This window comes from Gorilla gorilla, chromosome 15 (assembly GCF_029281585.2).
Source record: "Gorilla gorilla gorilla isolate KB3781 chromosome 15, NHGRI_mGorGor1-v2.1_pri, whole genome shotgun sequence".
NCBI lineage: Eukaryota > Metazoa > Chordata > Mammalia > Primates > Hominidae > Gorilla > Gorilla gorilla.
The window spans coordinates 126,077,118-126,653,833 of NC_073239.2; positions in this window are offsets into that span (position 1 = coordinate 126,077,118).

Consider the following 576,716-nt stretch of genomic DNA (forward strand, 5'->3'; position numbering starts at 1 on the left):
CAGCGTTGTAGATATTTCCATGTTTATACAGATAGCGGTGTAGATATTTCCATGTTTACACAGATAGCGGTGTAGTCATTTCCATGTTTACAAAGATAGCGGTGTGGATATTTCCATGTTTATGCAGATAGCAGTGTAGATATTTCCATGTTTATACAGATAGCGGTGTGTATTTTTCCATGTTTATACAGATAGTTGGGCAGATATTTCCATATTTATACAGATAGCGGTGTAGATATTTCCATCTTAATACAGATGGCGGTGTAGATATGTCCATGTTTGTATAGATGGCGGTGTAGATATTTCCACGTTCATACACATGGCGGTGTAGATATTTCAAAGTTTATAGAGATAGCGCTGTAGTTATTTCCATATTTATAGAGGAATCTGTGTAGATCTTTCCAAGTATATTCAGATAGCTGTGTAGATATTTCCATGTTCATGCATATAGCGGTGTATATATTTCCATGTTCATCCAGATGCCAGTGTACATATATCCATGTTCTCCCAGAAGGCAGTGAAGATATTTCCATGTTCATACAGATGGTGGTGTAGATATTTCCATGTTCATACAAATGGCGGTGTAGATATTTCCATGTTCATAGAGATGGCGGTGTAGATATTTCCTTGTTCATACAAATGGCGGTGTAGATATTTCCTTGTTCATAAAGATGGAGGTGTAGATATTTCCATATTTATACAGATAGCAGTGTAGTTATTTCCATGTTTATAGAGATACCAGTGTGGATATTTCCATTGATATACAGATAGCTGTGTAGATATTTGCATGTTCATACAGATAGCGGTGTAGATATTTCCATGTTCATACAGATAGCGGTGTAGATATTTCCATGTTCATACAGATAGCGGTGTAGATATTTCCATGTTCATACAGTTAACAGTGTAGATATTTCCATGTTCATACTGATGGCGGTGTAGATATTTCCATGTTCATACAGATGGCGGTGTAGATATTTCCATGTTCATACAGATAGCGGTGTAGAGATTTCCATGTTCATATAGATAGCGGTGTAGATATTTCCATGTTCATACAGATAGCGGTCTAGATATTTCCAGGCTCATACCAATAGCGGTGTAGACATTTCCATATTCATACATTTAGCGGTGTATATATTTCCATGTTCATACAGATGGCGGTGTAGATATTTACAAGTTCATACAGATGGCGGTGTAGATATTTCCATGTTCGTACGGATGGCAGTGTAGATATTTCCATGTTCCTACAGGTGGCGGTGTATATATTTCCATGTTTATACAGATAGCAGTGTAGTTATTTCCATGTTTATAGAGATAGCAATGTAGATATTTCCTTGTTCGTACAGGTGGCGGTGTAGATATTTCCATGTTTATACAGATAGCAGTTTAGTTATTTCCATGTTTATAGAGATAGCAGTGTAGGTATTTAAATTGATATACAGATAGCTGTGTGGATATTTGCATGGTCATACAGATAGCGGTGTAGATATTTCCATGTTCGTACAGATAGCGGTGTAGATATTTCCATGTTCATACAGATAGCGGTGTAGATATTTCCATGTTCATACAGATAGCGGTGTAGATATTTCCATGTTCATACAGATGGCGGTGTAGATATTTCCATGTTCGTACAGATGGCGGTGTAGATATTTCCATATTCATAGAGATGGCGGTGTAGATATTTCCATGTTTATGCAGATAGCGGTATAGATATTTCCATGTTTATACAGATGGTGGTGTAGATACTTCCATGTTTATAGAGATGGCGGTCTAGATATTTCCATGTTTACAGAGATAGTAGTGTAGTTATTTCCAAGTTTATAGAGACAGCGTTGTAGATATTTCCATGTGTATACAGATAGCGGTGTAGATATTTCCATGTTTACACAGATAGCGGTGCAGTCATTTCCATGTTTACAAAGATAGCGGTGTGGATATTTCCATGTTTATGCAGATAGCAGTGTAGATATTTCCATGTTTATACAGATAGCGGTGTGGATATTTCCATGTTTACACAGATAGTTGGGCAGATATTTCCATGTTCATACAGATAGCGGTGTAGATATTTCCATGTTCATACAGATAGCGGTGTAGATATTTCCATGTTCATACAGATAGCGGTGTAGATATTTCCATGTTCATACAGTTAGCGGTGTAGATATTTCCATGTTCATACAGATGGCGGTGTAGATATTTACATGTTCATACAGATGGCCGTATAGATATTTCCATGTTCGTACAGATAGCGGTGTAGATATTTCCATGTTCATAGAGATGGCGGTGTAGATATTTCCATGTTTATGCAGATAGCGGAATAGATATTTCCATGTTTATACAGATGGTGGTGTAAATATTTAAATGTTTATAGAGATGGCGGTCTAGATATTTCCATGTTTACAGAGATAGTGGTGTAGTTACTTCCAACTTTATAGAGACAGCGTTGTAGATATTTCCATGTTTATACAGATAGCGGTGAAGATATTTCCATGTTTATACAGATAGCGGTGTAGATATTTCCATGTTTATAGAGATAGTGGTGTAGATAATTTCAATTTTATACAGAGAGCAGTGTAGGTATTTCCAAGTTCATACAGATAGAGGTGTAAATATTTCCACGTTTATAGAGATGGCGGTGCAGATATTTCCATGTTCATACAGAGGACGGTGTAGATATTTCCCTGTTTATAGGGATGGCGGTGTAGATATTTTCATGTTTACACAGATGGCGGTGTAGATATTTCCATGTTTACACAGATAGCGGTGTAGACATTTCCATGTTTACACAGATAGCGGTGTGGATATTTCCATGTTTATGCAGATAGCAGTGTAGATATTTCCATGTTTATACAGATAGCGGTGCGGATATTTCCATGTGTATTCACATAGCGGTGCGGATATTTCCATGTTTATAGAGATAGTTTGGCAGATATTTCCATGTTTATACAGATAGCGGTGTAGATATTTCCATCTTAATACAGATGGCGGTGTAGATATGTCCATGTTTGTACAGATGGCGGTGTAGATATTTCCATGTTCATACAGATGGCAGTGTAGATATTTCGAAGTTTATAGAGATAGCGCTGTGGTTATTTCCATATTTATAGAGAAATCTGTGTAGATATTTCCATGTATATTCAGATAGCTGTGTAGATAGATCCATTTTCATGCAGATAGCGGTGTAGATATTTCCATGTTCATCCAGATGCCGGTGTACATATATCCATGTTCATATAGATGGCGGTGAAGATATTTCCATGTTCATACAGACGGTGGTGTAGATATTTCCGTGTTCATACAAATGGCGGTGTAGATATTTCCATGTTCATAGAGATGGCAGTGTAGATATTCCCATCTTCATACAAATGGCGGTGTAGATATTTCCATGTTCTTAGAGATGGCAGTGTTGATATTTCCATATTTATAGAGATAGCAGTGTAGTTATTTCCATGTTTATAGAGATAGTAGTGTAGATACTTCCATTGATATACAGATAGCTGTGTAGATATTTCCATGTTCATACAGATGGCGGTGTTGATATTTCCATGTTCATACAGATAACGGTGTAGATATTTCCATATTCATAAAGATAGCGGTGTTGATATTTCCATGTTCATACAGATAGCGGTGTAGATATTTCCATGCTCATACAGATAGCGGTGTAGATATTTCCATGTTCATACAGTTAGCGGTGTAGATATTTCCATGTTCATACAGTTAGCGGTGTAGATATTTCCATGTTCATACAGATGGCGGTGTAGATATTTACATGTTCATACAGATGGCGGTGTAGATATTTCCATGTTCATAGAGATGGCCGTGTAGATATTTCCATGATTATACAGATAGCAGTGTAGTTATTTCCATGTTTATAGAGATACCAGTGTGGATATTTCCATTGATATACAGATAGCTGTGTAGATATTTACATGTTCATACAGATAGCGGTGTAGATATTTCCATGTTCATACAGATAGCGGTGTAGATATTTCCATGTTCATACAGATAGCGGTGTAGATATTTCCATGTTCATAAAGATAGCGGTGTAGATATATCCATGTTCATACAGCTAGCGGTGTAGATATTTCCATGTTCATACAGTTAACGGTGTAGATATTTCCATGTTCATACTGATGGCGGTGTAGATATTTCCATGTTCATACAGATGGCGGTGTAGATATTTCCATGTTCATACAGATAGCGGTGTAGAGACTTCCATGTTCATATAGATAGCGGTGTAGATATTTCCATGTTCATACAGATAGCGGTCTAGATATTTCCAGGCTCATACCAATAGCGGTGTAGACATTTCCATATTCATACATTTAGCGGTGTATATATTTCCATGTTCATACAGATGGCGGTGTAGATATTTACAAGTTCATACAGATGGCCGTGTAGATATTTCCATGTTCGTACGGATGGCAGTGTAGATATTTCCATGTTCCTACAGGTGGCGGTGTATATATTTCCATGTTTATACAGATAGCAGTGTAGTTATTTCCATGTTTATAGAGATAGCAGTGTAGACATTTCCTTGTTCGTACAGGTGGCGGTGTAGATATTTCCATGTTTATACAGATAGCAGTTTAGTTATTTCCATGTTTATAGAGATAGCAGTGTAGGTATTTAAATTGATATACAGATAGCTGTGTGGATATTTGCATGGTCATACAGATAGCGGTGTAGATATTTCCATGTTCGTACAGATAGCGGTGTAGATATTTCCATGTTCATACAGATAGCGGTGTAGATATTTCCATGTTCATACAGATAGCGGTGTAGATATTTCCATGTTCATACAGATGGCGGTGTAGATATTTCCATGTTCGTACAGATGGCGGTGTAGATATTTCCATGTTTATGCAGATAGCGGTATAGATATTTCCATGTTTATACAGATGGTGGTGTAGATACTTCCATGTTTATAGAGATGGCGGTCTAGATATTTCCATGTTTACAGAGATAGTAGTGTAGTTATTTCCAAGTTTATAGAGACAGCGTTGTAGATATTTCCATGTGTATACAGATAGCGGTGTAGATATTTCCATGTTTACACAGATAGCGGTGCAGTCATTTCCATGTTTACAAAGATAGCGGTGTGGATATTTCCATGTTTATGCAGATAGCAGTGTAGATATTTCCATGTTTATACAGATAGCGGTGTGGATATTTCCATGTTTACACAGATAGTTGGGCAGATATTTCCATGTTCATACAGATAGCGGTGTAGATATTTCCATGTTCATACAGATAGCGGTGTAGATATTTCCATGTTCATACAGATAGCGGTGTAGATATTTCCATGTTCATACAGTTAGCGGTGTAGATATTTCCATGTTCATACAGATGGCGGTGTAGATATTTACATGTTCATACAGATGGCCGTATAGATATTTCCATGTTCGTACAGATAGCGGTGTAGATATTTCCATGTTCATAGAGATGGCGGTGTAGATATTTCCATGTTTATGCAGATAGCGGAATAGATATTTCCATGTTTATACAGATGGTGGTGTAAATATTTAAATGTTTATAGAGATGGCGGTCTAGATATTTCCATGTTTACAGAGATAGTGGTGTAGTTATTTCCAACTTTATAGAGACAGCGTTGTAGATATTTCCATGTTTATACAGATAGCGGTGAAGATATTTCCATGTTTATACAGATAGCGGTGTAGATATTTCCATGTTTATAGAGATAGTGGTGTAGATAATTTCAATTTTATACAGAGAGCAGTGTAGGTATTTCCAAGTTCATACAGATAGAGGTGTAAATATTTCCACGTTTATAGAGATGGCGGTGCAGATATTTCCATGTTCATACAGAGGACGGTGTAGATATTTCCCTGTTTATAGGGATGGCGGTGTAGATATTTTCATGTTTACACAGATGGCGGTGTAGATATTTCCATGTTTACACAGATAGCGGTGTAGACATTTCCATGTTTACACAGATAGCGGTGTGGATATTTCCATGTTTATGCAGATAGCAGTGTAGATATTTCCATGTTTATACAGATAGCGGTGCGGATATTTCCATGTGTATTCACATAGCGGTGCGGATATTTCCATGTTTATAGAGATAGTTTGGCAGATATTTCCATGTTTATACAGATAGCGGTGTAGATATTTCCATCTTAATACAGATGGCGGTGTAGATATGTCCATGTTTGTACAGATGGCGGTGTAGATATTTCCATGTTCATACAGATGGCAGTGTAGATATTTCGAAGTTTATAGAGATAGCGCTGTGGTTATTTCCATATTTATAGAGAAATCTGTGTAGATATTTCCATGTATATTCAGATAGCTGTGTAGATAGATCCATGTTCATGCAGATAGCGGTGTAGATATTTCCATGTTCATCCAGATGCCGGTGTACATATATCCATGTTCATATAGATGGCGGTGAAGATATTTCCATGTTCATACAGACGGTGGTGTAGATATTTCCGTGTTCATACAAATGGCGGTGTAGATATTTCCATGTTCATAGAGATGGCAGTGTAGATATTCCCATCTTCATACAAATGGCGGTGTAGATATTTCCATGTTCTTAGAGATGGCAGTGTTGATATTTCCATATTTATAGAGATAGCAGTGTAGTTATTTCCATGTTTATAGAGATAGTAGTGTAGATACTTCCATTGATATACAGATAGCTGTGTAGATATTTCCATGTTCATACAGATGGCGGTGTTGATATTTCCATGTTCATACAGATAACGGTGTAGATATTTCCATATTCATAAAGATAGCGGTGTTGATATTTCCATGTTCATACAGATAGCGGTGTAGATATTTCCATGTTCATACAGATAGCGGTGTAGATATTTCCATGTTCATACAGTTAGCGGTGTAGATATTTCCATGTTCATACAGTTAGCGGTGTAGATATTTCCATGTTCATACAGATGGCGGTGTAGATATTTACATGTTCATACAGATGGCGGTGTAGATATTTCCATGTTCATAGAGATGGCCGTGTAGATATTTCCATGATTATACAGATAGCAGTGTAGTTATTTCCATGTTTATAGAGATACCAGTGTGGATATTTCCATTGATATACAGATAGCTGTGTAGATATTTACATGTTCATACAGATAGCGGTGTAGATATTTCCATGTTCATACCGATAGCGGTGTAGATATTTCCATGTTCATACAGATAGCGGTGTAGATATTTCCATGTTCATAAAGATAGCGGTGTAGATATATCCATGTTCATACAGCTAGCGGTGTAGATATTTCCATGTTCATACAGTTAACGGTGTAGATATTTCCATGTTCATACAGATGGCGGTGTAGATATTTACATGTTCATACAGATGGCGGTGTAGATATTTCCATGTTCATACAGATAGTGGTGTAGAGATTTCCATGTTAATACAGATAGCGGTGTAGATATTTCCATGTTCATACAGATAGCGGTCTAGATATTTCCAGGCTCATACCAATAGCGGTGTAGACATTTCCATGTTCATACATTTAGCGGTGTAGATATTTCCATGTTCATACAGATGGCAGTGTAGATACTTACAAGTTCATACAGATGGCGGTGTAGATATTTCCATGTTCGTACGGATGGCAGAGTAGATATTTCCATGTTCCTACAGGTGGCGGTGTATATATTTCCATGTTTATACAGATAGCAGTGTAGTTATTTCCATGTTTATAGAGATAGCAGTGTTGATATTTCCTTGTTCATACAGGTGGCGGTGTACATATTTCCATGTTTATACAGATAGCAGTGTAGTTATTTCCCTGTTTATAGAGATAGCAGTGTAGATATTTAAATTGATATACAGATAGCTGTGTAGATATTTGCATGGTCATACAGATAGCGGTGTAGATATTTCCATGTTCGTACAGATAGCGGTGTAGATATTTCCATGTTCATACAGATAGCGGTGTAGATATTTCCATGTTCGTACAGATAGCGGTGTAGATATTTCCATGTTCATACAGATAACGGTGTAGATATTTCCATGTTCATACAGATAGCGGTGTAGATATTTCCATGTTCATACAGATGGCGGTGTAGATATTTCCATGTTCGTACAGATGGCGGTGTAGATATTTCCATGTTCATAGAGATGGCGGTGTAGATATTTCCATGTTTATGCAGATAGCGGTATAGATATTTCCATGTTTATACAGATGGTGGTGTAGATATTTCCATGTTTATAGAGATGGCGGTCTAGATATTTCCATGTTTACAGAGATAGTGGTGTAGTTATTTCCAAGTTTATAGAGACAGCGTTGTAGATATTTCCATGTTTATACAGATAGCGGTGTAGATATTTCCATGTTTACACAGATAGCGGTGTAGTCATTTCCATGTTTACAAAGATAGCGGTGTGGATATTTCCATGTTTATGCAGATAGCAGTGTAGATATTTCTATGTTTATACAGATAGCGGTGTGGATATTTCCATGTTTATACAGATAGTTGGGCAGATATTTCCATGTTTATACAGATAGCGGTGTAGATATTTCCATGCTCATACAGATAGCGGTGTAGATATTTCCATGTTCATACAGTTAGCGGTGTAGATATTTCCATGTTCATACAGTTAGCGGTGTAGATATTTCCATGTTCATACAGATGGCGGTGTAGATATTTACATGTTCATACAGATGGCGGTGTAGATATTTCCATGTTCATAGAGATGGCCGTGTAGATATTTCCATGATTATACAGATAGCAGTGTAGTTATTTCCATGTTTATAGAGATACCAGTGTGGATATTTCCATTGATATACAGATAGCTGTGTAGATATTTACATGTTCATACAGATAGCGGTGTAGATATTTCCATGTTCATACAGATAGCGGTGTAGATATTTCCATGTTCATACAGATAGCGGTGTAGATATTTCCATGTTCATACAGATAGCGGTGTAGATATTTCCATGTTCATACAGATGGCGGTGTAGATATTTCCATGTTCGTACAGATGGCGGTGTAGATATTTCCATGTTTATGCAGATAGCGGTATAGATATTTCCATGTTTATACAGATGGTGGTGTAGATACTTCCATGTTTATAGAGATGGCGGTCTAGATATTTCCATGTTTACAGAGATAGTAGTGTAGTTATTTCCAAGTTTATAGAGACAGCGTTGTAGATATTTCCATGTGTATACAGATAGCGGTGTAGATATTTCCATGTTTACACAGATAGCGGTGCAGTCATTTCCATGTTTACAAAGATAGCGGTGTGGATATTTCCATGTTTATGCAGATAGCAGTGTAGATATTTCCATGTTTATACAGATAGCGGTGTGGATATTTCCATGTTTACACAGATAGTTGGGCAGATATTTCCATGTTCATACAGATAGCGGTGTAGATATTTCCATGTTCATACAGATAGCGGTGTAGATATTTCCATGTTCATACAGATAGCGGTGTAGATATTTCCATGTTCATACAGTTAGCGGTGTAGATATTTCCATGTTCATACAGATGGCGGTGTAGATATTTACATGTTCATACAGATGGCCGTATAGATATTTCCATGTTCGTACAGATAGCGGTGTAGATATTTCCATGTTCATAGAGATGGCGGTGTAGATATTTCCATGTTTATGCAGATAGCGGAATAGATATTTCCATGTTTATACAGATGGTGGTGTAAATATTTAAATGTTTATAGAGATGGCGGTCTAGATATTTCCATGTTTACAGAGATAGTGGTGTAGTTATTTCCAACTTTATAGAGACAGCGTTGTAGATATTTCCATGTTTATACAGATAGCGGTGAAGATATTTCCATGTTTATACAGATAGCGGTGTAGATATTTCCATGTTTATAGAGATAGTGGTGTAGATAATTTCAATTTTATACAGAGAGCAGTGTAGGTATTTCCAAGTTCATACAGATAGAGGTGTAAATATTTCCACGTTTATAGAGATGGCGGTGCAGATATTTCCATGTTCATACAGAGGACGGTGTAGATATTTCCCTGTTTATAGGGATGGCGGTGTAGATATTTTCATGTTTACACAGATGGCGGTGTAGATATTTCCATGTTTACACAGATAGCGGTGTAGACATTTCCATGTTTACACAGATAGCGGTGTGGATATTTCCATGTTTATGCAGATAGCAGTGTAGATATTTCCATGTTTATACAGATAGCGGTGCGGATATTTCCATGTGTATTCACATAGCGGTGCGGATATTTCCATGTTTATAGAGATAGTTTGGCAGATATTTCCATGTTTATACAGATAGCGGTGTAGATATTTCCATCTTAATACAGATGGCGGTGTAGATATGTCCATGTTTGTACAGATGGCGGTGTAGATATTTCCATGTTCATACAGATGGCAGTGTAGATATTTCGAAGTTTATAGAGATAGCGCTGTGGTTATTTCCATATTTATAGAGAAATCTGTGTAGATATTTCCATGTATATTCAGATAGCTGTGTAGATAGATCCATGTTCATGCAGATAGCGGTGTAGATATTTCCATGTTCATCCAGATGCCGGTGTACATATATCCATGTTCATATAGATGGCGGTGAAGATATTTCCATGTTCATACAGACGGTGGTGTAGATATTTCCGTGTTCATACAAATGGCGGTGTAGATATTTCCATGTTCATAGAGATGGCAGTGTAGATATTCCCATCTTCATACAAATGGCGGTGTAGATATTTCCATGTTCTTAGAGATGGCAGTGTTGATATTTCCATATTTATAGAGATAGCAGTGTAGTTATTTCCATGTTTATAGAGATAGTAGTGTAGATACTTCCATTGATATACAGATAGCTGTGTAGATATTTCCATGTTCATACAGATGGCGGTGTTGATATTTCCATGTTCATACAGATAACGGTGTAGATATTTCCATATTCATAAAGATAGCGGTGTTGATATTTCCATGTTCATACAGATAGCGGTGTAGATATTTCCATGTTCATACAGATAGCGGTGTAGATATTTCCATGTTCATACAGTTAGCGGTGTAGATATTTCCATGTTCATACAGTTAGCGGTGTAGATATTTCCATGTTCATACAGATGGCGGTGTAGATATTTACATGTTCATACAGATGGCGGTGTAGATATTTCCATGTTCATAGAGATGGCCGTGTAGATATTTCCATGATTATACAGATAGCAGTGTAGTTATTTCCATGTTTATAGAGATACCAGTGTGGATATTTCCATTGATATACAGATAGCTGTGTAGATATTTACATGTTCATACAGATAGCGGTGTAGATATTTCCATGTTCATACCGATAGCGGTGTAGATATTTCCATGTTCATACAGATAGCGGTGTAGATATTTCCATGTTCATAAAGATAGCGGTGTAGATATATCCATGTTCATACAGCTAGCGGTGTAGATATTTCCATGTTCATACAGTTAACGGTGTAGATATTTCCATGTTCATACAGATGGCGGTGTAGATATTTACATGTTCATACAGATGGCGGTGTAGATATTTCCATGTTCATACAGATAGTGGTGTAGAGATTTCCATGTTAATACAGATAGCGGTGTAGATATTTCCATGTTCATACAGATAGCGGTCTAGATATTTCCAGGCTCATACCAATAGCGGTGTAGACATTTCCATGTTCATACATTTAGCGGTGTAGATATTTCCATGTTCATACAGATGGCAGTGTAGATACTTACAAGTTCATACAGATGGCGGTGTAGATATTTCCATGTTCGTACGGATGGCAGAGTAGATATTTCCATGTTCCTACAGGTGGCGGTGTATATATTTCCATGTTTATACAGATAGCAGTGTAGTTATTTCCATGTTTATAGAGATAGCAGTGTTGATATTTCCTTGTTCATACAGGTGGCGGTGTACATATTTCCATGTTTATACAGATAGCAGTGTAGTTATTTCCCTGTTTATAGAGATAGCAGTGTAGATATTTAAATTGATATACAGATAGCTGTGTAGATATTTGCATGGTCATACAGATAGCGGTGTAGATATTTCCATGTTCGTACAGATAGCGGTGTAGATATTTCCATGTTCATACAGATAGCGGTGTAGATATTTCCATGTTCGTACAGATAGCGGTGTAGATATTTCCATGTTCATACAGATAACGGTGTAGATATTTCCATGTTCATACAGATAGCGGTGTAGATATTTCCATGTTCATACAGATGGCGGTGTAGATATTTCCATGTTCGTACAGATGGCGGTGTAGATATTTCCATGTTCATAGAGATGGCGGTGTAGATATTTCCATGTTTATGCAGATAGCGGTATAGATATTTCCATGTTTATACAGATGGTGGTGTAGATATTTCCATGTTTATAGAGATGGCGGTCTAGATATTTCCATGTTTACAGAGATAGTGGTGTAGTTATTTCCAAGTTTATAGAGACAGCGTTGTAGATATTTCCATGTTTATACAGATAGCGGTGTAGATATTTCCATGTTTACACAGATAGCGGTGTAGTCATTTCCATGTTTACAAAGATAGCGGTGTGGATATTTCCATGTTTATGCAGATAGCAGTGTAGATATTTCTATGTTTATACAGATAGCGGTGTGGATATTTCCATGTTTATACAGATAGTTGGGCAGATATTTCCATGTTTATACAGATAGCGGTGTAGATATTTCCATGCTCATACAGATAGCGGTGTAGATATTTCCATGTTCATACAGTTAGCGGTGTAGATATTTCCATGTTCATACAGTTAGCGGTGTAGATATTTCCATGTTCATACAGATGGCGGTGTAGATATTTACATGTTCATACAGATGGCGGTGTAGATATTTCCATGTTCATAGAGATGGCCGTGTAGATATTTCCATGATTATACAGATAGCAGTGTAGTTATTTCCATGTTTATAGAGATACCAGTGTGGATATTTCCATTGATATACAGATAGCTGTGTAGATATTTACATGTTCATACAGATAGCGGTGTAGATATTTCCATGTTCATACCGATAGCGGTGTAGATATTTCCATGTTCATACAGATAGCGGTGTAGATATTTCCATGTTCATAAAGATAGCGGTGTAGATATATCCATGTTCATACAGCTAGCGGTGTAGATATTTCCATGTTCATACAGTTAACGGTGTAGATATTTCCATGTTCATACAGATGGCGGTGTAGATATTTACATGTTCATACAGATGGCGGTGTAGATATTTCCATGTTCATACAGATAGTGGTGTAGAGATTTCCATGTTAATACAGATAGCGGTGTAGATATTTCCATGTTCATACAGATAGCGGTCTAGATATTTCCAGGCTCATACCAATAGCGGTGTAGACATTTCCATGTTCATACATTTAGCGGTGTAGATATTTCCATGTTCATACAGATGGCAGTGTAGATACTTACAAGTTCATACAGATGGCGGTGTAGATATTTCCATGTTCGTACGGATGGCAGAGTAGATATTTCCATGTTCCTACAGGTGGCGGTGTATATATTTCCATGTTTATACAGATAGCAGTGTAGTTATTTCCATGTTTATAGAGATAGCAGTGTTGATATTTCCTTGTTCATACAGGTGGCGGTGTACATATTTCCATGTTTATACAGATAGCAGTGTAGTTATTTCCCTGTTTATAGAGATAGCAGTGTAGATATTTAAATTGATATACAGATAGCTGTGTAGATATTTGCATGGTCATACAGATAGCGGTGTAGATATTTCCATGTTCGTACAGATAGCGGTGTAGATATTTCCATGTTCATACAGATAGCGGTGTAGATATTTCCATGTTCGTACAGATAGCGGTGTAGATATTTCCATGTTCATACAGATAACGGTGTAGATATTTCCATGTTCATACAGATAGCGGTGTAGATATTTCCATGTTCATACAGATGGCGGTGTAGATATTTCCATGTTCGTACAGATGGCGGTGTAGATATTTCCATGTTCATAGAGATGGCGGTGTAGATATTTCCATGTTTATGCAGATAGCGGTATAGATATTTCCATGTTTATACAGATGGTGGTGTAGATATTTCCATGTTTATAGAGATGGCGGTCTAGATATTTCCATGTTTACAGAGATAGTGGTGTAGTTATTTCCAAGTTTATAGAGACAGCGTTGTAGATATTTCCATGTTTATACAGATAGCGGTGTAGATATTTCCATGTTTACACAGATAGCGGTGTAGTCATTTCCATGTTTACAAAGATAGCGGTGTGGATATTTCCATGTTTATGCAGATAGCAGTGTAGATATTTCTATGTTTATACAGATAGCGGTGTGGATATTTCCATGTTTATACAGATAGTTGGGCAGATATTTCCATGTTTATACAGATAGCGGTGTAGATATTTCCATCTTAATACAGATGGCGGTGTAGATATGTCCATGTTTGTATAGATGGCGGTGTAGATATTTCCACGTTCATACAGATGGCGGTGTAGATATTTCGAAGTTTTTAGAGATAGCGCTGTAGTTATTTCCATATTTATAGAGAAATCTGTGTAGATGTTTCCAAGTATATTCAGATAGCTGTGTAGATATTTCCATGTTCATGCAGATAGCGGTGTATATATTTCCATGTTCATCCAGATGCCGGTGTACATATATCCATGTTCTCCCAGATGGCGGTGAAGATATTTCCATGTTCATACAGATGGTGGTGTAGATATTTCCATGTTCATACAAATGGCGGTGTAGATATTTCCATGTTCATAGAGATGGCGGTGTAGATATTTCCTTGTTCATACAAATGGCGGTGTAGATATTTCCTTGTTCATAGAGATGGAGGTGTAGATATTTCCATATTTATACAGATATCAGTGTAGTTATTTCCATGTTTATAGGGATAGCAGTGTAGATATGAAACAGATAGCTGTGTAGATATTTGCATGTTCATACAGATAGCGGTGTAGATATTTCCATGTTCATACAGATAGCGGTGTAGATATTTCCATGTTCATACAGATAGCGGTGTAGATATTTCCATGTTCATACAGATAGCGGTGTAGATATTTCCATGTTCATACAGATAGCGGTGTAGATATTTCCATGTTCATACATATAGCGGTGTAGGCATTTCCATGTTCATACTGATGGCGGTGTAGATATTTACATGTTCATACAGATGGCCGTATAGATATTTCCATGTTCGTATAGATAGCGGTGTAGATATTTCCATGTTCATAGATATGGCGGTGTAGATATTTCCATGTTTATGCAGATAGCGGAATAGATATTTCCATGTTTATACAGATGGTGGTGTAAATATTTAAATGTTTATAGAGATGGCGGTCTAGATATTTCCATGTTTACAGAGATAGTGGTGTAGTTATTTCCAACTTTATAGATACAGCGTTGTAGATATTTCCATGTTTATACAGATAGCGGTGAAGATATTTCCATGTTTATACAGATAGCGGTGTAGATATTTCCATGTTTATACAGATAGCAGTGTAGATATTTCCATGTTTATAGAGATAGTGGTGTAGATAATTTCAATTTTATACAGAGAGCAGTGTAGATATTTCCACGTTCATGCAGCTAGAGGTGTAGATATTTCCACGATGATAGAGATGGCGGTGCAGATATTTCCATGTTCATACAGAGGACGGTGTAGATATTTCCCTGTTTATAGGGATGGCGGTGTAGATATTTTCATGTTTACACAGATGGCGGTGTAGATATTTCCATGTTTACAAAGATAGCGGTGTAGACATTTCCATGTTTACACAGATAGCGGTGTGGATATTTTCATGTTTATGCAGATAGCAGTGTAGATATTTCCATGTTTATACAGATAGCGGTTCGGATATTTCCATGTGTATTCACATAGCGGTGCGGATATTTCCATGTTTATACAGATAGTTTGGCAGATATTTCCATGTTTATACAGATAGCGGTTTAGATATTTCCATCTTAATACAGATGGCGGTGTAGATATGTCCATGTTTGTACAGATGGCGGTGTAGATATTTCCATGTTCATACAGATGGCGGTGTAGATATTTCGAAGTTTATAGAGATAGCGCTGTGGTTATTTCCATATTTATAGAGAAATCTGTGTAGATATTTCCATGTATATTCAGATAGCTGTGTAGATAGATCCATGTTCATGCAGATAGCGGTGTAGATATTTCCATGTTCATCCAGATGCCGGTGTACATATATCCATGTTCATATAGATGGCGGTGAAGATATTTCTATGTTCTTACAGACGGTGGTGTAGATATTTCCATGTTCATACAAATGGCGGTGTAGATATTTCCATGTTCATAGAGATGGCAGTGTAGATATTTCCATCTTCATACAAATGGCGGTGTAGATATTTCCATGTTCATAGAGATGGCGGTGTTGATATTTCCATATTTATAGAGATAGCAGTGTAGTTATTTCCATGTTTATAGAGATAGTAGTGTAGATACTTCCATTGATATACAGATAGCTGTGTAGATATTTCCATGTTCATACAGATGGCGGTGTTGATATTTCCATGTTCATACAGATAACGGTGTAGATATTTCCATATTCATAAAGATAGCGGTGTTGATATTTCCATGTTCATACAGATAACGGTGTAGATATTTCCATGTTCATACAGATAGCGGTGTAGATATTTCCATGTTCATACAGTTAGCGGTGTAGATATTTCCATGTTCATACAGTTAGCGGTGTAGATATTTCCATGTTCATACAGATGGCGGTGTAGATATTTACATGTTCATACATATGGCGGTGTAGATATTTCCATGTTCATAGAGATGGCCGTGTAGGTATTTCCATGATTATACAGATATCAGTGTAGTTATTTCCATGTTTATAGAGATACCAGTGTGGATATTTCCATTGATATACAGATAGCTGTGTAGATATTTACATGTTCATACAGATAGCGGTGTAGATATTTCCATGTTCATACAGATAGCGGTTTAGATATTTCCATGTTCATACAGATAGCGGTGTAGATATTTCCATGTTCATAAAGATAGCGGTGTAGATATTTCCATGTTCATACAGCTAGCGGTGTAGATATTTCCATGTTCATACTGTTAACGGTGTATATATTTCCATGTTCATACAGATGGCGGTGTAGATATTTACATGTTCATACAGATGGCGGTGTAGATATTTCCATGTTCATACAGATAGCGGTGTAGAGATTTCCATGTTCATACAGATAGCGGTGTAGATATTTCCATGTTCATACAGATAGCGGTCTAGATATTTCCAGGCTCATACCAATAGCGGTGTAGACATTTCCATGTTCATACATTTAGCGGTGTAGATATTTCCATGTTCATACAGATGGCGGTGTAGATATTTACAAGTTCATACAGATGGCGGTGTAGATATTTCCATCTTTATACAGATAGCGGTGTAGATATTTCCATGTTTACACAGATAGCGGTGTAGACATTTCCATGTTTACACAGATAGCGGTGTGGATATTTCCATGTTTATGCAGATAGCAGTGTAGATATTTCCATGTTTATACAGATAGCGGTGCGGGTATTTCCATGTTTATTCAGATAGCGGTGCGTATATTTCCATGTTTATACAGATAGTTGGGCAGATATTTCCATGTTCATACAGATAGCAGTGTAGATATTTCCATGTTCATCCAGATGCTGGTGTACATATATCCATGTTCATACAGATGGCGGTGAAGATATTTCCATGTTTATACAGATGGCGGTTTAGATATTTCCAAGTTCATACAAATGGCGGTGTAGATATTTCCATGTTCATAGAGATGGCGGTGTAGATATTTCCATGTTCATACAAATGGCGGTGTAGATATTTCCGTGTTCATAGAGATGGCCATGTAGATATTTCCATATTTATACAGATAGCAGTGTAGTTATATCCATGTTTATAGAGATAGCAGTGTAGATTTTTCCATTGATATACAGATAGCTGTGTAGATATTTGCATGTTCATACAGATAGCGGTGTAGATATTTCCATGTTCATTCAGATTGCGGTGTAGATATTTCCATGTTCATACAGATAGCGGTGTAGATATTTCCATGATCATACAGATAGCGGTGTAGATATTTCCATGTTCATACAGATCGCGGTGTAGATATTTCCATGTTCATACAGATAGCGGTGTAGATATTTCCATGTTCATACAGTTAGCGGTGTAGATATTTCCATTTTCATACAGATGGCGGTGTAGATATTTACATGTTCATACAGATGGCTGTGTAGATATTTCCATGTTCATACAGATGGCGGTGTAGATATTTGCATGTTCATACAGATAGCGGTGTAGATATTTCCATGTTCATACAGATGGCGGTTTAGATATTTACATGTTCATACAGATGGCGGTGTAAATATTTCCAAGTTCTTACAGATGGCGGTGTAGATATTTCCATGTTCATAGAGATGGCGGTGTAGATATTTCCATGTTTATGCAGATAGCGGTATAGATATTTCCATGTTTATACAGATGGTGGTGTAGATATTTCCATGTTTATACAGATGGCGGTCTGGATATTTCCATGTTTATAGAGATAGTGGTGTAGTTATTTCAAAGCTTATAGAGACAGCATTGTAGATATTTCCATGTTTATACAGATAGCGGTGAAGTTATTTCCATGTTTATACAGATAGCGGTGTAGATATTTCCATGTTTATACAGATAGCGGGGTAGATATTTCCATGTTTATAGACATAGTGGGGTAGATAATTCCAATTTTATACAGATAGCAGTGTAGATATTTCCAAGTTCATACTGATAGCAGTGTAGATATTTCCACGTTTATAGAGATGGCAGTGTAGATATTTCCATGTTCATACAGATGGCGGTGTAGATATTTCCATGTTTATAGAGATGGCGGTGTAGATATTTTCATGCTTACACAGATGGCAGTGTAGATATTTCCATGTTTACACAGATAGCGGTGTAGACATTTCTATGTTTACACAGATAGCGGTGTGGATATTTACATGTTCATACAGATGGCGGTGTTGATATTTCCATGTTCATGCAGATAACGGTGTAGATATTTCCATATTCATAAAGATAGCGGTGTTGATATTTCAATGTTCATACAGATAACGGTGTAGATATTTCCATGTTCATACAGATAGCGGTGTAGATATTTCCATGTTCATACAGTTAGCGGTGTAGATATTTCCATGTTCATACAGTTAGCGGTGTAGATATTTCCATGTTCATACAGATGGCGGTGTAGATATTTACATGTTCATACAGATGGCGGTGTAGATATTTCCATGTTCATAGAGATGGCCGTGTAGATATTTCCATGATTATACAGATAGCAGTGTAGTTATTTCCATGTTTATAGAGATACCAGTGTGGATATTTCCATTGATATACAGATAGCTGTGTAGATATTTACATGTTCATACAGATAGCGGTGTAGATATTTCCATGTACATACAGATAGCGGTGTAGATATTTCCATGTTCATACAGATAGCGGTGTAGATATTTCCATGTTCATAAAGATAGCGGTGTAGATATTTCCATGTTCATACAGATAACGGTGTAGATATTTCCATGTTCATACAGTTAACGGTGTAGATATTTCCATGTTCATACAGATGGCGGTGTAGATATTTACATGTTCATTCAAATGGTGGTGTAGATATTTCCATGTTCATACAGATAGCGGTGTAGAGATTTCCATGTTCATATAGATAGCGGTGTAGATATTTCCATGTTCATACAGATAGCGGTCTAGATAATTCCAGGCTCATACCAATAGCGGTGTAGACATTTCCATGTTCATACATTTAGCAGTGTAGATATTTCCATGTTCATACAGATGTCGGTGAAGATATTTCCATGTTCACACAGATGGTGGTGTAGATATTTCCATGTTCATACAAATGGCGGTGTAGATATTTCCATGTTCATAGAGATGGCGGTGTAGATATTTCCTTGTTCATACAAATGGCGGTGTAGATATTTCCATGTTCATAGAGATGGAGGTGTAGATATTTCCATATTTATACAGATAGCAGTGTAGTTATTTCCATGTTTATAGAGATACCAGTGTGGATATTTCCATTGATATACAGATAGCTGTGTAGATATTTGCATGTTCATACAGATAGCGGTGTAGATATTTCCATGTTCATACAGATAGCGGTGTAGATATTTCCATGTTCATAAAGATAGTGGTGTAGATATTTCCATGTTCATACAGTTAACAGTGTAGATATTTCCATGTTCATACAGATGGCGGTGTAGATATTTCCATGTTCATACAGATGGCGGTGTAGATATTTCCATGTTCATACATATAGCGGTGTAGAGATTTCCATGTTCATATAGATAGCGGTGTAGATATTTCCATGTTCATACAGATAGCGGTCTAGATATTTCCAGGCTCATACCAATAGCGGTGTAGACATTTCCATATTCATACATTTAGCGGTGTAGATATTTCCATGTTCATACAGATGGCGGTGTAGATATTTACAAGTTCATACAGATGGCGGTGTAGATATTTCATGTTCGTACGGATGGCAGTGTAGATATTTCCATGTTCCTACAGGTGGCGGTGTATATATTTCCATGTTTATACAGATAGCAGTGTAGTTATTTCCATGTTTATAGAGATAGCAGTGTAGATATTTCCATGTTCATACAGATAGCGGTGTAGATATTTCCATATTCATACAGATAGCGGTCTAGATATTTCCAGGCTCATACCAATAGCGGTGTAGACATTTCCATGTTCATACATTTAGCGGTGTAGATATTTCCATGTTCATACAGATGGCGGTGTAGATATTTACAAGTTCATACAGATGGCGGTGTAGATATTTCCATGTTCGTACGGATGGCAGAGTAGATATTTCCATGTTCCTACAGGTGGCGGTGTATATATTTCCATGTTTATACAGATAGCAGTGTAGTTATTTCCATGTTTATAGAGATAGCAGTGTTGATATTTCCTTGTTCATACAGGTGGCGGTGTAGATATTTCCATGTTTATACAGATAGCAGTGTAGTTATTTCCATGTTTATAGAGATAGCAGTGTAGATATTTAAATTGATATACAGATAGCTGTGTAGATATTTGCATGGTCATACAGATAGCGGTGTAGATATTTCCATGTTCGTACAGATAGCGGTGTAGATATTTCCATGTTCGTACAGATAGCGGTGTAGATATTTCCATGTTCATACAGATAACGGTGTAGATATATCCATGTTCGTACAGCTGGCGGTGTAGATATTTCCATGTTCATACAGATGGCGGTGTAGATATTTCCATGTTTATGCAGATAGCGGTATAGATATTTCCATGTTTATACAGATGGTGGTGTAGATATTTCCATGTTTATAGAGATGGCGGTCTAGATATTTCCATGTTTACAGAGATAGTGGTGTAGTTATTTCCAAGTTTATAGAGACAGCTTTGTAGATATTTCCATGTTTATACAGATAGCGGTGTAGATATTTCCATGTTTACACAGATAGCGGTGTAGTCATTTCCATGTTTACAAAGATAGCGGTGTGGATATTTCCATGTTTATGCAGATAGCAGTGTAGATATTTCCATGTTTATACAGATAGCGGTGTGGATATTTCCATGTTTATACAGATAGTTGGGCAGATATTTCCATGTTTATACAGATAGCGGTGTAGATATTTCCATCTTAATACAGATGGCGGTGTAGATATGTCCATGTTTGTATAGATGGCGTTGTAGATATTTCCACGTTCATACAGATGGCGGTGTAGATATTTCGAAGTTTTTAGAGGTAGCGCTGTAGTTATTTCCATATTTATAGAGAAATCTGTGTAGATCTTTCCAAGTATATTCAGATAGCTGTGTAGATATTTCCATGTTCATGCAGATAGCGGTGTATATATTTCCATGTTCATCCAGATGCCGGTGTACATATATCCATGTTCTCCCAGATGGCGGTGAAGATATTTCCATGTTCATACAGATGGTGGTGTAGATATTTCCATGTTCATACAAATGGCGGTGTAGATATTTCCATGTTCATAGAGATGGCGGTGTAGATATTTCCTTGTTCATACAAATGGCGGTGTAGATATTTCCATGTTCATAGAGATGGAGGTGTAGATATTTCCATATTTATACAGATATCAGTTTAGTTATTTCCATGTTTATAGGGATAGCAGTGTAGATATGAAACAGATAGCTGTGTAGATATTTCCATGTTCATACAGATAGCCGTGTAGATATTTCCATGTTCATACAGATAGCGGTGTAGATATTTCCATGTTCATACAGATAGCGGTGTAGATATTTCCATGTTCATACAGTTAGCGGTGTAGATATTTCCATGTTCATACTGATGGCGGTGTAGATATTTACATGTTCATACAGATGGCCGTATAGATATTTCCATGTTCGTACAGATAGCGGTGTAGATATTTCCATGTTCATAGAGATGGCGGTGTAGATATTTCCATGTTTATGCAGATAGCGGAATAGATATTTCCATGTTTATACAGATGGTGGTGTAAATATTTAAATGTTTATAGAGATGGCGGTCTAGGTATTTCCATGTTTACAGAGATAGTGGTGTAGTTATTTCCAACTTTATAGAGACAGCGTTGTAGATATTTCCATGTTTATACAGATAGCGGTGAAGATATTTCCATGTTTATACAGATAGCGGTGTAGATATTTCCATGTTTATACAGATAGCAGTGTAGATATTTCCATGTTTATAGAGATAGTGGTGTAGATAATTTCAATTTTATACAGAGAGCAGTGTAGATATTTCCAAGTTCATGCAGATAGAGGTGTAGATATTTCCACGTTTATAGAGATGGCGGTGCAGATATTTCCATGTTCATACAGAGGACGGTGTAGATATTTCCCTGTTTATAGGGATGGCGGTGTAGATATTTTCATGTTTACACAGATGGCGGTGTAGATATTTCCATGTTTACACAGATAGCGGTGTAGACATTTCCATGTTTACACAGATAGCGGTGTGGATATTTCCATGTTTATGCAGATAGCAGTGTAGATATTTCCATGTTTATACAGATAGCGGTTCGGATATTTCCATGTGTATTCACATAGCGGTGCGGATATTTCCATGTTTATACAGATAGTTTGGCAGATATTTCCATGTTTATACACATAGCGGTGTAGATATTTCCATCTTAATACAGATGGCGGTGTAGATATGTCCATGTTTGTACAGATGGCGGTGTAGATATTTCCATGTTCATACAGATGGCGGTGTAGATATTTCGAAGTTTATAGAGATAGCGCTGTGGTTATTTCCATATTTATAGAGAAATCTGTGTAGATATTTCCATGTATATTCAGATAGCTGTGTAGATAGATCCATGTTCATGCAGATAGCGGTGTAGATATTTCCATGTTCATCCAGATGCCGGTGTACATATATCCATGTTCATATAGATGGCGGTGAAGATATTTCCATGTTCATACAGACGGTGGTGTAGATATTTCCATATTCATACAAATGGCGGTGTAGATATTTCCATGTTCATAGAGATGGCAGTGTAGATATTTCCATCTTCATACAAATGGCGGTGTAGATATTTCCATGTTCATAGAGATGGCGGTGTTGATATTTCCATATTTATAGAGATAGCAGTGTAGTTATTTCCATGTTTATAGAGATAGTAGTGTAGATACTTCCATTGATATACAGATAGCTGTGTAGATATTTCCATGTTCATACAGATGGCGGTGTTGATATTTCCATGTTCATACAGATAACGGTGTAGATATTTCCATATGCATAAATATAGCGGTGTTGATATTTCCATGTTCATACAGATAACGGTGTAGATATTTCCATGTTCATACAGATAGCGGTGTAGATATTTCCATGTTCATACAGTTAGCGGTGTAGATATTTCCATGTTCATACAGTTAGCGGTGTAGATATTTCCATGTTCATACAGATGGCGGTGTAGATATTTACATGTTCATACATATGGCGGTGTAGATATTTCCATGTTCATAGAGATGGCCGTGTAGATATTTCCATGATTATACAGATAGCAGTGTAGTTATTTCCATGTTTATAGAGATACCAGTGTGGATATTTCCATTGATATACAGATAGCTGTGTAGATATTTACATGTTCATACAGATAGCGGTGTAGATATTTCCATGTTCATACAGATAGCGGTTTAGATATTTCCATGTTCATACAGATAGCGGTGTAGATATTTCCATGTTCATAAAGATAGCGGTGTAGATATTTCCATGTTCATACAGCTAGCGGTGTAGATATTTCCATGTTCATACAGTTAACGGTGTAGATATTTCCATGTTCATACAGATGGCGGTGTAGATATTTACATGTTCATACAGATGGCGGTGTAGATATTTCCATGTTCATACAGATAGCGGTGTAGAGATTTCCATGTTCATACAGATAGCGGTGTAGATATTTCCATGTTCATACAGATAGCGGTCTAGATATTTCCAGGCTCATACCAATAGCGGTGTAGACATTTCCATGTTCATACATTTAGCGGTGTAGATATTTCCATGTTCATACAGATGGCGGTGTAGATATTTACAAGTTCATACAGATGGCGGTGTAGATATTTCCATGTTCGTACGGATGGCAGTGTAGATATTTCCATGTTCCTACAGGTGGCGGTGTATATATTTCCATGTTTATACAGATAGCAGTGTAGCTATTTCCATGTTTATAGAGATAGCAGTGTTGATATTTCCTTGTTCATACAGGTGGCGGTGTAGAGATTTCCATGTTTATACAGATAGCAGTGTAGTTATTTCCATGTTTATAGAGATAGCAGTGTAGATATTTAAATTGATATACAGATAGCTGTGTAGATATTTGCATGGTCATACAGATAGCGGTGTAGATATTTCCATGTTCGTACAGATAGCGGTGTAGATATTTCCATGTTCATACAGATAGCGGTGTAGATATTTCCATGTTCATACAGATAGCGGTGTAGATATTTCCATGTTCATACAGATAACGGTGTAGATATTTCCATGTTCGTACAGATGGCGGTGTAGATATTTCCATGTTCATAGAGATGGCGGTGTAGATATTTCCATGTTTATGCAGATAGCGGTATAGATATTTCCATGTTTATACAGATGGTGGTGTAGATATTTCCATGTTTATAGAGATGGCGGTCTAGATATTTCCATGTTTACAGAGATAGTGGTGTAGTTATTTCCAAGTTTATAGAGACAGCGTTGTAGATATTTCCATGTTTATACAGATAGCGGTGTGGATATTTCCATGTTTATACAGATAGTTGGGCAGATATTTCCATGTTTATACAGATAGCGGTGTAGATATTTCCATCTTAATACAGATGGCGGTGTAGATATGTCCATGTTTGTATTGATGGCGGTGTAGATATTTCCACGTTCATACAGATGGCGGTGTAGATATTTCGAAGTTTATAGAGATAGCGCTGTAGTTATTTCCATATTTATAGAGAAATCTGTGTAGATCTTTCCAAGTATATTCAGATAGCTGTGTAGATATTTCCATGTTCATGCAGATAGCGGTGTATATATTTCCATGTTCATCCAGATGCTGGTGTACATATATCCATGTTCTCCCAGATGGCGGTGAAAATATTTCCATGTTCATACAGATGGTGGTGTAGATATTTCCATGTTCATACAAATGGCGGTGTAGATATTTCCATGTTCATAGAGATGGCGGTGTAGATATTTCCTTGATCATACAAATGGCGGTGTAGATATTTCCATGTTCATAGAGATGGAGGTGTAGATATTTCCATATTTATACAGATAGCAGTGTAGTTATTTCCATGTTTATAGGGATAGCAGTGTAGACATTTTCATTGATATACAGATAGCTGTGTAGATATTTGCATGTTCATACAGATAGCGGTCTAGATATTTCCATGTTCATACAGATAGCGGTGTAGATATTTCCATGTTCATACAGATAGCGGTGTAGATATTTCCAAGTTCATACAGATAGCGGTGTAGATATTTCCATGTTCATACAGATAGCGGTGTAGATATTTCCATGTTCTTACAGTTAGCGGTGTAGATATTTCCATGTTCATACAGATGGCGGTGTAGATATTTACATGTTCATACAGATGGCGGTGTAGATATTTCCATGTTCATACAGATGGCAGTGTAGATATTTCCATGTTCATACAGATAGCGGTGTAGATATTTCCATGTTCATACAGATAGCGGTGTAGTTATTTCCATGTTCATACCAATAGCGGTGTAGATATTTCCATGTTCATACAGTTAGCGGTGTAGCTATTTCCATGTTCTTACAGATGGCGGTGTAGATATTTACATGTTCATACAGATGGCGGTGTAGATATTTCCATGATCGTACGGACGGCAGTGTAGATATTTCCTTGTTCATACAGGTGGCGGTGTAGATATTTCCAGGTTTATACAGATAGCAGTGTAGTTATTTCCATGTTTATAGAGACAGCTGTGTAGATATTTCCATTGATATACAGATAGCTGTGTAGATATTTGCATGTTCATACAGATAGCGGTGTAGATATTTCCATGTTCGTACAGATAGCTGTGTAGATATTTCCATGTTCATACAGATAGCGGTGTAGATATTTCCATGTTCGTACAGATAACGGTGTACATATTTCCATGTTCATACAGATAGCAGTGTAGATATTTCCAGGTTCATACAGTTAGCGGTGTAGATATTTCCATGTTCATACAGATGGCGGTGTAGATATTTACATGTTCATACAGATGGCGGTATAGATATTTCCATGTTCGTACAGATGGCGGTGTAGATATTTCCATGTTCATAGAGATGGCGGTGTAGATATTTCCATGTTTATGCAGATAGCGGTATAGATATTTCCATGTTTATACAGATGGTGGTGTAGATATTCCCATGTTTATAGAGATGGCGGTCTAGATATTTCCATGTTTACAGAGATAGTGGTGTAGTTATTTCCAAGTTTATAGAGACAGCGTTGTAGATATTTCCATGTTTATACAGATATCGTTGAATATATATCCATGTTTATACAGATAGCGGTGTAGATATTTCCATGTTTATACAGATAGCAGTCTAGATATTTCCATGTTTATAGAGATAGTGTTGTAGATAATTTCAATTTCATACGGAGAGCAGTGTAGATATTTCCAAGTTCATACAGATAGCGGTGTAGATATTTCCACGTTTATAGAGATGGCAGTGTAGATATTTCCATGTTCATACAGAGGATGCTGTAGATATTTCCATGTTTATAGGGATGGCGGTGTAGATATTTTCATGTTTACACTGATGGCGGTGTAGATATTTCCATGTTTACACAGATAGCGGTGTAGACATTTCCATGTTTACCCAGATAGCGGTGTGGATATTTCCATGTTTATGCAGATAGCAGTGTAGATATTTCCATGTTTATAAAGATAGTGGTGCGGATATTTCCATGTTTATACAGATAGGTAGATATTTCCATGTTTATACAGACTGCGGTGTAGATATTTCCATCTTAATACAGATGGCGTTGTAGATATGTCCATGTTTGTACAGATGGCGGTGTAGATATTTCCATGTTCATACAGATGGCGGTGTAGATATTTCGAAGTTTATAGAGATAGCGCTGTAGTTATTTCCATATTTATAGAGAAATCTGTGTAGATATTTCCATGTATATTCAGATAGCTGTGTAGATATTTCCATGTTCATGCAGATAGCGGTGTAGATATTTCCATGTTCTTCCAGATGCCTGTGTACATATATCCATGTTCATACAGATGGCGGTGAAGATATTTCCATGTTCATACAGATGGTGGTGTAGATATTTCCATGTTCATGCAAATGGCGGTGTAGATATTTCCATGTTCATAGAAATGGCGGTGTAGATATTTCCATGTTCATACAAATGGCGGTGTAGATATTTCCATGTTCATAGAGATGGCGGTGTAGATATTTCCATATTTATAGAGATAGCAGTGTAGTTAATTCCATGTTTATAGAGATAGCAGTGTAGATATTTCCATTGATATACAGATAGCTGCGTAGATATTTGCATGTTCATAGAGACAGCGGTGTAGATATTTGCATGTTCATAGAGATAGCGGTGTAGATATTTCCATGTTCATACAGATAGCGGTGTAGATATTTCCATGTTCATACAGATAGCGGTGTAGATATTTCCTTGTTCATACAGATAGCGTTGTAGATATTTCCATGTTCATACAGTTAGCGGTGTAGATATTCCCATGTTCATACAGATGGCGGGGTAGATATTTACAAGTTCATACAGATGGTGGTGTAGATATTTCCATGTTCATACAGATAGCGGTGTAGATATTTCCATGTTCATACAGATAGCGGTGTAGATATTTCCATGTTCATACAGATAGCCGTGTAGATATTTCCATGTTCATACCAATAGCGCTGTAAACATTTCCATGATCATACATTTAGCGGTGTAGATATTTCCATGCTCATACAGATGGTGGTGAAGATATTTATATGTTCATACAGATGGTGGTGTAGACATTTCCATGTTTGTACGGATGGCAGTGTAGATATTTCCATATTCATACAGGTGGCGGTGTAGATATTTCCATGTTTATACAGATAGCAGTGTAGTTATTTCCATGTTAATAGAGATATCTGTGTAGATATTTCCATTGATATACAGATAGCTGTGTAGATAATTGCATGTTCATACAGATAGCGGTGTAGATATTTCCATGTTCGTACAGATAGCGGTGTAGATATTTCCATGTTCCTACAGATAGCGGTGTAGATATTTCCATGTTCATACAGATAGCGGTGTAGATATTTCCAAGTTCATACAGATAGCGGTGTAGATATTTCCATGTTCATACAGATAGCGGTGTAGATATTTCCATGTTCTTACAGTTAGCGGTGTAGATATTTCCATGTTCATACAGATGGCGGTGTAGATATTTACATGTTCATACAGATGGCAATGTAGATATTTCCATGTTCATACAGATGGCAGTGTAGATATTTCCATGTTCATAGAGATAGCGGTGTAGATATTTCCATGTTCATACAGATAGCAGTGTAGTTATTTCCATGTTCATACCAATAGCGGTGTAGATATTTCCATGTTCATACAGTTAGCGGTGTAGCTATTTCCATGTTCTTACAGATGGCGGTGTAGATATTTACATGTTCATACAGATGGCGGTGTAGATATTTCCATGATCGTACGGACGGCAGTGTAGATATTTCCTTGTTCATGCAGGTGGCGGTGTAGATATTTCCAGGTTTATACAGATAGCAGTGTAGTTATTTCCATGTTTATAGAGACAGCTGTGTAGATATTTCCATTGATATACAGATAGCTGTGTAGATATTTGCATGTTCATACAGATAGCGGTGTAGATATTTCCATGTTCGTACAGATAGCTGTGTAGATATTTCCATGTTCATACAGATAGCGGTGTAGATATTTCCATGTTCGTACAGATAACGGTGTACATATTTCCATGTTCATACAGATAGCAGTGTAGATATTTCCAGGTTCATACAGTTAGCGGTGTAGATATTTCCATGTTCATACAGATGGCGGTGTAGATATTTACATGTTCATACAGATGGCGGTATAGATATTTCCATGTTCGTACAGATGGCGGTGTAGATATTTCCATGTTCATAGAGATGGCGGTGTAGATATTTCCATGTTTATGCAGATAGCGGTATAGATATTTCCATGTTTATACAGATGGTGGTGTAGATATTCCCATGTTTATAGAGATGGCGGTCTAGATATTTCCATGTTTACAGAGATAGTGGTGTAGTTATTTCCAAGTTTATAGAGACAGCGTTGTAGATATTTCCATGTTTATACAGATAGCGTTGAATATATATCCATGTTTATACAGATAGCGGTGTAGATATTTCCATGTTTATACAGATAGCAGTCTAGATATTTCCATGTTTATAGAGATAGTGTTGTAGATAATTTCAATTTCATACGGAGAGCAGTGTAGATATTTCCAAGTTCATACAGATAGCGGTGTAGATATTTCCACGTTTATAGAGATGGCAGTGTAGATATTTCCATGTTCATACAGAGGATGGTGTAGATATTTCCATGTTTATAGGGATGGCGGTGTAGATATTTTCATGTTTACACTGATGGCGGTGTAGATATTTCCATGTTTACACAGATAGCGGTGTAGACATTTCCATGTTTACCCAGATAGCGGTGTGGATATTTCCATGTTTATGCAGATAGCAGTGTAGATATTTCCATGTTTATAAAGATAGTGGTGCGGATATTTCCATGTTTATACAGATAGGTAGATATTTCCATGTTTATACAGACTGCGGTGTAGATATTTCCATCTTAATACTGATGGTGTTGTAGATATGTCCATGTTTGTACAGATGGCGGTGTAGATATTTCCATGTTCATACAGATGGCGGTGTAGATATTTCGAAGTTTATAGAGATAGCGCTGTAGTTATTTCCATATTTATAGAGAAATCTGTGTAGATATTTCCATGTATATTCAGATAGCTGTGTAGATATTTCCATGTTCATGCAGATAGCGGTGTAGATATTTCCATGTTCTTCCAGATGCCTGTGTACATATATCCATGTTCATACAGATGGCGGTGAAGATATTTCCATGTTCATACAGATGGTGGTGTAGATATTTCCATGTTCATGCAAATGGCGGTGTAGATATTTCCATGTTCATAGAAATGGCGGTGTAGATATTTCCATGTTCATAGAGATGGCGGTGTAGATATTTCCATATTTATAGAGATAGCAGTGTAGTTAATTCCATGTTTATAGAGATAGCAGTGTAGATATTTCCATTGATATACAGATAGCTGCGTAGATATTTGCATGTTCATAGAGACAGCGGTGTAGATATTTGCATGTTCATAGAGATAGCGGTGTAGATATTTCCATGTTCATACAGATAGCGGTGTAGATATTTCCATGTTCATACAGATAGCGGTGTAGATATTTCCTTGTTCATACAGATAGCGTTGTAGATATTTCCATGTTCATACAGTTAGCGGTGTAGATATTCCCATGTTCATACAGATGGCGGGGTAGATATTTACAAGTTCATACAGATGGTGGTGTAGATATTTTCATGTTCATACAGATAGCGGTGTAGATATTTCCATGTTCATACAGATAGCGGTGTAGATATTTCCATGTTCATACAGATAGCCGTGTAGATATTTCCATGTTCATACCAATAGCGCTGTAAACATTTCCATGATCATACATTTAGCGGTGTAGATATTTCCATGTTCATACAGATGGTGGTGAAGATATTTATATGTTCATACAGATGGTGGTGTAGACATTTCCATGTTTGTACGGATGGCAGTGTAGATATTTCCATATTCATACAGGTGGCGGTGTAGATATTTCCATGTTTATACAGATAGCAGTGTAGTTATTTCCATGTTAATAGAGATATCTGTGTAGATATTTCCATTGATATACAGATAGCTGTGTAGATAATTGCATGTTCATACAGATAGCGGTGTAGATATTTCCATGTTCGTACAGATAGCGGTGTAGATATTTCCATGTTCGTACAGATAGCGGTGTAGATATTTCCATGTTCATACAGATGACGGTGTAGATATTTCCATGTTCATACAGACAGCGGGGTAGATATTTCCATGTTCATACAGTTAGCGGTGTAGATATTTCCATGTTCGTACAGATAGCGGTGTAGATATTTCCATGTTCATAGAGATGGCGGTGTAGATATTTCCATGTTTATGCACATAGCGCTATAGATACTTCCATGTTTATACAGATGGTGGTGTAGATATTTCCACTTTTATAGAGATGGCGGTCTAGATATTTCCATGTTTACAGAGATATTGGTGTAGTTATTTCCAAGTTTATAGAGACAGCGTTGTAGATATTTCCATGTTTATACAGATAGCGGTGTAGATATTTCCATCTTTACACAGATAGCGGTGTAGTCATTTCCATGTTTACACAGATAGCGGTGTGGATATTTCCATGTTTATGCAGATAGCAGTGTAGATATTTCCATGTTTATACAGATAGCGGTGTGGATATTTCCATGTTTATACAGATAGTTGGGCAGATATTTCCATGTTTATACAGATAGCGGTGTAGATATTTCCATCTTAATACAGATGGCGGTGTAGATATGTCCATGTTTGTATAGATGGCGGTGTAGATATTTCCATGTTCATACAGATGGCGGTGTAGATATTTCGAAGTTTATAGAGATAGCGCTGTAGTTACTTCCATATTTATAGAGAAATCTGTGTAGATCTTTCCAAGTATATTCAGATAGCTGTGTAGATATTTCCATGTTCATGCAGATAGCGGTGTATATATTTCCATGTTCATCCAGATGCCGGTGTACATATATCCATGTTCACCCAGATGGCGGTGAAGATATTTCCATGTTCATACAGATGGTGGTGTAGATATTTCCATGTTCATACAAATGGCGGTGTAGATGTTTCCATGTTCATAGAGATGGCGGTGTACATATTTCCTTGTTCATACGAATGGCGGTGTAGATATTTCCATGTTCATAGAGATGGAGGTGTAGATATTTCCATATTTATACAGATAGCAGTGTAGTTATTTCCATGTTCATAGGGATAGCAGTGTAGATATTTTCATTGATATACAGACAGCTGTGTAGATATTTGCATGTTCATACAGATAGCGGTCTAGATATTTCCATGTTCATACAGATAGCGGTGTAGATATTTCCATGTTCATACAGATAGCGGTGTAGATATTTCCATGTTCATACAGATAGCGGTGTAGATATTTCCATGTTCATACAGATAGCGGTGTAGATATTTCCATGTTCATACAGTTAGCGGTGTAGATATTTCCATGTTCATACAGATCGCGGTATAGATATTTACATGTTCATACAGATGGCGGTGTAGATATTTCCATGTTCATACAGATGGCGGTGTAGATATTTCCATGTTCATACCAATAGCGGTGTAGATATTTCCATGTTCATACAGATAGCGGTGTAGATATTTCCATGTTCATACAGTTAGCGGTGTAGATATTTACATGTTCATACAGATGGCGGTATAGATATTTCCATGTTCGTACAGATGGCGGTGTAGATATTTCCATGTTCATAGAGATGGCGGTGTAGATATTTCCATGTTTATGCAGATAGCGGTATAGATATTTCCATGTTTATACAGATGGTGGTGTAGATATTCCCATGTTTATAGAGATGGCGGTCTAGATATTTCCATGTTTACAGAGATAGTGGTGTAGTTATTTCCAAGTTTATAGAGACAGCGTTGTAGATATTTCCATGTTTATACAGATATCGTTGAATATATATCCATGTTTATACAGATAGCGGTGTAGATATTTCCATGTTTATACAGATAGCAGTCTAGATATTTCCATGTTTATAGAGATAGTGTTGTAGATAATTTCAATTTCATACGGAGAGCAGTGTAGATATTTCCAAGTTCATACAGATAGCGGTGTAGATATTTCCACGTTTATAGAGATGGCAGTGTAGATATTTCCATGTTCATACAGAGGATGCTGTAGATATTTCCATGTTTATAGGGATGGCGGTGTAGATATTTTCATGTTTACACTGATGGCGGTGTAGATATTTCCATGTTTACACAGATAGCGGTGTAGACATTTCCATGTTTACCCAGATAGCGGTGTGGATATTTCCATGTTTATGCAGATAGCAGTGTAGATATTTCCATGTTTATAAAGATAGTGGTGCGGATATTTCCATGTTTATACAGATAGGTAGATATTTCCATGTTTATACAGACTGCGGTGTAGATATTTCCATCTTAATACAGATGGCGTTGTAGATATGTCCATGTTTGTACAGATGGCGGTGTAGATATTTCCATGTTCATACAGATGGCGGTGTAGATATTTCGAAGTTTATAGAGATAGCGCTGTAGTTATTTCCATATTTATAGAGAAATCTGTGTAGATATTTCCATGTATATTCATATAGCTGTGTAGATATTTCCATGTTCATGCAGATAGCGGTGTAGATATTTCCATGTTCTTCCAGATGCCTGTGTACATATATCCATGTTCATACAGATGGCGGTGAAGATATTTCCATGTTCATACAGATGGTGGTGTAGATATTTCCATGTTCATGCAAATGGCGGTGTAGATATTTCCATGTTCATAGAAATGGCGGTGTAGATATTTCCATGTTCATACAAATGGCGGTGTAGATATTTCCATGTTCATAGAGATGGCGGTGTAGATATTTCCATATTTATAGAGATAGCAGTGTAGTTAATTCCATGTTTATAGAGATAGCAGTGTAGATATTTCCATTGATATACAGATAGCTGCGTAGATATTTGCATGTTCATAGAGACAGCGGTGTAGATATTTGCATGTTCATAGAGATAGCGGTGTAGATATTTCCATGTTCATACAGATAGCGGTGTAGATATTTCCATGTTCATACAGATAGCGGTGTAGATATTTCCTTGTTCATACAGATAGCGTTGTAGATATTTCCATGTTCATACAGTTAGCGGTGTAGATATTCCCATGTTCATACAGATGGCGGGGTAGATATTTACAAGTTCATACAGATGGTGGTGTAGATATTTCCATGTTCATACAGATAGCGGTGTAGATATTTCCATGTTCATACAGATAGCGGTGTAGATATTTCCATGTTCATACAGATAGCCGTGTAGATATTTCCATGTTCATACCAATAGCGCTGTAAACATTTCCATGATCATACATTTAGCGGTGTAGATATTTCCATGCTCATACAGATGGTGGTGAAGATATTTATATGTTCATACAGATGGTGGTGTAGACATTTCCATGTTTGTACGGATGGCAGTGTAGATATTTCCATATTCATACAGGTGGCGGTGTAGATATTTCCATGTTTATACAGATAGCAGTGTAGTTATTTCCATGTTAATAGAGATATCTGTGTAGATATTTCCATTGATATACAGATAGCTGTGTAGATAATTGCATGTTCATACAGATAGCGGTGTAGATATTTCCATGTTCGTACAGATAGCGGTGTAGATATTTCCATGTTCCTACAGATAGCGGTGTAGATATTTCCATGTTCATACAGATAGCGGTGTAGATATTTCCAAGTTCATACAGATAGCGGTGTAGATATTTCCATGTTCATACAGATAGCGGTGTAGATATTTCCATGTTCTTACAGTTAGCGGTGTAGATATTTCCATGTTCATACAGATGGCGGTGTAGATATTTACATGTTCATACAGATGGCAATGTAGATATTTCCATGTTCATACAGATGGCAGTGTAGATATTTCCATGTTCATAGAGATAGCGGTGTAGATATTTCCATGTTCATACAGATAGCAGTGTAGTTATTTCCATGTTCATACCAATAGCGGTGTAGATATTTCCATGTTCATACAGTTAGCGGTGTAGCTATTTCCATGTTCTTACAGATGGCGGTGTAGATATTTACATGTTCATACAGATGGCGGTGTAGATATTTCCATGATCGTACGGACGGCAGTGTAGATATTTCCTTGTTCATGCAGGTGGCGGTGTAGATATTTCCAGGTTTATACAGATAGCAGTGTAGTTATTTCCATGTTTATAGAGACAGCTGTGTAGATATTTCCATTGATATACAGATAGCTGTGTAGATATTTGCATGTTCATACAGATAGCGGTGTAGATATTTCCATGTTCGTACAGATAGCTGTGTAGATATTTCCATGTTCATACAGATAGCGGTGTAGATATTTCCATGTTCGTACAGATAACGGTGTACATATTTCCATGTTCATACAGATAGCAGTGTAGATATTTCCAGGTTCATACAGTTAGCGGTGTAGATATTTCCATGTTCATACAGATGGCGGTGTAGATATTTACATGTTCATACAGATGGCGGTATAGATATTTCCATGTTCGTACAGATGGCGGTGTAGATATTTCCATGTTCATAGAGATGGCGGTGTAGATATTTCCATGTTTATGCAGATAGCGGTATAGATATTTCCATGTTTATACAGATGGTGGTGTAGATATTCCCATGTTTATAGAGATGGCGGTCTAGATATTTCCATGTTTACAGAGATAGTGGTGTAGTTATTTCCAAGTTTATAGAGACAGCGTTGTAGATATTTCCATGTTTATACAGATAGCGTTGAATATATATCCATGTTTATACAGATAGCGGTGTAGATATTTCCATGTTTATACAGATAGCAGTCTAGATATTTCCATGTTTATAGAGATAGTGTTGTAGATAATTTCAATTTCATACGGAGAGCAGTGTAGATATTTCCAAGTTCATACAGATAGCGGTGTAGATATTTCCACGTTTATAGAGATGGCAGTGTAGATATTTCCATGTTCATACAGAGGATGGTGTAGATATTTCCATGTTTATAGGGATGGCGGTGTAGATATTTTCATGTTTACACTGATGGCGGTGTAGATATTTCCATGTTTACACAGATAGCGGTGTAGACATTTCCATGTTTACCCAGATAGCGGTGTGGATATTTCCATGTTTATGCAGATAGCAGTGTAGATATTTCCATGTTTATAAAGATAGTGGTGCGGATATTTCCATGTTTATACAGATAGGTAGATATTTCCATGTTTATACAGACTGCGGTGTAGATATTTCCATCTTAATACTGATGGTGTTGTAGATATGTCCATGTTTGTACAGATGGCGGTGTAGATATTTCCATGTTCATACAGATGGCGGTGTAGATATTTCGAAGTTTATAGAGATAGCGCTGTAGTTATTTCCATATTTATAGAGAAATCTGTGTAGATATTTCCATGTATATTCAGATAGCTGTGTAGATATTTCCATGTTCATGCAGATAGCGGTGTAGATATTTCCATGTTCTTCCAGATGCCTGTGTACATATATCCATGTTCATACAGATGGCGGTGAAGATATTTCCATGTTCATACAGATGGTGGTGTAGATATTTCCATGTTCATGCAAATGGCGGTGTAGATATTTCCATGTTCATAGAAATGGCGGTGTAGATATTTCCATGTTCATACAAATGGCGGTGTAGATATTTCCATGTTCATAGAGATGGCGGTGTAGATATTTCCATATTTATAGAGATAGCAGTGTAGTTAATTCCATGTTTATAGAGATAGCAGTGTAGATATTTCCATTGATATACAGATAGCTGCGTAGATATTTGCATGTTCATAGAGACAGCGGTGTAGATATTTGCATGTTCATAGAGATAGCGGTGTAGATATTTCCATGTTCATACAGATAGCGGTGTAGATATTTCCATGTTCATACAGATAGCGGTGTAGATATTTCCTTGTTCATACAGATAGCGTTGTAGATATTTCCATGTTCATACAGTTAGCGGTGTAGATATTCCCATGTTCATACAGATGGCGGGGTAGATATTTACAAGTTCATACAGATGGTGGTGTAGATATTTTCATGTTCATACAGATAGCGGTGTAGATATTTCCATGTTCATACAGATAGCGGTGTAGATATTTCCATGTTCATACAGATAGCCGTGTAGATATTTCCATGTTCATACCAATAGCGCTGTAAACATTTCCATGATCATACATTTAGCGGTGTAGATATTTCCATGCTCATACAGATGGTGGTGAAGATATTTATATGTTCATACAGATGGTGGTGTAGACATTTCCATGTTTGTACGGATGGCAGTGTAGATATTTCCATATTCATACAGGTGGCGGTGTAGATATTTCCATGTTTATACAGATAGCAGTGTAGTTTTTTCCATGTTAATAGAGATATCTGTGTAGATATTTCCATTGATATACAGATAGCTGTGTAGATAATTGCATGTTCATACAGATAGCGGTGTAGATATTTCCATGTTCGTACAGATAGCGGTGTAGATATTTCCATGTTCGTACAGATAGCGGTGTAGATATTTCCATGTTCATACAGATGACGGTGTAGATATTTCCATGTTCATACAGACAGCGGGGTAGATATTTCCATGTTCATACAGTTAGCGGTGTAGATATTTCCATGTTCGTACAGATAGCGGTGTAGATATTTCCATGTTCATAGAGATGGCGGTGTAGATATTTCCATGTTTATGCACATAGCGCTATAGATACTTCCATGTTTATACAGATGGTGGTGTAGATATTTCCACTTTTATAGAGATGGCGGTCTAGATATTTCCATGTTTACAGAGATATTGGTGTAGTTATTTCCAAGTTTATAGAGACAGCGTTGTAGATATTTCCATGTTTATACAGATAGCGGTGTAGATATTTCCATCTTTACACAGATAGCGGTGTAGTCATTTCCATGTTTACACAGATAGCGGTGTGGATATTTCCATGTTTATGCAGATAGCAGTGTAGATATTTCCATGTTTATACAGATAGCGGTGTGGATATTTCCATGTTTATACAGATAGTTGGGCAGATATTTCCATGTTTATACAGATAGCGGTGTAGATATTTCCATCTTAATACAGATGGCGGTGTAGATATGTCCATGTTTGTATAGATGGCGGTGTAGATATTTCCATGTTCATACAGATGGCGGTGTAGATATTTCGAAGTTTATAGAGATAGCGCTGTAGTTACTTCCATATTTATAGAGAAATCTGTGTAGATCTTTCCAAGTATATTCAGATAGCTGTGTAGATATTTCCATGTTCATGCAGATAGCGGTGTATATATTTCCATGTTCATCCAGATGCCGGTGTACATATATCCATGTTCACCCAGATGGCGGTGAAGATATTTCCATGTTCATACAGATGGTGGTGTAGATATTTCCATGTTCATACAAATGGCGGTGTAGATGTTTCCATGTTCATAGAGATGGCGGTGTACATATTTCCTTGTTCATACGAATGGCGGTGTAGATATTTCCATGTTCATAGAGATGGAGGTGTAGATATTTCCATATTTATACAGATAGCAGTGTAGTTATTTCCATGTTCATAGGGATAGCAGTGTAGATATTTTCATTGATATACAGACAGCTGTGTAGATATTTGCATGTTCATACAGATAGCGGTCTAGATATTTCCATGTTCATACAGATAGCGGTGTAGATATTTCCATGTTCATACAGATAGCGGTGTAGATATTTCCATGTTCATACAGATAGCGGTGTAGATATTTCCATGTTCATACAGATAGCGGTGTAGATATTTCCATGTTCATACAGTTAGCGGTGTAGATATTTCCATGTTCATACAGATCGCGGTATAGATATTTACATGTTCATACAGATGGCGGTGTAGATATTTCCATGTTCATACAGATGGCGGTGTAGATATTTCCATGTTCATACCAATAGCGGTGTAGATATTTCCATGTTCATACAGTTAGCGGTGTAGATATTTCCATGTTCTTACAGATTGCGGTGTAGATATTTACATGTTCATACAGATGGCGGTGTAGATATTTGCATGTTCGTACTAATGGCATTGTAGATATTTCCTTGTTCCTACAGGTGGCGGTGTAGATATTTCCATGTTTATGCAGATAGCAGTGTAGTTATTTCCATGTTTATAGAGACAGCTGTGTAGATATTTCCATTGATATACAGATAGCTGTGTAGATATTTGCATGTTCATACAGATAGCCATGTAGATATTTCCATGTTCGTACAGATAGGTGTGTAAATATTTCCATGTTCATACAGATAGCGGTGTAGATATTTCCATGTTCATACAGATAACGGTGTACATATTTCCATGTTCATACAGATAGCAGTGTAGATATTTCCATGTTCATACAGTTAGCGGTGTAGATATTTCCATGTTCATACAGATGGCGGTGTAGATATTTACATGTGCATACAGATGGCGGTATAGATATTTCCATGTTCGTACAGATGGCGGTGTAGATATTTCCATGTTCATAGAGATGGCGGTGTAGATATTTCCATGTTTATGCAGATAGCGGTATAGATATTTGCATGTTTATACAGATGGTGGTGTAGATATTTCCATGTTTATAGAGATGGCGGTCTAGATATTTCCATGTTTACAGAGATAGTGGTGTAGTTATTTCCAAGTTTATAGAGACAGCATTGTAGATATTTCCATGTTTATACAGATAGCGGTGAAGATATTTCCATGTTTATACAGATAGCGGTGTAGATATTTCCATGTTTATACAGATAGCAGTCTAGATATTTCCATGTTTATAGAGATAGTGTTGTAGATAATTTCAATTTCATATGCAGAGCAGTGTAGATATTTCCAAGTTCATACAGATAGCGGTGTAGACATTTCCACGTTTATAGAGATGGCAGTGTAGATATTTCCATGTTCATACAGAGGACGGTGTAGATATTTCCATGTTTATAGGGATGGCGGTGTAGATATTTTCATGTTTACACAGATGGCGGTGTAGATATTTCCATGTTTACACAGATAGCGGTGTAGACATTTCCATGTTTACCCAGATAGCGGTGTGGATATTTCCATGTTTATGCAGATAGCAGTGTAGATATTTCCATGTTTATACAGATAGTGGTGCGGATATTTCCATGTTTATACAGATAGGTAGATATTTCCATGTTTATACAGACAGCGGTGTAGATATTTCCAACTTAATACAGATGGCGTTGTAGATATGTCCATGTTTGTACAGATGGCGCTGTAGATATTTCCATGTTCATACAGATGGCGGTGTAGATATTTCGAAGTTTATAGAGATAGCGCTGTAGTTATTTCCATATTTGTAGAGAAATCTGTGTAGATATTTCCATGTATATTCAGATAGCTGTGTAGATATTTCCATGTTCATGCAGATAGCCGTGTAGATATTTACATGTTCATCCAGATGCCTGTGTACATATATCCATGTTCATACAGAGGGCGGTGAAGATATTTCCATGTTCATACAGATGGTGGTGTAGATATTTCCATGTTCATACAAATGGCGGTGTAGATATTTCCGTGTTCATAGAAATGGCGGTGTAGATATTTCCATGTTCATACAAATGGCAGTGTAGATATTTCCATGTTCATAGAGATGGCGGTGTAGATATTTCCATATTTATAGAGATAGCAGTGTTGTTATTTCCATGTTTATAGAGATAGCAGTGTAGATATTTCCATTGATATACTGATAGCTGCGTAGATATTTGCGTGTTCATAGAGACAGCGGTGTAGATATTTGCATGTTCATAGAGATAGCGGTGTAGATATTTCCATGTTCATACAAATAGCGGTGTAGATATTTCCATGTTCATACAGATAGCGGTGTAGATATTTCCATGTTCATACAGATAGAGTTGTAGATATTTCCATGTTCATACAGTTAGCGTTGTAGATATTCCCATGTTCATACAGATGGCGGTGTAGATATTTACAAGTTCATACAGATGGTGGTGTAGATATTTCCATGTTCATACAGATAGCGGTGTAGATATTTCCATGTTCATACAGATAGCGGTGTAGATATTTCCATGCTCATACAGATAGCGGTGTAGATATTTCCATGTTCATACCAATAGCGCTGTAAACATTTGCATGTTCACACATTTAGCGGTGTAGATATTTCCATGTTCATACAGATGGCGGTGAAGATATTTATATGTTCATACAGATGGCGGTGTAGACATTTCCATGTTTGTACGGATGGCAGTGTAGATATTTCCATATTCATACAGGTGGCGGTGTAGATATTTCCATGTTTATACAGATAGCAGTGTAGTTATTTCCATGTTAATAGAGATGTCTGTGTAGATATTTCCATTGATATACAGATAGCTTTGTAGATATTTGCATGTTCATACAGATAGCGGTGTAGATATTTCCATGTTCGTACAGATAGCGGTGTAGATGTTTCCATGTTCATACAGATAGCGGTGTAGATATTTCCATGTTCATACAGTTGACGGTGTAGATATTTCCATGTTCATAGAGACAGCGGTGTAGATATTTCCATGTTCATACAGTTAGCGGTGTAGATATTTCCATGTTCATACAGATGTCGGTGTAGATATTTCCATGTTCATACAAATGGCGGTATAGATATTTCCATGTTCATACAGATGGCGGTGTAGATATTTCCATGTTCATAGAGATGGCGGTGTAGATATTTCCATGTTTATGCAGATGGCGGTATAGATATTTCCATGTTTATACAGATGGTTTTGTAGATATTTCCATGTTTATAGAGATGGCGGTCTGGATATTTCCATGTTTTCAGAGATTGTGGTGTAGTTATTTCCAAGTTTATAGAGACAGCGTTGTAGATATTTCCATGTTTATACAGATAGCGGTGAAGATATTTCCATGTTTATACAGATAGCGGTGAGGATATTTCCATGTTTATACAGATAGTTGGGCAGATATTTCCATGTTCATACAGATGGCGGTGAAGATATTTCCAAGTTCATACAGATGGCGGTGTAGATATTTCCATGTTCGTATGGATGGCAGTGTAGATATTTCCTTGTTCATACAGGTGGCGGTGTAGATATTTCCATGTTTATACAGATAGCAGTGTAGTTATTTCCATGTTTATAGAGAGAGCTGTGTAGATATTTCCATTGATATAGAGATAGCTGTGTAGATATTTGCATGTTCATACAGATAGCGGTGTAGATATTTCCATGTTCGTACAGATAGCGGTGTACATATTTCCATGTTCATACAGATAGCTGTGTAGATATTTCCATGTTCATACAGATAACGGTGTAGATATTTCCATGTTCATACAGATAGCTGTGTAGATATTTCCATGTTCATACAGTTAGCGCTGTAGTTATTTCCATGTTCATACAGATGGCCGTGTAGATATTTACATGTTCATACAGATGGCGGTATAGATATTTCCATGTTCGTACAGATGGCGGTGTAGATATTTCCATGTTCATAGAGATGGCCGTGTAGATATTTCCATGTTTACGCAGATAGCGGTACAGATATTTCCATGTTTATACAGATGGTGGTGTAGATATTTCCATTTTTATAGAGATGGCTCTCTAGATATTTCCATGTTTACAGAGATAGTGGTGTAGTTATTTCCAAGTTTATAGAGACAGCGTTGTAGATATTTCCATGTTTATACAGATAGCGGTGAAGGTATTTCCATGTTTATACAGATAGCGGTGTAGATATTTCCATGTTTATACAGACAGCAGTGTAGATATTTCCATGTTTATAGAGATAGTGGTGTAGATAATTTCAATTTTATACAGGTTGCAGTGTAGTTATTTCCAAGTTCATACAGATAGCGGTGTAGATATTTCCACGTTTATAGGGATGGCGGTGTAGATATTTCCATGTTCATACAGATGGCGGTGTAGATATTTCCATGTTTTTAGAGATGGTGGTGTAGATATTTTCATGTTTACACAGAAGGCGTTGGAGATATGTCCATGTTTACTCAGATAGTGGTGTAGAAATTTCCATGTTTACACAGATAGTGGTGTCGATATTTCCATGTGTTATGCAGATAGCGGTGTGGATATTTCCATGTTTATACAGATAGCGGTGCGGATACTTCCATGTTTATACAGATAGTAGGGCAGATATTTCCATGTTTATACAGAAAGAGGTGTAGATATTTCCATCTTAATACAGATGGCGGTGTAGATATGTCCATGTTCGTAAAGATGGCGGTGTAGATATTTCCATGTTCATACAGATGGCGGTGTAGATATTTCGAAGTTTATAGAGATAGCGCTGTAGTTATTTCCATATTTATAGAGAAATCTCTGTAGTTATTTCCATGTATATCCAGATAGCTGTGTAGATATTTCCATGTTCATGCAGATAGCGGTGTAGATATTTCCATGTTCATCCAGATGCCGGTGTAGATATATCCATGTTCATACAGATGGCGGTGAAGATATTTCCATGTTCATACAGATGGCGGTGTAGATATTTCCATGTTCATACAGATGGCGGTGTAGATATTTCCATGTTCATACAGATGGCGGTGTAGATATTTCCATGTTCATACAAATGGTGGTGTAGATATTTCCATGTTCATAGAGATGGCGGTGTAGATATTTCCATGTTTATACAGATAGCAATGTAGATATTTCCATGTTTATAGAGATAGCGGTGTAGATATTTCCATTGATATACAGATAGCGGTGTAGACATTTCCATGTTCACACAGATAGCGGTGTAGATATTTCCAAGTTCATACAGATAGCGGTGTAGATATTTCCATGTTTTACAGATAGCGGTGTAGATATTTCCATTGATATACAGATAGCTGTGTAGATATTTGCATGTTCATACAGTTAGCGGTCTAGATATTTCCATGTTCATACAGATGGCGGTGTAGATATTTCCATGTTCATACAGATGGCGGTGTAGATATTTCCATGTTCGTACAGATGGTGGTGTAGATGTTTCCATGTTCATAGAGATGGTGGTGTAGTTATTTCCATGTTTATGCAGATAGCGGTATAGATATTTCCGTGTTTATACAGATGGTGGTGTAGATATTTCCATGTTTATAGAGATGGCGGTCTAGATATCTCCATGTTTATAGAGATAGTGGTGTAGTTATTTCCAAGTTTATAGAGACAGCATTGTAGATATTTCCATGTTTATACAGATAGCGGTGAAGATATTTCCATGTTTATACAGATAGCGGTGTAGATATTTCCATGTTTATACAGATAGCAGTGTAGATATTTCCATGTTTATAGAGATAGTGGTGTAGATAATTTCAATTTTATACAGATAGCAGTGTAGATATTTCCAAGTTCATACAGATAGCGGTGTAGATATTTCCACGTTTATAGAGATGGCGGTGTAGATATTTCCATGTTCATACAGATGGCGGTGTAGATATTTCCAAGTATTTAGAGATGGCGGTGTAGATATTTTCATGTTTACACAGATGGCGGTGGAAGTATTTCCATGTTTACACAGATAGCGGTGTAGACATTTCCATGTTTACACAGATAGCGGTGTGGATATTTCCATGTTTATGCAGATAGCGGTGTAGATATTTCCATGTTTATACAGATAGCGGTGCGGATATTTCCATGTTTATACAGATAGTTGGGCAGATATTTCCATGTTTATAGAGATAGTGGTGTAGATATTTCCATCTTAATACAGATGGCGGTGTAGATAGGTCCATGTTCGTACAGTTGGCGGTGTAGATATTTCCATGTTCATACAGATGGCGGTGTAGATATTTCGAGGTTTATAGAGGTAGCGCTGTAGTTATTTCCATATTTATAGAGAAATCTCTGTAGATATTTCCATGTATATGCAGATAGCTGTGTAGATATTTCTATGTTCATGCAGATAGCAGTGTAGATATTTCCATGTTCATCCAGATGCCGGTGTAGATATATCCATGTTCATACAGATGGCGGTGAAGATATTTCCATGTTCATACAGATGGCGGTGTAGATATTTCCATGTTCATACAGATAGCGGTGTAGATATTTCCATGTTCATACAGTTAGCTGTGTAGATATTTCCATGTTCATACAGATGGCGGTGTAGATATTTCCATGTTCATTGAGATGGCTGTGTAGATGTTTCCATGTTAAAGCAGATAGCGGTATAGATATTTCCATGTTTATACAGATGGTGGTGTAGATATTTCCATGTTTATAGAGATGGCGGTCTAGATATTTCCATGTTTATAGAGATAGTGGTGTAGTTATTTCCATGTTTATAGAGACAGCGTTGTAGATATTTCCATGTTTATACAGATAGCGGTGAAGGTATTTCGATGTTTATACAGATAGCGGTGTAGATATTTCCATGTTTATACAGATAGCAGTGTAGATATTTCCATGTTTATAGCGATAGTTGTGTAGATAATTTCAATTTTATACAGATAGCAGTGTAGATATTTCCAAGTTCATACAGATAGCGGTGTATTTATTTCCATGTTCATCCAGATGCCGGTGTACATCTATCCATGTTCATACAGATGGCGGTGAAGATATTTCCATGTTCATACAGATGGTGGTGTAGATATTTCCATGTTCATACAAATGGCGGTGTAGATATTTCCATGTTCATAGAGATTGCGGTGTAGATATTTCGATGTTCATTCAAATGGCTGTGTAGATATTTCCATGTTCATAGAAATGGAGGTGTAGATATTTCCATATTTATACAGATAGCAGTGTAGTTATTTCCATGTTGATAGGGATAGCAGTGTAGATATTTTCATTGATATACAGATAGCTGTGTAGATATTTGCATATTCATACAGATAGCGGCCTACATATTTCCATGTTCATACAGATAGCAGTGTAGATATTTCCATGTTCATATAGATGGCAGTGTAGATATTTCCATGTTCATACAGGTGGCGGTGTAGATATTTCCATGTTTATACAGATTGCAGTGTAGTTATTTCCATGTTTATAGAGATAGCAGTGTAGATATTTCCATTGATATACTGATAGCTGTGTAGATATTTGCATGGTCATACAGATAGCGGTGTAGATATTTCCATGTTCATACCGATGGCGGTGTATATATTTCCATGCTCATAGAGATGGCGGTGAAGATATTTCCATGTTCATACAGATGGCGGTGTAGATATTTCCATGTTCATACTCATGGCGTTGTAGATATTTCCATGTTCATAGAGATGGCGGTGTAGATATTTCCGTGTTCTTATGCATGGCAGTGTAGATATTTCCATGTTCATACAGGTGGTGGTGTAGATATTTCCATGTTTATACAGATAGCAGTGTAGTTATTTCCATGTTTATAGAGATAGCAATGTAGATATTTCCATTGATATACAGATAGCTGTGTAGATATTTCCATGTTCATACAGATAGCGGTGTAGATATTTCCATGTTCATACAGATAGCGGTGTAGATATTTCAATGTTCATACAGTTAACGGTGTAGATATTTCCATGTTCATACATATGGCGGTGTAGATATTTCCATGTTCATTGAGATGGCGGTGTAGATATTTCCATGTTTATGCAGATAGCGGTATAGATATTTCCATGTTTATACAGATGGTGGTGTAGATATTTCCATGTTTATAGAGATGGCGGTCTAGATATTTCCATTTTTATAGAGATAGTGGTGTAGTTATTTCCAAGTTTATAGAGACAGCGTTGTAGATATTTCCATGTTTATACAGATAGCGGTGAAGGTATTTCCATGTTTATACAGAGAGCGGTGTAGATATTTCCATGTTCATACACATGGCAGTGTAGATATTTCCATGTTCATAGAGATGGCGGTATAGATATTTCCATGTTCGTACGGATGGCAGTGTAGATATTTCCATGTTCGTACAGGTGGTGGTGTAGGTATTTCCATGTTTATACAGATAGCAGTGTATTTATTTCCATGTTTATAGAGATAGCAATGTAGATATTTCCATTGATATACAGATAGCTGTGTAGATATTTGCATGTTCATACAGATAGCGGTGTAGATATTTCCATGTTCGTACAGATAGCGGTGTAGATATTTCCATGTTCCTACAGATAACGGTGTAGATATTTCCATGTTCATACAGATAGCGGTGTAGATATTTCCATGTTCATACAGTTAGCGGTGTAGATATTTCCATGTTCGTAGAGATGGCTGTGTAGATATTTCCATGTTCATACAAATGGCGGTGTAGATATTTCCATGTTTGTACAGATAGCAGTGTAGTTATTTCCATGTTTATAGAGATAGCAGTGTGGATATTTCCATTGATATACAGATAGCTGTGTAGATATTTGCATGTTCATACACATAGCGGTGTAGATATTTCCATGCTCATGCAGATAGCGGTGTAGATATTTCCATGTTCATACAGATAGCGGTGTAGATATTTCCATGTTCATACAGATAGCGGTGTAGATATTTCCATGTTCATACAGATAACGGTGTATATACTTCCATGTTCATACAGTTAGCGGTGTAGATATTTCCATGTTCATACAGATGGCGGTGTAGATATTTACATGTTCATACAGATGGCGGTGTAGATATTTCCAAGTTCGCACGGATGTCAGTGTAGATATTTCCATGTTCATACAGGTGGCGGTGTAGATATTTCCATGTTTATACAGATAGAAGTGTATTTATTTACATGTTTATAGAGATAGCAGTGTAGATATTTCCATTTATATACAGATAGCTGTGTAGATATTTGCATGTTCATACAGATGGCTGTGTAGATATTTCCATGTTCGTACAGGTGGTGGTGTAGGTATTTCCATGTTTATACAGATAGCAGTGAAGTTATTTCCATGTTTATAGAGATAGCAATGTAGATATTTCCATTGGTATACACATAGCTGTGTAGATATTTGCATGTTCATACTGATAGCGGTGTAGACATTTCCAGGTTCATTCAGATAGCGGTGTAGAGATTTTCATGTTTATAGAGATGGCGGTGTAGATATTTCCATGTTAATACAGTTAGCGGTGTAGATATTTAGATGTTTTCAGAGATGGCGGTGTAGATATATTCATGTTTACACAGATGGCGGTGGAGATATTTCCATGTTTACTCAGATAGCGGTGTAGACATTTCCATGTTTACACAGATAGCGGTGTGGATATTTCCATGTTTATGCAGATAGCGGTGTAGATATTTCCATGTTTATACAGACAGCGGTGCGGATATTTCCATGTTTATACAGATAGTAGGGCAGATATTTCAATGTTTATACAGATAGCGGTGTAGATATTTCCATCTTAATACAGATGGCGTTGTAGATATGTCCATGTTCTTAAAGATGGCGGTGTGGATATTTCCATGTTTATACAGATAGCAGTGTAGTTATTTCCATGTTTATAGAGATAGCAATGTAGATGTTTCCATTGGTATACATATAGCTGTGTAGATATTTGCATGTTCATACTGATAGCGGTGTAGATATTTCCATGTTCGTACAGATTGCGGTGTAGATATTTCCATGTTCATACAGATAACGGTGTAGATATTTCCATGATCATACAGATAGCGGTGTAGATATTTCCATGTTCATACAGTTAGCGGTGTAGATATTTCCATGTTCATACAGATGGCGGTGTAAATATTTACATGTGCATACAGATGGCGGTGTAGATATTTCCATGTTTCTACAGATGGCGGTGTAGATATTTCCATGTTCATAGAGATGGCGGTGTAGTTATTTCCATGTTTATGCACATAGCGGTATAGATGTTTCCATGTTTATACAGATGGTGGTGTAGATATTTCCATGTTTATAGAGATGGCGGTCTAGATATTTCCATGTTTATAGAGATAGTGATGTAGTTATTTCCAAGTTTATAGAGACAGCTTTGTAGATATTTCCATGTTTATACAGATAGCGGTGAAGATATTTCCATTTTTATACAGATAGCGGTGTAGATATTTCCATGTTTATACAGATAGCAGTGTAGATATTTCCATGTTTATAAAGATAGTGGTGTAGATAATTTCAATTTCATACAGATAGCAGTGTAGATATTTCCAAGTTCATACAGATAGCGGTGTAGATATTTCCACGTTTATAGAGATGGCGGTTTAGATATTTCCATGTTCATACAGATGGCGGTTTAGATATTTCCATGTTTTTTGAGATGGCGGTGTAGATATTTTCATGTTTACACAGATGGCGGTGGAGATATTTCCATGTTTACTCAGATAGCGGTGTAGACATTTCCATGATTACGCAGATAGCGGTGAGGATATTTCCATGTTTATGCAGAAAGCGGTGTAGATATTTCCATGTTTATACAGATAGCGGTGCGGATATTTCCATGTTTATACAGATAGCAATGTAGATATTTCCATGTTTATAGAGATAGCGGTGTAGATATTTCCATGTTCATACTGATGGCGGTGTAGATATTTCGAAGTTTATAGAGATAGCGCTGTACTTATTTCCATATTTATAGAGAAATCTGTGTAGATATTTCCATGTATATGCAGATAGCTGTGTAGATATTTCCATGTTCATGCAGATAGCGGTGTAGATATTTCCACGTTCATCCAGATGGCGGTGTAGATATATCCATGTTCATACAGATGGCGGTGAAGATATTTCCATATTCCTAAATATGGCGGTGTAGATATTTCCATGTTCATACACATGTTAGTGTAGATATTTCCATGTTCATAGAGATGGCGGTGTAGATATTTCCATGTTTATACAGATAGCAGTTTAGTTATTTCCATGTTTATAGAGATAGCAGTGTAGATATTTCCATTGATATACAGATAGCTGTGTAGATATTTGCATGTTCATACAGATAGCGATGTAGATATTTCCATGTTAATACTGATAGCGGTGTAGATATTTCCATGTTCATACAGTTAGCGGTGTAGATATTTCCATGTTCATACAGATGGTGGTGTAGATATTTCCATGTTCATACAGACGGCGGTGTAGGTATTTACATGTTCATACAGATGGCGGTGTAGATATTTCCATGTTCGAACGGAGGGCAGTGTAGATATTTCCATGTTCATACAGGTGGCGGTGTAGATATTCCCATGTTTTTACAGATAGCTGTGTAGTTATTTCCATGTTTATAGAGATAGCAGTGTGGATATTTCAATTGATATACAGATAGCTCTGTAGATATTTGCATGTTCATACAGATAGCGGTGTAGATATTTCCATGTTCATACAGATAGCGGTGTAGATATTTCCATGTTCAAACACATAGCGGTGTAGATATTTCCATGTTCATACAGTTAGCGGTGTAGATATTTCCATGTTCATCCAGATGCCGGTGTAGATATATCCATGTTCATACAGAAGGCGGTGAAGTTATTTCCATGCTCATACAGATAGCGGTGTAGTTATTTCCATGTTCATACAGTTAGCGGTGTAGATATTTCCATGTTCATACAGATGGCGTTGTAGATATTTACATGTTCATGCAGATGGCGGTGTAGATATTTCCATGTTCGCACGGATGGCAGTGTAGATATTTCCATGTTCATACAGGTGGCTGTGTAGATATTTCCATGTTTATACAGATAGCAGTGTAGTTATTTCCATCTTAATACAGATGGCGGTGTAGGTAAGTCCACGTTTGTACAGATGGCGGTGTAGGTATTTCCATGTTCATACAGATTGCGGTGTAGATATTTCGAAGTTTATAGAGATATCGCTGTAGTTATTTCCATATTTATTGAGAAATCTGTGTATCTATTTCCATGTATATGCAGATAGCTGTGTAGATATTTCCATGTTCATGCAGAAAGCGGTGTAGATATGTCCATGTTTATACTGTTAGCGGTGTAGATATTTCCATGTTCATACAGATGGCGGTGTAGATATTTACATGTTCATACAGATGGCAGTGTAGATATTTCCATGTTCGTATGGATGGCAGTGTAGATATTTCCATGTTCATACAGGTGGGGGTGTAGATATTTCCATATTTATACAGATAGCAGTGTAGTTATTTCCATGTTTATAGAGATACCGGTGTAGATACTTCCATTGATATACAGATAGCTGTGTAGATATGTGCATGTTCATACAGATAGCGGTGTAGATATTTCCATGTTCATACAGATAACGGTGTAGATATTTCCATGTTCAAACAGATAGCGGTGTAGATATTTCCATGTTCATACAGTTAGCGGTGTAGATATTTCCATGTTCATACAGATGGCGGTGTAGATATTTACATGTTCATACAGATGGCGGTGTAGATATTTCCATGTTCGTACAGATGGCGGTGTAGATATTTCCATGTTCATAGAGATGGTGGTGTAGATATTTCCATGTTTATACAGATAGCAGTGTAGTTATTTCCATGTTTATAGAGATAGCAGTGTAGATACTTCCATTGATATACAGATAGCTGTGTAGATATGTGCATGTTCATACAGATAGCGGTGTAGATATTTCCATGTTTGTACAGATAGCGTTGTAGATATTTCCATGTTCATACACATAGCGGTGTAGATATTTCCATGTTCATACAGATAACGGTGTAGATATTTCCATGTTCAAACAGATAGCGGTGTAGATATTTCCATGTTCATACAGTTAGCGGTGTAGATATTTCCATGTTCATAGAGATGGCGGTGTAGATATTTACATGTTCATACAGACAGCGGTGTAGATATTTCCATGTTCACACAGATAGCAGTGTAGATATTTCCATGTTCATACAGTTAGCGGTGTAGATATTTCCATGTTCATGCAGATAGCGGTGTAGATATTTCCATGTTCATCCAGATAGCGGTGTAGATATTTCCATGTTCGTACACATAGCGGTGTAGATGTTTCCATGTTCATACAGATAACGGTGTAGATATTTCCATGATCATACAGACAGCGGTGTAGATATTTCCATGTTCACACAGATAGTGGTGTAGATATTTCCATGTTCATACAGTTAGCAGTGTAGATATTTCCATGTTCATGCAGATAGCGGTGTAGATATTTCCATGTTCATACATTTAGCGATGTAGATATTTCCAGGTTCATACAAATGGCGGTGTGGATATTTCCATGTTCATAGAGATGACGGTGTAGTTATTTCCATGTTTATGCAGATAGCGGTGTAGTTATTTCCATGTTCATACATTTAGCGGTGTAGGTATTTCCAGGTTCATACAAATGGCGGTGTGGATATTTCCATGTTCATAGTGATGGCGGTGTAGTTATTTCCATGTTTATGCAGATAGCGGTATAGATATTTAAATGTTTATACACTTGGCGGTGTAGATATTTCCATGTTTATAGAGATGGCGGTCTAGATATTTCCATGTTTATAGAGATAGTGGTGTAGTTATTTCCAAGTTTATAGAGACAGCGTTGTAGATATTTCCATGTTTATATAGATAGCAGTGAAGATATTTCCATGTTTATACAGATAGCGGTGTAGATATTTCCATGTTTATACAGATAGCAGTGCAGATATTTCCATGTTTATAGAGATAGTGGTGTAGATAATTTCAATTTTATACAGATAGCAGTGTAGATATTTCCAAGTTCATACAGATAGCAGTGTAGATATTTACATGTTCATACAGATGGCCGTCTAGATATTTCCATGTTCTTACTAATAGCAGTGTAGATATTTCCATGTTTATAGAGATAGCAATGTAGATATTTCCAATGATATACATTTAGCTGTGTAGATATTTGCATGTTCATACAGATAGCGGTGTAGATATTTCCATGTTCGTACAGATAGCGGTGTAGATATTTCCATGTTCATACAGATAGCTGTGTAGATATTTCCATGTTCATACAGATAACGGTGTAGATATATCCATGTTCATACAGATAGCGGTGTAGATATTTCCATGTTCATACAGTTAGCGGTGTAGATATTTCCATGATCATACAGATGGCGGTGTAGATATTTACATGTTCATACAGATGGCGCTGTAGATATTTCCATTTTCGTACAGATGGCGGTGTAGATATTTCCATGTTCATAGAGATGGCGGTGTAGATATTTCCATGCTTATGCAGATAGCATTATAGATATTTCCATGTTTATACAGATGGTGGTGTAGATATTTCCATGTTTATAGAGACGGCGGTCTAGATATTTCCATGTTTATAGAGATAGTCGTGTAGTTATCTCCAAGTTTATAGAGGCAGCGTTGTTGATATTTCCATGTTTATACAGATAGCGGTGAAGTTATTTCCATGTTTATACAGATAGCGGTGTAGATATTTTCATGTTTATACAGATAACAGTGTAGATATTTCCATGTTTATAGAGATAGTGGTGTAGATAATTTCAATTTTATACAGATAGCAGTGTAGATGTTTCCAAGTTCATACAGATAGCGGTGTAGATATTTCCACGTTTATAGAGATGGCGGTGTAGATATTTCCATGTTCGTAAAGATGGCGGTGTAGATATTTCCATGTTCATAAACCTGGCGGTGTAGATATTTCAAAGTTTATAGAGATAGCGCTGTAGTTCTTTCCATATTTATAGAGAAGTCTCTGTAGTTATTTCCATGTATATGCAGATAGCTGTGTAGATATTTCCATGTTCATGCAGATAGCGGTGTAGATATTTACATGTTCATCCAGATGGCGGTGTAGATATATCCATTTTCATACAGATGGCGGTGAAGATATTTCCATGTTCATACAGATGGCGGTGTAGATATTTCCATGTTCATACAGATGGCGGTGTAGATATTTCCATGTTCATACAGATGGCGGTGTAGATATTTCCGTGTTCATACAAGTGGCAGCGTAGATATTTCCATGTTCATAGAGATGGCGGTGTAGATATTTCCATGTTTATACAGATAGCAATGTAGATATTTCCATATTTATAGAGATAGCGGTGTAGATATTTCCATTGATATACAGATAGCTGTGTAGATATTTGCATGTTCATACAGATAGCGGTGTAGATATTTCCATGTTCATACTGATAGCGGTGTAGATATTTCCATGTTCATACAGATAGCGGTGTAGATATTTCCATGTTCATACAGATAGCGGTGTAGATATTTCCATGTTCATACAGATGGCGGCATAGATATTTACTTGTTCTTGCAAATGGCGGTGTAGGTATTTCCATGTTCGTACCGATGGCGGTGTAGATATTTCCATGTTCATAGAGATGGCGGTGTAGATATTTCCATGTTTATGCAGATAGCGGTACAGATATTTCCATGTTTATACAGGTGGTGTTGTACACGTTTCCATGTTTATAGAGATGGCGGTCTAGATATTTCCATGTTTAGAGATACTGGTGTAGTTATTTCCAAGTTTATAGAGACAGCGTTGTAGATATTTCCATGTTTATATAGATAGCGGTGAAGATATTTCCATGTTTATACAGATAGCGGTGTAGATATTTCCATGTTTATACAGATAGCAGTGTAGATATTTCCATGTTTATAGAGATAGTGGTGTTGATAATTTCAATTTTATACAGATAGCAGTGTAGATATTTCCAAGTTCATACAGATAGCAGTGTAGATGTTTACATGTTCATACAGATGGCCGTGTAGATATTTCCATGTTCGTACAGATAGCAGTGTAGTTATTTCCATGTTTATAGAGATAGCAATGTAGATATTTCCATTGATATACATTTAGCTGTGTAGATATTTGCATGTTCATACAGATAGCGGTGTAGATATTTCCATGTTCGTACAGATTGCGGTGTAGATATTTCCATGTTCATACAGATAGCGGTGTAGATATTTCCATGTTCATACAGATAACGGTGTAGATATATCCATGTTCGTACAGATAGCGGTGTAGATATTTCCATGTTCATAAAGTTAGCGGTGTAGATATTTCCATGATCATACAGATGGCGGTGTAGATATTTACATGTACATACAGATGGCGCTGTAGATATTTCCATGTTCGTACAGATGGCGGTGTAGATATTTCCATGTTTATAGAGATGGCGGTCTAGATATTTCCATGTTTACAGAGATAGTGGTGTAGTTATCTCCAAGTTTATAGAGGCAGCGTTGTTGATATTTCCATGTTTATACAGATAGCGGTGAAGTTATTTCCATGTTTATACAGATAGCGGTGTAGATATTATCATGTTTATACAGATAACAGTGTAGATATTTCCATGTTTATTGAGATAGTGGTGTAGATAATTTCAATTTTATACTGATAGCAGTGTAGATATTTCCAACTTCATACAGATAGTGGTGTAGATATTTGCACGTTTATAGAGATGGCGGTGTAGATATTTCCATGTTCATACAGACGGATGTGTAGATATTTCCATGTTTATAGAGATGGCGGTGTAGATATTTTCATGTTTACACAGATGGTGGTGTAGATATTTCCATGTTTACACAGATAGCGGTGTAGAGATTTCCATGTTTACACAGATAGCGGTGTGGATATTTCCATGTTTATGCAGATAGCGGTGTAGATATTTCCATGTTTATACAGAGAGCGGTGCGGATATTTCCATGTTTATACAGATAGTGGGGCAGATATTTCCATGTTTATACAGATCGCGGTGTAGATATTTCCATCTTACTTCAGATGGCGGTGTAGATATTTACATGTTCATACAAATGGCGGTGTAGATAATTCCATGTTCATAGAGATGGCGGTGTAGATATTTCCATGTTCATACAAATGGCGGTGTAGATATTTCGAAGTTTATAGAGATAGCGCTGTAGTTATTTCCATATTTATAGAGAAATCTGTGTAGATATTTCCATGTATATGCAGATAGCTGTGTAGATGTTTCCATGTTCCTGCAGATAGCAGTGTAGATATTTCCATGTTCATCCAGATGCCGGTGTAGATATATCCATGTTCATACAGATGGCGGTTAAGATATTTCCATGTTCAAACAGATGGCGGTGTAGATATTTCCATGTTCATACAAATGGCGGTGTAGATATTTCCATTTTCATACAGACGGTGGTGTAGATATTTCCGTTTTCATACAAATGGCGGTGTAGATATTTCCATGTTCATAGACATGGCGGTGTAGATATTTCCATATTTATACAGATAGCAATGTAGATATTTCCATGTTTATAGAGATAGCGGTATAGATATTTCCATTTATGTACAGATAGCTGTGTAGATATTTGCTTGTTCATACATAGCGGTGAAGATATTTCCATGTGCATACAGATAGCTGTGTAGATATTTCCATGTTCATACAGATAGCGGTGTAGATATTTCCATGTTTTACAGATAGCGGTGTAGATATTTCCATGTTCATACAGATAGCGGTGTAGATATTTCCATGTTCATACAGTTAGCGGTGTAGATATTTCCATGTTCATACAGATGGCGGTGTAGATATTTACATGTTCATACAGATGGCGGTGTAGATATTTCCATGTTCGTACGGATTGCAGTGTAGATATTTCCATGTTCATATAGGTGGCGGTGTAGATATTTCCATGTTCATACAGATAGCAGTGTAGTTATTTCCATGTTTATAGAGATAGCAGTGTAGATATTTCCATTGATATACAGATAGCTGTGTAGATATTTACATGTTCATACAGATGGCGGTGTAGATATTTCCATGTTCGTATGGATGGCAGTGTAGCTATTTCCATGTTCGTACTGGAGGCGGTGTAGATATTTCCATGTTTATACAGATAGCAGTGTAGTAATTTCCATGTTTATAGAGATAGCAATGTAGATATTTCCATTGATCTACATATACCTGGGTAGATATTTGCATGTTCATACTGATAGCGGTGTAGATATTTCCATGTTCATACAGATAGCGGTGTAGATATTTCCATGTTCATACAGATAGCGGTGTAGATATTTCCATGTTCATACAGATAACGGTGTAGATAATTCAATATTCATACAGATAGCGGTGTAGATATTTCCATGTTCATACAGTTAGCGGAGTAGATATTTCCATGTTCATACAGATGGCAGTATAGATATTTACATGTTCATACAGATAGCGGTGAAGATATTTCCATGTTCGTAGAGATGGCGGTGTAGATATTTCCATGTTCAAAGAGATGGCGGTGTAGATATTTCCATGTTTATGCAGAGAGCGGTATAGATATTTCCATGTTTATACAGATGGTGGTGTAGATATTTCCATGTTTATAGAGATGGCGGTCTAGATATTTCCATGTTTATAGAGATAGCGGTGTAGTTATTTCCAAGTTTATAGAGACAGCATTGTAGATATTTCCATGTTTATACAGATAGCGGTGAAGGTATTTCCATGTTTATACAGATAGCGGTGTAGATATTCCCATGTTGATACAGATAGCAGTGTAGATATTTCCATGTTTATAGAAATAGTGGTGTAGATAATTTAAATTTTACACAGATAGCAGTGTAGATATTTCCAAGTTCATACAGATAGCGGTGTAGATATTTCCACGTTTATAGAGATGGCGGTGTAGATATTTCCATGTTCATACAGATGGTGGTGTAGATATTTCCATGTTTTTAGAGATGGCGGTGGAGATATTTCCATGTTTACACAGATAGCGGTGTAAACATTTCCATGTTTACACAGATAGCGGTGTGGATATTTCCTTGTTTATGCAGATAGCGGTGTAGATATTTCCATGTTTATACAGTTAGCGGTGCGGATATTTCCATGTTTATACAGATATTTGGGCAGATATTTCCATGTTTATACACATAGCGTTGTAGATATTTTCATCTTAATACAGATGGCGGTGTGGATATGTCCATGTTCGTACAGATGGCGGTGTAGATATTTTTATGTTCATAAAGATGGCGGTGTAGATATTTCAAAGTTTATAGATATAGCGCTGTAGTTATTTCCATATTTATAGGGAAATCTCTGTAGATATTTCAATGTATATGCAGATGGCTGTGTAGATATTTCCATGTTCATGGAGATAGTGGTGTAGATATTTCCATGTTCATCCAGATGCCGGTGTAGATATATCCATGTTCATACAGATGTCAGTGAAGATATTTCCATGTTCATGCAGATGGCGGTGTAGATATTTCCATGTTCATACAGATGGCGGTGTAGATATTTCCATGTTCATACAAATGTGGTGTAGATATTTCCATGTTCATATAGATGGCGGAGTAGATATTTCCATGTTTGTACAGATAGCAGTGTAGTTATTTCCATGTTCATAGAGATAGCAGTGTAGATATTTCCATTCATATACAGATAGCTGTGTAGATATTTACATGTTCATACAGATGGCGGTGTAGATATTTCCATGTTCGTTCGGATGGCAGTGTAGCTATTTCCATGTTCGTACTGGAGGCGGTGTAGATATTTCCATGTTTATACAGATAGCAGTGTACTTATTTCCATGTTTATAGAGATAGCAATGTAGATATTTCCATTGATCTACATATAGCTGGGTAGATATTTGCATGTTCATACTGATAGCGGTGTAGATATTTCCATGTTTACACAGATAGCGGTGTGGATATTTCCATGTTTATGCAGATAGCAGTGTAGATATTTCCATGTTTATACAGATAGCGGTGCGGATTCTTCCATGTTTATACAGATAGCGGTGTAGATATTTCCATTGATATTCAGATAGCTGTGTAGATATTTGCATGTTCATACAGATAGCGGTGTAGATATTTCCATGTTCATATAGATAGCGGTGTAGATATTTCCATGTTCATACAGATAGCGGTGTAGATATTTCCATGTTTTACAGATAGTGGTGTAGATATTTCCATGTTCATACAGATAGCATGGTAGATATTTCCATCTTCATACAGTTAGCGGTGTAGATATTTCCATGTTCATACAGATGGCGGTGTAGATATTTACATGTTCATACGGATGGCGGCGTAGATATTTCCATCTTCGTACGGATGGCATTGTAGATATTTCCATGTTCATACAGCTGGCGGTGTAGATAATTCCATGTTCATACAGATAGCAGTGTAGTTATTTCCATGTTTATACAGATAGCGGTGTAGATATTTCCATTGATATACAGATAGCTGTGTAGATATTTGCATGTTCATACAGATAGCGGTATAGATATTTCCATATTCATACACATAGCGGTGTAGATGTTTCCATGTTCATACAGATAACGGTGTAGATATTTCCATGATCATACAGACAGCGGTGTAGATATTTCCATGTTCACACAGATAGCGGTGTAGATATTTCCATATTCATACAGTTAGCGGTGTAGATATTTCCATGTTCATGCAGATAGCGGTGTAGACATTTCCATGTTCATACAGATAGCGGTGTAGATATTTCCATGTTCATACAGTTAGCGGTGTAGATATTTCCATGTTAATCCAGATGGCGGTGTAGATATTTACATGTTCTTACAGATGGCGCTGTAGATATTTCCATGTTCGTACAGATGGCGGTGTAGATATTTCCACGTTAGTACAGATGGCGGTGTAGATATTTCCATTTTCATAGAGATGGTGGAGTAGATATTTCCATGTTTATGCAGGTAGCTGTATAGATATTTCCATGTTTATAAAGATGGTGGTGTAGATATTTCCATGTTTATAGAGATGGCGGTGTAGATATTTCCATGTTTATACAGATAGCGGTGAAGATATTTCTATGTTTATACAGATAGCGGTGTAAATATTTCCATGTTTATGCAGATAGCAGTGTAGATATTTCCATGTTTATAGAGATAGTGGTGTAGATAATTTCAATTTTATACCGAGAACAGTGTAGATATTTCCAAGTTCATACAGATACCGATGTAGATATTTCCACGTTTATAGAGATGGCGGAGTAGATATTTCCATGTTCATACAGATGGCGGTGTAGATATTTCCATGTTCATTCAAATGGCGGGGTAGATATTTCCATGTTCATACAAATGGCGGTGTAGATATTTCCATGTTTATACAGATAGCAGTGTAGTTATTTCCATGTTTATAGAGATAGCAGTGTAGATATTTCCATTGATATACACATAGCTGTGTAGATATTTGCATGTTCATACAGATAGCGGTGTAGATATTTCCATCTTCGTACAGATAGTGGTGTAGATATTTCCATGTTCATACAGATAGCGGTGTAGATATTTCCATGTTCATACAGATAACGGTGTAGATATTTCTATGTTCATACAGATAGCGGTGTAGATATTTCCATGTTCATACAGTTAGCGGTGTAGATATTTCCATGTTCATACAGATGGCGGTGTAGATATTTACATGTTCATACAGATGGCGGTGTAGATATTTCCATGTTCGTACAGATGGCGGTGTAGATATTTCCATGTTCATAGAGATGGCGGTGTAGTTATTTCCATGTTTATGCAGATAGCGGTGTAGTTATTTCCGTGTTTATACACTTGGTGGTGTAGATATTTCCATGTTTATAGAGATGGCGGTCTAGATATTTCCATGTTTATAGAGATAGTGGTGTAGTTATTTCCAAGTTTATAGAGACAGCATTGTAGATATTTCCATTTTTATTCAGAGAGCGGTGTAGATATTTCCGTGTTTATACAGATAGCAGTGTAGATATTTCCATGTTTTTAGAGATGTTGGTGTAGATAGTTTCATGTTTACACAGAAGGCGGTGGAGATATTTCCATGTTTACTCAGATAGTGGTGTAGACATTTCCATGTTTATACAGATAGCAGTGCGCATTCTTCCATTTTTATACAGATATTAGGGCAGATATTTCCATGTTTATACAGATATCGGTGTAGATATTTCCATTGTTATTCAGATAGCTGTGTAGATATTTGCATGTTCATACAGTTAGCGGTGTAGATATTTCCATGTTCATATAGATAGCGGTGTAGATATTTCCATGTTCATACAGATAGCGGTGTAGGTATTTCCATGTTTTACAGATAGCGTTGTAGATATTTCCATGTTCATACAGATAGCGGAGTAGATATTTCAATCTTCATACAGTTAGCGGTGTAGATATTTCCATGTTCATACAGATGGCGGTGTAGATATTTCCATGTTCATACAGATGGCGGTGTAGATATTTCCATGTTCGTACGGATGGCAGTGTAGATATTTCCATGTTCATACAGGTGGCGGTGTAGATATTTCCATGTTCATACAGATAGCAGTGTAGTTATTTCCATGTTTATAGAGATAGCGGTGTAGATATTTCCATTGATATACAGATAGCTGTGTAGATATTTGAATGTTCATACAGATAGCAGTGTAGATATTTCCATGTTCATACACATAGCGGTTTAGATGTTTCCATGTTCATACAGATAACGGTGTAGATATATCCATGATCATACAGACAGCGGTGTAGATATTTCCACGTTCACACAGATAGCGGTGTAGTTATTTCCATGTTCATACAGTTTGCGGTGTAGATATTTCCATGCTCATGCAGATAGCGGTGTAGATATTTCCATGTTCATAAAGATAGCGGTGTAGATATTTCCATGTTCATACAGATAACGGTGTAGATATTTCCATGTTCATACAGATAGCGGTGTAGATATTTCCATATTCATACAGTTAGCGGTGTAGATATTTCCATGTTCATACAGATGGCGGTGTAGATATTTCCATGTTCGTACAGATGGCGGTGTAGATATTTCCATGTTCATAGAGATGGCGGTGTAGTTATTTCCATGTTTATGCAGATATCGGTATAGATATTTCCATGTTTATACACTTGGTGGTGTAGGTATTTCCATGTTTATAGAGATGGCGGTCTAGATATTTCCATGTTTATAGAGATAGTGGTGTAGTTATTTCCAAGTTTATAGAGACAGCATTGTAGATATTTCCATGTTTATACAGATAGCGGTGTAGATATTTCCATGTTTATACTGATAGCAGTTTAGATATTTCCATGTTTATAGAGATAGTGGTGTAGATAATTTCAATTTTATACAGGTAGCAGTGTAGATATTTCCAAGTTCATACAGATAGCGGTGTAGATATTTCCACGTTTATAGAGATGGCGGTGTAGATATTTCCATGTTCATACAGATGGCGGTGTAGATATTTCCATGTTTTTAGAGATGCTGGTATTGATATTTTCATGTTTACATAGAAGGCGGTGGAGATATTTCCATGTTTACTCAGATAGTGGTGTAGACATTTCCACGTTTACACAGATAGCGGTGTGGATATTTCCATGTTTATGCAGATAGCGGTGTAGATATTTCCATGTTTATACAGATAGCGTTGCGGATTCTTCCATGTTTATACATATAGTAGGGCAGATATTTCCATGTTTATACAGATAGCGGTGTAGATATTTCCATCTTAATACAGATGGCGGTGTAGATATATCCATGTTCGTAAAGATGGCGGTGTAGATATTTCCATGTTCATAAAGATGGCGGTGTAGATATTTCGAAGTTAATAGAGATAGGGCTGTAGTTATTTCCATATTTATAGAGAAATCTCTGTAGTTATTTCCATGTATATGCAGATAGCTGTGTAGATATTTCCATGTTCATGCAGATAGCGGTGTAGATATTTCCATGTTCATCCAGATGCCGGTGTAGATATATCCATGTTCATACAGATGGCGGTGAAGATATTTCCATGTTCAAACAGATGGCGGTGTAGATATTTCCATGTTCATACACATGGCGGTGTAGATATATAAATCTTCATAGAGATGGCGGTGTAGATATTTCCATGTTCATACAAATGGCGGTGTAGATATTTTCAGGTTTATAGAGATGGCGGTGTAGATATTTCCATGTTTGTACAGAAAGCAGTGTAGTTATTTTCATGTTTATAGAGATAGCAGTGTAGATATTTCCATTGATATATAGATAGCTGTGTAGATATTTCCATGTTCATACAGATAGCGGTGCAGATATTTCCATGTTCATACAGATAGCTGTGTAGATATTTCCATGTTCATACAGATAGCCGTGTAGTTATTTCCATGTTCATACAGTTAGTGGTGTAGTTATTTCCATGTTCATACAGATGGCGGTGTAGATATTTACATGTTCATACAGATGGCCGTGTAGGTATTTCCATGTTCGCACGGATGGCAGTGTAGATATTTCCATGTTGATACAGTTAGCGGTTTAGATATTTCCATGTTCATAAAGATGGCGGTGTAGATATTTCCATGTTCGTACGGATGGCAGTGTAGCTATTTCCATGTTCGTACAGGAGGCGGTGTAGATATTTCCATGTTTACACAGATAGCAGTGTAGATATTTCCATGTTTATATTGATAGCAATGTAGATATTTCCATTGATCTACATATAGCTGTGTAGATATTTGCATGTTCATACTGATAGCGGGGTAGATATTTCCATGTTCGTACAGATAGCGGTGTAGATATTTCCATGTTCTTACAGATAGCGGTGTAGATATTTCCATCTTCATACAGATAACGGTGTAGATAATTGCATGTTCATACAGATAGCGGTGTAGATATTTCCATGTTCATACAGTTAGCGGTGTAGATATTTCCATGTTCATACAGATGGCGGTGTAGATATTTCGAAGTTTATAGATATAGCACTGTAGTTATTTCCATATTTATAGGGAAATCTCTGTAGATATTTCCATGTATATGCAGATAGCTGTGAAGATATTTCCATTTTCATGCAGATAGCGGTGTAGATATTTCCATGTTCATCCAGATGCCGGTGTAGATATATCCATGTTCATACAGATGGCAGTGATGATATTTCCATGTTCATGCAGATGGCGGTGTAGATATTTCCATGTTCATACAGATGGCGGTGTAGATATTTTCATGTTCGTAGACATGGCTGTGTAGATATTTCCGTGTTCATACACATGGCGGTGTAGATATTTCCATGTTCATATAGATGGCGGTGTAGATATTTCCATGTTTCTAAAGATAGCAGTGTAGTTATTTCCATGTTTATAGAGATAGCAGTGTACATATTTCCATTGATATGCAGATAGCTGTGTAGATATTTGCATGTTCATACACATAGCGGTGTAGATATTTCCATGCTCATACAGATAGCGGTGTAGATATTTCCATGTTCATACAGATAGCGGTGCAGATATTTCCATGTTCATACAGATATCGGTGTAGATATTTCCATGTTCATACAGATAGCGGTGTAGATATTTCCATGTTCATACAGTTAGCGGTGTAGATATTTCCACGTTCATACAGATGGTGGTGTAGATATTTACATGTTCATACAGATGGCGGTGTAGATATTTCCATGTTCGCACGGATGGCAGTGTAGATATTTCCATGTTCATACAGGTGGTGGTGTAGGTATTTCCATGTTTATTCAGATAGCAGTGTAGTTATTTCCATGTTTATAGAGATAGCAGTGGAGATATTTCCATTTATATAGTGATAGCTGTGTAGATATTTGCTTGTTCATACAGATAGCGGTGCAGATATTTCCATGTTCATACCATAGCGGTGTAGATATTTCCATGTTCATACAGATAGCAGTGTGGATATTTCCATGTTCATAGAGATAACGGTGTAGATATTTCCATGTTCATACTGATAGCGGTGTAGATATTTCCATGTTCATTCAGTTAGCGGTGTAGATATTTACATGTTCATACAGATGGCGGTGTAGATATTTACATGTTCATACAGATGGCTGTGTAGATATTTCCATGTTCGTACAGATGGCGGTGTAGATATTTCCATATTCATAGAGATGGCGGTGTAGATATTTCCATGTTTATGCAGATAGCGGTATAGGTATTTCCATGTTTATACAGATGGTGGTGTAGATATTTCCATGTTTATAGAGATGGCGGTCTAGATATTTCCATGTTGATAGAGTTAGTGGTGTAGTTATTTCCAAGTTTATACGGACAGCATTGTAGATATTTCCATGTTTATACAGATAGCGGTGAAGATATTTCCATATTTATACAGATAGCGGTGTAGATATTTCCATGTTTATACAGACAGCAGCGTAGATATTTCCATGTTTATAGAGATAGTGGTGTAGATAATTTCAATTTTATACAGATAGCATTGTAGATATTTCCAAGTTCATACAGATAGCGGTGTAGATATTTCCACCTTTATAGAGATGGCGGTGTAGATATTTCCATGTTCGTACGGATGGCAGTGTAGATATTTCCATGTTCATACAGGTGGCGGTGTAGATATTTCCTTGTTTATACAGATAGCAGTGTAGTTATTTCCATGTTTATAGAGATAGCAGTGTAGATATTTCCATTGATATACAGATTGCTGTGTAGTTATGTGTATGTTCGTACAGATAGCGGTGTAGATATTTCCATGTTCGTACAGATAGCGGTGTAGATATTTCCATGTTCATACAGATAGCGGTGTAGATATTTCCATGTTCATTCAGATAACGGTGTAGATATTTCCAAGTTCATACAGATAGCGGTGTAGATATTTCCATGTTCACACAGTTAGCGGTGTATATATTTCCATGTTCATACAGATGGTGGTGTAGATATTTACATGTTCATACAGATGGCGGTGTAGATATTTCCAAGTTCGTACAGATGGCGGTGTAGGTATTTCCATGTTCATAGAGATGGTGGTGTAGATATTTCCATGTTTATGCAGGTAGCGGTATAGGTATTTCCATGTTTATACAGATGGTGGTGTAGATATTTCCGTGTTTATAGAGATGGCGGTCTAGATATTTCCATGTTTACAGAGATAGTAGTGTAGTTATTTCCAAGTTTATAGAGAAGCGTTGCAGATATTTCCATGTTTATACAGATAGCGGTGAAGATATTTCCATGTTTATACAGATAGCGGTGTAGATATTTCATTTTTATACAGAAAGCAGTGTAGATATTTCCATGTGTATAGTGATAGTGGTGTAGATAATTTCAATTTTATACCGAGAGCAGAGTAGATATTTCAAAGTTCATACAGATAGTGGTGTAGATATTTCCACGTTGATAGAGATGGCGGTGTAGATATTTCCATGTTCATACAGATGGCGGTGTAGATATTTCCATGTTCATACAAATGGCGGTGTAGATATTTCCATGTTCATACAGATGGCGGTGTAGATATTTCCGTGTTCATACAAATAGCGGTGTAGATATTTCCATGTTCACAGAGATGGCGGTGTAGATATTTCCGTGTTTATACAGATAGCAATGTAGATATTTCAATGTTTATAGAGATAGCGGTGTAGATATTTCAATTGATTTACAGATAGCTGTGTAGATATTTGCATGTTCATACAGATAGCGGTGTAGATATTTCCATGTTCATACAGATAGCGGTGTAGATATTTTCATGTTCATACAGATAGCGGTGTAGATATTTCCATGTTTTACAGATAGCGGTGTAGATATTTCCATGTTCATACAGATAGCGGTGTGGATATTTCCATGTTCATACAGTTAGCGGTGTAGATATTTCCATGTTCATACAGACGGCGGTGTAGACATTTACATGTTCATACAGAGGGCGGTGTAGATAATTCCATGTTCGTACGGATGGCAGTGTAGATATTTCCATGTTCATACAGGTGGCGGTGTAGATATTTCCATGTTCATACTGATAGCTGTGTAGTTATTTCCATGTTTATAGAGATAGCAATGTAGATATTTCCATTCATATACATATAGCTGTATAGATATTTGCATGCTCATACAGACAGCGGTGTAGATATTTCCATGTTCGTAGAGATAGCGGTGTAGATATTTCCATGTTCTTACAGATAGCGGTGTAGATATTTCCATGTTCATACAGATAATGGTGTAGATATTTCCATGTTCATACAGATGGTGGTGTAGATATTTCTATGTTCATATAGTTAGCTGTGTAGATATTTCCATGTTCATACAAATGGCGGTGTAGATATTTCCATGTTTATGCAGATAGCGGTATAGATATTTCCATGTTTATACAGATGGTGGTGTAGATATTTACATGTTTATAGAGATTGCTGTCTAGATATTTCCATGTTTATAGAGATAGTGCTGTAGTTATTTCCAAGTTTATAGAGACAGCATTGTAGATATTTCCATGTTTATACACATAGCGGTGAAGATATTTCAATGTTTATAGAGATATCTGTGTAGATATTTCCATGTTTATACAGAGAGCAGTGTAGATATTTCCATGTTTATAGAGATAGTGGTGTAGATAATTTCAATTTTATACAGATAGCAGTGTAGATATTTCCAAGTTCATACACATAGCGGTGTAGATATTTCCACGTTTATACAGATGGCGGTGTAGATATTTCCATTTTCATGCAGATGGCGGTGTAGATATTTCCATGTTTTTAGAGATGGCGGTGTAGATATTTTCACGTTTACACAGATGGCGGTGGAGATATTTCCATGTTTACACAGTTAGCGGTGTAGACATTTCCATGTTTACACAGATAGCGGAGTGGATATTTCGATGTTTATGCAGATAGCGGTGTAGATATTTCCATGTTTATACAGATAGCGGTGCGGATATTTCCATGTTTATACAAATAGTTGGGCAGATATTTCCATGTTTATACAGATAGCGGTGTAGATATTTCCATCTTAATACAGATGGCGGTGTAGATATTTCCATGTTCATACAGATGTCGGTGTAGATATTTCCATGTTCATACAAATGGCGGTGTAGATATTGCCATGTTCGTACAGACGACGGTGTAGATATTTCCGTGTTCATACAAATGGCGGTGTAGATATTTCCAAGTTCATAGAGAAGGCGGTGTAGATATTTCCATGTTTATACAGATAGCAATGTAGATATTTCCATCTTTATAGAGATAGCGGTGTAGATATTTCCATGTTCATCCAGATGCCGGTGTAGATATATCCATGTTCATACAGATGGCGGTGAAGATATTTCCATGATCATACAGATGGCGGTGTAGATATTTCCGTGTTCATACAAATGGCGGTTTAGATATTTCCATGTTCATAGAGAAGGCGGTGTAGATATTTCCATGTTTATACAGATAGCAATGTAGATATTTCCATCTTTATAGAGATAGCGGTGTAGATATTTCCATTGATATACAGATAGCTGTGTAGATATTTGCATGTTCCTACAGATAGCGGTGTAGATATTTCCATTTTCATACAGATAGCGGTGTAGATATTTCCATGTTCATACAGATAACGGTGTAGATATTTCCATGTTCATACAGATAGCGGTGTAGATATTTCCATGTTCATACAGTTAGCGGTGTAGATATTTCCATGTTCATACAGATGGCGGTGTAGATATTTACATGTTCATTCAGATAGCGGTGTAGATATTTCCATGTTCATAGAGATGGCGGTGTAGATATTTCCATGTTCATCCAGATAACTGTGTAGATATTTCCATATTCATACAGATGGCGGTGTAGATATTTATATGTTCATAGAGATGGCGGTATAGATATTTCCATGTTTATACAGATGGTGTTGTAGATATTTCCATGTTTATAGAGATGGCGGTCTTGATATTTCCATGTTTATAGAGATACTGGTGTAGTTATTTCCAAGTTTATAGAGACAGCATTGTAGATATTTCAATGTTTATACAGTTAGCGGTGAAGATATTTCCATGTTTATACAGATAGCGGTGTAGATATTTCCATGTTTATACAGATAGCGGTGTAGATATTTCCATGTTTATAGAGATAGTGGTGTAGATAATTTCAATTTTATACAGATAGCAGTGTAGATATTTCCAACTTCATGCAGATAGCGGTGTAGATATTTCCACATTTATAGAGATGGCGGTGTAGATATTTCCATGTTCATACAGATGGCGGTGTAGATATTTCCATGTTTTTAGAGATGGCGGGGTGGATATTTTCATGTTTACACAGATAGCGGTGGAGATATTTCCATGTTTACACAGAAAGCAGTGTAGACATTTCCATGTTTACACAGATAGCGGTGTGGATATTTCCATGTTTATGCAGATAGCGGTGTAGATATTTCCACGTTTATACAGATAGCGGTGCGGATTTTTCCATGTTTATACAGATAGTTGGGCAGATATTTCCATGTTTATAGAGATGGCGGTCTAGATATTTCCATGTTTGTAGAGATAGTGGTGTAGTTATTTCCAAGTTTATAGAGACAGCGTTGTAGATATTTCCATGTTTATAAAGATAGCGGTGAAGATATTTCCATGTTTATACAGATAGCGGTGTAGATATTTCCATGTTTATACAGACAGCTGTGTAGATATTTCTATGTTTATAGAGATAGTGGTGTAGATAATTTCAATTTTATACAGATAGCAGTGTAGATATTTCCAAGTTCATACAGACAGCGGTGTAAGTATTTCCAAGTTTATAGAGATGGCGGTGTAGATATTTCCATGTTCATACAGATGGCGGTGTAGATATTTCCATGTTTTTAGAGATGGCGGTGTAGATATTTTCACGTTTACACAGATGGCGGTGGAGATATTTCCATGTTTACACAGATAGCGGTGCAGACATTTCCATGTTTACACAGAGAGCGGTGTGGATATTTCCATGTTTATGCAGATAGCGGTGTAGATATTTCCATGTTTATACAGATAGCGGTGCGGATTTTTCATTGTTTATACAGATAGTTGGGCAGATATTTCCATGTTTATACAGATAGCGGTGTAGATATTTCCATCTTAATACAGATGGCGGTGTAGATATGTCCATGTTCGTACAGATGGCGGTGTAGATATTTCCATGTTCATACAGATGGCGGTGTAGATATTTCGAAGTTTATAGAGATAGCGCTGTAGATATTTCCATATTTATAGAGAAATCTCTGTAGATATTTCCATGTATATGCAGATAGCTGTGTAGATATTTGCATGTTCATACAGATAGCGGTGTAGATATTTCCATGCTCATACAGATAACGGTGTAGATATTTCCATGTTCATACAGATAGCGGTGCAGATATTTCCATGTTCATACAGATGGCGGTGAAGATATTTCCATGTTCATACAGATGTCGGTGTAGATATTTCCATGTTCATACAAATGGCGGTGTAGATATTGCCATGTTCGTACAGACGACGGTGTAGATATTTCCGTGTTCATACAAATGGCGGTGTAGATATTTCCAAGTTCATAGAGAAGGCGGTGTAGATATTTCCATGTTTATACAGATAGCAATGTAGATATTTCCATCTTTATAGAGATAGCGGTGTAGATATTTCCATTGATATACAGATAGCTGTGTAGTTATTTGCATGTTCATACAGATAGCGGTGTAGATATTTCCATGTTCATACAGATAGTGGTGTAGATATTTCCATGTTCATACAGATAGCGGTGTAGACATTTCCATGTTTTCCAGATAGCGGTGTAGATATTTCCATGTTCGTACGGATGGCAGTGTAGATATTTCCATGTTCATACAAATGGCGTTGTAGATATTTCCATGTTCATACAGATAGCAGTGTAGTTATTTCCATGTTTATAGAGATAGCAGTGTAGATATTTCCACTGATATACAGATAGCTGTGTAGATATTTACATGTTCATACAGATGGCGGTGTAGATATTTCCATGTTCATACGGATGGCAGTGTAGATATTTCCATGTTCGTACAGGTGGCGGTGTAGATATTTCCATGTTTATACAGATAGCAGTGTAGTTATTTGAATGTTTATAGAGATAGCAATGTAGATATTTCCATTGACATACGTACAGCTGTGTAGATATTTGCATGTTCATACTGATAGCGGTGTAGATATTTCCATGTTTATACAGACAGCTGTGTAGATATTTCCATGTTTATAGAGATAGTGGTGTAGATACTTTCAATTTTATACAGATAGCAGTGTAGATATTTCCAAGTTCATACAGACAGCGGTGTAAGTATTTCCACGTTTATAGAGATGGCGGTGTAGATATTTCCATGTTCATACAGATGGCGGTGTAGATATTTCCATGTTTTTAGAGATGGCGGTGTAGATATTTTCACGTTTACACAGATGGCGGTGGAGATATTTCCATGTTTACACAGATAGCGGTGCAGACATTTCCATGTTTACACAGAGAGCGGTGTGGATATTTCCATGTTTATGCAGATAGCGGTGTAGATATTTCCATGTTTATACAGATAGCGGTGCGGATTTTTCCATGTTTATACAGATAGTTGGGCAGATATTTCCATGTTTATACAGATAGCGGTGTAGATATTTCCATCTTAATACAGATGGCGGTGTAGATATGTCCATGTTCGTACAGATGGCGGTGTAGATATTTCCATGTTCATACAGATGGCGGTGTAGATATTTCGAAGTTTATAGAGATAGCGCTGTAGATATTTCCATATTTATAGAGAAATCTCTGTAGATATTTCCATGTATATGCAGATAGCTGTGTAGATATTTGCATGTTCATACAGATAGCGGTGTAGATATTTCCATGCTCATACAGATAACGGTGTAGATATTTCCATGTTCATACAGATAGCGGTGCAGATATTTCCATGTTCATACAGATGGCGGTGAAGATATTTCCATGTTCATACAGATGTCGGTGTAGATATTTCCATGTTCATACAAATGGCGGTGTAGATATTGCCATGTTCGTACAGACGACGGTGTAGATATTTCCGTGTTCATACAAATGGCGGTGTAGATATTTCCAAGTTCATAGAGAAGGTGGTGTAGATATTTCCATGTTTATACAGATAGCAATGTAGATATTTCCATCTTTATAGAGATAGCGGTGTAGATATTTCCATTGATATACAGATAGCTGTGTAGATATTTGCATGTTCATACAGATAGCGGTGTAGATATTTCCATGTTCATACAGATAGTGGTGTAGATATTTCCATGTTCATACAGATAGCGGTGTAGACATTTCCATGTTTTCCAGATAGCGGTGTAGATATTTCCATGTTCGTACGGATGGCAGTGTAGATATTTCCATGTTCATACAAATGGCGTTGTAGATATTTCCATGTTCATACAGATAGCAGTGTAGTTATTTCCATGTTTATAGAGATAGCAGTGTAGATATTTCCACTGATATACAGATAGCTGTGTAGATATTTACATGTTCATACAGATGGCGGTGTAGATATTTCCATGTTCATACGGATGGCAGTGTAGATATTTCCATGTTCGTACAGGTGGCGGTGTAGATATTTCCATGTTTATACAGATAGCAGTGTAGTTATTTCCATGTTTATAGAGATAGCAATGTAGATATTTCCATTGACATACGTACAGCTGTGTAGATATTTGCATGTTCATACTGATAGCGGTGTAGATATTTCCATGTTTATACAGACAGCTGTGTAGATATTTCCATGTTTATAGAGATAGTGGTGTAGATACTTTCAATTTTATACAGATAGCTGTGTAGATATTTCCAAGTTCATACAGACAGCGGTGTAAGTATTTCCACGTTTATAGAGATGGCGGTGTAGATATTTCCATGTTCATACAGATGGTGGTGTAGATATTTCCATGTTTTTAGAGATGGCGGTGTAGATATTTTCACGTTTACACAGATGGCGGTGGAGATATTTCCATGTTTACACAGATAGCGGTGCAGACATTTCCATGTTTACACAGAGAGCGGTGTGGATATTTCCATGTTTATGCAGATAGCGGTGTAGATATTTCCATGTTTATACAGATAGCGGTGCGGATTTTTCCATGTTTATACAGATAGTTGGGCAGATATTTCCATGTTTATACAGATAGCGGTGTAGATATTTCCATCTTAATACAGATGGCGGTGTAGATATGTCCATGTTCGTACAGATGGCGATGTAGATATTTCCATGTTCATACAGATGGCGGTGTAGATATTTCGAAGTTTATAGAGATAGCGCTGTAGTTATTTCCATATTTATAGAGAAATCTCTGTAGAAATTTCCATGTATATGCAGATAGCTGTGTAGATATTTGCATGTTCATACAGATAGCGGTGTAGATATTTCCATGCTCATACAGATAACGGTGTAGATATTTCCATGTTCATACAGATAGCGGTGCAGATATTTGCATGTTCATACAGATGGCGGTGAAGATATTTCCATGTTCATACAGATGTCGGTGTAGATATTTCCATGTTCATACAAATGGCATTGTAGATATTGCCATGTTCGTACAGACGGCGGTGTAGATATTTCCGTGTTCATACAAATGGCGGTGTAGATATTTCCAAGTTCATAGAGAAGGCGGTGTAGATATTTCCATGTTTATACAGCTAGCAATGTAGATATTTCCATCTTTATAGAGATAGCGGTGTAGATATTTCCACTGATATACAGATAGCTGTGTAGATATTTGCATGTTCATACAGATAGCGGTGTAGATATTTCCATGTTCATACAGATAGTGGTGAAGATATTTCCATGTTCATACAGATAGCGGTGTAGATATTTCCATGTTTTACAGATAGCGGTGTAGATATTTCCATGTTCGTACGGATGGCAGTGTACATATTTCCATGTTCATACAAATGGCGTTGTAGATATTTCCATGTTCATACAGATAGCAGTGTAGTTATTTCCATGTTTATATAGATAGCAGTGTAGATATTTCCACTGATATACAGATAGCTGTGTAGATATTTACATGTTCATACAGATGGCGTTGTAGATATTTCCATGTTCATACGGATGGCAGTGTAGATATTTCCATGTTCATACAGGTGGCGGTGTAGATATTTCCATGTTTATACAGATATCAGTGTAGTTATTTCCATGTTTATAGAGATAGCAATGTAGATATTTCCATTGATATACGTACAGCTGTGTAGATATTTGCATGTTCATACTGATAGCGGTGGAGATATTTCCATGTTCGTACAGATAGCGGTGTAGATATTTCCATGTTCATACAGATAGCGGTGTAGATATTTCCATGCTCATACAGATAACGGTGTAGATATTTCCATGTTGATACAGATAGCGGTGCAGATATTTCCATGTTCATACAGATGGCGGTGAAGATATTTCCATGTTCATACAGATGGCGGTGTAGATATTTACATGTTCATTCAGATAGCGGTGTAGATATTTCCATGTTCGTAGAGATGGCGGTGTATATATTTCCATGTTCGTACAGTTAGCGGTGTAGATATTTCCATGTTTATACTGATAGCGGTGTAGATATTTCCATGTTTATACAGATAGCAGTTTAGATATTTCCATGTTTATAGAGATAGTGGTGTAGATAATTTCAATTTTATACAGATAGCAGTGTAGATATTTCCAAGCTCATACAGATAGCAGTGTAGATATTTCCACGATTTTAGAGATGGCAGTGTAGATATTTCCATGTTCATACAGATAGTGGTGAAGATATTTCCATGTTCATACAGATAGCGGTGTAGATATTTCCATGTTTTACAGATAGCGGTGTAGATATTTCCATGTTCGTACGGATGGCAGTGTACATATTTCCATGTTCATACAAATGGCGTTGTAGATATTTCCATGTTCATACAGATAGCAGTGTAGTTATTTCCATGTTTATATAGATAGCAGTGTAGATATTTCCACTGATATACAGATAGCTGTGTAGATATTTACATGTTCATACAGATGGCGTTGTAGATATTTCCATGTTCATACGGATGGCAGTGTAGATATTTCCATGTTCATACAGGTGGCGGTGTAGATATTTCCATGTTTATACAGATATCAGTGTAGTTATTTCCATGTTTATAGAGATAGCAATGTAGATATTTCCATTGATATACGTACAGCTGTGTAGATATTTGCATGTTCATACTGATAGCGGTGGAGATATTTCCATGTTCGTACAGATAGCGGTGTAGATATTTCCATGTTCATACAGATAGCGGTGTAGATATTTCCATGCTCATACAGATAACGGTGTAGATATTTCCATGTTGATACAGATAGCGGTGCAGATATTTCCATGTTCATACAGATGGCGGTGAAGATATTTCCATGTTCATACAGATGGCGGTGTAGATATTTACATGTTCATTCAGATAGCGGTGTAGATATTTCCATGTTCGTAGAGATGGCGGTGTATATATTTCCATGTTCGTACAGTTAGCGGTGTAGATATTTCCATGTTTATACTGATAGCGGTGTAGATATTTCCATGTTTATACAGATAGCAGTTTAGATATTTCCATGTTTATAGAGATAGTGGTGTAGATAATTTCAATTTTATACAGATAGCAGTGTAGATATTTCCAAGCTCATACAGATAGCAGTGTAGATATTTCCACGATTTTAGAGATGGCAGTGTAGATATTTCCATGTTCATACAGATGGCGGTGTAGATATTTCCATGTTTATACAGATAGCGGTGCGGATATTTCCATGTTTATGCAGATAGTTGGGCAGATATTTCCATGTTTATACAGATAGCGGTGCGGATATTTCCATGTTTATACAGATAGATGGGCAGATATTTCCATGTTTATACAGACAGCGGTGTAGATATTTCCATCTTAATACAGATGGCGGTGTAGATATGTCCATGTTCGTACAGATGGCGGTGTAGATATTTTCATGTTCATACAGATGGTGGTGTAGATATTTCGAAGTTTATAGAGATAGCGCTGTAGTTATTTCCATATTTATAGAGAAATCTGTGTAGATATTTCCATGTATATGCAGATAGCTGTGTAGATATTTCCATGTTCATGCAGATAGCGGTGTAGATATTTCCATGTTCATCCAGATGCCGGTGTAGATATATCCATGTTCATACAGATGGCGGTGAAGATATTTCCATGTACATACAGATGGCGTTGTAGATATTTCCATGTTCATACAAATGGCGGTGTAGATATTTCCATGTTCATAGAGATGGCGGTGTAGATATTTCCATGTTCATACAAGTGGTGGTGTAGATATTTCCATGTTCATAGAGATGGCGGTGTAGATATTTCCATGTTTGTACAGATAGCAGTGTAGTTATTTCCATGTTTATAGATATAGCAGTGTAGATATTTCCATTGATATACAGATAGCTGTGTAGATAATTGCATGTTCATACAGATAGCGGTGTAGATATTTCCATGTTCACACAGATAGCGGTGTAGATATTTCCATGTTCATACAGATAGCGGTGTAGATATTTCCATGTTCATGCAGATAGCGGTGTAGATATTTCCATGTCCATACAGTTGGCGGTGTATATATTTCCATGCTCATACAGATGGCGGTGTTGATATTTACATGTTCATACAGATGGCGGTGTAGATATTTCCATGTTCGTACGGATGGCAGTGTAGATATTTCCATGTTCATACAGGTGGCGGTGTAGATATTTCCTTGTTTATACAGATAGCACTGTAGTTATTTCCATGTTTATAGAGATAGCAGTGTAGATATTTCCATTGATATACAGATTGCTGTGTAGTTATGTGTATGTTCATACAGATAGCTGTGAAGGTATTTCCATGTTCGTACAGATAGCGGTGTAGATATTTCCATGTTCATACAGATAGCGGTGTAGATATTTCCATGTTCATACAGATAACGGTGTAGATATTTCCATGTTCATACGGATTGCGGTGTAGATATTTCCATGTTCATACAGTTAGCGGTGTAGATATTTCCATGTTCATACAGATGGTGGTATAGATATTTACATGTTCATACAGATGGCGGTGTAGATATTTCCAAGTTCGTACAGATGGCGGTGTAGATATTTCCATGTTCATAGAGATGGCGGTGTAGATATTTCCATGTTTATGCAGATAGCGGTATAGATATTTCCATGTTTATACAGATTGTGGTGTAGATATTTCCGTGTTTATAGAGATGGCGGTGTAGATATTTCCATGTTAATAGAGATAGTGGTGTAGTTATTTCCAAGTTTATAGAGAAACGTTGTAGATATTTCCATGTTTATACAGATAGCGGTGGAGATATTTCCATGTTTATACAGATAGCGGTGTAGATATTTCCATGTTCATACAGATAGCAGTGTAGATATTTCCATGTTTATAGTGATAGTGGCGTAGATAATTTCAATTTTATACCGAGAGCAGTGTAGATATTTCCAAGTTCATACAGATAGCGGTGTAGATATTTCCACGTTGATAGAGATGGCGGTGTAGATATTTCCATGTTCATACTGATGGCGGTGTAGATATTTCCATGTTTATAGAGATGGCGGTATAGATATTTTCATGTTTACACAGATGGCTGTGTAGATATTTCCATGTTTACACAGATAGCGTTGTAGACATTTCCATGTTTACACAGATAGCGGTGTGGATATTTCCATGTTTATGCAGATAGCGGTGTAGATATTTCCATGTTTATACAGATAGCGGTGCGGATATTTCCATGTTTATACAGATAGTTGGGCAGATATTTCCATGTTTATACAGATCGCGGTGTAGATATTTCCATCTTAATACAGATGCTGGTGTAGATATGTGCATGTTTGTACAGATGGCGGTGTAGATATTTCCATGTTCATACAGATGGCGGTGTAGATATTTCGAAGTTTATAGAGATAGCGCTGTAGTTATTTCCATATTTATAGAGAAATCTGTGTAGATATTTCCATGTATATGCAGATAGCTGTGTAGATATTTCCATGTTCATGCAGATAGCGGTGTAGATATTTCCATGTTCATCCAGACGCCGGTGTAGATATATCCATGTTCATACAGATGGCGGTGAAGATATTTCCATGTTCATACAGATGGCGGTGTAGATATTTCCATGTTCATACAAATGGCGGTGTAGATATTGCCATGTTCATACAGACGGCGGTGTAGATATTTCCGTGTTCATACAAATGGCGGTGTAGATATTTCCATGTTCATAGAGAAGGCGGTGTAGATATTTCCATATTTATACAGATAGCAATGTATATATTTCCATCTTTATAGAGATAGCGGAGTAGATATTTCCATTGATATACAGATAGCTGTGTAGATATTTGCATGTTCCTACAGATAGCGGTGTAGATATTTCCATGTTCATACAGATAGCGGTGTAGATATTTCCATGTTCATACAGATAACGGTGTAGATATTTCCCTGTTCATACAGATAGCGGTGTAGATATTTCCATGTTCATACAGTTAGCGGTGTAGATATTTCCATGTTCATACAGATGGCGGTGTAGATATTTACATGTTCGTACGGATGGCGGTGTAGATATTTCCATGTTCGTACAGGTGGCGGTGTAGATATTTCCATGTTTATAGAGATGGCGGTGTAGATATTTCCATGTTTACACAGATTGCGATGTTGATATTTCCATGTTCATACAGTTAGCGGTGTAGATATTTCCATGTTCATACAGATGGCAGTGTAGATATTTCCATGTTCATACAGATAGCGGTGTAGATATTTCCATGTTTATAGAGATGGCGGTGTAGATATTTTCATGTTTACACAGATGGCGGTGTAGATATTTCCATGTTTACACAGATAGCGGTGTGGATATTTCCATGTTTATGCAGATAGCGGTGTAGATATTTCCATGTTTATACAGATAGCGGTGCGGATATTTCCATGTTTATACAGATAGTTGGGCAGATATTTCCATGTTTATACAGATCGCGGTGTAGATATTTTCATCTTAATACAGATGGCGGTATAGATATGTGCATGTTTGTACAGATGGCGGTGTAGATATTTCCATGTTCATACAGATGTCGGTGTAGATATTTCGAAGTTTATAGAGGTAGCGCTGTAGTTATTTCCATATTTATAGAGAAATCTGTGTAGATATTTCCATGTATATGCAGATAGCTGTGTAGATATTTCCATGTTCATGCAGATAGCGGTGTAGATATTTCCATGTTCATCCAGATGCCGGTGTAGATATATCCATGTTCATACAGATGGCGGTGAAGATATTTCCATGTTCATACAGATGGCGGTGTAGATATTTCCATGTTCATACACATGGCGGTGTAGATATTGCCATGTTCATACAGACGGCGGTGTAGATATTTCCGTGTTCATACAAATGGCGGTGTAGATATTTCCATGTTCATTGAGAAGGCGGTGTAGATATTTCCATGTTTATACAGATAGCAATGTAGATATTTCCATCTTTATAGAGATAGCGGTGTAGATATTTCCATTGATATACAGATAGCTGTGTAGATATTTGCATGTTCCTACAGATAGCGGTGTAGATATTTCCATGTTCATACAGATAGCGGTGTAGATATTTCCATGTTCATACAGATAACGGTGTAGATATTTCCATGTTCATACAGATAGCGGTGTAGATATTTCCATGTTCATACAGTTAGCGGTGTAGATATTTCCATGTTCATACAGATGGTGGTGTAGATATTTACATGTTCATTCAGATAGCGGTGTAGATATTTCCATGTTCGTAGAGATGGCGGTGTAGATATTTCCATGTTCATCCAGATAACGGTGTAGATATTTCCATGTTCATACAGATAGCGGTGTTGATATTTCTATGTTCATACAGTTAGCGGTGTAGATATTTCCATGTTCATAAAGATGGCGGTATAGATATTTACATGTTCATAGAGATGGCGGTGTAGATATTTTCATGTTTATGCCGATAGCGGTATAGATATTTCCATGTTTATACAGATGTTGGTGTAGATATTTCCATGTTTATAGAGATGGCGGTCTTGATATTTCCATGTTTATAGAGATACTGGTGTAGTTATTTCCAAGTTTATAGAGACAGCATTGTAGTTATTTCCATGTTTATACAGTTAGCGGTGAAGATATTTCCATGTTTATACAGATAGCGGTGTAGATATTTTCATGTTTATAGAGATAGTGGTGTACATAATTTCAATTTTATACAGATAGCAGTGTAGATATTTCCAACTTCATGCAGATAGCGGTGTAGATATTTCCACATTTATAGAGATGGCGGTGTAGATATTTCCATGTTCATACAGATGGCGGTGTAGATATTTCCATGTTTTTAGAGATGGCGGGGTAGATATTTTCATGTTTACACAGATAGCGGTGGAGATATTTCCATGTTTACACAGAAAGCAGTGTAGACATTTCCATGTTTACACACATAGCGGTGTGGATATTTCCATGTTTATGCAGATAGCGGTGTAGATATTTCCATGTTTATACAGATAGCGGTGCGGATTTTTCCATGTTTATACAGATAGTTGGGCAGATATTTCCATGTTTATACAGATCGCGGTGTAGATATTTTCATCTTAATACAGATGGCGGTGTAGATATGTGCATGTTTGTACAGATGGCGGTGTAGATATTTCCACGTTCATACAGATGGCGGTGTAGATATTTCGAAGTTTATAGAGGTAGCGCTGTAGTTATTTCCATATTTATAGAGAAATCTGTGTAGATATTTCCATGTATATGCAGATAGCTGTGTAGATATTTCCATGTTCATGCAGATAGCGGTGTAGATATTTCCATGTTCATCCAGATGCCGGTGTAGATATATCCATGTTCATACAGATGGCGGTGAAGATATTTCCATGTTCATACAGATGGCGGTGTAGATATTTCCATGTTCATACAGTTAGCGGTGTAGATATTTCCATGTTCATACAGATGGCTGTGTAGATATATACATGTTCATTCAGATAGCGGTGTAGATATTTCCATGTTCGTAGAGATGGCGGTGTAGATATTTCCATGTTCATCCAGATAACTGTGTAGATATTTCCATGTTCATACAGATAGCGGTGTTGATATTTCCATGTTCATACAGTTAGCGGTGTAGATATTTCCATGTTCATACAGATGGCGGTGTAGATATTTATATGTTCATAGAGATGGCGGTATAGATATTTCCATGTTTATACAGATGGTGGTGTAGATATTTCCATGTTTATAGAGATGGCGGTCTTGATATTTCCATGTTTATAGAGATACTGGTGTAGTTATTTCCAAGTTTATAGAGACAGCATTGTAGATATTTCCATGTTTATACAGTTAGCGGTGAAGATATTTCCATGTTTATACAGATAGCGGTGTAGATATTTCCATGTTTATACAGATAGCGGTGTAGATATTTCCATGTTTATAGAGATAGTGGTGTACATAATTTCAATTTTATACATATAGCAGTGTAGATATTTCCAACTTCATGCAGATAGCGGTGTAGATATTTCCACATTTATAGAGATGGCGGTGTAGATATTTCCATGTTCATACAGATGGCGGTGTAGATATTTCCATGTTTTTAGAGATGGCGGGGTAGATATTTTCATGTTTACACAGATAGCGGTGGAGATATTTCCATGTTTACACAGATAGCAGTGTAGACATTTCCATGTTTACACAGATAGCGGTGTGGGTATTTCCATGTTTATGCAGATAGCGGTGTAGATATTTCCATGTTTATACAGACAGCGGTGCGGATATTTCCATTTTTATACAGATAGTTTGGCAGATATTTCCATGTTCATACAGATAGCGGTGCAGATATTTCCATGTTCCTACAGATAACGGTGTAGATATTTCCATGTTCATACAGATAGCGATGCAGATATTTCCATGTTTACACAGATGTCGGTGTAGATATTTCCATGTTTACGCAGATAGCGGTTTAGAGATTTCCATGTTTACACAGATAGCGGTGTGGATATTTCCATGTTCATACAGATAGCGGTGTAGAGATTTCCATGTTCATACAGTTAGCGGTGTAGATATTTCCATGTTCATACAGATGGCGGTGTAGATAGTTACATGTTTATACAGATGGTGGTGTAGATATTTCCATGTTCGTACAGATGGCGGTGTAGATATTTCCATGTTTATGCAGATAGCGGTATAGATATTTCCATGTTTATACAGATGGTGGTGTAGATATTTCCATGTTTATAGAGATTGCGGTCTAGATATTTCCATGTTTATAGAGATAGTGGTGTAGATAATTTCAATTTTATACAGTTAGCAGTGTAGATAATTCCAAGTTCATACAGATAGCGGTTTAGATATTTCCACGTTTATAGAGATGGCGGTGTAGATATTTCCATGTTCATACAGATGGTGGTGTAGATATTTCCATGTTTTTAGAGATGGCGGTGTAGATATTTTCACGTTTACACAGATGGCGGTGGAGATATTTCCATGTTTAAACAGATTGCGGTGTAGACATTTCCATGTTTACGCAGACAGCGGTGTGGATATTTCCATGTTTATGCAGATAGCGGTGTAGATATTTCCATGTTTATACAGATAGCGGTGCCGATATTTCCATGTTTATACAGATAGTTGGGCAGATATTTCCATGTTTATACAGATAGCGGTGTAGATATTTCCATCTTAATACAGATGGCGGTGTAGATATGTCCATGTTCGTACAGGTGGCGGTGTAGATATTTCCATGTTCATACAGATGGCAGTGTAGATATTTTGAAGTTTATAGAGATAGCGTTGTAGTTATTTCCATATTAATAGTGAAATCTGTGTAGATATTTCCATGTATATGCAGATAGCTGTGCAGATATTTCCATGTTCATGCAGATAGCGGTGTAGATATTTCCATGTTCATCCAGATTCCGGTGTAGTTATATCCATGTTCATACAGATAGCGGTGAAGATATTTCCATGTTCATACAGATGGCATTGTAGATATTTCCATGTTCATACAAATGGCAGTGTTGATATTTCCATGTTCATAGAGATGGCGGTGTAGATATTTCCGTGTTCATACAAATGGCGGTGTAGATATTTCCATGTTCATAGAGATGGCGGTGTAGATATTTCCATGTTTATACAGATAGCAATGTAGATATTTCCATGTTTATAGAGATAGCGGTGTAAATATTTCCATTGATATACAGATAGCTGTGTAGATATTTGCATGTTCATACAGATAGCGGTGTAGATATTTCCATGTTCATACAGATATCGGTGTAGATATTTCCATGTTCATACACATAGCGGTGAAGATATTTCCATGTTTTACAGATAGCGGTGTAGATATTTCCATGTTCATACAGATAGCGGTGTAGATATTTCCATGTTGATACAGTTAGCGATGTAGATATTTCCATGTTCATACAGATGGCGGTGTAGATATTTACATGTTCATACAGATGGCGGTGTAGATATTTCCATGTTCGTACGGATGGCAGTGTACATGTTTCCATGTTCATACAGGTGTCGGTGTAGATATTTCCATGTTCATACAGATAGCAGTGTAGTTATTTCCATGTTTATAGAGATAGCAATGTAGATATTTCCATTGATATACATATAGCTATGTAGATATTTGCATGTTCATACAGATAGCGGTGTAGATATTTCCATGTTCGTACAGATAGCGGTGTAGATATTTCCATGTTCATACAGATAGCAGTTTAGATATTTCCATGTTCATACAGATAACGGTGTAGATATTTCCATGTTCATACAGATAGCCTTGTAGATATTCCCATGTTCATACAGTTAGCGGTGTAGATATTTCCATGTTCATACAGATGGCGGTGTAGATATTTACATGTTCATGCAGATGGTGGTGTAGATATTTCCATGTTCGTACAGAAGGCGGTGTAGATATTTCCATGTTCATAGAGATGGCGGTGTAGGTATTTCCATGTTTATGCAGATAGCGTTATAAGTATTTCCATGTTTATACAGATGGTGGTGTAGATATTTCCATGTTTATAGAGATGGCGGTCTAGATATTTCCATATTTGTAGAGATAGTGGTGTAGTTATTTCCAAGTTTATAGAGACAGCGTTGTAGATATTTCCATGTTTATAAAGATAGCGGTGAAGATATTTCCATGTTTATACAGATAGCGGTGTAGATATTTCCATGTTTATACAGACAGCTGTGTAGATATTTCCATGTTTATAGAGATAGTGGTGTAGATAATTTCAATTTTATACAGATAGCAGTGTAGATATTTCCAAGTTCATACAGACAGCGGTGTAAGTATTTCCACGTTTATAGAGATGGCGGTGTAGATATTTCCATGTTCATACAGATGGCGGTGTAGATATTTCCATGTTTTTAGAGATGGCGGTGTAGATATTTTCACGTTTACACAGATGGCGGTGGAGATATTTCCATGTTTACACAGATAGCGGTGCAGACATTTCCATGTTTACACAGAGAGCGGTGTGGATATTTCCATGTTTATGCAGATAGCGGTGTAGATATTTCCATGTTTATACAGATAGCGGTGCGGATTTTTCATTGTTTATACAGATAGTTGGGCAGATATTTCCATGTTTATACAGATAGCGGTGTAGATATTTCCATCTTAATACAGATGGCGGTGTAGATATGTCCATGTTCGTACAGATGGCGGTGTAGATATTTCCATGTTCATACAGATGGCGGTGTAGATATTTCGAAGTTTATAGAGATAGCGCTGTAGATATTTCCATATTTATAGAGAAATCTCTGTAGATATTTCCATGTATATGCAGATAGCTGTGTAGATATTTGCATGTTCATACAGATAGCGGTGTAGATATTTCCATGCTCATACAGATAACGGTGTAGATATTTCCATGTTCATACAGATAGCGGTGCAGATATTTCCATGTTCATACAGATGGCGGTGAAGATATTTCCATGTTCATACAGATGTCGGTGTAGATATTTCCATGTTCATACAAATGGCGGTGTAGATATTGCCATGTTTGTACAGACGGCGGTGTAGATATTTCCGTGTTCATACAAATGGCGGTGTAGATATTTCCAAGTTCATAGAGAAGGCGGTGTAGATATTTCCATGTTTATACAGATAGCAATGTAGATATTTCCATCTTTATAGAGATAGCGGTGTAGATATTTCCATTGATATACAGATAGCTGTGTAGATATTTGCATGTTCATACAGATAGCGGTGTAGATATTTCCATGTTCATACAGATAGTGGTGTAGATATTTCCATGTTCATACAGATAGCGATGTAGATATTTCCATGTTTTACAGATAGCGGTGTAGATATTTCCATGTTCGTACGGATGGCAGTGTAGATATTTCCATGTTCATACAAATGGCGTTGTAGATATTTCCATGTTCATACAGATAGCAGTGTAGTTATTTCCATGTTTATAGAGATAGCAGTGTAGATATTTCCACTGATTTACAGATAGCTGTGTAGATATTTACATGTTCATACAGATGGCGGTGTAGATATTTCCATGTTCATACGGATGGCAGTGTAGATATTTCCATGTTCGTACAGGTGGCGGTGTAGATATTTCCATGTTTATACAGATATCAGTGTAGTTATTTCCATGTTTACAGAGATAGCAATGTAGATGTTTCCATTGATATACGTACAGCTGTGTAGATATTTGCATGTTCATACTGAGAGCGGTGTAAATATTTCCATGTTCGTACAGATAGCGGTGTAGATATTTCCATGTTCATACAGATAGCGGTGTAGATATTTCCATGTTCGTACAGATAACGGTGTAGATATTTCCATGTTCATACAGATAGCGGTGTAGATATTTCCATGTTCATACAGTTAGCGGTGTAGATATTTCCATGTTCATACAGATGGCGGTGTAGATATTTACATGTTCATTCAGATAGCGGTGTAGATATTTCCATGTTCGTAGAGATGGCGGTGTAGATATTTCCGTGTTTGTACAGATAGCGGTGTAGTTATTTCCATGTTTATAGAGATAGCGGTGTAGATATTTCCATTGATATACAGATAGCTGTGTAGATATTTGCATGTTCATACAGATAGCGTTGTAGATATTTCCATGTTCATACAGATAGCGGTGCAGATATTTCCATGTTCATACAGATAGCGGTGTAGATATTTCCATGTTCATACAGATAGCGGTGTAGATATTTCCATGTTCATACAGTTAGCGGTGTAGATATTACCGTGTTCATACAGATGGCGGTTCAGATATTTACATGTTCGCACGGATGGCAGTGTAGATATTTCCATGTTCATACAGGTGGCGGTGTAGTTATTTCCATCTTTATACAGATAGTAGTGTAGTTATTTCCATGTTTATAGAGTTAGCAGTGTAGATTTTCCATTGATATACAGATAGCTGAGTAGATATTTGCATGTTCATACAGATAGCGGTGTAGATATTTCCATGTTCGTACAGATAGCGGTGTAGATATTTCCATGTTCATACAGATAGCGGTGTAGATATTTCCATGTTCATACAGATTTTGGTGTAGATATTTCCATGATTTTAGAGATGGCGGTGTAGATATTTTAACGTTTACACAGATGGCGGTGGAGATATTTCCATGTTTACACAGATAGCGGTGCAGACATTTCCATGTTTACACAGATAGCGGTGTGGATATTTCCATGTTTATGCAGATAGCGGTGCGGATATTTCCATGTTTATACAGATAGTTGGGCAGATATTTCCATGTTTATACAGATAGCGGTGTAGATATTTCCATCTTAATACAGATGGTGGTGTAGATATGTCCTTGTTCATACAGATGGCGGTGTAGATATTTCCATTTTCTTACAGATGGCGGTGTAGATATTTCGAAGTTTATATAGATAGCGCTGTAGTTATTTCCATATTTATAGAGAAATCTGTGTAGATATTTCCATGTATATGCAGATAGCTGTGTAGATATTTCCATGTTCATACAGGTGGCGGTGTAGATATTTCCATGTTTATACAGATAGCAGTGTAGTTATTTCCATGTTTATAGAGATAGCAGTATAGGTATTTCCATTGATATACAGATATCTGTGTAGATATTTCCATGTTCATACAGAAATCCTTGTAGATATTTCCATGTTCATACGGTTAGCGGTGTAGATATTTCCATGTTCATACAGATGGCGGTGTAGATATTTACATGTTCATACAGATGGCGGTGTAGATATTTCCATTTTCGTACAGAAGGCGGTGTAGATAATTCCATGTTCATAGAGATGGCGGTGTAGATATTTCCATGTTCATGCAGATAGTGGTATAGGTATTTCCATGTTTATACAGATGGTGGTGTAGATATTTCCATGTTTATAGAGATGGCGGTCTAGATATTTCCATGTTTATAGAGATAGTGGTGTAGTTATTTCCAAGTTTATAGAGACAGCGTTGTAGATATTTCCATGTTTATAAAGATAGCGGTGAAGATATTTCCATGTTTATACAGATATCGGTGTAGATATTTCCATGTTTATACAGACAGCGGTGTAGATATTTCCATGTTTATAGAGATAGTGGTGTAGATAATTTCAATTTTATACAGATAGCAGTGTAGCTATTTCCAAGTTCATACAGATAGCGGTGTAGATATTTCCACCTTTATAGAGAAGGCGGTGTAGATATTTCCATGTTCATACAGATGGCGGTGTAGATATTTCCATGTTTATAGAGATAGCGGTGTAGATATTTTCATGTTTACACAGATGGCGGTGTAGATATTTCCATGTTTACACAGATAGCGGTGTAGACATTTCCATGTTTACACAGATAGCGGTGTGGATATTTCCATGTATATGCAGATAGCGGTGTAGATATTTCCATGTTCATGTAGATAGCGGTGTAGATATTTCCATGTTCATCCAGATGCCGGTGTAGATATATCCATGTTCATACAGATGGCGGTGAAGATATTTCCATGTTCATACAGATGGCGGTGTAGATATTTCCATGTTCATAGAGATGGCGGTGTAGATATTTCCATGTTCATAGAGATGGCGGTGTAGATATTTCCATGTTCATACACATGGCGGTGTAGATATTTCCATGTTCATAGAGATGGCGGTGTAGATATTTCCATGTTTATACACATAGCAGTGTAGTTATTTCCATGTTTATAGAGATAGCAGTGCAGATATTTCCATTGATATACAGATAGCAGTGTAGATATTTGCACGTTTGTACAGATAGCGGTGTAGATATTTCCATGTTCATACAGATAGCGGTGTAGATATTTCCATGTTCTTACAGATAACGGTGTAGATAGTTCCATGTTCATACTGATAGCCTTGTAGATATTTCCATGTTCATACAGTGAGCGGTGTAGATATTTCCATGTTCATACAGATGGCGGTGTAGGTATTTACATGTTCTTACAGATGGCGGTGTAGATATTTCCATGTTCGTACAGATGGCGGTGTAGATATTTCCATGTCCATAGAGATGGCGGTGTAGATATTTCCATGTTTATGCAGATTGCGGTATAGGTATTTCCATGTTCATACAGATGACGGTGTAGATATTTCCATGTTTTTAGAGATGGCGGTGTAGATATTGTCACGTTTACACAGATGGCAGTTTAGATATTTCCATGTTTACACAGATAGTGGTGCAGACATTTCCATGTTTACACAGATAGCGGTGTGGATATTTCCATGTTTATGCGGATAGCGGTGTAGATATTTCCATGTTTATACAGATAGCGGTGCGGATATTTCCATGTTTATACCGATAGTTGGGCAGATATTTCCATGTTTATACAGATAGCGGTGTAGGTATTTCCATCTTAATACAGATGGCGGTGAGGATATTTCCATGTTCATACAGATGGTGGTGTAGATATTTCCATGTTCATACAAATGGCGGTGTAGATATTTCCATGTTCATAGAGATGGCGGTGTAGATATTTCCATATTCATACAAATGGCGGTGTGGATATTTCCATGTTCATTGAGATGGCGGTGAAGATATTTCCAAGTTCATACGGATGGCGGGGTAGATATTTCCATGTTCATGCAGATGGCGTTGTAGATATTTCCATGTTTATAGAGATGGCGGTGTAGATATTTCCATGTTTATACAGAAAGCGGTGTAGATATTTCCGTGTTTACACAGATAGCGGTGTAGACCTTTCCATGTTTACACAGATAGCGTTTTAGATATTTACATGTTTATAGAGATAGTGGTGTAGTTATTTCCATGTTTATACAGATAGCGGTGAAGATATTTCCATGTTTACACAAATAGCGGTGTGGACATTTCCATGATTATACAGATAGCGGTGTAGATATTTCCATCTTTATACAGATAGCGGTGCAGATATTTCGATGTTTATTCAGATAGCGGTGTGGATATTTCCATGTTTATACAGATAGCGGTGTAGATATTTCCTTGTTTATACAGATAGCGGTGTAGATATTTACATGTTTATACAGATAGCGGTGTAGATATTTCCACCTTAATACAGATGGCGTTGTAGATATTTCCATGTTCCTACAGATGGCATTGTAGATATTTCCATGTTCATACAAATGCCGGTGTAGATATTTCCATGTTCATACAGATAGCGGTGTAGATATTTCCATGTTCATACAGATAGCGGTGTAGAAATTTACATGTTCATACAGATAGCGGTGTGCATATTTCCATGTTCATACAGATAGCAGTGTAGATATTTCCATGTTCATACAGATAGCGGTGTAGATATTTCCATGTTCATCCAGATGGCGCTGAAGCTATTTCCATGTTCATACTGATTTTGGTGTAGATATTTCCATGTTTATAGAGGTGGTGGTGTAGATATTTTCATGTTTATACAGAGGGCGGTTTAGATATTTCCATGTTTACAGAGATAGCGGTGTAGATGTTTCCTTGTTTATACACATAGCGGTGTAGATATTTCCAAGTTTATAGAGATAGCGGTGTAGATATTTCCAAGTTTATAGAGATAGCGGTGTAGATATTTCCAATTTTATACAGATATCAGTGTAGATATTTCCATGTCCATACAGATAGCGGTGTAGATATTTCCACTTTTATAGAGATGGCAGTGTAGATATTTCCATGTTCATAAAGATGGCGTTGTAGACATTTCCATGTTTATATAGATGGAGGTGTAGATATTTCCATGTTTATACAGATGGCGTTGCAGATATTTCCATGTTTATAGAGATGGCGGTGTAGATATTTCCATGTTTACACAGATAGCGGTGTGGATATCTCCATGTTTATACAGATAGCAGTGTAGATATTTCCATGTTTATGCCGAAAGCGGAATAGAAATTTCCATCTTAATACAGATGGCGGTGTAGATATTTCCATGTTCCTACAGATGGCGGTTTAGATATTTCCATGTTCATTCAGATGGCGGTGTAGATATTTCCTAGTTCATAGAGATAGCGGTGTAGATATTTCCATGTTTATAGATAAAGCTGTGTAGATATTTCCATGTATATGTAGATACCTCTGTAGATATTTCCATGTTCATACAGATAGCAGTGTAGATAATTCTACGTTTATAGAGATGGCGGTGTATATATTTGTATGTTCATACAGATGGTGGTGTAGATATTAACATGTTTATAGAGATGGCGGTGTGGATATTTCCATGTTTATACAGATGGCGGTGTTGATATTTCTATGTTTATAGAGAAGGCAGTGTAGTTATTTCCATGTATATACAGAAAGCGGTGTAGATATTTCCATGTTTTCACAGACATCGGTGTAGATCTTTCCATGTTTACACAGATATCGTTGTAGATATTTACATGTTTATAGAGATAGCGGTGTAGTTGTTTCCATGTTTACACAGGTAGCAGTGTTGATATTTCCATGTTTATACACATAGCGGTGTAGATATTTACATCTTAGTAGACATGGCGGTGTAGATATATCCATGTTCATACAGGTAGCGGTGTAGATATTTCCATGTTCATTCAGATAGCGGTGTAGATATATCCATGTTCATACAGATAGTGTTGTAGATATTTCCATGTTCATTTAGATGGCGGTTTAGATATTTCCATGTTTATAGAGATGGCGGTGTAGATATTTCCATGTTTATACAGAAAGCGGTGTAGCTATTTCCATGTTTACACAGATAGTGGTGTAGACTTTTCCGTGTTTACACTGATAGCGTTGTAGGTATTTACATGTTTATAGAGATAGTAGTGTAGTTATTTCCATGTTTACACAGATAGCGGTGATGATATTTCCATGTTTACACAGATAGCGGTGTGGACAATTCCATGATTATACAGTTAGTGGTGTAGATATTCCCATGTTTATACTGATGGTAGTGTAGATATTTCCATGTTCATCCAGATGGCGGTGAAGATATTTCCATGTTCATCCAGATGGCGGTGACGATATTTCCATGTTCCTACAGATGGCGGTGCAGTTATTTCCATGTTCATACACATGGCGGTGTAGATATTTCCATGTTCATAGAGATGGCGGGGTAGATATTTCCATTTTCATACGGTTGGCATTGTAGATATTTCCATGTTTATACAGATGATGGTGTAGATATTTCCATTTTTATAGAGGTGGCGGTGTAGATATTTTCATGTTTATACAGTGGGCGGTTTAGATATTTCCATGTTTACAGATTTAGCGGTGTAGATATTTACATGTTGATACACATGGCGGTGTAGAGATTTCCAAGTTTATAGAGATAGCGGAGTAGATATTTTCAAGCTTATAGAGATAGCGGTGTAGATATTTCCATGTTTATAGAGATAGCGGTGTAAATATTTCCATGTTTATAGAGATAGCAGTGTAGATATTTCCATGTTTATAAAGAGAGCGGTGTAGATATTTCCATGTTTACACAGATGGCGGTGTAGATATTTCCATGTTTATACAGATAGCGGTGTAGATATCTCCATGTTTATAAAGAGAGCGGTGTAGATATCTCCATGTTTACACAGATGGCGGTGAAGATATTTCCATGTTTATACAGATAGCGGTGTAGATATCTCCATGTTTACACAGATAGCAGTGTGGATATCTCCATGTTTATACAGATGGCGGTGTAGATATTTCCATGTTCATACAGATAGCGGTGTAGATATTTCCATCTTCATACAGATGGCGCTGTAGATATTTCCAAGTTTATAGAGATAGCGGTGTACTTATTTCCATGTTTATTGATAAAGCTGTGTAGATATTTCCATGTATATGCAGATAGCTGTGTAGATATATCCATGTTCATACAGATAGCAGTGTAGATAATTCCACCTTTATAGAGATGGCGGTGTAGATATTTCTACGTTCATTCAGATGGCGGTGTAGATATTAATATGTTTATAGAGATGGCCGTGTGGATATTTCCATGTTTATACAGATGGCGGTGTAGATATTTCTATGTTTATAGATTAGGCGGTGTAGATATTTCCATGTTTGTACAGAAAGCGGTGTAGATATTTCCATATTTACACAGATATCGTTGTAGATATTTACATGTTTATAGAGATAGCGGTGTAGTTATTTCCATGTTTATACAGATAGCGCTGAAGGTATTTCCATGTTTACACAGATAGCAGTGTGGATATTTCCATGTTTATACACATAGCGGTGTAGATATTTCCATCTTAATACAGATGGTGGTGTAGATATTTCCATGTTCCTACAGATGGTGGTGTAGATATTTCCATGTTCATACAGATGGTTGTGTAAATATTTTGAAGTTTATAGAGATTGCGGTGTAGTTATTTCCATGTTTATAGACAAAGCTGTGTAGATATTTCCGTGTATATGCAGATAGCTGTGTAGATATTTCCATGTTCATCCAGATGCCGGTGTAGATATATCCATGTTCATTCAGATGGCGGTGAAGATATTTCCATGTTCATACAGATGACGGTGTAGTGATTTCCAAGTTTATAGAGATGGCGGTGTAGATATTTCCATGTGTATAGAGATAGCGATGTAGATATTTCCATGTTTATACAGATAGCAGTATAGATATTTCCATGTTTTTACAGATGACGATGTACATATTTCTATGTTTTTAGAGATGGCGGTCTAGATATTTCCATGTTTACAGAGATACTGTTGTAGTTATTTCCAAGTTTATAGAGATAGCGGTGTAGATATTTCCAAGTTTATACAGATAGCGGTGTAGATATTTCCATGTTTATACAGATAGCGGTTTAGATATTTACATGTTTATAGAGATGGCGGTCTAGATATTTTCTTGTTTATACAGATAGCGTTGCAGATATTTCCATGTTTACAGAGATAGCGGTGTAGATATTTCCAATTTTATAGAGATAGCGGTGTAGATGTTTCCAATTTTATACAGATAGAAGTGTAGATATTTCCATGTCCATACAGATAGCGGTGTAGATATTTCCACGTTTATAGAGATGGCGGTGTACATATTTCCGTGTTCATACAGAGGGCGTTGTAGACATTTCCATGTTTATAGAGATGGGGGTGTAGCTATTTCCATGTTTATAGAGATGGTGGTGCAGATATTTCCATGTTTATATAGATGGCGGTGTAGATATTTCCATGTTTATACAGACAGCGGTGTAGATATTTCCATGTTTACACAGATAGCGGTGTGGATGTCTCCATGTTTATACAGATAGCGGTGTAGGTATTTCCATGTTTATACAGATAGCGGTGCAGATATTCCATCTTAATACAGATGGCGGTGTAGATATTTCCATGTTCCTACAGATGGCGGTGTAGATATTTCCATGTTCATACATATGGCGCTGTGGATATTTCCAAGTTTATAGAGATAGCGGTGTAGTTATTTCCATGTTTATAGATAAAGCTGTATAGATATTTCCATGTATATGCAGATAGCTGTGTAGATATTTCCATGTTCATACAGATAGCAGTGTAGATATTTCCACCTTTGTAGACATGGCGGTGTAGATATTTCTACATTCATTCAGATGGCGGTGTAGATATTAATATGTTTATAGAGATGGCGGTTTGGATATTTCCATGTTTATACAGATGGCGCTGTTGATATTTCTATGTTTTTAGAGAAGTCGGTGTAGATATTTCAATGTTTATACCGAAAGCGTTGTAGATATTTCCATGCTTACACAGACAGCGGTGTAGACATTTCCATGTTTACACAGATATCGTTTTAGATATTTACATGTTTATAGAGATAGTGGTGTAATTATATCCATGTTTATACAGATAGCGCTGAAGATATTTCCATGTTTACACAGATAGCAGTGTGGATATTTCCATGTTTATACACATAGCGGTGTAGATATTTCCATCTTAATACAGATGGTGGTGTAGATATTTCCATGTTCCTAGAGATGGCGGTGTAGATATTTCCATGTTCATACAGATGGTGGTGTAGACATTTCCATGTTTAGTCACATAGCATTGCAGATATTTACATGTTTATATAGATAGCGGTGTAGTTATTTCCATGTTTATACAGATAGCGGTGAAGATATTTCCATGTTTACACAGCGGTGTGGATATTTCCATCTTCATACAGCTAGCGGTGTAGATATTTCCATATTTATACTGATAGCGGTGCAGATATTTCCATGTTTATACAGATAGCGGTGTAGTTATTTCCATGTTTATACAGGTAGCGATGTAGATATTTCCAAGTTTATAGAGATAGCGGTGTAAATATTTCCATGTTTATACAGATAGCGGTGTAGATATTTCCACCTTAATACAGATGGCGTTGTAGATATTTCCTTGTTCATACAGATGTCGGTGCAGAGATTCCCATGTTCCTACAGATGGCGGTGTAGATATTTCCATGTTTATAGCGATGGCGGTGGACATATTTCCATGTTTATTCAGATAGCGGTGTAGATATTTCCATCTATATACAGATAGCGGAGTAGATATTTCCACGTTTATACAGATGTCGGTGTAGATATTTCCATGTTTATAGAGATGGCGGTGTAGATATTTCTACGTTTATACAGATGGCGGTGTAGATGCTTCCTTATTTATATACATAGCGGTGTAGATATCTCCATGTTCATACAGATGGCGGTTTAGATATTTCCATCGTTATAGAGATGGCGGTATAGCTACTTCCATGTTTATAGAGATGGCGGTGTAGATATTTTCAAGTTCCTACAGATGACGGTGTAGATATTTCCATGTTTATAGATATGGCGGTGTAGATATTTCCACGTTTATAGAGATAGTGGTGTAGTTATTTCCAAGTTTATAGAGATAGCGATGTAGATATTTCCATGTTTATACAGAGAGCGGTGTAGTTATTTCCATGTTTATTCACAGAGCAGTGTAGATATTTACATGTTTGTAGAAATGGCGGTCTAGATATTTCCTTGTTCATACTGATAGCGGTGTAGATATTTCCATACTTATAGACATAGCAGTGTAGATATTTCCATTTTTATACAAATAGCAGTGTGAATATTTCCAAGTTCATACAGACAGCGGTGTAGATATTTCCACCTTTATAGATATGGCAGTGTAGATATTTCCATATTCATACGGTTGGCAGTGTAGATATTTCCATGTTTATACAGATGGCGGTGTAGATATTTCCATGTTTATACAGATGGCGGTGTAATTATTTCCATGTTTACACAGATAGCGGTGTAGGTATTTCCATGTTTACACAGATAGCGGTGTAGTCATTTCCATGTTTACACAGATAGCGTTGTAAATATTTACATGTTCATAGAGATAGCGGTGTAGTTATTTCCATGTTTATACAGAGAGCGGTGAAGACATTTCCATGTTTACACAGCTAGCGGTGCGGATGTTTCCATGTTTATGCAAATAGCGGTGTAGATATTTCCATGTTTATACAGATAGCGGTGCAGATATTTCCATGTTTATACAGACAGCCGTGTAGATATTTCCATGTTTACTGATGGCAGTGTAGATATTTGCATCTTAATACAGATGGCGGTGTAGATATTTCCATGTTCATACAGATGGCGGTGTAGATATTTACATGTTCATGCAGATGGCGGTGTAGATATTTCCATGTTCATACAGATGGCGGTGTAGATATTTCCATGTTCATAGAGATTGCGGTGTAGATATTTCCATGTTCATACCAATAGCGGTGTAGATATTTCCATGTTCATACAGTTAGCGGTGTAGATATTTCCATGTTCATACAGATGGCGGTGTGGATATTTACATGTTCATACAGATGGCGGTGTAGATATTTCCATGTTCGTACGGATGGCAGTGTAGATATTTCCATGTTCATACAGGTGGCGGTGTAGATATTTCCATGTTTATATAGATAGCAGTGTAGTTCTTTCCATGTTTATAGAGATAGCAGTGTGGATATTTCCATTGATATACAGATAGCTGTGTAGGTATTTGCATGTTCATACAGATAGCGGTGTAGATATTTCCATGTTCGTACAGATAGCAGTGTAGATATTTCCATGTTCATACAGATAGCGGTGTAGATATTTCCATGTTCATACAGATAACGGTGTAGATATTTCCATGTTCATACAGATAGAGGTGTAGATATTTCCATGTTCATACAGATAACGGTGTAGATATTTCCATGTTCATACAGATAGAGGTGTAGATATTTCCATGTTCATACAGTTAGCGGTGTAGATATTTCCATGTTCAAAGAGATAACGGTGTAGATATTTACATGTTCATACAGATGGTGTTGTAGATATTTCCATGTTCATACAGTTAGCGGTGTAGATATTTCCATGTTCATACAGATGGCGGTGAAGGTATTTACATGTTCATACAGATGGCGGTGTAGATATTTCCATGTTCGTACAGATGGCGGTGCAGATATTTCCATGTTCATAGAGATGGCGGTGTAGATATTTCCATGTTTATGCAGATAGCGGTATAGATATTTCTATGTTTATACAGATGGTGGTGTAGATATTTCCATGTTTATAGAGATGGCGGTCTAGATATTTCCATGTTTACAGAGATAGTGGTGTAGTTATTTCAAAGTTTATAGAGACAGCGTTGTAGATATTTCCATGTTTATACAATTAGCGGTGAAGATATTTCCATGTTTATACAGATAGCGCTGTAGATATTTCCATGTTTATACAGATAGCAGTGTAGATATTTCCATGTTTATACAGATAGCAGTGTAGATATTTCCATCTTTATAGAGATAGTGGTGTAGATAATTTCAATTTATACCGAGAGCAGTGTTGATATTTCCAAGTTCATACAGATAGCGGTGTAGATATTTCCACGTTTATAGAGATGGCAGTGTAGATATTTCCATGTTCATACAGATAGCGGTGTAGATATTTCCATCTTAATACAGATGGCGGTGTAGATATGTCCATGTTCGTACAGATGGCGGTGTAGATATTCCCCTGTTCATACAGATGGCGGTGTAGATATTTCGAGGTTTATAGAGATAGCGCTGTAGTTATTTCAATATTTATAGAGAAATCTCTGTAGATATTTCCATATATATTCAGATAGCTGTGTAGATATTTCCATGTTCATGCAGATAGCGGTGTAGATATTTCCATGTTCATCCAGATGCCGGTGTACATATATCCATGTTCATACAGATGGCGGTGAAGATATTTCCATGTTCATAAAGATGGTGGTGTAGATAATTCCATTTTCCTACAGATGGCGGTGTAGATATTTCCATGTTCATAGAGATGGCGGTGTAGATATTTCCATGTTCATACAAATGGTGGTGTAGATATTTCCATGTTTATAGAGATGGCGGTCTAGATATTTCCATGTTTACAGAGATAGTGGTGTAGTTATTTCAAAGTTTATAGAGACAGCGTTGTATATATTTCCATGTTTATACAATTAGCGGTGAAGATATTTCCATGTTTATACAAATAGCGGTGTAGATATTTCCATGTTTATACAGATAGAAGTGTAGATATTTCCATCTTTATAGAGATAGTGGTGTAGATAATTTCAATTTATACCGAGAGCAGTGTTGATATTTCCAAGTTCATACAGATAGCGGTGTAGATATTTCCACGTTTATAGAGATGGCAGTGTAGATATTTCCATGTTCATACAGATAGCGGTGTAGATATTTCCATCTTAATACAGATGGCGGTGTAGATATGTCCATGTTCGTACAGATGGCGGTGTAGATATTTCCATGTTCATACAGATGGCGGTGTAGATATTTCGAAGTTTATAGAGATAGCGCTGTAGTTATTTCAATATTTATAGAGAAATCTCTGTAGATATTTCCATGTATATTCAGATAGCTGTGTAGATATTTCCATGTTCATGCAGATAGCGGTGTAGATATTTCCATGTTCATCCAGATGCCGGTGTACATATATCCATGTTCATACAGATGGCGGTGAAGATATTTCCATGTTCATAAAGATGGTGGTGTACATAATTCCATTTTCCTACAGATGGCGGTGTAGATATTTCCATGTTCATAGAGATGGCGGAGTAGATATTTCCATATTTATACAGATAGCAGTGTAGTTATTTCCATGTTCATAGAGATAGCAGTGTAGAAATTTCCATTGATATACAGATAGCTGTGTAGATATTTGCATGTTCAAACAGATAGCGGTGTAGATATTTCCATCTTCATACAGATAGCGGTGTAGATATTTCCTTGTTCATACAGATTGCGGTGTAGATATTTCCATGTTCATACAGATAGCGGTGTAGATATTTCCATGTTCATACAGTTACCGGTGTAGATATTTCCATGTTCATACAGATTGCGGTATAGATATTTACATGTTCATACAGATGGCGGTGTAGATATTTCCATGTTCATACAGATAGCGGTGTAGATATTTCCATGTTCATACAGATGGCGGTGTAGATATTTCCATGTTCGTATGGATGGCAGTGTAGATATTTCCATGTTCATACAGGTGGCGGTGTAGATATTTCCATGTTTATACAGATAGCAGTGTAGTGATTTCCATGTTTATAGAGATAGCTGTGTAGATATTTCCTTTGATATACAGATAGCTGTGTAGATATTTGCACGTTCATACAGATACCGGTGTAGATATTTCCATGTTCGTACAGATAGCGGTGTAGATATTTCCATGTTCATACAGATAGCGGTGTAGATATTTCCATGTTCATACAGATAGCCGTGTAGATGTTTCCATGTTCATACAGATAGCGGTGTAGATATTTCCATGTTCATACAGTTAGCGGTGTAGATATTTCCATGTTCATACAGATGGCGGTGTAGATATTTACATGTTCATACAGCTGGCGGTATAGATATTTCCATCTTCGTACAGATGGCGGTGTAGTTATTTCCATGTTCATAGAGATGGCGGCGTAGGTATTTCCATGTTCATACAAATGGCGGTGTAGTTACTTCCATGTTCATAGAGATGGCGGTGTAGATATTTCCAGGTTCATACAAATGGCGGTGTAGATATTTCCATGTTCATAGAGATGGCGGTGTAGATATTTCCATGTTTGTACAGATAGCAGTGTAGTTATTTCCATGTTTATAGAGATACCAGTGTGGATATTTCCATTGTTATACAGATAGCTGAGTAGATAATTGCATGTTCATACAGATAGCGGTGTAGATATTTCCATGTTCATACAGATAGCAGTGTAGATATTTCTTTGTTCATACAGATAGCGGTGTAGATATTTCCATGTTCATACAGTTAGCCGTTTAGATATATCCATGTTCATACAGATGGCGGTGTAGATATTTACATGTTCATACAGATGGCGGTGTAGATATTTCCATGTTCGTACGAATGGCGGTGTAGATATTTCCATGTTCATACAGGTGGCAGTGTATATATTTCCATGTTTATACAGATAGCAGTGTAGTTATTTCCATGTTTATAGAGATAGCAGTGTAGATATTTTCATTGAAATACTGATAGCTTTGTAGATATTTGCATGTTCATACAGATAGCGGTGTAGTTATTTCCATGTTCATACACATAGCGGTGTAGATATTTCCATGTTCATACAGATAGCGGTGTAGATATTTCCATGTTTATACAGATAGCGGTGTATATATTTCTTTGTTCATACAGATAGCAGTGTAGATATTTCCAAGTTCATACAGTTAGCGGTGTAGATATTTCCATGTTCATACAGATGGCGGTGTAGATATTTACATGTTCATACAGATGGCGGTGTAGGTATTTCCATGTTCGTACGGATGGCAGTGTAGATATTTCCATGTTCATACAAGTGGCGGTGTATATATTTCCATGTTTATACAGATAGCAGTGTAGTTATTTCGCTGTTTATAGAGATAGCAGTGTAGATATTTCCATTGATATACAGATAGCTGTGTAGATATTTCCATGTTCATACAGATAGCGGTGTAGATATTTCCATGTTCATACAGATAACGGTGTAGATATTTCCATGTTCATACAGATAGCGATGTAGATATTTCCATGTTCATACAGTTAGGGGTGTAGATATTTCCATGTTCATACAGATAGCTGTGCAGATATTTCCATGTTCATACAGTTAGGGGTGTAGATATTTCCATGTTCATACAAATGGCGGTGTAGATATTTCCATGTTTATACAGATAGCAGTGTAGGTATTTCCATGTTCATAGAGATAGCAGTGTAGATATTTCCATTGATATACAGATAGCTGTGTAGATATTTGCATGTTCATACAGATAGCGGTGTAGATATTTCCATGTTCGTACAGATGGCGGTCTAGATATTTCCATGTTTTTAGAGATGGCGGTGTAGGTATTTTCATGTTTACACAGATGGCGGTGTGGATATTTCCATGTTTATGCAGATAGCTGTGTAGATATTTCCACGTTTATACAGATAGCGGTGCGGTTATTTCCATGTTTATACAGATAGTGGTGGAGATATTTCCATGTTTATACAGATAGCGGTGTAGATATTTCCATCTTATTACAGATGGCGATGTGGATATGTCCATGTTCGTACAGATGGCGGTGTAGATATTTCCATGTTCATACAGATGGCGGTGTAGATATTTCGAAGTTCATAGAGATAGCGCTGTAGTTATTTCCATATTTATAGAGAAATCTCAGTAGATATTTCCATGTACATGCAGATAACTCTGTAGATATTTCCATGTTCATACAGATAGCGGTGTAGATATTTCCATGTTCATAGAGATAACGGTGTAGATATTTACATCTTCATACTGATAGCGGTACAGATATTTCCATTTTCATACAGTAAGCGGTGTAGATATTTCCATGTTCATACAGATGGCAGTGTAGATATTTACATGTTCATACAGATGTCGGTGTAGATATTTCCATGTTCGTACAGATGGCGTTGTAGATATTTCCATGTTCATAGAGATGGCGGTGTAGATATTTCCATGTTTATGCAGATAGCGGTATAGATATTTCCATGTTTATACAGACGGTGGTGTTGATATTTCCATGTTTATAGAGATGGCGGTCTAGGTATTTCCATGTTTATTGAGATAGTAGTGTAGTTATTTCGAAGTTTATACAGACAGCATTGCAGATATTTTCATGTTTATAGAGACAGCGTTGCAGATATTTCCATGTTTATAGAGATAGCAGTGAAGATATTTCCATGTTTATACAGATAGCGGTGTGGATATTTCCATGTTTATGCAGATAGCAGTGTAGATATTTCAATGTTTATACAGATAGCGGTGTGGATATTTCCATGTTTATTCAGATAGCGGTGCGGATATTTCCATGTTTATACAGATAGTTGGGCAGATATTTCCATGTTTATACAGATAGCGGTGTAGGTATTTCCATCTTAATACAGATGGCAGTGTAGATATGTCCATGTTCGTACAGATGGCGGTGTAGATATTTCCATGTTCATACTGATGGCAGTGCAGATATTTCGAAGTTTATAGAGATAGCGCTGTAGATATTTCCATATTTATAGAGAAATCTGTGTAGATATTTCCATGTATATTCAGATAGCTGTGTAGATATTTCCATGTTCATGCAGATAGCGGTGTAGGTATTTCCATGTTCATCCAGATGCCAGTGTACATATATCCATGTTCATACAGATGGCGGTGAAGATATTTCCATGTTCATACAGATGGCGGTGTAGGTATTTCCATGTTCATACAAACGGCGGTGTAGTTACTTCCATGTTCATAGAGATGGTGGTATAGATATTTCCAGGTTCATACAAATGGCGGTGTAGATATTTCCATGTTCATAGAGATGGCGGTGTAGATATTTCCATGTTTATACAGATAGCAGTGTAGTTATTTCCATGTTTATAGAGATACCAGTGTGGATATTTCCATTGTTATACAGATAGCTGTGTAGATATTTGCATGTTCATACAGATAGCGGTGTAGATATTTCCATGTTCATACAGATAGCGGTGTAGATATTTTCATGTTCATACAGTTAGCGGTGTAGATATTTCCATGTTCATACAGATAGCGGTGTAGATATTTCCATGTTCATACAGATGGCGGTGTAGATATTTCCATGTTCATAGAGATGGCGGTGTAGATATTTCCATGTTTATACAGATAGCAGTGTAGTTATTTCCATGTTTATAGAGATACCAGTGTGGATATTTCCATTGTTATACAGATAGCTGTGTAGATATTTGCATGTTCATACAGATAGCGGTGTAGATATTTCCATGTTCATACAGATAGCGGTGTAGATATTTGCATGCTCATAGAGATAGCGGTGTAGATATTTTCATTGATATACAGATAGCGGTGTAGATATTTCCATGTTCATACAGATAGCGGTGTAGATATTTCCATGTTTATACAGATAGCAGTGTAGTTATTTCCATGTTAATAGAGATACCAGTGTGGATATTTCCATTGTTATACAGATAGCTGTGTAGATATTTGCATGTTCATACAGATAGCGGTGTAGATATTTCCATGTTCATACAGATGGCGGTGTAGATATTTCCATGTTCGTACGGATGGCAGTGTAGATATTTCCATGTTCATACAGGTGGCGGTGTAGATATTTCCATGTTTATACAGATAGCAGTGTAGTTCTTTCCATGTTTATAGAGATAGCAGTGTGGATATTTCCATTGATATACAGATAGCTGTGTAGGTATTTGCATGTTCATACAGATAGCGGTGTAGATATTTCCATGTTCGTACAGATAGCAGTGTAGATATTTCCATGTTCATACAGATAGCGGTGTAGATATTTCCATGTTCATACAGATAACGGTGTAGATATTTCCATGTTCATACAGTTAGCGGTGTAGATATTTCCAAGTTCAAAGAGATAACGGTGTAGATATTTACATGTTCATACAGATGGTGGTGTAGATATTTCCATGTTCATACAGTTAGCGGTGTAGATATTTCCATGTTCATACAGATGGCGGTGAAGGTATTTACATGTTCATACAGATGGCGGTGTAGATATTTCCATGTTCGTACAGATGGCGGTGTAGATATTTCCATGTTCATAGAGATGGCGGTGTAGATATTTCCATGTTTATGCAGATAGCGGTAGAGATATTTCCATGTTTATACAGATGGTGGTGTAGATATTTCCATGTTTACAGAGATAGTGGTGTAGTTATTTCAAAGTTTATAGAGACAGCGTTGTAGATATTTCCATGTTTATACAATTAGCGGTGAAGATATTTCCATGTTTATACAAATAGCGGTGTAGATATTTCCATGTTTATACAGATAGCAGTGTAGATATTTCCATCTTTATAGAGATAGTGGTGTAGATAATTTCAATTTATACCGAGAGCAGTGTTGATATTTCCAAGTTCATACAGATAGCGGTGTAGATATTTCCACGTTTATAGAGATGGCAGTGTAGATATTTTCATGTTCATACAGATAGCGGTGTAGATATTTCCATCTTAATACAGATGGCGGTGTAGATATGTCCATGTTCGTACAGATGGCGGTGTAGATATTTCCATGTTCATACAGATGGCGGTGTAGATATTTCGAAGTTTATAGAGATAGCGCTGTAGTTATTTCAATATTTATAGAGAAATCTCTGTAAATATTTCCATGTATATTCAGATAGCTGTGTAGATATTTCCATGTTCATGCGGATAGCGGTGTAGATATTTCCATGTTCATCCAGATGCCGGTGTACATATATCCATGTTCATACAGATGGCGGTGAAGATATTTCCATGTTCATAAAGATGGTGGTGTAGATAATTCCATTTTCCTACAGATGGCGGTGTAGATATTTCCATGTTCATAGAGATGGCGGTGTAGATATTTCCATGTTCATACAAATGGTGGTGTAGATATTTCCATGTTTATAGAGATGGCGGTCTAGATATTTCCATGTTTACAGAGATAGTGGTGTAGTTATTTCAAAGTTTATAGAGACAGCGTTGTAGATATTTCCATGTTTATACAATTAGCGGTGAAGATATTTCCATGTTTATACAAATAGCGGTGTAGATATTTCCATGTTTATACAGATAGAAGTGTAGATATTTCCATCTTTATAGAGATAGTGGTGTAGATAATTTCAATTTATACCGAGAGCAGTGTTGATATTTCCAAGTTCATACAGATAGCGGTGTAGATATTTCCACGTTTATAGAGATGGCAGTGTAGATATTTCCATGTTCATACAGATAGCGGTGTAGATATTTCCATCTTAATACAGATGGCGGTGTAGATATGTCCATGTTCGTACAGATGGCGGTGTAGATATTTCCATGTTCATACAGATGGCGGTGTAGATATTTCGAAGTTTATAGAGATAGCGCTGTAGTTATTTCAATATTTATAGAGAAATCTCTGTAGATATTTCCATGTATATTCAGATAGTTGTGTAGATATTTCCATGTTCATGCAGATAGCGGTGTAGATATTTCCATGTTCATCCAGATGCCGGTGTACATATATCCATGTTCATACAGATGGCGGTGAAGATATTTCCATGTTCATAAAGATGGTGGTGTAGATAATTCCATTTTCCTACAGATGGCGGTGTAGATATTTCAATGTTCATAGAGATGGCGGAGTAGATATTTCCATATTTATACAGATAGCAGTGTAGTTATTTCCATGTTCATAGAGATAGCAGTGTAGATATTTCCATTGATATACAGATAGCTGTGTAGATATTTCCATGTTCATACAGATAGCGGTGTAGATATTTCCATGTTCATACAGATAACGGTGTAGATATTTCCATGTTCATACAGATAGCGATGTAGATATTTCCATGTTCATACAGTTAGGGGTGTAGATATTTCCATGTTCATACAGATAGCGGTGCAGATATTTCCATGTTCATACAGTTAGGGGTGTAGATATTTCCATGTTCATACAAATGGCGGTGTAGATATTTCCATGTTTATACAGATAGCAGTGTAGGTATTTCCATGTTCATAGAGATAGCAGTGTAGATATTTCCATTGATATACAGATAGCTGTGTAGATATTTGCATGTTCATACAGATAGCGGTGTAGATATTTCCATGTTCGTACAGATGGCGGTGTAGATATTTCCATGTTTTTAGAGATGGCGGTGTAGATATTTTCATGTTTACACAGATGGCGGTGTGGATATTTCCATGTTTATGCAGATAGCGGTGTAGATATTTCCATGTTTATACAGATAGCGGTGCGGTTATTTCCATGTTTATACAGATAGTGGTGGAGATATTTCCATGTTTATACAGATAGCGGTTTAGATATTTCCATCTTGTTACAGATGGTGGTGTAGATATGTCCATGTTCGTACAGATGGCGGTGTAGATATTTCCATGTTCATACAGATGGCGGTGTAGATATTTCGAAGTTCATAGAGATAGCGCTGTAGTTATTTCCATATTTATAGAGAAATCTCAGTAGATATTTCCATGTACATGCAGATAACTCTGTAGATATTTCCATGTTCATACAGATAGCGGTGTAGATATTTCCATGTTCATAGAGATAACGGTGTAGATATTTACATCTTCATACAGATAGCGGTACAGATATTTCCATGTTCATACAGTAAGCGGTGTAGATATTTCCATGTTCATACAGATGGCAGTGTAGATATTTACATGTTCATACAGATGTCGGTGTAGATATTTCCATGTTCGTACAGATGGCGTTGTAGATATTTCCATGTTCATAGAGATGGCGGTGTAGATATTTCCATGTTTATGCAGATAGCGGTATAGATATTTCCATGTTTATACAGACGGTGGTGTTGATATTTCCATGTTTATAGAGATGGCGGTCTAGGTATTTCCATGTTTATTGAGATAGTAGTGTAGTTATTTCGAAGTTTATACAGACAGCATTGCAGATATTTCCATGTTTATAGAGACAGCGTTGCAGATATTTCCATGTTTATAGAGATAGCAGTGAAGATATTTCCATGTTTATACAGATAGCGGTGTGGATATTTCCATGTTTATGCAGATAGCAGTGTAGATATTTCAATGTTTATACAGATAGCGGTGCGGATATTTCCATGTTTATTCAGATAGCGGTGCGGATATTTCCATGTTTATACAGATAGTTGGGCAGATATTTCCATGTTTATACAGATAGCGGTGTAGATATTTCCATCTTAATACAGATGGCAGTGTAGATATGTCCATGTTCGTACAGATGGCGGTGTAGATATTTCCATGTTCATACTGATGGCAGTGCAGATATTTCGAAGTTTATAGAGATAGCGCTGTAGATATTTCCATATTTATAGAGAAATCTGTGTAGATATTTCCATGTATATTCAGATAGCTGTGTAGATATTTCCATGTTCATGCAGATAGCGGTGTAGGTATTTCCATGTTCATCCAGATGCCAGTGTACATATATCCATGTTCATACAGATGGCGGTGAAGATATTTCCATGTTCATACAGATGGCGGTGTAGGTATTTCCATGTTCATACAAACGGCGGTGTAGTTACTTCCATGTTCATAGAGATGGTGGTATAGATATTTTCAGGTTCATACAAATGGCGGTGTAGATATTTCCATGTTCATAGAGATGGCGGTGTAGATATTTCCATGTTTATACAGATAGCAGTGTAATTATTTCCATGATTATAGAGATACCAGTGTGGATATTTCCATTGTTATACAGATAGCTGTGTAGATATTTGCATGTTCATACAGATAGCAGTGTAGATATTTCCATGTTCATACAGATAGCGGTGTAGATATTTTCATGTTCATACAGTTAGCGGTGTAGATATTTCCATGTTCATACAGATAGCCGTGTAGATATTTCCATGTCCATACAGATGGCGGTGTAGATATTTCCATGTTCATAGAGATGGCGGTGTAGGTATTTCCATGTTTATACAGATAGCAGTGTAGTTATTTCCATGTTAATAGAGATACCAGTGTGGATATTTCCATTGTTATACAGATAGCTGTGTAGATATTTGCATGTTCATACAGATAGCGGTGTAGATATTTCCATGTTCATACTGATAGCGGTGTAGATATTTGCATGTTCATTCAGATAGCGGTGTAGATATTTCCATGTTCATACAGATAGCGGTGAAGATATTTCCATGTTCATACAGATAGCGGTGTAGATATTTTCATGTTCATACGGTTAGCGGTGTAGATATTTCCATGTTCATACAGATGGCGGTGTAGATATTTACATGTTCATACAGATGGCGGTGTAGATATTTCCATGTTCGTACAGATAGCGGTTTAGATATTTCCATGTTCATACAGATAGCGGTGTAGATATTTCCATGTTCATACAGATAACGGTGTAGATATTTCCATGTTCATACAGATAGCGGTGTAGATATTTCCATGTTCATACAGTTAGCAGTGTTGATATTTCCATGTTCATACAGATGGCGGTGTAGATATTTACATGTTCATACAGATGGCGGTATAGATATTTCCATGTTCGAACAGATGGCGATGTAGATATTTCCATGTTCATAGAGATGGCGGTGTAGATATTTCCATGTTTATGCAGATAGCGGTATAGATATTTCCATGTTTATACAGATGGTGGTGTAGATATTTCCATGTTTATAGAGATGGCGGTCTAGATATTTCCATGTTTACAGAGATAGTGGTGTAGTTATTTCCAAGTTTATAGAGACAGCGTTGTAGATATTTCCATGTTTATACAGATAGTGGTGAAGATATTTCCATGTTTATACAGATAGCGGTGTAGATATTTCCATGTTTATACAGATAGCAGTGTAGATATTTCCATCTTTATAGAGATAGTGGTGTAGATAATTTCAATTTTATACAGAGAGCAGGGTAGATATTTCCAAGTTCATACAGATGGTGGTGTAGATATTTCCACGTTTATAGAGATGGCGGTGTAGATATTTCCATGTTCATACAGATAGCGGTGTAGATATTTCCATGTTCATACAGTTAGCGGTGTAGATATTTCCATGTTCATACAGATGGCGCTGTAGATATTTCCATGTTCATACAGATGGTGGTGTAGATATTTCCATGTTCATACAGATGGCGGTGTAGATATTTCCATGTTCGTACGGATGGCAGTGTAGATATTTCCATGTTCATAAAGGTGGCGGTGTAGGTATTTCCGTGTTTATACAGATAGCAGTGTAGTTATTTCCATGTTTATAGAGATAGCAGTGTATATATTTCCATTGATATACAGATAGCTGTGTAGATAGTTGCATGGTCATTCAGATAGCGGTGTAGATATTTCCATTTTCGTACAGATAGCGGTGTAGATATTTCCATGTTCATACAGATAGCGGTGTAGATATTTCCATGTTCATACAGATAACTGTGTAGATATTTCCATGTTCATACAGATAGTGGTGTAGATATTTCCATGTTCATACAGTTAGCGGTGTAGATATTTCCATGTTCCTACAGATGGCGGTGCAGATGTTTACATGTTCATACAGATGGCGGTATAGATATTATCATCTTTGTACAGATGGCGGTGTAGATATTTCCATGTTAATACAGATGGCTTTGTAGATATTTCCATATTTATGCAGATAGCGGTATAGATATTTCCATGTTTATACAGGTGATGGTGTAGATATTTCCATGTTTATAGAGATGGCGGTCTAGATATTTCCATGTTCACAGAGATAGTGGTGTAGTTATTTCCAAGTTTATAGAGACAGCGTTGTAGATATTTCCGTGTTTATACAGATAGCGGTGAAGATATTTCCATGTTTATACAGATAGCGGTGTAGATATTTCCATGTTTATACATATAGCAGTGTAGATATTTCCATGTTTATAGAGATAGTGGTGTAGATAATTTCAATTTTATACAGAGAGCAGTGTAGATATTTCCAAGTTCATACAGATAGCGGTGTAGATATTTCCACGTTTATAGAGATGGCGGTGTAGATATTTCCATGTTCATACAGTGGACGGTGTAGATATTTCCATGGTTATAGGGATTTCGGTGTAGATATTTTCATGTTTACACAGATGGCGGTGTAGATATTTCCATGTTCATACAGATAGCGGTGTAGATATTTCCATGTTCATACAGATAGCGGTGTAGATATTTCCATGTTCATACAGATAGCGGTGTAGATATTTCCATGTTCATACAGATAGCGGTGTAGATATTTCCATGTTCATACAGATAGCGGTGTAGATATTTCCATGTTCATACAGATAACGGTGTAGATATGTCCATGTTAATACAGACAGCGGTGTAGATATTTCCATGTTCACACAGTTAGCGGTGTAGATATTTCCATGTTCATACAGATGGCGGTGTAGATATTTACATGTTCATACAGATGGCGTTATAGATATTTCCATGTTCCTACAGATGGCGGTGTAGATATTTCCATGTTCATAGAGATGGCGGTGTAGATATTTCCATGTTTATGCAGATAGCGGTATAGATATTTCCATGTTTATACAGATGGTGGTGTAGATATTTCCATGTATATAGAGATGGCGGTCTAGATATTTCCATGTTTACAGAGATAGTGGTGTTGTTATTTCCAAGTTTATAGAGACAGTTTTGTAGATATTTCCATGTTTATACAGATAGCGGTGAAGATATTTCCATGTTTACACAGATATCGGTGTAGATATTTCCATGTTTATACAGATAGCAGTGTAGATATTTCCATGTTTATAGAGATAGTGGTGTAGATAATTTCAATTTTATACAGAGAGCAGTGTATATATTTCCAAGTTCATACAGATAACGGTGTAGATATTTCCACGTTTATATAGATGGCGGTGTAGATATTTCCATGTTCATACAGATGGCGGTGTAGATATTTACATGTTCATACAGATGGCGGTGAAGATATTTCCATGTTCATACAGATGGCGGTGTAGTTATTTCCATGTTCATACAAATGGCGGTGTAGTTACTTCAATGTTCATAGAGATGGCGGTATAGATATTTCCAGGTTCATACAAATGGCGGTGTAGATATTTCCATGTTCATACAGATAGCGGTGTAGATATTTGCATGTTCATACAGATAGCGGTGTAGATATTTCCATGTTCTTATACATAGCGGTGTATATATTTCCATTTTCATACAGATAGCGGTGTAGATATTTTCATGTTCATACAGTTAGCGGTGTAGATATTTCGATGTTCATACAGATGGCGGTGTAGATATTTACATGTTCATACAGATGGCGGTGTAGTTATTTCCATGTTCGTACGGATGGCAGTGTAGATATTTCCATGTTCATACAGGTGGCGGTGTAGATATTTCCATGTTCATACATATAGCAGTGTAGTTATTTCCATGTTTATAGAGATAGCAGTGTAGATATTTCCATTGATATACAGATAGCTGTGTAGATATTTGCATGTTCATACAGATAGCGGTGTAGATATTTCCATGTTCGTACAGATAGCGGTGTAGATATTTCCATGTTCACACTGATAGCGGTGTAGATATTTCCATGTTCATACAGATAACGGTGTAGATATTTCCATGTTCATACAGATAGCAGTGTAGATATTTCCATGTTCATACAGTTAGCGGTGTTGATATTTCCATGTTCATACAGATGGCGATGTAGATATTTACATGTTCATACAGATGGCGGTATAGATATTTCCATGTTCGAACAGATGGCGGTGTAGATATTTCCATGTTCATAGAGATGGCAGTGTAGATATTTCCATGTTTATGCAGATAGCGGTGAAGATATTTCCATGTTTATACAGATAGCGGTGTAGATATTTCCATGTTTATACAGATAGCTGTGTAGATATTTCCATCTTTATAGAGATAGTGGTGTAGATAATTTCAATTTTATACAGAGAGCAGGGTAGATATTTCCAAGTTCATACAGATAGTGGTGTGGATATTTCCACGTTTATATAGATGGCGGTGTAGATATTTCCATGTTCATAGAGATAGCGGTGTAGATATTTCCATGTTCATAGAGATGGCGTTGTAGATATTTCCATGTTCGTACGGATGGCGGTGTAGATATTTCCATGTTCATACAGGTGGCGGTGTAGATATTTCCGTGTTTATACAGATAGCATTGTAGTTATTTCCATGTTTATAGAGATAGCAGTGTATATATTCCCATTGATATACAGATAGCTGTGTAGATATTTGCATGGTCATTCAGATAGCGGTGTAGATATTTCCATTTTCGCACAGATAGCGGTGTAGATATTTCCATGTTCATACAGATAGCGGTGTAGATATTTCCATGTTCATACAGATAACGGTGTAGATATTTCCATGTTCATACAGATATTGGTGTAGATATTTCCATGTTCATACAGTTAGCGGTGTAGATATTTCCATGTTCATACAGATGGCGGTGTAGATATTTACATGTTCATACAGATGGCGGTATAGATATTATCATCTTTGTACAGATGGCGGAGTAGATATTTCCATGTTAATAGAGATGGCTTTGTAGATATTTCCATATTTATGCAGATAGCGGCAAAGATATTTCCATGTTTATACAGATGGTGGTGTAGATATTTCCATGTTTATAGAGATGGCGGTCTAGATATTTCCATGTTTACAGAGATAGTGGTGTAGTTATTTCCAAGTTTATAGAGACAGCGTTGTAGATATTTCCATGTTTATACAGATAGCGGTGAAGGTATTTCCATGTTTATACAGATAGCGGTGTAGATATTTCCATGTTTATACATATAGCAGTGTAGATATTACCATGTTTATAGAGATAGTGGTGTAGATAATTTCAATTTTATACAGAGAGCAGGGTAGATATTTCCAAGTTCATACAGATAGCGGTGTAGATATTTCCACGTTTATAGAGATGGCGGTGTAGATATTTCCATGTTCATACAGTGGACGGTGTAGATATTTCCATGTTTATAGGGATTTCGGTGTAGATATTTTCGTGTTTACACAGATGGCGGTGTAGATATTTCCATGTTTACACAGATAGCGGTGTAGACATTTCCATGTTTACACAGATAGCGGTGTGGATATTTCCATGTTTATGCAGATAGCAGTGTAGATATTTCCATGTTTATACATATAGCGGTGTAGATATTTCCATGTTCATACTGATAGCGGTGTTGATATTTTCATGTTCATACAGTTAGCGGTGTAGATATTTCCATGTTCATACAGATGGCGGTGTAGATATTTACATGTTCATACAGATGGCGGTGTAGATATTTCCATGTTCGTACGGATGGCAGTGTAGATATTTCCATGTTCATACATGTGGCGGTGTAGATATTTCCATGTTTGTACAGATAGCAGTGTAGTTATTTCCATCTTTATAGAGATAGCAGTGTAGATATTTCCATTGATATACAGATAGCTGTGTAGATATTTGCATGTTCATACAGATAGCGGTGTGGATATTTCCATGTTTGTACAGATAGCGGTGTAGATATTTCCATGTTCATACAGATAACGGTGTACATATTTCCATGTTCATATAGATAGCGGTGTAGATATTTCCATGTTCATACAGTTAGCGGTGTTGATATTTCCATGTTCATACAGATGGCGGTGTAGATATTTACATGTTCATACAGATGGCGGTATAGATATTTCCATGTTCGTACAGATGGCGGTGTAGATATTTCCATGTTCATAGAGATGGCGGTGTAGATATTTCCATGTTTATGCAGATAGTGGTATAGATATTTCCATGTTTATACAGATGGTGGTGTAGTTATTTCCATGTTCATAGAGATGGCGTTGTAGATATTTCCATGTTTATGCAGATAGCGGTATAGATATTTCCATGTTTATACAGATGGCTGTGTAGATATTTCCATGTTTATAGAGATGGCGGTCTAGATATTTCCATGTTTACAGAGATAGTGGTGTAGTTATTTCCAAGTTTATAGAGACAGCGTTGTAGATATTTCCATGTTTATTCAGATAGATGTGAAGATATTTCCATGTTTATACAGATAGCGGTGTAGACATTTCCATGTTTATACAGATAGCAGTGTAGTTATTTCCATGTTTATAGAGATAGTGGTGTTGATAATTTCAATTTTATACAGAGAGCAGTGTAGATATTTCCAAGTTCATACAGATAGCGTTGTAGATATTTCCACGTTTATAGAGATGGCGGTGTAGATATTTCCATGTTCATACAGATGGCGGTGTAGATATTTCCATGTTTATAGGGATGGCGGTGTAGATATTTTCATGTTTACACAGATGGCGGTGTAGATATTTCCATGTTTACAAAGATAGCGGTGTAGACATTTCCATGTTTACACAGATAGCGGTGTGGATATTTCCATGTTTATGCAGATAACAGTGTAGATATTTCCATGTTCATACAGATAGCAGTGCGGATATTTCCATCTTTATACAGATAGTTGGGCAGATATTTCCATGTTTATACAGATAGCGGTGTAGATATTTCCATCTTAATACAGATGGCGGCGTAGATATGTCCATGTTAGTACAGATGGCGTTGTAGATATTTCCATGTGCATACTGATGGCGGTGCAGATATTTCGAAGTTTATAGAGATAGCGCTGTAGATATTTCCATATTTATAGAGAAATCTGTGTAGATATTTCCATGTTTATTCAGATAGCTGTGTAGATATTTCCATGTTCATGCAGATAGCGGTGTAGGTATTTCCATGTTCATCCAGATGCTGGTGTACATATATCCATGTTCATACAGATGGCGGTGAAGTTATTTCCATGTTCATACAGATGGCGGTGTAGGTATTTCCATGTTCATACAAATGGCGGTGTAGTTACTTCCATGTTCATAGAGATGGCGGTGTAGATATTTCCAGGTTCATACAAATGGCGGTGAAGATATTTCCATGTTCATAGAGATGGCGGTGTAGATATTTCCATGTTTATACAGATAGCAGTGTAGTTATTTCCATGTTTATAGAGATACCAGTGTGGATATTTCCATTGTTATACAGATAGCTGTGTAGATATTTGCATGTTCATACAGATAGCGGTGTAGATATTTCCATGTGCATACAGATAGCGGTGTAGATATTTGCATGTTCATACAGATAGCGGTGTAAATATTTCCATGTTCATACAGATAGCGGTGTAGATATTTCCATGTTCATACAGATAACGGTGTAGATAATTTCATGTTCATACAGTTAGAGGTGTAGATATTTCCATGTTCATAGAGAAGGCGGTGTAGATATTTACATGTTCATACAGATGGCGGTGTAGATATTTCCATGTTCTTACGGATGGCAGTGTAGATATTTCCATGTTCATACAGGTGGCGGTGTAGATATTTCCATGTTTATACAGGTGTCGGTGTAGATATTTCCATGTTTATACAGATAGCAGTGTAGTTATTTCCATGTTTATAGAGATAGCAGTGTAGATATTTCCATTGATATACACATAGCTGTGTAGATATTTGCATGTTCATACAGATAGCGGTGTAGATATTTCCATGTTCGTAAAGATAGCGGTGTAGATATTTCCATGTTCATACTGATAGCAGTGTAGATATTTCCATGTTCATACAGATAACGGTGTAGATATTTCCATGTTCATACAGATAGCGGTGTAGATATTTCCATGTTCATACAGTTAGCAGTGTTGATATTTCCATGTTCATACAGATGGCGGTGTAGATATTTACATGTTCATACAGATGGCGGTATAGATATTTCCATGTTCGTACAGATGGCGGTGTAGATATTTCCATGTTCATAGAGATGGCAGTGTAGATATTTCCATGTTTATGCAGATAGCGGTATAGGTATTTCCATGTTTATTCAGATGGTGGTGTAGATATTTCCATGTTTATAGAGATGGCGGTCTAGATAGTTCCATGTTTACAGAGATAGTGGTGTAGTTATTTCCAAGTTTATACAGACAGCGTTGTAGATATTTCCATGTTTATACAGATAGCGGTGAAGATATTTCCATGTTTATACAGATAGCGGTGTAGATATTTCCATGTTTATACAGATAGCAGTGTAGATATTTCCATGTTTATAGAGATAGTGGTGTAGATAATTTCAATTTTATACAGAGAGCAGTGTAGATATTTCAAAGTTCATACAGATAGTGGTGTAGATATTTCCACGTTTATAGAGATGGCGGTGTAGATATTTCCATCTTCATACAGATAGCGGTGTTGATATTTCCATGTTCATCCAGTTAGCGGTGTAGATATTTCCATGTTCATACAGATGGCGGTGTAGATATTTCCATGTTCATACAGATGGCGGTGTAGATATTTCCATGTTTACACAGATAGCGGTGTGGATATTTCCATGTTTATGCAGATAGCAGTGTAGATATTTCAATGTTTATACAGATAGCGGTGCGGATATTTCCATGTTTATTCAGATAGCGGTGCGGATATTTCCATGTTTATACAGATCGTTGGGCAGATATTTCCATGTTTATACAGATAGCGGTGTAGATATTTCCATCTTAATACAGATGGCAGTGTAGATATGTCCATGTTCGTACAGATGGCGGTGTAGATATTTCCATGTTCATACTGATGGCAGTGCAGATATTTCGAAGTTTATAGAGATAGCGCTGTAGATATTTCCATATTTATAGAGAAATCTGTGTAGATATTTCCATGTATATTCAGATAGCTGTGTAGATATTTCCATGTTCATGCAGATAGCGGTGTAGGTATTTCCATGTTCATCCAGATGCCGGTGTACATATATCCATGTTCACACAGATGGCGGTGAAGATATTTCCATGTTCATACAGATGGCGGTGTAGGTATTTCCATGTTCATACAAATGGCGGTGTAGTTACTTCCATGTTCATAGAGATGGTGGTATAGATATTTCCAGGTTCATACAAATGGCGGTGTAGATATTTCCATGTTCATAGAGATGGCGGTGTAGATATTTCCATGTTTATACAGAGAGCAGTGTAGTTATTTCCATGTTTATAGAGATACCAGTGTGGATATTTCCATTGTTATACAGATAGCTGTGTAGATATTTGCATGTTCATACAGATAGCGGTGTAGATATTTCCATGTTCATACAGATAGCGGTGTAGATATTTGTATGTTCATACAGATAGCGGTGTAGATATTTCCATGTTCATACAGATAGCGGTGTAGATATTTCCATGTTTATACAGATAGCAGTGTAGTTATTTCCATGTTCATATAGATAGCAGTGTAGATATTTCCATTGTTATACAGATAGCTGTGTAGATATTTCCATGTTCATACAGATAGCGGTGTAGATATTTCCATGTTCGTACAGATGGCGGTGTAGATATTTCCATGTTCATACAGATGGCGGTTTAGATATTTCGAAGTTTATAGAGATAGCGCTGTAGATTTTTCCATATTTATAGAGAAATCAGTGTAGATATTTGCATGTATATTCAGATAGCTTTGTAGATATTTCCATGTTCATGCAGATAGCGGTGTAGATATTTCCATGTTCATACAGATAGCGGTGTAGATATTTCCATGTTCATACAGATAGCGGTGTAGATATTTCCATGTTCATACAGATAGCGGTGTAGATATTTCCATCTTCATACAGATAGCGGTTTAGATATTTCCATGTTCATACAGATAACGGTGTAGATATGTCCATGTTAATACAGACAGCGGTGTAGATATTTCCATGTTCACACAGTTAGCGGTGTAGATATTTCCATGTTTATACAGATGGCGGTGTAGATATTTACATGTTCATACAGATGGCGGTATAGATATTTCCATGTTCCTACAGATGGCGGTGTAGATATTTCCATGTTCATAGAGATGGCGGTGTAGATATTTCCATGTTTATGCAGATAGCGGTATAGATATTTCCATGTTTATACAGATGGTGGTGTAGATATTTCCATGTATATAGAGATGGCGGTCTAGATATTTCCATGTTTACAGAGATAGTGGTGTTGTTATTTCCAAGTTTATAGAGACAGATTTGTAGATATTTCCATGTTTATACAGATAGCGGTGAAGATATTTCCATGTTTACACAGATAGCGGTGTAGATATTTCCATGTTTATACAGATAGCAGTGTAGATATTTCCATGTTTATAGAGATAGTGGTGTAGATAATTTCAATTTTATACAGAGAGCAGTGTATATATTTCCAAGTTCATACAGATAGCGGTGTAGATATTTCCACGTTTATATAGATGGCGGTGTAGATATTTCCATGTTCATACAGATGGCGGTGAAAATATTTCCATGTTCATACAGATGGCGGTGTAGTTATTTCCATGTTCATACAAATGGCGGTGTAGTTACTTCCATGTTCATAGAGATGGCGGTATAGATATTTCCAGGTTCATACAAATGGCGGTGTAGATATTTCCATGTTCATACAGATAGCGGTGTAGATATTTGCATGTTCATACAGATAGCGGTGTAGATATTTCCATGTTCTTATACATAGCGGTGTAGATATTTCCATGTTCATACAGATGGCGGTGTAGATATTTACATGTTCATACAGATGGCGGTGTAGATATTTCCATGTTCGTACGGATGGCAGGGTAGATATTTCCATGTTCATACCGTTGGCGGAGTAGATATTTCCATGTTTATACATATAGCAGTGTAGTTATTTCCATGTTTATAGAGATAGCAGTGTAGATATTTCCATTGATATACAGATAGCTGTGTAGATATTTGCATGTTCATACAGATAGCGGTGTAGATATTTCCATGTTCGTACAGATAGCGGTGTAGATATTTCCATGTTCACACTGATAGCGGTGTAGATATTTCCATGTTCATACAGATAACGGTGTAGATATTTCCATGTTCATACAGATAGCAGTGTAGATATTTCCATGTTCATACAGTTAGCGGTGTTGATATTTCCATGTTCATACAGATGGCGATGTAGATATTTACATGTTCATACAGATGGCGGTATAGATATTTCCATGTTCGAACAGATGGCGGTGTAGGTATTTCCATGTTCATAGAGATGGCGGTGTAGATATTTCCATGTTTATGCAGATAGCGGTATAGATATTTCCATGTTTATACAGATGGTGGTGTAGATATTTCCATGTTTATAGAGATGGCTGTCTAGATATTTCCATGTTTACAGAGATAGTGGTGTAGTTATTTCCAAGTTTATAGAGACAGCGTTGTAGATATTTCCATGTTTATACAGATAGCGGTGAAGATATTTCCATGTTTATACAGATAGCGGTGTAGATATTTCCATGTTTATACAAATAGCAGTGTAGATATTTCCATGTTCATACAGTTAGCGGTGTAGATAATTCCGAGTTGATACAGATGGCGGTGTAGATATTTCCATGTTCATACAGATGGCGGTGTAGATATTTCCATGTTCATAGAGATGGCGGTGTAGATATTTCCATGTTCGTACGGATGGCGGTGTAGATATTTCGAAGTTTATAGAGATAGCGCTGTAGTTATTTCAATATTTATAGAGAAATCTCTGTAGATATTTCCATGTATATTCAGAGAGCTGTGTAGATATTTCCATGTTCATGCAGATAGCGGTGTAGATATTTCCATGTTCATCCAGATGCCGGTGTACATATATCCATGTTCATACAGATGGCGGTGAAGATATTTCCATTTTCATAAAGATGGTTGTGTAGATAATTCCATTTTCCTACAGATGGCGGTGTAGATATTTCCATGTAAATAGAGATGGCGGTGTAGATATTTCCATGTTCATACAAATGGGGGTGTAGATATTTCCATGTTCATAGAGATGGCGGAGTATATATTTCCATATTTATACAGATAGCAGTGTAGTTATTTCCATGTTCATAGAGATAGCAGTGTAGAAATTTCCATTGATATACAGATAGCTGTGTAGATATTTGCATGTTCAAACAGATAGCGGTGTAGATATTTCCATCTTCATACAGATAGCGGTGTAGATATTTCCATGTTCATACAGATTGCGGTGTAGATATTTCCATGTTCATACAGATAGCGGTGTAGATATTTCCATGTTCATACAGTTACCGGTGTAGATATTTCCATGTTCATACAGATGGCGGTGTAGATATTTACATGTTCATACAGATGGCGGTGTAGATATTTCCATGTTCATACAGATGGCGGTGTAGATATTTCCATGTTCATACAGATGGCGGTGTAGATATTTCCATGTTCGTATGGATGGCAGTGTAGATATTTCCATGTTCATACAGGTGGCGGTGTAGATATTTCCATGTTTATACAGATAGCAGTGTAGTGATTTCCATGTTTATAGAGATAGCTGTGTAGATATTTCCTTTGATATACAGATAGCTGTGTAGATATTTGCATGTACATACAGATAGCGGTGTAGATATTTCCATGTTCGTACAGATAGCGGTGTAGATATTTCCATGTTCGTACAGATAGCGGTGTAGATATTTCCATGTTCATACAGATAGCGGTGTAGATATTTCCATGTTCATACAGATAGCGGTGTAGATATTTCCATGTTCATACAGTTAGCGGTGTAGATATTTCCATGTTCATACAGATGGCGGTGTAGATTTTTACATGTTCATACAGATGGCGGTATAGATATTTCCATCTTCGTATAGATGGCGGTGTAGTTATTTCCATGTTCATAGAGATGGCGGTGTAGATATTTCCATGTTTATGCAGATAGCGGTATAGATATTTCCATGTTTATACAGATGGTGGTGTAGGTATTTCCATGTTTATAGAGATGGAAGTCTAGATATTTCCATGTTTACAGAGATAGTGGTGTAGTTATTTCCAAGTTTATAGAGACAGCATTGTAGATATTTCCATGTTTATGCACATAGCAGTATAGATATTTCCATGTTTATAAAAATGGTGGTGTAGATATTTCCATGTTTATAGAGATGGCGGTCTAGATATTTCCATGTTTACACAGATAGGGGTGTGGATATTTCCATGTTTATGCAGATAGCAGTGTAGATATTTCCATGTTTATACAGATAGCGGTGCGGATATTTCCATGTTTATTCAGATAGCGGTGCGGATATTTCCATGTTTATACAGATAGTTGGGCAGATATTTCCATGTTTATACAGATAGCGGTGTAGACATTTCTATGTTTACACAGATAGCGGTGTAGATATTTCCATGTTCATAGAGATGGCGGTGTAGATATTTCCATGTTTATGGAGATAGCGTTATAGATATTTCCATGTTTATACAGATGGTGGTGTAGATATTTCCATGTTTATAGAGATGGCGGTCTAGATATTTCCATGTTTACAGAGATAGTGGTGTAGTTATTTCCAAGTTTATAGAGACAGCGTTGTAGATATTTCCATGTTTATTCAGATAGCTGTGAAGATATTTCAATGTTTATACAGATAGCGGTGTAGACATTTCCATGTTTATACAGATATCAGTGTAGGTATTTCCATGTTTATAGAGATAGTGGTGTAGATAATTTCAATTTTATACAGATAGCAGTGTAGATATTTCCAAGTTCATACAGATAGCGGTGTAGATATTGCCACGTTTATAGAGATGGCGGTGTAGATATTTCCATGTTCATACAGATGGTGGTGTAGATATTTCCATGTTTATAGGGATGGCAGTGTAGATATTTCCATGTTTACACAGATGGCGGTGTAGACATTTCTATGTTTACACAGATAACGGTGTAGACATTTCCATGTTTACGCAGATAGCGGTGTGGATATTTCCAAGTTTATGCAGATAGCAGTGTAGATATTTCCATGTTCATACAGATAGCAGTGCGGATATTTCCATCTTTATACAGATAGTTGGGCAGATATTTCCATGTTTATACAGATAGCGGTGGAGATATTTCCATCTTAAAACAGATGGCGGTGTAGATATGTCCTTGTTCGTACAGATGGCGGTGTAGATATTTCCATGTTCATACTGATGGCGGTGCAGATATTTCGAAGTTTATAGAGATAGCGCTGTAGATATTTTCATATTTATAGAGAAATCTGTGTAGATATTTCCATGTATATTCAGATAGCTTTGTAGATATTTCCATGTTCATGCAGAAATCGGTGTAGGTATTTCCATGTTCATCCACATGCCGGTGTACATATATCCATGTTCATACAGATGGCGGTGAAGATATTTCCATGTTCATACAGATGGCGGTGTAGGTATTTCCATGTTCATACAGATAGCAGTGTAGGTATTTCCATGTTTATAGAGATATCAGTGTGGATATTTCCATTGTTATACAGATAGCTGTGTAGGTATTTGCATGTTCATACAGATAGCGGTGTAGATATTTCCATGTTCATACAGATGGCGGTGTAGATATTTCCATGTTCATACAGATAGCGGTGTAGATATTTCCTTGTTCATACAGATAGCGGTGTAGATTTTTCCATGTTCATACCAATAGCGGTGTAGATATTTCCATGTTCATACAGTTAGCGGTGTAGATATTTCCATGTTCATACAGATGGCGGTGTAGATATTTACATGTTCATACAGATGGTGGTGTAGATATTTCCATGTTCGTACGGATGGCAGTGTAGATATTTCCATGTTCATACTGGTGGCGGTGTAGATATTTCCATGTTTATACCGATAGCAGTGTAGTTATTTCCAAGTTTATAGATACAGCTGTGTAGATATTTCCATTGATATACAGATAGCTGTGTAGATATTGGCATGTTCATACAGATAGCGGTGTAGATATTTCCATGTTCATACAGATAGCGGTGTAGATATTTCCATGTTCATACAGAGAGCGGTGTAGATATTTCCATGTTCATACAGACAACGGTGTAGATATTTCCTTGTTCATACAGATAGTGGTGTAGATGTTTCCATGTTAATACAGTTAGCGGTGTAGATATTTCCATGTTAATACAGATGGCGGTGTAGATATTTACATGTTCATACAGATGGCGGTATAGATATTTCCATGTTCGTACAGATGGCGGTGTAGATATTTCCATGTTCATATAGATGGCGGTGTAGATATTTCCATGTTTATGCAGATAGCGTTATAGATATTTCCATGTTTATACAGATTGTGGTGTAGATATTTCCATGTTTATAGAGATGGCGGTCTAGATATTTCCATGTTTACAGAGATAGTGGTGTAGTTATTTCGAAGTTTATAGAGACAGCGTTGTAGATATTTCCATGTTTATACAGATAGAAGTGAATATATTTGCATGTTTATACAGATAGCGGTGTAGATATTTCCATGTTTATACAGATAGCAGTGTAGATATTTCCATGTTTCTAGAGATAGTGGTGTAGATAATTTCAATTTCATACAGAGAGCAGTGTGGATATTTCCAAGTTCATACAGATAGAGGTGTAGATATTTCCACGTTTATAGAGATGGCGGTGTAGATATTTCCATGTTCATACAGAGGACGGTGTAGAAATTTCCATGTATAAAGGGATGGCGGTGTAGATATTTTCATGTTTACACTGATGGCGGTGTAGATATTTCCATGTTTACCCAGATAGCGGTGTAGACATTTCCATGTTTACACAGATAGCGGTGTGGATATTTCCATGTTTATGCAGATAGCAGTGTATATATTTCCATGTTTATACAGATAGCGGTGCGGATATTTCCATGTTTATTCAGAAAGCGGTGCGGATATTTCCATGTTTATACAGATAGTTGGGCAGATATTTCCATGTTTATACAGATAGCGGTGTAGACATTTCTATGTTTACACAGATAGCGGTGTAGATATTTCCATGTTCATACAGTTAGCGGTGTAGATATTTCCATGTTCATACAGATGGCGGTGTAGATATTTCCATGTTCATACAGATGGCGGTATAGATATTTCAATGTTCGTACAGATGGCGGTCTAGATATTTCCATGTTCATAGAGATGGCGGTGTAGATATTTCCATGTTTATGCAGATAGCGGTATAGATATTTCCATGTTTATACAAATGGTGGTGTAGGTATTTCCATGTTTATAGAGATGGCAGTCTAGATATTTCCATGTTTACAGAGATAGTGGTGTAGTTATTTCCAAGTTAATGGAGACAGCGTTGTAGATATTTCCATGTTTATACAGATAGCGGTGAAGATATTTCCATGTTTATACATATAGTGGTGTAGATATTTCCATGTTCGTACAGATAGCGGTGTAGATATTTCCATGTTCATACAGATAGCGGTGTAGATATTTCCATGTTCATACAGATAACGGTGTAGATATTTTCATGTTCATAGAGATAGTGGTGTAGATATTTTCGTGTTCATACAGTTAGCGGTGTAGATATTTCCATGTTCATACAGATGGCGGTGTAGATATTTACATGTTCATACAGATGGCGGTATAGATATTTCCATGTTCGTACAGATGGCGGTGTAGATATTTCCATGTTCATAGAGATGGCGTTGTAGATATTTCCATGTTTATGCAGATAGCGGTATAGATATTTCCATGTTTATACAGATGGTGGTGTAGATATTTCCATGTTTATAGAGATGGAGGTCTAGATATTTCCGTGTTTACAGAGATAGTGGTGTAGTTATTTCCAAGTTTATAGAGACAGCGTTGTAGATATTTCCATGTTTATTCAGATGGCTGTGAAGATATTTCCATGTTTATACAGATAGCGGTGTAGACATTTCCATGTTTATACAGATAGCAGTGTAGATATTTCCATGTTTAAAGAGATAGTGGTGTAGATAATTTCAATTTTATACAGAGAGTAGTGTAGATATTTCCAAGTTCATACAGATAGCGTTGTAGATATTGCCACGTTTATAGAGATGGCGGTGTAGATATTTCCATTTTCATACAGATGGCGGTGTAGATATCTCCATGTTTATAGGGATGGCGGTGTAGATATTTTCATGTTTACACAGATGGCGGTGTAGATATTTCCATGTTTACACAGATAGCGGTGTAGACATTTCCATGTTTACACAGATAGCGGTGTGGATATTTCCATGTTTATGCAGATAGCAGTGTAGATATTTCCATGTTCATACAGATAGCAGTGCGGATATTTCCATCTTTATACAGATAGTTGGGCAGATATTTCCATGTTTATACAGATAGCGGTGGAGATATTTCCATCTTAATACAGATGGCGGTGTAGATATGTCCATGTTCGTACAGATGGCGGTGTAGATATTTCCATGTTCATACTGATGGTGGTGCAGATATTTCGAAGTTTATAGAGATAGCGCTGTAGATATTTCCATGTTTATAGAGAAATCTGTGTAGATATTTCCATGTATATTCAGATAGCTGAGTAGATATTTCCATGTTCATGCAGATAGCCGTGTAGGTATTTCCATGGTCATCCAGATGCCGGTGTACATATATCCATGTTCATAGAGATGGCGGTGAAGATATTTCCATGTTCATACAGATGGCGGTGTAGGTATTTCCATGTTCATACAAATGGCGGTGTAGTTACTTCCATGTTCATAGAGATGGTGGTGTAGATATTTCCAGGTTCATACAAATGGCGGTGTAGATATTTCCATGTTCATAGAGATGGCGGTGTAGATATTTCCATGTTTATACAGATAGCAGTGTAGTTATTTCCATGTTTATAGAGATACCAGTGTGGATATTTCCATTGTTATACAGATAGCTGAGTAGATAATTGCATGTTCATACAGATAGCGGTGTAGATATTTCCATGTTCATACAGATAGCAGTGTAGATATTTCTTTGTTCATACAGATAGCGATGTAGATATTTCCATGTTCATACAGTTAGCGGTTTAGATATTTCCACGTTCATACAGATGGCGGTGTAGATATTTCCATTTTCGTACGAATGGCGGTGTAGATATTTCCATGTTCATACAGGTGGCAGTGTATATATTTCCATGTTTATACAGATAGCAGTGTAGTTATTTCCATGTTTATAGAGATAGCAGTGTAGATATTTTCATTGAAATACTGATAGCTTTGTAGATATTTGCATGTTCATACAGATAGCGGTGTAGATATTTCCATGTTCATACACATAGCGGTGTAGATATTTCCATGTTCATACAGATAGCGGTGTAGATATTTCCATGTTTATACAGATAGCGGTGTATATATTTCTTTGTTCATACAGATAGCAGTGAAGATATTTCCATGTTCATACAGTTAGCGGTGTAGATAGTTCCATGTTCATACAGATGGCAGTGTAGATATTTACATGTTCATACAGATGGCGGTGTAGATATTTCCATGTTCGTACGGATGGCAGTGTAGATATTTCCATGTTCATACAGGTGGCGGTGTATATATTTCCATGTTTATACAGATAGCAGTGTAGTTATTTCGATGTTTATAGAGATAGCAGTGTAGATATTTCCATTGATATACAGATTGCTGTGTAGATATTTCCATGTTCATACAGATAGCGGTGTAGATATTTCCATTTTCATACAGATAACGGTGTAGATATTTCCATGTTCATACAGATAGCGATGTAGATATTTTCATGTTCATACAGTTAGGGGTGTAGATATTTCCATGTTCATACAGATAGCGGTGCAGATATTTCCATGTTCATACAGTTAGGGGTGTAGATATTTCCATGTTCATACAAATGGCGGTGTAGATATTTCCATGTTTATACAGATAGCAGTGTAGGTATTTCCATGTTCATAGAGATAGCAGTGTAGATATTTCCATTGATATACAGATAGCTGTGTAGATATTTGCATGTTCATACAGATAGCGGCGTAGATATTTCCATGTTCGTACAGATGGCGGTGTAGATATTTCCATGTTTATAGAGATGGCGGTGTAGATATTTTCATGTTTACACAGATGGCGGTGTAGATATTTCCATGTTTACACAGATAGCGGTGTAGACATTTCCACGTTTACACAGATAGCGGTGTGGATATTTCCATGTTTATGCAGATAGCGGTGTAGATATTTCCATGTTTATACAGATAGCGGTGCGGTTATTTCCATGTTTATACAGATAGCGGTGTAGATATTTCCATCTTATTACAGATGGCGGTGTAGATATGTCCATGTTCGTACAGATGGCGGTGTAGATATTTCCATGTTCATACAGATGGCGGTGTAGATATTTCGAAGTTCATAGAGATAGCGCTGTAGTTATTTCCATATTTATAGAGAAATCTGAGTTGATATTTCAATGTATATGCAGATAACTCTGTAGACATTTCCATGTTCATACAGATAGCGGTGTAGATATTTCCATGTTCATAGAGATAACTGTGTAGATATTTACATCTTCATACAGATGGCGGTACAGATATTTCCATGTTCATACAGTAAGCAGTGTAGATATTTCCATGTTCATACAGATGGCAGTGTAGATATTTACATGTTCATACAGATGTCGGTGTAGATATTTCCATGTTCATACAGATGGCGTTGTAGATATTTCCATGTTCATAGAGATGGCGGTGTAGATATTTCCATGTTTATGCAGATAGCGGTATAGATATTTCCATGTTTATACAGACGGTGGTGTTGATATTTCCATGTTTATAGAGATGGCGGTCTAGGTATTTCCATGTTTATTGAGATAGTAGTGTAGTTATTTCGAAGTTTATACAGACAGCATTGCAGATATTTCCATGTTTATAGAGACAGCGTTGTAGATATTTCCATGTTTATAGAGATAGCGGTGAAGATATTTCCATGTTTATACAGATAGCGGTGTAGATATGTGCATGTTCATACAGATAGCGGTGTAGATATTTCCATGTTGATAGGGATAGTGGTGTAGATAATTCCAATTTTATACAGATAGCAGTGTAGATATTTCCAAGTTCATACAGATAGCGGTGTAGATATTTCCACGTTTATAGAGATGGCGTTGTAGATATTTCCATGTTCATACAGATGGCGGTGTATATATTTCCATGTTTATAGAGATGGCAGTGTAGATATTTTCATGTTTACACAGATGGCGGTGTAGATATTTCCATGTTTACACAGATAGCGGTTTAGACATTTCCATGTTTACACAGATAGCGGTGTGGATATTTCCATGTTTATGCAGATAGCGGTGTAGATATTTCCATGTTTATACAGAAAGCGGTGGGGATATTTCCACGTTTATTCAGATAGTGGTGCAGATATTTCCATGTTTATACAGATAGTGGTGTAGATATTTCCATCTTAATACAGATGGTGGTGTATATATTTCCATGTTTATGCAGATAGCGGTATAGATATTTCCATGTTTATGCAGATGGTGGTGTAGATATTTCCATGTTTATGCAGATTGCGGTATAGATATTTCCATGTTTATACAGATCTTGGTGTAGATATTTCCATGTTCATACAAATGGCGGTGTAGATATTTCCATGTTCATAGAGATGGCGGTGTAGATATTGCCAAATTTATAGAGATAGCAGTGTAGTTACTTCCATGTTTACAGAGATAGCAGTGTAGACATTTCCATTGATATACAGATAGCGGTGTAGATATTTGCATGTTCATAGAGATAGCGGTGTAGATATTTCCATGTTCATACAGATAGCGGTGTAGATATTTCCATGTTCATACAGATAGCGGTGTAGATATTTCCATGTTCATACAGATAGCGGTGTAGATATTTCCATGTTCATACAGATAGCGGTGTAGATATTTCCATGTTCATACAGATAACGGTGTAGATATTTCCATGTTCATACAGACAGCGGTGTAGATATTTCCATGTTCACACAGTTAGCGGTGTAGATATTTCCATGTTCATACAGATGGCGGTGTAGATATTTACATGTTCATACAGATGGCGGTATAGATATTTCCATGTTCCTACAGATGGCGGTGTAGATATTTCCATGTTCATAGAGATGGTGGTGTAGATATTTCCATGTTTATGCAGATAGCGGTATAGATATTTCCATGTTTATACAGATGGTGGTCTAGATATTTCCATGTATATAGAGATGGCGGTCTAGATATTTCCATGTTTACAGAGATAGTGGTGTAGTTATTTCCAAGTTTATAGAGACAGTTTTGTAGATATTTCCATGTTTACACAGATAGCGGTGTGGATATTTCCATGTTTATGCAGCTAGCAGTGTAGATATTTCAATGTTTATACAGATAGCGGTGCGGATATTTCCATGTTTATTCAGATAGCGGTGCGGATATTTCCATGTTTATACAGATAGTTGGGCAGATATTTCCATGTTTATACAGATAGCGGTGTAGATATTTCCATCTTAATACAGATGGCGGTGTAGATATGTCCATGTTCATACTGATGGCAGTGCAGATATTTTGAAGTTTATAGAGATAGCGCTGTAGATATTTCCATATTTATAGAGAAATCTGTGTAGATATTTCCATGTATATTCAGATAGCTGTGTAGATATTTCAATGTTCATGCAGATAGCGGTGTAGGTATTTACATGTTCATCCAGATGCCAGTGTACATATATCCATGTTCATACAGATGGCGGTGAAGATATTTCCATGTTCATACAGATGGCGGTGTAGGTATTTCCATGTTCATACAAACGGCGGTGTAGTTACTTCCATGTTCATAGAGATGGTGGTATAGATATTTCCAGGTTCATACAAATGGCGGTGTAGATATTTCCATGTTCATAGAGATGGAGGTGTAGATATTTCCATGTTTATACAGATAGCAGTGTAGTTATTTCCATGCTTATAGAGATACCAGTGTGTTTATTTCCATTGTTATACAGATAGCTGTGTAGATATTTGCATGTTCATTCAGATAGCGGTGTAGATATTTCCATGTTCATACAGATAGCGGTGTAGATATTTCCATGTTTATACAGATAGCAGTGTAGTTATTTCCATGTTTATAGAGATACCAGTGTGGATATTTCCATTGTTATACAGATAGCTGTGTAGATATTTGCATGTTCATACAGATAGTGGTGTAGATATTTCCATGTTCATACAGATAGCGGTGTAGATATTTGCATGTTCATACAGATAGCGGTGTAGATATTTCCATGTTCATACAGATAACGGTCTAGATATTTCCATGTTCATACAGATAGCGGTGTAGATATTTTCATGTTCATACAGTTAACGGTGTAGATATTTCCATGTTCATACAGATGGCGGTGTAGATATTTCCATGTTCATACAGATAGCGGTGCTGATATTTCCATGTTTATACAGGTAGCGGTGTGGATATTTCCATGTTTATACAGATAGCGGTGTAGATATTTCCATGTTTATAGAGACAGCGGTGTAGATATTTCCATGTTTATACAGATAGTTGGGCAGATATTTCCATGTTTTACAGATAGCGGTGTAGATATTTCCATCTTAATACAGATTGCTTTGTAGATATGTCCATGTTTGTACAGATGGCGGTGTAGATATTTCCATGTTCATACAGATGGCGGTTTAGATATTTCGAAGTTTATAGAGATAGCGCTGTAGTTTTTTCCATATTTATAGAGAAATCTGTGTAGATATTTGCATGTATATTCAGATAACTGTGTAGATATTTCCATGTTCATGCAGATAGCGGTGTAGATATTTCCATGTTCATACAGATAGCGGTGTAGATATTTCCATGTTCATACAGATAGCGGTGTAGATATTTCCATGTTCATACAGATAGCGGTGTAGATATTTCCATGTTCATACAGATAGTGGTGTAGATATTTCCATGTTCATACAGATAACGGTGTAGATATGTCCATGTTAATACAGACAGCGGTGTAGATATTTCCATGTTCACACAGTTAGCGGTGTAGATATTTCCATGTTTATACAGATGGCGGTGTAGATATTTACATGTTCATACAGATGGCGGTATAGATATTTCCATGTTCCTACAGATGGCGGTGTAGATATTTCCATGTTCATAGAGATGGCGGTGTAGATATTTCCATGTTTATGCAGATAGCGGTATAGATATTTCCATGTTTATACAGATGGTGGTGTAGATATTTCCATGTATATAGAGATGGCGGTCTAGATATTTCCATGTTTACAGAGATAGTGGTGTTGTTATTTCCAAGTTTATAGAGACAGTTTTGTAGATATTTCCATGTTTATACAGATAGCGGTGAAGATATTTCCATGTTTACACAGATAGCGGTGTAGATATTTCCATGTTTATACAGATAGCAGTGTAGATATTTCCATGTTTATAGAGATAGTGGTGTAGATAATTTCAATTTTATACAGAGAGCAGTGTATATATTTCCAAGTTCATACAGATAGCGGTGTAGATATTTCCACGTTTATATAGATGGCGGTGTAGATATTTCCATGTTCATACAGATGGCGGTGAAGATATTTCCATGTTCATACAGATGGCGGTGTAGTTATTTCCATGTTCATACAAATGGCGGTGTAGTTACTTCCATGTTCATAGAGATGGCGGTATAGATATTTCCAGGTTCATACAAATGGCGGTGTAGATATTTCCATGTTCATACAGATAGCGGTGTAGATATTTGCATGTTCATACAGATAGCGGTGTAGATATTTCCATGTTCTTATACATAGCGGTGTAGATATTTCCATGTTCATACAGATGGCGGTGTAGATATTTACATGTTCATACAGATGGCGGTGTAGATATTTCCATGTTCGTACGGATGGCAGTGTAGATATTTCCATGTTCATACCGGTGGCGGTGTAGATATTTCCATGTTTATACATATAGCAGTGTAGTTATTTCCATGTTTATAGAGATAGCAGTGTAGATATTTCCATTGATATACAGATAGCTGTGTAGATATTTGCATGTTCATACAGATAGCGGTGTAGATATTTCCATGTTCGTACAGATAGCGGTGTAGATATTTCCATGTTCACACTGATAGCGGTGTAGATATTTCCATGTTCATACAGATAACGGTGTAGATATTTCCATGTTCATACAGATAGCAGTGTAGATATTTCCATGTTCATACAGTTAGCGGTGTTGATATTTCCATGTTCATACAGATGGCGATGTAGATATTTACATGTTCATACAGATGGCGGTATAGATATTTCCATGTTCGATCAGATGGCGGTGTAGATATTTCCATGTTCATAGAGATGACGGTGTAGATATTTCCATGTTTATGCAGATAGCGGTATAGATATTTCCATGTTTATACAGATGGTGGTGTAGATATTTCCATGTTTATAGAGATGGCTGTCTAGATATTTCCATGTTTACAGAGATAGTGGTGTAGTTATTTCCAAGTTTATAGAGACAGCTTTGTAGATATTTCCATGTTTATACAGATAGCGGTGAAGATATTTCCATGTTTATACAGATAGCGGTGTAGATATTTCCATTGATATACAGATAGCTGTGTAGATATTTCCATCTTTATAGAGATAGTGGTGTAGATAATTTCAATTTTGTACAGAGAGCAGGGTAGATATTTCCAAGTTCATACAGATAGTGGTGTAGATATTTCCACGTTTATAGAGATGGCGGTGTAGATATTTCCATGTTCATACAGATAGCTGTGTAGATATTTCCATGTTCATACAGTTAGCGGTGTAGATATTTCCATGTTCATACAGATGGCGGTGTAGATATTTCCATGTTCATACAGATGGCGGTGTAGATATTTACATGTTCATAGAGATGGCGGTGTAGATATTTCCATGTTCGTACGGATGGCGGTGTAGATATTTCCATGTTCATACAGGTGGCGGTGTAGATATTTCCGTGTTTATACAGATAGCATTGTAGTTATTTCCATGTTTATAGAGATAGCAGTGTATATATTCCCATTGATATACAGATAGCTGTGTAGATATTTGCATGGTCATTCAGATAGCGGTGTAGATATTTCCATTTTCGTACAGATAGCGGTGTAGATATTTCCATGTTCATACAGATAGCGGTGTAGATATTTCCATGTTCATACAGATAACGGTGTAGATATTTCCATGTTCATACAGATAGTGGTGTAGATATTTCCATGTTCATACAGTTAGCGGTGTAGATATTTCCATGTTCATACAGATGGCGGTGTAGATATTTACATGTTCATACAGATGGCGGTATAGATATTATCATCTTTGTACAGATGGCGGAGTAGATATTTCCATGTTAATAGAGATGGCTTTGTAGATATTTCCATATTTATGCAGATAGCGGTAAAGATATTTCCATGTTTATACAGATGGTGGTGTAGATATTTCCATGTTTATAGAGATGGCGGTCTAGATATTTCCATGTTTACAGAGATAGTGGTGTAGTTATTTCCAAGTTTATAGAGACAGCGTTGTAGATATTTCCATGTTTATACAGATAGCGGTGAAGATATTTCCATGTTTATACAGATAGCGGTGTAGATATTTCCATGTTTATACATATAGCAGTGTAGATATTTCCATGTTTATAGAGATAGTGGTGTAGATAATTTCAATTTTATACAGAGAGCAGGGTAGATATTTCCAAGTTCATACAGATAGCGGTGTAGATATTTCCACGTTTATAGAGATGGCGGTGTAGATATTTCCATGTTCATACAGTGGACGGTGTAGATATTTCCATGTTTATAGGGATTTCGGTGTAGATATTTTCGTGTTTACACAGATGGCGGTGTAGATATTTCCATGTTTACACAGATAGCGGTGTAGACATTTCCATGTTTACACAGATAGCGGTGTGGATATTTCCATGTTTATGCAGATAGCAGTGTAGATATTTCCATGTTTATACATATAGCGGTGTAGATATTTCCATGTTCATACAGATAGCGGTGTAGATATTTTCATGTTCATACAGTTAGCGGTGTAGATATTTCCATGTTCATACAGATGGCGGTGTAGATATTTACATGTTCATACAGATGGCGGTGTAGATATTTCCATGTTCGTACGGATGGCAGTGTAGATATTTCCATGTTCATACATGTGGCGGTGTAGATATTTCCATGTTTGTACAGACAGCAGTGTAGTTATTTCCATCTTTATAGAGATAGCAGTGTAGATATTTCCATTGATATACAGATAGCTGTGTAGATATTTGCATGTTCATACAGATAGCGGTGTAGATATTTCCATGTTTGTACAGATAGCAGTGTAGATAATTCCACGTTTATAGAGATGGCGGTGTAGATATTTCTACGTTCATTCAGATGGCGGTGTAGATATTAATATGTTTATAGAGATGTCCGTGTGGATATTTCCATGTTTATACAGATGGCGGTGTAGATATTTCTATGTTTATAGATTAGGCGGTGTAGATATTTCCATGTTTGTACAGAAAGCTTTGTAGATATTTCCATGTTTACACAGATATCGTTGTAGATATTTACATGTTTATAGAGATAGCGGTGTAGTTATTTCCATGTTTATACAGATAGCGCTGAAGGTATTTCCATGTTTACACAGATAGCAGTGTGGATATTTCCATGTTTATACACATAGCGGTGTAGATATTTCCATCTTAATACAGATGGTGGTGTAGATATTTCCATGTTCCTACAGATGGCGGTGTAGATATTTCCATGTTCATACAGATGGTGGTGTAAATATTTTGAAGTTTATAGAGATTGCGGTGTAGTTATTTCCATGTTTATAGAGAAAGCTGTGTAGATATTTCCGTGTATATGCAGATAGCTGTGTAGATATTTCCATGTTCATCCAGATGCCGGTGTAGATATATCCATGTTCATACAGATGGCGGTGAAGATATTTCCATGTTCATACAGATGGCGGTGTAGATATTTCCAAGTTTATAGAGATGGCGGTGTAGATATTTCCATGTTTATAGAGATAGCGGTGTAGATATTTCCATGTTTATACAGATAGCAGTATAGATATTTCCATGTTTATACAGATGTCGACGTACATATTTCTATGTTTTTAGAGATGGCGGTCTAGATATTTCCATGTTTACAGAGATAGTGTTGTAGTTATTTCCAAGTTTATAGAGATAGCGGTGTAGATATTTCCAAGTTTATACAGATAGCGGTGTAGATATTTCCATGTTTATACAGATAGCGGTGTAGATATTTACATGTTTATAGAGATGGCGGTCTAGATATTTTCTTGTTTATACAGATAGCGTTGCAGATATTTCCATGTTTACAGAGATAGCGGTGTAGATATTTCCAATTTTATAGAGATAGCGGTGTAGATGTTTCCAATTTTATACAGATAGAAGTGTAGATATTTCCATGTCCATACAGATAGCGGTGTAGATGTTTCCACGTTTATAGAGATGGCGGTGTACATATTTCCGTGTTCATACAGAGGGCGTTGTAGACATTTCCATGTTTATAGAGATGGGGGTGTAGCTATTTCCATGTTTATAGAGATGGTGGTGCAGATATTTCCATGTTTATAGAGATGGCGGTGTAGATATTTCCATGTTTATACAGACATCGGTGTAGATATTTCCATGTTTACACAGATAGCGGTGTGGATATCTCCATGTTTATACAGATAGCGGTGTAGGTATTTCCATGTTTATACAGATAGCGGTGCAGATATTCCATCTTAATACAGATGGCGGTGTAGATATTTCCATGTTCCTACAGATGGCGGTGTAGATATTTCCATCTTCATACATATGGCGCTGTGGATATTTCCAAGTTTATAGAGATAGCGGTGTAGTTATTTCCATGTTTATAGATAAAGCTGTATAGATATTTCCATGTATATGCAGATAGCTGTGTAGATATTTCCATGTTCATACAGATAGCAGTGTAGATATTTCCACCTTTATAGAGATGGCGGTGTAGATATTTCTACATTCATTCAGATGGCGGTGTAGATATTAATATGTTTATAGAGATGGCGGTTTGGATATTTCCATGTTTATACAGATGGCGCTGTAGATATTTCTATGTTTTTAGAGAAGTCGGTGTAGATATTTCAATGTTTATACAGAAAGCGTTGTAGATATTTCCATGTTTACACAGACAGCGGTGTAGACATTTCCATGTTTACACAGATATCGTTTTAGATATTTACATGTTTATAGAGATAGTGGTGTAATTATATCCATGTTTATACAGATAGCGCTGAAGATATTTCCATGTTTACACAGATAGCAGTGTGGATATTTCCATGTTTATACACATAGCGGTGTAGATATTTCCATCTTAATACAGATGGTGGTGTAGATATTTCCATGTTCCTAGAGATGGCGGTGTAGGTATTTCCATATTCATACAGATGGTGGTGTAGACATTTCCATGTTTAGTCATATAGCATTGTAGATATTTACATGTTTATATAGATAGCGGTGTAGTTATTTCCATGTTTATACAGATAGCGGTGAAGATATTTCCATGTTTACACAGATAGCGGTGTGGATATTTCCATCTTCATACTGCTAGCGGTGTAGATATTTCCATATTTATACTGATAGCGGTGCAGATATTTCCATGTTTATACAGATAGCGGTGTAGATATTTCCATGTTTATACAGGTAGCGATGTAGATATTTCCAAGTTTATAGAGATAGCGGTGTAAATATTTCCATGTTTATACAGATAGCGGTGTAGATATTTCCACCTTAATACAGATGGCGTTGTAGATATTTCCTTGTTCATACAGATGTCGGTGCAGATATTCCCATGTTCCTACAGATGGCGGTGTAGATATTTCCATGTTTATAGCGATGGCGGTGGACATATTTCCATGTTTATTCAGATAGCGGTGTAGATATTTCCATCTATATACAGATGGCGGAGTAGATATTTCCACGATTATACAGATGTCGGTGTAGATATTTCCATGTTTATAGAGATGGCGGTGTAGATATTTCTACGTTTATACAGATGGCGATGTAGATGCTTCCTTCTTTATATACATAGCGGTGTAGATATCTCCATGTTCATACAGATGGCGGTTTAGATATTTCCATCTTTATAGAGATGGCGGTATAGCTATTTCCATGTTTATAGAGATGGCGGTGTAGATATTTTCAAGTTCCTACAGATGACGGTGTAGATATTTCCATGTTTATAGATATGGCGGTGTAGATATTTCCACGTTTACAGAGATAGTGGTGTAGTTATTTCCAAGTTTATAGAGATAGCGGTGTAGATATTTCCATGTTTATACAGAGAGCGGTGTAGTTATTTCCATGTTTATTCACAGAGCAGTGTAGATATTTACATGTTTGTAGAAATGGCGGTCTAGATATTTCCTTGTTCATACTGATAGCGGTGTAGATATTTCCATACTTATAGACATAGAAGTGTAGATATTTCCATTTTTATACAAATAGCAGTGTGAATATTTCCAAGTTCATACAGACAGCGGTGTAGATATTTCCACCTTTATAGATATGGCAGTGTAGATATTTCCATGTTCATACGGTTGGCAGTGTAGATATTTCCATGTTTATACAGATGGCGGTGTAGATATTTCCATGTTTAGACAGATAGCGGTGTGGATATTTCCACGTTTATGCAGATAGCAGTGTAGATATTTCCATGTTTATACATATAGCGGTGCGGATATTTCTATGATTATTCAGATAGCGGTGCGGATATTTCCATGTTTATACAGATAGTTGGGCAGATATTTCCATGTTTATACAGATAGCGGTGTAGATATTTCCATCTTAATACAGATTGCTTTGTAGATATGTCCATGTTTGTACAGATGGCGGTGTAGATATTTCCATGTTCATACAGATGGCGGTTTAGATATTTCGAAGTTTATAGAGATAGCGCTGTAGTTTTTTCCATATTTATAGAGAAATCTGTGTAGATATTTGCATGTATATTCAGATAACTGTGTAGATATTTCCATGTTCATGCAGATAGCGGTGTAGATATTTCCATGTTCATACAGATAGCGGTGTAGATATTTCCATGTTCATACAGATAGCGGTGTAGATATTTCCATGTTCATACAGATAGCGGTGTAGATATTTCCATGTTCATACAGATAGCGGTGTAGATATCTCCATGTTCATACAGATAACGGTGTAGATATGTCCATGTTAATACAGACAGCGGTGTAGATATTTCCATGTTCACACAGTTAGCGGTGTAGATATTTCCATGTTTATACAGATGGCGGTGTAGATATTTACATGTTCATACAGATGGCGGTATAGATATTTCCATGTTTATACAGATGGTGGTGTAGATATTTCCATGTTTATAGAGATGGCGGTGTAGATATTTCCATGTTTACAGAGATAGTGGTGTAGTTATTTCCAAGTTTATAGAGACAGCGTTGTAGATATTTCCATGTTTATTCAGATAGCTGTGAAGATATTTCAATGTTTATACAGATAGCGGTGTAGACATTTCCATGTTTATACAGATATCAGTGTAGGTATTTCCATGCTTATAGAGATAGTGGTGTAGATAATTTCAATTTTATACAGATAGCAGTGTAGATATTTCCAAGTTCATACAGATAGCGTTGTAGATATTGCCACGTTTATAGAGATGGCGGTGTAGATATTTCCATGTTCATACAGATGGTGGTGTAGATATTTCCATGTTTATAGGGATGGCGGTGTAGATATTTTCATGTTTACACAGACGGCGCTGTAGATATTTCCATGTTTACACAGATGGCGGTGTAGACATTTCTATGTTTACACAGATAACGGTGTAGACATTTCCATGTTTACGCAGATAGCGGTGTGGATATTTCCAAGTTTATGCAGATAGCAGTGTAGATATTTCCATGTTCATACAGATAGCAGTGCGGATATTTCCATCTTTATACAGATAGTTGGGCAGATATTTCCATGTTTATACAGATAGCGGTGTAGATATTTCCATCTTAAAACAGATGGCGGTGTAGATATGTCCTTGTTCGTACAGATGGCGGTGTAGATATTTCCATGTGCATACTGATGGCGGTGCAGATATTTCGAAGTTTATAGAGATAGCGCTGTAGATATTTTCATATTTATAGAGAAATCTGTGTAGATATTTCCATGTATATTCAGATAGCTTTGTAGATATTTCCATGTTCATGCAGAAATCGGTGTAGGTATTTCCATGTTCATCCAGATGCCGGTGTACATATATCCATGTTCATACAGATGGCGGTGAAGATATTTCCATGTTCATACAGATGGCGGTGTAGGTATTTCCATGTTCATACAGATAGCAGTGTAGGTATTTCCATGTTTATAGAGATATCAGTGTGGATATTTCCATTGTTATACAGATAGCTGTGTAGGTATTTGCATGTTCATACAGATAGCGGTGTAGATATTTCCATGTTCATACAGATGGCGGTGTAGATATTTCCATGTTCATACAGATAGCGGTGTAGATATTTCCTTGTTCATACAGATAGCGGTGTAGATTTTTCCATGTTCATACCATTAGCGGTGTAGATATTTCCATGTTCATACAGTTAGCGGTGTAGATATTTCCATGTTCATACAGATGGCGGTGTAGATATTTACATGTTCATACAGATGGTGGTGTAGATATTTCCATGTTCGTACGGATGGCAGTGTAGATATTTCCATGTTCATACTGGTGGCGGTGTAGATATTTCCATGTTTATACCGATAGCAGTGTAGTTATTTCCAAGTTTATAGAGACAGCTGTGTAGATATTTCCATTGATATACAGATAGCTGTGTAGATATTGGCATGTTCATACAGATAGCGGTGTAGATATTTCCATGTTCATACAGATAGCGGTGTAGATATTTCCATGTTCATACAGATAGCGGTGTAGATATTTCCATGTTCATACAGACAACGGTGTAGATATTTCCTTGTTCATACAGATAGTGGTGTAGATGTTTCCATGTTAATACAGTTAGCGGTGTAGATATTTCCATGTTAATACAGATGGCGGTGTAGATATTTACATGTTCATACAGATGGCGGTATAGATATTTCCATGTTCGTACAGATGGCGGTGTAGATATTTCCATGTTCATATAGATGGCGGTGTAGATATTTCCATGTTTATGCAGATAGCGTTATAGATATTTCCATGTTTATACAGATGGTGGTGTAGATATTTCCATGTTTATAGAGATGGCGGTCTAGATATTTCCATGTTTACAGAGATAGTGGTGTAGTTATTTCCAAGTTTATAGAGACAGCGTTGTAGATATTTCCATGTTTATACAGATAGAAGTTAAGATATTTGCATGTTTATACAGATAGCGGTGTAGATATTTCCATGTTTATACAGATAGCAGTGTAGATATTTCCATGTTTCTAGAGATAGTGGTGTAGATAATTTCAATTTCATACAGAGAGCAGTGTAGATATTTCCAACTTCATACAGATAGCGGTGTAGATATTTCCACGTTTATAGAGATGGCGGTGTAGATATTTCCATGTTCATACAGAGGACGGTGTAGAAATTTCCATGTATATAGGGATGGCGTTGTAGATATTTTCATGTTTACACTGATGGCGGTGTAGATATTTCCATGTTTACCCAGATAGCGGTGTAGACATTTCCATGTTTACACAGATAGCGGTGTGGATATTTCCATGTTTATGCAGATAGCAGTGTATATATTTCCATGTTTATACAGATAGCGGTACGGATATTTCCATGTTTATTCAGATAGCGGTGCGCATATTTCCATGTTTATACAGATAGTTGGGCAGATATTTCCATGTTTATACAGATAGCGGTGTAGACATTTCTATGTTTACACAGATAGCGGTGTAGATATTTCCATGTTCATACAGTTAGCGGTGTAGATATTTCCATGTTCATACAGATGGCGGTGTAGATATTTACATGTTCATACAGATGGCGGTATAGATATTTCAATGTTCGTACAGATGGCGGTCTAGATATTTCCATGTTCATAGAGATGGCGGTGTAGATATTTCCATGTTTATGCAGATAGCGGTATAGATATTTCCATGTTTATACAAATGGTGGTGTAGGTATTTCCATGTTTATAGAGATGGCGGTCTAGATATTTCCATGTTTACAGAGATAGTGGTGTAGTTATTTCCAAGTTAATGGAGACAGCGTTGTAGATATTTCCATGTTTATACAGATAGCGGTGAAGATATTTCCATGTTTATACATATAGCGGTGTAGATATTTCCATGTTCGTACAGATAGCGGTGTAGATATTTCCATGTTCATACAGATAGCGGTGTAGATATTTCCATGTTCATACAGATAACGGTGTAGATATTTCCATGTTCATACAGATAGTGGTGTAGATATTTTCGTGTTCATACAGTTAGCGGTGTAGATATTTCCATGTTCATACAGATGGCGGTGTAGATATTTACATGTTCATACAGATGGCGGTATAGATATTTCCATGTTCGTACAGATGGCGGTGTAGATATTTCCATGTTCATAGAGATGGCGTTGTAGATATTTCCATGTTTATGCAGATAGCGGTATAGATATTTCCATGTTTATACAGATGGTGGTGTAGATATTTCCATGTTTATAGAGATGGAGGTCTAGATATTTCCGTGTTTACAGAGATAGTGGTGTAGTTATTTCCAAGTTTATAGAGACAGCGTTGTAGATATTTCCATGTTTATTCAGATGGCTGTGAAGATATTTCCATGTTTATACAGATAGCGGTGTAGACATTTCCATGTTTATACAGACAGCAGTGTAGATATTTCCATGTTTAAAGAGATAGTGGTGTAGATAATTTCAATTTTATACAGAGAGTAGTGTAGATATTTCCAAGTTCATACAGATAGCGTTGTAGATATTTCCACGTTTATAGAGATGGCGGTGTAGATATTTCCATGTTCATACAGATGGCGGTGTAGATATCTCCATGTTTATAGGGATGGCGGTGTAGATATTTTCATGTTTACACAGATGGCGGTGTAGATATTTCCATGTTTACACAGATAGCGGTGTAGACATTTCCATGTTTACACAGATAGCGGTGTGGATATTTCCATGTTTATGCAGATAGCAGTGTAGATATTTCCATGTTCATACAGATAGCAGTGCGGATATTTCCATCTTTATACAGATAGTTGGGCAGATATTTCCATGTTAATACAGATAGCTGTGGAGATATTTCCATCTTAATACAGATGGCGGTGTAGATATGTCCATGTTCGTACAGATGGCGGTGTAGATATTTCCATGTTCATACTGATGGCGGTGCAGATATTTCGAAGTTTATAGAGATAGCGCTGTAGATATTTCCATATTTATAGAGAAATCTGTGTAGATATTTCCATGTATATTCAGATAGCTGAGTAGATATTTCCATGTTCATGCAGATAGCCGTGTAGGTATTTCCATGGTCATCCAGATGCCGGTGTACATATATCCATGTTCATAGAGATGGCGGTGAAGATATTTCCATGTTCATACAGATGGCGGTGTAGGTATTTCCATGTTCATACAAATGGCGGTGTAGTTACTTCCATGTTCATAGAGATGGTGTTGTAGATATTTCCAGGTTCATACAAATGGCGGTGTAGATATTTCCATGTTCATAGAGATGGCGGTGTAGATATTTCCATGATTATACAGATAGCAGTGTAGTTATTTCCATGTTTATAGAGATACCAGTGTGGATATTTCCATTGTTATACAGATAGCTGAGTAGATAATTGCATGTTCATACAGATAGCGGTGTAGATATTTCCATGTTCATAAAGATAGCAGTGTAGATATTTCTTTGTTCATACAGATAGCGGTGTAGATATTTCCATGTTCATACAGTTAGCGGTTTAGATATTTCCACGTTCATACAGATGGCGGTGTAGATATTTCCATTTTCGTACGAATGGCGGTGTAGATATTTCCATGTTCATACAGGTGGCAGTGTATATATTTCCATGTTTATACAGATAGCAGTGTAGTTATTTCCATGTTTATAGAGATAGCAGTGTAGATATTTTCATTGAAATACTGATAGCTTTGTAGATATTTGCATGTTCATACAGATAGCGGTGTAGATATTTCCATGTTCATACACATAGCGGTGTAGATATTTCCATGTTCATACAGATAGCGGTGTAGATATTTCCATGTTTATACAGATAGCGGTGTATATATTTCTTTGTTCATACAGATAGCAGTGAAGATATTTCCATGTTCATACAGTTAGCGGTGTAGATAGTTCCATGTTCATACAGATGGCGGTGTAGATATTTACATGTTCATACAGATGGCGGTGTAGATATTTCCATGTTCGTACGGATGGCAGTGTAGATATTTCCATGTTCATACAGGTGGCGGTGTATATATTTCCATGTTTATACAGATAGCAGTGTAGTTATTTCGATGTTTATAGAGATAGCAGTGTAGATATTTCCATTGATATACAGATTGCTGTGTAGATATTTCCATGTTCATACAGATAGCGGTGTAGATATTTCCATTTTCATACAGATAACGGTGTAGATATTTCCATGTTCATACAGATAGCGATGTAGATATTTCCATGTTCATACAGTTAGGGGTGTAGATATTTCCATGTTCATACAGATAGCGGTGCAGATATTTCCATGTTCATACAGTTATGGGTGTAGATATTTCCATGTTCATACAAATGGCGGTGTAATATATTTCCATGTTTATACAGATAGTAGTGTAGGTATTTCCATGTTCATAGAGATAGCAGTGTAGATATTTCCATTGATATACAGATAGCTGTGTAGATATTTGCATGTTCATACAGATAGCGGCGTAGATATTTCCATGTTCGTACAGATGGCGGTGTAGATATTTCCATGTTCATACAGATAGCGGTGTAGATATTTCCATGTTTATACAGATAGCGGTGAAGATGTATGCATGTTTACACAGATAGCGGGGTAGATATTTCCATGTTCATAGAGATCGCGGTGTAGATATTTCCATGTTCATCCAGATGGCTGTGTAGACATATCCATGTTGATAAAGATGGCGGTGAAGATATTTCCATGTTCATACAGATAACGGTGTAGATATTTCCATGTTCATGCAGATAGCAGTGTAGATATTTCCATGTTTATACAGATAGTGGTGAAGATGTATGCATGTTTACACAGATAGCGGTGTGGATATTTCCATGTTTATGCAGATAGCGGTGTAGATATTTCCATGTTTATACAGATAGCGGTGCGGTTATTTCCATGTTTATACAGATAGTGGTGGAGATATTTCTATGTTTATACAGATAGCGGTGTAGATATTTCCATCTTATTACAGATGGCGGTGTAGATATGTCCATGTTCGTACAGATGGCGGTGTAGATATTTCCATGTTCATACAGATGGCGGTGTAGATATTTCGAAGTTCATAGAGATAGCGCTGTAGTTATTTCCAAATTTATAGAGAAATCTGAGTTGATATTTCAATGTATATGCAGATAACTCTGTAGACATTTCCATGTTCATACAGATAGCGGTGTAGATATTTCCATGTTCATAGAGATAACGGTGTAGATATTTACATCTTCATACAGATGGCGGTACAGACATTTCCATGTTCATACAGTAAGCGGTGTAGATATTTCCATGTTCATACAGATGGCAGTGTAGATATTTACATGTTCATACAGATGTCGGTGTACATATTTCCATGTTCATACAGATGGCGTTGTAGATATTTCCATGTTCATAGAGATGGCGGTGTAGATATTTCCATGTTTATGCAGATAGCGGTATAGATATTTCCATGTTTATACAGACGGTGGTGTTGATATTTCCATGTTTATAGAGATGGCGGTCTAGGTATTTCCATGTTTATTGAGATAGTAGTGTAGTTATTTCGAAGTTTATACAGACAGCATTGCAGATATTTCCATGTTTATAGAGACAGCGTTGTAGATATTTCCATGTTTATACAGATAGCGGTGAAGATATTTCCATGTTTATACAGATAGCGGTGTAGATATTTCCATGTTTATACAGATAGCGGTGTAGATATTTCCATGTTGATAGGGATAGTGGTGTAGATAATTCCAATTTTATACAGATAGCAGTGTAGATATTTCCAAGTTCATACAGATAGCGGTGTAGATATTTCCACGTTTATAGAGATGGCGGTGTAGATATTTCCATGTTCATACAGATGGCGGTGTATATATTTCCATGTTTATAGAGATGGCAGTGTAGATATTTTCATGTTTACACAGATGGCGGTGTAGATATTTCCATGTTTACACAGATAGCGGTTTAGACATTTCCATGTTTACACAGATAGCGGTGTGGGTATTTCCATGTTTATGCAGATAGCGGTGTAGATATTTCCATGTTTATACAGAAAGCGGTGGGGATATTTCCACGTTTATTCAGATAGTGGTGCAGATATTTCCATGTTTATACAGATAGTGGTGTAGATATTTCCATCTTAATACAGATGGTGGTGTATATATTTCCATGTTTATGCAGATAGCGGTATAGATATTTCCATGTTTATGCAGATGGTGGTGTAGATATTTCCATGTTTATGCAGATGGCGGTATAGATATTTCCATGTTTATACAGATCTTGGTGTAGATATTTCCATGTTCATACAAATGGCGGTGTAGATATTTCCATGTTCATAGAGATGGCGGTGTAGATATTGCCAAATTTATAGAGATAGCAGTGTAGTTATTTCCATGTTTACAGAGATAGCAGTGTAGACATTTCCATTGATATACAGATAGCTGTGTAGATATTTGCATGTTCATAGAGATAGCGGTGTAGATATTTCCATGTTCATACAGATAGCGGTGTAGATATTTCCATGTTCATACAGATAGCGGTGTAGATATTTCCATGTTCATACAGATAGCGGTGTAGATATTTCCATGTTCATACAGATAGCGGTGTAGATATTTCCATGTTCATACAGATAACGGTGTAGATATTTCCATGTTCATACAGACAGCGGTGTAGATATTTCCATGTTCACACAGTTAGCGGTGTAGATATTTCCATGTTCATACAGATGGCGGTGTAGATATTTACATGTTCATACAGATGGCGGTATAGATATTTCCATGTTCCTACAGATGGCGGTGTAGATTTTTCCATGTTCATAGAGATGGTGGTGTAGATATTTCCATGTTTATTCAGATAGCGGTATAGATATTTCCATGTTTATACAGATGGTGGTGTAGATATTTCCATGTATATAGAGATGGCGGTCTAGATATTTCCATGTTTACAGAGATAGTGGTGTAGTTATTTCCAAGTTTATAGAGACAGTTTTGTAGATATTTCCATGTTTACACAGATAGCGGTGTGGATATTTCCATGTTTATGCAGATAGCAGTGTAGATATTTCAATGTTTATACAGATAGCGGTGCGGATATTTCCATGTTTATTCAGATAGCGGTGCGGATATTTCCATGTTTATACAGATAGTTGGGCAGATATTTCCATGTTTATACAGATAGCGGTGTAGATATTTCCATCTTAATACAGATGGCGGTGTAGATATGTCCATGTTCATACTGATGGCAGTGCAGATATTTCGAAGTTTATAGAGATAGCGCTGTAGATATTTCCATATTTATAGAGAAATCTGTGTAGATATTTCCATGTATATTCAGATAGCTGTGTAGATATTTCAATGTTCATGCAGATAGCGGTGTAGGTATTTACATGTTCATCCAGATGCCAGTGTACATATATCCATGTTCATACAGATGGCGGTGAAGATATTTCCATGTTCATACAGATGGCGGTGTAGGTATTTCCATGTTCATACAAACGGCGGTGTAGTTACTTCCATGTTCATAGAGATGGTGGTATAGATATTTCCAGGTTCATACAAATGGCGGTGTAGATATTTCCATGTTCATAGAGATGGAGGTGTAGATATTTCCATGTTTATACAGATAGCAGTGTAGTTATTTCCATGTTTATAGAGATACCAGTGTGTTTATTTCCATTGTTATACAGATAGCTGTGTAGATATTTGCATGTTCATACAGTTAGCGGTGTAGATATTTCCATGTTCATACAGATGGCGGTGTAGATATTTACATGTTCATACAGATGGCGGTGTAGATATTTCCATGTTCGTACAGATAGCGTTTTAGATATTTCCATGTTCATACTGATAGCGGTGTAGATATTTCCATGTTCATACAGATAACGGTGTAGATATTTCCATGTTCATACTGATAGCGGTGTAGATATTTCCACGTTTATAGAGATGGCGGTGTAGATATTTCCATGTTCATACAGATGGCGGTGTAGATATTTACATGTTCATACAGATGGCGGTGTAGATATTTCCATGTTCGTACGGATGGCAGTGTAGATATTTCCATGTTCATACAGGTGGCGGTGTAGATATTTCCGTGTTAATACAGATAGCAGTGTAGTTATTTCCATGTTTATAGAGATAGCAGTGTATATATTTCCATTGATATACAGATAGCTGTGTAGATAGTTGCATGGTCATTCAGATAGCGGTGTAGATATTTCCATTTTCGTACAGATAGCGGTGTAGATATTTCCATGTTCATACAGATAGCGGTGTAGATATTTCCATGTTCATACAGATAACGGTGAAGATATTTCCATGTTCATACAGATAGTGGTGTAGATATTTCCATGTTCATACAGTTAGCGGTGTAGATATTTCCATGTTCATACAGATGGCGGTGCAGATATTTACAGGTTCATACAGATGGCGGTATAGATATTATCATCTTTGTACAGATGGCTGTGTAGATATTTCCATGTTAATAGAGATGGCTTTGTAGATATTTCCATATTTATGCAGATAGCGGTATAGATATTTCCATGTTTATACAGATGGTGGTGTAGATATTTCCATGTTTATAGAGATGGCGGTCTAGATATTTCCATGTTTACAGAGATAGTGGTGTAGTTATTTCCAAGTTTATAGAGACAGCGTTGTAGATATTTCCATGTTTATACAGATAGCGGTGAGGATATTTCCATGTTTATACAGATAGCGGTGTAGATATTTCCATGCTTATACATATAGCAGTGTAGATATTTCCATGTTTATAGAGATAGTGGTGTAGATAATTTCAATTTTATACAGAGAGCAGTGTAGATATTTCCAAGTTCATACAGATAGCGGTGTAGATATTTCCACGTTTATAGAGATGGCGGTGTAGATATTTCCATGTTCATACAGTGGACGGTGTAGATATTTCCATGGTTATAGGGATTTCGGTGTAGATATTTTCATGTCTACACAGATGGCGGTGTAGATATTTCCATGTTTACACAGATAGCGGTGTAGACATTTCCATGTTTAGACAGATAGCGGTGTGGATATTTCCACGTTTATGCAGATAGCAGTGTAGATATTTCCATGTTTATACATATAGCGGTGCGGATATTTCTATGATTATTCAGATAGCGGTGCGGATATTTCCATGTTTATACAGATAGTTGGGCAGATATTTCCATGTTTATACAGATAGCCGTTTAGATATTTCCATCTTAATATAGATTGCTTTGTAGATATGTCCATCTTTGCACAGATGGCGGTGTAGATATTTCCATGTTCATACAGATGGCGGTGTAGATATTTCGAAGTTTATAGAGATAGCGCTGTAGTTTTTTCCATATTTATAGAGAAATCTGTGTAGATATTTGCATGTATATTCAGATAGCTGTGTAGATATTTCCATGTTCATGCAGATAGCGGTGTAGATATTTCCATGTTCATACAGATAGCGGTGTAGATATTTCCATGTTCATACAGATAGCCGTGTAGATATTTCCATGTTCATACAGATAGCGGTGTAGATATTTCCATGTTCATACAGATAGCGGTGTAGATATTTCCATGTTCATACAGATAACGGTGTAGATATGTCCATGTTCATACAGACAGCGGTGTAGATATTTCCATGTTCACACAGTTAGCGGTGTAGATATTTCCATGTTCACACAGATGGCGGTGTAGATATTTACATGTTCATACAGATGGCGGTATAGATATCTCCATGTTCCTACAGATAGCGGTGTAGATATTTCCATGTTCATAGAGATAGCGGTGTAGATATTTCCATGTTTATGCAGATAGCGGTATAGATATTTCCATGTTTATACAGATGGTGGTGTAGATATTTCCATGTATATAGAGATGGCGGTCTAGATATTTCCATGTTTACAGAGATAGTGGTGTAGTTATTTCCAAGTTTATAGAGACAGTTTTGTAGATATTTCCATGTTTATACAGATAGCGGTGAAGATATTTCCATGTTTACACAGATAGCGGTGTAGATATTTCCATGTTTATACAGATAGCAGTGTAGATATTTCCATGTTTATAGAGATAGTGGTGTAGATAATTTCAATTTTATACAGAGAGCAGTGTAGATATTTCCAAGTTCATACAGATAGCGGTGTAGATATTTCCACGTTTATATAGATGGCGGTGTAGATCTTTCCATGTTCATACAGATGGCGGTGTAGATATTTACATGTTCATACAGATGGCGGTGAAGATATTTCCATGTTCATACAGATGGCGGTGTAGTTATTTCCATGTTCATACAAATGGCGGTGTAGTTACTTCCATGTTCATAGAGATGGCGGTATAGATATTTCCAGGTTCATACAAATGGTGGTGTAGATATTTCCATGTTCATACAGATAGCGGCGTAGATATTTGCATGTTCATACAGATAGCGGTGTAGATATTTCCATGTTCTTACACATAGCGGTGTAGATATTTCCATGTTCATACAGATAGCGGTGTAGATATTTTCATGTTCATACACTTAGCGGTGTAGATATTTCCATGTTCATACAGATGGCGGTGTAGATATTTACATGTTCATACAGATGGCGGTGTAGATATTTCCATGTTCGTACGGATGGCAGTGTAGATATTTCCATGTTCATACAGGTGGCGGTGTAGCTATTTCCATGTTTATACATATAGCAGTGTAGTTATTTTCATGTTTATAGAGATAGCAGTGTAGATATTTCCATTGATATACAGATAGCTGTGTAGATATTTGCATGTTCATACAGATAGCGGTGTAGATATTTCCATGTTCGTGCAGATAGCGGTGTAGATATTTCCATGTTCACACTGATAGCGGTGTAGATATTTCCATGTTCATACAGATAACGGTGTAGATATTTCCATGTTCATACAGATAGCGGTGTAGATATTTCCATGTTCATACAGTTAGCGGTGTTGATATTTCCATGTTCATACAGATGGCGGTGTAGATATTTACATGTTCATACAGATGGCGGTATAGATATTTCCATGTTCGAACAGATGGCGGTGTAGAAATTTCCATGTTCATAGAGATGGCGGTGTAGATATTTCCATGTTTATGCAGATAGCGGTATAGATATTTCCATGTTTATACAGATGGTGGTGTAGATATTTCCATGTTTATAGAGATGGCGGTCTTGATATTTCCATGTTTACAGAGATAGTGGTGTAGTTATTTCCAAGTTTATAGAGACAGCGTTGTAGATATTTCCATGTTTATACAGATAGCGGTGAAGATATTTCCATGTTTATACAGATAGCGGTGTAGATATTTCCATGTTTATACATATAGCAGTGTAGATATTTCCATGTTTATAGAGATAGTGGTGTAGATAATTTCAATTTTATACAGAGAGCAGGGTAGATATTTCCAAGTTCATACAGATAGCGGTGTAGATATTTCCACGTTTATAGAGATGGCTGTGTAGATATTTCCATGTTCATACATTGGACGGTGTAGATATTTCCATGTTTATAGGGATTTCGGTGTAGATATTTTCGTGTTTACACAGATGGCGGTGTAGATATTTCCATGTTTACACAGATAGCGGTGTAGACATTTCCATGTTTACACAGATAGCGGTGTGGATATTTCCATGTTTATGCAGATAGCAGTGTAGATATTTCCATGTTTATACATATAGCGGTGTAGATATTTCCATGTTCATACAGATAGCGGTGTAGATATTTTCATGTTCATACAGTTAGCGGTGTAGATATTTCCATGTTCATACAGATGGCGGTGTAGATATTTACATGTTCATACAGATGGCGGTGTAGATATTTCCATGTTCGTACGGATGGCAGTGTAGATATTTCCATGTTCATACATGTGGCGGTGTAGATATTTCCATGTTTATACAGATAGCAGTGTAGTTATTTCCATGTTTATAGAGATAGCAGTGTAGATATTTCCATTGATATACAGATAGCTGTGTAGATATTTGCATGTTCATACAGATAGCGGTGTAGATATTTCCATGTTTGTACAGATAGCGGTTTAGATATTTCCATGTTCATACTGATAGCGGTGTAGATATTTCCATGTTCATACAGATAACGGTGTAGATATTTCCATGTTCATATAGATAGCGGTGTAGATATTTCCATGTTCATACAGTTAGCGGTGTTGATATTTCCATGTTCATACAGATGGCGGTGTAGATATTTACATGTTCATACAGATGACGGTATAGATATTTCCATGTTCGTACAGATGGCGGTGTAGATATTTCCATGTTCATAGAGATGGCGGTGTAGATATTTCCATGTTTATGCAGATAGTTGTATAGATATTTCCATGTTTATACAGATGGTGGTGTAGATATTTCCATGTTCATAGAGATGGCGTTGTAGATATTTCCATGTTTATGCAGATAGCGGTATAGATATTTCCATGTTTATACAGATGGTTGTGTAGATATTTCCATGTTTACAGAGATAGTGGTGTAGTTATTTCCAAGTTTATAGAGACAGCGTTGTAGATATTTCCATGTTTATTCAGATAGCTGTGAAGATATTTCCATGTTTATACAGATAGCGGTGTAGACATTTCCATGTTTATACAGATAGCAGTGTAGTTATTTCCATGTTTATAGAGATAGTGGTGTTGATAATTTCAATTTTATACAGAGAGCAGTGTAGATATTTCCAAGTTCATACAGATAGCGTTGTAGATATTTCCACGTTTATAGAGATGGCGGTGTAGATATTTCCATGTTCATACAGATGGCGGTTTAGATATTTCCATGTTTATAGGGATGGCGGTGTAGATATTTTCATGTTTACACAGATGGCGGTGTAGATATTTCCATGTTTACACAGATAGCGGTGTAGACATTTCCATGTTTACACAGATAGCGGTGTGGATTTTTCCATGTTTATGCAGATAGCAGTGTAGATATTTCCATGTTCATACAGATAGCAGTGCGGATATTTCCATCTTTATACAGATAGTTGGGCAGATATTTCCATGTTTATACAGATAGCGGTGTAGATATTTCCATCTTAATACAGATGGCGGTGTAGATATGTCCATGTTAGTACAGCTGGCGGTGTTGATATTTCCATGTGCATACTGATGGCGGTGCAGATATTTCGAAGTTTATAGAGATAGCGCTGTAGATATTTCCATATTTATAGAGAAATCTGTGTAGATATTTCCATGTTTATTCAGATAGCTGTGTAGATATTTCCATGTTCATGCAGATAGCGGTGTAGTTATTTCCATGTTCATCCAGATGCTGGTGTACATATATCCATGTTCATACAGATGGCGGTGAAGATATTTCCATGTTCATACAGATGGCGGTGTAGGTATTTCCATGTTCATACAAATGGCGGTGTAGTTACTTCCATGTTCATAGAGATGGCGGTGTAGATATTTCCAGGTTCATACAAATGGCGGTGAAAATATTTCCATGTTCATAGAGATGGCGGTGTAGATATTTCCATGTTTATACAGATAGCAGTGTAGTTATTTCCATGTTTATAGAGATACCAGTGTGGATATTTCCATTGTTATACAGATAGCTGTGTAGATATTTGCATGTTCATACAGATAGCGGTGTAGATATTTCCATGTTCATACAGATAGCGGTGTAGATATTTGCATGTTCATACAGATAGCGGTGTAAATATTTCCATGTTCATACAGATAGCGGTGTAGATATTTCCATGTTCATACAGATAACGGTGTAGATATTTTCATGTTCATACAGTTAGAGGTGTAGATATTTCCATGTTCATACAGAAGGCGGTGTAGATATTTACATGTTCATACAGATGGCGGTGTAGATATTTCCATGTTCGTACGGATGGCAGTGTAGATATTTCCATGTTCATACAGGTGGCGGTGTAGATATTTCCATGTTTATACAGATAGCAGTGTAGTTATTTCCATGTTTATAGAGATAGCAGTGTAGATATTTCCATTGATATACGGATAGCTGTGTAGATATTGGCATGTTCATACAGATAGCGGTGTAGATATTTCCATGTTCGTACAGATAGCGGTGTAGATATTTCCATGTTCATACAGATAACGGTGTAGATATTTCCATGTTCATACAGATAGCGGTGTAGATATTTCCATGTTCATACAGTTAGCGGTGTTGATATTTCCATGTTCATACAGATGGCGGTGTAGATATTTACATGTTCATACAGATGGCGGTATACATATTTCCATGTTCGTACAGATGGCGGTGTAGATATTTCCATGTTCATAGAGATGGCAGTGTAGATATTTCCATGTTTATGCAGATAGCGGTATAGATATTTCCATGTTTATACAGATGGTTGTGTAGATATTTCCATGTTTATAGACATGGCGGTCTAGATATTTCCATGTTTACAGAGATAGTGGTGTAGTTATTTCCAAGTTTATAGAGACAGCGTTGTAGATATTTCCATGTTTATTCAGATAGCTGTGAAGATATTTCCATGTTTATACAGATAGCGGTGTAGACATTTCCATGTTTATACAGATAGCAGTGTAGTTATTTCCATGTTTATAGAGATAGTGGTGTTGATAATTTCAATTTTATACAGAGAGCAGTGTAGATATTTCCAAGTTCATACAGATAGCGTTGTAGATATTTCCACGTTTATAGAGATGGCGGTGTAGATATTTCCATGTTCATACAGATGGCGGTGTAGATATTTCCATGTTTATAGGGATGGCGGTGTAGATATTTTCATGTTTACACAGATGGCGGTGTAGATATTTCCATGTTTACACAGATAGCGGTGTAGACATTTCCATGTTTACACAGATAGCGGTGTGGATATTTCCATGTTTATGGAGATAGCAGTGTAGATATTTCCATGTTCATACAGATAGCAGTGCGGATATTTCCATCTTTATACAGATAGTTGGGCAGATATTTCCATGTTTATACAGATAGCGGTGTAGATATTTCCATCTTAATACAGATGGCGGTGTAGATATGTCCATGTTAGTACAGATGGCGGTGTAGATATTTCCATGTGCATACTGATGGCGGTGCAGATATTTCGAAGTTTATAGAGATAGCGCTGTAGATATTTCCATATTTATAGAGAAATCTGTGTAGATATTTCCATGTTTATTCAGATAGCTGTGTAGATATTTCCATGTTCATGCAGATAGCGGTGTAGTTATTTCCATGTTCATCCAGATGCTGGTGTACATATATCCATGTTCATACAGATGGCGGTGAAGATATTTCCATGTTCATACAGATGGCGGTGTAGGTATTTCCATGTTCATACAAATGGCGGTGTAGTTACTTCCATGTTCATAGAGATGGCGGTGTAGATATTTCCAGGTTCATACAAATGGCGGTGAAGATATTTCCATGTTCATAGAGATGGCGGTGTAGATATTTCCATGTTTATACAGATAGCAGTGTAGTTATTTCCATGTTTATAGAGATTCCAGTGTGGATATTTCCATTGTTATACAGATAGCTGTGTAGATATTTGCATGTTCATACAGATAGCGGTGTAGATATTTCCATGTTCATACAGATAGCGGTGTAGATATTTGCATGTTCATACAGATAGCGGTGTAAATATTTCCATGTTCATACAGATAGCGGTGTAGATATTTCCATGTTCATACAGATAACGGTGTAGATATTTTCATGTTCATACAGTTAGAGGTGTAGATATTTCCATGTTCATACAGAAGGCGGTGTAGATATTTACATGTTCATACAGATGGCGGTGTAGATATTTCCATGTTCGTACGGATGGCAGTGTAGATATTTCCATGTTCATACAGGTGGCGGTGTAGATATTTCCATGTTTATACAGATAGCAGTGTAGTTATTTCCATGTTTATAGAGATTGCAGTATAGATATTTCCATTGATATACAGATAGCTGTGTAGATATTTGCATGTTCATACAGATAGCGGTGTAGATATTTCCATGTTCGTACAGATAGCGGTGTAGATATTTCCATGTTCATACTGATAGCGGTGTAGATATTTCCATGTTCATACAGATAACGGTGTAGATATTTCCATGTTCATACAGATAGCGGTGTAGATATTTCCATGTTCATACAGTTAGCGGTGTTGATATTTCCATGTTCATACAGATGGCGGTGTAGATATTTACATGTTCATACAGATGGCGGCATACATATTTCCATGTTCGTACAGATGGCGGTGTAGATATTTCCATGTTCATAGAGATGGCAGTGTAGATATTTCCATGTTTATGCAGATAGCGGTATAGATATTTCCATGTTTATTCAGATGGTGGTGTAGATATTTCCATGTTTATAGAGATGGCGGTCTAGATAGTTCCATGTTTACAGAGATAGTGGTGTAGTTATTTCCAAGTTTATACAGACAGCGTTGTAGATATTTCCATGTTTATACAGATAGCGGTGAAGATATTTCCATGTTTATACAGATAGCGGTGTAGATATTTCCATGTTTATACAGATAGCAGTGTAGATATTTCCATGTTTATAGAGATAGTGGTGTAGATAATTTCAATTTTATACAGAGAGCAGTGTAGATATTTCAAAGTTCATACAGATAGTGGTGTAGATATTTCCACGTTTATAGAGATGGCGGTGTAGATATTTCCATCTTCATACAGATAGCGGTGTTGATATTTCCATGTTCATCCAGTTAGCGGTGTAGATATTTCCATGTTCATACAGATGGCGGTGTAGATATTTCCATGTTCATACAGATGGCGGTGTAGATATTTCCATGTTTACACAGATAGCGGTGTGGATATTTCCATGTTTATGCAGATAGCAGTGTAGATATTTCAATGTTTATAGAGATAGCGGTGCGGATATTTCCATGTTTATTCAGATAGCGGTGCGGATATTTCCATGTTTATACAGATAGTTGGGCAGATATTTCCATGTTTATACAGATAGCGTTGTAGATATTTCCATCTTAATACAGATGGCGGTGTAGATATGTCCATTTTCGTACAGATGGCGGTGTAGATATTTCCATGTCCATACTGATGGCAGTGCAGATATTTCGAAGTTTATAGAGATAGCGCTGTAGATATTTCCATATTTATAGAGAAATCTGTGTAGATATTTCCATGTTTATTCAGATAGCTGTGTAGATATTTCCATGTTCATGCAGATAGCGGTGTAGTTATTTCCATGTTCATCCAGATGCTGGTGTACATATATCCATGTTCATACAGATGGCGGTGAAGATATTTCCATGTTCATACAGATGGCGGTGTAGGTATTTCCATGTTCATACAAATGGCGGTGTAGTTACTTCCATGTTCATAGAGATGGCGGTGTAGATATTTCCAGGTTCATACAAATGGCGGTGAAGATATTTCCATGTTCATAGAGATGGCGGTGTAGATATTTCCATGTTTATACAGATAGCAGTGTAGTTATTTCCATGTTTATAGAGATTCCAGTGTGGATATTTCCATTGTTATACAGATAGCTGTGTAGATATTTGCATGTTCATACAGATAGCGGTGTAGATATTTCCATGTTCATACAGATAGCGGTGTAGATATTTGCATGTTCATACAGATAGCGGTGTAAATATTTCCATGTTCATACAGATAGCGGAGTAGATATTTCCATGTTCATACAGATAACGGTGTAGATATTTTCATGTTCATACAGTTAGAGGGGTAGATATTTCCATGTTCATACAGAAGGCGGTGTAGATATTTACATGTTCATACAGATGGCGGTGTAGATATTTCCATGTTCGTACGGATGGCAGTGTAGATATTTCCATGTTCATACAGGTGGCGGTGTAGATATTTCCATGTTTATACAGATAGCAGTGTAGTTATTTCCATGTTTATAGAGATTGCAGTATAGATATTTCCATTGATATACAGATAGCTTTGTAGATATTTGCATGTTCATACAGATAGCGGTGTAGATATTTCCATGTTCGTACAGATAGCGGTGTAGATATTTCCATGTTCATACTGATAGCGGTGTAGATATTTCCATGTTCATACAGATAACGGTGTAGATATTTCCATGTTCATACAGATAGCGGTGTAGATATTTCCATGTTCATACAGTTAGCGGTGTTGATATTTCCATGTTCATACAGATGGCGGTGTAGATATTTACATGTTCATACAGATGGCGGCATACATATTTCCATGTTCGTACAGATGGCGGTGTAGATATTTCCATGTTCATAGAGATGGCAGTGTAGATATTTCCATGTTTATGCAGATAGCGGTATAGATATTTCCATGTTTATTCAGATGGTGGTGTAGATATTTCCATGTTTATAGAGATGGCGGTCTAGATAGTTCCATGTTTACAGAGATAGTGGTGTAGTTATTTCCAAGTTTATACAGACAGCGTTGTAGATATTTCCATGTTTATACAGATAGCGGTGAAGATATTTCCATGTTTATACAGATAGCGGTGTAGATATTTCCATGTTTATACAGATAGCAGTGTAGATATTTCCATGTTTATAGAGATAGTGGTGTAGATAATTTCAATTTTATACAGAGAGCAGTGTAGATATTTCAAAGTTCATACAGATAGTGGTGTAGATATTTCCACGTTTATAGAGATGGCGGTGTAGATATTTCCATCTTCATACAGATAGCGGTGTTGATATTTCCATGTTCATCCAGTTAGCGGTGTAGATATTTCCATGTTCATACAGATGGCGGTGTAGATATTTCCATGTTCATACAGATGGCGGTGTAGATATTTCCATGTTTACACAGATAGCGGTGTGGATATTTCCATGTTTATGCAGATAGCAGTGTAGATATTTCAATGTTTATAGAGATAGCGGTGCGGATATTTCCATGTTTATTCAGATAGCGGTGCGGATATTTCCATGTTTATAAAGATAGTTGGGCAGATATTTCCATGTTTATACAGATAGCGGGGTAGATATTTCCATCTTAATACAGATGGCGGTGTAGATATGTCCATGTTCGTACAGATGGCGGTGTAGATATTTCCATGTCCATACTGATGGCAGTGCAGATATTTCGAAGTTTATAGAGATAGCGCTGTAGATATTTCCATATTTATAGAGAAATCTGTGTAGATATTTCCATGTATATTCAGATAGCTGTGTAGATATTTCCATGTTCATGCAGATAGCGGTGTAGGTATTTCCATGTTCATCCAGATGCCGGTGTACATATATCCATGTTCATACAGATGGCGGTGAAGATATTTCCATGTTCATACAGATGGCGGTGTAGGTATTTCCATGTTCATACAAATGGCGGTGTAGTTACTTCCATGTTCATAGAGATGGTGGTATAGATATTTCCAGGTTCATACAAATGGCGGTGTAGATATTTCCATGTTCATAGAGATGGCGGTGTAGATATTTCCATGATTATACAGATAGCAGTGTAGTTATTTCCATGTTTATAGAGATACCAGTGTGGATATTTCCATTGTTATACAGATAGCTGTGTAGATATTTGCATGTTCATACGGATAGCGGTGTAGATATTTCCATGTTCATACAGATAGCGGTGTAGATATTTGTATGTTCATACAGATAGCGGTGTAGATATTTCCATGTTCATACAGATAGCGGTGTAGATATTTCCATGTTCATACAGATAGCGGTGTAGATATTTCCATGTTTATACAGATAGCAGTGTAGTTATTTCCATGTTTATAGAGATACCAGTGTGGATATTTCCATTGTTATACAGATAGCTGTGTAGATATTTGCATGTTCATACAGATAGCGGTGTAGATATTTCCATGTTCATACAGATAGCGGTGTAGATATTTGCATGTTCATACAGATAGCGGTGTAGATATTTCCATGTTCATACAGATAGCGGTGTAGATATTTCCATGTTCATACAGATAGCGGTGTAGATATTTTCATGTTCATACAGTTAGTGGTGTAGATATTTCCATGTTCATACAGATGGCGGTGTAGATATTTACATGTTCATACAGATGGCGGTGTAGATATTTCCATGTTCGTACAGATAGCGGTTTAGATATTTCCATGTTCATACTGATAGCAGTGTAGATATTTCCATGTTCATACAGATAAAGGTGTAGATATTTCCATGTTCATACAGATAGCGGTGTAGATATTTCCATGTTCATACAGTTAGCGGTGTTGATATTTCCATGTTCATACAGATGGCGGTGTAGATATTTACATGTTCATACAGATGGCGGTATAGATATTTCCATGTTCGAACAGATGGCGGTGTAGATATTTCCATGTTCATAGAGATGGCGGTGTAGATATTTCCATGTTTATGCAGATAGCGGTATAGATATTTCCATGTTTATACAGATGGTGGTGTAGATATTTCCATGTTTATAGAGATGGCGGTCTAGATATTTCCATGTTTACAGAGATAGTGGTGTAGTTATTTCCAAGTTTATAGAGACAGCGTTGTAGATATTTCCATGTTTATACAGATAGCGGTGAAGATATTTCCATGTTTATACAGATAGCGGTGTAGATATTTCCATGTTTATACAGATAGCAGTGTAGATATTTCCATGTTTATAGAGATAGTGGTGTAGATAATTTCAATTTTATACAGAGATCAGTGTAGATATTTCCAAGTTCATACAGATAGCGGTGTAGATATTTCCACGTTTATAGAGATGGCGGTGTAGATATTTCCATGTTCATACAGTGGACGGTGTAGATATTTCCATGGTTATAGGGATTTCTGTGTAGATATTTTCATGTTTACACAGATGGCGGTGTAGATATTTCCATGTTTACACAGATAGCGGTGTAGACATTTCCATGTTTACACAGATAGCGGTGTGGATATTTCCATGTTTATGCAGATAGCAGTGTAGATATTTCCATGTTTATACATATAGCGGTGCGGATATTTCTATGATTATTCAGAAAGCGGTGCGGATATTTCCATGTTTATACAGATAGTTGGGCAGATATTTCCATGTTTATACAGATAGCGGTGTAGATATTTCCATGTTCATACAGATAACGGTGTAGATATGTCCATGTTAATACAGACAGCGGTGTAGATATTTCCATGTTCACACAGTTAGCGGTGTAGATATTTCCATCTTAATACAGATTGCTTTGTAGATATGTCCATGTTTGTACATATGGCGGTGTAGATATTTCCATGTTCATACAGATGGCGGTTTAGATATTTCGAAGTTTATAGAGATAGCGCTGTAGTTTTTTCCATATTTATAGAGAAATCAGTGTAGATATTTTCATGTATATTCAGATAGCTGTGTAGATATTTCCATGTTCATGCAGATAGCGGTGTAGATATTTCCATGTTCATACAGATAGCGGTGTAGATATTTCCATGTTCATACAGAAAGCGGTGTAGATATTTCCATGTTCATACAGATAGCGGTGTAGATATTTCCATGTTCATACAGATAGCGGTGTAGATATTTCCATGTTCATACAGATAACGGTGTAGATATGTCCATGTTAATACAGACAGCGGTGTAGATATTTCCATGTTCACACAGTTAGCGGTGTAGATATTTCCATGTTTATACAGATGGCGGTGTAGATATTTACATGTTCATACAGATGGCGGTATAGATATTTCCATTTTCCTACAGATGGCGGTGTAGATATTTCCATGTTCATAGAGATGGCGGTGTAGATATTTCCATGTTTATGCAGATAGCGGTATAGATATTTCCATGTTTATACAGATGGTGGTGTAGATATTTCCATGTATATAGAGATGGCGGTCTAGATATTTCCATGTTTACAGAGATAGTGGTGTTGTTATTTCCAAGTTTATAGAGACAGTTTTGTAGATATTTCCATGTTTATACAGATAGCGGTGAAGACATTTCCATGTTTACACAGATAGCGGTGTAGATATTTCCATGTTTATACAGATAGCAGTGTAGATATTTCCATGTTTATAGAGATAGTGGTGTAGATAATTTCAATTTTATACAGAGAGCAGTGTATATATTTACAAGTTCATACAGATAGCGGTGTAGATATTTCCACGTTTATATAGATGGCGGTGTAGATATTTCCATGTTCATACAGATGGCGGTGAAGATATTTCCATGTTCATACAGATGGCGGTGTAGTAATTTCCATGTTCATACAAATGGCGGTGTAGTTACTTCCATGTTCATAGAGATGGCGGTATAGATATTTCCAGGTTCATACAAATGGCGGTGTAGATGTTTCCATGTTCATACAGATAGCGGTGTAGATATTTGCATGTTCATACAGATAGCGGTGTAGATATTTCCATGTTCTTATACATAGCGGTGTAGATATTTCCATGTTCATACAGATGGCGGTGTAGATATTTACATGTTCATACAGATAGCGGTGTAGATATTTCCATGTTCGTACGGATGGCAGTGTAGATATTTCCATGTTCATACCGGTGGCGGTGTAGATATTTCCATGTTTATACATATAGCAGTGTAGTTATTTCCATGTCTATAGAGATAGCAGTGTAGATATTTCCATTGATATACAGATAGCTGTGTAGATATTTGCATGTTCATACAGATAGCGGTGTAGATATTTCCATGTTCGTACAGATAGCGGTGTAGATATTTCCATGTTCACACTGATAGCGGTGTAGATATTTCCATGTTCATACAGATAACGGTGTAGATATTTCCATGTTCATACAGATAGCAGTGTAGATATTTCCATGTTCATACAGTTAGCGGTGTTGATATTTCCATGTTCATACAGATGGCGATGTAGATATTTACATGTTCATACAGATGGCGGTATAGATATTTCCATGTTCGAACAGATGGCGGTGTAGATATTTCCATGTTCATAGAGATGGCGGTGTAGATATTTCCATGTTTATGCAGATAGCGGTATAGATATTTCCATGTTTATACAGATGGTGGTGTAGATATTTCCATGTTTATAGAGATGGCTGTCTAGATATTTCCATGTTTACAGAGATAGTGGTGTAGTTATTTCCAAGTTTATAGAGACAGCGTTGTAGATATTTCCATGTTTATACAGATAGCGGTGAAGATATTTCCATGTTTATACAGATAGCGGTGTAGATATTTCCATGTTTATACAGATAGCTGTGTAGATATTTCCATCTTTATAGAGATAGTGGTGTAGATAATTTCAATTTTATACAGAGAGCAGGGTAGATATTTCCAAGTTCATACAGATAGTGGTGTAGATATTTCCACGTTTATAGAGATGGCGGTGTAGATATTTCCATGTTCATACAGATAGCGGTGTAGATATTTCCATGTTCATACAGTTAGCGGTGTAGATATTTCCATGTTCATACAGATGGCGGTGTAGATATTTCCATGTTCATACAGATGGCGGTGTAGATATTTCCATGTTCATAGAGATGGCGGTGTAGATATTTCCATGTTCGTACGGATGGCGGTGTAGATATTTCCATGTTCATACAGGTGGCGGTGTAGATATTTCCGTGTTTATACAGATAGCATTGTAGTTATTTCCATGTTTATAGAGATAGCAGTGTATATATTCCCATTGATATACAGATAGCTGTGTAGATATTTGCATGGTCATTCAGATAGCGGTGTAGATATTTCCATTTTCGTACAGATAGCGGAGTAGACATTTCCATGTTCATACAGATAGCGGTGTAGATATTTCCATGTTCATACAGATAACGGTGTAGATATTTCCATGTTCATACAGATTGTGGTGTAGATATTTCCATGTTCATACAGTTAGCGGTGTAGATATTTCCATGTTCATACAGATGGCGGTGTAGATATTTACATGTTCATACAGATGGCGGTATAGATATTATCATCTTTGTACAGATGGCGGTGTAGATATTTCCATGTTAATAGAGATGGCTTTGTAGATATTTCCATATTTATGCAGATAGCGGTAAAGATATTTCCATGTTTATGCAGATGGTGGTGTATATATTTCCATGTTTATAGAGATGGCGGTCTAGATATTTCCATGTTTACAGAGATAGTGGTGTAGTTGTTTCCAAGTTTATAGAGACAGCGTTGTAGATATTTCCATGTTTATACAGATAGCGGTGAAGATATTTCCATGTTTATACAGATAGCGGTGTAGATATTTCCATGTTTATACATATAGCAGTGTAGATATTTCCATGTTTATAGAGATAGTGGTGTAGATAATTTCAATTTTATACAGAGAGCAGGGTAGATATTTCCAAGTTCATACAGATAGCGGTGTAGATATTTCCACGTTTATAGAGATGGCGGTGTAGATATTTCCATGTTCATACAGTGGACGGTGTAGATATTTCCATGTTTATAGGGATTTCGGTGTAGATATTTTCGTGTTTACACAGATGGCGGTGTAGATATTTCCATGTTTACACAGATAGCGGTGTAGACATTTCCATGTTTACACAGATAGTGGTGTGGATATTTCCATGTTTATGCAGATAGCAGTGTAGATATTTCCATGTTTATACATATAGCGGTGTAGATATTTCCATGTTCATACAGATAGCGGTGTAGATATTTTCATGTTCATACAGTTAGCGGTGTAGATATTTCCATGTTCATACAGATGGCGGTGTAGATATTTACATGTTCATACAGATGGCAGTGTAGATATTTCCATGTTCGTACGGATGGCAGTGTAGATATTTCCATGTTCATACATGTGGCGGTGTAGATATTTCCATGTTTGTACAGATAGCATTGTAGTTATTTCCATCTTTATAGAGATAGCAGTGTAGATATTTCCATTGATATACAGATAGCTGTGTAGATATTTGCATGTTCATACAGATAGCGGTGTAGATATTTCCATGTTTGTACAGATAGCAGTGTAGATAATTCCACGTTTATAGAGATGGCGGTGTAGATATTTCTACGTTCATTCAGATGGCGGTGTTGATATTAATATGTTTATAGAGATGTCCGTGTGGATATTTCCATGTTTATACAGATGGCGGTGTAGATATTTCTATGTTTATAGATTAGGCGGTGTAGATATTTCCATGTTTGTACAGAAAGCGGTGTAGATATTTCCATGTTTACACAGATATCGTTGTAGATATTTACATGTTTATAGAGATAGCGGTGTAGTTATTTCCATGTTTATACAGATAGCGCTGAAGGTATTTCCATGTTTACACAGATAGCAGTGTGGATATTTCCATGTTTATACACATAGCGGTGTAGATATTTCCATCTTAATACAGATGGTGGTGTAGATATTTCCATGTTCCTACAGATGGCGGTGTAGATATTTCCATGTTCATACAGATGGTGGTGTAAATATTTTGAAGTTTATAGAGATTGCGGTGTAGTTATTTCCATGTTTATAGTGAAAGCTGTGTAGATATTTCCGTGTATATGCAGATAGCTGTGTAGATATTTCCATGTTCATCCAGATGCCGGTGTAGATATATCCATGTTCATACAGATGGCGGTGAAGATATTTCCATGTTCATACAGATGGCGGTGTAGATATTTCCAAGTTTATAGAGATGGCGGTGTAGATATTTCCATGTTTATAGAGATAGCGGTGTAGATATTTCCATGTTTATACAGATAGCAGTATAGATATTTCCATGTTTATACAGATGTCGATGTACATATTTCTATGTTTTTAGAGATGGCGGTCTAGATATTTCCATGTTTACAGAGATAGTGTTGTAGTTATTTCCAAGTTTATAGAGATAGCGGTGTAGATATTTCCAAGTTTATACAGATAGCGGTGTAGATATTTCCATGTTTATACAGATAGCGGTGTAGATATTTACATGTTTATAGAGATGGCGGTCTAGATATTTTCTTGTTTATACAGATAGCGTTGCAGATATTTCCATGTTTACAGAGATAGCGGTGTAGATATTTCCAATTTTATAGAGATAGCGGTGTAGATGTTTCCAATTTTATACAGATAGAAGTGTAGATATTTCCATGTCCATACAGATAGCGGTGTAGATGTTTCCACGTTTATAGAGATGGCGGTGTACATATTTCCGTGTTCATACAGAGGGCGTTGTAGACATTTCCATGTTTATAGAGATGGGGGTGTAGCTATTTCCATGTTTATAGAGATGGTGGTGCAGATATTTCCATGTTTATAGAGATGGCGGTGTAGATATTTCCATGTTTATACAGACATCGGTGTAGATATTTCCATGTTTACACAGATAGCGGTGTGGATATCTCCATGTTTATACAGATAGCGGTGTAGGTATTTCCATGTTTATACAGATAGCGGTGCAGATATTCCATCTTAATACAGATGGCAGTGTAGATATTTCCATGTTCCTACAGATGGCGGTGTAGATATTTCCATGTTCATACATATGGCGCTGTGGATATTTCCAAGTTTATAGAGATAGCGGTGTAGTTATTTCCATGTTTATAGATAAAGCTGTATAGATATTTCCATGTATATGCAGATAGCTGTGTAGATATTTCCATGTTCATACAGATAGCAGTGTAGATATTTCCACCTTTATAGAGATGGCGGTGTAGATATTTCTACATTCATTCAGATGGCGGTGTAGATATTAATATGTTTATAGAGATGGCGGTTTGGATATTTCCATATTTATACAGATGGCGCTGTAGATATTTCTATGTTTTTAGAGAAGTCGGTGTAGATATTTCAATGTTTATACAGAAAGCGTTGTAGATATTTCCATGTTTACACAGACAGCGGTGTAGACATTTCCATGTTTACACAGATATCGTTTTAGATATTTACATGTTTATAGAGATAGTGGTGTAATTATATCCATGTTTATACAGATAGCGCTGAAGATATTTCCATGTTTACACAGATAGCAGTGTGGATATTTCCATGTTTATACACATAGCGGTGTAGATATTTCCATCTTAATACAGATGGTGGTGTAGATATTTCCATGTTCCTAGAGATGGCGGTGTAGGTATTTCCATGTTCATACAGATGGTTGTGTAGACATTTCCATGTTTAGTCATATAGCATTGTAGATATTTACATGTTTATATAGATAGCGGTGTAGTTATTTCCATGTTTATACAGATAGCGGTGAAGATATTTCCATGTTTACACAGATAGCGGTGTGGATATTTCCATCTTCATACTGCTAGCGGTGTAGATATTTCCATATTTATACTGATAGCGGTGCAGATATTTCCATGTTTATACAGATAGCGGTGTAGATATTTCCATGTTTATACAGGTAGCGATGTAGATATTTCCAAGTTTATAGAGATAGCGGTGTAAATATTTCCATGTTTATACAGATAGCGGTGTAGATATTTCCACCTTAATACAGATGGCGTTGTAGATATTTCCTTGTTCATACAGATGTCGGTGCAGATATTCCCATGTTCCTACAGATGGCGGTGTAGATATTTCCATGTTTATAGCGATGGCGGTGGACATATTTCCATGTTTATTCAGATAGCGGTGTAGATATTTCCATCTATATACAGATAGCGGAGTAGATATTTCCACGTTTATACAGATGTCGGTGTAGATATTTCCATGTTTATAGAGATGGCGGTGTAGATATTTCTACGTTTATACAGATGGCGATGTAGATGCTTCCTTCTTTATATACATAGCGGTGTAGATATCTCCATGTTCATACAGATGGCGGTTTAGATATTTCCATCTTTATAGAGATGGCGGTATAGATATTTCCATGTTTATAGAGATGGCGGTGTAGATATTTTCAAGTTCCTACAGATGACGGTGTAGATATTTCCATGTTTATAGATATGGCGGTGTAGATATTTCCACGTTTACAGAGATAGTGGTGTAGTTATTTCCAAGTTTATAGAGATAGCGGTGTAGATATTTCCATGTTTATACAGAGAGCGGTGTAGTTATTTCCATGTTTATTCACAGAGCAGTGTAGATATTTACATGTTTGTAGAAATGGCGGTCTAGATATTTCCTTGTTCATACTGATAGCGGTGTAGATATTTCCATACTTATAGACATAGAAGTGTAGATATTTCCATTTTTATACAAATAGCAGTGTGAATATTTCCAAGTTCATACAGACAGCGGTGTAGATATTTCCACCTTTATAGATATGGCAGTGTAGATATTTCCATGTTCATACGGTTGGCAGTGTAGATATTTCCATGTTTATACAGATGGCGGTGTAGATATTTCCATGTTTATACAGATGGCGGTGTAATTATTTCCATGTTTACACAGATAGCGGGGTAGGTATTTCCATGTTTACACAGATAGCGGTGTAGTCATTTCCATGTTTACACAGATAGCGTTGTAAATATTTACATGTTCATAGAGATAGCGGTGTAGTTATTTCCATGTTTATACAGAGAGCGGTGAAGACATTTCCATGTTTACACAGCTAGCGGTGCGGATGTTTCCATGTTTATGCAAATAGCGGTGTAGATATTTCCATGTTTATACAGATAGCGGTGAAGATATTTCCATGTTCATACAGATGGCGGTGTAGATATTTCCATGTTCATACAGATGGCGGTGTAGATATTTACATGTTCATACAGATGGCGGTGTAGATATTTCCATGTTCATACAGATGGCGGTGTAGATATTTCCATGTTCATAGAGATTGCGGTGTAGATATTTCCATGTTCATACCAATAGCGGTGTAGATATTTCCATGTTCATACAGTTAGCGGTGTAGATATTTCCATGTTCATACAGATGTCGGTGTGGATATTTACATGCTCATACAGATGGCGGTGTAGATATTTCCATGTTCGTACGGATGGCAGTGTAGATATTTCCATGTTCATACAGGTGGCGGTGTAGATATTTCCATGTTTATACAGATAGCAGTGTAGTTCTTTCCATGTTTATAGAGATAGCAGTGTGGATATTTCCATTGATATACAGATAGCTGTGTAGGTATTTGCATGTTCATACAGATAGCGGTGTAGATATTTCCATGTTCGTACAGATAGCAGTGTAGATATTTCCATGTTCATACAGATAGCGGTGTAGATATTTCCATGTTCATACAGATAACGGTGTAGATATTTCCATGTTCATACAGATAGCGGTGTAGATATTTCCATGTTCATACAGTTAGCGGTGTAGATATTTCCATGTTCATAGAGATAACGGTGTAGATATTTACATGTTCATACAGATGGTGGTGTAGATATTTCCATGTTCATAAAGTTAGCGGTGTAGATATTTCCATGTTCATACAGATGGCGGTGTAGGTATTTACATGTTCATACAGATGGCGGTGTAGATATTTCCATGTTCGTACAGATGGCGGTGTAGATATTTCCATGTTCATAGAGATGGCGGTGTAGATATTTCCATGTTTATGCAGATAGCGGTATAGATATTTCCATGTTTATACAGATGGTGGTGTAGATATTTCCATGTTCATAGAGATGGCGGTGTAGATATTTCCATGTTCGTACAGATAGCGTTTTAGATATTTCCATGTTCATACTGATAGAGGTGTAGATATTTCCATGTTCATACAGATAACGGTGTAGATATTTCCATGTTCATACTGATAGCGGTGTAGATATTTCCACGTTTATAGAGATGGCGGTGTAGATATTTCCATGTTCATACAGATGGCGGTGTAGATATTTACATGTTCATACAGATGGCGGTGTAGATATTTCCATGTTCGTACGGATGGCAGTGTAGATATTTCCATGTTCATACAGGTGGCGGTGTAGATATTTCCGTGTTAATACAGATAGCAGTGTAGTTATTTCCATGTTTATAGAGATAGCAGTGTATATATTTCCATTGATATACAGATAGCTGTGTTGATAGTTGCATGGTCATTCAGATAGCGGTGTAGATATTTCCATTTTCGTACAGATAGCGGTGTAGATATTTCCATGTTCATACAGATAGCGGTGTAGATATTTCCATGTTCATACAGATAACGGTGAAGATATTTCCATGTTCATACAGATAGTGGTGTAGATATTTCCATGTTCATACAGTTAGCGGTGTAGATATTTCCATGTTCATACAGATGGCGGTGCAGATATTTACGGGTTCATACAGATGGCGGTATAGATATTATCATCTTTGTACAGATGGCGGTGTAGATATTTCCATGTTAATAGAGATGGCTTTGTAGATATTTCCATATTTATGCAGATAGCGGTATAGATATTTCCATGTTTATACAGATGGTGGTGTAGATATTTCCATGTTTATAGAGATGGCGGTCTAGATATTTCCATGTTTACAGAGATAGTGGTGTAGTTATTTCCAAGTTTATAGAGACAGCGTTGTAGATATTTCCATGTTTATACAGATAGCGGTGAAGATATTTCCATGTTTATACAGATAGCGGTGTAGATATTTCCATGTTTATACATATAGCAGTGTAGATATTTCCATGTTTATAGAGATAGTGGTGTAGATAATTTCAATTTTATACAGAGAGCAGTGTAGATATTTCCAAGTTCATACAGATAGCGGTGTAGATATTTCCACGTTTATAGAGATGGCGGTGTAGATATTTCCATGTTCATACAGTGGACGGTGTAGATATTTCCATGGTTATAGGGATTTCGGTGTAGATATTTTCATGTTTACACAGATGGCGGTGTAGATATTTCCATGTTTACACAGATAGCGGTGTAGACATTTCCATGTTTACACAGATAGCGGTGTGGATATTTCCACGTTTATGCAGATAGCAGTGTAGATATTTCCATGTTTATACATATAGCGGTGCGGATATTTCTATGATTATTCAGATAGCGGTGCGGATATTTCCATGTTTATACAGATAGTTGGGCAGATATTTCCATGTTTATACAGATAGCCGTTTAGATATTTCCATCTTAATATAGATTGCTTTGTAGATATGTCCATGTTTGTACAGATGGCGGTGTAGATATTTCCATGTGCATACTGATGGCGGTGCAGATATTTCGAAGTTTATAGAGATAGCGCTGTAGATATTTCCATATTTATAGAGAAATTTGTGTAGATATTTCCATGTTTATTCAGATAGCTGTGTAGATATTTCCATGTTCATGCAGATAGCGGTGTAGGTATTTCCATGTTCATCCAGATGCCGGTGTACATATATCCATGTTCATACAGATGGCGGTGAAGATATTTCCATGTTCATACAGATGGCGGTGTAGGTATTTCCATGTTCATACAAATGGCGGTGTAGTTACTTCCATGTTCATAGAGATGGCGGTGTAGATATTTCCAGGTTCATACAAATGGCGGTGAAGATATTTCCATGTTCATAGAGATGGCGGTGTAGATATTTCCATGTTTATACAGATAGCAGTGTAGTTATTTCCATGTTTATAGAGATACCAGTGTGGATATTTCCATTGTTATACAGATAGCTGTGTAGATATTTGCATGTTCATACAGATAGCGGTGTAGATATTTTCATGTTCATACAGTTAGAGGTGTAGATATTTCCATGTTCATACAGAAGGCGGTGTAGATATTTACATGTTCATACAGGTGGCGGTGTAGATATTTCCATGTTCGTACGGATGGCAGTGTAGATATTTCCATGTTCATACAGGTGGCGGTGTAGATATTTCCAGGGTTATACAGATAGCAGTGTAGTTGTTTCCATGTTTATAGAGATAGCAGTGTAGATATTTCCATTGATATACGGATAGCTGTGTAGATATTTGCATGTTCATACAGATAGCGGTGTAGATATTTCCATGTTCGTACAGATAGCGGTGTAGATATTTCCATGTTCATACTGATAGCGGTGTAGATATTTCCATGTTCATACAGATAACGGTGTAGATATTTCCATGTTCATTCAGATAGCGGTGTAGATATTTCCATGTTCATACAGTTAGCGGTGTTGATATTTCCATGTTCATACAGATGGCGGTGTAGATATTTACATGTTCATACAGATGGCGGTATTCATATTTCCATGTTCGTACAGATGGCGGTGTAGATATTTCCATGTTCATAGAGATGGCAGTGTAGATATTTCCATGTTTATGCAGATAGCGGTATAGATATTTCCATGTTTATTCAGATGGTGGTGTAGATATTTCCATGTTTATAGAGATGGCGGTCTAGATAGATCCATGTTTACAGAGATAGTGGTGTAGTTATTTCCAAGTTTATACAGACAGCGTTGTAGATATTTCCATGTTTATACAGATAGCGGTGAAGATATTTCCATGTTTATACAGATAGCGGTGTAGATATTTCCATGTTTATACAGATAGCAGTGTAGATATTTCCATCTTTATAGAGATAGTGGTGTAGATAATTTCAATTTTATACAGAGAGCAGTGTAGATATTTCAAAGTTCATACAGATAGTGGTGTAGATATTTCCACGTTTATAGAGATGGCGGTGTAGATATTTCCATCTTCATACAGATAGCGGTGTTGATATTTCCATGTTCATCCAGTTAGCGGTGTAGATATTTCCATGTTCATACAGATGGCGGTGTAGATATTTCCATGTTCATACAGACGGCGGTGTAGATATTTCCATGTTTACACAGATAGCGGTGTGGATATTTCCATGTTTATGCAGATAGCAGTGTAGATATTTCAATGTTTATACAGATAGCGGTGCGGATATTTCCATGTTTATTCAGATAGCGGTGCGGATATTTCCATGTTTATACAGATAGTTGGGCAGATATTTCCATGTTTATACAGATAGCGGTGTAGATATTTCCATCTTAATACAGATGGCGGTGTAGATATGTCCATGTTCATACAGATGGCGGTGTAGATATTTCCATGTTCATACTGATGGCAGTGCAGATATTTCGAAGTTTATAGAGATAGCGCTGTAGATATTTCCATATTTATAGAGAAATCTGTGTAGATATTTCCATGTATATTCAGATAGCTGTGTAGATATTTCCATGTTCATGCAGATAGCGGTGTAGGTATTTCCATGTTCATCCAGATGCCGGTGTACATATATCAATGTTCATACAGATGGCGGTGAAGATATTTCCATGTTCATACAGATGGCGGTGTAGGCATTTCCATGTTCATACAAATGGCGGTGTAGTTACTTCCAAGTTCATAGAGATGGTGGTATAGATATTTCCAGGTTCATACAAATGGCGGTGTAGATATTTCCATGTTCATAGAGATGGAGGTGTAGATATTTCCATGTTTATACAGATAGCAGTGTAGTTATTTCCATGTTTATAGAGATACCAGTGTGGATATTTCCATTGTTATACAGATAGCTGTGTAGATATTTGCATGTTCATACAGATAGCAGTGTAGATATTTCCATGTTCTTACAGATAGCGGTGTAGATATTTGCATGTTCATACAGATAGCGGTGTAAATATTTCCATGTTCATACAGATAGCGGTGTAGATATTTCCATGTTCATACAGATAACGGTGTAGATATTTTCATGTTCATACAGTTAGAGGTGTAGATATTTCCATGTTCATACAGAAGGCGGTGTAGATATTTACATGTTCATACAGATGGCGTTGTAGATATTTCCATGTTCGTACGGATGGCAGTGTAGATATTTCCATGTTCATACAGGTGGCGGTGTAGATATTTCCATGTTTATACAGATAGCAGTGTAGTTATTTCCATGTTTATAGAGATAGCAGTGTAGATATTTCCATTGATATACAGATAGCTGTGTAGATATTTGCATGTTCATACAGATAGCGGTGTAGATATTTCCATGTTCGTACAGATAGCGGTGTAGATATTTCCATGTTCATACTGATAGCGGTGTAGATATTTCCATGTTCATACAGATAACGGTGTAGATATTTCCATGTTCATACAGATAGCGTTGTAGATATTTCCATGTTCATACAGTTAGCGGTGTTGATATTTCCATGTTCATACAGATGGCGGTGTAGATGTTTACATGTTCATACAGATGGCGGTATAGATATTTCCATGTTCGTACAGATGGCGGTGTAGATATTTCCATGTTCATAGAGATGGCAGTGTAGATATTTCCATGTTTATGCAGATAGCGGTATAGATATTTCCATGTTTATTCAGATGGTGGTGTAGATATTTCCATGTTTATAGAGATGGCGGTCTAGATAGTTCCATGTTTACAGAGATAGTGGTGTAGTTATTTCCAAGTTTATACAGACAGCGTTGTAGATATTTCCACGTTTATACAGATAGCGGTGAAGATATTTCCATGTTTATACAGATAGCGGTGTAGATATTTCCATGTTTATACAGATAGCAGTGTAGATATTTCCATGTTTATAGAGATAGTGGTGTAGATAATTTCAATTTTATACAGAGAGCAGTGTAGATATTTCAAAGTTCATAAGGATAGTGGTGTAGATATTTCCACGTTTATAGAGATGGCGGTGTAGATATTTCCATCTTCATACAGATAGCGGTGTTGATATTTCCATGTTCATCCAGTTAGCGGTGTAGATATTTCCATGTTCATACAGATGGCGGTGTAGATATTTCCATGTTCATAGAGATGGCGGTGTAGATATTTCCATGTTTACACAGATAGCAGTGTGGATATTTCCATGTTTATGCAGATAGCAGTGTAGATATTTCAATGTTTATACAGATAGCGGTGCGGATATTTCCATGTTTATTCAGATAGCGGTGCGGATATTTCCATGTTTATACAGATAGTTGGGCAGATATTTCCATGTTTATACAGATAGCGGTGTAGATATTTCCATCTAAATACAGATGGCGGTGTAGATAGGTCCATGTTCGTACAGATGGCGGTGTAGATATTTCCATGTTCATACTGATGGCAGTGCAGATATTTCGAAGTTTATAGAGATAGCGCTGTAGATATTTCCATATTTATAGAGAAATCTGTGTAGATATTTCCATGTATATTCAGATAGCTGTGTAGATATTTCCATGTTCATGCAGATAGCGGTGTAGGTATTTCCATGTTCATCCAGATGCCGGTGTACATATATCCATGTTCATACAGATGGCGGTGAAGATATTTCCATGTTCATACAGATGGCGGTGTAGGTATTTCCATGTTCATACAAATGGCGGTGTAGTTACTTCCATGTTCATAGAGATGGTGGTATAGATATTTCCAGGTTCATACAAATGGCAGTGTAGATATTTCCATGTTCATAGAGATGGCGGTGTAGATATTTCCAAGTTTATACAGATAGCAGTGTAGTTATTTCCATGTTTATAGAGATACCAGTGTGGATATTTCCATTGTTATACAGATAGCTGTGTAGATATTTGCATGTTCATACAGATAGCGGTGTAGATATTTCCATGTTCATACAGATAGCGGTGTAGATATTTGCATGTTCATAGAGATAGAGGTGTAGATATTTCCATGTTCATACAGATAGCGGTGTAGATATTTCCATGTTCATACAGATAGCGGTGTTGATATTTCTATGTTTATACAGATAGCAGTGTAGTTGTTTCCATGTTTATAGAGATACCAGTGTGGATATTTCCATTGTTATACAGATAGCTGTGTAGATATTTGCATGTTCATACAGATAGCGGTGTAGCTATTTCCATGTTCATACAGATAGCGGTGTAGATATTTGCATGTTCATACAGATAGCGGTGTAGATATTTCCATGTTCATACAGATAGCGGTGTAGATATTTCCATGTTCATACAGATAGCGGTGTAGATATTTTCATGTTCATACAGTTAGCGGTGTAGATATTTCCATGTTCATACAGATGGCGGTTTAGATATTTACATGTTCATACAGATGGCGGTGTAGATATTTCCATGTTCGTACAGATAGAGGTTTAGATATTTCCATGTTCATACTGATAGCGGTGTAGATATTTCCATGTTCATACAGATAGCGGTGTAGATATTTCCATGTTCATACAGATAGCGGTGTAGATATTTCCATGTTCATACAGTTAGCGGTGTTGATATTTCCATGTTCATACAGATGGCGGTGTAGATATTTACATGTTCATACAGATGGCGGTATAGATATTTCCATGTTCGAACAGATGGCGGTGTAGATATTTCCATGTTCATAGAGATGGCGGTGTAGATATTTCCATGTTTATGCAGATAGCGGTATAGATATTTCCATGTTTATACAGATGGTGGTGTAGATATTTCCATGTTTATAGAGATGGCGGTCTAGATATTTCCATGTTTACAGAGATAGTGGTGTAGTTATTTCCAAGTTTATAGAGACAGCGTTGTAGATATTTCCATGTTTATACAGATAGTGGTGAAGATATTTCCATGTTTATACAGATAGCGGTGTAGATATTTCCATGTTTATACAGATAGCTGTGTAGATATTTCCATCTTTATATAGATAGTGGTGTAGATAATTTCAATTTTATACAGAGAGCAGGGTAGATATTTCCAAGTTCATACAGATGGCGGTGTAGATATTTCCACGTTTATAGAGATGGCGGTGTAGATATTTCCATGTTCATACAGATAGCCGTGTAGATATTTCCATGTTCATACAGTTAGCGGTGTAGATATTTCCATGTTCATACAGATGGCGGTGTAGGTATTTCCATGTTCATACATATGGCGGTGTAGATATTTACATGTTCATACAGATGGCGGTGTAGATATTTCCATGTTCGTACGGATGGCAGTGTAGATATTTCCATGTTCATACAGGTGGCGGGGTAGATATTTCCGTGTTTATACAGATAGCAGTGTAGTTATTTCCATGTTTATAGAGATAGCAGTGTATGTATTTCCATTGATATACAGATAGCTGTGTAGATAGTTGCATGGTCATTCAGATAGCGGTGTAGATATTTCCATTTTCGTACAGATAGCGGTTTAGATATTTCCATGTTCATACAGATAGCAGTGTATATATTTCCATGTTCATACAGATAACGGTGTCGATATTTCCATGTTCATACAGATAGTGGTGTAGATATTTCCATGTTCATACAGTTAGCGGTGTAGATATTTCCATGTTCATACAGATGGCGGTGCAGATATTTACATGTTCATACAGATGGCGGTATAGATATTATCATCTTTGTACAGATGGCGGTGTAGATATTTCCATGTTAATAGAGATGGCTTTGTAGATATTTCCATATTTATGCAGATAGCGGTATAGATATTTCCATGTTTATACAGATGGTGGTGTAGATATTTCCATGTTTATAGAGATGGCGGTCTAGATATTTCCATGTTTACAGAGATAGTGGTGTAGTTATTTCCAAGTTTATAGAGACAGCGTTGTAGATATTTCCATGTTTATACAGATAGCGGTGAAGATATTTCCATGTTTATACAGATAGCGGTGTAGATATTACCATGTTTATACAGATAGCAGTGTAGATATTTCCATGTTTATACAGATAGCGGTGTAGATATTTCCATTGATATACAGATAGCTGTGTAGATATGTGCATGTTCATACAGATAGCGGTGTAGATATTTCCATGTTCGTACAGATAGCGGTTTAGATATTTCCATGTTCATAGTGATAGCGGTGTAGATATTTCCATGTTCATACAGATAACGGTGTACATATTTCCATGTTCATACAGATAGCGGTGTAGATATTTCCATGTTCATACAGTTAGCGGTGTTGATATTTCCATGTTCATACAGATGGCGGTGTAGATATTTACATGTTCATACAGTTCGCGGTATAGATATTTCCATGTTCGAACAATGGCGGTGTAGATATTTCCATGTTCATAGAGATGGCGGTGTAGATATTTCCATGTTTATGCAGATAGCGGTATAGATATTTCCATGTTTATACAGATGGTGGTGTAGATATTTACATGTTTATAGAGATGGCGGTCTAGATATTTCCATGTTTACAGAGATAGTGGTGTAGTTATTTCCAAGTTTATAGAGACAGCGTTGTAGATATTTCCATGTTTATACAGATAGCGGTGAAGATATTTCCATGTTTATACAGATAGCGGTGTAGATATTTCCATGCTTATACATATAGCAGTGTAGATATTTCCATGTTTATAGAGATAGTGGTGTAGATAATTTCAATTTTATACAGAGAGCAGGGTAGATATTTCCAAGTTCATACAGATAGCGGTGTAGATATTTCCACGTTTATAGAGATGGCGGTGTAGATATTTCCATGTTCATACAGTGGACGGTGTAGATATTTCCATGTTTATAGGGATTTCGGTGTAGATATTTTCGTGTTTACACAGATGGCGGTGTAGATATTTCCATGTTTACACAGATAGCGGTGTAGACATTTCCATGTTTACACAGATAGCGGTGTGGATATTTCCATGTTTATGCAGATAGCAGTGTAGATATTTCCATGTTTATACATATAGCGGTGTAGATATTTCCATGTTCATACAGATAGCGGTGTAGATATTTTCATGTTCATACAGTTAGCGGTGTAGATATTTCCATGTTCATACAGATGGCGGTGTAGATATTTACATGTTCATACAGATGGCGGTGTAGATATTTCCATGTTCGTACGGATGGCAGTGTAGATATTTCCATGTTCATACATGTGGCGGTGTAGATATTTCCATGTTTATACAGATAGCAGTGTAGTTATTTCCATGTTCATGGAGATAGCAGTGTAGATATTTCCATTGATATACAGATAGCTGTGTAGATATTTGCATGTTCATACAGATAGCGGTGTAGATATTTCCATGTTTGTACAGATAGCGGTTTAGATATTTCCATGTTCATACTGATAGCGGTGTAGATATTTCCATGTTCATACAGATAACGTTGTAGATATTTCCATGTTCATATAGATAGCGGTGTAGATATTTCCATGTTCATACAGTTAGCGGTGTTGATATTTCCATGTTCATTCAGGTGGCGGTGTAGATATTTACATGTTCATACAGATGACGGTATAGATATTTCCATGTTCGTACAGATGGCGGTGTAGATATTTCCATGTTCATAGAGATGGCGGTGTAGATATTTCCATGTTTATGCAGATAGTGGTATAGATATTTCCATGTTTATGCAGATGGTGGTGTAGATATTTCCATGTTCATAGAGATGGCGTTGTAGATATTTCCATGTTTATGCAGATAGCGGTATAGATATTTCCATGTTTATACAGATGGTTGTGTAGATATTTCCATGTTTACAGAGATAGTGGTGTAGTTATTTCCAAGTTTATAGAGACAGCGTTGTAGATATTTCCATGTTTATTCAGATAGCTGTGAAGATATTTCCATGTTTATACAGATAGCGGTGTAGACATTTCCATGTTTATACAGATAGCAGTGTAGTTATTTCCATGTTTATAGAGATAGTGGTGTTGATAATTTCAATTTTATACAGAGAGCAGTGTAGATATTTCCAAGTTCATACAGATAGCGTTGTAGATATTTCCACGTTTATAGAGATGGCGGTGTAGATATTTCCATGTTCATACAGATGGCGGTGTAGATATTTCCATGTTTATAGGGATGGCGGTGTAGATATTTTCATGTTTACACAGATGGCGGTGTAGATATTTCCATGTTTACACAGATAGCGGTGTAGACATTTCCATGTTTACACAGATAGCGGTGTGGATATTTCCATGTTTATGCAGATAGCAGTGTAGATATTTCCATGTTCATACAGATAGCAGTGCGGATATTTCCATCTTTATACAGATAGTTGGGCAGATATTTCCATGTTTATACAGATAGCGGTTTAGATATTTCCATCTTAATACAGATGGCGGTGTAGATATGTCCATGTTAGTACAGATGGCGGTGTAGATATTTCCATGTGCATACTGATGGCGGTGCAGATATTTCGAAGTTTATAGAGATAGCGCTGTAGATATTTCCATATTTATAGAGAAATCTGTGTAGATATTTCCATGTTTATTCAGATAGCTGTGTAGATATTTCCATGTTCATGCAGATAGCGGTGTAGTTATTTCCATGTTCATCCAGATGCTGGTGTACATATATCCATGTTCATACAGATGGCGGTGAAGATATTTCCATGTTCATACAGATGGCGGTGTAGGTATTTCCATGTTCATACAAATGGCGGTGTAGTTACTTCCATGTTCATAGAGATGGCGGTGTAGATATTTCCAGGTTCATACAAATGGCGGTGAAGATATTTCCATGTTCATAGAGATGGCGGTGTAGATATTTCCATGTTTATACAGATAGCAGTGTAGTTATTTCCATGTTTATAGAGATACCAGTGTGGATATTTCCATTGTTATACAGATAGCTGTGTAGATATTTGCATGTTCATACAGATAGCGGTGTAGATATTTCCATGTTCATACAGATAGCGGTGTAGATATTTGCATGTTCATACAGATAGCGGTGTAAATATTTCCATGTTCATACAGATAGCGGTGTAGATATTTCCATGTTCATACAGATAACGGTGTAGATATTTTCATGTTCATTCAGTTAGAGGTGTAGATATTTCCATGTTCATACAGAAGGCGGTGTAGATATTTACATGTTCATACAGATGGCGGTGTAGATATTTCCATGTTCGTACGGATGGCAGTGTAGATATTTCCATGTTCATACAGGTGGCGGTGTAGATATTTCCATGTTTATACAGATAGCAGTGTAGTTATTTCCATGTTTATAGAGATAGCAGTGTAGATATTTCCATTGATATACGGATAGCTGTGTAGATATTTGCATGTTCATACAGATAGCGGTGTAGATATTTCCATGTTCGTACAGATAGCGGTGTAGATATTTCCATGTTCATACAGATAACGGTGTAGATATTTCCATGTTCATACAGATAGCGGTGTAGATATTTCCATGTTCATACAGTTAGCGGTGTTGATATTTCCATGTTCATACAGATGGCGGTGTAGATATTTACATGTTCATACAGATGGCGGTATACATATTTCCATGTTCGTACAGATGGCGGTGTAGATATTTCCATGTTCATAGAGATGGCAGTGTAGATATTTCCATGTTTATGCAGATAGCGGTATAGATATTTCCATGTTTATACAGATGGTTGTGTAGATATTTCCATGTTTATAGAGATGGCGGTCTAGATATTTCCATGTTTACAGAGATAGTGGTGTAGTTATTTCCAAGTTTATAGAGACAGCGTTGTAGATATTTCCATGTTTATTCAGATAGCTGTGAAGATATTTCCATGTTTATACAGATAGCGGTGTAGACATTTCCATGTTTATACAGATAGCAGTGTAGTTATTTCCATGTTTATAGAGATAGTGGTGTTGATAATTTCAATTTTATACAGAGAGCAGTGTAGATATTTCCAAGTTCATACAGATAGCGTTGTAGATATTTCCACGTTTATAGAGATGGCGGTGTAGATATTTCCATGTTCATACAGATGGCGGTGTAGATATTTCCATGTTTATAGGGATGGCGGTGTAGATATTTTCATGTTTACACAGATGGCGGTGTAGATATTTCCATGTTTACACAGATAGCGGTGTAGACATTTCCATGTTTACACAGATAGCGGTGTGGATATTTCCATGTTTATGCAGATAGCAGTGTAGATATTTCCATGTTCATACAGATAGCAGTGCGGATATTTCCATCTTTATACAGATAGTTGGGCAGATATTTCCATGTTTATACAGATAGCGGTGTAGATATTTCCTTCTTAATACAGATGGCGGTGTAGATATGTCCATGTTAGTACAGATGGCGGTGTAGATATTTCCATGTGCATACTGATGGCGGTGCAGATATTTCGAAGTTTATAGAGATAGCGCTGTAGATATTTCCATATTTATAGAGAAATCTGTGTAGATATTTCCATGTTTATTCAGATAGCTGTGTAGATATTTCCATGTTCATGCAGATAGCGGTGTAGTTATTTCCATGTTCATCCAGATGCTGGTGTACATATATCCATGTTCATACAGATGGCGGTGAAGATATTTCCATTTTCATACAGATGGCGGTGTAGGTATTTCCATGTTCATACAGATGGCGGTGTAGGCATTTCCATGTTCATACAAATGGCGGTGTAGATATTTCCAGGTTCATACAAATGGCGGTGAAGATATTTCCATGTTCATAGAGATGGCGGTGTAGATATTTCCATGTTTATACAGATAGCAGTGTAGTTATTTCCATGTTTATAGAGACACCAGTGTGGATATTTCCATTGTTATACAGATAGCTGTGTAGATATTTGCATGTTCATACAGATAGCGGTGTAGATATTTCCATGTTCATACAGATAGCGGTGTAGATATTTGCATGTTAATACAGATAGCGGTGTAAATATTTCCATGTTCATACAGATAGCGGTGTAGATATTTCCATGTTCATACAGATAACGGTGTAGATATTTTCATGTTCATACAGTTAGAGGTGTAGATATTTCCATGTTCATACAGAAGGCGGTGTAGATATTTACATGTTCATGCAGATGGCGGTGTAGATATTTCCATGTTCGTACGGATGGCAGTGTAGATATTTCCATGTTCATACAGGTAGCGGTGTAGATATTTCCATGTTTATACAGATAGCAGTGTAGTTATTTCCATGTTTATAGAGATTGCAGTATAGATATTTCCATTGATATACAGATAGCTGTGTAGATATTTGCATGTTCATACAGATAGCGGTGTAGATATTTCCATGTTCGTACAGATAGCGGTGTAGATATTTCCATGTTCATACTGATAGCGGTGTAGATATTTCCATGTTCATACAGATAACGGTGTAGACATTTCCATTTTCATACAGATAGCGGTGTAGATATTTCCATGTTCATACAGTTAGCGGTGTTGATATTTCCATGTTCATACAGATGGCGGTGTAGATATTTACATGTTCATACAGATGGCGGCATACATATTTCCATGTTCGTACAGATGGCGGTGTAGGTATTTCCATGTTCATAGAGATGGCAGTGTAGATATTTCCATGTTTATGCAGATAGCGGTATAGATATTTCCATGTTTATTCAGATGGTGGTGTAGATATTTCCATGTTTATAGAGATGGCGGTCTAGATAGTTCCATGTTTACAGAGATAGTGGTGTAGTTATTTCCAAGTTTATACAGACAGCGTTGTAGATATTTCCATGTTTATACAGATAGCGGTGAAGATATTTCCATGTTTATACAGATAGCGGTGTAGATATTTCCATGTTTATACAGATAGCAGTGTAGATATTTCCATGTTTATAGAGATAGTGGTGTAGATAATTTCAATTTTATACAGAGAGCAGTGTAGATATTTCAAAGTTCATACAGATAGTGGTGTAGATATTTCCACGTTTATAGAGATGGCGGTGTAGATATTTCCATCTTCATACAGATAGCGGTGTTGATATTTCCATGTTCATCCAGTTAGCGGTGTAGATATTTCCATGTTCATGCAGATGGCGGTGTAGATATTTCCATGTTCATGCAGATGGCGGTGTAGATATTTCCATGTTCATACAGATGGCGGTGTAGATATTTCCATGTTTACACAGATAGCGGTGTGGATATTTCCATGTTTATGCAGATAGCAGTGTAGATATTTCAATGTTTATACAGATAGCGGTGCGGATATTTCCATGTTTATTCAGATAGCGGTGCGGATATTTCCATGTTTATACAGATAGTTGGGCAGATATTTCCATGTTTATACAGATAGCGGTGTAGATATTTCCATCTTAATACAGATTGCGGTGTAGATATGTCCATGTTCGTACAGATGGCGGTGTAGATATTTCCATGTCTATACTGATGGCAGTGCAGATATTTCGAAGTTTATAGAGATAGCGCTGTAGATATTTCCATATTTATAGAGAAATCTGTGTAGATATTTCCATGTATATTCAGATAGCTGTGTAGATATTTCCATGTTCATGCAGATAGCGGTGTAGGTATTTCCATGTTCATCCAGATGCCGGTGTACATATATCCATGTTCATACAGATGGCGGTGAAGATATTTCCATGTTCATACAGATGGCGGTGTAGGTATTTCCATGTTCATACAAATGGCGGTGTAGTTACTTCCATGTTCATAGAGATGGTGGTATAGATATTTCCAGGTTCATACAAATGGCGGTGTAGATATTTCCATGTTCATAGAGATGGCGGTGTAGATATTTCCATGTTTATACAGATAGCAGTGTAGTTATTTCCATGTTTATAGAGATACCAGTGTGGATATTTCCATTGTTATACAGATAGCTGTGTAGATATTTGCATGTTCATACAGATAGCGGTGTAGATATTTCCATGTTCATACAGATAGCGGTGTAGATATTTGTATGTTCATACAGATAGCGGTGTAGATATTTCCATGTTCATACAGATAGCGGTGTAGATATTTCCATGTTCATACAGATAGCGGTGTAGATATTTCCATGTTTATACAGATAGCAGTGTAGTTATTTCCATGTTTATAGAGATACCAGTGTGGATATTTCCATTGTTATACAGATAGCTGTGTAGATATTTGCATGTTCATACAGATAGCGGTGTAGATATTTCCATGTTCATACAGATAGCGGTGTAGATATTTGCATGTTCATACCGATAGCGGTGTAGATATTTCCATGTTCATACAGATAGCGGTGTAGATATTTCCATGTTCATACAGATAGCGGTGTAGATATTTTCTTGTTCATACAGTTAGCCGTGTAGATATTTCCATGTTCATACAGATGGCGGTGTAGATATTTACATGTTCATACAGATGGCGGTGTAGATATTTCCATGTTCGTACAGATAGCGGTTTAGATATTTCCATGTTCATACTGATAGCAGTGTAGATATTTCCATGTTCATACAGATAAAGGTGTAGATATTTCCATGTTCATACAGATAGCGGCGTAGATATTTCCATGTTCATACAGTTAGCGGTGTTGATATTTCCATGTTCATACAGATGGCGGTGTAGATATTTACATGTTCATACAGATGGCGGTATAGATATTTCCATGTTCGAACAGATGGCGGTGTAGATATTTCCATGTTCATAGAGATGGCGGTGTAGATATTTCCATGTTTATGCAGATAGCGGTATAGATATTTCCATGTTTATACAGATGGTGGTGTAGATATTTCCATGTTTATAGAGATGGCGGTCTAGATATTTCCATGTTTACAGAGATAGTGGTGTAGTTATTTCCAAGATTATAGAGACAGCGTTGTAGATATTTCCATGTTTATACAGATAGCGGTGAAGATATTTCCATGTTTATACAGATAGCGGTGTAGATATTTCCATGTTTATACAGATAGCTGTGTAGATATTTCTATCTTTATAGAGATAGTGGTGTAGATAATTTCAATTTTATACAGAGAGCAGGGTAGATATTTCCAAGTTCATACAGATGGTGGTGTAGATATTTCCACGTTTATAGAGATGGCGGTGTAGATATTTCCATGTTCATACAGATAGCGGTGTAGATATTTCCATGTTCATACAGTTAGCGGTGTAGATATTTCCATGTTCATACAGATGGCGGTGTAGATATTTCCATGTTCATACAGATGGCGGTGTAGATATTTACATGTTCATACAGATGGCGGTGTAGATATTTCCATGTTCGTACGGATGGCAGTGTAGATATTTCCATGTTCATACAGGTGGCGGTGTAGATATTTCCGTGTTTATACAGATAGCAGTGTAGTTATTTCCATGTTTTTAGAGATAGCAGTGTATATATTTCCATTGATATACAGATAGCTGTGTAGATAGTTGCATTGTCATTCAGATAGCGGTGTAGATATTTCCATTTTCGTACAGATAGCGGTGTAGATATTTCCATGTTCATACAGATAGCGGTGTAGATATTTCCATGTTCATACAGATAACGGTGTAGATATTTCCATGTTCATACAGATAGTGGTGTAGATATTTCCATGTTCATACAGTTAGCGGTGTAGATATTTCCATGTTCATACAGATGGCGGTGTAGATATTTACATGTTCATACAGATGGCGGTATAGATATTATCATCTTTGTACAGATGGCGGTGTAGATATTTCCATGTTAATAGAGATGGCTTTGTAGATATTTCCATATTGATGCAGATAGTGGTATAGATATATCCATGTTTATACAGATGGTGGTGTAGATATTTCCATGTTTATAGAGATGGCGGTCTAGATATTTCCATGTTTACAGAGATAGTGGTGTAGTTATTTCCAAGTTTATAGAGACAGCGTTGTAGATTTTCCATGTTTATACAGATAGCGGTGAAGATATTTCCATGTTTATACAGATAGCGCTGTAGATATTTCCATGTTTATACAGATAGCAGTGTAGATATTTCCATGTTTATAGAGATAGTGGTGTAGATAATTTCAATTTTATACAGAGAGCAGTGTAGATATTTCAAAGTTCATACAGATAGTGGTGTAGATATTTCCACGTTTATAGAGATGGCGGTGTAGATATTTCCATCTCCATACAGATAGCGGTGTTGATATTTCCATGTTCATCCAGTTAGCGGTGTAGATATTTCCATGTTCATACAGATGGCGGTGTAGATATTTCCATGTTCATACAGATGGCGGTGTAGATATTTCCATGTTTACACAGATAGCGGTGTGGATATTTCCATGTTTATGCAGATAGCAGTGTAGATATTTCAATGTTTATACAGATAGCGGTGCGGATATTTCCATGTTTATTAAGATAGCGGTGCGGATATTTCCATGTTTATACAGATAGTTGGGCAGATATTTCCATGTTTATACAGATAGCGGTGTAGATATTTCCATCTTAATACAGATGGCGGTGTAGATATGTCCATGTTCGTACAGATGGCGGTGTAGATATTTCCATGTTCATACTGATGGCAGTGCAGATATTTCGAAGTTTATAGAGATAGCGCTGTAGATATTTCCATATTTATAGAGAAATCTGTGTAGACATTTCCATGTATATTCAGATAGCTGTGTAGATATTTCCATGTTCATGCAGATAGCGGTGTAGGTATTTCCATGTTCATCCAGATGCCGGTGTACATATATCCATGTTCATACAGATGGCGGTGAAGATATTTCCATGTTCATACAGATGGCGGTGTAGGTATTTCCATGTTCATACAAATGGCGGTGTAGTTACTTCCATGTTCATAGAGATGGTGGTATAGATATTTCCAAGTTCATACAGATAGCGGTGTAGATATTTCCACGTTTATAGAGATGGCGGTGTAGATATTTCCATGTTCATACAGATGGCGGTGTAGATATTAACATGTTCATACAGATGGCGGTGTAGATATTTCCATGTTCGTACGGATGGCAGTGTAGATATTTCCATGTTCATACAGGTGGCGGTGTAGATATTTCCGTGTTTATACAGATAGCAGTGTAGTTATTTCCATGTTTATAGAGATAGCAGTGTATATATTTCCATTGATATACAGATAGCTGTGTAGATAGTTGCATGGTCATTCAGATAGCGGTGTAGATATTTCCATTTTCGTACAGATAGCGGTGTAGATATTTCCATGTTCATACAGATAGCGGTGTAGATATTTCCATGTTCATACAGATAACGGTGTAGATATTTCCATGTTCGTACAGATAGTGGTGTAGATATTTCCATGTTCATACAGTTAGCGGTGTAGATATTTCCATGTTCATACAGATGGCGGTGTAGATATTTACATGTTCATACAGATGGCGGTATAGATATTATCATCTTTGTACAGATGGCGGTGTACATATTTCCATGTTAATAGAGATGGCTTTGTAGATATTTCCATATTTATGCAGATAGCGGTATAGATATTTCCATGTTTATACAGATGGCGGTGTAGATATTTCCATGTTAATAGAGATGGCGGTGTAGATATTTCCTTGTTTATGCAGATAGCGGTATAGATATTTCCATGTTTATACAGATGGTGGTGTAGATATTTCCATGTTTATAGAGATGGCGGTCTAGATATTTCCATGTTTACAGAGTTAGTGGTGTAGTTATTTCCAAGTTTATAGAGACAGCGTTGTAGATATTTCCATGTTTATACAGATAGTGGTGAAGATATTTCCATGTTTATACAGATAGCGGTGTAGATATTTCCATGTTTATACAGATAGCTGTGTAGATATTTCCATCTTTATAGAGATAGTGGTGTAGATAATTTCAATTTTATACAGAGAGCAGGGTAGATATTTCCAAGTTCATACAGATGGTGGTGTAGATATTTCCATGTTCATACAGATAACGGTGTAGATATTTCCATGTTCATACAGATAGTGGTGTAGATATTTCCATGTTCATACAGATGGTGGTGTAGATATTTCCATGTTCATACAGATGGTGGTGTAGATATTTACATGTTCATACAGATGGCGGTGTAGATATTTCCATGTTCGTACGGATGGCAGTGTAGATATTTCCATGTTCATACAGGTGGCGGTGTAGATATTTCCGTGTTTATACAGATAGCAGTGTAGTTATTTCCATGTTTATAGAGATAGCAGTGTATATATTTCCATTGATATACAGATAGCCGTGTAGATAGTTGCATGGTCATTCAGATAGCGGTGTAGATATTTCCATTTTCGTACAGATACCGGTGTAGATATTTCCATGTTCATACAGATAGCGGTGTAGATATTTCCATGTTCATACAGATAACGGTGTAGATATTTCCATGTTCATACAGATAGTGGTGTAGATATTTCCATGTTCATACAGTTAGCGGTGTAGATATTTCCATGTTCATACAGATGGCGGTGTAGATATTTACATGTTCATACAGATGGCGGTATAGATATTATCATCTTTGTACAGATGGCGGTGTACATATTTCCATGTTAATAGAGATGGCTTTGTAGATATTTCCATATTTATGCAGATAGCGGTATAGATATTTCCATGTTTATACAGATGGCGGTGTAGATATTTCCATGTTAATAGAGATGGTGGTGTAGATATTTCCATGTTTATGCAGATAGCGGTATAGATATTTCCATGTTTATACAGATGGTGGTGTAGATATTTCCATGTTTATAGAGATGGCGGTCTAGATATTTCCATGTTTACAGAGTTAGTGGTGTAGTTATTTCCAAGTTTATAGAGACAGCGTTGTAGATATTTCCATGTTTATACAGATAGTGGTGAAGATATTTCCATGTTTATACAGATAGCGGTGTAGATATTTCCATGTTTATACAGATAACAGTGTAGATATTTCCATCTTTATAGAGATAGTGGTGTAGATAATTTCAATTTTATACAGAGAGCAGGGTAGATATTTCCAAGTTCATTCAGATGGTGGTGTAGATATTTCCACGTTTATAGAGATGGCGGTGTAGATATTTCCATGTTCATACAGATAGCGGTGTAGATATTTCCATGTTCATACAGTTAGCGGTGTAGATATTTCCATGTTCATACAGAAGGCGGTGTAGATATTTCCATGTTCATACAGATGGTGGTGTAGATATTTACATGTTCATACAGATGGCGGTGTAGATATTTCCATGTTCGTACGGATGGCAGTGTAGATATTTCCATGTTCATACAGGTGGCGGTGTAGATATTTCCGTGTTTATACAGATAGCAGTGTAGTTATTTCCATGTTTATAGAGATAGCAGTGTATATATTTCCATTGATATACAGATAGCTGTGTAGATAGTTGCATGGTCATTCAGATAGCGGTGTAGATATTTCCATTTTCGTACAGATAGCGGTGTAGATATTTCCATGTTCATACAGATAGCGGTGTAGATATTTCCATGTTCATACAGATAACGGTGTAGATATTTCCATGTTCATACAGATAGTGGTGTAGATATTTCCATGTTCATACAGTTAGCGGTGTAGATATTTCCATGTTCATACAGATGGCGGTGCAGATATTTACATGTTCATACAGATGGCGGTATAGTTATTATCATCTTTGTACAGATGGCGGTGTAGATATTTCCATGTTAATACAGATGGCTTTGTAGATATTTCCATATTTATGCAGATAGCGGTATAGATATTTCCATGTTTATACAGATGGTGGTGTAGATATTTCCATGTTTATAGAGATGGCGGTCTAGATATTTCCATGTTTACAGAGATAGTGGTGTAGTTATTTCCAAGTTTATAGAGACAGCGTTGTAGATATTTCCATGTTTATACAGATAGCGGTGAAGGTATTTCCATGTTTATACAGATAGCGGTGTAGATATTTCCATGTTTATACATATAGCAGTGTAGATATTTCCATGTTTATAGAGATAGTGGTGTAGATAATTTCAATTTTATACAGAGATCAATGTAGATATTTCCAAGTTCATACAGATAGCGGTGTAGATATTTCCACGTTTATAGAGATGGCGGTGTAGATATTTCCATGTTCATACAGTGGACGGTGTAGATATTTCCATGGTTATAGGGATTTCGGTGTAGATATTTTCATGTTTACACAGATGGCGGTGTAGATATTTCCATGTTTACACAGATAGCGGTGTAGACATTTCCATGTTTACACAGATAGCGGTGTGGATATTTCCATGTTTATGCAGATAGCAGTGTAGATATTTCCATGTTTATACATATAGCGGTGCGGATATTTCTATGATTATTCAGATAGCGGTGCGGATATTTCCATGTTTATACAGATAGTTGGGCAGATATTTCCATGTTTATACAGATAGCGGTGTAGATATTTCCATCTTAATACAGATTGCTTTGTAGATATGTCCATGTTTGTACAGATGGCGGTGTAGATATTTCCATGTTCATACAGATGGCGGTTTAGATATTTCGAAGTTTATAGAGATAGCGCTGTAGTTTTTTCCATATTTATAGAGAAATCTGTGTAGATATTTGCATGTATATTCAGATAGCTGTGTAGATATTTCCATGTTCATGCAGATAGCGGTGTAGATATTTCCATGTTCATACAGATAGCGGTGTAGATATTTCCATGTTCATACAGATAGCGGTGTAGATATTTCCATGTTCATACAGATAGCGGTGTAGATATTTCCATGTTCATACAGATAGCGGTGTAGATATTTCCATGTTCATACAGATATCGGTGTAGATATGTCCATGTTAATACAGACAGCGGTGTAGATATTTCCATGTTCACACAGTTAGCGGTGTAGATATTTCCATGTTTATACAGATGGCGGTGTAGATATTTACATGTTCATACAGATGGCGGTATAGATATTTCCATGTTCCTACAGATGGCGGTGTAGTTATTTCCATGTTCATAGAGATGGCGGTGTAGATATTTCCATGTTTATGCAGATAGCGGTATAGATATTTCCATGTTTATACAGATGGTGGTGTAGATATTTCCATGTATATAGAGATGGCGGTCTAGATATTTCCATGTTTACAGAGATAGTGGTGTAGTTATTTCCAAGTTTATAGAGACAGCGTTGTAGATATTTCCATGTTTATACAGATAGCGGTGAAGTTATTTCCATGTTTACACAGATAGCGGTGTAGATATTTCCATGTTTATACAGATAGCAGTGTAGATATTTCCATGTTTATAGAGATAGTGGTGTAGATAATTTCAATTTTATACAGAGAGCAGTGTATATATTTCCAAGTTCATACAGATAGCGGTGTAGATATTTCCACGTTTATATAGATGGCAGTGTAGATATTTCCATGTTCATACAGATGGCGGTGAAGATATTTCCATGTTCATACAGATGGCGGTGTAGTTATTTCCATGTTCATACAAATGGCGGTGTAGTTACTTCCATGTTCATAGAGATGGCGGTATAGATATTTCCAGATTCATACAAATGGCGGTGTAGATATTTCCATGTTCATACAGATAGCGGTGTAGATATTTGCATGTTCATACTGATAGCGGTGTAGATATTTCCATGTTCATACAGATAACGGTGTAGATATTTCCATGTTCATACAGATAGCGGTGTAGATATTTCCATGTTCTTATACATAGCGGTGTAGATATTTCCATGTTCATACAGATGGCGGTGTAGATATTTACATGTTCATACAGATGGCGGTGTAGATATTTCCATGTTCGTACGGATGGCAGTGTAGATATTTCCATGTTCATACAGGTGGCGGTGTAGATATTTCCATGTTTATACATACAGCAGTGTAGTTATTTCCATGTTTATAGAGATAGCAGTGTAGATATTTCCATTGATATACAGATAGCAGTGTAGATATTTGCATGTTCATACAGATAGCGGAGTAGATATTTCCATGTTCGTACAGATAGCGGTGTAGATATTTCCATGTTCACACTGATAGCGGTGTAGATATTTCCATGTTCATACAGATAACGGTGTAGATATTTCCATGTTCATACAGATAGCAGTGTAGATATTTCCATGTTCATACAGTTAGCGGTGTTGATATTTCCATGTTCATACAGATGGCGATGTAGATATTTACATGTTCATACAGATGGCGGTATAGATATTTCCATGTTCGAACAGATGGCGGTGTAGATATTTCCATGTTCATAGAGATGGCGGTGTAGATATTTCCATGTTTATGCAGATAGCGGTATAGATATTTCCATGTTTATACAGATGGTGGTGTAGATATTTCCATGTTTATAGAGATGGCTGTCTAGATATTTCCATGTTTACAGAGATAGTGGTGTAGTTATTTCCAAGTTTATAGAGACCGCGTTGTAGATATTTCCATGTTTATACAGATAGCGGTGAAGATATTTCCATGTTTATACAGATAGCGGTGTAGATATTTCCATGTTTATACAGATAGCTGTGTAGATATTTCCATCTTTATAGAGATAGTGGTGTAGATAATTTCAATTTTATACAGAGAGCAGGGTAGATATTTCCAAGTTCATACAGATAGTGGTGTAGATATTTCCACGTTTATAGAGATGGCGGTGTAGATATTTCCATGTTCATACAGATAGCGGTGTAGATATTTCCATGTTCATACAGTTAGCGGTGTAGATATTTCCATGTTCATACAGATGGCGGTGTAGATATTTCCATGTTCATACAGATGGCGGTGTAGATATTTCCATGTTCATAGAGATGGCGGTGTAGATATTTCCATGTTCGTACGGATGGCGGTGTAGATATTTCCATGTTCATACAGGTGGCGGTGTAGATATTTCCGTGTTTATACAGATAGCATTGTAGTTATTTCCATGTTTATAGAGATAGCAGTGTATATATTCCCATTGATATACAGATAGCTGTGTAGATATTTGCATGGTCATTCAGATAGCGGTGTAGATATTTCCATTTTCGTACAGATAGCGGTGTAGATATTTCCATGTTCATATAGATAGCGGTGTAGATATTTCCATGTTCATACAGATAACGGTGTAGATATTTCCATGTTCATACAGATAGTGGTGTAGATATTTCCATGTTCATACAGTTAGCGGTGTAGATATTTCCATGTTCATACAGATGGCGGTGTAGATATTTACATGTTCATACAGATGGCGGTATAGATATTATCATCTTTGTACAGATGGCGGAGTAGATATTTCCATGTTAATAGAGATGGCTTTGTAGATATTTCCATATTTATGCAGATAGCGGTAAAGATACTTCCATGTTTATACAGATGGTGGTGTAGATATTTCCATGTTTATATAGATGGCGGTCTAGATATTTCCATGTTTACAGAGACAGTGGTGTAGTTATTTCCAAGTTTATAGAGACAGCGTTGTAGATATTTCCATGTTTATACAGATAGCGGTGAAGATATTTCCATGTTTATACAGATAGCGGTGTAGATATTTCCATGTTTATACATATAGCAGTGTAGATATTTCCATGTTTATAGAGATAGTGGTGTAGATAATTTCAATTTTATACAGAGAGCAGGGTAGATATTTCCAAGTTCATACAGATAGCGGTGTAGATATTTCCACGTTTATAGAGATGGCGGTGTAGATATTTCCATCTTCATACAGTGGACGGTGTAGATATTTCCATGTTTATAGGGATTTCGGTGTAGATATTTTCGTGTTTACACAGACGGCGGTGTAGATATTTCCATGTTTACACAGATAGCGGTGTAGACATTTCCATGTTTACACAGATAGCGGTGTGGATATTTCCATGTTTATGCAGATAGCAGTGTAGATATTTCCATGTTTATACATATAGCGGTGTAGATATTTCCATGTTCATACAGATAGCGGTGTAGATATTTTCATGTTCATACAGTTAGCGGTGTAGATATTTCCATGTTCATACAGATGGCGGTGTAGATATTTACATGTTCATACAGATGGCGGTGTAGATATTTCCATGTTCGTACGGATGGCAGTGTAGATATTTCCATGTTCATACATGTGGCGGTGTAGATATTTCCATGTTTGTACAGATAGCAGTGTAGTTATTTCCATCTTTATAGAGATAGCAGTGTAGATATTTCCATTGATATACAGATAGCTGTGTAGATATTTGCATGTTCATACAGATAGCGGTGTAGATATTTCCATGTTTGTACAGATAGCGGTTTAGATATTTCCATGTTCATACTGATAGCGGTGTAGATATTTCCATGTTCATACAGATAACGGTGTAGATATTTCCATGTTCATATAGATAGCGGTGTAGATATTTCCATGTTCATACAGTTAGCGGTGTTGATATTTCCATGTTCATACAGATAGCATTGTAGATATTTCCACGTTTATAGAGATGGCGGTGTAGATATTTCCATGTTCATACAGATGGCGGTGTAGATATTTCCATGTTTATAGGGATGGCGGTGTAGATATTTTCATGTTTACACAGATGGCGGTGTAGATATTTCCATGTTTACACAGATAGCGGTGTAGACATTTCCATGTTTACACAGATAGCGGTGTGGATATTTCCATGTTTATGCAGATAACAGTGTAGATATTTCCATGTTCATACAGATAGCAGTGCGGATATTTCCATCTTTATACAGATAGTTGGGCAGATATTTCCATGTTTATACAGATAGCGGTGTAGATATTTCCATCTTAATACAGACGGCGGCGTAGATATGTCCATGTTAGTACAGATGGCGTTGTAGATATTTCCATGTGCATACTGATGGCGGTGCAGATATTTCGAAGTTTATAGAGATAGCGCTGTAGATATTTCCATATTTATAGAGAAATCTGTGTAGATATTTCCATGTTTATTCAGATAGCTGTGTAGATATTTCCATGTTCATGCAGATAGCGGTGTAGGTATTTCCATGTTCATCCAGATGCTGGTGTACATATATCCATGTTCATACAGATGGCAGTGAAGATATTTCCATGTTCATACAGATGGCGGTGTAGGTATTTCCATGTTCATACAAATGGCGGTGTAGTTACTTCCATGTTCATAGAGATGGCGGTGTAGATATTTCCAGGTTCATACAAATGGCGGTGAAGATATTTCCATGTTCACTGAGATGGCGGTGTAGATATTTCCATGTTTATACAGATAGCAGTGTAGTTATTTCCATGTTTACAGAGATACCAGTGTGGATATTTCCATTGTTATACAGATAGCTGTGTAGATATTTGCATGTTCATACAGATAGCGGTGTAGATATTTCCATGTTCATACAGATAGCGGTGTAGATATTTGCATGTTCATACAGATAGCGGTGTAAATATTTCCATGTTCATACAGATAGCGGTGTAGATATTTCCATGTTCATACAGATAGCGGTGTAGATATTTCCATGTTCATACAGTTAGCGGTGTTGATATTTCCATGTTCATACAGATGGCGGTGTAGATATTTACATGTTCATACAGATGGCGGTATACATATTTCCATGTTCGTACAGATGGCGGTGTAGATATTTCCATGTTCATAGAGATGGCAGTGTAGATATTTCCATGTTTATGCAGATAGCGGTATAGATATTTCCATGTTTATACAGATGGTTGTGTAGATATTTCCATGTTTATAGAGATGGCGGTCTAGATATTTCCATGTTTACAGAGATAGTGGTGTAGTTATTTCCAAGTTTATAGAGACAGCGTTGTAGATATTTCCATGTTTATTCAGATAGCTGTGAAGATATTTCCATGTTTATACAGATAGCGGTGTAGACATTTCCATGTTTATACAGATAGCAGTGTAGTTATTTCCATGTTTATAGAGATAGTGGTGTTGATAATTTCAATTTTATACAGAGAGCAGTGTAGATATTTCCAAGTTCATACAGATAGCGTTGTAGATATTTCCACGTTTATAGAGATGGCGGTGTAGATATTTCCATGTTCATACAGATGGCGGTGTAGATATTTCCATGTTTATAGGGATGGCGGTGTAGATATTTTCATGTTTACACAGATGGCGGTGTAGATATTTCCATGTTTACACAGATAGCGGTGTAGACATTTCCATGTTTACACAGATAGCGGTGTGGATATTTCCATGTTTATGCAGATAGCAGTGTAGATATTTCCATGTTCATACAGATAGCAGTGCGGATATTTCCATCTTTATACAGATAGTTGGGCAGATATTTCCATGTTTATACAGATAGCGGTGTAGATATTTCCTTCTTAATACAGATGGCGGTGTAGATATGTCCATGTTAGTACAGATGGCGGTGTAGATATTTCCATGTGCATACTGATGGCGGTGCAGATATTTCGAAGTTTATAGAGATAGCGCTGTAGATATTTCCATATTTATAGAGAAATCTGTGTAGATATTTCCATGTTTATTCAGATAGCTGTGTAGATATTTCCATGTTCATGCAGATAGCGGTGTAGTTATTTCCATGTTCATCCAGATGCTGGTGTACATATATCCATGTTCATACAGATGGCGGTGAAGATATTTCCATTTTCATACAGATGGCGGTGTAGGTATTTCCATGTTCATACAGATGGCGGTGTAGGCATTTCCATGTTCATACAAATGGCGGTGTAGATATTTCCAGGTTCATACAAATGGCGGTGAAGATATTTCCATGTTCATAGAGATGGCGGTGTAGATATTTCCATGTTTATACAGATAGCAGTGTAGTTATTTCCATGTTTATAGAGATACCAGTGTGGATATTTCCATTGTTATACAGATAGCTGTGTAGATATTTGCATGTTCATACAGATAGCGGTGTAGATATTTCCATGTTCATACAGATAGCGGTGTAGATATTTGCATGTTAATACAGATAGCGGTGTAAATATTTCCATGTTCATACAGATAGCGGTGTAGATATTTCCATGTTCATACAGATAACGGTGTAGATATTTTCATGTTCATACAGTTAGAGGTGTAGATATTTCCATGTTCATACAGAAGGCGGTGTAGATATTTACATGTTCATGCAGATGGCGGTGTAGATATTTCCATGTTCGTACGGATGGCAGTGTAGATATTTCCATGTTCATACAGGTAGCGGTGTAGATATTTCCATGTTTATACAGATAGCAGTGTAGTTATTTCCATGTTTATAGAGATTGCAGTATAGATATTTCCATTGATATACAGATAGCTGTGTAGATATTTGCATGTTCATACAGATAGCGGTGTAGATATTTCCATGTTCGTACAGATAGCGGTGTAGATATTTCCATGTTCATACTGATAGCGGTGTAGATATTTCCATGTTCATACAGATAACGGTGTAGACATTTCCATTTTCATACAGATAGCGGTGTAGATATTTCCATGTTCATACAGTTAGCGGTGTTGATATTTCCATGTTCATACAGATGGCGGTGTAGATATTTACATGTTCATACAGATGGCGGCATACATATTTCCATGTTCGTACAGATGGCGGTGTAGGTATTTCCATGTTCATAGAGATGGCAGTGTAGATATTTCCATGTTTATGCAGATAGCCGTATAGATATTTCCATGTTTATTCAGATGGTGGTGTAGATATTTCCATGTTTATAGAGATGGCGGTCTAGATAGTTCCATGTTTACAGAGATAGTGGTGTAGTTATTTCCAAGTTTATACAGACAGCGTTGTAGATATTTCCATGTTTATACAGATAGCGGTGAAGATATTTCCATGTTTATACAGATAGCGGTGTAGATATTTCCATGTTTATACAGATAGCAGTGTAGATATTTCCATGTTTATAGAGATAGTGGTGTAGATAATTTCAATTTTATACAGAGAGCAGTGTAGATATTTCAAAGTTCATACAGATAGTGGTGTAGATATTTCCACGTTTATAGAGATGGCGGTGTAGATATTTCCATCTTCATACAGATAGCGGTGTTGATATTTCCATGTTCATCCAGTTAGCGGTGTAGATATTTCCATGTTCATGCAGATGGCGGTGTAGATATTTCCATGTTCATGCAGATGGCGGTGTAGATATTTCCATGTTCATACAGATGGCGGTGTAGATATTTCCATGTTTACACAGATAGCGGTGTGGATATTTCCATGTTTATGCAGATAGCAGTGTAGATATTTCAATGTTTATACAGATAGCGGTGCGGATATTTCCATGTTTATTCAGATAGCGGTGCGGATATTTCCATGTTTATACAGATAGTTGGGCAGATATTTCCATGTTTATACAGATAGCGGTGTAGATATTTCCATCTTAATACAGATTGCGGTGTAGATATGTCCATGTTCGTACAGATGGCGGTGTAGATATTTCCATGTCTATACTGATGGCAGTGCAGATATTTCGAAGTTTATAGAGATAGCGCTGTAGATATTTCCATATTTATAGAGAAATCTGTGTAGATATTTCCATGTATATTCAGATAGCTGTGTAGATATTTCCATGTTCATGCAGATAGCGGTGTAGGTATTTCCATGTTCATCCAGATGCCGGTGTACATATATCCATGTTCATACAGATGGCGGTGAAGATATTTCCATGTTCATACAGATGGCGGTGTAGGTATTTCCATGTTCATACAAATGGCGGTGTAGTTACTTCCATGTTCATAGAGATGGTGGTATAGATATTTCCAGGTTCATACAAATGGCGGTGTAGATATTTCCATGTTCATAGAGATGGCGGTGTAGATATTTCCATGTTTATACAGATAGCAGTGTAGTTATTTCCATGTTTATAGAGATACCAGTGTGGATATTTCCATTGTTATACAGATAGCTGTGTAGATATTTGCATGTTCATACAGATAGCGGTGTAGATATTTCCATGTTCATACAGATAGCGGTGTAGATATTTGTATGTTCATACAGATAGCGGTGTAGATATTTCCATGTTCATACAGATAGCGGTGTAGATATTTCCATGTTCATACAGATAGCGGTGTAGATATTTCCATGTTTATACAGATAGCAGTGTAGTTATTTCCATGTTTATAGAGATACCAGTGTGGATATTTCCATTGTTATACAGATAGCTGTGTAGATATTTGCATGTTCATACAGATAGCGGTGTAGATATTTCCATGTTCATACAGATAGCGGTGTAGATATTTGCATGTTCATACCGATAGCGGTGTAGATATTTCCATGTTCATACAGATAGCGGTGTAGATATTTCCATGTTCATACAGATAGCGGTGTAGATATTTTCTTGTTCATACAGTTAGCCGTGTAGATATTTCCATGTTCATACAGATGGCGGTGTAGATATTTACATGTTCATACAGATGGCGGTGTAGATATTTCCATGTTCGTACAGATAGCGGTTTAGATATTTCCATGTTCATACTGATAGCAGTGTAGATATTTCCATGTTCATACAGATAAAGGTGTAGATATTTCCATGTTCATACAGATAGCGGCGTAGATATTTCCATGTTCATACAGTTAGCGGTGTTGATATTTCCATGTTCATACAGATGGCGGTGTAGATATTTACATGTTCATACAGATGGCGGTATAGATATTTCCATGTTCGAACAGATGGCGGTGTAGATATTTCCATGTTCATAGAGATGGCGGTGTAGATATTTCCATGTTTATGCAGATAGCGGTATAGATATTTCCATGTTTATACAGATGGTGGTGTAGATATTTCCATGTTTATAGAGATGGCGGTCTAGATATTTCCATGTTTACAGAGATAGTGGTGTAGTTATTTCCAAGATTATAGAGACAGCGTTGTAGATATTTCCATGTTTATACAGATAGCGGTGAAGATATTTCCATGTTTATACAGATAGCGGTGTAGATATTTCCATGTTTATACAGATAGCTGTGTAGATATTTCTATCTTTATAGAGATAGTGGTGTAGATAATTTCAATTTTATACAGAGAGCAGGGTAGATATTTCCAAGTTCATACAGATGGTGGTGTAGATATTTCCACGTTTATAGAGATGGCGGTGTAGATATTTCCATGTTCATACAGATAGCGGTGTAGATATTTCCATGTTCATACAGTTAGCGGTGTAGATATTTCCATGTTCATACAGATGGCGGTGTAGATATTTCCATGTTCATACAGATGGCGGTGTAGATATTTACATGTTCATACAGATGGCGGTGTAGATATTTCCATGTTCGTACGGATGGCAGTGTAGATATTTCCATGTTCATACAGGTGGCGGTGTAGATATTTCCGTGTTTATACAGATAGCAGTGTAGTTATTTCCATGTTTTTAGAGATAGCAGTGTATATATTTCCATTGATATACAGATAGCTGTGTAGATAGTTGCATTGTCATTCAGATAGCGGTGTAGATATTTCCATTTTCGTACAGATAGCGGTGTAGATATTTCCATGTTCATACAGATAGCGGTGTAGATATTTCCATGTTCATACAGATAACGGTGTAGATATTTCCATGTTCATACAGATAGTGGTGTAGATATTTCCATGTTCATACAGTTAGCGGTGTAGATATTTCCATGTTCATACAGATGGCGGTGTAGATATTTACATGTTCATACAGATGGCGGTATAGATATTATCATCTTTGTACAGATGGCGGTGTAGATATTTCCATGTTAATAGAGATGGCTTTGTAGATATTTCCATATTGATGCAGATAGTGGTATAGATATTTCCATGTTTATACAGATGGTGGTGTAGATATTTCCATGTTTATAGAGATGGCGGTCTAGATATTTCCATGTTTACAGAGATAGTGGTGTAGTTATTTCCAAGTTTATAGAGACAGCGTTGTAGATTTTCCATGTTTATACAGATAGCGGTGAAGATATTTCCATGTTTATACAGATAGCGCTGTAGATATTTCCATGTTTATACAGATAGCAGTGTAGATATTTCCATGTTTATAGAGATAGTGGTGTAGATAATTTCAATTTTATACAGAGAGCAGTGTAGATATTTCAAAGTTCATACAGATAGTGGTGTAGATATTTCCACGTTTATAGAGATGGCGGTGTAGATATTTCCATCTCCATACAGATAGCGGTGTTGATATTTCCATGTTCATCCAGTTAGCGGTGTAGATATTTCCATGTTCATACAGATGGCGGTGTAGATATTTCCATGTTCATACAGATGGCGGTGTAGATATTTCCATGTTTACACAGATAGCGGTGTGGATATTTCCATGTTTATGCAGATAGCAGTGTAGATATTTCAATGTTTATACAGATAGCGGTGCGGATATTTCCATGTTTATTAAGATAGCGGTGCGGATATTTCCATGTTTATACAGATAGTTGGGCAGATATTTCCATGTTTATACAGATAGCGGTGTAGATATTTCCATCTTAATACAGATGGCGGTGTAGATATGTCCATGTTCGTACAGATGGCGGTGTAGATATTTCCATGTTCATACTGATGGCAGTGCAGATATTTCGAAGTTTATAGAGATAGCGCTGTAGATATTTCCATATTTATAGAGAAATCTGTGTAGACATTTCCATGTATATTCAGATAGCTGTGTAGATATTTCCATGTTCATGCAGATAGCGGTGTAGGTATTTCCATGTTCATCCAGATGCCGGTGTACATATATCCATGTTCATACAGATGGCGGTGAAGATATTTCCATGTTCATACAGATGGCGGTGTAGGTATTTCCATGTTCATACAAATGGCGGTGTAGTTACTTCCATGTTCATAGAGATGGTGGTATAGATATTTCCAAGTTCATACAGATAGCGGTGTAGATATTTCCACGTTTATAGAGATGGCGGTGTAGATATTTCCATGTTCATACAGATGGCGGTGTAGATATTAACATGTTCATACAGATGGCGGTGTAGATATTTCCATGTTCGTACGGATGGCAGTGTAGATATTTCCATGTTCATACAGGTGGCGGTGTAGATATTTCCGTGTTTATACAGATAGCAGTGTAGTTATTTCCATGTTTATAGAGATAGCAGTGTATATATTTCCATTGATATACAGATAGCTGTGTAGATAGTTGCATGGTCATTCAGATAGCGGTGTAGATATTTCCATTTTCGTACAGATAGCGGTGTAGATATTTCCATGTTCATACAGATAGCGGTGTAGATATTTCCATGTTCATACAGATAACGGTGTAGATATTTCCATGTTCGTACAGATAGTGGTGTAGATATTTCCATGTTCATACAGTTAGCGGTGTAGATATTTCCATGTTCATACAGATGGCGGTGTAGATATTTACATGTTCATACAGATGGCGGTATAGATATTATCATCTTTGTACAGATGGCGGTGTACATATTTCCATGTTAATAGAGATGGCTTTGTAGATATTTCCATATTTATGCAGATAGCGGTATAGATATTTCCATGTTTATACAGATGGCGGTGTAGATATTTCCATGTTAATAGAGATGGCGGTGTAGATATTTCCATGTTTATGCAGATAGCGGTATAGATATTTCCATGTTTATACAGATGGTGGTGTAGATATTTCCATGTTTATAGAGATGGCGGTCTAGATATTTCCATGTTTACAGAGTTAGTGGTGTAGTTATTTCCAAGTTTATAGAGACAGCGTTGTAGATATTTCCATGTTTATACAGATAGTGGTGAAGATATTTCCATGTTTATACAGATAGCGGTGTAGATATTTCCATGTTTATACAGATAACAGTGTAGATATTTCCATCTTTATAGAGATAGTGGTGTAGATAATTTCAATTTTATACAGAGAGCAGGGTAGATATTTCCAAGTTCATACAGATGGTGGTGTAGATATTTCCACGTTTATAGAGATGGCGGTGTAGATATTTCCATGTTCATACAGATAGCGGTGTAGATATTTCCATGTTCATACAGTTAGCGGTGTAGATATTTCCATGTTCATACAGAAGGCGGTGTAGATATTTCCATGTTCATACAGATGGTGGTGTAGATATTTACATGTTCATACAGATGGCGGTGTAGATATTTCCATGTTCGTACGGATGGCAGTGTAGATATTTCCATGTTCATACAGGTGGCGGTGTAGATATTTCCGTGTTTATACAGATAGCAGTGTAGTTATTTCCATGTTTATAGAGATAGCAGTGTATATATTTCCATTGATATACAGATAGCTGTGTAGATAGTTGCATGGTCATTCAGATAGCGGTGTAGATATTTCCATTTTCGTACAGATAGCGGTGTAGATATTTCCATGTTCATACAGATAGCGGTGTAGATATTTCCATGTTCATACAGATAACGGTGTAGATATTTCCATGTTCATACAGATAGTGGTGTAGATATTTCCATGTTCATACAGTTAGCGGTGTAGATATTTCCATGTTCATACAGATGGCGGTGCAGATATTTACATGTTCATACAGATGGCGGTATAGTTATTATCATCTTTGTACAGATGGCGGTGTAGATATTTCCATGTTAATACAGATGGCTTTGTAGATATTTCCATATTTATGCAGATAGCGGTATAGATATTTCCATGTTTATACAGATGGTGGTGTAGATATTTCCATGTTTATAGAGATGGCGGTCTAGATATTTCCATGTTTACAGAGATAGTGGTGTAGTTATTTCCAAGTTTATAGAGACAGCGTTGTAGATATTTCCATGTTTATACAGATAGCGGTGAAGGTATTTCCATGTTTATACAGATAGCGGTGTAGATATTTCCATGTTTATACATATAGCAGTGTAGATATTTCCATGTTTATAGAGATAGTGGTGTAGATAATTTCAATTTTATACAGAGATCAATGTAGATATTTCCAAGTTCATACAGATAGCGGTGTAGATATTTCCACGTTTATAGAGATGGCGGTGTAGATATTTCCATGTTCATACAGTGGACGGTGTAGATATTTCCATGGTTATAGGGATTTCGGTGTAGATATTTTCATGTTTACACAGATGGCGGTGTAGATATTTCCATGTTTACACAGATAGCGGTGTAGACATTTCCATGTTTACACAGATAGCGGTGTGGATATTTCCATGTTTATGCAGATAGCAGTGTAGATATTTCCATGTTTATACATATAGCGGTGCGGATATTTCTATGATTATTCAGATAGCGGTGCGGATATTTCCATGTTTATACAGATAGTTGGGCAGATATTTCCATGTTTATACAGATAGCGGTGTAGATATTTCCATCTTAATACAGATTGCTTTGTAGATATGTCCATGTTTGTACAGATGGCGGTGTAGATATTTCCATGTTCATACAGATGGCGGTTTAGATATTTCGAAGTTTATAGAGATAGCGCTGTAGTTTTTTCCATATTTATAGAGAAATCTGTGTAGATATTTGCATGTATATTCAGATAGCTGTGTAGATATTTCCATGTTCATGCAGATAGCGGTGTAGATATTTCCATGTTCATACAGATAGCGGTGTAGATATTTCCATGTTCATACAGATAGCGGTGTAGATATTTCCATGTTCATACAGATAGCGGTGTAGATATTTCCATGTTCATACAGATAGCGGTGTAGATATTTCCATGTTCATACAGATATCGGTGTAGATATGTCCATGTTAATACAGACAGCGGTGTAGATATTTCCATGTTCACACAGTTAGCGGTGTAGATATTTCCATGTTTATACAGATGGCGGTGTAGATATTTACATGTTCATACAGATGGCGGTATAGATATTTCCATGTTCCTACAGATGGCGGTGTAGATATTTCCATGTTCATAGAGATGGCGGTGTAGATATTTCCATGTTTATGCAGATAGCGGTATAGATATTTCCATGTTTATACAGATGGTGGTGTAGATATTTCCATGTATATAGAGATGGCGGTCTAGATATTTCCATGTTTACAGAGATAGTGGTGTAGTTATTTCCAAGTTTATAGAGACAGCGTTGTAGATATTTCCATGTTTATACAGATAGCGGTGAAGATATTTCCATGTTTACACAGATAGCGGTGTAGATATTTCCATGTTTATACAGATAGCAGTGTAGATATTTCCATGTTTATAGAGATAGTGGTGTAGATAATTTCAATTTTATACAGAGAGCAGTGTATATATTTCCAAGTTCATACAGATAGCGGTGTAGATATTTCCACGTTTATATAGATGGCAGTGTAGATATTTCCATGTTCATACAGATGGCGGTGAAGATATTTCCATGTTCATACAGATGGCGGTGTAGTTATTTCCATGTTCATACAAATGGCGGTGTAGTTACTTCCATGTTCATAGAGATGGCGGTATAGATATTTCCAGGTTCATACAAATGGCGGTGTAGATATTTCCATGTTCATACAGATAGCGGTGTAGATATTTGCATGTTCATACTGATAGCGGTGTAGATATTTCCATGTTCATACAGATAACGGTGTAGATATTTCCATGTTCATACAGATAGCGGTGTAGATATTTCCATGTTCTTATACATAGCGGTGTAGATATTTCCATGTTCATACAGATGGCGGTGTAGATATTTACATGTTCATACAGATGGCGGTGTAGATATTTCCATGTTCGTACGGATGGCAGTGTAGATATTTCCATGTTCATACAGGTGGCGGTGTAGATATTTCCATGTTTATACATACAGCAGTGTAGTTATTTCCATGTTTATAGAGATAGCAGTGTAGATATTTCCATTGATATACAGATAGCAGTGTAGATATTTGCATGTTCATACAGATAGCGGAGTAGATATTTCCATGTTCGTACAGATAGCGGTGTAGATATTTCCATGTTCACACTGATAGCGGTGTAGATATTTCCATGTTCATACAGATAACGGTGTAGATATTTCCATGTTCATACAGATAGCAGTGTAGATATTTCCATGTTCATACAGTTAGCGGTGTTGATATTTCCATGTTCATACAGATGGCGATGTAGATATTTACATGTTCATACAGATGGCGGTATAGATATTTCCATGTTCGAACAGATGGCGGTGTAGATATTTCCATGTTCATAGAGATGGCGGTGTAGATATTTCCATGTTTATGCAGATAGCGGTATAGATATTTCCATGTTTATACAGATGGTGGTGTAGATATTTCCATGTTTATAGAGATGGCTGTCTAGATATTTCCATGTTTACAGAGATAGTGGTGTAGTTATTTCCAAGTTTATAGAGACCGCGTTGTAGATATTTCCATGTTTATACAGATAGCGGTGAAGATATTTCCATGTTTATACAGATAGCGGTGTAGATATTTCCATGTTTATACAGATAGCTGTGTAGATATTTCCATCTTTATAGAGATAGTGGTGTAGATAATTTCAATTTTATACAGAGAGCAGGGTAGATATTTCCAAGTTCATACAGATAGTGGTGTAGATATTTCCACGTTTATAGAGATGGCGGTGTAGATATTTCCATGTTCATACAGATAGCGGTGTAGATATTTCCATGTTCATACAGTTAGCGGTGTAGATATTTCCATGTTCATACAGATGGCGGTGTAGATATTTCCATGTTCATACAGATGGCGGTGTAGATATTTCCATGTTCATAGAGATGGCGGTGTAGATATTTCCATGTTCGTACGGATGGCGGTGTAGATATTTCCATGTTCATACAGGTGGCGGTGTAGATATTTCCGTGTTTATACAGATAGCATTGTAGTTATTTCCATGTTTATAGAGATAGCAGTGTATATATTCCCATTGATATACAGATAGCTGTGTAGATATTTGCATGGTCATTCAGATAGCGGTGTAGATATTTCCATTTTCGTACAGATAGCGGTGTAGATATTTCCATGTTCATATAGATAGCGGTGTAGATATTTCCATGTTCATACAGATAACGGTGTAGATATTTCCATGTTCATACAGATAGTGGTGTAGATATTTCCATGTTCATACAGTTAGCGGTGTAGATATTTCCATGTTCATACAGATGGCGGTGTAGATATTTACATGTTCATACAGATGGCGGTATAGATATTATCATCTTTGTACAGATGGCGGAGTAGATATTTCCATGTTAATAGAGATGGCTTTGTAGATATTTCCATATTTATGCAGATAGCGGTAAAGATACTTCCATGTTTATACAGATGGTGGTGTAGATATTTCCATGTTTATATAGATGGCGGTCTAGATATTTCCATGTTTACAGAGACAGTGGTGTAGTTATTTCCAAGTTTATAGAGACAGCGTTGTAGATATTTCCATGTTTATACAGATAGCGGTGAAGATATTTCCATGTTTATACAGATAGCGGTGTAGATATTTCCATGTTTATACATATAGCAGTGTAGATATTTCCATGTTTATAGAGATAGTGGTGTAGATAATTTCAATTTTATACAGAGAGCAGGGTAGATATTTCCAAGTTCATACAGATAGCGGTGTAGATATTTCCACGTTTATAGAGATGGCGGTGTAGATATTTCCATGTTCATACAGTGGACGGTGTAGATATTTCCATGTTTATAGGGATTTCGGTGTAGATATTTTCGTGTTTACACAGACGGCGGTGTAGATATTTCCATGTTTACACAGATAGCGGTGTAGACATTTCCATGTTTACACAGATAGCGGTGTGGATATTTCCATGTTTATGCAGATAGCAGTGTAGATATTTCCATGTTTATACATATAGCGGTGTAGATATTTCCATGTTCATACAGATAGCGGTGTAGATATTTTCATGTTCATACAGTTAGCGGTGTAGATATTTCCATGTTCATACAGATGGCGGTATAGATATTTACATGTTCATACAGATGGCGGTGTAGATATTTCCATGTTCGTACGGATGGCAGTGTAGATATTTCCATGTTCATACATGTGGCGGTGTAGATATTTCCATGTTTGTACAGATAGCAGTGTAGTTATTTCCATCTTTATAGAGATAGCAGTGTAGATATTTCCATTGATATACAGATAGCTGTGTAGATATTTGCATGTTCATACAGATAGCGGTGTAGATATTTCCATGTTTGTACAGATAGCGGTTTAGATATTTCCATGTTCATACTGATAGCGGTGTAGATATTTCCATGTTCATACAGATAACGGTGTAGATATTTCCATGTTCATATAGATAGCGGTGTAGATATTTCCATGTTCATACAGTTAGCGGTGTTGATATTTCCATGTTCATACAGATAGCGTTGTAGATATTTCCACGTTTATAGAGATGGCGGTGTAGATATTTCCATGTTCATACAGATGGCGGTGTAGATATTTCCATGTTTATAGGGATGGCGGTGTAGATATTTTCATGTTTACACAGATGGCGGTGTAGATATTTCCATGTTTACACAGATAGCGGTGTAGACATTTCCATGTTTACACAGATAGCGGTGTGGATATTTCCATGTTTATGCAGATAACAGTGTAGATATTTCCATGTTCATACAGATAGCAGTGCGGATATTTCCATCTTTATACAGATAGTTGGGCAGATATTTCCATGTTTATACAGATAGCGGTGTAGATATTTCCATCTTAATACAGACGGCGGCGTAGATATGTCCATGTTAGTACAGATGGCGTTGTAGATATTTCCATTTGCATACTGATGGCGGTGCAGATATTTCGAAGTTTATAGAGATAGCGCTGTAGATATTTCCATATTTATAGAGAAATCTGTGTAGATATTTCCATGTTTATTCAGATAGCTGTGTAGATATTTCCATGTTCATGCAGATAGCGGTGTAGGTATTTCCATGTTCATCCAGATGCTGGTGTACATATATCCATGTTCATACAGATGGCAGTGAAGATATTTCCATGTTCATACAGATGGCGGTGTAGGTATTTCCATGTTCATACAAATGGCGGTGTAGTTACTTCCATGTTCATAGAGATGGCGGTGTAGATATTTCCAGGTTCATACAAATGGCGGTGAAGATATTTCCATGTTCATTGAGATGGCGGTGTAGATATTTCCATGTTTATACAGATAGCAGTGTAGTTATTTCCATGTTTACAGAGATACCAGTGTGGATATTTCCATTGTTATACAGATAGCTGTGTAGATATTTGCATGTTCATACAGATAGCGGTGTAGATATTTCCATGTTCATACAGATAGCGGTGTAGATATTTGCATGTTCATACAGATAGCGGTGTAAATATTTCCATGTTCATACAGATAGCGGTGTAGATATTTCCATGTTCATACAGATAACGGTGTAGATATTTTCATGTTCATACAGTTAGAGGTGTAGATATTTCCATGTTCATACAGATGGCGGTGTAGGTATTTCCATGTTCGTACGGATGGCAGTGTAGATATTTCCATGTTCATACAGGTGGCGGTGTAGATATTCCCATGTTTATACAGATAGCAGTGTAGTTATTTCCATGTTTATAGATATAGCAGTGTAGATATTTCCATTGATATACAGATAGCTGTGTAGATATTTGCATGTTCATACAGATAGCGGTGTAGATATTTCCATGTTCGTACAGATAGCGGTGTAGATATTTCCATGTTCATACTGATAGCGGTGTAGATATTTCCATGTTCATACAGATAACGGTGTAGATATTTCCATGTTCATACAGATAGCGGTGTAGATATTTCCATGTTCATACAGTTAGCGGTGTTGATATTTCCATGTTCATACAGATGGCGGTGTAGATATTTACATGTTCATACAGATGGCGGTGTAGATATTTCCATGTTCGTACAGATGGCAGTGTAGATATTTCCATGTTCATAGAGATGGCAGTGTAGATATTTCCATGTTTATGCAGATAGCGGTATAGATATTTCCATGTTTATTCAGATGGTGGTGTAGATATTTCCATGTATATAGAGATGGCGGTCTAGATAGTTCCATGTTTACAGAGATAGTGGTGTAGTTATTTCCAAGTTTATACAGACAGCGTTGTAGATATTTCCATGTTTATACAGATAGCGGTGAAGATATTTCCATGTTTATACAGATAGCAGTGTAGATATTTCCATGTTTATAGAGATAGTGGTGTAGATAATTTCAATTTTATACAGAGAGCAGTGTAGATATTTCAAAGTTCATACAGATAGTGGTGTAGATATTTCCACGTTTATAGAGATGGCGGTGTAGATATTTCCATCTTCATACAGATAGCGGTGTTGATATTTCCATGTTCATCCTGTTAGCGGTGTAGATATTTCCATGTTCATACAGATGGCGGTGTAGATATTTCCATGTTCATACAGATGGCGGTGTAGGTATTTCCATGTTTACACAGATAGCGGTGTGGATATTTCCATGTTTATGCAGATAGCAGTGTAGATATTTCAATGTTTATACAGATAGCGGTGCGGATATTTCCATGTTTATTAAGATAGCGGTGCGGATATTTCCATGTTTATACAGATAGTTGGGCAGATATTTCCATGTTTATACAGATAGCGGTGTAGATATTTCCATCTTAATACAGATGGCGGTGTAGATATGTCCATGTTCGTACAGATGGCGGTGTAGATATTTCCATGTTCATACTGATGGCAGTGCAGATATTTCGAAGTTTATAGAGATAGCGCTGTAGATATTTCCATATTTATAGAGAAATCTGTGTAGATATTTCCATGTATATTCAGATAGCTGTGTAGATATTTCCATGTTCATGCAGATAGCGGTGTAGGTATTTCCATGTTCATCCAGATGCCGGTGTACATATATCCATGTTCATACAGATGGCGGTGAAGATATTTCCATGTTCATACAGATGGCGGTGTAGGTATTTCCATGTTCATACAAATGGCGGTGTAGTTACTTCCAAGTTCATAGAGATGGTGGTATAGATATTTCCAGGTTCATACAAATGGCGGTGTAGATATTTCCATGTTCATAGAGATGGCGGTGTAGATATTTCCATGTTTATACAGATAGCAGTGTAGTTATTTCCATGTTTATAGAGATACCAGTGTGGATATTTCCATTGATATACAGATAGCTGTGTAGATATTTGCATGTTCATACAGATAGCGGTGTAGATACTTCCATGTTCATACAGATAGCGGTGTAGATATTTGTATGTTCATACAGATAGCGGTGTAGATATTTCCATGTTCATACAGATAGCGGTGTAGATATTTCCATGTTCATACAGATAGCGGTGTAGATATTTCCATGTTTATACAGATAGCAGTGTAGTTATTTCCATGTTTATAGAGATACCAGTGTGGATATTTCCATTGTTATACAGATAGCTGTGTAGATATTTGCATGTTCATACAGATAGCGGTGTAGATATTTCCATGTTCATACAGATAGCGGTGTAGATATTTGCAAGTTCATACAGATAGCGGTGTAGATATTTCCATGTTCATACAGATAGCGGTGTAGATATTTCCATGTTCATACAGATAGCGGTGTAGATATTTTCATGTTCATACAGTTAGCGGTGTAGATATTTCCATGTTCATACAGATAACGGTGTAGATATTTCCATGTTCGTACAGATAGTGGTGTAGATATTTCCATGTTCATACAGTTAGCGGTGTAGATATTTCCATGTTCATACAGATGGCGGTGTAGATATTTACATGTTCATACAGATGGCGGTATAGATATTATCATCTTTGTACAGATGGCGGAGTACATATTTCCATGTTAATAGAGATGGCTTTGTAGATATTTCCATATTTATGCAGATAGCGGTATAGATATTTCCATGTTTATACAGATGGCGGTGTAGATATTTCCATGTTAATAGAGATGGCGGTGTAGATATTTCCATGTTTATGCAGATAGCGTTATAGATATTTCCATGTTTATACAGATGGTGGTGTAGATATTTCCATGTTTATAGAGATGGCGGTCTAGATATTTCCATGTTTACAGAGTTAGTGGTGTAGTTATTTCCAAGTTTATAGAGACAGCGTTGTAGATATTTCCATGTTTATACAGATAGTGGTGAAGATATTTCCATGTTTATACAGATAGCGGTGTAGATATTTCCATGTTTATACAGATAGCTGTGTAGATATTTCCATCTTTATAGAGATAGTGGTGTAGATAATTTCAATTTTATACAGAGAGCAGGGTAGATATTTCCAAGTTCATACAGATGGTGGTGTAGATATTTCCACGTTTATAGAGATGGCGGTGTAGATATTTCCATGTTCATACAGATAGCCGTGTAGATATTTCCATGTTCATACAGTTAGCGGTGTAGATATTTCCATGTTCATACAGATGGCGGTGTAGATATTTCCATGTTCATACAGATGGTGGTGTAGATATTTACATGTTCATACAGATGGCGGTGTAGATATTTCCATGTTCGTACGGATGGCAGTGTAGATATTTCCATGTTCATACAGGTGGCGGTGTAGATATTTCCGTGTTTATACAGATAGCAGTGTAGTTATTTCCATGTTTATAGAGATAGCAGTGTATATATTTCCATTGATATACAGATAGCTGTGTAGATAGTTGCATGGTCATTCAGATAGCGGTGTAGATATTTCCATTTTCGTACAGATAGCGGTGTAGATATTTCCATGTTCATACAGATAGCGGTGTAGATATTTCCATGTTCATACAGATAACGGTGTAGATATTTCCATGTTCATACAGATAGTGGTGTAGATATTTCCATGTTCATACAGATAGCGGTGTAGATATTTCCATGTTCATACAGATGGCGGTGCAGATATTTACATGTTCATACAGATGGCGGTATAGATATTATCATCTTTGTACAGATGGCGGTGTAGATATTTCCATGTTAATACAGATGGCTTTGTAGATATTTCCATATTTATGCAGATAGCGGTATAGATATTTCCATGTTTATACAGATGGTGGTGTAGATATTTCCATGTTTATAGAGATGGCGGTCTAGATATTTCCATGTTTACAGAGATAGTGGTGTAGTTATTTCCAAGTTTATAGAGACAGCGTTGTAGATATTTCCATGTTTATACAGATAGCGGTGAAGATATTTCCATGTTTATACAGATAGCGGTGTAGATATTTCCATGTTTATACATATAGCAGTGTAGATATTTCCATGTTTATAGAGATAGTGGTGTAGATAATTTCAATTTTATACAGAGATCAATGTAGATATTTCCAAGTTCATACAGATAGCGGTGTAGATATTTCCACGTTTATAGAGATGGCGGTGTAGATATTTCCATGTTCATACAGTGGACGGTGTAGATATTTCCATGGTTATAGGGATTTCGGTGTAGATATTTTCATGTTTACACAGATGGCGGTGTAGATATTTCCATGTTTACACAGATAGCGGTGTAGACATTTCCATGTTTACACAGATAGCGGTGTGGATATTTCCATGTTTATGCAGATAGCAGTGTAGATATTTCCATGTTTATACATATAGCGGTGCGGATATTTCTATGATTATTCAGATAGCGGTGCGGATATTTCCATGTTTATACAGATAGTTGGGCAGATATTTCCATGTTTATACAGATAGCGGTGTAGATATTTCCATCTTAATACAGATTGCTTTGTAGATATGTCCATGTTTGTACAGATGGCGGTGTAGATATTTCCATGTTCATACAGATGGCGGTTTAGATATTTCGAAGTTTATAGAGATAGCGCTGTAGTTTTTTCCATATTCATAGAGAAATCTGTGTAGATATTTGCATGTATATTCAGATAGCTGTGTAGATATTTCCATGTTCATGCAGATAGCGGTGTAGATATTTCCATGTTCATACAGATAGCGGTGTAGATATTTCCATGTTCATACAGATAGCGGTGTAGATATTTCCATGTTCATACAGATAGCGGTGTAGATATTTCCATGTTCATACAGATAGCGGTGTAGATATTTCCATGTTCATACAGATATCGGTGTAGATATGTCCATGTTAATACAGACAGCGGTGTAGATATTTCCATGTTCACACAGTTAGCGGTGTAGATATTTCCATGTTCATACAGATGGCGGTGTAGATATTTACATGTTCATACAGATGGCGGTATAGATATTTCCATGTTCCTACAGATGGCGGTGTAGATATTTCCATGTTCATAGAGATGGCGGTGTAGATATTTCCATGTTTATGCAGATAGCGGTATAGATATTTCCGTGTTTATACAGATGGTGGTGTAGATATTTCCATGTATATAGAGATGGCGGTCTAGATATTTCCATGTTTACAGAGATAGTGGTGTAGTTATTTCCAAGTTTATAGAGACAGCGTTGTAGATATTTCCATGTTTATACAGATAGCGGTGAAGATATTTCCATGTTTACACAGATAGCGGTGTAGATATTTCCATGTTTATACAGATAGCAGTGTAGATATTTCCATGTTTATAGAGATAGTGGTGTAGATAATTTCAATTTTATACAGAGAGCAGTGTATATATTTCCAAGTTCATACAGATAGCGGTGTAGATATTTCCACGTTTATATAGATGGCGGTGTAGATATTTCCATGTTCATACAGATGGCGGTGAAGATATTTCCATGTTCATACAGATGGCGGTGTAGTTATTTCCATGTTCATACAAATGGCGGTGTAGTTACTTCCATGTTCATAGAGATGGCGGTATAGATATTTCCAGGTTCATACAAATGGCGGTGTAGATATTTCCATGTTCATACAGATAGCGGTGTAGATATTTGCATGTTCATACTGATAGCGGTGTAGATATTTCCATGTTCATACAGATAACGGTGTAGATATTTCCATGTTCATACAGATAGCGGTGTAGATATTTCCATGTTCTTATACATAGCGGTGTAGATATTTCCATGTTCATACAGATGGCGGTGTAGATATTTACATGTTCATACAGATGGCGGTGTAGATATTTCCATGTTCGTACGGATGGCAGTGTAGATATTTCCATGTTCATACAGGTGGCGGTGTAGATATTTCCATGTTTATACATACAGCAGTGTAGTTATTTCCATGTTTATAGAGATAGCAGTGTAGATATTTCCATTGATATACAGATAGCAGTGTAGATATTTGCATGTTCATACAGATAGCGGAGTAGATATTTCCATGTTCGTACAGATAGCGGTGTAGATATTTCCATGTTCACACTGATAGCGGTGTAGATATTTCCATGTTCATACAGATAACGGTGTAGATATTTCCATGTTCATACAGATAGCAGTGTAGATATTTCCATGTTCATACAGTTAGCGGTGTTGATATTTCCATGTTCATACAGATGGCGATGTAGATATTTACATGTTCATACAGATGGCGGTATAGATATTTCCATGTTCGAACAGATGGCGGTGTAGATATTTCCATGTTCATAGAGATGGCGGTGTAGATATTTCCATGTTTATGCAGATAGCGGTATAGATATTTCCATGTTTATACAGATGGTGGTGTAGATATTTCCATGTTTATAGAGATGGCTGTCTAGATATTTCCATGTTTACAGAGATAGTGGTGTAGTTATTTCCAAGTTTATAGAGACAGCGTTGTAGATATTTCCATGTTTATACAGATAGCGGTGAAGATATTTCCATGTTTATACAGATAGCGGTGTAGATATTTCCATGTTTATACAGATAGCTGTGTACATATTTCCATCTTTATAGAGATAGTGGTGTATATAATTTCAATTTTATACAGAGAGCAGGGTAGATATTTCCAAGTTCATACAGATAGTGGTGTAGATATTTCCACGTTTATAGAGATGGCGGTGTAGATATTTCCATGTTCATACAGATAGCGGTGTAGATATTTCCATGTTCATACAGTTAGCGGTGTAGATATTTCCATGTTCATACAGATGGCGGTGTAGATATTTCCATGTTCATACAGATGGCGGTGTAGATATTTCCATGTTCATAGAGATGGCGGTGTAGATATTTCCATGTTCGTACGGATGGCGGTGTAGATATTTCCATGTTCATACAGGTGGCGGTGTAGATATTTCCGTGTTTATACAGATAGCATTGTAGTTATTTCCATGTTTATAGAGATAGCAGTGTATATATTCCCATTGATATACAGATAGCTGTGTAGATATTTGCATGGTCATTCAGATATCGGTGTAGATATTTCCATTTTCGTACAGATAGCGGTGTAGATATTTCCATGTTCATATAGATAGCGGTGTAGATATTTCCATGTTCATACAGATAACGGTGTAGATATTTCCATGTTCATACAGATAGTGGTGTAGATATTTCCATGTTCATACAGTTAGCGGTGTAGATATTTCCATGTTCATACAGATGGCGGTGTAGATATTTACATGTTCATACAGATGGCGGTATAGATATTATCATCTTTGTACAGATGGCGGAGTAGATATTTCCATGTTAATAGAGATGGCTTTGTAGATATTTCCATATTTATGCAGATAGCGGTATAGATACTTCCATGTTTATACAGATGGTGGTGTAGATATTTCCATGTTTATATAGATGGCGGTCTAGATATTTCCATGTTTACAGAGATAGTGGTGTAGTTATTTCCAAGTTTATAGAGACAGCGTTGTAGATATTTCCATGTTTATACAGATAGCGGTGAAGATATTTCCATGTTTATAGAGATAGCGGTGTAGATATTTCCATGTTTATACATATAGCAGTGTAGATATTTCCATGTTTATAGAGATAGTGGTGTAGATAATTTCAATTTTATACAGAGAGCAGGGTAGATATTTCCAAGTTCATACAGATAGCGGTGTAGATATTTCCACGTTTATAGAGATGGCGGTGTAGATATTTCCATGTTCATACAGTGGACGGTGTAGATATTTCCATGTTTATAGGGATTTCGGTGTAGATATTTTCGTGTTTACACAGACGGCGGTGTAGATATTTCCATGTTTACACAGATAGCGGTGTAGACATTTCCATGTTTACACAGATAGCGGTGTGGATATTTCCATGTTTATGCAGATAGCAGTGTAGATATTTCCATGTTTATACATATAGCGGTGTAGATATTTCCATGTTCATACAGATAGCGGTGTAGATATTTTCATGTTCATACAGTTAGCGGTGTAGATATTTCCATGTTCATACAGATGGCGGTGTAGATATTTACATGTTCATACAGATGGCGGTGTAGATATTTCCATGTTCGTACGGATGGCAGTGTAGATATTTCCATGTTCATACATGTGGCGGTGTAGATATTTCCATGTTTGTACAGATAGCAGTGTAGTTATTTCCATGTTTATAGAGATAGCAGTGTAGATATTTCCATTGATATACAGATAGCTGTGTAGATATTTGCATGTTCATACAGATAGCGGTGTAGATATTTCCATGTTTGTACAGATAGCGGTTTAGATATTTCCATGTTCATACTGATAGCGGTGTAGATGTTTCCATGTTCATACAGATAACGGTGTAGATATTTCCATGTTCATATAGATAGCGGTGTAGATATTTCCATGTTCATACAGTTAGCGGTGTTGATATTTCCATGTTCATACAGATGGCTATGTAGATATTTACATGTTCATACAGATGGCGGTATAGATATTTCCATGTTCGAACAGATGGCGGTGTAGATATTTCCATGTTCATAGAGATGGCGGTGTAGATATTTCCATGTTTATGCAGATAGCGGTATAGATATTTCCATGTTTATACAGATGGTGGTGTAGATATTTCCATGTTTATAGAGATGGCTGTCTAGATATTTCCATGTTTACAGAGATAGTGGTGTAGTTATTTCCAAGTTTATAGAGACAGCGTTGTAGATATTTCCATGTTTATACAGATAGCGGTGAAGATATTTCCATGTTTATACAGATAGCGGTGTAGATATTTCCATGTTTATACAGATAGCTGTGTACATATTTCCATCTTTATAGAGATAGTGGTGTAGATAATTTCAATTTTATACAGAGAGCAGGGTAGATATTTCCAAGTTCATACAGATAGTGGTGTAGATATTTCCACGTTTATAGAGATGGCGGTGTAGATATTTCCATGTTCATACAGATAGCGGTGTAGATATTTCCATGTTCATACAGTTAGCGGTGTAGATATTTCCATGTTCATACAGATGGCGGTGTAGATATTTCCATGTTCATACAGATGGCGGTGTAGATATTTCCATGTTCGTAGAGATGGCGGTGTAGATATTTCCATGTTCGTACGGATGGCGGTGTAGATATTTCCATGTTCATACAGGTGGCGGTGTAGATATTTCCGTGTTTATACAGATAGCATTGTAGTTATTTCCATGTTTATAGAGATAGCAGTGTATATATTCCCATTGATATACAGATAGCTGTGTAGATATTTGCATGGTCATTCAGATAGCGGTGTAGATATTTCCATTTTCGTACAGATAGCGGTGTAGATATTTCCATGTTCATATAGATAGCGGTGTAGATATTTCCATGTTCATACAGATAACGGTGTAGATATTTCCATGTTCATACAGATAGTGGTGTAGATATTTCCATGTTCATACAGTTAGCGGTGTAGATATTTCCATGTTCATACAGATGGCGGTGTAGATATTTACATGTTCATACAGATGGCGGTATAGATATTATCATCTTTGTACAGATGGCGGAGTAGATATTTCCATGTTAATAGAGATGGCTTTGTAGATATTTCCATATTTATGCAGATAGCGGTATAGGTACTTCCATGTTTATACAGATGGTGGTGTAGATATTTCCATGTTTATATAGATGGCGGTCTAGATATTTCCATGTTTACAGAGATAGTGGTGTAGTTATTTCCAAGTTTATAGAGACAGCGTTGTAGATATTTCCATGTTTATACAGATAGCGGTGAAGATATTTCCATGTTTATAGAGATAGCGGTGTAGATATTTCCATGTTTATACATATAGCAGTGTAGATATTTCCATGTTTATAGAGATAGTGGTGTAGATAATTTCAATTTTATACAGAGAGCAGGGTAGATATTTCCAAGTTCATACAGATAGCGGTGTAGATATTTCCACGTTTATAGAGATGGCGGTGTAGATATTTCCATGTTCATACAGTGGACGGTGTAGATATTTCCATGTTTATAGGGATTTCGGTGTAGATATTTTCGTGTTTACACAGACGGCGGTGTAGATATTTCCATGTTTACACAGATAGCGGTGTAGACATTTCCATGTTTACACAGATAGCGGTGTGGATATTTCCATGTTTATGCAGATAGCAGTGTAGATATTTCCATGTTTATACATATAGCGGTGTAGATATTTCCATGTTCATACAGATAGCGGTGTAGATATTTTCATGTTCATACAGTTAGCGGTGTAGATATTTCCATGTTCATACAGATGGCGGTGTAGATATTTACATGTTCATACAGATGGCGGTGTAGATATTTCCATGTTCGTACGGATGGCAGTGTAGATATTTCCATGTTCATACATGTGGCGGTGTAGATATTTCCATGTTTGTACAGATAGCAGTGTAGTTATTTCCATGTTTATAGAGATAGCAGTGTAGATATTTCCATTGATATACAGATAGCTGTGTAGATATTTGCATGTTCATACAGATAGCGGTGTAGATATTTCCATGTTTGTACAGATAGCGGTTTAGATATTTCCATGTTCATACTGATAGCGGTGTAGATGTTTCCATGTTCATACAGATAACGGTGTAGATATTTCCATGTTCATATAGATAGCGGTGTAGATATTTCCATGTTCATACAGTTAGCGGTGTTGATATTTCCATGTTCATACAGATGGCGATGTAGATATTTACATGTTCATACAGATGGCGGTATAGATATTTCCATGTTCGTACAGATGGCGGTGTAGATATTTCCATGTTCATAGAGATGGCGGTGTAGATATTTCCATGTTTATGCAGATAGTGGTATAGATATTTCCATGTTTATACAGATGGTGGTGTAGATATTTCCATGTTCATAGAGATGGCGTTGTAGATATTTCCATGTTTATGCAGATAGCGGTATAGATATTTCCATGTTTATACAGATGGTTGTGTAGATATTTCCATGTTTATAGAGATGGCGGTCTAGATATTTTCATGTTTACAGAGATAGTGGTGTAGTTATTTCCAAGTTTATAGAGACAGCGTTGTAGATATTTCCATGTTTATTCAGATAGCTGTGAAGATATTTCCATGTTTATACAGATAGCGGTGTAGACATTTCCATGTTTATACAAATAGCAGTGTAGTTATTTCCATGTTTATAGAGATAGTGGTGTTGATAATTTCAATTTTATACAGAGAACAGTGTAGATATTTCCAAGTTCATACAGATAGCGTTGTAGATATTTCCACGTTTATAGAGATGGCGGTGTAGATATTTCCATGTTCATACAGATGGCGGTGTAGATATTTCCATGTTTATAGGGATGGCGGTGTAGATATTTTCATGTTTACACAGATGGCGGTGTAGATATTTCCATGTTTACACAGATAGCGGTGTAGACATTTCCATGTTTACACAGATAGCGGTGTGGATATTTCCATGTTTATGCAGATAACAGTGTAGATATTTCCATGTTCATACAGATAGCAGTGCGGATATTTCCATCTTTATACAGATAGTTGGGCAGATATTTCCATGTTTATACAGATAGCGGTGTAGATATTTCCATCTTAATACAGACGGCGGCGTAGATATGTCCATGTTAGTACAGATGGCGTTGTAGATATTTCCATGTGCATACTGATGGCGGTGCAGATATTTCGAAGTTTATAGAGATAGCGCTGTAGATATTTCCATATTTATAGAGAAATCTGTGTAGATATTTCCATGTTTATTCAGATAGCTGTGTAGATATTTCCATGTTCATGCAGATAGCGGTGTAGGTATTTCCATGTTCATCCAGATGCTGGTGTACATATATCCATGTTCATACAGATGGCAGTGAAGATATTTCCATGTTCATACAGATGGCGGTGTAGGTATTTCCATGTTCATACAAATGGCGGTGTAGTTACTTCCATGTTCATAGAGATGGCGGTGTAGATATTTCCAGGTTCATACAAATGGCGGTGAAGATATTTCCATGTTCATTGAGATGGCGGTGTAGATATTTCCATGTTTATACAGATAGCAGTGTAGTTATTTCCATGTTTACAGAGATACCAGTGTGGATATTTCCATTGTTATACAGATAGCTGTGTAGATATTTGCATGTTCATACAGATAGCGGTGTAGATATTTCCATGTTCATACAGATAGCGGTGTAGATATTTGCATGTTCATACAGATAGCGGTGTAAATATTTCCATGTTCATACAGATAGCGGTGTAGATATTTCCATGTTCATACAGATAACGGTGTAGATATTTTCATGTTCATACAGTTAGAGGTGTAGATATTTCCATGTTCATACAGATGGCGGTGTAGGTATTTCCATGTTCGTACGGATGGCAGTGTAGATATTTCCATGTTCATACAGGTGGCGGTGTAGATATTTCCATGTTTATACAGATAGCAGTGTAGTTATTTCCATGTTTATAGATATAGCAGTGTAGATATTTCCATTGATATACAGATAGCTGTGTAGATATTTGCATGTTCATACAGATAGCGGTGTAGATATTTCCATGTTCGTACAGATAGCGGTGTAGATATTTCCATGTTCATACTGATAGCGGTGTAGATATTTCCATGTTCATACAGATAACGGTGTAGATATTTCCATGTTCAAACAGATAGCGGTGTAGATATTTCCATGTTCATACAGTTAGCGGTGTTGATATTTCCATGTTCATACAGATGGCGGTGTAGATATTTACATGTTCATACAGATGGCGGTATAGATATTTCCATGTTCGTACAGATGGCAGTGTAGATATTTCCATGTTCATAGAGATGGCAGTGTAGATATTTCCATGTTTATGCAGATAGCGGTATAGATATTTCCATGTTTATTCAGATGGTGGTGTAGATATTTCCATGTATATAGAGATGGCGGTCTAGATAGTTCCATGTTTACAGAGATAGTGGTGTAGTTATTTCTAAGTTTATACATACAGCGTTGTAGATATTTCCATGTTTATACAGATAGCGGTGAAGATATTTCCATGTTTATACAGATAGCGCTGTAGATATTTCCATGTTTATACAGATAGCAGTGTAGATATTTCCATGTTTATAGAGATATTGGTGTAGATAATTTCAATTTTATACAGAGAGCAGTGTAGATATTTCAAAGTTCATACAGATAGTGGTGTAGATATTTCCACGTTTATAGAGATGGCGGTGTAGATATTTCCATCTTCATACAGATAGCGGTGTTGATATTTCCATGTTCATCCTGTTAGCGGTGTAGATATTTCCATGTTCATACAGATGGCGGTGTAGATATTTCCATGTTCATACAGATGGCGGTGTAGATATTTCCATGTTTACACAGATAGCGGTGTGGATATTTCCATGTTTATGCAGATAGCAGTGTAGATATTTCAATGTTTATACAGATAGCGGTGCGGATATTTCCATGTTTATTAAGATAGCGGTGCGGATATTTCCATGTTTATACAGATAGTTGGGCAGATATTTCCATTTTTATACAGATAGCGGTGTAGATATTTCCATCTTAATACAGATGGCGGTGTAGATATGTCCATGTTCGTACAGATGGCGTTGTAGATATTTCCATGTGCATACTGATGGCGGTGCAGATATTTCGAAGTTTATAGAGATAGCGCTGTAGATATTTCCATATTTATAGAGAAATCTGTGTAGATATTTCCATGTTTATTCAGATAGCTGTGTAGATATTTCCATGTTCATGCAGATAGCGGTGTAGGTATTTCCATGTTCATCCAGATGCTGGTGTACATATATCCATGTTCATACAGATGGCAGTGAAGATATTTCCATGTTCATACAGATGGCGGTGTAGGTATTTCCATGTTCATACAAATGGCGGTGTAGTTACTTCCATGTTCATAGAGATGGCGGTGTAGATATTTCCAGGTTCATACAAATGGCGGTGAAGATATTTCCATGTTCATTGAGATGGCGGTGTAGATATTTCCATGTTTATACAGATAGCAGTGTAGTTATTTCCATGTTTACAGAGATACCAGTGTGGATATTTCCATTGTTATACAGATAGCTGTGTAGATATTTGCATGTTCATACAGATAGCGGTGTAGATATTTCCATGTTCATACAGATAGCGGTGTAGATATTTGCATGTTCATACAGATAGCGGTGTAAATATTTCCATGTTCATACAGATAGCGGTGTAGATATTTCCATGTTCATACAGATAACGGTGTAGATATTTTCATGTTCATACAGTTAGAGGTGTAGATATTTCCATGTTCATACAGATGGCGGTGTAGGTATTTCCATGTTCGTACGGATGGCAGTGTAGATATTTCCATGTTCATACAGGTGGCGGTGTAGATATTTCCATGTTTATACAGATAGCAGTGTAGTTATTTCCATGTTTATAGATATAGCAGTGTAGATATTTCCATTGATATACAGATAGCTGTGTAGATATTTGCATGTTCATACAGATAGCGGTGTAGATATTTCCATGTTCGTACAGATAGCGGTGTAGATATTTCCATGTTCATACTGATAGCGGTGTAGATATTTCCATGTTCATACAGATAACGGTGTAGATATTTCCATGTTCAAACAGATAGCGGTGTAGATATTTCCATGTTCATACAGTTAGCGGTGTTGATATTTCCATGTTCGTACAGATGGCGGTGTAGATATTTACATGTTCATACAGATGGCGGTATAGATATTTCCATGTTCGTACAGATGGCAGTGTAGATATTTCCATGTTCATAGAGATGGCAGTGTAGATATTTCCATGTTTATGCAGATAGCGGTATAGATATTTCCATGTTTATTCAGATGGTGGTGTAGATATTTCCATGTATATAGAGATGGCGGTCTAGATAGTTCCATGTTTACAGAGATAGTGGTGTAGTTATTTCCAAGTTTATACAGACAGCGTTGTAGATATTTCCATGTTTATACAGATAGCGGTGAAGATATTTCCATGTTTATACAGATAGCGCTGTAGATATTTCCATGTTTATACAGATAGCAGTGTAGATATTTCCATGTTTATAGAGATATTGGTGTAGATAATTTCAATTTTATACAGAGAGCAGTGTAGATATTTCAAAGTTCATACAGATAGTGGTGTAGATATTTCCACGTTTATAGAGATGGCGGTGTAGATATTTCCATCTTCATACAGATAGCGGTGTTGATATTTCCATGTTCATCCTGTTAGCGGTGTAGATATTTCCATGTTCATACAGATGGCGGTGTAGATATTTCCATGTTCATACAGATGGCGGTGTAGATATTTCCATGTTTACACAGATAGCGGTGTGGATATTTCCATGTTTATGCAGATAGCAGTGTAGATATTTCAATGTTTATACAGATAGCGGTGCGGATATTTCCATGTTTATTAAGATAGCGGTGCGGATATTTCCATGTTTATACAGATAGTTGGGCAGATATTTCCATGTTTATACAGATAGCGGTGTAGATATTTCCATCTTAATACAGATGGCGGTGTAGATATGTCCATGTTCGTACAGATGGCGGTGTAGATATTTCCATGTTCATACTGATGGCAGTGCAGATATTTCGAAGTTTATAGAGATAGCGCTGTAGATATTTCCATATTTATAGAGAAATCTGTGTAGATATTTCCATGTATATTCAGATAGCTGTGTAGATATTTCCATGTTCATGCAGATAGCGGTGTAGGTATTTCCATGTTCATCCAGATGCCGGTGTACATATATCCATGTTCATACAGATGGCGGTGAAGATATTTCCATGTTCATACAGATGGCGGTGTAGGTATTTCCATGTTCATACAAATGGCGGTGTAGTTACTTCCATGTTCATAGAGATGGTGGTATAGATATTTCCAGGTTCATACAAATGGCGGTGTAGATATTTCCATGTTCATAGAGATGGCGGTGTAGATATTTCCATGTTTATACAGATAGCAGTGTAGTTATTTCCATGTTTATAGAGATACCAGTGTGGATATTTCCATTGATATACAGATAGCTGTGTAGATATTTGCATGTTCATACAGATAGCGGTGTAGATACTTCCATGTTCATACAGATAGCGGTGTAGATATTTGTATGTTCATACAGATAGCGGTGTAGATATTTCCATGTTCATACAGATAGCGGTGTAGATATTTCCATGTTCATACAGATAGCGGTGTAGATATTTCCATGTTTATACAGATAGCAGTGTAGTTATTTCCATGTTTATAGAGATACCAGTGTGGATATTTCCATTGTTATACAGATAGCTGTGTAGATATTTGCATGTTCATACAGATAGCGGTGTAGATATTTCCATGTTCATACAGATAGCGGTGTAGATATTTGCAAGTTCATACAGATAGCGGTGTAGATATTTCCATGTTCATACAGATAGCGGTGTAGATATTTCCATGTTCATACAGATAGCGGTGTAGATATTTTCATGTTCATACAGTTAGCGGTGTAGATATTTCCATGTTCATAGAGATGGCGGTGTAGATATTTCCATGTTTATGCAGATAGCGGTATAGATATTTCCATGTTTATACAGATGGTGGTGTAGATATTTCCATGTTTATAGAGATGGCGGTCTAGATATTTCCATGTTTACAGAGATAGTGGTGTAGTTATTTCAAAGTTTATAGAGACAGCGTTGTAGATATTTCCATGTTTATACAGATAGCGGTGAAGATATTTCCATGTTTATACAGATAGCGGTGTAGATATTTCCATGTTTATACAGATAGCTGTGTAGATATTTCCTTCTTTATAGAGATAGTGGTGTAGATAATTTAAATTTTATACAGAGAGCAGGGTAGATATTTCCAAGTTCATACAGATGGCGGTGTAGATATTTCCACGTTTATAGAGATGGCGGTGTAGATATTTCCATGTTCATACAGATAGCGGTGTAGATATTTCCATGTTCATACAGTTAGCGGTGTAGATATTTCCATGTTCATACAGATGGCGGTGTAGATATTTCCATGTTCATACAGATGGCGGTGTAGATATTTACATGTTCATACAGATGGCGGTGTAGATATTTCCATGTTCGTACGGATGGCAGTGTAGATATTTCCATGTTCATACAGGTGGCGGTGTAGATATTTCCGTGTTTATACAGATAGCAGTGTAGTTATTTCCATGTTTATAGAGATAGCAGTGTATATATTTCCATTGATATACAGATAGCTGTGTAGATAGTTGCATGGTCATTCAGATAGCGGTGTAGATATTTCCATTTTCGTACAGATAGCGGTGTAGATATTTCCATGTTCATACAGATAGCGGTGTAGATATTTCCATGTTCATACAGATAACGGTGTAGATATTTCCATGTTCATACAGATAGTGGTGTAGATATTTCCATGTTCATACAGTTAGCGGTGTAGATATTTCCATGTTCATACAGATGGCGGTGTAGATATTTACATGTTCATACAGATGGCGGTATAGATATTATCATCTTTGTACAGATGGCGGTGTAGATATTTCCATGTTAATAGAGATGGCTTTGTAGATATTTCCATATTTATGCAGATAGCGGTATAGATATTTCCATGTTTATACAGATGGTGGTGTAGATATTTCCATGTTTATAGAGATGGCGGTCTAGATATTTCCATGTTTACAGAGATAGTGGTGTAGTTATTTCCAAGTTTATAGAGACAGCGTTGTAGATATTTCCATGTTTATACAGATAGCGGTGAAGATATTTCCATGTTTATACAGATAGCGCTGTAGATATTTCCATGTTTATACAGATAGCAGTGTAGATATTTCCATGTTTATAGAGATAGTGGTGTAGATAATTTCAATTTTATACAGAGAGCAGTGTAGATATTTCAAAGTCCATACAGATAGTGGTGTAGATATTTCCACGTTTATAGAGATGGCGGTGTAGATATTTCCATCTTCATACAGATAGCGGTGTTGATATTTCCATGTTCATCCAGTTAGCGGTGTAGATATTTCCATGTTCATACAGATGGCGGTGTAGATATTTCCATGTTCATACAGATGGTGGTGTAGATATTTCCATGTTTACACAGATAGCGGTGTGGATATTTCCATGTTTATGCAGATAGCAGTGTAGATATTTCAATGTTTATACAGATAGCGGTGCGGATATTTCCATGTTTATTCAGATAGCGGTGCGGATATTTCCATGTTTATACAGATAGTTGGGCAGATATTTCCATGTTTATACAGATAGCGCTGTAGATATTTCCATCTTAATACAGATGGCGGTGTAGATATGTCCATGTTCGTACAGATGGCGGTGTAGATATTTCCATGTTCATACTGATGGCAGTGCAGATATTTCGAAGTTTATAGATATAGCGCTGTAGATATTTCCATATTTATAGAGAAATCTGTGTAGACATTTCCATGTATATTCAGATAGCTGTGTAGATATTTCCATGTTCCTGCAGATAGCGGTGTAGGTATTTCCATGTTCATCCAGATGCCGGTGTACATATATCCATGTTCATACAGATGGCGGTGAAGATATTTCCATGTTCATACAGATGGCGGTGTAGGTATTTCCATGTTCATACAAATGGCGGTGTAGTTACTTCCATGTTCATAGACATGGTGGTATAGATATTTCCAAGTTCATACAGATAGCGGTGTAGATATTTCCACGTTTATAGAGATGGCGGTGTAGATATTTCCATGTTCATACAGATGGCGGTGTAGATATTTACATGTTCATACAGATGGCGGTGTAGATATTTCCATGTTCGTACGGATGGCAGTGTAGATATTTCCATGTTCATACAGGAGGCGGTGTAGATATTTCCGTGTTTATACAGATAGCAGTGTAGTTATTTCCATGTTTATAGAGATAGCAGTGTATATATTTCCATTGATATACAGATAGCTGTGTAGATAGTTGCATGGTCATTCAGATAGCAGTGTAGATATTTCCATTTTCGTACAGATAGCGGTGTAGATATTTCCATGTTCATACAGATAGCGGTGTAGATATTTCCATGTTCATACAGATAACGGTGTAGATATTTCCATGTTCATACAGATAGTGGTGTAGATATTTCCATGTTCATACAGTTAGCGATGTAGATATTTCCATGTTCATACAGATGGCGGTGTAGATATTTACATGTTCATACAGATGGCGGTATAGATATTATCATCTTTGTACAGATGGCGGTGTAGATATTTCCATGTTAATAGAGATGGCTTTGTAGATATTTCCATATTTATGCAGATAGCGGTATAGATATTTCCATGTTTATACAGATGGTGGTGTAGATATTTCCATGTTTATAGAGATGGCGGTCTAGATATTTCCATGTTTACAGAGATAGTGGTGTAGTTATTTCCAAGTTTATAGAGACAGCGTTGTAGATATTTCCATGTTTATACAGATAGCGGTGAAGATATTTCCATGTTTATACAGATAGCGCTGTAGATATTTCCATGTTTATACAGATAGCAGTGTAGATATTTCCATGTTTATAGAGATAGTGGTGTAGATAATTTCAATTTTATACAGAGAGCAGTGTAGATATTTCAAAGTTCATACAGATAGTGGTGTAGATATTTCCACGTTTATAGAGATGGCGGTGTAGATATTTCCATCTTCATACAGATAGCGGTGTTGATATTTCCATGTTCATCCAGTTAGCGGTGTAGATATTTCCATGTTCATACAGATGGCGGTGTAGATATTTCCATGTTCATACAGATGGCGGTGTAGATATTTCCATGTTTACACAGATAGCGGTGTGGATATTTCCATGTTTATGCAGATTGCAGTGTAGATATTTCAATGTTTATACAGATAGTGGTGCGGATATTTCCATGTTTATTCAGATAGTGGTGCGGATATTTCCATGTTTATACAGATAGTTGGGCAGATATTTCCATGTTTATACAGATAGCGCTGTAGATATTTCCATCTTAATACAGATGGCGGTGTAGATATGTCCATTTTCGTACAGATGGCGGTGTAGATATTTCCATGTTCATACTGATGGCAGTGCAGATATTTCGAAGTTTATAGAGATAGCGCTGTAGATATTTCCATATTTATAGAGAAATCTGTGTAGACATTTCCATGTATATTCAGATAGCTGTGTAGATATTTCCATGTTCATGCAGATAGCGGTGTAGGTATTTCCATGTTCATCCAGATGCCGGTGTACATATATCCATGTTCATACAGATGGCGGTGAAGATATTTCCATGTTCATACAGATGGCGGTGTAGGTATTTCCATGTTCATACAAATGGCGGTGCAGTTACTTCCATGTTCATAGAGATGGTGGTATAGATATTTCCAAGTTCATACAGATAGCGGTGTAGATATTTCCACGTTTATAGAGATGGCGGTGTAGATATTTCCATGTTCATACAGATGGCGGTGTAGATATTTACATGTTCATACAGATGGCGGTGTAGATATTTCCATGTTCGTACGGATGGCAGTGTAGATATTTCCATGTTCATACAGGTGGCGGTGTAGATATTTCCGTGTTTATACAGATAGCAGTGTAGTTATTTCCATGTTTATAGAGATAGCAGTGTATATATATCCATTGATATACAGATAGCTGTGTAGATAGTTGCATGGTCATTCAGATAGCGGTGTAGATATTTCCATTTTCGTACAGATAGCGGTGTAGATATTTCCATGTTCATACAGATAGCGGTGTAGATATTTCCATGTTCATACAGATAACGGTGTAGATATTTCCATGTTCATACAGATAGTGGTGTAGATATTTCCATGTTCATACAGTTAGCGGTGTAGATATTTCCATGTTCATACAGATGGCGGTGTAGATATTTACATGTTCATACAGATGGAGGTATAGATATTATCATCTTTGTACAGATGGCGGTGTAGATATTTCCATGTTAATAGAGATGGCTTTGTAGATATTTCCATATTTATGCAGATAGCGGTATAGATATTTCCATGTTTATACAGATGGTGTAGATATTTCCATGTTTATAGAGATGGCGGTCTAGATATTTCCATGTTTACAGAGATAGTGGTGTAGTTATTTCCAAATTTATAGAGACAGCGTTGTAGATATTTCCATGTTTATACAGATAGCGGTGAAGATATTTCCATGTTTATACAGATAGCGCTGTAGATATTTCCATGTTTATACAGATAGCAGTGTAGATATTTCCATGTTTATAGAGATAGTGGTGTAGATAATTTCAATTTTATACAGAGAGCAGTGTATATATTTCAAAGTTCATACAGATAGTGGTGTAGATATTTCCACGTTTATAGAGATGGCGGTATAGATATTTCCATCTTCATACAGATAGCGGTGTTGATATTTCCATGTTCATCCAGTTAGCGGTGTAGATATTTCCATGTTCATACAGATGGCGGTGTAGATATTTCCATGTTCATACAGATGGTGGTGTAGATATTTCCATGTTTACACAGATAGCGGTGTGGATATTTCCATGTTTATGCAGATAGCAGTGTAGATATTTCAATGTTTATACAGATAGCGGTGCGGATATTTCCATGTTTATTCAGATAGCGGTGCGGATATTTCCATGTTTATACAGATAGTTGGGCAGATATTTCCATGTTTATGCAGATAGCGGTGTAGATATTTCCATCTTAATACAGATGGCGGTGTAGATATGTCCATGTTCGTACAGATGGCGGTGTAGATATTTCCATGTTCATACTGATGGCAGTGCAGATATTTCGAAGTTTATAGGGATAGCGCTGTAGATATTTCCATATTTATAGAGAAATCTGTGTAGACATTTCCATGTATATTCAGATAGCTGTGTAGATATTTCCATGTTCATGCAGATAGCGGTGTAGGTATTTCCATGTTCATCCAGATGCCGGTGTACATATATCCATGTTCATACAGATGGCGGTGAAGATATTTCCATGTTCATACAGATGGCGGTGTAGGTATTTCCATGTTCATACAAATGGCGGTGTAGTTACTTCCATGTTCATAGAGATGGTGGTATAGATATTTCCAAGTTCATACAGATAGCGGTGTAGATATTTCCACGTTTATAGAGATGGCGGTGTAGATATTTCCATGTTCATACAGATGGCGGTGTAGATATTTATATGTTCATACAGATGGCGGTGTAGATATTTCCATGTTCGTACGGATGGCAGTGTAGATATTTCCATGTTCATACAGGTGGCGGTGTAGATATTTCCGTGTTTATACAGATAGCAGTGTAGTTATTTCCATGTTTATAGAGATAGCAGTGTATATATTTCCATTGATATACAGATAGCTGTGTAGATAGTTGCATGGTCATTCAGATAGCGGTGTAGATATTTCCATTTTCGTACAGATAGCGGTGTAGATATTTCCATGTTCATACAGATAGCGGTGTAGATATTTCCATGTTCATACAGATAACGGTGTAGATATTTCCATGTTCATACAGATAGTGGTGTAGATATTTCCATGTTCATACAGTTAGCGGTGTAGATATTTCCATGTTCATACAGATGGCGGTGTAGATATTTACATGTTCATACAGATGGAGGTATAGATATTATCATCTTTGTACAGATGGCGGTGTAGATATTTCCATGTTAATAGAGATGGCTTTGTAGATATTTCCATATTTATGCAGATAGCGGTATAGTATTTCCATGTTTATACAGATGGTGGTGTAGATATTTCCATGTTTATAGAGATGGCGGTCTAGATATTTCCATGTTTACAGAGATAGTGGTGTAGTTATTTCCAAATTTATAGAGACAGCGTTGTAGATATTTCCATGTTTATACAGATAGCGGTGAAGATATTTCCATGTTTATACAGATAGCGCTGTAGATATTTCCATGTTTATACAGATAGCAGTGTAGATATTTCCATGTTTATAGAGATAGTGGTGTAGATAATTTCAATTTTATACAGAGAGCAGTGTATATATTTCAAAGTTCATACAGATAGTGGTGTAGATATTTCCACGTTTATAGAGATGGCGGTATAGATATTTCCATCTTCATACAGATAGCGGTGTTGATATTTCCATGTTCATCCAGTTAGCGGTGTAGATATTTCCATGTTCATACAGATGACGGTGTAGATATTTCCATGTTCATACAGATGGCGGTGTAGATATTTCCATGTTTACACAGATAGCGGTGTGGATATTTCCATGTTTATGCAGATAGCAGTGTAGATATTTCAATGTTTATACAGATAGCGGTGCGGATATTTCCATGTTTATTCAGATAGCGGTGCGGATATTTCCATGTTTATACAGATAGTTGGGCAGATATTTCCATGTTTATGCAGATAGCGGTGTAGATATTTCCATCTTAATACAGATGGCGGTGTAGATATGTCCATGTTCGTACAGATGGCGGTGTAGATATTTCCATGTTCATACTGATGGCAGTGCAGATATTTCGAAGTTTATAGGGATAGCGCTGTAGATATTTCCATATTTATAGAGAAATCTGTGTAGACATTTCCATGTATATTCAGATAGCTGTGTAGATATTTCCATGTTCATGCAGATAGCGGTGTAGGTATTTCCATGTTCATCCAGATGCCGGTGTACATATATCCATGTTCATACAGATGGCGGTGAAGATATTTCCATGTTCATACAGATGGCGGTGTAGGTATTTCCATGTTCATACAAATGGCGGTGTAGTTACTTCCATGTTCATAGAGATGGTGGTATAGATATTTCCAAGTTCATACAGATAGCGGTGTAGATATTTCCACGTTTATAGAGATGGCGGTGTAGATATTTCCATGTTCATACAGATGGCGGTGTAGATATTTATATGTTCATACAGATGGCGGTGTAGATATTTCCATGTTCGTACGGATGGCAGTGTAGATATTTCCATGTTCATACAGGTGGCGGTGTAGATATTTCCGTGTTTATACAGATAGCAGTGTAGTTATTTCCATGTTTATAGAGATAGCAGTGTATATATTTCCATTGATATACAGATAGCTGTGTAGATAGTTGCATGGTCATTCAGATAGCGGTGTAGATATTTCCATTTTCGTACAGATAGCGGTGTAGATATTTCCATGTTCATACAGATAGCGGTGTAGATATTTCCATGTTCATACAGATAACGGTGTAGATATTTCCATGTTCATACAGATAGTGGTGTAGATATTTCCATGTTCATACAGTTAGCGGTGTAGATATTTCCATGTTCATACAGATGGCGGTGTAGATATTTACATGTTCATACAGATGGAGGTATAGATATTATCATCTTTGTACAGATGGCGGTGTAGATATTTCCATGTTAATAGAGATGGCTTTGTAGATATTTCCATATTTATGCAGATAGCGGTATAGTATTTCCATGTTTATACAGATGGTGGTGTAGATATTTCCATGTTTATAGAGATGGCGGTCTAGATATTTCCATGTTTACAGAGATAGTGGTGTAGTTATTTCCAAATTTATAGAGACAGCGTTGTAGATATTTCCATGTTTATACAGATAGCGGTGAAGATATTTCCATGTTTATACAGATAGCGCTGTAGATATTTCCATGTTTATACAGATAGCAGTGTAGATATTTCCATGTTTATAGAGATAGTGGTGTAGATAATTTCAATTTTATACAGAGAGCAGTGTATATATTTCAAAGTTCATACAGATAGTGGTGTAGATATTTCCACGTTTATAGAGATGGCGGTATAGATATTTCCATCTTCATACAGATAGCGGTGTTGATATTTCCATGTTCATCCAGTTAGCGGTGTAGATATTTCCATGTTCATACAGATGACGGTGTAGATATTTCCATGTTCATACAGATGGCGGTGTAGATATTTCCATGTTTACACAGATAGCGGTGTGGATATTTCCATGTTTATGCAGATAGCAGTGTAGATATTTCAATGTTTATACAGATAGCGGTGCGGATATTTCCATGTTTATTCAGATAGCGGTGCGGATATTTCCATGTTTATACAGATAGTTGGGCAGATATTTCCATGTTTATGCAGATAGCGGTGTAGATATTTCCATCTTAATACAGATGGCGGTGTAGATATGTCCATGTTCGTACAGATGGCGGTGTAGATATTTCCATGTTCATACTGATGGCAGTGCAGATATTTCGAAGTTTATAGAGATAGCGCTGTAGATATTTCCATATTTATAGAGAAATCTGTGTAGACATTTCCATGTATATTCAGATAGCTGTGTAGATATTTCCATGTTCATGCAGATAGCGGTGTAGGTATTTCCATGTTCATCCAGATGCCGGTGTACATATATCCATGTTCATACAGATGGCGGTGAAGATATTTCCATGTTCATACAGATGGCGGTGTAGGTATTTCCATGTTCATACAAATGGCGGTGTAGTTACTTCCATGTTCATAGAGATGGTGGTATAGATATTTCCAAGTTCATACAGATAGCGGTGTAGATATTTCCACGTTTATAGAGATGGCGGTGTAGATATTTCCATGTTCATACAGATGGCGGTGTAGATATTTACATGTTCATACAGATGGCGGTGTAGATATTTCCATGTTCGTACGGATGGCAGTGTAGATATTTCCATGTTCATACAGGTGGCGGTGTAGATATTTCCGTGTTTATACAGATAGCAGTGTAGTTATTTCCATGTTTATAGAGATAGCAGTGTATATATTTCCATAGATATACAGATAGCTGTGTAGATAGTTGCATGGTCATTCAGATAGCGGTGTAGATATTTCCATTTTCGTACAGATAGTGGTGTAGATATTTCCATGTTCATACAGATAGTGGTGTAGATATTTCCATGTTCATACAGATAACGGTGTAGATATTTCCATGTTCATACAGATAGTGGTGTAGATATATCCATGTTCATACAGTTAGCGGTGTAGATATTTCCATGTTCATACAGATGGCGGTGTAGATATTTACATGTTCATACAGATGGCGGTATAGATATTATCATCTTTGTACAGATGGCGGTGTAGATATTTCCATGTTAATAGAGATGGCTTTGTAGATATTTCCATATTTATGCAGATAGCGGTATAGATATTTCCATGTTTATACAGATGGTGGTGTAGATATTTCCATGTTTATAGAGATGGCGGTCTAGATATTTCCATGTTTACAGAGATAGTGGTGTAGTTATTTCCAAGTTTATAGAGACAGCGTTGTAGATATTTCCATGTTTATACAGATAGCGGTGAAGATATTTCCATGTTTATACAGATAGCGCTGTAGATATTTCCATGTTTATACAGATAGCAGTGTAGATATTTCCATGTTTATAGAGATAGTGGTGTAGATAATTTCAATTTTATACAGAGAGCAGTGTAGATATTTCCATGTTCATACAGATGGCGGTGTAGATATTTCCATCTTAATACAGATGGCGGTGTAGATATGTCCATGTTCGTACAGATGGCGGTGTAGATATTTCCATGTTCATACTGATGGCAGTGCAGATATTTCGAAGTTTATAGAGATAGCGCTGTAGATATTTCCATATTTATAGAGAAATCTGTGTAGACATTTCCATGTATATTCAGATAGCTGTGTAGATATTTCCATGTTCATGCAGATAGCGGTGTAGGTATTTCCATGTTCATCCAGATGCCGGTGTACATATATCCATGTTCATACAGATGGCGGTGAAGATATTTCCATGTTCATACAGATGGCGGTGTAGGTATTTCCATGTTCATACAAATGGCGGTGTAGTTACTTCCATGTTCATAGACATGGTGGTATAGATATTTCCAAGTTCATACAGATAGCGGTGTAGATATTTCCACGTTTATAGAGATGGCGGTGTAGATATTTCCATGTTCATACAGATGGCGGTGTAGATATTTACATGTTCATACAGATGGCGGTGTAGATATTTCCATGTTCGTACGGATGGCAGTGTAGATATTTCCATGTTCATACAGGTGGCGGTGTAGATATTTCCGTGTTTATACAGATAGCAGTGTAGTTATTTCCATGTTTATAGAGATAGCAGTGTATATATTTCCATTGATATAGAGATAGCTGTGTAGATATTTCCATGTTCATACAGATGGCGGTGTTGATATTTCCATGTTCATACAGATAACGGTGTAGATATTTCCATATTCATAAAGATAGCGGTGTTGATATTTCCATGTTCATACAGATAGCGGTGTAGATATTTCCATGTTCATACAGTTAGCGGTGTTGATATTTCCATGTTCATACAGATGGCGGTGTAGATATTTACATGTTCATACAGATGGCGGTATAGATATTTCCATGTTCGAACAGATGGCGGTGTAGATATTTCCATGTTCATAGAGATGGCGGTGTAGATATTTCCATGTTTATGCAGATAGCGGTATAGATATTTCCATGTTTATACAGATGGTTGTGTAGATATTTCCATGTTTATAGAGATGGCGGTCTAGATATTTCCATGTTTACAGAGATAGTGGTGTAGTTATTTCCAAGTTTATAGAGACAGCGTTGTAGATATTTCCATGTTTATACAGATAGCGGTGAAGATATTTCCATGTTTATACAGATATCGCTGTAGATATTTCCATGTTTATACAGATAGCAGTGTAGATATTTCCATGTTTATAGAGATAGTGGTGTAGATAATTTCAATTTTATACAGAGAGCAGTGTAGATATTTCAAAGTTCATACAGATAGTGGTGTAGATATTTCCACGTTTATAGAGATGGCGGTTTAGATATTTCCATCTTCATACAGATAGCGGTGTTGATATTTCCATGTTCATCCAGTTAGCGGTGTAGATATTTCCATGTTCATACAGATGGCGGTGTAGATATTTCCATGTTCATACAGATGGCGGTGTAGATATTTCCATGTTTACACAGATAGCGGTGTGGATATTTCCATGTTTATGCAGATAGCAGTGTAGATATTTCAATGTTTATACAGATAGCGGTGCGGATATTTCCATGTTTATTCAGATAGCGGTGCGGATATTTCCATGTTTATACAGATAGTTGGGCAGATATTTCCATGTTTATACAGATAGCGGTGTAGATATTTCCATCTTAATACAGATGGCGGTGTAGATATGTCCATGTTCGTACAGATGGCGGTGTAGATATTTCCATGTTCATACTGATGGCAGTGCAGATATTTCGAAGTTTATAGAGATAGCGCTGTAGATATTTCCATATTTATAGAGAAATCTGTGTAGATATTTCCATGTATATTCAGATAGCTGTGTAGATATTTCCATGTTCATGCAGATAGCGGTGTAGGTATTTCCATGTTCATCCAGATGCCGGTGTACATATATCCATGTTCATACAGATGGCGGTGAAGATATTTCCATGTTCATACAGATGGCGGTGTAGGTATTTCCATGTTCATACAAATGGCGGTGTAGTTACTTCCATGTTCATAGAGATGGTGGTAAAGATATTTCCAGGTTCATACAAATGGCGGTGTAGATATTTCCATGTTCATAGAGATGGCGGTGTAGATATTTCCATGTTTATACAGATAGCAGTGTAGTTATTTCCATGTTTATAGAGATACCAGTGTGGATATTTCCATTGTTATACAGATAGCTGTGTAGATATTTGCATGTTCATACAGATAGCGGTGTAGATATTTCCATGTTCATACAGATAGCGGTGTAGATATTTGTATGTTCATACAGATAGCGGTGTAGATATTTCCATGTTCATACAGATAGCGGTGTAGATATTTCCATGTTCATACAGATAGCGGTGTAGATATTTCCATGTTTATACAGATAGCATTGTAGTTATTTCCATGTTTATAGAGATACCAGTGTGGATATTTCCATTGTTATACAGATAGCTGTGTAGATATTTGCATGTTCATACAGATAGCGGTGTAGATATTTCCATGTTCATACAGATAGCGGTGTAGATATTTGCATGTTCATACAGATAGCGGTGTAGATATTTCCATGTTCATACAGATAGCGGTGTAGATATTTCCATGTTCATACAGATAGCGGTGTAGATATTTTCATGTTCATACAGTTAGCGGTGTAGATATTTCCATGTTCATACAGATGGCGGTGTAGATATTTACATGTTCATACAGATGGCGGTGTAGATATTTCCATGTTCGTACAGATGGCGGTGTAGATATTTCCATGTTCGTACAGATAGCGGTTTAGATATTTCCATGTTCATACTGATAGCGGTGTAGATATTTCCATGTTCATACAGATAACGGTGTAGATATTTCCATGTTCATACAGATAGCGGTGTACATATTTCCATGTTCATACAGTTAGCGGTGTTGATATTTCCATGTTCATACAGATGGCGGTGTAGATATTTACATGTTCATACAGATGGCGGTATAGATATTTCCATGTTCGAACAGATGGCGGTGTAGATATTTCCATGTTCATAGAGATGGCGGTGTAGATATTTCCATGTTTATGCAGATAGCGGTACAGATATTTCCATGTTTATACAGATGGTGGTGTAGATATTTCCATGTTTATAGAGATGGCGGTCTAGATATTTCCATGTTTACAGAGATAGTGGTGTAGTTATTTCCAAGTTTATAGAGACAGCGTTGTAGATATTTCCATGTTTATACAGATAGCGGTGAAGATATTTCCATGTTTATACAGATAGCGGTGTAGATATTTCCATGTTTATACAGATAGCTGTGTAGATATTTCCATCTTTATAGAGATAGTGGTGTAGATAATTTCAATTTTATACAGAGAGCAGGGTAGATATTTCCAAGTTCATACAGATGGCGGTGTAGATATTTCCACGTTTATAGAGATGGCGGTGTAGATATTTCCATGTTCATACAGATAGCGGTGTAGATATTTCCATGTTCATACAGTTAGCGGTGTAGATATTTCCATGTTCATACAGATGGCGGTGTAGATATTTCCATGTTCATACAGATGGCGGTGTAGATATTTACATGTTCATACAGATGGCGGTGTAGATATTTCCATGTTCGTACGGATGGCAGTGTAGATATTTCCATGTTCATACAGGTGGCGGTGTAGATATTTCCGTGTTTATACAGATAGCAGTGTAGTTATTTCCATGTTTATAGAGATAGCAGTGTATATATTTCCATTGATATACAGATAGCTGTGTAGATAGTTGCATGGTCATTCAGATAGCGGTGTAGATATTTCCATTTTCGTACAGATAGAGGTGTATATATTTCCATGTTCATGCAGATAGCGGTGTAGGTATTTCCATGTTCATCCAGATGCCGGTGTACATATATCCATGTTCATACAGATGGCGGTGAAGATATTTCCATGTTCATACAGATGGCGGTGTAGGTATTTCCATGTTCATACAAATGGCGGTGTAGTTACTTCCATGTTCATAGAGATGGTGGTATAGATATTTCCAAGTTCATACAGATAGCGGTGTAGATATTTCCACGTTTATAGAGATGGCGGTGTAGATATTTCCATGTTCATACAGATAGCGGTGTAGATATTTCCATGTTCATCCAGATGGCTGTGTAGATATATCCATGTTCATACAGATGGCGGTGTAGATATTTCCATGTTCATAGAGATAGCCGTGAAGATATTTCTATGTTCCTACAGATAGAGGGGCTGATATTTCCATGTTCATACAAATAGCGGTGCTGATATTTCCATGTTTATACAGGTAGTGGTGTAGATATTTCCATGTTTATACAGGTAGCAGTGTAGATATTTCCATGTTTATACAGATAGCGGTGTGGATATTTCCATGATTATACAGATAGCGGTGTAGATATCTCCATCTTAATACAGATGGCGGTGTAGATATTTATATGTTCATTCCGATGGCGGTGCAGACATTTCCATGTTCATACAGATGGCGGTGTAGATATTTCCATGTTCATACAGATAGCGGTGTAGTTATTTCCATGTGTAAAGAGATAGCTGTGTAGATATTTCCATGTATATGCAGATAGCTGTGTAGATATTTCTATTTTCATGCTGATAGCGGTTTAGATATTTCCATGTTCAAACATATAGCGGTGTAGATATTTCCATGTTCATACAGATAACGTTGTAGATATTTCCATGCTTATACAGATTGCAGTGAAGATGTATGCATGTTTACACAGATAGCGGTGTAGATATTTCCATGTTCATGCAGATAGCGCTGTAGATATTTCCATGTTCATCCAGATGGCTGTGTAGATATATCCATGTTCATACAGAGAGCGGTGTAGATATTTCCATGTTCATACAGATAGAAGTGTAGATATTTCCATGTTCGTACAGATAGCGGTGTAGCTATTTCCATGTTCATGCAGATAGCGGTGTAGATACTTCCATGATCATAGGCATAGCGGTGTAGATATTTCCATGTTCATACAGATAGCGGTGCTGATATTTCCATGTTTATACAGGTAGCGGTGTAGATATTCCCATGTTTATACAGATAGTGGTGTAGATATTTCCTTGTTCATACAGATAGCGGTGTAGCTAATTATATGTTCATACAGATAGCGGTGTAGGTATTTCCACGTTCATAGAGATAGCGGTGTAGATATTTCCATGTTCATACCGATAGCGGTGCTGATATTTCCATGTTTATACAAGTAGCGGTGTAGATATTTCCATGTTTATACAGATAGCGGTGTAGATATCTCCATCTTAATACAGATGGCGGTGTAGATATTTATATGTTCATACAGATGGCGGTGCAGATATTTCCATGTTCATACAGCTGGCGGTGTAGATATTTCCATGTTCCTACAGATAGTGGTGTAGATATTTCCATGTTCATACAGATAGCGGTGTAGCTATTTATATGTTCATACAGATAGCGGTGTAGGTATTTCCACGTTCATAGAGATAGCGGTGTAGCTATTTCCATGTTCATACAGATAGCGGTGCTGATATTTCCATGTTCATCCAGATGGCTGTGTAGATATATCCACGTTCATACAGATGGCGGTGAAGATATTTCCATGTTCATACAGATGGCGGTGTACATATTTCCATGTTCATACATATAGCTGTGTAGGTGTTTCCATGTTCATACAGATAGCGGTGCTGACATTTCCATGTTCATACAGGTAGCGGCGTAGATATTTCCACGTTTATACAGATAGCGGTGTAGATATTTCCATGTTTATACAGATAGCGGTGTAGATATTTCCATGTTTATACAGATAGCGGTGTAGATATCTTCATCTTAATACAGATGGCGGTGTAGATATTTCCATGTTTATACAGATAGCGGTGTCGATATTTCCATGTTTATTCAGATAGCGGTGTAGATATATCCATCTTAATACAGATGGCGGTGTAGATATTTATATGTCCATACAGATGGCCGTGCAGATATTTCCATATTCATACAGATGGCGGTGTAGATATTTCCATGTATATGCAGATAGCTGTGTAGATATTTCTATTTTCATGCAGATAGCGGTTTAGATATTTCCATGTTCAAACAGATAGCGGTGTAGATATTTCCATGTTCATACAGATAGCGGTGTAGGTATTTCCATGTTTATACAGATAGCGGTGAAACGTATGCATGTTTACACAGATAGCGGTGTAGATATTTCCATGTTCATCCAGATGGCTGTGTAGACATATCCATGTTCATACAGATGGCGGTGAAGGTATTTCCATGTTCATACAGATAGCGGTGTAGATATTTCCATGTTCATACAGATAGCGGTGTAGATATTTCCATGTTCATCCAGATGGCTGTGTAGATATATCCATGTTCATACAGATGGCGGTGAAGAAATTTCCATGTCCATACAGATAGCGGTGTAGCTATTTCCATGTTCATACAGATAGCGGTGTATGTATTTCCAAGTTCATACAGATAGCGGTGTAGATATTTCCATGTTCATACAGATAGTGGTGTAGATATTTCCATGTTCATCCAGATGGCTGTGTAGATATATCCATGTTCATACAGATGGCGGTGTAGATATTTCCATGTTCATAGAGATAGCTGTGTAGATATTTCCATGTTCATACAGATAGAGGGGCTGATATTTCCATGTTCATACAGAGAGCGGTGCTGATATTTCCACGTTTACACAGGTAGTGGAGTAGATATTTCCATGTTTATACAGATAGCGGTGTAGATATTTCCATGTTTATACAGATAGCGGTGTAGATATTTCCATGTTTATACAGATGGCTGTGTAGATATATCCATCTTAATACAGATGGCGAGGTAGATATTTATATGTCCATACAGATGGCCGTGCAGATATTTCCATGTTCATACAGATGGCGGTGTAGATATTTCCATGTTCATACAGATAGCGGTGTAGTTATTTCCATCTGTAAAGAGGTAGCTGTGTAGATATTTCCATGTATATGCAGATAGTTGTGTAGATATTTCCATTTTCTTGCAGATAGCGGTTTAGATATTTCCATGTTCAAACAGATTGCGGTGTAGATGTTTCCATGTTCATACAGATAGCGGTGTAGATATTTCCATGTTTATTCAGATAGCTTTGAAGATGTATGCAAGTTTACACAGATAGCGGTGAAGATATTTCCATGTTCATACAGATAGCGGTGTAGATATTTAAATGTTCATCCAGATGGCTGTGTAGATATATCCATGTTCATACAGATAGCGGTGTAGATATTTCCATGTTCATACAGATAGCGGTGTAGATATTTCCATGTTCATCCATATGGCTGTGTAGATATATCCATTTTCATACAGATGGCGGTGAAGATATTTCCATGTTCATACAGATAGCGGTGTAGATATTTCCATGTTCATACAGATAGTGGTGTAGATATTTCCATGTTCATACAGATAGCGGTGTAGCTATTTCCATGTTCATACAGATAGCCTTGTAGATATTTCCATGTTCATCCAGATGGCTGTGTAGATATATCCATGTTCATACAGATGGCGGTGAAGATATTTCCATGCTCATATGGATAGTGGTGTAGATATTTCCATCTTCATACATATAGTGGTGTAGATATTTCCATGTTCATACAGATAGAGGGGCTGATATTTCCATGTTCATACAGATAGCGGTGCTGATATTTACATGTTTATACAGGTAGCGGTGTAGATATTTCCATGTTTCTACAGATAGCGGTGTAGATATTTCCATGTTTATACAGATAGCGGTGTAGATTTCTCCATCTTAATACAGATTTCGGTGCAGATATTTATATGTTCATACAGATGGCCGTGCAGATATTTCCATGTTTTACAGATGGCGGTGTAGATATTTCCATGTTCATACAGATAGCTGTGCTGATATTTCCATGTTTATATAGGTAGCGGTGTGGATATTTCCATGTTTATACAGATAGCAGTGTGGATATTTCCATGTTTATACAGATAGCGGTGTAGATATTTCCAGGTTTATACAAATAGCGGTGTAGATATCTCGATCTTAATACAGATGGCGGTGTAGATATTTATAAGTTCATACAGATGGCGGTGCAGATATTTCCATGTTCATACAGATGGCGGTGTAGCTATTTCCATGTTCATACAGATAGCGGTGTAGCTATTTCCATGTTCATGCAGATAGCGGTGTAGATATTTCCATGTTCATCCATATGGCTGTGTAGATATATCCATGTTCATACAGATGGCAGTGAAGATATTTCCATGTTCATACAGAAAGTGGTGTAGATATTTCCATGTTCATTCAGATAGTGTTGTAGATATTTCCATGTTCATACAGATGGCGGTGTAGCTATTTCCATGTTCATACAGATAGCGGTGTAGATATTTCCATGTTCATCCAGATGGCTGTGTAGATATATCCATGTTCATACAGATGGCGGTGAAGATATTTCCATGTTCATACGGATAGCGGTGTAGATATTTCCATGTTCATACAGATAGTGGTGTAGATATTTCCATGTTCATACAGATAGAGGGGCTGATATTTCCATGTTCATACAGATAGCGGTGCTGATATTTCCACGTTTATACAGGTAGCGGTGTAGATATTTCCATGTTTATACAGATAGTGGTGTAGATATTTCCATGTTTATACAGACAGCAGTGTAGATATTTCCATGTTTATACTGATAGCGGTGTAGATATCTCCATCTTAATACACATGGCGGTGTAGATATTTATATGTTCATACTGATGGCGCTGCAGATATTTCCATGTTCATACAGACGGCGGTGTAGATATTTCCATGTTCATACAGATAGCGGTGTACTTATTTCCATGTGTAAAGAGATAGCTGTGTAGATATTTCCATGTATATGCAGATAGCTGAGTAGATATTTCCATTTTCTGGCAGATAGCGGTTTAGATATTTCCATGTTCAAACAGATAGCGGTGTAGATATTTCCATGTTCATACAGATAGCGGTGTAGATATTTCCATGTTTATACAGATAGCGGTGAAGGTGTATGCAAGTTTACACAGATAGCGGTGAAGATATTTCCATGTTCATACAGATAGAGGTGTAGATATTTAAATGTTCATCCAGATGGCTGTGTAGATATATCCATGTTCATACAGATAGCGGTGTAGATATTTCCATGTTCATACAGATAGTGGTGTAGATATTTCCATGTTCATACAGATAGCGGTGTAGCTATTTCCATGTTCATACAGATAGCGGTGTAGATATTTCCATGTTCATACAGATAGCGGTGTAGCTATTTCCATGTTCGTACAGATAGCGGTGTAGATATTTCCATGTTCATCCAGATGGCTGTGTAGATATATCCATGTTCATACAGATGGCGGTGAAGATATTTCCATGCTCATATGGAATGCGGTGTAGATATTTCCATGTTCATACATATAGTGGTGTAGATATTTCCATGTTCATACAGATAGAGGGGCTGATATTTCCATGTTCATACAGATAGCGGTGCTGATATTTACATGTTTATACAGGTAGCGGTGTAGATATTTCCATGTTTATTCAGATAGCGGTGTAGATATTTCCATGTTTATACAGATAGCGGTGTAGATATTTGCATGTTTATACAGATAGCGGTGTAGATTTCTCCATCTTAATACAGATGGCGGTGAAGATATTTATATGTTCATACAGATGGTCGTGCAGATATTTCCATGTTCATACAGATGGCGGTGTAGATATTTCCATGTTCATACAGATAGCGGTGCTGATATTTCCATGTTTATATAGGTAGCGGTGTGGATATTTCCATGTTTATACAGATAGCAGTGTGGATATTTCCATGTTTATACAGATAGCGGTGTAGATATTTCCAGGTTTATACAGATAGCGGTGTAGATATCTCGATATTAATACTGATGGCGGTGTAGATATTTATATGTTCATACAGATGGCGGTGCAGATATTTCCATGTTCATACAGATGTCGGTGTAGCTATTTCCATGTTCATACAGATAGCGGAGTAGCTATTTCCATGTTCATGCAGATAGCGGTGTAGATATTTCCATGTTCATCCATATGGCTGTGTAGATATATCCATTTTCATTCAGATGGCGGTGAAGATATTTCCATGTTCATACAGATAGCGGTGTAGATATTTCCATGTTCATACAGATAGCGGTGTAGATATTTCCATGTTTATACAGATAGCGGTGAAGGTGTATGCAAGTTTACACGGATAGCGGTGAAGATATTTCCATGTCCATACAGATAGCGGTGTAGATATTTAAATGTTCATCCAGATGGCTGTGTAGATATATCCATGTTCATACAGATAGCGGTGTAGATATTTCCATGTTCATACAGATAGCGGTGTAGATATTTCCATGTTCATACAGATAGCGGTGTAGCTATTTCCATGTTCATACAGATAGCGGTGTAGATATTTCCATGTTCGTACAGATAGCGGTGTAGATATTTCCAAGTTCATACAGATAGCGGTGCTGATATTTCCATGTTTATACAGGTAGCGGTGTGGATATTTCCATGTTTATACAGATAGCGGTGTGGATATTTCCATGTTTATACAGATAGCGGTGTAGATATTTCCAGGTTTATACAGATAGCGGTGTAGATATCTCCATCTTAATACAGATGGCGGTGTAGATATTTGTATGTTCATACAGATGGCGGTGCAGATATTTCCATGTTCATACAGATGGCGGTGTAGCTATTTCCATGTTCACGCAGATAGCGGTGTAGATATTTCCATGTTCATCCATATGGCTGTGTTGATATATCCATGTTCATACAGATGGCGGTGAAGATATTTCCATGTTCATACAGAAAGCGGTGTAGATATTTCCATGTTGATACAGATAGTGGTGTAGATATTTCCATGTCCATACAGATAGAGGGGCTGATATTTCCATGTTCATACAGAGAGCGGTGCTGATATTTCCACGTTTACACAGGTAGCGGAGTAGATATTTCCAGGTTTCTACAGATAGCGGTGTAGATATTTCCATGTTTATACAGATAGCGGTGTAGATTTCTCCATCTTAATACAGATTTCGGTGCAGATATTTATATGTTCATACAGATGGCCGTGCAGATATTTCCATGTTTTACAGATGGCGGTGTAGATATTTCCATGTTCATACAGATAGCTGTGCTGATATTTCCATGTTTATATAGGTAGCGGTGTGGATATTTCCATGTTTATACAGATAGCAGTGTGGATATTTCCATGTTTATACAGATAGCGGTGTAGATATTTCCAGGTTTATACAAATAGCGGTGTAGATATCTCGATCTTAATACAGATGGCGGTGTAGATATTTATAAGTTCATACAGATGGCGGTGCAGATATTTCTATGTTCATACAGATGGCGGTGTAGCTATTTCCATGTTCATACAGATAGCGGTGTAGCTATTTCCATGTTCATGCAGATAGCGGTGTAGATATTTCCATGTTCATCCATATGGCTGTGTAGATATATCCATGTTCATACAGATGGCAGTGAAGATATTTCCATGTTCATACAGAAAGTGGTGTAGATATTTCCATGTTCATTCAGATAGTGTTGTAGATATTTCCATGTTCATACCGATGGCGGTGTAGCTATTTCCATGTTCATACAGATAGCGGTGTAGATATTTCCAAGTTCATCCAGATGGCTGTGTAGATATATCCATGTTCATACAGATGGCGGTGAAGATATTTCCATGTTCATACGGATAGCGGTGTAGATATTTCCATGTTCATACAGATAGTGGTGTAGATATTTCCATGTTCATACAGATAGAGGGGCTGATATTTCCATGTTCATACAGATAGCGGTGCTGATATTTCCACGTTTATACAGGTAGCGGTGTAGATATTTCCATGTTTATACAGATAGCGGTGTAGATATTTCCATGTTTATACAGACAGCAGTGTAGATATTTCCATGTTTATACTGATAGCGGTGTAGATATCTCCATCTTAATACACATGGCGGTGTAGATATTTATATGTTCATACTGATGGCGGTGCAGATATTTCCATGTTCATACAGACGGCGGTGTAGATATTTCCATGTTCATACAGATAGCGGAGTAGTTATTTCCATGTGTAAAGAGATAGCTGTGTAGATATTTCCATGTATATGCAGATAGCTGAGTAGATATTTCCATTTTCTGGCAGATAGCGGTTTAGATATTTCCATGTTCAAACAGATAGCGGTGTAGATATTTCCATGTTCATACAGATAGCGGTGTAGATATTTCCATGTTTATACAGATAGCGGTGAAGGTGTATGCAAGTTTACACAGATAGCAGTGAAGATATTTCCATGTTCATACAGATAGCGGTGTAGATATTTAAATGTTCATCCAGATGGCTGTGTAGATATATCCATGTTCATACAGATAGCGGTGTAGATATTTCCATGTTCATACAGATAGTGGTGTAGATATTTCCATGTTCATACAGATAGCGGTGTAGCTATTTCCATGTTCATACAGATAGCGGTGTAGATATTTCCATGTTCGTACAGATAGCGGTGTAGATATTTCCAAGTTCATACAGATAGCGGTGCTGATATTTCTATGTTTATACAGGTAGCGGTGTGGATATTTCCATGTTTATACAGATAGCGGTGTGGATATTTCCATGTTTATACTGATAGCGGTGTAGATATTTCCAGGTTTATACAGATAGCGGTGTAGATATCTCCATCTTAATACAGATGGCGGTGTAGATATTTGTATGTTCATACAGATGGCGGTGCAGATATTTCCATGTTCATACAGATGGCGGTGTAGCTATTTCCATGTTCACGCAGATAGCGGTGTAGATATTTCTATGTTCATCCATATGGCTGTGTATACATATCCATTTTCATACAGATGGTGGTGAAGATATTTCCATGTTCTTACAGATAGCGGTGTAGATATTTCCATGTTTATACAGATAGTGCTGTAGATATTTCCATGTTCATACAGATAGCGGTGTAGCTATTTCCATGTTCATACAGATAGCCGTGTAGATATTTCCATGTTCATCCAGATGGCTGTGTAGATATATCCATGTTCATACAGATGGCGGTGAAGATATTTCCATGCTCATATGGATTGCGGTGTAGATATTTCCATGTTCATACATATAGTGGTGTAGATATTTCCATGTTCATACAGATAGAGGGGCTGATATTTCCATGTTCATACAGATAGCGGTGCTGATATTTACAAGTTTATACAGGTAGCGGTGTAGATATTTCCATGTTTATACAGATAGCGGTGTAGATATTTCCATGTTCATAGAGATAGCTGTGTAGATATTTCCATGTTTATACAGATAGCGGTGTATATTTCTCCATCTTAATACAGATGGCGGTGTAGATATTTATATGTTCATACAGATGGTCGTGCAGATATTTCCATGTTCATACAGATGGCGGTGTAGATATTTCCATGTTCATACAGTTAGCGGTGCTGATATTTCCATGTTTATATAGGTAGCGGTGTGGATATTTCCATGTTTATACAGATAGCAGTGTGGATATTTCCATGTTTATACAGATAGCGGTGTAGATATTTCCAGGTTTATACAGATAGCAGTGTAGATATCTCGATCTTAATACTGATGGCGGTGTAGATATTTATATGTTCATACAGATGGCGGTGCAGATATTTCCATGTTCATACAGATGGCGGTGTAGCTATTTCCATGTTCATACAGATAGCGGTGTAGCTATTTCCATGTTCATGCAGATAGCGGTGTAGATATTTCCATGTTCATCCATATGGCTGTGTTGATATATCCATGTTCATACAGATGGCGGTGAAGATATTTCCATGTTCATACAGAAAGCGGTGTAGATATTTCCATGTTCATACAGATAGTGGTGTAGATATTTCCATGTCCATACAGATAGAGGGGCTGATATTTCCATGTTCATACAGAGAGCGGTGCTGATATTTCCACGTTTACACAGGTAGCGGAGTAGATATTTCCATGTTTATACAGATAGCGGTGTAGATATTTCCATGTTTATACAGACAGCGGTGTAGATATTTCCATGTTTATACAGATAGCGGTGTAGATATATCCATCTTAATACAGATGGCGGTGTAGATATTTATATGTCCATACAGATGGCCGTGCAGATATTTCCATGTTCATACAGATGGCGGTGTAGATATTTCCATGTTCATACAGATAGCGGTGTAGTTATTTCCATGTGTAAAGAGATAGCTGTGTAGATATTTCCATGTATATGCAGATAGCTGTGTAGATATTTCCATTTTCTTGCAGATAGCGGTTTAGATATTTCCATGTTCAAACAGATTGCGGTGTAGAGGTTTCCATGTTCATACAGATAGAGGTGTAGATATTTCCATGTTTATTCAGATAGCGTTGAAGATGTATGCAAGTTTACACAGATAGCGGTGAAGATATTTCCATGTTCATACAGATAGCGGTGTAGCTATTTCCATGTTCGTACAGATAGCGGTGTAGATATTTGCATGTTCATACAGATAGCGGTGCTGATATTTCCATGTTTATACAGGTAGCGGTGTGGATATTTCCATGTTTATACAGATAGCGGTGTGGATATTTCCATGTTTATACAGATAGCGGTGTAGATATTTCCAGGTTTATACAGATAGCGGTGTAGATATCTCCATCTTAATACAGATGGCGGTGTAGATATTTATATGTTCATACAGATGGCGGTGCAGATATTTCCATGTTCATACAGATGGCGGTGTAGCTATTTCCATGTTCATACAGATAGCGGTGTAGCTATTTCCATGTTCATACAGATAGCGGTGTAGATATTTCCATGTTCATCCATATGGCTGTGTAGATATATCCATTTTCATACAGATGGCGGTGAAGATATTTCCATGTTCATACAGATAGCGGTGTAGATATTTCTATGTTCATACAGATAGTGGTGTAGATATTTCCATGTTCATACAGATAGCGGTGTAGCTATTTCCATGTTCATACAGATAGCCTTGTAGATATTTCCATGTTCATCCAGATGGCTGTGTAGATATATCCATGTTCATACAGATGGCGGTGAAGATATTTCCATGCTCATATGGATAGTGGTGTAGATATTTCCATGTTCATACATATAGTGGTGTAGATATTTCCATGTTCATACAGATAGCGGTGCAGATATTTCCATGTTCATCCAGATGGGTGTGTAGACGTATCTATGTTCATACAGATGGCGGTGAAGATAATTCCATGTTCATACAGATAGCGGTGTAGATATTTCAATGTTCGTACAGATAGTGGTGTAGATATTTCCATGTTCATACAGATAGAGGGGCTGATATTTCCATCTTCCTACAGATAGCGGTGCTGATATTTCCATGTTTATACACATAGCGGTGTGGATATTTCCATGTTTATACAGATAGCGGTGTAGATATTTCCATGTTTATACAGATAGCGGTGTAGATATTTCCATATTTATACAGATAGCGGTGTAGATATCTCCATCTTAAAACAGTTCGCGGTGTAGATATTTATATGTTCATACAGATGGTTGTGCATATATTTCCATGTTCTTACAGATGGCGGTGTAGATATTTCCATGTTCATACAGATAGCGGTGTAGTTATTTCCATGTGTAAAGAGATAGCTGTGTAGATATTTCCATGTATATGCAGATAGCTGTGAAGATATTTCCATTTTCATGCTGATAGCGGTTTAGATATTTCCATGTTCAAACAGATAGCGGTGTAGATATTTCCACGTTCATACAGAAAGCGGTGTTGATATTTCCGTGCTTATACAGATTGCGGTGAAGATGTATGCTTCTTTACACAGATAGCGGTGTAGATATTTCCATGTTCATGCAGATAGCGGTGTAGATATTTCCATGTTCATCCAGATGGCTTTGTAGATATATCCATGTTCATACAGATACCGGTGTAGATATTTCCATGTTTATACAGATAGTGGTGTAGATATTTCCATGTTCATACAGATAGCGGTGTAGCTATTTGTATGTTCATACAGATAGCGGTGTAGGTATTTCCACGTTCATAGAGATAGCGGTGTAGATCTTTCCATGTTCATACAGATAGCGGTGCTGATATTTCCATGTTTATACAGGTAGCGGTGTAGATATTTCCATGTTTATTCAGATAGCGGTGTAGATATCTCCATCTTAATACAGATGGCGGTGCTGTTATTTCCATGTTCATCCAGATGGCTGTGTAGATATATCCATGTTCATACAGATGGCGGTGAAGATATTTCCATGTTCATACAGATGGCGCTGTACATATTTCCATGTTCATACATATAGCTGTGTAGGTGTTTCCATGTTCATACAGATAGCGGTGCTGATATTTCCATGTTCATACAGGTAGAGGCATAGATATTTCCATGTTTATACAGATAGCGGTGTAGATATTTCCATGTTTATACAGATAGCGGTGTCGATATTTCCAGGTTTATGCGGATAGCGGTGAAGATGTATGCATGTTTACACAGATTGCGGTGTAGATATTTCCATGTTCATACAGATCGCGGTGTAGATATTTCCATGTTCATATAGATAGAGGTGTAGATATTTCCATGTTCATACAGATGGATGTGTAGATATATCCATGTTCATACAGATGGCGGTCAAGATATTTCCATGTTCACACATAGCGGTGTAGATATTTCCATGTTCATAGAGATAGCGGTGCTGATATTTCCATGTTCATACCGAGAGCGGTGCTGATATTTCCATGTTTATACAGGTAGCGGTGTAGATATTTCCATGTTTATACAGAGAGCGGTGTAGATATTTCCATGTTTATACAGATAGCGGTGTTGATATTTATATGTTTATACAGGTAGCGGTGTAGATATCTCCTTCTTAATACAGATGGCGGTGTAGATATTTATATGTTCATACAGATGGCGGTGCAGATATTTCCATGTTCATACAGATGGCGGTGTAGATACTTCCATGTTAATAGAGATAGCGGTGTAGTTATTTCCATGTGTAAAGAGATAGCTGTGTAGATATTTCCATGTATATGCAGATAGCTGTGTAGATATTTCCATTTTCATGCATACAGCGGTGTAGATATTTCCATGTTCAAACAGATAGCGGTGTAGATATTTACATGTTCATACAGATAGCGGTGTAGATATTTCCATGTTCATGCAGATAGCGGTGTAGGTATTTCCATGTACATACAGATAGCGGTGTAGATATTTCCATCTTCATACAGATAGCGGTGCTGATATTTCCATGTTTATACAGGTAGCGGTGTAGATATTTCCATGTTTATACAGATAGCAGTGTAGATATTTCCATGTTTATAAAGATAGCGGTGTAGATATTTCCAAGTTTATACAGATAGCGGTGTAGATATCTCCATCTTAATACAGATGGCCGTGTAGATATTTATATGTTCATACAGATGGCGGTGCAGATATTTCCATGTTCATACAGATGGCGGTGTAGATATTTCCATGTTCATACAGATAGCGGTGTAGTAATTTCCATGTGTAAAGGGATAGCTGTGTAGATATTTCCATGTATATGCAGATAGCAGTGTAGATATTTCCATTTTCATGCAGATAGCGGTGAAGATATTTCCATGTTCAAACAGATTGCGGTGTAGATATTTCCACGTTCATACAGAAAGCGGTGTTGATATTTCCATGCTTATACAGATTGCGGTGAAGATGTATGCTTCTTTACACAGATAGCGGTGTAGATATTTCCATGTTCATGCAGATAGCGGTGTAGATATTTCCATGTTCATCCAGATGGCTGTGTAGATATATCCATGTTCATACAGATAGCGGTGTAGATATTTCCATGTTTATACAGATAGCGGTGAAGATGTATGCATGTTTACACAGATTGCGGTGTAGATATTTCCATGTTCATACAGATCGCGGTGTAGATATTTCCATGATCATTCAGATGGCTGTGTAGACATATCCATGTTCATACAGATGGCGGTGAAGATATTTCCATGTTCATACAGATAGCGGTGTAGATATTTCCATGTTCATACAGATAGCGGTGTAGATATTTCCATGTTCATACAGATGGCTGTGTAGACATATCCATGTTCATACAGATGGCGGTGAAGATATTTCCATGTTCATACAGATAGCGGTGTAGATATTTCCATGTTCATAGAGATAGCGGTGCTGATATTTCCATGTTCATACCGAGAGCGGTGCTGATATTTCCATGTTTATACAGGTAGCGGTGTAGATATTTCCATGTTTATACAGATAGCGGTGTAGATATTTCTATGTTTATACAGATAGCGGTGTTGATATTTATATGTTTATACAGATAGCGGTGTAGATATCTCCTTCTTAATACAGATGGCGGTGTAGATATTTATATGTTCATACAGATGGTGGTGCAGATATTTCCATGTTCATACAGATGGCGGTGTAGATACTTCCATGTTAATAGAGATTGCGGTGTAGTTATTTCCATGTATAAAGAGATAGCTGTGTAGATATTTCCATGTATATGCAGATAGCAGTGTAGATATTTCCATTTTCATGCAGATAGCGGTGTAGATATTTCCATGTTCAAACAGATAGCGGTGTAGCTATTTCCATGTTCATAGAGATAGCGGTGTAGATATTTCCGTGTTCATACAGATAGCGGTGCTGATATTTCCATGTTTATACAGCTAGCGGTGTAGATATTTCCATGTTTATACAGATAGCGGTGTAGATATTTCCATGTTTATACAGGTAGCGGTGTAGATATTTCCATGTTTATACATATAGCGGTGTAGATATCTCCATCTTAATATAGATTGGGGTGTAGATATTTATATCTTCATACATATGTCGGTGCAGATATTTCCATGTTCATACAGATGGCAGTGTAGATATTTCCATGTATATAGAGATAGCGCTGTAGTTATTTCCATGTGTAAAGAGATAGCTTTGTAGATATTTCCATGTATATGCAGATCGCTGGGTAGATATTTCCATTTTCATGCAGATAGCGGTGTAGATATTTCCATGTTCAGATAGCGGTGTAGATATTTCCATGTTCATGCAGGTAGCAGTGTAGATATTTCCATGTTTATACAGATAGCGGTGAAGATGTATGCATGTTTATACAGATAGCGGTGTAGATATTTCCATGTTCATCCAGATGGCTGTGTTGACATATCCATGTTCATACAGACGGCGGTGAAGATATTTCCATGTTCATACAGATAGCGGGGTAGTTATATCCGTGTGTAAAGAGATAGCTGTGTAGATATTTCCATGTATATGCAGATAGCTGTGTAGATATTTCCATTTTCATGCAGATAGCGTTTTAGATATTTCCATGTTCAAACAGATAGCAGTGTAGATATTTCCATGTTCATAGAGAGAGCGGTGTAGATATTTCCATGTTCATAGAGATAGCGGTGTAGATATTTCCATGTTTATACAGATAGTGGTGAAGATGTATGCATGTTTACACAGATAGCGGTGTAGATATTTCCATGTTCATACAGATAGCGGTGTAGATATTTCCATGTTCATCCAGATGGCTGAGTAGACATATCCATGTTCATACAGATGGCGGTGAAGATATTTCCATGTTCATACAGATAGCGGTGTAGATATTTCCATGTTCATCCAGATGGCTGTGTAGTTATATCCTTGTTCATACAGATAGCGGTGTAGATATTTCCATGTTCATACAGATAGTGGTGTAGATATTTCCATGCTCATACAGATAGCGGTGTAGATAATTCCGTGTTCATACAGATAGCGGTGTAGATATTTCCATGTTCATATAGGTAGCGGTGTAGATATTTCCATGTTCATACAGATAGCGGTGCTGATATTTCCATGTTTATACAGGCAGCGGCGTAGATATTTCCATGATTATACAGATAGCGGTGAAGATATCTCCTTCTTAATACAGATGGCGGTGTAGATATTTATATGTTCATACAGATGGCGGTGCAGATATTTCCATGTTCATACAGATGGTGGTGTAGATATTTCCATGTTTATAAATATAGCGGTGTAGATATTTCCGTGTGTAAAGAGATAGCTGTGTATATATTTCCGTGTATATGCAGATAGCTTTGTAGATATTTCCATTTTCATGCAGTTAGCGGTGTAGATATTTACATGTTCAAACAGATAGCGGTGTAGGTATTTCCATGTTCATTCAGATAGCTTTGTAGATATTTCCATGTTCATACAGATAGCAGTGTAGATATTTCCATGTTCATACAGATAGTGGTGTAGATATTTCCATGTTCATACAGATAGCGGTGCTGATATTTCCATGTTTATACAGGTAGCGGTGTAGATATTTCCATGTTTATACAGATAGCAGTGTAGATATTTCCATGTTTATACAGATAGCGGTGTAGATATTTCCATGTTTATTCAGATAGCGGTATAGATATCTCCATCTTAATACAGATGTTGGTGTAGATATTTATATGTTCATACAGATGGCGGTGCAGATATTTCCATGTTCATACAGATGGCGGTGTAGATATTTCCATGTTCAGATAGCGGTGTAGATATTTCCATGTTCATACAGATAGCGGTGTAGATATTTCCATGTTCATACAGATAGCGGTGTAGATATTTCCATCTTCATGCAGGTAGCGGTGTAGATTTTTCTATGTTCATACAGATAGCGGTATAGATATTTCCATGTTTATACAGATAGCGGTGTAGTTATTTCCATGTGTAAAGAAATAGCTCTGTAGATATTTCCATGTATATGCAGATAGCTGTGTGGATATTTGCATTTTCATGCAGATAGCGGTTTAGATATTTCCATGTTCAAACAGATAGCGGTGTAGATATTTCCATGTTCATAGAGATAGCGGTGTAGATATTTCCATGTTCATACAGATAGAGGGGCTGATATTTCCATGTTCATACAGATAGCGGTGCTATTTCCATATTTATACAGGTAGCGGTTTAGATATTTCCATGTTTATACAGGTAGCAGTGTAGATATTTCCATGTTTATACAGAGAGCGGTGTAGATATATCCATGTTTATACAGATAGCGGTGTAGATATATCCATGTTCATACTGATGGCGGTGAAGTTATTTCCATGTTCATACAGATAGCGGTGTAGATATTTCCATGTTCATACAGATAGCGGTGTAGATATTTCCATGTTCATACAGATAGCGGTGCTGATATTTCCATGTTTATACAGGTAGCGGTGTAGATATTTCCATGTTTATACAGATAGCGGTGTAGATATTTCCATGTTCATACAGATAGAGGGGCTGTTATTTCCATGTTCATACAGATAGCGGTGCTATTTCCATGTTTATACAGGCAGCGGTTTAGATATTTCCATGTTTATACAGGCAGCAGTGTACATATTTCCATGTTTATACAGATAGCGGTGTAGATATTTCCATGTTCATACAGATAGAGGGGCTGATATTTCCATGTTAATACAGATAGCGGTGCTATTTCCATGTTTATACAGGTAGCGGTTTTGATATTTCCATGTTTATACAGGTAGCAGTGTAGATATTTCCAAGTTTATACAGGTAGCGGTGTGGATATTTCCAAGTTTATACTGATAGCGGTGAAGATATCTCCATCTTAAAGCAGATGGCGGTGTAGATATTTAAATGTTCATACAGATGGCCTTGCAGATATTTCCATGTTCATACAGATGGCGCTGTAGATATTTCCATGTTTATAGAGATAGTGGTGCAGGTATTTCCATGTGTATAGAGATAGCTTTGTAGATATTTCCATGTATATGCAGATAGCTGTGTAGATATTTCTATTTTCATGAAGATAGGGGTTTAGATATTTCCATGTTCAAACAGATAGCGGTGTAGATATTTCCATGTTCATACAGATCGCGGTGTAGATATTTCCATGTTCATCCAGATGGCTGTGTAGACATATCCATGTTCATACAGATGGCGGTGAAGATATTTCCATGTTCATACAGACAGCGATATAGATATTTCCATGTTCATACAGATAGCGGTGTAGATATTTCCATGTTCATACAGATGGCTGTGTAGATATATCCATGTTCATACAGATGACGGTGAAAATATTTCCATGTTCATACAGATAGCGGTGTTGATATTTCCATGTTCATACAGATAGCGGTGTAGATATTTCCATGTTCATACCGATAGCGGTGCTGATATTTCCATGTTTATACAGGTAGCGGTGTAGATATTTCCATGTTTATACAGATAGCGGTGTAGAAATTTCCATGTTTATACAGATAGAGGTATAGATATTTCCATGTTTATACAGATAGCGGTGTAGATATCTCCTTCTTAATACAGATGGCGGTGTAGATGTTTATATGTTCATACAGATGGCGGTGCAGATATTTCCATGTGCATACAGATGGCGGTGTAGATATTTCCAAGTTTATAGGGATAGCGGCGTAGTTATTTCCATGTGTAAAGAGGTAGCTGTGTAGATATTTCCATGTATATGCAGATAGCTGTGTAGATATTTCCATTTTCATGCAGATAGCGGTGTAGATATTTCCATGTTCAAACAGATAGCGGTGTAGATATTTCCATGTTTATACAGATAGCGGTGAAGATGTATGCAAGTTTACACACATAGTGGTGTAGATATTTCCATGTTCATACAGATAGCGGTGTAGATATTTCCATGTTCATCCAGATGGCTGTGTAGATATATCCATGTTCATACTGATAGCGGTGTAGATATTTCCATGTTCATACAGATAGTGGTGTAGATATTTCCATGTTCATACAGATAGCGGTGTAGCTATTTCCATGTTCATACAGATAGCGGTGTAGATATTTCCATCTTCATACACATAGCGGTGTAGATATTTCCATGTTCATACAGATAGCTGTGCTGATATTTCCATGTTTATACAGGTAGCGGTGTAGATATTTCCATGTTCATCCTGCTGGCTGTGTACATATATCCATGTTCAAACAGATGGCGTTGTAGATATTTCCATGTTCATACGGATAGCAGTGTAGATATTTCCATGTTCATACATATAGCGGTGTAGGTATTTCCATGTTCATACAGATAGAGGGGCTGATATTTCCATGTTCACACAGATAGCGGTGCTGATATTTCCATGTTTATACAGGTAGCGGTGTAGATATTTCCATGTTCATACAGATAGCTGTGTAGCTATTTCCATGTTCATACAGATAGCGGTGTAGCTATTTCCATGTTCATACAGATAGCGTTGTAGATATTTCCATGTTCATCCAGATGGCTGTGTAGATATATCCATGTTCACACAGATGGCGTTGTAGATATTTCCATGTTCATACGGATAGCGGTGTAGATATTTCCATGTTCATACAGATAGCGGTGTAGGTATTTCCATGTTCATACAGATAGAGGGGCTGATATTTCCATGTTCATACAGATAGCGGTGCTGATATATCCATGTTTATACAGGTAGCGGTGTAGATATTTCCATGTTTATACAGATAGCGGTTTAGTTATTTCCATGTTTATACAGATAGCGGTGTAGATATTTCCATGTTTATACTGATAGCGGTGTAGATATCCCCATCTTAATACAGATGGCCGTGTAGATATTTATATGTTCATAAAGATGGCGGTGCAGATATTTCCATGTTCATACAGATGGCGGTGTAGATATTTCCATGTACATACAGATAGCGGTGTAGTTATTTCCATGTGTAAAGAGATAGCTGTGTAGATATTTCCATGTATATGCAGATAGCTCTGTAGATATTTCCATTTTCATGCAGATAGCGGTGTAGATATTTCCATGTTCAAACAGATAGCGGTGTAGATATTTCCATGTTTATACAGATAGCGGTGAAGATGTATGCAAGTTTACACACATAGTGGTGTAGATATTTCCATGTTCATACAGATAGCGGTGTAGATATTTCCATGTTCATCCAGATGGCTGTGTAGATATATCCATGTTCATACAGATAGCGGTGTAGATATTTCCATGTTCATACAGATAGTGGTGTAGATATTTCCATGTTCATACAGATAGCGGTGTAGCTATTTCAATGTTCATACAGATAGCGGTGTAGATATTTCCATCTTCATACACATAGCGGTGTAGATATTTCCATGTTCATACAGATAGCTGTGCTGATATTTCCATGTTTATACAGGTAGCGGTGTAGATATTTCCATGTTCATACAGATAGCTGTGTAGCTATTTCCATGTTCATACAGATAGTGGTGTAGATATTTCCATGTTCATCCAGATGGCTGTACAGATATATCCATGTTCATACAGATGGCGGTGAAGATAATTCCATGTTCATACAGATAGCGGTGTAGATATTTCCATGTTCATACAGATAGTGGTGTAGATATTTCCATGTTCATACAGATAGCGGTGTAGCTATTTCCATGTTCATACAGATAGCGGTGTAGATATTTCCATGTTCATCCAGATGGCTGTGTAGATATATCCATGTTCAAACAGATGGCGTTGTAGATATTTCCATGTTCATACGGATAGCGGTGTAGATATTTCCATGTTCATACACATAGCGGTGTAGGTATTTCCATGTTCATACAGATAGAGGGGCTGATATTTCCATGTTCATACAGATAGCGGTGCTGATGTTTTCATGTTTATACAGGTAGCGGTGTAGATATTTCCATGTTTATACAGATAGCGGTGTAGTTATTTCCATGTTTATACAGATAGCGGTGTAGAAATTTCCATGTTTATACTGATAGCGGTGTAGATATCTCCATCTTAATACAGATGGCCGTGTAGATATTTATATGTTCATACAGATGGCGGTGCAGATATTTCCATGTTCATACAGATGGCGGTGTAGATATTTCCATGTTCATACAGATAGCGGTGTAGTTATTTCCATGTGTAAAGAGATAGCTGTGTAGATATTTCCATGTATATGCAGATAGCTCTGTAGATATTTCCATTTTCATGCAGATAGCGGTGTAGATATTTCCATGTTCAAACAGATAGCGGTGTAGACATTTCCATGTTCATTCAGATAGCGGTGAAGATATTTCCATGTTTATACAGATTGCGGTGAAGATGTATGCATATTTACACAGATAGCGGTGTAGATATTTCCATGTTCATACAGATAGCGGTGTAGATATTTCCATGGTCATCCAGATGGCTGTGTAGATATATCCATGTTCATACAGATAGCGGTGTAGATATTTCCATGTTCATACAGGTAGTGGTGTAGATATTTCCATGTTCATACAGATAGCGGTGTAGCTATTTCCATGTTAATACAGACAGCGGTGTAGATATTTCCATGTTCATAGAGATAGCGGTGTAGATATTTCCGTGTTCATACAGATAGCGGTGCTGATATTTCCATGTTTATACAGGTAGCGGTGTAGATATTTCCATGTTTATACAGATAGCGGTGTAGATATTTCCATGTTTATACAGATAGCGGTGTAGATATTTCCATGTTTATACATATAGCGGTGTAGATATCTCCATCTTAATATAGATTGGGGTGTAGATATTTATATCTTCATACAGATGTCGGTGCAGATATTTCCATGTTCATACAGATGGCAGTGTAGATATTTGCATGTATATAGAGATAGCGCTGTAGTTATTTCCATGTGTAAAGAGATAGCTTTGTAGATATTTCCATGTATATGCAGATCGCTGTGTAGATATTTCCATTTTCATGCAGATAGCGGTGTAGATATTTCCATGTTCAGATAGCGGTGTAGATATTTCCATGTTCATGCAGGTAGCAGTGTAGATATTTCCATGTTTATACAGATAGCGGTGAAGATGTATGCATGTTTATACAGATAGCGGTGTAGATATTTCCATGTTCATCCAGATGGCTGTGTAGATATATCCATGTTCATACAGATGGCGGTGAAGATATTTCCATGTTCATACAGATAGCGGTGTAGTTATTTCCGTGTGTAAAGAGATAGCTGTGTAGATATTTCCATGTATATGCAGATAGCTGTGTAGGTATTTCCATTTTCATGCAGATAGCGTTTTAGATATTTCCATGTTTAAACAGATAGCGGTGTAGATATTTCCATGTTCATAGACATAGCGGTGTAGATATTTCCATGTTCAAACAGATAGCGGTGTAGATATTTCCATGTTCATAGAGAGAGCGGTGTAGATATTTCCATGTTCATAGAGATAGCGGTGTAGATATTTCCATGTTTATACAGATAGTGGTGAAGATGTATGCATGTTTACACAGATAGCGGTGTAGATATTTCCATGTTCATACAGATAGCGGTGTAGATATTTCCATGTTCATCCAGATGGCTGTGTAGACATATCCATGTTCATACAGATGGCGGTGAAGATATTTCCATGTTCATACAGATAGCGGTGTAGATATTTCCATGTTCATCCAGATGGCTGTGTAGTTATATCCTTGTTCATACAGATAGCGGTGTAGATATTTCCATGTTCATACAGATAGTGGTGTAGATATTTCCATGTTCATACAGATAGCGGTGTAGCTATTTCCATGTTCATACAGATAGCGGTGTAGATATTTCCATCTTCATACACATAGCGGTGTAGATATTTCCATGTTCATACAGATAGCTGTGCTGATATTTCCATGTTTATACAGGTAGCGGTGTAGATATTTCCATGTTCATACAGATAGCTCTGTAGCTATTTCCATGTTCATACAGATAGTGGTGTAGATATTTCCATGTTCATCCTGATGGCTGTACAGATATATCCATGTTCATACAGATGGCAGTGAAGATAATTCCATGTTCATACAGATAGCGGTGTAGATATTTCCATGTTCATACAGATAGTGGTGTAGATATTTCCATGTTCATACAGATAGCGGTGTAGCTATTTCCATGTTCATACAGATAGCGGTGTAGATATTTCCATGTTCATCCAGATGGCTGTGTAGATATATCCATGTTCAAACAGATGGCGTTGTAGATATTTCCATGTTCATACGGATAGCGGTGTAGATATTTCCATGTTCATACATATAGCGGTGTAGGTATTTCCAGGTTCATACAGATAGAGGGGCTGATATTTCCATGTTCATACAGATAGCGGTGCTGATATTTCCATGTTTATACAGGTAGCGGTGTAGATATTTCCATGTTTATACAGATAGCGGTGTAGATATTTCCATGTTTATATAGATAGCGGTGTAGAAATTTCCATGTTTATACTGATAGCGGTGTAGATATCTCCATCTTAATACAGATGGCCGTGTAGATATTTATATGTTCATACAGATGGCGGTGCAGATATTTCCATGTTCATACAGATGGCGGTGTAGCTATTTCCATGTTCATACAGATAGCGTTGTAGATATTTCCATGTTCATCCAGATGGCTGTGTAGATATATCCATGTTCACACAGATGGCGTTGTAGATATTTCCATGTTCATACGGATAGCGGTGTAGATATTTCCATGTTCATACAGATAGCGGTGTAGGTATTTCCATGTTCATACAGATAGAGGGGCTGATATTTCCATGTTCATACAGATAGCGGTGCTGATATATCCATGTTTATACAGGTAGCGGTGTAGATATTTCCATGTTTATACAGATAGCGGTTTAGTTATTTCCATGTTTATACAGATAGCGGTGTAGATATTTCCATGTTTATACTGATAGCGGTGTAGATATCCCCATCTTAATACAGATGGCCGTGTAGATATTTATATGTTCATAAAGATGGCGGTGCAGATATTTCCATGTTCATACAGATGGCGGTGTAGATATTTCCATGTACATACAGATAGCGGTGTAGTTATTTCCATGTGTAAAGAGATAGCTGTGTAGATATTTCCATGTATATGCAGATAGCTCTGTAGATATTTCCATTTTCATGCAGATAGCGGTGTAGATATTTCCATGTTCAAACAGATAGCGGTGTAGATATTTCCATGTTTATACAGATAGCGGTGAAGATGTATGCAAGTTTACACACATAGTGGTGTAGATATTTCCATGTTCATACAGATAGCGGTGTAGATATTTCCATGTTCATCCAGATGGCTGTGTAGATATATCCATGTTCATACAGATAGCGGTGTAGATATTTCCATGTTCATACAGATAGTGGTGTAGATATTTCCATGTTCATACAGATAGCGGTGTAGCTATTTCAATGTTCATACAGATAGCGGTGTAGATATTTCCATCTTCATACACATAGCGGTGTAGATATTTCCATGTTCATACAGATAGCTGTGCTGATATTTCCATGTTTATACAGGTAGCGGTGTAGATATTTCCATGTTCATACAGATAGCTGTGTAGCTATTTCCATGTTCATACAGATAGTGGTGTAGATATTTCCATGTTCATCCAGATGGCTGTACAGATATATCCATGTTCATACAGATGGCGGTGAAGATAATTCCATGTTCATACAGATAGCGGTGTAGATATTTCCATGTTCATACAGATAGTGGTGTAGATATTTCCATGTTCATACAGATAGCGGTGTAGCTATTTCCATGTTCATACAGATAGCGGTGTAGATATTTCCATGTTCATCCAGATGGCTGTGTAGATATATCCATGTTCAAACAGATGGCGTTGTAGATATTTCCATGTTCATACGGATAGCGGTGTAGATATTTCCATGTTCATACACATAGCGGTGTAGGTATTTCCATGTTCATACAGATAGAGGGGCTGATATTTCCATGTTCATACAGATAGCGGTGCTGATGTTTTCATGTTTATACAGGTAGCGGTGTAGATATTTCCATGTTTATACAGATAGCGGTGTAGTTATTTCCATGTTTATACAGATAGCGGTGTAGAAATTTCCATGTTTATACTGATAGCGGTGTAGATATCTCCATCTTAATACAGATGGCCGTGTAGATATTTATATGTTCATACAGATGGCGGTGCAGATATTTCCATGTTCATACAGATGGCGGTGTAGATATTTCCATGTTCATACAGATAGCGGTGTAGTTATTTCCATGTGTAAAGAGATAGCTGTGTAGATATTTCCATGTATATGCAGATAGCTCTGTAGATATTTCCATTTTCATGCAGATAGCGGTGTAGATATTTCCATGTTCAAACAGATAGCGGTGTAGACATTTCCATGTTCATTCAGATAGCGGTGAAGATATTTCCATGTTTATACAGATTGCGGTGAAGATGTATGCATATTTACACAGATAGCGGTGTAGATATTTCCATGTTCATACAGATAGCGGTGTAGATATTTCCATGGTCATCCAGATGGCTGTGTAGATATATCCATGTTCATACAGATAGCGGTGTAGATATTTCCATGTTCATACAGGTAGTGGTGTAGATATTTCCATGTTCATACAGATAGCGGTGTAGCTATTTCCATGTTAATACAGACAGCGGTGTAGATATTTCCATGTTCATAGAGATAGCGGTGTAGATATTTCCGTGTTCATACAGATAGCGGTGCTGATATTTCCATGTTTATACAGGTAGCGGTGTAGATATTTCCATGTTTATACAGATAGCGGTGTAGATATTTCCATGTTTATACAGATAGCGGTGTAGATATTTCCATGTTTATACATATAGCGGTGTAGATATCTCCATCTTAATATAGATTGGGGTGTAGATATTTATATCTTCATACAGATGTCGGTGCAGATATTTCCATGTTCATACAGATGGCAGTGTAGATATTTGCATGTATATAGAGATAGCGCTGTAGTTATTTCCATGTGTAAAGAGATAGCTTTGTAGATATTTCCATGTATATGCAGATCGCTGTGTAGATATTTCCATTTTCATGCAGATAGCGGTGTAGATATTTCCATGTTCAGATAGCGGTGTAGATATTTCCATGTTCATGCAGGTAGCAGTGTAGATATTTCCATGTTTATACAGATAGCGGTGAAGATGTATGCATGTTTATACAGATAGCGGTGTAGATATTTCCATGTTCATCCAGATGGCTGTGTAGATATATCCATGTTCATACAGATGGCGGTGAAGATATTTCCATGTTCATACAGATAGCGGTGTAGTTATTTCCGTGTGTAAAGAGATAGCTGTGTAGATATTTCCATGTATATGCAGATAGCTGTGTAGGTATTTCCATTTTCATGCAGATAGCGTTTTAGATATTTCCATGTTTAAACAGATAGCGGTGTAGATATTTCCATGTTCATAGACATAGCGGTGTAGATATTTCCATGTTCAAACAGATAGCGGTGTAGATATTTCCATGTTCATAGAGAGAGCGGTGTAGATATTTCCATGTTCATAGAGATAGCGGTGTAGATATTTCCATGTTTATACAGATAGTGGTGAAGATGTATGCATGTTTACACAGATAGCGGTGTAGATATTTCCATGTTCATACAGATAGCGGTGTAGATATTTCCATGTTCATCCAGATGGCTGTGTAGACATATCCATGTTCATACAGATGGCGGTGAAGATATTTCCATGTTCATACAGATAGCGGTGTAGATATTTCCATGTTCATCCAGATGGCTGTGTAGTTATATCCTTGTTCATACAGATAGCGGTGTAGATATTTCCATGTTCATACAGATAGTGGTGTAGATATTTCCATGTTCATACAGATAGCGGTGTAGCTATTTCCATGTTCATACAGATAGCGGTGTAGATATTTCCATCTTCATACACATAGCGGTGTAGATATTTCCATGTTCATACAGATAGCTGTGCTGATATTTCCATGTTTATACAGGTAGCGGTGTAGATATTTCCATGTTCATACAGATAGCTCTGTAGCTATTTCCATGTTCATACAGATAGTGGTGTAGATATTTCCATGTTCATCCTGATGGCTGTACAGATATATCCATGTTCATACAGATGGCAGTGAAGATAATTCCATGTTCATACAGATAGCGGTGTAGATATTTCCATGTTCATACAGATAGTGGTGTAGATATTTCCATGTTCATACAGATAGCGGTGTAGCTATTTCCATGTTCATACAGATAGCGGTGTAGATATTTCCATGTTCATCCAGATGGCTGTGTAGATATATCCATGTTCAAACAGATGGCGTTGTAGATATTTCCATGTTCATACGGATAGCGGTGTAGATATTTCCATGTTCATACATATAGCGGTGTAGGTATTTCCAGGTTCATACAGATAGAGGGGCTGATATTTCCATGTTCATACAGATAGCGGTGCTGATATTTCCATGTTTATACAGGTAGCGGTGTAGATATTTCCATGTTTATACAGATAGCGGTGTAGATATTTCCATGTTTATATAGATAGCGGTGTAGAAATTTCCATGTTTATACTGATAGCGGTGTAGATATCTCCATCTTAATACAGATGGCCGTGTAGATATTTATATGTTCATACAGATGGCGGTGCAGATATTTCCATGTTCATACAGATGGCGGTGTAGATATTTCCATGTTCATACAGATAGCGGTGTAGTTATTTCCATGTGTAAAGAGATAGCTGTGTAGATATTTCCATGTATATGCAGATAGCTCTGTAGATATTTCCATTTTCATGCAGATAGCGGTGTAGATATTTCCATGTTCAAACAGATAGCGGTGTAGACATTTCCGTGTTCATTCAGATAGCGGTGAGGATATTTCCATGTTTATACAGATTGCGGTGAAGATGTATGCATATTTACACAGATAGCGGTGTAGATATTTCCATGTTCATACAGATAGCGGTGTAGATATTTCCATGTTCATACTGGTAGTGGTGTAGATATTTCCTTTTTCATACAGATAGCGGTGTAGCTATTTCCATGTTCATACAGATAGCGGTGTAGATATTTCCATGTTCATAGAGATAGCGGTGTAGATATTTCCGTGTTCATACAGATAGCGGTGCTGATATTTCCATGTTTATACAGGTAGCGGTGTAGATATTTCCATGTTTATACAGATAGCGGTGTAGATATTTCCATGTTTATACAGATAGCGGTGTAGATATTTCCATGTTCATAGACATAGCGGTGTAGATATTTCCATGTTCAAACAGATAGCGGTGTAGATATTTCCATGTTCATAGAGAGAGCGGTGTAGATATTTCCATGTTCATAGAGATAGCGGTGTAGATATTTCCATGTTTATACAGATAGTGGTGAAGATGTATGCATGTTTACACAGATAGCGGTGTAGATATTTCCATGTTCATACAGATAGCGGTGTAGATATTTCCATGTTCATCCAGATGGCTGTGTAGACATATCCATGTTCATACAGATGGCGGTGAAGATATTTCCATGTTCATACAGATAGCGGTGTAGATATTTCCATGTTCATCCAGATGGCTGTGTAGTTATATCCTTGTTCATACAGATAGCGGTGTAGATATTTCCATGTTCATACAGATAGTGGTGTAGATATTTCCATGTTCATACAGATAGCGGTGTAGCTATTTCCATGTTCATACAGATAGCGGTGTAGATATTTCCATCTTCATACACATAGCGGTGTAGATATTTCCATGTTCATACAGATAGCTGTGCTGATATTTCCATGTTTATACAGGTAGCGGTGTAGATATTTCCATGTTCATACAGATAGCTCTGTAGCTATTTCCATGTTCATACAGATAGTGGTGTAGATATTTCCATGTTCATCCTGATGGCTGTACAGATATATCCATGTTCATACAGATGGCAGTGAAGATAATTCCATGTTCATACAGATAGCGGTGTAGATATTTCCATGTTCATACAGATAGTGGTGTAGATATTTCCATGTTCATACAGATAGCGGTGTAGCTATTTCCATGTTCATACAGATAGCGGTGTAGATATTTCCATGTTCATCCAGATGGCTGTGTAGATATATCCATGTTCAAACAGATGGCGTTGTAGATATTTCCATGTTCATACGGATAGCGGTGTAGATATTTCCATGTTCATACATATAGCGGTGTAGGTATTTCCAGGTTCATACAGATAGAGGGGCTGATATTTCCATGTTCATACAGATAGCGGTGCTGATATTTCCATGTTTATACAGGTAGCGGTGTAGATATTTCCATGTTTATACAGATAGCGGTGTAGATATTTCCATGTTTATATAGATAGCGGTGTAGAAATTTCCATGTTTATACTGATAGCGGTGTAGATATCTCCATCTTAATACAGATGGCCGTGTAGATATTTATATGTTCATACAGATGGCGGTGCAGATATTTCCATGTTCATACAGATGGCGGTGTAGATATTTCCATGTTCATACAGATAGCGGTGTAGTTATTTCCATGTGTAAAGAGATAGCTGTGTAGATATTTCCATGTATATGCAGATAGCTCTGTAGATATTTCCATTTTCATGCAGATAGCGGTGTAGATATTTCCATGTTCAAACAGATAGCGGTGTAGACATTTCCGTGTTCATTCAGATAGCGGTGAGGATATTTCCATGTTTATACAGATTGCGGTGAAGATGTATGCATATTTACACAGATAGCGGTGTAGATATTTCCATGTTCATACAGATAGCGGTGTAGATATTTCCATGTTCATACTGGTAGTGGTGTAGATATTTCCTTTTTCATACAGATAGCGGTGTAGCTATTTCCATGTTCATACAGATAGCGGTGTAGATATTTCCATGTTCATAGAGATAGCGGTGTAGATATTTCCGTGTTCATACAGATAGCGGTGCTGATATTTCCATGTTTATACAGGTAGCGGTGTAGATATTTCCATGTTTATACAGATAGCGGTGTAGATATTTCCATGTTTATACAGATAGCGGTGTAGATATTTCCATGTTTATACATATAGTGGTTTAGATATCTCCATCTTAATATAGATTGGGGTGTAGATATTTATATCTTCATACAGATGTCGGTGCAGATATTTCCATGTTCATACAGATGGCAGTGTAGATATTTGCATGTATATAGAGATAGCGCTGTAGTTATTTCCATGTGTAAAGAGATAGCTTTGTAGATATTTCCATGTATATGCAGATCGCAGTGTAGATATTTCCATTTTCATGCAGATAGCGGTGTAGATATTTCCATGTTCAGATAGCGGTGTAGAAATTTCCATGTTCATGCAGGTAGCAGTGTAGATATTTCCATGTTTATACAGATAGCGGTGAAGATGTATGCATGTTTATACAGATAGCAGTGTAGATATTTCCATGTTCATCCAGATGGCTGTGTTGATATATCCATGTTCTTACAGATGGCGGTGAAGATATTTCCATGTTCATACAGATAGCGGTGTAGTTATTTCCGTGTGTGAAGAGATAGCTGTGTAGATATTTCCATGTATATGCAGATAGCTGTGTAGATATTTCCATTTTCATGCAGATAGCGTTTTAGATATTTCCATGTTTAAACAGATAGCGGTGTAGATATTTCCATGTTCATAGACATAGCGGTGTAGATATTTCCATGTTCAAACAGATAGCGGTGTAGATATTTCCATGTTCATAGAGATAGCGGTGTAGATATTTCCATGTTCATAGAGATAGCGGTGTAGATATTTCCATGTTCATACAAATGGCGGTGTAGATATTTCCATGTTAATAGAGATGGCGGTGTAGATATTTCCATGTTCATAGAGATGGCGGTGTAGATATTTCCATGTTTATACAGATAGCAGTATAGTTATTTCCATGTTTATAGAGATGGCGGTGCAGATATTTCCATGTTCAAACAGATGGCGGTGTAGATATTTCCATGTTCATACAGATAGCGGTGTAGTTATTTCCATGTGTAAAGAGATAGCTGTGTAGATATTTCCATGTATATGCAGATAGCAGTGTAGATAATTCCATTTTCAAGCAGATAGCGGTGTACATATTTCCATGTTCAAACAGATAGCGGTGTAGATATTTCCGTGTTCATACAGATAGCGGTGTAGATATTTCCATGTTTATACAGATTGCGGTGAAGATGTATGCATATTTACACAGATAGCGGTGTAGATATTTCCATGTTCATACAGATAGCGGTGCAGATATTTCCGTGTTCATCCAGATGGCTCTGTAGATATATCCATGTTCATACAGATAGCGGTGTAGATATTTCCATGTTCATACAGATAGCGGTGTAGATATTTCCATGTTTATACAGATAGCGGTGTAGATATTTCCAAGTTTATACAGATAGCGGTGTAGATATCTCCATCTTAATACAGATGGTGGTGTAGATATTTGTATGTTCATACAGATGGTGGTGCAGATATTTCCATGTTCATACAGATGGCGGTGTAGATATTTCCATGTTTATAGAGATAGCAGTGTATTTATTTCCATGTGTAAAGAGATAGCTTTGTAGATATTTCCATGTATATGCAGATAGCTGTGTAGATATTTCCATTTTCATGGAGATAGCGGTGAAGATGTATGCATGTTTACACAGATAGCACTGTAGATATTTCCATGTTCATACTGATAGCGGTGTAGATATTTCCATGTTCATCCAGATGGGTGTGTGGATATATCCATGTTCATACAGATGGCGGTGAAGATATTTCCATGTTCATACAGATAGCGGTGTAGATACTTCCATGTTCATACAGATAGCGTTGTAGATATTTCCACGTTCATACAGATAGCGGTGTAGATATTTCCATGTTTATACAGATTGCGGTGAAGATGTATGCATATTTACACAGATAGCGGTGTAGATATTTCCATGTTCACACAGATAGCGGTGTAGATATTTCCGTGTTCATCCAGATGGCTGTGTAGATATATCCATGTTCATACAGATAGCGGTGTAGATATTTCCATGTTCATACAGGTAGTGGTGTAGATATTTCCATGTTCATACAGATAGCGGTGTAGCTATTTCCATGTTCATACAGATAGCGGTGTAGAAATTTCCATGTTCATAGAGATAGCGGTGTAGATATTTCCATGTTCATACAGATAGCGGTGCTGATATTTCCATGTTTATACAGGTAGCGGTGTAGATATTTCTATGTTCATACAGATGGCGGTGAAGATATTTCCATGTCCATACAGATAGCGGTGTAGATATTTCCATGTTCATACAGATAGTGGTGTAGATATTTCCATGTTCATACAGATAGCGGTGTAGGTATTTCCGTGTTCATACAGATAGCGGTGCAGATATTTCCATGTTCATCCAGATGGGTGTGTAGACATATCTATGTTCATACAGATGGCGGTGAAGATAATTCCCTGTTCATACAGATAGCGGTGTAGATATTTCAATGTTCGTACAGATAGTGGTGTAGATATTTCCATGTTCATACAGATAGAGGGGCTGATATTTCCATCTTCATACAGATAGCGGTGCTGATATTTCCATGTTTATACAGATAGCGGTGTGGATATTTCCATGTTTATACAGATAGCGGTGTAGATATTTCCATGTTTATACAGATAGCGGTGTAGATATTTCCATATTTATACAGATAGCGGTGTAGATATCTCCATCTTAAAACAGTTCGCGGTGTAGATATTTATATGTTCATACAGATGGTTGTGCATATATTTCCATGTTCTTACAGATGGCGGTGTAGATATTTCCATGTTCATACAGATAGCGGTGTAGTTATTCCATGTGTAAAGAGATAGCTGTGTAGATATTTCCATGTATATGCAGATAGCTGTGTAGATATTTCCATTTTCATGCTGATAGCGGTTTAGATATTTCCATGTTCAAACAGATAGCGGTGTAGATATTTCCACGTTCATACAGAAAGCGGTGTTGATATTTCCATGCTTATACAGATTGCGGTGAAGATGTATGCTTCTTTACACAGATAGCGGTGTAGATATTTCCATGTTCATGCAGATAGCGGTGTAGATATTTCCATGTTCATCCAGATGGCTTTGTAGATATATCCATGTTCATACAGATACCGGTGTAGATATTTCCATGTTTATACAGATAGTGGTGTAGATATTTCCATGTTCATACAGATAGCGGTGTAGCTATTTGTATGTTCATACAGATAGCGGTGTAGGTATTTCCACGTTCATAGAGATAGCGGTGTAGATCTTTCCATGTTCATACAGATAGTGGTGCTAATATTTCCATGTTTATACAGGTAGCGGTGTAGATATTTCCATGTTTATACAGATAGCGGTGTAGATATCTCCATCTTAATACAGATGGCGGTGCTGTTATTTCCATGTTCATCCAGATGGCTGTGTAGATATATCCATGTTCATACAGATGGCGGTGAAGATATTTCCATGTTCATACAGATGGCGCTGTACATATTTCCATGTTCATACATATAGCTGTGTAGGTGTTTCCATGTTCATACAGATAGCGGTGCTGATATTTCCATGTTCATACAGGTAGAGGCATAGATATTTCCATGTTTATACAGATAGCGGTGTAGATATTTCCATGTTTATACAGATAGCGGTGTCGATATTTCCAAGTTTATGCAGATAGCGGTGAAGATGTATGCATGTTTACACAGATTGCGGTGTAGATATTTCCATGTTCATACAGATCGCGGTGTAGATATTTCCATGTTCATATAGATAGAGGTGTAGATATTTCCATGTTCATACAGATGGATGTGTAGATATATCCATGTTCATACAGATGGCGGTGAAGATATTTCCATGTTCACACATAGCGGTGTAGATATTTCCATGTTCATAGAGATAGCGGTGCTGATATTTCCATGTTCATACCGAGAGCGGTGCTGATATTTCCATGTTTATACAGGTAGCGGTGTAGATATTTCCATGTTTATACAGAGAGCGGTGTAGATATTTCCATGTTTATACAGATAGCGGTGTTGATATTTATATGTTTATACAGATAGCGGTGTAGATATCTCCTTCTTAATACAGATGGCGGTGTAGATATTTATATGTTCATACAGATGGCGGTGCAGATATTTCCATGTTCATACAGATGGCGGTGTAGATACTTCCATGTTAATAGAGATAGCGGTGTAGTTATTTCCATGTGTAAAGAGATAGCTGTGTAGATATTTCCATGTATATGCAGATAGCTGTGTAGATATTTCCATTTTCATGCATACAGCGGTGTAGATATTTCCATGTTCAAACAGATAGCGGTGTAGATATTTACATGTTCATACAGATAGCGGTGTAGATATTTCCATGTTCATGCATATAGCGGTGTAGGTATTTCCATGTACATACAGATAGCGGTGTAGATATTTCCATCTTCATACAGATAGCGGTGCTGATATTTCCATGTTTATACAGGTAGCGGTGTAGATATTTCCATGTTTATACAGATAGCAGTGTAGATATTTCCATGTTTATAAAGATAGCGGTGTAGATATTTCCATGTTTATACAGATAGCGGTGTAGATATCTCCATCTTAATACAGATGGCCGTGTAGATATTTATATGTTCATACAGATGGCGGTGCAGATATTTCCATGTTCATACAGATGGTGGAGTAGATATTTCCATGTTTATAGAGATAGCGCTGTAGTTATTTCCATGTGTAAAGATATAGCTTTGTAGATATTTCCATGTATATGCAGATAGCAGTGTAGATATTTCCATTTTCATGCAGATAGCGTTGAAGATATTTCCATGTTCAAACAGATAGCGGTGTAGATATTTCCGCGTTCATACAGAAAGCGGTGTTGATATTTCCATGCTTATACAGATTGCGGTGAAGATGTATGCTTCTTTACACAGATAGCGGTGTAGATATTTCCATGCTCATGCAGATAGCGGTGAAGATATTTCCATGTTCATCCAGATGGCTGTGTAGATATATCCATGTTCATACAGATAGCGGTGTAGATATTTCCATGTTTATACAGATAGCGGTGAAGATGTATGCATGTTTACACAGATTGCGGTGTAGATATTTCCATGTTCATACAGATCGCGGTGTAGATATTTCCATGTTCATTCAGATGGCTGTGTAGACATATCCATGTTCATACAGATGGCGGTGAAGATATTTCCATGTTCATACAGATAGCGGTGTAGATATTTCCATGTTCATACAGATAGCGGTGTAGATATTTCCATGTTCATACAGATGGCTGTGTAGATATATCCATGTTCATACAGATGGCGGTGAAGATATTTCCATGTTCATACAGATAGCGGTGTAGATATTTCCATGTTCATAGAGATAGCGGTGCTGATATTTCCATGTTCATACCGAGAGCGGTGCTGATATTTCCATGTTTATACAGGTAGCGGTGTAGATATTTCCATGTTTATACAGATAGCGGTGTAGATATTTCTATGTTTATACAGATAGCGGTGTTGATATTTATATGTTTATACAGATAGCGGTGTAGATATCTCCTTCTTAATACAGATGGCGGTGTAGATATTTATATGTTCATACAGATGGTGGTGCAGATATTTCCATGTTCATACAGATGGCGGTGTAGATACTTCCATGTTAATAGAGATAGCGGTGTAGTTATTTCCATGTATAAAGAGATAGCTGTGTAGATATTTCCATGTATATGCAGATAGCTGTGTAGATATTTCCATTTTCATGCATACAGCGGTGTAGATATTTCCATGTTCAAACAGATAGCGGTGTAGCTATTTCCATGTTCATACAGATAGCGGGGTAGTTATTTCCGTGTGTAAAGAGATAGCTGTGTAGATATTTCCATGTATATGCAGATAGCTGTGTAGATATTTCCATTTTCATGCAGATAGCGTTTTAGATATTTCCATGTTCAAACAGATAGCAGTGTAGATATTTCCATGTTCATAGAGAGAGCGGTGTAGATATTTCCATGTTCATAGAGATAGCGGTGTAGATATTTCCATGTTTATACAGATAGTGGTGAAGATGTATGCATGTTTACACAGATAGCGGTGTAGATATTTCCATGTTCATACAGATAGCGGTGTAGATATTTCCATGTTCATCCAGATGGCTGAGTAGACATATCCATGTTCATACAGATGGCGGTGAAGATATTTCCATGTTCATACAGATAGCGGTGTAGATATTTCCATGTTCATCCAGATGGCTGTGTAGTTATATCCTTGTTCATACAGATAGCGGTGTAGATATTTCCATGTTCATACAGATAGTGGTGTAGATATTTCCATGCTCATACAGATAGCGGTGTAGATAATTCCATGTTCATACAGATAGCGGTGTAGATATTTCCATGTTCATACAGGTAGCGGTGTAGATATTTCCATGTTCATACAGATAGCGGTGCTGATATTTCCATGTTTATACAGGCAGAGGCGTAGATATTTCCATGATTATACAGATAGCGGTGTAGATATCTCCTTCTTAATACAGATGGCGGTGTAGATATTTATATGTTCATACAGATGGCGGTGCAGATATTTCCATGTTCATACAGATGGTGGTGTAGATATTTCCATGTTTATAAATATAGCGCTGTAGTTATTTCCGTGTGTAAAGAGATAGCTGTGTATATATTTCCGTGTATATGCTGATAGCTTTGTAGATATTTCCATTTTCATGCAGTTAGCGGTGTAGATATTTACATGTTCAAACAGATAGCGGTGTAGGTATTTCCATGTTCATTCAGATAGCTTTGTAGATATTTCCATGTTCATACAGATAGCGGTGTAGATATTTCCATTTTCATACAGATAGCGGTGTAGATATTTCCATGTTCATACAGATAGCGGTGCTGATATTTCCATGTTTATACAGGTAGCGGTGTAGATATTTCCATATTTATACAGATAGCAGTGTAGATATTTCCATGTTTATACAGATAGCGGTGTAGATATTTCCATGTTTATTCAGATAGCGGTATAGATATTTCCATCTTAATACAGATGTTGGTGTAGATATTTATATGTTCATACAGATGGCGGTGCAGATATTTCCATGTTCATACAGATGGCGGTGTAGATATTTCCATGTTCAGATAGCGGTGTAGATATTTCCATGTTCATACAGATAGCGGTGTAGATATTTCCATGTTCATACAGATAGCGGTGTAGATATTTCCATGTTCATGCAGGTAGCAGTGTAGATTTTTCTATGTTCATACAGATAGCGGTATAGATATTTCCATGTTTATACAGATAGCGGGGTAGTTATTTCCATGTGTAAAGAGATAGCTGTGTAGATATTTCCATGTATATGCAGATAGCTGTTTGGATATTTCCATTTTCATGCAGATAGCGTTTTAGATATTTCCATGTTCAAACAGATAGCGGTGTAGATATTTCCATGTTCATAGAGATAGCGGTGTAGATATTTCCATGTTCATACAGATAGAGGGGCTGATATTTCCATGTTCATACAGATAGCGGTGCTATTTCCATATTTATACAGGTAGTGGTTTAGATATTTCCATGTTTATACAGGTAGCAGTGTAGATATTTCCATGTTTATACAGAGAGCGGTGTAGATATATCCATGTTTATACAGATAGCGGTGTAGATATATCCATGTTCATACTGATGGCGGTGAAGTTATTTCCATGTTCATACAGATAGCGGTGTAGATATTTCCATGTTCATACAGATAGCGGTGTAGATATTTCCATGTTCATACTGATAGCGGTGCTGATATTTCCATGTTTATACAGGTAGCGGTGTAGATATTTCCATGTTTATACAGATAGCGGTGTAGATATTTCCATGTTCATACAGATAGAGGGGCTGTTATTTCCATGTTCATACAGATAGCGGTGCTATTTCCATGTTTATACAGGTAGCGGTTTAGATATTTCCATGTTTATACAGGCAGCAGTGTAGATATTTCCATGTTTATACAGATAGCGGTGTAGATATTTCCATGTTCATACAGATAGAGGGGCTGATATTTCCATGTTCATACAGATAGCGGTGCTATTTCCATGTTTATACAGGTAGCGGTTTAGATATTTCCATGTTTATACAGGTAGCAGTGTAGATATTTCCATGTTTATACAGGTAGCGGTGTGGATATTTCCAAGTATATACAGATAGCGGTGAAGATATCTCCATCTTAAAGCAGATGGCGGTGTAGATATTTAAATGTTCATACAGATGGCGGTGCAGATATTTCCATGATCATACAGATGGCGCTGTAGATATTTCCATGTTTATAGAGATAGTGGTGCAGGTATTTCCATGTGTATAGAGATAGCTTTGTAGATATTTCCATGTATATGCAGATAGCTGTGTAGATATTTCTATTTTCATGAAGATAGGGGTTTAGATATTTCCATGTTCAAACAGATAGCGGTGTAGATATTTCCATGTTCATACAGATCGCGGTGTAGATATTTCCATGTTCATCCAGATGGCTGTATAGACATATCCATGTTCATACAGATGGCGGTGAAGATATTTCCATGTTCATACAGACAGCGGTATAGATATTTCCATGTTCATACAGATAGCGGTGTAGATATTTCCATTTTCATACAGATGGCTGTGTAGATATATCCATGTTCATACAGATGACGGTGAAAATATTTCCATGTTCATACAGATAGCGGTGTTGATATTTCCATGTTCATACAGATAGCGGTGTAGATATTTCCATGTTCATACCGATAGCGGTGCTGATATTTCCATGTTTATACAGGTAGCGGTGTAGATATTTCCATGTTTATACAGATAGCGGTGTAGAAATTTCCATGTTTATACAGATAGCGGTATAGATATTTCCATGTTTATACTGATAGCGGTGTAGATATCTCCTTCTTAATACAGATGGCGGTGTAGATGTTTATATGTTCATACAGATGGCGGTGCAGATATTTCCATGTGCATACAGATTGCGGTGTAGATATTTCCAAGTTTATAGTGATAGCGGTGTAGTTATTTCCATGTGTAAAGAGGTAGCTGTGTAGATATTTCCATGTATATGCAGATAGCTGTGTAGATATTTCCATTTCCATGCAGACAGCGGTGTAGATATTTCCATGTTCAAATAGATAGCGGTGTAGATATTTCCATGTTCCTACAGATAGCGGTGTAGCTATTTCCATGTTCATACAGTTAGCGGTGTAGATATTTCCATGTTCATCCAGATGGCTGTGTAGACATATCCATGTTCATACAGATGGCAGTGAAGATAATTCCATGTTTATACATCTAGCGGTGTAGATATTTCCATGTTCATACAGATAGTGGTGTAGATATATCCATGTTCATACAGATAGTGGTGCTGATATTTCCATGTTTATACAGGTAGCGGTGCTGTTATTTCCATGTTTATACAGGTAGCGGTGTAGATATTTCCATGTTTATACAGATAGCGGTGTAGATATTTCCATGTTTATACAGATAGCGGTGTAGATATCTCCATCTTAATACAGATGGCGGTGTAGATATTTATATTATCATACAGACGGCCGTGCAGATATTTCCATGTTCATACAGATAGCGGTGTAGTTATTTCCATGTGTAAAGAGATAGCTGTGTAGATATTTCCATGTATATGCAGATAGCTGTGTAGATATTTCCATTTTCATGCAGATAGCGGTGTAGATATTTCCATGTTCAAACAGATAGCGGTGAAGATATTTCCATGTTTATACAGATAGCTGTGAAGATGTATGCAAGTTTACACACATAGTGGTGTAGATATTTCCATGTTCATACAGATAGCGGTGTAGATATTTCCATGTTCATCCAGATGGCTGTGTAGATATATCCATGTTCATACAGGTAGCGGTGTAGATATTTCCATGTTCATACAGATAGTGGTGTAGATATTTCCATGTTCATACAGATAGCGGTGTAGCTATTTCCATGTTCATACAGATAGCGGTGTAGATATTTCCATCTTCATACACATAGCGGTGTAGATATTTCCATGTTCATACAGATAGCTGTGCTGATATTTCCATGTTTATACAGGTAGCGGTGTAGATATTTCCATGTTCATACAGATAGCTGTTTAGCTATTTCCATGTTCATACAGATAGTGGTGTAGATATTTCCATGTTCATCCAGATGGCTGTACAGATATATCCATGTTCATACAGATGGCGGTGAAGATAATTCCATGTTCATACAGATAGCGGTGTAGATATTTCCATGTTCATACAGATAGTGGTGTAGATATTTCCATGTTCATACAGATAGCGGTGTAGCTATTTCCATGTTCATACAGATAGCGGTGTAGATATTTCCATGTTCATCCAGATGGCTGTGTAGATATATCCATGTTCAAACAGATGGCGTTGTAGATATTTCCATGTTCATACGGATAGCGGTGTAGATATTTCCATGTTCAAACATATAGCGGTGTAGGTATTTCCATGTTCATACAGATAGAGGGGCTGATATTTCCATGTTCATACAGATAGCGGTGCTGATATTTCCATGTTTATACAGGTAGCGATGTAGATATTTCCATGTTCATACAGATAGCTGTGTAGCTATTTCCATGTTCATACAGATAGCGGTGTAGCTATTTCCATGTTCATACAGATAGCGGTGTAGATATTTCCATGTTCATCCAGATGGCTGTGTAGATATATCCATGTTCACACAGATGGCGTTGTAGATATTTCCATGTTCATATGGATAGCGGTGTAGATATTTCCATGTTCATACAGATAGCGGTGTAGGTATTTCCATGTTCATACAGATAGAGGGGCTGATATTTCCATGTTCATACAGATAGCGGTGCTGATATTTCCATGTTTATACAGGTAGCGGTGTAGATATTTCCATGTTTATACAGATAGCGGTTTAGTTATTTCCATGTTTATACAGATAGCGGTGTAGATATTTCCATGTTTATACTGATAGCGGTGTAGATATCTCCATCTTAATACAGAAGGCCGTGTATATATTTATATGTTCATAAAGATGGCGGTGCAGATATTTCCATGTTCATACAGATGGCGGTGTAGATATTTCCATGTTCATACAGATAGCGGTGTAGTTATTTCCATGTGTAAAGAGATAGCTGTGTAGATATTTCCATGTATATGCAGATATCTCTGTAGATATTTCCATTTTCATGCAGATAGCGGTGTAGATATTTCCAAGTTCAAACAGATAGCGGTGTATATATTTCCATGTTTATACAGATAGCGGTGAAGATGTATGCAAGTTTACACACATAGTGGTGTAGATATTTCCATGTTCATACAGATAGCGGTGTAGATATTTCCATGTTCATCCTGATGGCTGTGTAGATATATCCATGTTCATACAGATAGCGGTGTAGATATTTCCATGTTCATACAGATAGTGGTGTAGATATTTCCATGTTCATACAGATAGCGGTGTAGCTATTTCAATGTTCATACAGATAGCGGTGTAGATATTTCCATCTTCATACACATAGCGGTGTAGATATTTCCATGTTCATACAGATAGCTGTGCTGATATTTCCATGTTTATACAGGTAGCGGTGTAGATATTTCCATGTTCATACAGATAGCTGTGTAGCTATTTCCATGTTCATACAGATAGTGGTGTAGATATTTCCATGTTCATCCAGATGGCTGTACACATATATCCATGTTCATACAGATGGCGGTGAAGATAATTCCATGTTCATACAGATAGCGGTGTAGATATTTCCATGTTCATACAGATAGTGGTGTAGATATTTCCATGTTCATACAGATAGCGGTGTAGCTATTTCCATGTTCATACAGATAGCGGTGTAGATATTTCCATGTTCATCCAGATGGCTGTGTAGATATATCCATGTTCAAAGAGATGGCGTTGTAGATATTTCCATGTTCATACGGATAGCGGTGTAGATATTTCCATGTTCATACATATAGCGGTGTAGGTATTTCCATGTTCATACAGATAGAGGGGCTGATATTTCCATGTTCATACAGATAGCGGTGCTGATATTTCCATGTTTATACAGGTAGCGGTGTAGATATTTCCATGTTTATACAGATAGCGGTGTAGTTATTTCCATGTTTATACAGATAGCGGTGTAGAAATTTCCATGTTTATACTGATAGCGGTGTAGATATCTCCATCTTAATACAGATGGCCGTGTAGATATTTATATGTTCATACAGATGGCGGTGCAGATATTTCCATGTTCATACAGATGGCGTTGTAGATATTTCCATGTTCATACAGATAGCGGTGTAGTTATTTCCATGTGTAAAGAGATAGCTGTGTAGATATTTCCATGTATATGCAGATAGCTCTGTAGATATTTCCATTTTCATGCAGATAGCGGTGTAGATATTTCCATGTTCAAACAGATAGCGGTGTAGACATTTCCATGTTCATTCAGATAGCGGTGAAGATATTTCCATGTTTATACAGATTGCGGTGAAGATGTATGCATATTTACACAGATAGCGGTGTAGATATTTCCATGTTCATACAGATAGCGGTGTAGATATTTCCATGGTCATCCAGATGGCTGTGTAGATATATCCATGTTCATACAGATAGCGGTGTAGATATTTCCATGTTTATACAGATAGCGGTGTAGATATCTCCATGTTAATACAGATGGCGGTGTAGATATTTATATGTTTATAAAGATGGCGGTGCAGATATTTCCATGTTCATACAGATAGCGGTGTAGCTATTTCCATGTTCATACAGATAGCGGTGTAGATATTTCCATGTTCATCCAGATGGCTGTGTAGACATATCCATGTTCATACAGATGGCGGTGAAGATAATTCCATGTTTATACATCTAGCGGTGTAGATATTTCCATGTTCATACAGATAGTGGTGTAGATATATCCATGTTCATACAGATAGTGGTGCTGATATTTCCATGTTTATACAGGTAGCGGTGCTGTTATTTCCATGTTTATACAGATAGCGGTGTAGATATTTCCATGTTCATACAGATAGCGGTTTAGATATTTCCATGTTCAAACAGATAGCGGTGTAGGTATTTCCATGTTTATACAGATAGCGGTGAATATGTACGCATGTTTACACACATAGTGGTGTAGATATTTCCATGTTCATACAGATAGCAGAGTAGATATTTCCATGTTCATCCAGATGGCTGTTTAAATATATCCATGTTCATACAGATAGCGGTGTAGTTATTTCCATGTACATACAGATAGTGGTGTAGATATTTCCATGTTCATACAGATAGCGGTGTAGCTATTTCCATGTTCATACAGATAGCGGTGTAGATATTTCCATCTTCATACACATAGCGGTGTAGATATTTCCATGTTCATACAGATAGCTGTGCTGATATTTCCATGTTTATACAGGTAGCGGTGTTGATATTTCCATGTTCATACAGATAGTGGTGTAGATATTTCCATGTTCATCCAGATGGCTGTACAGATATATCCATGTTCATACAGATGGCGGTGAAGATAATTCCATGTTCATACAGATAGCGGTGTAGATATTTCCATGTTCATACAGATAGTGGTGTAGATATTTCCATGTTCATACAGATAGCGGTGTAGCTATTTCCATGTTCATACAGATAGCGGTGTAGATATTTCCATGTTCATCCAGATGGCTGTGTAGATATATCCATGTTCAAACAGATTGCGTTGTAGATATTTCCATGTTCATACGGATAGCGGTGTAGATATTTCCATGTTCATACATATAGCGGTGTAGGTATTTCCATGTTCATATAGATAGAGGGGCTGATATTTCCATGTTCATTCAGATAGCGGTGCTGATATTTCCATGTTTATACAGGTAGCGGTGTAGATATTTCCATGTTTATACAGATAGCGATGTAGTTATTTCCATGTTTATACAGATAGCGGTGTAGAAATTTCCATGTTTATACTGATAGCGGTGTAGATATCTCCATCTTAATACAGATGGCCGTGTAGATATTTATATGTTCATAATGATGGCGGTGCAGATATTTCCATGTTCATACAGATGGCGGTGTAGATATTTCCATGTTCATACAGATAGCGGTGTAGTTATTTCCATGTGTAAAGAGATAGCTGTGTAGATATTTCCATGTATATGCAGATAGCTCTGTAGATATTTCCATTTTCATGCAGATAGCGGTGTAGATATTTCCATGTTCAGACAGATAGCGGTGTAGATATTTCCATGTTTATACAGATAGCGGTGAAGATGTATGCAAGTTTACACACATAGTGGTGTAGATATTTCCATGTTCATACAGATAGCGGTGTAGATATTTCCATGTTCATCCAGATGGCTGTGTAGATATATATATGTTCATACAGATAGCGGTGTAGATATATCCATGTTCATACAGATAGTGGTGTAGATATTTCCATGTTCATACAGATAGCGGTGTAGCTATTTCCATGTTCATACAGATAGCGGTGTAGATATTTCCATCTTCATACACATAGCGGTGTAGATATTTCCATGTTCATACAGATAGCTGTGCTGATATTTCCATGTTTATACAGGTAGCGGTGTAGATATTTCCATGTTCATCCTGATGGCTGTGTAGATATATCCATGTTCAAACAGATGGCGTTGTAGATATTTCCATGTTCATACGGATAGCAGTGTAGATATTTCCATGTTCATACATATAGCGGTGTAGGTATTTCCATGTTCATACAGATAGAGGGGCTGATATTTCCATGTTCACAAAGATACCGGTGCTGATATTTCCATGTTTATACAGGTAGCGGTGTAGATATTTCCATGTTCATACAGATAGCTGTGTAGCTATTTCCATGTTCATACAGATAGCGGTGTAGCTATTTCCATGTTCATACAGAGAGCAGTGTAGATATTTCCATGTTCATCCAGATGGCTGTGTAGATATATCCATGTTCACACAGATGGCGTTATAGATATTTCCATGTTCATACGGATAGCGGTGTAGATATTTCCATGTTCATACAGATAGCGGTGTATGTATTTCCATGTTCATACAGATATAGGGGCTGATATTTCCATGTTCATACAGATAGCGGTGCTGATATTTCCATGTTTATACAGGTAGCGGTGTAGATATTTCCATGTTTATACAGATAGCGGTTTAGTTATTTCCATGTTTATACAGATAGCGGTGTAGATATTTCCATGTTTATACTGATAGCGGTGTAGATATCTCCATCTTAATACAGATGGCCGTGTAGATATTTATATGTTCTTAAAGATGGCGGTGCAGATATTTCCATGTTCATACAGATGGCGGTGTAGATATTTCCATGTTCATAGAGATAGCGGTGTAGATATTTCCATGTTTATACAGATAGTGGTGAAGATGTATGCATGTTTACACAGTTAGCGGTGTAGATATTTCCATGTTCATACAGATAGCGGTGTAGATATTTCCATGTTCATCCAGATGGCTGTGTAGACATATCCATGTTCATACAGATGGCGGTGAAGATATTTCCATGTTCATACAGATAGCGGTGTAGTTATTTCCATGTTCATCCAGATGGCTGTGTAGTTATATCCTTGTTCATACAGATAGCGGTGTAGATATTTCCATGTTCATACATATAGTGGTGTAGATATTTCCATGTTCATACAGATAGCGGTGTAGCTATTTCCATGTTCATACAGATAGCGGTGTAGATATTTCCATCTTCATACACATAGCGGTGTAGATATTTCCATGTTCATACAGATAGCTGTGCTGATATTTCCATGTTTATACAGGTAGCGGTGTAGATATTTCCATGTTCATACAGATAGCTGTGTAGCTATTTCCATGTTCATACAGATAGTGGTGTAGATATTTCCATGTTCATCCTGATGGCTGTACAGATATATCCATGTTCATACAGATGGCGGTGAAGATAATTCCATGTTCATACAGATAGCGGTGTAGATATTTCCATGTTCATACAGATAGTGGTGTAGATATTTCCATGTTCATACAGATAGCGGTGTAGCTATTTCCATGTTCATACAGATAGCGGTGTAGATATTTCCATGTTCATCCAGATGGCTGTGTAGATATATCCATGTTCAAACAGATGGCGTTGTAGATATTTCCATGTTCATACGGATAGCGGTGTAGATATTTCCATGTTCATACATATAGCGGTGTAGGTATTTCCAGGTTCATACAGATAGAGGGGCTGATATTTCCATGTTCATACAGATAGCGGTGCTGATATTTCCATGTTTATACAGGTAGCGGTGTAGATATTTCCATGTTTATACAGATAGCGGTGTAGTTATTTTCATGTTTATATAGATAGCGGTGTAGAAATTTCCATGTTTATACTGATAGCGGTGTAGATATCTCCATCTTAATACAGTTGGCCGTGTAGATATTTATATATTCATACAGATGGCGGTGCAGATATTTCCATGTTCATACAGATGGCGGTGTAGATATTTCCATGTTCATGCAGATAGCGGTGTAGATATTTCCATGTTCAAACAGATAGCGGTGTAGACATTTCCGTGTTCATTCAGATAGCGGTGAAGATATTTCCATGTTTATACAGATTGCGGTGAAGATGTATGCATATTTACACAGATAGCGGTGTAGATATTTCCATGTTCATACAGATAGCGGTGTAGATATTTCCATGGTCATCCAGATGGCTGTGTAGATATATCCATGTTCATACAGATAGCGGTGTAGATATTTCCATGTTCATACAGGTAGTGGTCTAGATATTTCCATGTTCATACAGATAGCGGTGTAGCTATTTCCATGTTCATACAGATAGCGGTGTAGATATTTCCATGTTCATAGAGATAGCGGTGTAGATATTTCCGTGTTCATACAGATAGCGGTGCTGATATTTCCATGTTTATACAGGTAGCGGTGTAGATATTTCCATGTTTATACAGATAGCGGTGTAGATATTTCCATGTTTATACAGATAGCGGTGTAGATATTTCCATGTTTATACATATAGCGGTTTAGATATCTCCATCTTAATATAGATTGGGGTGTAGATATTTATATCTTCATACAGATGTCGGTGCAGATATTTCCATGTTCATACAGATGGCAGTGTAGATATTTGCATGTATATAGAGATAGCGCTGTAGTTATTTCCATGTGTAAAGAGATAGCTTTGTAGGTATTTCCATGTATATGCAGATCGCTGTGTAGATATTTCCATTTTCATGCAGATAGCGGTGTAGATATTTCCATGTTCAGATAGCGGTGTAGATATTTCCATGTTCATGCAGGTAGCAGTGTAGATATTTCCATGTTTATACAGATAGCGGTGAAGATGTATGCATGTTTATACAGATAGCGGTGTAGATATTTCCATGTTCATCCAGATGGCTGTGTTGATATATCCATGTTCATACAGATGGCGGTGAAGATATTTCCATGTTCATACTGATAGCGGTGTAGTTATTTCCGTGTGTAAAGAGATAGCTGTGTAGATATTTCCATGTATATGCAGATAGCTGTGTAGATATTTCCATTTTCATGCAGATAGCGTTTTAGATATTTCCATGTTTAAACAGATAGCGGTGTAGATATTTCCATGTTCATAGACATAGCGGTGTAGATATTTCCATGTTCAAACAGATAGCGGTGTAGATATTTCCATGTTCATAGAGAGAGCGGTGTAGATATTTCCATGTTCATAGAGATAGCGGTGTAGATATTTCCATGTTTATACAGATAGTGGTGAAGATGTATGCATGCTTACACAGATAGCGGTGTAGATATTTCCATGTTCAAACAGATAGCGGTGTAGACATTTCCATGTTCATTCAGATAGCGGTGAAGATATTTCCATGTTTATACAGATTGCGGTGAAGATGTATGCATATTTACACAGATAGCGGTGTAGATATTTCCATGTTCATACAGATAGCTGTGTAGATATTTCCATGGTCATCCAGATGGCTGTGTAGATATATCCATGTTCATACAGATAGCGGTGTAGATATTTCCATGTTCATACAGGTAGTGGTGTAGATATTTCCATGTTCATACAGATAGCGGTGTAGCTATTTCCATGTTCATACAGATAGCGGTGTAGCTATTTCCATGTTCATACAGATAGCGGTGTAGATATTTCCATCTTCATACACATAGCGGTGTAGATATTTCCATGTTCATACAGATAGCTGTGCTGATATTTCCATGTTTATACAGGTAGCGGTGTAGATATTTCCATGTTCATCCTGATGGCTGTGTAGATATATCCATGTTCAAACAGATGGCGTTGTAGATATTTCCATGTTCATACGGATAGCAGTGTAGATATTTCCATGTTCATACATATAGCGGTGTAGGTATTTCCATGTTCATACAGATAGAGGGGCTGATATTTCCATGTTCACAAAGATAGCGGTGCTGATATTTCCATGTTTATACAGGTAGCAGTGTAGATATTTCCATGTTCATACAGATAGCTGTGTAGCTATTTCCATGTTCATACAGATAGCGGTGTAGCTATTTCCATGTTCATACAGATAGCAGTGTAGATATTTCCATGTTCATCCAGATGGCTGTGTAGATATATCCATGTTCACACAGATGGCGTTATAGATATTTCCATGTTCATACGGATAGCGGTGTAGATATTTCCATGTTCATACAGATAGCGGTGTATGTATTTCCATGTTCATACAGATATAGGGGCTGATATTTCCATGTTCATACAGATAGCGGTGCTGATATTTCCATGTTTATACTGGTAGCGGTGTAGATATTTCCATGTTTATACAGATAGCGGTTTAGTTATTTCCATGTTTATACAGATAGCGGTGTAGATATTTCCATGTTTATACTGATAGCGGTGTAGATATCTCCATCTTAATACAGATGGCCGTGTAGATATTTATATGTTCTTAAAGATGGCGGTGCAGATATTTCCATGTTCATACAGATGGCGGTGTAGATATTTCCATGTTCATAGAGATAGCGGTGTAGATATTTCCATGTTTATACAGATAGTGGTGAAGATGTATGCATGTTTACACAGATAGCGGTGTAGATATTTCCATGTTCATACAGATAGCGGTGTAGATATTTCCATGTTCATCCAGATGGCTGTGTAGACATATCCATGTTCATACAGATGGCGGTGAAGATATTTCCATGTTCATACAGATAGCGGTGTAGTTATTTCCATGTTCATCCAGATGGCTGTGTAGTTATATCCTTGTTCATACAGATAGCGGTGTAGATATTTCCATGTTCATACATATAGTGGTGTAGATATTTCCATGTTCATACAGATAGCGGTGTAGCTATTTCCATGTTCATACAGATAGCGGTGTAGATATTTCCATCTTCATACACATAGCGGTGTAGATATTTCCATGTTCATACAGATAGCTGTGCTGATATTTCCATGTTTATACAGGTAGCGGTGTAGATATTTCCATGTTCATACAGATAGCTGTGTAGCTATTTCCATGTTCATACAGATAGTGGTGTAGATATTTCCATGTTCATCCTGATGGCTGTACAGATATATCCATGTTCATACAGATGGCGGTGAAGATAATTCCATGTTCATACAGATAGCGGTGTATATATTTCCATGTTCATACAGATAGTGGTGTAGATATTTCCATGTTCATACAGATAGCGGTGTAGCTATTTCCATGTTCATACAGATAGCGGTGTAGATATTTCCATGTTCATCCAGATGGCTGTGTAGATATATCCATGTTCAAACAGATGGCGTTGTAGATATTTCCATGTTCATACGGATAGCGGTGTAGATATTTCCATGTTCATACATATAGCGGTGTAGGTATTTCCAGGTTCATACAGATAGAGGGGCTGATATTTCCATGTTCATACAGATAGCGGTGCTGATATTTCCATGTTTATACAGGTAGCGGTGTAGATATTTCCATGTTTATACAGATAGCGGTGTAGTTATTTTCATGTTTATATAGATAGCGGTGTAGAAATTTCCATGTTTATACTGATAGCGGTGTAGATATCTCCATCTTAATACAGTTGGCCGTGTAGATATTTATATATTCATACAGATGGCGGTGCAGATATTTCCATGTTCATACAGATGGCGGTGTAGATATTTCCATGTTCATGCAGATAGCGGTGTAGATATTTCCATGTTCAAACAGATAGCGGTGTAGACATTTCCGTGTTCATTCAGATAGCGGTGAAGATATTTCCATGTTTATACAGATTGCGGTGAAGATGTATGCATATTTACACAGATAGCGGTGTAGATATTTCCATGTTCATACAGATAGCGGTGTAGATATTTCCATGGTCATCCAGATGGCTGTGTAGATATATCCATGTTCATACAGATAGCGGTGTAGATATTTCCATGTTCATACAGGTAGTGGTCTAGATATTTCCATGTTCATACAGATAGCGGTGTAGCTATTTCCATGTTCATACAGATAGCGGTGTAGATATTTCCATGTTCATAGAGATAGCGGTGTAGATATTTCCGTGTTCATACAGATAGCGGTGCTGATATTTCCATGTTTATACAGGTAGCGGTGTAGATATTTCCATGTTTATACAGATAGCGGTGTAGATATTTCCATGTTTATACAGATAGCGGTGTAGATATTTCCATGTTTATACATATAGCGGTTTAGATATCTCCATCTTAATATAGATTGGGGTGTAGATATTTATATCTTCATACAGATGTCGGTGCAGATATTTCCATGTTCATACAGATGGCAGTGTAGATATTTGCATGTATATAGAGATAGCGCTGTAGTTATTTCCATGTGTAAAGAGATAGCTTTGTAGATATTTCCATGTATATGCAGATCGCTGTGTAGATATTTCCATTTTCATGCAGATAGCGGTGTAGATATTTCCATGTTCAGATAGCGGTGTAGATATTTCCATGTTCATGCAGGTAGCAGTGTAGATATTTCCATGTTTATACAGATAGCGGTGAAGATGTATGCATGTTTATACAGATAGCGGTGTAGATATTTCCATGTTCATCCAGATGGCTGTGTTGATATATCCATGTTCATACAGATGGCGGTGAAGATATTTCCATGTTCATACAGATAGCGGTGTAGTTATTTCCGTGTGTAAAGAGATAGCTGTGTAGATATTTCCATGTATATGCAGATAGCTGTGTAGATATTTCCATTTTCATGCAGATAGCGTTTTAGATATTTCCATGTTTAAACAGATAGCGGTGTAGATATTTCCATGTTCATAGACATAGCGGTGTAGATATTTCCATGTTCAAACAGATAGCGGTGTAGATATTTCCATGTTCATAGAGAGAGCGGTGTAGATATTTCCATGTTCATAGAGATAGCGGTGTAGATATTTCCATGTTTATACAGATAGTGGTGAAGATGTATGCATGTTTACACAGATAGCGGTGTAGATATTTCCATGTTCAAACAGATAGCGGTGTAGACATTTCCATGTTCATTCAGATAGCGGTGAAGATATTTCCATGTTTATACAGATTGCGGTGAAGATGTATGCATATTTACACAGATAGCGGTGTAGATATTTCCATGTTCATACAGATAGAGGTGTAGATATTTCCATGGTCATCCAGATGGCTGTGTAGATATATCCATGTTCATACAGATAGCGGTGTAGATATTTCCATGTTCATACAGGTAGTGGTGTAGATATTTCCATGTTCATACAGATAGCGGTGTAGCTATTTCCACGTTCATACAGATAGCGGTGTAGATATTTCCATGTTCATAGAGATAGCGGTGTAGATATTTCCGTGTTCATACAGATAGCGGTGCTGATATTTCCATGTTTATACAGGTAGCGGTGTAGATATTTCCATGTTTATACAGATAGTGGTGTAGATATTTCCATGTTTATACAGATAGCCGTGTAGATATTTCCATGTTTATACATATAGCGGTGTAGATATCTCCATCTTAATATAGATTGGGGTGTAGATATTTATATCTTCATACAGATGTCGGTGCAGATATTTCCATGTTCATACAGATGGCAGTGTAGATATTTGCATGTATATAGAGATAGCGCTGTAGTTATTTCCATGTGTAAAGAGATAGCTTTGTAGATATTTCCATGTATATGCAGATCGCTGTGTAGATATTTCCATTTTCATGCAGATAGCGGTGTAGATATTTCCATGTTCAGATAGCGGTGTAGATATTTCCATGTTCATGCAGGTAGTAGTGTAGATATTTCCATGTTTATACAGATAGCGGTGAAGATGTATGCATGTTTATACAGATAGCGGTGTAGATATTTCCATGTTCATCCAGATGGCTGTGTTGATATATCCATGTTCATACAGATGGCGGTGAAGATATTTCCATGTTCATACAGATAGCGGTGTAGTTATTTCCATGTTCATACAGATAGCGGTGTAGCTATTTCCATGTTCATACAGATAGCGGTGTAGTTATTTCCATGTTCATCCAGATGGCTGTTTAGTTATATCCTTGTTCATACAGATAGCGGTGTAGATATTTCCATGTTCATACAGATAGTGGTGTAGATATTTCCATGTTCATACAGATAGAGGTGTAGCTATTTCCATGTTCATACAGATAGCGGTGTAGATATTTCCATCTTCATACACATAGCGGTGTAGATATTTCCATGTTCATACAGATAGCTGTGCTGATATTTCCATGTTTATACAGGTAGCGGTGTAGATATTTCCATGTTCATACAGATAGCTGTGTAGCTATTTCCATGTTCATACAGATAGTGGTGTAGATATTTCCATGTTCATCCTGATGTCTGTACAGATATATCCATGTTCATACAGATGGCGGTGAAGATAATTCCATGTTCATACAGATAGCGGTGTAGATATTTCCATGTTCATACAGGTAGCGGTGTAGATATTTCCATGTTTATACATATAGCGGTGTAGATATTTCTATGTTTATACAGATAGCGGTGTTGATATTTATATGTTTATACAGATAGCGGTGTAGATATCTCCTTCTTAATACAGATGGCGGTGTAGATATTTATATGTTCATACAGATGGTGGTGCAGATATTTCCATGTTCATACAGATGGCGGTGTAGATACTTCCATGTTAATAGAGATAGCGGTGTAGTTATTTCCATGTATAAAGAGATAGCTGTGTAGATATTTCCATGTATATGCAGATAGCTGTGTAGATATTTCCATTTTCATGCATACAGCGGTGTAGATATTTCCATGTTCAAACAGATAGCGGTGTAGCTATTTCCATGTTCATACAGATAGCGGGGTAGTTATTTCCGTGTGTAAAGAGATAGCTGTGTAGATATTTCCATGTATATGCAGATAGCTGTGTAGATATTTCCATTTTCATGCAGATAGCGTTTTAGATATTTCCATGTTCAAACAGATAGCAGTGTAGATATTTCCATGTTCATAGAGAGAGCGGTGTAGATATTTCCATGTTCATAGAGATAGCGGTGTAGATATTTCCATGTTTATACAGATAGTGGTGAAGATGTATGCATGTTTACACAGATAGCGGTGTAGATATTTCCATGTTCATACGGATAGCGGTGTAGATATTTCCATGTTCATCCAGATGGCTGAGTAGACATATCCATGTTCATACAGATGGCGGTGAAGATATTTCCATGTTCATACAGATAGCGGTGTAGATATTTCCATGTTCATCCAGATGGCTGTGTAGTTATATCCTTGTTCATACAGATAGCGGTGTAGATATTTCCATGTTCATACAGATAGTGGTGTAGATATTTCCATGCTCATACAGATAGCGGTGTAGATAATTCCATGTTCATACAGATAGCGGTGTAGATATTTCCATGTTCATACAGGTAGCGGTGTAGATATTTCCATGTTCATACAGATAGCGGTGCTGATATTTCCATGTTTATACAGGCAGAGGCGTAGATATTTCCATGATTATACAGATAGCGGTGTAGATATCTCCTTCTTAATACAGATGGCGGTGTAGATATTTATATGTTCATACAGATGGCGGTGCAGATATTTCCATGTTCATACAGATGGTGGTGTAGATATTTCCATGTTTATAAATATAGCGGTGTAGTTATTTCCGTGTGTAAAGAGATAGCTGTGTATATATTTCCATGTATATGCAGATAGCTTTGTAGATATTTCCATGTTCATACAGATAGCGGTGTAGATATTTCCATTTTCATACAGATAGCGGTGTAGATATTTCCATGTTCATACAGATAGCGGTGCTGATATTTCCATGTTTATACAGGTAGCGGTGTAGATATTTCCATGTTTATACAGATAGCAGTGTAGATATTTCCATGTTTATACAGATAGCGGTGTAGATATTTCCATGTTTATTCAGATAGCGGTATAGATATTTCCATCTTAATACAGATGTTGGTGTAGATATTTATATGTTCATACAGATGGCGGTGCAGATATTTCCATGTTCATACAGATGGCGGTGTAGATATTTCCATGTTCAGATAGCGGTGTAGATATTTCCATGTTCATACAGATAGCGGTGTAGATATTTCCATGTTCATACAGATAGCGGTGTAGATATTTCCATGTTCATGCAGGTAGCAGTGTAGATTTTTCTATGTTCATACAGATAGCGGTATAGATATTTCAATGTTTATACAGTTAGCGGGGTAGTTATTTCCATGTGTAAAGAGATAGCTGTGTAGATATTTCCATGTATATGCAGATAGCTGTGTGGATATTTCCATTTTCATGCAGATAGCGGTTTAGATATTTCCATGTTCAAACAGATAGCGGTGTAGATATTTCCATGTTCATAGAGATAGCGGTGTAGATATTTCCATGTTCATACAGATAGAGGGGCTGATATTTCCATGTTCATACAGATAGCGGTGCTATTTCCATATTTATACAGGTAGCGGTTTAGATATTTCCATGTTTATACAGGTAGCAGTGTAGATATTTCCATGTTTATACAGAGAGCGGTGTAGATATATCCATGTTTATACAGATAACGGTGTAGATATATCCATGTTCATACTGATGGCGGTGAAGTTATTTCCATGTTCATACAGATAGCGGTGTAGATATTTCCATGTTCATACAGATAGCGGTGTAGATATTTCCATGTTCATACTGATAGCGGTGCTGATATTTCCATGTTTATACAGGTAGCGGTGTAGATATTTCCATGTTTATACAGATAGCGGTGTAGATATTTCCATGTTCATACAGATAGAGGGGCTGTTATTTCCATGTTCATACAGATAGCGGTGCTATTTCCATGTTTATACAGGTAGCGGTTTAGATATTTCCATGTTTATACAGGCAGCAGTGTAGATATTTCCATGTTTATACAGATAGTGGTGTAGATATTTCCATGTTCATACAGATAGAGGGGCTGATATTTCCATGTTCCTACAGATAGCGGTGCTATTTCCATGTTTATACAGGTAGCGGTTTAGATATTTCCATGTTTATACAGGTAGCAGTGTAGATATTTCCATGTTTATACAGGTAGCGGTGTGGATATTTCCAAGTTTATACAGATAGCGGTGAAGATATCTCCATCTTAAAGCAGATGGCGGTGTAGATATTTAAATGTTCATACAGATGGCGGTGCAGATATTTCCATGATCATACAGATGGCGCTGTAGATATTTCCATGTTTATAGAGATAGTGGTGCAGGTATTTCCATGTGTATAGAGATAGCTTTGTAGATATTTCCATGTATATGCAGATAGCTGTGTAGATATTTCTATTTTCATGAAGATAGGGGTTTAGATATTTCCATGTTCAAACAGATAGCGGTGTAGATATTTCCATGTTCATACAGATCGCGGTGTAGATATTTCCATGTTCATCCAGATGGCTGTGTAGACATATCCATGTTCATACAGATGGCGGTGAAGATATTTCCATGTTCATACAGACAGCGGTATAGATATTTCCATGTTCATACAGATAGCGGTGTAGATATTTCCATTTTCATACAGATGGCTGTGTAGATATATCCATGTTCATACAGATGACGGTGAAAATATTTCCATGTTCATACAGATAGCGGTGTTGATATTTCCATGTTCATACAGATAGCGGTGTAGATATTTCCATGTTCATACCGATAGCGGTGCTGATATTTCCATGTTTATACAGGTAGCGGTGTAGATATTTCCATGTTTATACAGATAGCGGTGTAGAAATTTCCATGTTTATACAGATAGCGGTATAGATATTTCCATGTTTATACTGATAGCGGTGTAGATATCTCCTTCTTAATACAGATGGCGGTGTAGATGTTTATATGTTCATACAGATGGCGGTGCAGATATTTCCATGTGCATACAGATTGCGGTGCAGATATTTCCAAGTTTATAGTGATAGCGGTGTAGTTATTTCCATGTGTAAAGAGGTAGCTGTGTAGATATTTCCATGTATATGCAGATAGCTGTGTAGATATTTCCATTTCCATGCAGACAGCGGTGTAGATATTTCCATGTTCAAACAGATAGCGGTGTAGATATTTCCATGTTCCTACAGATAGCGGTGTAGCTATTTCCATGTTCATACAGATAGCGGTGTAGATATTTCCATGTTCATCCAGATGGCTGTGTAGACATATCCATGTTCATACAGATGGCAGTGAAGATAATTCCATGTTTATACATCTAGCGGTGTAGATATTTCCATGTTCATACAGATAGTGGTGTAGATATATCCATGTTCATACAGATAGTGGTGCTGATATTTCCATGTTTATACAGGTAGCGGTGCTGTTATTTCCATGTTTATACAGGTAGCGGTGTAGATATTTCCATGTTTATACAGATAGCGGTGTAGATATTTCCATGTTTATACAGATAGCGGTGTAGATATCTCCATCTTTATACAGATGGCGGTGTAGATATTTATATGATCATACAGATGGCCGTGCAGATATTTCCATGTTCATACAGATAGCGGTGTAGTTATTTCCATGTGTAAAGAGATAGCTGTGTAGATATTTCCATGTATATGCAGATAGCTGTGTAGATATTTCCATTTTCATGCAGATAGCGGTGTAGATATTTCCATGTTCAAACAGATAGCGGTGTAGATATTTCCATGTTTATACAGATAGCGGTGAAGATGTATGCAAGTTTACACACACAGTGGTGTAGATATTTCCATGTTCATACAGATAGCGGTGTAGATATTTCCATGTTCATCCAGATGGCTGTGTAGATATATCCATGTTCATACAGATAGCGGTGTAGATATTTCCATGTTCATACAGATAGCGGTGTAGATATTTCCATGTTCATACAGATAGCGGTGTAGCTATTTCCATGTTCATACAGATAGCGGTGTAGATATTTCCATCTTCATACACATAGCGGTGTAGATATTTCCATGTTCATACAGATAGCTGTGCTGATATTTCCATGTTTATACAGGTAGCGGTGTAGATATTTCCATGTTCATACAGATAGCTGTGTAGCTATTTCCATGTTCATACAGATAGTGGTGTAGATATTTCCATGTTCATCCAGATGGCTGTACAGATATATCCATGTTCATACAGATGGCGGTGAAGATAATTCCATGTTCATACAGATAGCGGTGTAGATATTTCCATGTTCATACAGATAGTGGTGTAGATATTTCCATGTTCATACAGATAGCGGTGTAGCTATTTCCATGTTCATACAGATAGCGGTGTAGATATTTCCATGTTCATCCAGATGGCTGTGTAGATATATCCATGTTCAAACAGATGGCGTTGTAGATATTTCCATGTTCATACGGATAGCGGTGTAGATATTTCCATGTTCAAACATATAGCGGTGTAGGTATTTCCATGTTCATACAGATAGAGGGGCTGATATTTCCATGTTCATACAGATAGCGGTGCTGATATTTCCATGTTTATACAGGTAGCGATGTAGATATTTCCATGTTCATACAGATAGCTGTGTAGCTATTTCCATGTTCATACAGATAGCGGTGTAGCTATTTCCATGTTCATACAGATAGCGGTGTAGATATTTCCATGTTCATCCAGATGGCTGTGTAGATATATCCATGTTCACACAGATGGCGTTGTAGATATTTCCATGTTCATATGGATAGCGGTGTAGATATTTCCATGTTCATACAGATAGCGGTGTAGGTATTTCCATGTTCATACAGATAGAGGGGCTGATATTTCCATGTTCATACAGATAGCGGTGCTGATATTTCCATGTTTATACAAGTAGCGGTTTAGATATTTCCATGTTTATACAGATAGCTGTTTAGTTATTTCCATGTTTATACAGATAGCGGTGTAGATATTTCCATGTTTATACTGATAGCGGTGTAGATATCTCCATCTTAATACAGAAGGCCGTGTATATATTTATATGTTCATAAAGATGGCGGTGCAGATATTTCCATGTTCATACAGATGGCGGTGTAGATATTTCCATGTTCATACAGATAGCGGTGTAGTTATTTCCATGTGTAAAGAGATAGCTGTGTAGATATTTCCATGTATATTCAGATATCTCTGTAGATATTTCCATTTTCATGCAGATAGCGGTGTAGATATTTCCAAGTTCAAACAGATAGCGGTGTATATATTTCCATGTTTATACAGATAGCGGTGAAGATGTATGCAAGTTTACACACATAGTGGTGTAGATATTTCCATGTTCATACAGATAGCGGTGTAGATATTTCCATGTTCATCCTGATGGCTGTGTAGATATATGCATGTTCATACAGATAGCGGTGTAGATATTTCCATGTTCATACAGATAGTGGTGTAGATATTTCCATGTTCATACAGATAGCGGTGTAGCTATTTCAATGTTCATACAGATAGCGGTGTAGATATTTCCATCTTCATACACATAGCGGTGTAGATATTTCCATGTTCATACAGATAGCTGTGCTGATATTTCCATGTTTATACAGGTAGCGGTGTAGATATTTCCATGTTCATACAGATAGCTGTGTAGCTATTTCCATGTTCATACAGATAGTGGTGTAGATATTTCCATGTTCATCCAGATGGCTGTACAGATATATCCATGTTCATACAGATGGCGGTGAAGATAATTCCATGTTCATACAGATAGCGGTGTAGATATTTCCATGTTCATACAGATAGTGGTGTAGATATTTCCATGTTCATACAGATAGCGGTGTAGCTATTCCCATGTTCATACAGATAGCGGTGTAGATATTTCCATGTTCATCCAGATGGCTGTGTAGATATATCCATGTTCAAACAGATGGCGTTGTAGATATTTCCATGTTCATACAGATAGCGGTGTAGATATTTCCATGTTCATACATATAGCAGTGTAGGTATTTCCATGTTCATACAGATAGAGGGGCTGATATTTCCATGTTCATACAGATAGCGGTGCTGATATTTCCATGTTTATACAGGTAGCGATGTAGATATTTCCATGTTTATACAGATAGCGGTGTAGTTATTTCCATGTTTATACAGATAGCGGTGTAGAAATTTCCATGTTTATACTGATAGCGGTGTAGATATCTCCATCTTAATACAGATGGCCGTGTAGATATTTATATGTTCATACAGATGGCGGTGCAGATATTTCCATGTTCATACAGATGGCGTTGTAGATATTTCCATGTTCATACAGATAGCGGTGTAGTTATTTCCATGTGTAAAGAGATAGCTGTGTAGATATTTCCATGTATATGCAGATAGCTCTGTAGATATTTCCATTTTCATGCAGATAGCGGTGTAGATATTTCCATGTTCAAACAGATAGCGGTGTAGACATTTCCATGTTCATTCAGATAGCGGTGAAGATATTTCCATGTTTATACAGATTGCGGTGAAGATGTATGCATATTTACACAGATAGCGGTGTAGATATTTCCATGTTCATACAGATAGCGGTGTAGATATTTCCATGGTCATCCAGATGGCTGTGTAGATATATCCATGTTCATACAGATAGCGGTGTAGATATTTCCATGTTTATACAGATAGCGGTGTAGATATCTACATGTTAATACAGATGGCGGTGTAGATATTTATATGTTTATAAAGATGGCGGTGCAGATATTTCCATGTTCATACAGATAGCGGTGTAGCTATTTCCATGTTCATACAGATAGCGGTGTAGATATTTCCATGTTCATCCAGATGGCTGTGTAGACATATCCATGTTCATACAGATGGCAGTGAAGATAATTCCATGTTTATACATCTAGCGGTGTATATGTTTCCATGTTCATACAGATAGTGGTGTAGATATATCCATGTTCATACAGATAGTGGTGCTGATATTTCCATGTTTATACAGGTAGCGGTGCTGTTATTTCCATGTTTATACAGGTAGCGGTGTAGATATTTCCATGTTTATACAGATAGCGGTGTAGATATTTCCATGTTTATTCAGATAGCGGTGTAGATATCTCCATCTTAATACAGATGGCCGTGTAGATATTTATATGATCATACAGATGGCCGTGCAGATATTTCCATGTTCATACAGATAGCGGTGTAGTTATTTCCATGTGTAAAGAGATAGCTGTGTAGATATTTCCATGTATATGCAGATAGCTGTGTAGATATTTCCATTTTCATGCAGATAGCGGTTTAGATATTTCCATGTTCAAACAGATAGCGGTGTAGATATTTCCATGTTTATACAGATAGCGGTGAAGATGTACGCATGTTTAAACACATAGTGGTGTAGATATTTCCATGTTCATACAGATAGCGGAGTAGATATTTCCATGTTCATCCAGATGGCTGTTTAAATATATCCATGTTCATACAGATAGCGGTGTAGTTATTTCCATGTACATACAGATAGTGGTGTAGATATTTCCATGTTCATACAGATAGCGGTGTAGCTATTTCCATGTTCATACAGATAGCGGTGTAGATATTTCCATCTTCATTCACATAGCGGTGTAGATATTTCCATTTTCATACAGATAGCTGTGCTGATATTTCCATGTTTATACAGGTAGCGGTGTTGATATTTCCATGTTCATACAGATAGTGGTGTAGATATTTCCATATTCATCCAGATGGCTGTACAGATATATCCATGTTCATACAGATGGCGGTGAAGATAATTCCATGTTCATACAGATAGCGGTGTAGATATTTCCATGTTCATACAGATAGTGGTGTAGATATTTCCATGTTCATACAGATAGCGGTGTAGCTATTTCCATGTTCATACAGATAGCGGTGTAGATATTTCCATGTTCATCCAGATGGCTGTGTAGATATATCCATGTTCAAACAGATGGCGTTGTAGATATTTCCATGTTCATACGGATAGCGGTGTAGATATTTCCATGTTCATACATATAGCGGTGTAGGTATTTCCATGTTCATATAGATAGAGGGGCTGATATTTCCATGTTCATACAGATAGTGGTGTTGATATTTCCATGTTTATACAGGTAGCGGTGTAGATATTTCCATGTTTATACAGATAGCGATGTAGTTATTTCCATGTTTATACAGATAGCGGTGTAGAAATTTCCATGTTTATACTGATAGCGGTGTAGATATCTCCATCTTAATACAGATGGCCGTGTAGATATTTATATGTTCATAATGATGGCGGTGCAGATATTTCCGTGTTCATACAGATGGCGGTGTAGATATTTCCATGTTCATACAGATAGCGGTGTAGTTATTTCCATGTGTAAAGAGATAGCTGTGTAGATATTTCCATGTATATGCAGATAGCTCTGTAGATATTTCCATTTTCATGCAGATAGCGGTGTAGATATTTCCATGTTCAGACAGATAGCGGTGTAGATATTTCCATGTTTATACAGATAGCGGTGAAGATGTATGCAAGTTTACACACATAGTGGTGTAGATATTTCCATGTTCATACAGATAGCGGTGTAGATATTTCCATGTTCATCCAGATGGCTGTGTAGATATATATATGTTCATACAGATAGCGGTGTAGATATTTCCATGTTCATACAGATAGTGGTGTAGATATTTCCATGTTCATACAGATAGCGGTGTAGCTATTTCCATGTTCATACAGATAGCGTTGTAGATATTTCCATCTTCATACACATAGCGGTGTAGATATTTCCATGTTCATACAGATAGCTGTGCTGATATTTCCATGTTTATACAGGTAGCGGTGTAGATATTTCCATGTTCATCCTGATGGCTGTGTAGATATATCCATGTTCAAACAGATGGCGTTGTAGATATTTCCATGTTCATACGGATAGCAGTGTAGATATTTCCATGTTCATACATATAGCGGTGTAGGTATTTCCATGTTCATACAGATAGAGGGGCTGATATTTCCATGTTCACACAGATAGCGGTGCTGATATTTCCATGTTTATACAGGTAGCGGTGTAGATATTTCCATGTTCATCCAGATGGCTGTGTAGATATATCCATGTTCACACAGATGGCGTTGTAGATATTTCCATGTTCATACGGATAGCGGTGTAGATATTTCCATGTTCATACAGATAGCGGTGTATGTATTTCCATGTTCATACAGATAGAGGGGCTGATATTTCCATGTTCATACAGATAGCGGTGCTGATATTTCCATGTTTATACAGGTAGCGGTGTAGATATTTCCATGTTTATACAGATAGCGGTTTAGTTATTTCCATGTTTATACAGATAGCGGTGTAGATATTTCCATGTTTGTACTGATAGCGGTGTAGATATCTCCATCTTAATACAGATGGCCGTGTAGATATTTATATGTTCTTAAAGATGGCGGTGCAGATATTTCCATGTTCATACAGATGGCGGTGTAGATATTTCCATGTTCATAGAGATAGCGGTGTAGATATTTCCATGTTTATACAGATAGTGGTGAAGATGTATGCATGTTTACACAGATAGCGGTGTAGATATTTCCATGTTCATACAGATAGCGGTGTAGATATTTCCATGTTCATCCAGATGGCTGTGTAGACATATCCATGTTCATACAGATGGCGGTGAAGATATTTCCATGTTCATACAGATAGCGGTGTAGTTATTTCCATGTTCATCCAGATGGCTGTGTAGTTATATCCTTGTTCATACAGATAGCGGTGTAGATATTTCCATGTTCATACATATAGTGGTGTAGATATTTCCATGTTCATACAGATAGCGGTGTAGCTATTTCCATGTTCATACAGATAGCGGTGTAGATATATCCATCTTCATACACATAGCGGTGTAGATATTTCCATGTTCATACAGATAGCTGTGCTGATATTTCCATGTTTATACAGGTAGCGGTGTAGATATTTCCATGTTCATACAGATAGCTGTGTAGCTATTTCCATGTTCATACAGATAGTGGTGTAGATATTTCCATGTTCATCCTGATGGCTGTACAGATATATCCATGTTCATACAGATGGCGGTGAAGATAATTCCATGTTCATACAGATAGTGGTGTAGATATTTCCATGTTCATACAGATAGTGGTGTAGATATTTCCATGTTCATACAGATAGCGGTGTAGCTATTTCCATGTTCATACAGATAGCGGTGTAGATATTTCCATGTTCATCCAGATGGCTGTGTAGATATATCCATGTTCAAACAGATGGCGTTGTAGATATTTCCATGTTCATACGGATAGCGGTGTAGATATTTCCATGTTCATACATATAGCGGTGTAGGTATTTCCAGGTTCATACAGATAGAGGGGCTGATATTTCCATGTACATACAGATAGCGGCGCTGATATTTCCATGTTTATACAGGTAGCGGTGTAGATATTTCCATGTTTATACAGATAGCGGTGTAGTTATTTCCATGTTTATATAGATAGCGGTGTAGAAATTTCCATGTTTATACTGATAGCGGTGTAGATATCTCCATCTTAATACAGTTGGCCGTGTAGATATTTATATATTCATACAGATGGCGGTGCAGATATTTCCATGTTCATACAGATGGCGGTGTAGATATTTCCATGTTCATACAGATAGCGGTGTAGATATTTCCATGGTCATCCAGATGGCTGTGTAGATATATCCATGTTCATACAGATAGCGGTGTAGATATTTCCATGTTCATACAGGTAGTGGTGTAGATATTTCCATGTTCATACAGATAGCGGTGTAGCTATTTCCATGTTCATACAGATAGCGGTGTAGATATTTCCATGTTCATAGAGATAGCGGTGTAGATATTTCCGTGTTCATACAGATAGCGGTGCTGATATTTCCATGTTTATACAGGTAGCGGTGTAGATATTTCCATGTTTATACAGCTAGCGGTGTAGATATTTCCATGTTTATACAGATAGCGGTGTAGATATTTCCATGTTTATACATATAGCGGTTTAGATATCTCCATCTTAATATAGATTGGGGTGTAGATATTTATATCTTCATACAGATGTCGGTGCAGATATTTCCATGTTCATACAGATGGCAGTGTAGATATTTGCATGTATATAGAGATAGCGCTGTAGTTATTTCCATGTGTAAAGAGATAGCTTTGTAGATATTTCCATGTATATGCAGATCGCTGTGTAGATATTTCCATTTTCATGCAGATAGCGGTGTAGATATTTCCATGTTCAGATAGCGGTGTAGATATTTCCATGTTCATGCAGGTAGCAGTGTAGATATTTCCATGTTTATACAGATAGCGGTGAAGATGTATGCATGTTTATACAGATAGCGGTGTAGATATTTCCATGTTCATCCAGATGGCTGTGTTGATATATCCATGTTCATACAGATGGCGGTGAAGATATTTCCATGTTCATACAGATAGCGGTGTAGTTATTTCCGTGTGTAAAGAGATAGCTGTGTAGATATTTCCATGTATATGCAGATAGCTGTGTAGATATTTCCATTTTCATGCAGATAGCGTTTTAGATATTTCCATGTTTAAACAGATAGCGGTGTAGATATTTCCATGTTCATAGACATAGCGGTGTAGATATTTCCATGTTCAAACAGATAGCGGTGTAGATATTTCCATGTTCATAGAGAGAGCGGTGTAGATATTTCCATGTTCATAGAGATAGCGGTGTAGATATTTCCATGTTTATACAGATAGTGGTGAAGATGTATGCATGTTTACACAGATAGCGGTGTAGATATTTCCATGTTCAAACAGATAGCGGTGTAGACATTTCCATGTTCATTCAGATAGCGGTGAAGATATTTCCATGTTTATACAGATTGCGGTGAAGATGTATGCATATTTACACAGATAGCGGTGTAGATATTTCCATGTTCATACAGATAGCGGTGTAGATATTTCCATGGTCATCCAGATGGCTGTGTAGATATATCCATGTTCATACAGATAGCGGTGTAGATATTTCCATGTTCATACAGGTAGTGGTGTAGATATTTCCATGTTCATACAGATAGCGGTGTAGCTATTTCCATGTTCATACAGATAGCGGTGTAGATATTTCCATGTTCATAGAGATAGCGGTGTAGATATTTCCGTGTTCATACAGATAGCGGTGCTGATATTTCCATGTTTATACAGGTAGCGGTGTAGATATTTCCATGTTTATACAGATAGCGGTGTAGATATTTCCATGTTTATACAGATAGCGGTGTAGATATTTCCATGTTTATACATATAGCGGTGTAGATATCTCCATCGTAATATAGATTGGGGTGTAGATATTTATATCTTCATACAGATGTCGGTGCAGATATTTCCATGTTCATACAGATGGCAGTGTAGATATTTGCATGTATATAGAGATAGCGCTGTAGTTATTTCCATGTGTAAAGAGATAGCTTTGTAGATATTTCCATGTATATGCAGATCGCTGTGTAGATATTTCCATTTTCATGCAGATAGCGGTGTAGATATTTCCATGTTCAGATAGCGGTGTAGATATTTCCATGTTCATGCAGGTAGCAGTGTAGATATTTCCATGTTTATACAGATAGCGGTGAAGATGTATGCATGTTTATACAAATAGCGGTGTAGATATTTCCATGTTCATCCAGATGGCTGTGTTGATATATCCATGTTCATACAGATGGCGGTGAAGATATTTCCATGTTCATACAGATAGCGGTGTAGTTATTTCCATGTTCATACAGATAGCGGTGTAGCTATTTCCATGTTCAGACAGATAGCGGTGTAGTTATTTCCATGTTCATCCAGATGGCTGTGTAGTTATATCCTTGTTCATACAGATAGCGGTGTAGATATTTCCATGTTCATACAGATAGTGGTGTAGATATTTCCATGTTCATACAGATAGAGGTGTAGCTATTTCCATGTTCATACAGATAGCGGTGTAGATATTTCCATCTTCATACACATAGCGGTGTAGATATTTCCATGTTCATACAGATAGCTGTGCTGATATTTCCATGTTTATACAGGTAGCGGTGTAGATATTTCCATGTTCATACAGATAGCTGTGTAGCTATTTCCATGTTCATACAGATAGTGGTGTAGATATTTCCATGTTCATCCTGATGGCTGTACAGATATATCCATGTTCATACAGATGGCGGTGAAGATAATTCCATGTTCATACAGATAGCGGTGTAGATATTTCCATGTTCATACAGATAGTGGTGTAGATATTTCCATGTTCATACAGATAACGGTGTAGCTATTTCCATGTTCATACAGATAGCGGTGTAGATATTTCCATGTTCATCCAGATGGCTGTGTAGATATATCCATGTTCAAACAGATGGCATTGTAGATATTTCCATGTTCATACGGATAGCGGTGTAGATATTTCCATGTTCATACATATAGCGGTGTAGGTATTTCCAGGTTCATACAGATAGAGGGGCTGATATTTCCATGTTCATACAGATAGCGGTGCTGATATTTCCATGTTTATACAGGTAGCGGTGTAGATATTTCCATGTTTATACAGATAGCGGTGTAGTTATTTCCATGTTTATATAGATAGCGGTGTAGAAATTTCCATGTTTATACTGATACCGGTGTAGATATCTCCATCTTAATACAGATGGCCGTGTAGATATTTATATGTTCATACAGATGGCGGTGCAGATATTTCCATGTTCATACAGATGGCGGTGTAGATATTTCCATGTTCATACAGATAGCGGTGTAGTTATTTCCATGTGTAAAGAGATAGCTGTGTAGATATTTCCATGTATATGCAGATAGCTCTGTAGATATTTCCATTTTCATGCAGATAGCGGTGTAGATATTTCCATGTTCAAACAGATAGCGGTGTAGACATTTCCGTGTTCATTCAGATAGCGGTGAAGATATTTCCATGTTTATACAGATTGCGGTGAAGATGTATGCATATTTACACAGATAGCGGTGTAGATATTTCCATGTTCATACAGATAGCGGTGTAGATATTTCCATGGTCATCCAGATGGCTGTGTAGATATATCCATGTTCATACAGATAGCGGTGTAGATATTTCCATGTTCATACAGGTAGTGGTGTAGATATTTCCATGTTCATACAGATAGCGGTGTAGCTATTTCCATGTTCATACAGATAGCGGTGTAGATATTTCCATGTTCATAGAGATAGCGGTGTAGATATTTCCGTGTTCATACAGAGAGCGGTGCTGATATTTCCATGTTTATACCGGTAGCGGTGTAGATATTTCCATGTTTATACAGATAGCGGTGTAGATATTTCCATGTTTATACAGATAGCGGTGTAGATATTTCCATGTTTATACATATAGCGGTTTAGATATCTCCATCTTAATATAGATTTGGGTGTAGATATTTATATCTTCATACAGATGTCGGTGCAGATATTTCCATGTTCATACAGATGGCAGTGTAGATATTTGCATGTATATAGAGATAGCGCTGTAGTTATTTCCATGTGTAAAGAGATAGCTTTGTAGATATTTCCATGTATATGCAGATCGCTGCGTAGATATTTCCATTTTCATGCAGATAGCGGTGTAGATATTTCCATGTTCAGATAGCGGTGTAGATATTTCCATGTTCATGCAGGTAGCAGTGTAGATATTTCCATGTTTATACAGATAGCGGTGAAGATGTATGCATGTTTATACAGATAGCGGTGTAGATATTTCCATGTTCATCCAGATGGCTGTGTTGATATATCCATGTTCATACAGATGGCGGTGAAGATATTTCCATGTTCATACAGATAGCGGTGTAGTTATTTCCGTGTGTAAAGAGATAGCTGTGTAGATATTTCCATGTATATGCAGATAGCTGTGTAGATATTTCCATTTTCATGCAGATAGCGTTTTAGATATTTCCATGTTTAAACAGATAGCGGTGTAGATATTTCCATGTTCATAGACATAGCGGTGTAGATATTTCCATGTTCAAACAGATAGCGGTGTAGATATTTCCATGTTCATAGAGAGAGCGGTGTAGATATTTCCATGTTCATAGAGATAGCGGTGTAGATATTTCCATGTTTATACAGATAGTGGTGAAGATGTATGCATGTTTACACAGATAGCGGTGTAGATATTTCCATGTTCATACAGATAGCGGTGTAGATATTTCCATGTTCATCCAGATGGCTGTGTAGACATATCCATGTTCATACAGATGGCGGTGAAGATATTTCCATGTTCATACAGATAGCGGTGTAGATATTTCCATGTTCATCCAGATGGCTGTGTAGTTATATCCTTGTTCATACAGATAGCGGTGTAGATATTTCCATGTTCATACAGATAGCGGTGTAGATATTTCCATGTTCATACAGATAGCGGTGTAGATAATTCCATGTTCATACAGATAGCGGTGTAGATATTTCCACGTTCATACAGGTAGCGGTGTAGATATTTCCATGTTCATACAGATAGCGGTGCTGATATTTCCATGTTTATTCAGGCTGCGGTGTAGATATTTCCATGATTATTCAGATAGCGGTGTAGATATCTCCTTCTTAATACAGATGGCGGTGTAGATATTTATATGTTCATACAGATGGCGGTGCAGATATTTCCATGTTCATACAGATGGTGGTGTAGATATTTCCATCTTTATAAATATAGCGGTGTAGTTATTTCCGTGTGTAAAGAGATAGCTGTGTATATATTTCCATGTATATGCAGATAGCTTTGTAGATATTTCCATTTTAATGCAGTTAGCGGTGTAGATATTTACATGTTCAAACAGATAGCGGTGTAGGTATTTCCATGTTCATTCAGATAGCTTTGTAGATATTTCCATGTTCATACAGGTAGCGGTGTATATATTTCCATGTTCATACAGATAGCGGTGTAGATATTTCCATGTTCATACAGATAGCGGTGCTGATATTTCCATGTTTATACAGGTAGCGGTGTAGATATTTCCATGTTTATACAGATAGCGGTGTAGATATTTCCATGTTTATACAGATAGCGGTGTAGATAATTCCATGTTTATTCAGATAGCGGTATAGATATCTCCATCTTAAAACAGATGTTGGTGTAGATATTTATATGTTCATACAGATGGCGGTGCAGATATTTCCATGTTCATACAGATGGCGGTGTAGATATTTCCATGTTCAGATAGCGGTGTAGATATTTCCATGTTCATACAGATAGCGGTGTAGATATTTCCATTTTCATACAGATAGCGGTGTAGATATTTCCATGTTCATACAGGTAGCGGTGTAGATTTTTCTATGTTCATACAGATAGCGGTGTAGATATTTCCATGTTTATACAGATAGTGGTGTAGTTATTTCCATTTGTAAAGAGATAGCTGTGTAGATATTTCCATGTATATACAGATAGCTGTGTGGATATTTCCATTTTCATGCAGATAGCGGTTTAGATATTTCCATGTCCAAACAGATAGCGGTGTAGATATTTCCATGATCATAGAGATAGCAGTGTAGATATTTCCATGTTCATACAGATAGAGGGGCTGATATTTCCATGTTCATACAGATAGCGGTGCTATTTCCATGTTTATACAGGTAGCGGTTTAGATATTTCCATGTTTATACAGGTAGCAGTGTAGATATTTCCATGTTTATACAGAGAGCGGTGTAGATATATCCATGTTTATACAGATAGCGGTGTAGATATATCCATGTTCATACTGATGGCGGTGAAGTTATTTCCATGTTCATACAGATAGCGGTGTAGATATTTCTATGTTCATACAGATAGCGGTGTAGATATTTCCATGTTCATACTGATAGCGGTGCTGATATTTCCATGTTTATACAAGTAGCGGTGTAGATTTTTCCATGTTTATACAGATAGCGGTGTAGATATTTCCATGTTTATACAGATAGCGGTGTAGATATTTCCATGTTTATACAGATAGCGGTGTAGATATCTCCATCTTAATACAGATGGCGGTGTAGATATTTATATGTTCATACAGTTGGCGGTGCAGATATTTCCATGTTCATACAGATGGCGGTGTAGTTATTTCCATGTTTATACAGATAGCGGTGTAGTTATTTCCATGAGTAAAGAGATAGCTTTGTAGATATTTCCATGCATATGCAGATAGCAGTGTAGATATTTCCATTTTCATGCAGATAGCGGTGTAGATATTTCCATGTTCAAACAGATAGCGGTGTAGATATTTCCATGTTCATACAGATATCGGTGTAGATATTTCCATGTTCATACAGATAGCAGTGTAGATATTTCCATGTTTATACTTATAGCGGTGAAGATGTATGCATGTTTACACAGATAGCGGTGTAGATATTTCCATGTTCAAACAGCGGTGTAGATATTTCCATGTTCATACAGATAGCAGTGTAGATATTTCCATGTTTATACAGATTGCGGTGAAGGTGTATGCATATTTACACAGATAGCGGTGTAGATATTTCCATGTTCATACAAATAGCGGTGTAGATATTTCCATGTTCATCCAGATGGCTGTATAGATATATCCATGTTCATACAGATGGCGGTGAAGATATTTCCATGTTCATACAGATAGCGGTGTAGTTATTTCCATGTGTAAAGAGATAGCTGTGTAGATATTTCCATGTATATGCAGATAGCTGTGTAGATATTTCCATTTTCATGCAGATAGCGGTTTAGATATTTCCATGTTTAAACAGATAGCGGTGTAGATATTTCCATGTTCACAGACATAGCGGTGTAGATATTTCCATGTTCATACAGATAGCGGTGCTGATATTTCCATGTTTATACAGGTAGCGGTGTAGATATTTCCAAGTTTATACAGATAGCGGTGAAGATATCTCCATCTTAAAGCAGATGGCGGTGTAGATATTTAAATGTTCATACAGATGGCGGTGCAGATATTTCCATGTTCATACAGATGGCGCTGTAGATATTTCCATGTTTATAGAGATAGTGGTGCAGTTATTTCCATGTGTATAGAGATAGCTTTGTAGATATTTCCATGTATATGCAGATAGCTGTGTAGATATTTCTATTTTCATGCAGATAGGGGTTTAGATATTTCCATGTTCAAACAGATAGCGGTGAAGATATTTCCATGTTCATACAGATCGCGGTGTAGATATTTCCATGTTCATCCAGATGGCTGTGTAGACATATCCATGTTCATACAGATGGCGGTGAAGATATTTCCATGTTCATACAGACAGCGGTATAGATATTTCCATGTTCATACAGATAGCGGTGTAGATATTTCCATGTTCATACAGATGGCTGTGTAGATATATCCATGTTCATACAGATGACGGTGAAGATATTTCCATGTTCATACAGATAGCGGTGTTGATATTTCCATCTTCATACAGATAGCGGTGTAGATATTTACATGTTCATACCGATAGCGGTGCTGATATTTCCATGTTTATACAGGTAGCGGTGTAGATATTTCCATGTTTATACAGATAGCGGTGTAGAAATTTCCATGTTTATACAGATAGCGGTATAGATATTTCCATGTTTATACAGATAGCGGTGTAGATATCTCCTTCTTAATACAGATGGCGGTGTAGATGTTTATATGTTCATACAGATGGCGGTGCAGATATTTCCATGTTCATACAGATGGCGGTGTAGATATTTCCAAGTTTATAGGGATAGCGGTGTAGTTATTTCCATGTGTAAAGAGGTAGCTGTGTAGATATTTCCATGTATATGAAGATAGCTGTGTAGATATTTCCATTTCCATGCAGACAGCGGTGTAGATATTTCCATGTTCAAACAGATAGCGGTGTAGATATTTCCATGTTCCTACAGATAGCGGTGTAGATATTTCCATGTTCATACAGATAGCGGTGTAGATATTTCCATGTTCATACAGATACCGGTGTAGATATTTCCAGATTCATACATATAGCGGTGCTGATATTTCCTTGTTTATACAGGTAGAGGTGTAGATATTTCCATGTTTATACAGATAGCGGTGTAGATATTTCCATGTTTATACAGATAGCGGTGTAGATATCTCCATCTTAATACAGATGGCGGTGTAGTTATTTATATGTTCATACAGTTGGCGGTGCATATATTTCCATGTTCATACAGATGGTGGTGTAGATATTTGCATGTTTATAGAGATAGCGCTGTAGTTATTTCCATGTGTAAAGAGATAGCTTTGTAGATGTTTCCATGTATGTGCAGATCGCTGTGTAGATATTTCCATTTTCATGCAGATAGCGGTGTAGATATTTCCATGTTCAAACAGATAGCGGTGTAGATATTTCCATGTTCATGCAGATAGCAGTGTAGATATTTCCATGTTTATACAGATAGCGGTGAAGATGTATGCATGTTTACACAGATAGCGGAGTAGATATTTCCATGTTCATACAGATAGCGGTGTAGATATTACCATGTTCATCCAGATGGCTGTGTATATATATCCATCTTCATACAGATGGCGGTGAAGATATTTCCATGTTCATACAGATAGCGGTGTAGTTATTTCCATGTGTAAAGAGATAGCTGTGTAGATATTTCCATATATATGCAGTTAGCTGTGTACATATTTCCATTTTCATGCAGATAGCGGTTTAGATATTTCCATGTTCAAACAGATAGCGGTGTAGATATTTCCATGTTCATAGAGATAGCGGTGTAGATATTTCCATGTTCATACAGATAGCGGTGCTGATATTTCCATGTTTATACAGGTGGCGGTGTAGATATTTCCATGTTTATACAGGTTGTGGTGTAGATATTTCCATGTTTATACAGATAGCGGTGTAGATATTTCCAAGTTTATTCAGAGAGCGGTGAAGATATCTCCATCTTAAAGCAGATGGCGGTGTAGATATTTATATGTTCATAAAGATGGCGGTGCAGATATTTCCATGTTCATACAGATGGCGCTGTAGATATTTCCATGTTTATAGAGATAGCGGTGTATTTATTTCCATGTGTATAGAGATAGCTTTGTACATATTTCCATGTATATGCAGATAGCTGTGTAGATATTTCTATTTTCATGCAGATAGCGGTTTAGATATTTCCATGCTCAAACAGATAGCGGTGTAGATATTTCCATGTTCATACAGATAGCGGTGTAGATATTTCCATGTTTATACAGATAGCGGTGAAGATGTATGCATGTTTGCACAGATACCGGTGTAGATATTTCCATGTTCATACAGATCGCAGTGTAGATATTTCCATGTTCATCCAGATGGCTGTGTAGACATATCCATGTTCATACAGATGGCGGTGAAGATATTTCCATGTTCATACAGACAGCGGTGTAGATATTTCCATGTTCATACAGATAGCGGTGTAGATATTTCCATGTTCATACAGATGGCTGTGTAGATATATCCATGTTCATACAGATGACGGTGAATATATTTCCATGTTCATACAGATAGCGGTGTAGATATTTCCGTGTTCATACAGATAGCGGTGTAGATATTTCCATGTTCATAACGATAGCGGTGCTGATATTTCCATGTTTATACAGGTATCGGTGTAGATATTTCCATGTTTATACAGATAGCGGTGTGGATATTTCCATGTTTATACAGATAGCGGTGTAGATATTTCCATGTTTATACAGACAGCGGTGTAGGTATTTCCATGTTCATACAGGTGGCGGTGTAGATGTTTCCATGTTTATACAGAGAGCAGTGTAGTTATTTCCATGTTTATAGAGATAGCAGTGTAGATATTTCCATTCATATACAGATAGCTGTGTAGATATTTCCATGTTTATTCAGATAGCGGTGTAGATATTTCCATGTTTATGGGTATGGCAGTGTAGATATTTTCATGTTTACACAGATGGCGTTGTAGATATTTCCATGTTTACACAGATAGCGTTGTAGACATTTCCATGTTTACACAGATAGCGGTGTGGATATTTCCATGTTTATGCACAGAGCAGTGGAGATATTTCCATGTATATACAGATAGCGGTGCGGATATTTCGATGTTTATACAGATAGTTGGGCAGATATTTCCATGTTTTTGCGGATAGCGGTGTAGATATTTCCATCTTAATACAGATGGCGGTGTAGATATGTCCATGTTTGTTCCGATGGCTGTGTAGATATTTCCATGTTCATACAGATAGCGCTGTAGATATTTCCATGTTCATCCAGATGCCGGTGTAGATATATCCATGCTCATACAGATCGCGGTGAAGGTATTTCCATGTTCATACAGATGGCGGTGTAGATATTTCCATGTTCATAGAAATGGCGGTGTAGATATTTCCATGTTCATAGAGATGGCGGTGTAGATATTTAAATGTTTATACAGATAGCAGTGAAGTTATTTCCACGTTTATAGAGATAGCGGTGTAAATAATTTCAATTTTAAACAGATAGCTGGGTAGATATTTGCATGTTCATACAGATAGCGGTGTAGGTATTTCCATCTTCATACAGATAGCGGTGTCGATATTTCCATGTTCATACAGATAGCGGTGTAGATATTTCCATGTTCATACAGAAAACGGTGTAGATATTTCCATGTTCATACCAATAGCGGTGTGGATATTTCCATGTTCATACAGTTAGCGGTGTAGATATTTCCATGTTCATACAGATGGCGGTGTAGATATTTACATGTTCATACAGATGGCGGTGTAGATATTTCCATGTTCGTACGGATGGCATTGTAGATATTTCCATGTTCATACAGGTGGCGGTGTAGGTATTTCCATGTTAATACAGATAGCAGTGTAGTTATTTCCATGTTTATAGAGATAGCAGTGTAGGTATTTCCATTGATATACAGATAGCTGTGAAGATATTTGCATATTCGAACAGATAGCGGCGTAGATATTTCCATGTTCGTTCAGATAGCGGTGCAGATATTTCCATGTTCATACAGTTAGCCTTGTAGATATTTCCATGTTCATACAGATGGCGGTGTAGATATTTACATGTTCATGCAGATGGCGGTGTAGATATTTCCATGTTCGTACAGATGGCGGTGTAGATATTTCCATGTTCATAGAGATGGCGGTGTAGATATTTCCATGTTTATGCAGATAGCGGTATAGATATTTCCATGTTTATACAGAAGGTGGTGTAGATATTTCCATGGTTATAGAGATGGCGGTCTAGATATTTCCATGTTTATAGAGATAGTGGTGTAGTTATTTCCAAGTTTATAGAGACAGCGTTGTAGATATTTCCATGTTTATACAGAGAGCGGTGAAGGTATTTCCATGTTTATACAGATAGCGGTGTAGATATTTTCATGTCTATACAGATAACATTGTAGATATTTCCATCTTTGTAGAGATAGTGGTGTAGATAATTTCAATTTTATACAGATAGCAGTGTAGATATTTCCAAGTACATACAGATAGCGGTGTAGATATTTCCACGTTTATAGAGATGGCGGTGTAGATATTTCCACGTTCATACTGATGGCGGTGTAGGTATTTCCATGTTTATAGAGATGGTGGTGTAGATATTTTCATGTTTACACAGATGGCGGTGTAGATATTTCCATGTTTACACAGATAGCGTTGTAGACATTTCCATGTTTACACAGATAGCGGTGTGGATATTTCCATGTTTATGCAGATAGCGGTGTAGATATTTCCATGTTTATACAGATAGCGGTGCGGATATTTCCATGTTTATACAGACAGTTGGGCAGATATTTCCATGTTTGTACATATAGCAGTGTAGATATTTCCATCTTAATACAGATGGCGGTGTAGATATGTCTATGTTCGTACAGATGGCGGTGTAGATATTTCCATGTTCATACAGATGGCGGTGTAGATATTTCGAAGTTTATAGAGACAGCGCGGTAGTTATTTCCATATTTGAAGAGAAATCTGTGTAGATATTTCCATGCATATGCAGACAGCTGTGTAGATATTTCAATGTTCATGCAGATAGCGGTGTAGATATTTCCATGTTCATCCAGATGTTGGTGTAGATATATCCATGTTCATACAGATGGAGGTGAAGATATTTCCATGTTCATACAGATGTCGGTGTAGATATTTCCATGTTCATAAAAATGGCGGTGTAGATATTTCCATGTTCATAGAGATGGCGGTGTAGATATTTCCATGTTCATAGAAATGGCGGTGTAGACATTTCCATGTTCATAGAGATGGCGTTGTAGATATTTCCATGTTTATACAGATAGCAGTGTAGTTATTTCCACGTTTATAGAGATAGCGGTGTAGATAATTTCAATTTTATACAGATAGCTGGGTACATATTTGCATGTTCATAAAGATAGCAGTGTAGGTATTTCCATCTTAATACAGATAGCGGTGTAGATATTTCCATGTTCATACAGATAGCGGTGTAGATATTTCCATGTTCATACAGATAACGGTGTAGATATTTCCATCTTCATACCAATAGCGGTGTGGATATTTCCATGGTCATACAGTTAGCGGTGTAGATATTTCCATGTTCATACAGATGGCGGTGTAGATATTTCCATGTTCATAGAGATAGCGGTGTAGATATTTCCATGTTGATACACGTACTGGTGTAGATATTTCCAAGTTTATAGAGATAGCGGTGTAGATATTTCCATGTTTATAGAGATAGTGGTATAGATATTTCCACTTTTGTACAGATAGCAGTGTAGATATTTCCATGTTCAAACAGATAGCGGTTTAGATATTGCCACTTTTATAGAGATGTCGGTGTAGATATTTCCATGTTGATACAAATGGCGGTGAAGATAATTCCATGTTCATAGAGATGGCGGTGTAGATATTTCCATGTTTATACAGATAGCAGTGTAGTTATTTCCATGTTTGTAGAGATAGCAGTGTAGATATTTCCATTTATATACAGATAGTTGTGTAGATATTTGCATGTTCATACAGATAGCGGTGTAGGTATTTCCAAGTTCATACAGATAGCGATGTAGATATTTCCACGTTTATAGAGATGGCAGTGTAGATATTTCTATGTTCATACTGATGGCGGTGTAGATATTTCCATGTTCATACAAATGGCGGTGTAGATATTTCCATGTTAATAGAGATGGCGGTGTAGATATTTCCATGTTCGTATGGATGGCAGTGTAGACATTTCCATGTTCATACAGGTGGCGGTGTAGATATTTCCATGTTTATACCGATAGCAGTGTAGTTATTTCCATGTTTATAGAGATAGCAGTGTATATATTTCCATTGATATACAGATAGCTGTGTAGATATTTGCATGTTCATACAGATAGCGGTGTAGATATTTCCATATTCGTACAGATAGCGGTGTGGATATTTCCATGTTCATACAGATAGCGGTGTAGATATTTCCATGTTCATACAGATAGCGGTGTAGATATTTCCATGTTCATACAGATAACGGTGTAGATATTTCCATGTTCATACAGATAGCGGTGTAGATATTTCCATGTTCATACAGTTAGCGGTGTAGATATTTCCATGTTCATACAGATGGTGGTGTAGATATTTACATGTTCATACAGATGGCGGTGTAGATATTTCCATGTTCGTACAGATGGTGGTGTAGATATTTCCATGTTCATAGAGATGGCGGTGTAGATATTTCCATGTTTATGCAGATAGCGGTATAGATATTTCCATGTTTATACAGATGGTGGTGTAGGTATTTCCATGTTTATAGAGATGGCGGTCTAGTTATTTCCATGTTTATAGAGATAGTGGTGTAGTTATTTCCAAGTTTATAGAGACAGCGTTGTAGATATTTCCATGTTTATACAGATAGCGGTGAAGATATTTCCATGTTTATACACATAGCGGTGTAGATATTTCCATGTTTATACAGATAACAGTGTAGTTATTTCCATGTTTAAAGAAATAGCGGTGTAGATAATTTCAATTTTATACAGATAGCAGTGGAGATATTTCCAATTTCATACAGATAGCGGTGTATATATTTCCACGTTTATAGAGATGGCGGTGTAGATATTTCCATGTTCATACAGATGGCGGTGCAGATATTTCCATGTTTATAGAGAAGGCGGTGTAGATATATTCATGTTTAGACAGATTGGGGTGAAGATATTTCCATGTTTACACAGATAGCGGTGTAGACATTTCCATTTTTACACAGATAGCGATGTGGATATTTCCATGTTTTTGCAGATAGCGGTGTAGATATTTCCATGTTTATACAGATAGCGGTGCGGATATTTCCATGTTTATACAGATGGGCACATATTTCCATGTTTATACAGATAGCGGTGTAGATATTTCCATCTTAATACAGATGGCGGTGTAGATATGTCCTTGTTCGTACAGATGGCTTTGTAGATATTTCCATGTTCATACAGATGGCGGTGTAGATATTTCGAAGTTTATAGAGATAGCGCTGTAGTTATTTCCATATTTATAGAGAAATCTGTGTAGATATTTCCATGCATATGCAGATAGCTGTGTACATATTTCCATGATCATCCAGATGGCGGTGTAGATATACCCATGTTCATACAGTTGGCGGTGAAGTTATTTCCATGTTCATACAGATGGTGGTGTAGATATTTCCATGTTTATACAAATGGCGGTGTAGATATTTCCATGTTCATAGAGATGGCGGTGTAGATATTTCCATGTTCATACAAATGGCGGTGTAGATATTTCCATGTTCATAGAGATGGCGGTGTAGATATTTCCATGTTTATAGAGATAGTGGTGTAGATAATTCCAATTTTATACAGATAGCTGTGTAGGTATTTGCATGTTAATACAGATAGCGGTGTAGATATTTCCATGTTCATACAGATAACGGTGTAGATATTTCCATGTTCATGCAGATAGCGGTGTAGATATTTCCATGTTCATACCAATAGCGGTGTAGATATTTCCATGTCCATACAGTTAGCATTGTAGATATTTCCATGTTCATACAGATGGCGGTGTAGATATTTACATGTTAATAGAGATGGCGGTGACGATATTTCCATGTTCGTACGGATGTCAGTGTAGATATTTCCATGTTCATACAAGTTGCGGTGTAGATATTTCCATATTTATACAGATAGCAGTTTAGTTATTTCCATGTTTATAGAGATAGCAGTGTAGATATTTCCATTGATATACAGATAGCTGTGTAGATATTTGCATGTTCATACAGATAGCGGTCTAGATATTTCCATGTTCATACAGATAGCGGTGTAGATATTTCCATGTTCATACAGATAACTGTGTAGATATTTCCATGTTCATACAGATAGCGGTGTAGATATTTCCATGTTCATACAGATCGCGGTGTAGATATTTACATGTTCACACAGATGGCGGTGTAGATATTTCCATGTTCGTACTGATGGCGGTGTAGATATTTCCATGTTCATAGAGATGGTGGTGTAGATATTTCCTTGTTTATGCAGATAGCGGTATAGATATTTCCATGTTTATACAGATGGTGGTGTAGATATTTCGATGTTTATAGAGATGGCGGTCTAGATATTTCCATGTTTATACAGATAGCGGTTAAGATATTTCCATGTTTATACAGATAGCAGTGTAGATATTTCCATGTTTATACAGATAGCAGTGTAGATATTTCTATGTTTATAGAGATAGTGGTGTAGATAATTTCAATTTTATACCGAGAGCAGTGTAGATATTTCCAAGTTCATACAGATAGCGATGTAGATATTTCCACGTTTATAGAGATGGTGGTGTAGATATTTCCATGTTCATCCAGATGCCGGTGTAGATATATCCAGGCTCATACAGATGGCGGTGAAGATATTTCCATGTTCATACAGAGGGCGGTGTAGATATTTCCATGTTCATACAAATGGCGGTGTAGATATTTCCATGTTCATAGAGATGGCGGTGTAGATATTTCCATGTTCATACAAATGGCGTTGTAGATATTTTCATGTTCATATAGATGGTAGTGTTGATATTTCCATGTTTATACAGATAGCAGTGTAGATATTTCCATGTTTATTGAGATAGCAGTGTAGATATTTACATTGATATACAGATAGCTGTGTAGATATTTGCAAGTTCATACAGATAGCGGTGTAGATATTTCCATGTTCATACAGAGGGCGGTGTAGATATTTCCATGTTCATACAGATAGCGGTGTAGATATTTCCATGTTCATACAGATAGCGGTGTAGATATTTCCATGTTCGTACAGATATCGGTGTAGATATTTCCATGTTCATACAGTTAGAGGTGTAGATATTTCCATGTTCATACAGATGGCGGTGTAGATATTTACATGTTCATACAGATGGCGGTGTAGATATTTCCATGTTCGTACAGATGGCAGTGTAGATATTTCCATGTTCATGGAGATGGCGGTGTAGATATTTCCATGTTTATGCAGATAGCGGTATAGATATTTCCATGTTCATACAGACGGCGGTGTAGATATTTCCATGTTTATAGAGATGGCGGTGTAGTTATTTCCATGTTTACACAGATGGCGGTGTAGATATTTCCATGTTTACACAGACAGCGGTGTAGACATTTCTATGTTTACAAAGATAGCGGTGTGGATATTTCCATGTTTATGCAGATAGCGGTGTAGATATTTCAATGTCTACACAGATAGCGGTGCGGATATTTCCATGTTTATACAGATAGTTGGGCAGATATTTTCATGTTTATACAGATTGCGGTGTAGATATTTCCATCTTAATACAGATGGCGGTGTAGATATGTCCATGTTCGTACAGATGGTGGTGTAGATATTTCCATGTTCATACAGATGGCGGTGTAGATATTTCGAAGTTTATACAGATAGCGCTGTAGTTATTTAAATATTTATAGAGAAATCTGTGTAGGAACTACCATGTATATGGATATAGCTGTGTAGATATTTCCATGTTTATGCAGATAGCGCAGTAGATATTTCCATGTTCATCCAGATGCCGGTGTAGATATATCCATGCTCATACAGATGGCGGTGAAGATATTTCCATGTTCATACAGAGGGCGGTGTAGATATTTCCATGTTCAAATGGCGGTGAAGATATTTCCATGTTCATAGAGATGGCGGTGTAGATATTTCCATGTTCATACAAATGGAGTTGTAGGTATTTTCATGTTCATAGAGATGGTGGTGTAGATATTTCTATGTTTATACAGATAGCAGTGTAGATATTTCCATGTTTATTGAGATAGCAGTGTTGATATTTCCATTGATATACAGATAGCTGTGTAGATATTTGCATGTTCATACAGATAGCGGTGTAGATATTTCCATGTTCATACAGAGGGCGGTGTAGATATTTCCATGTTCATACAGATAGCGGTGTAGATATTTCCATGTTCATACAGATAGCGGTGTAGATATTTCCATGTTCGTACAGATATCGGTGTAGATATTTCCATGTTCATACAGTTAGAGGTGTAGATATTTCCATGTTCATACAGATGGCGGTGTAGATATTTACAAGTTCATACAGATGGCGGCGTAGATATTTCCATGTTCTTACGGATGGCAGTGTATATATTTCCATGTTCATAGAGATGGCGGTGTAGATATTTCCATGTTTATGCAGATAGCGGTATAGATATTTCCATGTTCATACAGACGGCGGTGTAGATATTTCCATGTTTATAGAGATGGCGGTGTAGTTATTTCCATGTTTACACAGACGGTGGTGTAGATATTTCCATGTTTACACAGACAGCGGTGTAGACATTTCCATGTTTACACAGATAGCGGTGTGGATATTTCCATTTTTATGCAGATAGCTGTGTAGACATTTCCATGTCTATAAAGATAGCGGTGCGGATATTTCCATGTTTATACAGATAGTTGGGCAGATATTTTCATGTTTATACAGATAGCGGTGTAGATATTTCCATCTTAATACAGATGGCGGTGTAGATTTGTCCATGTTCGTACAGATGGCGGTGTAGATATTTCGAAGTTTATACAGATAGCACTGTAGTTATTTCCATATTTATAGAGAAATCTGTGTAGTTATTTCCATGTATATGGATATAGCTGTGTAGATATTTCCATGTTCATGCAGATAGCGCTGTAGATATTTCCATGTTCATCCAGATGCCGGTGTAGATATATCCATGCTCATACAGATCGCGGTGAAGGTATTTCCATGTTCATACAGGTGGCCGTGTAGATATTTCCATGTTCATACATATGGCGGTGTAGATATTTCCATGTTCATAGAGATAGCGGTGTAGATATTTCCATGTTGATACACGTACCGGTGTAGATATTTCCAAGTTTATAGAGATAGCGTTGTAGATATTTCCATGTTCATAGAGATGGCGGTGTAGATATTTCCATGTTCATAGAAATGGCGGTGTAGATATTTCCATGTTCATAGAGATGGCGGTGTAGATATTTCCATGTTTATACAGATAGCAGTGCAGTTATTTCCACGTTTATAGAGATAGCGGTGTAAATAATTTCAATTTTAAACAGATAGCTGGGTAGATATTTGCATGTTCATACAGATAGCGGTGTAGGTATTTCCATCTTCATACAGATAGCGGTGTGGATATTTCCATGTTCATACAGATAGCGGTGTAGATATTTCCATGTTCATACAGATAACGGTGTAGATATTTCCATGTTCATACCAATAGCGGTGTGGATATTTCCATGTTCATACAGTTAGCGGTGTAGATATTTCCATGTTCATACAGATGGCGGTGTAGATATTTACATGTTCATACAGATGGCGGTGTAGATATTTCCATGTTCGTACGGATGGCATTGTAGATATTTCCATGTTCATACAGGTGGCGGTGTAGATATTTCCATGTTAATACAGATAGCAGTGTAGTTATTTCCATGTTTATAGAGATAGCAGTGTAGGTATTTCCATTGATATACAGATAGCTGTGTAGATATTTGCATATTCGAACAGATAGCGGCGTAGATATTTCCATGTTCGTTCAGATAGCGGTGCAGATATTTCCATGTTCATACAGTTAGCCTTGTAGATATTTCCATGTTCATACAGATAGCGGTGTAGATATTTACATGTTCATGCAGATGGCGGTGTAGATATTTCCATGTTCGTACAGATGGCGGTGTAGATATTTCCATGTTCATAGAGATGGCGGTGTAGATATTTCCATGTTTATGCAGATAGCGGTATAGATATTTCCATGTTTATACAGAAGGTGGTGTAGATATTTCCATGGTTATAGAGATGGCGGTCTAGATTTTCCATGTTTATAGAGATAGTGGTGTAGTTATTTCCAAGTTTATAGAGACAGCGTTGTAGATATTTCCATGTTTATACAGAGAGCGGTGAAGGTATTTCCATGTTTATACAGATAGCGGTGTAGATATTTTCATGTCTATACAGATAACATTGTAGATATTTCCATCTTTGTAGAGATAGTGGTGTAGATAATTTCAAGTTTATACAGATAGCAGTGTAGATATTTCCAAGTACATACAAATAGCGGTGTAGATATTTCCACGTTTATAGAGATGGCGGTGTAGATATTTCCTCGTTCATACTGATGGCGGTGTAGGTATTTCCATGTTTATAGAGATGGTGGTGTAGATATTTTCATGTTTACACAGATGGCGGTGTAGGTATTTCCATGTTTACACAGATAGCGTTGTAGACATTTCCATGTTTACACAGATAGCGGTGTGGATATTTCCATGTTTATGCAGATAGCGGTGTAGATATTTCCATGTTTATACAGATAGCGGTGCGGATATTTCCATGTTTATACAGACAGTTGGGCAGATATTTCCATGTTTGTACATATAGCAGTGTAGATATTTCCATCTTAATACAGATGGCGGTGTAGATATGTCCATGTTCGTACAGATGGCGGTGTAGATATTTCCATGTTCATACAGATGGCGGTGTAGATATTTCGAAGTTTATAGAGACAGCGCGGTAGTTATTTCCATATTTGAAGAGAAATCTGTGTAGATATTTCCATGCATATGCAGACAGCTGTGTAGATATTTCAATGTTCATGCAGATAGCGGTGTAGATATTTCCATGTTCATCCAGATGTTGGTGTAGATATATCCATGTTCATACAGATGGCGGTGAAGATATTTCCATGTTCATACAGATGTCGGTGTAGATATTTCCATGTTCATAAAAATGGCGGTGTAGATATTTCCATGTTCATAGAGATGGCGGTGTAGATATTTCCATGTTCATAGAAATGGCGGTGTAGATATTTCCATGTTCATAGAGATGGCGTTGTAGATATTTCCATGTTTATACAGATAGCAGTGTAGTTATTTCCACGTTTATAGAGATAGCGGTGTAGATAATTTCAATTTTATACAGATAGCTGGGTAGATATTTGCATGTTCATAAAGATAGCGGTGTAGATGTTTCCATCTTAATACAGATAGCGGTGTAGATATTTCCATGTTCATACAGATAGCGGTGTAGATATTTCCATGTTCATACAGATAACGGTGTAGATATTTCCATCTTCATACCAATAGCGGTGTGGATATTTCCATGGTCACACAGTTAGCGGTGTAGATATTTCCATGTTCATACAGATGGCGGTGTAGATATTTCCATGTTCATAGAGATAGCGGTGTAGGTATTTCCATGTTGATACACGTACTGGTGTAGATATTTCCAAGTTTATAGAGATAGCGGTGTAGATATTTCCATGTTTATAGAGATAGTGGTATAGATATTTCCACTTTTGTACAGATAGCAGTGTAGATATTTCCATGTTCAAACAGATAGCGGTTTAGATATTTCCACTTTTATAGAGATTTCGGTGTAGATATTTCCATGTTGATACAAATGGCGGTGTAGATAATTCCATGTTCATAGAGATGGCGGTGTAGATATTTCCATGTTTATACAGATAGCAGTGTAGTTATTTCCATGTTTGTAGAGATAGCAGTGTAGATATTTCCATTTATATACAGATAGTTGTGTAGATATTTGCATGTTCATACAGATAGCGGTGTAGGTATTTCCAAGTTCATACAGATAGCGATGTAGATATTTCCACGTTTATAGAGATGGCGGTGTAGATATTTCTATGTTCATACTGATGGCGGTGTAGATATTTCCATGTTCATACAAATGGCGGTGTAGATATTTCCATGTTAATAGAGATGGCGGTGTAGATATTTCCATGTTCGTATGGATGGCAGTGTAGACATTTCCATGTTCATACAGGTGGCGGTGTAGATATTTCCATGTTTATACCGATAGCAGTGTAGTTATTTCCATGTTTATAGAGATAGCAGTGTATATATTTCCATTGATATACAGATAGCTGTGTAGATATTTGCATGTTCATACAGATAGCGGTGTAGATATTTCCATGTTCGTACAGATAGCGGTGTGGATATTTCCATGTTCATACAGATAGCGGTGTAGATATTTCCATGTTCATACAGATTGCGGTGTAGATATTTCCATGTTCATACAGATAACGGTGTAGATATTTCCATGTTCATACAGATAGCGGTGTAGATATTTCCATGTTCATACAGTTAGCGGTGTAGATATTTCCATGTTCATACAGATGGTGGTGTAGATATTTACATGTTCATACAGATGGCGGTGTAGATATTTCCATGTTCGTACAGATGGTGGTGTAGATATTTCCATGTTCATAGAGATGGCGGTGTAGATATTTCCATGTTTATGCAGATAGCGGTATAGATATTTCCATGTTTATACAGATGGTGGTGTAGGTATTTCCATGTTTATAGAGATGGCGATCTAGTTATTTCCATGTTTATAGAGATAGTGGTGTAGTTATTTCCAAGTTTATAGAGACAGCGTTGTAGATATTTCCATGTTTATACAGATAGCGGTGAAGATATTTCCATGTTTATACACATAGCGGTGTAGATATTTCCATGTTTATACAGATAACAGTGTAGTTATTTCCATGTTTAAAGAAATAGGGGTGTAGATAATTTCAATTTTATACAGATAGCAGTGGAGATATTTCCAAGTTCATACAGATAGCGGTGTATATATTTCCACGTTTATAGAGATGGCGGTGTAGATATTTCCATGTTCATACAGATGGCGGTGCAGATATTTCCATGTTTATAGAGAAGGCGGTGTAGATATATTCATGTTTAGACAGATTGGGGTGAAGATATTTCCATGTTTACACAGATAGCGGTGTAGACATTTCCATTTTTACACAGATAGCGATGTGGATATTTCCATGTTTTTGCAGATAGCGGTGTAGATATTTCCATGTTTATACAGATAGCGGTGCGGATATTTCCATGTTTATACAGATGGGCAGATATTTCCATGTTTATACAGATAGCGGTGTAGATATTTCCATCTTAATACAGATGGCGGTGTAGATATGTCCTTGTTCGTACAGATGGCTTTGTAGATATTTCCATGTTCATACAGATGGCGGTGTAGATATTTCGAAGTTTATAGAGATAGCGCTGTAGTTATTTCCATATTTATAGAGAAATCTGTGTAGATATTTCCATGCATATGCAGATAGCTGTGTACATATTTCCATGATCATCCAGATGGCGGTGTAGATATATCCATGTTCATACAGTTGGCGGTGAAGATATTTCCATGTTCATACAGATGGTGGTGTAGATATTTCCATGTTTATACAAATGGCGGTGAAGATATTTCCATGTTCATAGAGATGGCGGTGTAGATATTTCCATGTTCATACAAATGGCGGTGTAGATATTTCCATGTTCATAGAGATGGCTGTGTAGATATTTCCATGTTTATAGAGATAGTGGTGTAGATAATTCCAATTTTATACAGATAGCTGTGTAGGTATTTGCATGTTAATACAGATAGCGGTGTAGATATTTCCATTTTCATGCAGATAGCGGTTTAGATATTTCCATGTTCAAACAGATAGCGGTGTAGATATTTCCATGTTCATAGAGATAGCGGTGTAGATATTTCCATGTTCATACAGATAGCGGTGCTGATATTTCCATGTTTATACAGGTAGCGGTGTAGATATTTCCATGTTTATACAGGTTGAGGTGTAGATATTTCCATGTTTATACAGATAGCGGTGTAGATATTTCCAAGTTTATTCAGAGAGCGGTGAAGATATCTCCATCTTAAAGCAGATGGCGGTGTAGATATTTATATGTTCATAAAGATGGCGGTGCAGATATTTCCATGTTCATACAGATGGCGCTGTAGATATTTCCATGTTTATAGAGATAGCGGTGTATTTATTTCCATGTGTATAGAGATAGCTTTGTAGATATTTCCATGTATATGCAGATAGCTGTGTAGATATTTCTATTTTCATGCAGATAGGGGTTTAGATATTTCCATGTTCAAACAGATAGCGGTGTAGATATTTCCATGTTCATACAGATAGCGGTGTAGATATTTCCATGTTTATACAGATAGCGGTGAAGATGTATGCATGTTTGCACAGATACCGGTGTAGATATTTCCATGTTCATACAGATCGCGGTGTAGATATTTCCATGTTCATCCAGATGGCTGTGTAGACATATCCATGTTCATACAGATGGCGGTGAAGATATTTCCATGTTCATACAGACAGCGGTGTAGATATTTCCATGTTCATACAGATAGCGGTGTAGATATTTCCATGTTCATACAGATGGCTGTGTAGATATATCCATGTTCATACAGATGACGGTGAATATATTTCCATGTTCATACAGATAGCGGTGTAGATATTTCCGTGTTCATACAGATAGCGGTGTAGATATTTCCATGTTCATACCGATGGCGGTGCTGATATTTCCATGTTTATACAGGTAGCGGTGTAGATATTTCCATGTTTATACAGATAGCGGTGTGGATATTTCCATGTTTATACAGATAGCGGTGTAGATATTTCCATGTTTATACAGATAGCGGTGTAGATATTTCCATGTTCATACAGGTGGCGGTGTAGATGTTTCCATGTTTATACAGAGAGCAGTGTAGTTATTTCCATGTTTATAGAGATAGCAGTGTAGATATTTCCATTCATATACAGATAGCTGTGTAGATATTTCCATGTTTATTCAGATAGCGGTGTAGATATTTCCATGTTTATGGGTATGGCAGTGTAGATATTTTCATGTTTACACAGATGGCGTTGTAGATATTTCCATGTTTACACAGATAGCGTTGTAGACATTTCCATGTTTACACAGATAGCGGTGTGGATATTTCCATGTTTATGCACAGAGCAGTGGAGATATTTCCATGTATATACAGATAGCGGTGCGGATATTTCGATGTTTATACAGATAGTTGGGCAGATATTTCCATGTTTATATGGATAGCGGTGTAGATATTTCCATCTTAATACAGATGGCGGTGTAGATATGTCCATGTTTGTTCCGATGGCTGTGTAGATATTTCCATGTTCATACAGATAGCGCTGTAGATATTTCCATGTTCATCCAGATGCCGGTGTAGATATATCCATGCTCATACAGATCGCGGTGAAGGTATTTCCATGTTCATACAGATGGCGGTGTAGATATTTCCATGTTCATACATATGGCGGTGTAGATATTTCCATGTTCATAGAGATAGCGGTGTAGATATTTCCATGTTGATACACGTACCGGTGTAGATATTTCCAAGTTTATAGAGATAGCGGTGTAGATATTTCCATGTTCATAGAGATGGCGGTGTAGATATTTCCATGTTCATAGAAATGGCGGTGTAGATATTTCCATGTTCATAGAGATGGCGGTGTAGATATTTCCATGTTTATACAGATAGCAGTGCAGTTATTTCCACGTTTATAGAGATAGCGGTGTAAATAATTTCAATTTTAAACAGATAGCTGGGTAGATATTTGCATGTTCATACAGATAGCGGTGTAGGTATTTCCATCTTCATACAGATAGCGGTGTAGATATTTCCATGTTCATACAGATAGCGGTGTAGATATTTCCATGTTCATACAGATAACGGTGTAGATATTTCCATGTTCATACCAATAGCGGTGTGGATATTTCCATGTTCATACAGTTAGCGGTGTAGATATTTCCATGTTCATACAGATGGCGGTGTAGATATTTACATGTTCATACAGATGGCGGTGTAGATATTTCCATGTTCGTACGGATGGCATTGTAGATATTTCCATGTTCATACAGGTGGCGGTGTAGATATTTCCATGTTAATACAGATAGCAGTGTAGTTATTTCCATGTTTATAGAGATAGCAGTGTAGGTATTTCCATTGATATACAGATAGCTGTGTAGATATTTGCATATTCGAACAGATAGCGGCGTAGATATTTCCATGTTCGTTCAGATAGCGGTGCAGATATTTCCATGTTCATACAGTTAGCCTTGTAGATATTTCCATGTTCATACAGATGGCGGTGTAGATATTTGCATGTTCATGCAGATGGCGGTGTAGATATTTCCATGTTCGTACAGATGGCGGTGTAGATATTTCCATGTTCATAGAGATGGCGGTGTAGATATTTCCATGTTTATGCAGATAGCGGTATAGATATTTCCATGTTTATACAGAAGGTGGTGTAGATATTTCCATGGTTATAGAGATGGCGGTCTAGATATTTCCATGTTTATAGAGATAGTGGTGTAGTTATTTCCAAGTTTATAGAGACAGCGTTGTAGATATTTCCATGTTTATACAGAGAGCGGTGAAGGTATTTCCATGTTTATACTGATAGCGGTGTAGATATTTTCATGTCTATACAGATAACATTGTAGATATTTCCATCTTTGTAGAGATAGTGGTGTAGATAATTTCAATTTTATACAGATAGCAGTGTAGATATTTCCAAGTACATACAGATAGCGGTGTAGATATCTCCACGTTTATAGAGATGGTGGTGTAGATATTTCCACGTTCATACTGATGGCGGTGTAGGTATTTCCATGTTTATAGAGATGGTGGTGTAGATATTTTCATGTTTACACAGATGGCGGTGTAGATATTTCCATGTTTACACAGATAGCGTTGTAGACATTTCCATGTTTACACAGATAGCGGTGTGGATATTTCCATGTTTATGCAGATAGCGGTGTAGATATTTCCATGTTTATACAGATAGCGGTGCGGATATTTCCATGTTTATACAGACAGTTGGGCAGATATTTCCATGTTTGTACATATAGCAGTGTAGATATTTCCATCTTAATACAGATGGCGGTGTAGATATGTCCATGTTCGTACAGATGGCGGTGTAGATATTTCCATGTTCATACAGATGGCGGTGTAGATATTTCGAAGTTTATAGAGACAGCGCGGTAGTTATTTCCATATTTGAAGAGAAATCTGTGTAGATATTTCCATGCATATGCAGACAGCTGTGTAGATATTTCAATGTTCATGCAGATAGCGGTGTAGATATTTCCATGTTCATCCAGATGTTGGTGTAGATATATCCATGTTCATACAGATGGCGGTGAAGATATTTCCATGTTCATACAGATGTCGGTGTAGATATTTCCATGTTCATAAAAATGGCGGTGTAGATATTTCCATGTTCATAGAGATGGCGGTGTAGATATTTCCATGTTCATAGAAATGGCGGTGTACATATTTCCATGTTCATAGAGATGGCGTTGTAGATATTTCCATGTTTATACAGATAGCAGTGTAGTTATTTCCACGTTTATAGAGATAGCGGTGTAGATAATTTCAATTTTATACAGATAGCTGGGTAGATATTTGCATGTTCATAAAGATAGCGGTGTAGATGTTTCCATCTTAATACAGATAGCGGTGTAGATATTTCCATGTTCATACAGATAGCGGTGTAGATATTTCCATGTTCATACAGATAACGGTGTAGATATTTCCATCTTCATACCAATAGCGGTGTGGATATTTCCATGGTCACACAGTTAGCGGTGTAGATATTTCCATGTTCATACAGATGGCGGTGTAGATATTTCCATGTTCATAGAGATAGCGGTGTAGGTATTTCCATGTTGATACACGTACTGGTGTAGATATTTCCAAGTTTATAGAGATAGCGGTGTAGATATTTCCATGTTTATAGAGATAGTGGTATAGATATTTCCACTTTTGTACAGATAGCAGTGTAGATATTTCCATGTTCAAACAGATAGCGGTTTAGATATTTCCACTTTTATAGAGATTTCGGTGTAGATATTTCCATGTTGATACAAATGGCGGTGTAGATAATTCCATGTTCATAGAGATGGCGGTGTAGATATTTCCATGTTTATACAGATAGCAGTGTAGTTATTTCCATGTTTGTAGAGATAGCAGTGTAGATATTTCCATTTATATACAGATAGTTGTGTAGATATTTGCATGTTCATACAGATAGCGGTGTAGGTATTTCCAAGTTCATACAGATAGCGATGTAGATATTTCCACGTTTATAGAGATGGCGGTGTAGATATTTCTATGTTCATACTGATGGCGGTGTAGATATTTCCATGTTCATACAAATGGCGGTGTAGATATTTCCATGTTAATAGAGATGGCGGTGTAGATATTTCCATGTTCGTATGGATGGCAGTGTAGACATTTCCATGTTCATACAGGTGGCGGTGTAGATATTTCCATGTTTATACCGATAGCAGTGTAGTTATTTCCATGTTTATAGAGATAGCAGTGTAGATATTTCCATTGATATACAGATAGCTGTGTAGATATTTGCATGTTCATACAGATAGCGGTGTAGATATTTCCATGTTCGTACAGATAGCGGTGTGGATATTTCCATGTTCATACAGATAGCGGTGTAGATATTTCCATGTTCATACAGATAGCGGTGTAGATATTTCCATGTTCATACAGATAACGGTGTAGATATTTCCATGTTCATACAGATAGCGGTGTAGATATTTCCATGTTCATACAGTTAGCGGTGTAGATATTTCCATGTTCATACAGATGGTGGTGTAGATATTTACATGTTCATACAGATGGCGGTGTAGATATTTCCATGTTCGTACAGATGGTGGTGTAGATATTTCCATGTTCATAGAGATGGCGGTGTAGATATTTCCATGTTTATGCAGATAGCGGTATAGATATTTCCATGTTTATACAGATGGTGGTGTAGGTATTTCCATGTTTATAGAGATGGCGATCTAGTTATTTCCATGTTTATAGAGATAGTGGTGTAGTTATTTCCAAGTTTATAGAGACAGCGTTGTAGATATTTCCATGTTTATACAGATAGCGGTGAAGATATTTCCATGTTTATACACATAGCGGTGTAGATATTTCCATGTTTATACAGATAACAGTGTAGTTATTTCCATGTTTAAAGAAATAGGGGTGTAGATAATTTCAATTTTATACAGATAGCAGTGGAGATATTTCCAAGTTCATACAGATAGCGGTGTATATATTTCCACGTTTATAGAGATGGCGGTGTAGATATTTCCATGTTCATACAGATGGCGGTGCAGATATTTCCATGTTTATAGAGAAGGCGGTGTAGATATATTCATGTTTAGACAGATTGGGGTGAAGATATTTCCATGTTTACACAGATAGCGGTGTAGACATTTCCATTTTTACACAGATAGCGATGTGGATATTTCCATGTTTTTGCAGATAGCGGTGTAGATATTTCCATGTTTATACAGATAGCGGTGCGGATATTTCCATGTTTATACAGATGGGCAGATATTTCCATGTTTATACAGATAGCGGTGTAGATATTTCCATCTTAATACAGATGGCGGTGTAGATATGTCCTTGTTCGTACAGATGGCTTTGTAGATATTTCCATGTTCATACAGATGGCGGTGTAGATATTTCGAAGTTTATAGAGATAGCGCTGTAGTTATTTCCATATTTATAGAGAAATCTGTGTAGATATTTCCATGCATATGCAGATAGCTGTGTACATATTTCCATGATCATCCAGATGCCGGTGTAGATATATCCATGTTCATACAGTTGGCGGTGAAGATATTTCCATGTTCATACAGATGGTGGTGTAGATATTTCCATGTTTATACAAATGGCGGTGTAGATATTTCCATGTTCATAGAGATGGCGGTGTAGATATTTCCATGTTCATACAAATGGCGGTGTAGATATTTCCATGTTCATAGAGATGGCGGTGTAGATATTTCCATGTTTATAGAGATAGTGGTGTAGATAATTCCAATTTTATACAGATAGCTGTGTAGGTATTTGCATGTTAATACAGATAGCGGTGTAGATATTTCCATTTTCATGCAGATAGCGGTTTAGATATTTCCATGTTCAAACAGATAGCGGTGTAGATATTTCCATGTTCATAGAGATAGCGGTGTAGATATTTCCATGTTCATACAGATAGCGGTGCTGATATTTCCATGTTTATACAGGTAGCGGTGTAGATATTTCCATGTTTATACAGGTTGTGGTGTAGATATTTCCATGTTTATACAGATAGCGGTGTAGATATTTCCAAGTTTATTCAGAGAGCGGTGAAGATATCTCCATCTTAAAGCAGATGGCGGTGTAGATATTTATATGTTCATAAAGATGGCGGTGCAGATATTTCCATGTTCATACAGATGGCGCTGTAGATATTTCCATGTTTATAGAGATAGCGGTGTATTTATTTCCATGTGTATAGAGATAGCTTTGTAGATATTTCCATGTATATGCAGATAGCTGTGTAGATATTTCTATTTTCATGCAGATAGGGGTTTAGATATTTCCATGTTCAAACAGATAGCGGTGTAGATATTTCCATGTTCATACAGATAGCGGTGTAGATATTTCCATGTTTATACAGATAGCGGTGAAGATGTATGCATGTTTGCACAGATACCGGTGTAGATATTTCCATGTTCATACAGATCGCGGTGTAGATATTTCCATGTTCATCCAGATGGCTGTGTAGACATATCCATGTTCATACAGATGGCGGTGAAGATATTTCCATGTTCATACAGACAGCGGTGTAGATATTTCCATGTTCATACAGATAGCGGTGTAGATATTTCCATGTTCATACAGATGGCTGTGTAGATATATCCATGTTCATACAGATGACGGTGAATATATTTCCATGTTCCTACAGATAGCGGTGTAGATATTTCCGTGTTCATACAGATAGCGGTGTAGATATTTCCATGTTCATACCGATGGCGGTGCTGATATTTCCATGTTTATACAGGTAGCGGTGTAGATATTTCCATGTTTATACAGATAGCGGTGTGGATATTTCCATGTTTATACAGATAGCGGTGTAGATATTTCCATGTTTATACAGATAGCGGTGTAGATATTTCCATGTTCATACAGGTGGCGGTGTAGATGTTTCCATGTTTATACAGAGAGCAGTGTAGTTATTTCCATGTTTATAGAGATAGCAGTGTAGATATTTCCATTCATATACAGATAGCTGTGTAGATATTTCCATGTTTATTCAGATAGCGGTGTAGATATTTCCATGTTTATGGGTATGGCAGTGTAGATATTTTCATGTTTACACAGATGGCGTTGTAGATATTTCCATGTTTACACAGATAGCGTTGTAGACATTTCCATGTTTACACAGATAGCGGTGTGGATATTTCCATGTTTATGCACAGAGCAGTGGAGATATTTCCATGTATATACAGATAGCGGTGCGGATATTTCGATGTTTATACAGATAGTTGGGCAGATATTTCCATGTTTATATGGATAGCGGTGTAGATATTTCCATCTTAATACAGATGGCGGTGTAGATATGTCCATGTTTGTTCCGATGGCTGTGTAGATATTTCCATGTTCATACAGATAGCGCTGTAGATATTTCCATGTTCATCCAGATGCCGGTGTAGATATATCCATGCTCATACAGATCGCGGTGAAGGTATTTCCATGTTCATACAGATGGCGGTGTAGATATTTCCATGTTCATACATATGGCGGTGTAGATATTTCCATGTTCATAGAGATAGCGGTGTAGATATTTTCATGTTGATACACGTACCGGTGTAGATATTTCCAAGTTTATAGAGATAGCGGTGTAGATATTTCCATGTTCATAGAGATGGCGGTGTAGATATTTCCATGTTCATAGAAATGGCGGTGTAGATATTTCCATGTTCATAGAGATGGCGGTGTAGATATTTCCATGTTTATACAGATAGCAGTGCAGTTATTTCCACGTTTATAGAGATAGCGGTGTAAATAATTTCAATTTTAAACAGATAGCTGGGTAGATATTTGCATGTTCATACAGATAGCGGTGTAGGTATTTCCATCTTCATACAGATAGCGGTGTAGATATTTCCATGTTCATACAGATAGCGGTGTAGATATTTCCATGTTCATACAGATAACGGTGTAGATATTTCCATGTTCATACCAATAGCGGTGTGGATATTTCCATGTTCATACAGTTAGTGGTGTAGATATTTCCATGTTCATACAGATGGCGGTGTAGATATTTACATGTTCATACAGATGGCGGTGTAGATATTTCCATGTTCGTACGGATGGCATTGTAGATATTTCCATGTTCATACAGGTGGCGGTGTAGATATTTCCATGTTAATACAGATAGCAGTGTAGTTATTTCCATGTTTATAGAGATAGCAGTGTAGGTATTTCCATTGATATACAGATAGCTGTGTAGATATTTGCATATTCGAACAGATAGCGGCGTAGATATTTCCATGTTCGTTCAGATAGCGGTGCAGATATTTCCATGTTCATACAGTTAGCCTTGTAGATATTTCCATGTTCATACAGATGGCGGTGTAGATATTTGCATGTTCATGCAGATGGCGGTGTAGATATTTCCATGTTCGTACAGATGGCGGTGTAGATATTTCCATGTTCATAGAGATGGCGGTGTAGATATTTCCATGTTTATGCAGATAGCGGTATAGATATTTCCATGTTTATACAGAAGGTGGTGTAGATATTTCCATGGTTATAGAGATGGCGGTCTAGATATTTCCATGTTTATAGAGATAGTGGTGTAGTTATTTCCAAGTTTATAGAGACAGCGTTGTAGATATTTCCATGTTTATACAGAGAGCGGTGAAGGTATTTCCATGTTTATACAGATAGCGGTGTAGATATTTTCATGTCTATACAGATAACATTGTAGATATTTCCATCTTTGTAGAGATAGTGGTGTAGATAATTTCAATTTTATACAGATAGCAGTGTAGATATTTCCAAGTACATACAGATAGCGGTGTAGATATTTCCACGTTTATAGAGATGGCGGTGTAGATATTTCCACGTTCATACTGATGGCGGTGTAGGTATTTCCATGTTTATAGAGATGGTGGTGTAGATATTTTCATGTTTACACAGATGGCGGTGTAGATATTTCCATGTTTACACAGATAGCGTTGTAGACATTTCCATGTTTACACAGATAGCGGTGTGGATATTTCCATGTTTATGCAGATAGCGGTGTAGATATTTCCATGTTTATACAGATAGCGGTGCGGATATTTCCATGTTTATACAGACAGTTGGGCAGATATTTCCATGTTTGTACATATAGCAGTGTAGATATTTCCATCTTAATACAGATGGCAGTGTAGATATGTCCATGTTCGTACAGATGGCGGTGTAGATATTTCCATGTTCATACAGATGGCGGTGTAGATATTTCGAAGTTTATAGAGACAGCGCGGTAGTTATTTCCATATTTGAAGAGAAATCTGTGTAGATATTTCCATGCATATGCAGACAGCTGTGTAGATATTTCAATGTTCATGCAGATAGCGGTGTAGATATTTCCATGTTCATCCAGATGTTGGTGTAGATATATCCATGTTCATACAGATGGAGGTGAAGATATTTCCATGTTCATACAGATGTCGGTGTAGATATTTCCATGTTCATAAAAATGGCGGTGTAGATATTTCCATGTTCATAGAGATGGCGGTGTAGATATTTCCATGTTCATAGAAATGGCGGTGTAGATATTTCCATGTTCATAGAGATGGCGTTGTAGATATTTCCATGGTTATACAGATAGCAGTGTAGTTATTTCCACGTTTATAGAGATAGCGGTGTAGATAATTTCAATTTTATACAGATAGCTGGGTAGATATTTGCATGTTCATAAAGATAGCAGTGTAGATATTTCCATCTTAATACAGATAGCGGTGTAGATATTTCCATGTTCATACAGATAGCGGTGTAGATATTTCCATGTTCATACAGATAACGGTGTAGATATTTCCATCTTCATACCAATAGCAGTGTGGATATTTCCATGGTCATACAGTTAGCGGTGTAGATATTTCCATGTTCATACAGATGGCGGTGTAGATATTTCCATGTTCATAGAGATAGCGGTGTAGATATTTCCATGTTGATACACGTACTGGTGTAGATATTTCCAAGTTTATAGAGATAGCGGTGTAGATATTTCCATGTTTATAGAGATAGTGGTATAGATATTTCCACTTTTGTACAGATAGCAGTGTAGATATTTCCATGTTCAAACAGATAGCGGTTTAGATATTTCCACTTTTATAGAGATGGCGGTGTAGATATTTCCATGTTGATACAAATGGCGGTGTAGATAATTCCATGTTCATAGAGATGGCGGTGTAGATATTTCCATGTTTATACAGATAGCAGTGTAGTTATTTCCATGTTTGTAGAGATAGCAGTGTAGATATTTCCATTTATATACAGATAGTTGTGTAGATATTTGCATGTTCATACAGATAGCGGTGTAGGTATTTCCAAGTTCATACAGATAGCGATGTAGATATTTCCACGTTTATAGAGATGGCGGTGTAGATATTTCTATGTTCATACTGATGGCGGTGTAGATATTTCCATGTTCATACAAATGGCGGTGTAGATGTTTCCATGTTAATAGAGATGGCGGTGTAGATATTTCCATGTTCGTATGGATGGCGGTGTAGACATTTCCATGTTCATACAGGTGGCGGTGTAGATATTTCCATGTTTATACCGATAGCAGTGTAGTTATTTCCATGTTTATAGAGATAGCAGTGTATATATTTCCATTGATATACAGATAGCTGTGTAGATATTTGCATGTTCATACAGATAGCGGTGTAGATATTTCCATGTTCGTACAGATAGCGGTGTGGATGTTTCCATGTTCATACAGATAGCGGTGTAGATATTTCCATGTTCATACAGATAGCGGTGTAGATATTTCCATGTTCATACAGATAACGGTGTAGATATTTCCATGTTCATACAGATAGCGGTGTAGATATTTCCATGTTCATACAGTTAGCGGTGTAGATATTTCCATGTTCATACAGATGGTGGTGTAGATATTTACATGTTCATACAGATGGCGGTGTAGATATTTCCATGTTCGTACAGATGGTGGTGTTGATATTTCCATGTTCATAGAGATGGCGGTGTAGATATTTCCATGTTTATGCAGATAGCGGTTTAGATATTTCCATGTTTATACAGATGGTGGTGTAGGTATTTCCATGTTTATAGAGATGGCGGTCTAGTTATTTCCATGTTTATAGAGATAGTGGTGTAGTTATTTCCAAGTTTATAGAGACAGCGTTGTAGATATTTCCATGTTTATACAGATAGCGGTGAAGATATTTCCATGTTTATACACATAGCGGTGTAGATATTTCCATGTTTATACAGATAACAGTGTAGTTATTTCCATGTTTAAAGAAATAGGGGTGTAGATAATTTCAATTTTATACAGATAGCATTGGAGATATTTCCAATTTCATACAGATAGCGGTGTATATATTTCCACGTTTATAGAGATGGCGGTGTAGATATTTCCATGTTCATACAGATGGCGGTGCAGATATTTCCATGTTTATAGAGAAGGCGGTGTAGATATATTCATGTTTAGACAGATTGGGGTGAAGATATTTCCATGTTTACACAGATAGCGGTGTAGACATTTCCATTTTTACACAGATAGCGATGTGGATATTTCCATGTTTTTGCAGATAGCGGTGTAGATATTTCCATGTTTATACAGATAGCGGTGCGGATATTTCCATGTTTATACAGATGGGCAGATATTTCCATGTTTATACAGATAGCGGTGTAGATATTTCCATCTTAATACAGATGGCGGTGTAGATATGTCCTTGTTCGTACAGATGGCTTTGTAGATATTTCCATGTTCATACAGATGGCGGTGTAGATATTTCGAAGTTTATAGAGATAGCGCTGTAGTTATTTCCATATTTATAGAGAAATCTGTGTAGATATTTCCATGCATATGCAGATAGCTGTGTACATATTTCCATGATCATCCAGATGGCGGTGTAGATATACCCATGTTCATACAGTTGGCGGTGAAGATATTTCCATGTTCATACAGATGGTGGTGTAGATATTTCCATGTTTATACAAATGGCGGTGTAGATATTTCCATGTTCATAGAGATGGCGGTGTAGATATTTCCATGTTCATACAAATGGCGGTGTAGATATTTCCATGTTCATAGAGATGGCGGTGTAGATATTTCCATGTTTATAGAGATAGTGGTGTAGAAAATTCCAATTTTATACAGATAGCTGTGTAGGTATTTGCATGTTAATACAGATAGCGGTGTAGATATTTCCATGTTCATACAGATAGCGGTGTAGATATTTCCATGTTCATGCAGATAGCGGTGTAGATATTTCCATGTTCATACCAATAGCGGTGTAGATATTTCCATGTCCATACAGTTAGCATTGTAGATATTTCCATGTTCATACAGATGGCGGTGTAGATATTTACATGTTAATAGAGATGGCGGTGACGATATTTCCATGTTCGTACGGATGGCAGTGTAGATATTTCCATGTTCATACAAGTTGCGGTGTAGATATTTCCATATTTATACAGATAGCAGTGTAGTTATTTCCATGTTTATAGAGATAGCAGTGTAGATATTTCCATTGATATACAGATAGCTGTGTAGATATTTGCATGTTCATACAGATAGCGGTCTAGATATTTCCATGTTCATACAGATAGCGGTGTAGATATTTCCATGTTCATACAGAGAGCGGTGTAGATATTTCCATGTTCATACAGATAACTGTGTAGATATTTCCATGTTCATACAGATAGCGGTGTAGATATTTCCATGTTCATACAGATCGCGGTGTAGATATTTACATGTTCACACAGATGGCGGTGTAGATATTTCCATGTTCGTACTGATGGCGGTGTAGATATTTCCATGTTCATAGAGATGGTGGTGTAGATATTTCCTTGTTTATGCAGATAGCGGTATAGATATTTCCATGTTTATACAGATGGTGGTGTAGATATTTCGATGTTTATAGAGATGGCGGTCTAGATATTTCCATGTTTATACAGATAGCGGTTAAGATATTTCCATGTTTATACAGATAGCAGTGTAGATATTTCCATGTTTATACAGATAGCAGTGTAGATATTTCTATGTTTATAGAGATAGTGGTGTAGATAATTTCAATTTTATACCGAGAGCAGTGTAGATATTTCCAAGTTCATACAGATAGCGATGTAGATATTTCCACGTTTATAGAGATGGTGGTGTAGATATTTCCATGTTCATCCAGATGCCGGTGTAGATATATCCAGGCTCATACAGATGGCGGTGAAGATATTTCCATGTTCATACAGAGGGCGGTGTAGATATTTCCATGTTCATACAAATGGCGGTGTAGATATTTCCATGTTCATAGAGATGGCGGTGTAGATATTTCCATGTTCATACAAATGGCGTTGTAGATATTTTCATGTTCATATAGATGGTAGTGTTGATATTTCCATGTTTATACAGATAGCAGTGTAGATATTTCCATGTTTATTGAGATAGCAGTGTAGATATTTACATTGATATACAGATAGCTGTGTAGATATTTGCATGTTCATACAGATAGCGGTGTAGATATTTCCATGTTCATACAGAGGGCGGTGTAGATATTTCCATGTTCATACAGATAGCGGTGTAGATATTTCCATGTTCGTACAGATATCGGTGTAGATATTTCCATGTTAATACAGTTAGAGGTGTAGATATTTCCATGTTCATACAGATGGCGGTGTAGATATTTACATGTTCATACAGATGGCGGTGTAGATATTTCCATGTTCGTACAGATGGCAGTGTAGATATTTCCATGTTCATGGAGATGGCGGTGTAGATATTTCCATGTTTATGCAGATAGCAGTATAGATATTTCCATGTTCATACAGACGGCGGTGTAGATATTTCCATGTTTATAGAGATGGCGGTGTAGTTATTTCCATGTTTACACAGATGGCGGTTTAGATATTTCCATGTTTACACAGACAGCGGTGTAGACATTTCTATGTTTACAAAGATAGCGGTGTGGATATTTCCATGTTTATGCAGATAGCGGTGTAGATATTTCAATGTCTACACAGATAGCGGTGCGGATATTTCCATGTTTATACAGATAGTTGGGCAGATATTTTCATGTTTATTCAGATTGCGGTGTAGATATTTCCATCTTAATACAGATGGCGGTGTAGATATGTCCATGTTCGTACAGATGGCGGTGTAGATATTTCCATGTTCATACAGATGGCGGTGTAGATATTTCGAAGTTTATACAGATAGCGCTGTAGTTATTTAAATATTTATAGAGAAATCTGTGTAGGAACTTCCATGTATATGGATATAGCTGTGTAGATATTTCCATGTTTCTGCAGATAGCGCAGTAGATATTTCCATGTTCATCCAGATGCCGGTGTAGATATATCCATGCTCATACAGATGGCGGTGAAGATATTTCCATGTTCATACAGAGTGCGGTGTAGATATTTCCATGTTCAAATGGCGGTGAAGATATTTCCATGTTCATAGAGATGGCGGTGTAGATATTTCCATGTTCATACAAATGGAGTTGTAGGTATTTTCATGTTCATAGAGATGGTGGTGTAGATATTTCTATGTTTATACAGATAGCAGTGTAGATATTTCCATGTTTATTGAGATAGCAGTGTAGATATTTCCATTGATATACAGATAGCTGTGTAGATATTTGCATGTTCATACAGATAGCGGTGTAGATATTTCCATGTTCATACAGAGGGCGGTGTAGATATTTCCATGTTCATACAGATAGCGGTGTAGATATTTCCATGTTCATACAGATAGCGGTGTAGATATTTCCATGTTCGTACAGATATCGGTGTAGATATTTCCATGTTCATACAGTTAGAGGTGTAGATATTTCCATGTTCATACAGATGGCGGTGTAGATATTTACAAGTTCATACAGATGGCGGCGTAGATATTTCCATGTTCTTACGGATGGCAGTGTATATATTTCCATGTTCATAGAGATGGCGGTGTAGATATTTCCATGTTTATGCAGATAGCGGTATAGATATTTCCATGTTCATACAGACGGCGGTGTAGATATTTCCATGTTTATAGAGATGGCGGTGTAGTTATTTCCATGTTTACACAGACGGTGGTGTAGATATTTCCATGTTTACACAGACAGCGGTGTAGACATTTCCATGTTTACACAGATAGCGGTGTGGATATTTCCATTTTTATGCAGATAGCTGTGTAGACATTTCCATGTCTATAAAGATAGCGGTGCGGATATTTCCATGTTTATACAGATAGTTGGGCAGATATTTTCATGTTTATACAGATAGCGGTGTAGATATTTCCATCTTAATACAGATGGCAGTGTAGATTTGTCCATGTTCGTACAGATGGCGGTGTAGATATTTCGAAGTTTATACAGATAGCACTGTAGTTATTTCCATATTTATAGAGAAATCTGTGTAGTTATTTCCATGTATATGGATATAGCTGTGTAGATATTTCCATGTTCATGCACATAGCGCTGTAGATATTTCCATGTTCATCCAGATGCCGGTGTAGATATATCCATGCTCATACAGATGGAGGTGAAGATATTTCCATGTTCATACAGAGGTCGGTGTAGATATTTCCATGTTCATACAAATGGCGGTGTAGATATTTCCATGTTGATAGAGATGGCGGTGTAGATATTTCCATGTTCATACAAATGGCGTTGTAGATATTTCCAGGTTCATAGGGATGGTGGTGTAGATATTTCCATGTTTATACAGATAGCAGTGTAGATATTTCCATGTTTATTGAGATAGCAGTGTAGGTATTTCCATTGATATACAGACAGCTGTGTAGATATTTGCATGTTCATACAGATAGCGGTGTAAATATTTCCATGTTCATACAGATAGCGGTGTAGATATTTCCATGTTCGTACAGATATCGGTGTAGATATTTCCATGTTCATACAGTTAGAGGTGTAGATATTTCCATGTTCATACAGATGGCGGTGTAGATATTTCCATGTTCATACAGATGGCGGTGTAGATATTTCCATGTTTATAGAGATGGCGGTCCAGATATTTCCATGTTTATAGAGATAGTTGGGTAGTTATTTCCAAGTTTATAGAGACAGCGTTGTAGATATTTCCATGTTTATACAGATAGCGGTGAAGATATTTCCATGTTTATACAGATAGCGGTGTAGATATTTTCATGTTTATACAGATAACAGTGTAGATATTTCCATGTTTATAGAGATAGTGGTGTAGATAATTTCAATTTTATATAGATAGCAGTGTAGATATTTCCAAGTTCAAACAGATAGCGGTGTAGATATTTCCAAGTTTATAAAGATGGCGGTGAAGATATTTCCATGTTCATACAGACGGCGGTGTAGATATTTCCATGTTTATAGAGATGGCGGTGTAGATATTTCTATGTTCTTACGGATGGCCGTGTAGATATTTCCATGTTCATAGAGATGGCGGTGTAGATATTTCCATGTTTATGCAGATAGCGGTATAGATATTTCCATGTTTATACAGATGCTGGTGTAGATATTTCCATGTTTATAGAGATGGCGGTCTAGATATTTCCATGTTTATAGAGATAGTGTTGTAGTTATTTCCAAGTTTATAGAGAGAGCATTGTAGATATTTCCATGTTTATACAGATAGCGGTGAGGATATTTCCATGTTTATACAGATAGCGGTGTAGATATTTCCATGTTTTTACAGATAGCAGTGTAGATATTTCCATGTTTATAGAGATAGTGGTGTAGATAATTTCAAATTTTTAGCGAGAGCAGTGTAGATATTTCCAAGTTCATACAGATAGCGGTGTAGATATTTCCACGTTTATAGAGATGGCGGTGTAGATATTTCCATGTTCATTCTGATGGCGGTGTAGATATTTCCATGTTTATAGAGATGGCGGTGTAGATATTTTCATGTTTACACAGATGGCTTTGTAGATATTTCCATGTTTACACAGATAGCGTTGTAGACATTTCCATGTTTACACAAATAGCGGTGCGGACATTTCCATGTTTATGCAGATAGCTGTGTAGATATTTCCATGTTTATACAGGTAGCGGTGCGGATATTTCCATGTTTAAACAGATAGTTTGGCAGATATTTCCATGTTTATACAGATACCGGTGTAGAAGTTTCCATCTTAATACATATGGCGGTGTGGATATGTCCATGTTCATACAGATGGCGGTGTAGATATTTCGAAGTTTATAGAGACAGCGCTGTAGTTATTTCCATATTTATAGAGAAATCTGTGTGGATATTTCCATGCATATGCAGACAGCTGTGTAGATATTTCTATGTTCATGCAGATAGCGGTGTAGATATTTCCATGTTCATCCAGATGCCGGTGTAGATATATCCATGTTCATACAGATGGCGGTGAAGATATTTCCATGTTCATACAAATGGCGGTGTAGATATTTCCATGTTCGCACAGATGGCGTTGTGGATATTTCCATGTTCATAGAGATGGCAGTGAAGATATTTCCATGTTTATGCAGATAGCGGTATAGATATTTCCATGTTTATACAGATGGAGGTGTAGATATTTCCATGTTTATAGAGATGATGCTCTAGATATTTCCAAGTTTACAGAGAGAGTGGTGTAGTTATTTCCAAGTTTATAGAGACAGAGCTGTAGATATTTCCATGTTTATACAGATAGCGGTGAAGATATTTCCATGTTTATACAGATAGTGGTGTAGATATTTCCATGTTTATACAGATAGCAGAGTAGTCATTTCCATGTTTATAGAGATAGTGGTGTAGATAATTTCAATTTTATACCGAGAGTACTGTAGATATTTCCAAGTTCATACAGATAGCGGTGTGGATATTTCCACCTTTATAGAGATGGCGGTGTAGATATTTCCATGTTCACACAGACGGCGGTGTAGATATTTCCATGTTTATAGAGATGGCGGTGTAGATATTTTCATGTTTACACAGATAGCGGTGTGGATATTTCCATGTTTATGCAGATAGCGGTGTAGATATTTCCATGTTTATACAGATAGCGGTGCGGATAGTTCCATGTTTATACAGATAGTTGGGCAGATATTTCCATGTTTATACAGATAGCGGTGTAGATATTTCCATCTTAATATAGATGGCTTTGTAGATATGTCCATGTTTGTACAGATGGCGCTGTAGATATTTCCATGTTCATAGAGATGGCGGTGTAGATATTTCCATGTTTATGCAGATAGCGGTATAGATATTTGCATGTTTATACAGATGGTTGTGTAGATATTTCCATGTTTATGGAGATGGCGGTCTAGATATTTCCATGTTTAGAGAGATTGTGGTGTAGTTATTTCCAAGTTTATAGAGACAGCGTTGTAGATATTTCCATGTTTATACAGATAGCGGTGACGATATTTCCATGTTTATACAGATAGCGGTGTAGATATTTCCATGTTTATACAGATAACAGTGTAGGTATTTCCATGTTTATAGAGATAGTGGTGTAGATAATTTCAATTTCATACAGATAGCAGTGTAGATATTTCCAAGTTCATACAGATAGCGGTGTAGATATTTCCACGTTTATAGAGATGGCGGTGTAGATATTTCCATGTTCATACAGATGGCGGTGTAGATATTTCCATGTTTATAGAGATGGCGGTGTAGATATTTTCATGTTTACACAGATGGCGGTGTAGATATTTCCATGTTTACACAGATAGCGGTGTAGACATTTCCATGTTTAGACAGATAGCGGTGTGGATATTTCCATGTTTATGCAGATAGCGGTGTAGGTATTTCCATGTTTATACAGATAGCGGTGCAGATATTTCCATGTTTATTCAGATAGTTGGGCAGATATTTCCATGTTTATACAGATAGCGGTGTAGATATTTCCATCTTAATACAGATGGCTTTGTTGTTATGTCCATGTTTGTACAGATGGCGGTGTAGATATTTCCATGTTCATACAGATGGCGGTGTAGATGTTTCGAAGTTTATAGAGATAGCGCTGTAGTTATTTCCATATTTATAAAGAAATCTGTGCAGATATTTCCATGTATATGCAGATAGCTGTGTAGACATTTCCATGTTCATGCAGATAGCGGTGTAGATATTTCCATGTTCATGCAGATGCCGTTGTAGATATATCCATGTTCATACAGATGGCGGTGAAGATATTTCCATGTTCATACAAATGGCGGTGTATATAGTTCCATGTTCATAGAGATGACAGTGTAGATATTTCCGTGTTCATACAAATGGCGGTGTAGATATTTCCATGCTTATAGAGATGGCGGTGTAGATATTTCCATGTTTATACAGATAGCAGTGTAGTTATTTCCATGTTTATAGAGATAGCAGTGTAGATATTTCCACTGATATACAGATAGCTGTGTAGATATTTGCATGTTCTTACAGATAGCGGTGTAGATATTTCCATGTTCATACAGATAGCGGTGTAGATATTTCCATGTTCATACAGATAGCGGTGTAGATATTTCCATGTTCATACAGATGGCGGTGTAGATATTTACATGTTCATACAGATGGCGGAGTAGATATTTCCATGTTCGTACAGATGGCGGTGTAGATATTTCCAAGTTCATAGAGATGGCTGTGTAGATATTTCCATGTTTATGCAGATAGCGGTATAGATATTTCCATGTTTATACAGATGGTGGTGTAGATATTTCCATGTTTATAGAGATGGCGGTCTAGATATTTCCATGTTTACAGAGAGATTGGTGTAGTTATTTCCAAGTTTATAGAGACAGCGCTGTAGATATTTCCATGTTTATACAGATAGCGGTGAAGATATTTCCATGTTTATACAGATAGTGGTGTAGATATTTCCATGTTTATACAGATAGCAGAGTAGATATTTCCATGTTTATAGAGATAGTGGTGTAGATAATTTCAATTTTATACCGAAAGCACTGTAGATATTTCCAAGTTCATACAGATAGCGGTGTGGATATTTCCACGTTTATAGAGATGGCGGTGTAGATATTTCCATGTTCATACAGACGGCGGTGTAGATATTTCCATGTTTATAGAGATGGCGGTGTAGATATTTTCATGTTTACACAGATGGCGGTGTAGATATTTCCAAGTTTACACAGATAGCCGTGTGGATATTTCCATGTTTATGCAGATAGCGGTGTAGATATTTCCCTGTTTATACAGATAGCAGTGTGGATAGTTCCATGTTTATACAGATAGTTGGGCAGATATTTCCATGTTTATACAGATAGCGGTGTAGATATTTCTATCTTAATATAGATGGCTTTGTAGATATGTCCATTTTTGTACAGATGGCGGTGTAGATATTTCCATGTTCATAGAGATGGCGGTGTAGATATTTCCATGTTTATGCAGATAGCGGTATAGATATTTCCATGTTTATACAGATGGTGGTGTAGATATTTCCATGTTTATAGAGATGGCGGTCTAGATATTTCCATGTTTAGAGAGATAGTGGTGTAGTTATTTCCAAGTTTATAGAGACAGCGTTGTAGATATTTCCATGTTTATACAGGTAGCAGTGAAGATATTTCCATGTTTATACAGATAGCGGTGTAGTTATTTCCATGTTTATACAGATAACAGTGTAGATATTTCCATGTTTATAGAGATAGTAGTGTAGATAATTTCAATTTTATACAGATAGCAGTGTAGATATTTCCAAGTTCATACAGATAGCGGTGTAGATATTTCCACGTTTATAGAGATGGCGGTGTAGATATTTCCATGTTCATACAGATGGCAGTGTAGATATTTCCATGTTTATAGAGATGGCGGTGTAGATATTTTCATGTTTACACAGATGGCGGTGTAGATATTTCCATGTTTACACAGAGAGCGGTGTAGACATTTCCATGTTTAGACAGATAGCGGTGTGGATATTTCCATGTTTATGCAGATAGCGGTGTAGGTATTTCCATGTTTATACAGATAGCGGTGTGGATATTTCCATGTTTATACAGATAGTTGGGCAGATATTTCCATGTTTATACAGATAGCGGTGTAGATATTTCCATCTTAATACAGATGGCTTTGTAGAAATGTCCATGTTTGTACAGATGGCGGTGTAGATATTTCCATGTTCATACAGATGGCGGTGTAGATGTTTCGAAGTTTATAGAGATAGCGCTGTAGTTATTTCCATATTTATAAAAAAATCTGTGCAGATATTTCCATGTGCATGCAGATAGCTGTGTAGATACTTCCATGTTCAGGCAGATAGCGGTGTAGATATTTCCATGTTCATACAGATAGCGGTGTAGATATTTCCGTGTTCATACAAATGGCGGTGTAGATATTTCCAAGTTCATAGAGATGGCGCTGTAGATATTTCCTTTTTTATACAGATAGCAGTGTAGTTATTTCCATGTTTATAGAGATAGCATTGTAGATATTTCCATTGATATACAGAAAGCTGTGTAGATATTTGCATGTTCTTACAGATAGCGGTGTAGATATTTCCATATTCATACAGATAGCGGTGTAGATGTTTCCATGTTCATACAGATAGCGGTGTAGATATTTCCTTGTTCATACAGATAGCTGTTTAGATATTTCCATGTTCACACAGATAGCGTTGTAGATGTTTCCATGTTCATACAGTTAGCGGTGTAGATATTTCCATGTTCACACAGATAGCGGTGTAGATATTTCCATGTTCATACAGTTAGCGGTGTAGATATTTCCATGTTCGTACAGATGGCGGTGTAAATATTTACATGTTCATACAGATGGCGGTGTAGATATTTCGATGTTCGTACGGATGGCAGTGTAGATATTTCCATGTTCGTACAGGTGGCGGTGTAGATATTTCCATGTTTATACAGATAGCAGTGTCTTTATTTCCATGTTTATAGAGATAGCAATGTAGATATTTCCATTGATATACAGATAGCTGTGTAGATATTTGCATGTTCATACAGATAGCGGTGTAGATATTTCCATGTTCGTACAGATAGCGGTGTAGATATTTCCATGTTCATACAGATAGCGGTATAGATATTTCCATGTTTATACAGATGGTGGTGTAGATATTTCCATGTTTATAGAGATGGCGGTCTAGATATTTCCATGTTTATATAGATAGTGGTGTAGTTATTTCCAAGTTTATAGAGACAGCGTTGTAGATATTTCCATGTTTATACAGATAGCGGTGAAGATATTTCCATGTTCATACAGGTGGCGGTGTAGATATTTTCATGTTCATACAGATGGCCGTGTAGATATTTCCATGTTCGTACGAATGGCAGTGTAGATATTTCCATGTTTATGCTGATAGCGGTGTAGATATTTCCATGTTTATACAGATAGCGGTGAAGATATTTCCATGTATAAACAGATAGCAGTGTAGATATTTCCATGTTTATACAGATAACAGTGTAGATATTTCCATGTTTATGGAGATAGTGTTGTAGATAATTTCAATTTTATACAGATAGCAGTGTAGATATTTCCAAGTTCATACCGATAGCGGTGTAGGTATTTCCACGTTTATAGAGATGGCGGTGTACATATTTACATGTTCATACAGATGGAGGTGTAGATATTTCCATGTTTATGGAGATGGCGGAGTAGATATTTTCATGTTTACACAGATGGCGATGTAGATATTTCCATGTTAACACAGATAGCGGTGTAGACATTTCCATGTTTACACAGATAGCGGTGTGGATATTTCCATGTTTATGCAGATAGCGGTGTAGATATTTCCATGTTTATACAGATAGCGGTGAAGATATTTCCATGTTCATACAGATGGCTTTGTAGATATTTCCATGTTCATACAAATGGCGGTGTAGGTATTTCCATGTTCATACAGATAGCGGTGAAGATATTTCCATGTTGATACAGATGGCGGTGTAGATATTTCCATGTTCATACAAATGGCGGTGTAGATATTTCCATGTTCATGGAGATGGCGGTTGAGATATTTCCGTGTTCATACAAATGGCACTGTAGATATTTCCATGTTCATAGAGATGGCAGTGTAGATATTTCCATGTTTATACAGATAGCAGTGTAGTTATTTCCATGTTTATAGAGATAGCAGTGTAGATATTTCCATTGATATACAGATAGCTGTGTACATATTTGCATGTTCTTACAGATAGCGGTGTAGATATTTCCATGTTCATACGGATAGCGGTGTAGATATTTCCATGTTCATACAGATAGTGGTGTAGATATTTCCATGTTCACACAGATAGCGGTGTAGATATTTCCATGTTCATACAGTTAGCGGTGTAGATATTTACATGTTCATACAGATGGCGGTGTAGATACTTCCATGTTCGTACGGATGGCAGTGTAGATATTTCCATGTTTGTACAGGTGGCTGTGTAGATATTTTCATGTTCATACAGATAGCAGTGTAGATATTTCCATATTTATAGAGATAGCAATGTAGATATTTCCATTGATATGCAGATAGCTGTGTAGATATTTGCATGTTCATACAGATAGCGGTGTAGATATTTCCATGTTCGAACAGATAGCGGTGTAGATATTTCCATGTTCATACAGATAGCGGTGTAGATATTTCGATGTTCATACAGATGACGGTGTAGATATTTCCATGTTCATACAGATAGCGGTGTAGATATTTCCATGTTCATACAGTTAGCGGTGTAGATATTTCCATGTTCATACACATGGCGGTGTAGATACTTACATGTTCATACAGATGGCGGTGTAGATATTTCCATGTTCGTACAGATGGCGGTGTAGATATTTCCATGTTCATAGAGAGGGCGGTGTAGATATTTCCATGTTTATGCAGATAGCGGTATAGATATTTCCATGTTTACACAGATAGCGCTGTAGACTTTTCCATGTTTACACAGATAGCGGTGTGGATATTTCCATGTTTATGCAGATAGCAGTGTAGATATTTCCATGTTTATACAGATAGCGGTGCGGATTATTCCATGTTTATACAGATAGTTGGGCAGATATTTCCATGGTTATACAGATAGCGGTGTAGATATTTCCATCTTAATACAGATGGCGGTGTAGATATGTCCATGTTTGTACAGATGGCAGTGTAGATATTTCCATGTTCATACAGACGGCGGTGTAGATATTTCGAAGTTTATACAGATAGCGCTGTAGTTATTTCCATATTTATAGAGAAATCTGTGTAGATATTTCCATGTATATTTAGATAGCTGTGTAGATATTTCCATGTTCATGTAGATAGCGGTGTAGATATTTCCATGTTCATCCAGATGCCGGTGTAGAAATATACATGTTCATACAGATGGCGGTGAAGATATTTCCATGTTCATACAGATGGCGGTGTAGATATTTCCATGTTCATACAAATGGCGGTGTAGATATTTCCATGTTCATAGAGATGGCGGTGTAGATATTTCCATGTTCATACAAATGGCGGTGTAGATATTTCCATGTTCATAGAGATGGCGGTGTAGATATTTCCATGTTTATACAGATAGCAGTGTTGTTATTTCCATGTTTATAGAGATAGCAGTGTAGATATTTCCATTGATATACAGATAGCAATGTAGATATTTGCATGTTTATACAGATAGCGGTGTAGATATTTCCATATTCATACAGATAGCGGTGTAGATATTTCCATGTTCATACAGATAGCGGTGTAGATATTTCCATGTTCATACATATAGCGGGGTAGATATTTCCATGTTCATACAGTTAGCGGGGAAGATATTTCCATGTTTATAGAGATAGTGGTGTAGTTATTTCCAAGTTTATAGAGACAACGGTGTAGATATTTCCATGTTCATACAGATAGCGGTGTAGATATTTCCATGTTCATACAGATAGCGGTGTAGATATTTCCATGTTCATACATATAGCGGGGTAGATATTTCCATGTTCATACAGTTAGCGGGGAAGATATTTCCATGTTTATAGAGATAGTGGTGTAGTTATTTCCAAGTTTATAGAGACAGCGGTGTAGATATTTCCATTTTTATACAGATAACAGTGTAGATATTTCCATGTATGTAGAGATAGTGGTGTAGATAATTTCAATTTTATCCAGATAGCAGTGTAGATATCTCCAAGTTCATACAGAGATCGGTGTAGATATTTCCACGTTTATAGAGATGGCGGTTTAGATATTTCCATGTTCATAAAGATGGCGGTGTAGATATTTCCATGTTTATATAGATGGCGGTGTAGATATTTTCATGTTTACACAGATGGCGGTGTAGATATTTCCATGTTTACACAGATAGCGGTGTAGACATTTCCATGTTTACATAGATAGCGTTGTGGATATTTCCATGTTTATACATATAGCGGTGTAGATATTTCCATCTTAATACAGATGGCAGTGTAGATATGTCCATGTTCGAACAGATGGCGGTGTAGATATTTCCATGTTCATAGAGATGGCGGTGTAGATATTTCCATGTTTATACAGATAGCAGTGTAGTTATTTGCATGTTTATAGAGATAGCAGTGTAGATATTTGCATTGATATACAGATAGCTGTTTAGTTATTTCCATGTTTATACAGATAGCGGTGTAGATATTTCCATGTTCATACAGATAGCGGTGTAGATATTTCCACGTTCATACAGATAGCGGTGTAGATATTTCCATGTTCATACAGATATCGGTGTAGTTATTTCCATCTTAATATAGATGGCTTTGTAGATATGTCCATGTTTGTACAGATGGCGGTGTAGATATTTCCATGTTCATAGAGATGGCGGTGTAGATATTTCCATGTTTATGCAGATAGCGGTATAGATATTTCCATGTTTATACAGATGGTGGTGTAGATATTTCCATGTTTATAGAGATGGCGGTCTAGATATTTCCATGTTTATATAGATAGTGGTGTAGTTATTTCCAAGGTTATAGAGACAGCGCTGTAGATATTTCCATGTTTATACAGATAGCGGTGAAGATATTTCCATGTTTATACAGATATCGGTGTTGATATTTCCATGTTTTTACAGATAACAGAGTAGATATTTCCATGTTTATAGAGATAGTGGGGTAGATAATTTCAATTTTATACAGACAGCAGTTTAGATATTTCCAAGTTCATACCGATAGCGGTGTAGATATTTCCACATTTATAGAGATGGCGGTGTAGATATTTCCATGTTCATACAGATGGCGGTGTAGATATTTCCATGTTTATAGAGATGGCAGTGTAGATATTTTCATGTTTACACATATGGTGGTGTAGATATTTCCATGTTTACACAGATAGCGGTGTAGACATTTCCATGTTTACACAGATAGCGGTGTGGATATTTCCATGTTTATGCAGATAGCGGTGTAGATATTTCCATGTTTATACAGATAGCGGTGCGGATATTTCCATCTTTGTAGAGATAGTTGGGCAGATATTTCCATGTTTATACAGATAGCGGTGTAGATATTTCCGTCTTAATAAAGATGGCTTTATAGATATGTCCATGTTTGTACAGATGGCGGTGTAGATATTTCCATGTTCATAGAGATGGCAGTGTAGATATTTCCATGTTTATGCAGATAGCGGTATAGATATTTCCATGTTTATACAGATGGTGGTGTAGATATTTCCATGTTTATAGGGATGGCGGTCTAGATATTTCCATGTTTATATAGATAGTGGTGTAGTTATTTCCAAGTTTATAGAGACAGCGCTGTAGATATTTCCATGTTTATACAGATAGCGGTGAAGATATTTCCATGTTTATACAGATAGTGGTGTAGATATTTCCATGTTTATACAGATAGCAGAGTAGATATTTCCATGTTTATAGAGATAGTGGTGTAGATAATTTCAATTTTATACCGAGAGCACTGTAGATATTTCCAAGTTCATACAGATAGCGGTGTGGATATTTCCACGTTTATAGAGATGGCGGTGTAGATATTTCCATGTTCATGCATACGGCGGTGTAGATATTTCCATGTTTATAGAGATGGCGGTGTAGATATTTTCATGTTTACACAGATAGCGTTGTAGACATTTCCATGTTAACACAGATAGCACTGTGGATATTTCCATGTTTATGCAGATAGTGGTGTAGATATTTCCATGTTTATACAGATAGCGGTGCGAATATTTCCATGATTATACAGATAGTTGGGCAGATATTCCCATGTATATGCAGATAGCTGTGTAGATATTTCCATGTTCATGCAGATAGCGGTGTAGATATTTCCATGTTCATCCAGATGCCGGTGTAGATATATCCATGTTCATACAGATGGTGGTGAAGATATTTCCATGTTCATACAGATGGCGGTGTAGATATTTCCATGTTCATACAAATGGCTGTGTAGATATTTCCATGTTCATAGAGATGGCGGTGTAGATATTTCCATGTTCATACAAATGGCGGTGTAGATATTTCCATGTTCATAGAGATGGCGGTGTAGATATTTCCATGTTCATACAAATAGCGGTGTAGATATTTCCATGTTCATAGAGATGGCGGTGTAGATATTTCCATGTTTATACAGATAGCAGTGTTGTTATTTCCATGTTTATAGAGATAGCAGTGTAGATATTTCCATTGATATACAGATAGCAATGTAGATATTTGCATGTTTATACAGATAGCGGTGTAGATATTTCCATGTTCATACAGATAGCGGTGTAGATATTTCCATGTTCATACAGGTAGCGGTGTAGATATTTCCATGTTCATACATATAGCGGGGTAGATATTTCCATGTTCTTACAGTTAGCGGGGAAGATATTTCCATGTTTATAGAGATAGTGGTGTAGTTATTTCCAAGTTTCTAGAGACAGCGGTGTAGATATTTCCATGTTCATACAGATAGCGGTGTAGATATTTCCATGTTCATACAGATAGCGGTGTAGATATTTCCATGTTCATACATATAGTGGGGTAGATATTTCCATGTTCATACAGTTAGCGGGGAAGATATTTCCATGTTTATAGAGATAGTGGTGTAGTTATTTCCATGTTTATACAGATAGCTGTGTAGATATTTCCATGTTTATAGAGATAGTAGTGTAGATAATTCCAAATTTATACAGATAGCAGTGTAGATATTTCCAAGTTCATACAGATAGCGGTGTAGATATTTCCACGTTTATAGAGATGGCGGTTTAGATATTTCCATGTTCATACAGATGGCGGTGTAGATATTTCCATGTTTATATAGATGACGGTGTAGATATTTTCATGTTTACACAGATGGCGGTGTAGATATTTCCATGTTTACACAGATAGCAGTGTAGACATTTCCATGTTTACATAGATAGCGTTGTGGATATTTCCATGTTTATACATATAGCGGTGTGGATATTTCCATGTTTATACAGATATCGGTGCAGATATTTCCATGTTTATACAGATAGGCAGATATTTCTATGTTTATACAGATAGCGGTGTAGATATTTCCATCTTAATACAGATGGCGGTGTAGATATGTCCATGTTCGAACAGATGGCGGTGTAGATATTTCCACGTTTATATAGATGGCGGTGTAGATATTTCCATGTTCATACTGATGGCTGTGTAGATATTTCCATGTTCATACAAATGGCGGTGTAGATATTTACATGTTCATAGAGATGGCGGTGTAGATATTTCCATGTTCATACAAATGGCCGTGTAGATATTTCCATGTTCATAGAGATGGCAGTGTAGATATTTCCATGTTTATACAGATAGCAGTGTAGTTATTTTCATGTTTATAGAGATAGCAGTGTAGATATTTCCATTGATATACACATAGCTGTGTAGATATTTGCATGTTCATACAGATAGCGGTGTAGATATTTCCATCTTCGTACAGATAGCGGTGTAGATATTTCCATGTTCATACAGATAGCGGTGTAGATATTTCCATGTTCATACAGATAACGGTGTAGATATTTCCATGTTCATACAGATAGCGGTGTAGGTATTTCCATGGTCATACAGTTAGCGGTGTAGATATTTCCATGTTCATACAGATGGTGGTGTAGATATTTCCATGTTCGTACAGATGGCCGTGTAGATATTTCCATGTTCATAGAGATGGCGGTGTAGATATTTCCATGTTTATGCAGATAGCGGTATAGATATTTCCATGTTAAAACTGATGGTGGTGTAGATATTTCCATGTTTATAGAGATGGCGGTGTAGATATTTCTATGTTTATAGAGATAGTGGTGTAGTTATTTCCAAGTCTATAGAGACAGCGTTGTAGATATTTCCATGTTTATAAAGATAACGGTGAAGCTGTTTCCATGTTTATACAGATAGCGGTGTAGATATTTTCATGTTTATACAGATAGCAGTGTAGATATTTCCATGTTTATACAGATAGTGGTGTAGATAATATCAATTTTATACAGATAGCAGTGTAGATATATCCAAGTTCATAAAGATATCGGTATAGATATTTCCACCTTTATAGAGATGGCGGTGTAGACATTTCCATGTTCGTACAGATGGCGGTGTAGATATTTCCATGTTTATAGAGATGGCGGTGTAGATATTCCCATGTTTACACAGATGGCGGTGTAGATATTTCCATGTTTACACAGATAGCGGTGTAGACATTTCCATGTTTAGACAGATAGCGGTGTGGATATTTCCTTGTTTATGCAGATAGCGGTGTAGATATTTCCATGTTTATACAGATAGCGGTGTAGATATTTCCATCTTAATACAGATGGCGGTGTAGATATTTACATGTTCATACAGATGGCGGTGTAGATATTTCCATGTTCAAACAGTAAGCGGTGTAGATATTTCCATGTTCATACAGATAGCGGTGTAGATATTTCCATGTTCATACAGTTAGCGGTGTAGATATTTCCATGTTTATAGAGATAGTGGTGTAGTTATTTCCAAGTTTATAGAGACAGCGTTGTAGATATTTCCATGTTTATACAGACAGTGGTGAAGATATTTCCATGTTCATACAGATAGTGGTGTAGATATTTCCATGTTCATACAGTTAGCGGTGTAGATATTTCCATGTTTATAGAGATAGTGGTGTAGTTATTTCCAAGTTTATAGAGACAGCGTTGTAGATATTCCATGTTTATACAGATAGCGGTGAAGATATTTCCATGTTCATACAGATAGCGGTGTAGATATTTCCCTGTTCATATAGTTAGCGGTGTAGATATTTCCATGGTTATGGAGATAGTGGTGTAGTTATTTCCAAGTTTATAGAGACAGCGTTGTAGGGGTTTCCATGTTTATACAGATAGCGGTGAAGATATTTCCATGTTTATACAGATAGCAGTGTAGATATTTCCATGTTTATACAGATAACAGTGTAGATATTTCTATGTTAATGGAGATAGTGGTGTAGATAATTTCAATTTTATACAGATAGCAGTGTAGATATTTCCAAGTTCATACCGATAGCGGTGTAGATATTTTCACGTTTATAGAGATGGCGGTGTAGATATTTCCATGTTCATACAGATAGCGGTGTAGATATTTCCATGTTCATACAGTTAGCGGTGTAGATATTTCCATGTTCATACAGGTGGCGGTGTAGATATTTTCAGGTTCATACAGATGGCCGTGTAGATATTTCCATGTTCGTACGAATGGCAGTGTAGATATTTCCATGTTTATGCGGATAGCGGTGTAGATATTTCCATGTTTATACAGATAGCGGTGAAGATATTTCCATGTTTATACAGATAGCAGTGTAGATATTTCCATGTTTATATAGATAACAGTGTAGATATTTCCATGTTTATGGAGATAGTGGTGGAGATAATTTCAATTTTATACAGATAGCAGTGTAGATATTTGCATGTTCATACAGATAGCGGTGTAGATATTTCCATGTTCATACAGAGGGCGGTGTAGATATTTCCATGTTCATACAGATGGCGGTGTAGATATTTCTATGTTCATACAGATAGCGGTGTAGATATTTCCATGTTCGTACAGATAGCGGTATAGATATTTCCATGTTCTTACAGATAGCGGTGTTGATATTTCCATGTTCATACAGTTAGCGGTGTAGATATTTCCATGTTCATACAGATGGCGGTGTAGTTATTTACATGTTCATACAGATGGCGGTGTAGATAATTAGATGTTCGTACAGATGGCGGTGTAGATATTTCCATGTTCACAGAGATGGCGGTGTAGATATTTCCATGTTCATCCAGATGCCAATGTAGATATATCCATGTTCATACAAATGGCGGTGAAGTTATTTCCATGTTCATACAGATGGCGGTGTAGATATTTCCATGTTCATAGAGATGGCGGTGTAGATATTTCCATGTTCATACAAATGGCGGTGTAGATATTTCCATGTTCATAGAGATGGCGGTGTAGATATTTCCATGTTTATACAGATAGCAGTGGAGTTATTTCCATGTTCATACTGATAGCTGTGTAGGCATTTGCATGTTCATACAGATAGCGGTGTAGATATTTCCATGTTCATACAGATAGCGGTGTAGATATTTCCATGTTCATACAGATAGTGGTGTAGATATTTCCATGTTATTACAGATAGCTGTGTAGATATTTGCATGTTCACACAGATAGCGGTGTAGATATTTCCATGTCCATACAGTTAGCGGTGTAGATATTTCCATGTTCATACTGATGGCGGTTTAGATATTTCCATGTTCATACAGATGGCGGTGTAGATATTTCCTTGTTCATACGGATGGCAGTGTAGATATTTCCATGTTCATACAGGTGGCGGTGTAGATATTTCCATGTTTATACAGATAGCTGTGTAGTTATTTCCATGTTTATAGAGATAGCAGTGTAGATATTTACGTTGATATACAGATAGCTGTGTAGATATTTGCATGTTCATACAGATGGCGGTGTAGATATTTCCATGTTCATACAGATGGCAGTGTAGATATTTCCATGTTCATACAGATGGCGGTGTAGATATTTCGAAGTTTATAGAGATAGCGCTGTAGTTATTTCCATATTTATAGAGAAATCTGTGTAGATATTTAAATGTATATGCAGATAGCTGTGTAGATATTTCCATGTTCATGCAGATAGCGGTGTAGACATTTCCATGTTCATCCAGATGCCGGTGTAGATATATCCATACTCATACAGATGGCGGTGAAGATATTTCCATGTTCATACAGATGGCGGTGTAGATATTTCCATGTTCATACAAATGGCGGTGTAGATATTTCCATGTTCATAGAGATGACGTTGTAGATGTTTCCATGTTTATACAGATAGCAGTGTAGTTATTTCCATGTTTATAGAGATAGTATTGTAGATATTTCCATTGATATATAGATAGCTGTGTAGATATTTGCATGTTCATACAGATAGCGGTGTAGATATTTCCATGTTCATACAGAGGGCGGTGTTGATATTTCCAAGTTCATACAGATAGCGGTGTAGATATTTCCATGTTCATACAGATAGTGGTGTAAATATTTCCATGTTCATACTGATAGCGGTATAGATATTTCCATGTTCTTACAGATAGCGGTGTTGATATTTCCATGTTCATACAGTTAGCGGTGTAGATATTTCCATGTTCATACTGATGGCGGTGTAGATATTTACATGTTCATACAGATGGCGGTGTAGATATTTCCATGTTCGTACAGATGGCGGTGTAGATATTTCCATGTTCATAGAGATGGCGGTGTAGATATTTCCATGTTAATCCAGATGCCGTTGTAGATATATCCATGTTCATACCAATGGCGGTGAAGGTATTTCCATGTTCATACAGATGGCGGTGTAGATATTTCCATGTTCATACAGATGGCGGTGTAGATATTTCCATGTTCATAGAAATGGCGGTGTAGATATTTCCATGTTCATAGAGATGGCGGTGTAGATATTTCCATGTTTATATTGATAGCAGTGGAGTTATTTCCATGTTCATACAGATAGCTGTGTAGACATTTGCATGTTCATACAGATAGCGGTGTAGATATTTCCATGTTCATACAGATAGCGATGTAGATATTTCCATGTTCATACAGATAGTGGTGTAGATATTTCCATGTTCATACAGATAGCGGTGTAGATATTCGCATGTTCACACAGATAGCGGTGTAGATATTTCCATGTTCATACAGTTAGCGTTGTAGATATTTCCATGTACATACAGATGGCGGTTTAGATATTTCCATGTTCATACAGATGGCGGTGTAGATATTTCCATGTTCATACGGATGGCAGTGTAGATATTTCCATGTTCATACAGGTGGCGGTGTAGATATTTCCATGTTTATACAGATAACAGTGTAGTTATTTCCATGTTTATAGAGATAGCAGTGTAGATATTTACATTGATATACAGATAGCAGTGTAGATATTTGTATGTTCATACAGATAGCGGCGTAGATATTTCCATGTTCATACAGATAGCGGTGTAGATATTTCCATGTACGTACTGATAGCGTTGTAGATATTTCCATGTTCATACAGATAACGATGTAGATATTTCCATGTTCTTACAGATAGCGGTTTTGATATTTCCATTTTCATACAGTTAACGGTGTAGATATTTCCATGTTCATACAGATGGCGGTGTAGATATTTACATGTTCATACAGATGGCTGTGTAGATATTTCCATGTTCGTACAGAGGGCGGTGTAGATATTTCCATGTTCATAGAGATGGCGGTGTAGATATTTCCATGTTTATGCAGATAGCGGTATAGATATTTCCATGTTTATGCAGATGGTGGTGTAGATATATCCATGTTTATAGAGATGGCGGTCTAGATATTTCCATGTTTAAAGAGATAGTGGTGTAGTTATTTCCAAGTTTATAGAGACAGCGTTGTAGATATTTCCATGTTTTTACAGATAGCGTTGAAGGTATTTCCATGTTTATACAGATAGCGGTGTGGATATTTCCATGTTTATACAGATAGCGGTGTAGATAGTTCCATGTTGATAGAGATAGTGGTGTAGATATTTCCAATTTTATACAGATAGCAGTGTAGTTATTTCCAAGTTCATACAGATAGCGGTGTAGATATTTCCACGTTTATAGAGATGGCGGTGTAGATATTTCCATGTTCATACGGATGGCGGTGTAGATATTTCCATGTTTATAGAGATGGCGGTGTAGATATTTTCATGTTAACACAGATGGCGGTGTAGATATTTCCATGTTTACACAGATAGCGGTGTAGTCATTTCCATGTTTACACAGATAGCGGTGTGGATATTTCCATGTTTATACAGATAGTAGGGCAGATATTTCCATGTTTATACAGATAGCGGTGTAGATATTTCCATCTTAATACAGATGTCGGTGTAGGTATGTCCATTTTCGTACAGATGGCGGTGTAGATATTTCCATGTTCATACAGATGGCGGTGTAGATATTTCGATGTTTATAGGGATAGCGCTGTAGTTATTTCCATATTTATAGAGAAATCTGTGTAGATATTTCCATGTATATGCAGATAGCTGTGTAGATATTTACATGTTCATGCAGAGAGCGGAGTAGGTATTTCCATGTTCATCCAGATGCCGGTGTAGATATATCCAGGTTCATACAGATGGCGGTGAAGATATTTCCATGTTCATAGAGACGGCGGTGTAGATATTTCCATGTTCATAGAGATGGCGGTGTAAATATTTCCATGCTCATACAAATGGCGGTGTAGATATTTCCATGTTCAAAGAGATGGTGGTGTAGATACTTCCATGTTTATACAGATAGCAGTGTAGTTATTTCCATGTTTATAGAGATAGCAGTGTAGATATTTCCATTGATATACAGATAGCTGTGTAGATATTTGCATCTTCATACAGATAGCGGTGTAGATATTTCCATGTTCGTACAGATAGCGGTATAGATATTTCCATGTTCTTACAGATAGCGGTGTTGATATTTCCATGTTCATACAGTTAGCGGTGTAGATATTTCCATGTTCATACAGATGGCGGTGTAGTTATTTACATGTTCATACAGATGGCGGTGTAGATAATTAGATGTTCGTACAGATGGCGGTGTAGATATTTCCATGTTCACAGAGATGGCGGTGTAGATATTTCCATGTTCATCCAGATGCCAATGTAGATATATCCATGTTCATACAAATGGCGGTGAAGTTATTTCCATGTTCATACAGATGGCGGTGTAGATATTTCCATGTTCATAGAGATGGCGGTGTAGATATTTCCATGTTCATACAAATGGCGGTGTAGATATTTCCATGTTCATAGAGATGGCGGTGTAGATATTTCCATGTTTATACAGATAGCAGTGGAGTTATTTCCATGTTCATACTGATAGCTGTGTAGGCATTTGCATGTTCATACAGATAGCGGTGTAGATATTTCCATGTTCATACAGATAGCGGTGTAGATATTTCCATGTTCATACAGATAGTGGTGTAGATATTTCCATGTTATTACAGATAGCTGTGTAGATATTTGCATGTTCACACAGATAGCGGTGTAGATATTTCCATGTCCATACAGTTAGCGGTGTAGATATTTCCATGTTCATACTGATGGCGGTTTAGATATTTCCATGTTCATACAGATGGCGGTGTAGATATTTCCTTGTTCATACGGATGGCAGTGTAGATATTTCCATGTTCATACAGGTGGCGGTGTAGATATTTCCATGTTTATACAGATAGCTGTGTAGTTATTTCCATGTTTATAGAGATAGCAGTGTAGATATTTACGTTGATATACAGATAGCTGTGTAGATATTTGCATGTTCATACAGATGGCGGTGTAGATATTTCCATGTTCATACAGATGGCAGTGTAGATATTTCCATGTTCATACAGATGGCGGTGTAGATATTTCGAAGTTTATAGAGATAGCGCTGTAGTTATTTCCATATTTATAGAGAAATCTGTGTAGATATTTAAATGTATATGCAGATAGCTGTGTAGATATTTCCATGTTCATGCAGATAGCGGTGTAGACATTTCCATGTTCATCCAGATGCCGGTGTAGATATATCCATACTCATACAGATGGCGGTGAAGATATTTCCATGTTCATACAGATGGCGGTGTAGATATTTCCATGTTCATACAAATGGCGGTGTAGATATTTCCATGTTCATAGAGATGACGTTGTAGATGTTTCCATGTTTATACAGATAGCAGTGTAGTTATTTCCATGTTTATAGAGATAGTATTGTAGATATTTCCATTGATATATAGATAGCTGTGTAGATATTTGCATGTTCATACAGATAGCGGTGTAGATATTTCCATGTTCATACAGAGGGCGGTGTTGATATTTCCAAGTTCATACAGATAGCGGTGTAGATATTTCCATGTTCATACAGATAGTGGTGTAAATATTTCCATGTTCATACTGATAGCGGTATAGATATTTCCATGTTCTTACAGATAGCGGTGTTGATATTTCCATGTTCATACAGTTAGCGGTGTAGATATTTCCATGTTCATACTGATGGCGGTGTAGATATTTACATGTTCATACAGATGGCGGTGTAGATATTTCCATGTTCGTACAGATGGCGGTGTAGATATTTCCATGTTCATAGAGATGGCGGTGTAGATATTTCCATGTTAATCCAGATGCCGTTGTAGATATATCCATGTTCATACCAATGGCGGTGAAGGTATTTCCATGTTCATACAGATGGCGGTGTAGATATTTCCATGTTCATACAGATGGCGGTGTAGATATTTCCATGTTCATAGAAATGGCGGTGTAGATATTTCCATGTTCATAGAGATGGCGGTGTAGATATTTCCATGTTTATATTGATAGCAGTGGAGTTATTTCCATGTTCATACAGATAGCTGTGTAGACATTTGCATGTTCATACAGATAGCGGTGTAGATATTTCCATGTTCATACAGATAGCGATGTAGATATTTCCATGTTCATACAGATAGTGGTGTAGATATTTCCATGTTCATACAGATAGCGGTGTAGATATTCGCATGTTCACACAGATAGCGGTGTAGATATTTCCATGTTCATACAGTTAGCGTTGTAGATATTTCCATGTACATACAGATGGCGGTTTAGATATTTCCATGTTCATACAGATGGCGGTGTAGATATTTCCATGTTCATACGGATGGCAGTGTAGATATTTCCATGTTCATACAGGTGGCGGTGTAGATATTTCCATGTTTATACAGATAACAGTGTAGTTATTTCCATGTTTATAGAGATAGCAGTGTAGATATTTACATTGATATACAGATAGCAGTGTAGATATTTGTATGTTCATACAGATAGCGGCGTAGATATTTCCATGTTCATACAGATAGCGGTGTAGATATTTCCATGTACGTACTGATAGCGTTGTAGATATTTCCATGTTCATACAGATAACGATGTAGATATTTCCATGTTCTTACAGATAGCGGTTTTGATATTTCCATTTTCATACAGTTAACGGTGTAGATATTTCCATGTTCATACAGATGGCGGTGTAGATATTTACATGTTCATACAGATGGCTGTGTAGATATTTCCATGTTCGTACAGAGGGCGGTGTAGATATTTCCATGTTCATAGAGATGGCGGTGTAGATATTTCCATGTTTATGCAGATAGCGGTATAGATATTTCCATGTTTATGCAGATGGTGGTGTAGATATATCCATGTTTATAGAGATGGCGGTCTAGATATTTCCATGTTTAAAGAGATAGTGGTGTAGTTATTTCCAAGTTTATAGAGACAGCGTTGTAGATATTTCCATGTTTTTACAGATAGCGTTGAAGGTATTTCCATGTTTATACAGATAGCGGTGTGGATATTTCCATGTTTATACAGATAGCGGTGTAGATAGTTCCATGTTGATAGAGATAGTGGTGTAGATATTTCCAATTTTATACAGATAGCAGTGTAGTTATTTCCAAGTTCATACAGATAGCGGTGTAGATATTTCCACGTTTATAGAGATGGCGGTGTAGATATTTCCATGTTCATACGGATGGCGGTGTAGATATTTCCATGTTTATAGAGATGGCGGTGTAGATATTTTCATGTTAACACAGATGGCGGTGTAGATATTTCCATGTTTACACAGATAGCGGTGTAGTCATTTCCATGTTTACACAGATAGCGGTGTGGATATTTCCATGTTTATACAGATAGTAGGGCAGATATTTCCATGTTTATACAGATAGCGGTGTAGATATTTCCATCTTAATACAGATGTCGGTGTAGGTATGTCCATTTTCGTACAGATGGCGGTGTAGATATTTCCATGTTCATACAGATGGCGGTGTAGATATTTCGATGTTTATAGGGATAGCGCTGTAGTTATTTCCATATTTATAGAGAAATCTGTGTAGATATTTCCATGTATATGCAGATAGCTGTGTAGATATTTACATGTTCATGCAGAGAGCGGAGTAGGTATTTCCATGTTCATCCAGATGCCGGTGTAGATATATCCAGGTTCATACAGATGGCGGTGAAGATATTTCCATGTTCATAGAGACGGCGGTGTAGATATTTCCATGTTCATAGAGATGGCGGTGTAAATATTTCCATGCTCATACAAATGGCGGTGTAGATATTTCCATGTTCAAAGAGATGGTGGTGTAGATACTTCCATGTTTATACAGATAGCAGTGTAGTTATTTCCATGTTTATAGAGATAGCAGTGTAGATATTTCCATTGATATACAGATAGCTGTGTAGATATTTGCATCTTCATACAGATAGCGGTGTAGATATTTCCATGTTCATACAGATAGCGGTGTAGATATTTCCGTGTTCATACAGATAGCAGTGTAGATATTTCCATGTTCATACAGAGAGCGGTGTAGATATTTCCATGTTCATAAAGATAGCGGTGTAGATATTTCCACGTTCATACAGATAGCGGTGTAGGTATATCCATGTTCATACAGATGGCAGTGTAGATATTTCCATGTTCCTACAGATGGCGGTGTAGATATTTACATGTTCATACAGATGACGGTGTAGATATTTCCATGTTAGTACGGATGGCAGTGTAGATATTTCCATGTTCATACAGGTGGCGGTGTAAATATTTCCATGTTTATACAGATAGCAGTGTAGATATTTCCATGTTTATAGAGATAGCAGTGTAGATATTTCCATTGATATACAGATAGCTGTGTAGATATTTGCATGTTCATACAGATAGCGGTGTAGATATTTCCATGTTCATACAGATAGCGGTGTAGATATTTCCATTTTCATTCAGATAGCGGTGTAGATATTTCCATGTTCATACAGATAACGGTGTAGATATTGCCATGTTCATACAGATAGTGGTGTAGATATTTCCATGTTCATACAGAGAGAGGTGTAGATGTTTCCATGTTCATACAGTTTGCGGTGTAGATATTTCCATGTTCATACAAATGGCGGTGTAGATATTTCCATGTTCATACAGATGGCGGTGTAGATATTTCCATGTTCGTACGGATGGCAGTGTAGATATTTCCATGTTCATACAGGTGGCGGTGTAGTTATTTCCATGTTTATACAGATAGCAGTGTAGTTATTTCCATGTTTATAGAGATAGCAGTGCAGATATTTCCATTGATATACAGATTGCTGTGTAGGTATTTGCATGTTCATACAGATAGCGGTGGAGATATTTCCATGCTCATACAGATAGCGGTGTAGATATTTCCATGTTCGTACAGATAGCGGTGTAGATATTTCCATGTTCATACAGATAGCGATGTAGATATTTCCATGCTCATACAGATAGCGGTGTAGATATTTCCATATACATAGAGATATCGGTGTAGATATTTCCACGTTCATCCAGATGGTGGTATGGGTATTTCCATGTTTATAGAGATGGCGGTCTAGATATTTCCATGTATATAGAGATAGTGGTGTGGTTATTTCCAAGTTTATAGACATAGCGGTGTAGGTATTTCCATGTTTATACAGATAGTGGTGTAGATATTTACATGTTTATAGATATGGCGGTCTAGATAGTTCCTTGTTTATACAGATAGCATTGTAGATATTTCCATGTTTATAGAGATACCGGTGTAGATATTTCCATTTTTATACAGATAGCAGTGTAGATATTTCCATGTATATACAAGTAGCGGTTTAGATATTTCCACCTTTAGAGAGATGAGGGTGGAGATATTTCCGTGTTCATACAGATGGTGGTGAAGATATTTAAATGTTTATAGAGATGGCGGTGTAGATATTTCCATGTTTATAAAGAGGGTGGTTTAGATATTTCCATGTTTACAGATATAGCGGTGTAGATATTTCCATGTTGATACACATAGCGGTGTAGATATTTCCAAGTTTATAGAGATAGCGGTGTAGGTATTTCCATGTTTATACAGATAGCGGTGTAGATATTTCCACGTTTATACAGATAGCGGTGTAGATATTTCCATCTTAATACAGATGGCGGTGAAGACATGTCCATGTTCATACAGATGGCGGTGTAGATATTTCCATGTTCATACAGATGGCGGAGTAGGTATTTCGAAGTTTATAGAGATAGCGCTGTAGTTATTTCCATATTTATAGAGAAATCTGTGTAGATATTTCCATGTATATGCAGATAGCTGTGTAGATATTTCCATGTTCATGCAGATAGCGGTGTAGATATTTCGATGTTCATCCAGATGCCGGTGTAGATATATCCACGTTCATACAGATGGCGGTGAAGATATTTCCATGTTCATACAGATGGCGGTGTAGATATTTCCACGTTCATACAAATGGCGGTGTAGATATTTCCATGTTCATAGAGATGGCGGTGTTGATATTTCCATGTTTATACAGATAGCAGTGTAGTTATTTCCATGTTTATAGAGATAGCAGTGTAGATATTTCCATTGATATACAGATAGCTGTGTAGATATTTGCATGTTCATACAGATAGCGGTGTAGATATTTCCATGTACATACAGATAGCGGTGTAGATATTTCCATGTTCATACAGATAGCGGAGTAGATATTTCCATGTTCATACAGATAGCGGTGTACATATTTCCATGTTCATACCAATAGCGGTGTAGATATTTCCATCTTCATACAGTTAACGGTTAAGATATTTCCATGTTCATACAGATGGCGGTGTAGATATTTACATGTTCATAGAGATGGCGGTGTAGATATTTCCATGTTCATACGGATGGCAGTGTAGATATTCCCATGTTCATACAGGTGGCGGTGTAGATATTTCCATGTTTATACAGATAGCAGTTTAGTTATTTCCATGTTTATAGAGATAGCAGTGTAGATATTTCCATTGATATACAGATAGCTGTGTAGATATTTGCATGTTCATACAGATAGCGGTGTAGATGTTTACATGTTCGTACAGATAGAAGTGTAGATATTTCCATGTTCATACAGATTGCGGTGTAGTTATTTCCATGTTCATACAGATAACGGTGTAGATATTTCCATGTTCATACAGATAACGGTGTAGATATTTCCATGTTCACAGATACCGGTGTCGATATTTCCATGTTCATACAGTTAGCGGTGTAGATATTTCCATGTTCATAGAGATGGCGGTGTAGATATTTCCATGTTTATGCAGATAGCGGTATAGATATTTCCATGTTTATACAGATGGTGGTGTAGATATTTCCATGTTTATACAGACGGCAATCTTGATATTTCCATGTTTATAGAGATAGCGGTGTAGTTATTTCCAAGTTTATAGAGACAGCGTTGTAGATATTTCCGTGTTTATACTGATAGCGGTGAAGATATTTCCATGTTTATACAGATAGCGGTGTAGATATTTCCATGTTTATACACATAGCATTGTAGATATTTCCATGTTTATAGAGATAGTGGTGTAGATAATTACAATTTTATACAGATAGCAGTGTAGATATTTCCAAGTTCCTACAGATAGCATTGTAGATATTTCCACGTTTATAGAGATGGCGGTGTAGATATTTCCATGTTCATACAGATGGCGGTGTAGATATTTCCATGTTTATAGTGATGGCGGTGTAGATATTTTCATGTTTATACAGATGGCGGTGTAGATATTTCCATGTTCTTAGAGATGGCGTTGTAGGTATTTCCATGTTCATACAGATGGTGGTGTAGTTATTTCCACGTTTATAGAGATAGCAGTGTAGACATTTCCATTGACATACAGATAGCTGTGTAGATATTTCCACGTTCATACAGATAGCGGTGAAGGCATTTCCACGTTCATACAGATAGCCGTGTAGATATTTCCATGTTCATACAGATAGCGGTGTTGATATTTCCATGTTCATACAGATAGCGGTGTTGATATTTCCGTGTTCATCCAGTTAGCGGTGTTGATATTTCCATGTTCATACAGATAGCGGTGTAGATATTTCCCTGTTCATACAGATAACGGTGTAGATATTTCCATGTTCATACAGATGGCGGTGTAAATATTTCCATCTTCGTACAGATGGCGGTGTAGATATTTCCATGTTCATACAGATAGCTGTGTAGATATTTCCATGTTCATTGAGATAGCGGTGCAGATATTTCCATGTTTATACAGATGGCGGTGCAGATATTTGCATCTTAATACAGATGGCTTTGTAGATATTTCCATGTTCCTAGAGATGGCAGTGTAGATATTTCCATGTTCATACAAATGGCAGTGTGGATATTTAAATGTTCATAGAGATAGCGGTGTAGTAATTTCCTTGTTTATAGAGAAAGCTGTATAGATATTTCCATGTATATGCAGTTAGCTGTGTAGATATTTCCATGTTCATACAAATAGCGGTGTAGATATTTCCATGTTTATAGAGATAGCGGTGTAGATATTTCCATGTTCATCCATATGGCTGTGTAGATATATCCATTTTCATACAGATGGCGGTGAAGATATTTCCATGTTCATACAGATAGCGGTGTAGATATTTCCATGTTCATACAGATAACGGTGTAGATATTTCCATGTTCATACAGATGGCGGTGTAAATATTTCCATCTTCGTACAGATGGCGGTGTAGATATTTCCATGTTCATACAGATAGCTGTGTAGATATTTCCATGTTCATTGAGATAGCGGTGCAGATATTTCCATGTTTATACAGATAGCGGTGCAGATATTTGCATCTTAATACAGATGGCGTTGTAGATATTTCCATGTTCCTAGAGATGGCAGTGTAGATATTTCCATGTTCATACAAATGGCAGTGTGGATATTTAAATGTTCATAGAGATAGCGGTGTAGTAATTACCGTGTTTATAGAGAAAGCTGTGTAGATATTTCCATGTATACGCAGTTAGCTGTGTAGATATTTCCATGTTCATACAAATAGCGGTGTAGATATTTCCATGTTTATAGAGATGGCGGTGTAGATATTTCCATGTTCATACAGATGGCGGGGTAGACATTTCCATGTTTACACAGATAGCATTGTAGATATTTCCATGCTGATACACATAGCGGTGTAGATATTTCCGTGTCAATAGAGATAGCGGTGTAGTTATTTCCTTGTTTATAGAGAAAGCTGTGTAGATATTTCCATGTGTATGCAGTTAGCTGTGTAGATATTTCCATGTTTACACTGATAACGGTGTAGACATTTCAATTTTTCCACAGATAGCAGTGTAGATATTTCCATGTTTACACAGATAGCATTGTTAATATTTACATGTTGATAGAGATAGCGGTGTAGTTATTTCCAAGTTTATACAGACAGCTTTGAAGATATTTCCATGTTTTTAGAGATAGCGGTGTAGATATTTCCATGTTTATAGAGAAAGCTGTATAGATATTTCCATGTTTATACAGATAGCGGTGTACATATTTCCATGTTTATACAGATATCGGTTTAGATATTTCCATGTTTCTACAGATAGCGGTGTGGATATTTGCATCTTAATACAGATGGCGGTGTAGATATTTCCATGTCAATACAGATGGCGGTGCAGATATTTCCATGTTCATACAGATGGCGGTGTAGATATTTCTATGTTTATAGAGATGGCGGTGTAGATATTTCCATGTTTATACTGATGGCGGTGTAGATATTTCCATGTTTATACAGAAAGCGGTGTAGATATTTCCATGTTTACACAGATAGTGGTGTAGACCTTTCCATGTTTACACAGATAGCGTTGTAGATATTTACATGTTTGTAGAGATAATGGTGTAGTTATTTCCATGTTTATACAGATAGCGGTGAAGTTATTTCCATGTTTACACAGACAGCGGTGTGGATATTTCAATGATTATACAGAGAGCGGGGTAGATATTTCCATGTTTATACAGATAGCGGTGTTGATATTTCCATGTTTATACAGATAGTGGTGTGGATATTTCCATGTTTATGCATATAGTGGTGTGGATATTTTCATGTTTATACAGATAGCAGTGTAGATATTTCCATGTTTATACAGATAGCGGTGTAGATATCTCCATATTCATACAGATAGCGGTGGAGATATTTCCATGTTTTTACAGATAGCGGTGTAGATATTTCCATGTTTATAGAGATGGCGGTCTAGATATTTCCATGTTTATAGAGATAGTGGTGTAGTTATTTCCAAGTTTGTAGAGACAGTGCTGTAGTTCTTTCCGTGTTTATACAGATAGCGGTGAAGATATTTCCATGTTTATACAGATAGCGGTGTAGATATTTACAAGTTTATAGAGATGGCGGTCTAGATATTGTCTTGTTTATACAGATAGCGGTGTAGATATTTCCAAGTTTATAGAGATAGCGGTGTAGATTATTCCAATTTTATACAGATAGCAGTGTAGATATTTCCATGTCCATACAAATAGCGGTGTAGAAATTTCAACGTTTATAGAGATGGCGGTGTAGATATTTCCATGTTCATACAGATGGCGGTGTAGATATTTCCATGTTTACACAGATAGCGGTGTAGATATTTCCATGTTGATACACATAGCGGTGTAGATATTTCCATGTGTTTAGAGATAGCGGTGTAGTTATTTCCTTGTTTATAGAGAAAGCTGTGTAGATATTTCGATGTATATGCAGTTAACTGTGTAGATATTTCCATGTTCATACAGATAGCGGTGTAGATATTTCCATGTTCATACAGATGGCGGTGAAGATAATTCCATGTTCAAACAGATGGCGGTGTAGATATTTCCATGTTCATACAAATGGCGGTGTAGTTATTTGCATGTTCATAGAGATGGCGCTGTAGTTATTTCCATGTTTATAGAGATAGCGGTGTAGTTATTTCCATGTTTATAGAGATAGCGTTGTAGTTATTTCCATGTTTATGGAGATAGCGGTGTAGATATTTGCATGTATATACAGATAGCAGTGTGATTTTTTCCATGTTCATACAGATAGCGGTATAGATATTTTCATCTTTGTAGAGATGGCGGTGTAGATATTTCCATGTTCATACAGATGGCGGTGAAGATATTTCCATGTTCATACAGATGGCGGTGTAGATATTTCCATGTTCATACACATGGAGGTTTAGATATTTCCATGTTCATAGAGATGGCGGTGTAGATATTTCCATGTTCATAAAAACGGCGGTGTAGATATTTCCATGTTCATACAGATAGCGGTGTAGATATTTCCATGTTCATACAGTTAGCGGTGTAGATATTTCCATGTTCATACAGATGGCGGTGTAGATATTTACATGTTCATACAGATGGCGGTGTACATATTTCCATGTTTATAGAGATGGCGGTGCAGATATTTCCATGTTTATAGAGATAGTAGTGTAGATATTTCCATTGATATACAGATAGCTGTGTAGATATTTGCATGTTCATACAGATAGCGGTGTAGATATTTCCATGTTCATGCTGATAGCGGTGTAGATATTTCCATGTTCATGCTGATAGCGGTGTCGATATTTCCATGTTCATACAGTTAGGGGTGTCGATATTTCCATGTTCATACAGAAGGTGGTGTAGATATTTCCATGTTCATACAGATGGCGGTGTAGATATTTCCATGTTCATACTGATGGCCGTGTAGATATTTCCATGTTCATACAGATGGCGGTGTAGATGTTTCCATGTTAGTACGGATGGCAGTGTAGATATTTCCATGTTGATACCAGTGGCGGTGTAGATATTTCCATGTTTTTACAGATAGCTGTGTAGACATTTCCATGTTTATAGAGATAGCAGTGTAGATATTTCCATTGATATACAGAGAGCTGTGTAGATATTTGCATGTTCATACATATAGCAGTGTAGATATTTCCATGTTCATACAGATAGCGGTGTAGATATTTCCATGTTCATACAGATATCGGTGTAGATATTTCCATGTTCATACAGTTAGCGGTGTAGATATTTCCATGTTCATACAGATGGCGGTGTAGATATTCACATGTTGATACAGATGGCGGTGTAGATATTTCCATGTTCGTACAGATGTCGGTGTAGATATTTCCATGTTCATGGAGATGGCAGTGTAGATATTTCCAAGTTCATACAAATGGCGGTGTAGATATTTCCATGTTCATAGAGATGGCGGTGTAGATATTTCCATGTTTATACAGATAGCTATGTAGTTGTTTCCATGTTTATAGAGATAGCAGTGTAGGTATTTCCGTTGATATACAGATAGCTGTGTAGATATTTGCATGTTCATAAAGATAGCGGTGTAGATATTTCCATGTTCATGCTGATAGCGGTGTAGATATTTCCATGTTCGTACAGATAGCGGTATAGATATTTCCATGTTCTTACAGATAGCGGTGTTGATATTTCCATGTTCATACAGTTAGCGGTGTAGATATTTCCATGTTCATACAGATGGCGGTGTAGTTATTTACATGTTCATACAGATGGCGGTGTAGATAATTAGATGTTCGTACAGATGGCGGTGTAGATATTTCCATGTTCACAGAGATGGCGGTGTAGATATTTCCATGTTCATCCAGATGCCAATGTAGATATATCCATGTTCATACAAATGGCGGTGAAGTTATTTCCATGTTCATACAGATGGCGGTGTAGATATTTCCATGTTCATAGAGATGGCGGTGTAGATATTTCCATGTTCATACAAATGGCGGTGTAGATATTTCCATGTTCATAGAGATGGCGGTGTAGATATTTCCATGTTTATACAGATAGCAGTGGAGTTATTTCCATGTTCATACTGATAGCTGTGTAGGCATTTGCATGTTCATACAGATAGCGGTGTAGATATTTCCATGTTCATACAGATAGCGGTGTAGATATTTCCATGTTCATACAGATAGTGGTGTAGATATTTCCATGTTATTACAGATAGCTGTGTAGATATTTGCATGTTCACACAGATAGCGGTGTAGATATTTCCATGTCCATACAGTTAGCGGTGTAGATATTTCCATGTTCATACTGATGGCGGTTTAGATATTTCCATGTTCATACAGATGGCGGTGTAGATATTTCCTTGTTCATACGGATGGCAGTGTAGATATTTCCATGTTCATACAGGTGGCGGTGTAGATATTTCCATGTTTATACAGATAGCTGTGTAGTTATTTCCATGTTTATAGAGATAGCAGTGTAGATATTTACGTTGATATACAGATAGCTGTGTAGATATTTGCATGTTCATACAGATGGCGGTGTAGATATTTCCATGTTCATACAGATGGCAGTGTAGATATTTCCATGTTCATACAGATGGCGGTGTAGATATTTCGAAGTTTATAGAGATAGCGCTGTAGTTATTTCCATATTTATAGAGAAATCTGTGTAGATATTTAAATGTATATGCAGATAGCTGTGTAGATATTTCCATGTTCATGCAGATAGCGGTGTAGACATTTCCATGTTCATCCAGATGCCGGTGTAGATATATCCATACTCATACAGATGGCGGTGAAGATATTTCCATGTTCATACAGATGGCGGTGTAGATATTTCCATGTTCATACAAATGGCGGTGTAGATATTTCCATGTTCATAGAGATGACGTTGTAGATGTTTCCATGTTTATACAGATAGCAGTGTAGTTATTTCCATGTTTATAGAGATAGTATTGTAGATATTTCCATTGATATATAGATAGCTGTGTAGATATTTGCATGTTCATACAGATAGCGGTGTAGATATTTCCATGTTCATACAGAGGGCGGTGTTGATATTTCCAAGTTCATACAGATAGCGGTGTAGATATTTCCATGTTCATACAGATAGTGGTGTAAATATTTCCATGTTCATACTGATAGCGGTATAGATATTTCCATGTTCTTACAGATAGCGGTGTTGATATTTCCATGTTCATACAGTTAGCGGTGTAGATATTTCCATGTTCATACTGATGGCGGTGTAGATATTTACATGTTCATACAGATGGCGGTGTAGATATTTCCATGTTCGTACAGATGGCGGTGTAGATATTTCCATGTTCATAGAGATGGCGGTGTAGATATTTCCATGTTAATCCAGATGCCGTTGTAGATATATCCATGTTCATACCAATGGCGGTGAAGGTATTTCCATGTTCATACAGATGGCGGTGTAGATATTTCCATGTTCATACAGATGGCGGTGTAGATATTTCCATGTTCATAGAAATGGCGGTGTAGATATTTCCATGTTCATAGAGATGGCGGTGTAGATATTTCCATGTTTATATTGATAGCAGTGGAGTTATTTCCATGTTCATACAGATAGCTGTGTAGACATTTGCATGTTCATACAGATAGCGGTGTAGATATTTCCATGTTCATACAGATAGCGATGTAGATATTTCCATGTTCATACAGATAGTGGTGTAGATATTTCCATGTTCATACAGATAGCGGTGTAGATATTCGCATGTTCACACAGATAGCGGTGTAGATATTTCCATGTTCATACAGTTAGCGTTGTAGATATTTCCATGTACATACAGATGGCGGTTTAGATATTTCCATGTTCATACAGATGGCGGTGTAGATATTTCCATGTTCATACGGATGGCAGTGTAGATATTTCCATGTTCATACAGGTGGCGGTGTAGATATTTCCATGTTTATACAGATAACAGTGTAGTTATTTCCATGTTTATAGAGATAGCAGTGTAGATATTTACATTGATATACAGATAGCAGTGTAGATATTTGTATGTTCATACAGATAGCGGCGTAGATATTTCCATGTTCATACAGATAGCGGTGTAGATATTTCCATGTACGTACTGATAGCGTTGTAGATATTTCCATGTTCATACAGATAACGATGTAGATATTTCCATGTTCTTACAGATAGCGGTTTTGATATTTCCATTTTCATACAGTTAACGGTGTAGATATTTCCATGTTCATACAGATGGCGGTGTAGATATTTACATGTTCATACAGATGGCTGTGTAGATATTTCCATGTTCGTACAGAGGGCGGTGTAGATATTTCCATGTTCATAGAGATGGCGGTGTAGATATTTCCATGTTTATGCAGATAGCGGTATAGATATTTCCATGTTTATGCAGATGGTGGTGTAGATATATCCATGTTTATAGAGATGGCGGTCTAGATATTTCCATGTTTAAAGAGATAGTGGTGTAGTTATTTCCAAGTTTATAGAGACAGCGTTGTAGATATTTCCATGTTTTTACAGATAGCGTTGAAGGTATTTCCATGTTTATACAGATAGCGGTGTGGATATTTCCATGTTTATACAGATAGCGGTGTAGATAGTTCCATGTTGATAGAGATAGTGGTGTAGATATTTCCAATTTTATACAGATAGCAGTGTAGTTATTTCCAAGTTCATACAGATAGCGGTGTAGATATTTCCACGTTTATAGAGATGGCGGTGTAGATATTTCCATGTTCATACGGATGGCGGTGTAGATATTTCCATGTTTATAGAGATGGCGGTGTAGATATTTTCATGTTAACACAGATGGCGGTGTAGATATTTCCATGTTTACACAGATAGCGGTGTAGTCATTTCCATGTTTACACAGATAGCGGTGTGGATATTTCCATGTTTATACAGATAGTAGGGCAGATATTTCCATGTTTATACAGATAGCGGTGTAGATATTTCCATCTTAATACAGATGTCGGTGTAGGTATGTCCATTTTCGTACAGATGGCGGTGTAGATATTTCCATGTTCATACAGATGGCGGTGTAGATATTTCGATGTTTATAGGGATAGCGCTGTAGTTATTTCCATATTTATAGAGAAATCTGTGTAGATATTTCCATGTATATGCAGATAGCTGTGTAGATATTTACATGTTCATGCAGAGAGCGGAGTAGGTATTTCCATGTTCATCCAGATGCCGGTGTAGATATATCCAGGTTCATACAGATGGCGGTGAAGATATTTCCATGTTCATAGAGACGGCGGTGTAGATATTTCCATGTTCATAGAGATGGCGGTGTAAATATTTCCATGCTCATACAAATGGCGGTGTAGATATTTCCATGTTCAAAGAGATGGTGGTGTAGATACTTCCATGTTTATACAGATAGCAGTGTAGTTATTTCCATGTTTATAGAGATAGCAGTGTAGATATTTCCATTGATATACAGATAGCTGTGTAGATATTTGCATCTTCATACAGATAGCGGTGTAGATATTTCCATGTTCATACAGATAGCGGTGTAGATATTTCCGTGTTCATACAGATAGCAGTGTAGATATTTCCATGTTCATACAGAGAGCGGTGTAGATATTTCCATGTTCATAAAGATAGCGGTGTAGATATTTCCACGTTCATACAGATAGCGGTGTAGGTATATCCATGTTCATACAGATGGCAGTGTAGATATTTCCATGTTCCTACAGATGGCGGTGTAGATATTTACATGTTCATACAGATGACGGTGTAGATATTTCCATGTTAGTACGGATGGCAGTGTAGATATTTCCATGTTCATACAGGTGGCGGTGTAAATATTTCCATGTTTATACAGATAGCAGTGTAGATATTTCCATGTTTATAGAGATAGCAGTGTAGATATTTCCATTGATATACAGATAGCTGTGTAGATATTTGCATGTTCATACAGATAGCGGTGTAGATATTTCCATGTTCATACAGATAGCGGTGTAGATATTTCCATTTTCATTCAGATAGCGGTGTAGATATTTCCATGTTCATACAGATAACGGTGTAGATATTGCCATGTTCATACAGATAGTGGTGTAGATATTTCCATGTTCATACAGAGAGAGGTGTAGATGTTTCCATGTTCATACAGTTTGCGGTGTAGATATTTCCATGTTCATACAAATGGCGGTGTAGATATTTCCATGTTCATACAGATGGCGGTGTAGATATTTCCATGTTCGTACGGATGGCAGTGTAGATATTTCCATGTTCATACAGGTGGCGGTGTAGTTATTTCCATGTTTATACAGATAGCAGTGTAGTTATTTCCATGTTTATAGAGATAGCAGTGCAGATATTTCCATTGATATACAGATTGCTGTGTAGGTATTTGCATGTTCATACAGATAGCGGTGGAGATATTTCCATGCTCATACAGATAGCGGTGTAGATATTTCCATGTTCGTACAGATAGCGGTGTAGATATTTCCATGTTCATACAGATAGCGATGTAGATATTTCCATGCTCATACAGATAGCGGTGTAGATATTTCCATATACATAGAGATATCGGTGTAGATATTTCCACGTTCATCCAGATGGTGGTATGGGTATTTCCATGTTTATAGAGATGGCGGTCTAGATATTTCCATGTATATAGAGATAGTGGTGTGGTTATTTCCAAGTTTATAGACATAGCGGTGTAGGTATTTCCATGTTTATACAGATAGTGGTGTAGATATTTACATGTTTATAGATATGGCGGTCTAGATAGTTCCTTGTTTATACAGATAGCATTGTAGATATTTCCATGTTTATAGAGATACCGGTGTAGATATTTCCATTTTTATACAGATAGCAGTGTAGATATTTCCATGTATATACAAGTAGCGGTTTAGATATTTCCACCTTTAGAGAGATGAGGGTGGAGATATTTCCGTGTTCATACAGATGGTGGTGAAGATATTTAAATGTTTATAGAGATGGCGGTGTAGATATTTCCATGTTTATAAAGAGGGTGGTTTAGATATTTCCATGTTTACAGATATAGCGGTGTAGATATTTCCATGTTGATACACATAGCGGTGTAGATATTTCCAAGTTTATAGAGATAGCGGTGTAGGTATTTCCATGTTTATACAGATAGCGGTGTAGATATTTCCACGTTTATACAGATAGCGGTGTAGATATTTCCATCTTAATACAGATGGCGGTGAAGACATGTCCATGTTCATACAGATGGCGGTGTAGATATTTCCATGTTCATACAGATGGCGGAGTAGGTATTTCGAAGTTTATAGAGATAGCGCTGTAGTTATTTCCATATTTATAGAGAAATCTGTGTAGATATTTCCATGTATATGCAGATAGCTGTGTAGATATTTCCATGTTCATGCAGATAGCGGTGTAGATATTTCGATGTTCATCCAGATGCCGGTGTAGATATATCCACGTTCATACAGATGGCGGTGAAGATATTTCCATGTTCATACAGATGGCGGTGTAGATATTTCCACGTTCATACAAATGGCGGTGTAGATATTTCCATGTTCATAGAGATGGCGGTGTTGATATTTCCATGTTTATACAGATAGCAGTGTAGTTATTTCCATGTTTATAGAGATAGCAGTGTAGATATTTCCATTGATATACAGATAGCTGTGTAGATATTTGCATGTTCATACAGATAGCGGTGTAGATATTTCCATGTACATACAGATAGCGGTGTAGATATTTCCATGTTCATACAGATAGCGGAGTAGATATTTCCATGTTCATACAGATAGCGGTGTACATATTTCCATGTTCATACCAATAGCGGTGTAGATATTTCCATCTTCATACAGTTAACGGTTAAGATATTTCCATGTTCATACAGATGGCGGTGTAGATATTTACATGTTCATAGAGATGGCGGTGTAGATATTTCCATGTTCATACGGATGGCAGTGTAGATATTCCCATGTTCATACAGGTGGCGGTGTAGATATTTCCATGTTTATACAGATAGCAGTTTAGTTATTTCCATGTTTATAGAGATAGCAGTGTAGATATTTCCATTGATATACAGATAGCTGTGTAGATATTTGCATGTTCATACAGATAGCGGTGTAGATGTTTACATGTTCGTACAGATAGAAGTGTAGATATTTCCATGTTCATACAGATTGCGGTGTAGTTATTTCCATGTTCATACAGATAACGGTGTAGATATTTCCATGTTCATACAGATAACGGTGTAGATATTTCCATGTTCACAGATACCGGTGTCGATATTTCCATGTTCATACAGTTAGCGGTGTAGATATTTCCATGTTCATAGAGATGGCGGTGTAGATATTTCCATGTTTATGCAGATAGCGGTATAGATATTTCCATGTTTATACAGATGGTGGTGTAGATATTTCCATGTTTATACAGACGGCAATCTTGATATTTCCATGTTTATAGAGATAGCGGTGTAGTTATTTCCAAGTTTATAGAGACAGCGTTGTAGATATTTCCGTGTTTATACTGATAGCGGTGAAGATATTTCCATGTTTATACAGATAGCGGTGTAGATATTTCCATGTTTATACACATAGCATTGTAGATATTTCCATGTTTATAGAGATAGTGGTGTAGATAATTACAATTTTATACAGATAGCAGTGTAGATATTTCCAAGTTCCTACAGATAGCATTGTAGATATTTCCACGTTTATAGAGATGGCGGTGTAGATATTTCCATGTTCATACAGATGGCGGTGTAGATATTTCCATGTTTATAGTGATGGCGGTGTAGATATTTTCATGTTTATACAGATGGCGGTGTAGATATTTCCATGTTCTTAGAGATGGCGTTGTAGGTATTTCCATGTTCATACAGATGGTGGTGTAGTTATTTCCACGTTTATAGAGATAGCAGTGTAGACATTTCCATTGACATACAGATAGCTGTGTAGATATTTCCACGTTCATACAGATAGCGGTGAAGACATTTCCACGTTCATACAGATAGCCGTGTAGATATTTCCATGTTCATACAGATAGCGGTGTTGATATTTCCATGTTCATACAGATAGCGGTGTTGATATTTCCGTGTTCATCCAGTTAGCGGTGTTGATATTTCCATGTTCATACAGATAGCGGTGTAGATATTTCCCTGTTCATACAGATAACGGTGTAGATATTTCCATGTTCATACAGATGGCGGTGTAAATATTTCCATCTTCGTACAGATGGCGGTGTAGATATTTCCATGTTCATACAGATAGCTGTGTAGATATTTCCATGTTCATTGAGATAGCGGTGCAGATATTTCCATGTTTATACAGATGGCGGTGCAGATATTTGCATCTTAATACAGATGGCTTTGTAGATATTTCCATGTTCCTAGAGATGGCAGTGTAGATATTTCCATGTTCATACAAATGGCAGTGTGGATATTTAAATGTTCATAGAGATAGCGGTGTAGTAATTTCCTTGTTTATAGAGAAAGCTGTATAGATATTTCCATGTATATGCAGTTAGCTGTGTAGATATTTCCATGTTCATACAAATAGCGGTGTAGATATTTCCATGTTTATAGAGATAGCGGTGTAGATATTTCCATGTTCATCCATATGGCTGTGTAGATATATCCATTTTCATACAGATGGCGGTGAAGATATTTCCATGTTCATACAGATAGCGGTGTAGATATTTCCATGTTCATACAGATAACGGTGTAGATATTTCCATGTTCATACAGATGGCGGTGTAAATATTTCCATCTTCGTACAGATGGCGGTGTAGATATTTCCATGTTCATACAGATAGCTGTGTAGATATTTCCATGTTCATTGAGATAGCGGTGCAGATATTTCCATGTTTATACAGATAGCGGTGCAGATATTTGCATCTTAATACAGATGGCGTTGTAGATATTTCCATGTTCCTAGAGATGGCAGTGTAGATATTTCCATGTTCATACAAATGGCAGTGTGGATATTTAAATGTTCATAGAGATAGCGGTGTAGTAATTACCGTGTTTATAGAGAAAGCTGTGTAGATATTTCCATGTATACGCAGTTAGCTGTGTAGATATTTCCATGTTCATACAAATAGCGGTGTAGATATTTCCATGTTTATAGAGATGGCGGTGTAGATATTTCCATGTTCATACAGATGGCGGGGTAGACATTTCCATGTTTACACAGATAGCATTGTAGATATTTCCATGCTGATACACATAGCGGTGTAGATATTTCCGTGTCAATAGAGATAGCGGTGTAGTTATTTCCTTGTTTATAGAGAAAGCTGTGTAGATATTTCCATGTGTATGCAGTTAGCTGTGTAGATATTTCCATGTTTACACTGATAACGGTGTAGACATTTCAATTTTTCCACAGATAGCAGTGTAGATATTTCCATGTTTACACAGATAGCATTGTTAATATTTACATGTTGATAGAGATAGCGGTGTAGTTATTTCCAAGTTTATACAGACAGCTTTGAAGATATTTCCATGTTTTTAGAGATAGCGGTGTAGATATTTCCATGTTTATAGAGAAAGCTGTATAGATATTTCCATGTTTATACAGATAGCGGTGTACATATTTCCATGTTTATACAGATATCGGTTTAGATATTTCCATGTTTCTACAGATAGCGGTGTGGATATTTGCATCTTAATACAGATGGCGGTGTAGATATTTCCATGTCAATACAGATGGCGGTGCAGATATTTCCATGTTCATACAGATGGCGGTGTAGATATTTCTATGTTTATAGAGATGGCGGTGTAGATATTTCCATGTTTATACTGATGGCGGTGTAGATATTTCCATGTTTATACAGAAAGCGGTGTAGATATTTCCATGTTTACACAGATAGTGGTGTAGACCTTTCCATGTTTACACAGATAGCGTTGTAGATATTTACATGTTTGTAGAGATAATGGTGTAGTTATTTCCATGTTTATACAGATAGCGGTGAAGTTATTTCCATGTTTACACAGACAGCGGTGTGGATATTTCAATGATTATACAGAGAGCGGGGTAGATATTTCCATGTTTATACAGATAGCGGTGTTGATATTTCCATGTTTATACAGATAGTGGTGTGGATATTTCCATGTTTATGCATATAGTGGTGTGGATATTTTCATGTTTATACAGATAGCAGTGTAGATATTTCCATGTTTATACAGATAGCGGTGTAGATATCTCCATATTCATACAGATAGCGGTGGAGATATTTCCATGTTTTTACAGATAGCGGTGTAGATATTTCCATGTTTATAGAGATGGCGGTCTAGATATTTCCATGTTTATAGAGATAGTGGTGTAGTTATTTCCAAGTTTGTAGAGACAGTGCTGTAGTTCTTTCCGTGTTTATACAGATAGCGGTGAAGATATTTCCATGTTTATACAGATAGCGGTGTAGATATTTACAAGTTTATAGAGATGGCGGTCTAGATATTGTCTTGTTTATACAGATAGCGGTGTAGATATTTCCAAGTTTATAGAGATAGCGGTGTAGATTATTCCAATTTTATACAGATAGCAGTGTAGATATTTCCATGTCCATACAAATAGCGGTGTAGAAATTTCAACGTTTATAGAGATGGCGGTGTAGATATTTCCATGTTCATACAGATGGCGGTGTAGATATTTCCATGTTTACACAGATAGCGGTGTAGATATTTCCATGTTGATACACATAGCGGTGTAGATATTTCCATGTGTTTAGAGATAGCGGTGTAGTTATTTCCTTGTTTATAGAGAAAGCTGTGTAGATATTTCGATGTATATGCAGTTAACTGTGTAGATATTTCCATGTTCATACAGATAGCGGTGTAGATATTTCCATGTTCATACAGATGGCGGTGAAGATAATTCCATGTTCAAACAGATGGCGGTGTAGATATTTCCATGTTCATACAAATGGCGGTGTAGTTATTTGCATGTTCATAGAGATGGCGCTGTAGTTATTTCCATGTTTATAGAGATAGCGGTGTAGTTATTTCCATGTTTATAGAGATAGCGTTGTAGTTATTTCCATGTTTATGGAGATAGCGGTGTAGATATTTGCATGTATATACAGATAGCAGTGTGATTTTTTCCATGTTCATACAGATAGCGGTATAGATATTTTCATCTTTGTAGAGATGGCGGTGTAGATATTTCCATGTTCATACAGATGGCGGTGAAGATATTTCCATGTTCATACAGATGGCGGTGTAGATATTTCCATGTTCATACACATGGAGGTTTAGATATTTCCATGTTCATAGAGATGGCGGTGTAGATATTTCCATGTTCATAAAAACGGCGGTGTAGATATTTCCATGTTCATACAGATAGCGGTGTAGATATTTCCATGTTCATACAGTTAGCGGTGTAGATATTTCCATGTTCATACAGATGGCGGTGTAGATATTTACATGTTCATACAGATGGCGGTGTACATATTTCCATGTTTATAGAGATGGCGGTGCAGATATTTCCATGTTTATAGAGATAGTAGTGTAGATATTTCCATTGATATACAGATAGCTGTGTAGATATTTGCATGTTCATACAGATAGCGGTGTAGATATTTCCATGTTCATGCTGATAGCGGTGTAGATATTTCCATGTTCATGCTGATAGCGGTGTCGATATTTCCATGTTCATACAGTTAGGGGTGTCGATATTTCCATGTTCATACAGATGGTGGTGTAGATATTTCCATGTTCATACAGATGGCGGTGTAGATATTTCCATGTTCATACTGATGGCCGTGTAGATATTTCCATGTTCATACAGATGGCGGTGTAGATGTTTCCATGTTCGTACGGATGGCAGTGTAGATATTTCCATGTTGATACCAGTGGCGGTGTAGATATTTCCATGTTTTTACAGATAGCTGTGTAGACATTTCCATGTTTATAGAGATAGCAGTGTAGATATTTCCATTGATATACAGAGAGCTGTGTAGATATTTGCATGTTCATACATATAGCAGTGTAGATATTTCCATGTTCATACAGATAGCGGTGTAGATATTTCCATGTTCATACAGATATCGGTGTAGATATTTCCATGTTCATACAGTTAGCGGTGTAGATATTTCCATGTTCATACAGATGGCGGTGTAGATATTCACATGTTGATACAGATGGCGGTGTAGATATTTCCATGTTCGTACAGATGTCGGTGTAGATATTTCCATGTTCATGGAGATGGCAGTGTAGATATTTCCAAGTTCATACAAATGGCGGTGTAGATATTTCCATGTTCATAGAGATGGCGGTGTAGATATTTCCATGTTTATACAGATAGCTATGTAGTTGTTTCCATGTTTATAGAGATAGCAGTGTAGGTATTTCCGTTGATATACAGATAGCTGTGTAGATATTTGCATGTTCATAAAGATAGCGGTGTAGATATTTCCATGTTCATGCTGATAGCGGTGTAGATATTTCCATGTTCATACAGATGGCGGTGTAGATATTTACATGTTCATACAGATGGCGGTGTAGATATTTCCATGTTCGTACAGATGGCGGTGTAGATATTTCCATGTTCATTGAGATGGCGGTGTACATATTTCCATGTTTATGCAGATAACTGTATAGATATTTCCATGTTCATACAGATGGCGGTGTAGGTATTTCCATGTTTATAGAGATGGCGGTCTAGATATTTCCATGTTTATAGAGATAGTGGTGTAGTTATTTCCAAGTTTATAGTGACATCGTTGTAGATATTTCCATGTTTATACAGATAGCGGTGAAGATATTTCCATGTTTATACAGATAGCGGTGTAGATATTTCCATGTTTATACAGATAGCAGTGTAGATATTTCTATGTTTATAGAGATAATAGTGTAGATAATTCCAAATTTATACAGATAGCAGTGTAGATATTTCCAAGTTCATACAGATAGCGGTGTAGATATTTCCACGTTTATAGAGATGGCGGTGTAGACATTTCCATGTTCATACAGATGGCGGTGTAGATATTTCCATGTTTATAGAGATGGCGGTGTAGATATTTTCATGTTTACACAGACGGCGGTATAGGTATTTCCATGTTTACACGGATAGCGGTGTAGGCATTTCCATGTTTACACTGATAGCGGTGTGGATATTTCCATGTTTATGCAGATAGTGGCGTAGATATTTCCATGTTTATACAGATAGCGATGCTGATATTTCCATGTTTATACAGATGGGCAGATATTTCCATGTTTATACAGATGGCGGTGTAGATATGTCCATGGTTGTACCGATGGCGGTGCAGATATTTCCATGTTCATACACATGGCGGTGTAGATATTTTGAAGTTTATAGAGATAGCGCTGAAGTTATTTCCATGTTTATAGAGAAATCTGTGCAGATATTTCCATGTATATGCAGATAGCTGTGTAGATATTTCCATGTTCATGCAGATAGCGGTGTAGATATTTCCATGTTCATCCAGATTCCCGTGTAGATATATACATCATTACACAGATGGCGGGGAAGATATATCCATGTTCATACAGATGGCGGTGTAGATATTTCCTTGTTCATACAAATGGCGGTGTAGGTATTTCCATGTTCACAGAGATGGCGGTGTAGATATTTCCATGTTCATACAAATGGCAGTGTAGATATTTCCATGTTCATAGAGATGGTGGTGTAGATATTTCCATGTTTATACAGATAGCAGAGTAGTTATTTCCATGTTTATAGAGATAGAGGTGTAGATATTTGCATGTTCATACAGATAGCGGTGTAGATATTTCCATTTTCATACAGATAGCCTTGTAGATATTTCCATGTTCATACAGATAGCGGTGTAGATAATTCCATGTTCATGCAGACAGCGGTGTAGATAATTCCAGGTTTATACCAATACCGGTGTAGATATTTCAATGTCCATACAGTTAGCGGTGTAGATATTTCCATGTTCATACAGGTGGCGGTGTAGATATTTCCATGTTTATTCAGATAGCAGTGTAGTTATTTCCATGTTTATAGAGATAGCAGTGTAGATATTTCCATGGATATACAGATAGCTGTGTAGATATTTGCATGTTCATACAGATTGCAGTGTAGGTATTTCCATGTTCGTACAGATAGCGGTGTAGATATTTCCATGTTTATAGAGATGGCCGTGTAGATATTTTCATGTTTCCTCAGATGGCGGTGTAGATATTTCCGTGTTCCTACAGATGGCGGTGTAGATATTTACATGTTCATACAGATGGCGGTGTAGATATTTCCATGTTCTTACAGATGGCGGTGTAGATATTTCCATGTTCATAGAGATGGCGGTGTAGATATTTCCATGTTTATGCAGATAGCGGTATAGATATTTCCATGTTTATACAGATGGTGGTGTAGATATTTCCATGTTTATAGAGATGGCGGTGTAGACATTTCCATGTTTATAGAGATAGTGGTGTAGTTATTTCCAAGTTTATAGAGACAGCGTTGTAGATATTTCCATGTTTATACAGATAGCGGTGAAGATATTTCCATGTTTATACAGATAGCAGTGTAGATATTTACATGTTTATACAGATAGCGGTGTAGATATTTCCATGTTGATAGAGATAGGGGTGTAGATAATTTCAATTTTATACAGACAGCAGTGTAGATATTTCCAAGTTCATACAGATAGCGGTGTAGATATTTCCACGTTTATAGAGATGGCGGTGTAGATATTTCCATGTTCATACAGATGGCGGTGTAGATATTTCCATATTTATAGAGATGGCGGTGTAGATATTTTCATGTTTATACAGATGGCGGTGTAGATATTTCCATGTTTACACAGATAGCGGTGTAGACATTTCCATGTTAACACAGATAGCTCTGTGGATATTTCCATGTTTATGCAGATAGCGGTGTAGATATTTCCATGTTTATACAGATAGCGGTGCGGATATTTCCATGTTTATGCAGATAGTGGTGCAGATATTTCCATGTTTATACAGATAGCGGTGTAGATATTTCCATCTTATTACAGTTAATGGTGTAGATATGTCCATGTTCGTACAGATGGCGGTGTAGATATTTCCATGTTCATACAGATGGCGGTGTAGATATTTCGAAGTTTATTGAGATAGCGCTGTAGTTACTTCTATATTTACATAGAAATCTGTGTAGATATTTCCATGTATATGCAGATAGCTTTGTATATATTTCCATGTTCATGCAGATAGCGGTGTAGATATTTCCATGTTCATACAGATGGCGGTGTAGATGTTTCCATGTTCGTACGGATGGCAGTGTAGATATTTCCATGTTGATACCAGTGGCGGTGTAGATATTTCCATGTTTTTACAGATAGCTGTGTAGACATTTCCATGTTTATAGAGATAGCAGTGTAGATATTTCCATTGATATACAGAGAGCTGTGTAGATATTTGCATGTTCATACAGATAGCAGTGTAGATATTTCCATGTTCATACAGATAGCGGTGTAGATATTTCCATGTTCATACAGATATCGGTGTAGATATTTCCATGTTCATACAGTTAGCGGTGTAGATATTTCCATGTTCATACAGATGGCGGTGTAGATATTCACATGTTGATACAGATGGCGGTGTAGATATTTCCATGTTCGTACAGATGTCGGTGTAGATATTTCCATGTTCATACAAATGGCGGTGTAGATATTTCCATGTTCATAGACATGGCGGTGTAGATATTTCCATGTTTATACAGATAGCTATGTAGTTGTTTCCATGTTTATAGAGATAGCAGTGTAGATATTTCCATTGATATACAGATAGCTGTGTAGATATTTGCATTTTCATAAAGATAGCGGTGTAGATATTTCCACGTTCATGCTGATAGCGGTGTAGATATTTCCATGTTCATACAGATGGCGGTGTAGATATTTACATGTTCATACAGATGGCGGTGTAGATATTTCCATGTTCGTACAGATGGCGGTGTAGATATTTCCATGTTCATGGAGATGGCGGTGTACATATTTCCATGTTTATGCAGATAACGGTATAGATATTTCCATGTTCATACAGATGGCGGTGTAGGTATTTCCATGTTTATAGAGATGGCGGTCTAGATATTTCCATGTTTATAGAGATAGTGGTGTAGTTATTTCCAAGTTTATAGTGACATCGTTGTAGATATTTCCATGTTTATACAGATAGCGGTGAAGATATTTCCATGTTTATACAGATAGCGGTGTAGATATTTCCATGTTTATAGAGATAATAGTGTAGATAATTCCAAATTTATACAGATAGCAGTGTAGATATTTCCAAGTTCATACAGATAGCGGTGTAGATATTTCCACGTTTATAGAGATGGCGGTGTAGACATTTCCATGTTCATACAGATGGCGGTGTAGATATTTCCATGTTTATAGAGATGGCGGTGTAGATATTTTCATGTTTACACAGACGGCGGTATAGTTATTTCCATGTTTACACGGATAGCGGTGTAGGCATTTCCATGTTTACACAGATAGCGGTGTGGATATTTCCATGTTTATGCAGATAGTGGCGTAGATATTTCCATGTTTATACAGATAGCGATGCTGATATTTCCATGTTTATACAGATGGGCAGATATTTCCATGTTTACAGATGGCGGTGTAGATATGTCCATGTTTGTTCCGATGGCGGTGCAGATATTTCCATGTTCATACAGATGGCGGTGTAGATATTTTGAAGTTTATAGAGATAGCGCTGAAGTTATTTCCATGTTTATTGAGAAATCTGTGCAGATATTTCCATGTATATGCAGATAGCTGTGTAGATATTTCCATGTTCATGCAGATAGCGGTGTAGATATTTCCATGTTCATCCAGATTCCCGTGTAGATATATCCACCATCATACAGATGGCGGGGAAGATATATCCATGTTCATACAGATGGCGGTGTAGATATTTCCTTGTTCATACAAATGGCGGTGTAGGTATTTCCATGTTCACAGAGATGGCGGTGTAGATATTTCCATGTTCATACAAATGGCAGTGTAGATATTTCCATGTTCATAGAGATGGCGGTGTAGATATTTCCATGTTTATACAGATAGCAGAGTAGTTATTTCCATGTTTATAGAGATAGAGGTGTAGATATTTGCATGTTCATACAGATAGCGGTGTAGATATTTCCATTTTCATACAGATAGCCTTGTAGATATTTCCATGTTCATACAGATAGCGGTATAGATAATTCCATGTTCATGCAGACAGCGGTGTAGATAATTCCAGGTTTATACCAATACCGGTGTAGATATTTCAATGTCCATACAGTTAGCGGTGTAGATATTTCCATGTTCATACAGGTGGCGGTGTAGATATTTCCATGTTTATTCAGATAGCAGTGTAGTTATTTCCATGTTTATAGAGTTAGCAGTGTAGATATTTCCATGGATATACAGATAGCTGTGTAGATATTTGCATGTTCATACAGATTGCAGTGTAGGTATTTCCATGTTCGTACAGATAGCGGTGTAGATATTTCCATGTTTATAGAGATGGCGGTGTAGATATTTTCATGTTTCCTCAGATGGCGGTGTAGATATTTCCGTGTTCCCACAGATGGCGGTGTAGATATTTCCATGTTCATACAGGTGGCGGTGTAGATATTTCCATGTTTTTACAGATAGCTGTGTAGACATTTCCATGTTTATTGAGATAGCAGTGTAGATATCTCCATTGATATACAGAGAGCTGTGTAGATATTTGCATGTTCATACAGATAGCAGTGTAGATATTTCCATGTTCATACAGATAGCGGTGTAGATATTTCCATGTTCATACAGATATCGGTGTAGATATTTCCATGTTCATACAGTTAGCGTTGTAGATATTTCCATGTTCATACAGATGGCGGTGTAGATATTCACATGTTGATACAGATGGCGGTGTAGATATTTCCATGTTCGTACAGATGTCGGTGTAGATATTTCCATGTTCATACAAATGGCGGTGTAGATATTTCCATGTTCATAGACATGGCGGTGTAGATATTTCCATGTTTATACAGATAGCTATGTAGTTGTTTCCATGTTTATAGAGATAGCAGTGTAGATATTTCCATTGATATACAGATAGCTGTGTAGATATTTGCATTTTCATAAAGATAGCGGTGTAGATATTTCCACGTTCATGCTGATAGCGGTGTAGATATTTCCATGTTCATACAGATGGCGGTGTAGATATTTACATGTTCATACAGATGGCGGTGTAGATATTTCCATGTTCGTACAGATGGCGGTGTAGATATTTCCATGTTCATGGAGATGGCGGTGTACATATTTCCATGTTTATGCAGATAACGGTATAGATATTTCCATGTTCATACAGATGGCGGTGTAGGTATTTCCATGTTTATAGAGATGGCGGTCTAGATATTTCCATGTTTATAGAGATAGTGGTGTAGTTATTTCCAAGTTTATAGTGACATCGTTGTAGATATTTCCATGTTTATACAGATAGCGGTGAAGATATTTCCATGTTTATACAGATAGCGGTGTAGATATTTCCATGTTTATAGAGATAATAGTGTAGATAATTCCAAATTTATACAGATAGCAGTGTAGATATTTCCAAGTTCATACAGATAGCGGTGTAGATATTTCCACGTTTATAGAGATGGCGGTGTAGACATTTCCATGTTCATACAGATGGCGGTGTAGATATTTCCATGTTTATAGAGATGGCGGTGTAGATATTTTCATGTTTACACAGACGGCGGTATAGGTATTTCCATGTTTACACGGATAGCGGTGTAGGCATTTCCATGTTTACACAGATAGCGGTGTGGATATTTCCATGTTTATGCAGATAGTGGCGTAGATATTTCCATGTTTATACAGATAGCGATGCTGATATTTCCATGTTTATACAGATGGGCAGATATTTCCATGTTTACAGATGGCGGTGTAGATATGTCCATGTTTGTTCCAATGGCGGTGCAGATATTTCCATGTTCATACAGATGGCGGTGTAGATATTTTGAAGTTTATAGAGATAGCGCTGAAGTTATTTCCATGTTTATTGAGAAATCTGTGCAGATATTTCCATGTATATGCAGATAGCTGTGTAGATATTTCCATGTTCATGCAGATAGCGGTGTAGATATTTCCATGTTCATCCAGATTCCCGTGTAGATATATCCACCATCATACAGATGGCGGGGAAGATATATCCATGTTCATACAGATGGCGGTGTAGATATTTCCTTGTTCATACAAATGGCGGTGTAGGTATTTCCATGTTCACAGAGATGGCGGTGTAGATATTTCCATGTTCATACAAATGGCAGTGTAGATATTTCCATGTTCATAGAGATGGCGGTGTAGATATTTCCATGTTTATACAGATAGCAGAGTAGTTATTTCCATGTTTATAGAGATAGAGGTGTAGATATTTGCATGTTCATACAGATGGCGGTGTAGATATTTCGAAGTTTATTGAGATAGCGCTGTAGTTACTTCTATATTTACATAGAAATCTGTGTAGATATTTCCATGTATATGCAGATAGCTTTGTATATATTTCCATGTTCATGCAGATAGCGGTGTAGATATTTCCATGTTCATACAGATGGCGGTGTAGATATTTACATGTTCATACAGAGGGCGGAGCAGATATTTCCATGTTCGTACGGATGGCAGTGTAGATATTTCCATGTTCATACAGGTGGCGGTGTAGATATTTCCACGTTTATTTAGATAGCAGTGTAGTTATTTCCATGTTTAGAGAGATAGCAGTGTAGATATTTCCATTGATATACAGATAGCTGTGTAGATATTTGCATGTTCATACAGATAGCGGTGTAGATATTTCCATGTTCATACAGATAGCGGTGTAGATATTTCCATGTTCATACAGAGGGCGGTGTAGATATTTCCATATTCATACAGATAGTGGTGTAGATATTTCCATGTTCATAGAGGTGGCGGTGTAGGTATTTCCATGTTTGTACAGATAGCGGTATAGATATTTCCATGTTTATACAGATAGCGGTGTAGATATTTCCATCTTTATACAGATGGCGTTGTACATAATTCCATGTTCTTACAGATGGCGGTGTAGATATTTCGAAGTTTATAGAGATAGCGCTGTAGTTATTTCCATATTTATAGAGAAATCTCTCTAGATATTTCCATGTTTATGCATATAGCTGTGTAGATATTTCCATGTTCATGCAGATGGCGGTGTAGATATATCCATGTTCATACAGATGGCGGTGAAGATATTTCCATGTTCATACAGATGGCGGTGTAGATATTTCCATGTTCATACAAACGGCCGTGTAGATATTTCCATGTTCACAGAGATGGCGGTGTAGATATTTCCATGTTTATACAGATAGCAGTGTAGTTATTTCCATGTTTATAGAGATAGCAGTGTAGATATTTCCATTGATATACACATAGATGTGTAGATATTTGAATGTTCATACAGATAGCGGTGTAGATATTTCCATCATCGTACAGATAGCGGTGTAGATATTTCCATGTTCATACAGATAGCGGTGTAGATATTTCCATGTTCATTCAGATAACGGTGTAGATATTTCCATGTTCATACAGATAGCGGTGTAGATATTTCCATGGTCATACAGTTAGCGGTGTAGATATTTCCATGTTCATACAGATGACGGTATAGATATTTCCATGTTCGCACACATGGCCGTGTAGATATTTCCATGCTCTTGGAGATGGCGGTGTAGTTATTTCCATGTTTATGCAGACAGCGGTATAGATATTTCCATGTTAATACAGATGGTGGTGTAGATATTTCCATGTTTATAGAGATGGCGGTCTAGATATTTCCATGTTTATAGAGATAGTGGTGTAGTTATTTCAAAGTTTATAGAGACAGCGTTGTAGATATTTCCATGTTTATACAGATAGCGGTGAAGTTATTTCCATGTTTATACAGATAGCGGTGTAGATATTTTCATGTTTATACAGATAACAGTGTAGATATTTCCATGTTTATAGAGATAGTGGTGTAGATAATTTCAATTTTATACAGATAGCGGTGTAGATATTTCCAAGTTCATACAGATAGCGGTGTAGATATTTCCACGTTTATAGAGATGGCGGTGTAGATATTTCCATGTTCATACAGATGTTGGTGTAGATATTTCCATGTTTACAGAGATGGCGGTGTAGATATTTCCATGTTAACACAGATGGCGGTGTAGATATTTCCCTGTTTACACAGATACCGGTGTAGACATTTCCATGTTTACACAGACAGCAGTGTGCATATATCCATGTTTATACAGATAGCGGTGTAGATATTTCCATGTTCATACAGATAACGGTGTAGATAGTTCCATGTTCATACAGATAGCGGTGTAGGTATTTCCATGGTCATACAGTTAGCGGTGTAGATATTTCCATGTTCATACAGATGGCGGTGTAGATATTTACATGTTCATACAGACGGCGGTGTAGATATTTTCATGTTCGTACAGATGGCGGTGTAGATATTTCCATGTTCATAGAGATGGCGGTGTAGATATTTCCATGTTTATGCAGATAGCGGTATAGATATTTCCATGTTTATACAGATGGTGGTGTAGATATTTCCATGTTTATAGTGATGGTGGTCTAGATATTTCCATGCTTATAGAGATAGTGGTGTAGTTATTTCCAAGTTTATAGAGACAGCGTTGTAGATAATTCCATGTTTATACAGATAGCGGTGAAGTTATTTCCATGTTTATACAGATAGCGGTGTAGATACTTCCATGTTTATACTGATAACAGTGTAGATATTTCCATGTTTATAGAGATGGTGGTGTAGATAATTTCAATTTTATACAGATAGCAGTGTAGATATTTCCAAGTTCATACAGAGAGCGGTGTAGATATTTCCACGTTTATAGAGATGGCGGTGTAGATATTTCAATGTTCATACAGATGGCGGTGTAGATATTTCCATGTTTATAGTGATGGCGGTGTAGATATTTTCATGTTTACACAGATGGCGGTGTAGATATTTCCATGTTTACACAGATAAGGGTGTAGACATTTCCATGTTTACACAGATAGCGGTGTGGATATTTCCATGTTTATGGAGATAGCTGTGTAGATATTTCCATGTTTATACAGATAGCAGTGCGGATATTTCCACGTTTATACAGATAGTTGGGCAGATATTTCCATGTTTATACAGACAGCGGTGTAGATATTTCCATCTTAATACAAATGGCTTTGTTGATATGTCCATGTTTGTACAGATGACGGTGTCGATATTTCCATGTTCATACAGATGGCGGTGTAGATATTTCAAAGTTTATAGAGATAGCGCTGTAGTTATTTCCATATTTATAGAGAAATCTGTGTAGATATTTCCATGTATATGCAGATAGCTGTGTAGATATTTCCATCTTCATACCAATAGCGGTGTGGATATTTCCATGTTCATACAGATGGCGGTGTAGATATTTCCATGTTCATACTGATGGCAGTGTAGATATTTCCATGTTCGTACAGGTGGCGGTGTAGATATTTCCATGTTCATACAGATAGCAGTGTAGATATTTCCATGTTTGTAGAGATAGCAATGTAGATATTTCCTTTGATATACAGATAACTGTGTAGATATTTGCATGTTCATACACATAGAGGTGTAGATATTTCCATGTTCGTACAGATAGCGGTGTAGATATTTCCATATTCATACTGATAGCGGTGTAGATATTTCCATGTTCATACAGATGGCGGTGTAGATATTTCCATGTTCATACAGACAGCGGTGTAGATATTTCCATGTTCATGCGGTTAACGGTGTAGATATTTCCATCTTCATGCAGATGGCGGTGTAGATATTTACATGTTCATAGAGATGGCAGTGTAGATATTTCCATGTTTATGCAGATAGCGATATAGATATTTCCATGTTTATACAGATGGTGGTGTAGATATTTCCATGTTTATGGGGATGGCGGTGTAGATATTTTCATGTTTACACAGATGGCGGTGCATATATTTCCATGTTTACACAGATAGCGGTGTAGACATTTCCATGTTTACACACATAGCGTTGTGGATATTTCCATGTTTATGCAGATAGCGGTGTAGATATTTCCATGTTTATACAGATAGCGGTGCGGATATTTCCATGTTTATACAGATAGGCAGATATTTCCATGTTTATACAGATAGCGGTGTAGATATTTCCATCTTAATTCAGATGGCGGTGTAGATATGTCCATGTTCGTACAGATGGAGGTGTAGATATTTCCATGTTCATACAGATGGCGGTGTAGATATTTCGAAGTTTATAGAGATAGCGCTGTAGTTATTTCCATATTTATAGAGCAATATGTGTAGGTATTTCCATGTATATGCAGATAGCTGTGTACATATTTCCATGTTCATGCAGATAGCGGTGTAGATATTTCCAGGTTCATCCAGATGCCGGTGTAGATATATCCAAGTTTATTCAGATGGCGGTGAAGTTATTTCAATGTTCATACAGATGGCGGTGTAGATATTTCCAGGTTCACACAAATGGCGGTGTAGATATTTCCATGTGCATAGAGATGGCGGTGTAGATATTTCCATGTTCATACAAATGGCAGTGTAGATATTTCCATGTTCATAGTGATGGCGGTGTAGATATTTCCATGTTTATACAGATAGCAGTGTAGTTATTTCCATGTTTATAGAGATAGTGGTGTAGATAATTTCAATTTTATACAGATAGCTGTGTAGATATTTGCATGTTCATACAGATAGCGGTGTAGATATTTCCATGTTCATACAGATAGCGTTGTAGATATTTCCATATTCATACAGATAGCGGTGTAGATATTTCCATGTTCTTGCAGGATGCGGTGTAGATATTTCCATGTTCATACCAATAGCGGTGTAGATATTTCCATGTCCATACAGTTAGCGTTGTAGATATTTCCATGTTCATACAGATGGCAGTGTAGATATTTACAAGTTCATACAGATGGCAGTGCAGATATTTCCATTTTCGTACGGATGGCAGTGTAGTTATTTCCATGTTCATACAGGTGGCGGTGTAGATATTTCCATGTTTATACAGATAGCAGTGTAGTTATTTCCATGTTTATAGAGATTGCAGTGTAGATATTTCCATTGAAATACAGATAGCTGTGTAGATATTTGCATGTTCATACAGATAGCGGTGTAGATATTTCCATGTTCATACAGATAGCGGTGTAGATATTTCCATGTTCCTACAGATAGCGGTGTAGATATTTCCATGTTCATACTGATGGCAGTGTAGATATTTCCATGTTCGTACAGGTGGCGGTGTAGATATTTCCATGTTCATACAGATAGCAGTGTAGATATTTCCATGTTTGTAGAGATAGCAATGTAGATATTTCCTTTGATATACAGATAACTGTGTAGATATTTGCATGTTCATACACATAGAGGTGTAGATATTTCCATGTTCGTACAGATAGCGGTGTAGATATTTCCATATTCATACTGATAGCGGTGTAGATATTTCCATGTTCATACAGATGGCGGTGTAGATATTTCCATGTTCATACAGACAGCGGTGTAGATATTTCCATGTTCATGCGGTTAACGGTGTAGATATTTCCATCTTCATGCAGATGGCGGTGTAGATATTTACATGTTCATAGAGATGGCAGTGTAGATATTTCCATGTTTATGCAGATAGCGATATAGATATTTCCATGTTTATACAGATGGTGGTGTAGATATTTCCATGTTTATGGGGATGGCGGTGTAGATATTTTCATGTTTACACAGATGGCGGTGCATATATTTCCATGTTTACACAGATAGCGGTGTAGACATTTCCATGTTTACACACATAGCGTTGTGGATATTTCCATGTTTATGCAGATAGCGGTGTAGATATTTCCATGTTTATACAGATAGCGGTGCGGATATTTCCATGTTTATACAGATAGGCAGATATTTCCATGTTTATACAGATAGCGGTGTAGATATTTCCATCTTAATTCAGATGGCGGTGTAGATATGTCCATGTTCGTACAGATGGAGGTGTAGATATTTCCATGTTCATACAGATGGCGGTGTAGATATTTCGAAGTTTATAGAGATAGCGCTGTAGTTATTTCCATATTTATAGAGCAATATGTGTAGGTATTTCCATGTATATGCAGATAGCTGTGTACATATTTCCATGTTCATGCAGATAGCGGTGTAGATATTTCCAGGTTCATCCAGATGCCGGTGTAGATATATCCAAGTTTATTCAGATGGCGGTGAAGTTATTTCAATGTTCATACAGATGGCGGTGTAGATATTTCCAGGTTCACACAAATGGCGGTGTAGATATTTCCATGTGCATAGAGATGGCGGTGTAGATATTTCCATGTTCATACAAATGGCAGTGTAGATATTTCCATGTTCATAGTGATGGCGGTGTAGATATTTCCATGTTTATACAGATAGCAGTGTAGTTATTTCCATGTTTATAGAGATAGTGGTGTAGATAATTTCAATTTTATACAGATAGCTGTGTAGATATTTGCATGTTCATACAGATAGCGGTGTAGATATTTCCATGTTCATACAGATAGCGTTGTAGATATTTCCATATTCATACAGATAGCGGTGTAGATATTTCCATGTTCTTGCAGGATGCGGTGTAGATATTTCCATGTTCATACCAATAGCGGTGTAGATATTTCCATGTCCATACAGTTAGCGTTGTAGATATTTCCATGTTCATACAGATGGCAGTGTAGATATTTACAAGTTCATACAGATGGCAGTGCAGATATTTCCATTTTCGTACGGATGGCAGTGTAGTTATTTCCATGTTCATACAGGTGGCGGTGTAGATATTTCCATGTTTATACAGATAGCAGTGTAGTTATTTCCATGTTTATAGAGATTGCAGTGTAGATATTTCCATTGAAATACAGATAGCTGTGTAGATATTTGCATGTTCATACAGATAGCGGTGTAGATATTTCCATGTTCATACAGATAGCGGTGTAGATATTTCCATGTTCCTACAGATAGCGGTGTAGATATTTCCATGTTCATACAGATAACGGTGTAGATATTTCCATGTTCATACAGATAGCGGTGTAGATATTTCCATGTTCATACAGTTAGCGGTGTAGATATTTCCATGTTCATACTGATGGCTTTGTAGATATTTCCATGTTCATACAGATTTCGGTGTAGATATTTACATGTTCATAGAGATGGCAGTATAGATATTTCCATGTTCGTACAGATGGCGGTGTAGATATTTCCATGTTCATAGAGATGGCGGTGTAGATATTTCCATGTTTATGCAGATAGCGGTATAGATATTTCCATGTTCATACAGATGGTGGTGTAGATATTTCCATGTTTATAGTGATGGCGGTGTAGATATTTTCATGTTTACCCAGATGGCGGTGTAGATATTTCCATGTTTACACAGATAGCGGTGTAGACATTTCCATGTTTACACAGATAGCGGTGTGGATATTTCCATGTTTATGCATATAGCAGTGTAGATATTTCCATGTTTATACAGATAGCTGGGCAGATATTTCCATGTTTATACAGATAGCGGTGTAGATATTTCCTTGTTTATAGAGATAGTGGTGTGGATAATTCCAATTTTATACTGAGAGCAGTGTAGATATTTCCAAGTTCACACAGATAGCGATGTAGATATTTCCACGTTTATAGAGATGGCGGTGTAGATATTTCCATGTTCATACTGATTGCGGTGTAGATATTTCCATGTTCATACAAATGGCGGTGTAGATATTTCCATGTTCATAGAGATGGCGGTGTACATATTTCCATGTTCATACAAATGGCCGTGTAGATATTTCCATGTTCACAGAGATGGCGGTGTAGATATTTCCATGTTTATACAGATAGCAGTGTAATTATTTCCATGTTTATAGAGATAGCAGTGTAGATATTTCCATTGATATACACATATCTGTGTAGATATTAGCATGTTCATACAGATAGCGGTGCAGATATTTCCATCTTTGTACAGATAGCGGTGTAGATATTTCCATGTTCATACAGATAGCGGTGTAGATATTTCCATGTTCATACAGATAACGGTGTAGATATTTCCATGTTCATACAGATAGCGGTGTAGATATTTCCATGGTCATACAGTTAGCGGTGTAGATATTTCCATGTTCATACAGATGACGGTGTAGATATTTCCATGTTCGTACACATGGCCGTGTAGATATTTCCATGTTCATGGAGATGGCGGTGTAGTTATTTCCATGTTTATGCAGACAGCGGTATAGATATTTCCATGTTAATACAGATGGTGGTGTAGATATTTCCATGTTTATAGAGATGGCGGTCTAGATATTTCCATGTTTATAGAGATAGTGGTGTAGTTATTTCAAAGTTTATAGAGACAGCGTTGTAGATATTTCCATGTTTATACAGATAGCGGTGAAGTTATTTCCATGTTTATACAGATAGCAGTGTAGATATTTTCATGTTTATACAGATAACAGTGTAGATATTTCCATGTTAATAGAGATAGTCGTGTAGATAATTTCAATTATATTCAGATAGCAGTGTAGATATTTCCAAGTTCATACAGATAGTGGTGTAGATATTTCCACGTTTATAGAGATGGCGGTGTAGATATTTCCATGTTCATAAAGATGTTGGTGTAGATATTTCCATGTTTACAGAGATGGCGGTGTAGATATTTCCATGTTAACACAGATGGCGGTGTAGATATTTCCCTGTTTACACAGATAGCGGTGTAGACATTTCCATGTTTACACAGACAGCAGTGTGCATATATCCATGTTTATTCAGATAGCGGTGTAGATATTTCCATGATAATACAGATAGCGGTGCGGATATTTCCATGTTTATACAGATAGTTGGGCAGATTTTTCCATGTTTATACAGATAGCGGTGTAGATATTTCCATCTTAATACAGATGGCGGTGTAGATATGTCCATGTTCGTACAGATGGCGGTGTAGATGTTTCCATGTTCATACAGATGGCGGTGTAGATATTTCGAAGTTTATAGAGATAGCGCTGTAGTTATTTCCATATTTATAGAGAAAACTGTGTAGATATTTCCATGTATATGCAGATAGCTGTGTAGATATATCCATGTTCATACAAATGGCGGTGTAGATATTTCCATGTTCATAGAGATGGCAGTGTAGATATTTCCATTTTCATACAAATGGCGGTGTAGATATTTCCATGTTCATAGAGATGGCGGTGTAGATATTTCCATGTATATACAGATAGCAGTGTAGTTATTTCCATGTTTATAGAGATAGTAGTGTAGGTATTTCCATTGATATACAGATAGCTGTGTAGATATTTGCATGTTCATACAGATAGCGGTGTAGATATTTCCATGTTCATACAGAGGGCGGTGTGGATATTTCCATGTTCATACAGATAGCGGTGTAAATATTTCCATGTTCACACAGATAGCGGTGTAGATATTGCCATGTTCATACAGATAGCGGTGTAGATATTTCGATGTTCATACAATTAGCGGTGTAGATATTTCCATGTTCATACAGATGGTGGTGTAGATATTTACATGTTCATACAGATGGCGGTGTAGATATTTCCATGGTCGTGCAGATGGCAGTGTAGATATCTCCGTGTTCATACAGGTGGTGGTGTAGATATTTCCATGTTTATACAGATAGCAGTGTAGTTATTTCCATGTTTATAGAGATAGCAGTGTAGATATTTCCATTGATATACAGATAGCTGTGTAGATATTTGCATGTTCATACAGATAGCGTTGTAGATATTTCCATGTTCATACAGATAGCGGTGTAGATATTTCCATGTTCATACACATAACGGTGTAGATATTTTCATGTTCATACAGATAACGGTGTAGATATTTCAATGTTCATACAGTTAGCGGTGTAGATATTTCCATGTTCATACAGATTGCGGTGTAGATATCTACATGTTCATAGAGATGGCGGTATAGATATTTCCATGTTCGTACAGATGGCGGTGTAGATATTTCCATGTTCATAGAGATGGCGGTGTAGATATTTCCATGTTTATGCAGATAGCGGTATAGATATTTCCATGTTCATACAGATGTTGGTGTAGATATTTCAATGTTTATAGGGATGGCGGTGTAGATATTTTCATGTTTACACAGATGGCGGTGTAGATATTTGCATGTTTACACAGATAGCGGTGTAGACATTTCCATGTTTACACAGATAGCGGTGTGGATATTTCCATGTTTATGCATATAGCAGTGTAGATATTTCCATGTTTATTCAGATAGCTGGGCAGATATTTCCATGTTTATACAGATAGCGGTGTAGATATTTCCTTTTTTATAGAGATAGTGGTGTGGAGAATTCCAATTTCATACTGAGAGCAGTGTAGATATTTCCAAGTTCACACAGATAGCGATGTAGATATTTCCACGTTTACAGAGATGGCGGTGTAGATATTTCCATGTTCATACTGATGGCGGTGTAGATATTTCCATGTTCATACAAATGGCGGTGTAGATATTTCCATGTTCATAGAGATGGCGGTGTACATATTTCCATGTTCATACAAATGGCCGTGTAGATATTTCCATGTTCACAGAGATGGCGGTGTAGATATTTCCATGTTTATACAGATAGCAGTGTAGTTATTTCCATGTTTATAGAGATAGCAGTGTAGATATTTCCATTGATATACACATAGCTGTGTAGATATTTGCATTTTCATACAGATAGCGGTGTAGATATTTCCATCTTCGTACAGATAGCGGTGTAGATATTTCCATGTTCATACAGATAGCGGTGTAGATATTTCCATGTTCATACAGATAACGGTGTAGATATTTCCATGTTCATACAGATAGCGGTGTAGATATTTCCATGGTCATACAGTTAGCGGTGTAGATATTTCCATGTTCATAAAGATGACGGTGTAGATATTTCCATGTTCGTACACATGGCCGTGTAGATATTTCCATGTTCATGGAGATGGCGGTGTAGTTATTTCCATGTTTATGCAGACAGCGGTATAGATATTTCCATGTTATTACAGATGGTGGTGTAGATATTTCCATGTTTATAGAGATGGCGGTCTAGATATTTCCATGTTTATAGAGATAGTGGTGTAGTTATTTCAAAGTTTATAGAGACAGCGTTGTAGATGTTTCCATGTTTATACAGATAGCGGTGAAGTTATTTCCATGTTTATACAGATAGCGGTGTAGATATTTTCATGTTTATACAGATAACAGTGTAGATATTTCCATGTTTATAGAGATAGTGGAGTAGATAATTTCAATTTTATACAGATAGCAGTGTAGATATTTCCAAGTTCATACAGATAGCGGTGTAGATATTTCCACGTTTATAGAGATGGCGGTGTAGGTATTTCCATGTTCATACAGATGTTGGTGTAGATATTTCCATGTTTACAGAGATGGCGGTGTAGATATTTCCATGTTAACACAGATGGTGGTGTAGATATTTCCCTGTTTACAGAGATAGTGGTGTAGACATTTCCATGTTTACACAGACAGCAGTGTGCATATATCCATGTTTATGCAGATAGCGGTGTAGATATTTCCATGTTTATACAGATAGCGGTGTAGATATTTCCATCTTAATACAGATGGCGGTGTAGATATGTCCATGTTCGTACAGATGGCAGTGTAGATGTTTCCATGTTCATACAGATGGCGGTGTAGATATTTCGAAGTTTATAGAGATAGCGCTGTAGTTATTTCCATATTTATAGAGAAAACTGTGTAGATATTTCCATGTATATGCCGATAGCTGTGTAGATATATCCATGCTCATACAGATGGCGGTGAAGATATTTCCATGTTCATACAGATGGCAGTGTAGATATTTCCATCTTCATACAAATGGCGGTGTAGATATTTCCATGTTCATAGAGATGGCGGTGTAGATATTTCCATATTTATACAGATAGCACTGTAGTTATTTCCATGTTTATAGGCATAGCAGTACAGATATTTTGTTTGATATACAGATAGCTGTGTAGATATTTGCATGTTCATACTGATAGCGGTCTAGATACTTCCATGTTCATACAGATAGCGGTGTAGATATTTCCATGTTCATACAGATAGCGGTGTAGATATTTCCATGTTCATACAGATAGCGGTGTAGATATTTCCATGTTCATACAGATAGCGGTGTAGGTATTTCCATGTTCATACCAATAGCGGTTTAGATATTTCCATGTTCATACAGATGGCGGTGTAGATATTTCCATGTTCGTACCGATGGCAGTGTAGATATTTCCATGTTCATACAGGTGGCGGTGTAGATATTTCCCTGTTTATACATATAGCAGTTTAGTTATTTCCATGTTTATAGAGATAGCAGTGTAGATATTTCCATTGATATACAGATAGCTGTGTAGATATTTGCATGTTCATACAGATAGCGGTGTACATATTTCCATGTTCGTACAGATAGCGGTGTAGATATTTCCATGTTCATACAGATAGCGGTGTAGATATTTCCATGTTCATACAGATAGCGGTGTAGATACTTCCATGTTCATACAGTTAGCGGTGTAGATATTTCCATGTTCATACAGATGGCGGTGTAGATATTTCCATGTTCGTACAGATGGCGGTGTAGATATTTCCATTTTCATAGAGATGGCGGTGTAGATATTTCCATGTTTATGCAGATAGCGGTATAGATATTTCCATGTTTATACAGATGGTGGTGTAGATATTTCCATGTTTATAGAGATGGCGGTCTAGATATTTCCATGTTTACAGAGATAGTGGTGTAGTTATTTCCAAGTTTTTAGAGACAGCGCTGTAGATATTTCCATGTTTATACAGATAGCGGTGAAGATATTTCCATGTTAATACAGATAGCGGTGTAGATATTTCCATGTTTATACAGATAGCAGAGTAGATATTTCCATGTTTATAGAGATAGTGGTGTAGATAATTTCAATTTTATACCGAGAGAACTGTAGATATTTCCAAGTTCATACAGATAGCGGTGTGAATATTTCCACGTTTATAGATGTGGCCGTGTAGATATTTACATGTTCATACTGATGGCGGTGTAGATATTTCCATATTTATAGAGATGGCGGTGTAGATATTTTCATGTTTACACAGATGGCGATGTAGATATTTCCATGTTTACACAGATAGCGGTTTAGACATTTCCATGTTTACACAGATAGCGGTGTGGATATTTCCATGTTTATGCAGATAACGGTGTAGATATTTCCATGTTTATACAGATAGCGGTGCGGATATTTCCATGTTTATACAGAGAGTTGGGCGGATATTTCCATGTTTATACAGATAGCAGTGTAGAAATTTCCATCTTAATACAGATGGCGGTGTAGATATGTCAATGTTCGTACAGATGACGGTGTAGATATTTCCATGTTCATACAGATGGCGGTGTAGATATTTCGAAGTTTATAGAGACAGCGCTGTAGTTATTTCCATATTTATAGAGAAATCTGTGTAGATATTTCCATGCATATGCACACAGCTGTGTAGATATTTCCATGTTCATGCAGATAGCGGTGTAGATATTTCCATGTTCATCCAGATGCCGGTGTAGATATATCCATGTTCATACAGATGGCGGTGAAGATATTTCCATGTTCATACAGATGGCGGTGTAGATATTTCCATGTTCATACAAATGGCGGTGTAGATATTTCCATGTTCATAGAGATGGCGGTGTAGATATTTCCATGTTCTTACGGATGGCATTGTAGATATTTCCATGTTCATACAGGTGGCGGTGTAGATATTTCCATGTTTATACAGATAGCAGTGTAGTTATTTCCATGTTTATAGAGATATCAGTGAAGGTATTTCCATTGATATACAGATAGCTGTGTAGATATTTGCATGTTCATACAGATAGCGGTGTAGATATTTCCATGTTCATACAGATGGCAGTGTAGATATTTCCATGTTCATACAGATAGCGGTGTAGATATTTCCATGTTCATACAGATAGCGGTGTAGATATTTCCATCTTAATATAGATGGCTTTGTAGATATGTCCATGTTTGTACAGATGGCGGTGTAGATATTTCCATGTTCATAGAGATGGCGCTGTAGATATTTCCATGTTTATGCAGATAGCGGTATAGATATTTCCATGTTTATAAAGATGGTGGTGTAGATATTTCCATGTTTATAGAGATGGCGGTCTAGATATTTCCATGTTTATAGAGATAGTGGTGTAGTTATTTCCAAGTTTATAGAGACAGCGTTGTAGATATTTCCATGTTTATACAGATAGCGGTGAAGATATTTCCATGTTTATACAGATATCGGTGTACATATTTCCATGTTTATACAGATAACAGTGTAGATATTTCAATGTTTATAGAGATAGTGGTGTAGATAATTTCAATTTTATACAGATAGCAGTGTAGATATTTCCAAGTTCATACAGATAGCGGTGTAGATATTTCCACTTTTATAGAGACGGCGGTGTAGATATTTCCATGTTCATACAGATGGCGGAGTAGATATTTCCATGTTTATAGAGATGGCGGTGTAGATATTTTCATGTTTACACAGATGGCAGTGTAGATATTTCCATGTTTACACAGATAGCGGTGTAGACATTTCCATGTTTACACAGATAGCGATGTAGACATTTCCATGTTTTCACAGATAGCGGTGTGGATATTTCCATGTTTATGCAGATAGCGGTGTAGATATTTCCATGTTTATACAGATAGCGGTGTGGATATTTCCATGTTTATACAGATAGTTGGGTAGATATTTCCATGTTTATACAGATAGCGGTGTAGATATTTCCATCTTAATACAGATGGTGGTGTAGATATGTCCATGTTTGTACAGATGGCAGTGTAGATATTTCCATGTTCATACAGACGGAGGTGTAGATATTTCGAAGTTTATAGAGATAGCGCTGTAGTTATTTCCATATATATAGAGAAATCTGTGTAGACATTTCCATGTATATTCAGATAGCTGTTAAGATATTTCCATGTTCATGCAGATAGCCTTGTAGATATTTCCATGTTTATACAGATAGCGGTGTGGATATTTCCATGTTTATACAGATAGTTGGGTAGATATTTCCATGTTTATACAGATAGCGGTGAAGTTATTTCCATGTTTATACAGATAGCGGTGTAGATATTTTCATGTTTATACAGATATCAGTGTAGATATTTCCATGTTTATAGAGATAGTGGTGTAGATAATTTCAATTTTATACAGATAGCAGTGTTGATATTTCCAAGTTCATACAGATAGCGGTGTAGATATTTCCTCGTTTATAGAGATGGCGGTGTAGATATTTCCATGTTCATACAGATGGCGGTGTAGATATTTCCATGTTTACAGAGATGGCGGTGTAGATATTCCCATGTTTACACAGATGGCGGTGTAGATATTTCCATGTTTACACAGATAGCGGTGTTGTCATTTCCATCTTTACACAGATAGCGGTGTGGATATTTCCATGTTTATGCAGATAGCTGTGTACATATTTCCATGTTTATACAGATAGCGGTGCGGATATTTCCATGTTTATACAGATAGTTGGGCAGATATTTCCATGTTTATACAGATAGCGGTGTAGATATTTCCATCTTAATACAGATGGCGGTGTAGATATGTCCATGTTCATACAGATAGCGGTGTAGATATTTCCATGTTCATACAGATAGCGGTGTAGATATTTCCATGTTCATACCAATAGCGGTGTAGATATTTCCTTGTTCATACACTTAGCGGTGTAGATATTTCCATGTTCATACAGATGGTGGTTTAGATATTTACATGTTCATACAGATGGCAGTGTAGATATTTCCATGTTCGTACGGATTGCAGTGTAGATATTTCCATGTTCATACAGGTGGCGGTGTAGACATTTCCATGTTTATACAGATAGCATTGTAGTTATTTCCATGTTTATGGAGATAGCAGTGTAGATATTTACATTGATATACAGATAGCTGTGTAGATATTGGCATGTTCGTACAGATAGCGGTGTAGATATTTCCATGTTCGTACAGATAACGGTGTAGATATTTCCATGTTCATAAAGATAGCAGTTTAGATATTTCCATGTTCATACAGATAACGGTGTAGGTATTTCCATGTTCATACAGATAGCGGTGTAGATATTTCCATGTTCATACAGTTAGCGGTGTAGATATTTCCATGTTCATACAGACGGTGGTGTAGATATTTACATGTTCATACAGATGGTGGTATAGATATTTCCATGTTCTTACAGATGGCGGTGTAGATATTTCCATGTTCATAGAGAAGGCGGTGTAGATATTTCCAAGTTTATGAAGATAGCGGCATAGATATTTCCATGTTTATACAGATTGTGGTGTAGATATTTCCATGTTTATAGAGATGGCGTTCTAGATATTTCCATGTTTACAGAGATAGTGGTGTCGTTATTTCCAAGTTTATAGAGACAGCGTTGTAGATATTTCCATGTTTATACAGATAGCGGTGGAGATATTTCCATGTTTATACAGATAGCGGTGTAGATATTTCCATGTTTATACAGATAGCAGTTTAGATATTTCCATGTTTATAGAGATAGTGGTGTAGATAATTTCAGTTTTATACAGAGAGCAGTGTAGATATTTCCAAGTTCATACAAATAGCGGTGTAGATATTTCCACGTTTATAGAGATGGCGGTGTAGATATTTCCATGTTCATATAGATGGCGGTGTAGATATTTCCATGTTAATGGGGATGGCGGTGTAGATATTTTCATGTTTACACAGATGGCGGTGTAGATATTTCCATGTTTACACAGATAGCGGTGTAGATATTTACATGTTTATAGAGATAGTGGTGTCGATAATTTCAATTTTATACAGAGAGCAGTGTAGATATTTCCAAGTTCATACAGATAGCAGTGTAGATATTTCCATGTTCATACAGATAGCGGTGTAGATATTTCCATTTTCATACAGATAGCGGTGTAGATATTTCCATGTTCATACAGTTAGCGGTGTAGATATTTCCATGTTCACACAGATTGCGGTGTAGATATTTACATGTTCATACAGATGGCGGTGTTGATATTTCCATGTTTGTACGGATGGCAGTGTCGTCATTTCCATGATCATACAGGTGGCGGTGTAGATATTTCCATGTTTATACAGATAGCAGTGTAGTTATTTCCATGTTTATAGAGATAGCAGTGTAGATATTTCCATTGATATACAGATAGCTTTGTAGATATTTGCATGTTGATTCAGATAGCGGTGTAGATATTTCCATGTTCATACAGATAGCGGTGTAGATATTTCCATGTTCATACAGATAGCGGTGTAGATATTTCCCTGTTCATACAGATAACGATGTAGATATTTCCATGTTCATACAGATAGCGGTGAAGATATTTCCATGTTCATACAGTTAGCGGTGTAGATATTTCCATGTTCATACAGATGGCGGTGTAGGTATTTACATGTTCATACAGATGGCGGTGTATATATTTCCATCTTCGTACAGATGGCAGTGTAGATATTTCCATGTTCATAGAGATGGCGCTGTAGATATTTCCATGTTTATGCAGATAGCGGTATAGATATTTCCATGTTTATACAGATGGTGGTGTAGGTATTTCCATGTTTATAGAGATTGCGGTATAGATATTTCCATGTTTATAGAGATAGTGGTGTAGTTATTTCCAAGTTTATAGAGACAGCGTTGTAGATATTTCCATGTTTATACAGGCAGCGGGGAAGATATTTCCATGTTTATACAGATAGCGGTGTAGATATTTCCATGTTAATACAGATAACAGTGTAGATATTTCCATGTTTATAGAGATAGGGGTGTAGATAATTTCAATTTTATACAGATAGCAGTGTAGATATTTCCAAGTTCATACAGATAGCGGTGTAGATATTTCCACGTTTATAGAGATGGCGGTGTAGATATTTCCATGTTCATACAGATGGCGGTGTAGATATTTCCATGTTTATAGAGATGGCGGTGTAGATATTTTCATGTTTACACAGATGGCGGTGTAGATATTTCCATGTTTACACAGATAGCGGTGTAGACATTTCCATGTTTACACAGTTAGCGGTGTGGATATTTCCATGTTTATGCAGATAGCGGTGTAGATATTTCCATGTTTATACAGATAGCGGTGTGGATATTTCCATGTTTATTCAGATTGGCAGATATTTCCATGTTTATACAGATAGCGGTGTAGATATTTCCATCTTAATACAGATGGCGGTGTAGATATGTCCACGTTCGTACAGATGGCGGTGTAGATATTTCCATGTTCATAGAGATGGCGGTGTAGATATTTCGAAGTTTATAGAGATAGCGCTGTAGTTATTTCCATATTTATAGAGAAATCTTTGTAGATATTTCCATGTACATGCAGATAGCTGTGTAGATATTTCCATGTTCATGCAGATAGCGGTGTAGTTATATCCATGTTCATACAGATGGCGGTGAAGATATTTCCATGTTCTTTCAGATGGCGGTGTAGATATCTCCATGTTAATACAAATGGCGGTGTAGATATTTCCATGTTCATATAGATGGCGGTGTAGATATTTCCATGTTCATACAAATGGCGGTGTAGATATTTCCATGTTCATAGAGATGGCGGTGTAGATATTTCCATGTTTATACAGATATCAGTGTAGTTATTTCCATGTTTATAGAGATAGCGGTGTAGATATTTTCAATTTTATACAGATAGCTGTGTAGATATTTGCATGTTCATACAGATAGCGGTGTAGATATTTCCATGTTCATACAGATAGCGGTGTAGATATTTCAATGTTCCTTCAGATAGCGGTGTAGATATTTCCATGTTCATGCAGATAGCGGTGTAGATATTTCCATGTTCATACCAATAGGAGTGTAGATATTTCCATGTCCATACAGTTAGCGTTGTAGATATTTCCATGTTCATACAGATGGCGGTGTAGATATTTCCATGTTCGTACGGATGTCGCTGTAGATATTTCCATGTTCATAGAGATGGCGGTGTAGATATTTCCATGTTTATGCAGATAGCGGTGAAGATATTTCCATGTTTATACAGATAGCAGTGTAGATATTTCCATGTTTATACAGATAGCAGTGTAGATATTTCCATGTTTATAGAGATAGTGGTGTAGATAATTTCAATTTTATACCGAGAGCAGTGTAGATATTTCCAAGTTCATACAGATAGCGATGTAGTTATTTCCACGTTTATAGAGATGGCAGTGTAGATATTTCCATGTTCATACTGATGGCGGTGTAGATATTTCCATGTTCCTACAAATGGCGGTGTAGATATTTCCATGTTCATAGAGATGGCGGTGTAGATATTTTCATGTTTACACAGATGGCGATGTAGATATTTCCATGTTTACACAGATAGCGGTGTAGACATTTCCATGTTTACACAGATAGCGGTGTGGATATTTCCATGTTTATGCAGATAGCGGTGTAGATATTTCCATGTTTATACAGATAGCGGTGCGGATATTTCCATGTTTATACAGATAGTTGGGCGGATATTTCCATGTTTATACAGATAGCGGTGTAGAAATTTCCATCTTAATACAGATGGCGGTGTAGATATGTCAATGTTCGTACAGATGACGGTGTAGATATTTCCATGTTCATACAGATGGCGGTGTAGATATTTCGAAGTTTATAGAGACAGCGCTGTAGTTATTTCCATATTTATAGAGAAATCTGTGTAGATATTTCCATGCATATGCACACAGCTGTGTAGATATTTCCATGTTCATGCAGATAGCGGTGTAGATATTTCCATGTTCATCCAGATGCCGGTGTAGATATATCCATGTTAATACAGATGGCGGTGAAGATATTTCCATGTTCATACAGATGGCGGTGTAGATATTTCCATGTTCATACAAATGGCGGTGTAGATATTTCCATGTTCATAGAGATGGCGGTGTAGATATTTCCATGTTCTTACGGTTGGCATTGTAGATATTTCCATGTTCATACAGGTGGCGGTGTAGATATTTCCATGTTTATACAGATAGCAGTGTAGTTATTTCCATGTTTATAGAGATATCAGTGAAGATATTTCCATTGATATACAGATAGCTGTGTAGATATTTGCATGTTCATACAGATAGCGGTGTAGATATTTCCATGTTCATACAGATGGCAGTGTAGATATTTCCATGTTCATACAGATAGCGGTGTAGATATTTCCATGTTCATACAGATAGCGGTGTTGATATTTCCATCTTAATATAGATGGCTTTGTAGATATGTCCATGTTTGTACAGATGGCGGTGTAGATATTTCCATGTTCATAGAGATGGCGCTGTAGATATTTCCATGTTCATGCAGATAGCGGTATAGATATTTCCATGTTTATAAAGATGGTGGTGTAGATATTTCCATGTTTATAGAGATGGCGGTCTAGATATTTCCATGTTTATAGAGATAGTGGTGTAGTTATTTCCAAGTTTATAGAGACAGCGTTGTAGATATTTCCATGTTTATACAGATAGCGGTGAAGATATTTCCATGTTTATACAGATATCGGTGTACATATTTCCATGTTTATACAGATAACAGTGTAGATATTTCCATGTTTATAGAGATAGTGGTGTAGATAATTTCAATTTTATACAGATAGCAGTGTAGATATTTCCAAGTTCATACAGATAGCGGTGTAGATATTTCCACTTTTATAGAGACGGCGGTGTAGATATTTCCATGTTCATACAGATGGCGGAGTAGATATTTCCATGTTTATAGAGATGGCGGTGTAGATATTTTCATGTTTACACAGATGGCGGTGTAGATATTTCCATGTTTACACAGATAGCGGTGTAGACATTTCCATGTTTACACAGATAGCGATGTAGACATTTCCATGTTTTCACAGATAGCGGTGTGGATATTTCCATGTTTATGCAGATAGCGGTGTAGATATTTCCATGTTTATACAGATAGCGGTGTGGATATTTCCATGTTTATACAGATAGTTGGGTAGATATTTCCATGTTTATACAGATAGCGGTGTAGATATTTCCATCTTAATACAGATGGTGGTGTAGATATGTCCATGTTTGTACAGATGGCAGTGTAGATATTTCCATGTTCATACAGACGGAGGTGTAGATATTTCGAAGTTTATAGAGATAGCGCTGTAGTTATTTCCATATATATAGAGAAATCTGTGTAGACATTTCCATGTATATTCAGATAGCTGTTAAGATATTTCCATGTTCATGCAGATAGCCTTGTAGATATTTCCATGTTTATACAGATAGCGGTGTGGATATTTCCATGTTTATACAGATAGTTGGGTAGATATTTCCATGTTTATACAGATAGCGGTGAAGTTATTTCCATGTTTATACAGATAGCGGTGTAGATATTTTCATGTTTATACAGATATCAGTGTAGATATTTCCATGTTTATAGAGATAGTGGTGTAGATAATTTCAATTTTATACAGATAGCAGTGTTGATATTTCCAAGTTCATACAGATAGCGGTGTAGATATTTCCTCGTTTATAGAGATGGCGGTGTAGATATTTCCATGTTCATACAGATGGCGGTGTAGATATTTCCATGTTTACAGAGATGGCGGTGTAGATATTCCCATGTTTACACAGATGGCGGTGTAGATATTTCCATGTTTACACAGATAGCGGTGTTGTCATTTCCATCTTTACACAGATAGCGGTGTGGATATTTCCATGTTTATGCAGATAGCGGTGTACATATTTCCATGTTTATACAGATAGCGGTGCGGATATTTCCATGTTTATACAGATAGTTGGGCAGATATTTCCATGTTTATACAGATAGCTGTGTAGATATTTCCATCTTAATACAGATGGAGGTGTAGATATGTCCATGTTCAAACAGATAGCGGTGTAGATATTTCCATGTTCATACAGATAGCGGTGTAGATATTTCCATGTTCATACCAATATCGGTGTAGATATTTCCTTGTTCATACACTTAGCGGTGTAGATATTTCCATGTTCATACAGATGGTGGTTTAGATATTTACATGTTCATACAGATGGCACTGTAGATATTTCCATGTTCGTACGGATTGCAGTGTAGATATTTCTATGTTCATACAGGTGGCGGTGTAGACATTTCCATGTTTATACAGATAGCATTGTAGTTATTTCCATGTTTATAGAGATAGCAGTGTAGATATTTCCACTGATATACAGATAGCTGTGTAGATATTTGCATGTTCATACAGATAGCGGTGTAGATATTTCCATGTTCGTACAGATAGCGGTGTAGATATTTCCATGTTCATACAGATGGCGGTGTAGATATTTCCATGTTCCTACAGATGGCGGTGTAGATATTTCCAAGTTCATACAGATAGCGGTGTAGATATTTCCACGTTTATAGAGATGGCGGTGTAGATATCTCCATGTTCATACAGATGGCAGTGTAGATATTTCCATGTTTATAGAGATGGCGGTGTAGATATTTTCATATTTACACAGAAGGCGGTGTAGATATTTCCATGTTTACACAGATAGCGGTGTAGACATTTCCATGTTTGCACTGATAGCGGTGTGGATATTTCCATGTTTATGCAGATAGCGGTGTAGATATTTCCATGTTTATACAGATAGAGTTGCGGATATTTCCATGTTTATACAGATAGTTGGGCAGATACTTCCATGTTTATACAGATAGCGGTGTAGATATTTCCATCTTAATATAGATGGCTTTCTAGATATATCCATGTTTGTACAGATGGCGGTGTAGATATTTCCATGTTCAGAGAGATGGCGGTGTAGATATTTCCATGTTTATGCAGATATTGGTATAGATATTTCCATGTTTATACAGATGGTGGTATAGATATTTCCATGTTTATAGAGATGGTGGTCTAGATATTTCCATGTTTATAGAGATAGTGGTGTAGTTATTTCCAAGTTTATAGAGACAGCGTTGTAGATATTTCCATGTTTATACAGATAACGGTGAAGATATTTCCATGTTTATACAGATAGCGGTGTAGATATTTCCATGTTTATACAGATAACAGTGTAGATATTTCCATGTTTATAGAGATAGTGGTGTAGATAATTTCAATTTTATACAGATAGCAGTGTAGATACTTCCAAGTTCATACAGATAGCGGTGTAGATATTTCCACGTTTATAGAGATGGCGGTGAATATATTTCCATGTTCATACAGATGGCGGTGTAGATATTTCCATGTTTATAGAGATGGCGGTGTAGATATTTTCATGTTTACACAGATGGCGGTGTAGATATTTCCATGTTTAAACAGATAGCGGTGTAGACATTTCCATGTTTACACAGATAGCGGTGTGGATATTTCCATGTTTATGCAGATAGCGGTGTAGATATTTCCATGTTTATACAGAGAGCGGTGCGGATATTTCCATGTTTATACAGATAGTTGGGGAGATATTTCCATGTTTATACAGATAGCGGTGTAGATATTTCCATCTTAATACAGATGGCTTTGTAGATATGTCCATGTTTGTACAGATGGCGGTGTAGATATTTCCATGTTCGTACAGATGGCGGTGTAGATATTTCCATTTTCATAGAGATGGCGGTGTAGATATTTCCATGTTTAAGCAGATAGCGGTATAGGTATTTCCATGTTTATACAGATGGTGGTGTAGATATTTCCATGTTTATAGAGATGGCGGTCTAGATATTTCCATGTTTACAGAGATAGTGGTGTAGTTATTTCCAAGTTCATAGAGACAGCACTGTAGATATTTCCATGTTTATACAGATAGCGGTGAAGATACTTCCATGTTTATACAGATAGCAGAGAAGATATTTCCATGTTTATAGAGATAGTGGTGTAGATAATTTCAATTTTATACCGAGAGCACTGTAGATATTTCCAAGTTCATACAGATAGCGGTGTGAATATTTCCACGTTTATAGAGGTGGCCGTGTAGATATTTACATGTTCATACTGATGGCGGTGTAGATATTTCCATATTTATAGAGATGGCGGTGTAGATATTTTCATGTTTACACAGATGGCGATGTAGATATTTCCATGTTCATACAGATAGCGGTGCGGATATTTCCATGTTTATACAGATAGTTGGGCGGATATTTCCATGTTTATACAGATAGCAGTGTAGTTATTTCCATGTTCATACAGATAACGGTGTAGATATTTTCATGTTCATACAGATAGCGGTGTAGATATTTCCATGATCATACAGTTAGCGGTGTAGATATTTCCATGTTCATACAGATGGCGGTGTAGATATTTACATGTTCATACAGATGGCGGTGTAGATATTTCCATGTTCGTACAGATGGCGGTGTAGGTATTTCCATGCTCATAGAGATGGCGGTGTAGATATTTCCATGTTTATGCAGATAGCGGTATAGATATTCCCATGTTTATACAGATGGTGGTGTAGATATTTCAATGTTTATAGAGATGGCTGTCTAGATATTTCCATGTTTATACAGATAGCGGTGAAGATATTTCCATGTTTATACAGATAGCGGTGTAAATATTTCCATGTTTATACAGATAGCAGTGCAGATATTTCCATGTTTATAGAGATAGTGGTGTAGATAATTTCAATTTTATACTGAGAGCAGTGTAGATATTTCCAAGTTCATACAGATAGCGATGTAGATATTTCCACGTTTATAGAGATGGCGGTGTAGATATTTCCATGTTCATGCAGATGGCGGTGTAGTTATTTCCATGTTCATACAAATGGCGGTGTAGATATTTCCATGTTCATAGAGATGGCGGTGGAGACATTTCCATGTTTATACAGATAGCAGTGTAGTAATTTCCATGTTTATAGAGATAGCAGTGTAGATATTTCCATTGATATACAGATAGCTGTGCAGATATTTGCATGTTCATACAGATAGCGGTGTAGATATTTCCATGTTCATACAGATAGCGGTGTAGATATTTCCATGTTCATACAGATAGCGTTGTAGATATTTCCATGTTCATATAGATAGCGGTGTAGATATTTCCATGTTCATCCAGATAGCGGTGCAGATATTTCCATGTTCATACAGTTAGCGGTGAAGATATTTCCATGTTCATACAGATGGCGGTGTAGATATTTACATGTTCATAGTGATGGCGGTGTGGATATTCCCATGTTCGTACGGATGGCAGTGTAGATAATTCCATGTTCATACAGGTGGCGGTGTAGGCATTTCCATGTTTATACAGATAGCAGTGTAGTTATTTCCATGTTTATAGAGATAGCAGTGTAGATATTTCCATTGACATACAGATAGCTGTGTAGATATGTGCATGTTCATACAGATGGCGGTGTAGATATTTCCATGTTCGTACAGATGGCGGTGTAGGTATTTCCATGTTCATAGAGATGGCGGTGTAGATATTTCCATGTTTATGCAGATAGCGGTATAGATATTCCCATGTTTATACAGATGGTGGTGTAGATATTTCAATGTTTATAGAGATGGCGGTCTAGATATTTCCATGTTTATACAGATAGCGGTGAAGATATTTCCATGTTTATACAGATAGCGGTGTAAATATTTCCATGTTTATACAGATAGCAGTGTAGATATTTCCATGTTTATAGAGATAGTGGTGTAGATAATTTCAATTTTATACTGAGAGCAGTGTAGATATTTCCAAGTTCATACAGATAGCGATGTAGATATTTCCACGTTTATAGAGATGGCGGTGTAGATATTTCCATGTTCATGCAGATGGCGGTGTAGTTATTACCATGTTCATACAAATGGCGGTGTAGATATTTCCATGTTCATAGAGATGGCGGTGGAGACATTTCCATGTTTATACAGATAGCAGTGTAGTAATTTCCATGTTTATAGAGATAGCAGTGTAGATATTTCCATTGATATACAGATAGCTGTGCAGATATTTGCATGTTCATACAGATAGCGGTGTAGATATTTCCATGTTCATACAGATAGCGGTGTAGATATTTCCATGTTCATACAGATAGCGTTGTAGATATTTCCATGTTCATATAGATAGCGGTGTAGATATTTCCATGTTCATCCAGATAGCGGTGCAGATATTTCCATGTTCATACAGTTAGCGGTGAAGATATTTCCATGTTCATACAGATGGCGGTGTAGATATTTACATGTTCATAGTGATGGCGGTGTGGATATTCCCATGTTCGTACGGATGGCAGTGTAGATAATTCCATGTTCATACAGGTGGCGGTGTAGGCATTTCCATGTTTATACAGATAGCAGTGTAGTTATTTCCATGTTTATAGAGATAGCAGTGTAGATATTTCCATTGATATACAGATAGCTGTGTAGATATGTGCATGTTCATACAGATAGCGGTGTAGCTATTTCCATCTTCGTACAGATAGCGGTGTAGGTATTTCCATGTTCATACAGATAGCGGTGTAGATATTTCCATGTTCATACAGATAACGGTGTAGATATTTCCATGTTCATACAGATAGCGGTGTAGATATTTCCATGTTCATACAGTTAGCGGTATAGATATTTCCATGTTTATACAGATGGTGGTGTAGATATTTCCATGTTTATAGAGATGGCGGTCCAGTTATTTCCATGTTTATAGAGATAGTGGTGTAGTTATTTCCAAGTTTATAGAGACAGCGTTGTAGATACTTCCATGTTTATAAAGATAGCGGTGAAGATATTTCCATGTTTATACAGATAGCGGTGTAGATATTTTCATGTTTACAGATAACAGTGTAGATATCTCCATGTTTATAGATATAGTGGTGTAGATTATTTCAATTTTATACAGATAGCAGTGTAGATATTTCCAAGTTCATACAGATAGCGGTGTAGATATTTCCAAGTTTCTAGAGATGGCGGTGTAGATATTTCCAAGTTCATACAGACGGCGGTGTAGATATTTCCATGTTCAAACAGTTAGCGGTATAGATATTTCCATGTTCATACAGATGGCGGTGTAGATATTTACATGTTCATACAGATGGCGGTGTAGATATTTCCATGTTCGTACGGATGGCATTGTAGATATTTCCATGTTCATACAGGTGGCAGTGTAGATATTTCCATGTTTATACAGATAGCAGTGTAGTTATTTCCATGTTTATAGAGATAGCAGTGTAGTTATTTCCATTGATATACAGATAGCTGTGTGGATATTTGCATGTTCATACAGATAGCGGTGTAGATATTTCCATGTTCATACAGATAGCGGTGTAGATATTTCCATGTTCATACAGATAGCGGTGTAGATATTTCGATGTTCATACAGATAACGGTGTAGATATTTCCATGTTCATACAGATAGCGGTGTAGATATTTCCATGTTCATACAGTTGGCGGTGTAGATATTCCCGTGTTCATACAGATGGCGATGTAGATATTTACATGTTCATGCAGATGGCGGTGTAGATATTTCCATGTTCGTACAGATGGCGGTGTAGATATTTCCATGTTCATAGAGATGGCGGTGTAGATATTTCCATGTTTATGCAGATAGCGGTATAGATATTTCCATGTTTATACAGATGGTGGTGTAGATATTTCCATGTTTATAGAGATGGCGGTCTAGATATTTCCATCTTAACAGAGATAGTGTTGTAGTTATTTCCAACTTTATAGAGACAGCGCTGTAGATATTTCCATGTTTATACAGATAGCGGTGAAGATATTTCCATGTTTATACAGATAGCGGTGTAGATATTTCCATGTTTATACAGATAGCAGAGTAGATATTTCCATGTTTATAGAGATAGTGGGGTAGATAATTTCAATTTTATACCGAGAGCACTGTAGATATTTCCAAGTTCATACAGATAGCGGTGTGGATTTTTCCACGTTTATAGAGATGGCGGTGTAGATATCTCCATGTTCATACAGATGGCGGTGTAGATATTCCATGTTTATAGAGATGGCGGTGTAGATATTTTCATATTTACACAGATGGCGGTGTAGATATTTCCATGTTTACACAGATAGCGGTGTAGACATTTCCATGTTTGCACAGAGAGCGGTGTGGATATTTCCATGTTTATGCAGATAGCGGTGTAGAAATTTCCATGTTTATACAGATAGAGGTGCGGATATTTCCATGTCTATACAGATAGTTGGGCAGATATTTCCATGTTTATACAGATAGCGGTGTAGATATTTCCATCTTAATATAGATGGCTTTGTAGATATGTCCATGTTTGTACAGATGGCGGTGTAGATATTACCATGTTCATAGAGATGGCGGTGTAGATATTTCCATGTTTATGCAGATAGCGGTATAGATATCTCCATGTTTATACAGATGGCGGTGTAGATATTTCCATGTTTATAGAGATGGCGGTCTAGATATTTCCATGTTTAGAGAGATAGTGGTGTAGTTATTTCCAAGTTTATAGAGACACAGTTGTAGATATTTCCATGTTTATACAGATAGCGGTGAAGATATTTCCATGTTTATACAGATAGCGGTGCAGATATTTCCATGTTTATACAGATAACAGTGTAGATATTTCCATGTTTATAGAGATAGTGGTGTAGATAATTTCAATTTTATACAGATAGCAGTGTAGATATTTCCAAGTTCATACAGATAGCGGTGTAGATATTTCCACGTTTATAGAGATGGCGGTGTAGATATTTCCATGTTCATACAGATGTCGGTTTAGATATTTCCATGTTTATAGAGATGGCGGTGTAGATATTTTCATGTTTACACAGATGGCGGTGTAGATATTTCCATGTTTACACAGATAGCGGTGTGGACATTTCCATGTTTACACAGATAGCGGTGTGGATATTTCCATGTTTATGCAGATAGCGGTGTAGATATTTCCATGTTTATACAGATAGCGGTGAGGATATTTCCATGTTTATACAGATAGCGGTGTAGATATTTCCATCTTAATACAGATGGCTGTGTAGATATGTCCTTGTTCGTACAGATGGCGGTGTAGATATTTCCATGTTCATACAGATGGCGGTGTAGATATTTCGAAGTTTATAGCGATAGCGCTGTAGTTATTACCATATTTATAGAGAAATCTGTGTAGATATTTCCATGTATATGCAGATAGCTGTGTAGATATTTCCATGTTCATCCAGATGCCGGTGTAGATATATCCATGTTCATACAGAGGGCGGTGAAGATATTTCCATGTTCATACAGGTGGCGGTGTAGTTATTTCCATGTTCATACAAATGGCGGTGTAGATATTTCCATGTTCATAGAGATGGCGGTGTAGATATTTCCATGTTCATACAAATGGCGGTGTAGGTATTACCATGTTCATAGAGATGGCGGTGTAGATATTTCCATGTTTATACAGATAGCAGTGTAGTTATTTCCATGTTTATAGAGATAGCAGTGTAGATATTTCCAATGACATACAGATAGCTCTGTAGATATTTGCATGTTCATACAGATAGCGGTGTAGATATTTCCATGTTCGTACAAATAGCGGTGTAGATATTTCCATGTTCATACAGATGGCGGTGTAGATATTTACATGTTCATACAGATGGCGGTGTAGATATTTCCATGTTCGTACAGATGGCGGTGTAGGTATTTCCATGTTCATAGAGATGGCGGTGTAGATATTTCCATGTTTATGCAGATAGCGGTATAGATATTCCCATGTTTATACAGATGGTGGTGTAGATATTTCTATGTTTATAGAGATGGCGGTCTAGATATTTCCATGTTTATACAGACAGCGGTGAAGATATTTCCATGTTTATACAGATAGCGGTGTAGATATTTCCATGTTTATACAGATAGCAGTGTAGATATTTCCATGTTTATAGAGATAGTGGTGTAGATAATTTCAATTTTATACTGAGAGCAGTGTAGATATTTCCAAGTTCATACAGATAGCGATGTAGATATTTCCACGTTTATAGAGATGGCGGTGTTGATATTTCCATGTTCATGCAGATGGCGGTGTAGTTATTTCCATGTTCATACAAATGGCGGTGTAGATATTTCCATGTTCATAGAGATTGCGGTGGCGACATTTCCATGTTTATACAGATAGCAGTGTAGTAATTTCCATGTTTATAGAGATAGCAGTGTAGATATTTCCATTGATATACAGATAGCTGTGTAGATATTTGCATGTTCATACAGATAGCGGTGTAGATATTTCCATGTTCATACAGATAGCGGTGTAGATATTTGCATGTTCATACAGATAGCGGTGTAGATATTTCCATGTTCATACAGATAGCGGTGTAGATATTTCCATGTTCATACAGATAGCGGTGCAGATATTTCCATGTTCATACAGTTAGCGGTGAAGATATTTCCATGTTCATACAGATGGCGGTGTAGATATTTACATGTTCATAGTGATGGCGGTGTTGATATTTCCATGTTCGTACGGATGGCAGTGTAGATAATTCCATGTTCATACAGGTGGCGGTGTAGGCATTTCCATGTTTATACAGATAGCAGTGTAGTTATTTCTATGTTTATAGAGATAGCAGTGTAGATATTTCCATTGATATACAGAGAGCTGTGTAGATATTTGCATGTTCATACAGATAGCAGTGTAGATATTTTCATGTTCAAACAGATAGCGGTGTAGATATTTCCATGTTCATACAGATAGCGGTGTAGATATTTCCATGTTCATACAGATAGCGGTGTAGATATTTCCATGTTCACAGATAGCGGTGAAGATATATTCATGTTTACACAGATAGCGGTGTTGATATTTCCATGTTTATACAGATAGCAGAGTAGATATTTCCATGTTTATAGAGATAGTGGTGTAGATAATTTCAATTTTATACCGAGAGCACTGTAGATATTTCCAAGTTTATACAGATAGCGGTGTGAATGTTTCCACGTTTATAGAGGTGGCCGTGTAGATATTTACATGTTCATACTGATGGCGGTGTAGATATTTCCATATTTATAGAGATGGCGGTGTAGATATTTTCATTTTCACACAGATGGCGATGTAGATATTTCCATGTTTACACAGATAGCGGTGTAGTCATTTCCATCTTTACACAGATAGCGGTGTGGATATTTCCATGTTTATGCAGATAGCGGTGTAGATATTTCCATGTTTATACAGATAGCGGTGCGGATATTTCCATGTTTATACAGATAGTTGGGCGGATATTTACATGTTTATACAGATAGCGGTGTAGAAATTTCCATCTTAATACAGATGGCGGTGTAGATATGTCAATGTTCGTACAGATGGCGGTGTAGATATTTCCATGTTCATACAGATGGCGGTGTAGATATTTCGAAGTTTATAGAGACAGCGCTGTAGTTATTTCCATATTTATAGAGAAATCTGTGTAGATATTTCCATGCATATGCACACAGCTGTGTAGATATTTCCATGTTCATACAGATAGCGGTGTAGATATTTCCATGTTCATACAGATAGCGGTGTAGATATTTCCATCTTAATATAGATGGCTTTGTAGATATGTCCATGTTTGTACAGATGGCGGTGTAGATATTTCCATGTTCATAGAGATGGCGGTGTAGATATTTCCATGTTTATGCAGATAGCGGTATAGATATTTCCATGTTTATAAAGATGGTGGTGTAGGTATTTCCATGTTTATAGAGACGGCGGTCTAGATATTTCCATGTTTATAGAGATAGTGGTGTAGTTATTTCCAAGTTTATAGAGACAGCGTTGTAGATATTTTCATGTTTATACAGATAGCGGTGAAGATATTTCCATGTTTATACAGATAGCGGTGTAGATATTTCCATGTTTATACAGATAACAGTGTAGATATTTCCATGTTTATAGAGATAGTGGTGTAGATAATTTCAATTTTATACAGATAGCAGTGTAGATATTTCCAAGTTCATACAGATAGCGGTGTAGATATTTCCACTTTTATAGAGATGGCGGTGTAGATATTTCCATGTTCATACAGATGGCGGAGTAGATATTTCCATGTTTATAGAGATGGCGGTGTAGATATTTTCATGTTTACACATATGGCGGTGTAGATATTTCCATGTTTACACAGATAGTGGTGTAGACATTTCCATGTTTTCACAGATAGCGGTTTGGATATTTCCATGTTTATGCAGATAGCGGTGTAGATATTTCCATGTTTATACAGATAGCGGTGTGGATATTTCCATGTTTATACAGATAGTTGGGTAGATATTTCCATGTTTATACAGATAGCGGTGTAGATATTTCCATCTTAATACAGATGGCGGTGTAGATATGTCCATGTTTGTACAGATGGCAGTGTAGATATTTCCATTTTCATACAGACGGAGGTGTAGATATTTCGAAATTTATAGAGATAGCGCTGTAGTTATTTCCATATTTATAGAGAAATCTGTGTAGATATTTCCATGTATATTCAGATAGCTGTGTAGATATTTCCATGTTCATGCAGATAGCCTTGTAGATATTTCCATGTTCATCCAGATGCCGTTGTAGATATATCCATGTTCATACGGATGGTGGTGTGGATATTTCCATGTTCATACAAATGGCGGTGTAGATATTTCCATGTTCATAGAGATGGCGGTGTAGATATTTCCAAGTTCATACAAATGGCGGTGTAGATATTTCCATGTTCATAGAGATGGCGGTGTAGATATTTCCTTGTTTATACAGATAGCGGTGTAGATATCTCCATCTTAATACAGATGGCGGTGTAGATATTAATATGTTCATACAGATGGCTGTGCAGATATTTCCATGTTCATACAGATAGCGGTGTAGTTATTTCCATGTGTAAAGAGATAGCTGTGTAGATATTTCCAGGTATATGCAGATAGTTCTGTAGATATTTCCATTTTCATGCAGATAGCGGTTTAGATATTTCCAAGTTCAAACAGCGGTGTAGATATTTCCATGTTCATACAGATAGCGGTGTAGATATTTCCATGTTCATACAGATAGCGGTGTAGATATTTCCATGTTCATACAGATAGCGGTGTAGATATTTCCATGTCCATCCAGATGGCTGTGTAGATATATCCATGTTCATACAGATAGCAGTGTAGTTATTTCCATGTTCATACAGATAGTGGTGTAGATATTTCCATGTTCATACAGATAGCGGTGTAGCTATTTCCATGTTTATACAGGTAGCGGTGTAGATATTTCCAGGTTTATACAGATAGCGGGGTAGATATTTCCATGTTTATACAGATAGCGGTGTAGATATTTCCAGGTTTATACAGATAGCGGTGCAGATATCTCCTTCTTAATACAGATGGCGCTGTAGATATTTATATGTTCATACAGATGGCGGTGCAGATATTTCCATGTTCAAACAGATGGCGGTGTAGATATTTCCATGTTTTTAGAGATAGCGGTGTAGTTATTTCCATGTGTATAGAGATAGCTGTGTAGATATTTCCATGTATATGCAGATATCTGTGTAGATATTTACATTTTCATGCAGGCAGCGGTGTAGATATTTCCATGTTCAAACAGATAGCGGTGTAGATATTTCCATGTTCATACATATAGCGGTGCAGATATTTCCAAGTTCATCCAGATGGCTGTGTAGATATATCCATGTTCATACAGATAGCGGTGTAGATATTTCCATGTTCATACAGATAGCGGTGCAGATATTTCCATGTTCATACAGATAGCAGTGTAGATATTTCCATGTTCAAACAGATAGCGGTGTAGATATTTCCATGTTCATAAAGATAGCGGTGTAGATATTTCCATGCTTATACAGATTGCAGTGAAGATGTATGCATGTTTACACAGATAGCGGAGTTGATATTTCCATGTTCATGTAGATAGCGGTGTAGATATATCCATGTTCATACAGATAGCGGTGTAGATATTTCCATCTTCAAACAGATAGCGGTGTAGATATTTCCATGTTCATACAGATAGCGGTGTAGATATTTCCATGTTGATACAGTCTGCGGTGAAGATGCATGCATGTTTACACAGATAGCGGTGTAGATATTTCCATGTTCATCCAGATGGCTGTGTAGATATTTCCATGTTTATACAGATAGCGGTATAGATATTTCCATGTTCATACAGATAGCGGTGTAGATATTTCCAAGTTCATCCAGATGGCTGTGTAGATATATCCATGTTCATAGAGATAGCGGTGTAGATATTTCCATGTTCATACAGATAGCGGTGCTGATATTTCCATGTTCATACAGATAGCAGTGTAGATATTTCCATGTTCAAACAGATAGCGGTGTAGATATCTCCATCTTAATACAGATGGCTGTGTAGATATTTATATGTTCATACAGATGGCAGTGCAGATATTTTCATGTTCATACAGATGGCGGTGTAGATATTTCCATGTTTATAGAGATAGCGGTGTAGTTATTTCCATGTGTAAAGAGATAGGTTTGTAGTTATTTCCACGTATATGCAGATAGCTGTTTAGATATTTCTCTTTTCATGCAGAAAGAGGTTTAGATATTTCCATGTTCAAACAGATAGCGGTGTAGATATTTCCATGTTCATCCAGATGGCTGTGTAGATATATCCATGTTCATACAGATAGCGGTGTAGATATTTCCATTTTCATACAGATAGCGGTGTAGATATTTCCATGTTTATACTGATAGCGGTGAAATGTATGCATGTTTACACAGATAGCGGTGTAGATATTTCCATGTTCATACAGATCGCGGTGTAGATATTTCCATGTTCATCCAGATCGCTGTGTAGACATATCCATATTCATACAGATGGCGGTGAACATATTTCCATGTTCATACAGATTGCGGTGTAGATATTTCCATGTTCATACAGATAGCGTTGTAGATATTTCCATGTTCATACAGATAGAGGGGCTGATATTTCCATGTTCATACAGATAGCGGTGCTGATATTTCCATGTGTATACAGGTAGCGGTGTAGATATTATCATGTTCATACAGATAGCGGTGCAGATATTTCCATGTTCATACAGATAGCAGTGTAGATATTTCCATCTTCAAACAGATAGCGGTGTAGATATCTCCATCTTAATACAGATGGCGGTGTAGATATTTATATGTTCATACAGATGGCAGTGAAGATATTTCCATGTTCATACAGATGGCGGTGTAGAAATTTCCATGTTTATAGAGATAGCGGTGCAGTTATTTCCCCGTGTAAAGAGATAGCTGTATAGATATTTCCATGTATATGCAGACAGCTGTGTAGATATTTCCATTTTCATGCAGACAGCGGTTTAGGTATTTCCATGTTCAAACAGATAGCGGTGTAGATATTTCCATGTTCATACAGATAGCGGTGTATATATTTCCATGTTCATACAGATAGCGGTGTAGATATTTCCATGTTCATACAGATAGCGGTGTAGGTATTTCCATGTTTATACAGATAGCGGTGTAGATATCTCCATCTTAATACAGATGGCGGAGTAGATATTTATATGTACATACAGATGGCGGTGCAGATATTTCCATGTTCATACAGATAGCGGTGTAGCTATTTCCATGTTCATACAGATAGCGGTGTAGATATTTCCATGTTCATCCAGATGGCTGTGTAGACATATCCATGTTCATACAGAAGGCGGTGAAGATAATTCCATGTCCATACAGATAGCGGTGTAGATATTTCCATGTTCATACAGATCGTGGTGCAGATATTTCCATGTTCACACAGATAGAGGGGCTGATATTTCCATGTTCATACAGATAGCGGTGCTGATATTTCCATGTTTTTACAGGTAGCGGTGTAGATATTTCCATGTTTTTACAGATAACTGTGTAGATATTTCCATGTTTATACAGATAGCGGTGTAGATATTTCCATGTTTATACAGATAGCGGTGTAGATATCTCCATCTTAATACAGATGGCGGTGTAGATATTTATATGTTCATACAGATGGCTGTGCAGATATTTCCATGTTCATACTGATAGCGGAGTAGTTATTTCCATGTGTAAAGAGATAGCTGTGTAGATATTTCCACGTATATGCAGATAGTTCTGTAGATATTTCCATTTTCATGCTGATAGCGGTTTAGATATTTCCAAGTTCAAACAGCGGTGTAGATATTTCCATGTTCATACAGATAGCGGTGTAGATATTTCCATGTTCATACAGATAGCGGTGTAGATATTTCCATGTTCATACAGATAGCGGTGTAGATATTTCCATGTCCATCCAGATGGCTGTGTAGATATATCCATGTTCATACAGATAGCAGTGTAGTTATTTCCATGTTCATACAGATAGTGGTGTAGATATTTCCATGTTCATACAGATAGCGGTGTAGCTATTTCCATGTTTATACAGGTAGCGGTGTAGATATTTCCAGGTTTATACAGATAGCGGGGTAGATATTTCCATGTTTATACAGATAGCGGTGTAGATATTTCCAGGTTTATACAGATAGCGGTGCAGATATCTCCTTCTTAATACAGATGGCGGTGTAGATATTTATATGTTCATACAGATGGCGGTGCAGATATTTCCATGTTCAAACAGATGGCGGTGTAGATATTTCCATGTTTTTAGAGATAGCGGTGTAGTTATTTCCATGTGTATAGAGATAGCTGTGTAGATATTTCCATGTATATGCAGATATCTGTGTAGATATTTACATTTTCATGCAGACAGCGGTGTAGATATTTCCATGTTCAAACAGATAGCGGTGTAGATATTTCCATGTTCATACATATAACGGTGCAGATATTTCCAAGTTCATCCAGATGGCTGTGTAGATATATCCATGTTCATACAGATAGCGGTGTAGATATTTCCATGTTCATACAGATAGCGGTGCAGATATTTCCATGTTCATACAGACTGCGGTGAAGATGTATGCATGTTTACACAGATAGCGGTGTAGATATTTCCATGTTCATCCAGATGGCTGTGTAGATATTTCCATGTTTATACAGATAGCGGTATAGATATTTCCATGTTCATACAGATAGCGGTGTAGATATTTCCAAGTTCATCCAGATGGCTGTGTAGATATATCCATGTTCATACAGATAGCGGTGTAGATATTTCCATGTTCATACAGATAGCGGTGCAGATATTTCCATGTTCATACAGATAGCATTGTAGATATTTCCATGTTCAAACATATAGCAGTATAGATATCTACATCTTAATACAGATGGCTGTGTAGATATTTATATGTTCATACAGATGGCAGTGCAGATATTTCCATGTTCATACAGATGGCGGTGTAGATATTTCCATGTTTATAGAGATAGCCGTGTAGTTATTTCCATGTGTAAAGAGATAGGTTTGTAGTTATTTCCACTTATATGCAGATAGCTGTTTAGATATTTCTCTTTTCATGCAGAAAGCGGTTTAGATATTTCCATGTTCAAACAGATAGCGGTGTAGATATTTCCATGTTCATCCAGATGGCTGTGTAGATATATCCATGTTCATACAGATAGCGGTGTAGATATTTCCATGTTCATACAGATAGCGGTGTAGATATTTCCATGTTTATACAGATAGCGGTGAAATGTATGCATGTTTACACAGATAGCGGTGTAGATATTTCCATGTTCATACAGATCGCGGTGTAGATATTTCCATGTTCATCCAGATCGCTGTGTAGACATATCCATATTCATACAGATGGCGGTGAAGATATTTCCATGTTCATACAGATTACGGTGTAGATATTTCCATGTTCATACAGATAGCGTTGTAGATATTTCCATGTTCATACAGATAGAGGGGCTGATATTTCCATGTTCATACAGATAGCGGTGCTGATATTTCCATGTGTATACAGGTAGCGGTGTAGATATTATCATGTTCATAAAGATAGCGGTGCAGATATTTCCATGTTCATACAGATAGCAGTGTAGATATTTCCATGTTCAAACAGATAGCGGTGTAGATATCTCCATCTTAATACAGATGGTGGTGTAGATATTTATATGTCCATACAGATGGCAGTGAAGATATTTCCATGTTCATACAGATGGCGGTGTAGAAATTTCCATGTTTATAGAGATTGCGGTGCAGTTATTTCCCCGTGTAAAGAGATAGCTGTATAGATATTTCCATGTATATGCAGACAACTGTGTAGATATTTCCATTTTCATGCAGACAGCGGTTTAGATATTTCCATGTTCAAACAGATAGCGGTGTAGATATTTCCATGTTCATACAGATAGCGGTGTATATATTTCCATGTTCATACAGATAGCGGTGTAGATATTTCCATGTTCATACAGATAGCGGTGTAGATATTTCCATGTTTATACAGATAGCGGTGTAGATATCTCCATCTTAATACAGATGGCGGAGTAGATATTTATATGTACATACAGATGGCGGTGCAGATATTTCCATGTTCATACAGATAGCGGTGTAGCTATTTCCATGTTCATACAGATAGCGGTGTAGATATTTCCATGTTCATCCAGATGGCTGTGTAGACATATCCATGTTCATACAGATGGCGGTGAAGATAATTCCATGTCCATACAGATAGCGGTGTAGATATTTCCATGTTCATACAGATAGTGGTGCAGATATTTCCATGTTCACACAGATAGAGGGGCTGATATTTCCATGTTCATACAGATAGCGGTGCTGATATTTCCATGTTTTTACAGGTAGCGGTGTAGATATTTCCATGTTTTTACAGATAACTGTGTAGATATTTCCATGTTTATACAGATAGCGGTGTAGATATTTCCATGTTTATACAGATAGCGGTGTAGATATTTCCATCTTAATACAGATGGCGGTGTAGATATTTATATGTTCATACAGATGGCTGTGCAGATATTTCCATGTTCATACAGATAGCGGTGTAATTATTTCCATGTGTAAAGAGATAGCTGTGTAGATATTTCCACGTATATGCAGATACTTCTGTAGATATTTCCATTTTCATGCAGGTAGCGGTTTAGATATTTCCAAGTTCAAACAGAGGTGTAGATATTTCCATGTTCATACAGATAGCGGTGTAGATATTTCCATGTTCATACAGATAGCGGTGTAGATATTTCCATGTTCATACAGATAGCTGTGTAGATATTTCCATGTCCATCCAGATGGCTGTGTAGATATATCCATGTTCATACAGATAGCAGTGTAGTTATTTCCATGTTCATACAGATAGTGGTGTAGATATTTCCATGTTCATACAGATAGCGGTGTAGCTATTTCCATGTTTATACAGGTAGCGGTGTAGATATTTCCAGGTTTATACAGATAGCGGGGTAGATATTTCCATGTTTATACAGATAGCGGTGTAGATATTTCCAGGTTTATACAGATAGCGGTGCAGATATCTCCTTCTTAATACAGATGGCGGTGTAGATATTTATATGTTCATACAGATGGCGGTGCAGATATTTCCATGTTCAAACAGATGGCGGTGTAGATATTTCCATGTTTTTAGAGATAGCGGTGTAGTTATTTCCATGTGTATAGAGATAGCTGTGTAGATATTTCCATGTATATGCAGATATCTGTGTAGATATTTACATTTTCATGCAGACAGCGGTGTAGATATTTCCATGTTCAAACAGATAGCGGTGTAGATATTTCCATGTTCATACATATAGCGGTGCAGATATTTCCAAGTTCATCCAGATGGCTGTGTAGATATATCCATGTTCATACAGATAGCGGTGTAGATATTTCCATGTTCATACAGATAGCGGTGCAGATATTTCCATGTTCATACAGATAGCAGTGTAGATATTTCCATGTTCAAACAGATAGCGGTGTAGATATTTCCATGTTCATAAAGATAGCGGTGTAGATATTTCCATGCTTATACAGATTGCAGTGAAGATGTATGCATGTTTACACAGATAGCGGAGTTGATATTTCCATGTTCATGTAGATAGCGGTGTAGATATATCCATGTTCATACAGATAGCGGTGTAGATATTTCCATCTTCTAACAGATAGCGGTGTAGATATTTCCATGTTCATACAGATAGCGGTGTAGATATTTCCATGTTGATACAGACTGCGGTGAAGATGTATGCATGTTTACACAGATAGCGGTGTAGATATTTCCATGTTCATCCAGATGGCTGTGTAGATATTTCCATGTTTATACAGATAGCGGTATACATATTTCCATGTTCATACAGATAGCGGTGTAGATATTTCCAAGTTCATCCAGATGGCTGTGTAGATATATCCATGTTCATACAGATAGCAGTGTAGATATTTCCATGTTCATACAGATAGCGGTGCAGATATTTCCATTTTCATACAGATAGCAGTGTAGATATTTCCATGTTCAAACAGATAGCGGTGTAGATATCTCCATCTTAATACAGATGGCTGTGTAGATATTTATATGTTCATACAGATGGCAGTGCAGATATTTCCATGTTCATACAGATGGCGGTGTAGATATTTCCATGTTTATAGAGATAGCGGTGTAGTTATTTCCCTGTGTAAAGAGATAGGTTTGTAGTTATTTCCACGTATACGCAGATAGCTGTTTAGATATTTCTCTTTTCATGCAGAAAGCGGTTTAGATATTTCCATGTTCAAACAGATAGCGGTGTAGATATTTCCATGTTCTTCCAGATGGCTGTGTTGATATATCCATGTTCATACAGATAGCGGTGTAGATATTTCCATGTTCATACAGATAGCGGTGTAGATATTTCCATGTTTATACAGATAGCGGTGAAATGTATGCATGTTTACACAGATAGCGGTGTAGATATTTCCATGTTCATACAGATCGCGGTGTAGATATTTCCATGTTCATCCAGATCGCTGTGTAGACATATCCATATTCATACAGATGGCGGTGAAGATATTTCCATGTTCATACAGATTGCGGTGTAGATATTTCCATGTTCATACAGATAGCATTGTAGATATTTCCATGTTCATACAGATAGAGGGGCTGATATTTCCATGTTCATACAGATAGCGGTGCTGATATTTCCATGTGTATACAGGTAGCGGTGTAGATATTATCATGTTCATAAAGATAGCGGTGCAGATATTTCCATGTTCATACAGATAGCAGTGTAGATATTTCCATGTTCAAACCGATAGCGGTGTAGATATCTCCATCTTAATACAGATGGCGGTGTAGATATTTATATGTCCATACAGATGGCAGTGAAGATATTTCCATGTTCATACAGATGGCGGTGTAGAAATTTCCATGTTTATAGAGATAGCGGTGCAGTTATTTCCCCGTGTAAAGAGATAGCTGTATAGATATTTCCATGTATATGCAGACAACTGTGTAGATATTTCCATTTTCATGCAGACAGCGGTTTAGATATTTCCATGTTCAAACAGATAGCGGTGTAGATATTTCCATGTTCATACAGATAGCGGTGTATATATTTCCATGTTCATACAGATAGCGGTGTAGATATTTCCATGTTCATACAGATAGCGGTGTAGGTATTTCCATGTTTATACAGATAGCGGTGTAGATATCTCCATCTTAATACAGATGGCGGAGTAGATATTTATATGTACATACAGATGGCGGTGCAGATATTTCCATGTTCATACAGATAGCGGTGTAGCTATTTCCATGTTCATACAGATAGCGGTGTAGATATTTCCATGTTCATCCAGATGGCTGTGTAGACATATCCATGTTCATACAGATGGCGGTGAAGATAATTCCATGTCCATACAGATAGCGGTGTAGATATTTCCATGTTCATAAAGATAGTGGTGCAGATATTTCCATGTTCACACAGATAGAGGGGCTGATAATTCCATGTTCATACAGATAGCGGTGCTGATATTTCCATGATTTTACAGGTAGCGGTGTAGATATTTCCATGTTTTTACAGATAACTGTGTAGATATTTCCATGTTTATACAGATAGCGGTGTAGATATTTCCATGTTTATACAGATAGCGGTGTAGATATCTCCATCTTAATACAGATGGCGGTGTAGATATTTATATGTTCATACAGATGGCTGTGCAGATATTTCCATGTTCATACAGATAGCGGTGTAGTTATTTCCATGTGTAAAGAGATAGCTGTGTAGATATTTCCACGTATATGCAGATAGTTCTGTAGATATTTCCATTTTCATGCAGATAGCGGTTTAGATATTTCCAAGTTCAAACAGCGGAGTAGATATTTCCATGTTCATACAGATAGCGGTGTAGATATTTCCATGTTCATACAGATAGTGGTGTAGATATTTCCATGTTCATACAGATAGCGGTGTAGATATTTCCATGTCCATCCAGATGGCTGTGTAGATATATCCATGTTCATACAGATAGCAGTGTAGTTATTTCCATGTTCATACAGATAGTGGTGTAGATATTTCCATGTTCATACAGATAGCGGTGTAGCTATTTCCATGTTTATACAGGTAGCGGTGTAGATATTTCCAGGTTTATACAGATAGCGGGGTAGATATTTCCATGTTTATACAGATAGCGGTGTAGATATTTCCAGGTTTATACAGATAGCGGTGCAGATATCTCCTTCTTAATACAGATGGCGGTGTAGATATTTATATGTTCATACAGATGGCGGTGCAGATATTTCCATGTTCAAACAGATGGCGGTGTAGATATTTCCATGTTTTTAGAGATAGCGGTGTAGTTATTTCCATGTGTATAGAGATAGCTGTGTAGATATTTCCATGTATATGCAGATATCTGTGTAGATATTTACATTTTCATGCAGACAGCGGTGTAGATATTTCCATGTTCAAACAGATAGCGGTGTAGATATTTCCATGTTCATACATATAGCGGTGCAGATATTTCCAAGTTCATCCAGATGGCTGTGTAGATATATCCATGTTCATACAGATAGCGGTGTAGATATTTCCATGTTCATACAGATAGCGGTGCAGATATTTCCATGTTCATACAGATAGCAGTGTAGATATTTCCATGTTCAAACAGATAGCGGTGTAGATATCTCCATCTTAATACAGATGGCTGTGTAGATATTTATATGTTCATACAGATGGCAGTGCAGATATTTCCATGTTCATACAGATGGCGGTGTAGATATTTCCATGTTTATAGAGATAGCGGTGTAGTTATTTCCATGTGTAAAGAGATAGGTTTGTAGATATTTCCATGTATATGCAGATAGCTGTTTAGATATTTCTATTTTCATGCAGAAAGCGGTTTAGATATTTCCATGTTCAAACAGATAGCGGTGTAGATATTTCCATGTTCATCCAGATGGCTGTGTAGATATATCCATGTTCATACAGATAGCGGTGTAGATATTTCCATGTTCATACAGATAGCGGTGTAGATATTTCCATGTTTATACAGATAGCGGTGAAATGTATGCATGTTTACACAGATAGCGGTGTAGATATTTCCATGTTCATACAGATCGCGGTGTAGATATTTCCATGTTCATCCAGATCGCTGTGTAGACATATCCATATTCATACAGATGGTGGTGAAGATATTTCCATGTTCATACAGATTGCGGTGTAGATATTTCCATGTTCATACAGATAGCATTGTAGATATTTCCATGTTCATACAGATAGAGGGGCTGATATTTCCATGTTCATACAGATAGCGGTGCTGATATTTCCATGTGTATACAGGTAGCGGTGTAGATATTATCATGTTCATACAGATAGCGGTGCAGATATTTCCATGTTCATACAGATAGCAGTGTAGATATTTCCATGTTCAAACAGATAGCGGTGTAGATATCTCCATCTTAATACAGATGGCGGTGTAGATATTTATCTGATCATACAGATGGCAGTGAAGATATTTCCATGTTCATACAGATGGCGGTGTAGAAATTTCCATGTTATAGAGATAGCGGTGCAGTTATTTCCATGTTCATACAGATGGCGGTGTAGAAATTTCCATGTTTATAGAGATAGCGGTGCAGTTATTTCCCCGTGTAAAGAGATAGCTGTATAGATATTTCCATGTATATGCAGACAGCTGTGTAGATATTTCCATTTTCATGCAGACAGCGGTTTAGATATTTCCATGTTCAAACAGATAGCGGTATAGATATTTCCATGTTCATACAGATAGCGGTGTATATATTTCCATGTTCATACAGATAGCGGTGTAGATATTTCCATGTTCATACAGATAGCGGTGTAGGTATTTCCATGTTTATACAGATAGCGGTGTAGATATCTCCATCTTAATACAGATAGCGGAGTAGATATTTATATGTACATACAGATGGCGGTGCAGATATTTCCATGTTCATACAGATAGCGGTGTAGCTATTTCCATGTTCATACAGATAGCGGTGTAGATATTTCCATGTTCATCCAGATGGCTGTGTAGACTTATCCATGTTCATACAGATGGCGGTGAAGATAATTCCATGTCCATACAGATAGCGGTGTAGATATTTCCATGTTCATACAGATAGTGGTGCAGATATTTCCATGTTCACACAGATAGAGGGGCTGATATTTCCATGTTCATACAGATAGCGGTGCTGATATTTCCATGTTTTTACAGGTAGCGGTGTAGATATTTCCATGTTTTTACAGATAACTGTGTAGATATTTCCATGTTTATACAGATAGCTTTGTAGATATTTCCATGTTTATACAGATAGCGGTGTAGATATCTCCATCTTAATACAGATGGTGGTGTAGATATTTATATGTTCATACAGATGGCTGTGCAGATATTTCCATGTTCATACAGATAGCGGTGTAGTTATTTCCATGTGTAAAGAGATAGCTGTGTAGATATTTCCACGTATATGCAGACAGTTCTGTAGATATTTCCATGTTCATACAGATAGCGGTGTAGATATTACCATGTTCATACAGATAGCGGTGCTGATATTTCCATGTTTATACAGGCAGCGGTGTAGATATTTCCATGTTTATACAGATAGCGGTTTAGATATTTCCTTCTTAATACAAATGGCGGTGTATATATTTATATGTTCATACAGATGGCGGTGCAGATACTTCCATGTTCATACAGATGGCGGTGTAGCTATTTCCATGTTTAGAGATATAGCGGTGTAGTTATTTCCATGTGTAAAGAGATAGCTGTGTAGATATTTCCATGTATATGCAGATAGCTGTGTAGATATTTCCACTTTCATGCAGATAGTGGTGTAGATATTTACATGTTCAAACAGATAGCGGTGTAGATATTTCCATGGTCATCCAGATGGCTGTTTAGATATATCCAAGTTCATAGAGATAGAGGTGTAGATATTTCCATGTTCATACAGGTAGTGGTGTAGATATTTCCATGTTCATACAGATAGCGGTATAGCTATTTCCATGTTCATACAGATAGCGGTGTAGATATTTCCATGTTCATAGAGATAGCGGTGTAGATACTTCCATGTTCATACAGATAGCGGTGCTGATATTTAAATGTTTATACAGGTAGCGCTGTAGAGATTTCCATGTTCATACAGATAGCGGTGTAGATATTTCCATGTTTATACATATAGCGGTGTAGATATTTCCAAGTTTATACAGATAGCGGTGTAGACACCTCCATCTTAATATAGATGGCGGTGTAGATATTTATATGTTCATACAGATGGCGGTGCAGATATTTCCATGTTCATACAGATGGTGGAGTAGATATTTCCATGTTTATAGAGATAGCGCTGTAGTTATTTCCATGTGTAAAGATATAGCTTTGTAGATATTTCCATGTATATGCAGATCGCTGTGTAGATATTTCCATTTTCATGCAGATAGCGGTGTAGATATTTCCATGTTCAAACAGATAGCTGTGTAGATATTTCCATGTTCATGCAGATAGCAGTGCGGGTATTTCCATGTTTATACAGATAGCGGTGAAGATGTATGCATGTTTACACAGATAGCGGTGTAGATATTTCCATGTTCATACAGATAGCGGTGTAGATATTCCCATGTTCCTCCAGATGGCTGTGTAGATATATCCATGTTCATACAGATGGCGGTGAAGATATTTCCATGTTCATACAGATAGCGGTGTAGTTATTTCAATTTGTAAAGAGATAGCTGTGTAGATATTTCCATGTATATGCAGATAGCTGTGTAGATATTTCCATTTTCCTGCAGATAGCGGTTTAGATATTTCCATGTTCAAACAGATAGCAGTGTAGATATTTCCATGTTCATTGAGATACCGTTGTAGATATATCCATGTTCATACAGATAGAGGGGTTATTTCCATGTTCTTACAGATAGCGGTGCTGATATTTCCATGTTTATACAGGTAGCGGTTTAGATACTTCCATGTTTATACAGATAGCAGTGTAGATATTTCCATGTTTATACAGATAGCGGTGTAGATATTTCCATGTTTTTACAGATAGCGGTGTAGATATCTCCATCTTAATACAGATGGCGGAGTAGATATTTATAAGTTCATACAGATGGCGGTGCAGATATTTCCATGTTCATACAGATGGCGGTGTAGATATTTCCATGTTCATACAGATAGCGGTGTAGTTATTTCCATGTGTAAAGAGATAGCGGTGTAGATATTTCCATGTATTTGCAGATAGCTGTGTAGAGATTTCCATTTTCATGCTGATAGCGGTTTAGATATTTAAATGTTCAAACAGATAGCGGTGTAGATATTTCCATGTTCATACAGATAGCGGTGTAGATATTTCCATGCTCATACAGATTGCGAAGATATATGCATATATACACAGATAGCGATGTAGATATTTCCATGTTCATGCAGATAGCGGTGTAGATATTTCCATGTGCTTACATATAGCGGTGTAGATATTTCCATGCTGATAGAGATAGCGGTGTAGATATTTCCATGTTCATACAGATAGCGGTGCTGATATTTCCATGTTTATACAGGTAGCTGTGTAGTTATTTCCATGTTTATTCAGATAGTGGTGTAGATATTTCCATGTTTATACAGATAGCGGTGTAGGTATTTCCAAGTTTATACAGATAGCGGTGAAGATATCTCCATCTTAATACAGATGGCGGTGTAGCTATTTATATGTTCATACAGATGGCGGTGCAGATATTTCCATGTTCATACAGATGGCGGTGTAGATATTTCCATGTTTATAGAGATAGCGGTGTAGTTATTTCCATGTGTAAAGAGATAGCTTTGTAGATATTTCCATGTATATGCAGATAGCTGTGTAGATATTTCTATTTTCATGCAGAGAGCGGTTTAGATATTTCCATGTTCAAACAGATAGCGATGTAGATATTTCCATGTTCATACAGATAGCGGTGTAGATATTTCCATGTTTATACAGATAGCGGTGAAGATGTATGCATGTTTACACAGATAGCAGTGGAGATATTTCCATGTTCATACAGATAGCGGTGTAGATATTTCCATGTTCATCCAGATGGCTGTGTAGTTATATCCATGTTCATACAGATAGCGATGTAGATATTTCCATGTTCATACAGATAGTGGTGTAGATATTTCCATGTTCATACAGATAGCGGTGTAGCTGTTTCCATGTTCATACAGATAGCGGTGTAGATATTTCCATGTTCATACAGATAGCGGTGTAGATATTGCCATGTTCATACAGATAGCGGTGGTGCTATTTCCATGTTTATACAGGTAGCGGTGTAGATATTTCCATCTTCATACAGATAGCGGTGTAGCTATTTCCATGTTCATACAGATAGCGGTGTAGATATTTCCATGTTCATCCAGATGGCTGTGTAGATATATCCATGTTCATACAGATGGCGGTGAAGATATTTCCGTGTTCGTACAGATAGAGGGGCTGATATTTCCATGTTCATACAGATAGCGGTGCTGATATTTCCATGTTTATACAGGTAGCGGTGTAGATATTTCCATGTTTATACAGGTAGCGGTGTAGATATTTCCATGTTTATACAGATAGCTGTGTAGATATTTCCATGTTTATACAGACAGCGGTGTAGATATTTCTATCTTAATACAGATGGCCGTGTAGTTATTTATATGTTCATACAGATGGTGGTGCAGATATTTCCATGTTCATACAGATGGCGGGGTAGATATTTCCATGTTCATATAGATAGCGGTGTAGTTATTTCCATGTGTAAAGAGATAGATGTGTAGGTATTTCCATGTATATGCAGATAGCTCTGTAGATATTTCCATAATTTTGCAGATAGCGGTTTAGATATTTCCATGTTCAAACAGATAGCGGTGTAGATATTTCCATGTTCATAGAGATAGCGGTGTAGATATTTCCATGTTTATACAGATAGCGGTGATGATGTATGCATGTTTACACAGATAGCGGTTTAGATATTTCCATGTTCATACAGATCGCGGTTTAGATATTTCCATGTTCATCTAGATGGCTGAGTAGACATATCCATGTTCATACAGATGGCGGTGAAGGTATTTCCATGTTCATACAGATTGCGGTGTAGATATTTCCATGTTCAAACCGATAGCGGTGTAGGTATTTCCATGTTCATACAGATAGCGGTGTAGATATTTCCATGTTCATACAGATAGCGGTGTAGATATGTCCATGTTCATACAGATAGCGGTGTAGATATTTTCATGTTCATACAGATAGCGGTGCTGATATTTCCATGTTTATACAGGTAGTGGTGAAGATATTTCCATGTTTATACAGATAGCGGTTTAGATATTTCCCTCTTAATACACATGGCGGTGCAGATACTTCCATGTTCATACAGATAGCGGTGTAGATATTTCCATGTTCATACAGATAGCGTTGTAGCTATTTCCATGTTCATACAGATAGCGGTGTAGATATTTCCATGTTCATAGAGATAGCGGTGTAGATATTTCCAAGTTCATACAGATAGCGGGGCTGATATTTCCATGTTTATACAGGTAGCGGTGTAGATATTTCCATGTTCATACAGATAGCGGTGCTGATATTTCCACGTTTATACAGGTAGTGGTGTAGATATTTCCATGTTTATACAGATAGCGGTGTAGGTATTTCCATGTTTATACAGATAGCAGTATAGATATCTCCATCTTAATACAGATGGCGGTGTAGATATTTATATGTTCATAGAGATGGCGGTGCAGATATTTCCATGTTCATAAAGATGGCTGTGTAGATATTTCCATGTTCATACAGATAACGGTGTAGTTATTTCCATGTGTAAAGAGATAGCTGTGTAGATATTTAAATGTATATGCAGATAGCAGTGTTGATATTTCGATTTTCATGCAGATAGCGGTGTAGATATTTCCATGTTCATGCAGATAGCGGTGTAGATATTTCCATGTTCATACAGATAGCGGTGTAGATATTTCCATGTTTACACAGATAGCGGTGTAGATATTTCCATGTTCATACAGATAGCGGTGTAGATATTACCATGTTCATACAGATAGCGGTGCTGATATTTCCATGTTTATACAGGCAGCGGTGTAGATATTTCCATGTTTATACAGATAGCGGTTTAGATATTTCCTTCTTAATACAGATGGCGGTGTAGATATTTATATGTTCATACAGATGGCGGTGCAGATGCTTCCATGTTCATACAGATGGCGGTGTAGATATTTCCATGTTTATAGAGATAGCGGTGTAGTTATTTCCATGTGTAAAGAGATAGCTGTGTAGATATTTCCATGTATATGCAGATAGCTGTGTAGATATTTCCACTTTCATGCAGATTGCGGTGTAGATATTTACATATTCAAACAGATAGCGGTGTAGATATTTCCATGTTCATCCAGATGGCTGTTTAGATATATCCATGTTCATAGAGATAGAGGTGTAGATATTTCCATGTTCATACAGGTAGTGGTGTAGATATTTCCATGTTCATACAGGTAGCGGTGTAGCTATTTCCATGTTCATACAGATAGCGGTGTAGATATTTCCAAGTTTATACAGATAGCAGTGTAGATATCTCCATCTTAATATAGATGGCGGTGTAGATATTTATTTGTTCATACAGATGGCAGTGCAGATATTTCCATGTTCATAGAGATAGTGGGGTAGATATTTCCATTTTCATACAGATAGCGGTGCTGATATTTCAATGTTTATACAGGTAGCGGTGTAGATATTTCCATGTTCCTACAGATAGCGGTGTAGATATTTCCATGTTTATACATATAGCGGTGTAGTTATTTCCAAGTTTATACAGATAGCGGTGTAGATATCTCCATCTTAATATAGATGGCGGTGTAGATATTTATATGTTCATACAGATGGCGGTGCAGATATTTCCATGTTCATACAGATGGTGGAGTAGATATTTCCATGTTTATAGAGATAGCGCTGTAGTTATTTCCATGTGTAAAGATATAGCTTTGTAGATATTTCCATGTATATGCAGATCGCTGTGTAGATATTTCCATTTTGATGCAGATAGCGGTGTAGATATTTCCATGTTCAAACAGATAGCGGTGTAGATATTTCCATGTTCATGCAGATAGCCGTGCAGCTATTTCCATGTTTATACAGATAGCGGTGAAGATGTATGCATGTTTACACAGATAGCGGTGTAGATCTTTCCATGTTCATACAGATAGCGGTGTAGATATTCCCATGTTCATCCAGATGGCTGTGTGGATATATCCATGTTTATACAGATGGCGGTGAAGATATTTCCATGTTCAACAGATAGCGGTGTAGTTATTTCCCTTTGTAAAGAGATAGCTGTGTAGATATTTCCATGTATATGCATATAGCTGTGTAGATATTTCCATTTTCATGCAGATAGCGGTATAGATATTTCCATGTTCAAACAGATAGCGGTGTAGATATTTCCATGTTCATAGAGATACCGGTGTAGATATTTCCATGTTCATACAGATAGAGGGGTTATTTCCATGTTCTTACAGATAGCGGTGCTGATATTTCCATGTTTATACAGGTAGCGGTGTAGATATTTCCATGTTTATACAGATAGCAGTGTAGATATTTCCATGTTTATACAGATAGCGGTGTAGATATTTCCATGTTTTTACAGATAGCGGTGTAGATATCTCCATCTTAATACAGATGGCGGAGTAGATATTTATATGTTCATTCAGATGGCGGTGCAGATATTTCCATGTTCATACAGATGGCGGTGTAGATATTCCCATGTTCATACAGATAGCGGTGTAGTTATTTCCATGTGTAAAGAGATAGCTGTGTAGATATTTCCAAGTATTTGCAGATGTCTGTGTAGAGATTTCCATTTTCATGCTGATAGCGGTTTAGATATTTAAATGTTCAAACAGATAGCGGTGTAGATATTTCCACGTTCATACAGATAGCGGTGTAGATATTTCCAAGCTTATACAGACTGCGAAGATGCATGCATATTTACACAGACAGCGGTGTAGATATTTCCATGTTCATGCAGATAGCGGTGTAGATATTTCCATGTTCATCCAGATGGCTGTGAAGATATATCCATGTTCATACAGGTGGCGGTGTAGATATTTCCATCTTCATACAGATAGTGGTGTAGGTATTTCCATGTTCATACAGATAGCGGTGTAGATATTTCCATGTTCATAGAGAGAGCGGTGTAGATATTTCCATATTCATACAGATAGCGGTGCTGATATTTCCAGGTTTATACAGGTAGCGGTGTAGATATTTCCATGTTCATGCAGATAGCGGTGTAGATATTTCCATGTTCATCCAGATGGCTGTGTAGATATATCCATGTTCATACAGATGGCGGTGAAGATATTTCCATGGTCATAGAGATAGAGGGTCTGATATTTCCATGTTCATTCAGATAGCGGTGCTGATATTTCCATGTTTATGCAGGTAGCGATGTAGATATTTCCATGTTTATACAGGTAGCGGTGTAGATATTTCCATGTTTATACAGGTAGCGGTGTAGATATTTCCATGTTTATACAGACAGTGGTGTAGATATTTCTATCTTAATACAGATGGCCGTGTGGTTATTTATATGTACATACAGATGGCGGTGCAGATATTCCCATGTTCATACAGATGGCGGCGTAGATATTTCCATGTTCATACAGATAGCGGTGTAGTTATTTCCATGTGTAAAGAGATAGATGTGTAGGTATTTCCATGTATATGCAGATAGCTCTGTAGATATTTCCATTTTCATGCAGATAGCGGTTTAGATATTTCCATGGTCAAACAGATAGCGGTGTAGATATTTCCATGTTCATACAGATAGCGGTGTAGATATTTCCATGTTTATACAGATAGCGGTGATGATGTATGCATGTTTACACAGATAGCGGTGTAGATATTTCCATGTTCATACAGATCGCGGTGTAGATATTTCCATGTTCAAACCGATAGCGGTGTAGATATTTCCATGTTCATACAGATAGAGGTGTAGATATTTCCATGTTCATACAGATAGCGGTGTAGATATTTCCTTGTTCATACAGATAGCGGTGTAGATATTTTCATGTTCATACAGATAGCGGTGCTGATACTTCCATGTTTATACAGGCAGCGGTGAAGATATTTCGATGTTTATACAGATAGCGGTTTAGATATTTCCTTCTTAATACAGATGGCGGTGTAGATATTTATATGTTCATACAGATGGCGGTGCAGATACTTCCATGTTCATACAGATGGCGGTGTAGATATTTCCATGTTTATAGATATAGCGGTGTAGTTATTTCCATGTGTAAAGAGATAGCTGTGTAGATATTTCCATGTATATGCAGATAGCTGTGTAGATATTTCCACTTTCATGCAGATAGCGGTGTAGATATTTACATGTTGAAACAGATAGCGGTGTAGATATTTCCATGTTCATCCAGTTGTCTGTGTAGATATATCCATGTTCACAGAGATAGAGGTGTAGATATTTCCATGTTCATACAGGTAGTGGTGTAGATATTTCCATGTTCATACAGATAGCGGTGTAGATATTTCCATGTTCATACAGATAGCGGTGTAGAGATTTCCATGTTCATAGAGATAGTGGTGTAGGTATTTCCATGTTCATACAGATAGCGGTGCTGATATTTAAATGTTTATACAGATAGCGGTGTAGATATTTCCAAGTTTATACAGATAGCGGTGTAGATATCTCCATCTTATTATAGATGGCGGTGTAGATATTTATATGTTCATACAGATGGCGGTGCAGATATTTCCATGTTCATACAGATGGTGGAGTAGATATTTCCATGTTCATACAGATAGCGGTGTAGATATTTCCATGTTCATACAGATAGTGGTGTAGATATTTCCATGTTTATACAGGTAGCGGTGTAGATATTTCCAAGTTTATACAGATAGCGGTGTAGATATCTCCATCTTATTATAGATGGCGGTGTAGATATTTATATGTTCATACAGATGGCGGTACAGATATTTCCATGTTCATACAGATGGTGGAGTAGATATTTCCATGTTCATACAGATAGCGGTGTAGATATTTCCTTGTTCATACAGATAACGGTGCTGATATTTCCATGTTTATACAGGTAGGGGTGTAGATATTTCCATGTTTATACAGATAGCAGTGTAGATATTTCCATGTTTATACATATAGCGGTGTAGATATTTCCAAGTTTATACAGATAGCGGTGTAGATATCTCCATCTTAATATAGATGGGGGTGTAGATATTTATATCTTCATACAGATGGCGGTGCAGATATTTATATGTTCATACAGATGGCGGTGTAGATATTTGCATGTTTATAGAGATAGCGCTGTAGTTATTTCCATGTGTAAAGAGATAGCTTTGTAGATATTTCCATGTATATGCAGATTGCTGTGTAGATAGTTCCATTTTCATGCAGATAGCGGTGTAGATATTTCCATGTTCATGCAGATAGCAGTGTAGATATTTCCATGTTTATACAGATAGCGGTGAAGATGTATGCATGTTTACACAGATAGAGGTGTATATATTTCCATGTTCATACAGATAGCGGTGTAGATATTTCCATGCTCTTCCAGATGGCTGTGTAGATATATCCATGTTCATACAGATGGCGGTGAAGATATTTCCATGTTCATACAGATAGCGGTGTAGTTATTTCCATGTGTAAAGAGATAGCTGTGTAGATATTTCCATGTATATGCAGATAGCTTTGTAGATATTTCCATTTTCATGCAGATAGCGGTTTAGATATTTCCATGTTCAAACAGATAGCGGTGTAGATATTTCCATGTTCATAGAGATTGCGGTGCAGATATTTCCATGTCCATACAGATAGCGGTGTAGATATTTCCATGTTCATCCAGATGGCTGTGTAGATATATCCATGTTCATGCAGATAGCAGTGTAGATATTTCCATGTTTATACAGATAGCGGTGAAGATGTATGCATGTTTACAAAGATAGCATTGTAGATATTTCCATGTTCATTCAGATTGCGGTGTAGATATTTCCATGCTCATCCAGATGGCTGTGTAGATGTATCCATGTTCATACAGATGGCGGTGAAGATATTTCCATGTTCATACAGATAGCGGTGTAGTTATTTCCATGTGTAAAGAGATAGCTGTGTAGATATTTCCATGTATATGCAGATAGCTGTGTAGATATTTCCATTTTCATGCAGATAGCGGTTTAGATATTTCCATGTTCAAACAGATAGCGGAATAGATATTTCCATGTTCATAGAGATAGCGGTGTAGATATTTCCATGTTCATACTGATAGCGGTGTAGATATTTCCATGTTTATACAGATAGCGGTGTAGATATTTCCATGTTTATACAGATAGCGGTGTAGATATCTCCTTCTTAATACAGATGGCGGAGTAGATATTTATATGTACATACAGATGGCGGTGCAGATATTTCCATGTTCATACAGATAGCGGTGCAGATATTTCCATGTTCATACTGATAGCGGTGCTGATATTTCCATGTTCATACAGATAGCGGTGTAGATATTTCCATGTTTATACAGATAGCGGTGTAGATATTTCCATGTTTATACAGATAGCGGTGTAGATATCTCCTTCTTAATACAGATGGCGGAGTAGATATTTATATGTACATACAGATGGCGGTGCAGATATTTCCATGTTCATACAGATAGCGGTGTAGCTATTTCCATGTTCATACCAATAGCGGCGTAGATATTTCCATGTTCATCCAGATGGCTGTGTAGACATATCCATGTTCATACAGATGGCGGTGAAGATAATTCCATGTTCATACAGATAGCGGTGTAGATATTTCCATGTTCATACAGAGTGTGGTGTAGATATTTCCATATTCATACAGATAGAGGGGCTGATATTTCCATGTTCATACAGATAGCGGTGCTGATATTTCCATGTTTTTACAGGTAGCGGTGTAGATATTTCCATGTTTATACAGAAAGCGGTGTAGATATTTCCATGTTTATACAGATAGCGGTGTAGATATTTCCATGTTTATACAGATAGCGATGTAGATATCTCCATCTTAATACAGATGGCGGTGTAGATATTTATATGTTCATACAGATGGCCGTGCAGATATTTCCATGTTCATACAGATAGCGGTGTAGTTATTTCCATGTGTAAAGATATAGCTGTGTAGATACTTCCATGTATATGCAGATAGTTGTGTAGATACTTCCATTTTCATGCAGATAGCGGTTTAGATATTTCCATGTTCAAACAGATAGCGGTGTAGATATTTCCATGTTCATACAGATAGCGGTGTAGATATTTCCATGTTTATACAGATAGCGGTGAAGATGTATGCATGTTTACACAGATAGCGGTGTAGATATTTCCGTGTTCATACAGATAGCGGTGTAGATATTTCCATGTTCATACAGATAGCGTTGTAGATATTTCCATGCTAATACAGATAGCGGTGAAGATGTATGCATGTTTACACAGATAGCGGTGTAGATATTTCCATGTTCATACAGATAGCGGTGTAGATATTTCCATGTTCATACAGATAGTGGTGTAGATATTTCCATCTTAATATAGACGGGGGTGTAGATATTTATATCTTCATACAGATGGCGGTGCAGATATTTATATGTTCATACAGATGGCGGTGTAGATATTTCCATGTTTATACAGATAGCGGTGTAGCTATTTCCATGTTCATACAGATAGCGGTGTAGATATTTCCATGTTCATCCAGATGGCTGTGTAGATATATCCATGTTCATACAGATGGCGGTGAAGATATCTCCATGTTCATACAGATAGCGGTGTAGATATTTCCATGTTCATACAGATAGCGGTGTAGATATTTCCATGTTCATACAGATAGAGGGGCTGAGATTTCCATGTTCATACAGATAGCGGTGCTGATATTTCCATGTTTCTACAGGTAGCGGGGTAGATATTTCCATGTTTATACAGATAGCGGAGTAGATATTTCCATGTTTATACAGATAGCGGTGTAGATATTTCCATGTTTATACAGATAACGGTGTAGATATCTCCATCTTAATACAGATGGCCATGTAGATATTTATATGTTCATACAGATGTCGTTGCAGATATTTCCATGTTCATACAGATGGCGGTGTAGATATTTCCATGTTCATACAGATAGCGGTGTAGATATTTCCATGTGTAAAGAGATAGCTGTGTAGATATTTCCATGTATATGGAGATAGCTCTGTAGATATTTCCATTTTCATGCAGATAGCGGTGTAGATATTTCCATGTTCAAACAGATAGCGGTGTAGATATTTCCATGTTCATACAGATAGCGGTGTAGATATTTCCATGTTTATACAGAGTGCGGTGAAGATGTATGCATATTTACACAGATAGCGGTGTAGATATTTCCATGTTCATACAGATAGCGTTGTAGATATTTCCATGTTCATCCAGATGGCTGTTTAGATATATCCATGTTCATACAGATAGCGGTGTAGATATTTCCATGTTCATACAGGTAGTGGTGTAGATATTTCCATGTTCATACAGATAGCGGTGTAGCCATTTCCATGTTCATACAGATAGCGGTTTAGATATTTCCATGTTCATACAGATAGCGGTGTAGATATTTCCATGTTCATACAGATAACGGTGCTGATATTTCCATGTTTATACAGGTAGCGGTGTAGATATTTCCATGTTTATACAGATAGCGGCGTAGATATTTCCATGTTTATACATATAGCGGTGTAGATATTTCCAAGTTTATGCAGATAGCGGTGTAGATATCTCCATCTTAATATAGATGGGGGTGTAGATATTTATATCTTCATACAGATGGCGGTGCAGATATTTCCATGTTCATACAGATGGCGGTGTAGATATTTGCATGTTTATAGAGATAGCGCTGTAGTTATTTCCATGTGTAAAGAGATAGCTTTGTAGATATTTCCATATATATGCAGATCGCTGTGTAGATATTTCCATTTTCATGCAGATAGCGGTGTAGATATTTCCATGTTCAGATAGCGGTGTAGATATTTCCTTGTTCATGCAGATAGCAGTGTAGGTATTTCCATGTTTATACAGATAGCTGTGAAGATGTATGCATGTTTACACAGATAGCGGTGTAGATATTTCCATGTTCATACAGAAAGCGGTGTAGATATTTCCATGCTCATCCAGATGGCTGTGTAGATATATCCATGTTCATACAGATGGCGGTGAAGGTATTTCCACGTTCTTAGAGATTGCGGTGTAGTTATTTCCATGTGTAAAGAGATATCTGTGTAGATATTTCCATGTATATGCAGATAGCTGTGTAGATATTTCCATTTTCATGCAGATAGCGGTTTAGATATTTCCATGTTCAAACAGATAGCGGTGTAGATATTTCCATGTTCATAGAGATAGCGGTGTAGATATTTCCATGTTCATACAGATAGCGGTGTAGATATTTCCAGGTTCATACAGATGGCTGTGTAGATATATCCATGTTCATACTGATGGCGGTGAAGATATTTCCATGTTCATACAGATAGCGGTGTAGATATTTCCATGTTCATACAGATAGCGGTGTAGATATTTCCATGTTCATACTGATAGTGGTGCTGATATTTCCATGTTTATACAGATAGCGGTGTAGATATTTCCATGTTTATACAGATAGCGGTGTAGATATTTCCATGTTTATACATATAGCGGTGTAGATATCTACTTCTTAATACAGATGGCGGAGTAGATATTTATATGTACATACAGATGGCGGTGCAGATATTTCCATGTGCATACAGATAGCGGTGTAGCTATTTCCATGTTCATACCGATAGCGGCGTAGATATTTCCATGTTCATCCAGATGGCTGTGTAGACATATCTATGTTCATACAGATGGCGGTGAAGATATTTCCATGTTAATACACATAGCGGTGTAGATATTTCCTTGTTCAAACAGAGTGTGGTGTAGATATTTCCATATTCATACAGATAGAGGGGCTGATATTTCCATGTTGATACAGATAGCGGTGCTGATATTTCCATGTTTTTACAGGTAGCGGAGTAGATATTTCCATGTTTATACAGATAGCGGTGTAGGTATTTCCATGTTTATACAGATTGCGGTGAAGATGTATGCATATTTACACAGATAGCGGTGTAGATATTTCCATGTTCATACAGATAGCGGTGTAGATATTTCCATGTTCATCCTGATGGCTGTGAAGATATATCCATGTTAATACAGATAGCTGTGTAGATATTTCCATGTTCATACAGGTAGTGGTGTAGATATTTCCATGTTCATACAGATAGCGGTGTAGCTATTTCCATGTTCATACAGATAGCGGTGTAGATAATTCCATCTTCATAGAGATAGCGGTGTAGGTACTTCCATGTTCATACAGATAACGGTGCTGACATTTCCATGTTTATACAGGTAGCGGTGTAGATATTTCCATGTTTATACAGATAGCGGTGTAGATATTTCCATGTTTATACAGATAACGGTGTAGATATCTCCATCTTAATACAGATGGCCATGTAGATATTTATATGTTCATACAGATGTCGTTGCAGATATTTCCATGTTCATACAGATGGCGGTGTAGATATTTCCATGTTCATACAGATAGCGGTGTAGATATTTCCATGTGTAAAGAGATAGCTGTGTAGATATTTCCATGTATATGGAGATAGCTCTGTAGATATTTCCATTTTCATGCAGATAGCGGTGTAGATATTTCCATGTTCAAACAGATAGCGGTGTAGATATTTCCATGTTCATACAGATAGCGGTGTAGATATTTCCATGTTTATACAGAGTGCGGTGAAGATGTATGCATATTTACACAGATAGCGGTGTAGATATTTCCATGTTCATACAGATAGCGTTGTAGATATTTCCATGTTCATCCAGATGGCTGTTTAGATATATCCATGTTCATACAGATAGCGGTGTAGATATTTCCATGTTCATACAGGTAGTGGTGTAGATATTTCCATGTTCATACAGATAGCGGTGTAGCCATTTCCATGTTCATACAGATAGCGGTTTAGATATTTCCATGTTCATACAGATAGCGGTGTAGATATTTCCATGTTCATACAGATAACGGTGCTGATATTTCCATGTTTATACAGGTAGCGGTGTAGATATTTCCATGTTTATACAGATAGCGGCGTAGATATTTCCATGTTTATACATATAGCGGTGTAGATATTTCCAAGTTTATGCAGATAGCGGTGTAGATATCTCCATCTTAATATAGATGGGGGTGTAGATATTTATATCTTCATACAGATGGCGGTGCAGATATTTCCATGTTCATACAGATGGCGGTGTAGATATTTGCATGTTTATAGAGATAGCGCTGTAGTTATTTCCATGTGTAAAGAGATAGCTTTGTAGATATTTCCATATATATGCAGATCGCTGTGTAGATATTTCCATTTTCATGCAGATAGCGGTGTAGATATTTCCATGTTCAGATAGCGGTGTAGATATTTCCTTGTTCATGCAGATAGCAGTGTAGGTATTTCCATGTTTATACAGATAGCTGTGAAGATGTATGCATGTTTACACAGATAGCGGTGTAGATATTTCCATGTTCATACAGAAAGCGGTGTAGATATTTCCATGCTCATCCAGATGGCTGTGTAGATATATCCATGTTCATACAGATGGCGGTGAAGGTATTTCCACGTTCTTAGAGATTGCGGTGTAGTTATTTCCATGTGTAAAGAGATATCTGTGTAGATATTTCCATGTATATGCAGATAGCTGTGTAGATATTTCCATTTTCATGCAGATAGCGGTTTAGATATTTCCATGTTCAAACAGATAGCGGTGTAGATATTTCCATGTTCATAGAGATAGCGGTGTAGATATTTCCATGTTCATACAGATAGCGGTGTAGATATTTCCAGGTTCATACAGATGGCTGTGTAGATATATCCATGTTCATACTGATGGCGGTGAAGATATTTCCATGTTCATACAGATAGCGGTGTAGATATTTCCATGTTCATACAGATAGCGGTGTAGATATTTCCATGTTCATACTGATAGTGGTGCTGATATTTCCATGTTTATACAGATAGCGGTGTAGATATTTCCATGTTTATACAGATAGCGGTGTAGATATTTCCATGTTTATACATATAGCGGTGTAGATATCTACTTCTTAATACAGATGGCGGAGTAGATATTTATATGTACATACAGATGGCGGTGCAGATATTTCCATGTGCATACAGATAGCGGTGTAGCTATTTCCATGTTCATACCGATAGCGGCGTAGATATTTCCATGTTCATCCAGATGGCTGTGTAGACATATCCATGTTCATACAGATGGCGGTGAAGATATTTCCATGTTAATACACATAGCGGTGTAGATATTTCCTTGTTCAAACAGAGTGTGGTGTAGATATTTCCATATTCATACAGATAGAGGGGCTGATATTTCCATGTTGATACAGATAGCGGTGCTGATATTTCCATGTTTTTACAGGTAGCGGAGTAGATATTTCCATGTTTATACAGATAGCGGTGTAGGTATTTCCATGTTTATACAGATTGCGGTGAAGATGTATGCATATTTACACAGATAGCGGTGTAGATATTTCCATGTTCATACAGATAGCGGTGTAGATATTTCCATGTTCATCCTGATGGCTGTGAAGATATATCCATGTCAATACAGATAGCTGTGTAGATATTTCCATGTTCATACAGGTAGTGGTGTAGATATTTCCATGTTCATACAGATAGCGGTGTAGCTATTTCCATGTTCATACAGATAGCGGTGTAGATAATTCCATCTTCATAGAGATAGCGGTGTAGGTACTTCCATGTTCATACAGATAACGGTGCTGACATTTCCATGTTTATACAGGTAGCGGTGTAGATATTTCCATGTTTATACAGATAGCGGTGTAGATATTTCCATGTTTATACATATAGCAGTGTAGATATTTCCAAGTTTATGCAGATAGCGGTGTAGATATCTCCATCTTAATATAGATGGGGGTGTAGGTATTTATATCTTCATACAGATGGCGGTGCAGATATTTCCATGTTCATACAGATGGCGGTGTAGATATTTGCATGTTTATAGAGATAGCGCTGTAGTTATTTCCATTTGTAAAGAGATAGCTTTGTAGATATTTCCATGTATATGCAGATCGCTGTGTAGATATTTAAATTTTCATGCAGATAGCGGTGTAGATATATCCATGTTCAAACAGATAGCGGTGTAGATATTTCCATGTTCATGCAGATAGCAGTGTAGATATTTCCATGTTTATACAGATAGTGGTGAAGATGTATGCATGTTTACACAGATAGCGGTGTATATATTTCCATGTTCATACAGATAGCGGTGTAGATATTTCCATGCTCATCCAGATGTCTGTGTAGATGTATCCATGTTCATACAGATGGCGGTGTAGATATTTGCATGTTTATAGAGATGGCACTGTAGTTATTTCCATGTGTAAAGAGATATCTGTGTAGATATTTCCATGTATATGCAGATAGCTGTGTAGATATTTCCATTTTCATGCAGATAGCGGTTTAGATATTTCCATGTTCAAACAGATAGCGGTGTAGATATTTCCATGTTCATAGAGATAGCGGTGTAGATATTTCCATGTTCATACAGATAGCGGTGTAGATATTTCCAGGTTCATACAGATGGCTGTGTAGATATATCCATGTTCACACTGATGGCGGTGAAGATATTTCCATGTTCATACAGATAGCGGTGTAGATATTTCCATGTTCATACAGATAGCGGTGTAGATATTTCCATGTTCATACTGATAGTGGTGCTGATATTTCCATGTTTATACAGATAGCGGTGTAGATATTTCCATGTTTATACAGATAGCGGTGTAGATATTTCCATGTTTATACATATAGCGGTGTAGATATCTACTTCTTAATACAGATGGCGGAGTAGATATTTATATGTACATACAGATGGCGGTGCAGATATTTCCATGTGCATACAGATAGCGGTGTAGCTATTTCCATGTTCATACCGATAGCGGCGTAGATATTTCCATGTTCATCCAGATGGCTGTGTAGACATATCCATGTTCATACAGATGGCGGTGAAGATATTTCCATGTTCATACACATAGCGGTGTAGATATTTCCTTGTTCAAACAGAGTGTGGTGTAGATATTTCCATATTCATACAGATAGAGGGGCTGATATTTCCATGTTGATACAGATAGCGGTGCTGATATTTCCATGTTTTTACAGGTAGCGGAGTAGATATTTCCATGTTTATACAGATAGCGGTGTAGGTATTTCCATGTTTATACAGATTGCGGTGAAGATGTATGCATATTTACACAGATAGCGGTGTAGATATTTCCATGTTCATACAGATAGCGGTGTAGATATTTCCATGTTCATCCTGATGGCTGTGAAGATATATCCATGTTAATACAGATAGCTGTGTAGATATTTCCATGTTCATACAGGTAGTGGTGTAGATATTTCCATGTTCATACAGATAGCGGTGTAGCTATTTCCATGTTCATACAGATAGCGGTGTAGATAATTCCATCTTCATAGAGATAGCGGTGTAGGTACTTCCATGTTCATACAGATAACGGTGCTGACATTTCCATGTTTATACAGGTAGCGGTGTAGATATTTCCATGTTTATACAGATAGCGGTGTAGATATTTCCATGTTTATACATATAGCAGTGTAGATATTTCCAAGTTTATGCAGATAGCGGTGTAGATATCTCCATCTTAATATAGATGGGGGTGTAGGTATTTATATCTTCATACAGATGGCGGTGCAGATATTTCCATGTTCATACAGATGGCGGTGTAGATATTTGCATGTTTATAGAGATAGCGCTGTAGTTATTTCCATTTGTAAAGAGATAGCTTTGTAGATATTTCCATGTATATGCAGATCGCTGTGTAGATATTTAAATTTTCATGCAGATAGCGGTGTAGATATATCCATGTTCAAACAGATAGCGGTGTAGATATTTCCATGTTCATGCAGATAGCAGTGTAGATATTTCCATGTTTATACAGATAGTGGTGAAGATGTATGCATGTTTACACAGATAGCGGTGTATATATTTCCATGTTCATACAGATAGCGGTGTAGATATTTCCATGCTCATCCAGATGTCTGTGTAGATGTATCCATGTTCATACAGATGGCGGTGTAGATATTTGCATGTTTATAGAGATGGCACTGTAGTTATTTCCATGTGTAAAGAGATAGCTTTGTAGATATTTCCATGTATATGCAGATCGCTGTGTAGATATTTAAATTTTCATGCAGATAGCGGTGTAGATATTTCCATGTTCAAACAGATAGCGGTGTAGATATTTCCATGTTCATACAGATAGAGGGGCTGATATTTCCATGTTCATACAGATAGCGGTGCTGATATTTCCATGTTTCTAAAGGTAGCGGGGTAGATATTTCCATGTTTATACAGATAGCGGTGTAGATATTTCCATGTTTATACAGATAGCGGTGTAGATATTTCCATGTTTATACAGAGAACGGTGTAGATATCTCCATCTTAATACAGATGGCCATGTAAATATTTATATGTTCATACAGATGTCGTTGCAGATATTTCCATGTTCATACAGATGGCGGTGTAGATATTTCCATGTTCATACAGATAGCGGTGTAGATATTTCCATGTGTAAAGAGATAGCTGTGTAGATATTTCCATGTATATGGAGATAGCTCTGTAGATATTTCCATTTTCATGCAGATAGCGGTGTAGATATTTCCATGTTCAAAGAGATAGCGGTGTAGATATTTCCATGTTCATACAGATAGCGGTGTAGATATTTCCATGTTCATACAGAGTGTGGTGAAGATGTATGCATATTTACACAGATAGCGGTGTAGATATTTCCATGTTCATACAGATAGCGTTGTAGATATTTCCATGTTCATCCAGATGGCTGTGTAGATATATCCATGTTCATACAGATAGCGGTGTAGATATTTCCATGTTCATACAGGTAGTGGTGTAGATATTTCCATGTTCATACAGATAGCGGTGTAGCCCTTTCCATGTTCATACAGATAGCGGTTTAGATATTTCCATGTTCATACAGATAGCGGTGTAGATATTTCCATGTTCATACAGATAACGGTGCTGATATTTCCATGTTTATACAGGTAGCGGTGTAGATATTTCCATGTTTATACAGATAGCGGTGTAGATATTTCCATGTTTATACATATAGCGGTGTAGATATTTCCAAGTTTATGCAGATAGCGGTGTAGATATCACCATCTTAATATAGATGGGGGTGTAGATATTTATATCTTCATACAGATGGCGGTGCAGATATTTCCATGTTCATACAGATGGCGGTGTAGATATTTGCATGTTTATAGAGATAGCGCTGTAGTTATTTCCATGTGTAAAGAGATAGCTTTGTAGATATTTCCATGTATATGCAGATCGCTGTGTAGATATTTCCATTTTCATGCAGATAGCGGTGTAGATATTTCCATGTTCAGATAGCGGTGTAGATATTTCCATGTTCATGCAGATAGCAGTGTAGGTATTTCCATGTTTATACAGATATCTGTGAAGATGTATGCATGTTTACACAGATAGCGGTGTCGATATTTCCATGTTCATACAGAAAGCGGTGTAGATATTTCCATGCTCATCCAGATGGCTGTGTAGATATATCCATGTTCATACAGATGGCGGTGAAGGTATTTCCACGTTCTTAGAGATTGCGGTGTAGTTATTTCCATGTGTAAAGAGATATCTGTGTAGATATTTCCATGTATATGCAGATAGCTGTGTAGATATTTCCATTTTCATGCAGATAGCGGTTTAGATATTTCCATGTTCAAACAGATAGCGGTGTAGATATTTCCATGTTCATAGAGATAGCGGTGTAGATATTTCCATGTTCATACAGATAGCGGTGTAGATATTTCCAGGTTCATACAGATGGCTGTGTAGATATATCCATGTTCACACTGATGGCGGTGAAGATATTTCCATGTTCATACAGATAGCGGTGTAGATATTTCCATGTTCATACAGATAGCGGTGTAGATATTTCCATGTTCATACTGATAGTGGTGCTGATATTTCCATGTTTATACAGATAGCGGTGTAGATATTTCCATGTTTATACAGATAGCGGTGTAGATATTTCCATGTTTATACATATAGCGGTGTAGATATCTACTTCTTAATACAGATGGCGGAGTAGATATTTATATGTACATACAGATGGCGGTGCAGATATTTCCATGTGCATACAGATAGCGGTGTAGCTATTTCCATGTTCATACCGATAGCGGCGTAGATATTTCCATGTTCATCCAGATGGCTGTGTAGACATATCCATGTTCATACAGATGGCGGTGAAGATATTTCCATGTTCATACACATAGCGGTGTAGATATTTCCTTGTTCAAACAGAGTGTGGTGTAGATATTTCCATATTCATACAGATAGAGGGGCTGATATTTCCAGGTTGATACAGATAGCGGTGCTGATATTTCCATGTTTTTACAGGTAGCGGAGTAGATATTTCCATGTTTATACAGATAGCGGTGTATGTATTTCCATGTTTATACAGATTGCGGTGAAGATGTATGCATATTTACACAGATAGCGGTGTAGATATTTCCATGTTCATACAGATAGCGGTGTAGATATTTCCATGTTCATCCTGATGGCTGTGTAGATATATCCATGTTAATACAGATAGCTGTGTAGATATTTCCATGTTCATACAGGTAGTGGTGTAGATATTTCCATGTTCATACAGATAGCGGTGTAGCTATTTCCATGTTCATACAGATAGCGGTGTAGATAATTCCATCTTCATAGAGATAGCGGTGTACGTACTTCCATGTTCATACAGATAACGGTGCTGATATTTCCATGTTTATACAGGTAGCGGTGTAGATATTTCCATGTTTATACAGATAGCGGTGTAGATATTTCCATGTTTATACATATAGCAGTGTAGATATTTCCAAGTTTATGCAGATAGCGGTGTAGATATCTCCATCTTAATATAGATGGGGGTGTAGGTATTTATATCTTCATACAGATGGCGGTGCAGATATTTCCATGTTCATACAGATGGCGGTGTAGATATTTGCATGTTTATAGAGATAGCGCTGTAGTTATTTCCATTTGTAAAGAGATAGCTTTGTAGATATTTCCATGTATATGCAGATCGCTGTGTAGATATTTAAATTTTCATGCAGATAGCGGTGTAGATATATCCATGTTCAAACAGATAGCGGTGTAGACATTTCCATGTTCATGCAGATAGCAGTGTATATATTTCCATGTTTATACAGATAGTGGTGAAGATGTATGCATGTTTACACAGATAGCGGTGTATATATTTCCATGTTCATACAGATAGCGGTGTAGATATTTCCATGCTCATCCAGATGTCTGTGTAGATGTATCCATGTTCATACAGATGGCGGTGTAGATATTTGCATGTTTATAGAGATGGCACTGTAGTTATTTCCATGTGTAAAGAGATAGCTTTGTAGATATTTCCATGTATATGCAGATCGCTGTGTAGATATTTAAATTTTCATGCAGATAGCGGTGTAGATATTTCCATGTTCAAACAGATAGCGGTGTAGATATTTCCATGTTCATACAGATAGAGGGGCTGATATTTCCATGTTCATACAGATAGCGGTGCTGATATTTCCATGTTTCTACAGGTAGCGGGGTTGATATTTCCATGTTTATACAGATAGCGGTGTAGATATTTCCATGTTTATACAGATAGCGGTGTAGATATTTCCATGTTTATACAGAGAACGGTGTAGATATCTCCATCTTAATACAGATGGCCATGTAAATATTTATATGTTCATACAGATGTCGTTGCAGATATTTCCATGTTCATACAGATGGCGGTGTAGATATTTCCATGTTCATACAGATAGCGGTGTAGATATTTCCATGTGTAAAGAGATAGCTGTGTATATATTTCCATGTATATGGAGATAGCTCTGTAGATATTTCCATTTTCATGCAGATAGCGGTGTAGATATTTCCATGTTCAAACAGATAGCGGTGTAGATATTTCCATGTTCATACAGATAGCGGTGTAGATATTTCCATGTTCATACAGAGTGTGGTGAAGATGTATGCATATTTACACAGATAGCGGTGTAGATATTTCCATGTTCATACAGATAGCGTTGTAGATATTTCCATGTTCATCCAGATGGCTGTGTAGATATATCCATGTTCATACAGATAGCGGTGTAGATATTTCCATCTTCATAGAGATAGCGGTGTAGGTACTTCCATGTTCATACAGATAACGGTGCTGATATATCCATGTTTATACAGGTAGCAGTGTAGATATTTCCATGTTTATACAGATAGCGGTGTAGATATTTCCATGTTTATACATATAGCAGTGTAGATATTTCCAAGTTTATGCAGATAGCGGTGTAGATATCTCCATCTTAATATAGATGGGGGTGTAGGTATTTATATCTTCATACAGATGGCGGTGCAGATATTTCCATGTTCATACAGATGGCGGTGTAGATATTTGCATGTTTATAGAGATAGTTCTGTAGTTATTTCCAATTGTAAAGAGATAGCTTTGTAGATATTTCCATGTATATGCAGATCGCTGTGTAGATATTTAAATTTTCATGCAGATAGCGGTGTAGATATATCCATGTTCAAACAGATAGCGGTGTAGATATTTCCATGTTCATGCAGATAGCAGTGTAGATATTTCCATGTTTATACAGATAGTGGTGAAGATGTATGCATGTTTACACAGATAGCGGTGTAGATATTTCCATGTTCATACAGATAGCGGTGTAGATATTTCCATGCTCATCCAGATGTCTGTGTAGATGTATCCATGTTCATACAGATGGCGGTGTAGATATTTGCATGTTTATAGAGATAGCACTGTAGTTATTTCCATGTGTAAAGAGATAGCTTTGTAGATATTTCCATGTATATGCATATCGCTGTGTAGATATTTAAATTTTCATGCAGATAGCGGTGTAGATATTTCCATGTTCAAACAGATAGCGGTGTAGATATTTCCATGTTCATGCAGATAGCAGTGTAGATATTTCCATGTTTATACAGATAGCGGTGAAGATGTATGCATGTTTACACAGATAGCGGTGTAGATATTTCCACGTTGATACAGATAGCGGTGTAGATATTTCCTTGTTTATTCAGATAGCGGTGAATATGTATGCATGTTTACACAGATAGTGGTGTAGATATTTCCATCTTCATACAGATAGCGGTGTATATATTTCCATGTTCATACAGATAGCGGTGTAGATATTTCCTTGTTTATACAGATAGCGGTGAAGATGTATGCATGTTTACACAGATAGAGGTGTAGATATTTCCATGTTCATACATATAGCGGTGTAGATATTTCCATGTTCATACAGATAGCGGTGTAGATATTTCCATGTTTATACAGATAGCGGTGAAGATGTATGCATGTTCATACAGATAGCGGTGTAGATATTTCCATGTTCATACAGATAGCGGTGTAGATATTTCCATGTTCATACAGATAGCGGTGTAGGTATTTCCATGTTCATACAGATAGCGGTGTAGATATTTCCATGTTCATACAGATAGCGGTGTAGATATTTCCATGTTCATACAGATAGCGGTGAAGATATTTCCATGTTCATACTGATAGCGGTGCTGATATTTCCATGTTTATACAGATAGCGGTGTAGATATTTCCCTGTTTAAACAGATAGCGGTGTAGATATTTCCATGTTTATACAGATAGCGGTGTAGCTATTTCCATGTTCATACAGATAGCGGTGTATGTATTTCCATGTTCATACAGATAGCGGTGTAGATAATTCCATGTTCATACAGATAGCGTTGTATGTATTTCCATGTTCATACAGATAGTGGTGTAGATATTTCCATGTTTATACAGATAGCGGTGTCGATATTTCCATGTTCATACAGATGGCAGCGTAAATATTTCCATGTTCATACAGATAGCGGTGTAGTTATTTCCATGTGTAAAGAGATTGCTGTTTAGATATTTCCATGTTTATGCAGATAGCTGTGTTGATCTTTCCATTTTCATGCAGATAGCGTTGTAGATATTTCCATGTTCAAACAGATAGCGGTGAAGATATATCCATGTTCATACAGATAGCGGTGTAGATATTTCCATGTTCATTCAGATAGTGGTGTAGATATTTCCATCTTCATAGAGATAGCGGTGTAGATATTTCCATGTTCATACAGATAGCGGTGCTGATATTTCCATGTTTATACAGGTAGCGGTGTAGATATTTCCATGTTTATATAGATAGCGGTGAAGATGTATGCATGTTTACACAGATAGCGGAGTATATATCTCCATGTTCATACAGATTGCGGTGTAGATATTTCCATGTTCATCCAGATGGCTGTGTAGACATATCCATGTTCATGCAGATGGCGGTGAAGATATTTCCATGTTCATACAGATGTTCGTGCAGATATTTCCATGTTCATACAGATGGCGGTGTAGATATTTCCATGTTCATACAGATAGCGGTGTAGTTATTTCCATGTTTAAAGAGATAGCTGTGTAGATATTTCCATGTATATGCAGATAGCTGTGTAGATATTTCCATTTTCATGCAGATAGAGGTTTAGATATTTACATGGTCAAACAGATAGCGGTGTAGATATTTCCATGTTCATACAGATAGCGGTGTAGATATATCCATGTTTATACAGATAGCAGTGAAGATGTATGCATGTTTACACAGATAGCGGTGTAGATATTTCCATGTTCATACAGATAGCGGTGTAGATATTTCCATATTCATCCAGATGGCTGTGTAGATATATCCATGTTCATACAGATAGTGGTGTACATATTTCCATGTTCGTACAGATAGTGCTGTAGATATTTCCATGTTCATACAGATAGCGGTGCAGCTATTTCCATGTTCATACAGATACCGGTTTAGATATTTCCATGTTCGTACAGATAGCGGTGTAGATATTTCCACGTTTATACAGGTAGCGGTGTAGATATCTCCATCTTAATAGAGATGGCGGTGTAGATATTTATAAGTTCATACAGATGGCGGTGCAGATATTTCCATGTTCATACAGATGGCTGTGTAGATATTTTCATGTTTATAGAGATAGTGGTGTAGTTATTTCCATGTGTAAAGAGATAGCTTTGTAGATATTTCCATGTGTATGCAGATAGCTGTGTAGATATTTACATTTTCATGCAGATAGCGGTGCAGATATTTCCATGTTCATTCAGATAGCGGTGTAGATATTTCCATGTTTATACAGATAGCGGGGAAGATGTATGCATGTTTACACTGATAGCGGTGTAGATATTTCCATGTTCATACAGATGGCGGTGTCGATATTTCCATGTTTTTACAGATAGCAGTGTAGATATTTCCATCTTTATACACATAACGGTGTAGATATTTCGATGTTTATACAGATGGCTGTGTAGATATTTCCATACCCATACAGATGGCGGTGTAGATATTTCCATGTTTATAGATATAGCGGTGTAGGTATTTCCATGTTTACACAGACAGCGGTGTAGATATTTCCATGTTTACCCAGATAGCGGTGTAGATATTTCCATGTTTATAGAGATAGCGGTGTAGATATTTCCATGTTTATAGAGATATCAGTGTAGATATTTCCAGGTTTATACAGAGAGTAGTGTAGATATTTCCATGTTTTTATAGATGGCTGTGTGGATATTTCCATGTTTATAGAGATAGCGGTGTAGATATCTCCATGTTTACACAGATAGCGGTGTAGATATTTCCATGTTTACACAGATAGCGGTGTAGACATTTCCATGTTCATACAGATTGCGGTGTAGATAATTCCATGTGTATACAGATAACGGTGTAGATATTTACATATTCCTACAGAGGGCTGTGTAGATATTTCCATGTTTGTACAGATAGCGGTGTAGATATTTCCATGTTTACACAGATAGTGGTGTAGATATTTCCATGTTTACACAGATAGCGGTGTAGATATTTCCATGTTTATACAGATAGCGGTGTAGATATTTCCATGTCTATACAGATAGCGGTGTGGATATTTCCATGTTTATACAGATAGCGGTGTAGATATTTCCATGGTTATAGAGATAGCGGTGTAGATATTTCCATGTTTATACAGATAGCAGTGTAGATAATTCCATGTGTACACAGATAACGGTGTAGATATTTACATATTCCTACAAGTGGCTGTGTAGATATTTCCATGTTTATACAGATAGCAGTGTAGATATTTCCATGTTTACGGAGATAGCGGTGTAGATATTTCCATGTTCCTACAATTGGTGGTGTAGATATTTCCATGTTTACTCAGATAGCGGTGTAGACATTTCCATGTTTTCACAGATAGCGGTGTAGACATTTCCATGTTTACACAGATAGCCGTGTAGATGTTTCCATGTTTATACAGATAGTGGTGTTGATATTTCCATGTTAATAGAGTTGGCGGTGTAGATATTTCCATGTTTATATAGTTGGCAGCGGAGGTATTTCCATGTTCATACTGATGGCGGTGAAGATATTTCCATGTTTATACACATAACGGTGTAGATATTTCCAAGTTTTAAGAAATAGCGGTGTAGATATTTCCATGTGTATACAGATAGCGGTGTAGATATTTACATGTGTATAGAGATAATGGTGTAGATATTTACATGTTCCTACAGATGGCTGTGTAGGTATTTCCATGTTTATACAAATAGCGGTGTAGATATTCCCATGATTATAGAGATAGCGGTGTAAGTATTTCCATGTTCCTACAGTTGGTGGTGTAGATATTTCCATGTTTACACAGATAGTGCTTTAGATATTTCCAAGTTTATGCAGATAGCGGTGTAGATATTTCCAAATTTATGCAGATAGCGGTGTAGGTATTTCCATGTTTAAACAGAAAGCTGTGCAGATATTTCCATGTTCCTACACAAGGCGCTGTAGATATTTCCATGTTTATAGAGTTGGCGGTTTGGACATTTCCATGTTCATACAGATGGCGGTGTAGATATTTCCATGTTTATAGAGATATCGGTGTAGATATTTCCATGTTTATACAGATAGCAGTGTAGATGTATCCATGTTCATACAGATTGCGGTGTAGATAATTCCATGTTCAAACAGATGGCGTTGAAGGTATTTCCATGTTTATAGAGATATCGGTGTAGATATTTCCATGTTTACACAGGTAGCGGTGTAGATATTTCCATGTTTATAGAGATAGTGGTGTAGGTATTTCCATGCTTATAGAGATATCGGTGTAGATATTTCCATGTTTATACAGATAGCGGAGTAGATATTTCCATGTTTACACAGATAGCAGTGTAGAAGTTTCCATGTTTACACAGAAAGCGTTGTAGATATTTCCATGTTTATAGAGATATCGGTGTAGATATTTCCATGTTTATACAGATAGCAGTGTAGATATTTTCATGCTCTTACACATTTCGGTGTAGATATTTCCATGGTTATATACATAACGGTGTATATATTTCCATGTTTACAGAGATAGAGGTGTATATTTTTCCATGTTTACAAAGATAGCAGTGTAGATATTTCCATGTTTACACAGATGGCGAAGTAAATATTTAAATGTTTATACAGATAGCGGTTTAGATATTTCCATGTTTATAGAGTTGGCAGGAAAGATATTTCCATGTTCATACAGAGTGTGGTGTAGATATTTCCATATTCATACAGATAGAGGGGCTGATATTTCCATGTTCATACAGATAGCAGTGCTGATATTTCCATGTTTTTACAGGTAGCGGTGTAGATATTTCCATGTTTATACAGATAGCGGTGTAGATATTTCCATGTTTATACAGATAGCGGTGTAGATATCTCCATCTTAATACAGATGGCGGTGTAGATATTTATATGTTCATACAGATGGCCGTGCAGATATTTCCATGTTCATACAGATAGCGGTGTAGTTATTTCCATGTGTAAAGATATAGCTGTGTAGATACTTCCATGTATATGCAGATAGTTGTGTAGATATTTCCATTTTCATGCAGATAGCGGTTTAGATATTTCCATGTTCAAACAGATAGCAGTGTAGATATTTCCATGTTCATACAGATAGCGGTGTAGATATTTCCATGTTTATATAGATAGCGGTGAAGATGTATGCATGTTTACACAGATAGCGGTGTAGATATTTCCGTGTTCATACAGATAGCGGTGTATATATTTCCATGTTCATACAGATAGCGGTGTAGATATTTCCATGTTTATACAGATAGCGGTGAAGATGTATGCATATTTACACAGATAGCGGTGTAGATATTTCCATGTTCATACAGGTGGTGGTGTAGACATTTCCATCCTTATGCAGATAGCAGTGTAGATATTTCCATGTTTACACAGATGGCGGTGTAGATATTTCCATCTTTATACAGATAGCGGTGTAGATATTTCCATGTTCGTACAGATAGCGGTGTAGATATTTCCATGTTCATGCAGATAGCGGTGAAGATATTTCCATGTTCAAACAGATAGCGGTGTAGATATTTCCATGTTCATGCAGATAGCAGTGTAGATATTTCCATGTTTATACAGATAGCGGTGAAGACGTATGCATGTTTACACAGATAGCCGTGTATATATTTCCATGTTCATACAGATAGCGGTGTAGATATTTCCATGCTCATCCAGATGGCTGTGTAGATATATCCATGTTCATACAGATGGCGGTGAAGATATTTCCATGTTCATACAGATAGCGGTGTAGTTATTTCCATGTGTAAAGAGATAGCTGTGCAGATATTTCCATGCATATGCAGATAGCTGTGTAGATATTTCCATTTTCATGCAGATAGCGGTTTAGATATTTCCATGTTCAAACACATAGCGGTGTAGATATTTCCATGTTCATACAGATAGCGGTGTAGATATTTCCATGTTCATACAGATAGCGGCGTAGATATTTCCATGTGCATACAGATGGCTGTGTAGATATATCCATGTTCATACTGATGGCGGTGAAGATATTTCCATGTTCATACAGATAGCGGTGTAGATATTTTCATGTTCATACAGATAGCGGTGCAGATATTTCCATGTTCATACTGATAGCGGTGCTGATATTTCCAAGTTTATACAGATAGCGGTGTAGATATTTCCATGTTTAAACAGATAGCGGTGTAGATATTTCCATGTTTATACAGATTGCGGTGTAGCTATTTCCATGTTCATACAGATAGCAGTGTATGTATTTCCATGTTCATACAGATAGCGGTGTAGATATTTCCATGTTCATACAGATAGTGGTGTATGTATTTACATGTTCATACAGATAGCGGTGTAGATATTTCCATGTTCATACAGATAGCGGTGTAGATATTTCCATGTTAATAGAGATAGCGGTGTTGATATTTCCATGTTCATACAGATTGTGTTGCTGATATTTCCAAGTTTATACAGATAGCGGTGAAGATATCTCCATCTTAATACAGATGGCGGTGTAGATATTTATATGTTCATACAGATGGCGGTGCAGTTATTTCTATGTTCATTCAGATGGCGGTGTAGATATTTCCATGTTTATAGAGATAGCGGTTTAGTTATTTCCATGTGTATAGAGATAGCTTTGTAGATATTTCCATGTATATGCAGATAGCTGTGTAGATATTTCTATTTTCATGCAGATAGCGTTTTAGATATTTCCATGTTCAAACAGATAGCGGTGTAGATATTTCCATGTTCATACAGACGGCGGTGTAGATATTTCCATGTTTATACAGATAGCGGTGAAGATGTATGCATGTTTACACAGATAGCGGTGTAGATATTTCCATGTTCATACAGATCACGGTGTAGATATTTCCATGTTAATCCAGATGGCTGTGTAGACATATCCATGTTCATACAGATGGCGGTGAAGATATTTCCATGTTCATACAGATATCGGTTTAGATATTTCCATGTTCATACAGATAGCGGTGTAGATATTTCCGTGTTCATACAGATGGCTGTGTATATATATCCAGGTTCATACAGATGACGTTGAAGTTATTTCCATGTTCAAAGAGATAGCGGTGTAGATATTTCCATGTTCATACAGATAGCGGTGTATATATTTCCATGTTCATACCGATAGCGGTGCTGATATTTCCATGTTTATACAGGTAGCGGTGTAGATATTTCCATGTTTATACAGATAGCGGTGTAGCTATTTCCATGTTCATACAGATAGCGGTGTGGATATTTCCATGTTCATCCAGATGGCTGTGTAGATATATCCATGTTCATACAGATGGCGGTGAAGATTTTTCCATGTTCATACAGATAGCGGTGTAGATATTTCCATGTTCATACAGATAGCGGTGTAGATATTTCCATGTTCATACAGATAGAGGGGCTGATATTTACATGTTCATACATATAGCCGTGCTGATATTTCCATGTTTCTACAGGTAGCGGGGTAGATATTTCCATGTTTATACAGATAGCGGTGTAGGTATTTCCATGTTTATACAGATAGCCGTGTAGATATTTCCATGTTTATACAGATAACGGTGTAGATATCTCCATCTTAATACAGATGGCCGTGTAGATATTTATATGTTCATAAAGATGTCGTTGCAGATATTTCCATGTTCATACAGATGGCGGTGTAGATATTTCCATGTTCATACAGATAGCGGTGTAGATATTTCCATGCTCATCCAGATGGCTGTGTAGATATATCCATGTTCATACAGATGGCGGTGAAGATATTTCCATGTTCATACAGATAGCGGTGTAGTTATTTCCATGTGTAAAGAGATAGCTGTGTAGATATTTCCATGTATATGCAGATAGCTGTGTAGATATTTCCATTTTCATGCAGATAGCGGTGTAGATATTTCCATGTTCATACAGTTAGCGGTGTAGATATTTCCATGTTCATCCAGATGGCTGTGTAGATATATCCATGTTCAAACAGATGGCGTTGTAGATATTTCCATGTTCATACGGATAGCGGTGTAGATATTTCCATGTTCATACATATAGCGGTGTAGGTATTTCCATGTTCATATAGATAGAGGGGCTGATATTTCCATGTTCATACAGATAGCGGTGCTGATATTTCCATGTTTATACAGGTAGCGGTGTAGATATTTCCATGTTTATACAGATAGCGATGTAGTTATTTCCATGTTTATACAGATAGCGGTGTAGAAATTTCCATGTTTATACTGATAGCGGTGTAGATATCTCCATCTTAATACAGATGGCCGTGTAGATATTTATATGTTCATAATGATGGCGGTGCAGATATTTCCATGTTCATACAGATGGCGGTGTAGATATTTCCATGTTCATACAGATAGCGGTGTAGTTATTTCCATGTGTAAAGAGATAGCTGTGTAGATATTTCCATGTATATGCAGATAGCTCTGTAGATATTTCCATTTTCATGCAGATAGCGGTGTAGATATTTCCATGCTCAGACAGATAGCGGTGTAGATATTTCCATGTTTATACAGATAGCGGTGAAGATGTATGCAAGTTTACACACATAGTGGTGTAGATATTTCCATGTTCATACAGATAGCGGTGTAGATATTTCCATGTTCATCCAGATGGCTGTGTAGATATATATATGTTCATACAGATAGCGGTGTAGATATTTCCATGTTCATACAGATAGTGGTGTAGATATTTCCATGTTCATACAGATAGCGGTGTAGCTATTTCCATGTTCATACAGATAGCGGTGTAGATATTTCCATCTTCATACACATAGCGGTGTAGATATTTCCATGTTCATACAGATAGCTGTGCTGATATTTCCATGTTTATACAGGTAGCGGTGTAGATATTTCCATGTTCATCCTGATGGCTGTGTAGATATATCCATGTTCAAACAGATGGCGTTGTAGATATTTCCATGTTCATACGGATAGCAGTGTAGATATTTCCATGTTCATACATATAGCGGTGTAGGTATTTCCATGTTCATACAGATAGAGGGGCTGATATTTCCATGTTCACACAGATAGCGGTGCTGATATTTCCATGTTTATACAGGTAGCGGTGTAGATATTTCCATGTTCATACAGATAGCTGTGTAGCTATTTCCATGTTCATACAGATAGCGGTGTAGCTATTTCCATGTTCATACAGATAGCAGTGTAGATATTTCCATGTTCATCCAGATGGCTGTGTAGATATATCCATGTTCACACAGATGGCGTTGTAGATATTTCCATGTTCATACGGATAGCGGTGTAGATATTTCCATGTTCATACAGATAGCGGTGTATGTATTTCCATGTTCATACAGATAGAGGGGCTGATATTTCCATGTTCATACAGATAGCGGTGCTGATATTTCCATGTTTATACAGGTAGCGGTGTAGATATTTCCATGTTTATACAGATAGCGGTTTAGTTATTTCCATGTTTATACAGATAGCGGTGTAGATATTTCCATGTTTATACTGATAGCGGTGTAGATATCTCCATCTTAATACAGATGGCCGTGTAGATATTTATATGTTCTTAAAGATGGCGGTGCAGATATTTCCATGTTCATACAGATGGCGGTGTAGATATTTCCATGTTCATAGAGATAGCGGTGTAGATATTTCCATGTTTATACAGATAGTGGTGAAGATGTATGCATGTTTACACAGATAGCGGTGTAGATATTTCCATGTTCATACAGATAGCGGTGTAGATATTTCCATGTTCATCCAGATGGCTGTGTAGACATATCCATGTTCATACAGATGGCGGTGAAGATATTTCCATGTTCATACAGATAGCGGTGTAGTTATTTCCATGTTCATCCAGATGGCTGTGTAGTTATATCCTTGTTCATACAGATAGCGGTGTAGATATTTCCATGTTCCTACATATAGTGGTGTAGATATTTCCATGTTCATACAGATAGCGGTGTAGCTATTTCCATGTTCATACAGATAGCGGTGTAGATATTTCCATCTTCATACACATAGCGGTGTAGATATTTCCATCTTCATACAGATAGCTGTGCTGATATTTCCATGTTCATACGGATAGCGGTGTAGATATTTCCATGTTCATACATATATCGGTGTAGGTATTTCCAGGTTCATACACATAGAGGGGCTGATATTTCCATGTTCATACAGATAGCGGTGCTGATATTTCCATGTTTGTACAGGTAGCGGTGTAGATATTTCCATGTTTATACAGATAGCGGTGTAGCTATTTCCATGTTCATACAGATAGCGGTGTAGATATTTCCATGTTCATAGAGATAGCGGTGTAGATATTTCCGTGTTCATACAGATAGCGGTGCTGATATTTCCATGTTTATACAGGTAGCGGTGTAGATATTTCCATGTTTATACAGATAGCGGTGTAGATATTTCCATGTTTATACAGATAGCGGTGTAGATATTTCCATGTTTATACATATAGCGGTTTAGATATCTCCATCTTAATATAGATTGGGGTGTAGATATTTATATCTTCATACAGATGTCAGTGCAGATATTTCCATGTTCATACAGATGGCAGTGTAGATATTTGCATGTATATAGAGATAGCGCTGTAGTTATTTCCATGTGTAAAGAGATAGCTTTGTAGATATTTCCATGTATATGCAGATCGCTGTGTAGATATTTCCATTTTCATGCAGATAGCGGTGTAGATATTTCCATGTTCAGATAGCGGTGTAGATATTTCCATGTTCATGCAGGTAGCAGTGTAGATATTTCCATGTTTATACAGATAGCGGTGAAGATGTATGCATGTTTATACAGATAGCGGTGTAGATATTTCCATGTTCATCCAGATGGCTGTGTTGATATATCCATGTTCATACAGATGGCGGTGAAGATATTTCCATGTTCATACAGATAGCGGTGTAGTTATTTCCGTGTGTAAAGAGATAGCTGTGTAGATATTTCCATGTATATGCAGATAGCTGTGTAGATATTTCCATTTTCATGCAGATAGCGTTTTAGATATTTCCATGTTTAAACAGATAGCGGTGTAGATATTTCCATGTTCATAGACATAGCGGTGTAGATATTTCCATGTTCAAACAGATAGCGGTGTAGATATTTCCATGTTCATAGAGAGAGCGGTGTAGATATTTCCATGTTCATAGAGATAGCGGTGTAGATATTTCCATGTTTATACAGATAGTGGTGAAAATGTATGCATGTTTACACAGATAGCGGTGTAGATATTTCCATGTTCATACAGATAGCGGTGTAGATATTTCCATGTTCATCCAGATGGCTGTGTAGACATATCCATGTTCATACAGATGGCGGTGAAGATATTTCCATGTTCATACAGATAGCGGTGTAGATATTTCCATGTTCATCCAGATGGCTGTGTAGTTATATCCTTGTTCATACAGATAGCGGTGTAGATATTTCCATGTTCATACAGATAGCGGTGTAGATATTTCCATGTTCATACAGATAGCGGTGTAGATAATTCCATGTTCATACAGATAGCGGTGTAGATATTTCCACGTTCATACAGGTAGCGGTGTAGATATTTCCATGTTCATACAGATAGCGGTGCTGATATTTCCATGTTTATTCAGGCAGCGGTGTAGATATTTCCATGATTATTCAGATAGCGGTGTAGATATCTCCTTCTTAATACAGATGGCGGTGTAGATATTTATATGTTCATACAGATGGCGGTGCAGATATTTCCATGTTCATACAGATGGTGGTGTAGATATTTCCATCTTTATAAATATAGCGGTGTAGTTATTTCCGTGTGTAAAGAGATAGCTGTGTATATATTTCCATGTATATGCAGATAGCTTTGTAGATATTTCCATTTTCATGCAGTTAGCGGTGTAGATATTTACATGTTCAAACAGATAGCGGTGTAGGTATTTCCATGTTCATTCAGATAGCTTTGTAGATATTTCCATGTTCATACAGGTAGCGGTGTATATATTTCCATGTTCATACAGATAGCGGTGTAGATATTTCCATGTTCATACAGATAGCGGTGCTGATATTTCCATGTTTATACAGGTAGCGGTGTAGATATTTCCATGTTTATACAGATAGCGGTGTAGATATTTCCATGTTTATACAGATAGCGGTGTAGATATTTCCATGTTTATTCAGATAGCGGTATAGATATCTCCATCTTAAAACAGATGTTGGTGTAGATATTTATATGTTCATACAGATGGCGGTGCAGATATTTCCATGTTCATACAGATGGCGGTGTAGATATTTCCATGTTCATACAGATAGCGGTGTAGTTATTTCCATGTGTAAAGAGATAGCTGTGTAGATATTTCCATGTATATGCAGATAGCTCTGTAGATATTTCCATTTTCATGCAGATAGCGGTGTAGATATTTCCATGGTCAAACAGATAGCGGTGTAGACATTTCCGTGTTCATTCAGATAGCGGTGAAGATATTTCCATGTTTATACAGATTGCGGTGAAGATGTATGCATATTTACACAGATAGCGGTGTAGATATTTCCATGTTCATACAGATAGCGGTGTAGATATTTCCATGGTCATCCAGATGGCTGTGTAGATATATCCATGTTCATACAGATAGCGGTGTAGATATTTCCATGTTCATACAGGTAGTGGTGTAGATATTTCCATGTTCATACAGATAGCGGTGTAGCTATTTCCATGTTCATACAGATAGCGGTGTAGATATTTCCATGTTCATAGAGATAGCGGTGTAGATATTTCCGTGTTCATACAGAGAGCGGTGCTGATATTTCCATGTTTATACCGGTAGCGGTGTAGATATTTCCATGTTTATACAGATAGTGGTGTAGATATTTCCATGTTTATACAGATAGCGGTGTAGATATTTCCATGTTTATACATATAGCGGTTTAGATATCTCCATCTTAATATCGATTGGGGTGTAGATATTTATATCTTCATACAGATGTCGGTGCAGATATTTCCATGTTCATACAGATGGCAGTGTAGATATTTGCATGTATATAGAGATAGCGCTGTAGTTATTTCCATGTGTAAAGAGATAGCTTTGTAGATATTTCCATGTATATGCAGATCGCTGTGTAGATATTTCCATTTTCATGCAGATAGCGGTGTAGATATTTCCATGTTCAGATAGCGGTGTAGATATTTCCATGTTCATGCAGGTAGCAGTGTAGATATTTCCATGTTTATACAGATAGCGGTGAAGATGTATGCATGTTTATACAGATAGCGGTGTAGATATTTCCATGTTCATCCAGATGGCTGTGTTGATATATCCATGTTCATACAGATGGCGGTGAAGATATTTCCATGTTCATACAGATAGCGGTGTAGTTATTTCCGTGTGTAAAGAGATAGCTGTGTAGATATTTCCATGCATATGCAGATAGCTGTGTAGATATTTCCATTTTCATGCAGATAGCGTTTTAGATATTTCCATGTTTAAACAGATAGCGGTGTAGATATTTCCATGTTCATAGACATAGCGGTGTAGATATTTCCATGTTCAAACAGATAGCGGTGTAGATATTTCCATGTTCATAGAGAGAGCGGTGTAGATATTTCCATGTTCATAGAGATAGCGGTGTAGATATTTCCATGTTTATACAGATAGTGGTGAAAATGTATGCATGTTTACACAGATAGCGGTGTAGATATTTCCATGTTCATACAGATAGCGGTGTAGATATTTCCATGTTCATCCAGATGGCTGTGTAGACATATCCATGTTCATACAGATGGCGGTGAAGATATTTCCATGTTCATACAGATAGCGGTGTAGATATTTCCATGTTCATCCAGATGGCTGTGTAGTTATATCCTTGTTCATACAGATAGCGGTGTAGATATTTCCATGTTCATACAGATGGCGGTGTAGATATTTCCATGTTCATACAGATAGCGGTGTAGATAATTCCATGTTCATACAGATAGCGGTGTAGATATTTCCACGTTCATACAGGTAGCGGTGTAGATATTTCCATGTTCATACAGATAGCGGTGCTGATATTTCCATGTTTATTCAGGCAGCGGTGTAGATATTTCCATGATTATTCAGATAGCGGTGTAGATATCTCCTTCTTAATACAGATGGCGGTGTAGATATTTATATGTTCATACAGATGGCGGTGCAGATATTTCCATGTTCATACAGATGGTGGTGTAGATATTTCCATCTTTATAAATATAGCGGTGTAGTTATTTCCGTGTGTAAAGAGATAGCTGTGTATATATTTCCATGTATATGCAGATAGCTTTGTAGATATTTCCATTTTCATGCAGTTAGCGGTGTAGATATTTACATGTTCAAACAGATAGCGATGTAGGTATTTCCATGTTCATTCAGATAGCTTTGTAGATATTTCCATGTTCATACAGGTAGCGGTGTATATATTTCCATGTTCATACAGATAGCGGTGTAGATATTTCCATGTTCATACAGATAGCGGTGCTGATATTTCCATGTTTATACAGGTAGCGGTGTAGATATTTCCATGTTTATACAGATAGCGGTGTAGATATTTCCATGTTTATACAGATAGCGGTGTAGATATTTCCATGTTTATTCAGATAGCGGTATAGATATCTCCATCTTAAAACAGATGTTGGTGTAGATATTTATATGTTCATACAGATGGCGGTGCAGATATTTCCATGTTCATACAGATGGCGGTGTAGATATTTCCATGTTCAGATAGCGGTGTAGATATTTCCATGTTCATACAGATAGCGGTGTAGATATTTCCATTTTCATACAGATAGCGGTGTAGATATTTCCATGTTCATACAGGTAGCGGTGTAGATTTTTCTATGTTCATACAGATAGCGGTGTAGATATTTCCATGTTTATACAGATAGCGGTGTAGTTATTTCCATGTGTAAAGAGATAGCTGTGTAGATATTTCCATGTATATACAGATAGCTGTGTGGATACTTCCATTTTCATGCAGATAGCGGTTTAGATATTTCCATGTCCAAACAGATAGCGGTGTAGATATTTCCATGTTCATAGAGATAGCGGTGTAGATATTTCCATGTTCATACAGATAGAGGGGCTGATATTTCCATGTTCATACAGATAGCGGTGCTATTTCCATGTTTATACAGGTAGCGGTTTAGATATTTCCATGTTTATACAGGTAGCAGTGTAGATATTTCCATGTTTATACAGAGAGTGGTGTAGATATATCCATGTTTATACAGATAGCGGTGTAGATATATCCATGTTCATACTGATGGCGGTGAAGTTATTTCCATGTTCATACAGATAGCGGTGTAGATATTTCTATGTTCATACAGATAGCGGTGTAGATATTTCCATGTTCATACTGATAGCGGTGCTGATATTTCCATGTTTATACAAGTAGCGGTGTAGATATTTCCATGTTTATACAGATAGCGGTGTAGATATTTCCATGTTTATACAGATAGCGGTGTAGATATTTCCATGTTTATACAGATAGCGGTGTAGATATCTCCATCTTAATACAGATGGCGGTGTAGATATTTATATGTTCATACAGTTGGTGGTGCAGATATTTCCATGTTCATACAGATGGCGGTGTAGTTATTTCCATGTTCATACAGATAGCGGTGTAGTTATTTCCATGAGTAAAGAGATAGCTGTGTAGATATTTCCATGCATATGCAGATAGCAGTGTAGATATTTCCATTTTCATGCAGATAGCGGTGTAGATATTTCCATGTTCAAACAGATAGCGGTGTAGATATTTCCATGTTCATACAGATAGCGGTGTAGATATTTCCATGTTCATACAGATAGCAGTGTAGATATTTCCATGTTTATACTTATAGCGGTGAAGATGTATGCATGTTTACACAGATAGCGGTGTAGATATTTCCATGTTCAAACAGCGGTGTAGATATTTCCATGTTCATACAGATAGCGGTGTAGATATTTCCATGTTTATACAGATTGCGGTGAAGGTGTATGCATATTTACACAGATAGCGGTGTAGATATTTCCATGTTCATACAAATAGCGGTGTAGATATTTCCATGTTCATCCAGATGGCTGTATAGATATATCCATGTTCATACAGATGGCGGTGAAGATATTTCCATGTTCATACAGATAGCGGTGTAGTTATTTCCATGTGTAAAGAGATAGCTGTGTAGATATTTCCATGTATATGCAGATAGCTGTGTAGATATTTCCATTTTCATGCAGATAGCGGTTTAGATATTTCCATGTTTAAACAGATAGCGGTGTAGATATTTCCATGTTCACAGACATAGCGGTGTAGATATTTCCATGTTCATACAGATAGCGGTGCTGATATTTCCATGTTTATACAGGTAGCGGTGTAGATATTTCCAAGTTTATACAGATAGCGGTGAAGATATCTCCATCTTAAAGCAGATGGCGGTGTAGATATTTAAATGTTCATACAGATGGCGGTGCAGATATTTCCATGTTCATACAGATGGCGCTGTAGATATTTCCATGTTTATAGAGATAGTGGTGCAGTTATTTCCATGTGTATAGAGATAGCTTTGTAGATATTTCCATGTATATGCAGATAGCTGTGTAGATATTTCTATTTTCATGCAGATAGGGGTTTAGATATTTCCATGTTCAAACAGATAGCGGTGAAGATATTTCCATGTTCATACAGATCGCGGTGTAGATATTTCCATGTTCATCCAGATGGCTGTGTAGACATATCCATGTTCATACAGATGGCGGTGAAGATATTTCCATGTTCATACAGACAGCGGTATAGATATTTCCATGTTCATACAGATAGCGGTGTAGATATTTCCATGTTCATACAGATGGCTGTGTAGATATATCCATGTTCATACAGATGACGGTGAAGATATTTCCATGTTCATACAGATAGCGGTGTTGATATTTCCATGTTCATACAGATAGCGGTGTAGATATTTACATGTTCATACCGATAGCGGTGCTGATATTTCCATGTTTATACAGGTAGCGGTGTAGATATTTCCATGTTTATACAGATAGCGGTGTAGAAATTTCCATGTTTATACAGATAGCGGTATAGATATTTCCATGTTTATACAGATAGCGGTGTAGATATCTCCTTCTTAATACAGATGGCGGTGTAGATGTTTATATGTTCATACAGATGGCGGTGCAGATATTTCCATGTGCATACAGATGGCGGTGTAGATATTTCCAAGTTTATAGGGATAGCGGTGTAGTTATTTCCATGTGTAAAGAGGTAGCTGTGTAGATATTTCCATGTATATGCAGATAGCTGTGTAGATATTTCCATTTCCATGCAGACAGCGGTGTAGATATTTCCATGTTCAAACAGATAGCGGTGTAGATATTTCCATGTTCCTACAGATAGCGGTGTAGATATTTCCATGTTCATACAGATAGCGGTGTAGATATTTCCATGTTCATACAGATACCGGTGTAGATATTTCCAGATTCATACATATAGCGGTGCTGATATTTCCTTGTTTATACAGGTAGAGGTGTAGATATTTCCATGTTTATACAGATAGCGGTGTAGATATTTCCATGTTTATACAGATAGCGGTGTAGATATCTCCATCTTAATACAGATGGCGGTGTAGTTATTTATATGTTCATACAGTTGGCGGTGCATATATTTCCATGTTCATACAGATGGTGGTGTAGATATTTGCATGTTTATAGAGATAGCGCTGTAGTTATTTCCATGTGTAAAGAGATAGCTTTGTAGATGTTTCCATGTATGTGCAGATCGCTGTGTAGATATTTCCATTTTCATGCAGATAGCGGTGTAGATATTTCCATGTTCAAACAGATAGCGGTGTAGATATTTCCATGTTCATGCAGATAGCAGTGTAGATATTTCCATGTTTATACAGATGGCGGTGAAGATGTATGCATGTTTACACAGATAGCGGAGTAGATATTTCCATGTTCATACAGATAGCGGTGTAGATATTACCATGTTCATCCAGATGGCTGTGTATATATATCCATCTTCATACAGATGGCGGTGAAGATATTTCCATGTTCATACAGATAGCGGTGTAGTTATTTCCATGTGTAAAGAGATAGCTGTGTAGATATTTCCATATATATGCAGTTAGCTGTGTACATATTTCCATTTTCATGCAGATAGCGGTTTAGATATTTCCATGTTCAAACAGATAGCGGTGTAGATATTTCCATGTTCATAGAGATAGCGGTGTAGATATTTCCATGTTCATACAGATAGCGGTGCTGATATTTCCATGTTTATACAGGTGGCGGTGTAGATATTTCCATGTTTATACAGGTTGTGGTGTAGATATTTCTATGTTTATACAGATAGCGGTGTAGATATTTCCAAGTTTATTCAGAGAGCGGTGAAGATATCTCCATCTTAAAGCAGATGGCGGTGTAGATATTTATATGTTCATAAAGATGGCGGTGCAGATATTTCCATGTTCATACAGATGGCGCTGTAGATATTTCCATGTTTATAGAGATAGCGGTGTATTTATTTCCATGTGTATAGAGATAGCTTTGTAGATATTTCCATGTATATGCAGATAGCTGTGTAGATATTTCTATTTTCATGCAGATAGGGGTTTAGATATTTCCATGTTCAAACAGATAGCGGTGTAGATATTTCCATGTTCATACAGATAGCGGTGTAGATATTTCCATGTTTATACAGATAGCGGTGAAGATGTATGCATGTTGGCACAGATACCGGTGTAGATATTTCCATGTTCATACAGATCGCAGTGTAGATATTTCCATGTTCATCCAGATGGCTGTGTAGACATATCCATGTTCATACAGATGGCTGTGTAGATATATCCATGTTCATACAGATGACGGTGAATATATTTCCATGTTCATACAGATAGCGGTGTAGATATTTCCGTGATCATACAGATAGCGGTGTAGATATTTCCATGTTCATAACGATAGCGGTGCTGATATTTCCATGTTTATACAGGTAGCGGTGTAGATATTTCCATGTTTATACAGATAGCGGTGTGGATATTTCCATGTTTATACAGATAGCGGTGTAGATATTTCCATGTTTATACAGATAGCGGTGTAGATATTTCCATGTTCATACAGGTGGCGGTGTAGATGTTTCCATGTTTATACAGAGAGCAGTGTAGTTATTTCCATGTTTATAGAGATAGCAGTGTAGATATTTCCATTCATATACAGATAGCTGTGTAGATATTTCCATGTTTATTCAGATAGCGGTGTAGATATTTCCATGTTTATGGGTATGGCAGTGTAGATATTTTCATGTTTATACAGATGGCGTTGTAGATATTTCCATGTTTACACAGATAGCGTTGTAGACATTTCCATGTTTACACAGATAGCGGTGTGGATATTTCCATGTTTATGCACAGAGCAGTGGAGATATTTCCATGTATATACAGATAGCGGTGCGGATATTTCGATGTTTATACAGATAGTTGGGCAGATATTTCCATGTTTATACGGATAGCGGTGTAGATATTTCCATCTTAATACAGATGGCGGTGTAGATATGTCCATGTTTGTTCCGATGGCTGTGTAGATATTTCCATGTTCATACAGATAGCGCTGTAGATATTTCCATGTTCATCCAGATGCCGGTGTAGATATATCCATGCTCATACAGATCGCGGTGAAGGTATTTCCATGTTCATACAGATGGCGGTGTAGATATTTCCATGTTCATACATATGGCGGTGTAGATATTTCCATGTTCATAGAGATAGCGGTGTAGATATTTCCATGTTGATACACGTACCGGTGTAGATATTTCCAAGTTTATAGAGATAGCGGTGTAGATATTTCCATGTTCATAGAGATGGCGGTGTAGATATTTCCATGTTCAAAGAAATGGCGGTGTAGATATTTCCATGTTCATAGAGATGGCGGTGTAGATATTTAAATGTTTATACAGATAGCAGTGAAGTTATTTCCACGTTTATAGAGATAGCGGTGTAAATAATTTCAATTTTAAACAGATAGCTGGGTAGATATTTGCATGTTCATACAGATAGCGGTGTAGGTATTTCCATCTTCATACAGACAGCGGTGTCGATATTTCCATGTTCATGCAGATAGCCGTGTAGATATTTCCATGTTCATACAGATAACGGTGTAGATATTTCCATGTTCATACCAATAGCGGTGTGGATATTTCCATGTTCATACAGTTAGCGGTGTAGATATTTCCATGTTCATACAGATGGCGGTGTAGATATTTACATGTTCATACAGATGGCGGTGTAGATATTTCCATGTTCGTACCGATGGCATTGTAGATATTTCCATGTTCATACAGGTGGCGGTGTAGATATTTCCATGTTATTGCAGATAGCAGTGTAGTTATTTCCATGTTTATAGAGATAGCAGTGTAGGTATTTCCATTGATATACAGATAGCTGTGTAGATATTTGCATATTCGTACAGATAGCGGCGTAGATATTTCCATGTTCGTTCAGATAGCGGTGCAGATATTTCCATGTTCATACAGTTAGCCTTGTAGATATTTCCATGTTCATACAGATGGCGGTGTAGATATTTACATGTTCATGCAGATGGCGGTGTAGATATTTCCAGGTTCGTACAGATGGCAGTGTAGATATTTCCATGTTCATAGAGATGGCGGTGTAGATATTTCCATGTTTATGCAGATAGCGGTATAGATATTTCCATGTTTATACAGAAGGTGGTGTAGATATTTCCATGGTTATAGAGATGGCGGTCTAGATATTTCCATGTTTATAGAGATAGTGGTGTAGTTATTTCCAAGTTTATAGAGACAGCGTTGTAGATATTTCCATGTTTATACAGAGAGCGGTGAAGGTATTTCCATGTTTATACAGATAGCGGTGTAGATATTTTCATGTCTATACAGATAACATTGTAGATATTTCCATCTTTGTAGAGATAGTGGTGTAGATAATTTCAATTTTATACAGATAGCAGTGTAGATATTTCAAAGTACATACAGATAGCGGTGTAGATATTTCCACGTTTATAGAGATGGCGGTGTAGATATTTCCACGTTCATACTGATGGCGGTGTAGGTATTTCCATGTTTATAGAGATGGTGGTGTAGATATTTTCATGTTTACACAGATGGCGGTGTAGATATTTCCATGTTTACACAGATAGCGTTGTAGACATTTCCATGTTTACACAGATAGCGGTGTGGATATTTCCATGTTTATGCAGATAGCGGTGTAGATATTTCCATGTTTATACAGATATCGGTGCGGATATTTCCATGTTTATACAGACAGTTGGGCAGATATTTCCATGTTTGTACATATAGCAGTGTAGATATTTCCATCTTAATACAGATGGCGGTGTAGATATGTCCATGTTCGTACAGATGGCGGTGTAGATATTTCCATGTTCATACAGATGGCGGTGTAGATATTTCGAAGTTTATAGAGACAGCGCGGTAGTTATTTCCATATTTGAAGAGAAATCTGTGTAGATATTTCCATGCATATGCAGACAGCTGTGTAGATATTTCAATGTTCATGCAGATAGCGGTGTAGATATTTCCATGTTCATCCAGATGTTGGTGTAGATATATCCATGTTCATACAGATGGCGGTGAAGATATTTCCATGTTCATACAGATGTCGGTGTAGATATTTCCATGTTCATAGAAATGGCGGTGTAGATATTTCCATGTTCATAGAGATGGCGTTGTAGATATTTCCATGTTTATACAGATAGCAGTGTAGTTATTTCCACGTTTATAGAGATAGCGGTGTAGATAATTTCAATTTTATACAGATAGCTGGGTAGATATTTGCATGTTCATAAAGATAGCGGTGTAGATATTTCCATCTTAATACAGATAGCGGTGTAGATATTTCCATGTTCATACAGATAGCGGTGTAGATATTTCCATGTTCATACAGATAACGGTGTAGATATTTCCATCTTCATACCAATAGCGGTGTGGATATTTCCATGGTCATACAGTTAGCGGTGTAGATATTTCCATGTTCATACAGATGGCGGTGTAGATATTTCCATGTTCATAGAGATAGCGGTGTAGATATTTCCATGTTGATACACGTACTGGTGTAGATATTTCCAAGTTTATAGAGATAGTGGTGTAGATATTTCCATGTTTATAGAGATAGTGGTATAGATATTTCCACTTTTGTACAGATAGCAGTGTAGATATTTCCATGTTCAAACAGATAGCGGTTTAGATATTTCCACTTTTATAGAGATGGCGGTGTAGATATTTCCATGTTGATACAAATGGCGGTGTAGATAATTCCATGTTCATAGAGATGGCGGTGTAGATATTTCCATGTTCATACAGATAGCGGTGTAGATATTTCCATGTTCATACAGATAACGGTGTAGATATTTCCATGTTCATACAGATAGCGGTGTAGATATTTCCATGTTCATACAGTTAGCGGTGTAGATATTTCCATGTTCATACAGATGGTGGTGTAGATATTTACATGTTCATACAGATGGTGGTGTAGATATTTCCATGTTTATGCAGATAGCGGTATAGATATTTCCATGTTTATACAGATGGTGGTGTAGGTATTTCCATGTTTATAGAGATGGCGGTCTAGTTATTTCCATGTTTATAGAGATAGTGGTGTAGTTATTTCCAAGTTTATAGAGACAGCGTTGTAGATATTTCCATGTTTATACAGATAGCGGTGAAGATATTTCCATGTTTATACACATAGCGGTGTAGATATTTCCATGTTTATACAGATAACAGTGTAGTTATTTCCATGTTTAAAGAAATAGGGGTGTAGATAATTTCAATTTTATACAGATAGCAGTGGAGATATTTCCAAGTTCATACAGATAGCGGTGTATATATTTCCACGTTTATAGAGATGGCGGTGTAGATATTTCCATGTTCATACAGATGGCGGTGCAGATATTTCCATGTTTATAGAGAAGGCGGTGTAGATATATTCATGTTTAGACAGATTGGGGTGAAGATATTTCCATGTTTACACAGATAGCGGTGTAGACATTTCCATTTTTACACAGATAGCGATGTGGATATTTCCATGTTTTTGCAGATAGCGGTGTAGATATTTCCATGTTTATACAGATAGCGGTGCGGATATTTCCATGTTTATACAGATGGGCAGATATTTCCATGTTTATACAGATAGCGGTGTAGATATTTCCATCTTAATACAGATGGCGGTGTAGATATGTCCTTGTTCGAACAGATGGCTTTGTAGATATTTCCATGTTCATACAGATGGCGGTGTAGATATTTCGAAGTTTATAGAGATAGCGCTGTAGTTATTTCCATATTTATAGAGAAATCTGTGTAGATATTTCCATGCATATGCAGATAGCTGTGTACATATTTCCATGATCATCCAGATGGCGGTGTAGATATACCCATGTTCATACAGTTGGCGGTGAAGATATTTCCATGTTCATACAGATGGTGGTGTAGATATTTCCATGTTTATACAAATGGCAGTGTAGATATTTCCATGTTCATAGAGATGGCGGTGTAGATATTTCCATGTTCATACAAATGGCGGTGTAGATATTTCCATGTTCATAGAGATGGCGGTGTAGATATTTCCATGTTTATAGAGATAGTGGTGTAGATAATTCCAATTTTATACAGACAGCTGTGTATGTATTTGCATGTTAATACAGATAGCGGTGTAGATATTTCCATTTTCATACAGATAGCGGTGTAGATATTTCCATGTTCATACAGATAGCGGTGTAGATATTTCCATGTTCATGCAGATAGCGGTGTAGATATTTCCATGTTCATACCAATAGCGGTGTAGATATTTCCATGTCCATACAGTTAGCATTGTAGATATTTCCATGTTCATACAGATGGCGGTGTAGATATTTACATGTTCATACAGATGGCGGTGACGATATTTCCATGTTCGTACGGATGGCAGTGTAGATATTTCCATGTTCATACAAGTTGCAGTGTTGATATTTCCATATTTATACAGATAGCAGTGTAGTTATTTCCATGTTTATAGAGATAGCAGTGTAGATATTTCCATTGATATACAGATAGCTGTGTAGATATTTGCATGTTCATACAGATAGCGGTCTAGATATTTCCATGTTCATACAGATAGCGGTGTAGATATTTCCATGTTCATACAGAGAGCGGTGTAGATATTTCCATGTTCATACAGATAACTGTGTAGATATTTCCATGTTCATACAGATAGCGGTGTAGATATTTCCATGTTCATACAGATCGCGGTGTAGATATTTACATGTTCACACAGATGGCGGTGTAGATATTTCCATGTTCGTACTGATGGCGGTGTAGATATTTCCATGTTCATAGAGATGGTGGTGTAGATATTTCCTTGTTTATGCAGATAGCGGTATAGATATTTCCATGTTTATACAGATGGTGGTGTAGATATTTCGATGTTTATAGAGATGGCGGTCTAGATATTTCCATGTTTATACAGATAGCGGTTAAGATATTTCCATGTTTATACAGATAGCAGTGTAGATATTTCCATGTTTATACAGATAGCAGTGTAGATATTTCTATGTTTATAGAGATAGTGGTGTAGATAATTTCAATTTTATACCGAGAGCAGTGTAGATATTTCCAAGTTCATACAGATAGCGATGTAGATATTTCCACGTTTATAGAGATGGTGGTGTAGATATTTCCATGTTCATACAGATGGCGGTGTAGATATTTCCATGTTCATACAAATGGCGGTGTAGATATTTCCATGTTCATACAGATGGCGGTGTAGATATTTCCACGTTCATACAAATGGCGCTGTAGATATTTCCATGTTCATAGAGATGGCGGTGGAGATATTTCCATGTCTATACAGATAGCAGTGTAGTAATTTCCATGTTTATAGAGATAGCAGTGTAGATATTTCCATTGATATACAGATAGCTGTGTAGATATTTCCATGTTCATACAGATAGCGGTGTAGATATTTCCATGTTCATACAGACAGCGGTGTAAATATTTCCATGTTCATACAGATAGCAGTGTAGATATTTCCATGTTCATACAGATAGCGGTGTAGATATTTCCATGTTCGTACAGATGGCGGTGTAGATATTTCCATGTTCATAGAGATGGTGGTGTAGATATTTCCATGTTTATAGAGATGGCGGTCCAGATATTTCCATGTTTATAGAGATAGTGGTGTAGTTATTTCCAAGTTTATGGTGACAGCGTTGTAGATATTTCCATGTTTATACAGATAGCGGTGAAGATATTTCCATGTTTATACAGATAGCGGTGTAGATATTTTCATGTTTATACAGATAACAGTGTAGATATTTCCATGTTTATAGAGATAGTGGTGTAGATAATTTCAATTTTATATAGATAGCAGTGTAGATATTTCCAAGTTCAAACAGATAGCGGTGTAGATATTTCCAAGTTTATAGAGATGGCGGTGAAGATATTTCCATGTTTACACAGATGGCGGTGTAGATATTTCCATGTTTACACAGACAGCGGTGTAGACATTTCCATGTTTACACAGATAGCGGTGTGGATATTTCCATGTTTATGCAGATAGCGGTGTAGATATTTCCATGTCTATAAAGATAGCGGTGCAGATATTTCCATGTTTATACAGATAGTTGGGCAGATATTTTCATGTTTATGCAGATAGCGGTGTAGATATTTCCATCTTAATACAGATGGCGGTGTAGATATGTCCATGTTCGTACAGATGGCGGTGTAGATATTTCCATGTTCATACAGATGGCGGTTTAGATATTTCGAAGTTTATACAGATAGCGCTGTAGTTATTTCCATATTTATAGAGAAATCTGTGTAGGTATTTCCATGTATATGGATATAGCTGTGTAGATATTTCCATGTTCATGCAGATAGCGCTGTAGATATTTCCATGTTCATCCAGATGCCGGTGTAGATATATCCAGGCTCATACAGATGGCGGTGAAGATATTTCCATGTTCATACAGAGGGCGGTGTAGATATTTCCATGTTCATACAAATGGCGGTGTAGATATTTCCATGTTCATAGAGATGGCGGTGTAGATATTTCCATGTTCATACAAATGGCGTTGTAGATATTTTCATGTTCATATAGATGGTAGTGTTGATATTTCCATGTTTATACAGATAGCAGTGTAGATATTTCCATGTTTATTGAGATAGCAGTGTAGATATTTACATTGATATACAGATAGCTGTGTAGATATTTGCATGTTCATACAGATAGCGGTGTAGATATTTCCATGTTCATACAGAGGGCGGTGTAGATATTTCCATGTTCATACAGATAGCGGTGTAGATATTTCCATGTTCATACAGATAGCGGTGTAGATATTTCCATGTTCGTACAGATATCGGTGTAGATATTTCCATGTTCATACAGTTAGAGGTGTAGATATTTCCATGTTCATACAGATGGCGGTGTAGATATTTACATGTTCATACAGATGGCGTTGTAGATATTTCCATGTTCGTACAGATGGCAGTGTAGATATTTCCATGTTCATGGAGATGGCGGTGTAGATATTTCCATGTTTATGAAGATAGCGGTATAGATATTTCCATGTTCATACAGACGGCGGTGTAGATATTTCCATGTTTATAGAGATGGCGGTGTAGTTATTTCCATGTTTACACAGATGGCGGTGTAGATATTTCCATGTTTACACAGACAGCGGTGTAGACATTTCTATATTTACAAAGATAGCGGTGTGGATATTTCCATGTTTATGCAGATAGCGGTGTAGATATTTCAATGTCTACACAGATAGCGGTGCGGATATTTCCATGTTTATACAGATAGTTGGGCAGATATTTTCATGTTTATACAGATTGCGGTGTAGATATTTCCATCTTAATACAGATGGCGGTGTAGATATGTCCATGTTCGTACAGATGGCGGTGTAGATATTTCCATGTTCATACAGATGGCGGTGTAGATATTTCGAAGTTTATACAGATAGCGCTGTAGTTATTTTAATATTTATAGAGAAATCTGTGTAGGAACTTCCATGTATATGGATATAGCTGTGTAGATATTTCCATGTTTATGCAGATAGCGCAGTAGATATTTCCATGTTCATCCAGATGCCGGTGTAGATATATCCATGCTCATACAGATGGCGGTGAAGATATTTCCATGTTCATACAGAGGGCGGTGTAGATATTTCCATGTTCAAATGGCGGTGAAGATATTTCCATGTTCATAGAGATGGCGGTGTAGATATTTCCATGTTCATACAAATGGAGTTGTAGGTATTTTCATGTTCATAGAGATGGTGGTGTAGATATTTCTATGTTTATACAGATAGCAGTGTAGATATTTCCATGTTTATTGAGATAGCAGTGTAGATATTTCCATTGATATACAGATAGCTGTGTAGATATTTGCATGTTCATACAGATAGCGGTGTAGATATTTCCATGTTCATACAGAGGGCGGTGTAGATATTTCCATGTTCATACAGATAGCGGTGTAGATATTTCCATGTTCATACAGATAGCGGTGTAGATATTTCCATGTTCGTACAGATATCGGTGTAGATATTTCCATGTTCATACAGTTAGAGGTGTAGATATTTCCATGTTCATACAGATGGCGGTGTAGATATTTACAAGTTCATACAGATGGCGGTGTAGATATTTCCATGTTCTTACGGATGGCAGTGTATATATTTCCATGTTCATAGAGATGGCGGTGTAGATATTTCCATGTTTATGCAGATAGCGGTATAGATATTTCCATGTTCATACAGACGGCGGTGTAGATATTTCCATGTTTATAGAGATGGCGGTGTAGTTATTTCCATGTTTACACAGACGGCGGTGTAGATATTTCCATGTTTACACAGACAGCGGTGTAGACATTTCCATGTTTACACAGATAGCGGTGTGGATATTTCCATTTTTATGCAGATAGCTGTGTAGACATTTCCATGTCTATAAAGATAGCGGTGCGGATATTTCCATGTTTATACAGATAGTTGGGCAGATATTTTCATGTTTATACAGATAGCGGTGTAGATATTTCCATCTTAATACAGATGGCGGTGTAGATTTGTCCATGTTCGTACAGATGGCGGTGTAGATATTTCGAAGTTTATACAGATAGCACTGTAGTTATTTCCATATTTATAGAGAAATCTGTGTAGTTATTTCCATGTATATGGATATAGCTGTGTAGATATTTCCATGTTCATGCAGATAGCGCTGTAGATATTTCCATGTTCATCCAGATGCCGGTGTAGATATATCCATGCTGATACAGATGGAGGTGAAGATATTTCCATGTTCATACAGAGGTCGGTGTAGATATTTCCATGTTCATACAAATGGCGGTGTAGATATTTCCATGTTGATAGAGATGGCGGTGTAGATATTTCCATGTTCATACAAATGGCGTTGTAGATATTTCCATGTTCATAGGGATGGTGGTGTAGATATTTCCATGTTTATACAGATAGCAGTGTAGATATTTCCATGTTTATTGAGATAGCAGTGTAGGTATTTCCATTGATATACAGACAGCTGTGTAGATATTTGCATGTTCATACAGATAGCGGTGTAAATATTTCCATGTTCATACAGATAGCGGTGTAGATATTTCCATGTTCGTACAGATATCGGTGTAGATATTTCCATGTTCATACAGTTAGAGGTGTAGATATTTCCATGTTCATACAGATGGCGGTGTAGATATTTCCATGTTCATACAGATGGCGGTGTAGATATTTCCATGTTTATAGAGGTGGCGGTCCAGATATTTCCATGTTTATAGAGATAGTGGTGTAGTTATTTCCAAGTTTATAGAGACAGCGTTGTAGATATTTCCATGTTTATACAGATAGCGGTGAAGATATTTCCATGTTTATACAGATAGCGGTGTAGATATTTTCATGTTTATACAGATAACAGTGTAGATATTTCCATGTTTATAGAGATAGTGGTGTAGATAATTTCAATTTTATATAGATAGCAGTGTAGATATTTCCAAGTTCAAACAGATAGCGGTGTAGATATTTCCAAGTTTATAAAGATGGCGGTGAAGATATTTCCATGTTCATACAGACGGCGGTGTAGATATTTCCATGTTTATAGAGATTGCGGTGTAGATATTTCCATGTTCTTACGGATGGCCGTGTAGATATTTCCATGTTCATAGTGATGGCGGTGTAGATATTTCCATGTTTATGCAGATAGCGGTATAGATATTTCCATGTTTATACAGATGGTGGTGTAGATATTTCCATGTTTATAGAGATGGCGGTCTAGATATTTCCATGTTTATAGAGATAGTGTTGTAGTTATTTCCAAGTTTATAGAGAGAGCATTGTAGATATTTCCATGTTTATACAGATAGCGGTGAAGATATTTCCATGTTTATACAGATAGCGGTGTAGATATTTCCATGTTTTTACAGATAGCAGTGTAGATATTTCCATGTTTATAGAGATAGTGGTGTAGATAATTTCAAATTTTTAGCGAGAGCAGTGTAGATATTTCCAAGTTCATACAGATAGCGGTGTAGATATTTCCACGTTTATAGAGATGGCGGTGTAGATATTTCCATGTTCATTCTGATGGCGGTGTAGATATTTCCATGTTTATAGAGATGGCGGTGTAGATATTTTCATGTTTACACAGATGGCTTTGTAGATATTTCCATGTTTACACAGATAGCGTTGTAGACATTTCCATGTTTACACAGATAGCGGTGCGGACATTTCCATGTTTATGCAGATAGCTGTGTAGATATTTCCATGTTTATACAGGTAGCGGTGCGGATATTTCCATGTTTAAACAGATAGTTTGGCAGATATTTCCATGTTTATACAGATACCGGTGTAGAAGTTTCCATCTTAATACATATGGCGGTGTGGATATGTCCATGTTCGTACAGATGGCGGTGTAGATATTTCCATGTTCATACAGATGGCGGTGTAGATATTTCGAAGTTTATAGAGACAGCGCTGTAGTTATTTCCATATTTATAGAGAAATCTGTGTAGATATTTCCATGCATATGCAGACAGCTGTGTAGATATTTCTATGTTCATGCAGATAGCGGTGTAGATATTTCCATGTTCATCCAGATGCCGGTGTAGATATATCCATGTTCATACAGATGGCGGTGAAGATATTTCCATGTTCATACAAATGTCGGTGTAGATATTTCCATGTTCGCACAGATGGCGTTGTGGATATTTCCATGTTCATAGAGATGGCAGTGACGATATTTCCATGTTTATGCAGATAGCGGTATAGATATTTCCATGTTTATACAGATGGAGGTGTAGATATTTCCATGTTTATAGAGATGATGCTCTAGATATTTCCAAGTTTACAGAGAGAGTGGTGTAGTTATTTCCAAGTTTATAGAGACAGCGCTGTAGATATTTCCATGTTTATACAGATAGCGGTGAAGATATTTCCATGTTTATACAGATAGTGGTGTAGATATTTCCATGTTTATACAGATAGCAGAGTAGTCATTTCCATGTTTATAGAGATAGTGGTGTAGATAATTTCAATTTTACACCGAGAGTATTGTAGATATTTCCAAGTTCATACAGATAGCGGTGTGGATATTTCCACGTTTATAGAGATGGCGGTGTAGATATTTCCATGTTCACACAGACGGCGGTGTAGATATTTCCATGTTTATAGAGATGGCGGTGTAGATATTTTCATGTTTACACAGATAGCGGTGTGGATATTTCCATGTTTATGCAGATAGCGGTGTAGATATTTCCATGTTTATACAGATAGCGGTGCGGATAGTTCCATGTTTATACAGATAGTTGGGCAGATATTTCCATGTTTATACAGATAGCGGTGTAGATATTTCCATCTTAATATAGATGGCTTTGTAGATATGTCCATGTTTGTACAGATGGCGCTGTAGATATTTCCATGTTCATAGAGAAGGCGGTGTAGATATTTCCATGTTTATGCAGATAGCGGTATAGATATTTCCATGTTTATACAGATGGTGGTGTAGATATTTCCATGTTTATGGAGATGGCGGTCTAGATATTTCCATGTTTAGAGAGATTGTGGTGTAGTTATTTCCAAGTTTATAGAGACAGCGTTGTAGATATTTCCATGTTTATACAGATAGCAGTGACGATATTTCCATGTTTATACAGATAGCGGTGTAGATATTTCCATGTTTATACAGATAACAGTGTAGGTATTTCCATGTTTATAGAGATAGTGGTGTAGATAATTTCAATTTCATACAGATAGCAGTGTAGATATTTCCAAGTTCATACAGATAGCGGTGTAGATATTTCCACGTTTATAGAGATGGCGGTGTAGATATTTCCATGTTCATAGAGATAGCGGTGTAGATATTTCCATGTTGATACACGTACTGGTGTAGATATTTCCAAGTTTATAGAGATAGCGGTGTAGATATTTCCATGTTTATAGAGATAGTGGTATAGATATTTCCACTTTTGTACAGATAGCAGTGTAGATATTTCCATGTTCAAACAGATAGCGGTTTAGATATTTCCACTTTTATAGAGATGGCGGTGTAGATATTTCCATGTTGATACAAATGGCGGTGTAGATAATTCCATGTTCATAGAGATGGCGGTGTAGATATTTCCATGTTTATACAGATAGCAGTGTAGTTATTTCCATGTTTGTAGAGATAGCAGTGTAGATATTTCCATTTATATACAGATAGTTGTGTAGATATTTGCATGTTCATACAGATAGCGGTGTAGGTATTTCCAAGTTCATACAGATAGCGATGTAGATATTTCCACGTTTATAGAGATGGCGGTGTAGATATTTCTATGTTCATACTGATGGCGGTGTAGATATTTCCATGTTAATAGAGATGGCGGTGTAGATATTTCCATGTTCGTATGGATGGCAGTGTAGACATTTCCATGTTCATACAGGTGGCGGTGTAGATATTTCCATGTTTATACCGATAGCAGTGTAGTTATTTCCATGTTTATAGAGATAGCAGTGTAGATATTTCCATTGATATACAGATAGCTGTGTAGATATTTGCATGTTCATACAGATAGCGGTGTAGATATTTCCATGTTCGTACAGATAGCGGTGTGGATATTTCCATGTTCATACAGATAGCGGTGTAGATATTTCCATGTTCATACAGATAGCGGTGTAGATATTTCCATGTTCATACAGATAACGGTGTAGATATTTCCATGTTCATACAGATAGCGGTGTAGATATTTCCATGTTCATACAGTTAGCGGTGTAGATATTTCCATGTTCATACAGATGGTGGTGTAGATATTTACATGTTCATACAGATGGCGGTGTAGATATTTCCATGTTCGTACAGATGGTGGTGTAGATATTTCCATGTTCATAGAGATGGCGGTGTAGATATTTCCATGTTTATGCAGATAGCGGTATAGATATTTCCATGTTTATACAGATGGTGGTGTAGGTATTTCCATGTTTATAGAGATGGCGGTCTAGTTATTTCCATGTTTATAGAGATAGTGGTGTAGTTATTTCCAAGTTTATAGAGACAGCGTTGTAGATATTTCCATGTTTATACAGATAGCGGTGAAGATATTTCCATGTTTATACACATAGCGGTGTAGATATTTCCATGTTTATACAGATAACAGTGTAGTTATTTCCATGTTTAAAGAAATAGGGGTGTAGATAATTTCAATTTTATACAGATAGCAGTGGAGATATTTCCAAGTTCATACAGATAGCGGTGTATATATTTCCACGTTTATAGAGATGGCGGTGTAGATATTTCCATGTTCATACAGATGGCGGTGCAGATATTTCCATGTTTATAGAGAAGGCGGTGTAGATATATTCATGTTTAGACAGATTGGGGTGAAGATATTTCCATGTTTACACAGATAGCGGTGTAGACATTTCCATTTTTACACAGATAGCGATGTGGATATTTCCATGTTTTTGCAGATAGCGGTGTAGATATTTCCATGTTTATACAGATAGCGGTGCGGATATTTCCATGTTTATACAGATGGGCAGATATTTCCATGTTTATACAGATAGCGGTGTAGATATTTCCATCTTAATACAGATGGCGGTGTAGATATGTCCTTGTTCGAACAGATGGCTTTGTAGATATTTCCATGTTCATACAGATGGCGGTGTAGATATTTCGAAGTTTATAGAGATAGCGCTGTAGTTATTTCCATATTTATAGAGAAATCTGTGTAGATATTTCCATGCATATGCAGATAGCTGTGTACATATTTCCATGATCATCCAGATGGCGGTGTAGATATACCCATGTTCATACAGTTGGCGGTGAAGATATTTCCATGTTCATACAGATGGTGGTGTAGATATTTCCATGTTTATACAAATGGCGGTGTAGATATTTCCATGTTCATAGAGATGGCGGTGTAGATATTTCCATGTTCATACAAATGGCGGTGTAGATATTTCCATGTTCATAGAGATGGCGGTGTAGATATTTCCATGTTTATAGAGATAGTGGTGTAGATAATTCCAATTTTATACAGATAGCTGTGTAGGTATTTGCATGTTAATACAGATAGCGGTGTAGATATTTCCATTTTCATACAGATAGCGGTGTAGATATTTCCATGTTCATACAGATAGCGGTGTAGATATTTCCATGTTCATGCAGATAGCGGTGTAGATATTTCCATGTTCATACCAATAGCGGTGTAGATATTTCCATGTCCATACAGTTAGCATTGTAGATATTTCCATGTTCATACAGATGGCGGTGTAGATATTTACATGTTCATACAGATGGCGGTGACGATATTTCCATGTTCGTACGGATGGCAGTGTAGATATTTCCATGTTCATACAAGTTGCGGTGTTGATATTTCCATATTTATACAGATAGCAGTGTAGTTATTTCCATGTTTATAGAGATAGCAGTGTAGATATTTCCATTGATATACAGATAGCTGTGTAGATATTTGCATGTTCATACAGATAGCGGTCTAGATATTTCCATGTTCATACAGATAGCGGTGTAGATATTTCCATGTTCATACAGAGAGCGGTGTAGATATTTCCATGTTCATACAGATAACTGTGTAGATATTTCCATGTTCATACAGATAGCGGTGTAGATATTTCCATGTTCATACAGATCGCGGTGTAGATATTTACATGTTCACACAGATGGCGGTGTAGATATTTCCATGTTCGTACTGATGGCGGTGTAGATATTTCCATGTTCATAGAGATGGTGGTGTAGATATTTCCTTGTTTATGCAGATAGCGGTATAGATATTTCCATGTTTATACAGATGGTGGTGTAGATATTTCGATGTTTATAGAGATGGCGGTCTAGATATTTCCATGTTTATACAGATAGCGGTTAAGATATTTCCATGTTTATACAGATAGCAGTGTAGATATTTCCATGTTTATACAGATAGCAGTGTAGATATTTCTATGTTTATAGAGATAGTGGTGTAGATAATTTCAATTTTATACCGAGAGCAGTGTAGATATTTCCAAGTTCATACAGATAGCGATGTAGATATTTCCACGTTTATAGAGATGGTGGTGTAGATATTTCCATGTTCATACAGATGGCGGTGTAGATATTTCCATGTTCATACAAATGGCGGTGTAGATATTTCCATGTTCATACAGATGGCGGTGTAGATATTTCCACGTTCATACAAATGGCGGTGTAGATATTTCCATGTTCATAGAGATGGCGGTGGAGATATTTCCATGTCTATACAGATAGCAGTGTAGTAATTTCCATGTTTATAGAGATAGCAGTGTAGATATTTCCATTGATATACAGATAGCTGTGTAGATATTTCCATGTTCATACAGATAGCGGTGTAGATATTTCCATGTTCATACAGACAGCGGTGTAAATATTTCCATGTTCATACAGATAGCAGTGTAGATATTTCCATGTTCATACCAATAGCAGTGTAGATATTTCCATGTCCATACAGTTAGCATTGTAGATATTTCCATGTTCATACAGATGGCGGTGTAGATATTTTCATGTTCATACAGATGGCGGTGACGATATTTCCATGTTCGTACGGATGGCAGTGTAGATATTTCCATGTTCATACAAGTTGCGGTGTTGATATTTCCATATTTATACAGATAGCAGTGTAGTTATTTCCATGTTTATAGAGATAGCAGTGTAGATATTTCCATTGATATACAGATAGCTGTGTAGATATTTGCATGTTCATACAGATAGCGGTCTAGATATTTCCATGTTCATACAGATAGCGGTGTAGATATTTCCATGTTCATACAGAGAGCGGTGTAGATATTTCCATGTTCATACAGATAACTGTGTAGATATTTCCATGTTCATACAGATAGCGGTGTAGATATTTCCATGTTCATACAGATCGCGGTGTAGATATTTACATGTTCACACAGATGGCGGTGTAGATATTTCCATGTTCGTACTGATGGCGGTGTAGATATTTCCATGTTCATAGAGATGGTGGTGTAGATATTTCCTTGTTTATGCAGATAGCGGTATAGATATTTCCATGTTTATACAGATGGTGGTGTAGATATTTCGATGTTTATAGAGATGGCGGTCTAGATATTTCCATGTTTATACAGATAGCGGTTAAGATATTTCCATGTTTATACAGATAGCAGTGTAGATATTTCCATGTTTATACAGATAGCAGTGTAGATATTTCTATGTTTATAGAGATAGTGGTGTAGATAATTTCAATTTTATACCGAGAGCAGTGTAGATATTTCCAAGTTCATACAGATAGCGATGTAGATATTTCCACGTTTATAGAGATGGTGGTGTAGATATTTCCATGTTCATACAGATGGCGGTGTAGATATTTCCATGTTCATACAAATGGCGGTGTAGATATTTCCATGTTCATACAGATGGCGGTGTAGATATTTCCACGTTCATACAAATGGCGGTGTAGATATTTCCATGTTCATAGAGATGGCGGTGGAGATATTTCCATGTCTATACAGATAGCAGTGTAGTAATTTCCATGTTTATAGAGATAGCAGTGTAGATATTTCCATTGATATACAGATAGCTGTGTAGATATTTCCATGTTCATACAGATAGCGGTGTAGATATTTCCATGTTCATACAGACAGCGGTGTAAATATTTCCATGTTCATACAGATAGCAGTGTAGATATTTCCATGTTCATACAGATAGCGGTGTAGATATTTCCATGTTCGTACAGATGGCGGTGTAGATATTTCCATGTTCATAGAGATGGTGGTGTAGATATTTCCATGTTTATAGAGATGGCGGTCCAGATATTTCCATGTTTATAGAGATAGTGGTGTAGTTATTTCCAAGTTTATGGTGACAGCGTTGTAGATATTTCCATGTTTATACAGATAGCGGTGAAGATATTTCCATGTTTATACAGATAGCGGTGTAGATATTTTCATGTTTATACAGATAACAGTGTAGATATTTCCATGTTTATAGAGATAGTGGTGTAGATAATTTCAATTTTATATAGATAGCAGTGTAGATATTTCCAAGTTCAAACAGATAGCGGTGTAGATATTTCCAAGTTTATAGAGATGGCGGTGAAGATATTTCCATGTTTACACAGATGGCGGTGTAGATATTTCCATGTTTACACAGACAGCGGTGTAGACATTTCCATGTTTACACAGATAGCGGTGTGGATATTTCCATGTTTATGCAGATAGCGGTGTAGATATTTCCATGTCTATAAAGATAGCGGTGCAGATATTTCCATGTTTATACAGATAGTTGGGCAGATATTTTCATGTTTATGCAGATAGCGGTGTAGATATTTCCATCTTAATACAGATGGCGGTGTAGATATGTCCATGTTCGTACAGATGGCGGTGTAGATATTTCCATGTTCATACAGATGGCGGTTTAGATATTTCGAAGTTTATACAGATAGCGCTGTAGTTATTTCCATATTTATAGAGAAATCTGTGAAGGTATTTCCATGTATATGGATATAGCTGTGTAGATATTTCCATGTTCATGCAGATAGCGCTGTAGATATTTCCATGTTCATCCAGATGCCGGTGTAGATATGTCCAGGCTCATACAGATGGCGGTGAAGATATTTCCATGTTCATACAGAGGGCGGTGTAGATATTTCCATGTTCATACAAATGGCGGTGTAGATATTTCCATGTTCATAGAGATGGCGGTGTAGATATTTCCATGTTCATACAAATGGCGTTGTAGATATTTTCATGTTCATATAGATGGTAGTGTTGATATTTCCATGTTTATACAGATAGCAGTGTAGATATTTCCATGTTTATTGAGATAGAAGTGTAGATATTTACATTGATATACAGATAGCTGTGTAGATATTTGCATGTTCATACAGATAGCGGTGTAGATATTTCCATGTTCATACAGAGGGCGGTGTAGATATTTTCATGTTCATACAGATAGCGGTGTAGATATTTCCATGTTCATACAGATAGCGGTGTAGATATTTCCATGTTCGTACAGATATCGGTGTAGGTATTTCCATGTTCATACAGTTAGAGGTGTAGATATTTCCATGTTCATACAGATGGCGGTGTAGATATTTACATGTTCATACAGATGGCGGTGTAGATATTTCCATGTTCGTACAGATGGCAGTGTAGATATTTCCATGTTCATGGAGATGGCGGTGTAGATATTTCCATGTTTATGCAGATAGCGGTATAGATATTTCCATGTTCATACAGACGGCGGTGTAGATATTTCCATGTTTATAGAGATGGCGGTGTAGTTATTTCCATGTTTACACAGATGGCGGTGTAGATATTTCCATGTTTACACAGACAGCGGTGTAGACATTTCTATATTTACAAAGATAGCGGTGTGGATATTTCCATGTTTATGCAGATAGCGGTGTAGATATTTCAATGTCTACACATATAGCGGTGCGGATATTTCCATGTTTATACAGATAGTTGGGCAGATATTTTCATGTTTATACAGATTGCGGTGTAGATATTTCCATCTTAATACAGATGGCGGTGTAGATATGTCCATGTTCGTACAGATGGCGGTGTAGATATTTCCATGTTCATACAGATGGCGGTGTAGATATTTCGAAGTTTATACAGATAGCGCTGTAGTTATTTTAATATTTATAGAGAAATCTGTGTAGGAACTTCCATGTATATGGATATAGCTGTGTAGATATTTCCATGTTTATGCAGATAGCGCAGTAGATATTTCCATGTTCATCCAGATGCCGGTGTAGATATATCCATGCTCATACAGATGGCGGTGAAGATATTTCCATGTTCATACAGAGGTCGGTGTAGATATTTCCATGTTCAAATGGCGGTGAAGATATTTCCATGTTCATAGAGATGGCGGTGTAGATATTTCCATGTTTATAGAGATAGTGGTGTAGATAATTCCAATTTTATACAGATAGCTGTGTAGGTATTTGCATGTTAATACAGATAGCGGTGTAGATATTTCCATTTTCATACAGATAACGGTGTAGATATTTCCATGTTCATACAGATAGCGGTGTAGATATTTCCATGTTCATGCAGATAGCGGTGTAGATATTTCCATGTTCATACCAATAGCGGTGTAGATATTTCCATGTCCATACAGTTAGCATTGTAGATATTTCCATGTTCATACAGATGGCGGTGTAGATATTTACATGTTCATACAGATGGCGGTGACGATATTTCCATGTTCGTACGGATGGCAGTGTAGATATTTCCATGTTCATACAAGTTGCGGTGTTGATATTTCCATATTTATACAGATAGCAGTGTAGTTATTTCCATGTTTATAGAGATAGCAGTGTAGATATTTCCATTGATATACAGATAGCTGTGTAGATATTTGCATGTTCATACAGATAGCGGTCTAGATATTTCCATGTTCATACAGATAGCGGTGTAGATATTTCCATGTTCATACAGAGAGCGGTGTAGATATTTCCATGTTCATACAGATTACTGTGTAGATATTTCCATGTTCATACAGATAGCGGTGTAGATATTTCCATGTTCATACAGATCGCGGTGTAGATATTTACATGTTCACACAGATGGCGGTGTAGATATTTCCATGTTCGTACTGATGGCGGTGTAGATATTTCCATGTTCATAGAGATGGTGGTGTAGATATTTCCTTGTTTATGCAGATAGCGGTATAGATATTTCCATGTTTATACAGATGGTGGTGTAGATATTTCGATGTTTATAGAGATGGCGGTCTAGATATTTCCATGTTTATACAGATAGCGGTTAAGATATTTCCATGTTTATACAGATAGCAGTGTAGATATTTCCATGTTTATACAGATAGCAGTGTAGATATTTCTATGTTTATAGAGATAGCAGTGTAGATATTTCCATTGATATACAGATAGCTGTGTAGATATTTGCATGTTCATACAGATAGCGGTGTAGATATTTCCATGTTCATACAGAGGGCGGTGTAGATATTTCCATGTTCATACAGATAGCGGTGTAGATATTTCCATGTTCATACAGATAGCGGTGTAGATATTTCCATGTTCGTACAGATATCGGTGTAGATATTTCCATGTTCATACAGTTAGAGGTGTAGATATTTCCATGTTCATACAGATGGCGGTGTAGATATTTACAAGTTCATACAGATGGCGGTGTAGATATTTCCATGTTCTTACGGATGGCAGTGTATATATTTCCATGTTCATAGAGATGGCGGTGTAGATATTTCCATGTTTATGCAGATAGCGGTATAGATATTTCCATGTTCATACAGACGGCGGTGTAGATATTTCCATGTTTATAGAGATGGCGGTGTAGTTATTTCCATGTTTACACAGACGGCGGTGTAGATATTTCCATGTTTACACAGACAGCGGTGTAGACATTTCCATGTTTACACAGATAGCGGTGTGGATATTTCCATTTTTATGCACATAGCTGTGTAGACATTTCCATGTCTATAAAGATAGCGGTGCGGATATTTCCATGTTTATACAGATAGTTGGGCAGATATTTTCATGTTTATACAGATAGCGGTGTAGATATTTCCATCTTAATACAGATGGCGGTGTAGATTTGTCCATGTTCGTACAGATGGCGGTGTAGATATTTCGAAGTTTATACAGATAGCACTGTAGTTATTTCCATATTTATAGAGAAATCTGTGTAGTTATTTCCATGTATATGGATATAGCTGTGTAGATATTTCCATGTTCATGCAGATAGCGCTGTAGATATTTCCATGTTCATCCAGATGCCGGTGTAGATATATCCATGCTGATATAGATGGAGGTGAAGATATTTCCATGTTCATACAGAGGTCGGTGTAGATATTTCCATGTTCATACAAATGGCGGTGTAGATATTTCCATGTTGATAGAGATGGCGGTGTAGATATTTCCATGTTCATACAAATGGCGTTGTAGATATTTCCATGTTCATAGGGATGGTGGTGTAGATATTTCCATGTTTATACAGATAGCAGTGTAGATATTTCCATGTTTATTGAGATAGCAGTGTAGGTATTTCCATTGATATACAGACAGCTGTGTAGATATTTGCATGTTCATACAGATAGCGGTGTAAATATTTCCATGTTCATACAGATAGCGGTGTAGATATTTCCATGTTCGTACAGATATCGGTGTAGATATTTCCATGTTCATACAGTTAGAGGTGTAGATATTTCCATGTTCATACAGATGGCGGTGTAGATATTTCCATGTTCATACAGATGGCGGTGTAGATATTTCCATGTTTATAGAGGTGGCGGTCCAGATATTTCCATGTTTATAGAGATAGTGGTGTAGTTATTTCCAAGTTTATAGAGACAGCGTTGTAGATATTTCCATGTTTATACAGATAGCGGTGAAGATATTTCCATGTTTATACAGATAGCGGTGTAGATATTTTCATGTTTATACAGATAACAGTGTAGATATTTCCATGTTTATAGAGATAGTGGTGTAGATAATTTCAATTTTATATAGATAGCAGTGTAGATATTTCCAAGTTCAAACAGATAGCGGTGTAGATATTTCCAAGTTTATAAAGATGGCGGTGAAGATATTTCCATGTTCATACAGACGGCGGTGTAGATATTTCCATGTTTATAGAGATTGCGGTGTAGATATTTCCATGTTCTTACGGATGGCCGTGTAGATATTTCCATGTTCATAGTGATGGCGGTGTAGATATTTCCATGTTTATGCAGAAAGCGGTATAGATATTTCCATGTTTATACAGATGGTGGTGTAGATATTTCCATGTTTATAGAGATGGCGGTCTAGATATTTCCATGTTTATAGAGATAGTGTTGTAGTTATTTCCAAGTTTATAGAGAGAGCATTGTAGATATTTCCATGTTTATACAGATAGCGGTGAAGATATTTCCATGTTTATACAGATAGCGGTGTAGATATTTCCATGTTTTTACAGATAGCAGTGTAGATATTTCCATGTTTATAGAGATAGTGGTGTAGATAATTTCAAATTTTTAGCGAGAGCAGTGTAGATATTTCCAAGTTCATACAGATAGCGGTGTAGATATTTCCACGTTTATAGAGATGGCGGTGTAGATATTTCCATGTTCATTCTGATGGCGGTGTAGATATTTCCATGTTTATAGAGATGGCGGTGTAGATATTTTCATGTTTACACAGATGGCTTTGTAGATATTTCCATGTTTACACAGATAGCGTTGTAGACATTTCCATGTTTACACAGATAGCGGTGCGGACATTTCCATGTTTATGCAGATAGCTGTGTAGATATTTCCATGTTTATACAGGTAGCGGTGCGGATATTTCCATGTTTAAACAGATAGTTTGGCAGATATTTCCATGTTTATACAGATACCGGTGTAGAAGTTTCCATCTTAATACATATGGCGGTGTGGATATGTCCATGTTCGTACAGATGGCGGTGTAGATATTTCCATGTTCATACAGATGGCGGTGTAGATATTTCGAAGTTTATAGAGACAGCGCTGTAGTTATTTCCATATTTATAGAGAAATCTGTGTAGATATTTCCATGCATATGCAGACAGCTGTGTAGATATTTCTATGTTCATGCAGATAGCGGTGTAGATATTTCCATGTTCATCCAGATGCCGGTGTAGATATATCCATGTTCATACAGATGGCGGTGAAGATATTTCCATGTTCATACAAATGGCGGTGTAGATATTTCCATGTTCGCACAGATGGCGTTGTGGATATTTCCATGTTCATAGAGATGGCAGTGAAGATATTTCCATGTTTATGCAGATAGCGGTATTGATATTTCCATGTTTATACAGATGGAGGTGTAGATATTTCCATGTTTATAGAGATGATGCTCTAGATATTTCCAAGTTTACAGAGAGAGTGGTGTAGTTATTTCCAAGTTTATAGAGACAGAGCTGTAGATATTTCCATGTTTATACAGATAGCGGTGAAGATATTTCCATGTTTATACAGATAGTGGTGTAGATATTTCCATGTTTATACAGATAGCAGAGTAGTCATTTCCATGTTTATAGAGATAGTGGTGTAGATAATTTCAATTTTATACCGAGAGTACTGTAGATATTTCCAAGTTCATACAGATAGCGGTGTGGATATTTCCACGTTTATAGAGATGGCGGTGTAGATATTTCCATGTTCACACAGACGGCGGTGTAGATATTTCCATGTTTATAGAGATGGCGGTGTAGATATTTTCATGTTTACACAGATAGCGGTGTGGATATTTCCATGTTTATGCAGATAGCGGTGTAGATATTTCCATGTTTATACAGATAGCGGTGCGGATAGTTCCATGTTTATACAGATAGTTGGGCAGATATTTCCATGTTTATACAGATAGCGGTGTAGATATTTCCATCTTAATATAGATGGCTTTGTAGATATGTCCATGTTTGTACAGATGGCGCTGTAGATATTTCCATGTTCATAGAGAAGGCGGTGTAGATATTTCCATGTTCATACAGATAGCGGTGTAGATATTTCCATGTTCATCCACATGGCTGTGTAGATATATCCATGTTCATACAGATGGCGGTGAAGATATTTCCATGTTCATACAGATGGCGGTGTAGGTATTTCCATGTTCATACAAATGGCGGTGTAGATATTTCCATGTTCATACAGATGGCGGTGTAGATATTTCCATGTTTATAGAGATGGCGGTGTAGATATTTTCATGTTTACACAGATGGCGGTGTAGATATTTCCATGTTTACACAGATAGCGGTGTAGACATTTCCATGTTTAGACAGATAGCGGTGTGGATATTTCCATGTTTATGCAGATAGCGGTGTAGGTATTTCCATGTTTATACAGATAGCGGTGCAGGTATTTCCATGTTTATTCAGATAGTTGGGCAGATATTTCCATGTTTATACAGATAGCGGTGTAGATATTTCCATCTTAATACAGATGGCTTTGTAGTTATGTCCATGTTTGTACAGATGGCGGTGTAGATATTTCCATGTTCATACAGATGGCGGTGTAGATGTTTCGAAGTTTATAGAGATAGCGCTGTAGTTATATCCATATTTATAAAGAAATCTGTGCAGATATTTCAATGTATATGCAGATAGCTGTGTAGACATTTCCATGTTCATGCAGATAGCGGTGTAGATATTTCCATGTTCATGCAGATGCCGTTGTAGATATATCCATGTTCATACAGATGGCGGTGAAGATATTTCCATGTTCATACAAATGGCGGTGTATATAGTTCCATGTTCATAGAGATGACAGTGTAGATATTTCCGTGTTCATACAAATGGCGGTGTAGATATTTCCATGCTCATAGAGATGGCGGTGTAGATATTTCCATGTTTATACAGATAGCAGTGTAGTTATTTCCATGTTTATAGAGATAGCAGTGTAGATATTTCCACTGATATACAGATAGATGTGTAGATATTTGCATGTTCTTACAGATAGCGGTGTAGATATTTCCATGTTCATACAGATAGCGGTGTAGATATTTCCATGTTCATACAGATAGCGGTGTAGATATTTCCATGTTCATACAGATGGCGGTGTAGATATTTACATGTTCATACAGATGGCGGAGTAGATATTTCCATGTTCGTACAGATGGCGGTGTAGATATTTCCAAGTTCATAGAGATGGCTGTGTAGATATTTCCATGTTCATAGAAATGGCGGTGTAGATATTTCCATGTTCATAGAGATGGCGGTGTAGATATTTGAATGTTTATACAGATAGCAGTGAAGTTATTTCCACGTTTATAGAGATAGCGGTGTAAATAATTTCAATTTTAAACAGATAGCTGGGTAGATATTTGCATGTTCATACAGATAGCGGTGTAGGTATTTCCATCTTCATACAGATAGCGGTGTAGATATTTCCATGTTCATACAGATAGCGGTGTAGATATTTCCATGTTCATACAGATAACGGTGTAGATATTTCCATGTTCATACCAATAGCGGTGTGGATATTTCCATGTTCATACAGTTAGCGGTGTAGATATTTCCATGTTCATACAGATGGCGGTGTAGATATTTACATGTTCATACAGATGGCGGTGTAGATATTTCCATGTTCGTACGGATGGCATTGTAGATATTACCATGTTCATACAGGTGGCGGTGTAGATATTTCCATGTTAATGCAGATAGCAGTGTAGTTATTTCCATGTTTATAGAGATAGCAGTGTAGGTATTTCCATTGATATACAGATAGCTGTGTAGATATTTGCATATTCGTACAGATAGCGGCGTAGATATTTCCATGTTCGTTCAGATAGCGGTGCAGATATTTCCATGTTCATACAGTTAGCCTTGTAGATATTTCCATGTTCATACAGATGGCGGTGTAGATATTTACATGTTCATGCAGATGGCGGTGAAGATATTTCCATGTTCGTACAGATGGCGGTGTAGATATTTCCATGTTCATAGAGATGGCGGTGTAGATATTTCCATGTTTATGCAGATAGCGGTATAGATATTTCCATGTTTATACAGAAGGTGGTGTAGATATTTCCATGGTTATAGAGATGGCGGTCTAGATATTTCCATGTTTATAGAGATAGTGGTGTAGTTATTTCCAAGTTTATAGAGACAGCGTTGTAGATATTTCCATGTTTATACAGAGAGCGGTGAATGTATTTCCATGTTTATACAGATAGCGGTGTAGATATTTTCATGTCTATACAGATAACATTGTAGATATTTCCATCTTTGTAGAGATAGTGGTGTAGATAATTTCAATTTTATACAGATAGCAGTGTAGATATTTCCAAGTACATACAGATAGCGGTGTAGACATTTCCACGTTTATAGAGATGGCGGTGTAGATATTTCTACGTTCATACTGATGGCGGTGTAGGTATTTCCATGTTTATAGAGATGGTGGTGTAGATATTTTCATGTTTACACAGATGGCGGTGTAGATATTTCCATGTTTACACAGATAGCGTTGTAGACATTTCCATGTTTACACAGATAGCTGTGTGGATATTTCCATGTTTATGCAGATAGCGGTGTAGATATTTCCATGTTTATACAGATAGCGGTGCGGATATTTCCATGTTTATACAGACAGTTGGGCAGATATTTCCATGTTTGTACATATAGCAGTGTAGATATTTCCATCTTAATACAGATGGCGGTGTAGATATGTCCATGTTCGTACAGATGGCGGTGTAGATATTTCCATGTTCATACAGATGGCGGTGTAGATATTTCGAAGTTTATAGAGACAGCGCGGTAGTTATTTCCATATTTGAAGAGAAATCTGTGTAGATATTTCCATGCATATGCAGACAGCTGTGTAGATATTTCAATGTTCATGCAGATAGCGGTGTAGATATTTCCATGTTCATCCAGATGTTGGTGTAGATATATCCATGTTCATACAGATGGCGGTGAAGATATTTCCATGTTCATACAGATGTCGGTGTAGATATTTCCATGTTCATAAAAATGGCGGTGTAGATATTTCCATGTTCATAGAGATGGCGGTGTAGATATTTCCATGTTCATAGAAATGGCGTTGTAGATATTTCCATGTTTATACAGATAGCAGTGTAGTTATTTCCACGTTTATAGAGATAGCGGTGTAGATAATTTCAATTTTATACAGATAGCTGGGTAGATATTTGCATGTTCATAAAGATAGCGGTGTAGATATTTCCATCTTAATACAGATAGCGGTGTAGATATTTCCATGTTCATACAGATAGCGGTGTAGATATTTCCATGTTCATTCAGATAACGGTGTAGATATTTCCATCTTCATACCAATAGCGGTGTGGATATTTCCATGGTCATACAGTTAGCGGTGTAGATATTTCCATGTTCATACAGATGGCGGTGTAGATATTTCCATGTTCATAGAGATAGCGGTGTAGATATTTCCATGTTGATACACGTACTGGTGTAGATATTTCCAAGTTTATAGAGATAGCGGTGTAGATATTTCCATGTTTATAGAGATAGTGGTATAGATATTTCCACTTTTGTACAGATAGCAGTGTAGATATTTCCATGTTCAAACAGATAGCGGTTTAGATATTTCCACTTTTATAGAGATGGCGGTGTAGATATTTCCATGTTGATACAAATGGCGGTGTAGATAATTCCATGTTCATAGAGATGGCGGTGTAGATATTTCCATGTTTATACAGATAGCAGTGTAGTTATTTCCATGTTTGTAGAGATAGCAGTGTAGATATTTCCATTTATATACAGATAGTTGTGTAGATATTTGCATGTTCATACAGATAGCGGTGTAGGTATTTCCAAGTTCATACAGATAGCGATGTAGATATTTCCACGTTTATAGAGATGGCGGTGTAGATATTTCTATGTTCATACTGATGGCGGTGTAGATATTTCCATGTTCATACAAATGGCGGTGTAGATATTTCCATGTTAATAGAGATGGCGGTGTAGATATTTCCATGTTCGTATGGATGGCAGTGTAGACATTTCCATGTTCCTACAGGTGGCGGTGTAGATATTTCCATGTTTATACCGATAGCAGTGTAGTTATTTCCATGTTTATAGAGATAGCAGTGTAGATATTTCCATTGATATACAGATAGCTGTGTAGATATTTGCATGTTCATACAGATAGCGGTGTAGATATTTCCATGTTCGTACAGATAGCGGTGTGGATATTTCCATGTTCGTACAGATAGCGGTGTAGATATTTCCATGTTCATACAGATAGCGGTGTAGATATTTCCATGTTCATACAGATAACGGTGTAGATATTTCCATGTTCATACAGATAGCGGTTTAGATATTTCCATGTTCATACAGTTAGCGGTGTAGATATTTCCATGTTCATACAGATGGTGGTGTAGATATTTACATGTTCATACAGATGGCGGTGTAGATATTTCCATGTTCGTACAGATGGTGGTGTAGATATTTCCATGTTCATAGAGATGGCAGTGTAGATATTTCCATGTTTATGCAGATAGCGGTATAGATATTTCCATGTTTATACAGATGGTGGTGTAGGTATTTCCATGTTTATAGAGATGGCGATCTAGTTATTTCCATGTTTATAGAGATAGTGGTGTAGTTATTTCCAAGTTTATAGAGACAGCGTTGTAGATATTTCCATGTTTATACAGATAGCGGTGAAGATATTTCCATGTTTATACACATAGCGGTGTAGATATTTCCATGTTTATACAGATAACAGTGTAGTTATTTCCATGTTTAAAGAAATAGGGGTGTAGATAATTTCAATTTTATACAGATAGCAGTGGAGATATTTCCAAGTTCATACAGATAGCGGTGTATATATTTCCACGTTTATAGAGATGGCGGTGTAGATATTTCCATGTTCATACAGATGGCGGTGCAGATATTTCCATGTTTATAGAGAAGGCGGTGTAGATATATTCATGTTTAGACAGATTGCGGTGAAGATATTTCCATGTTTACACAGATAGCGGTGTAGACATTTCCATTTTTACACAGATAGCGATGTGGATATTTCCATGTTTTTGCAGATAGCGGTGTAGATATTTCCATGTTTATACAGATAGCGGTGCGGATATTTCCATGTTTATACAGATGGGCAGATATTTCCATGTTTATACAGATAGCGGTGTAGATATTTCCATCTTAATACAGATGGCGGTGTAGATATGTCCTTGTTCGTACAGATGGCTTTGTAGATATTTCCATGTTCATACAGATGGCGGTGTAGATATTTCGAAGTTTATAGAGATAGCGCTGTAGTTATTTCCATATTTATAGAGAAATCTGTGTAGATATTTCCATGCATATGCAGATAGCTGTGTACATATTTCCATGATCATCCAGATGGCGGTGTAGATATATCCATGTTCATACAGTTGGCGGTGAAGATATTTCCATGTTCATACAGATGGTGGTGTAGATATTTCCATGTTTATACAAATGGCGGTGTAGATATTTCCATGTTCATAGAGATGGCGGTGTAGATATTTCCATGTTCATACAAATGGCGGTGTAGATATTTCCATGTTCATAGAGATGGCGGTGTAGATATTTCCATGTTTATAGAGATAGTGGTGTAAATAATTCCAATTTTATACAGATAGCTGTGTAGGTATTTGCATGTTAATACAGATAGCGGTGTAGATATTTCCATTTTCATGCAGATAGCGGTTTAGATATTTCCATGTTCATAGAGATAGCGGTGTAGATATTTCCATGTTCATACAGATAGCGGTGCTGATATTTCCATGTTTATACAGGTAGCGGTGTAGATATTTCCATGTTTATACAGGTTGTGGTGTAGATATTTCCATGTTTATACAGATAGCGGTGTAGATATTTCCAAGTTTATTCAGAGAGCGGTGAAGATATCTCCATCTTAAAGCAGATGGCGGTGTAGATATTTATATGTTCATAAAGATGGCGGTGCAGATATTTCCATGTTCATACAGATGGCGCTGTAGATATTTCCATGTTTATAGAGATAGCGGTGTATTTATTTCCATGTGTATAGAGATAGCTTTGTAGATATTTCCATGTATATGCAGATAGCTGTGTAGATATTTCTATTTTCATGCAGATAGGGGTTTAGATATTTCCATGTTCAAACAGATAGCGGTGTAGATATTTCCATGTTCATACAGATAGCGGTGTAGATATTTCCATGTTTATACAGATAGCGGTGAAGATGTATGCATGTTTGCACAGATACCGGTGTAGATATTTCCATGTTCATACAGATCGCGGTGTAGATATTTCCATGTTCATCCAGATGGCTGTGTAGACATATCCATGTTCATACAGATGGCGGTGAAGATATTTCCATGTTCATACAGACAGCGGTGTAGATATTTCCATGTTCATACAGATAGCGGTGTAGATATTTCCATGTTCATACAGATGGCTGTGTAGATATATCCATGTTCATACAGATGACGGTGAATATATTTCCATGTTCATACAGATAGCGGTGTAGATATTTCCGTGTTCATACAGATAGCGGTGTAGATATTTCCATGTTCATAACGATAGCGGTGCTGATATTTCCATGTTTATACAGGTAGCGGTGTAGATATTTCCATGTTTATACAGATAGCGGTGTGGATATTTCCATGTTTATACATATAGCGGTGTAGATATTTCCATGTTTATACAGATAGCGGTGTAGATATTTCCATGTTCATACAGGTGGCGGTGTAGATGTTTCCATGTTTATACAGAGAGCAGTGTAGTTATTTCCATGTTTATAGAGATAGCAGTGTAGATATTTCCATTCATATACAGATAGCTGTGTAGATATTTCCATGTTTATTCAGATAGCGGTGTAGATATTTCCATGTTTATGGGTATGGCAGTGTAGATATTTTCATGTTTACACAGATGGCGTTGTAGATATTTCCATGTTTACACAGATAGCGTTGTAGACATTTCCATGTTTACACAGATAGCGGTGTGGATATTTCCATGTTTATGCACAGAGCAGTGGAGATATTTGCATGTATATACAGATAGCGGTGCGGATATTTCGATGTTTATACAGATAGTTGGGCAGATATTTCCATGTTTATACGGATAGCGGTGTAGATATTTCCATCTTAATACAGATGGCGGTGTAGATATGTCCATGTTTGTTCCGATGGCTGTGTAGATATTTCCATGTTCATACAGATAGCGCTGTAGATATTTCCATGTTCATCCAGATGCCGGTGTAGATATATCCATGCTCATACAGATCGCGGTGAAGGTATTTCCATGTTCATACAGATGGCCGTGTAGATATTTCCATGTTCATACATATGGCGGTGTAGATATTTCCATGTTCATAGAGATAGCGGTGTAGATATTTCCATGTTGATACACGTACCGGTGTAGATATTTCCAAGTTTATAGAGATAGCGGTGTAGATATTTCCATGTTCATAGAGATGGCGGTGTAGATATTTCCATGTTCATAGAAATGGCGGTGTAGATACTTCCATGTTCATAGAGATGGCGGTGTAGATATTTCCATGTTTATACAGATAGCAGTGCAGTTATTTCCACGTTTATAGAGATAGCGGTGTAAATAATTTCAATTTTAAACAGATAGCTGGGTAGATATTTGCATGTTCATACAGATAGCGGTGTAGGTATTTCCATCTTCATACAGATAGCGGTGTAGATATTTCCATGTTCATACAGATAGCGGTGTAGATATTTCCATGTTCATACAGATAACGGTGTAGATATTTCCATGTTCATACCAATAGCGGTGTGGATATTTCCATGTTCATACAGTTAGCGGTGTAGATATTTCCATGTTCATACAGATGGCGGTGTAGATATTTACATGTTCATACAGATGGCGGTGTAGATATTTCCATGTTCGTACGGATGGCATTGTAGATATTTCCATGTTCATACAGGTGGCGGTGTAGATATTTCCATGTTAATACAGATAGCAGTGTAGTTATTTCCATGTTTATAGAGATAGCAGTGTAGGTATTTCCATTGATATACAGATAGCTGTGAAGATATTTGCATATTCGAACAGATAGCGGCGTAGATATTTCCATGTTCGTTCAGATAGCGGTGCAGATATTTCCATGTTCATACAGTTAGCCTTGTAGATATTTCCATGTTCATACAGATGGCGGTGTAGATATTTACATGTTTATGCAGATGGCGGTTTAGATATTTCCATGTTCGTACAGATGGCGGTGTAGATATTTCCATGTTCATAGAGATGGCGGTGTAGATATTTCCATGTTTATGCAGATAGCGGTATAGATATTTCCATGTTTATACAGAAGGTGGTGTAGATATTTCCATGGTTATAGAGATGGCGGTCTAGATATTTCCATGTTTATAGAGATAGTGGTGTAGTTATTTCCAAGTTTATAGAGACAGCGTTGTAGATATTTCCATGTTTATACAGAGAGCGGTGAAGGTATTTCCATGTTTATACAGATAGCGGTGTAGATATTTTCATGTCTATACAGATAACATTGTAGATATTTCCATCTTTGTAGAGATAGTGGTGTAGATAATTTCAATTTTATAGAGATAGCAGTGTAGATATTTCCAAGTACATACAGATAGCGGTGTAGATATTTCCACGTTTATAGAGATTTAGGTGTAGATATTTCCACGTTCATACTGATGGCGGTGTAGGTATTTCCATGTTTATAGAGATGGTGGTGTAGATATTTTCATGTTTACACAGATGGCGGTGTAGATATTTCCATGTTTACACAGATAGCGTTGTAGACATTTCCATGTTTACACAGATAGCATTGTGGATATTTCCATGTTTATGCAGATAGCGGTGTAGATATTTCCATGTTTATACAGATAGCGGTGCGGATATTTCCATGTTTATACAGACAGTTGGGCAGATATTTCCATGTTTGTACATATAGCAGTGTAGATATTTCCATCTTAATACAGATGGCGGTGTAGATATGTCCATGTTCGTACAGATGGCGGTGTAGATATTTCCATGTTCATACAGATGGCGGTGTAGATATTTCGAAGTTTATAGAGACAGCGCGGTAGTTATTTCCATATTTGAAGAGAAATCTGTGTAGATATTTCCATGCATATGCAGACAGCTGTGTAGATATTTCAATGTTCATGCAGATAGCGGTGTAGATATTTCCATGTTCATCCAGATGTTGGTGTAGATATATCCATGTTCATACAGATGGCGGTGAAGATATTTCCATGTTCATACAGATGTCGGTGTAGATATTTCCATGTTCATAAAAATGGCGGTGTAGATATTTCCATGTTCATAGAGATGGCGGTGTAGATATTTCCATGTTCATAGAAATGGCGGTGTAGATATTTCCATGTTCATAGAGATGGCGTTGTAGATATTTCCATGTTTATACAGATAGCAGTGTAGTTATTTCCACGTTTATAGAGATAGCGGTGTAGATAATTTCAATTTCATACAGATAGCTGGGTAGATATTTGCATGTTCATAAAGATAGCAGTGTAGATATTTCCATCTTAATACAGATAGCGGTGTAGATATTTCCATGTTCATACAGATAGCGGTGTAGATATTTCCATGTTCATACAGATAACGGTGTAGATATTTCCATGTTCATACAGATAACGGTGTAGATATTTCCATCTTCATACCAATAGCGGTGTGGATATTTCCATGGTCATACAGTTAGCGGTGTAGATATTTCCATGTTCATACAGATGGCGGTGTAGATATTTCCATGTTCATAGAGATAGCGGTGTAGATATTTCCATGTTGATACACGTACTGGTGTAGATATTTCCAAGTTTATAGAGATAGCGGTGTAGATATTTCCATGTTTATAGAGATAGTGGTATAGATATTTCCACTTTTGTACAGATAGCAGTGTAGATATTTCCATGTTCAAACAGATAGCGGTTTAGATATTTCCACTTTTATAGAGATGGCGGTGTAGATATTTCCATGTTGATACAAATGGCGGTGTAGATAATTCCATGTTCATAGAGATGGCGGTGTAGATATTTCCATGTTTATACAGATAGCAGTGTAGTTATTTCCATGTTTGTAGAGATAGCAGTGTAGATATTTCCATTTATATACAGATAGTTGTGTAGATATTTGCATGTTCATACAGATAGCGGTGTAGGTATTTCCAAGTTCATACAGATAGCGATGTAGATATTTCCACGTTTATAGAGATGGCGGTGTAGATATTTCTATGTTCATACTGATGGCGGTGTAGATATTTCCATGTTCATACAAATGGCGGTGTAGATATTTCCATGTTAATAGAGATGGCGGTGTAGATATTTCCATGTTCGTATGGATGGCAGTGTAGACATTTCCATGTTCATACAGGTGGCGGTGTAGATATTTCCATGTTTATACCGATAGCAGTGTAGTTATTTCCATGTTTATAGAGATAGCAGTGTATATATTTCCATTGATATACAGATAGCTGTGTAGATATTTGCATGTTCATACAGATAGCGGTGTAGATATTTCCATGTTCGTACAGATAGCGGTGTGGATATTTCCATGTTCATACAGATAGCGGTGTAGATATTTCCATGTTCATACAGATAGCGGTGTAGATATTTCCATGTTCATACAGATAACGGTGTAGATATTTCCATGTTCATACAGATAGCGGTGTAGATATTTCCATGTTCATACAGTTAGCGGTGTAGATATTTCCATGTTCATACAGATGGTGGTGTAGATATTTCCATGTTCATAGAGATGGCGGTGTAGATATTTCCATGTTTATGCAGATAGCGGTATAGATATTTCCATGTTTATACAGATGGTGGTGTAGGTATTTCCATGTTTATAGAGATGGCGGTCTAGTTATTTCCATGTTTATAGAGATAGTGGTGTAGTTATTTCCAAGTTTATAGAGACAGCGTTGTAGATATTTCCATGTTTATACAGATAGCGGTGAAGATATTTCCATGTTTATACACATAGCGGTGTAGATATTTCCATGTTTATACAGATAACAGTGTAGTTATTTCCATGTTTAAAGAAATAGGGGTGTAGATAATTTCAATTTTATACAGATAGCAGTGGAGATATTTCCAATTTCATACAGATAGCGGTGTATATATTTCCACGTTTATAGAGATGGCGGTGTAGATATTTCCATGTTCATACAGATGGCGGTGCAGATATTTCCATGTTTATAGAGAAGGCGGTGTAGATATATTCATGTTTAGACAGATTGGGGTGAAGATATTTCCATGTTTACACAGATAGCGGTGTGGACATTTCCATTTTTACACAGATAGCGATGTGGATATTTCCATGTTTTTGCAGATAGCGGTGTAGATATTTCCATGTTTATACAGATAGCGGTGCGGATATTTCCATGTTTATACAGATGGGCAGATATTTCCATGTTTATACAGATAGCGGTGTAGATATTTCCATCTTAATACAGATGGCGGTGTAGATATGTCCTTGTTCGTACAGATGGCTTTGTAGATATTTCCATGTTCATACAGATGGCGGTGTAGATATTTCGAAGTTTATAGAGATAGCGCTGTAGTTATTTCCATATTTATAGAGAAATCTGTGTAGATATTTCCATGCATATGCAGATAGCTGTGTACATATTTCCATGATCATCCAGATGGCGGTGTAGATATACCCATGTTCATACAGTTGGCGGTGAAGATATTTCCATGTTCATACAGATGGTGGTGTAGATATTTCCATGTTTATACAAATGGCGGTGTAGATATTTCCATGTTCATAGAGATGGCGGTGTAGATATTTCCATGTTCATACAAATGGCGGTGTAGATATTTCCATGTTCATAGAGATGGCGGTGTAGATATTTCCATGTTTATAGAGATAGTGGTGTAGATAATTCCAATTTTATACAGATAGCAGTGTAGGTGTTTGCATGTTAATACAGATAGCGGTGTAGATATTTCCATGTTCATACAGATAGCGGTGTAGATATTTCCATGTTCATGCAGATAGCGGTGTAGATATTTCCATGTTCATACCAATAGCGGTGTAGATATTTCCATGTCCATACAGTTAGCATTGTAGATATTTCCATGTTCATACAGATGGCGGTGTAGATATTTACATGTTAATAGAGATGGCGGTGACGATATTTCCATGTTCGTACGGATGGCAGTGTAGATATTTCCATGTTCATACAAGTTGCGGTGTAGATATTTCCATATTTATACAGATAGCAGTGTAGTTATTTCCATGTTTATAGAGATAGCAGTGTAGATATTTCCATTGATATACAGATAGCTGTGTAGATATTTGCATGTTCATACAGATAGCGGTCTAGATATTTCCATGTTCATACAGATAGCGGTGTAGATATTTCCATGTTCATACAGAGAGCGGTGTAGATATTTCCATGTTCATACAGATAACTGTGTAGATATTTCCATGTTCATACAGATAGCGGTGTAGATATTTCCATGTTCATACAGATCGCGGTGTAGATATTTACATGTTCACACAGATGGCGGTGTAGATATTTCCATGTTCGTACTGATGGCGGTGTAGATATTTCCATGTTCATAGAGATGGTGGTGTAGATATTTCCTTGTTTATGCAGATAGCGGTATAGATATTTCCATGTTTATACAGATGGTGGTGTAGATATTTCGATGTTTATAGAGATGGCGGTCTAGATATTTCCATGTTTATACAGATAGCGGTTAAGATATTTCCATGTTTATACAGATAGCAGTGTAGATATTTCCATGTTTATACAGATAGCAGTGTAGATATTTCTATGTTTATAGAGATAGTGGTGTAGATAATTTCAATTTTATACCGAGAGCAGTGTAGATATTTCCAAGTTCATACAGATAGCGATGTAGATATTTCCACGTTTATAGAGATGGTGGTGTAGATATTTCCATGTTCATCCAGATGCCGGTGTAGATATATCCAGGCTCATACAGATGGCGGTGAAGATATTTCCATGTTCATACAGAGGGCGGTGTAGATATTTCCATGTTCATACAAATGGCGGTGTAGATATTTCCATGTTCATAGAGATGGCGGTGTAGATATTTCCATGTTCATACAAATGGCGTTGTAGATATTTTCATGTTCATATAGATGGTAGTGTTGATATTTCCATGTTTATACAGATAGCAGTGTAGATATTTCCATGTTTATTGAGATAGCAGTGTAGATATTTACATTGATATACAGATAGCTGTGTAGATATTTGCATGTTCATACAGATAGCGGTGTAGATATTTCCATGTTCATACAGAGGGCGGTGTAGATATTTCCATGTTCATACAGATAGCGGTGTAGATATTTCCATGTTCATACAGATAGCGGTGTAGATATTTCCATGTTCGTACAGATATCGGTGTAGATATTTCCATGTTCATTCAGTTAGAGGTGTAGATATTTCCATGTTCATACAGATGGCGGTGTAGATATTTACATGTTCATACAGATGGCGGTGTAGATATTTCCATGTTCGTACAGATGGCAGTGTAGATATTTCCATGTTCATGGAGATGGCGGTGTAGATATTTCCATGTTTATGCAGATAGCGGTATAGATATTTCCATGTTCATACAGACGGCGGTGTAGATATTTCCATGTTTATAGAGATGGCGGTGTAGTTATTTCCATGTTTACACAGATGGCGGTGTAGATATTTCCATGTTTACACAGACAGCGGTGTAGACATTTCTATGTTTACAAAGATAGCGGTGTGGATATTTCCATGTTTATGCAGATAGCGGTGTAGATATTTCAATGTCTACACAGATAGCGGTGCGGATATTTCCATGTTTATACAGATAGTTGGGCAGATATTTTCATGTTTATGCAGATAGCGGTGTAGATATTTCCATCTTAATACAGATGGCGGTGTAGATATGTCCATGTTCGTACAGATGGCGGTGTAGATATTTCCATGTTCATACAGATGGCGGTGTAGATATTTCGAAGTTTATACAGATAGCGCTGTAGTTATTTAAATATTTATAGAGAAATCTGTGTAGGAACTTCCATGTATATGGATATAGCTGTGTAGATATTTCCATGTTTATGCAGATAGCGCAGTAGATATTTCCATGTTCATCCAGATGCCGGTGTAGATATATCCATGCTCATACAGATGGCGGTGAAGATATTTCCATGTTCATACAGAGGGCGGTGTAGATATTTCCATGTTCAAATGGCGGTGAAGATATTTCCATGTTCATAGAGATGGCGGTGTAGATATTTCCATGTTCATACAAATGGAGTTGTAGGTATTTTCATGTTCATAGAGATGGTGGTGTAGATATTTCTATGTTTATACAGATAGCAGTGTAGATATTTCCATGTTTATTGAGATAGCAGTGTAGATATTTCCATTGATATACAGATAGCTGTGTAGATATTTGCATGTTCATACAGATAGCGGTGTAGATATTTCCATGTTCATACAGAGGGCGGTGTAGATATTTCCATGTTCATACAGATAGCGGTGTAGATATTTCCATGTTCATACAGATAGCGGTGTAGATATTTCCATGTTCGTACAGATATCGGTGTAGATATTTCCATGTTCATACAGTTAGAGGTGTAGATATTTCCATGTTCATACAGATGGCGGTGTAGATATTTACAAGTTCATACAGATGGCGGCGTAGATATTTCCATGTTCTTACGGATGGCAGTGTATATATTTCCATGTTCATAGAGATGGCGGTGTAGATATTTCCATGTTTATGCAGATAGCGGTATAGATATTTCCATGTTCATACAGACGGCGGTGTAGATATTTCCATGTTTATAGAGATGGCGGTGTAGTTATTTCCATGTTTACACAGACGGTGGTGTAGATATTTCCATGTTTACACAGACAGCGGTGTAGACATTTCCATGTTTACACAGATAGCGGTGTGGATATTTCCATTTTTATGCAGATAGCTGTGTAGACATTTCCATGTCTATAAAGATAGCGGTGCGGATATTTCCATGTTTATACAGATAGTTGGGCAGATATTTTCATGTTTATACAGATAGCGGTGTAGATATTTCCATCTTAATACAGATGGCGGTGTAGATTTGTCCATGTTCGTACAGATGGCGGTGTAGATATTTCGAAGTTTATACAGATAGCACTGTAGTTATTTCCATATTTATAGAGAAATCTGTGTAGTTATTTCCATGTATATGGATATAGCTGTGTAGATATTTCCATGTTCATGCAGATAGCGCTGTAGATATTTCCATGTTCATCCAGATGCCGGTGTAGATATATCCATGCTCATACAGATCGCGGTGAAGGTATTTCCATGTTCATACAGATGGCCGTGTAGATATTTCCATGTTCATACATATGGCGGTGTAGGTATTTCCATGTTCATAGAGATAGCGGTGTAGATATTTCCATGTTGATACACGTACCGGTGTAGATATTTCCAAGTTTATAGAGATAGCGGTGTAGATATTTCCATGTTCATAGAGATGGCGGTGTAGATATTTCCATGTTCATAGAAATGGCGGTGTAGATATTTCCATGTTCATAGAGATGGCGGTGTAGATATTTCCATGTTTATACAGATAGCAGTGCAGTTATTTCCACGTTTATAGAGATAGCGGTGTAAATAATTTCAATTTTAAACAGATAGCTGGGTAGATATTTGCATGTTCATACAGATAGCGGTGTAGGTATTTCCATCTTCATACAGATAGCGGTGTAGATATTTCCATGTTCATACAGATAGCGGTGTAGATATTTCCATGTTCATACAGATAACGGTGTAGATATTTCCATGTTCATACCAATAGCGGTGTGGATATTTCCATGTTCATACAGTTAGCGGTGTAGATATTTCCATGTTCATACAGATGGCGGTGTAGATATTTACATGTTCATACAGATGGCGGTGTAGATATTTCCATGTTCGTACGGATGGCATTGTAGATATTTCCATGTTCATACAGGTGGCGGTGTAGATATTTCCATGTTAATACAGATAGCAGTGTAGTTATTTCCATGTTTATAGAGATAGCAGTGTAGGTATTTCCATTGATATACAGATAGCTGTGTAGATATTTGCATATTCGAACAGATAGCGGCGTAGATATTTCCATGTTCGTTCAGATAGCGGTGCAGATATTTCCATGTTCATACAGTTAGCCTTGTAGATATTTCCATGTTCATACAGATGGCGGTGTAGATATTTACATGTTCATGCAGATGTCGGTGTAGATATTTCCATGTTCGTACAGATGGCGGTGTAGATATTTCCATGTTCATAGAGATGGCGGTGTAGATATTTCCATGTTTATGCAGATAGCGGTATAGATATTTCCATGTTTATACAGAAGGTGGTGTAGATATTTCCATGGTTATAGAGATGGCGGTCTAGATTTTCCATGTTTATAGAGATAGTGGTGTAGTTATTTCCAAGTTTATAGAGACAGCGTTGTAGATATTTCCATGTTTATACAGAGAGCGGTGAAGGTATTTCCATGTTTATACAGATAGCGGTGTAGATATTTTCATGTCTATACAGATAACATTGTAGATATTTCCATCTTTGTAGAGATAGTGGTGTAGATAATTTCAATTTTATACAGATAGCAGTGTAGATATTTCCAAGTACATACAGATAGCGGTGTAGATATTTCCACGTTTATAGAGATGGCGGTGTAGATATTTCCTCGTTCATACTGATGGCGGTGTAGGTATTTCCATGTTTATAGAGATGGTGGTGTAGATATTTTCATGTTTACACAGATGGCGGTGTAGATATTTCCATGTTTACACAGATAGCGTTGTAGACATTTCCATGTTTACACAGATAGCGGTGTGGATATTTCCATGTTTATGCAGATAGCGGTGTAGATATTTCCATGTTTATACAGATAGCGGTGCGGATATTTCCATGTTTATACAGACAGTTGGGCAGATATTTCCATGTTTGTACATATAGCAGTGTAGATATTTCCATCTTAATACAGATGGCGGTGTAGATATGTCCATGTTCGTACAGATGGCGGTGTAGATATTTCCATGTTCATACAGATGGCGGTGTAGATATTTCGAAGTTTATAGAGACAGCGCGGTAGTTATTTCCATATTTGAAGAGAAATCTGTGTAGATATTTCCATGCATATGCAGACAGCTGTGTAGATATTTCAATGTTCATGCAGATAGCGGTGTAGATATTTCCATGTTCATCCAGATGTTGGTGTAGATATATCCATGTTCATACAGATGGCGGTGAAGATATTTCCATGTTCATACAGATGTCGGTGTAGATATTTCCATGTTCATAAAAATGGCGGTGTAGATATTTCCATGTTCATAGAGATGGCGGTGTAGATATTTCCATGTTCATAGAAATGGCGGTGTAGATATTTCCATGTTCATAGAGATGGCGTTGTAGATATTTCCATGTTTATACAGATAGCAGTGTAGTTATTTCCACGTTTATAGAGATAGCGGTGTAGATAATTTCAATTTTATACAGATAGCTGGGTAGATATTTGCATGTTCATAAAGATAGCGGTGTAGATGTTTCCATCTTAATACAGATAGCGGTGTAGATATTTCCATGTTCATACAGATAGCGGTGTAGATATTTCCATGTTCATACAGATAACGGTGTAGATATTTCCATCTTCATACCAATAGCGGTGTGGATATTTCCATGGTCACACAGTTAGCGGTGTAGATATTTCCATGTTCATACAGATGGCGGTGTAGATATTTCCATGTTCATAGAGATAGCGGTGTAGATATTTCCATGTTGATACACGTACTGGTGTAGATATTTCCAAGTTTATAGAGATAGCGGTGTAGATATTTCCATGTTTATAGAGATAGTGGTATAGATATTTCCACTTTTGTACAGATAGCAGTGTAGATATTTCCATGTTCAAACAGATAGCGGTTTAGATATTTCCACTTTTATAGAGATGGCGGTGTAGATATTTCCATGTTGATACAAATGGCGGTGTAGATAATTCCATGTTCATAGAGATGGCGGTGTAGATATTTCCATGTTTATACAGATAGCAGTGTAGTTATTTCCATGTTTGTAGAGATAGCAGTGTAGATATTTCCATTTATATACAGATAGTTGTGTAGATAATTGCATGTTCATACAGATAGCGGTGTAGGTATTTCCAAGTTCATACAGATAGCGATGTAGATATTTCCACGTTTATAGAGATGGCGGTGTAGATATTTCTATGTTCATACTGATGGCGGTGTAGATATTTCCATGTTCATACAAATGGCGGTGTAGATATTTCCATGTTAATAGAGATGGCGGTGTAGATATTTCCATGTTCGTATGGATGGCAGTGTAGACATTTCCATGTTCATACAGGTGGCGGTGTAGATATTTCCATGTTTATACCGATAGCAGTGTAGTTATTTCCATGTTTATAGAGATAGCAGTGTAGATATTTCCATTGATATACAGATAGCTGTGTAGATATTTGCATGTTCATACAGATAGCGGTGTAGATATTTCCATGTTCGTACAGATAGCGGTGTGGATATTTCCATGTTCATACAGATAGCGGTGTAGATATTTCCATGTTCATACAGATAGCGGTGTAGATATTTCCATGTTCATACAGATAACGGTGTAGATATTTCCATGTTCATACAGATAGCGGTGTAGATATTTCCATGTTCATACAGTTAGCGGTGTAGATATTTCCATGTTCATACAGATGGTGGTGTAGATATTTACATGTTCATACAGATGGCGGTGTAGATATTTCCATGTTCGTACAGATGGTGGTGTAGATATTTCCATGTTCATAGAGATGGCGGTGTAGATATTTCCATGTTTATGCAGATAGCGGTATAGATATTTCCATGTTTATACAGATGGTGGTGTAGGTATTTCCATGTTTATAGAGATGGCGATCTAGTTATTTCCATGTTTATAGAGATAGTGGTGTAGTTATTTCCAAGTTTATAGAGACAGCGTTGTAGATATTTCCATGTTTATACAGATAGCGGTGAAGATATTTCCATGTTTATACACATAGCGGTGTAGATATTTCCATGTTTATACAGATAACAGTGTAGTTATTTCCATGTTTAAAGAAATAGGGGTGTAGATAATTTCAATTTTATACAGATAGCAGTGGAGATATTTCCAAGTTCATACAGATAGCGGTGTATATATTTCCACGTTTATAGAGATGGCGATGTAGATATTTCCATGTTCATACAGATGGCGGTGCAGATATTTCCATGTTTATAGAGAAGGCGTTGTAGATATATTCATGTTTAGACAGATTGGGGTGAAGATATTTCCATGTTTACACAGATAGCGGTGTAGACATTTCCATTTTTACACAGATAGCGATGTGGATATTTCCATGTTTTTGCAGATAGCGGTGTAGATATTTCCATGTTTATACAGATAGCGGTGCGGATATTTCCATGTTTATACAGATGGGCAGATATTTCCATGTTTATACAGATAGCGGTGTAGATATTTCCATCTTAATACAGATGGCGGTGTAGATATGTCCTTGTTCGTACAGATGGCTTTGTAGATATTTCCATGTTCATACAGATGGCGGTGTAGATATTTCGAAGTTTATAGAGATAGCGCTGTAGTTATTTCCATATTTATAGAGAAATCTGTGTAGATATTTCCATGCATATGCAGATAGCTGTGTACATATTTCCATGATCATCCAGATGGCGGTGTAGATATATCCATTTTCATACAGTTGGCGGTGAAGATATTTCCATGTTCATACAGATGGTGGTGTAGATATTTCCATGTTTATACAAATGGCGGTGTAGATATTTCCATGTTCATAGAGATGGCGGTGTAGATATTTCCATGTTCATACAAATGGCGGTGTAGATATTTCCATGTTCATAGAGATGGCGGTGTAGATATTTCCATGTTTATAGAGATAGTGGTGTATATAATTCCAATTTTATACAGATAGCTGTGTAGGTATTTGCATGTTAATACAGATAGCGGTGTAGATATTTCCATTTTCATGCAGATAGCGGTTTAGATATTTCCATGTTCAAACAGATAGCGGTGTAGATATTTCCATGTTCATAGAGATAGCGGTGTAGATATTTCCATGTTCATACAGATAGCGGTGCTGATATTTCCATGTTTATACAGGTAGCGGTGTAGATATTTCCATGTTTATACAGGTTGTGGTGTAGATATTTCCATGTTTATACAGATAGCGGTGTAGATATTTCCAAGTTTATTCAGAGAGCGGTGCAGATATCTCCATCTTAAAGCAGATGGCGGTGTAGATATTTATATGTTCATAAAGATGGCGGTGCAGATATTTCCATGTTCATACAGATGGCGCTGTAGATATTTCCATGTTTATAGAGATAGCAGTGTATTTATTTCCATGTGTATAGAGATAGCTTTGTAGATATTTCCATGTATATGCAGATAGCTGTGTAGATATTTCTATTTTCATGCAGATAGGGGTTTAGATATTTCCATGTTCAAACAGATAGCGGTGTAGATATTTCCATGTTCATACAGATAGCGGTGTAGATATTTCCATGTTTATACAGATAGCGGTGAAGATGTATGCATGTTTGCACAGATACCGGTGTAGATATTTCCATGTTCATACAGATCGCGGTGTAGATATTTCCATGTTCATCCAGATGGCTGTGTAGACATATCCATGTTCATACAGATGGCGGTGAAGATATTTCCATGTTCATACAGACAGCGGTGTAGATATTTCCATGTTCATACAGATAGCGGTGTAGATATTTCCATGTTCATACAGATGGCTGTGTAGATATATCCATGTTCATACAGATGACGGTGAATATATTTCCATGTTCATACAGATAGCGGTGTAGATATTTCCGTGTTCATACAGATAGCGGTGTAGATATTTCCATGTTCATACCGATGGCGGTGCTGATATTTCCATGTTTATACAGGTAGCGGTGTAGATATTTCCATGTTTATACAGATAGCGGTGTGGATATTTCCATGTTTATACAGATAGCGGTGTAGATATTTCCATGTTTATACAGATAGCGGTGTAGATATTTCCATGTTCATACAGGTGGCAGTGTAGATGTTTCCATGTTTATACAGAGAGCAGTGTAGTTATTTCCATGTTTATAGAGATAGCAGTGTAGATATTTCCATTCATATACAGATAGCTGTGTAGATATTTCCATGTTTATTCAGATAGCGGTGTAGATATTTCCATGTTTATGGGTATGGCAGTGTAGATATTTTCATGTTTACACAGATGGCGTTGTAGATATTTCCATGTTTACACAGATAGCGTTGTAGACATTTCCATGTTTACACAGATAGCGGTGTGGATATTTCCATGTTTATGCACAGAGCAGTGGAGATATTTCCATGTATATACAGATAGCGGTGCGGATATTTCGATGTTTATACAGATAGTTGGGCAGATATTTCCATGTTTATATGGATAGCGGTGTAGATATTTCCATCTTAATACAGATGGCGGTGTAGATATGTCCATGTTTGTTCCGATGGCTGTGTAGATATTTCCATGTTCATACAGATAGCGCTGTAGATATTTCCATGTTCATCCAGATGCCGGTGTAGATATATCCATGCTCATACAGATCGCGGTGAAGGTATTTCCATGTTCATACAGATGGCGGTGTAGATATTTCCATGTTCATACATATGGCGGTGTAGATATTTCCATGTTCATAGAGATAGCGGTGTAGATATTTCCATGTTGATACACGTACCGGTGTAGATATTTCCAAGTTTATAGAGATAGCGGTGTAGATATTTCCATGTTCATAGAGATGGCGGTGTAGATATTTCCATGTTCATAGAAATGGCGGTGTAGATATTTCCATGTTCATAGAGATGGCGGTGTAGATATTTCCATGTTTATACAGATAGCAGTGCAGTTATTTCCACATTTATAGAGATAGCGGTGTAAATAATTTCAATTTTAAACAGATAGCTGGGTAGATATTTGCATGTTCATACAGATAGCGGTGTAGGTATTTCCATCTTCATACAGATAGCGGTTTAGATATTTCCATGTTCATACAGATAGCGGTGTAGATATTTCCATGTTCATACAGATAACGGTGTAGATATTTCCATGTTCATACCAATAGCGGTGTGGATATTTCCATGTTCATACAGTTAGCGGTGTAGATATTTCCATGTTCATACAGATGGCGGTGTAGATATTTACATGTTCATACAGATGGCGGTGTAGATATTTCCATGTTCGTACGGATGGCATTGTAGATATTTCCATGTTCATACAGGTGGCGGTGTAGATATTTCCATGTTAATACAGATAGCAGTGTAGTTATTTCCATGTTTATAGAGATAGCAGTGCAGGTATTTCCATTGATATACAGATAGCTGTGTAGATATTTGCATATTCGAACAGATAGCGGCGTAGATATTTCCATGTTCGTTCAGATAGCGGTGCAGATATTTCCATGTTCATACAGTTAGCCTTGTAGATATTTCCATGTTCATACAGATGGCGGTGTAGATATTTACATGTTCATGCAGATGGCGGTGTAGATATTTCCATGTTCGTACAGATGGCGGTGTAGATATTTCCATGTTCATAGAGATGGCGGTGTAGATATTTCCATGTTTATGCAGATAGCGGTATAGATATTTCCATGTTTATACAGAAGGTGGTGTAGATCTTTCCATGGTTATAGAGATGGCGGTCTAGATATTTCCATGTTTATAGAGATAGTGGTGTAGTTATTTCCAAGTTTATAGAGACAGCGTTGTAGATATTTCCATGTTTATACAGAGAGCGGTGAAGGTATTTCCATGTTTATACAGATAGCGGTGTAGATATTTTCATGTCTATACAGATAACATTGTAGATATTTCCATCTTTGTAGAGATAGTGGTGTAGATAATTTCAATTTTATACAGATAGCAGTGTAGATATTTCCAAGTACATACAGATAGCGGTGTAGATATTTCCACGTTTATAGAGATGGCGGTGTAGATATTTCCACGTTCATACTGATGGCGGTGTAGGTATTTCCATGTTTATAGAGATGGTGGTGTAGATATTTTCATGTTTACACAGATGGCGGTGTAGATATTTCCATGTTTACACAGATAGCGTTGTAGACATTTCCATGTTTACACAGATAGCGGTGTGGATATTTCCATGTTTATGCAGATAGCGGTGTAGATATTTCCATGTTTATACAGATAGCGGTGCGGATATTTCCATGTTTATACAGACAGTTGGGCAGATATTTCCATGTTTGTACATATAGCAGTGTAGATATTTCCATCTTAATACAGATGGCGGTGTAGATATGTCCATGTTCGTACAGATGGCGGTGTAGATATTTCCATGTTCATACAGATGGCGGTGTAGATATTTCGAAGTTTATAGAGACAGCGCGGTAGTTATTTCCATATTTGAAGAGAAATCTGTGTAGATATTTCCATGCATATGCAGACAGCTGTGTAGATATTTCAATGTTCATGCAGATAGCGGTGTAGATATTTCCATGTTCATCCAGATGTTGGTGTAGATATATCCATGTTCATACAGATGGAGGTGAAGATATTTCCATGTTCATACAGATGTCGGTGTAGATATTTCCATGTTCATAAAAATGGCGGTGTAGATATTTCCATGTTCATAGAGATGGCGGTGTAGATATTTCCATGTTCATAGAAATGGCGGTGTAGATATTTCCATGTTCATAGAGATGGCGTTGTAGATATTTCCATGTTTATACAGATAGCAGTGTAGTTATTTCCACGTTTATAGAGATAGCGGTGTAGATAATTTCAATTTTATACAGATAGCTGGGTAGATATTTGCATGTTCATAAAGATAGCAGTGTAGATATTTCCATCTTAATACAGATAGCGGTGTAGATATTTCCATGTTCATACAGATAACGGTGTAGATATTTCCATCTTCATACCAATAGCGGTGTGGATATTTCCATGGTCATACAGTTAGCGGTGTAGATATTTCCATGTTCATACAGATGGCGGTGTAGATATTTCCATGTTCATAGAGATAGCGGTGTAGATATTTCCATGTTGATACACGTACTGGTGTAGATATTTCCAAGTTTATAGAGATAGCGGTGTAGATATTTCCATGTTTATAGAGATAGTGGTATAGATATTTCCACTTTTGTACAGATAGCAGTGTAGATATTTCCATGTTCAAACAGATAGCGGTTTAGATATTTCCACTTTTATAGAGATGGCGGTGTAGATATTTCCATGTTGATACAAATGGCGGTGTAGATAATTCCATGTTCATAGAGATGGCGGTGTAGATATTTCCATGTTTATACAGATAGCAGTGTAGTTATTTCCATGTTTGTAGAGATAGCAGTGTAGATATTTCCATTTATATACAGATAGTTGTGTAGATATTTGCATGTTCATACAGATAGCGGTGTAGGTATTTCCAAGTTCATACAGATAGCGATGTAGATATTTCCACGTTTATAGAGATGGCGGTGTAGATATTTCTATGTTCATACTGATGGCGGTGTAGATATTTCCATGTTCATACAAATGGCGGTGTAGATATTTCCATGTTAATAGAGATGGCGGTGTAGATATTTCCATGTTCGTATGGATGGCAGTGTAGACATTTCCATGTTCATACAGGTGGCGGTGTAGATATTTCCATGTTTATACCGATAGCAGTGTAGTTATTTTCATGTTTATAGAGATAGCAGTGTATATATTTCCATTGATATACAGATAGCTGTGTAGATATTTGCATGTTCATACAGATAGCGGTGTAGATATTTCCATGTTCGTACAGATAGCGGTGTGGATATTTCCATGTTCATACAGATAGCGGTGTAGATATTTCCATGTTCATACAGATAGCGGTGTAGATATTTCCATGTTCATACAGATAACGGTGTAGATATTTCCATGTTCATACAGATAGCGGTGTAGATATTTCCATGTTCATACAGTTAGCGGTGTAGATATTTCCATGTTCATACAGATGGTGGTGTAGATATTTACATGTTCATACAGATGGCGGTGTAGATATTTCCATGTTCGTACAGATGGTGGTGTAGATATTTCCATGTTCATAGAGATGGCGGTGTAGATATTTCCATGTTTATGCAGATAGCGGTATAGATATTTCCATGTTTATACAGATGGTGGTGTAGGTATTTCCATGTTTATAGAGATGGCGGTCTAGTTATTTCCATGTTTATAGAGATAGTGGTGTAGTTATTTCCAAGTTTATAGAGACAGCGTTGTAGATATTTCCATGTTTATACAGATAGCGGTGAAGATATTTCCATGTTTATACACATAGCGGTGTAGATATTTCCATGTTTATACAGATAACAGTGTAGTTATTTCCATGTTTAAAGAAATAGGGGTGTAGATAATTTCAATTTTATACAGATAGCAGTGGAGATATTTCCAATTTCATACAGATAGCGGTGTATATATTTCCACGTTTATAGAGATGGCGGTGTAGATATTTCCATGTTCATACAGATGGCGGTGCAGATATTTCCATGTTTATAGAGAAGGCGGTGTAGATATATTCATGTTTAGACAGATTGGGGTGAAGATATTTCCATGTTTACACAGATAGCGGTGTAGACATTTCCATTTTTACACAGATAGCGATGTGGATATTTCCATGTTTTTGCAGATAGCGGTGTAGATATTTCCATGTTTATACAGATAGCGGTGCGGATATTTCCATGTTTATACAGATGGGCAGATATTTCCATGTTTATACAGATAGCGGTGTAGATATTTCCATCTTAATACAGATGGCGGTGTAGATATGTCCTTGTTCGTACAGATGGCTTTGTAGATATTTCCATGTTCATACAGATGGCGGTGTAGATATTTCGAAGTTTATAGAGATAGCACTGTAGTTATTTCCATATTTATAGAGAAATCGGTGTAGATATTTCCATGCATATGCAGATAGCTGTGTACATATTTCCATGATCATCCAGATGGCGGTGTAGATATACCCATGTTCATACAGTTGGCGGTGAAGATATTTCCATGTTCATACAGATGGTGGTGTAGATATTTCCATGTTTATACAAATGGCGGTGTAGATATTTCCATGTTCATAGAGATGGCGGTGTAGATATTTCCATGTTCATACAAATGGCGGTGTAGATATTTCCATGTTCGTAGAGATGGCGGTGTAGATATTTCCATGTTTATAGAGATAGTGGTGTAGATAATTCCAATTTTATACAGATAGCTGTGTAGGTATTTGCATGTTAATACAGATAGCGGTGTAGATATTTCCATTTTCATGCAGATAGCGGTTTAGATATTTCCATGTTCAAACAGATAGCGGTGTAGATATTTCCATGTTCATAGAGATAGCGGTGTAGATATTTCCATGTTCATACAGATAGCGGTGCTGATATTTCCATGTTTATACAGGTAGCGGTGTAGATATTTCCATGTTTATACAGGTTGTGGTGTAGATATTTCCATGTTTATACAGATAGCGGTGTAGATATTTCCAAGTTTATTCAGAGAGCGGTGCAGATATCTCCATCTTAAAGCAGATGGCGGTGTAGATATTTATATGTTCATAAAGATGGCGGTGCAGATATTTCCATGTTCATACAGATGGCGCTGTAGATATTTCCATGTTTATAGAGATAGCAGTGTATTTATTTCCATGTGTATAGAGATAGCTTTGTAGATATTTCCATGTATATGCAGATAGCTGTGTAGATATTTCTATTTTCATGCAGATAGGGGTTTAGATATTTCCATGTTCAAACAGATAGCGGTGTAGATATTTCCATGTTCATACAGATAGCGGTGTAGATATTTCCATGTTTATACAGATAGCGGTGAAGATGTATGCATGTTTGCACAGATACCGGTGTAGATATTTCCATGTTCATACAGATCGCGGTGTAGATATTTCCATGTTCATCCAGATGGCTGTGTAGACATATCCATGTTCATACAGATGGCGGTGAAGATATTTCCATGTTCATACAGACAGCGGTGTAGATATTTCCATGTTCATACAGATAGCGGTGTAGATATTTCCATGTTCATACAGATGGCTGTGTAGATATATCCATGTTCATACAGATGACGGTGAATATATTTCCATGTTCATACAGATAGCGGTGTAGATATTTCCGTGTTCATACAGATAGCGGTGTAGATATTTCCATGTTCATACCGATGGCGGTGCTGATATTTCCATGTTTATACAGGTAGCGGTGTAGATATTTCCATGTTTATACAGATAGCGGTGTGGATATTTCCATGTTTATACAGATAGCGGTGTAGATATTTCCATGTTTATACAGATAGCGGTGTAGATATTTCCATGTTCATACAGGTGGCAGTGTAGATGTTTCCATGTTTATACAGAGAGCAGTGTAGTTATTTCCATGTTTATAGAGATAGCAGTGTAGATATTTCCATTCATATACAGATAGCTGTGTAGATATTTCCATGTTTATTCAGATAGCGGTGTAGATATTTCCATGTTTATGGGTATGGCAGTGTAGATATTTTCATGTTTACACAGATGGCGTTGTAGATATTTCCATGTTTACACAGATAGCGTTGTAGACATTTCCATGTTTACACAGATAGCGGTGTGGATATTTCCATGTTTATGCACAGAGCAGTGGAGATATTTCCATGTATATACAGATAGCGGTGCGGATATTTCGATGTTTATACAGATAGTTGGGCAGATATTTCCATGTTTATATGGATAGCGGTGTAGATATTTCCATCTTAATACAGATGGCGGTGTAGATATGTCCATGTTTGTTCCGATGGCTGTGTAGATATTTCCATGTTCATACAGATAGCGCTGTAGATATTTCCATGTTCATCCAGATGCCGGTGTAGATATATCCATGCTCATACAGATCGCGGTGAAGGTATTTCCATGTTCATACAGATGGCGGTGTAGATATTTCCATGTTCATACATATGGCGGTGTAGATATTTCCATGTTCATAGAGATAGCGGTGTAGATATTTCCATGTTGATACACGTACCGGTGTAGATATTTCCAAGTTTATAGAGATAGCGGTGTAGATATTTCCATGTTCATAGAGATGGCGGTGTAGATATTTCCATGTTCATAGAAATGGCGGTGTAGATATTTCCATGTTCATAGAGATGGCGGTGTAGATATTTCCATGTTTATACAGATAGCAGTGCAGTTATTTCCACATTTATAGAGATAGCGGTGTAAATAATTTCAATTTTAAACAGATAGCTGGGTAGATATTTGCATGTTCATACAGATAGCGGTGTAGGTATTTCCATCTTCATACAGATAGCGGTTTAGATATTTCCATGTTCATACAGATAGCGGTGTAGATATTTCCATGTTCATACAGATAACGGTGTAGATATTTCCATGTTCATACCAATAGCGGTGTGGATATTTCCATGTTCATACAGTTAGCGGTGTAGATATTTCCATGTTCATACAGATGGCGGTGTAGATATTTACATGTTCATACAGATGGCGGTGTAGATATTTCCATGTTCGTACGGATGGCATTGTAGATATTTCCATGTTCATACAGGTGGCGGTGTAGATATTTCCATGTTAATACAGATAGCAGTGTAGTTATTTCCATGTTTATAGAGATAGCAGTGCAGGTATTTCCATTGATATACAGATAGCTGTGTAGATATTTGCATATTCGAACAGATAGCGGCGTAGATATTTCCATGTTCGTTCAGATAGCGGTGCAGATATTTCCATGTTCATACAGTTAGCCTTGTAGATATTTCCATGTTCATACAGATGGCGGTGTAGATATTTACATGTTCATGCAGATGGCGGTGTAGATATTTCCATGTTCGTACAGATGGCGGTGTAGATATTTCCATGTTCATAGAGATGGCGGTGTAGATATTTCCATGTTTATGCAGATAGCGGTATAGATATTTCCATGTTTATACAGAAGGTGGTGTAGATCTTTCCATGGTTATAGAGATGGCGGTCTAGATATTTCCATGTTTATAGAGATAGTGGTGTAGTTATTTCCAAGTTTATAGAGACAGCGTTGTAGATATTTCCATGTTTATACAGAGAGCGGTGAAGGTATTTCCATGTTTATACAGATAGCGGTGTAGATATTTTCATGTCTATACAGATAACATTGTAGATATTTCCATCTTTGTAGAGATAGTGGTGTAGATAATTTCAATTTTATACAGATAGCAGTGTAGATATTTCCAAGTACATACAGATAGCGGTGTAGATATTTCCACGTTTATAGAGATGGCGGTGTAGATATTTCCACGTTCATACTGATGGCGGTGTAGGTATTTCCATGTTTATAGAGATGGTGGTGTAGATATTTTCATGTTTACACAGATGGCGGTGTAGATATTTCCATGTTTACACAGATAGCGTTGTAGACATTTCCATGTTTACACAGATAGCGGTGTGGATATTTCCATGTTTATGCAGATAGCGGTGTAGATATTTCCATGTTTATACAGATAGCGGTGCGGATATTTCCATGTTTATACAGACAGTTGGGCAGATATTTCCATGTTTGTACATATAGCAGTGTAGATATTTCCATCTTAATACAGATGGCGGTGTAGATATGTCCATGTTCGTACAGATGGCGGTGTAGATATTTCCATGTTCATACAGATGGCGGTGTAGATATTTCGAAGTTTATAGAGACAGCGCGGTAGTTATTTCCATATTTGAAGAGAAATCTGTGTAGATATTTCCATGCATATGCAGACAGCTGTGTAGATATTTCAATGTTCATGCAGATAGCGGTGTAGATATTTCCATGTTCATCCAGATGTTGGTGTAGATATATCCATGTTCATACAGATGGAGGTGAAGATATTTCCATGTTCATACAGATGTCGGTGTAGATATTTCCATGTTCATAAAAATGGCGGTGTAGATATTTCCATGTTCATAGAGATGGCGGTGTAGATATTTCCATGTTCATAGAAATGGCGGTGTAGATATTTCCATGTTCATAGAGATGGCGTTGTAGATATTTCCATGTTTATACAGATAGCAGTGTAGTTATTTCCACGTTTATAGAGATAGCGGTGTAGATAATTTCAATTTTATACAGATAGCTGGGTAGATATTTGCATGTTCATAAAGATAGCAGTGTAGATATTTCCATCTTAATACAGATAGCGGTGTAGATATTTCCATGTTCATACAGATAACGGTGTAGATATTTCCATCTTCATACCAATAGCGGTGTGGATATTTCCATGGTCATACAGTTAGCGGTGTAGATATTTCCATGTTCATACAGATGGCGGTGTAGATATTTCCATGTTCATAGAGATAGCGGTGTAGATATTTCCATGTTGATACACGTACTGGTGTAGATATTTCCAAGTTTATAGAGATAGCGGTGTAGATATTTCCATGTTTATAGAGATAGTGGTATAGATATTTCCACTTTTGTACAGATAGCAGTGTAGATATTTCCATGTTCAAACAGATAGCGGTTTAGATATTTCCACTTTTATAGAGATGGCGGTGTAGATATTTCCATGTTGATACAAATGGCGGTGTAGATAATTCCATGTTCATAGAGATGGCGGTGTAGATATTTCCATGTTTATACAGATAGCAGTGTAGTTATTTCCATGTTTGTAGAGATAGCAGTGTAGATATTTCCATTTATATACAGATAGTTGTGTAGATATTTGCATGTTCATACAGATAGCGGTGTAGGTATTTCCAAGTTCATACAGATAGCGATGTAGATATTTCCACGTTTATAGAGATGGCGGTGTAGATATTTCTATGTTCATACTGATGGCGGTGTAGATATTTCCATGTTCATACAAATGGCGGTGTAGATATTTCCATGTTAATAGAGATGGCGGTGTAGATATTTCCATGTTCGTATGGATGGCAGTGTAGACATTTCCATGTTCATACAGGTGGCGGTGTAGATATTTCCATGTTTATACCGATAGCAGTGTAGTTATTTTCATGTTTATAGAGATAGCAGTGTATATATTTCCATTGATATACAGATAGCTGTGTAGATATTTGCATGTTCATACAGATAGCGGTGTAGATATTTCCATGTTCGTACAGATAGCGGTGTGGATATTTCCATGTTCATACAGATAGCGGTGTAGATATTTCCATGTTCATACAGATAGCGGTGTAGATATTTCCATGTTCATACAGATAACGGTGTAGATATTTCCATGTTCATACAGATAGCGGTGTAGATATTTCCATGTTCATACAGTTAGCGGTGTAGATATTTCCATGTTCATACAGATGGTGGTGTAGATATTTACATGTTCATACAGATGGCGGTGTAGATATTTCCATGTTCGTACAGATGGTGGTGTAGATATTTCCATGTTCATAGAGATGGCGGTGTAGATATTTCCATGTTTATGCAGATAGCGGTATAGATATTTCCATGTTTATACAGATGGTGGTGTAGGTATTTCCATGTTTATAGAGATGGCGGTCTAGTTATTTCCATGTTTATAGAGATAGTGGTGTAGTTATTTCCAAGTTTATAGAGACAGCGTTGTAGATATTTCCATGTTTATACAGATAGCGGTGAAGATATTTCCATGTTTATACACATAGCGGTGTAGATATTTCCATGTTTATACAGATAACAGTGTAGTTATTTCCATGTTTAAAGAAATAGGGGTGTAGATAATTTCAATTTTATACAGATAGCAGTGGAGATATTTCCAATTTCATACAGATAGCGGTGTATATATTTCCACGTTTATAGAGATGGCGGTGTAGATATTTCCATGTTCATACAGATGGCGGTGCAGATATTTCCATGTTTATAGAGAAGGCGGTGTAGATATATTCATGTTTAGACAGATTGGGGTGAAGATATTTCCATGTTTACACAGATAGCGGTGTAGACATTTCCATTTTTACACAGATAGCGATGTGGATATTTCCATGTTTTTGCAGATAGCGGTGTAGATATTTCCATGTTTATACAGATAGCGGTGCGGATATTTCCATGTTTATACAGATGGGCAGATATTTCCATGTTTATACAGATAGCGGTGTAGATATTTCCATCTTAATACAGATGGCGGTGTAGATATGTCCTTGTTCGTACAGATGGCTTTGTAGATATTTCCATGTTCATACAGATGGCGGTGTAGATATTTCGAAGTTTATAGAGATAGCACTGTAGTTATTTCCATATTTATAGAGAAATCGGTGTAGATATTTCCATGCATATGCAGATAGCTGTGTACATATTTCCATGATCATCCAGATGGCGGTGTAGATATACCCATGTTCATACAGTTGGCGGTGAAGATATTTCCATGTTCATACAGATGGTGGTGTAGATATTTCCATGTTTATACAAATGGCGGTGTAGATATTTCCATGTTCATAGAGATGGCGGTGTAGATATTTCCATGTTCATACAAATGGCGGTGTAGATATTTCCATGTTCGTAGAGATGGCGGTGTAGATATTTCCATGTTTATAGAGATAGTGGTGTAGATAATTCCAATTTTATACAGATAGCTGTGTAGGTATTTGCATGTTAATACAGATAGCGGTGTAGATATTTCCATGTTCATACAGATAGCGGTGTAGATATTTCCATGTTCATGCAGATAGCGGTGTAGATATTTCCATGTTCATACCAATAGCGGTGTAGATATTTCCATGTCCATACAGTTAGCATTGTAGATATTTCCATGTTCATACAGATGGCGGTGTAGATATTTACATGTTAATAGAGATGGCGGTGACGATATTTCCATGTTCGTACGGATGGCAGTGTAGATATTTCCATGTTCATACAAGTTGCGGTGTAGATATTTCCATATTTATACAGATAGCAGTGTAGTTATTTCCATGTTTATAGAGATAGCAGTGTAGATATTTCCATTGATATACAGATAGCTGTGTAGATATTTGCATGTTCATACAGATAGCGGTCTAGATATTTCCATGTTCATACAGATAGCGGTGTAGATATTTCCATGTTCATACAGAGAGCGGTGTAGATATTTCCATGTTCATACAGATAACTGTGTAGATATTTCCATGTTCATACAGATAGCGGTGTAGATATTTCCATGTTCATACAGATCGCGGTGTAGATATTTACATGTTCACACAGATGGCGGTGTAGATATTTCCATGTTCGTACTGATGGCGGTGTAGATATTTCCATGTTCATAGAGATGGTGGTGTAGATATTTCCTTGTTTATGCAGATAGCGGTATAGATATTTCCATGTTTATACAGATGGTGGTGTAGATATTTCGATGTTTATAGAGATGGCGGTCTAGATATTTCCATGTTTATACAGATAGCGGTTAAGATATTTCCATGTTTATACAGATAGCAGTGTAGATATTTCCATGTTTATACAGATAGCAGTGTAGATATTTCTATGTTTATAGAGATAGTGGTGTAGATAATTTCAATTTTATACCGAGAGCAGTGTAGATATTTCCAAGTTCATACAGATAGCGATGTAGATATTTCCACGTTTATAGAGATGGTGGTGTAGATATTTCCATGTTCATCCAGATGCCGGTGTAGATATATGCAGGCTCATACAGATGGCGGTGAAGATATTTCCATGTTCATACAGAGGGCGGTGTAGATATTTCCATGTTCATACAAATGGCGGTGTAGATATTTCCATGTTCATAGAGATGGCGGTGTAGATATTTCCATGTTCATACAAATGGCGTTGTAGATATTTTCATGTTCATATAGATGGTAGTGTTGATATTTCCATGTTTATACAGATAGCAGTGTAGATATTTCCATGTTTATTGAGATAGCAGTGTAGATATTTACATTGATATACAGATAGCTGTGTAGATATTTGCATGTTCATACAGATAGCGGTGTAGATATTTCCATGTTCATACAGAGGACGGTGTAGATATTTCCATGTTCATACAGATAGCGGTGTAGATATTTCCATGTTCATACAGATAGCGGTGTAGATATTTCCATGTTCGTACAGATATCGGTGTAGATATTTCCATGTTCATACAGTTAGAGGTGTAGATATTTCCATGTTCATACAGATGGCGGTGTAGATATTTACATGATCATACAGATGGCGGTGTAGATATTTCCATGTTTGTACAGATGGCAGTGTAGATATTTCCATGTTCATGGAGATGGCGGTGTAGATATTTCCATGTTTATGCAGATAGCGGTATAGATATTTCCATGTTCATACAGACGGCGGTGTAGATATTTCCATGTTTATAGAGATGGCGGTGTAGTTATTTCCATGTTTACACAGATGGCGGTGTAGATATTTCCATGTTTACACAGACAGCGGTGTAGACATTTCTATGTTTACAAAGATAGCGGTGTGGATATTTCCATGTTTATGCAGATAGCGGTGTAGATATTTCAATGTCTACACAGATAGCGGTGCGGATATTTCCATGTTTATACAGATAGTTGGGCAGATATTTTCATGTTTATACAGATTGCGGTGTAGATATTTCCATCTTAATACAGATGGCAGTGTAGATATGTCCATGTTCGAACAGATTGCGGTGTAGATATTTCCATGTCCATAGAGATGGCGGTGTAGATATTTCCATGTTTATACAGATAGCAGTGTAGTTATTTGCATGTTTATAGAGATAGCAGTGTAGATATTTCCATTGATATACAGATAGCTGTTTAGTTATTTCCATGTTTATACAGATAGCGGTGTAGATATTTCCATGTTCATACAGATAGCGGTGTAGATATTTCCACGTTCATACAGATAGCGGTGTAGATATTTCCATGTTCATACAGATATGGGTGTAGTTATTTCCATCTTAATATAGATGGCTTTGTAGATATGTCCATGTTTGTACAGATGGCGGTGTAGATATTTCCATGTTCATAGAGATGGCGGTGTAGATATTTCCATGTTTATGCAGATAGCGGTATAGATATTTCCATGTTTATACAGATGGTGGTGTAGATATTTCCATGTTTATAGAGATGGCGGTCTAGATATTTCCATGTTTATATAGATAGTGGTGTAGTTATTTCCAAGTTTATAGAGACAGCGCTGTAGATATTTCCATGTTTATACAGATAGCGGTGAAGATATTTCCATGTTTATACAGATATCGGTGTTGATATTTCCATGTTTATACAGATAACAGAGTAGATATTTCCATGTTTATAGAGATAGTGGGGTAGATAATTTCAATTTTATACAGATAGCAGTTTAGATATTTCCAAGTTCATACCGATAGCGGTGTAGATATTTCCACATTTATAGAGATGGCGGTGTAGATATTTCCATGTTCATACAGATGGCGGTGTAGATATTTCCATGTTTATAGAGATGGCAGTGTAGATATTTTCATGTTTACACATATGGTGGTGTAGATATTTCCATGTTTACACAGATAGCGGTGTAGACATTTCCATGTTTACACAGATAGCGGTGTGGATATTTCCATGTTTATGCAGATAGCGGTGTAGATATTTCCATGTTTATACAGATAGCGGTGCGGATATTTCCATCTTTGTACAGATAGTTGGGCAGATATTTCCATGTTTATACAGATAGCGGTGTAGATATTTCCGTCTTAATAAAGATGGCTTTATAGATATGTCCATGTTTGTACAGATGGCGGTGTAGATATTTCCATGTTCATAGAGATGGCGGTGTAGATATTTCCATGTTTATGCAGATAGCGGTATAGATATTTCCATGTTTATACAGATGGTGGTGTAGATATTTCCATGTTTATAGGGATGGCGGTCTAGATATTTCCATGTTTATATAGATAGTGGTGTAGTTATTTCCAAGTTTATAGAGACAGCGCTGTAGATATTTCCATGTTTATACAGATAGCGGTGAAGATATTTCCATGTTTATACAGATAGTGGTGTAGATATTTCCATGTTTATACAGATAGCAGAGTAGATATTTCCATGTTTATAGAGATAGTGGTGTAGATAATTTCAATTTTATACCGAGAGCACTGTAGATATTTCCAAGTTCATACAGATAGCGGTGTGGATATTTCCACGTTTATAGAGATGGCGGTGTAGATATTTCCATGTTCATGCATACTGCGGTGTAGATATTTCCATGTTTATAGAGATGGCGGTGTAGATATTTTCATGTTTACACAGATGGTGGTGTAGATATTTCCATGTTTACACAGATAGCGTTGTAGACATTTCCATGTTTACACAGATAGCAGTGTGGATATTTCCATGTTTATGCAGATAGTGGTGTAGATATTTCCATGTTTATACAGATAGCGGTGCGAATATTTCCATGATTATACAGATAGTTGGGCAGATATTCCCATGTATATGCAGATAGCGGTGTAGATATTTCCATGTTCATACAGATAACGGTGTAGATATTTCCATGTTCATACAGATAGCGGTGTAGGTATTTCCATGGTCATACAGTTAGCGGTGTAGATATTTCCATGTTCATACAGATGGTGGTGTAGATATTTCCATGTTCGTACAGATGGCCGTGTAGATATTTCCATGTTCATAGAGATGGCGGTGTAGATATTTCCATGTTTATGCAGATAGCGGTATAGATATTTCCATGTTAAAACTGATGGTGGTGTAGATATTTCCATGTTTATAGAGATGGCGGTGTAGATATTTCTATGTTTATAGAGATAGTGGTGTAGTTATTTCCAAGTCTATAGAGACAGCGTTGTAGATATTTCCATGTTTATAAAGATAACGGTGAAGCTGTTTCCATGTTTATACAGATAGCGGTGTAGATATTTTCATGTTTATACAGATAGCAGTGTAGATATTTCCATGTTTATACAGATAGTGGTGTAGATAATTTCAATTTTATACAGATAGCAGTGTAGATATTTCCAAGTTCATAAAGATATCGGTATAGATATTTCCACCTTTATAGAGATGGCGGTGTAGACATTTCCATGTTCGTACAGATGGCGGTGTAGATATTTCCATGTTTATAGAGATGGCGGTGTAGATATTCCCATGTTTACACAGATGGCGGTGTAGATATTTCCATGTTTACACAGATAGCGGTGTAGACATTTCCATGTTTAGACAGATAGCGGTGTGGATATTTCCTTGTTTATGCAGATAGCGGTGTAGATATTTCCATGTTTATACAGATAGCGGTGTAGATATTTCCATCTTAATACAGATGGCGGTGTAGATATGTCCATGTTCGTACAGATGGCGGTGTAGATATTTCCATGTTCATACAGATGGCGGTGTAGATATTTCGAAGTTTATACAGATAGCGCTGTAGTTATTTCCATATTTATAGAGAAATCTGTTTAGATATTTCCATGTATATGCAGATAGCTGTGTAGATATTTCCATGTTCATGCAGATACCGGTGTAGATATTTCCATGTTCATCCAGATGCCGGTGTAGATATATCCATGCTCATACAGATGGCGGTGAAGATATTTCCATGTTCATACAGACGGCGGTGTAGATATTTCCATGTTCATACAAATGGCGGTGTAGATATTTCCATGTTCATAGAGATGGCGGTGTAGATATTTCCATGTTCATACAAATGGCGGTGTAGATATTTCCATGTTCATAGAGATGGCGGTGTAGATATTTCCATGTTTATACAGATAGCAGTGTAGTTATTTCCATGTTTATAGAGATAGTAGTGTAGATATTTCCATTGATATACCGTTAGCTGTGTAGATATTTGCATGTTCATACAGATAGCGGTGTAGATATTTCCATGTTCATACAGATAGCGGTGTAGATATTTCCATGTTCATACAGATAGCGGTGTAGATATTTCCATGTTCATACAGTTAGCGGTGTAGATATTTCCATGTTTATAGAGATAGTGGTGTAGTTATTTCCAAGTTTATAGAGACAGCGTTGTAGATATTTCCATGTTTATACAGATAGTGGTGAAGATATTTCCATGTTCATACAGATAGCGGTGTAGATATTTCCATGTTCATACAGTTAGCGGTGTAGATATTTCCATGTTTATAGAGATAGTGGTGTAGTTATTTCCAAGTTTATAGAGACAGCGTTGTAGATATTCCATGTTTATACAGATAGCGGTGAAGATATTTCCATGTTCATAGAGATAGCGGTGTAGATATTTCCCTGTTCATATAGTTAGCGGTGTAGATATTTCCATGGTTATGGAGATAGTGGTGTAGTTATTTCCAAGTTTATAGAGACAGCGTTGTAGGGGTTTCCATGTTTATACAGATAGCGGTGAAGATATTTCCATGTTTATACAGATAGCAGTGTAGATATTTCCATGTTTATACAGATAACAGTGTAGATATTTCTATGTTAATGGAGATAGTGGTGTAGATAATTTCAATTTTATACAGATAGCAGTGTAGATATTTCCAAGTTCATACCGATAGCGGTGTAGATATTTTCACGTTTATAGAGATGGCGGTGTAGATATTTCCATGTTCATACAGATAGCGGTGTAGATATTTCCATGTTCATACAGTTAGCGGTGTAGATATTTCCATGTTCATACAGGTGGCGGTGTAGATATTTTCAGGTTCATACAGATGGCCGTGTAGATATTTCCATGTTCGTACGAATGGCAGTGTAGATATTTCCATGTTTATGCGGATAGCGGTGTAGATATTTCCATGTTTATACAGATAGCGGTGAAGATATTTCCATGTTTATACAGATAGCAGTGTAGATATTTCCATGTTTATATAGATAACAGTGTAGATATTTCCATGTTTATGGAGATAGTGGTGGAGATAATTTCAATTTTATACAGATAGCAGTGTAGATATTTGCATGTTCATACAGATAGCGGTGTAGATATTTCCATGTTCATACAGAGGGCGGTGTAGATATTTCCATGTTCATACAGATGGCGGTGTAGATATTTCCATGTTCATACAGATAGGGGTGTAGATATTTCCATGTTCGTACAGATAGCGGTATAGATATTTCCATGTTCTTACAGATAGCGGTGTTGATATTTCCATGTTCATACAGTTAGCGGTGTAGATATTTCCATGTTCATACAGATGGCGGTGTAGTTATTTACATGTTCATACAGATGGCGGTGTAGATAATTAGATGTTCGTACAGATGGCGGTGTAGATATTTCCATGTTCACAGAGATGGCGGTGTAGATATTTCCATGTTCATCCAGATGCCAATGTAGATATATCCATGTTCATACAAATGGCGGTGAAGTTATTTCCATGTTCATACAGATGGCGGTGTAGATATTTCCATGTTCATAGAGATGGCGGTGTAGATATTTCCATGTTCATACAAATGGCGGTGTAGATATTTCCATGTTCATAGAGATGGCGGTGTAGATATTTCCATGTTTATACAGATAGCAGTGGAGTTATTTCCATGTTCATACTGATAGCTGTGTAGGCATTTGCATGTTCATACAGATAGCGGTGTAGATATTTCCATGTTCATACAGATAGCGGTGTAGATATTTCCATGTTCATACAGATAGTGGTGTAGATATTTCCATGTTCTTACAGATAGCTGTGTAGATATTTGCATGTTCACACAGATAGCGGTGTAGATATTTCCATGTCCATACAGTTAGCGGTGTAGATATTTCCATGTTCATACAGATGGCGGTTTAGATATTTCCATGTTCATACAGATGGCGGTGTAGATATTTCCTTGTTCATACGGATGGCAGTGTAGATATTTCCATGTTCATACAGGTGGCGGTGTAGATATTTCCATGTTTATACAGATAGCAGTGTAGTTATTTCCATGTTTATACAGATAGCAGTGTAGATATTTACGTTGATATACAGATAGCTGTGTAGATATTTGCATGTTCATACAGATGGCGGTGTAGATATTTCCATGTTCATACAGATGGCAGTGTAGATATTTCCATGTTCATACAGATGGCGGTGTAGTTATTTCGAAGTTTATAGAGATAGCGCTGTAGTTATTTCCATATTTATAGAGAAATCTGTGTAGATATTTAAATGTATATGCAGATAGCTGTGTAGATATTTCCATGTTCATGCAGATAGCGGTGTAGACATTTCCATGTTCATCCAGATGCCGGTGTAGATATATCCATACTCATACAGATGGCGGTGAAGATATTTCCATGTTCATACAGATGGCGGTGTAGATATTTCCATGTTCATACAAATGGCGGTGTAGATATTTCCATGTTCATAGAGATGACGTTGTAGATGTTTCCATGTTTATACAGATAGCAGTGTAGTTATTTCCATGTTTATAGAGATAGTAGTGTAGATATTTCCATTGATATATAGATAGCTGTGTAGATATTTGCATGTTCATACAGATAGCGGTGTAGATATTTCCATGTTCATACAGAGGGCGGTGTTGATATTTCCAAGTCCATACAGATAGCGGTGTAGATATTTCCATGTTCATACAGATAGTGGTGTAAATATTTCCATGTTCATACTGATAGCGGTATAGGTATTTCCATGTTCTTACAGATAGCGGTGTTGATATTTCCATGTTCATACAGTTAGCGGTGTAGATATTTCCATGTTCATACTGATGGCGGTGTAGATATTTACATGTTCATACAGATGGCGGTGTAGATATTTCCATGTTCGTACAGATGGCGGTGTAGATATTTCCATGTTCATAGAGATGGCGGTGTAGATATTTCCATGTTAATCCAGATGCCGTTGTAGATATATCCATGTTCATACCGATGGCGGTGAAGGTATTTCCATGTTCATACAGATGGCGGTGTAGATATTTCCATGTTCATACAGATGGCGGTGTAGATATTTCCATGTTCATAGAAATGGCGGTGTAGATATTTCCATGTTCATAGAGATGGCGGTGTAGATATTTCCATATTTATATTGATAGCAGTGGAGTTATTTCCATGTTCATACAGATAGCTGTGTAGACATTTGCATGTTCATACAGATAGCGGTGTTGATATTTCCATGTTCATACAGATAGCGATGTAGATATTTCCATGTTCATACAGATAGTGGTGTAGATATTTCCATGTTCATACAGATAGCGGTGTAGATATTCGCATGTTCACACAGATAGCGGTGTAGATATTTCCATGTTCATACAGTTAGCGTTGTAGATATTTCCATGTACATACAGATGGCGGTTTAGATATTTCCATGTTCATACAGATGGCGGTGTAGATATTTCCATGTTCATACGGATGGCAGTGTAGATATTTCCATGTTCATACAGGTGGCGGTGTAGATATTTCCATGTTTATACAGATAACAGTGTAGTTATTTCCATGTTTATAGAGATAGCAGTGTAGATATTTACATTGATATACAGATAGCAGTGTAGATATTTGTATGTTCATACAGATAGCGGCGTAGATATTTCCATGTTCATACAGATAGCGGTGTAGATATTTCCATGTACGTACTGATAGCGTTGTAGATATTTCCATGTTCATACAGATAACGATGTAGATATTTCCATGTTCTTACAGATAGCGGTTTTGATATTTCCATGTTCATACAGTTAACGGTGTAGATATTTCCATGTTCATACAGATGGCGGTGTAGATATTTACATGTTCATACAGATGGCCGTGTAGATATTTCCATGTTCGTACAGAGGGCGGTGTAGATATTTCCATGTTCATAGAGATGGCGGTGTAGATATTTCCATGTTTATGCAGATAGCGGTATAGATATTTCCATGTTTATGCAGATGGTGGTGTAGATATATCCATGTTTATAGAGATGGCGGTCTAGATATTTCCATGTTTAAAGAGATAGTGGTGTAGTTATTTCCAAGTTTATAGAGACAGCGTTGTAGATATTTCCATGTTTTTACAGATAGCGTTGAAGGTATTTCCATGTTTATACAGATAGCGGTGTGGATATTTCCATGTTTATACAGATAGCGGTGTAGATAGTTCCATGTTGATAGAGATAGTGGTGTAGATATTTCCAATTTTATACAGATAGCAGTGTAGTTATTTCCAAGTTCATACAGATAGCGGTGTAGATATTTCCACGTTTATAGAGATGGCGGTGTAGATATTTCCATGTTCATACGGATGGCGGTGTAGATATTTCCATGTTTATAGAGATGGCGGTGTAGATATTTTCATGTTTACACAGATGGCGTTGTAGATATTTCCATGTTTACACAGATAGCGGTGTAGTCATTTCCATGTTTACACAGATAGCGGTGTGGATATTTCCATGTTTATACAGATAGTAGGGCAGATATTTCCATGTTTATACAGATAGCGGTGTAGATATTTCCATCTTAATACAGATGTCGGTGTAGGTATGTCCATTTTCGTACAGATGGCGGTGTAGATATTTCCATGTTCATACAGATGGCGGTGTAGATATTTCGATGTTTATAGGGATAGCGCTGTAGTTATTTCCATATTTATAGAGAAATCTGTGTAGATATTTCCATGTATATGCAGATAGCTGTGTAGATATTTACATGTTCATGCAGAGAGCGGAGTAGGTATTTCCATGTTCATCCAGATGCCGGTGTAGATATATCCAGGTTCATACAGATGGCGGTGAAGATATTTCCATGTTCATAGAGACGGCGGTGTAGATATTTCCATGTTCATAGAGATGGCGGTGTAAATATTTCCATGCTCATACAAATGGCGGTGTAGATATTTCCATGTTCAAAGAGATGGTGGTGTAGATACTTCCATGTTTATACAGATAGCAGTGTAGTTATTTCCATGTTTATAGAGATAGCAGTGTAGATATTTCCATTGATATACAGATAGCTGTGTAGATATTTGCATCTTCATACAGATAGCGGTGTAGATATTTCCATGTTCATACAGATAGCGGTGTAGATATTTCCGTGTTCATACAGATAGCAGTGTAGATATTTCCATGTTCATACAGAGAGCGGTGTAGATATTTCCATGTTCATAAAGATAGCGGTGTAGATATTTCCACGTTCATACAGATAGCGGTGTAGGTATATCCATGTTCATACAGATGGCAGTGTAGATATTTCCATGTTCCTACAGATGGCGGTGTAGATATTTACATGTTCATACAGATGACGGTTTAGATATTTCCATGTTAGTACGGATGGCAGTGTAGATATTTCCATGTTCATACAGGTGGCGGTGTAAATATTTCCATGTTTATACAGATAGCAGTGTAGATATTTCCATGTTTATTGAGATAGCAGTGTAGATATTTCCATTGATATACAGATAGCTGTGTAGATATTTGCATGTTCATACAGATAGCGGTGTAGATATTTCCATGTTCATACAGATAGCGGTGTAGATATTTCCATTTTCATTCAGATAGCGGTGTAGATATTTCCATGTTCATACAGATAACGGTGTAGATATTGCCATGTTCATACAGATAGTGGTGTAGATATTTCCATGTTCATACAGAGAGAGGTGTAGATGTTTCCATGTTCATACAGTTTGCGGTGTAGATATTTCCATGTTCATACAAATGGCGGTGTAGATATTTCCATGTTCATACAGATGGCGGTGTAGATATTTCCATGTTCGTACGGATGGCAGTGTAGATATTTCCATGTTCATACAGGTGGCGGTGTAGTTATTTCCATGTTTATACAGATAGCAGTGTAGTTATTTCCATGTTTATAGAGATAGCAGTGCAGATATTTCCATTGATATACAGATTGCTGTGTAGGTATTTGCATGTTCATACAGATAGCGGTGTAGATATTTCCATGCTCATACAGATAGCGGTGTAGATATTTCCATGTTCGTACAGATAGCGGTGTAGATATTTCCATGTTCATACAGATAGCGATGTAGATATTTCCATGCTCATACAGATAGCGGTGTAGATATTTCCATATACATAGAGATATCGGTGTAGATATTTCCACGTTCATCCAGATGGTGGTATTGGTATTTCCATGTTTATAGAGATGGCGGTCTAGATATTTCCATGTATATAGAGATAGTGGTGTGGTTATTTCCAAGTTTATAGACATAGCGGTGTAGGTATTTCCATGTTTATACAGATAGTGTTGTAGATATTTACATGTTTATAGAGATGGCGGTCTAGATAGTTCCTTGTTTATACAGATAGCATTGTAGATATTTCCATGTTTATAGAGATAGCGGTGTAGATATTTCCATTTTTATACAGATAGCAGTGTAGATATTTCCATGTATATACAAGTAGCGGTTTAGATATTTCCACCTTTAGAGAGATGACGGTGTAGATATTTCCGTGTTCATACAGATGGTGGTGAAGATATTTAAATGTTTATAGAGATGGCGGTGTAGATATTTCCATGTTTATACAGAGGGTGGTTTAGATATTTCCATGTTTACAGATATAGCTGTGTAGATATTTCCATGTTGATACACATAGCGGTGTAGATATTTCCAAGTTTATAGAGATAGCGGTGTAGGTATTTCCATGTTTATACAGATAGCGGTGTAGATATTTCCACGTTTATACAGATAGCGGTGTAGATATTTCCATCTTAATACAGATGGCGGTGAAGACATGTCCATGTTCATACAGATGGCGGTGTAGATATTTCCATGTTCATACAGATGGCGGAGTAGGTATTTCGAAGTTTATAGAGATAGCGCTGTAGTTATTTCCATATTTATAGAGAAATCTGTGTAGATATTTCCATGTATATGCAGATAGCTGTGTAGATATTTCCATGTTCATGCAGATAGCGGTGTAGATATTTCGATGTTCATCCAGATGCCGGTGTAGATATATCCACGTTCATACAGATGGCGGTGAAGATATTTCCATGTTCATACAGATGGCGGTGTAGATATTTCCACGTTCATACAAATGGCGGTGTAGATATTTCCATGTTCATAGAGATGGCGGTGTTGATATTTCCATGTTTATACAGATAGCAGTGTAGTTATTTCCATGTTTATAGAGATAGCAGTGTAGATATTTCCATTGATATACAGATAGCTGTGTAGATATTTGCATGTTCATACAGATAGCGGTGTAGATATTTCCATGTACATACAGATAGCGGTGTAGATATTTCCATGTTCATACAGATAGCGGAGTAGATATTTCCATGTTCATACAGATAGCGGTGTACATATTTCCATGTTCATACCAATAGCGGTGTAGATATTTCCATCTTCATACAGTTAGCGGTTAAGATATTTCCATGTTCATACAGATGGCGGTGTAGATATTTACATGTTCATAGAGATGGCGGTGTAGATATTTCCATGTTCATACGGATGGCAGTGTAGATATTCCCATGTTCATACAGGTGGCGGTGTAGATATTTCCATGTTTATACAGATAGCAGTTTAGTTATTTCCATGTTTATAGAGATAGCAGTGTAGATATTTCCATTGATATACAGATAGCTGTGTAGATATTTGCATGTTCATACAGATAGCGGTGTAGATGTTTACATGTTCGTACAGATAGAGGTGTAGATATTTCCATGTTCATACAGATTGCGGTGTAGTTATTTCCATGTTCATACAGATAACGGTGTAGATATTTCCATGTTCATACAGATAACGGTGTAGATATTTCCATGTTCACAGATACCGGTGTCGATATTTCCATGTTCATACAGTTAGCGGTGTAGATATTTCCATGTTCATAGAGATGGCGGTGTAGATATTTCCATGTTTATGCAGATAGCGGTATAGATATTTCCATGTTTATACAGATGTTGGTGTAGATATTTCCATGTTTATACAGACGGCAGTCTAGATATTTCCATGTTTATAGAGATAGCGGTGTAGTTATTTCCAAGTTTATAGAGACAGCGTTGTAGATATTTCCGTGTTTATACTGATAGCGGTGAAGATATTTCCATGTTTATACAGATAGCGGTGTAGATATTTCCATGTTTATACACATAGCATTGTAGATATTTCCATGTTTATAGAGATAGTGGTGTAGATAATTACAATTTTATACAGATAGCAGTGTAGATATTTCCAAGTTCCTACAGATAGCAGTGTAGATATTTCCACGTTTATAGAGATGGCGGTGTAGATATTTCCATGTTCATACAGATGGCGGTGTAGATATTTCCATGTTTATAGTGATGGCGGTGTAGATATTTTCATGTTTATACAGATGGTGGTGTAGATATTTCCATGTTCTTAGAGATGGCGTTGTAGGTATTTCCATGTTCATACAGATGGTGGTGTAGTTATTTCCACGTTTATAGAGATAGCAGTGTAGACATTTCCATTGACATACAGATAGCTGTGTAGATATTTCCACGTTCATACAGATAGCGGTGAAGACATTTCCACGTTCATACAGATAGCCGTGTAGATATTTCCATGTTCATACAGATAGCGGTGTTGATATTTCCATGTTCATACAGATAGCGGTGTTGATATTTCCGTGTTCATCCAGTTAGCGGTGTTGATATTTCCATGTTCATACAGATAGCGGTGTAGATATTTCCATGTTCATACAGATAACGGTGTAGATATTTCCATGTTCATACAGATGGCGGTGTAAATATTTCCATCTTCGTACAGATGGCGGTGTAGATATTTCCATGTTCATACAGATAGCTGTGTAGATATTTCCATGTTCATTGAGATAGCGGTGCAGATATTTCCATGTTTATACAGATAGCGGTGCAGATATTTGCATCTTAATACAGATGGCGTTGTAGATATTTCCATGTTCCTAGAGATGGCAGTGTAGATATTTCCATGTTCATACAAATGGCAGTGTGGATATTTAAATGTTCATAGAGATAGCGGTGTAGTAATTACCGTGTTTATAGAGAAAGCTGTGTAGATATTTCCATGTATACGCAGTTAGCTGTGTAGATATTTCCATGTTCATACAAATAGCGGTGTAGATATTTCCATGTTTATAGAGATGGCGGTGTAGATATTTCCATGTTCATACAGATGGCGGGGTAGACATTTCCATGTTTACACAGATAGCATTGTAGATATTTCCATGCTGATACACATAGCGGTGTAGATATTTCCGTGTCAATAGAGATAGCGGTGTAGTTATTTCCTTGTTTATAGAGAAAGCTGTGTAGATATTTCCATGTGTATGCAGTTAGCTGTGTAGATATTTCCATGTTTACACTGATAACGGTGTAGACATTTCAATTTTTCCACAGATAGCAGTGTAGATATTTCCATGTTTACACAGATAGCATTGTTAATATTTACATGTTGATAGAGATAGCGGTGTAGTTATTTCCAAGTTTATACAGACAGCTTTGAAGATATTTCCATGTTTTTAGAGATAGCGGTGTAGATATTTCCATGTTTATAGAGAAAGCTGTATAGATATTTCCATGTTTATACAGATAGCGGTGTACATATTTCCATGTTTATACAGATATCAGTTTAGATATTTCCATGTTTCTACAGATAGCGGTGTGGATATTTGCATCTTAATACAGATGGCGGTGTAGATATTTCCATGTCAATACAGATGGCGGTGCAGATATTTCCATGTTCATACAGATGGCGGTGTAGATATTTCTATGTTTATAGAGATGGCGGTGTAGATATTTCCATGTTTATACTGATGGCGGTGTAGATATTTCCATGTTTATACAGAAAGCGGTGTAGATATTTCCATGTTTACACAGATAGTGGTGTAGACCTTTCCATGTTTACACAGATAGCGTTGTAGATATTTACATGTTTGTAGAGATAATGGTGTAGTTATTTCCATGTTTATACAGATAGCGGTGAAGTTATTTCCATGTTTACACAGACAGCGGTGTGGATATTTCAATGATTATACAGAGAGCGGGGTAGATATTTCCATGTTTATACAGATAGCGGTGTTGATATTTCCATGTTTATACAGATAGTGGTGTGGATATTTCCATGTTTATGCATATAGTGGTGTGGATATTTTCATGTTTATACAGATAGCAGTGTAGATATTTCCATGTTTATACAGATAGCAGTGTAGATATCTCCATATTCATACAGATAGCGGTGGAGATATTTCCATGTTTTTACAGATAGCGGTGTAGATATTTCCATGTTTATAGAGATGGCGGTCTAGATATTTCCATGTTTATAGAGATAGTGGTGTAGTTATTTCCAAGTTTGTAGAGACAGTGCTGTAGTTCTTTCCGTGTTTATACAGATAGCGGTGAAGATATTTCCATGTTTATACAGATAGCGGTGTAGATATTTACAAGTTTATAGAGATGGCGGTCTAGATATTGTCTTGTTTATACAGATAGCGGTGTAGATATTTCCATGTTTATAGAGATAGCGGTGTAGATTATTCCAATTTTATACAGATAGCAGTGTAGATATTTCCATGTTCATACAAATAGCGGTGTAGAAATTTCAACGTTTATAGAGATGGCGGTGTAGATATTTCCATGTTCATACAGAAGGCGGTGTAGATATTTCCATGTTTACACAGATAGCGGTGTAGATATTTCCATGTTGATACACATAGCGGTGTAGATATTTCCATGTGTTTAGAGATAGCGGTGTAGTTATTTCCTTGTTTATAGAGAAAGCTGTGTAGATATTTCGATGTATATGCAGTTAACTGTGTAGATATTTCCATGTTCATACAGATAGCGGTGTAGATATTTCCATGTTCATACAGATGGCGGTGAAGATAATTCCATGTTCAAACAGATGGCGGTGTAGATATTTCCATGTTCATACAAATGGCGGTGTAGATATTTGCATGTTCATAGAGATGGCGCTGTAGTTATTTCCATGTTTATAGAGATAGCGGTGTAGTTATTTCCATGTTTATAGAGATAGCGTTGTAGTTATTTCCATGTTTATGGAGATAGCGGTGTAGATATTTGCATGTATATACAGATAGCAGTGTGATTTTTTCCATGTTCATACAGATAGCGGTATAGATATTTTCATCTTTGTAGAGATGGCGGTGTAGATATTTCCATGTTCATACAGATGGCGGTGAAGATATTTCCATGTTCATACAGATGGCGGTGTAGATATTTCCATGTTCATACACATGGAGGTTTAGATATTTCCATGTTCATAGAGATGGCGGTATAGATATTTCCATGTTCATAAAAACGGCGGTGTAGATATTTCCATGTTCATACAGATAGCGGTGTAGATATTTCCATGTTCATACAGTTAGCGGTGTAGATATTTCCATGTTCATACAGATGGCGGTGTAGATATTTACATGTTCATACAGATGGCGGTGTACATATTTCCATGTTTATAGAGATGGCGGTGCAGATATTTCCATGTTTATAGAGATAGTAGTGTAGATATTTCCATTGATATACAGATAGCTGTGTAGATATTTGCATGTTCATACAGATAGCGGTGTAGATATTTCCATGTTCATGCTGATAGCGGTGTAGATATTTCCATGTTCATGCTGATAGCGGTGTCGATATTTCCATGTTCATACAATTAGGGGTGTCGATATTTCCATGTTCATACAGATGGTGGTGTAGATATTTCCATGTTCATACAGATGGCGGTGTAGATATTTCCATGTTCATACTGATGGCCGTGTAGATATTTCCATGTTCATACAGATGGCGGTGTAGATGTTTCCATGTTCGTACGGATGGCAGTGTAGATATTTCCATGTTGATACCAGTGGCGGTGTAGATATTTCCATGTTTTTACAGATAGCTGTGTAGACATTTCCATGTTTATAGAGATAGCAGTGTAGATATTTCCATTGATATACAGAGAGCTGTGTAGATATTTGCATGTTCATACAGATAGCATTGTAGATATTTCCATGTTCATACAGATAGCGGTGTAGATATTTCCATGTTCATACAGATATCGGTGTAGATATTTCCATGTTCATACAGTTAGCGGTGTAGATATTTCCATGTTCATACAGATGGCGGTGTAGATATTCACATGTTGATACAGATGGCGGTGTAGATATTTCCATGTTCGTACAGATGTCGGTGTAGATATTTCCATGTTCATGGAGATGGCAGTGTAGATATTTCCATGTTCACACAAATGGCGGTGTAGATATTTCCATGTTCATAGAGATGGCGGTGTAGATATTTCCATGTTTATACAGATAGCTATGTAGTTGTTTCCATGTTTATAGAGATAGCAGTGTAGATATTTCCGTTGATATACAGATAGCTGTGTAGATATTTGCATGTTCATAAAGATAGCGGTGTAGATATTTCCATGTTTATGGAGATGGCGGTCTAGATATTTCCATGTTTAGAGAGATTGTGGTGTAGTTATTTCCAAGTTTATAGAGACAGCGTTGTAGATATTTCCATGTTTATACAGATAGCGGTGACGATATTTCCATGTTTATACAGATAGCGGTGTAGATATTTCCATGTTTATACAGATAACAGTGTAGGTATTTCCATGTTTATAGAGATAGTGGTGTAGATAATTTAAATTTCATACAGATAGCAGTGTAGATATTTCCAAGTTCATACAGATAGCGGTGTACATATTTCCACGTTTATAGAGATGGCGGTGTAGATATTTCCATGTTCATACAGATGGCGGTGTAGATATTTCCATGTTTATAGAGATGGCGGTGTAGATATTTTCATGTTTACACAGATGGCGGTGTAGATATTTCCATGTTTACACAGATAGCGGTGTAGACATTTCCATGTTTAGACAGATAGCGGTGTGGATATTTCCATGTTTATGCAGATAGCGGTGTAGGTATTTCCATGTTTATACAGATAGCGGTGCAGATATTTCCATGATTATTCAGATAGTTGGGCAGATATTTCCATGTTTATACAGATAGCGGTGTAGATATTTCCATCTTAATACAGATGGCTTTGTAGTTATGTCCATGTTTGTACAGATGGCGGTGTAGATATTTCCATGTTCATACAGATGGCGGTGTAGATGTTTCGAAGTTTATAGAGATAGCGCTGTAGTTATTTCCATATTTATAAAGAAATCTGTGCAGATATTTCCATGTATATGCAGATAGCTGTGTAGACATTTCCATGTTCATGCAGATAGCGGTGTAGATATTTCCATGTTAATGCAGATGCCGTTGTAGATATATCCATGTTCATACAGATGGCGGTGAAGATATTTCCATGTTCATACAAATGGCGGTGTATATAGTTCCATGTTCATAGAGATGACAGTGTAGATATTTCCGTGTTCATACAAATGGCGGTGTAGATATTTCCATGCTCATAGAGATGGCGGTGTAGATATTTCCATGTTTATACAGATAGCAGTGTAGTTATTTCCATGTTTATAGAGATAGCAGTGTAGATATTTCCACTGATATACAGATAGCTGTGTAGATATTTGCATGTTCTTACAGATAGAGGTGTAGATATTTCCATGTTCATACAGATAGCGGTGTAGATATTTCCATGTTCATACAGATAGCGGTGTAGATATTTCCATGTTCATACAGATGGCGGTGTAGATATTTACATGTTCATACAGATGGCGGAGTAGATATTTCCATGTTCGTACAGATGGCGGTGTAGATATTTCCAAGTTCATAGAGATGGCTGTGTAGATATTTCCATGTTTATGCAGATAGCGGTATAGATATTTCCATGTTTATACAGATGGTGGTGTAGATATTTCCATGTTTATAGAGATGGCGGTCTAGATATTTCCATGTTTACAGAGAGATTGGTGTAGTTATTTCCAAGTTTATAGAGACAGCGCTGTAGATATTTCCATGTTTATACAGATAGCGGTGAAGATATTTCCATGTTTATACAGATAGTGGTGTAGATATTTCCATGTTTATACAGATAGCAGAGTAGATATTTCCATGTTTATAGAGATAGTGGTGTAGATAATTTCAATTTTATACCGAAAGCACTGTAGATATTTCCAAGTTCATACAGATAGCGGTGTGGATATTTCCACGTTTATAGAGATGGCGGTGTAGATATTTCCATGTTCATACAGACGGCGGTGTAGATATTTCCATGTTTATAGAGATGGCGGTGTAGATATTTTCATGTTTACACAGATGGCGGTGTAGATATTTCCAAGTTTACACAGATAGCCGTGTGGATATTTCCATGTTTATGCAGATAGCGGTGTAGATATTTCCCTGTTTATACAGATAGCAGTGCGGATAGTTCCATGTTTATACAGATAGTTGGGCAGATATTTCCATGTTTATACAGATAGCGGTGTAGATATTTCTATCTTAATATAGATGGCTTTGTAGATATGTCCATGTTTGTACAGATGGCGGTGTAGATATTTCCATGTTCATAGAGATGGCGGTGTAGATATTTCCATGTTTATGCAGATAGCGGTATAGATATTTCCATGTTTATACAGATGGTGGTGTAGATATTTCCATGTTTATAGAGATGGCGGTCTAGATATTTCCATGTTTAGAGAGATAGTGGTGTAGTTATTTCCAAGTTTATAGAGACAGCGTTGTAGATATTTCTATGTTTATACAGGTAGCGGTGAAGATATTTCCATGTTTATACAGATAGCGGTGTAGTTATTTCCATGTTTATACAGATAACAGTGTAGATATTTCCATGTTTATAGAGATAGTGGTGTAGATAATTTCAGTTTTATACAGATAGCAGTGTAGTTATTTCCAAGTTCATACAGATAGCGGTGTAGATATTTCCACGTTTATACAGATGGCGGTGTAGATATTTCCATGTTCATACAGATGGCGGTGTAGATATTTCCATGTTTATAGAGATGGCGGTGTAGATATTTTCATGTTTACACAGATGGCGGTGTAGATATTTCCATGTTTACACAGAGAGCGGTGTAGACATTTCCATGTTTAGACAGATAGAAGTGTGGATATTTCCATGTTTATGCAGATAGCGGTGTAGGTATTTCCATGTTTATACAGATAGCGGTGTGGATATTTCCATGTTTATACAGATAGTTGGGCAGATATTTCCATGTTTATACAGATAGCGGTGTAGATATTTCCATCTTAATACAGATGGCTTTGTAGAAATGTCCATGTTTGTACAGATGGCGGTGTAGATATTTCCATGTTCATACAGATGGCGGTGTAGATGTTTCGAAGTTTATAGAGATAGCGCTGTAGTTATTTCCATATTTATAAAAAAATCTGTGCAGATATTTCCATGTGCATGCAGATAGCTGTGTAGATACTTCCATGTTCATGCAGATAGCGGTGTAGATATTTCCATGTTCATCCAGATGCCGGTGTAGATATATCCATGTTCATACAGATGGCGGTGAAGATATTTCCATGTTCTTACAAATGGCGGTGTATATATTTCCATGTTCATGGAGATGGCGGTGTAGATATTTCCGTGTTCATACAAATGGCGGTGTAGATATTTCCAAGTTCATAGAGATGGCGGTGTAGATATTTCCTTTTTTATACAGATAGCAGTGTAGTTATTTCCATGTTTATAGAGATAGCATTGTAGATATTTCCATTGATATACAGAAAGCTGTGTAGATATTTGCATGTTCTTACAGATAGCGGTGTAGATATTTCCATGTTCATACGGATAGCGGTGTAGATATTTCCATGTTCATACAGATAGCGGTGTAGATATTTCCATGTTCACACAGATAGCGGTGTAGATATTTCCATGTTCATACAGTTAGCGGTGTAGATATTTACATGTTCATACAGATGGCGGTGTAGTTACTTCCATGTTCGTACGGATGGCAGTGTAGATATTTCCATGTTTGTACAGGTGGCTGTGTAGATATTTTCATGTTCATACAGATAGCAGTGTAGATATTTCCATATTTATAGAGATAGCAATGTAGATATTTCCATTGATATACAGATAGCTGTGTAGATATTTGCATGTTCATACAGATAGCGGTGTAGATATTTCCATGTTCGAACAGATAGCGGTGTAGATATTTCCATGTTCATACAGATAGCGGTGTAGATATTTCGATGTTCATACAGATGACGGTGTAGATATTTCCATGTTCATACAGATAGCGGTGTAGATATTTCCATGTTCATACAGTTAGCGGTGTAGATATTTCCATGTTCATACACATGGCGGTGTAGATACTTACATGTTCATACAGATGGCAGTGTAGATATTTCCATGTTCGTACAGATGGCGGTGTAGATATTTCCATGTTCATAGAGATGGCGGTGTAGATATTTCCATGTTTATGCAGATAGCGGTATAGATATTTCCATGTTTACACAGATAGCGCTGTAGACTTTTCCATGTTTACACAGATAGCGGTGTGGATATTTCCATGTTTATGCAGATAGCAGTGTAGATATTTCCATGTTTATACAGATAGCGGTGCGGATTTTTCCATGTTTATACAGATAGTTGGGCAGATATTTCCATGGTTATACAGATAGCGGTGTAGATATTTCCATCTTAATACAGATGGCGGTGTAGATATGTCCATGTTTGTACAGATGGCAGTGTAGATATTTCCATGTTCATACAGACGGCGGTGTAGATATTTCGAAGTTTATACAGATAGCGCTGTAGTTATTTCCATATTTATAGAGAAATCTGTGTAGATATTTCAATGTATATTTAGATAGCTGTGTAGATATTTCCATGTTCATGTAGATAGCGGTGTAGATATTTCCATGTTCATCCAGATGCCGGTGTAGATATATACATGTTCATACAGATGGCGGTGAAGATATTTCCATGTTCATACAGATGGCGGTGTAGATATTTCCATGTTCATACAAATGGCGGTGTAGATATTTCCATGTTCATAGAGATGGCGGTGTAGATATTTCCATGTTCATACAAATGGCGGTGTAGATATTTCCATGTTCATAGAGATGGCGGTGTAGATATTTCCATGTTTATACAGATAGCAGTGTTGTTATTTCCATGTTTATAGAGATAGCAGTGTAGATATTTCCATTGATATACAGATAGCAATGTAGATATTTGCATGTTTATACAGATAGCGGTGTAGATATTTCCATGTTCATACAGATAGCGGTGTAGATATTTCCATGTTCATACAGATAGCGGTGTAGATATTTCCATGTTCATACATATAGCGGGGTAGATATTTCCATGTTCATACAGTTACCGGGGAAGATATTTCCATGTTTATAGAGATAGTGGTGTAGTTATTTCCAAGTTTATAGTGACATCGTTGTAGATATTTCCATGTTTATACAGATAGCGGTGAAGATATTTCCATGTTTATACAGATAGCGGTGTAGATATTTCCATGTTTATACAGATAGCAATGTAGATATTTCTATGTTTATAGAGATAATAGTGTAGATAATTCCAAATTTATACAGATAGCAGTGTAGATATTTCCAAGTTCATACAGATAGCGGTGTAGATATTTCCACGTTTATAGAGATGGCGGTGTAGACATTTCCATGTTCATACAGATGGCGGTGTAGATATTTCCATGTTTATAGAGATGGCGGTGTAGATATTTTCATGTTTACACAGACGGCGGTATAGGTATTTCCATGTTTACACGGATAGCGGTGTAGGCATTTCCATGTTTACACTGATAGCGGTGTGGATATTTCCATGTTTATGCAGATAGTGGCGTAGATATTTCCATGTTTATACAGATAGCGATGCTGATATTTCCATGTTTATACAGATGGGCAGATATTTCCATGTTTATACAGATGGCGGTGTAGATATGTCCATGTTTGTTCCGATGGCGGTGCAGATATTTCCATGTTCATACAGATGGCGGTGTAGATATTTTGAAGTTTATAGAGATAGCGCTGAAGTTATTTCCATGTTTATAGAGAAATCTGTGCAGATATTTCCATGTATATGCAGATAGCTGTGTAGATATTTCCATGTTCATGCAGATAGCGGTGTAGATATTTCCATGTTCATCCAGATTCCCGTGTAGATATATACATCATCACACAGATGGCGGGGAAGATATATCCATGTTCATACAGATGGCGGTGTAGATATTTCCTTGTTCATACAAATGGCGGTGTAGGTATTTCCATGTTCACAGAGATGGCGGTGTAGATATTTCCATGTTCATACAAATGGCAGTGTAGATATTTCCATGTTCATAGAGATGGTGGTGTAGATATTTCCATGTTTATACAGATAGCAGAGTAGTTATTTCCATGTTTATAGAGATAGAGGTGTAGATATTTGCATGTTCATACAGATAGCGGTGTAGATATTTCCATTTTCATACAGATAGCCTTGTAGATATTTCCATGTTCATACAGATAGAGGTGTAGATAATTCCATGTTCATGCAGACAGCGGTGTAGATAATTCCAGGTTTATACCAATACCGGTGTAGATATTTCAATGTCCATACAGTTAGCGGTGTAGATATTTCCATGTTCATACAGGTGGCGGTGTAGATATTTCCATGTTTATTCAGATAGCAGTGTAGTTATTTCCATGTTTATAGAGATAGCAGTGTAGATATTTCCATGGATATACAGATAGCTGTGTAGATATTTGCATGTTCATACAGATTGCAGTGTAGGTATTTCCATGTTCGTACAGATAGCGGTGTAGATATTTCCATGTTTATAGAGATGGCGGTGTAGATATTTTCATGTTTCCTCAGATGGCGCTGTAGATATTTCCGTGTTCCTACAGTTGGCGGTGTAGATATTTACATGTTCATACAGATGGCGGTGTAGATATTTCCATGTTCTTACAGATGGCGGTGTAGATATTTCCATGTTCATAGAGATGGCGGTGTAGATATTTCCATGTTTATGCAGATAGCGGTATAGATATTTCCATGTTTATACAGATGGTGGTGTAGATATTTCCATGTTTATAGAGATGGCGGTGTAGATATTTCCATGTTTATAGAGATAGTGGTGTTGTTATTTCCAAGTTTATAGAGACAGCGTTGTAGATATTTCCATGTTTATACAGATAGCGGTGAAGATATTTCCATGTTTATACAGATAGCAGTGTAGATATTTACATGTTTATACAGATAGCGGTGTAGATATTTCCATGTTGATAGAGATAGGGGTGTAGATAATTTCAATTTTATACAGACAGCAGTGTAGATATTTCCAAGTTCATACAGAGCGGTGTAGATATTTCCACGTTTATAGAGATGGCGGTGTAGATATTTCCATGTTCATACAGATGGCGGTGTAGATATTTCCATATTTATAGAGATGGCGGTGTAGATATTTTCATGTTTATACAGATGGCGGTGTAGATATTTCCATGTTTACACAGATAACGGTGTAGACATTTCCATGTTAACACAGATAGCTCTGTGGATATTTCCATGTTTATGCAGATAGCGGTGTAGATATTTCCATGTTTATACAGATAGCGGTGCGGATATTTCCATGTTTATGCAGATAGTGGTGCAGATATTTCCATGTTTATACAGATAGCGGTGTAGATATTTCCATCTTATTACAGTTAATGGTGTAGATATGTCCATGTTCGTACAGATGGCGGTGTAGATATTTCCATGTTCATACAGATGGCGGTGTAGATATTTCGAAGTTTATTGAGATAGCGCTGTAGTTACTTCTATATTTACATAGAAATCTGTGTAGATATTTCCATGTATATGCAGATAGCTTTGTATATATTTCCATGTTCATGCAGATAGCGGTGTAGATATTTCCATGTTCATACAGATGGCGGTGTAGATGTTTCCATGTTCGTACGGATGGCAGTGTAGATATTTCCATGTTGATTCCAGTGGAGGTGTAGATATTTCCATGTTTTTACAGATAGCTGTGTAGACATTTCCATGTTTATTGAGATAGCAGTGTAGATATTTCCATTGATATACAGAGAGCTGTGTAGATATTTGCATGTTCATACAGATAGCAGTGTAGATATTTCCATGTTCATACAGATAGCGGTGTAGATATTTCCATGTTCATACAGATATCGGTGTAGATATTTCCATGTTCATACAGTTAGCGGTGTAGATATTTCCATGTTCATACAGATGGCGGTGTAGATATTCACATGTTGATACAGATGGCGGTGTAGATATTTCCATGTTCGTACAGATGTCGGTGTAGATATTTCCATGTTCATACAAATGGCGGTGTAGATATTTCCATGTTCATAGACATGGCGGTGTAGATATTTCCATGTTTATACAGATAGCTATGTAGTTGTTTCCATGTTTATAGAGATAGCAGTGTAGATATTTCCATTGATATACAGATAGCTGTGTAGATATTTGCATTTTCATAAAGATAGCGGTGTAGATATTTCCACGTTCATGCTGATAGCGGTGTAGATATTTCCATGTTCATACAGATGGCGGTGTAGATATTTACATGTTCATACAGATGGTGGTGTAGATATTTCCATGTTCGTACAGATGGCGGTGTAGATATTTCCATGTTCATGGAGATGGCGGTGTACATATTTCCATGTTTATGCAGATAACGGTATAGATATTTCCATGTTCATACAGATGGCGGTGTAGGTATTTCCATGTTTATAGAGATGGCGGTCTAGATATTTCCATGTTTATAGAGATAGTGGTGTAGTTATTTCCAAGTTTATAGTGACATCGTTGTAGATATTTCCATGTTTATACAGATAGCGGTGAAGATATTTCCATGTTTATACAGATAGCGGTGTAGATATTTCCATGTTTATAGAGATAGTAGTGTAGATAATTCCAAATTTATACAGATAGCAGTGTAGATATTTCCAAGTTCATACAGATAGCGGTGTAGATATTTCCACGTTTATAGAGATGGCGGTGTAGACATTTCCATGTTCATACAGATGGCGGTGTAGATATTTCCATGTTTATAGAGATGGCTGTGTAGATATTTTCATGTTTACACAGACGGCGGTATAGGTATTTCCATGTTTACACGGATAGCGGTGTAGGCATTTCCATGTTTACACAGATAGTGGTGTGGATATTTCCATGTTTATGCAGATAGTGGCGTAGATATTTCCATGTTTATACAGATAGCGATGCTGATATTTCCATGTTTATACAGATGGGCAGATATTTCCATGTTTACAGATGGCGGTGTAGATATGTCCATGTTTGTTCCGATGGCGGTGCAGATATTTCCATGTTCATACAGATGGCGGTGTAGATATTTTGAAGTTTATAGAGATAGCGCTGAAGTTATTTCCATGTTTATTGAGAAATCTGTGCAGATATTTCCATGTATATGCAGATAGCTGTGTAGATATTTCCATGTTCATGCAGATAGCGGTGTAGATATTTCCATGTTCATCCAGATTCCCGTGTAGATATATCCACCATCATACAGATGGCGGGGAAGATATATCCATGTTCATACAGATGGCGGTGTAGATATTTCCTTGTTCATACAAATGGCGGTGTAGGTATTTCCATGTTCACAGAGATGGCGGTGTAGATATTTCCATGTTCATACAAATGGCAGTGTAGATATTTCCATGTTCATAGAGATGGCGGTGTAGATATTTCCATGTTTATACAGATAGCAGAGTAGTTATTTCCATGTTTATAGAGATAGAGGTGTAGATATTTGCATGTTCATACAGATAGCGGTGTAGATATTTCCATTTTCATAAAGATAGCCTTGTAGATATTTCCATGTTCATACAGATAGCGGTATAGATAATTCCATGTTCATGCAGACAGCGGTGTAGATAATTCCAGGTTTATACCAATACCGGTGTAGATATTTCAATGTCCATACAGTTAGCGGTGTAGATATTTCCATGTTCATACAGGTGGCGGTGTAGATATTTCCATGTTTATTCAGATAGCAGTGTAGTTATTTCCATGTTTATAGAGTTAGCAGTGTAGATATTTCCATGGATATACAGATAGCTGTGTAGATATTTGCATGTTCATACAGATTGCAGTGTAGGTATTTCCATGTTCGTACAGATAGCGGTGTAGATATTTCCATGTTTATAGAGATGGCGGTGTAGATATTTTCATGTTTCCTCAGATGGCGGTGTAGATATTTCCGTGTTCCTACAGATGGCGGTGTAGATATTTCCATGTTCATACAGGTGGCGGTGTAGATATTTCCATGTTTTTACAGATAGCTGTGTAGACATTTCCATGTTTATTGAGATAGCAGTGTAGATATTTCCATTGATATACAGAGAGCTGTGTAGATATTTGCATGTTCATACAGATAGCAGTGTAGATATTTCCATGTTCATACAGATAGCGGTGTAGATATTTCCATGTTCATACAGATATCGGTGTAGATATTTCCATGTTCATACAGTTAGCGGTGTAGATATTTCCATGTTCATACAGATGGCGGTGTAGATATTCACATGTTGATACAGATGGCGGTGTAGATATTTCCATGTTCGTACAGATGTCGGTGTAGATATTTCCATGTTCATACAAATGGCGGTGTAGATATTTCCATGTTCATAGACATGGCGGTGTAGATATTTCCATGTTTATACAGATAGCTATGTAGTTGTTTCCATGTTTATAGAGATAGCAGTGTAGATATTTCCATTGATATACAGATAGCTGTGTAGATATTTGCATTTTCATAAAGATAGCGGTGTAGATATTTCCACGTTCATGCTGATAGCGGTGTAGATATTTCCATGTTCATACAGATGGCGGTGTAGATATTTACATGTTCATACAGATGGCGGTGTAGATATTTCCATGTTCGTACAGATGGCGGTGTAGATATTTCCATGTTCATGGAGATGGCGGTGTACATATTTCCATGTTTATGCAGATAACGGTATAGATATTTCCATGTTCATACAGATGGCGGTGTAGGTATTTCCATGTTTATAGAGATGGCGGTCTAGATATTTCCATGTTTATAGAGATAGTGGTGTAGTTATTTCCAAGTTTATAGTGACATCGTTGTAGATATTTCCATGTTTATACAGATAGCGGTGAAGATATTTCCATGTTTATACAGATAGCGGTGTAGATATTTCCATGTTTATAGAGATAATAGTGTAGATAATTCCAAATTTATACAGATAGCAGTGTAGATATTTCCAAGTTCATACAGATAGCGGTGTAGATATTTCCACGTTTATAGAGATGGCGGTGTAGACATTTCCATGTTCATACAGATGGCGGTGTAGATATTTCCATGTTTATAGAGATGGCGGTGTAGATATTTTCATGTTTACACAGACGGCGGTATAGGTATTTCCATGTTTACATGGATAGCGGTGTAGGCATTTCCATGTTTACACAGATAGCGGTGTGGATATTTCCATGTTTATGCAGATAGTGGCGTAGATATTTCCATGTTTATACAGATAGCGATGCTGATATTTCCATGTTTATACAGATGGGCACATATTTCCATGTTTACAGATGGCGGTGTAGATATGTCCATGTTTGTTCCGATGGCGGTGCAGATATTTCCATGTTCATACAGATGGCGGTGTAGATATTTTGAAGTTTATAGAGATAGCGCTGAAGTTATTTCCATGTTTATTGAGAAATCTGTGCAGATATTTCCATGTATATGCAGATAGCTGTGTAGATATTTCCATGTTCATGCAGATAGCGGTGTAGATATTTCCATGTTCATCCAGATTCCCGTGTAGATATATCCACCATCATACAGATGGCGGGGAAGATATATCCATGTTCATACAGATGGCGGTGTAGATATTTCCTTGTTCATACAAATGGCGGTGTAGGTATTTCCATGTTCACAGAGATGGCGGTGTAGATATTTCCATGTTCATACAAATGGCAGTGTAGATATTTCCATGTTCATAGAGATGGCGGTGTAGATATTTCCATGTTTATACAGATAGCAGAGTAGTTATTTCCATGTTTATAGAGATAGAGGTGTAGATATTTGCATGTTCATACAGATAGCGGTGTAGATATTTCCATTTTCATACAGATAGCCTTGTAGATATTTCCATGTTCATACAGATAGCGGTATAGATAATTCCATGTTCATGCAGACAGCGGTGTAGATAATTCCAGGTTTATACCAATACCGGTGTAGATATTTCAATGTCCATACAGTTAGCGGTGTAGATATTTCCATGTTCATACAGGTGGCGGTGTAGATATTTCCATGTTTATTCAGATAGCAGTGTAGTTATTTCCATGTTTATAGAGTTAGCAGTGTAGATATTTCCATGGATATACAGATAGCTGTGTAGATATTTGCATGTTCATACAGATTGCAGTGTAGGTATTTCCATGTTCGTACAGATAGCGGTGTAGATATTTCCATGTTTATAGAGATGGCGGTGTAGATATTTTCATGTTTCCTCAGATGGCGGTGTAGATATTTCCGTGTTCCTACAGATGGCGGTGTAGATATTTCCATGTTCATACAGGTGGCGGTGTAGATATTTCCATGTTTTTACAGATAGCTGTGTAGACATTTCCATGTTTATTGAGATAGCAGTGTAGATATTTCCATTGATATACAGAGAGCTGTGTAGATATTTGCATGTTCATACAGATAGCAGTGTAGATATTTCCATGTTCATACAGATAGCGGTGTAGACATTTCCATGTTCATACAGATATCGGTGTAGATATTTCCATGTTCATACAGTTAGCGGTGTAGATATTTCCATGTTCATACAGATGGCGGTGTAGATATTCACATGTTGATACAGATGGCGGTGTAGATATTTCCATGTTCGTACAGATGTCGGTGTAGATATTTCCATGTTCATACAAATGGCGGTGTAGATATTTCCATGTTCATAGACATGGCGGTGTAGATATTTCCATGTTTATACAGATAGCTATGTAGTTGTTTCCATGTTTATAGAGATAGCAGTGTAGATATTTCCATTGATATACAGATAGCTGTGTAGATATTTGCATGTTCATACAGATAGCGGTGTAGATATTTCCATGTTCATACAGATAGCGGTGTAGATATTTCCATGTTCATACAGAGGGCGGTGTAGATATTTCCATATTCATACAGATAGTGGTGTAGATATTTCCATGTTCATACAGATAGCGGTGTAGGTATTTCCATGTTCATACAGTTAGCGGTGTATATATTTCCATGTTCATACAGATGGCGGTTTAGATATTTACATGTTAATACAGATGGCGGTGTAAATATTTCCATGTTCTTACAGATGGCGCTGTAGATATTTCCATGTTCATAGAGGTGGCGGTGTAGGTATTTCCATGTTTGTACAGATAGCGGTATAGATATTTCCATGTTTATACAGATAGCGGTGTAGATATTTCCATCTTTATACAGATGGCGTTGTAAATAATTCCATGTTCTTACAGATGGCGGTGTAGATATTTCGAAGTTTATAGAGATAGCGCTGTAGTTATTTCCATATTTATAGAGAAATCTCTCTAGATATTTCCATGTTTATGCATATAGCTGTGTAGATATTTCCATGTTCATGCAGATGGCGGTGTAGATATATCCATGTTCATACAGATGGCGGTGAAGATATTTCCATGTTCATACAGATGGCGGTGTAGATATTTCCATGTTCATACAAACGGCCGTGTAGATATTTCCATGTTCACAGAGATGGCGGTGTAGATATTTCCATGTTTATACAGATAGCAGTGTAGTTATTTCCATGTTTATAGAGATAGCAGTGTAGATATTTCCATTGATATACACATAGATGTGTAGATATTTGAATGTTCATACAGATAGCGGTGTAGATATTTCCATCTTCGTACAGATAGCGGTGTAGATATTTCCATGTTCATACAGATAGCGGTGTAGATATTTCCATGTTCATTCAGATAACGGTGTAGATATTTCCATGTTCATACAGATAGCGGTGTAGATATTTCCATGGTCATACAGTTAGCGGTGTAGATATTTCCATGTTCATACAGATGACGGTATAGATATTTCCATGTTCGTACAGATGGCCGTGTAGATATTTCCATGCTCTTGGAGATGGCGGTGTAGTTATTTCGATGTTTATGCAGACAGCGGTATAGATATTTCCATGTTAATACAGATGGTGGTGTAGATATTTCCATGTTTATAGAGATGGCGGTCTAGATATTTCCATGTTTATAGAGATAGTGGTGTAGTTATTTCAAAGTTTATAGAGACTGCGTTGTAGATATTTCCATGTTTATACAGATAGCGGTGAAGTTATTTCCATGTTTATACTGATAGCGGTGTAGATATTTTCATGTTTATACAGATAACAGTGTAGATATTTCCATGTTTATAGAGATAGTGGTGTAGATAATTTCAATTTTATACAGATAGCGGTGTAGATATTTCCAAGTTCATACAGATAGCGGTGTAGATATTTCCACGTTTATAGAGATGGCGGTGTAGATATTTCCATGTTCATACAGATGTTGGTGTAGATATTTCCATGTTTACAGAGATGGCGGTGTAGATATTTCCATGTTAACACAGATGGCGGTGTAGATATTTCCCTGTTTACACAGATACCGGTGTAGACATTTCCATGTTTACACAGACAGCAGTGTGCATATATCCATGTTCATACAGATAGCGGTGTAGATATTTCCATGTTCATACAGATAACGGTGTAGTTAGTTCCATGTTCATACAGATAGCGGTGTAGGTATTTCCATGGTCATACAGTTAGCGGTGTAGATATTTCCATGTTCATACAGATGGCGGTGTAGATATTTACATGTTCATACAGACGGCGGTGTAGATATTTCCATGTTCGTACAGATGGCGGTGTAGATATTTCCATGTTCATAGAGATGGCGGTGTAGATATTTCCATGTTTATGCAGATAGCGGTATAGATATTTCCATGTTTATACAGATGGTGGTGTAGATATTTCCATGTTTATAGTGATGGCGGTCTAGATATTTCCATGCTTATAGAGATAGTGGTGTAGTTATTTCCAAGTTTATAGAGACAGCGTTGTAGATAATTCCATGTTTATACAGATAGCGGTGAAGTTATTTCCATGTTTATACAGATAGCGGTGTAGATACTTCCATGTTTATACTGATAACAGTGTAGATATTTCCATGTTTATAGAGATGGTGGTGTAGATAATTTCAATTTTATACAGATAGCAGTGTAGATATTTCCAAGTTCATACAGAGAGCGGTGTAGATATTTCCACGTTTATAGAGATGGCGGTGTAGATATTTCAATGTTCATACAGATGGCGGTGTAGATATTTCCATGTTTATAGTGATGGCAGTGTAGATATTTTCATGTTTACACAGATGGCGGTGTAGATATTTCCATGTTTACACAGATAAGGGTGTAGACATTTCCATGTTTACACAGATAGCGGTGTGGATATTTCCATGTTTATGGAGATAGCTGTGTAGATATTTCCATGTTTATACAGATAGCAGTGCGGATATTTCCACGTTTATACAGATAGTTGGGGAGATATTTCCATGTTTATACAGACAGCGGTGTAGATATTTCCATCTTAATACAAATGGCTTTGTTGATATGTCCATGTTTGTACAGATGACGGTGTCGATATTTCCATGTTCATACAGATGGCGGTGCAGATATTTCAAAGTTTATAGAGATAGCGCTGTAGTTATTTCCATATTTATAGAGAAATCTGTGTAGATATTTCCATGTATATGCAGATAGCTGTGTAGATATTTCCATGTTCATACCAATAGCGGTGTGGATATTTCCATGTTCATACAGATGGCGGTGTAGATATTTCCATGTTCATACTGATGGCAGTGTAGATATTTCCATGTTCGTACAGGTGGCGGTGTAGATATTTCCATGTTCATACAGATAGCAGTGTAGATATTTCCATGTTTATAGAGATAGCAATGTAGATATTTCCTTTGATATACAGATAACTGTGTAGATATTTGCATGTTCATACACATAGAGGTGTAGATATTTCCATGTTCGTACAGATAGCGGTGTAGATATTTCCATATTCATACTGATAGCGGTGTAGATATTTCCATGTTCATACAGATGGCGGTGTAGATATTTCCATGTTCATACAGACAGCGGTGTAGATATTTCCATGTTCATGCGGTTAACGGTGTAGATATTTCCATCTTCATGCAGATGGCGGTGTAGATATTTACATGTTCATAGAGATGGCAGTGTAGATATTTCCATGTTTATGCAGATAGCGATATAGATATTTCCATGTTTATACAGATGGTGGTGTAGATATTTCCATGTTTATGGGGATGGCGGTGTAGATATTTTCATGTTTACACAGATGGCGGTGCATATATTTCCATGTTTACACAGATAGCGGTGTAGACATTTCCATGTTTACACACATAGCGTTGTGGATATTTCCATGTTTATGCAGATAGCGGTGTAGATATTTCCATGTTTATACAGATAGCGGTGCGGATATTTCCATGTTTATACAGATAGGCAGATATTTCCATGTTTATACAGATAGCGGTGTAGATATTTCCATCTTAATTCAGATGGCGGTGTAGATATGTCCATGTTCGTACAGATGGAGGTGTAGATATTTCCATGTTCATACAGATGGCGGTGTAGATATTTCGAAGTTTATAGAGATAGCGCTGTAGTTATTTCCATATTTATAGAGCAATATGTGTAGGTATTTCCATGTATATGCAGATAGCTGTGTACATATTTCCATGTTCATGCAGATAGCGGTGTAGATATTTCCAGGTTCATCCAGATGCCGGTGTAGATATATCCAAGTTTATTCAGATGGCGGTGAAGTTATTTCAATGTTCATACAGATGGCGGTGTAGATATTTCCAGGTTCACACAAATGGCGGTGTAGATATTTCCATGTGCATAGAGATGGCGGTGTAGATATTTCCATGTTCATACAAATGGCAGTGTAGATATTTCCATGTTCATAGTGATGGCGGTGTAGATATTTCCATGTTTATACAGATAGCAGTGTAGTTATTTCCATGTTTATAGAGATAGTGGTGTAGATAATTTTAATTTTATACAGATAGCTGTGTAGATATTTGCATGTTCATACAGATAGCGGTGTAGATATTTCCATGTTCATACAGATAGCGTTGTAGATATTTCCATATTCATACAGATAGCGGTGTAGATATTTCCATGTTCTTGCAGGATGCGGTGTAGATATTTCCATGTTCATACCAATAGCGGTGTAGATATTTCCATGTCCATACAGTTAGCGTTGTAGATATTTCCATGTTCATACAGATGGCAGTGTAGATATTTACAAGTTCATACAGATGGCAGTGCAGATATTTCCATTTTCGTACGGATGGCAGTGTAGTTATTTCCATGTTCATACAGGTGGCGGTGTAGATATTTCCATGTTTATACAGATAGCAGTGTAGTTATTTCCATGTTTATAGAGATTGCAGTGTAGATATTTCCATTGAAATACAGATAGCTGTGTAGATATTTGCATGTTCATACAGATAGCGGTGTAGATATTTCCATGTTCGTTCAGATAGCGGTGTAGATATTTCCATGTTCCTACAGATAGCGGTGTAGATATTTCCATGTTCATACAGATAACGGTGTAGATATTTCCATGTTCATACAGATAGCGGTGTAGATATTTCCATGTTCATACAGTTAGCGGTGTAGATATTTCCATGTTCATACTGATGGCTTTGTAGATATTTCCATGTTCATACAGATGGCAGTGTAGATATTTCCATGTTTGTACAGATGGCGGTGTAGATATTTCCATGTTCATAGAGATGGCGGTGTAGATATTTCCATGTTTATGCAGATAGCGGTGTAGAAATTTCCATGTTTATACAGATGGTGGTGTAGATATTTCCAAGTTTATAGAGATGGCGGTCTAGATATTTCCATGTTTGTACAGATAGCGGTGAAGATATTTCCATGTTTATACAGATAGCGGTGTAGATATTTCCATGTTTATACAGATAGCAGTGTAGATATTTCCATGTTTTTACAGATAGTGGTGTAGATAATTTCAATTTTATACCGAGAGCTGTGTAGATATTTCCAAGTTCATACAGATAGCGATGTAGATATTTCCACGTTTATAGAGATGGCGGTGTAGATATTTCCATGTTCATACTGATGGCGGTGTAGATATTTCCATGTTCATACAAATGGCGGTGTAGATATTTCCATGTTCATAGAGATGGCGGTGTACATATTTCCATTTTCATACAAATGGCCGTGTAGATATTTCCATGTTCACAGAGATGGCGGTGTAGATATTTCCATGTTTATACAGATAGCAGTGTAATTATTTCCATGTTTATAGAGATAGCAGTGTAAATATTTCCATTGATATACACATAGCTGTGTAGATATTTGCATGTTCATACAGATAGTGGTGTAGATATTTCCATGTTCATACAGATAGCGGTGTAGATATTTCAATGTTCAAACAGATAGCGGTGTAGATATTTCCATGTTCATACAGATAGCGGTGTAGATATTTCCATGGTCATACAGTTAGCGGTGAAGATATTTCCATGTTCATACAGATGACGGTGTAGATATTTCCATGTTCGTACACATGGCCGTGTAGATATTTCCATGTTCATGGAGATGGCGGTGTAATTATTTCCATGTTTATGCAGACAGCGGTATAGATATTTCCATGTTAATACAGATGGTGGTGTAGATATTTCCATGTTTATAGAGATTGCGGTCTAGATATTTCCATGTTTATAGAGATAGTGGTGTAGTTATTTCAAAGTTTATAGAGACAGCGTTGTAGATATTTCCATGTTTATACAGATAGCGGTGAAGTTATTTCCATGTTTATACAGATAGCGGTGTAGATAATTTCATGTTTATACAGATAACAGTATAGATATTTCCATGTTTATAGAGATAGTCGTGTAGATAATTTCAATTTTATTCAGATAGCAGTGTAGATATTTCCAATTTCATACAGATAGCGGTGCAGATATTTCCACGTTTATAGAGATGGCGGTGTAGATATTTCCATGTTCATAAAGATGTTGGTGTAGATATTTCCATGTTTACAGAGTTGGCGGTGTAGATATTTCCATGTTAACACAGATGGCTGTGTAGATATTTCCCTGTTTACACAGATAGCGGTGTAGACATTTCCATGTTTACACAGACAGCAGTGTGCATATATCCATGTTTATGCAGATAGCGGTGTAGTTATTTCCATGATAATACAGATAGCGGAGCGGATATTTCCATGTTTATACAGATAGTTGGACAGATATTTCCATGTTTATACAGATAGCGGTGTAGATATTTCCATCTTAATACAGATGGCGGTGTAGATATGTCCATGTTCGTACAGATGGCGGTGTAGATGTTTCCATGTTCATACAGATGGCGGTGTAGATATTTCGAAGTTTATAGAGATAGCGCTGTAGTTATTTCCATATTTATAGAGAAAACTGTGTAGATATTTCCATGTATATGCAGATAGCTGTGTAGATATATCCATGCTCATACAGATGGTGGTGAAGATATTTCCATGTTCATACAGATGGCGGTGTAGATATTTCCAAGTTCATACAAATGGCGGTGTAGATATTTCCATGTTCATAGAGATGGCGGTGTAGATATTTCCATGTTCATACAAATGGCCGTGTAGATATTTCCATGTTCATAGAGATGGCGGTGTAGATATTTCCATGTATATACAGATAGCAGTGTAGTTATTTCCATGTTTATAGAGATAGTAGTGTAGGTATTTCCATTGATATACAGATAGCTGTGTAGATATTTGAATGTTCATACAGATAGCGGTGTAGATATTTCCATGTTCATACAGAGGGTGGTGTGGATATTTCCATGTTCATGCAGATAGCGGTGTAGATATTTCCATGTTCACACAGATAGCAGTGTAGATATTTCCATGTTCATACAGATAGCGGTGTAGATATTTCGATGTTCATACAATTAGCGGTGTAGATATTTCCATGTTCATACAGATGGTGGTGTAGATATTTACATGTTCATACAGATGGCGGTGTAGATATTTCCATGGTCGTGCAGATGGCAGTGTAGATATCTCCGTGTTCAAACAGGTGGGGGTGTAGATATTTCCATGTTTATACAGATAGCAGTTTAGTTATTTCCATGTTTATAGATAGCAGTGTAGATATTTCCATTGATATACAGATAGCTGTGTAGATATTTGCATGTTCATACAGATAGCGTTGTAGATATTTCCATGTTCATACAGATAACGGTGTAGATATTTCCATGTTCATACAGTTAGCGGTGTAGATATTTCCATGTTCATACAGATTTCGGTGTAGATATTTACATGTTCATAGAGATGGCGGTATAGATATTTCCATGTTCGTACAGATGGCGGTGTAGATATTTCCATGTTCATAGAGATGGCGGTGTAGATATTTCCATGTTTATGCAGATAGCGGTATAGATATTTCCATGTTCATACAGATGGTGGTGTAGATATTTCCATGTTTATAGGGATGGCGGTGTAGATATTTTCATGTTTACCCAGATGGCGTTGTAGATATTTCCATGTTTACACAGATAGCGGTGTAGACATTTCCATGTTTACACAGATAGCGGTGTGGATATTTCCATGTTTATGCATATAGCAGTGTAGATATTTCCTTGTTTATACAGATAGCTGGGCAGATATTTCCATGTTTATACAGATAGCGGTGTAGATATTTCCTTGTTTATAGAGATAGTGGTGTGGATAATTCCAATTTTATACTGAGAGCAGTGTAGATATTTCCAAGTTCACACAGATAGCGATGTAGATATTTCCACGTTTATAGAGATGGCGGTGTAGATATTTCCATGTTCATACTGATTGCGGTGTAGATATTTCCATGTTCATACAAATGGCGGTGTAGATATTTCCATGTTCATATAGATGGCGGTGTACATATTTCCATGTTCATACAAATGGCCGTGTAGATATTTCCATGTTCACAGAGATGGCGGTGTAGATATTTCCATGTTTATACAGATAGCAGTGTAGTTATTTCCATGTTTATAGAGATAGCAGTGTAGATATTTCCATTGATATACACATATCTGTGTAGATATTAGCATGTTCATACAGATAGCGGTGTAGATATTTCCATCTTTGTACAGATAGCGGTGTAGATATTTCCATGTTCATACAGATAGCGGTGTAGATATTTCCATGTTCATACAGATAACGGTGTAGATATTTCCATGTTCATACAGATAGCAGTGTAGATATTTCCATGGTCATACAGTTAGCGGTGTAGATATTTCCATGTTCATACAGATGACGGTGTAGATATTTCCATGTTCGTACACATGGCCGTGTAGATATTTCCATGTTCATGGAGATGGCGGTGTAGTTATTTCCATGTTTATGCAGACAGCGGTATAGATATTTCCATGTTAATACAGATGGTGGTGTAGATATTTCCATGTTTATAGAGATGGCGGTCTAGATATTTCCATGTTTATAGAGATAGTGGTGTAGTTATTTCAAAGTTTATAGAGACAGCGTTGTAGATATTTCCATGTTTATACAGATAGCGGTGAAGTTATTTCCATGTTTATACAGATAGCAGTGTAGATATTTTCATGTTTATACAGATAACAGTGTAGATATTTCCATGTTAATAGAGATAGTCGTGTAGATAATTTCAATTATATTCAGATAGCAGTGTAGATATTTCCAAGTTCATACAGATAGCGGTGTAGATATTTCCACGTTTATAGAGATGGCGGTGTAGATATTTCCATGTTCATAAAGATGTTGGTGTAGATATTTCCATGTTTACAGAGATGGCGGTGTAGATATTTCCATGTTAACACAGATGGCGGTGTAGATATTTCCCTGTTTACACAGATAGCGGTGTAGACATTTCCATGTTTACACAGACAGCAGTGTGCATATATCCATGTTTATGCAGATAGCGGTGTAGATATTTCCATGATAATACAGATAGCGGTGCGGATATTTCCATGTTTATACAGATAGTTGGGCAGATATTTCCATGTTTATACAGATAGCGGTGTAGATATTTCCATCTTAATACAGATGGCGGTGTAGATATGTCCATGTTCGTACAGATGGCGGTGTAGATGTTTCCATGTTCATACAGATGGCGGTGTAGATATTTCGAAGTTTATAGAGATAGCGCTGTAGTTATTTCCATATTTATAGAGAAAACTGTGTAGATATTTCCATGTATATGCAGATAGCTGTGTAGATATATCCATGTTCATACAAATGGCGGTGTAGATATTTCCATGTTCATAGAGATGGCGGTGTAGATATTTCCATTTTCATACAAATGGCGGTGTAGATATTTCCATGTTCATAGAGATGGCGGTGTAGATATTTCCATGTATATACAGATAGCAGTGTAGTTATTTCCATGTTTATAGAGATAGTAGTGTAGGTATTTCCATTGATATACAGATAGCTGTGTAGATATTTGCATGTTCATACAGATAGCGGTGTAGATATTTCCATGTTCATACAGAGGGCGGTGTGGATATTTCCATGTTCATACAGATAGCGGTGTAAATATTTCCATGTTCACACAGATAGCGGTGTAGATATTTCCATGTTCATACAGATAGCGGTGTAGATATTTCGATGTTCATACAATTAGCGGTGTAGATATTTCCATGTTCATACAGATGGTGGTGTAGATATTTACATGTTCATACAGATGGCGGTGTAGATATTTCCATGGTCGTGCAGATGGCAGTGTAGATATCTCCGTGTTCATACAGGTGGTGGTGTAGATATTTCCATGTTTATACAGATAGCAGTGTAGTTATTTCCATGTTTATAGAGATAGCAGTGTAGATATTTCCATTGATATACAGATAGCTGTGTAGATATTTGCATGTTCATACAGATAGCGTTGTAGATATTTCCATGTTCATACAGATAGCGGTGTAGATATTTCCATGTTCATACACATAACGGTGTAGATATTTTCATGTTCATACAGATAACGGTGTAGATATTTCAATGTTCATACAGTTAGCGGTGTAGATATTTCCATGTTCATACAGATTGCGGTGTAGATATTTACATGTTCATAGAGATGGCGGTATAGATATTTCCATGTTCGTACAGATGGCGGTGTAGATATTTCCATGTTCATAGAGATGGCGGTGTAGATATTTCCATGTTTATGCAGATAGCGGTATAGATATTTCCATGTTCATACAGATGGTGGTGTAGATATTTCCATGTTTATAGGGATGGCGGTGTAGATATTTTCATGTTTACACAGATGGCGGTGTAGATATTTGCATGTTTACACAGATAGCGGTGTAGACATTTCCATGTTTACACAGATAGCGGTGTGGATATTTCCATGTTTATGCATATAGCAGTGTAGATATTTCCATGTTTATTCAGATAGCTGGGCAGATATTTCCATGTTTATACAGATAGCGGTGTAGATATTTCCTTTTTTATAGAGAGAGTGGTGTGGAGAATTCCAATTTCATACTGAGAGCAGTGTAGATATTTCCAAGTTCACACAGATAGCGATGTAGATATTTCCACGTTTATAGAGATGGCGGTGTAGATATTTCCATGTTCATACTGATGGCGGTGTAGATATTTCCATGTTCATACAAATGGCGGTGTAGATATTTCCATGTTCATAGAGATGGCGGTGTACATATTTCCATGTTCATACAAATGGCCGTGTAGATATTTCCATGTTCACAGAGATGGCGGTGTAGATATTTCCATGTTTATACAGATAGCAGTGTAGCTTTTCCATGTTTATAGAGATAGCAGTGTAGATATTTCCATTGATATACACATAGCTGTGTAGATATTTGCATTTTCATACAGATAGCGGTGTAGATATTTCCATCTTCGTACAGATAGCGGTGTAGATATTTCCATGTTCATACAGATAGCGGTGTAGATATTTCCATGTTCATACAGATAACGGTGTAGATATTTCCATGTTCATACAGATAGCGGTGTAGATATTTCCATGGTCATACAGTTAGCGGTGTAGATATTTCCATGTTCATAAAAATGACGGTGTAGATATTTCCATGTTCGTACACATGGCCGTGTAGATATTTCCATGTTCATGGAGATGGCGGTGTAGTTATTTCCATGTTTATGCAGACAGCGGTATAGATATTTCCATGTTATTACAGATGGTGGTGTAGATATTTCCATGTTTATAGAGATGGCGGTCTAGATATTTCCATGTTTATAGAGATAGTGGTGTAGTTATTTCAAAGTTTATAGAGACAGCGTTGTAGATGTTTCCATGTTTATACAGATAGCGGTGAAGTTATTTCCATGTTTATACAGATAGCGGTGTAGATATTTTCATGTTTATACAGATAACAGTGTAGATATTTCCATGTTTATAGAGATAGTGGAGTAGATAATTTCAATTTTATACAGATAGCAGTGTAGATATTTCCAAGTTCATACAGATAGCGGTGTAGATATTTCCACGTTTATAGAGATGGCGGTGTAGGTATTTCCATGTTCATACAGATGTTGGTGTAGATATTTCCATGTTTACAGAGATGGCGGTGTAGATATTTCCATGTTAACACAGATGGTGGTGTAGATATTTCCCTGTTTACAGAGATAGTGGTGTAGACATTTCCATGTTTACACAGACAGCAGTGTGCATATATCCATGTTTATGCAGATAGCGGTGTAGATATTTCCATGTTTATACAGATAGCGGTGTAGATATTTCCATCTTAATACAGATGGCGGTGTAGATATGTCCATGTTCGTACAGATGGCAGTGTAGATGTTTCCATGTTCATACAGATGGCGGTGTAGATATTTCGAAGTTTATAGAGATAGCGCTGTAGTTATTTCCATAATTATAGAGAAAACTGTGTAGATATTTCCATGTATATGCCGATAGCTGTGTAGATATATCCATGCTCATACAGATGGCGGTGAAGATATTTCCATGTTCATACAGATGGCAGTGTAGATATTTCCATCTTCATACAAATGGCGGTGTAGATATTTCCATGTTCATAGAGATGGCGGTGTAGATATTTCCATATTTATACAGATAGCACTGTAGTTATTTCCATGTTTATAGGCATAGCAGTACAGATATTTTGTTTGATATACAGATAGCTGTGTAGATATTTGCATGTTCATACTGATAGCGGTCTAGATATTTCCATGTTCATACAGATAGCGGTGTAGATATTTCCATGTTCATACAGATAGCGGTGTAGATATTTCCATGTTCATACAGATAGCGGTGTAGATATTTCCATGTTCATACAGATAGCGGTGTAGGTATTTCCATGTTCATACCAATAGCGGTTTAGATATTTCCATGTTCATACAGATGGCGGTGTAGATATTTCCATGTTCGTACCGATGGCAGTGTAGATATTTCCATGTTCATACAGGTGGCGGTGTAGATATTTCCCTGTTTATACAGATAGCAGTGTAGTTATTTCCATGTTTATAGAGATAGCAGTGTAGATATTTCCATTGATATACAGATAGCTGTGTAGATATTTGCATGTTCATACAGATAGCGGTGTACATATTTCCATGTTCGTACAGATAGCGGTGTAGATATTTCCATGTTCATACAGATAGCGGTGTAGATATTTCCATGTTCATACAGATAGCGGTGTAGATACTTCCATGTTCATACAGTTAGCGGTGTAGATATTTCCATGTTCATACAGATGGCGGTGTAGATATTTCCATGTTCGTACAGATGGCGGTGTAGATATTTCCATTTTCATAGAGATGGCGGTGTAGATATTTCCATGTTTATGCAGATAGCGGTATAGATATTTCCATGTTTATACAGATGGTGGTGTAGATATTTCCATGTTTATAGAGATGGCGGTCTAGATATTTCCATGTTTACAGAGATAGTGGTGTAGTTATTTCCAAGTTTTTAGAGACAGCGCTGTAGATATTTCCATGTTTATACAGATAGCGGTGAAGATATTTCCATGTTAATACAGATAGCGGTGTAGATATTTCCATGTTTATACAGATAGCAGAGTAGATATTTCCATGTTTATAGAGATAGTGGTGTAGATAATTTCAATTTTATACCGAGAGAACTGTAGATATTTCCAAGTTCATACAGATAGCGGTGTGAATATTTCCACGTTTATAGATGTGGCCGTGTAGATATTTACATGTTCATACTGATGGCGGTGTAGATATTTCCATATTTATAGAGATGGCGGTGTAGATATTTTCATGTTTACACAGATGGCGATGTAGATATTTCCATGTTTACACAGATAGCGGTGTAGACATTTCCATGTTTACACAGATAGCTGTGTGGATATTTCCATGTTTATGCAGATAGCGGTGTAGATATTTCCATGTTTATACAGATAGCGGTGCGGATATTTCCATGTTTATACAGAGAGTTGGGCGGATATTTCCATGTTTATACAGATAGCGGTGTAGAAATTTCCATCTTAATACAGATGGCGGTGTAGATATGTCAATGTTCGTACAGATGACGGTGTAGATATTTCCATGTTCATACAGATGGCGGTGTAGATATTTCGAAGTTTATAGAGACAGCGCTGTAGTTATTTCCATATTTATAGAGAAATCTGTGTAGATATTTCCATGCATATGCACACAGCTGTGTAGATATTTCCATGTTCATGCAGATAGCGGTGTAGATATTTCCATGTTCATCCAGATGCCGGT